Genomic DNA, 576716 nt, shown 5'->3' on the forward strand with positions numbered 1-576716 from the left:
AACAGTTTATACCCATCCATGACAGTGCTCCAGTCATGTGAGCTACCCCACCAAGTCTCTGTTATTCCAATCGCATCATAGTTCTTTGACTGTGCCAGGACTTCCAATTCTTCCTGCTTGTTTCCCAGGCTTCTTGCGTTCATGTACAGGCACCTAAGATAACTAGCCGATTGCCCTACTTTCTCAGTATGAATCAGGAGACCGCCCCTGTTGCACCCTCCTCCTTGTGTTTCCTACCGGTATCCCACTTCCCCACTTACCTCAGGGCTTAGGTCACCGTCCCCTGGTGAACCTAGTTTAAAGCCCTCCTCACTAGGTTAGCAAGCCTGCCTGCGAAGATGCTCTTCCCTCTCTTCGTTAGGTGGATTCCATCTCTTCCTAGCAATCCTTCTTCCTGGAACAACATCCCATGGTTGAAGAATCCAAAGCCTTCTCTCCGATACCACCTGCATAACCATGCATTTACCTCCACAATTCGATGGTCCCTATCTGGGGATGGTTTCCTTGGGGACGATGTTCCCTGCCCTTCTGCCCTCAGCCCTCATAGCAGGACAATGAAGCTTGTGAATGTTTGTGCAGCACTTGGCAGATGTGAGACTCGTTAGCAAAGGACAGAAGAGTGAGGCAATAAACGGACATGTAGTGAACAGCTATTGTATTGTTACCTCAGCTCTTTGTCATCAGTTTTGAACAAACAGAAGATAATAAAGCAATGCTTTCCAAACTCTTTTCAAGTGCAGACCCCCTAAAACATTTCAAATGGAGGTGCAGACCCCACTGTAATAAGGTGATAAGTAACATTCAGCATGGATTTGTCAAGAACAAATTGTGTTAATGCAGCCTAATCACTTCCTTTGACACGGTAACAAGCCTTGTGGATGGGGAGAAGCGGTAGATGTGGTATATCCTGAATTCTTATAAACAAACTAGGGAAATAGAGCCTAGATGGAGATAGTATAAGATGGGTGCATAACTAGTTGGAAAACTGTTCCAGTACTTATAAGTGATTCACAGTCAAGCTGGAAGGGCATAACGAGTGGAGTCCCACAGGGAACGGACCTGGGTCTGGTTCTGTCCAATGATTTAGATAATGGCATAGAGAGCACCCTTATAAAGTTTGCATACGATACCAAGCTGGGAGGGGTTGCAAGTGCTTTGGAGGATTGGCTGCTGCTTTTTTAATCTGGAAATTACTGTAAGATTCTTACAATCTGGCCTCAAGTTGCAGTGGGGGAGGTCTAGGTTGGATATTAGGAAACACTATTTCACTAGGAGGGTGGTGAAGCACTGGAATGGGTTACCTAGGGAGGTGGTGGAATCTTCATCCTTAGAGGTTTTTAAGGCCTGGCTTGACAAAGCCCTGGCTGGGATGATTTAGTTGGTGTTGGTTCTGCTTTGAGCAGGGGGTTGGACTGGATGACCTCCTAAGGTCTCTTCCAACCCTAATATTCTATAAAACATTCCTGTTTCCAAACTGCACAGAGCCTTTCCTCTGCCTTGGCAGATGACATGGAATCAAAGCCAGCAATGGAGCAGTCTAGAGAACAACAAGGGAATCCCACAGCACTGCAGTTGGGGGGAAATGTCAGAGGACCCCACTGAAAGGAGTTCTCACTTTTGCTGGTTGCACCAGCCTTGAATTCTCTGGGAGACTGTAGGCTGGTGAACCTGACCACCAGCCTGGGCCAATTTTTTTTTTTTTTTTTTTTTTTAAATGGAGATGTCCTATTTCCTAGAACTGGAAGGTCATTGAGTCCAGCCCCCTACCTTCACTAGCAGGACCGAGTACTAATTTTGCCCCAGATCCCTAAGTGGCCCCTTCCAGGATTGAACTCACAACCCTGGGTTTAGCAGGCCAATGCTCAAACCACTGAGCTATCCCTCCCCCACAAAAGATCACCCAGGCCTGGTTCCATTTGTAGCCCTTTCCCCAGGGCCCTGTTTATTCACCAACACAAAAGGAAATGCAGAACAAACACAAACAATAGTCCTGTTCTGGGCGGGGCTTGTGGGATGCTCTGGTAGAATCTTAGAAGTGTAGGATTGGAAGGGACCTTGAGAGGTCTTCTAATCAGTCCCCAGTAGCTAAAGAATCTGGCCCTGCCCAACCTGGGGGGGGAAGGGTGTGTGTGTGTGTGTGTGTCCACGGAGCCTGTTTGCCCTCTCACAGCCTTCTGCTGCAGCCACAGGAGAGCGTACTCTCAGCCCTCTCTTGGAGCGGGGCCCTTGTTTATATCCTGCAGCTGGGAATCAGACCCAGTCATTAGCTGCTGTGCAGCTGGGTCAACTGATTCCCAGCACCTGCCTGCTGGGCTTTCCTCCCTCAAAGGGACAGACCTGCCCTGTTCCTCCCCCCACCACCTCCAGAGTGGGGTCGGAGACACACTTTTTGCCTGCTAGACTCCCACCCCGTGAAAGAAAGTCTTCATTCACATCAGGGCTGTGGAACAATGGTGAAGTGTAAATCTGGCTGCAAAGCCAGATACCATCATGTCAGCCTCTCTCATAGCATGCAGCCACGTTAGCAGGGCGTGGCCAGTGAGGAGGGTGCAAGGCACTGCAAGCAAATAATGTCTCAGGGCCCCAGTGGCCCGCCCCACCGCCAGGCACTCCTCAGTCACTGCATCGGCTCATGCCAAAGGCAGCTGCTTTCTGCTCAGGGATAAAATGGGGGGCTCCCCGACCTCCAACTCCTGTAAGAGCCCAGCCCCCTTTCCCTGTTCAGAGGCATCCATCTACAGGATAAACCCTTTATTTACGTCTGGGCTACATGGTACTGAAGTGCTACAGGGAACCTGCCTTATCTCACCAATGAGTCCAAAAAGACAGGAAACAAAGGGAAGGAATAAATGGTCCATTTTCTGAATGGAGAGAAGTAAATAGAGGTGTCCCTGGAGGGGCTTGTATTGGTCTGGGACCAGCGCTCTGCAACATATTCATAAATGATCTACAAAAAGGGTAAACCAGGGGTGGCCATCCTGAGCCTGAGAAGGAGCCAGAATTTACCAATGTACATTGCCAAAGAGCCACAGTAATACGTCAGCAGCCCTCCATCAGCTCCCCCACCCCCGCTCCCAGCGCCTCCCACCCACCGGCAGCCCAACCGATCAGCGCCTCCCCCACCCTCCTTGCACCTCGCAATCAGCTGTTTCCCTGGCATGCAGGAGGTTCGGGGGGGGGTCGGGGAGGAGTGAGGGCATGGCAGGCTCAGGGGAGAGGGCGGGAAGGGGTGGAGTGGGGTCAGGGCCTGGGGCAGAGCCAGGGGTTGAGCAGTGAGCACCCCCCAGCACATTGGAAAGTTGGCGCCTGTAGCTCCAGCCCCGGAATCTTTGCCTATACAAGGAGCCGCGTATTAACTTCTGAAGAGCCGCATGTGACTTCGGAGCCACTGGTTGGGCACCCCTGGGGTAAACAGTGAGGTGGCAAAGTTTGAAGATGATACAAAATTACTCAGGATAGTTAAGTCCAAAACAGATTGCGAAGAGTTACAAAGGGACCTCACAAAATTGGGTGACTTGGCAACAAAATGGCAGATGAAATTCAATGTTAAATGCAAAGTAATGCACATGGCAAGATATAATCCCAACTATACATACAAAATGATGGTGCCTGAATTAGCTGTAACCCATCAAGAAAGAGATCTTGGGCCTGGTCTACACTATGAGTTTAATTCAAATTTAGCAGCGTTAAATCGAATTAACCCTGCACCCGTCCACACAACGAAGCCATTTATTTCGAAATAAAGGGCTCTTAAAATCGATTTTTGTACTCCTCCCCGACGAGGGGAGTAGCGCCGAAATCGACATTACCATTTCGAATTAGGGTTAGTGTGGCCGCAATTTGACAGTATTGGCCTCCGGGAGCTATCCCACAGTGCACCATTGTGACCGCTCTGGACAGCAATCTGAACTCGGATGCACTGGCCAGGTAGACAGGAAAAGCCCCGCAAACTTTTGAATTTCATTTCCTGTTTGCCCAGCACAGGAGAGCACAGGTGACCACAGAGAGCTCATCAGCACAGGTAACCATGCAGTCCGATAATCGAAAAAGAGCACCAGCATGGACTGTACGGGAGGTACTGGATCTGATTACTATATGGGGAGATGATTCAGTGCTAGCAGAACTATGTTCGAAAAGACGAAATGCCAAAACTTTTGAAAAAATCTCCAAGGGCATGATGGAGAGAGGCCACAATAGCGACTCAGATCAGTGCCGCATGAAAGTTAAGGAGCTCAGATAAGCCTATCAAAAAACAAAGGAGGCAAACGGTCGCTCCGGGTCAGAGCCGCAGACATGCCGCTTCTACGCTGAGCTGCATGCAATTCTAGGGGGGGCCGCCACCACTACCCCACCTCTGACCGTGGATTCCGAGGCGGGGGTAATCTCAGCCACACCCGAGGATTCTGCGGATGGGGAAGAGGAGGAGGAATAGGAGGAGGACGAGCTTGCGGAGAGCACCCAGCACTCCGTTCTCCCCAACAGCCAGGATCTTTTTCTCAGCCTGACTGAAGTACCCTCCCAACCCTCCCAAGCCAGTATCCAAGACCATGACCCCATGGAAGGGACCTCAGGTGAGTTTACCTTTTAAAATATAAAACATGGTTTAAAAGCAAGCGTTTTTTAATGATTACTTTGCCTGGAGGACTTGGGATGAATTCGCGGCCAGTACAGCTACTGGAAAAGTCTGTTAACGTGTCTGGGGATGGAGCGGAAATCCTCCAGGGACATCTCCATGAAGCTCTCCTGGAGGTACTCCAAAAGCCTTTGCAGAAGGTTTCTGGGCAGTGCAGCCTTATTCCGTCCTCCATGGTAGGACACTTGACCACGCCATGCTAGTAGCAAGTAATCTGGTATCATTGCATGACAAAGCCTGGCAGCGTATGGTCCCGGTGTTTGCTGGCTTTCAAGCAACATCCGTTCTTTATCTCATAGACTCATAGACTCATAGACTTTAAGGTCAGAAGGGACCATTATGATCATCTAGTCTGACCTCCCGCATGATGCAGGCCACAAAAGCTGGCCCACCCACTCCTGGAATAATTCTCTCCCTTGACTCACATGTTGAAGTCCCCAAATCGTGATTTAAAGACTTCAAGTCACAGAGAATCCTCCAGCCAGCGACCCCTGCCCCATGCTGCAGAGGAAGGCGAAAAACCTCCAGGGCCTCTGCCAATCTACCCTGGAGGAAAATTCCTTCCCGACCCCAAATATGGCGATCAGCTTAACCCCGAGCATGTGGGCAAGATTCTCCAGCCAGTCCCTCCGGAAAAAGTTCACTGTAGTAACTTTTAATATCCCATCATTGACATTGTTACTAATTACCAGCTATGGCACGTTATTGATCTATTGTCTAAAATCACGTTATCCCATCAAACCATCCCCTCCATAAACTTATCAAGCTTAATCTTAAAGCCAGAGAGGTCTTTCGCCCCCACTATTTCCCTCGGAAGGCTGTTCCAGAACTTCACCCCTCTGATGGTTAGAAATCTTCGTCTAATTTCAAGCCTAAACTTCCCGATGGCCAGTTTATATCCATTTGTTCTCGTGTCCACATTAGTACTGAGCTGAAATAATTCCTCTCCCTCCCTGGTATTTATCCCTCTGATATACTTAAAGAGAGCAATCATATCCCCCCTCAGCCTTCTTTTGGTTAAGGTAAACAAACCGAGCTCCTCGAGTCTCCTTTCATACGAAAGGTTTTCCATTCCTCGGATCATCCTAGTGGCCCTTCTCTGTACCCGTTCCAGTTTGAGTTCATCCTTTTTAAACATGGGAGACCAGAACTGCACGCAGTACTCCAAATGTGGTCTTACCAGTGCCTTGTACAATGGAACCAGCACCTCCTTATCCCTACTAGAAATACCTCGCCTAATGCATCCCAAGACCGCATTAGCTTTTTTCACGGCCACGTCACATTGCCGACTCATAGTCATCCTGCGGTCAACCAAGACTCCGAGGTCCTTCTCCTCTTCCGTTACTTCCAACCAATGCGTCCCCAGCTTATAACTAAAATTCTTGTTACTCATCCCTAAATGCATCACCTTACACTTCTCACTATTAAATTTAATCCTATTACTATTACTCCAGTTTACAAGGTCATCCAAATCTCCCTGCAGGATATCTCGATCCTTTTCCGAATTTGCAATACCTCCCAACTTTGTGTCATCCGCAAACTTTATCAGCCCACTCTTACATTTGGTTCCGAGGTCAGTAATAAATTGATTAAATAAAATCGGACCCAAAACCAAACCTTGAGGAACTCCACTGGTAACCCCCCTCCAACCTGACAGTTCACCTTTCAGTACGACCTGCTGCAGTCTCCCCTTTAACCAGTTCTTTATCCACCTCTGGATTTTAATATCGATCCCCATCTTTTCCAATTTAACCAATAATTCCTCATGCGGTACGGTATCAAACGCTTTACTGAAATCGAGGTATATTAGATCCACCGCATTTCCTTTATCTAAAAAATCTGTTACTTTCTCAAAGAAGGAGATCAGGTTGGTTTGGCACGATCTACCTTTCGTAAAACCGTGTTGTAATTTGTCCCAATTGCCATTGACCTCAAGGTCCTTAACTACTTTCTCCTTCAAAATTTTTTCCAAGACCTTGCATATTACAGATGTTAAACTAACAGGTCTGTTAGTTTAACATCTGTAATATGCAAGGTCTTGGAAAAAATATGTTTCACTCTATATGCATCCGAAGAAGTGGGTTGTAGCCCACGAAAGCTTATGCTCTAATAAATTTGTTAGTCTCTAAGGTGCCACAAGTACTCCTGTTATTTTTGCGGATACAGACTAACACGGCTGCTACTCTGAAACCTAACAGGTCTGTAGTTACCCGGATCACTTTTTTTCCCCTTATTGAAAATAGGAACCACATTAGCTATTCTCCAGTCAAACGGTACCACCCCCGATTTTACAGATTCATTAAAAATTATCGCTAACGGGCTTGCAATTTCTCGCGCCAGTTCCTTTAATATTCTCTGATGAAGATCATCCAGTCCACCCGATTTAGTCCCGTTAAGCTGTTTGAGTTTGGCTTCTACCTCGGATATGGTAATGTCAATCCCCCCTCCTATATTCCCATCTGTCACGCTGCCACTATCCCTAAGCCCTTCATTAGTCTCATTAAAGACCGATGCAAAGTATTCGTTTAGATATTGTGCCATGCCTAGATTATCCTTAATCTCCACTCCATCTACAGTCTTCAGCGGTCCCACTTCTTCTTTCTTTGTTTTCTTCCTATTTATATGGCTATAAAACCTCTTACTATTGGATTTAATTCCCCTCGCAAGGTCCAACTCTACACGGCTTTTGGCCTTTCTCACTCCATGTCTACATGCTCTGACCTCAGTAAGGTAGGTTTCTTTGCTGATCCCTCCCATCTTCCACTCCTTGTACGCTCTCTGTTTTTTCTTGATCACCCCTCTGAGATGCTCGCTCATCCAGCTTGGTCTAAATCTCCTGCCTAGGAACCCTTTTCCCTTTCTCGGGATACAGGCCTCCGACAGCTCCTGCAACTTCAACTTGAAATAATCCCAGGCGCCTTCCACCTTTAGATCCGTAAATATGTTAGTCCAATCCACTTCCCTAACTAGTTGCCTTAATTTATTAAAGTTAGCCCTTTTGAAATCGTAAACCCTAGTCTCTGATTTAATTCTGTTAATCCTTCCATTTAGTTTAAACCGAATTAGCTCATGATCACTCGAGCCAAGGTTGTCCCCTACAACCATTTCCTCAATGAGGTCCTCACTGCTCACCAAAACCAAATCTAAAATGGCATTCCCCCTCGTCGGTTCAGCAACTACTTGATGAAGGAATTCATCAGCTAGCACGTCTAGGAAAATCTGAGCCCTATTATTGTTACTAGCATTTGTTCCCCAATCTATATCCGGGAAGTTAAAGTCTCCCATGATTACACAGTTCCTATTAGTATTTACTTCCCTAAAAACATTAAATAGTTCTCTGTCCATATCCAGGGTTGATCCCGGTAGTCTATAGCACACCCCAAGCACTATCCCAGGGGAGTCTCTAGTTGTTTTTTTACCCAATGTGAGTATTGCCCAGACAGACTCCGTGTTATCCATTCCATCACTTATTATTTCTTTACAGTTTACCTCATTATTGACATACAATGCTACTCCCCCACCTTTACCTTTGTTCCGGTCGTTCCTAAACAGCACATACCCTTCCATACCTGTACTCCTCAGGAGAATGATATCGCTCATGGTAACCTGGTTGAAATACGGGAATTTAATTAAGGGGACAGAGGTGGCCCTTCCTACTGGGCTATTTGCCTGTGGCTGAAAAGAAATCCTTCCCTGCAGTTAGCCAAGCGCGGGGGGGGGGAGGAATTGGCGCTGAGCTTTTCGCGTTTGGCTAGCAAGGATCTTCCCTGATACCAGCCACACGGTGGGGGGAGGGGTAAAGCGATCATCCCAGATAATTCATGGTGTGTGTGGGGGGTTAGTTTGGTTTCTGCAGGGATCTTCCCTGATACCATCCACGCGGTGGGGGGAGGGATAAAGCGATCATCCCAGAGAATTGGATGGGGGGGGGAGGGTAGTTTGTTTTCTGCTGCTGAAGGTTAACAGGAAAACCGCAGCAGTCAACGGGCTTTGCTTGGTATGTGGGAAAGGAGGGCGCAGAAGCCGAAAGACAATGGCTTACCATGGCCGCATGCAAGCCGAAGTCTGTTGCCCGGACCTGTGTCTGTGATCTCTAAGGGTATGTCTACACTACGGGATTAATCCAAATTTATATAATTCGAATTTGGAAAACAGATTGTATAAAGTCGAATGTATGCAGCCACACTAAGCACATTAATTCGGCGGTGTGCGTCCATGTACCGGGGCTAGCGTCAATTTCTGGAGCGTTGCACTGTGGGTAGCTATCCCATAGCTATCCCATAGTTCCCGCAGTCTCCTCCGCCCATTGGAATTCTGGGTTGAGATCCCAATGCCTGATGGGGCCAAAAACATTGTCGCGGGTGGTTCTGGGTATATCCTCCCCCCTCTCCAGGAAGCAATGGCAGACAACCGTTTCGCGCCTTTTTCCTGGGTGAACAGTGCAGACGCCATACCACGGCAAGCATGGAGCCCGCTCAGCTCAAGACAGCAGTCATGAACATTGTAAATACCTCGCGCCTTATCGTGCAGTTTATGCTGAACCAGAACCTGCAAAACCAGGCGGCGAGGAGCAGGCTACGGCAGCGCGGCAGCGAGAGTGATGAGGACATGGACATGGAATTCTATCGAACCGCGGGACCCGTGCTTTGGAGATCATGCTGTTAATGGGGCAGGTTATAGCCGTGGAACGCCGATTCTGGGCCCGGGAAACAAGCACAGACTGGTGGAACCGCATAGTGTTGCAGGTGTGGGACGATTCCCAGTGGCTGCGAAACTTTCGCATGCGTAAGGGCACTTTCATGGAACTTTGTGACTTGCTTTCCCCTGCCCTGAAGTGCCAGAATATCAAGATGAGAGCAGCCTTCACAGTTGATAAGCGAGTGGCAATAGCCCTGTGGAAGCTTGCAACGCCAGACAGCTACCGGTCAGTCGGGAATCAATTTGGAGTGGGCAAATCTACTGTGGGGGCTGCTGTGATGCAAGTAGCCAAAGCAATCACTGAGCTGCTGCTACGAAAGCTAGTGACTCTGGGAGATGTGCAGGTCATAGTGGATGGCTTTGCTGCAATGGGATTCCCTAACAGTGGTGGGGCGATAGATGGAACCCACATCCCTATCTTGGCACCGGAGCACCAGGGTAGCCAGTACATAAACCGCAAGGGGTACTTTTCAATGGTGCTGCAAGCACTTGTGGATCACAAGGGACGTTTCACCAACATCAACATGGGCTGGCCGGGAAGGGTTCATGATGCTCGCGTCTTCAGGAACACTACTCTGTTTAAAGGGCTGCAGCAAGGGACCTACTTCCGGGACCAGAAAATAACCGTTGGGGATGTTGAAATGCCAATAGTTATTCTTGGGGACCCAGCCTACCCCTTAATGCCATGGCTCATGAAGCCATACACAGGCAGCCTGGACAGGAGTCAGGAGCTGTTCAACTACAGGCTGAGCAAGTGCAGAATGGTGGTAGAATGTGCATTTGGCTGTTTAAAAGGTCGCTGGCGATCGCTACTGACTCGCTCAGACCTCAGCCAAAGCAATCTCCCCATTGTTATTTCTGCTTGCTGTGTGCTCCACAATCTCTGTGAAAGTAAGGGGGAGACCTTTATGGCAGGGTGGGAGGCTGAGGCAAATCGCCTGGCTGCTGATTACGCGCAGCCAGACACCAGGGTGATTAGAAGAGCACACCAGGAAGCGCTGTGCATCAGAGAAGCTTTGAAAACCAGTTTCATGACTGGCCAGGCTACAGTGTGAAATTTCTGTTTGTTTCTCCTTCATGAAAACCTGCCCCTTTATTGACTCATTCTCTGTAAGGAACCTACCCTCCCCGTTCCCCCAGCTTGCTTTCAAAGGAAATAAAGTCACTATCATTTAAAAATAATGTATTCTTTATTAAGTGATTATAAACATAGGGAGAGAACCAACAAGGTAATCTGGGTGAGGTTTGGGAGGAGGATAGGAGGGAAGTAAAAGGCCACTAAAAAAATTCAATATAATGACAGCCTTTTGGTTGGGCTGTCCACTGGGGTGGAGTGGGAGGGTGCACGGAGCCTCCCCCCCCCCCCCCCGCGTTCTTACACGTCTGGGTGAGGAGGATATGGAACATGGTGAGGGGGGAGGGAGGTTATACAGCGGCTGCAGCGGCAGTCTGTGATCCTGCTGCCGTTCCTGAAGCTCCACCAGACGCCGGAGCATGTCCGTTTGATCACGCAGCAGCCCCAGCGTTGCAGCCTGCCACCTCTCATCTCGAGCGTCCTTCATGACCTCACGTTCACTGGCATCTTTCCTAAATTTAGATACCGTGTCCTTCCACTCATTCAAATGAGCTCTTTCATTGCGGGTGCATTCCATTATTTCCGTGAACATGTCGTCTCACGTCCTCTTTCTACGCCGCCTTATCTGAGATAGCCTTCGGGACGGAGGAGGGAGGCTTGAAAAATTTGCAGCTGCTGGAGGGAGGGTTGAAAAAAAGGAGAGAAGTTTTTTAAATGATACATTTTACAGAACAATGCTTATACTCTTTCACGGTGAACAACACTATTCACATTACATAGCACATGTGATTTCAGTACAAGGTCGCATTTTCCATCTTAATATTGAGTGCCTGTGGCTTTGGTGTTAGAGATCACAGATGCAGGACCGGGCAACAGAATTCAGCTTGCATGCAGCCATGGTAAGCCATTGTCTTTCGGCTTCTGCGCCCTCCTTTCCCACATACCAAGCAAAGCCCGTTGACTGCTGCGGTTTTCCTGTTAACCTTCAGCAGCAGAAAACAAACTAACCCCCCCCCCATCCAATTCTCTGGGATGATCGCTTTATCCTTCCCCCCACCACGTGGCAGGTATCAGGGAAGATCCCTGCAGAAACCAAACTAACCCCCCCGCCCCCCCTTCCCGCCATGAATTATCTGGGATGATCACTGTACCCCTCCCCCCACCGCGTGGCTGGTAACAGGGAAGATCCCTGATAGCCAAACGCGAAAAGCTCAGGGCCAATTCCTCCCACCCTGCGCTTGGCTAACTGCAGGGAAGGATTTCTTTTCAGCCACAGGCAAACAGCCCAGTAGGAACGGCCACCTCTGGCCCCTTAATTAAGTTCCCGTATTTCAACCAGGTTACCATGAGCGATATCACTCTCCTGAGGATTACACAGCAAGATAAAGAACGGATGTTGCTTGAATGCCAGCAAACACCGGGACCATACGCTGCCAGGCTTTGTCAGGCAATGATACCAGATTACTTGCTGCAAGCATGGCGTGGTCAAGTGTCCTACCATGGAGGACGGAATAAGGCTGCACTGCCCAGAAACCTTCTGCAAAGGCTTTTGGAGTACCTCCAGGAGAGCTTCATGGAGATGTCCCTGGAGGATTTCCGCTCCATCCCCAGACACGTTAACAGACTTTTCCAGTAGCTGTACTGGCCGCGAATGCATCCCAAGTCCTCAGGGCAAAGTAATCATTAAAAAACGCTTGCTTTTAAAACAAGTTTTATATTTTAAAAGGTAAACTCACCTGAGGTCCCTTCCATGGGGTCATGGTCTTGGATACTGGCTTGGGAGGGTTGGGAGGGTACTTCAGTCAGGCTGAGAAAAAGATCCTGGCTATTGGGGAGAACGGAGTGCTGGGTGCTCTCCGCAAGCTCGTCCTCCTCCTCCTCCTCCTCCTCTTCCCCATCCGCAGAATCCTCAGGTGTAGCTGATGAGATTATCCCCGACCCGGAATCCACGGTCAAAGGTGGGGTAGTGGTGGCGGCCCCCCCTAGGATTGCATGCAGCTCGGCGTAGAAGCGGCATGTCCGCGGCTCTGACCCGGAGCAACCGTTTGCCTCCTTTGTTTTTTGATAGGCTTATCTGAGCTCCTTGACTTTCACGCGGCACTGATCTGAGTCCCTATTGTGGCCTCTCTCCATCATGCCCTTGGAGATTTTTTCAAAAGTTTTGGCATTTCGTCTTTTCGAACGAAGTTCTGCTAGCACTGAATCCTCTCCCCATATAGCGATCAGATCCAGTACCTCCCGTATGGTCCATGCTGGTGCTCTTTTTCGATTATCGGCCTGCATGGTTACCTGTGCTGATGAGCTGAGCTATCTGTGGTCACCTGTGCTCTCCACGCTGGGCAAACAGGAAATGAAATTCAAATGTTCGTGGGGCTTTTCCTGTCTACCTGGCCAGTGCATGCGAGTTCAGATTGCTGTCCAGAGCGGTAACAATGGTGCACTCTGGGACAGCTCCCGGAGGCCAATACCATCGAATTGCGGCCACACTAACCCTAATTCGAAATGACAATATCGATTTTGGCTCTACTCCGCTCGTCGGGGAGGAGTACAGAAATCGATTTTAAGAGCCCTTTATTTCGAAATAAATGGCTCCGTTGTGTGGACGGGTGCAGGGTTAATTCGATTTAACGCTGCTAAATCCGAATTAAAGTCATAGTGTAGACCAGGCCTTTCACCAAAGCCACGGGCACTCAATATTAAGATGCAAAATGCAACCTTGCACTGAAATCACATGTGCTATGTAATGTGAATAGTGTTGTTCACCATGAAAGAGTATAAGCATTGTTCTCTAAAATGTATTTTTTTAAAAACTTATCTCCTTTTTCCCTCCCTCCAGCAGCTGCAAATTTTTCAAGCCTCTCTCCTCCGTCCCGAAGGCTATCTCAGATAAGGCGGCGGAAAAAGAGGACACGAGATGAGATGTTCTCGGAAATCATGGAATCCACCCGCAATGAAAGAGCTCATTTGAATGAGTGGAAGGACACGGTATCAAAGTACAGGAAAGATGCCAGTGAATGTGAGGTCATGAGGGACGCTCGAGATGAGAGGTGGCAGGCTGCAAAGCTGGGGCTGCTGTGTGATCAAACGGACATACTCCGGCGTCTGGTGGAGCTTCAGGAACAGCAGCAGGATCACAGAGTGCTGCTGCAGCCGCTGTATAACCTCCCTCCCCCCTCACCATGTTCCATAGGCTCCTCACCCAGACGTGTAAGAACGCCGGGGGGGGGGAGGCTCCGTGCACCCTCCCAGTCCACCCCAGTGGACAGCCCAACCAAAAGGCTGTCATTATATTGAATTTTTTTAGTGGCCTTTTCCTTCCCTCCTATCCTCCTCCCAAACCCCACCCGGGCTACCTTGTCAGTTCTCTCCCTATATTTATAATCAATTAATAAAGAATACATGATTTTTAAATGATAGTGACTTTATTTCCTTTGAAAGCAAGCTGTGATTGAAGGGGGGAAGGTGGTTTGCTCACAGGGAATTAGTCAATCAAGGGGGTGGGTTTTCAACAAACAGAACTTTCACACCGTAGCCTGGCCAGTCACAAAACTCGTTTTCAAAGCTTCTCTGATGCGCAGCGCTTCCTGGTGTGATCTTCTAATTGCCCTGGTGTCTGGCTGCACATAATCAGCAGCCAGGCGATTTGCCTCAGCCTCACACCCCGCCATAAAGGTCTCCCCCTTACTCTCACAGAGATTGTGGAGCACAAAGCAAGCAGCAATAACAATGGGGATATTGGTTTGGCTGAGGTCTGACCGAGTCAGTAACGAGCACCAGCGACCTTTTAAACGTCCAAATGCACATTCTACCACCATTCTGCACTTGCTCAGCCTGTAGTTGAACAGCTCCTGACTCCTGTCCAGGCTGCCTGTGTATGGCTTCATGAGCCATGGCATTAAGGGGTAGGCTGGGTCCCCAAGGATAACTATAGGCATTTCAACATCCCCAATGGTTATTTTCTGGTCCGGGAAGTAAGTCCCTTGCTGCAGCCCTTTAAACAGACGAGCGTCATGAACCCTTCCCGGCCAGCCCATGTTGATGTTGGTGAAACGTCCCTTGTGATCCACAAGTGCTTGCAGCACCATTGAAAAGTACCCCTTGTGGTTTATGTACTGGGTACCCTGGTGCTCCGGTGCCAAGATAGGGATATGGGTTCCATCTATCGCCCCACCACAGTTAGGGAATCCCATTGCAGCAAAGCCATCCACTATGACCTGCACATTTCCCAGAGTCACTACCTTTCGTAGCAGCAGCTCAGTGATTGCTTTGGCTACTTGGATCACAGCAGCCCCCACAGTAGATTTGCCCACTCCAAATTGTTTCCCGACTGACCGGTAGCTGTCTGGCATTGCAAGCTTCCACAGGGCTATCACCACTCGCTTATCAACTGTGAGGGCTGCTCTCATCTTGGTATTCTGGTGCTTCAGGGCAGGAGAAAGCAAGTCACAAAGTTCCAAGAAAGTGCCCTTACGCATGCGAAAGTTTCGCAGCCACTGGGAATCGTCCCACACCTGCAACTCTATGCGGTCCCTCCAGTCTGTGCTTGTTTCCCGGGCCCAGAATCGGCGTTCCATGGCTATAACCTGCCCCATTAACAGCATGATCTCCAAAGCACCGGGGCCCGCGGTTTGATAGAATTCCATGTCCATGTCCTCATCACTCTCGCCGCCGCGCTGCCGTAGCCTGCTCCTCGCCGCCTGGTTTTGCAGGTTCTGGTTCAGCATAAACTGCACGATAACGCGTGAGGTGTTTACAATGTTCATGACTGCTGTCTTGAGCTGAGCGGGCTCCATGCTTGCCGCGGTATGGCGTCTGCACTGTTCACCCAGGAAAAAGGCGCGAAACGGTTGTCTGCCGTTGCTTTCCTGGACAGAGGGGGAGGATGTACCCAGAACCACCCGCAACAATGTTTTTTGCCCCATCAGGCATTGGGATCTCAACCCAGAATTCCAATGGGCGGAGGAGACTGTGGGAACTTTGGGATAGCTATGGGATAGCTACCCACAGTGCAATGCTCCGGAAATCGACGCTAGCCCCGGTACATGGACGCACACCGCCAAATTAATGTGCTTAGTGTGTCCGCATACATTCGACTTTATACAATCTGTCTCCAAAATTCAAATTATATAAATTCGGATTAATCCCGTAGTGTAGACATACCCTTGGAGTCATTTGCAGTACTCTGGAAGCACTCTGAATGAATTTCTGTCCATAGAAATTAACAGTTTATTTGTTGAGAGCTTTGTTTCAGTTCCTAACAGCCAGAATTTTTCTGTTGAAAATGGATCCACTGACATTGCTTTAGAAAGACCTAGTGTGGCTAGCCTAGAAAAGGTGTCAGATGGAGTAAAAATTGTTAGAGAGGTTGAACAGCTTTCTAACCAAGTGGCTGTGCTAGGCCAGCCTTTTGGGGACACTATGTTGTTGGAACATGACTGTCTCCATGCTGATTCTGTAAGTAAGCAGTCTGTGACTCAGGTACTGAGGAAAGATTTGGTTACTGGTTTTTCAGAGCAGAACAGTCTTATGACTGAACCCTCAAGGATGCAGGGGATGGCAGCAACTCTCATCTCTAGACACTTTGGATATGTCTTGTAGTCTCTTAGTAGACTTGACATCTGATTCTATGTGGAAGCAGAGGTTGGTAATGGAAGGATAAAAGAACCTTGAGTCTAACATGCTAGTGAAAATGGATGGTATCTCTTTAAGACTCAGCCTTGGAATTGGTAACAGTTAAGAATCTGAGAACTAGTAAACAAGCTAGCAACTGTGTTGATGCAAAGTACCTGACTGACTGGGGGGAGAAATACTTGCCCAGCAGGGAGGACATACCTAGCCAGCCAATGGATTCTGTTACACAAAAGAGCTCCGATTTTGACCCTACAGGACAGGGAGGAAGGAAAAAATTTTGTCCTGCAAATGGAAGCCACAGCTTAAAATGCCAAAACCCCAAGGGTATTGAGCTGAAGATGTGGCATGACAAAAATGCTTGTAAATATACACTTGTAATGGATTTGATGTTAACTCTTGTGACTAATGTGTTGCTGATACCAAAAACTGTAAAAATGTACAACGTGCCTAATCTTTTGGAAAAGCCCTTGAACATGTTGGGACATGTTACTTAGAACACACGTTTTGTTAAAAGGCCTTGTGATACTGATATTCCACACACACAAAAAACGAGGAGTCCTTGTGGCACCTTAGAGACTAACAAATGTATTTGGGCATAAGCTTTCGTGGGCGAGAACCCACTTCATCAGATGCATGAAGTGAAAAATACAGGAGCAGGTATAAATACATGAAAGGATTCACAGTTACTGCCTGTAACCAGTCTTGGAACTTTTCACAACAGAAAAGACATTACACAGCTAATGTGCTATATGAAAAGGAAAACTGAGGCACACCACCATATTGCTTTCATGGGTAAATGCCAACATTCCTACACTATGGAGAACATTAATATGTACATTGACTTGATGGTAATTGGGTTCCAAACATTTGCCAGAGCTTGTATGGATAAATTAGCTGTTTTCATTAGTTCATGGAAAGATCACATAAGACATACAGGAAATATGCTGCAAAAGCAGATCCAATCCACTATTGGTCTCACCGAGTTTTACCTTGGCTTTGTAAAGGAATTCAATAATATTGTTACTTCCACAATGACTCTTACAAAGAAAAAGCCTGTTTTAATCAAACATGATTTTGATGAACCATTTCTGTTATACACTGATACTTCTAATATTGGGTTGGAAGCTGGAGTAATACAGAAACAAGAATGGGAAGTTCCTATGATGCATTCAGCAGTGTCTGGGACACACTTTCCTGCATCAATTTTGCGTTAAGTGTGTGACGATGTAGATCACTGTTATATAATTGCAACAAATCTTGGTACAAAATGTGGCATGTGAGATGTCTATGGAAAGGTTATGATTTGCTGAATATGATTATGCTATCTGTATGCATGTATCATTTTTGTATCTGAAGTTATGAGTATTGGCTCTATACCTGTATTTCTAATGTGTTTGCTTCTGGGAAACACCAAAAAGGTGTTTAGCCAGCACATTGTAAAGGGACTATTCAAATTAAGTGGCTCATCAAAAGGACGCTTAACTCACAATGGAAGATACCCATCTACACTGAATGGTCTGTCCTGTGAACATTCTGTCTGTGGTATAGGTAATGGCTTCTTCTGTGACTAAGCGAAATCATGCATGGACATGTGACTTTCCCATGTGACTCCAAAACTCCATCTCTCCTGTAATTTTCCACTAGCTGTGCTGAGGGCTTTGTTTGAAACAAAGGATTTCCCTCCACATGGCAGAAGCTATAAAAGGTGCTGGAAACGTCTCCATTTTGCCTCTTTCCTGCTCAAACTGCTGGACTATGGACTTATATTAATGGGAGCATTCTAACCGAGGATTTGTAAGCAACCAGAGACTTGACTTAAGCCAGCAGTTTATTCCATCACTGCTACAAGCCTGAACCAAGAACTCTGCAATTACTGGATGCATTTGATTCCTTTAACCAATTTTAACTCTCAACTTTCTTTCTTTCTTTCTTTAAATAAACCTCTAGATTTTAGATACTAAAGGATTGGCAACAACGTGATTATTGGGTAAGATCTGAGTTATATATTGACCTGAGTGTGTGGCTGGTCCTTTGGGATCAGAAGAACCTTTTGTTTTGTTTTAAAGAACCACTCATCTTTAAGTCTAGTGTCTGGGTGTTGAATCCAGGACTGGGATACCTAAGGAAACTGCTTCCCTGACTTCTTGCTAGCCAGTGTGGTGAGACAGAAGTTTACTTTTGTGGCTGGTTTGGTATATCTTATGGAAGAATAACCACCAGTTTTGGGGGGTGTCTGCCCTATTTCTCAGCAGTTTGTCCTGAATTTGGTATTCTCAGTTGTGACCCACAAAGGCACAGTTACAGAAGGGATCCTTACTGTTACAAAAAACATATGTAAGACAAAAACAATGAGGAGTACTTGTGGCACCTTAGCAGCTAACAAATTTATTTGGGCATAAGCTTTTGTGGGCTAGAACCCACCTCTTCAGATGCATCCCACTTCAGCAGATGAAGTGGATTTTAGCCCACGAAAGCTTATGCCCAAATGAATTTGTTAGTCTCTAAGGTGCCACAGGAGGTCATTGAGTCCAACCCCCTGCTCAAAGCAGGACCAATCCCCAGGCAGATTTTTGCCCCAGACCCCTAAATGGCCCCCTCAAGGATTAAACTCACAACTCTGGGTTTAGCAGGCCAATGCTCAAACCACTGACCTATCCCTCCCCCCATATGTTCATCTGATCTGTTTTCAGGGTTGTAGTGGGGTGGTCACTTGCTCCTGCCCTGAGGGGTTTGAAACAGCCCAGGAGAGGGCTGTGGCTGGGGGCAAGCAGCTCCCGGGCTGATTGGGAAAGCAGGCAGAACTGGGGACCATGCCCCAAACAGACCTCAGCTAGCCCTTATAAAAGGGCTGTGAGCCAGAGGCTAAGAGAGAGTCTCTTCTAGCTGTGGAGGGAGATGGGCCTGACTGCTGGGGAGCGTACCAGGGTACCTGAGGTGGAGCAGGGCTGGGGAAAGGCGAGAGGAGCTGGGGAGCTCCTGCCTGGCAACTCCCCAGGCTGCAGGCCTTGTGCAAGGCTAAGTAGGTACTGGCATTGCAGGGGGCAGCCCAAGGGTAGGTGGAGGCAGCAGGTCCAAACCCCCCTTGCCTGTGATGAGTGGCTTATACTGCAGTCTGCCCCAGTGAACGGGGGCTAGATGGAGACTGGCAGTAGCCTTATACTGAGGTGAGGTGGGGATAGTGGGTGGGGATTCCCCTGGGTGGGGAGACCCAGAAACTGTGGGGGTATTGCCAGGGGGCAGCTCCCAAGGGAAAGGGGCCGGGAGGGACACGGGCGGGGGCAGTGAAAGGTGAGACACCGGCCGACAGAGGGTGCTCCGGAGGATGGAAAGCTAATTCCCTGGACGACCATCAGGAGGTGCTGCGGCAGTGAGTCTCACACCATTACAAGGGCCTAATGTTGGGGGCTCTTTAAATAGTTTTAGGTGGGAGATACTGTACATAGATCCTAAAAGTTTCCCTGAGATGGTTTCCAATTTAACTCTTTTACCCTCGACAGTGGTAACTTTGTATGGTCCATAGTAGGTAGGTTGCAGTGGCCCTCCCTTTCTTGTTTTCCTTCTCGATTCAGTAACATGACACTGTCCCCAACCTCCAATGTTAGTTTTCCATGTTTACAAGTCTTTCTTTTGGCATACCGTGCTTGTGGTTTTTCTTGTGCTTTAGAAATATTTCTAAGAGCCAGTTCAATGTCAGTATCCTTTCTACATTTCAAATGTGTGCTGCACTCTTTGTAGTATTCTTCACCGAGCTCCTCGACATCTGTTGGCTTGGTAAACAAATGGAGAAGGAGTCGTATTTGTAAAATGAACACTCACAGAATAACATGTGCACCTGAAAGCTGATGGTTCTTAAAGACACTGACTGTGTAATTGTCTGAGACTTGGTCTGGGAATGTTGCTTCAAAGCCATACAGTAGTCGAAAGGGTGACATTTTGGTTGTTATGTTTGGTTTTGATCATAAAGAAAATAAAATGCCACCAAGAAATTCATCCCAATTACTCCCAGTGTCATCAACCAATTTCCGCAATGCTCTGTAACAAATGGTGATGGATTATTTGTGGGGGGAGGGAAAAGGACTGTCTTTACTGAGAGAAATTCTACGGAATCCAAAAGTCGTAAGGAGGAGGCCATCCTAGTGCACTGGTCTGATTACTTTTTCTTGAAATGCAAGAAAAGTGGACTTGCAATGTACTAAAATTTTGAAGCAATTTGCAGCTTCTGTCATAGTGCATTCTCCTTGCTATTAATACTGTACTTTTCCTAGCCCTAAAATTACCTTTTGATGGATTTGTTTGAGTTTTCAGCCAATCCATTGGTTGTGGGTGGTATGTACTGGTGAAGCTACATTGTATTCCAATTTTTTTGCAGAGCTCCAGGTTACACTGCAAGAAAATAAGTTATGCCATAAACTTTCCTTTGGACAGATTTGTTGAGTAAAAAGAGACCAAAGAATAAAATGTTATAGCAACCCTGCTGGGTGACCAGTAGTCCTTGCCAAAGTTGAGTGGGAGTTCAGAGAAACTTGTCAGCAAAAATGCCCATAAAGAAAAACACACGAGGGCAATGAAGCCCAAGTTCACCATCAACCATCTGTGACTAAATGTGTGGTTGAAGACGGTCAAAAACAACCTCAGAAAAAAGTATTTACCTCATTATTGAATTCTGACCCACAATTGCATTATAATTTTGTACATTTTGTTTGCCACCACAGATGCCGACTTATTTCGAAGTGGAAATGCTTCAGCCCATCTTGTAAGATAGTCTGTGGCTGTCAGTATATACTGGTATCCCTCCTTTGTTGCTGGTAATGGCCCTATTAAATCTATTCCCACCAATTCAAAGGGCCGACTGACCTGTATGCAAGGGAACCGGTTGGAGTCATACTTGGGATTTCTCTTATATCATAGTCTCAGTAAGCTCATAAGCAGTAAGCATACTGAACACTGTGATGTGGGTTCCACAACCACACTATCAGAATCGAATTTCCGTTTGTAAAAACAGAACAAAAAGAAATAAACAAACAAAAAGAAGTCAACAAAAAAGTAATACAGGAATACTCATAAGAAAAATGATACAATAATAAACCTGCAGAAATATACCAGTGCAAGGAGCAATAGAGCTAATTGATGCACTCTGTTGTGCCACTCACATGCATTGCAGTGGTTGTGGATTAAAGGCCTCATTGTATAGCAATGGTAAAAATGGAGAACGATGAGCAATTATCTTTGACTCTCTATTTATAAGATTTTGTAATGGTTTTTAAAGGAAGAGAATGAGACTTGATATCATGTATATGCAGTCCACACTAAGAACATTCCTAATGCTTTCACACTGGAAGGAAGGTAAAAGAAATTTCTGAAGAAATTTAATAGATGTCTCAGAGTCCAAAATTCACCTTTATGCTTTTCAAGGTGGTATCCAGATTTAATTCCTTTCCCACTTTCTGGCAATGCAGACATCATGAAACCTAGTTTAGATGGAATAATAGGATGACATTAAAATTCTTGTATGAAAATACTACAGTAACTCCTCACTTAACGTTGTAGTTATGTTCCTGAAAAATGCTACTTTAAGCAAAATGACGTTAAGTGAATCCAATTTCCCCATAAGAATTAATGTAAATGGGGGGGGTGTTTTAGGTTCCAGGGAAATTTTTTTCACCAGACAAAATACTCTACACCTCTACCCTGATATAACATGACCCGATATATTGAAATATAATGCGGTAAAGCAGTGCTCCAGGGGGGCAGGGCTGCGCACTCCGGCGGAGCAAAGCAAGTTCGATATAACGCGGTTTCACCTATAACGCGGTAAGATTTTTTTTTTTTTTTTTTTTTTGGCTCCCGAGGACAGCATTATATTGGGGTAGAGGTGTATTTTATATTTTTATTTCTATATAATATAATATAGAGAGAGAGAGACATAAACACAGTATACGTTTAAAACAAACAATTTAATACTGTACAGAGCAATGATGATTGTGAAGCTTGGTTGAGGTGGTGGAGTCAGAGGGTGGGATATTTCCCAGGGAATGCCTAACTGCTAAATGATGAACTAGCACTCGGCTAAGCCCTCAGAGGTTAATGTAGCCTCATGCTCTACAAGGCAGTATGAATAGAGAGAGGGGAGACAGCATGGCAGAGAGAGACAGACACACATACACCATGTGTGTGAGAGAGAGACGCACATTGCCCCTTTAAGTATGCTGACCCCACTCTAAGTACATTGCCTTCTTAAGTAGATCAGCAAGTTGAGACAGCAGCTGCTGCCAGCAAGCTCCCTCCATCCTGAGCCCTGTCGTGTCTCTCCCCACCCCCCGCTCCATGGAGATAAGGGGCAGGAGCGGGGGGAGGGGGACACCCTGACATTAGCACCCCTCTTCCCCCTCACACCCCTGCACAGCAAGCAGGAGGCTCCTGGGAGCAGCACATGGCAGTGGGGGGAGGGACAGCCCGTTGGAGCTAGTGGTGGGGGCTTGGAACCAGGGCGGACTGGCAGCCCCCCTATCAGCTCCCCGCTCCTCTAAGTTCCCTGTGCGGCAGAGAGGTAAATCACTACAGGGCTGGGAATCAGCCGCTAGTCCTGGCTGGGCTGGAGGCAGAAGAGGATGGGACTTTCTCTTCCCCTACAAGGAGTGGCTGGGGTTGTGTCAGACCCACCCCCCAGAAACCTCCCCCAGCTGCAGGAAGCTCCGCATCCTCCCCTGCTTCCTGCCCCCATCGCTCCTCGGCTGTGGGAGGAAGGGGTTACTATACAGGGAGCTGCTCCCTCATCCACCCAACCCCCGTGCATCCAGACCTCCCATACCCAGACACCCCTGTGATCTCCCACCTTTGTGCAGCCAGTGGCCTGTGCTCCTCATGGAGCCTCTGCATTTATTTATTGACAAATAAAACTTGCAGAATTTTTAATTTTTTTGGTGCAGAATGTCCTGAGGAGTAAAAATGTACAATCCCTTCCCCTGCAATACAGTAACTCCTCACTTAAAAAAAAAAAAAGACGAGGAGCCCTTGTGGCACCTTAGAGACTAACAAATTTATTTGGTGCCACAAGGTCTCTTCCTTGTGTTTTGCTGATACGGACTAACACGGCTACCGCTCTGAAACTCCCACACCCCCATGCCACTGACCCGCACCCAGACCCCCCTGCTGAGACCCCCCACACCCAGAGCCCTTCACTGAGCCCCAACCACCTTCACCTGGAAACTCCTGCAGAGTCCCATTGCCTCTGTGCATCCAGATCCCATCTAGACCCCCCCCACCACTGAGCTGCCTGCCCCCAGATTGTCCCACACAATCCTCTCGCCCCACACCTGGATCCAGGGCCGACCGTTGGGGGGGGGGGAAAGCCGGTACAAATTACTGGGGTTGGGAAGGGGGCCTGGGACCCGACTATGTTTTTGTCTTTCTCGGTAGTATCATTATTTGCCGATTGTTTTTGACATCCATTGTAAAATCGGTGAATTTCAAAGAAAATAATAATGATATACAAAATTCTGTCAGTTATCGGCCAATATAGACTCTAATCAACCAAAGAACTACTAATTGCATATTAAGAACAGAATATAATTATATTTTAATGTAATTCTTAACAAAATATATATTTCATGTTCAATGCATGCAGAGTTCTGAATAACGGTTTGCAAACTTGTGCCGTGAACCGAGCATTTCCGAGTATTTCCGACTCTACGAACATTCGCTTCTGCGCTATGACAGTGCAGTCTCATCTTATTATGTGCAGTCGCATTCATATGTTTTCGTAAGTGAACTCCGTGCGAATACAACAAAATTGTTGTGTGATACACATTGTGTTGTGTTACACATACAAGTTTAATGTTTAAAGTGTATGGTTAGTTCAGCAATGATCGTGTGGGTGCTTATATTATTGATATTAGTCATTAGGATCTTGATATTCTCAACAGGTACGAATATTATCATATTTATTATTCTCATAAAAATGAGATCACACATTTATTTTATATTGCAGTGAATTTTAAATAACTATAATACATTTTTTAATTTTAGATAACTTTTTTTTTTTAACCCCTTTTCAATTCTTACCATGGATTATCATCACAAATCTGGTGCAAAAAACCGGAAAGAACAAAAAGAGAGAGAGAAAAGAACTGCTGTAGGTCGAAGAACTCTTGAATGTCTCGGATTTAACATCTCCTCTCATTCTCATTTGTCTGAAGATCAGAAAGGAAATCAGTTAGTCACAAGTGAAGTTGAAATTGTTTCAAAAGAAAGAATTGAAAAAAGAGAAAATGATGAAGTGAATAAAAATAGCTCTAATAATGAAAGTAGTTCTAGTAATATTGCAACTTGTTATTCGAGCACTATACTATCTTCGGAACCACAATACACTTCTGCAGATAAAACTGATGTTACCATCACTGAGGCTTGTTCCGCTTCTTGTTTGACAAAAATAATATCGCCAACTTCTGAAATTGCGTTAAATAACAATGAGAAGCTATTAAATTTTGATATTGGCCTTCTAGAATCAAATTTCACAGTCAATGAAATAGAAGATGCCATTTGACGAGGGCCGGAACCATACCCTAAAATTTTACCACCTGATAAAATGGCAACCAATTTCCTGTTTATGTACTGAATTTTCGCTTAAGGAATAATGAAGTAGCTCCTCGAGATTGGTTGGTTGGTGTGGAGTAAAACTAAACAAGCCTTGTTCTGTTTTCCCTGTCGTTTATTCTGTAAACATCCAGAAGCTCATCGTTCAATTTTCACAACTGAAATTGGCTGGAGACCTTCTAAAGGTTATAAAAAAACTTTACCTGAACCCAAAAATAGTAATAATCACAGAGCATGTTATGTAGAGTGGCGAAATTTACAAAATAATCTTAATAAGAATACTACAGTTAATTTGTTTATTATTGCAAAAAATACAAAGTGAAACACAAGTATGGAAAGACTTCTTACGAATGTGAAGTTTTAGAAAGATTTATAGAATTTGTAAACTATAATAAAAAAACAGGGGAAGCCATCACAGATTTAATTCTACAGACACTTCAGAAACGCAATATTCCAGTAAGTGAGTGTCGTGAACAGGGTGACAACAATGGCTCTAAGATGAGTGGATCGTACAAGGGTGCTCAAGCTCGAATTTTACAAATCAATCCGCTAGCTATTTTTTCTTCTTGTGCCTATCACAGTTTGAATCTATGCGGTGTTCATGCTGCAGAATGTTGTCCTAAGGTAATAAAAATTTTTGGAGTCGTACAAAAGCTATATAATATATTTAGTGGCAGTCCTCAGAGGTGGGGAAATTTTGAAAGTAAACATTGGTAGTTCGCTCCACTCCATGTCAAACATATGCTGGTCTGCTAGAGTTGAGAGTGTTAAACCCTTTGCAAAAAATCTTCCTGCGATTAAGAAGGCAATCGAGTCAGTGTTGGAATTAAATCTAAATTCAGAAATTTGAACAGATCTAAATGGTATAAAAATATATAGAGAATCATTTGAATGTGTTTTGATGGCATCTGTTTGGCTGAAAAATTCTTACAGCTATAAATTATATAAGCACTGTTTTACAAGCACGAAAGACTACAATCGATGTCGAAGTTGAAAATCTTTTCAGTCTTCTGGATGATTTGAAAACAATCAGAAATAGTTGGCAATCCATCTTAAATGAATGCAAGCTAGTCGCTGAAAATTTAGGTATGCAGGTTGAGTTTACGATAATACGACCAAGAAAAAGGAAACGAAAATCTGATGAATTGACAATAATTGAAGAATCCTTAAACTCAAGCCCGGAAGAGATATTCAAGTGCAATGTATTTAATGTTCTTTTGGACACTGTTATTGGCAATATGACAACACGATTGAAGGTGGCAAAAGCAATAAATTCTTCAGCGTTTTATGGAAATTCCACAAATTAGAGGATGAAGAAATTCTAGAAAAGGCAAAAAAACTTCAAAGTAATTATGAACAGGATATTAGCGAAAATATTTGCGACAAGCTAATACATCTTAAGGCAGTAAATAAATCAAATTTGCAAGAAAATTTTCTTTTGCCAATAAACCTTTTGAATGAACTAAGACAATTAAAACTTGAAATTCTTTTTCCAAACATAGTCGTTGCTTTAAGGTTGTTCTGCACCATACCAGTAACAGTGGCTCAAGCAGAATGCACTTTCAGTTGACTTTCTAGAATAAAAGATGTGTTAAGGTCTACAATGGCCCAAAACCGATTGGCAGATTTAGGTTTACTGTCAGTTGAGGCTGAATTAGCGAGAAAATGCCATTTTTTCCTGAAGTTATTGATTTAATTGCAAATCATAAAGCTCCACTGATATAAATATGATACAGTAAATTTTGCAAAATGCAACTTTCCTGAATTGATTGTTTTAAAAATGTAGCTTTTTATTAATAAAGTTGCAATTCGGGAATTTTGGGTACAATTTTATTTTATTATGATAAAGTGTATATTTTAAAATTTTTAGTTATTCTTTAATTACAAAAGGTTAAATGGCCTACTGTCAAGGCTGTATCCCCACTTTGAACTTTAGGGTACAAATGTAGGGGCCTGCATGAGGACTTCTAAGCTTAACTACCAGCTTAGTTCTGGTCCGCTGCCACCATTCCCTACCCTGGGAAGCTGTTAGAAACCTTTCACCAATTCCCTGGTGAATACAGATCCAAACTCCTTGGATCTTAAACAAGGAGAAATTGACCCTTCCCCCCTCCTTCCTTTCACCAACTCCTGGTGAATACAGATCCAAACCCCCTTTGGATCTTAAAACAAGGAGAAATCAATCAGGTTCTTAAAAAGAAGGCTTTTAATTAAAGAAAAAAGGTAAAAATCATCTCTGTAAAATCAGTATGGAAAACAACTTTACAGGGTAATCAAACTTAAAGAGCTCAGAGGAACCCCCTCTGTCTTAGGTTCAAAGTGTAGCAAACAAAGATAAGCACTCTAGTAAAAGGTACATTTACAAGTTGAGAAAACAAAGTAAATCTAAGACGCCTTGCCTGGCTTTTACTTACAATTTTGAAATAAGAGAGACTTGTTTAGAAAGATGGGGAGAACCTGGATTGATGTCTGGTCCCTCTCAGTCCCAAGAGCGAACAACCCCTTAAAACAAAGAGCACACACAAAAGCCTTTCCCCCCCCCCCAAGATTTGAAAGTATCTTGTCCCCTTATTGGTCCTCTGGGTCAGGTGTCAGCCAGGTTACCCGAGCTTCTTAACCCTTTACAGGTAAAAGGATTTTGGAGTCTCTGACCAGGAGGGATTTTAGTACTGTACACAGGAGAGCTGTTACCCTTCCCTTTATAGTTATGACACGCCCCCCAAATCACAGATAGTGTTGGACGTTCGGTTCCACACTGGCTGTGATTTCTTCCTGGAGTTCTAGGAGAAAACAGAGTTAACAAGACACATGTACCTTTAGACATACTACTGATTATATAAAAACTAACAATATGTTTCATTACAAGAACAATTGTTAACCAGTTAACTCTGGGAAACTTTCCCGGGAGAGTGCATCAGCCACTTTGTTAGAAGCTCCGGAAATGTGTTGTATTTCAAAATCAAAATCTTGGAGAGCTAAACTCCACCGAAGAAGTTTTTTGTTATTTCCCTTGGCGGTATGAAGCCACTGTAGCGCAGCATGGTCTGTTTGTAATTGGAACCGCCGTCCCCAAACATATGGGCGTAGCTTTTCCAGCGCGTACACAATGGCGTAGCATTCCTTTTCGCTGATTGACCAGTGGCTTTCCCTCTCAGACAGTTTCTTGCTGAGAAACACGACAGGATGGAATTCTTGATCCGGTCCTTCCTGCATTAAAACTGCTCCCACGCCTCGCTCGGACGCATCTGTGGTTACTAGGAACGGTTTGTCAAAGTCTGGGGCCCTTAGCACAGGGTCAGACATGAGGGTTGCCTTAAGCTGGTTAAAGGCCTTTTGACACTTATCAGTCCACTGAACTGCATTTGGCTGTTTCTTTCTGGTTAGGTCTGTCAGCGGGGCGGCGATTTGGCTGTAGTGTGGTACAAATCGCCTATAATATCCGGCCAAGCCTAAGAAGGATTGGACCTGTTTCTTTGACTTTGGAACCGGCCACTTTTGGATAGCATCCACTTTGGCCTGTAGGGGATTTATAGTTCCTTGACCCACCTGGTGCCCCAGGTACGTCACTCTGTTTTGGCCTATTTGACACTTTTTAGCCTGAACAGTTAGTCCTGCCTGCCGGATGCGCTTGAAGACTTTTTTCAGGTGCTCCAGGTGTTCTGTCCATGAATCAGAAAAAATGGCCACATCATCAAGATAGGCAACTGCAGATTCTCCCAATCCCGCTAAGAGACCATCTACAAGTCTTTGGAAGGTGGCGGGTGCATTTCGCAACCCGAAAGGGAGTACATTGAATTCATACACCCCTGCCTGGGTGACGAAGGCGGACCTTTCCTTGGCGGGTTCATTTAGTGGTACTTGCCAGTACCCTTTGGTTAAGTTCAAAGTAGAGATGAATTGGGCATGTCCCAATTTTTCCAATAGCTCATCTGTGCGTGGCATTGGATAGTTGTCAGGACGAGTTACAGCATTTAGCTTACGGTAGTCCACGCAAAAGCGTATTTCCCCATCTGGTTTGGGAACTAGAACCACTGGAGATGCCCATGCACTGGTAGAGGGGCGGATTATACCCATCTGTAGCATGTCCTGGATTTCCCTTTGTATAGCAGTTTGGGCATGAGGTGACTCCCGGTAGGGTGGGGTTCTAATTGGGTGAGCATTACCTGTGTCAATGGAGTGGTATGCCCGTTCGGGCCGTCCTGGAGTGGCTGAGAAAATCGGTGCAAAGCTTGTGCACAGCTCCTTGATCTGCTGTCGCTGCAGACGTCCAAGGGTCGTGGAGAGGTTCACCTCTTCCACGCCACCATTCCTTTTTCCTTCGTAGTAGACACCTGCAGGCCACTCCGCGTCATCTGTTTCCTGGGCTGTAAACTGGCAAACGTTTAATTCTCTGGAATAAAAGGGCTTAAGAGAATTAACATGGTATACCTTAGGCTTTATGTTGGAGGTGAGGGAGGCTATGAGATAGTTAACAGCTCCTAGGCGCTCCTGGACCGTGAATGGTCCTTCCCACGACGCTTCCATTTTATGGGCCTGGAGCGCCTTTAAGACCATGACTTGCTCTCCTACTTTGAAGGACCGTTCTCTGGAATGTTTATCATACCAGGCCTTTTGCTCTTCCTGAGCATCCTTTAGGTTTTCTTTAGCAAGGGCTAAAGAGTGTCGGAGGGTGCTTTGTAGGTTGCTTACAAAGTCTAGAATGTTAGTTCCTGGAGAAGGCGTAAACCCCTCCCATTGTTGCTTCACCAACTGTAATGGCCCCTTAACCTCGCGGCCATACACAAGTTCAAATGGTGAAAACCCTAAACTGGGATGTGGTACCGCCCTGTAGGCAAAAAGCAACTGCTGCAACACTAGGTCCCAATCATTGGAGTGTTCATTTACGAATTTACGTATCATGGCCCCCAAAGTTCCATTAAACCTCTCCACCAGACCATTGGTTTGATGGTGATGAGGGGTGGCAACCAAGTGATTCACCCCATGAGCTTTCCACAGGTTTTTCATGTTCCCTGCCAGGAAATTAGTTCCCAAATCTGTAAGTATGTCGGAGGGCCACCCTACCCTGGCAAAAATGTCTGCTAATGCCTGGCACACACTGGTAGCCCTGGTGTTGCTTAAGGGTACAGCTTCCGGCCATCGGGTAGCAAAATCCATGAAAGTCAGTACGTACTGCTTTCCTCTGGGTGTCTTCTTTGGGAAAGGACCCAGAATATCCACAGCTACTCGCTGAAATGGGACCTCAATTATGGGTAGTGGCTGGAGAGGGGCTTTAACCTGGTCTTGGGGCTTTCCCACTCGTTGGCACACCTCACAAGACCGGACATAATTAGCAACGTCCTTGCCCATTCCCTCCCAGTGGAAGGACTTCCCCAACCGGTCTTTGGTTCTGTTCACCCCAGAATGGCCACTGGGATGATCATGGGCTAAGCTCAAGAGCTTTACCCGATACTTAGTGGGAACTACCAACTGTCTTTGAGGATGCCAGTCTTCCTGGTGCCCACCAGAAAGAGTCTCCTTGTATAAAAGTCCTTGTTCTACAACAAACCGGGATCGGTTAGAAGAGCTGAGGGGCGGTGGTGTGCTCCGTGCCGCCGCCCAAGCTTTCTGAAGGCTGTCATCTGCTTCCTGCTCGGTCTGGAACTGTTCCCTTGATTCTGGAGACATCAGTTCCTCCTTGGACTGTGGACTGGGGCTTGGTCCCTCTGGAAGCGATGTAGGTGCTGGGGCTGTTTCCATTGACTGTGAACCGCTGTCCGCTGGTGCACTATGTGGTATTTCAGGCTCTGGCTGAGCCTCTTGGGTAGGGTTATCTGCTGCTTCGACCAGTTCAGACTCGCTGGTGCCCTCTGGCATTGGAGTTGTAGACGGGTTTGCAAGCGCTGGACTCAGTGCTGGCAATGGTTCTGGTGCTGGCTGCGTTGCCAGTTCCGGTTCTGGGACTGGCTTTGGCTGGGTCTCGGGGATTGGATCCACTACGGCTGTTGCAGTCGTTGGCAGGGGATCCGGTTCCACCACCGTTGTTTGGGTCTCTGGTAACACAGACGGGGCCCTGGTGGACGGCTCAGGAACAGGGATGGGGGTGGAAGCTTGCTTAGCCTGGCTGCGGGTGACTATTCCCACCCTCTTGGCTAGCTTCACATGGTTGGCCAAGTCTTCCCCCCGCAGCATGGGGATGGGATAATTGTCATAGACTGCAAAAGTCCACATTCCTGACCAGCCCTTGTACTGGACATGCAACTGGGCTGTAGGCAAGGTTACAGACTGTGACACGAAGGGTTGAATTGTCACTGTAGCCTCCGGGTTGATGAGTTTGGGGTCCACTAGGGATTGGTGGATAGTTGACACTCGTGCCCCAGTGTCCCTCCAAGCGATAACCTTCTTTCCGCCCACTCTCAAGGTTTCCCTTCGCTCCGAGGGTATGAGAGAGGCATCTGGGTCTGGGGATCTTTGGTGTGATTGTGGTGTAATGAACTGTAATCGGTTGGGGTTCTTGGGGCAGTGAGCCTTTATATGTCCCAGTTCATTACATTTAAAACATCGCCCTGCTAAGGTATCACCGGGGCGATGTTGGTTGATGGAGACTGGTGTGGTGGGGTGAGAAGGTGTCTGGGGTTTCCCTTGGGATGTGGGTGGGGCCTTGGGTTGTCCCCGGTGGTAAGGTTTTGTTTCGGCTTGCCCCTTCTGATATTCGCTCCAACTGCTACTAGCTTTTTTCTTTTCTGTCACCTCCACCCACTTGGCTCCAATCTCCCCCGCCTCGGTTACAGTTTTGGGCTTCCCATCTAGGATGTACCTTTCTATTTCCTCAGGAACACCCTCTAAAAACTGCTCCATTTGCATTAGGAAGGGCAACTCTTCCGTAGATTTAACATTTGCTCCTGATATCCAGGCATCCCAATTTTTTCCAATGTGGTAGGCATGTCGGGTAAATGACACATCGGGTTTCCACCTTAGGGCTCTGAACCGGCGACGGGCATGCTCAGGTGTTAGCCCCATTCTGATTCTGGCCTTGTTTTTAAAAAGTTCATAACTGTTCATGTGTTCCTTAGGCATTTCAGCCGCCACCTCTGCTAAGGGTCCACTGAGCTGCGGCCTCAGCTCTACCATGTACTGGGTTTGAGTGATGCTGTATCCAAGGCAGGCCCTTTCAAAATTTTCTAAGAAGGCCTCAGTATCATCGCCTGCCTTGTAGGTGGGGAATTTCCTGGGATGGGAAGTGGTACCTGGAGAGGAGTTGCTAGGATGGTCTGATGCATCCTGCCTAGCACTTGCTGCTTCCAGTTCATGCTTCCTTTCTTTTTCTCTCACCTCCTCTTTGGCTTTTTCCAGCTCCATCTCTCTCTTGTGGGCCTCCTCTTTGGCTTTTTCTTCTTTTTTATGGGCCTCCTCTTTGGCTTTCTCTTCTCTTTTATGGGCCTCCTCTTTGGCCTCCTCTTCAAGTTTTTTAATTTGAAGCAGTCTCTGATGTTTTCTTTCATTTTCTTCTGCTTCTAGTTTGGCCAGTTCTATTTTGTTAGCTACTTCTTTGGTAGTCATTTTCCTGTGTTCTTGTGCTGGGTCACCCCCTCTGCAGTTGACTGAAACTGGGATGTACTTAGCTCTGGCTGCTGCTGAGTTAACAGAGACTTTCTAACAAGCTACTCCCGAGGATGTAAAAAGAAAAAAAAACAATTCAGCTTGTAAATTCCTTTTACCAGTCAAAGTTTGCTCACTGATTGAACCGTTCTCTTAACAAAGCCCCTTGTTAAAAAAACTTAACACCTCTGCCTTCAGGCAAGGAGAGATAAGATATGCATCTACCTTCAGCTCTGCTTTCCAAGCAGCTAGAAGGAGAAAAAAAAAATCTCTTACTGGCTTTTGGGTTTAAAACGATCTCCACCGCTGTGCCACCATGTCAAGGCTGTATCCCCACTTTGAACTTTAGGGTACAAATGTAGGGGCCTGCATGAGGACTTCTAAGCTTAACTACCAGCTTAGTTCTGGTCCGCTGCCACCATTCCCTACCCTGGGAAGCTGTTAGAAACCTCTCACCAATTCCCTGGTGAATACAGATCCAAACTCCTTGGATCTTAAACAAGGAGAAATTGACCCTTCCCCCCTCCTTCCTTTCACCAACTCCTGGTGAATACAGATCCAAACCCCCTTTGGATCTTAAAACAAGGAGAAATCAATCAGGTTCTTAAAAAGAAGGCTTTTAATTAAAGAAAAAAGGTAAAAATCATCTCTGTAAAATCAGTATGGAAAACAACTTTACAGGGTAATCAAACTTAAAGAGCTCAGAGGAACCCCCTCTGTCTTAGGTTCAAAGTGTAGCAAACAAAGATAAGCACTCTAGTAAAAGGTACATTTACAAGTTGAGAAAACAAAGTAAATCTAAGACGCCTTGCCTGGCTTTTACTTACAATTTTGAAATAAGAGAGACTTGTTTAGAAAGATGGGGAGAACCTGGATTGATGTCTGGTCCCTCTCAGTCCCAAGAGCGAACAACCCCTTAAAACAAAGAGCACACACAAAAGCCTTTCCCCCCCCCCCCCCAAGATTTGAAAGTATCTTGTCCCCTTATTGGTCCTCTGGGTCAGGTGTCAGCCAGGTTACCCGAGCTTCTTAACCCTTTACAGGTAAAAGGATTTTGGAGTCTCTGACCAGGAGGGATTTTAGTACTGTACACAGGAGAGCTGTTACCCTTCCCTTTATAGTTATGACACCTACATATATATTTTACAAAAAAATACAATTTATTTTTTTAAATATTTCTAACTGTATTTTCTCTTAGTTTTCAAATAAACAAGATCTCATGTCAAAATTATAAAAATGTAAAAATTTAACATTCTAGTAAAAAACAAAAAGCAGTTGCATTTTGCGAGTAGTTAATTTTAAATATGTTGCATTATAAGAGTGTTGCAATTTGCGAGGTTCCATTTTGCGAGTATTTACTGCAATGTGAATTATAATAATGTGATTTTGATTTAAGTTTTTTTTATATGTTCTTTAAATTTTTATTTTTATATGTTCTTTAAGAATAAATGTTTTCTTTTCCTATTCCATGTTTTATTTGTATACCAGGCACGACATATATATATAATTTTTGCACATCAATACAAATCCCGTGTAAAGATTTTTAGCTGGCATGCCCTCGCTGGGGGGCCCGAAAAATTTTTTTCACTGGGGCCCGAACCCGCTCTTGGCGGCCCTGCATGGATCCCTCCACACTTGGATCCTGCCTGTTGAGCCTGCCTGCCCCACAGCTGCTGCGCCTGGCACAGAGGGGCAGGGCTCCAGGGTGTTTCTGGGGCAGGCCCAGGCCTTGTGCTGTGTCAGGGTCGGGTGCAGCCTCACCGCTGAGGCTGTGTCCCGGGGGTGGGGGGGCTGACAAGGCAGACCTGTGCCTAATTTGTGGGTGGGGCACCGCAGAAAGGCTAATTAAGCCATTAGCCAGAGCCCACAAATAGGCACAGAAAGGAAGTGAAAAGGTGGAAAGCAAGCAGTGAGAGGGAGAGAGAGATTGCACCCCCCTCCCTTGGAAAGGCGCTAGGTATGCTGTGAAGGTGCTAGGGTTGCCAACTTTCTACTCACACAAAACCGAACACCCTTGGAAAAGCAACATCACTTGCCCCATAACCTCAGCCATGCTGAACACAACGCCATCTACAGCCTCAGAAACAACCCTGACATCATTATCAAAAAGGCTGACAAAGGAGGTGCTGTCGTCATCATGAATAAATTGGAATATGACGAAGAGGCTGCTAGACAGCTCTCTAACACCACATTCTACAGGCCATTATCCTTTGATCCCACTGAGGATTACCTAAAGAAACTACACCATATGCTAAAAAAACTCCCTGACAAATCACAGGAACAAATCTGTACAGACACATGCCTAGAACCCCGACCAGGGACATTCTATTTGCTACCCAAGATCCATAAACCTGGAAATCCTGGACGCCCCATCATCTCAGGCATTGGCACCCTAACATCAGGCTTGTCTGGTTATGTGGACTCTCTCCTCAGACCCTACGCTACCAGCACTCCTAGCTATCTTCGAGACACCACCGACTTCCTGAGGAAACTACAATCCATCGGTGATCTTCCAGAAAACACCATCCTGGCCACTATGGACGTAGAAGCCCTCTACACCAATATTCCACACAAAGATGGACTACAAGCTATCAGGAACAGTATCCCCGATAATGTCACAGCTAACCTGGTGGCTGAACTCTGTGACTTTGTCCTCACCCACAACTATTTCACATTTGGGGACAATATATACCTTCAAGTCAGCGGCACTGCTATGGGTACCCGCATGGCCCCACAGTATGCCAACATTTTTATGGCTGACTTAGAACAACGCTTCCTTAGCTCTCGTCCCCTAACGCCCCTACTCTACTTGCGCTACATTGATGACATCTTCATCATCTGGACCCATGGAAAAGAAGCCCTTGAGGAATTCCACCATGATTTCAATAATTTCCATCCCACCATCAACCTCAGCCTAGATCAATCCACACAAGCGGTCCATTTCCTGGACACTACTGTGCTAATAAGCGATGGTCACATAAATACCACCCTATACCGGAAACCTACTGACCGCTACACTTACCTACATGCCTCCAGCTTCCATCCAGGACACACCACACGATCCATTGTCTACAGCCAAGCTCTAAGATATAACCGCATTTGCTCCAATCCCTCAGATAGAGACAAGCACCTACAAGATCTCTATCAAGCATTCTTAAAACTACAATACCCACCTGCTGAAGTGAAAAAACAGATTGACAGAGCCAGACGAGTACCCAGAAGTCACCTCCTACAAGACAGGGCCAACAAAGAAAATAACAGAACACCACTAGCTGTCACCTTCAGCCCCCAACTAAAACCTCTCCAGCGCATCATCAGAGATCTACAACCTATCCTGAAAGATGATCCTTTACTCTCACAGATCTTGGGAGACAGACCTGTCCTCGCTTACAGACAACCCCCCAACCTAAAGCAAATACTCACCAGCAACCACACATCACTGAACAAAAACACTGACCCAGGAACCTATCCTTGTAACAAAGCCCGATGCCAACTCTGTCCACATATCTATTCAAGTGACATCATCATAGGGCCTAATCACATCAGCCATACCATCAGGGGCTCGTTCACCTGCACATCTACCAATGAGATATATGCCATCATGTGCCAGCAATGCCCCTCTGCCATGTACATTGGCCAAACCGGACAGTCTCTACGCAAAAGAATTAATGGACACAAATCTGACATCAGGAATCATAATACTCAAAAACCAGTGGGAGAACACTTTAACCTATCTGGCCATTCAATGACAGACCTGCGGGTGGCTATCTTAAAACAGAAAAACTTCAAAAACAGACTCCAACGAGAGACTGCTGAGCTGGAATTGATATGCAAACTAGACACAATCAACTCAGGATTAAATAAAGACTGGGAATGGCTGAGCCATTACAAACATTGAATCTATCTCCCCTTGTAAGTATTTTCACACTTGCTTCTTATCAAACTGTCTGTACTGAGCTATCTTGATTATCACTTCAAAAGTTTTTTTTCTCTTACTTAATTGGCCTCTCAGAGTTGGTAAGACAACTCCCACCTGTTCATGCTCTCTGTATGTGTGTATATATATCTCCTCAATATATGTTTCACTCTATATGCATCCGAAGAAGTGGGTTGTAGCCCACGAAAGCTTATGCTCTAATAAATTTGTTAGTCTCTAAGGTGCCACAAGTACTCCTGTTCTTTTTTTAGAGGGTGGGAGGGAGCTCCAGGCTGAGGCAGTGGATTGGGATGCGGTAGGGAGTGAGGGCGTGGGCTGGGGGTGCGGGCTCTGGTGGGGGGCTGGGTTATGAGGGGTTTGGGATGCAGGAGGGGGCTCTGGGCTGTGGAGTGGAGCCAAGGGGTTCGGCATATGGGAGGGGGCTTCAGGCTGGGGCAAGGGGTGGAGTGCAGGGGGGAAGGTGGGCTCTAGGGTGGGGCTGGGGATGAGGGGTTTGGGGCCCAGGAGGGTGCTCCGGGGTAGGGCCAAGGGGTTCAGAGGGCAGATCAGGTCTGGGGCAGGGGGTTGGGGTGTGGGAAGGGGTGAGGGGTGCAGGCTCTGGGCGGTGCTTACCTCAGGTGGCTCCCCGAAGCAGCGGCATGTCTCCCCTCTGGCTCCTACGCAGAGGTGCAACCAGGGGGCTCGGCATGGTGCCCCGTCCGCAGGCGCCACCCATGCAGCTCCCATTGGCTCCAATTCCCACCCAATGGGAACTTCAGAGCAGTGTCTGAAGACCGGGCAGTGCAGCGCGCAGAGCTGTCTGTCTGCCCCGGGCCTAGGAGCCAGAGGGAGGACATGCTGCTGCTTCCGCTAGCCACGTGGAGCCACAGCAGACAGGGAGCTTGCCTTAGCCATGCTGCGCCACCGACCAGACTTTTAACGGCCCAGTCGGCGATGCTGACCGGAGCCACCAGGGTCCCTTTTCGACCGGGCGTTCTGCTTAAAAACTGGACACCTGGCAACCCTAGGTCGGACACAATCATAAATAAACTGTATAGGGTGTTGAACCAGCACAAGGGTCTCTGCATGGTTTGTAGACTGAGATAGAAGTGGGATTAAGGAGGCCCTGTTGCAGTAAACAAAGGAGATTTACTTGGAAATGTGAAGAAAACTAGTGATCCTAATCCTGGTCCCACTGAAGGTAAATTTAACACTTCAAATAATCCCTGTGTTGGGAGATCAGGACCAACATATATATGCTGAAGATTCCATTGTGTTCTGTGTTTTTATTACATGAGAAAAAGAATTGCTTACCTTCCAAAGAAAAGTTTCCAGCAAATTGACGCAGGTTAAGTCTGCCTGCTCTATTCATTCCTTCAGGATATGTGTTACTCCTTTTATATGCCAATACCCGTGCAATTTTTTCCTCAAAAGATTTCACTGAGTATTGGTCACAGAAGAACATTACACACTGTTAACATTCACAAAATTGCAAACATCAATATCTATGCATATAATAATCAGTGTTTATGTTGTAGGTATGACATGAAAATTGAAGACATATAAGCAGGGAAAGCCAAACTCATCAAACTCCACAATGCAGCATCATTCATAGGCCAATCACAAGGGTTACATTAATACATTTGAGCTATGTGTGTAAGTTCAAAGTATTTCTGTGACATTCCCATGGTGTTATCTGGACCGGTGATCTGCTAGGTCACTCCAATCCTTGACTGTGGGAGCCAGCCTTACCCTGCTCTGCTGTGAGAACCCCCACTCCTGGGCTGTTCACGCACAGCCTCTGGCATGTAAGCTGCTCCTTGGATTGTGCAACCGAATGACACTAGCCAATATCTCCGGTCCCAGACACAACCCTAGGAAACTTGCCGTATCCAGTTATGCCCATTGGACGCTGCAAGCTTATATGAGCTTGTCAATTTAACAAAGAAATTGATATGCACCAGGCTTGTTATCGCAAAGGGAGTCTCTGACATGCTTCAAACCAAACGCACTGCTTCAGGTAGAACAAACAAACAAATTTATTAACTACAAAAGATAGATTTTAAGTGATTAAAAGTCAAAGCACAACAAGTTGGATTTGGTCAAATGAAATAAAAGCAAAATGCATTCTAAGCTGATCTTAACACTTTCAGTGCCCTTACAAACTTAGATGCTTGTCACCACAGGCTGGCTGGTTGCCCTTCAGCCAGGCTCTCTCCTTTGATCAGCACTTCAGTCGCTTGGTGTGGTGTCTGTAGATGGAGGTTGAAGAGAGAGGAAGAGCATGGCAAACGTCTCTCCCTTTTATCATGTTCTTTCTTCCCTCTTGGCTTCTCCCCCCCTTCAGGGTCAGGTGAGTATTACCTCATCATGGTTCCTGACTGACCAAGAGAGTCCAACAGATCCTTTGTTGCTGTGAGGCTGGGCTGGGTTTGTCCCATACATGCCCTGATGAGGTGTGAAGTGCCCCTTTGTTCCTGGAGAGTTTTGCCTGGGCTTGTTTTACATTTTCAGCCTCATAACTATAGACATGAAATTATAACCTATAACATTACTAAAACAACCATGCTCAGTGCATCATGAGCCTTCTGAAGACACCCGACATGGCAAATTTTGCATTGGATATAACACAGTCATATTATGAGGATGAACATGGAGATGCAGGGTGTTCCCCTGAGATATAGAATGTCACAATTACTGGCTTACAATGTGGTCCATGGAAATCACATTTCATTTGAAAGAATGAGATCACCTCTAACATTTTAACAAAGTAAAATCATAGTAACTCAGGATAGGAAATATAACAGCACAAGAATGTGAATTTAAAAAAAAAAGCACAAGCAGACACTGTTTAATATATTCAGAAATCAATAGAATATATACATGGAAACCCTCTTCTTACCCGGCTTATCTGCCATACTGATGTTTATTACAGGGAATTCCTTTCCTAGTTAAGGTGTTTTGAAAAATCTGTTTTCTGAAATTCTGAAGACTCTGAAATACATAAACCCATGTAGGGATAAGGTTCAGAGTGACCTGGACAAATTGGAGGATTGGGCCAAAAGAAATCTGATGAGGTTCAACAAGGACAAGTGCAGAGTCGTGCACTTGGGAAGGAAGAATCCCATGCACTGCTACAGGCTGGGGACCGACTGGCTAAGCAGCAGTTCTGCAGAAAAGGACCTGGGGATTACAGTGGACGAGAAGCTGGATATGAGTCAGCAGTGTGCCCTTGTTGCCAAGAAGGTCAACGGCATATTGGGCTGTATTAGTAGGAGCATTGCCAGCAGATCGAGGAAAGTGATTATTCCCCACTATTCGGCACTGGTGAGGCCACACCTGGAGAATTGCGTCCAGTTTTGGTCCCCCCACTACAGAAGGGATGTGGACAAATTGGAGAGAGTCCAGCGGAGGGCAACAAAAATGATTAGGGGCCTGGGGCACATGACTTACAAGGAGAGGCTGAGGGAACTGGGGTTATTTAGTCTGCAGAAGAGAAGAATGAGAGGGTATTTGATAGCAGCCTTCAACTACTTGAAGGGGGGTTCCAAAGAGGATGGAGCTCGGCTGTTCTCAGTAATGGTAGATGACAGAACAAGAAACAATGGTCTCAAGTTGCAGTGGGGGAGGTCTAGGTTGGATATTAGGAAACACTATTTCACTAGGAGGGTGGTGAAGCACTGAAATGGGTTACCTAGGGAGGTGGTGGAATCTCCATTCTTAGAGGTTTTTAAGGCCCAGCTTGACAAAGCCCTGGCTGGGATGATTTAGTTGGTGTTGGTCCTGCTTTGAGCAGGGGGTTGGACTGGATGACCTCCTGAGGTCTCTTCCAACCCTAATATTCTATGATTCTATGTAACACACACATTTATGTATCATGATAACAGGCACGAAAAACCTTTAAAAAGCAAAAGCATTCAGGGTCAGAGGTTTACAGCCTTCTGTGCATGATGTTTATTACTTAAGAAATCATAAGTGACATTTTAGCTGTATGACAAGATGGTTAGTCAACATCCTCACAGTAATTATTATACAACACTTGATACCAAACACCTTTTTGGAGTAGAGAGGACTAAGCCCACATTCCCATCTTTTCAGGACTGTTTAAAAGTGAAATTTCATGGTTATTGGATGAAAAACCCTTAATGAAAGTCTGAGCATTTAAAAAGAAATCTTTATTAGTCCCTTTCCACTGCATAGTTGCTCCTACAGTCTATTAGTAAAGAAACGTTGAATGCACACAAAACATTGAGAGTAGTGAAAAGCATTATAAATATTATTTGAAATACTTCTGAATTCCTTTTGAAAGCAAGCTCATAGGCAGAATATCTACCATTGTGCTTTATACAGACTTCTTTTATCACTTGTGACAAAGTTCCTCCTCTATCTTGGTGGGTCCTGCGCTTATTGGTGGATTTTCTTGCCTCAGAGATTCACCATGTGGGTTGGGGAACAGCCCAGAGACCTTCCCCTCTGGAAGAACCCACAGTCCAGGTCAATTGGGAGGTTTGGGGGGAACCCAGGCCCACACTCTACTCCGGGTTCCAGCCCAGGGCCCTGTGGACTGCAGCTGTCTATAGTGCCTCCTGTAACAGCTGCATGACAGCTACAACTCCCTGGGCTACTTCCCCATGGCCTCCTCCAAACACCTTCCTTATTCTCACCACAGGACCTTCCTCCTGGTGTCTGATAACGCTTGTGCTCCTTAGTCCTCCAGCAGCACACCCTCTCACTCTCAGCTCCTTGCGCCTCTTGCTCCCAGCTCCTCACACTCCCCCCACAAACTGAAGTGAGCTCCTTTTAAAACCCAGGTGCCCTGATTAGCCTGCCTTAATTGATTCTAGCAGGATCCTGATTACTCTAGTGCAGTCCCTGCTCTGGTCACTCAGGGAACAGAAAACTACTCATCCAGTGACCAGTATATTTGCCCTCTACCAGACTCCTGTACCCCACTGGTCTGGGTCTGTCACATATCCCCTCCCCCCCGCTGCTCAACGCCAAGGGGTTGGGCAGCTTGGGACGCCAGACAGTGCACACGTGACAAGCCATCGGCGTTGCCATGACGGCTCCCTGCTCTGTGTTGCACATGGAACTGGAAAAGTTGGAGGGATAAGAAGCATCTAGTCACCCTTGTGTTCTTCTCCTTGTTCCGCTGCATCCATTGAAGAGGGGCATGGTCAGTCACGAGGACAAATCTGCGCCCGAGCAGGTAGTAGCGCAATGTTTCCATGGCCCATTTTACAGCGAGGCATTCTCTCTCCACCACTGCATATTTTTGTTCCCTTGGAAGGAGTTTCCGACTGAGGTATAGAATTGGGTGTTCCTCCTCCCCGACCATCTGTGATAGAACGGCCCCCAACCCTACTTCCGATGCATCTGTCTGCAGGATAAACTCCTTGGTGAAATCAGGGGCTATCAGTACGGGGTTACTGCAGAGGGCAGTCCGTAGGTCTGTGAATGCTTCCTCTGCTGCGTCAGACCATCTCACCAGATCAGGTCCACGGGCTTTCACTAGGTCTGTCAGGGGGCTTGCCCTTGTGGCAAAGTGGGGGATAAATCGTCGGTAATACCCCACCACACCTAGGAACGCCCGGACTTGTTTCTTGTGACTTGGCCGGGGCCAATTTTGGATGGCCTCTAACTTGTTCACTTGGGGTTTTACCAAACCTTTTCCCACAATGTAGCCAAGATATTTGGCCTCTGTAAACCCTACAGCGCACTTGGCAGGGTTTGCTGTAAGGCCAGCTCGCCTGAAGGTATCGAGGACTGCCTCCACCTTCTCCAGGTGGGTTTCCCAGTCTGGGGTATGAATGACCACATCGTCCAAGTAGGCAGCAGCATAACTGTTATGCGGGCGTAATAGCTTGTCCATGAGGCGCTGGAAGGTAGCTGGGGCCCCATGTAGTCCACAAGGGAGGACAGTATATTGGAAAAGACCCTCTGGTGTAGAGAACGCAGTCTTTTCCTTTGCGTCTTCTGCAAGGGGAATCTGCCAGTACCCCTTTTTCAAGTCTAGGGTAGTCAAGTACCGGGCATTACCCAGACGGTCCACTAGCTCATCTATGCGAGGTATGGGGTACGCGTCGAACTGGGATACTTCGTTTAGTCGCCGGAAGTCGTTGCAAAATCTTGTGGTGCCATCAGGTTTGGGCACCAGCACGATTGGGCTGGACCACTGACTGTGGGATTCTTCGATGATCCCCAACTCCAGCATTTTTTTTACTTCTCCTTTTATTTCCTCCCATTTTGCCACTGGCACCCGATAGGGCCTCATTGTTACTCTGGCCCCAGGGTTCATGACGATGTGGTGATATGTCTCGGTTGTTCGACCCGGTTTTGTTGAGAACACATCTTGGTTCCAGAAGATCATCTCAGACACCTCATTCTTCCGGTCTGGTGTTAAATCGGGAGACACTCTCACCTGTTTGGAAGGCTTGTTTTCCTGGGTTAGGTCTTTTTGGACCGTTGTGCATGCCTCTTGTGCATGCCAGGGTTTCAGAAGGTTAACGTGATAAATCTGTTCTTGTTTTCTGCGTCCTGGCTGCCGCACCTTGTAGGTTACTTCACCCAGAGGTTCAACCACCTCATAGGGCCTCTGCCATTGGGCCAGAAGCTTGCTTTCTGCCGTGGGTACCAACACCATAACCCAATCCCCTGGTTGGAACTGTCGCACTTTTGCCTGGCGATTGTAATGGGTTCGCTGGGCCTCCTGTGCCTTCTCCAAATGTTCCCATACAATAGGGGTAACCCGGGCTATCCGGTCTCGCATCTGCATTACATGCTCTATTATATTTCTCCCCTCATTGGGTTCCTCTTCCCAGATCTCTTTGGCGATATCTAGTATGCCATGGGGGGTGACGCCCGTATAATAACTCAAAGGTGGAAAACCCAGTTGAGGCCTGTGATACCTCCCGGATAGCGAACATAAGGTAGGGTAGTAGGGTGTCCCAATCCTTCCCGTCCCGACTTACCACCTTCCTTATCATAGCCTTGAGGGTTCGGTTAAACCTTTCTACCAACCCATCAGTCTGCGGATGGTAGACTGAAGTTCTCAGGGTATGTATATGGAGCAGCGTACAGAGGTCCTTCATTAGCTTTGACATAAATGGGGTTCCTTGGTCGGTTAATATCTCCTTCGGTAGCCCCATTCGGGCAAAGATCCCCACCAGCTCTTTGGCTATAGTTTTAGAGGCCGTGTTCCACAGGGGGACGGCTTCTGGGTAGCTAGTAGCATAGTCCAAAACAACAAGTATATATTGGTGGCCCCGAGCCGTCTTCTCCAGGGGTCCCACTAGGTCCATGGCTATTCGCTCAAAGGGGACTTCTATGATGGGAAGGGGTACTAAAGGTGCCCTCAAATGGGGACGGGGACTGTGCAGCTGACACTCCGGGCAGGAGGCACAGTACCTCCGCACTTCTTCATGTACTCCGGGCCAGAAGAACCGTCGTAGGACTCATGCCAGGGTCTTCTCTACCCCCAAATGCCCCCCAAAAAGATGACTATGAGCAAGACTTAATACAGCGTTCTGGTGTTTTTGAGGTACTAGGATCTGCTGTACCTTCTGCCCCTGTACTGGTGCAACCCGGTATAAGAGATCCTTCTTCATTATGAAATAGGGTCCTGGTCCCTGGGTTTTCCCTTCCACGGGGACCCCATCTATTTCAGTCACCTCCTTCCTAATGTTGTCATACCTTGGGTCTTCTGCCTGGTCCCGTCCAAAATTTCCTCTCCTGGGGCTAATCTGCCCAAGATCTAGGGGGCCAGTCTCTGTTGCCTCTACTGGTTCAGAAGCATTAGGGTGGGGGTCAGACTCAGGTGCTTCTCCCTCCTGCGTGGCCTCCTTTTCAGCTGCGCGGGTCCGCCTACCTACAAGAGCGACCCTCTGGCTTTGGGTCAGTATTCGGGTTCCCTAGGCCTTAGCTGCCCTTCTTTCCCTTTTTGTCTTTCTACCCTGTCTGGGAGTGGAGAACAAATCTGGGGATATTTCAGAGAAGATTGGGGGTTGACAGTCTGCTGTGGATGCCTCACCAATTTTAGGGTCTCCATCTTTCTCCAATCCCCCTACTGGGAATAAGTTTCCAAACCCTGGGAAGTCCCTCCATATGAGCACCGGGTATGGGAGTTTAGGGACTACACCTGCTGCTACCTCAGTAGTGTTCCCTTGGATCTCGATTTTTACTGGGATGGTGGGGTAGTAACTAACTGTCCCATGGACACATGTTATCCCCGTACGTTTAGCCTGCAGCAGCTGACTACGCTTCACAAGCTTTCCTGAGATAAGCATGATAGCACTCCCCGAATCAACCAGTGCCGTGGTCCCTACCCCATTTAGTTTCACTGGTCTGGTATACATATGTGGGGTTAGTGCGACCCCCACAAGGTGGATTAGGGAGCATGGATCTGCCCAGTTCCCCAGGTTACACTGCATAGGCTCCTCAGCATTGGGACACTGTGCAGCTATGTGTCCCCACTCCCCGCAGGCATAACATCTGTATGGAGCCTAGGCGTTCCCCGGTCTCTTGGTTTGGGCAGTCTAACATCACGATCCTCTTCTCCCTCAGTGCTCCGACTCTTTATGGCCTCTGATGGACCTTCGGCCTCTCTCTTTTTCCACCTGGGCCCTCCTGGTGGCCCAGTCACCCGAACTTTAGGGCTTGGTGCTGCTAGTTTAACCCGGGGTGCCTCTTCCTTAACTGGTCGGGTCAGCTCCCTCGCTGTCCTTCGCCTCTCTACCAGGGCGACAACCTCGTCATAGGTGGAGGGTTTGTTCTGGCTTACACAGGCACGAAGGTCTGGTGGTAGTCCCCTCATGTATCGGTCGATGACCAGAACCGCTAGTATCTCTTCCGGACTCCGGGACTCTGTTTGCAACCACTTTTGTGCGAGATGGATGAGGTCATACAATTGGGACCACGGGGTTTTGTCTTCCTGGTACCTCCAACCGTGATACTGCTGGGCCCGCACTGCTGTCGTTACCCCAGATCTGGCCAGGATCTCTGCTTTCAGCTGGGGGTAGTCTGCCGCAGCCTCTTCAGGCAGATCATGGTAGGCCTTCTGGGCCTCCCCACACAGGAATGGGGCAAGGATGCCAGACCACTGATCTCGAGGCCAGGCCTCCCGTAGGGCTGTCCTCTCAAAGACCAGAAGGTATGCCTCTACATCATCCTCCCGTGTCATTTTCTGCAGCCAATGGCTGGCCCGTATGAGCCGCGTCCCATCATGGCCGCGATTCAGCTCTGTAAGGGACTTTACCTGGTTTACCAGTTCCCGCAACATAGCTTGGTCTTGAGCAGCCTGGTCCATCAGCAGGCGATTAGTCTCTTGCTGCAGCCGCACTGCCTCCTGTTGGGCGGCTGCCTGGACACGGGTAGCATCCTGCTGGGCCGCCGTAGCTTGTATCAGTGCCCGCACTACGTCATCCATTGTGGTGAAAAAAAATAAACCCTCTCCCTTTTTGTTGTTTGTTTTTGTTGTTGTTGTTGTTGTTGTTTTTTAATCACCCTCCTTCTTCCGCTGCGCTGTGCACCCCAAGATCCCACCCCTGACACCTGTGTGACAAAGTTCCTCCTCTATCTTGGTGGGTCCTGCGCTTATTGGCGGATTTTCTTGCCTCAGAGATTCACCATGTGGGTTGGGGAACAGCCCAGAGACCTTCCCCTCTGGAAGAACCCACAGTCCAGGTCAATTGGGAGGTTTGGGGGGAATCCGGGCCCGCCCTCTACTCCGGGTTCCAGCCCAGGGCCCTGTGGACTGCAGCTGTCTATAGTGCCTCCTGTAACAGATGCATGACAGCTACAACTCCCTGGGCTACTTCCCCATGGCCTCCTCCAAACACCTTCCTTATTCTCACCACAGGACCTTCCTCCTGGTGTCTGATAACGCTTGTGCTCCTTAGTCCTCCAGCAGCACACCCTCTCACTCTCAGCTCCTTGCGCCTCTTGCTCCCAGCTCCTCACACTCGCACCACAAACTGAAGTGAGCTCCTTTTAAAACCCAGGTGCCCTGATTAGCCTGCCTTAATTGATTCTAGCAGCTTCTTCTTAATTGGCTCCAGGTGTCCTAATTAGCCTGCCTGCCTTAACTGGTTCTAGCAGGTTCCTGATTACTCTAGTGCAGCCCCTGCTCTGGTCACTCAGGGAACAGAAAACTACTCATCCAGTGACCAGTATATTTGCCCTCTACCAGACTCCTGTACCCCACTGGTCTGGGTCTCTCACACTCTGTTACACATATATGGAGCAACAAGGTATCACCACAAAAATTACATTCAGAACTGTGGCTCACATGTTGCCTCATTACTCTCTGATTTAAGTTTTGAGACATTTTCTTGAGCCTTTTTCCTCACTGTTAAAACTTAACTTGTCTTGTTTTTGTTAGGCATTTTCCTCACTGCGAAAAAACTATGTCTGCATAATATAGACCCAAGATATATTGTACACATCTGGATTCTTCAGTGGTTGATAATGTCAGATTCTTCTACTTCTCAGTATCCTGAGCTGAAGTGTTTGTCTTCCCAGTGTTCAGGTTTCTTCCAGCAAAGGACCTCGTTGAGGAAATGGTTGTAGGGGACAACCTTGGCTCGAGTGATCATGAGCTAATTCGGTTTAAACTAAATGGAAGGATTAACAGAATTAAATCAGAGACTAAGGTTTACAATTTCAAAAGGGCTAACTTTAATAAATTAAGGCAACTAGTTAGGGAAGTGAATTGGACTAACATATTTACGGATCTAAAGGTGGAAGGCGCCTGGGATTATTTCAAGTTGAAGTTGCAGGAGCTGTCGGAGGCCTGTATCCCGAGAAAGGGAAAACGGTTCGTAGGCAGGAGATTTAGACCGAGCTGGATGAGCGAGCGCCTCAGAGGGGTGATTAAGAAAAAACAGAGAGCGTACAAAGAGTGGAAGATGGGAGGGATCAGCAAAGAAACCTACCTTACTGAGGTCAAAGCATGTAGAGATGGAGTGAGAAAGGCCAAAAGCCGTGTAGAGTTGGACCTTGCGAGGGGAATTAAAACCAATAGTAAGAGGTTTTATAGCCATATAAATAGGAAGAAAACAAAGAAAGAAGAAGTGGGACCGCTGAAGACTGTAGATGGAGTGGAGATTAAGGATAATCTAGGCATGGCACAATATCTAAACGAATACTTTGCATCGGTCTTTAATGAGGCTAATGAAGGGCTTAGGGATAGTGGCAGCGTGACGGATGGGAATATAGGAGGGGGGATTGACATTACCGTATCCGAGGTAGAAGCCAAACTCAAACAGTTTAACGGGATTAAATCGGGTGGACCGGATGATCTTCATCCGAGAATATTAAAGGAACTGGCGCAAGAAATTGCAAGCCCGTTAGCGATAATTTTTAATGATTCTGTAAAATCGGGGGTGGTACCGTTTGACTGGAGAATAGCTAATGTGGTTCCTATTTTCAAGAACGGGAAAAAAAGTGACCCGGGTAACTACAGGCCTGTTAGTTTAACATCTGTAATATGCAAGGTATTGGAAAAAATTTTGAAGGAGAAAGTAGTTAAGGACCTTGAGGTCAATGGCAATTGGGACAAATTACAACACGGTTTTACGAAAGGTAGATCGTGACAAACCAATCTAATCTCCTTCTTTGAAAAAGTAACAGATTTTTTAGATAAAGGAAATGCGGTGGATCTAATATACCTCGATTTCAGTAAAGCGTTTGATACGGTACCGCATGAGGAATTATTGGTTAAATTGGAAAAGATGGGGATCGATATTAAAATCCAGAGGTGGATAAAGAACTGGTTAAAGGGGAGACTGCAGTGGGTCGTACTGAAAGGTGAACTGTCAGGTTGGAGGGGGGTTACCAGTGGAGTTCCTCAAGGTTCGGTTTTGGGTCCGATTTTATTTAATCTATTTATTACTGACCTCGGAACCAAATATAAGAGTGGGCTGATAAAGTTTGCGGATGACACAAAGTTGAGAGGTATTGCAAATTCGGAAAAGGATTGAGATATCCTGCAGGGAGATTTGGATGACCTTGTAAACTGGAGTAATAGTAATAGGATGAAATTTAATAGTGAGAAGTGTAAGGTGATGCATTTAGGGATGAGTAACAAGAATTTTAGTTATAAGCTGGGGACGCATTGGTTGGAAGTAACGGAAGAGGAGAAGGACCTCAGAGTCTTGGTTGACCGAAGGATGACTATGAGTCGGCAATGTGATGTGGCCGTGAAAAAAGCTAATGCGGTCTTGGGATGCATTAGGCGAGGTATTTCTAGTAGGGATAAGGAGGTGCTGGTTCCATTGTACAAGGCACTGGTAACACCACATTTGGAGTACTGCGTGCAGTTCTGGTCTCCCATGTTTAAAAAGGATGAACTCAAACTGGAACGCGTACAGAGAAGGGCCACTAGGATGATCCGAGGAATGGAAAACCTGTCCTATGAAAGGAGACTCGAGGAGCTCGGTTTGTTTACCTTAACCAAAAGAAGGCTGAGGGGGGATATGATTGCTCTCTTTAAGTATATCAGAGGGATAAATACCAGGGAGGGAGAGGAATTATTTCAGCTCAGTACTAATGTGGACACGAGAACAAATGGATATAAACTGGCCATCGGGAAGTTTAGGCTTGAAATTAGACGAAGGTTTCTAACCATCAGAGGGGTGAAGTTCTGGAACAGCCTTCCGAGGGAAATAGTGGGGGCGAAAGACCTCTCTGGCTTTAAGATTAAGCTTGATAAGTTTATGGAGGGGATGGTTTGATGGGATAACGTGATTTTAGTCAATAGATCAATAACGTGCCATAGCTGGTAATTAGTAACAATGGTCAATGATGGGATATTAAAAGTTACTGCAGTGAATTTTTTCCGGAGGGTCTGGCTGGAGAATCTTGCCCACATGCTCGGGGTTAAGCTGATCGCCATATTTGGGGTCGGGAAGGAATTTTCCTCCAGGGTAGATTGGCAGAGGCCCTGGAGGTTTTTCGCCTTCCTCCACAGCATGGGGCAGGGGTCGCTTGAACAGTGCATCCATCGTGCCTTACCCCCCACTGCAATAATAAATGCACATGAGTCCACACACACACACACACACACACATGCTCTGCAGAGTTGCCTTGATATTCACATGTTCACATAGTTGGGGTTGGTCCTGCTCTGAGCAGGGGGTTGGACTCGATGACCTCCTGAGGTCCCTTCCAACCCTGAGATTCTAGGATTCTATGCCCGCAGTGGATGCAAAGGAATCAGCCGGGTTCGGCTCTTTGCACCAGTTCCTCGCCCCAGGAACGCTGAGCACGGAACGTTACATAACGCCACGTCGGCCTGTCCCCAGGCGCTGCTCTGACCACTCCCACCTATGAAGGAGTGATGCTGGGAGTTAGTGCATGCTGAGAGCATCCTTCCTGAGCCTGGTGCTGACGGCCCCTCAGAGCAGTGTGCTGTAGCAGCACCAAGGACAGACTGGAGTCAGGGGTGCTGGAACAGGGGTCTATGCCCTCCCACTTTTTACCAGCCGTAAGGGTGAGTGACGTGAGGGAAGGAGGGCAGAGGAGTGAGTGGGGGGCATGGTCTTGCGGGGAAGAGGCAGTGCAGGGTCGGGGCCTTGGGGGAAGGGGTGGTGTGAAGGTGGGGCCTTGGCGCGAAGGGGCAGTGTGGGGGGAGGGCCAGGGCAACAGTTCAGGCAGCGGTGGCCCCCCCACTTTTAGGGAGGTTCCACCGCTCCTGACTGGAGTCTTTTCTGATTGTTCATTCAGGGCCAGCTCTCCCCTCTCCCCAGATCCTGTGGGTATGTAGAATCATAGGGTTAGAAGGGACTATAGGCACCAGGGGTGAAGCACCCCACGGAAAAAAAACAGTGGGTGCTCAGCACCCACTGGCAGCCCCACAGATCAGCACCTTCCCCTTCCCCTAGTGCCTCCCGCCCGACAGCAGCCCCGCCGATCAGCACCTCCCCCTCCCACCCAGTGCCTCCTGGCCACCGGTCATCAGCAGTTCTGCAGTGGCGGGGGAGGCAGAGGAGTGGAAGTGGGGGGGGAACAGGGCCGGATTATGACATTCTGAGGCCCTAAGCTATGTCAAGTGTAAGAGGCCCCATACCATAAAAAAATTTATTTATTATCGTCACAGAAAGGACATTGAATATATAAACAAGAAAGCTTTATATTTGCATATATACAAAGGTGAAGTTGTAAAAATAGAATAATAATCTAACTAAAACACGTCTTGCAATATGCCTGTTTGCATTATAAAATAGTTTCAAATTAACATATTTTCATCTATGATTTCTTAATTAGTAGTTATGAAAACTTTATATCTACAGCAATACAAAAGCAGTTACAGTTACACAGACCAGCTTACTTAAAGGAAGTGGTACAACCTGCAGTATGTCTGTTTGCACATCAAATTCATTTTAGCGCTGAAATTTAAAACACTTTCTTTCATGATTTTTGGAGAGCAAAGTCATTGATGATGTCCTCAAATGATAAGCTACGGAGTGTATGTCTACACTACGAAATTAGGTCGAATTTTTAGGAAGCGATTTTATACAGTCGATTGTGTTTGTGTCCACTAAGCGCATTAAGTTGGCGGAGTGTGTCCACAGTACCGTGACTAGCGTCGACTTTCGGAGTGTTGCACTGTGGGTAGCTATCCCACAGTTCCCGCAGTCTCTGCCGCCCATTGGAATTCTGGGTTGAGCTCCCAATGCCTGATGGGGCAAAAACATTGTCGCGGGTGGTTTTGGGTACATGTAGTCAGTCGCCCCTCCCTCCGTGAAAGCAACGGCAGACAATCATTTCGCGCCTTTTTTCCGTGCGGGTGCCATACTGCTTTCAGCAGATGGTGCAGTAGGACTGCTAACCGTCATCATTGAACGACCGCTTCCACTACCACTCTGTTCTCCTGCTCTCCTGGTGCCATGAATTCACCTCGCAGGTCCTCTCGTCATTCTGAATAAATATCTATTCTCGTGGCATCCACTGCAACTCTGCTCTCCTGCTCTTGTCTTGCCATACCATGGCAAGCGTGCAGCCCACTTAGCTCAGCTAAGGGACACCGCCGCTGTTGTGTCCTAGCAGAAGACGGTGCAATAGGTGGGCAAAACTGGCCATCCAATCATAACTTCCACTGCCACTCTGATCTCCTGGTGCCATCAGGGCCAGCTCCAGCTTTTTGCCGCCCCAAGCGGCGAAGAAAAAAAACAAACCAGATTGAGCTGCCGCCAAATTGCCGCCGAAGGCGAAGAGAGGGAGTGAAGGGCCCGCCGCCGAATTGCCGCCGAAGACCCCGACGTGCCGCCCCAATAACGGACGAGTGCCGCCCCTTTCTATTGGCCGCCTCAGGCACCTGCTTCCTTCGCTGGTGCCTGGAGCTGGCCCTGGGTGCCATGAATCCACCTCGCACATCCTCTATATGACCGTCGTCATCCACCGCTTCCGCTGCCACTCTGCTCTCCTGCTCTTGTCTCGCCATACCACGGCAAGCGTGCAGCCCCTCAGCTCAGCTAACGGACACCGCCGCTGTTGTGTCCTGGCAGCAGACGGTGCAGTAGGTCTGCAAAACTGGTCTTCCAACCACCGCTTCCGCTTCCGCTTCCGCTTCCGCTGCCACTCTGCTCTCCTGCTCTTGTCTCGATCAATAGCAAATTTCTCCATGTTGGCTGTCATGGGCTCCCGCTTCCTCTGCAACTCTGCTTTCCTGCTGTCATGAATCCACCTCACAGGTCCTCTCGTCGTTCTCTATAAATATCTATTCTCATGGCATCTCTCTATAAATAGCTATTCCATCAGCCACCGCTTCCATTGCAACTCTGCTCTCCTGCTCACCTGCAGACGCCATACCACGGCAAGCATGGAGCCCGCTCAGATCACCGCGGCAGTTATGAGCATTGTAAACACCTCGCGCATTATCCTGCAGTATGTGCAGAACCAGAACCTGCAAAAGCAGGCGAGGAGGCGATGGCAGTGCGGTGACGAGAGTGATGAGGACATGGACACAGACTTCTCTCAAAGTACGGGCCCTGGCAATTTGGACATCCTGGTGGCAATGGGGCAGGCTCATGCTGTGGAACGCCGATTCTGGGCCCGGGAAACAAGCACAGACTGCTGGGACCTCATAGTGTTGCAGGTCTGGGATGATTCCCAATGGCTGCGAAACTTTCGCATGCATAAGGGCACTTTCATGGAACTTTGTGACTTGCTTCCCCCTGCCCTGAAGCGCAAGAATACCAAGATGAGAGCAGCCGTCACAGTTCACAAGCGAGTGGCAATAGCCCTGTGGAAGCTTGCAACGCCAGACAGCTACCGGTCAGTCAGGAATCAATTTGGAGTGGGTAAATCTACTGTGGGGGCTGCTGTGATCCAAGTAGCCAATGCAATCACTGAGCTGCTGCTATCAAGGGTAGTGACTCTGGGAAATGTGCAGGTCATAGTAGATGGCTCTGCTGCAATGGGATTCCCTAACTGTGGTAGGGCGATAGATGGAATGCATATCCCTATCTTGGGACCGGACCACCAAGGCAGCCAGTACATAAACCAAAAGGGGTACTTTTCAATGGTGCTGCAAGCACTGGTGGATCACAAGGGACGTTTCACCAACATCGATGTGGGATGGCCGGGAAAGGTACATGATACTCGCATCTTCAGGAACTCTGGTCTGTCTGAACAGCTGCAGCAAGGGACTTACTTTCCATACCAGAAAATAACCGTTGGGGATGTTGAAATGCCTCTAGTTATCCTTGGGGGGACACAGCCTACCCCTTAATGTCATGGTTCATGAAGCCATACACAGGCACCCTGGACAGTAGTCAGGAGCAGTTCAACTATAGGCTGAGCAAGTGCAGAATGGTAGAATGTGCCTTTGGACGTTTAAAAGCGCGATGGCGCAGTTTACTGACTCGGATAGACCTCAGCGAAACCAATATTCCCATTGTTATTACTGCTTGCTGTGTGCTCCACGGTATCTGTGAGAGTAAGGGGGAGACGTTTATGACAGAGTGGGAGGTTGAGACAAATTGCCTGGCCGCTGATTACGTGTAGCCAGACACCAGGGCGGTTAGAAGAGCACAGCAGGGCACGCTGCGCATCAGAGAAGCTTTGAAAACCAGTTTCATGACTGGCCAGGCTACGGTGTGAAAGTTCTGTTTGTTTCTCCTTGATGAACCTCCCCCCCCTTGGTTCACTCTACTTCCCTGTAAGCCAACCGAGACCTCCCCCCTTCGATCACCGCTTGCAGAGGCAATAAAGTCATTGTTGTTTCAAATTCATGCATTCTTTATTAATTCATCACACAAATAGGGGGATAATTGCCAAGGTAGCCCGGAAGGGGTGGGGGAGGAGGGAAGCACCTGGTGGGGTGGGGGAGGAGAGGAGGAGGGAAGGACAAGGCCACACTGCACTTCAAAACGTATTGAATGCCAGCCTTCTGTTGCTTGGGCAGTCCTCTGGGGTGGAGTGGCTAGGTTCCCGGAGCCTCCCCCACCAAGTTCTTGGGCGTCTGGGTGAGGAGGATATGGAACTTGGGGAGGAGGGCGGTTGGTTACACAGGGGCTGCAGCGGTGGTCTGTGCTCCTGCTGCCTTTCCTGCAGCTCAACCATACGCAGGAGCATATCAGTTTGATCCTCCAGTAGCCTCAGCATTGCATCCTGCCTCCTATCATCACGCTGTCGCCACCTATCATCTTGCTCCCGCCATCTCTCCTCTTGCTCCCGCCACCTGTCCTCTCGCGAGTTCCTCCTGTCCTCACGTTCATTTTGTGCTTTCCTGGACTCTGACATTGTCTGCCTCCACGCATTTTGCTGAGCTCTTTCAGTGTGGGAGGACTGCATGAGCTTAGAGAACATTTCATCGTGAGTGCATTTTTTTCGCCTTCTTATCTGTGCTAGCCTCTGGGATGGAGATGATAGGGGGAGCGCTGAAACATTTGCAGCTGCGGGAGGAAAAAAAAGGGAGAGTAGTATTTAAAAAGACACATTTTTTAGATGGGTAGACTCTTTCATGGTGAACCAAGCTGTTAACATTACATAGCACATGTGCTTTTGGTACAAGGTCGCATTTTGCCTCTGAATGTTCCCTTAATAAAATTCCCCTATTTCAACCAGGTGACCATGAATGATATCACTCTCCTGAGGATAACACAGAGAGATAAAGAATGGATGTTGCTTGAATGCATTCCAGTAGCTGTACTGGCCGCGAATGCATCCCAAGTCTTCAGGGCAAATGAATCATTAAACATGCTTGCTTTTAATCCATGTATTATATTTACAAAGGTACACTCACCAGAGGTGCCTTCTCCACCTTCAAGGTCCTGGAGCCCGCCTTGGGAGGGTAGGGAGGATATTGTCTCCAGGGTGATAAACAGTTCCTGGCTGTCGGGGAGAACGCTTTCTCCTCTTGCCTGCTGTGTGCTACCCTCCTCCTCCTCCTCCTCATCTTCCTCTTCCCCAAAGTCCTCATCCCTGTTGCATGAGACTCCCCCCTTGCAGGAGTCCACGGGGGTGGGGTAGTGGTGAGGGCATGCAGCTCATCACAGAAGCAGCATGTCTGGGGGTCTGACCCGGAGCGGCCGTTTGCCTCTTTGGTTTTTTGGTAGGCTTGCCTAAGCTCCTTAAGTTTCACGCGGCAGTGCTGCGGGTCCCTGTTATAGCCTCTGTCCTTCATGCCCTTGGAGATTTTTTCAAATATTTTGGCATTTCGTCTTTTGGAACGGAGTTCTGATAGCACAGATTCATAGATTCATAGATTCTAGGACTGGAAGGGACCTCGAGAGGTCATCGAGTCCAGTCCCCTGCCCTCATGGCAGGACCAAATACTGTCTAGACCATCCCTGATAGACATTTATCTAACCTACTCTTAAATATCTCCAGAGATGGAGATTCCACAACCTCCCTAGGCAATTTATTCCAGTATTTAACCACCCTGACAGTTAGGAACTTTTTCCTAATGTCCATCCTAAACCTCCCTTGCTGCAGTTTAAGCCCATTGCTTCTTGTTCTATCCTCAGAGGCTAAGGTGAACAAGTTTTCTCCCTCCTCCTTATGACATCCTTTTAGATACCTGAAAACTGCTATCATGTCCCCTCTCAGTCTTCTCTTTTCCAAACTAAACAAACCCAATTCTTTCAGCCTTCCTTCATAGGTCATGTTCTCAAGACCTTTAATCATTCTTGTTGCTCTTCTCTGGACCCTCTCCAATTTCTCCACAACTTTCTTGAAATGCGGTGCCCAGAACTGGACACAATACTCCAGCTGAGGCCTAACCAGAGCAGAGTAGAGTGGAAGAATGACTTCTCGTGTCTTGCTCACAACACACCTGTTAAAACATCACAGAATCATGTTTGCTTTTTTTGCAACAGCATCACACTGTTGACTCATATTTAGCTTGTGGTCCACTATAACCCCTAGATCCCTTTCTGCCATACTCCTTCCTAGACAGTCTCTTTCCAAACACAAGCTCAGCACACAGCAAGTAACCCCCAAACACAAACAAACACACACTACAGACAGTCACTTACCCCAAAAGGGTGCTGTATTGCTCCTCCTTCACTTGGAGAACTCCCTTGCGAAACTCCCTGTTAGCAGCCCCTGTTCCCCATACAGCGATGAGATCCCATACCTCCCGTTCGGTCCATGCTGGAGCTCTTTTGCAATTCTGGGACTGCATGGTCACCTGTGCTGATGAGCTCTGCATGGTCACCTGTGCTGATGAGCTCGCCACGCTGGTCAAACAGGAAATGAAATTCAAAAGTTCACGGGGCTTTTCCTGTCTACCTGGCCAGTGCATCTGAGTTGAGAGTACTGTCCAGAGCGGTCACAATGGAGCACTCTGGGATAGCTCTCGGAGGCCAATACCGTCAAATTGCGTCCACACTACCCCAAATTCGACCCGACAATGTCGATTTCAGCGCTAATCCCCTCGTCGGAGAGGAATACAGAAATCGATTTTAAGAGCCCTTTAAGTCGACAAAAATGGCTTTGTCGTGTGGACGGGTGCAGAGTTAAATCGCTCTAACGCGGCTAAATTCGACCTAAACTCATAGTGTAGACCAGGGCAGAAAGGGACAACAAGCTATATATATGCGCGAAAGGCACAGAAAGAATTTACCAGAAAAAAGACTGGTAATCTCTAGACAGGCATTGAAAAAGTGAGAAAAACTAGCCTATATTCAAGCAAATATCATGAATATTATAGGCTTTAATAGCCCATAGATCATATATGCACATAATCTAAAATAACTTGCTCAACAAGTACTCAGAATATTTTGATATATCTGTATATCTTAGTTCACTTCTCTCAAAACTCTCTATTTATCCTTTCATCAGCGCTCTCTGATATTTACTGGGAAGGTTCCCAAAACTGACGGAGGGAAGCCAACGCAAATGTATCCTCCTCAAGTTCCACTAAGTTATGAAGGCATGGTCAGAATTTTACCAGTAGCAGCTGGCCAACAAAACGCTGCTTTAGGAGACTGATAGCAGACTTACTAATAGAAATACTAATTTTACAAATGCAATTATCATTTTTTTCTCAGCCCTGGCCTCCCACCTGTCAATAATGAACAATTAGTGAAGGGTAAGGGTAGGGTAAGGGTATGTGTGTAGCCAGATGTGTATATTTTTGTCATACTTGAATAAAAATGTCTATATTTAGAGAGAATCTTCTTGTTCCCATATCTCCTTTATTTATCAACCAATTTTGATAAAATTTGAAATGGAGACAGTTTTTTCTTTTTTAGAGGCCCCTCATTTTGTGAGGTCCTAAGCTGAAGCTTAGTTAGCTTATGCCACAGCCCTGAGGGGGGAGGGAGAGGGAAGGGTCGGAAAGAGGCCGGGGGCATAGCCACTTGTGGGCATGGGTGGGCCGCATCCTAGCCACTTAGCATCCAACCAGGCCCACCCAAATCGGGGCCAGAGCCCCCCGAATCCACAGGCTGGAACTCCCAATCCTGGTGTGGTGTCTGTCTGCCCACCCGCGTCCCTCTCCTGCTGGCCCTGCATGCAGCTGCCGTGGTCTCCAGCCCCAGCACCTGGAGTGTGCCTTGTGGGGGTGGATCTGGGTGGGGCTAGCGCTGGGGCCCAAGACCAGGGCAGCAGCACGTGGCACCGGCAGGAGAGGGACACAGCTGGACATCGAGCCAGGGTCGGGAGGGGCTAGTGGAGCTCAAGACCCAGAGGGGCCCTCTGCCCCATAGGTGCACCCTGCAGCCTCATCTTCGGGTGCCTGCTGAGCAGTAAGGGCTGGCTGGAGGGGGTGGGGGCTTGGAGAAAGGAATGGCATGGTGGCGGGTCTGGGGCGGAGCGGGGGTGGGAAGAGGTGGGGGGTGTGCGTGCTTGGAGGAAGGGGTGGAATGGGGGTGGGGTCTGGGATGGAGTATGGGTCGAGCACCCCCCCAGAAACTCGGTAAGTCGGCGCTTATGGAAGGGACCGCAAGGGTCATCTAGTTTAACCCCTGCCAAGATGCAGGATTTGTTGTGTCTAAATAGAGTAATCATATTTCCCTATGGTGAATACAGGACACCTGGTAAAACTACTCCTATTCAAGTCAGTTCAACGGCAATCAATCAGAGCTATGCAGTACAAACTAACATCAATCTGACTGAGCCACCATAAAAAGAAATACTGCATAGCTGGATTCTTTTTATTTACCTTCTTATCTTTGGCCTGGTCTACACTAACCCCCCCACTTCGGACTAAGGTACGTTAATAACGTAGCTGAATTCGAAGTACCTTAGTCCGAAGTTACCGCGGTCCAGACGCGGCAGGAAGGCTCCCCCGTCGATGCTGCGTACTCCGCTCGCCGAGCTGGAGTACCAGCGTCGAAGGCGAGCACTTCCGGGATCGATCCGGGGCACTTCCGGGATCGATCCGGGATCGATTTATCGCGTCTTAACCAGACGCGATAAATCGAACTCAGAAAACCGATTGCTTACATCCGGACCTGGATGTAAGTGAAGACGTACCCTTTAAGGCTTTAGGGTTCACACGGGGCGGGGTGACCCACACACCCCTACAAACACACACTCCCGTACAGCTCTCTCACATGGGGGGGGGGAGATGACCGACCAACCCCACCCTCCCTGTCTGCCCGGCACTCTCTGCCCTCCATGCCTGGCTGGGCCCCCAGGAAAAGACCTGCCTCTCCCGGTACCTGGCACTGCGTCTTCCCAAGGCAACACGTGGGCGGTCACATGCCCCCCGCCCAGATTTCTGGCAGGGTTCACACCAGACTGTGGCCAGCAGCAGCCTTTCGGCCCTGTGTGGGAGGGAAGGGACGGGAGCTGCTTCCAGAGAGGTGGGTCAGCAGGGGAGGGTGCCTAGGGGACAGAGAGCTCCGCACTCCCTGGCGCAGGAGCCAGGGTGGTGGGGGTAGGGGCTGCTATGGAGAGTGTCCAGGCAGCTGCTGTGGAGCCTGCAGGTTTGGGGCGCGAACAGGCTGGAAATCGCTATCCCCTCCTCCCCCTCGCCACTCCTGAGCTTAGCTGAGGGGCGGGGAGGCTTCCCTGTGCCAGCGCTGTGCGGGGCCTTGGCACATGCAGGGCTCGGCTCCTCCTGGCCAGCTCCCCGGGCTGGAGGGTCTTGGGCTTTCCCGGGGCGCAGGCCCAGCCAGAGGCAGTGGGGGAAGGAAGGAGCCTGCCGGCCAGGCTGTTGGTGAGCTGAGCGCTCTGACCAGGGGCTGGTTCTCCCCATAGCGCTGGGAGCAGGACGCGCCCTGCCGGGGGCGATATGGGGGAGCAGCAGGGCTGGGTGGGTGAAGAGGCAAAGGACAGCGAGAGGGCGCGCATGTAAAGGGCTGATGGATGGGCAGCAGAGGCAACACGTAATTGGCTGCTGCCTGGCGCCTGCCCACACTCACCAGCCACCGCAGCTCTCTGCGCGCAGCCAGTGCAGGCCGGAAACAGGCCAGGGGGGTGGGCAGGGCCGTCTTGAGAATTTATGGGGCCCAACGAGGTATTATTAAACTGGTGCCCCTATGCCCGACGGCAGCCCCGGGGCAGGGGGGAGGGACGAGGCAGCAACGGATACCGAGCTGCCAGTATCACAGTTCCCCGCAGAGACCCCCGTACTCTCTCCCTCACGCATAATGTGCGGTGCCGGCGCATTCGGCTCTGTGAATGCGCTGGGTGTGCGGGAGCCGACCCGCTCTTACCTGCTGTCATGGGCGGTCGGTGAAGCTGCCGCTTGGGGAGGCTAGCTCCCCAGGCCACCTCTGCCTGTGACCCCGCCCATACTCCACTCCTGCTCCGCCCCAGGCCCCGCCCCACTCTGCTCAGGCTCCGCCCCACCCCACTGTCTCCCTCCTCTCTTCCCTCCCCCTCCCTGCTCACCCCCTTCTAGACCAATCCCTGAACCCAAATGAAGCAAATGACATTTGAAAAAAACACTGTTCTGCCATTTTTTTCTAAAGAAAACGGAGCTTGTTTTTCACTGCATGCCAGAAGGTGAAGACTGGACATGCAGAAGGTATCTAACTAAAAGCACTAAACTTGGGAATAAAAAATGTCAGTCATAGGTTCTTTGATATGCCCTGAAGTTTGTCAGAGATTTATTTGCAAAAACTTTGTAGTTAGGGCGAGTCAGCTGTCCTGCTGAATACAACATTAAATATTATGGAATATATGATGCAGCTCTTCTCTGTTTTACATTTTCTTAATCAGTATTTCTAAACTGATTTTATATTTTAAATGTACTCTTAAGCCTTCATAAAGTAATCATTCCAGATTACTACCTACTTAAGGAACGTGATCATTCCCCTTTATTCGACATTGGTGAGGCCTCATCTGGAGTACTGTGTCCAGTTTTGGGCCCCACACTACAAGAAGGATGTGGAAATATTGGAAAGAGTCCAGCGGAGGGCAACAAAAATGATTAGGGGGCTGGAGCACATGACTTATGAGGAGAGGCTGAGGGAAGTGGGATTGTTTAGTCTCCAGAAGAGAAGAATGAGGGGGGATTTGATAGCTGCTTTCAACTACCTGAAGGGGGGTTCCAAAGAGGATGGAGCTCGGCTGTTCTCAGTGGTGGCAGATGACAGAACAAGGAGCAATGGCCTCAAGTTGCAGTGGGGGAGGTCTAGGTTGGATATTAGGAAACACTTTTTCACGAGGAGGGTGGTGAAGCACTGGAATGCGTTACCTAAGGAGGTGGGGGAATCTCCTTCCTTGGAGATTTTTAAGGCCCAGCTTGACAAAGCCCTGGCTGGGATGATTTAGTTGGGATTGGTCCTGCTTTGAGCAGGGGGTTGGACTAGATGACCTCCTTGAGGTCCCTTCCAACCCTGATATTCTATGATTCTATGATTAACTCACTGAAACAAAGACATTATTTTAAATTAATCAGTCACAGCAGTTTAGTGTGTTCATAACAATGTTCATTGCTTTTAGAAAAAGGGAACACTAATTTACTTTGTGTGATCTCCATAACAATAGACATGTTTATGAAATTTCACCAACTTTAAAAAATATGTTTCCAAAGATTTTAGGCATAACAAAGGATTTTATATCTTACTAGGTACAGATTTTGCTGGAGGGTTCTCTGAAAACTAGTTCATCAGATAGTCAGAAGTAAAGAAAGGGAAACTCTTTGTCCAGCTATCTGGAAGGAAAGGGGTATTGTCCCTTTCAGGGCTCTCTTCAACTGCGGGGAGGGAGGTGAAGGGAGAAAGGGATGGACAGAAAGGACAGGAAGACTTTGGAAGCAAGTTCTTTTTTACTATAGTAATTAAAATTAAAATGTGTATTTTAGACAAGGGTAGTTTTTTAAATAGATCCTTCAAAAGACCATATGTCTGAAGATCCAAGCATTTAAGGCTAAAGATGATTGTGCATCTAAAAATCTATGTAAGGATTTTTTAGAGATGTGATTTTATAATCTTCACCAGCTCACTAATTAAATATTTTTAAAGCAAATTTTAAACTAAGGTCCTATAGACTGACATGTTCTGAGTAAATATTACACTGATGCACAACTGTTTTGTCAGTAAATTCTGAACCTGACAGTAGATACCTGGGGGTGGCAAATGCCTGTTAAATGGCTTCATTCCCCCTTGACTGGCTCTGTAACAGTTTCCGTGTTGTGCTGATAGGACTGGCAGGCTGGAGGCGTTTTCACTTTTAAGTTACTAGATCCCTCCGGAGTAAGAGTCACCAGGCTGCAGCAGCCAGCTGTGGGAGCCTGCAGGAAGGGTCAGAACAGGGATAGGAAGAGCCAGGAGGGTGGACATTAAGACCCAGCGGTGCCCCAAATTTTCAGGTGTGCTACGCAGCCGCGTATGCTGTGTATGCCTAAGGACGGCCTTGGGGGTGGGGCTCTGCTGGCCGAGAGCGGGCACACAGCGGGGGCTGCGCTGATGGACCAGAGGGGGAGTGGCCGGCCCCACGCGCTGCATCTTTGCCCCGCCACCAGCCTTGCACACTCATCCCCAGCGTCGGCCACTGGACGCCCCCCCCACTCACCGCCGGTGGGCGGGCAGCTGGCGAGCAGGGATCTGGCCAGAAGCAGGACCTGCCAGTACTCTTAGGGGGTGTGGGGAGACAGAAAATATGGGACAATTTGCCTGTTTTTAAGAAAAAGTCGGAATACCTGCAGGAGGGCTTAAATGCGGGACTGTCCCTTTAAAAACAGGACTTCTGGTCACCCTATGTCTAAACCATTCCAGACAGAGGGCTATCCAGCCTCCTTTTGAAAACCTCCAGTTTACACTTTGTAGACTGTGTTGTAATTGAAATCAATATATTTGAAAATGTAGCCAACAGCCCAATATATTTAAATAAATGGTATTCTATTATTAACAGTGCGATTAATCACGATTATTTTTTTAAATCACTTGACAGCCCTATTAATTATTTATTATTATTATTATTATTTTATGATTAGCTAGCTAGCTAGGTTACTGGCTTTTTTCTGTGTGGAAAATTATGTGGGCTCTTTTACGGGTTAAATGACTGAATGACATAACCCCCCCCCCCAATGTCTGTCACTAAGTCTGGTAATTTTGTCAAGTGTCCGTGGCGCAGCAAGGTGGTGCTGACCCCTGGACACAGCCACGGCTGGCCTGGGCCAGCTGACTCGGGCTTGCAGGGCTCAGGCGGCAGGGCTGTAGGACAGCAATGTAGACGCTGGGGCTCAGGCTGGAGCCTGGGCTCTGAGACGCACCCCCCTCGTTGGGTTTCAGATCCCGGGCTCCAGCTGAGCCCCAGCGTCTACACTGGAACGACTTTTCTCCATCTTTTTGATGGCAGCCTTTCAAGTATGTCCCCCCTTCATCTCCTCGTTTGCAAACTGAACATACCCAGTTCCTCCCGCCTTTGCTCCTATGGCTGCGTTCCATCCCTTTGATCATCTTCGTCAATCTCCTCTGGATTCGTTCCAGTTTCTCTACATCCTTTCTATCCATTGGTGACCAAAATTGGACACAGTACACCAGCTGAGGCCTAACCAGCGCCGAGTAGAGTGGTCCTATCACCTCCCATGACTTGCAGGTTATGCCTCTGTTAATGCAACCTGAAATTGCCTTTGCTTTTTTTGCAACAGCATCACATTGCTGACCCATGGTGAGGGTGTGTGTGACGTTGCACTCCATATGATTTTATGAAAATATGCTAATGAGTGTGAATATAATGTAACTGGAATATGCTTCATGCAAAAGGTCTCTTGTAAGGTATCATTATAAAGCTTATAATCTACTGAGTGTGGTCATCCCATTTGTATAAATGTATCATTCTTGTATCTGAAACTAGAAATATAAAATATAACTCTGAGGGCCTATTGTAATTATGCAAAGTGTGGGCCATTAATGGTGGTTTGGAATCTTGATGGCTCCCATCAACTAGGACAATTGGTTATAAATGGCTCTGTTTATTTGCAAGCCTTCCTGTGAGTCAGGCCAGGAAGAATGAAGGCGTGTCACATGGTACTGGAATCCATCTTAAACCTGGTGCTTTTCCTTTTAGAAGGAGGGGTGGGGACCCAGAGAGACGAGAGATTCCAGCCTTGTGCCAAAGCTATATAAGGGGGTGGAACAGAACAAAGGAGGGCAGGGAGTGAGCCAGTTATTTAAGGTAAAGAACACCCTTGAGCCACACCATTCCCCTTCCAGACAGGAGGGAATCTTCTCTTTTTGATAAACTATCTGAGAGCAGCAGGGCAAAGGATTCCAAATCATCCACATTTGGGGAAGCGGGAAGGATATTTTAGCTGGTCTGTGGAGCAAACGATCATCTCCAATGGACCCTCAGGCTGTTGTAAATGCTTATCAGTCACTGAATGTGAGCGGGTGCTGCAGCGCATGCCAATGCAGTGTGAACGTTACAGAACACATTGCTTCAGATTGAGAGGTGGCATTTTTAAAAATTTGTAACCTTCAGTCTTCCCTGTGTTTGGCACAAAAATTGCATGGTGCACATCAGAGCAGGTAACAGAGCTGAGAACTATTTCCTTTCAGCACTTGCACAGTTCAAGCTCTCCAGCGGTTTGAAACGTTGTCAGCAAGACAGAACTCCAAGAAGCTGATGACAGGTCCCAGCGCTTCAACAGCAGCTGCTTCTCTGTCTCCTCTGTCGGATGTAACTGAATGATATTCCCTCGTCTTCCTCACTTTGAGTACAGGGCCATAAACAGAAGATTCAGTCTGAGAATTACATCAGTGGAGATAGATTGAGACTCAGGAGAGCTGGATTCTATTCTTGGGTTGGGCAAGTCACTTTAACCTCTTTGTGTCTCAGTTTCACTGTCTGTAAAATGGGAATGCTGATCTTGCCCTCCTTTGTAAACGTGCTTTGCTATACTATAAATAGATAGAACTGACATATCCTCCCACCTGTCTGCTAGTGGCTTGAGTTAATGAAAGTCAGGGGTGAAAATAACTTAAAGGACTTACCGAAATGCTGGAGTCCTGAGTGGGGGCGGGGCCTCAACCGGAAGAGGCGGGGCCTTTCAAGATTTAAAGGCCCTGGGGCTCTGGCTGTGGCTGGGAGCCCCAGGGCCTTTAAATCACCCCAGAGCTACCAGCTGCAGAGGCGGCTGGGAGCCCCGGGGCTCAGGGGCAAATTAAAGGGCTCAGGGCTCCAGCTGCCGCGGAGCTCCGGGCCTTTTAAATCACTGCGGGGCAGCAGGGCTCCGGCGGGGATTTAAAGGGCCCGGAGCTCCGGCCACTGCGGGGAGCCCCAGACTCTTTAAAGCGCCGCCCGAGCCCGGCTGCCGGAGCTCCGGTGGCGCTTTAAAGGGCCTGGGGCTCCCCGCAGCGGCTGGAGCCCTGGGCCCTTTAAATCACTGCCGCAGAAGCCGGTCCAGTCCAGCACGGCGCACCTGCTCTTGCCGGTACGCCATACCGGACCATACCGGCTTCCTTTCACCTCTGATCAAAGTACACTTCTGTTGAGTTAGCCTTTTTCTTTGCTCTGATATTGATGATAAGAGAATTAATGATACTTTGTCTCTGTACATTATACTCCCTTTGCCCTACCAGAGCAGTGCAAAATGGCCTTAGCCTCAATGAGATTCAAGCCCCACTTGTTTAAAGAGCAGTACAAAACTCCAGCACCAAGGGAGAAGTATCATTAGCTGTGTTTGACAGATGGGGACACTGAGGTATGGGGAGGTCACCCAAAGTGACACGGTGAGTCAGTGTCAGCGTTGGAATAAGAACTCATTCGTTCCATTCATTGAACCGTAGACAAAAGCTGTGCAGCTGATCTCTGGGAGAGTTGTATGGTCTAGTTTGGTTTGCATTTGGTTGACCACTCAGAGCTGCACACTGCACACGGGCTTCTCCTTAGGGCTCTGACTCAGCCAGCGCGTTCCGCACATTAAGTATGTAAGCAGCCAGCTGCAGTCCGGGGAGCTACGCTGACTCACTCCAGCTGAGCACGCAGCTCATTGCCAATGACTGCTGGCATTGTAACCCGCTGTGTCATCTAAGCCCGCTCTGCACAGCTAAAACACCTGCTGCCCATCTATGCCAGCACCCCAAACCCATCTCTGCCCCACATGCCAAATGGCTTTAATTCCTGCCCCCCACCTTCCCCTGCTGCCAAGTTCTGCCCATGCCATCAACAGGAGATCCTAAAGATGCAGGGATGAGAGGCCAGAGGATATTAAAAGGAAGAAGAGTGGGGAAGAGAGACAAGGGCAGAATGGAGGAGAGGGGGAGACATGGGAGATAAAAAAAGGAAGAGGTGAGAGGAGAAGGAGTGAGGAGCTACAAAGTGAGACTGAAGGGAGAAGAGGGGAAATGTAAAGAGGACAGAAGAGTGGGAGTAGAGAGAAGTAGAGGCGGCTCCGCTGGGTTAAATATTGAACACAACCTGGGCTATTTAGTTTTATTTATTATATCACCATAGGCGTGTGCAGCACATTTCATTAGGCTGTGCACCCAGGGAATTTTTTTTTTTTTAAAGGCGAACATCATAAAGGTTGGGGTGCGGGAGGGAGTGCGGGGTGTGGGGGGGGTGTGGTGTGCAGGAAGGGGCTCAGGGCAAGGGATTGGGGCACAGGAGGGGTGCGGGGTGTATGAGGGGGCTCAGGGAAGGGGGTTGGGGTGCAGGAGGGGTGCGGAGTGCAGGAGAGGGCTCAGGGCAGGGGGTTGGGGTGCAGGAGGGATGTGGGGTGCAGGAGGGGTGTGGGGTGCAGCAGGGGGTTCATGGCAGGGAGTTGGGGTGCAGGAGGGTGCGGGGTGTATGAGGGGCTCAGAGAAGAGGGTTGGGGTGCAGGAGGGGTGCGGAGTGCAGGAGGGGGCTCAGGGCAGGGGGTTGGGGTGCAGGAGGGATGCGGGGTGCAGGAGGGGGCTCAGGGCAGGTGGTTGGGGTGCAGGAGGGGTGCGGGGTGCGGCGGGGGCTCAGGGCAGGGAGTTGGGGGGCAGGTGCAGGAGGGGTTCGGGCTCTGGCCTGGCGCCGCTTACCTGCAGCGGCGTGCTCCCTGCCTGCCTGCCCTGGCCCCATGCCGCGCCGCTCACCACGTCCCTGCGTGGCCCCTGGGGGGAGGGGCACAGGGCTCCGTGCGCTGCCCTTGCCACGCCTCCAGGTACCTCCCCCGAAGCTCCCATTGGCCACGGTTCCCCATTCCCAGCCAATGGGAGCTGCAGGGGGCGGTGCCTGGAGCAACGCACGGAGCCCTCTGCCCCCCCCCGCGGCCCCAGGGACATGGTGCCATGCCGGCCACTTCTGAGAGCGGCGCGGGGCCAGCAGCGCCACGGGGGGCAAATCCCACGGGCCGGATCCAAAGCCCTGAGGGGCTGGATCTGGCCCGCGGGCATTAGGATGTGCCTGGGCACACCCGGCACACCCCGTGCGCACACCTATGTATATCACCACGACAGCCAGAAGTGCCAACCAGAATCGGGGCCTTATTGTGATCAACTTTCTGCAAATACAAAATAAGGGACAATTCCTGCCCCAGAGCACTTTTTATCCCTGGTCAATGGGAGCTCCTTAAGTTACAGCCCTGAGATTTACTAGTGCAGAACCGAACCTTCAGCTAAATCAATGTGTTGCTCACTCTCATGACTTCATCGCGAATTTCCAAATATTTTCCTTAAAACCCCAGCTCCTGGATTCATGGGCTTAGGTGAGAATCTGAGCTTTCAGTTTTAAAAAAAAGTAATTTCCTTGCTCTTCTGCTTGCAGAAAAAACCTCAAAACTGTGACCCAAGTGCATGAAAAAAGCTCAGAAACCAGAAGAAAATAAAATGAGGCCAGGATTTATTATTTTTTTCAAAATCTCATGATTTCTAAGCCAATTTCATGATTTCTTTGAGGCCTGACCTGTGGTTTTTGACCCCTTGGGGTTGGCAATGCTGCTGAATTGATCTTGTTGGCACTAAATGGGCATCTACAAACTCCCAAGTCCTGCCCCTGCAGGAGAGACTCCAGGAGCTCACTTTGTTTAGATTTACAAAGAGAAGGTTCAGGGGTGACTTGATCACAGTCTGTAAGTACCTACATGGGCAACAAAACTTTGATAATGGGCTCTTGGCTTGCAGAGAGAGATATAACACAAGACAATGGCTGGAAGTTGAAGCTAGACAAGTTCAGACTGGAAATAAGGCACACATTTTTAACACTGAAGTTAATTAACGATCAGAACAATTTACCCAGGGTTGTGGTGGATTCTCCATCACTGGCAATTTTTAAATCAAGACTGGATGTTCATCTAAGAGGTCTGCTCTAGTGCAAAGAGGCATTAATTCAGGGCAGTCATATGGCCTGTGTTGTACAGGAGGTCAGACTAGATGATCACAGTGGTCCCTTCTAGCTTTATAATCTATAGAATCGGATCAGTATAAACCATGGGATGAAGCCACTCCCTTGATTGTTCTGAAGTGTTGGCCAGGAGCATTGAGGGTCTCCTGTAGGCAGTACAGTCTCTGTGGAACAGATCCGGTCCCTTCCTTCTCACAGTCATGGACTTTGCACATGCAGTTCTGAGGTGGGGAATCACAGGCACAGCCCATCTGACTATTACCCTTGCTCACAGGATACACTTAACTCCCTGGGGATGTTATTCTGAAAAGCCCTTCACAGGCAATGCTCAGAGCACGTTTTATCGCCCTGTATTTCTAATACAGCTGATGCCAACGTAACAGCATTTTATTTCTGTCACAGTTCAGGGCAACTGCATCTGTATCCCCCTCCGTGGTCTATCTAGGGCACCCATTTCTAGGCTCCCAGCTCCTTGGCTGGCACCTCTCTTGGGCAGAGAGCCGCGTCTCTCTCCCTCCTAGCCAGGGTATTTCATGGCTGCACAGTGCCCGGCCTACACTGTGAGTTCTCCAGCAAGTCAAACTGCCTCTGCTGGTCAGCTTTGCCTTCTCCTCAAAGGCTATAACAAAAGCTTTGCCCACAGTTAAATTACCACCCAGTTCTTTCTAAGCAAGCACATTTATTCATAAGGTGACAGCGTTACAGAGCAAACATATTAAAAACAAGAAAAGAACCTACCTGCAGGCCAATAAGCTTACCAGAGATCAGCAAACCCCAACACGGGCTCTGGCAGGTGACTGGTCCTTCAAACCCCACCAAGGCATTTTTCTGTGGTTACAAGTTCATAACACCTTTTTCTCAGAACAAGACCCCCACCCCCACCCCCACCCCCACGAATTGGAATCACTCCTTTAGACATGTGACCCATGAACCCCTCCATGCCAATTGGCAAGGGGGTTACAAGGATATCCTGATCTCCACATTCTGGTTCACCTAAGAATGTCAGATAAGGTCTTAAATGAAAGCCAGGGTCACACTGGTCGTTAATATAGTTGTGAAATGTATGTCTGGCTATGATGTAAGGAGTTATATATGTATGCTGAAAATATGGTCTTCGAGTCTCTATCACAGCAGAGGTGGAGAGACAGACAAAAGATGTTTATTTGCCTGTATCTGTCAGCATGGAAATTAAACATTAAAAGCCAACACAATGGTGGCACATTTAGAGACTAAGTCAACAGAGAGATATGAAGTCAACAAGGAAAAGCATACAGTGGGGGAAGTGAACCTTATCTTGAGATATGATTAAATGGTTAGCTGGACTATATTTGCTGAAGAGAGAGCTGCACCTAAGAAGTAAACAGTCATGAAAATGGGACCTCAACCAGCCTTGTGTGAAATGCTGTAGGGCAGTGGTTCTCAACCAGGGGGAAAGCTTACCTAGAGAAGTTGGTCCAATAAAAGATATTACCTCATCCACCTTACCTCTCTAATTCCCTGGGATCAACACAACTACAACACTATTATGGTTTTGTTTAATATGTAATCTTTTACTTCCAGCATCCTTACTCACTATCACTTGAATCTTTGATAATAAACTTCCACTTGTTTTCACTGTCAATATATCTCAGTGCAGTGGTATTGAGCAAGAAGCTGATACTGAGTTAAATCAGATAAACTGGTGTGTACACTGCCTTGGGAACAGCAGCTGGTATTTCTGTGAGTATTCAATGGAGAAGGGGCTGGACACTACAAGGGAAAACTTCAAAGGGACTCAGGGGCCGGGGTAGACCGACTGTTAACCTGCATGGCATAGGCCAGAGGAGAGGGCTTGGGTGGCTGACATGCTGGTGGTATCAGGGAGCTGACACCCAGCTAAGCACAAGCAAATATCCCTCTCACTGAAGGCATGGGGGTAACAACGTGGCATACAGTCCTGGGTACCCCAAGAACCATCACAATACAGTTTGGGCCTTCGATCTTGGGACCCTAAGAACAGGTAATCATTTCTCCTCAAGATGTAGCTTCAAAAGGTTGGATCCGGAGGTGCATTCAACTCCTCCCAAGCATTTCCAATTGTTACAAACTGCTCTTCCCCCAGGACAATTCAGTCAAGTTCAAGAGAGACGAGGTGGTTTTAACAATTTATTGAAAACTACAATTGGATCTAAATATACGCTCCTAGGCTACAATGACAGCAAGTAAGTAAAATCTCACTCCTGGCTGGGTGGTCCGGTGTGGCATACAAGCTGCGGTCAGATGAATCTGTTTCTCTGTCTAGAATCTGTCACCACTGCACTGCATGCCAGACACCACACACTCATATGTACTCTAGGCCAGTGGTTCTCAACCTTACAGTAGAACCTCAGAGTTACAAACCCCTCGGGAATGGACAGTGTTCATAACTCTGAAATGTTCGTAACTCTGAACAGGCCTTTCAAAAGTTTACAACTGAACATTGACTTGATACAGCTTTGAAACTTTACTCTGCAGAAGAAAAATGCTGCTTTAACCATCTTAATTTAAATGAAACAAGCACAAAAACAGTTTCCTTACTTTGTCAAATCTTTTTCTAAACTTTCCCTTTATTTTTTAATAGTTCATGTTTAACACAATACTGTATGTATATATATATATATACTTTTGGTCTCTGCCACTGCCTGATTGCTTACTTCTGGTTCATCACTGAGGTGTGTGGTTAACCAGTCATTTCGTAACTCAGGTGTTCGTTACTCTGAGGTTCTACTGTATTTGATCGTGCCCCCCTTCTTTGTGTCTGTAGTTGTTTACGCCCCCCACACCTCACAAGTAGGTATACCAATTAAAAAAAAATCAACATGCAATTCTCACTAAATATTAAAACCATCAACTGGCTGGAGGAATCAGCTTTGCTAGTTATTCAATGTTGTGGGTGAAATGTGTGCATATATTTTTTCCCCCTAAAGCTTCTCACACACCCCCAGAATACAGCCCATGTCCCCCAGGGTGGCCCGCCCCCCCAGTTTGATAACCTCTGCTCTAAGCTATGCATGTGGCTCCCCCTACTGCTGGAAGATGTGAAACACATACTAAAAAGATAAATTTTAAAAACAAGAAAGGGTAAAGGTGCCTCAACAGGAGCGTCTCAGGGTGCGGCCTGTATGTGGCTTTCCAGTCCCCTAACATGCTTGGGAAGGGATTTATGATAAATCCCCCAAAAAGCCACTTTTGCACCAGACTAAGGGTATGTCTACACTACAAAATTAGGTCGAATTTATAGAAGCCGGTTTTATAGAAATCGGTTTTATACAGTCGATTGTGTGTGTCCCCACATAAAATGCTCTAAGTGCATTAAGTCGGCGGACCGCATCCACAGTACCGAGGCTAGCATCGACTTCCGGAGCGTTGCACTGTGGGTAGCTATCCCACAGTTCCCGCCGCCCATTGGAATTCTGGGTTGAGATCCCAATGCCTGATGATGCAAAAACAGTGCCGCGGGGGGTTCTGGGTACATGTCGTCAGGCCCCTCCCCCTCCGTCAGAGCAACGGCAGACAATCGATTCGTGCCTTTTTACCTGGGTTACCTGTGCAGACAACATATCACGGCAAGCATGGAGCCCGCTCAGCTCAGCTCACCGTCACCATATGTCATCTGGGTGCCGGCAGACGTGGTACTGCATTGCTACACAGCAGCAGCTAATTGCCTTTTGGCAGTAGACGGTGCAGTATGACTGGTAGCCGTCATCGGCGATCTGGGTGCTGGCAGACGTGGGGCTGCATTGCTATACAGCAGCAGCCCCTTGCCTTTTGGCAGTAGATGGTGTATTACGACTGGTATCTGTCATCGTCGTACTCCAGTTCAATCAGAGGCACCTGGGCACACATGATTTGTCTCCTGGAGACTCAGTCCTGCCGGCAGTCCTATTGAACCGTCTTGACGATGATGGCTAGCAGTCGTAATACAGCATTTTCTGCCAAGCACCCAGAAGATGCCGATGGCTCTCAGTCATGCTGCACCGTCTGCTGCCAGCCTAAGATGTAAAAGATAGATGGACCAGATTTGTTCTGTATTCATTTGCTTCCCCCTCCCTCCGTGAAATCAACGGCCTGCTAAACCCAGAGTTTTGAGTTCAATCTTTGGGGGAGCCATTCTGTGTGACAGTTGTTTGTGTTTCTCCCTGATGCACAGCCACCTTTGTTGATTTTAATTCCCTGTAAGCCATGTCATCACTTGCCCCTCCCTCCCTCCATCAGACAATAGTTTCGTGCCTTTTTTCAGCCCAGACGCCATAGCACTGGGATCATGGAGCCCGCTCAGATCACCGCGGCAATTATGAGCACTATGAACACCACGCGCATTGTCCTGGAGTATATGCAGAGCTAGAATATGCCAAAGCAAAACCAGGCGAGGAGGCGATTGCAGCGATTGCAGTGTGGCGACGAGAGTGATGAGGAAATTGACATGTACATAGACCTCTCACAAAGTACAGGCCCCAGCAATGTGCAAATCATGGTGTTACTGGGGCAGGTACGCCGATTCTGGGCCCAGGAAACAAGCACAGACTGGTGGGACCGCATCGTGTTGCAGGTGTGGGACGATTCCCAGTGGCTGCGAAACTTTCGCATGTGTAAGGGCACTTTCATGGAACTTTGTGACTTGCTTTCCCCTGCCCTGAAGCGCCAGAATACCAGGATGAGGGTACGTCTTCACTACGGGGGGGGGTCGATTTAGGATACGCAAATTCAGCTACGCGAATAGCGTAGCTGAATTCAACGTATCGCAGCCGACTTACCCCGCTGTGAGGACGGCGGCAAAATCGACCTCCGCGGCTTCCCGTCGACGGCTCTTACTCCCACCTTCGCTGGTAGAGTAAGAGCGTCGATTCGGGGATCGATTGTCGCGTCCTGACGGGACGCGATAAATCGATCCCTGAGAGGTCGATTTCTACCCGCCGATTCAGGCGGGTAGTGTAGACCTAGCCTGAGAGCAGCCCTCACAGTTGAGAAGCGAGTGGCGATAGCCCAGTGGAAGCTTGCAACGCCAGACAGCTACCGGTCAGTCGGGAATCAATTTGGAGTGGGCAAATCTACTGTGGGGGCTGCTGTGATCCAAGTAGCCAACGCAATCAAAGACCTGCTGATATCAAGGGTAGTGACTCTGGGAAACGTGCAGGTCATAGTGGATGGCTTTGCTGCAATGGGATTCCCAAACTGTGGTGGGGCGATAGACGGAACCCATATCCCTATCTTGTCACCGGAGCACCAAGCCACCGAGTACATAAACCGCAAGGGGTACTTTTCAATGGTGCTGCAAGCCCTGGTGGATCACAAGGGATGTTTCACTAACATCAACGTGGGATAGCCGGGAAAGGTACATGATGCTCGCGTCTTCAGGAACTCTGGTCTGTTTCAAAAGCTGGAGGAAGGGACTTTCTCCCCGGACCAGAAAATAACCGTTGGGGATGTTGAAATGCCTATCGTTATCCTTGGGGACCCAGCCTACCCCTTAATGCCATGGCTCATGAAGCCGTACACAGGCAGCCTGGACAGTAGTCAGGACCTGTTCAACTATAGGCTGAGCAAGTGCCAAATGGTGGTAGAATGTGCATTTGGACGTTTAAAAGCGCAGTGGCACAGTTTACTGACTCGGATAGACCTCAGCGAAGCCAATATTCCAATTGTTATTGCTGCTTGCTGTGCGCTCCACAATATCTGTGAGAGTAAGGGGGAGACATTTATGGCGGGGTGGGAGGTTGAGGCAAATCGCCTGGCCGCTGATTACACACAGCCAGACACCAGGGCGGTTAGAAGAGTACAGCAGGGCGCGGTGCGCATCAGAGAAGCTTTGAAAACCAGTTTTGTGACTGGCCAGGCTACGGTGTGAAACTTCTGTTTGTTTCTCCTTGATGAACCCTCCGCCCCCCCCCACCCGGTTCACTCTACTTCCCTGTAAATTAACCACCCTCCCCTCCCCCCTTCGAGCACCGCTTGCAGAGGCAATAAAGTCATTGTTACTTCACATTCATGCATTCTTTATTAATTCATCACACAACTAGGGGGATAACTGCCAAGGTAGCCCGGGAGGGGTGGGGGAGGAGGGAAGGAAAAGGACACACTGCAGTTTAAAACTTTAAAACTTTAACACTTATTGAAGGCCAGCCTTCTGATGCTTGGGCAATCATCTGGGGTGGAGTGGCTGGGTGGCCGGAGGCCCCCCCACTGCGTTCTTGGGCGTCTGGGTGAGGAGGCTATGGAACTTGGGGAGGAGGGCTGTTGGTTACACAGGGGCTGTAGCGGCGGTCTCTGCTCCTGCTGCCTTTCCTGCAGCTCAACCATACGCTGGAGCATATCAGTTTGATTCTCCAGGAGCCGGAGCATCGACTCCTGCCTTCTGTCAGCAAGCTGACGCCACCTATCCTCTTCAGCCCGCCACTTGCTCTCTTCAGCCCGCGATTCTGCCCGCCACCTCTCCTCTCGTTCATATTGTGCTTTTTTGCACTCTGACATTGATTGCCTCCACGCATTATGCTGTGCTCTGTCAGCGTGGGAGGACATCTGGAGCTCCGAGAACATATCATCCCGAGTCCGCCGTTTTCTCCTTCTAATCTTCACTAGCCTCTGTGAAGGAGAAACATTTGCAGCTGGTGGAGGAGAAGGGAGAGGTGGTTAAAAAAGACACATTTTAGAGAACAATGGGTACACTCTTTCACGTTAAATTTTGCTGTTCACATTACACAGCACATGTGCTTTCGTTACAAGGTCGCATTTTTCCTCTTATATTGAGGGCCTGCCGGTTTGGTGTGAGAGATCACTCACGCAGTGCCAGGCAACAGAATTCAGCTTGCAGGCAGCCATGGTAAGCCACAGTCTTTTGGCTTTTTTAACCTTCATAACATGTGGGAATGGTTTCAAACAGTAGCGCCCTCATTTCCCATACCAAGCACCCATTGGGTTGGCCATTTAAAATGGGTTTGCAATGTAAAAGGAGGGGCTGCGATTTCTGGGTTAACATGTAGCACAAACCCAACTCCCCCCTCTCACACACACACAATTCTCTGGGATGATCACTTCACCCCTCCCCCCCACCGCGTGGCTAACAGCGGGGAACATTTCTGTTCAGCCGAGCAGGAACGGGCACCTCTGAACGTCCCCTTAATAAAATCACCCCATTTCAACCAGGTGACCGTGAATGATATCACTCTCCTGAGGATAACAAAGAGAGATAAGGAATGGATGTTGTCTGCATGCCAGCAAACACCGGGACCATACGCTGCCATGCTTTGTTATGCAATGATTCCAGACTACGTGCTACTGGCCTGGCGTGGTAAAGTGTCCTACCATGGCAGATGGGATAAGGCAGCCCTCCCCAGAAACCTTTTGCAAAGGCTTTGGGAGTACATGAAGGAGAGCTTTCTGGAGATGTCCCTGGAGGATTTCCGCTCCATCCCCATACACGTTAACAGACTTTTCCAGTAGCTGTACTGGCCGCGATTGCCAGGGCAAATTAATCATTAATCATTAAACATGCTTGCTTTTAAACCATGTGTAATATTTACAAAGGTACACTCACCAGAGGTCCCTTGTGTGCCCTCAGGGTCTGGGAGCACGCCTTGGGTGAGTTCGGGGGTTACTGGTTCCAGGTCCAGGGTGATAAACATATCCTGGCTGTTGGGGAAACCGGTTTCTCCGCTTCCTTGCTGTGAGCTATCTTCATTGTCTTCATCATCATCTTCCTCGTACCCCGAACTCGCTTCCCTGTTGCGTGATTCTCCATTGATGGAGTCAAAGCACACGGTTGGGGTAGTGGTGGCTGCACTCCCTAGCATGGCATGCAGCTCCGCGTAGAAGCGGCATGTTTGCGGCTCTGCCCCAGAACTTCCGTTTGCCTCTTTGGCTTTGTGGTAGGCTTGCCTTGGCTCCTTAATTTTCACGCAGCACTGCTGTGCGTCCCTGTTATGGCCTCTGTCCTTCATGGCCTTTGAGACTTTTTCTAATATTTTGCCATTTCGTTTACTGCTACGGAGTTCAGCTAGCACTGATTCGTCTCCCCATATGGCGAGCAGATCCCGTACCTCCCGTTCTGTCCATGCTGGAGCTCTTTTGCGATCCTGGGACTCCATCACGGTTACCTGTGCTGATGAGCTCTGCGTGGTCACCTGTGCTCTCCACGCTGGGCAAACAGGAAATGAAATTCAAAAGTTTGCGGGGCTTTTCCTGTCTACCTGGTCAGTGCATCTGAGTTGAGAGTGCTGTCCAGAGCGGTCACAATGAAGCACTGTGGGATAGCTCCCGGAGGCCAATAATGTCAAATTCCGTCCACACTACCCCAAATCCGACCTGCAAAGACCGATTTCAGCGCTAATCCCCTCATCGGAGGTGGAGTAAAGAAACCGGTTTAAAGGGCCCTTTAAGTCGAAAAAAAGGGCTTCGTCGTGTGGACGTGCCCAGGCTTAATTCGATTTAACGCTGCTAAATTCGACCTAAACTCGTAGTGTAGACTAGGCCTAGGTGTCCACATGGTGTATGTGTGAGATCCCAGTATAACTATAGCTGTATATAAGCAGGGTCTGAATGAGTTCTCCCCTGACAGCTACCTGAGAGGGGGAGAGACTTCAGGAGCAAACTGTATTTACATGAACACACCTATTCTGCCTAGATATCCAGCAGATAGAGCTGTGTTGATCAAAGTTATCAACTTTGGCTGGGGTTGGGTTACAAATCACTTTAGTACTGAATGCAGGACTAGTGAAATGTTGTTATCAATGTTGTTGTATTTATTGTATGAGTAAAGGGGAGCAGAATTCTGCTTAACCTGTCCCAAATGAGGGGGTGACCCTCAGCTGAAAGGACCTCATTAAACCAGGGGCTCAAATGCCAGAGCCCTGTGAAAGTAAGAGGGGTGGGGACAAGTATTCCAGCCAGGAGGAGGGGACTCTCCTTAAGGATCCCCAGTCTGGTTTAACCTGTTCCTCCCCACTTTTCAAAGGTAGAGCTAAATAGGCTCCTTTAGGAGCCTTTTGGTTTTTTAAGTGCTCAAAAGAGCTGACAATCACTTGTGGTGGGACAGCTCTCTGCCCAACCCCAGAGCTGAAAATCACTGAGAGCTGGGTGAAATCTCCAGAGACTGACCTGAAGAGGTCACAGCAGAGAGGCAGGTGGCAGACAAGTGGCACGGTGGCTGGAGTGGAACAAGTGGGGTGGCGAGGAGCAGCACTGGGCGGAGGGTGGTGGCCAGCCAGAGCAAGCGCTTAGATGGCAGAGCAAGCAAGGTGCCTTCTTGGGTGGGAGGTGAACTCACACAGATGCACCTTTGAACCCTGGGTCCTCACTGACCAAGGACCACCACTGTGAGTGGGGTATGGTGAGGAAACAGAGAGGGGCGCAGAAAAGGAACTGTTGGTTGCAGAACTCAAGAACATGAGGCAGAAGGCATTGCCCCATGCACTCTGCGGTGGATGTCCTGCTCACAGTTTTATGTTTATGAATCCTGCTTGTGGCATTTTCCCTAATTAATGTCGGGTGACTTCCCTCCTTTCATTAAAAGTTTATTTTCTACACTCAGACTCTGCTTGCGAGTGGGGAAGTATTGCCTCTCAGAGGTGCCTGGGGTGGTGTGTAATTTTCCCTGGTTGCTGGGTGGGGGCTTGAGCCGCTCCTGGGTTGTACTGTTGAAAAGGAACCCCTAGGTATTGAACCCGGCCCTGGTTGCTGCCGGCTCCACCTGGCAGAAGTGTTACATGTATAAATGGTAAAACTTCCCTATGTAAACAAGCCATTTGTTCTGCAAATTCTGCCTCCCACTTCATTACGTTGAAACTTTTTCCTGTTGGCAGGAGAATTAAACCCTTAGTGTGCTAGTGAAGGTTCTGTTTGAGCACTGAGTACATTAACAATGGGCACATTACTATGACATCCAGGTTCTATGTCCAAGGGAATTTATATTTCCAAAGACATATGGCCCAGCCTTCAACCCTTCGTAGACTACGTGGGGTTAATATCTGTCAGCTGAGTGGCTAGTATACAGCACTAGGAATCAGGATTATTGGGTTTTGTTCCCTGCTCTGTCTCATGGTGTGAACTTCAGCAAGTCACATCAATTCTCTGTGCTTCAGTGTCTCCAGCTGTAAAATGGGGGTGATAACATCCACCTTATGGGGTGACTATGTGTGTGCAAGGGGGTTATTATTAGCACTAAATCTTATAGCCTTCATTCAGGGAAAGCTCCCATGGAAGGCAGGGGAGGGGCAAAGAAAGAATGGTAGGCTGTGACCCTCTCTGTTTGTAGCCTGGGACAAAAAATGCTGGAACATGCCTGCTCCACAGTGTGCAGACCAGTCCAATTTGGTGTTTGTAGTTCTGCCATTCTCCTCTGCCCCATCGACCTTCATTAGTAATAACAATACCTACCTCTTACATAGCATTTTTCATCCATAGATCTCAAATCACTTTACAAAGGAGGTCTGTATCCCCATTTTACAGATGGGGAAACTGAGGCACAGAGTGGGCTGTGACTTGCCCAAGGTCACCCAGCAAAGAAGTGGCAGAGCTGGCAGTTGAAACCAGGTCTCCTGAGTCCCAGTCCAGTGCCCTATCCACTAGGCCACATTGCCTCTACATTTACCTCCTCCCATCTTAGCTCCACAAGACAGACCTGAGTATTTGGCTTCTCCTTCCTCCCTTTCTGGCCTGTATTACAAAGCCACACATGGCAAAGTGCAGGGAGAGGTGGTTTCCTTTTCCTTCTCTCCCAAGAGTGTCTCATCAGCTGTGGATGGGGCTGAGAAGGAAGGGCTGTGCTGGTATGTCGGCTGCCCATGGCTGTGGCTCTCCATGACATGCAGGAAAATCGCCTCAGCCACGTGAACTGCGAGTCTCTCACAGACCAGGAGCCAGAGGGACAAGAGAAGGGCTATGTGTCACACTGCAGATTTCAGTGCAGTGCCGCGGTGCAGGGTGCTGGTGCTGGTGAGTTTCCTCCCATACATTAATACGTGTGTTTATCCGGATTGTCTAAATGCTGCATGGCAGCCCTAGGGACTGGGAAAGGCCACAAGCCTAATTTTCCAAGGCTGAGCATTGGTACCTTCCCACTGGTTTCATTTGGAGTTGTGTGTGCTCAGCACTTCTGAAAACGAGGCCTGGAGTACAGCTCTGAGATTGATCAGTATTTCCTGGCCTCAGTCCTATGACCTCACCTGGGTCAAGGTAACCAAAGCTTATACCCCATCACATAGCTGGGGTAGGTTTCTACTGACTCCAGTGGCTGCTGTTAGAAGACCCCATGGTGTTTTTGTTTTGTTTTTTAACTACTGACCAAAATGTCAACCCTTCCATCTCCCTTTACTACTGGGAATGAAGGCTTCCGATTGGAGTTATGAGTCCACAAGTAGCTTGGGAAAACTTGGCAGGTGAGTTCAATAGGGGCTAGGTGCTTAGGCAATTTTGAAAATCCCACTAGACATTTGTCTGCATCTTTAGGTGCCTAAATACTTTTCAAAACCTGGGCCTTAAAAAAAAATCCCTCTATGTCTCAGTTTCCCCATCTGTTATGATGTGGAGGGGGGGGGAAAAATAAATCGATCCACGCGTTGTGTTTTCAATCAGGTCAGCCTGAGGCCCTTTATTGATTACAAGCGCGCAGGGGGTGACAGCTATTGGAGCTGCCCCCCCGAGTCCAGGAACACATAAGCTTTTTAAAGCTTAAAACCACAGACAAATTACACATACTTCCGTATTAATTACCTTATTTGGAATACATTGAAAAATTAATACAGGTCAAAAGCAAAAAGAACAATCACCCTTCTTGTTATTCACAGTCTGGTTCGTTTGCGGTTTGACTTTTCTAACAGTGCTATTGCGGTTATATATTTCCTAGCTTGGGCTATTACAAATTGTTCTGTTTGGGGATTTTTTCCACTCTGACTCCTTCTGCCCCTTGTACACAGAAACAAGCAGGATCTTAGTTCAAGGGCTGTAAGCAAGCTTGACCAAACTCAGGGCCTTGACTAAAGTTTAAGGCCTGCTAAATTTTCCCTCACAATTCCCCCCTTTGATGCCTCTTTGGCATCACTTTAGCCTACACCTCTATGTTCATTAATCCACTAATTTTCTCTCTCTCTTCAGCTCCCTTTATCTGCATTTCTTTATACACATTTATTACTGCCTCTGGCCTCCGGTTTCCCAAACTGTTGTCATTACATTTATTAACAATTATTAGCGCCACTTGCTCTCGTACATTGAGCCTAGCAGGTCTAGCACAATGATAAATGCATTCATTACAACAACAGCAATAACACAATTCTATGCCAAAAAATAATAAAAGCGATAACATTCCCAAAATAAGAAAATAATGTGGTTTGGGTTGCTGAATAGCATTGGTTATAAAGCATACTGCATCACACTTAGTACATAAAGTGGACACTTTATAGGCTGTATGAAAGGCATTCTTTTCAACTTGATATACATTTTGGAGCATGTGAATTTGTCCCTGTAGGTCAGAAATTTTCTGAACCTCTGGTAGGATTGAAAGCAAATTTTGGAATCGGTTAGGTACTAGGGTAGTTCAATTAAAGGGTATTTGAGGTTGAAGGGCCAATTGCAAAATTCTATCTGCAGGCCAATATATGATATGGCTTCCTGCAGAAGTGGTAAGACTTAAATGTACATTTTGCAAAATGGTAGCTGTCATAACTATAAAGGGAAGGGTAACAGCTCTCCTGTGTACAGTACTATAAAACCCCTCCTGGCCAGAGACTCCAAAATCCTTTTACCTGTAAAGGGTTAAGAAGCTCAGGTAACCTGGCTGACACCTGACCCAAAGGACCAATAAGGGGACAAGATACTTTCAAATCTTGGGGGGGGGGGGAGGAAAGGCTTTTGTTTGTGCTCTTTGTTTAAGGGTTGTTCGCTCTTGGGACTGAGAGGGACCAGACATCAATCCAGGTTCTCCCCATCTTTCTAAACAAGTCTCTCATATTTCAAACTTGTAAGTAAAAAGCCAGGCAAGGCGTCTTAGTTTTACTTTGTTTTCTCAACTTGTAAATGTACCTTTTACTAGAGTGTTTATCTTTGTTTGCTGTACTTTGAACCTAAGACTAGAGAGGAGTCCTCTGAGCTCTTTAAGTTTGATTACCCTGTAAAGTTATTTTCCATACTGATTTTACAGAGATGATTTTTACCTTTTTCTTTAATTAAAAGCCTTCTTTTTAAGAACCTGATTGATTTTTCCTTGTTTTTAGATCCAAGGAAGTTGGATCTGTATTCACCAGGAGTTGGTGAAAGGAAGGAGGGGGGAAGGGTCAATTTCTCCTTGTTTTAAGATCCAAGGGGTTTGGATCTGTATTCACCAGGGAATTGGTGAAAGGTTTCTCAAAGCTTCCCAGGGAAGGGAATTAGCTTGTGGGAATGGTGGCAGCGGACCAGATCTAAGCTGGTAGTTAAGCTTAGAAGTCTTCATGCAGGCCCCCACACTTGTACCCTAAAGTTCAAAGTTGGGATACAGCCTTGACATGGTGGCATAGCGGTGGGAAAACATTTTAAACCCAAAAGCCAGTAAGATTTTTTTTCCCTTCTAGCTGCTTGGAAAGCAGAGCTGAAGGTAGATGCATATCTTATCTCTCCTTGCCTGAAGGCAGAGGTGTTAAGTTTTTTTAACAAGAGCCTTTGTTAAGAGAAGGGTTCAATTAATGAGCAAACGACTGGTAAAAGGAATTTACAAGCTGAATTGTTTTTTTTTTCTTTTTACATCCTCGGGAGTAGCTAGTTAGAAAGTCTCTGTTAACTCAGCAGCAACCTGAGCTGAGTACATCCCAGTTTCAGTCAACTGCAGAGGGGTGTGACCCAGCACAAGAAAACAGGAAAATGACTACAAAAGAAGAAAAAGCCAAAGAGGAGGCCCACAAGAGAGCTATGGAGCTAAAAGAAAAAGAGATAGAGCTGAGAAAAAGAAAAGAGAAAGACAAAGAGGGGGCCCACAAGAGAAGAAAAAGCCAAAGAGGAGGCCCACAAGAGAGAGATGGAGCTGAAAAAAAAAGAGATAGAGCTGAAAGAAAAAAAAAGGGAGGAGAGAGAAAAAGAAAGGGAGAAGAGAGAAAAAGAAAGGAAGCATGAACTGGAAGTAGCAAGGGCTAGGGCGGATACAACAGCCCATCCTAACAACCCCTCTGCAGGTACCACTTCCCATCCCAGAAAATTCCCCACCTACAAGGCAGGCGATGATACTGAGGCCTTCTTAGAAAATTTTGAAAGGGCCTGCCTTGGATACAACCTCCCTGCAGACCAGTACATGGTAGAGCTGAGGCCGCAGCTCAGTGGACCCTTAGCAAAGGTGGCGGCTGAAATGCCTAAGGAACACATGAACAGTTATGAACTTTTTAAAAACAAGGCCAGAATCAGAATGGGGCTAACACCTGAGCATGCCCGTCGGTGGTTCAGAGCCCTAAGGTGGAAACCCGATGTGTCATTTACCCAACATGCCTACCACATTGGGAAAAATTGGGATGCCTGGATATCAGGAGCAAATGTTAAATCTACGGAAGAGTTGCCCTTCCTAATGCAAATGGAGCAGTTTTTAGAGGGTGTTCCTGAGGAAATAGAAAGGTACATCCTAGATGCGAAGCCCAAAACTGTAACCGAGGCGGGGGAGATTGGAGCCAAATGGGTGGAGGTGACAGAAAAGAAAAAAGCTAGTAGCAGTTGGAGCGAATATCAGAAGGGGCAAGCCGAAACAAAACCTTACCACCGGGGACAACCCAAGGCCCCACCCACATCCCAAGGGAAACCCCAGACGCCTTCTCACCCCACCACACCAGTCTCCACCAACCAACATCGCCCCGGTGATACCTTAGCAGGGCGATGTTTTAAATGTAATGAACTGGGACATATAAAGGCTCACTGCCCCAAGAACCCCAACCGATTACAGTTCATTACACCACAATCACACCAAAGATCCCCAGACCCAGATGCCTCTCTCATACCCTCGGAGCGAAGGAAAACCTTGAGAGTGGGCGGAAAGAAGGTTATCGCTTGGAGAGACACTGGGGCACAAGTGTCAACTATCCACCAATCCCTAGTGGACCCCAAACTCATCAACCCGGAGGCTACAGTGACAATTCAACCCTTCGTGTCACAGTCTGTAACCTTGCCTACAGCCAAGTTGCATGTCCAGTACAAGGGCTGGTCAGGAATGTGGACTTTTGCAGTCTATGACAATTATCCCATCCCCATGCTGCTGGGGGAAGACTTGGCCAACCATGTGAAGCTAGCCAAGAGGGTGGGAATAGTCACCCGCAGCCAGGCTAAGCAAGCTTTCACCCCCATCCCTGTTCCTGAGCCGTCCACCAGGGCCCCGTCGGTGTTACCAGAGACCCAAACAAAGGTGGTGGAACCGGATCCCCTGCCAACGACTGCAACAGCCGTAGTGGATCCAATCCCAGAGACCCAGCCAAAGCCAGTCCCAGAACCGGAACTGGCAACACAACCAGCACCAGAACCATTGCCAGCACTGAGTCCAGCGCTTGCAAACCCGTCTACAACTCCAATGCCAGAGGGCACCAGCGAGCCTGAACTGGCGAAAGCAGCAAATAACCCTACCCAAGAGGCTCAGCCAGAGCCTGAAATACCACATAGTGCACCAGCGGACAGCAGTTCACAGTCAATGGAAACAGCCCCAGCACCTGCATCGCTTCCAGAGGGACCAAGCCCCAGTCCACAGTCCAAGGAGGAACTGATGTCTCCAGCATCAAGGGAACAGTTCCAGGCCGAGCAGGAAGCAGATGACAGCCTTCAGAAAGCTTGGGCGGCGGCACGGAGCACCCCACCGCCTCTCAGCTCTTCTAACCGATCCCGGTTTGTTGTAGAACAAGGACTTTTATACAAGGAGACTCTTTCTGGTGGGCACCAGGAAGACTGGCATCCTCAAAGGCAGTTGGTAGTTCCCACTAAATATCGGGTAAAGCTCTTGAGCTTAGCCCATGATCATCTCAGTGGCCATTCTGGGGTGAACAGAACCAAAGACCGGTTGGGGAAGTCCTTCCACTGGGAGGGAATGGGCAAGGACGTTGCTAATTATGTCCGGTCTTGTGAGGTGTGTCAACGAGTGGGAAAGCCTCAAGACCAGGTTAAAGCCCCTCTCCAGCCACTACCCATAATTGAGGTCCCATTTCAGCGAGTAGCTGTGGATATTCTGGGTCCTTTCCCAAAGAAGACACCCAGAGGAAAGCAGTATGTACTGACTTTCATGGATTTTGCTACCCGATGGCCGGAAGCTGTACCCTTAAGCAACACCAGGGCTAAAAGTGTGTGCCAGGCCTTAGCAGACATTTTTGCCAGGGTAGGTTGGCCCTCCGACATCCTTACAGATTCGGGAGCTAATTTCCTGTCAGGGACCATGAAAAACCTGTGGGAAACTCATGGGGTGAATCACTTGGTTGCCACCCCTTATCACCATCAAACCAATGGCCTGGTGGAGAGGTTTAATGGAACTTTGGGGGACATGATACGTAAATTCGTAAATGAACACTCCAATGATTGGGACCTAGTGTTGCAGCAGTTGCTTTTTGCCTACAGGGCTGTACCACATCCCAGTTTAGGGTTTTCACCATTTGAACTTGTGTATGGCCGCGAGGTTAAGGGGCCATTACAGTTGGTGAAGCAGCAATGGGAGGGGTTTACGCCTTCTCCAGGAACTAACATTCTAGACTTTGTAAGCAACCTACAAAGCACCCTCCGACACTCTTTAGCCCTTGCTAAAGAAAACCTAAAGGATGCTCAGGAAGAGCAAAAGGCCTGGTATGATAAACATTCCAGAGAACGGTCCTTCAAAGACCAAGTCTTGGTCTTAAAGGCGCTCCAGGCCCATAAAATGGAAGCGTCGTGGGAAGGACCATTCACGGTCCAGGAGCGCCTAGGAGCTGTTAACTATCTCATAGCCTCCCCCACCTCCAACATAAAGCCTAAGGTATACCATGTTAATTCTCTTAAGCCCTTTTATTCCAGAGAATTAAACGTTTGCCAGTTTACAGCCCAGGAAACAGATGACGCAAAGTGGCCTGAAGGTGTCTAATACAAAGAAAAAAAGGATGGTGGCGTGGAAGAGGTGAACCTCTCCACGACCCTTGGACGTCTGCAGCAACAGCAGATCAAGGAGCTGTGCACAAGCTTTGCACCGATTTTCTCAGCCACTCCAGGACGGCCCGAACGGGCATACCACTCCATTGACACAGGTAATGCTCACCCAATTAGAACCCCACCCTACCGGGAGTCACCTCATGCCCAAACTGCTATACAAAGGGAGATCCAGGACATGCTACAGATGGGTATAATCCGCCCCTCTAATAGTGCATGGGCATCTCCAGTGGTTCTAGTTCCCAAACCAGATGGGGAAATACGCTTTTGCGTGAACTACCGTAAGATAAATGCTGTAACTCGTCCTGACAACTATCCAATGCCACGCACAGATGAGCTATTGGAAAAATTGGGACATGCCCAATTCATCTCTACTTTAGACTTAACCAAAGGGTACTGGCAAGTACCACTAGATGAACCCGCTAAGGAAAGGTCCGCCTTCGTCACCCAAGCAGGGGTGTATGAATTCTATGTACTCCCTTTCGGGTTGCGAAATGCACCCGCCACCTTCCAAAGACTTGTAGATGGTCTCCTAGCGGGATTGGGAGAATCTGCAGTTGCCTACCTCGATGATGTGGCCATTTTTTCTGATTCATGGACAGAACACCTGGAGCACCTGGAAAAAGTCTTCGAGCGCATCCGGCAGGCAGGACTAACTGTTAAGGCTAAAAAGTGTCAAATAGGCCAAAACAGAGTGACGTACCTGGGGCACCAGGTGGGTCAAGGAACTATAAATCCCCTACAGGCCAAAGTGGATGCTATCCAAAAGTGGCCGGTTCCAAAGTCAAAGAAACAGGTCCAATCCTTCTTAGGCTTGGCCGGATATTATAGGCGATTTGTACCACACTACAGCCAAATCGCCGCCCCGCTGACAGACCTAACCAGAAAGAAACAGCCAAATGCAGTTCAGTGAACTGATGAGTGTCAAAAGGCCTTTAACCAGCTTAAGGCAACACTCATGTCTGACCCTGTGCTAAGGGCCCCAGACTTTGACAAACCGTTCCTAGTAACCACAGATGCGTCCGAGCGAGGCGTGGGAGCAGTTTTAATGCAGGAAGGACCGGATCAAGAATTCCATCCTGTCGTGTTTCTCAGCAAAAAACTGTCTGAGAGGGAAAGCCACTGGTCAATCATCGAAAAGGAATGCTACGCCATTGTGTATGCGCTGGAAAAGCTACGCCCATATGTTTGGGGACGGCGTTTCCAACTACAAACAGACCATGCTGCGCTACAGTGGCTTCATACCGCCAAGGAAAATAACAAAAAACTTCTTCGGTGGAGTTTAGCTCTCCAAGTTTTTAATTTTGAAATACAACACATTTCAGAAGCTTCTAACAAAGTGGCTGATGCACTCTCCCGGGAAAGTTTCCCAGAGTCAACTGGTTAAAAATTGTTCTTGGAATGAAACATATTGTTAGTTTTTATATAATCAGTAGTATGTCTAAAGGTGCATGTGTCTTATTAACTCTGTTTTCTCCTAGAGCTCCAGGAAGAAATCACAGCCAGTGTGGAACCGGCTGTCCAACAGTATCTGTGATTTGGGGGGCATGTCATAACTATAAAGGGAAGGGTAACAGCTCTCCTGTGTACAGTACTATAAAACCCCTCCTGGCCCGAGACTCCAAAATCCTTTTACCTGTAAAGGGTTAAGAAGCTCGGGTAACCTGGCTGACACCTGACCCAAAGGACCAATAAGGGGACAAGATACTTTCAAATCTTGGGGGGGGGGGGGGGGAGAAAAGGCTTTTGTTTGTGCTCTTTGTTTAAAGGGTTGTTCGCTCTTGGGACTGAGAGGGACCAGACATCAATCCAGGTTCTCCCCATCTTTCTAAACAAGTCTCTCATATTTCAAACTTGTAAGTAAAAAGCCAGGCAAGGCGTCTTAGTTTTACTTTGTTTTCTCAACTTGTAAATGTACCTTTTACTAGAGTGTTTATCTTTGTTTGCTGTACTTTGAACCTAAGTCTAGAGGGGAGTCCTCTGAGCTCTTTAAGTTTGATTACCCTGTAAAGTTATTTTCCATACTGATTTTACAAAGATAATTTTTACCTTTTTCTTTAATTAAAAGCCTTCTTTTTAAGAACCTGATTAATTTTTCCTTGTTTTTAGATCCAAGGAAGTTGGATCTGTATTCACCAGGAGTTGGTGAAAGGAAGGAGGGGGGAAGGGTCAATTTCTCCTTGTTTTAAGATCCAAGGGGTTTGGATCTGTATTCACCAATGAATTGGTGAAAGGTTTCTCAAAGCTTCCCAGGGAAGGGAATTAGCTTGTGGGAATGGCAGCGGACCAAATCTAAGCTGGTAGTTAAGCTTAGAAGTCTTCATGCAGGCCCCCACACTTGTACCCTAAAGTTCAAAGTGGGGATACAGCCTTGACAGTAGCCTTGACAAACACACAGCTGTCATTAGCTTTAAAGATCAGGTGTCCTGTCAGGGTAGTTCCCTGTTCTACACCCTTCCAACAAATGCTGTTATAAATTGAGACAACCTCTCCTGGCTTTAGTTTCCATATACACTGAAGCTGTGGGGCTTTAATGGCCAGAGTGTTTATTGATTTCCTATCCCTATCCAGATATAGGGCGTTATTTCAGGAGCACTGACTATAAATCAGTTAGGCATAGCAGGCGGTTTAATTTTCCAAATGTCTTGGTGAATTACCCAATCCCACATGCAGCCTCCCTACGGCCCCAGCACGATTCCGTATGTGGGAGCCCACATCCCTCTGACCGGCGCGTATGCTTGGAAGGAACACTGTGAATGACTGCACTCCCACCCAGTATGTCTCCATGGCCACTGATCAGGTGGTACTCCCAAGGTGGCTGTAAGGGCAGAGGGCCAGGCCCGATGCTTAAGGTCCCTCTGAATGTCCTTTAGCTGGTCATTTAGAAAATCTTGGATCTCCGAACAGGCCAGATCCCACTGCAATGCCTTCCCAGCCCCAGCGATACTAAGCACCATATCTGTTACAAGCTTCTGGGTCATTGCACTGAGGGCGGAAATAATACCAGCTGTGCTTCAGTAATAAGACCTGTGGCTTTTTCCAACTGTCCTAATTTCTTTTTATGTTGCTGGCCTTTATGGATATTCCAGATTGCAGCTATGCCATTTGCACCATCCCATAGGTGTCCAGCCAAGTCTTTTTTCTTTCTAGGGGAAATTCAGGTCTTTTGCTGAGCTAGCCGAATGGCAGCTCCTTTAAAGCAATTTTGATATGTAGAGGTAATTTGAAAACTGGATAAGGACAGTGTAAATTTAATGGTCCCTAATGTAGCATTAATTACAGTCCACCGATGTCCTAACACATCTCTCCTCTGTGAAGTATTATACCACATCTGTTGGCCAAACAACTTCACAAAGGGCAGAGAAGCATCAGCATTAATGGCAAAGGAAGGGGTATATTGCAATAGGGTAGAGGATAAATCATTAGTTACGGGAATAATTTTTAGTACAGGTAACATTTCCAGTGGCAGAACAGACTCTTTGGGTATACATTTGATTATTCACTAGTGAAGCTACTGATTGGCTAAGATTTAGAAAAATACTACTTTCCCATTTCCACACTAAGTTCGTTAAGAAGGAGAGGCTAAGGAATATTAAACGTTTCATCTTTAGGTAGTTTTGGCTAGCTTCCGCAAGCTATTCTTCGAGATTTCGTAGTCTTAGTTCACTTAGCTGTCCGGCAGTGAGGCAGCAAGGGAGAGGTTACTAGCACAATCACCTTGCTTGGTTGGAGGCTTTATGATGTCCTCAGGTGGAGAGGTTGTTTTCTTAGCAAGATCCAAAGGCACAGTGGGTCTGTCAGCGGTCAAAGGAGAGGTTACCAGTCTGACAAAATGGGGGATTTTCTTGTTTTCTGTGGGTTTCCAATGGTTTGCATGTGGAGGGGGTGGGACTCAGTTTCCCTGGGTGTTACTGGTTTAACGAGGGGAGGGGAGAGGGAGTTTGTTGTTACAGAGGACCGGAGAGGGAACTTGGGGCCCCAGCCAATGGCCTGGAGGATGGATACCCCAGCAACCGGTGACCTGGCGACCTGGAAGCCCAGCTAAGGAGGCACAGCCGGTTCTGGCCAGTGGGAGGACAATGGGCTGCAGCGAGAGGACCCAGTGACCCAACCAGCCAGTTCCAGCCAGAGGACAGAAGAGAGGAGAGGAGGCCCCAGTTTACAACCCTGTTTACCTGGAGAGAAGACAATGGACAGAGGCGGGGCTTGGGGCCGGGGAACTCAGATGCCCAGCTGGGAAGCAGGGGGGCTCTGGGCTGGAGAGGGGGAGCAGGCAGGGCCCACCTGGATGCAGGGAGACTGGGGCGTGCTGGGCTGAGGGAGGCCAGGCCTGAGGCCCCGAGAGTGTCCTGTGCTGTGTTCAACTCTCAATAAACCCTCCTGTTTTATGCTGGCTGAGAGTCACTCTGGTCTAGAGAACAGGGTTGCATCAACCCCTTCGGGGGTGGAGGCCCCTGGGGTCCAGAGCGAGTGGACTCCCTGAGGGGGCCCACGGTGAGAAACAGGTGTGCTAAGGCTCCGAGAGGTGCGGCTCCAGGAGGTGGAGGGGCCTGACCCCAGGAGAGAGTGGACCCCCGAGAAGGGCTGTCTCACTGAAAGGGGCACCCCCCACGGGGCCAAGAGTGGGCACGATCTGTGAGTCCGTGGCAACGTGGTGTCAGAAGTGGGATGTTTCGCGGATGCACCCTGTAGACGTGGGCTGTGGGCGCAGGCGCTTTGCAGTGAGTGGCTGCCAGCGATAGAACGAGGGTATTGAACGGAACCAGCCTGGAAATGGCCTAGAACCAGCTCCGTAAGAGCGACCTGGCCCGTCTCTGCAGGGAGAGGGGGCTGAGCGTGGGGAGGCTCACTAAGGAGCGGCTGATTGCTCAGCTTGTAGAGAACGACCAGTCTGAGGCACAGGCTCCAGACCCCAGGGGGGTTCCCGGGGTGCCCGGTGAACAGCTGTGGGGGCAGTCTGTGTAGTGACCGGGAGTGTGTCAGACCTGACTCCCCAGTCAGTACAGGGAGACCCCAGTCAGGTTCCTCCCTAGAGGAGCTGCGGAGACTGGAGCTGCAGCTGGAAGCAAAGGAGCTGGAGCTGGAGGAGCGGAGGCTGGTGGACTGTGTAGAACAGCGGAAGCACGAGTTGGAGTTGGACGAGCAGCGGGCCAAGAGGGCCTGCTGGGGGGTAAGTGGGGAAGGGCCCAGAGACGCCAGTGGTGTGGGGAATCTAGACACCAAACTGCTGCCCCAGTTGGGGGGGGGGGGGGATATTGATGCCTACCTCACAGCCTTTGAGAAGGCTTGTGAACTGATCAGATTGACCCTGCAGACAGGCTTCGCTGTCTGACCCCCCTGCTGGGTCCCAAAGCCATACAGGCGTTCAACCAAATGGATGGTGTTGAGACGGGGGACTATGACCTGTTCAAACAGGCTTTGCTGCTGAAGTTTGAACTGACCCCCGAGGCATACAGGAAACGGTTCCGGGGTGTACGCAAGATCCCAGGTGTAACTTACAAGGAGGTTGCCAACCTGCTGGGGGAATATCTCTGCAAGTGGGGGAAGGGCGCAGGGGCCACTACTGCAGAGGACATGTATAACCTGGTGGGGTTGGAGCAGCTGTATGAATCATAGAATATCAGGGTTGGAAGGGACCTCAGGAGGTCATCTAGTCCAACCCCCTGCTCAAAGCAGGACCAATTCCCAACTAAATCATCCCAGCCAGGGCTTTGTCAAGCCGGGCCTTAAAAACCTCCAAGGAAGGAGACTCCACCACCTCCCTAGGTAACGCGTTCCAGTGCTTCACCACCCTCCTAGTGAAAAAGTTTTTCCTAATATCCAACCTAAACCTCCCCAACTGCAACTTGAGACCATTACTCCTTGTTCTGTCATCAGGTACCACTGAGAACAGTCTAGATCCATCCTCTTTGGAACCCCCGTCAAGGCTGTATCCCCACTTTGAACTTTAGGGTACAAATGTAGGGGCCTGCATGAGGACTTCTAAGCTTAACTACCAGCTTAGTTCTGGTCCGCTGCCACCATTCCCTACCCTGGGAAGCTTTTAGAAACCTCTCACCAATTCCCTGGTGAATACAGATCCAAATCCCCTTGGATCTTAAAACAAGGAGAATTTGACCCTTCCCCCCTCCTTCCTTTCACCAACTCCTGGTGAATACAGATCCAAACCCCCTTGGATCTTAAAACAAGGAGAAATCAATCAGGTTCTTAAAAAGAAGGCTTTTAATTAAAGAAAAAGGTAAAAATCATCTCTGTAAAATCAGTATGGAAAATAACTTTACAGGGTAATCAAACTTAAAGAGCTCAGAGGACCCCCCTCTGTCTTAGGTTCAAAGTACAGCAAACAAAGATAAACACTCTAGTAAAAGGTACATTTACAAGTTGAGAAAACAAAGTAAAACTAAGACGCCTTGCCTGGCTTTTTTACTTACAAGTTTAAAATATGAGAGACTTGTTTAGAAAGATGGGGAGAACCTGGGTTGATGTCTGGTCCCTCTCAGTCCCAAGAGCGAACAACTCCTTAAAACAAAGAGCACACACAAAAGCCTTTCCCCCCCCAAGATTTGAAAGTATCTTGTCCCCTTATTGGTCCTTTGGGTCAGGTGTCAGCCAGGTTACCCGAGCTTCTTAACCCTTTACAGGTAAAAGGATTTTGGAGTCTCTGGCCAGGAGGGATTTTAGTACTGTACACAGGAGAGAGGTTACCCTTCCCTTTATAGTTATGACACTCCCCCCAAATCACAGATAGTGTTGGACGTTTGGTTCCACACTGGCTGTGATTTCTTCCTGGAGTTCTAGGAGAAAACAGAGTTAATAAGACACATGTACCTTTAGACATACTACTGATTATATAAAAACTAACAATATGTTTCATTCCAAGAACAATTGTTAACCAGTTAACTCTGGGAAACTTTCCCGGGAGAGTGCATCAGCCACTTTGTTAGAAGCTCCCGAAATGTGTTGTATTTCAAAATCAAAATCTTGGAGAGTTAAACTCCACCGAAGAAGTTTTTTGTTATTTCCCTTGGCGGTATGAAGCCACTGTAGCGCAGCATGGTCTGTTTGTAGTTGGAAACGCTGTCCCCAAACATATGGGCGTAGCTTTTCCAGCGCGTACACAATGGCGTAGCATTCCTTTTCGCTGATTGACCAGTGGCTTTCCCTCTCAGACAGTTTCTTGCTGAGAAACACGACAGGATGGAATTCTTGATCCGGTCCTTCCTGCATTAAAACTGCTCCCATGCCTCGCTCGGAAGCATCTGTGGTTACTAGGAACGGTTTGTCAAAGTCTGGGGCCCTTAGCACAGGGTCAGACATGAGTGTTGCCTTAAGCTGGTTAAAGGCCTTTTGACACTTATCAATCCACTGAACTGCATTTGGCTGTTTCTTTCTGGTTAGGTCTGTCAGCGGGGCGGCGATTTGGCTGTAGTGTGGTACAAATCGCCTATAATATCCGGCCAAGCCTAAGAAGGATTGGACCTGTTTCTTTGACTTTGGAACCGGCCACTTTTGGATAGCATCCACTTTGGCCTGTAGGGGATTTATAGTTCCTTGACCCACCTGGTGCCCCAGGTACGTCACTCTGTTTTGGCCTATTTGACACTTTTTAGCCTTAACAGTTAGTCCTGCCTGCCGGATGCGCTCGAAGACTTTTTCCAGGTGCTCCAGGTGTTCTGTCCATGAATCAGAAAAAATGGCCACATCATCGAGGTAGGCAACTGCAGATTCTCCCAATCCCGCTAGGAGACCATCTACAAGTCTTTGGAAGGTGGCGGGTGCATTTCGCAACCCGAAAGGGAGTACATAGAATTCATACACCCCTGCTTGGGTGACGAAGGCGGACCTTTCCTTAGCGGGTTCATCTAGTGGTACTTGCCAGTACCCTTTGGTTAAGTCTAAAGTAGAGATGAATTGGGCATGTCCCAATTTTTCCAATAGCTCATCTGTGCGTGGCATTGGATAGTTGTCAGGACGAGTTACAGCATTTAGCTTACGGTAGTCCACGCAAAAGCGTATTTCCCCATCTGGTTTGGGAACTAGAACCACTGGAGATGCCCATGCACTGGTAGAGGGGCGGATTATACCCATCTGTAGCATGTCCTGGATCTCCCTTTGTATAGCAGTTTGGGCATGAGGTGACTCCCGGTAGGGTGGGGTTCTAATTGGGTGAGCATTACCTGTGTCAATGGAGTGGTATGCCCGTTCGGTCCGTCCTGGAGTGGCTGAGAAAATCGGTGCAAAGCTTGTGCACAGCTCCTTGATCTGCTGTCGCTGCAGACGTCCCAGGGTCGTGGAGAGGTTCACCTCTTCCACGCCACCATTCCTTTTTCCTTCGTAGTAGACACCTTCAGGCCACTCCGCGTCATCTGTTTCCTGGGCTGTAAACTGGCAAACGTTTAATTCTCTGGAATAAAAGGGCTTAAGAGAATTAACATGGTATACCTTAGGCTTTATGTTGGAGGTGGGGGAGGCTATGAGATAGTTAACAGCTCCTAGGCGCTCCTGGACCGTGAATGGTCCTTCCCACGACGCTTCCATTTTATGGGCCTGGAGCGCCTTTAAGACCATGACTTGGTCTCCTACTTTGAAGGACCGTTCTCTGGAATGTTTATCATACCAGGCCTTTTGCTCTTCCTGAGCATCCTTTAGGTTTTCTTTAGCAAGGGCTAAAGAGTGTCGGAGGGTGCTTTGTAGGTTGCTTACAAAGTCTAGAATGTTAGTTCCTGGAGAAGGCATAAACCCCTCCCATTGCTGCTTCACCAACTGTAATGGCCCCTTAACCTCGCGGCCATACACAAGTTCAAATGGTGAAAACCCTAAACTGGGATGTGGTACAGCCCTGTAGGCAAAAAGCAACTGCTGCAACACTAGGTCCCAATCATTGGAGTGTTCATTTACAAATTTACGTATCATGTCCCCCAAAGTTCCATTAAACCTCTCCACCAGGCCATTGGTTTGATGGTGATGAGGGGTGGCAACCAAGTGATTCACCCCATGAGCTTCCCACAGGTTTTTCATGTTCCCTGCCAGGAAATTAGTTCCCGAATCTGTAAGGATGTCGGAGGGCCAACCTACCCTGGCAAAAATGTCTGCTAATGCCTGGCACACACTTTTAGCCCTGGTGTTGCTTAAGGGTACAGCTTCCGGCCATCGGGTAGCAAAATCCATGAAAGTCAGTACGTACTGCTTTCCTCTGGGTGTCTTCTTTGGGAAAGGACCCAGAATATCCACAGCTACTCGCTGAAATGGGACCTCAATTATGGGTAGTGGCTGGAGAGGGGCTTTAACCTGGTCTTGGGGCTTTCCCACTCGTTGACACACCTCACAAGACCGGACATAATTAGCAACGTCCTTGCCCATTCCCTCCCAGTGGAAGGACTTCCCCAACCGGTCTTTGGTTCTGTTCACCCCAGAATGGCCACTGGGATGATCATGGGCTAAGCTCAAGAGCTTTACCCGATACTTAGTGGGAACTACCAACTGTCTTTGAGGATGCCAGTCTTCCTGGTGCCCACCAGAAAGAGTCTCCTTGTATAAAAGTCCTTGTTCTACAACAAACCGGGATCGGTTAGAAGAGCTGAGAGGCGGTGGGGTGCTCCGTGCCGCCGCCCAAGCTTTCTGAAGGCTGTCATCTGCTTCCTGCTCGGCCTGGAACTGTTCCCTTGATGCTGGAGACATCAGTTCCTCCTTGGACTGTGGACTGGGGCTTGGTCCCTCTGGAAGCGATGCAGGTGCTGGGGCTGTTTCCATTGACTGTGAACCGCTGTCCGCTGGTGCACTATGTGGTATTTCAGGCTCTGGCTGAGCCTCTTGGGTAGGGTTATCTGCTGCTTCCGCCAGTTCAGGCTCGCTGGTGCCCTCTGGCATTGGAGTTGTAGACGGGTTTGCAAGTGCTGGACTCAGTGCTGGCAATGGTTCTGGTGCTGGTTGCGTTGCCAGTTCCGGTTCTGGGACTGGCTTTGGCTGGGTCTCTGGGATTGGATCCACTACGACTGTTGCAGTCGTTGGCAGGGGATCCGGTTCCACCACCTGTGTTTGGGTCTCCGGTAACACAGACGGGGCCCTGGTGGACGGCTCAGGAACAGGGATGGGGGTGAAAGCTTGCTTAGCCTGGCTGTGGGTGACTATTCCCACCCTCTTGGCTAGCTTCACATGGTTGGCCAAGTCTTCCCCCAGTAGCATGGGGATGGGATAATTGTCATAGACTGCAAAAGTCCACATTCCTGACCAGCCCTTGTACTGGACATGCAACTTGGCTGTAGGCAAGGTTACAGACTGTGACACGAAGGGTTGAATTGTCACTGTAGCCTCCGGGTTGATGAGTTTGGGGTCCACTAGGGATTGGTGGATAGTTGACACTTGTGCCCCAGTGTCCCTCCAAGTGATAACCTTCTTTCCGCCCACTCTCAAGGTTTCCCTTCGCTCCGAGGGTATGAGAGAGGCATCTGGGTCTGGGGATCTTTGGTGTGATTGTGGTGTAATGAACTGTAATCGGTTGGGGTTCTTGGGGCAGTGAGCCTTTATATGTCCCAGTTCATTACATTTAAAACATCGCCCTGCTAAGGTATCACCGGGGCGATGTTGGTTGGTGGAGACTGGTGTGGTGGGGTGAGAAGGCGTCTGGGGTTTCCCTTGGGATGTGGGTGGGGCCTTGGGTTGTCCCCGGTGGTAAGGTTTTGTTTCGGCTTGCCCCTTCTGATATTCGCTCCAACTGCTACTAGCTTTTTTCTTTTCTGTCACCTCCACCCATTTGGCTCCAATCTCCCCCGCCTCGGTTACAGTTTTGGGCTTCCCATCTAGGATGTACCTTTCTATTTCCTCAGGAACACCCTCTAAAAACTGCTCCATTTGCAATAGGAAGGGCAACTCTTCCGTAGATTTAACATTTGCTCCTGATATCCAGGCATCCCAATTTTTCCCAATGTGGTAGGCATGTCGGGTAAATGACACATCGGGTTTCCACCTTAGGGCTCTGAACCGCCGACGGGCATGCTCAGGTGTTAGCCCCATTCTGATTCTGGCCTTATTTTTAAAAGTTCATAACTGTTCATGTGTTCCTTAGGCATTTCAGCCGCCACCTTTGCTAAGGGTCCACTGAGCTGCGGCCTCAGCTCTACCATGTACTGGGTTGGAGTGATGCTGTATCCAAGGCAGGCCCTTTCAAAATTTTCTAAGAAGGCCTCAGCATCATCGCCTGCCTTGTAGGTGGGGAATTTCCTGGGATGGGAAGTGGTACCTGGAGAGGAGTTGCTAGGATGGTCTGATGCATCCTGCTTAGCACTTGCTACTTCCAGTTCATGCTTCCTTTCTTTTTCTCTCGCCTCCTCTTTGGCTTTTTCCAGCTCCATCTCTCTCTTGTGGGCCTCCTCTTTGGCCTCCTCTTTGGCTTTTTCCAGCTCCATCTCTCTCTTGTGGGCCTCCTCTTTGGCTTTCTCTTCTCTTTCATGGGCCTCCTCTTTGGCTTTTTCTTCTCTTTTATGGGCCTCCTCTTCAGCTTCTTTCTCGAGTTTTTTAATTTGAAGCAGTCTCTGATGTTTTTTCTCATTTTCTTCTGCTTCTAGTCTGGCCAGTTCTATTTTGTTAGCTACTTCTTTGGTAGTCATTTTCCTGTTTTCTTGTGCTGGGTCACACCCCTCTGCAGTTGACTGAAACTGGGATGTACTCAGCTCTGGCTGCTGCTGAGTTAACAGAGACTTTCTAACTAGCTACTCACGAGGATGTAAAAAGAAAAAAAAAAACAGCTTGTAAATTGCCTTTACCAGTCAAAGTTTGCTCACTGATTGAACCCTTCTCTTAACAAAGCCCCTTGTTAAAAAAACTTAACACCTCTGCCTTCAGGCAAGGAGAGATAAGATATGCATCTACCTTCAGCTCTGCTCCCAAGCAGCTAGAAGGAAAAAAAATCTCTTACTGGCTTTTGGGTTTAAAACGATCTCCACCGCTCTGCCACCATGTCAAGGCTGTATCCCCACTTTGAACTTTAGGGTACAAATGTAGGGGCCTGCATGAGGACTTCTAAGCTTAACTACCAGCTTAGTTCTGGTCCGCTGCCACCATTCCCTACCCTGGGAAGCTTTTAGAAACCTCTCACCAATTCCCTGGTGAATACAGATCCAAATCCCCTTGGATCTTAAAACAAGGAGAATTTGACCCTTCCCTCCCCCCTCCTTCCTTTCACCAACTCCTGGTGAATACAGATCCAAACCCCCTTGGATCTTAAAACAAGGAGAAATCAATCAGGTTCTTAAAAAGAAGGCTTTTAATTAAAGAAAAAGGTAAAAATCATCTCTGTAAAATCAGTATGGAAAATAACTTTACAGGGTAATCAAACTTAAAGAGCTCAGAGGACCCCCCTCTGTCTTAGGTTCAAAGTACAGCAAACAAAGATAAACACTCTAGTAAAAGGTACATTTACAAGTTGAGAAAACAAAGTAAAACTAAGACGCCTTGCCTGGCTTTTTTACTTACAAGTTTAAAATATGAGAGACTTGTTTAGAAAGATGGGGAGAACCTGGGTTGATGTCTGGTCCCTCTCAGTCCCAAGAGCGAACAACCCCTTAAAACAAAGAGCACACACAAAAGCCTTTCCCCCGCCCCCAAGATTTGAAAGTATCTTGTCCCCTTATTGGTCCTTTGGGTCAGGTGTCAGCCAGGTTACCCGAGCTTCTTAACCCTTTACAGGTAAAAGGATTTTGGAGTCTCTGGCCAGGAGGGATTTTAGTACTGTACACAGGAGAGCTGTTACCCTTCCCTTTATAGTTATGACACCCCCTTTCAGGTAGTTGAAAGCAGCTATCAAATCCCCCCTCATTCTTCTCTTCTGCAGACTAAACAATCCCAGTTCCCTCAGCCTCTCCTCATAAGTCATGTGCTCCAGCCCCCTAATCATTTTTGTTGCCCTCCCCTGGACTCTTTCCAATTTTTCCACATCCTTCTTGTAGTGTGGGGCCCAAAACTGGACACAGTACTCCAGATGAGGCCTCACCAATGTCGAATAGAGGGGAACGATCACGTCCCTCGATCTGCTGGCAATGCCCCTACTTATACAGCCCAGAATGCTGTTAGCCTTCTTGGCAACAAGGGCACACTGTTGACTCATATCCAGCTTCTCGTCCGCTGTAACCCCTAGGTCCTTTTCTGCAGAACTGCTACCTAGCCATTCGGTCCCTAGGCTGTAGCAGTGCATGGGATTCTTCCGTCCTAAGTGCAGGACTCTGCACTTGTCCTTGTTGAACCTCATCAGGTTTCTTTTGGCCCAATCCTCTAATTTGTCTAGGTCCCTCTATATCCTGTCCCTACCCTCCAGCGTATCTACCACTCCTCCCAGTTTAGTGTCAAATCTATGTGTCAAGTATGACATCTGCCCTCCGGACCTTAAGATGTGGCTAGTGGACCGGAAGCCCAAAGATTTGCGCAGTGCAGGGGCACTGGCAGATGAGTTTGTGGACAGTAGATCGGGGGCAGGAGGGAGACCCACATCAGGGATTCAGAAGGGGAGTCACCCAGAGACCTTTCAAAGGTGGGACTCCAGGAAGCCCAACTCAGGGGTGCCTGGGAATGCTGGGGCGGGCCAACCCCCCGCGTGGGACTTGAGGGACCTGAAATGTAATTACTGTGGCCAAAAGGGGCACAAGGTGGCCCAGTGCCTGAAGATGAAGGAAATGGCGGCCAAGCAGAACCCGCGGGGTGTTAATTGGGTGGAAGCCCACCGGGAGGGGGCACTGCCGGTCCAGGGGGCCGCAGTCGAGAGGCCTGTGCCAGGAGGAGGGGACTGCCAGGCCAGCAGGGGAAGGCGGGGCCCCAGGTCCGGAGCGCCCGTACTCAATCCACCGGGTGAGCATAGAATAGGCCCCGGGGGCCAATCGCCACATCATCCCCATTGAGGTGGGGGGGAAGGAGCGTCCAGGGGTTCTGGGACACGGGCGCAGAGGTGATGCTGGCGCGGTCCAAGGTGGTGGACCCAGACCAGCTAGTGCCCGATGCCTACCTGACCCTGAGGGGAGTGTTCGGGCCCTCACGTCAAGGTGCCTGTAGCGAGGATACACCTGAAATGGGGGGCTAAGGAGGGACCCAAAGAGGTCGGGGTGCACGATCACCTGCCTACCGAGGTGCTAATGGGTAATGACTTGGAGAACTGGCCGGATGACACTCAGAGCGCCCTGGTCCTTACCCAGAGTCAGAGCCAGCGAGGGACGCGGGACCTCCCGAGGGGGGGGGGGGGGGGGACTGAAGTGCCGAGGGTAGGGCTCGACAGGGCTGGGCCGGAGCCTCCGTCCCAAGGTGGGGAAACTGAGGCGCCACCAGCCAGGGCTGTATCCTCAGACCCAGCAGCTGAATTCCAAACGGAGCTGCAGGTGGATCCCTCCTTGGAGAGACTGAGGGCCCTGGCTGGCAACGGCGGAGCAGGGTCTCAGGGGGAGGACCGCCGGGAGCAATTCCTGTGGGAGAAGGGATTCCCGTACCGGGAATGGGCTGGTTCAGGGCGAACTGAATCTTGGAAAGTCGGGAGGCAGCTGGTGGTTCCCCAGAGGTACCACCACAAACTGTTGTACTTGGCTCACGATATCCCCCTTTCAGGGCATCAGGTGCACCAGGCAGAGGCTGCTGCAGAACTTTTACTGGCCTGGGGTCTTTGACGCTGTCCGACAGTATTGCAGGACCTGTGACTCCTGCCAGAGGGTGGGGAAGGCCCGGGATAAGTGTAAAGCCCCGCTGAGACCTTTGCCCATCATAGAGGAGCCTTTCCAGAAGGTGTCCGGGGACATAGTGGGGCCCCTCAACAGGGTGACCCGGTCAGGGAAGAAATTCATCCTGGTGGTGGTAGATTTCGCTACGCGCTACCCCGAGGCAGTGGCCTTGTCCTCTATTGAGGCAGACACCATGGCAGACGCGCTGCTGACCATCTTCAGCAGAATGGGGTTCCCCAAGGAGGTCCTTACAGACCAGGGGTCTAACTTCATGTCAACTCTGCTCCAGTGCTTGTGGGAGAAGTGTGGGGTCTGGCACACCTGGGCCCCGGCATATCACCCCCAATCCAACGGGCTGGTGGAGAGGTTCAATGGGACCCTAAAGAGGATGTTTTATGGAGCAGCACCCGCAGGATTGGGACAGGTATTTACCCCACCTGCTGTTCGCATATAGGGAAGTGCCCCAGGAATCCACAGGGTTTTCCCCTTTCGAGTTGCTGTACGGGAGGAGGGTGAGGGGGCCCCTGGACTTGATGAGGGCCGAGTGGGAGGGGAAGGCCTCTCCCAATGGGGAATCAGTGGTGGAGTATGTACTGACTTTCCGGGAAAAGCTCATGGAGCTCATGGGCTTGGCTAGGGGAAACGTAGCAAGGGCCCAGAGGAGGCAGAAGGTCTGGTATGACCACTCAGCACATGCCTGCTCCTATGCTACAGGGGACCGGGTGATGCTCCTCATCCCCGTGAGGAAGAACAAGCTGCAAGCTGCCTGGGACGGCCCCTTCACGGTCATCAGACAGGTAAACGAGGTGAACTATGTGGTGGAACTGTCCAACCGGGCTCACAGCCACCGGGTGTATCATGTCAACATGATGAAGCCGTACTGGGACAGGGAGAAGTTGGTGCTGGCTGTGTGTGGGCAGTGGGAGGAGAAAGGAGAGGATCCCCTGGTGGGACTCCTCCCTGAGGCTGGGGCTAACCCCTCGCTGGAATCAATTCCCCTCTCAGACCAGCTAACCCCTGCCCAGCAGGCAGAGATCAGAGAGGTGCTGCATTCATACCGGCAGCTGTTCTCCAACTGGCCTGGGCTCACTAACCTGGCTGTCCACCGGGTGGAGACGGGAACCAACCCTCCCATCAGGTGTTCCCCATTCAGGGTCACTGGGAAAACAGCCCAGGACCTGGAGAGAGAGGTCGGGGACATGCTGGCTTTAGGGGTGATCCAGCTGTCTGCCAGCCCCTGGGCCTTGCCGGTGGTGCTGGTCCCCAAGAAGGACAGGTCGATCCGGTTCTGTGTGAACTATCGGAAGCTCAATGCCATCACCGTGTCCGATGCCTACCCCATGCCTAGGACCGATGAGATCCTAGACAAGTTGGGGGGTGCCCGGTACCTCACTACCATGGATCTTACCAAAGGCTACTGGCCTTTGGACACGGAGGCCAGGGCGAAGTCTGCCTTCACCACCCCAATAGGGATCTTCGAGTTCCTGGTCCTGCCTTTCGGCCTCAAGGGGGCACCTGCCACCTTCCAGCGCCTGGTGGATCAGTTACTAAGGGGGATGGAGGGCTTTGCACTAGCGTATACTGACGATATCTGTGTCTTTAGCCAGACCTGGGAGGAACATGTGTCCCAGGTGAAGAGGGTGCTCGGTCGCCTCCAGGATGCAGAACTGACCATAAAAGCTGAAAAGTGCAAGGTGGGAATGGCAGAGGTTTTATACCTGGGCCACAAGGTGGGGGGTGGCCACCTGAAGCCGGAGCCGGCCAAGGTGGAGGCAATCCAGGATTGGCCCGCTCCCCAGACTAAGAAGCAGGTCCAGGCTTTCATTGGGATGGCGGGGTACTACTGGAGGTTTGTGCCCCACTTTAGCTCCCTGGCAGCTTCCTTCACGGAGCTGTGTAGGAAGGGAAAGCCGGACAAGGTGGTCTGGACCGAGCAGTGCCAGAGGGCTCTCTGTGCGCTGAAGGGGGCACATATCCAGGGCCCGGTGCTGGTAAACCCGGATTTTAACAAACCCTTCCTGGTGTTCACCAATGCCTCGGACACAGGGCTGGGGGCGGTACTGATGCAAACTGATACTAAGGGGGAGAGACACCCCATTGTGTACCTGAGCAAGGAGCAGCACTGTGCGGCCATAGAGAAGGAATGCCTGGCCAGGGTGTGGGCCCTTAACAAACTGCAGCCGTATCTATTTGGGCGGCACTTCACCGTGTACACTGACCATTCGCCCCTGACGTGGCTGCACCAAATGAAAGGGGCTAATGCCAAGCTCCTGAGATGGAGCCTGCTTCTCCAGGGGTATGACATGGAGGTGGTCCCTGTGAGGGGGAGTGCCAATGTTATAGCTGATGCTTTATCACGGGGCGGGGGCCCTGAACTTCCCCAGGTCACTGGCTCCGTTCAGCCTCGAAGGGGGGAGAGATGTGACGAAGTGGGGGATTTTCTTGTTTTTTCCTTGTTTTCAGTGGGGTTTCAATGGTTTGCATGCAGAGGGGTTGGGACTCAGTTTCCCTGGATGTTACTGGTTTAACGAGGGGAGGAGAGAGGGAGTTTGTTGTTACAGAGGACCGGAGAGGGAACTTGGGGCCCCAGCCAATGGCCTGGAGGATGGATACCCCAGTGACCGGTGACCTGGTGCCCCGGAGGCCCAGCTCAGGAGGTGCAGCCGGTTCTGGCCAGTGGGAGGACAATGGGCTGCAGAGAGAGGACCCAGTGACCTAACCAGCCGGTTCCAGCCAGAGGACAGAAGAGAGGAGAGGAGGCCCCAGTTTACGACCTTGTTTACCTGGAGAGAAGACAATGGACAGAGGCGGGGCTTGGGACCGGGGATCTCAGATGCCCAGCTGGGAAGCAGGGGGGCTCTGGGCTGGAGAGGGGGAGCAGGCAGGGCCCACCTGGATGCAGGGAGACTGGGGTGTGCTGGGCTGAGGGAGGCCAGGCCTGAGGCCTTGAGAGTGTCCTGTGCTGTGTTCAACTCTCAATAAACCCTCCTGTTTTACGCTGGCTGAGAGTCGCTCCGGTCTAGAAAAGAGGGTTGCATCAACCCCTTCGGGGGTGGAGGCCTGGGGGGTCCAGAGCGAGTAGACTCCCTGAGGGGGCCCACAGCAAGAAACAGGTGTGCTAAGGCTCCGAGAGGTGCGGCTCCAGGAGGTGGAGGGGCCTGACCCCAGGAGAGAGTGGACCCCCGAGAAGGGCTGTCTCACTGAAAGGGGCACCCCCCACGGACGGCACAGGGCCAAGAGTGGGCACGATCTGTGAGTCCGTGACAACCAGCTCTTCACCTTGTCCTTCACTCCTGCTGTCCAGGAGGAGCAACAACGCCAAAAGGAAAGATAGACCGATCATCAGTCGGAGAGCCATTACAGTGAGAAACATAGGCAGGTAGTCAATTCTTGGCACTTCACAGCGGTGTTGATAATTAACAGGACTTGATAAGGATCTTTCAGCACTGGGGCAGGGCGGTTTCTTGCTGATGGACCTCTATGTAGACCCAGTCTCCTGGTTTCAGCGAGTGGCAGGGCTGCTATATATAAAAAGACCTAACACATTTCATTAGCGCCTGGCAATAATTAAGCCTCATGTTATTTATTAAATGACTGTCCATCTGAGCCAGGGCCAGTGGGGCGCAGCCAGTAGTCGCATTGGACGCCCTGTTAGAATTTCATGAGGGCTGAGTTTGGTCTTTTGATTGGAAGTGGCCTTCAAAGCACATTTGGCCATATTGGTGAAGCTGCACATAACTCTAGGGCCAGGGTTACAGTCTACTGAGCCCTTTTAATCATAAGCCAGCAAGGAGGTTGGTGAGAGAATTCCCACAGTCTCTGTTGTCCCTAGGGCTTGTTTTAGAACAGTTTAGCCTCCTGTCCTGACAGGGGCCTGACTTCCCCTCCCAGGAGGTGTTCCTGTAGTGGTGGGTTGGGGGGAACCCGGGCCCGCCCTCTACTCCGGGTTCCGGCCCAGGAACCCTAATGGTAGCAGCTGTTGGCAGCCAACCTTTCACTGCCAGAGTTGCTACATTTCCCTGGGCCACTTCCCCACAGCTCTCCTGCTTCTCCCTTCTTCACCCTTACCTTAGGGCTCCCTTATCAATAACTTGAGGGTGTCTTCATTAACCAGTCCTTCAGCTGCATTTCCTCTCCTCTGGCTCCCTGGCTCTCCTCGGCCTGACTGGAGTCTTATTGTAGGGCGTCCACTACTGTCTACACCCACCTTCAGGAAAGAGCGTCGGTTGGTCTCAGAGAGAACGGTGCCGCTTACTCTGTTGCTCTTGCTGGGGTGTTTGGACCCATCAGTGGCCCATGCACTGCCCTTAGGTGGGGAGGGGAATCAGAGGAAAGAGGTTGAGGAAATCAGACCGCCCAAGGGCGGGGAGGATAGGGTCACACAAGCCTAGACCCAGGCAGTCCCCTCGGTGGTCAAGCCAGCAGAGCGAGGCTACTTCGGTCAGGGCCCTTCTGTTTCGGCCCTTCTCGGTGGGGTCACAGGGCTTGCTTTAGAGACATCTCCGGTCATGAGCCAACAAGCTTCGCAGAGAGCTCTGGGCATCTTCCTGTGACCCTTATAACAGATCACTCTCACACCAACACACACACTGGCACACAGTAATAGAGTCAGAGGCCTATCTAGCCACACACTTGGCTCTTCCCGGGGAGAAGAACAGATCAGAAGGGCGTCAGGCGTGTCTGGCAGCAAAAAATCCAAATAGAGAGTGCAACTCACCCAAACCCAGAGCCTACGGGCAGTCCTCCACCAGAAACCCTAAACAGAGATTTCAAAAGGTCTCTTACCTTTCCGATGGGCCCAGGGTCTGGTGGGGAACAGCTCACGGTCCTCCGGTGTTTGGGGTCACTGTCTATCCAAGTCACGGCACCAATTGATGTGGAAAAAATCGATCCACGCGTTGTGTTTTCAGTCAGATCAGCCTGAGGCCCTTTATTGATTACAAGCGTGCAGGGGGTGACAGTTATTGGAGCTGCCCCCCCGAGTCCACGAACACATAATCTTTTTAAAGCTTAAAACCACAGACAAATTACACATACTTCCGTATTAATTATCTTATTTGGAATACATTGCAAAATTAATACAGGTCAAAAGCAAAAAGAACAATCACCCTTCTTGTTATTCACAGTCTGGTTCGTTTGCGGTTTGACTTTTCTAACAGGGCTATTGCGGTTATATATTTCCTAAGCTTGGGCTATTACAAATAGTTCTGTTTGGGGATTTTTTCCACTCTGACTCCTTCTGTCCCTTGTACACAGAAACAAGCAGGATCTTAGTTCAAAGACTGTAAGCAAGCTTGACCAAACTCAGGGCCTTGACTAAAGTTTAAGGCCTGCTAAATTTTCCCTCACAGTTATATGGGATAATAATACTTTCCTGACTCACAGGAGCATTGTGAGGATAAATTAATCTGTTGTAGGTACTCAAGTGGTATGGATGTGTGTGTCATGGAAAATGACCTTAAGTGCTAGCTAAAGGATCAATAGCAAGGGTAAATCCATCAGGACCGTAATGGACTGCCTGGCTCAGAGTGACCAGGGTAAATATTAATACAATAAGTCTTAGCAACCCCGAACTTGGACAAGTTTGAAAGGAAATGGGGAGCAATAAGACACATAGACTTACTCCCTATAGATGGCTTTATATCCATTTGATGTTATGATATGCATATAGTGCCATCCTTGCTTAGATAGAATCATAGAATCATAGAATATCAGGGCTGGAAGGGACCTCAGGAGGTCATCTAGTCCAACCCCCTGCTCAAAGCAGGACCAATTCCCAACTAAATCATCCCAGCCAGGGTTTTGTCAAGCCGGGCCTTAAAAACCTCCAAGGAAGGAGACTCCACCACCTCCCTAGGTAATGCATTCCAGTGCTTCACCACCCTCCTAGTGAAATAGTGTTTCCTAATATCCAACCTAGACCTCCCCCACTGCAACTTGAGACCATTGCTCCTTGTTCTGTCATCTGCCACCACTGAGAACAGCCGAGCTCCATCCTCTTTGGAACCCACCCTCAGGTAGTTGAAAGCAGCTATCAAATCTCCCCCCTCATTCTTCTCCCCTGGACTCTTTCCAATTTTTCCACATCCTTCTTGTAGTGTGGGGCCCAAAACTGGACACAGTACTCCAGATGAGGCCTCACCAATGTCGAATAGAGGGGAACGATCACGTTCCTCGATCTGCTGGCAATGCCCCTACTTATACAGCCCAAAATGCCGTTAGCCTTCTTGGCAACAAGAGCACACTGTTGACTCATATCCAGCTTCTCATCCACTGTGACCCCTAGGTCCTTTTCTGCAGAACTGCTACCTAGCCATTCGGTCCCTAGTCTGTAGCAGTGCATGGGATTCTTCCGTCCTAAGTGCAGGACTCTGCACTTGTCCTTGTTGAACCTCATCAGGTTTTTTTTGGCCCAATCCTCTAATTTGTCTAGGTCCCTCTGTATCCGATCCCTACCCTCTACTGTATCTACCACGCCTCCCAGTTTAGTGTCATCTGCAAACTTGCTGAGAGTGCAGTCCACACCATCCTCCAGATCATTAATAAAGATATTAAACAAAACCGGCCCCAGGACCGACCCTTGGGGCACTCCGCTTGAAACCGGCTGCCAACTAGACATGGAGCCATTGATCACTACCCATTGAGCCCGACGATCTAGCCAGCTTTCTATCCACCTTACAGTCCATTCATCCAGCCCATACTTCTTTAACTTGGCGGCAAGAATACTGTGGGAGACCGTATCAAAAGCTTTGCTAAAGTCAAGGAATAACACATCCACTGCTTTCCCCTCATCCACAGAGCCAGTTATCTCATCATAGAAGGCAATTAAGTTAGTCAGGCATGACTTCCCCTTGGTGAATCCATGCTGACTGTTCCTGATCACTTTCCTCTCCTCTAAGTGTTTCATAATTGATTCCTTGAGGACCTGCTCCATGATTTTTCCAGGGACTGAGGTGAGGCTGACTGGCCTGTAGTTCCCCGGATCCTCCTTCTTCCCTTTTTTAAAGATGGGCACTACATTAGCCTTTTTCCAGTCATCCGGGACCTCCCCCGATCGCCATGAGTTTTCAAAAATAATGGCTAATGGCTCTGCAAGCTCATCCGCCAACTCCTTTAGCACCCTCGGATGCAGTGCATCCGGCCCCATGGACTTGTGCACGTCCAGTTTTTCTAAATAGTCCCGAACCACTTCTTTCTCCACAGAGGGCTGGTCACCTTCTCCCCATACTGTGCTGCCCAGTGCAGCAGTCTGGGAGCTGACCTTGTTCGTGAAGACAGAGGCAAAAAAATCATTGAGTACATTAGCTTTTTCCACATCCTCGGTCACTAGGTTGCCTCCCTCATTCAGTAAGGGGCCCACACTTTCCTTGACTTTCTTCTTGTTGCTAACATACCTGAAGAAACCCTTCTTGTTACTCTTAACATCTCTTGCTAGCTGCAACTCCAAGTGTGATTTGGCCTTCCTGATTTCACTCCTGCATGCCTGAGTAATATTTTTATACTCCTCCCTGGTCATTTGTCCAATCTTCCATTTCTTGTAAGCTTCTTTTTTGCGTTTAAGATCAGCAAGGATTTCACTGTTTAGCCAAGCTGGTCGCCTGCCATATTTACTATTCTTTCTACACATCGGGATGGTTTGTTCCTGCAACCGCAATAAGGATTCTTTAAAATACAGCCAGCTCTCCTGGACCCGTTTGCCCTTCATGTTATTCTCCCAGGGGATCCTGCCCATCTGTTCCCTGAGGGAGTCAAAGTCTGCTTTTCTGAAGTCTAGGGTCCGTATTCTGCTGCTCTCCTTTCTTCCTTGTGTCAGGATCCTGAACTCGACCATCTCATGGTCACTGCCTCCCAGGTTCCCATCCACTTTTGCTTCCCCTACTAATTCTTCCCTGTTTGTGAGCAGCAGGTCAAGAAAAGCTCTGCCCCTAGTTGGTTCCTCCAGCACGTGCACCAGGAAATTGTCCCCTACACTTTCCAAAAACTTCCTGGATTGTCTGTGCACCGCTGTATTGCTCTCCCAGCAGATATCAGGGTGATTAAAGTCTCCCATGAGAACCAGGGCCTGCGATCTAGCAACTTCTGCTAGTTGCCAGAAGAAAGCCTTGTCCACCTCATCCCCCTGGTCTGGTGGTCTATAGCAGACTCCGACCACGACATCACCCTTGTTGCTCACACTTCTCAACTTTATCCAGAGACACTCAGGTTTTTCTGCAGTTTCATACCGGAGCTCTGAGCAGTCATACTCCTCTCTTACATACAATGCAACTCCCCCACCTTTTCTGCCCTGCCTGTCCTTCCTGAACAGTTTATATCCATCCATGACAGTACTCCAGTCATGTGAGTTATCCCACCAAGTCTCTGTTATTCCAATCGCATCATAGTTCCCTGACTGTGCCAGGACTTCCAGTTCTCCCTGCTTGTTTCACAGGCTTCTTGCATTTGTGTATAGGCACTTAAGATAACTCATCGATTGTCCCTCTTTCTTAGTATGAGACAGGAGTCCTCCCCTCTTGCGCTCTCCTGCTTGTGCTTCCTCCCAGGATCCCATTTCCCCACTTACCTCAGGACTTTGGTCTCCTTCCCCCGGTGAACCTAGTTTAAAGCCCTCCTCACTAAGTTAGCCAGCCTGCTGGCGAAGATGTTCTTCCCTCTCTTCGTTAGGTGGAGCCCGTCTCTGCCTAGCACTCCTCCTTCTTGGAACACCATCCCATGGTCGAAGAATCCAAAGCCTTCTCTCCGACACCACCTGCGTAGCCATTCGTTGACTTCCACGATTCGACCGTCTCTACCCAGGCCTTTTCCTTGCACAGGGAGGATGGACGAGAACACCACTTGCGCCTCAAACTCCTTTATCCTTCTTCCCAGAGCCACGTAGTCTGCAGTGATCCGCTCAAGGTCATTCTTGGCAGTATCATTGGTGCCCACGTGGAGAAGCAGGAAGGGGTAGCGATCCGAGGGCTTGATGAGTCTCGGCAGTCTCTCCGTCACATCGTGTATCCTAGCTCCTGGCAAGCAGCAGACCTCTCGGTTTTCTCGGTCGGGGCGGCAGATAGATGACTCAGTCCCCCTGAGGAGGGAGTCCCCGACCACCACCACCCTCCTCCTCCTCTTGGGAGTGGTGGTCGTGGAACCCCCATCCCTAGGACAGTGCATCTTTTGCCTTCCAATCGGTGGAGTCTCCTTCTGCTCCCTTCCCTCAGATGGGTCATCTAGTCCACTCTCCGCATTAGTACCTGTAGAGAGAACATGGAAACGATTGCTCACCTGTATCTCCATTGCTGGTCCATGGACGCTCCTCTTTCTCCTTCTGGAGGTCACATGCTGCCAAACTTCTTCACCATCCTGTCCCTGCTGTGCCTGCTCTGAATCTTCCGAACATTGTGGCCGTAGAAGCATCTCCTGACGTCTGTCCAGGAAATCTTCATTTTCCCTTATGCAACGCAAGATACAGATGTTACTGAAAAAAAATTATGTTTGTGCATTTTTTTGCCATATTTTTAATGTTTTTTATTTTAAAGAAAAATTATAAATTGAGGGAAACAAAGGTGGAAAAATGAGAGGCTGCATTCTATATTGTGAAGCTGGGGCATGTTATTAAAGATGGTGGGTGTTAAGCACCAAGTTATTGTAAACACTCAGTGTTGACAACTCTTGTAATTTAATCATTGTCCATTTATGTGTATCTTAAAGCCCCAGCTCCTGGAGTCACATGATTATATGAGAATCTAGGTATAGGTATGTAAGTTTCCAGCCCTCCTAGCTGCAGACTAAGGCTTGACACATGAACCCTAATGCGTCAGAAGCCAAAAGAGAATATAAAATCTATTATTAAAAGAATAGAATATTATTTTTAAATTTTTTTGGTTGTTAAGGCAATATCCTGAGTTAAGTGATTATATGTGAGTCTCAGCTTTCATTTTAAAACAGGAGTCAATTTCTAGACCTTGTGGTTGCAGAGAAAAGCATGAAAAGATGACCCCAGTGCACCCTAAATGTCCAAAACCTAGAAGGCAAAGAACCAGAACCCCATATTGATTATTTTTTAAAAATTACCTGACTTTTAAGGCAATGTTATTATTTTTTTGAAGCCTCACTCATGGTTTCTGATTGTGTGGGGCTAGCACTACTGGGTGATATAACTTTCCACTACAGGTTTTCCTGCCCCTTCCCCTGAGGTAGCAGGTCCAGGTCAGGGCACCAGGTTAGATGGACACTGATGTAGTTACACCAGGGCACATTTTTCTATTGCAGCCAGGGCCTATTGGCGGGTGCCAGGAGAAGGGATGGGGGTATAGAGAGAGGCAGGCACTCGTACAGGTCCACCCTGAGAGCGGGCTATCTGAAGAGGGATGGATCACCATCTAGCATGGCAAGGTCAGACCTTCGGCAGGCCTTGTATGGCGCAGGCCCCACAGGCAGCAGGGCTGGGTGGGCAGTAGGATTGACAGGCAGTAGAGAATGCCTGGTCGAAAAGAGGCTCTGGCAACTCCGGTCAGCCACTAAAAGTCCAGTTGGCCGCAGTGGCCAGCTATGCGCAGCTCCTGGAAGCGGTAGCCATGTCCTTCTGGCTCCTAGGCACAGGAGCGGCCAGTGGTCTCAGCACGCTGCCCCCACCCCGAGTGCCAGCTCCACAGCTCCCATTGGCCAGGAATCGCGGCCAATGGGAGCTGTGGGGGCAGTACCTGCAGATGGGGGCAGTGTGCGCAGAACACCCTGGCCCCTCCGCCTAAGAGCCAGAGGGACATGTCGCCGCTTCTGGGAGCCACCTGAGGTAAGCGCTGCCCTGAGCCCTCACCCCCTTCCACACCCCAACCCCTGACCCAGCCCTGAGCCCCCTTCTGCACCCAAACTCCCTCCCAGAGCCCACACCCCGCACTCCCTGCCGCACCCCAAACCTCTGACCCTGCCCTGAGCCCCTTCCTACACTCCAAATTCCTCGGCCCCAGCCCGGAGCCCCCTCCTGCACTGTGAACCCATCAGCCCCTGCCCGGAGTCCACAACCCAACTCCCTGCCCCAGCCCGGAGCCCCCTCCTGCACTCCAAAAACCCTCATCCATGGCCCCACCCGAGAGTCCGCACCCCCAGCCAGAGCCCTGACCACCCTGCTCCTAGAGTCCCCTCCTGCACCCTGAACCCTTCATTTCTGGCCCCACGCCGGAGCCTGCAACCCCAGACCAGAGCCCATACCCCCCCACACCCCAACTCCCTGCCCCAGCCAGGAGCCCCCTCCCACACTCCAAATCCCTGAGCCCCATCCCCCAGCCTGGAGCTCCCTCATACACAGTGGCGTAGCCAGCTTCTAAGAGGAGGGGGAGCAAATATAAAAAAGGCGCCCCCCTTGGCTTCTCCTCCGGCCACGCCCCTTGGCTCCTCCTCCGGCCGCACCGCCCCTCCCCCCCCGCTCCTCTGGCCACGGCTGCCGGGCCGTGCTGCGGGCCACATGCCACGCCCCCCCACCCCCCGCTCCTCCGGCCGCTTTCGGAAAGGCGGGGGAAGCGGCTGCTTTCCCTGCACCCCGCTAGCTACACTATTGCTCATACATCCGCAACCCCTTATCACTGGCCCCACCCCGGAGCCCTCACCCCCTCCCACACCCCAACCCCCTGCCCCAGCCCAGTGAAAATGAGCAAGGGTGGGAGAGAGCAAGCGATGGAGGGAGAGGGAATGGAGTGAGTGGGGTGGGGCGGGACCTCAGAGAAGGGGCAGGGTGGGGCTGTGGGGCAGGGGCAAGGCAAGGGTGTTTGGTTTTCTGCTATCAGAAAGTTGGCAACCCTAGTGGGTAGGGGGCCTCCCTTGGGGAGCATGTGGGTCAGACAAGGCCCAGCCTCTGGGAGGGGTGGCTGGCCTGGGAGGCACAGCCCAAGGGTGAGCCCATTGCCAGGATCCCGCCAGAGCAGCCCAGGGACTGAGGGCAGGAGAGCAGGCGCCCTGGGGTCAGTCTGGGCCAGGAACTAAGGCCCCAAGGCAGGCACACCCTCACCCCAGCTCTGCTTGAGACAGGCCCCGCCTCCCTCTCCCCTGAGGAGCCCCGCCCCCGGTGTCATGGCTCCTCCCCCCATCCACGCCCCTCCCTAAAGCAGCGCCTCTAGGGGCCCCCCAGCCCTCATGTGTTGTGTCCTAGCCCCGCCCTGCTCTGTCTAGGCCCCGCCTCCAGGGAGCCCCGCCCTGCTCTGTCCTGGCCCAGCCCTGCTCTGTCTGGGGAGCTCCAGCACAGCCCAGCCCCGCCCCCTATTATCACACGTTGGGGGCGGGGCCACGGCTGCCCGGTCACGTGAGCGCGGCGCCCCGCCCCCTGCCCTCGGCGGTGCCCCCGGCGGCCGGGCGGAGCGGAGCGGAGGGAGCCGCGCGGGGCCGGGTCTATGGGGAAGGCGGCCGCGCTGTGCAGCGGCGGCACCCGCGGGCTGGTCTCCATCCTCAGCGCCGTCCCGTGCCTGGCCTGCAAGAACCCGCCGGGCCCCGCCGGGCCAGCCATGAGCGGGGGCAGCGAGCCGGGCCAGGCGGGCAGGGGCGGCGGGGCCGGGCTGGGGGTCCCGGCCGCCTCCGCCGGGCCCGGCTCCGACACCTACAAGGGCTGGCTCTTCAAATGGACCAACTACCTGAAGGGCTACCAGCGCCGCTGGTTCGTGCTCAGCAACGGGCTGCTCAGCTACTACAGGTACCGGGGGGCCGTCTGGGGGCGCTGTCCCGGGGGGGGGCAACTACTATAGGTATGGGGGGCTACCGGGGGGCGGGCTACTACAGGGACCCGGGGTCCGTCTGGGGGTGCTATCCCGGGGGGGGGGCAACTACTATAGGTATGGGGGACTACTGGGGGGGTGGGCTACTACAGGGACCGGGGGTCCGTCTGGGGGTGCTATCCCGGGGGGGGGGCAACTACTATAGGTATGGGGGACTACTGGGGGGGTGGGCTACTACAGGGACCGGGGGTCCGTCTGGGGGTGCTATCCCGGGGGGGGCAACTACTATAGGTATGGGGGACTACTGGGGGGGTGGGCTACTACAGGGACCGGGGGTCCGTCTGGGGGTGCTATCCCGGGGGGGGGCAACTACTATAGGTATGGGGGGCTACCGGGGGGTGGGCTACTACAGGGACCGGGGGTCCGTCTGGGGGTGCTATCCCGGGGGGGCATGTGGTCGGGGGGGCAACTATTATAGGTATGGGGGGCTACCTGGGAGTGCGGGCTACTACAGGCACAGGGGGTCTGTTTGGGGGTGCTGTCCCGGGGGGCGCATGGGATTGGGGGGAACTACTATAGGTATGGGGGGCTACCGGGGGGGAGGGCTACTACAGGTACTGGGGGGCTACCCCCGGGACAGCTACTATAGGGATGGGGGGGCCTATTGGGGGGCAGCTACTACAGATACCAGGGGTGTATCTGGGAGGGGCCTGGGTACTATAGGTAATGGGGGGGCTATCCTGTGGGGGTACATGGAGACTGGGGGGTGGCCCAGCTACTATAGGGACTGGGGGATGGCCAGGGTGGCCTGGCTATTACAGGGATGGGGGGGCTGGTGGCCTGGGGGGGCTTCCTTGGGGGTACAGAGACTGGGGAGATGGCACAGCTACTGCAAGGATGGGGGACAGCTACTGCAGGGGCCAGTGGCTTGGGCACATTGATGGGGGAGCAGCCCAGCTACTGGGGTGGGGGGCACAGGGACTGTGGGAGGAGTGACTTACTGCAGATACTGGGGGACTACTACAGGGACCCAGGGTGGGCTGGCCTGGCTCCCCTGGGTGGGGAGGGGGTAACTACTATAGGGATGGGGGATGAGTCTAGGGACCTGTGGGGTGGCCCAGGTACCCTGGGGATAGGGACCGGATCAAGGTGGGGAGGGGAGCAGGGTGATACTTTACTACACACAATAAATCTACTAGATGGACATGCGCTAGACACTTTGTAAGGATCAAACCTGCAGTGGTCAAGGGAGGATGAACTAGATCTTAAGCTCTCTTCTGTTTGCTTCTGTGAAGCTGAGCATAGAGTGGTTTATTTTGCTATTTCATGGGAGTCTGGTGGGAGGAACTAGGTGATGTTCTCTTGCAATACATTCACCTCAAAATGCAGAACATTACAGCATACATACACAGAGTACTGTGAAAATATATTGTACCGTGCATAGGTTTACACATGCCCTGCAGTCCATAGTTCCCAGTGCATCCCTATATATAGTATGCATACTCACAGCACACTACACATATATATATATACACACACAGGCCAAGATATTCAAACAAGGAGGCTAAATTTAGCCTCTAAGTCCATATTTAAGCAACTATATTTTCAGTTGTGCTGAGCATCTAGCACTTCCCAGTGAAGTCAGTTCATGCTATTGGGTGCTCAGCACTCTTGAAAATCAGGCCACTTATTTAGGTGCCTAAATATGGTTTTAGGAGCCTAAAATTAGCCTCCTATTTTTTAGAATACTGGCCAGACTGTGTACAAAGACCTTAAATCACGTGGCCCACAATACCTATACTACTGCTGAGGGAATTCTGCACACAATATTTTAAAATTTTGCAAAATTTGCATATTTTATTTTCACAATAAATAAATGTGAAGTCTCCAGCATGGCAGTGGGGAGCACAGGCTACTGGCTGCATAGAGGTAGGACATCATCCTGCAGCACTTCCCTCAGCCCCATGGGACAAGGACTCGGTGGCTGACCCCAACCCTGACACAGTGCAAGGGCCAGGCCTACCCCAGAAACTCCATGGGGCCCTTCCCCTCCATGCCAGGTGCATCAAGATAGCAAGCGAGAGGGACAGTCTCTCACACGCACACCCAGCTTGTCCCCCGATCCAGGTGTGGGGCAGACAGGCTCAGCCCAGTAGATCCAAGTGTGGAGGTGCTTAGTGTGGCGGGGATCCAGGTGTGGGGTGAGAGGGTTCTGTGTGGGGCAATCTGGGTGTGGGGAGGCTCCAGATGCAGGGGGTGAGGCTCAGTGGAGTGGGGGTTTGGGTGCTGGGGGGCTCGGGGGAGGGGCTCTGCGTGCAGGGGGATGAGGCTTGGTGGGGAGCTCAGTGGGGTCTGGATGCAGGGGGGTTGGCCAGATGGGGGAGCAGTTCCCCATACAGTGTCCCCTCCCCCTGCAGCTGAGGCGTGATGGGGACAGGGAGTGGGTGGGGAGTGCAGAGCTTCCTGCAGCTGGGGTTGGTTTCTGGGAATGGGTCTGACCTGGCCCTGGCAGCTCTTTACAGGGGAAGAGGAAGTCCTGTTCTCGCCAGCCCATCTGGGACTAGCAACTGAGCCCAGCACAGGGAGGAGCCACTGTCTGGGGTGTCCCCAGCCCCACCCCCACTGCGGTGATTTACCTATCTGCTGGCTGCTCCAGGCACCCAAAATGATGCACCCTTGCTTCTGGGGAGTGGCGTGTGACTGCTCTTGCTGCTTTCCTTTGCTTCACTGTCAGAAGTCATTTTTCTGCAGGGAAGCAAAGAAATCTGCGGGGGACATGAATTCTGCAAGCGTGCAGTGGTGCAGAGTTCCTCCAGGAGTAATATACACAACAAATTACACGAGGCAGTACTTTCGCTAGAGACATGCTCTCTTCTCAGTCTGGTCTGCAGGACTGTAATGGGCTCGTGTAATAGCTGAGAGTGCCCAGCTAAGGTCTGGGCTAGTCAGTGGGGTGGTTCAGTTGATATTAGCTTTAAAAAAAACTTTCAATTTGTTCAGGCCAACTGTTTCTTCAAACAGGATTTGGCTAATCAGTGGGGGAACAGGGCCAAACTGTTTAAGCATAGTTCAGAGCTGTTCTAACCTAGGTAGGGACCTAAACTGGAACACTGTTTTCATATTGTTTTTCACATGGTTAAGTTCAGTCCACACTGGTCATTGTTTAGTTAGCTTGAACCAGTTTAAAATAGTATTTTAAAGTGTGGTATGGTCAGAAAAGTGATGTAAATAGTAGTAGCTACTTGTTTCTAAAAAAAAGTTTTTATCCTAAGTCATCTCAGCTGCGAGACGGGCAGCTGGAGTGGATTCATGATCTAGAATGATCAGCAGAACTGTTAAGTTCTGAGTGCAGCATCTTCATTTCTTGTGATGGTGCATACAGGAGCTAGGAAGAACACAACTTGACTTTCCCAGGTTGAATTTGCAGAGTTGGCAGTTGGAAACTTGTAAATTGAGCATATTTGTTATGGAGTAATCGATATTGAATCCCTGATGCCATCTGTAGTCACTTTTCAGTGTATAACTGTGTTTAAGCTGAGTATTTTATATAAAGAATTTAGCCTTTATCATTAATGCTTTTTTCTTAGCATTTCACTCAGTTTGGGGCAGTGAAAATAGTCTAGTCGTTTCCTTCTGGTTCTCAGGCATTAATACAGTGCTGAGGTTTTTGGGTCACAAACATTGCAAGTGAATGTTTTAAATTGAGACAATACTTCGCACACTCTTTTTCAGAAGAGAACACTTCTATTCATGTTTTTTGTTAAACTATTAAACCAGACCTTTAGCTATACTGGCAAGAAGCTAGTGCAGCCGTAGTTGCTCTTTGTAGAGACAAGCTGGCACCTCTTGTTTTAGGCCTTCTCCAAGTTGTACTTATTGACTTCTAAATGTTCTGCATTCACACTGTAATGAAAATAAGGGAAAAGTTTGTATTCTTTAAATCCTCTGTATATTTCAGAGGCCAGTCTCAGACTCAATAGTTGGGGTCAGTGTGACGATCACTAATAACTTCAGTAGTCAGAGCTGGAGGTTAACATTTCTACTTCCTAGTCATTAGGCAAATGTTGCATTTTCCTGAGGTGCAGTGTTTGAGAGAAGGAAACAAAGGTATATATGTCTGGAAACTAAAATAACAGGGATATCAGCAAAACATTAACAGTAAATCTTTATCAGTAGCACTCACAAGTCAGTTCAATTTTTGTTCTAGCTAATTCTAAGTTATTACTATACACGTTTATATTTAGAAATGTGATGCATACTGAATTTTGAATTTAAATATTTTAGGCTATCTAAATTTAATTAGTACACCTGGATATTTCAGAAAGGAAAGAGGATTTGGTTGGACTTTTGTACTTAGGTAAGCCAGTAATACAGTAACATACCTTTCTGTAGGAAGAAAAGTTGTTATAACATTTAGACAAGATTTTTAAAGTTACCATCTTCCTTTGTAATCTGTTGTGTTTCTTATTATTTTGAATGTAGAATATAATTTGTTTCCTCATGGCTGAGTACCACATGTAAATGCTAGGTATTATGACCAAAACTTATGACTTCTCACAAGAGTACTAATACATGCTGTATATTGTATACCTTCTGAGGTAGATCTGATAGGGATATTAACTGTATAAATTTTGTACAGTTCTATGTCTTGATTTTCAAACATGGGTTTGAAATTTTGCTTGAGATTCAAAGGACCGCATTTATTGTTGCCTTCAGAAATTATATTGTTAGTGGTGATTAGTTTTAGTCACCCTGTTTTCTAAGGAACCTTGTTTTGGCAACGTTGGGAGAAATTAAACTAACTATATTAAAGGTGACTAAAATGTGTCATGAAATATGTAAATCCTTAAGATCCCAGACACCAACTACGAGATTAGACTTAAGTTATGACTACCCTTTAAAGGCAAATTGAAAGCTGCTTTTCTGCCAAGACCTGAGATCATACCAATAGGGAAAGCCCTGTGATGATGATATTTTTTATATTTTTTTGGGAAATTTCATCCTATTTCATTTTAGCCCTCACGGGACAGGAGCAACAGGAGCTGCCGCTGTGTTGGGTGAGGTTTTTTGTTTGTTCAGCTTTCTTGTATTTGTGAAAAACATGGTGCTCTACTGATAGGGTGTGTGACGGGTTCGGTCACAGGGATCCCCTTGGGACTGTCACCTGATGTGCTGCAACTACCTCTGAGCCCGTTTTGCCTGCTAGCTTGGGACTCCAGAACCCTGCCTTGTTGAGCCAGATATGCTAGCCTGCTGCAACACAGACTCAGGGTCTGGGCCATGTCCTCAAAGCTGCAGACTTTAAACAAAAACAGCTCAGCAGGTTACCTCTCCAGCACCCAGACACCCAATTCCCAATGGGATCCAATCCCCAAATAAATCCGTTTTACTCTGTATAAAGCTTATACAGGGTAAACTCATAAATTGTTCGCCCTCTATAACACTGATAGAGAGAGATGCACAGCTGTTTGCTCCCCCGGGTATTAATCATTTACTCTGGGTTCATTAATAAACAAAAGTGATTTTATTAAGTGTAAAAAGTAGGATTTAAGTGGTTTCAAGTAATAACAGACAGAACAAAGCAAGTCACAAAGCAAAATAAAACAAAACATGCAAGTCTAAGCCTAATACATTAAGAAACTGATTACAGGTAATATCTCACCCACAGAGATGTTCCAATAAGCTTCTTTCACAGACCAGACTCCTGCCTAGTCTGGGCCCAATCCTTTCCCCCGGTACAGTCCTTGTTAGTTCCAGCAGACATCTCAGGTGGTAAGCAAGGGCTGTCTCATGACTGGCCGCCTTTTTGTCCTGCTTCACCCCCTTTTATAGCTTTGGCACAAGGTGGGAATCTTTTGTCTCTCTTGGTTCCCACTCCTCCTCCTAAATGAAAAAGTACCAGATTTAAGATGGATTTCATTATCAGGTGACATGGTCACATGTCCTTTGAGACCCCAGCCTCCATTCTTCCTGGGCTGGCCCACAGGTACCCAGGAAGGTTTGCAAGTAAACAGAGCCATTTACAGTTCATTGATTCTGAAGCACACTTAATGGCTTCCACTTAATATGTTTACATCAGTAATACAAGTTTATATCTTATTCTCCTAACTCCAGACATAGAAATAATACATGCAAACAAATAGGATGAACACACTCAGTAGATTATAAGCTTTGTAATGATACCATACAAGGGGTATTTAGCGTGAAGCATATTCCAGTTATGTCATATTCATAAGCATATTTCCATAAAGCATATGGAGTGCAACGTCACAGGGTGTTCTGTTTCCTCTGCTACAACTGACATAATTTAGCTCTTTGGGAGCATCATGCCTTACAAGCATTAGCTGTTAGTGATGTCACTGGGGTTGGAAGAGAAATCAGAACCCTGAGGTCCTGAACTTGGATCTGGGCAGGTATTAAGCCTTCCAGTTGCATTTAAAGTTTTCTTGCTTTCTAAAATGATTAGCCTTGAGTCTGGCTAAATGAGTAGGATCCAAAAAATATAAAAAGAAACATTTCAGTTCACCTTTAGCTAGCCAAACGAACATATTCCTAAACTACTGAAAAGGCTTCTCTGTTTCAATCTAGAGTAAATTTGGTCTGGTCAAGTCATACAACCCTTGAAAGCAGAGCAATAAAAACTGATAATCAGTAAGTGTCTTGTATAGTGACAGGGTTACCTATTTCTAGCTTTCTAGGCCTACCCCTGTATTTGGGTAACAGTTTCAGTTCATCAATAACTGTTTTTAAAACATTGTAGATTTTCATTATTCTCAAATTAAGATGGTTAAGAATACTTTGTTCTTAAAAAAATGAAAATCTGAGCAGTTCATTTTGCTGTGTGTATAAAAGGTGAACAGGAGCTATTCATCTTGTGGCGCTTATAAGCAGTGCAGGAGTGCAGTCTCTCATGGCTGTTGAGAAAATGTGTGGCAAACTTTTATTATGCAATCGTGGTGTTGCTGACTTCAGACATGCATAATTAACCACTGAACCAACTTTGTCATACTTGGATTCAGTGAGGACTGAGTGTTTGACTCAGCTGAGTTATGACTGTAAAAACTTGGGCCAGAACATGTTGGAAGATGTCTTCGTTCTTGTAACTGGAATTTCAAAGCGAAGCATAGCTGATGCTTTTTGAAAACATCATCACCTTTGAACTGAGACCAAGCCTAGAAACTTCAGTCCAAAAGAACTGAGAGTTATAAAAAGAGTTATAGTAATAGTTAGAACTCAGCCATCATTGTAGCAGTCTCAGCCAGCAATCACTGCAATGAATTTACATAAGATATAATCTCAGATAAATATGCACTACTGTTATGGTTCTTTATACAGCTTTAGGGTAGTAAGTAGGAGAGGAGTAACCCCAAATGATTAAGTGCAGGTTGACTTTGATTTTGTGTATCGTTCATTATTCTCCTACTTACTCAAAACCTGCTGGTGTTTATTCCTGTTTTATGTTCGAGCTGCATTTTAAAGTGACTCTGAAAAGGCCTCATGGGGTTCCATGTTCAGCTTGCCTCAATGTCTGTCAGTGCTTCAAAACTGAAGTGAAGACCCACTAAATCGACAGCAGAGCGCTCTCTGGTACTTCACCGGAATGAGAGGAGTAAGGTAAGTCGACCGGAGAGCATTCCGGTGTAGACACCGCAGTAAGTTGACCTAAGCTACGTCGGCTCCAGTGTAACTTAGGTTGACTTACCCTGATAGTGTAGACAAGGCCCTTGTGTGCACCTGCTCCGAGCAGGTCAGGTCAGCAATTCTGGAAGAGCTAGAGTTGAACCTCACTTCCTTACTGCTCTAGTGGTTGCAGGTGTAGCTGAGCAAGGGGCACATAAGTGTGCTTCCAATCACATTGCACTCTGGCATCTGCCTGCCTTGTCTAGTAACACCAGTGTTTGGGAACGTTACTTTGGGAAAGCTGCTGATCATATTTTTCAGTTAAAGTGGCATTTATTAAGTATACACCTGATTGTCAAGTCTGATGTCCTAGAGCCTTGGGAGGGAAATTTACATCCAACAGACATGCTCTTCTACCATTGCCTTGGCCTCATGTACAATGGATTAGAAATACTGGAAGGAAATCGTAAATTGGAAGGGGCCATAAAACTATCTGGTAACTTTGTCTCATAACAGTGATTATAAATGGCTGATATGTCTGGAGTTATTTCTTATATTTTTTCTACTGCCTAACTGTCCCTGCCTATTATCTCACTTTTTCAGTAAGTTCACTGGCTGGCTTGAAATCCCAGAATATAAAAAGCTGTTCTGTATTGGTGACTGTGTGTGTGTGTGTGTGGTGGTGGGGAGGGGGGAGGATCTGGCATTGCTGTTTCAGCACCCTCAGCTGTGAACTGTTCCTTCAACTGCACTGGCTGGGAAAACTGCATTTTTCTGCCACCGTAGGCCACCTCCTGAGGATTTGTTGCTGCCTAAAATTACCTTTATCTGCTGGGTATGAAAATGAGGGGCACGTTAAATAGCAAGAGACGCATTTCTGAGGGGGATTTCAGAGAGGCTTCCTAGCCCAGTGCTCAGCTTATTCATGTTCAGACTCAGGAACTTTTATAGATATTTCTGATAAGCCCCTTCTCTTCCGAGCAAGTTTCTTAAGTTAAAATTGAATTCTAGCTTTACGTTTTATCTTCCAGGGCTTCTAATGTGTGTTTCATGTAGCAGTTATTCTTGATCAGCATTTTTAATAGTCCTAAAAAACCACCACTAGAGCACAAGAGGAGGAGGACACAGCCTATCAAGTGCCCAAAGTGAAATCGCATAACTCTGGTACTGAGGAAGGTGTGACAGGGCAACTTCCTGCCATATCCTTGGGAGACCTTACTGAATTGAGTTTCAGTGTTTTGGGGGTCCACTGTATTAAACAAATGGTTTATCTATGCTTTGGCTCTCCACGGGGGAAGGCTGCCACAGCTCCTCCAGGAACCAAAACCGGTGGTGAAGGCAAATTGCTCAGATTATTATGCCCCCAGAGAGGTACCAGCTCTAGGAGAGGCTCACATGTACTAGTTCAAACTGGATTAATCATAGAATATCAGGGTTGGAAGGGACCTCAGGAGATCATCTAGTCCAACCCCCTGCTCAAAGCAGGACCAATCCCCAATTAAATCATCCAACAGATTTTTGCCCCATATCCCTAAATGGCCCCCTCAAGGATTGAACTCTCAACCCTGGGTTTAGCAGGCCAATGCTCAAACCATTGAGCTATCCCTCCCCCCCCCTTATGCAGAGACTGAGACAATGAAAGGACTCTTGTATAAATAGCCTGAGTTTAAACTGACTCTGGACTCTGCTTCCTGATCCAGCAGACAGACAGGACCTTCTCTCCAAGCGGAATTCTCACCCTTGTGGAAGGATTAGAAAGACTCTAGTTCACTAGGGCCCCATAAGGCTGCAGGGTAACCTCTGGTGAGCTTTTAGCATGCACATGGGAAGTTTGGTTTCTGTGTGTTCTCTGTAATGGTCTTGCCTGAAGAATAAATGTACTTGCTTAGGAGGAGCTGACTGGTAACTACACTAGTCCTAGCTCTCGAGGAGAAAGCAAAGCATGGGTAGAATGGCTTGCTTGGGATGTCACAGTGTAGATCAGGGAGATGTGCATCCTTCAAACCCGTGGTCAGGAGTGAGTGAGATGCAGGTCTTTGCCCAGGAGAGGTGATGGCTGGGACCTGGAAACCTTTTAAGTGGGTGCTCTCAAGGGACCACAGAGAGGGAATACAGGGGCAGTACTTCAGGGTCCAAGGAGAGGACAGCTATGTCACAGCATGGCAATTTTAGAATTAATTGTACTTAATCAGTGTTTTAACTAGGTTCATTCTCAGTCATCTCATTTTCATGTGATGGCCTCGATTGCTTCACCTGGAGTTCCACCACTGACATTTATCCAGAGGTAAGCCATCTATGGAGAAGGCATCTTTTGTAGCCTGCTGGTGCGGACAAGGCATTCAGCATAGTCCCCAAACTCTCCCTGTGAGGATTCAATGGGTGCATAGAGAGCCGCACTGCGGAGGCGGCTGATGAGTCAGAAGGGATTTGGCAGCGTGGTGCTGTCTCTCTGGGTGGAATGAGGATAGGAAGAGTGTCATGCTCGGCATTGTGTTTGCAAGCTTGGCCAATTTGCTTCCTGTTCAGTTGCACGCTCTCCAGAAGATGCATCAAGTTCATTTGACTCAGAACTGGACAGGGGAAGAGTTCAGTACCTGGGGCTGTGCCTGTAGCTAGGACTGCATGAGGCAGAGCCCCCTGTTCTTGTGGTGGTGATTGGTGGCTGGGACACTTGCCATCCCTTGGTTCTTAGCATTGTTTTAGTTCTCAGTACAATTGGTTTGTTAGTGGCCGATACAAGGCAACACAGCAATTAACTTCAGCTTCCCTGTGCAGTGAGAAAGTCAGGAGCTTCCTGTGTCAGGAGATTTCCCAGTCTGTTGCTTTCTCTGTCACATTCTTCCTGGTTCTGTTGGTTTCTTTCCCCTTTATTTGCAAGCAGAGTTGCAGAGTCCGTCTCAACGCTTATTTCATGCTCTCAAAGATGTTATGCTGGGTCAAATACATCAATCGGTGGTGTTATAGCAGGAATGAATTTGGGTCATTTTATGAAGGATTAAATTGTGAGACAACCAATCTGGGTGGCAATATTTTTGCATCAAGTCTGAGTCAATTCTTAGTTTATCCAAGAATCCTCCCTGCTGTACCGTCTCCTCCCAAACAGTATTTCTCAACTTCCCTTTCCTGAATTCCTCTTTGGTCTTGTCTCATTTTTATTAACTCTTCCAGATAAGGAATGCATCTTCTCGAGAGATAACAGCCACCAGCCTTAGCTCTCTAGCGTGAGATAAGTGGCACTCCCTCACCTGTTCAATCATTTTGACCCCCTGAGAGCAGTGGTAGCAAGGTTGAATGAGCTTTTCAAAGAAGTAGAATTACAGGTAAATAACTTCTCCTTATTGTAGTCATTAATTGCAATGCAAACCCACTGTGGTAAATGATTACTAGAGTGGCTGTGAAGAGGAAGTATCTGGAGCTGCGCAAAGTACTTGCTTTTCACAGAAATCATTCTTGAAACCAACTATCAACAGCTGGAGCAGCCTTCTGCTTGCTGATTCGTAGGAGCAGAAGACAACACCCATCCATCATGTCTCCCCTGCGTGGCTAGGTCCTATTTGCGTTAAAGGCTCTTTCACCTCAGATTTGTTGATGAATAATACAGCAAATACATTCTTCCTTGCCCACATGCTGCTGTAAGTGGCCTAAGTTACAAAAATATAGGGGTTCTCTGTGAGCAGCTTAGGGTAAGTTATGTGCTGGGCACGCTCATGAAGTCTTCCAGATACCTTCATTGGGTGGCATGGTTCTCTTATGATGCTGTTTTTCTGAAGTATTTCTCAAGTTCTCTAGTATGACTGGATGTAGCATGGCCTTGGAATAGTTGCTTTTAGAAAGGCCTTTGACCTCCCTATGCTGTGGGCATGATGCATTCAGGTTACTTGCTTAACTCGAGTGGGGCTCCTTGCAGTATTAACCACAGGCTGTAAGTGCAGTTGCATTGCCACAATTTTAATGTTTGTCTCTTCCCAGCTGAGTTAATACATGGTGACCTTCAGTCATCCAAACCCAGAACTAAAGCGGGACTTTGTCAGTGAATAAAAGGTAATTTACTGGGAATGTGAACTTCAGTTTCTCTTGTTGTGAAATGTTTGAGAAATCACCACCTGACCCCTCTGCTTGTCTTCCTGCTTGATCCTGCAACGAAATCAGTTCTTTGAGCATCTTGCTCTAGCTTGGCTGCCCAATAAAGTGCAAGAGGCAGTGAGAACCTTTGTTTAATCTTTGTTAATTGGCGTGAGTGAGAGAGGCAGTTATTAAAAACCTATGAAAAACTGATCTGGACTCAACACCTATAATTGGTTTTGTGAAAATCCCTCTAACTGGTCATGCTGAAAATCAGATAAGAAATAACTCAGGTGGATTGTGTCATGGAGCCTTTGATAGGATTAAGGCAGAGGAGAGGAGGCAAACTTTTTCACACACACTCTTCTTCTCCACTTCCCCCCCCCCCCCCCCTTCCCCGGGATCTTGTTGAGAAGAAGGAAATGGGTTTGGTGTTGGAGCAGAGGACTAGGAATTGATTTCAAGATTTCACAGCTTTGCCAGTCACTTGTTTATTAACTTGGGGGCCAGGGGGGGATCCTTTAACCTCTCGTAGTCCTTGTATTGTCCACTCCTATCTCATGGGGGCACTGAGTGTTTTGCATGCATGTGAAGTGATTTGAGCGCCATGGACAAAAAGCACTCTAGGATTATAAAAGGGGCAGGGGGAGGAAAATAAATCGCGAAGTGGTTGCCAACTGCATCCCCCACCTGTGCATGTGTTGGAGAAAAGATCCGGCCTTTGGATCGGCCTCCCCACAGTCCTGAGAGAGATTCTAAAATCTAGAATGTGACTGCTACCTTCATGCTGCCCTCCCAAAGCTCTGTCCATGTCTTTAAACTCTACTGTACCGAATCTTTGCTCTCTCCTTCAGCAAGCAGAAAAACCTTTCTTCTTTAACTTCAGGCACTGTAATTTCTTTAGCTTCGTAAAGTGCCAGGAGACAGGTTTGCTACGTTGCCCGTTTCCAGTTTGACCGGGACACAGGTGCTCGTTAGTGCTCAGTCATACTCAGGTTTGTGCACGCTTTATCACCTTCATCTTGTATAGAAAGTAAATAATGGCCCTGGGTGCATGTTATCAATTCTGCCACTTGATACTGAAATAATTCATACAAAAATAGTTTGCCATGGCAGCCGTAATTATACACTATGGGACTTTAACATCTTCACATCAAGATTTCTAGCCGAGTTGTGTAATTTCTTGCACAGGGTAAATAGTTGAAGGAGCTGGTAGAATTCAGCCCTCTGGGTTCTCTAATGGTTTACTTTTTAGGTATTATCGGTGTTCTGATTACTACCGTGGCACATCCTAGGAGAGATTATAGAGCAAACAGTGTACCGTAGGCGGATACCGCGTGGCCTGGGGCAATGACACAATGTTATGTAAGTTAAATATTTTCCCCTACCCTGTCACATGTGCCTCGCTCTTCCCATCAAATGTCATGTTAGTGTGAAAGAGCTGTTGTAATCTCACAAATGTTGACTCCCCTCTGGGATAAAATTTTTGATCAAGAAATCGGAGAGGACATTCAAAGGATGGCTTCAGGCAAAAGGCTGTTGGTTTGTTTTTAAATTGCAAACGACTGAGATCTGTATTCAGGAAAGGAAGTACTCTTCATGGAAATGGTATATAGGGTGACATAGCATCTCAATTTTGTGTAATTTGGATTTAGTGCATCTGGCAATTTATTAGCTCAAGAGAACTATGTAGGTCTGAGTTATTTTACTCAGCTTTATTATACTGGCACTTCATAAGAACATACATAGAAAAGAACAGGAGTCCTTGTGGCACCTTAGAGACTAACACATTTATTTCAGCATAAGCTTTCGTGGGCTACAGCCCACTTCTTCGGATCCATCGAAAAGAGCTGCCAGACTGGGTCAGACCATGGTCCATCTTGCCCAGAGTTCTGGCTCCAATAGTGGCCTGTACCAGAGCTTCAGATGGAGTGTACACAACAGGGCAACTAAAGATCCCTGTCTTCTGCTCCCAGCTTCTGGTAGTCAGCAGCTTATGGTGACCCCGAGCATAGATTTTGTACCTGACCTTCTTGGCTAACAGGCATTGATGGACCTATCCTCCGTGAACTTAACCAGATTCAAAAAAACCTGGGTATATGTTTGGTCATCACAACATCCTATGCCAGTGAGTTTCACAGGCTAGTTGTGCATTGTGTGAAAGAGTAATTCCTCTTGTTTGTATTAAACCTGCTGCCTACTAATTTCATTTCTTTACCTCTGGCTTTTGTATTGTGTGAAAGGGTAATAACTTTTCTCTCAATTTTTTCTGCACCAATCTTGATTTTTATAGACCTCTATCATATCTCCCCTTAGTTGTCTCTTCTAAGCTGAACGGCCCTAATCTTTTGAATCTCTCCTTGTATGGAAGCCGTTCCATATTCTTGCTCATCTTTGCCCTTCTTTGAACCTTTCCCAGTTCCACTGTATGTCCTTTTTGACATGGGGTGACCAGAACTGGACACGGTATTTAAGGTGTGGGTGCACCATGGATTTATATAATGCATTATATTTTTGTCATCTTTTCTATCCCTTTCCTAATAGTTCTTAATATACTGTTAGCCTTTTTGATGGCTGCTGCACATTGAGCAGAAGTTTTCAGAGAACTAGCCACAGTGACTCCAAGATCTTTCTTGAGTGGTAACAGCTAATTTAGATCAGTGGTTCTCAACTAGGGGCACGCATACCCCTAGGGATACACAGAGGTCTTCCATGGGGTACATCAACTCATTTAGATATTTGCCTCGTTTTACAACAGGCTACATAAAAAGCACTAGCAAAGTCATTACAAACTAAAACTTCATACAGTTGTTTATACTACTCTATACTGAAATGTAAGTACAATATTTATATTTCAATTAATTTATTTTATAATTATATGGTAAAAATGAGAAAGTAAGCAATTTTTCAGTAATAGTGTGCTGGGACACCTTTGTATTTATATAGTTTATTTTGTAAGCAAGTAGTTTTAAAGTGAGGTGAGACTTGGGGGTACACAAGACAAATAACACTCCTGGAAGGGGTACAGTAGTCTGGAAAGGTTGAGAGCCACTGATCTAGTGGCCTCACTGTTTGTTTGGCAGGTTTCCTGCTTGTGATGTACTTAACCATTTTTGTTTTTTTTATTGTGTAGCAAGTTGCTTCTCAAATTCTTCCTTGGCCTGGCTTCGAATACTTGCCAGAGTTTGTGCGCTCCTTCCTATTTTCCTTATCTGACTTCCAAATTTTAAAGGATGTATATTCGCCTCTAATGGCGGCAATCACGCTGTTCAGCCATGGTGTCATTCTTTTGGTGCGTCTACTGTCTTTTTTGATTTTTATATGTTTGGCCTGAGCCTCTGGAATGCTGTTTTTAAGAAGTCTCCATGCTGCTTGCAGGTATTTTACCCTTGAGACTGTTCTTTTTAACGTCTAACTACCATCCTCTTTCTTGTATAGTTCCCCTTTTTGAAGTTAAATATTACTGTGGTAGGTCTTTTATATTTTTGTTGTGGAATAATCCATTCATACACTAGTTGACAGCTATAGGTTCCCAAGGACCATTGAATTTCTGGGGCCAGTGAATCTATGGAATCGCAGGAAAATGAGGTTGAGATCTGGACTTTCTAGCAGGGCTTCCTTACCCTGTGGAGTGGAACTTGTGACAAAATTTAAATATGCTTTCTATATTGTCCACACATTTTTGCCTCTCCAGTGGTTGGGCTTCCTGCTGCTACTACCCAACCCTAGCTTTCAAATATCTTACACTTTTGTCTGAGCCTACTTTATGTGGGTGTGTAATTCTTTTTACCCCCAGATTAGCTTTTTATGAGAATATACTGGCTGAGGAATGCAATTTTCAGGAAAATACTTAAATAGTGTTAGGAAGAAATAAGGCTTAAGTGAACATTTCTGGACATACATTGTCACCTGAGCTTGTAAATAGAACTTGAATTAAGAACTGAACTGGAACCTTAATGTTGACCCTTTAACATGCCCATTATCTGCTTATCCACCAACAGCCCTCTGGCACCAACCACCAAGCCTCATCCACAAGTCCATTATGAACCATACAATACTGTAAATAAAGAACCATAGCTATTGGATTACCTGGGCATTGGATTTGAGTTTGGTTCTAAATTCACACTGGAGATACCATCAGCCGTTGTACTGTAAGGAGATCTTCTATTCCCCCGATGCCACCACACTGACCCAACCACACTTTCCTCCACTTCAGCCAGTAGTCTACAGTGATAAATTATTTCTTATACACAGTGTAGAAACAGAACCTAGCTACCACCACTAGGGTTATGCCTTCCATGGGACATGAGATGTGTGGTCAGGGGTACATTTAGTTCAGATTCCTTGGAATCTTAACTGTGAAGTTTCTGACTTTCAAATTTTACAACCACGTTTCTCCTAGTTTAATTAATAAGTTTTACTACATTGCCCTATCTGTGGGAGCAGGGGGAAGTCTGTGGTCTTGCTGTCTGTGACCATAAATTAATACGTTTCCATAGTCAATCTCTTACTGCTTTGTTACAGTGTACTGTACGCTGTGTGCACAGAGATGCAATAATGCAGTGTTAAAGTTGAAGTGAAGTACTTAAGTCAGGGAACTCAGAAGTTAAGGTTTTTACTGCATCGTTAACTCTGAATGTTTGCATATTCTGTGTTTTAGGGCATAGATTAATAAGTGATATGCACAGCCCTACATTAAATGATGAAAACTGGACTAGGAAATACACGGCATTAACATTAAAGTGGAGTGAAATTATCATGACTTTAGGAACATTAATCTTGTTGCCTGAATTGAGTGCTAGCTCACATAGTCCTTAACCTAGCACCATCTTGTCACTTTTAATTTCTGTCTCCTTTTTTAAGGCTGGGAAATTCAGTTATCGGGCACTGAAGAACCTAGGTTGGTGTTTTAGCTTCAGTTTTAACTAGCTTCTGCTAATGGCAGAAATTACTATAAAAATAGATATCATGTAAGGGAAGCAATGGATTTTTAATTGCAAAAGAAAACATGCTGTTATACTTTCTCAACATTCAACACACTACTTACTTTTGAGTCTATCCATCAACTCCTCATACAAAAACATATTGATGGAAACAAGAAAATTCACTCTTCCAAACCTGTCTTTGTCTCATTTTCAGTAAAGGTTAAATGCCTTGTTAAGTCTGAATTACTGCTTTTTTAAATGCGCAGATATTTCTGGTTTCATCTGTGCAGTCATTTGTAAAACTAAACAAAAGAATTATTGGCAAGTATGAGTTTATATTTTAAAAACCTGTGTGCTCTGAGCTCTTGCTTACTCCATTCCTATAGGCCCACACACCTATCTTATTGTCCATAAAACTTTAGAAAGAAGTTTTTGCTGGTTGTACTTTATTTTTTCTGCTGCCAGATAGCTAGACCAATAACTCAAATTGAAGTTGGCAGCTCTTTCTTGTTTGGCAACACAGTCTGCAGTCCTTCAAATATCACATCATCTCACTGGGGTTTGATACCAAGATGTGTAGAAAGCTAGTGTACGAGTTGAGTGCATTGTTAAACGTCTTCATGTTTCTCTCTCCTTGAATAGGTCTGCTGCCAAATTTACGTGACTGTTGCTTGATAAGAATGGATTTAAAAACTAAGCCATGCCATGGTATTGCAATCTTGCTGATAACATTTACTACAAAAATAGGCAGTCTCCTTAATTTCTAGGGTAAAACCTAGCACTGCTTTAAAAGCAATGTGAGAATCATGCATAATGGAATATTCCTCATATTCAGGTGTAGTGTAGGGATGTGTAATCCTTTTTCAGGAATCAGATTTCTTAACCGTTTGTGTGTGTGTAAAAGAAAAAAACCACCCAAAACAAATAAAAAAATCCCCAGCCAAACAAAAAAACTAACAAACTTCCACACGTCACAAAAAGAAGACAATGGCTTTGGCTACGGATAAATTGCTGGATTTAAGGAAAAAACTTGCTCCATAACTTCTCTTGTCAGGGATTCATAAGTGCAACTGCCTTAGAATGGATATCTTCCTCAACTGAAGAGGGGAAGATTTCCTTTCAAATCTGCTACAAAGCTGGAAGTGTTGATTAACGAATCTGCTCATGCTGAACTGTAATTCCATCCTGCAGTAAACGTTTTATATTTGCGTTAGCCCAAATGAGAATTCACTGGTCCATATCCAAAAGACATTTTTTCTTCTTTCTCTCGAGGGGTTTTGGGTGTCAAAATGCATGTATGCCCCTGTTTGTTTTTTTTAGACAGATGATCCATTTATGTAAGAAGGAGCATGGTCTAGTTGCTAGAACCCAAAATTCATGTTTCCCCATCCTTTTCTCAGATCTGTCACTGACTGCTTGGGCAGGTCACAAACCTGGAGCCTCTGTTTCAATTAAAATAGGCTAAACCTCCCCTGCTCTGGGGAGGTTGAAGCTTTGGTTGCTTTAACGTCAGATGAAATGCGAAGTCATCTTGTGGGGTCTAGAGCATTGAGAGGCTGAGTGCTTTCTGCATGAGCAGCTCATGTGCTACAGCTCCAAAGGTGGTGGTTCTGCCATCTTAGGTTTAATCTCTGTTGCCCTAAACATGTTCCTAAATCCGACAGTCCCAGGTGGGGGAGAGAGCTGAGTGGGCTTCCTGTCTGGTGTGGTACTTTGGGAGGAATAGTAGGGGACTCTGGAAATTGGAAAAGCAGCAGGATTGTGATAACCATATGGCATGCCAAGGGAGAGTTTATAGCCTGGGGAATTTAACATTACTAGCGAGAGTGCTCAAAATTGTCCAGTTGCAGTGCTCTTACATGAATTTAAATTGGTGAAGGCACACAATGCTGTTTAATGCTAGCCTTGAACTATAATTCTGCTGAGTGTCTCATCCTTTTCACATGAGTAAAAAAGTAATGTTATTTTAGGCTTAAGTATCTTTATCTGCTTCCACATACAAACGTGGTGACACTGGATACTTGACTGCTCTTAAGCACCATTGTTAACATCCTGTGGTGATTCCTTAAACTGTCAATGCTCCTTCACTTAGTCAAGGAAAGGAGAACTTAGGATATCCCCATCCAACACCTCAATCCCCCCAGTTTTTGGTTCTTCAAACATTTCATTCTCTGTAAGCTGCAAGTAAGGGACTGTAGAAACTGTGCTAGAGGCTTTATTTAGCCTAATAACATTGAACAAAGGGCAGAAAATAGCCATTTCCTTTGCAGTTGTTAAGATTCCAGTTTGGGACAGTGAAGGGGTTTCCTGCAACATTTTTTCCATCACTGATACTCTAGGGATCTTCCCTTTCTCTGAATCAGAGTTTAAAATCACACATTTTAAAATGTTTCTCTTCATGGGCCCACTTTCAAAAAATCAGAAAGAAAGGAAGCTGGAGAGAAAAATGAAGGTTACTGAAAATCAGACTTCAAGGACAAAAGCATTGCATGGCCTCTTGGAAGGAAAGGAAGATGACAAGCCTATGTTGTTTTTTATTTTTTTATATAAACTATAGTTTTGTATTTTGTTATTCATTCTTGTGCTCTTTAAAAATTGGTTGACTCTTTTCTGTTGTAGTGCACTGTCTTCTTCTGTACACACCAGCAAAGGAAACAATGACATCGAAACCAGTGACCAAGTGATCGGTCAAATGAAAGATTACTAAAGGTGCAGACTGAACTGCTTTGGCCATCAATTGGGAACTTTTGTTTACCACCCACTGCAATGATGTCGTTGGACAACTTAGCGAGTCTATGCTGGAACGCTGTGCACTGCCGCGCACCTGTCCTGCCTCCACCGCCAATGTTGTTGACTTTCCATCTATTGTAAAGCTTGCCAAGAGAAGAAACTGGAGAGGTCTATTGTGTTGCTTTCTAAAGAGCCATTTGGACAGATGGAGCTTAACACAGGAGATCTCTTTACTTTGCCAAACCTTAACTGCTGGGAATGCCTGTTCCTTTCCTAGAAATTGCTGCCTACCTGAGGAGAGAGAATGGGGAGGTAGATAACACAATGCACTTCGAGACTCTAAATGCTTCCCATTGTTACATGTTTGTATCAAGAGAAGGCTGAGCTTTCCTAAGCAACAAGTGGAAGATGCAACTGAAACCCTAGCCTGTCCTCTTGGTTGCTACATTTTGCATGCTCTCTCTTGCTACTAAGTGAAAGTGTGAAAAACCATTTAATCTATTCTCAAGCAAAGGGGCTGAAGAACTCTGCATCTTTTGAAATAATCTGACTGCAGGTTTAATCCTTTGAGCCTGTTGATCAAAGGGATTTATCCAAGGTATCCAGTGCTCTTTTGTATTGGAGGGCCAGAGTTCTGCATTGTGCTGGCTCTCTTGCATTGTACTCTTTAAAGTACTGCGGGGTGGGGGGTGGGGAGAGCTGCTTTTTTTTGTAGTTCTAGTTCTTATAATTTATGTAAAATAGAAATATTCATTACTCCCATGTTTGGTAAACAGTTTCTCCATTGGAAGCAGATGGTGAGTTCTCTAATATTCATGTTTAGACTTAGTTTGCCTATCCTCTGCAATCTTAATGGTCTTTCCCGTCAGGACTGAAATGGAATTATATATCAAGAGTTGGAATGCTCTGAAGCTTGTATCCTCTGTAGATTCTCAGTTCCCCATGTTTTGGATTAGTTTGACTTCGCACCAGTACAGAGTATCCCTCCTTCACCTTCAGTCCATCAGGCTCTAAATACTCTTTGTTAAGCTGTCAGTTAATGTTGATTCCCCAAATGAGATACTAATATGGGACAAAGGAACAAAATAATTACTTGCCAACTTAATTATCCTAATTTCTTTGCACCTGTTAACATTTGTGACAAAGTTCCTCCTCTATCTTGGTGGGTCCTGCGCTTATTGGCGGATTTTCTTGCCTCGGAGATACACCATGTGGGTTGGGGAACAGCCCAGAGACCTTCCCCTCTGGAAGAACCCACAGTCCAGGTCAGTTGGGAGGTTTGGGGGGAACCTGGGCCCACCCTGTACTCCGGGTTCCAGCCCAGGGCCCAATGGACTGCAGCTGTCTATAGTGCCTCCTGTAACAGCTGCATGACAGCTACAACTCCCTGGGCTACTTCCCCATGGCCTCCTCCAAACACCTTCGTTATTCTCACCACAGGACCTTCCTCCTGGTGTCTGATAACGCTTGTGCTCCTTAGTCCTCCAGCAGCACACCCTCTCACTCTCAGCTCCTTGCGCCTCTTGCTCCCAGCTCCTCACACTCCCCCCACAAACTGAAGTGAGCTCCTTTTAAAACCCAGGTGCCCTGATTAGCCTGCCTTAATTGATTCTAGCAGCTTCTTCTTAATTGGCTCCAGGTGTCCTAATTAGCCTGCCTGCCTTAACTGGTTCTAGCAGGTTCCTGATTACTCTAGTGCAGCCCCTTCTCTGGTCACTCAGGGAACAGAAAACTACTCATCCAGTGGCCAGTATATTTGCCCTCTACCAGACTCCTGTTCCCCACTGGTCTGGGTCTGTCACATATCCCTCCCTCCTGCTCAACGCCAAGGGGTTGGGCAGCTTGGGACGCCAGACAGTGCACACGTGACAAGCCATCGGCGTTGCCATGATGGCTCCCTGCTCTGTGTTCCACACGGAACTGGAAAGGTTGGAGGGATAAGAACCATCTGGTCACCCTTGTGTTCTTCTCCTTGTTCCGCTGCATCCATTGAAGAGGGGCATGGTCGGTCACGAGGACAAATCTGCGCTCGAGCAGGTAGTAGCGCAATGTTTCCATGGCCCATTTTACAGCGAGGCATTCTCTCTCCACCACTGCATATTTTTGTTCCCTTGGAAGGAGTTTCCGACTGAGGTATAGAATTGGGTGTTCCTCCTCCCCGACCATCTGTGATAGAACGGCCCCCAACCCTACTTCCGATGCATCCGTCTGCAGGATAAACTCCTTGGTGAAATCAGGGGCTATCAGTATGGGGTTACTGCAGAGGGCAGTCCGTAGGTCTGTGAATGCTCCCTCTGCTGCATCAGACCATCTCACCAGATCAGGTCCACGGGCTTTCACTAGGTCTGTCAGGGGGCTTGCCCTTGTGGCAAAATGGGGGATAAATCGTCGGTAATACCCCACCACACCTAGGAACGCCCGGACTTGTTTCTTGCGACTTGGTCGGGGCCAATTTTGGATGGCCTCTAACTTGTTCACTTGGGGTTTTACCAGACCTTTTCCCACAATGCAGCCAAGATATTTGGCCTCCGTAAACCCTACAGCGCACTTGGCAGGGTTTGCTGTAAGGCCAGCTCGCCTGAAGGTATCGAGGACTGCCTCCACCTTCTCCAGGTGGGTTTCCCAGTCTGGGGTATGAATGACCACATCGTCCAAGTAGGCAGCAGCATAACTGTTATGCGGGCGTAATAGCTTGTCCATGAGGCGCTGGAAGGTAGCTGGGGCCCCATGTAGTCCACAAGGGAGGACAGTATATTGAAAAAGACCCTCTGGTGTAGAGAACGCAGTCTTTTCCTTTGCGTCTTCTGCAAGGGGAATCTGCCAGTACCCCTTTGTCAAGTCTAGGGTAGTCAAGTACCGGGCATTACCCAGACGGTCCACTAGCTCATCTATGCGAGGTACGGGGTACGCGTCGAACTGGGATACTTCGTTTAGTCGCCGGAAGTCGTTGCAAAATCTTGTGGTACCATCAGGTTTGGGCACCAGCACGATTGGGCTGGACCACTGACTGTGGGATTCTTTGATGATCCCCAACTCCAGCATTTTTTTTACTTCTGCTTTTATTTCCTCCCTTTTTGCCGCCGGCACCCGATAGGGCCTCATTGTTACTCTGGCCCCAGGGTTCGTGACGATGTGGTGATGTGTCTCGGTTGTTCGACCCGGTTTTGTCGAACACATCTTGGTTCCGGAAGATCATCTCAGACACCTCATTCTTCTGGTCTGGTGTTAAATCGGGAGACACTCACCTGTTTGGAAGGCTTGTTTTCCTGGGTTAGGTCTTTTTGGGCCGTTGTGCATGCCTCTTGTGCATGCCAGGGTTTCAGAAGGTTAACGTGATAAATCTGTTCTTGTTTTCTGCGTCCTGGCTGCCGCACCTTGTAGGTTACTTCTCCCAGAGGTTCAACCACCTCATAGGGCCCCTGCCATTGGGCCAGAAGCTTGCTTTCTGCCATGGGTACCAACACCATAACCCAATCCCCTGGTTGGAACTGTCGCACTTTTGCCTGGCGATTGTAATGGGTTCTCTGGGCCTCCTGTGCCTTCTCCAAATGTTCCCGTACAATAGGGGTAACCCGGGCTATCCGGTCTCACATCTGCATTACATACTCTATCATATTTCTCCCCTCATTGGGTTCCTCTTCCCAGATCTCTTTGGCGATATGTAGTATGCCACCGGGGTGACGCCCGTATAATAACTCGAAGGGGGAAATTCCAGTTGAGGCCTGAGGTACCTCCCGGATAGCGAACATAAGGTAGGGTAGTAGGGTGTCCCAATCCTTCCCGTCCTGACTTACCACTTTCCTTATCATAGCCTTGAGGGTTTGGTTAAACCTTTCTACCAACCCATCAGTCTGCGGATGGTAGACCGAAGTTCTCAGGGTATGTATATGGAGCAGCATACAGAGGTCCTTCATTAGCTTCAACATAAATGGGGTTCCTTGGTCGGTTAATATCTCCTTCGGTAGCCCCATTCGGGCAAATAGTTTTTTTGCTCTTTGGCTATAGTTTTAGAGGCCATGTTCCGCAGGGGGGACAGCTTCTGGGTAGCGAGTAGCATAGTCCAAAACAACAAGTATATATTGGTGGCCCCGAGCCGTCTTCTCCAGGGGTCCCACTAGGTCCATGGCTATTTGCTTGAAGGGGACCTCTATGATGGGACAGGGACTGTGCAGCTGACACTCCGGGCAGGAGGCACAGTACCTCTGCACTTCTTCATGTACTCCGGGCCAGAAGAACGGTCGTAGGACTCGTGCCTGGGTCTTCTCTACCCCCAAATGCCCCCCAAAAAGATGACTGAGCAAGACTTAATACAGCGTTCTGGTGTTTTTGAGGTACTAGGATCTGCTGTACCTTCTGCCCCTGTACTGGTGCAACCCGGTATAAGAGATCCTTCTTCATTATGAAATAGGGTCCTGGTCCCTGGGTTTTCCCTTCCACGGGGACCCCATCTATTTCAGTCACCTCCTTCCTCATGTTGTCATACCTGGGGTCTTCTGCCTGGTCCCGTCCAAAATTTCCTCTCCCGGGGCTAATCTGCCCAAGATCTAGGGGCCCAGTCTCTGTTGCCTCTACTGGTTCAGAAGCGTTAGGGTGGGGGTCAGACTCAGGTGCTTCTCCCTCCTGCGTGGCCTCCTTTTCAGCTGCGCGGGTCCGCCAACCTACAAGAGCGACCCTCTGGCTTTGGGTCAGTATTCGGGTTCCCAAGGCCTTAGCTGCCCTTCTTTCCCTTTTTGTCTTTCTACCCTGTCTGGGAGTGGAGAACAAATCTGGGGATATTTCAGAGAAGATTGTGGGTTGACAGTCTGCTGTGGATGCCTCACCAATTTTAGGGTCCCCATCTTTCTCCAGTCCCCCTACTGGGAGTAAGTTTCCAAACCCTGGGAAGTCCCTCCCTATGAGCACCGGGTATGGGAGTTTAGGGACTATACCTGCTGCTACCTCAGTAGTGTTCCCTTGGATCTCGATTTTTACTGGGATGGTGGGGTAGTAACTAACTGTCCCATGGACACATGTTATCCCCGTACGTTTAGCCTGCAGCAGCTGACTACGCTTCACGAGCTTCCCTGAGATAAGCGTGATAGCACTCCCCGAATCAACCAGTGCCGTGGTCCCTACCCCATTTAGTTTCACTGGTCTGGTATACATATGTGGGGTTAGTGCGACCCCCACAAGGTGGATTAGGGAGCATGGATCTGCCCAGTTCCCCAGGTTACACTGCATGGGCTCCTCAGCATTGGGACACTGTGCAGCTATGTGTCCCCACTCCCGGCAGGCATAACATCTGTATAGAGCCCTATGCATTCCCCGGTCTCTTGGTTTCAGCAGTCTAACATCACGATCCTCTTCTCCCTCAGTGCTCCGACTCTTTGGCCTCTGATGGGCCTTCAGCCTCTCTCTTTTTCGACCTGGGCCCTCCTGGTGGCCCAGTCACCCGAACTTTAGGGCTTGGTGCTGCTAGTTTAACCCGGGGTGCCTCTTCCTTAACTGGTCGGGTCAGCTCCCTCGCTGTCCTTCGCCTCTCTACCAGGGCAACAACCTCGTCATAGGTGGAGGGTTCGTTCTGGCTTACCCAGGCACGAAGGTCTGGTGGTAGTCCCCTCATGTATCGGTCGATGACCAGAACCGCTAGTATCTCTTCCGGATTCCGGGACTCTGTTTGCAACCACTTTCGTGCGAGATGGATGAGGTCATACAATTGGGACCGCGGGGTTTTGTCTTCCTGGTACCTCCAACCGTGATACTGCTGGGCCCGCACTGCTGTCGTTACCCCAGATCTGGCCAGGATCTCTGCTTTCAGCTGGGGGTAGTCTGCCGCAGCCTCTTCAGGCAGATCATGGTAGGCCTTCTGGGCCTCCCCACACAGGAATGGGGCAAGGATGCCAGGCCATTGATCTCAAGGCCAGGCCTCCCGTAGGGCTGTCCTCTCAAAGGCCAGAAGGTATGCCTCTACATCATCCTCCCGTGTCATTTTCTGCAGCCAATGGCTGGCCCGTATGAGCCACGTCCCATCATGGCCGCGATTCAGCTCTGTAAGGGACTTTACCTGGTTTACCAGTTCCCGCAACATAGCTCGGTCTTGAGCAGCCTGGTCCATCAGTAGGTGATTAGTCTCTTGCTGCAGCCGCACTGCTTCCTGTTGGGCGGCTGCCTGGACACGGTAGCCTCCTGCTGGGCCGCCGTAGCTTGTGTCAGTGCCCGCACTACGTCATCCATTGTGGTGAAAAAAAATAAACCCTCTCCCTTTTTTTGTTTTGTTGTTGTTGTTGTTGTTGTTTTTTTTTTAATCACCCTCCTTCTGCTGCTGCGCTGTGCACCCCAAGATCCCACCCCTGACACCTGTGTGACAAAGTTCCTCCTCTATCTTGGTGGGTCCTGCGCTTATTGGCGGATTTTCTTGCCTCAGAGATTCACCATGTGGGTTGGGGAACAGCCCAGAGACCTTCCCCTCTGGAAGAACCCACAGTCCAGGTCAATTGGGAGGTTTGGGGGGAACCCGGGCCCGCCCTCTACTCCGGGTTCCAGCCCAGGGCCCTGTGGACTGCAGCTGTCTATAGTGCCTCCTGTAACAGCTGCATGACCGCTACAACTCCCTGGGCTACTTCCCCATGGTCTCCTCCAAACACCTTCCTTATTCTCACCACAGGACCTTCCTCCTGGTGTCTGATAACGTTTGTGCTCCTCAGTCCTCCAGCAGCACACCCTCTCACTCTCAGCTCCTTGCGCCTCTTGCTCCCAGCTCCTCACACTCGCACCACAAACTGAAGTGAGCTCCTTTGAAAACCCAGGTGCCCTGATTAGCCTGCCTTAATTGATTCTAGCAGCTTCTTAATTGGCTCCAGGTGTCCTAATTAGCCTGCCTGCCTTAACTGGTTCTAGCAGGTTCCTGATTACTCTAGTGCAGCCCCTGCTCTGATCACTCAGGGAACAGAAAACTACTCATCCAGTGACCAGTATATTTGCTCTCTACCAGACTCCTGTACCCCACTGGTCTGGGTCTGTCACACTTTGTAGTGTCTTTCTCTGACACTAAGGACTTGCCAAGCGTGATGAGTTTCTCCTGGAATTTGAGAACTTTTCTTTATGATGTCTTTACTTCTGGATGTTCCAGTGGCTGGCTCCAGTGGGGTCCCAAAGCTGCACCGTTGTGGTATTGATGGCAGGAGTCCTGAGAAATCAGTGCCTTTGTTTAGGGGTTGGCTAATGGAGTAAACTTGCACTGAGTTCAGCTTCTCTTCTAGGCCTCTGAATTTTCCTCTTCCTGCCCTGTGTTGTATGTGACCTGGTTTTGTATGTAAATGTTTGTCCTTCGGGCCACTGGGTGGTGGTCTCGAAATCCTGCTAAGGACTCTCCTCTCATTTGCTGTTGATTGGAGAAATCTTAGTGCAGTGAGAACTTCAGAGCTTCGATACACTTCTCGGTCTCTGCTCGAATAGCCATTTTTGGTCATGCCTTCAGTAAACAGCCTGTAGTGTTTTTGTAAGAGCATCAAATAGGTATGCACTAGGGGAATCAGTATCCAAGCATGGAAGACTGGGTGTGTAGCATCTGGCAAGTCATCTTTCCATTTTCTTCACACTGGCTAGGAAATATATTTACTGCTCACATGTATTTTAGACTTGTATCACCCTTCTGGTCTCTGTGTCCAAATGTGGTCTCTTAGCAAAGATTAATCTACTGCCCTCCCACCCCATCATCTCAAGCCTCAGAAGTAGCAAATCATTTGAAGAGAGACAATGGTAAAGTTTCAGGGAAGAGCAGTATTGGCACATCTGCTACTGAACTGAATGTGGCTGGGACTGATGTCTACAAATAAATGAGGATTCTGGCTTGGTTCCTTCAGTGGGAAGTTCAGGATTCTAGCCATTTGGTATGCACAGGAAGGAAGTGAGTTAAAGCTACTCTTTATGGAACACTTGGTCTCTTTCCACCTGCTGCATTTGCATTACACATAGCATCAGGTTTTGTTGGAATGTTCTTGGGATTTCCCATAAAACAGCTTTGTGATGGCATGCTAAACAAACACATTGGCAGACGTTTGGGGCAAAATGGGGGCAATTCTCTGGGGAATTACTGTGGATGGCTATTGGAATTTAGTTCTTCTGAGAATCAGAAATGTGCACAGCTAACGTTCCCTCTCCACATATGAACTGTGGGGAGCCATCAAATTTTCCTGACTGAGTGCCACTGATACTTGGTAGTGAAGGTGAATTTTGTGGAGGAGGGTTGTCTTGGAAACTAGAATCCAGGTCTTCAGTTTCACTAGATAAACATTCAGCTCCTAGGCAGAAAATAAAGACACCAACCCTTATGGCCGACCAGATTAAAAAGCAGCTTTGAGATTTGTCCCTAAATCTGTGCTTGTGAAGTTTGGATAATGTTTGATCTAAATTCTAAGAATTTAACGTGTGCAGCCCAAATTCTTTTGAGGCTAACTCATCCCAACTGAACACCTGTTTGGTGTGGCATATCAATAGAAAACTTGGTTTTCTTTCTGGTGTGGGTGGAGTATCCCTCTTCTAGATTGACAATCTGAGAGATGGGAAATGTCTCAGATATCTCTGCAGACATGTGCAAACTTCAGAGGAAAGTCTCGCACAAGGCAATACACTAAAGTAACCCTGAAGTCTCATGTAAATATCAGTAACCCAGGAAATTTGTTTACAGCTGTGACTCCATCTTTTAGTCCTTGCCTACGTCCTGCAGAGCAGGTGCACCTCTGTCAGTGTGGTTCCTCTACAAAAGTGTGTGTGGTCTTACACATATGAGCGTCTGCATGTTGGCTTAGGGTGACGAACTACAGACCATTTCTGCGTGAACTGGATTTAGTGGGTTTAAAAGCCCGGCCAAACTTTCAAAAGTGTGTGCGTGCTTTTGCATGACACTGTCTTGCATTCCCTTGTGCAAGTTGAGGAAGGGTGTCATGAATGCAGAAATCCTGATTTACGTGTGAAACTCAGACGCTGCCTATTCAAAAGGGGTCTGCACATCTGAAAATTTGGGCCTTAATATTTAGGATTGTTTCCACATTTTATACACCCACAGTGGGATGACATGCGGCAGTCCCTGTTCTGCCACAAAATTACCGTGTAACCCTGGGCAAGTCACTTAGCCTCTTCATGCCCCAGTTCCCATCTGTAAGATGAGGATAATAGCACATCCCTCCCTCACAGGTATGTTGGGAGGGGAAACACCATAACAACTGAGGTGCTCAGATGCTATGCGGGCCATAGAAGTAGCATGTACCTAGACATCCCCCTCAACTCCTAAGATGGGTCTCCTTTTTCCGATCCTCACTGTTTCATAAGCCTTATGTACTGTGACCAATTTGACAAACATCTGAAGGCGTACACCTCCTAAACGGAGCTCTGGAAAGCAAGAGATCTGACTTTAAGGGCTGAACTCTGCCTTCTGAGACGAATGCACAACTCCCATTTAATTCTGTATATCTCACAGGACACAGTTTGACCCTTTGTTTTGATCTGATCATTTTTTGGTTTACATTTCTTGTACGTGTCTATATTGTAAATTGTAGCAAGGAGCCCCAGAGCTTGGTTTAGTACCATGCTATTAAATATCTACTTTGAATCAGAGGTGGTGGCAGTTCAGTGGCTGGTGAAAAGATTCCTGTATGTGGGTCTATATGTATATGTGTGCAGTCAGTATAAATGTGTGTATATTGTATGTTAAATCCTGCCAAAATTAATGTATCATACAATTATATTACAGTAGAGCACCTAGGAACCCCAGCCATGGGTCGGAACCCCATAGTGCTAGACACTGTACAGACAGTCCCTCCCCCATAGAGCTTACAGTCTAAAGTTGAGAACTCAAGTTTTTGAGTCAGGAAATGCAGAGTAAGGCTGTGAATGTTCGACCTTGACTCTGCCCCCTTGTGCTTACATCTTAAATTATGGGCAAATAATAAAAATGTCTAATGAACACCTAGAATTCTTATGCAACCTTCTACAAAGTCTTCAAATGGGGGTTGAATTTAAGTCAGATGCATGAGAACAAAACAAGCCGAGTAGGAAGAAAATCAGTGCAGTAGTTTTAAAGTTACTTTAGAGTTGTCAAAGGAGATTGACTGATAGTAAGGTGAATCTCAACAGAAATTCAACTGTACATGTGTAATATAACTTATATTAAGTGTTCACATCTTTTAAATAGAGAACAGATTTTTCTTCAGATATGGCTTTAACTTTGAGTCACTGAGATATACAAAATAAACCAAGCTTGAAGTACCTAGCTTTAATTGTTTAAGTTATTGGAGTGCAACATTTCTCATGAGAACATATGGAAAACTGCCTTTGAGTCTGAATAACTCGTCAATTGAATTTTGCCTCAGCTTTTCAGAAATTCTTCTTTGGGCTCAGACAAAGCCTTAAATTTCTACCTGGAAAGCATTTGGTAAATTACGAGCATCTGTGAAAAATGGACATGAACAGAAATTGGAATTTAACTTTGACTGTAGTATATGCTGTGTGTTCCCACTCTAATCGCTGATAGACTGTTTTGGAATTCTTTAGAATGAAAGGCATTCTAAAAATGAAAGAAAAATGCATTAAAACTACTACTATGGTCACTTTATAGTTTGAGCCCACAAATGCTTAGAGTTGGGAGGACCACAAAAAACCTGAGCAGAACCTTTAGTCAACTAAAATGTTACTCAGGACTTTGTTCCTTTTTCAAAATGTGCTACTCACATTTGTAATATACTGTGAGGTATAAATATTTGTCAGATGAATTTTTTACATATGGTGGCTTTTATTTGATCACATAATTGCTTAAAAAACCTCCTGTAAATCAAATGCTCCTGATCCTTTGTTGTGAATTAGTGAGTTTCTTCTGAGATTGAAGTCTTTGGGCCAGAACTGTTTGTTCAAAATGTAGAAATAATAAACTCTGGCAATCTTTTCTCTAATGTTTTGTACTTCTGGTGCAGAACATTGGAATATCAACATTTTGGCTTGTGTTGAAAGCTAGTGCAATAGTAAATTGAGGCATTTGTGTCTGGGATTTTAGAACAGGTGACCAGGCTTTCTAATCGTGTTGGTCTTGACACTTATGTTCATGTCTGTCAATATGGTCTCCCAAGGATAGCATTGTTCTTATGCATTCTGAGTTTTATTTGACTGGTATCTGGAGGGCCCGATTTGATACCCTTACACAGGCACCAGTGCCCGAAGTTGTCAGAATGCTACACAAATAAACTAAAAACAACATTTTAATAATGGACAGTATGTCCAAATCTCTTCCAGAGTGGGGAGAGCCTGATGACATAAAACAAATTCCTGCACCATGTGCAAACAGGGAGATACCAATAACTTTGAAGGATTCCACTGATGTACCTGAGCATATGTTGCAGGAGAGAAATCTGTGTCTCCTTTGAAGGCTTTGTCTCATCTTCAAGTATAGTATAGGGTGTCCGGCAGTGTCACTCAAACCAGTATCAGTTGTGGTGATAAACACAGGAGCTTTCTTAGGTAAAGTAATCCCATACAATTATCGTTTAAAATACTGTTGAGCCTTGCTTTGCGCTTGCTTATTGACAGGTAGCCAGTACAAAGACTAGAGCAAGGAGAAGGCTATTGATGTGAATACAGTAGCATGATTCATAGATTCCAAGGCCAGAAGGGACTATTGTGATCATCTAATCTGACCCCTTTTATAACACAGCCCAGAGAGGCCCAACATAATTCCTAGAGCAGAGCTTTTAGAAAAACATCATAGCTTGATTTAAAAATTGGCAGTGATGGAGAATCTACCGTGACCCTTGGTACATTGTTCCAATGGTTAATTACACTAACTGGGAAAAATTTGCACCTTATTTCTAGTCTGAATTTTCTAGCTTCAGCTTTCAGCCATTGGACTGTTTTACATTCTCTGCTAGACTGAAGAGCCTATTATTAAATATTTGTTCCCCATGTGTAGGTACTTACAGACTGTCATCAAGTCACCCCTTAGCCTTCTCTTTGTTAAACTAAACAGATTGAGCTCCTGGTATCTATCACTGTAAGACATGCTTTCTAATCCTTTTAACTTTCTTGTGGCTCTTCTCTGAACCCTCTCCAGTTTATCACCATCCTTCTTGAATTCTCTACACGAGAACTGGACACGGGATTCCAGCAGTAGTCATACCAGTGCCGAATACAGGGGTAAAATAACCTCTCTACTCCTATGCAAGATTCCCGTTTATGCATCCGAGGATTGTTAGTCCTTTTGGCCATAGCACTGGACTGGAAATGCGGGTTGAGCTGATTATCCACCTAAATAAGAACATAAGAATGGCCGAACTGGGTCAGACCAAAGGATCCTGTATCAGGATCCTGTCCAGCCCAGTATCCTGTCTACCGACAGTGGCCAATGCCAGGTACCCCAGAGGGAGTGAACCTAATAGGTAATGATCAAGTGATCTCTCTCCTGCCATCCATCTCCACCCTCTGACAAACAGAGGCTAGGGACACCATTCCTTACCCATCCTGGCTAATAGCCATTAATGGACTTAACCTCCATGAATTTATCTAGTTCTCTTTTAAACCATGTTATAGTCCTAGCCTTCACAACCTCCTCAGGCAAGGAATTCCACAGGTTGACTGTGCGCTGTGTGAAGCAGAACCTCCTTTTATTTGTTTTAAACCTGCTGCCCATTAATTTCATTTGGTGGCCCCTAGTTCTTATATTATGGGAACAAGTAAATAACTTCCTTATTCACTTTCTCCACATCACTCATGATTTTATATACCTCTATCATATCCCCCCTTAGTCTCCTCTTTTCCAAGCTGAAAAGTCCTAGCCTCTTTAATCTCTCCTCATATGGGACCCATTCCAAACCCCTAATCATTTTAGTTGCCCTTCTCTGAACCTTTTCTAATGCCAGTATATCTTTTTTGAGATGAGGAGACCACATCTGTATGCAGTATTCAAGATGTGGGCGTACCATGGATTTATATAAGGGCAATAAAATATTCTCCGTCTTATTCTCTATCCCCTTTTTAATGATTCCTAACATCCTGTTTGCTTTTTTGACTGCCGCTGCACATTGCGTGGACATCTTCAGAGAACTATCCATGATGATTCCAAGATCTCTTTCCTGATTAGTTGTAGCTAAATTAGCCCCCATCATATTGTATGTATAGTTGGGGTTATTTTTTCCAATGTGCATTACTTTACATTTAGCCACATTAAATTTCATTTGCCATTTTGTTGCCCAATCACTTAGTTTTGGGAGATCTTTTTGAAGTTCTTTACAGTCTGCTTTAGACTTAACTATCTTGAGTAGTTTAGTATTGTCTGCAAATCTTTTTCAGAGCCACTGTTTACCAGGGTAGAGTCCCTGATCCTATAAGTCTGGCCTGTGTTCTTTGTTCCTAGATGTATTCACTTACATTTAGCTGAATTAGAACAGATTGCTTGCCTCCAGTTTAACAAGCAATCCAGATTGCTCTATAAATGACCTGTCCTCTTTGTTGTTTATCACTCCCTCAATTTTTGTTATCTGCAAACTTAGTGATTTTTTTCTTCTCCCAGCTCATTGATAAAAATGTTAAATAACACAGGGCCACGAACCAGTCCCTGCAGGACCCCACTAGAGAGACACCAATGTTGATTCCCTGTTTGCTGTTGCATTTTGAGACCTATCAGCCAGCTTTTAATCCATTGAATGTGTGCCCTTTTAATTTTATCTGTCTAGGTCAGGGGTTGGCAACCTTTCAGAACTGGTGTGCCGAGTCTTCATTTATTCACTCTAATTTAAGGTTTCGCGTGCCAGTAATACATTTTAATGTTTTTAGAAGGTCTCTTTCTATAAGTCTATAATATACAACTAAACTATTGTTGTATGTAAAGTAAATAAGGTTTTTAAAATGTTTAAGAAGCTTCATTTAAAATTAAATTAAAATGCAGAGCCACCCAGATCAGTGGCCAGGACCTGGGCAATGTGAGTGTCACTGAAAATCAGCTCGCGTGCCGCCTTCGGCACACGTGCCATAGGTTGCCTACCCCGGTCTAGGTTTTAATCACAATGTCATACGTCTGTGACGCTGGCAGACCAGGTGCCAGCTCATGCCAAAGCCCCAGGCCTCATTAAATGCTTACAAATGCGTGGTCAGGCCCATTCACTTGCATATTAATATAGATCAAAGTGATTGTTAAATGTATTAGAGCAGGGGTTCTCAACCTTTTCCTTTCTGAGCCTCCCCCCTCCCCACCCCCAACATGCTATAAAAACTCCATGGCCCACAGTAACTGCTTTTCTGCATATAAAAGCCAGGGCCAGCATTAGGGGATAGCAAGCAGGGCAGTTGCCTGGGGTCCCAAACCACAGGGGCCACCGCAAAGCGACATTCTCAGGTTTCAGCTTCAGCCCCGGGTGGTGGGGCTCAGGGCCCTGGGCTTCAGCCCTATGCGGTGGGGCTTTGGCTGTCTGCCCTGGGCCCCAGCGAGTCTAATTCTGGCCCTGCTTGGCAGACCCCCTGAAACCTGCTCATGGCCCCCGAGGGGGCCCAGGACGCATGGTTGAGAACCACTGTATTAGAGTGTATTTGGTGTTTAAACTTCATGAAAACTAATGGGATGTTACTTGGATTGTTATCACTTATCTGTATCCTGTTACAATGTAGTAGCAAACATTTACACGACGTGACCAAATAACCCATCAAATGAGAGAGAAACCTTGTGGAATGCAAATGAAAAACTCTAACAGAAAAGATCTAACTTCAAGGAAAGTGGTCATTGTGTGTGATGATTGGAGGGTCAAAGACTTAAAATGCATTCCTCACTCTGTCATCAAAGGAAAAGCCCACAGGGGTAGTGACCCTGTCAGCTTGTTTTCTGGGAGAAGAAGCTATACCTATGGATGCAAGGAAAGATCCCGCATCTCTGATCTGTTTGGACTCTTCCAGGGAAGGGTACCAGATGCAAAGCGGAGATCCCCAGAGACAGTCTGGGAACCCTGAAAAGACTTTTGGGAAATGGGCAATTTATTACAGCACTACCACCATTAGGAATTACAAACTGAGACTCACCAGTTACATATATTTTTATCTGGTTTAACCTCTCAATAACTCACTGCCTTTTCTTAGCTAATAGCCCTTTAGTTTACTACAGAATTGGCTACCAGAATTGGGGGGAGGGATAGCTCAGTGGTTTGAGCATTGGCCTGCTAAACCCAGGATTGTGAGTTCAGTCCTTGAGGGGCCACTTAGGAATCTGGGGCAAAAATCAGTATTTGGTCCTGCTAGTGAAGGCAGGGGGCTGGACTCAATAACCTTTCAGGGTCCCTTCCAGTTCTATGAGATAGGCATATCTCCATATATTTTTTTTATTTATTTTTTTTGTTTACCAGTGTTGTCTTTGGTGTAAGATCTAGAGTAACAATTGATCTGGGATAAGTGACTGGTCTCTTGGGACTGGGAGCAACCTGATGGGATGTGAATTTTGGTTTGAGTGACCTTTTATTACAGAGTCCAGTATGTTTGGGTGACAAGATAGACTGGAGAGTCTGAGGGGACTGACGCTGTGGTAAGACTGGTATGGTAATCCAGGCATTCACATTTGTTACTGGGTTAGAGAAATCTAATTAGAGAAACATAGAACCAGTTTAGGTGTCAGCCCTGTTTTCTGACCGTCTGCCTTGATGTAGGCACTCAGTCCTGAGCCACTCCAGACAGTGTGAGTGTGGGATCAAATCAAATGCCATACAGAAGTCTGTTACATCAACACTATGATCTTTATAATTCAAACTTGTAACTTCATTTAAAAAAATCAAGTTAATTTGACAGGATCTATTTTCCATTAGTTCATGTTAGTTGGCGATAATTACATTCTCCTCCTTCAGTTCTTTATTAATCAAGTCCTGTATCCACCGCACCATTATCTTGCTCAGGATTGATGTCAGACTGACAGGCCTATAATTACCTGTTTCATCCTGTTTACCCTTTTTAAATATTGGCACAACATTAGCTTTCTTTCAATCTTCTGGAACTTCTGTGGTTTTCCAAGACTTATTGAAAATCAACATAAACTTCAGCCAGCTCTTTTAAAACTTATGGATGCAGGTTATTAGAACGTGCTGACTTAAAAATGTTTTATTTTAGTAGCTGCTGTTTAACATCCTCCTGAGTTACTAGCCTTTTTTTTCCAAATACAGACCAAATATATATTGAACACATCTGCCTTTTCTGCATTACTGAGAATTCTACCATTTCCATCTAGCAATGAACCAAAATCATTGTTAGGATTCTTTGTGTTCCTAATATACTTAAACTCCTTATTGTCCTTAACTCTGCTTGTCATTGATGTCGTTTTGTGTCCTTTTGCGTCTCTTATCACTTTTCTACAATTCATTGCTTCTGGTTTATATTAATTACTATCAACTTCCCTTGTCTTTCATTTGTCATATTACTTTATTTTCATAATTGCTTCCATTCCCCCTCTAAGCCAGTTTGATTGTTAACCAATATGGTCTTCTTCCTTTCTTCTACCATTGAATTTTTAGTTCTGTGATCAGTTCCTCTTTATCTGTCAAGATAGTCTTGTATAGAAATCCTCCATGTTGGATGCAAACATTTCCGAGTTAGGAAATTGTCATCTATAATATTTAGAAATTCCAACAGTGTCTTAGTATGAGACCTCCAGCATTTGTCACTCAAATTGAAGTCTCTCATGATCATACAGCTTTTATTCCGGCACGTTATAGATCATGTGTATGGTCATCCTGTTCCCTCGTGTGATTTTTGTGGTCTGTAGGAGATCCTATCCTGTGCTTTATCTGTTGGGACGTTGATCCACAAGCATTTCAAGCTCATTTTCTTCCGAGTTATCTGAGACTCAGAAATAGGTAATGCCATATGTGGCTGAGTGCCTCTTCCCTCCCCTTTGGCCCACTTGATCCTTCCTAAACAGGTTATTACTGTTGATTTTAACATTCCAGTCTTGGGAATCATCCCACCAGGTTTCAGTAATACCAACTAGGTCAAATTTATGCTCCATAAAGGAGCCATTCTGATTCCTTTTGTTTGTAACCCAGGTTCCTAGCATTAGTGCAGGGGCTTTCAATCTGTGGTCCGCACACTCTTGGGGGTCTGCAGACTGTCCAAAAGGGTCCGCGCCACCATTTAAAATTTTTTAGGGGTCCTCAAATTAAAAAAGGTTGAAAACCACTGCATTAGTGTATAGACAGTTTGAAAATGTCTTCTCCTCATGTCCTTTGGTGGTTTCTTAATTAATGTTTTCTCAATATCTTGATTTTGAGCTGAGTGTTCATATCTTCCTTCTTTTTACCCTCCCCTTTTGTTAACCGTTTTACACCCTCTTGACTACTCTAGCCAGAGTGTCTCCAAAAAGATTCTTCTAATGAGAAGATTCCCCTCTACTGAGGTGGGGGCCATCCAAATTCTACAGCTGCATCTCCCTATAGAAGGTGGAACAATGTTCCACAGAACCAAAACCCTCTGCCCTATATCATTTATGTAGTCAGCATTCAATTCCAGAATCTTCTGCCTTCTCTCTTGCTTTGCTCATGCAACAGGAAGGATCACAGAGAAGATTGCTGGGATATTCTTCTTTGTCAGCATGCTTCCGATTTCCCTGATGTCATCTACTGTCTGTAAGACACCCTGTGATGCAGTGTCATTAATGCCCATATGAACTATCACCAATAGATCTTTTCCTGTTGATTTCAGTAACATCTCAGGAAGGCATCTTAGTAACATTTCAGGAAGGCAGCACATGGTCCTGTTGTCCACCTGTCCCTTGCAGAATGCTGTTTTTGATTCTTCTGAATATTGAATCCCCAGCAAAGATTGTCTTCCTTGGAAGATTGGAGAACTCAGTTTCAGGGACATCCTCAAACCTATCGTAGAGGTAACAAGATATAAATGACCATAGCAAACCCTGTCAAGTATCAGAGGGGTAGCCGTGTTAGTCTGGATCTGTAAAAAGCAACAGAGTCCTGTGGCACCTTTAAGACTAACAGATGTATTGGAGCATAAGCTTTCGTGGGTGAATGCCCACTTTGTTGGATGCAAGTGGGCATTCACCCACGAAAGCTTATTCTCCAATACATCTGTTAGTCTTAAAGGTGCCACAGGACTCTCTGTTTGCTTATAGCAAACCCTGTATCTGTAAGGAAAGGTCACCTTCCAGTTGAATCCACCCAGTTGTGGTATAAATGGATGCTCACCTTCCTCTCATGTCACTGGTGATTTGAAAGATACCTTATCACAGGTGTATATCCTCAGCTTCATAAATCCACACTTGCCCACCCAACCTTCTTTGGAATTTTGTGGTGTCATTGGCTCTGCTGCTGCCATGTAACTATGAATGCTTTACTACAGTATACACCAGAAAGCCTTGTGCAGTGATTTGACGTCTTCTGCAACTTGTTTATTTTAGTCAGAAGTATGCTAAAGATGACACGCGCAAGAGTGTGGCTATGGACAAACCACAGAGTTGCAGTGGCATCAGGAATTTCATGTAGAGAAGTGTTTATGAAGACAGCTACAAAGGAGGGCCAAGAAGATGGTCTGAAATCTCTCATGTGGTCTGCAAGCATATTGTACTAATGGAAAAGCTGTCAATAGTGCCATTTTCCAGCAGCAGGTTTATCGCTCCAGTCAGGTGAGTACAATTTAAGGGTCTGCCACATTGAATGGTGCAATGCCAATTAGAAGACTGGCCATTCCAAAACAAGGATCAATAAACAGTAAAGCTAGCTAAAAGCCAAATGAGGCACCTGTCAGTGGAAGGTAGTGACACAGGATGAATCCATGTTTAAAATGTAAGTCTATGAATGCACACTGTTGAATGTGAACACCTGGGGTTTTGTAAACATGTGGAACTCAGAACAGCTAGGGACAAGTGTGTTTTAGCAGCTGTTTAGAGATGCTGTGGTGACATTGTACAGGTTACCCAGTAATTGTTTTGGACTTTCATACATACATAACGTTGCGGAAAGGGGAACTGACTAGTCATAACTGGTTTATGGCAACCCTCAGCCTCCTCCCCCCATGTGCAGGGCCGGCTCCAGGCACCAGCCCACCAAGCTTGTGCTTGGGGCGGCACCTGGAGGGGGGCGGCGCGGTGCTCCGGCCGCCGGGGAGAGCGGAGCCGCAGTGGGCTCGCCACCCTCCCCCGGCGCTCTGGCCGCCGGGGAGAGCGGGGCCGAGACTGGGCTCGCCGCCCTCCCCACGGCGCTCCCGCCGCTGGGGAGAGCGGAGCCCCGGCCGGGCTCTCGGCCCTCCTCCCGACGCTCTGGCCGCTGGGGAGAGCGGAGCCCCGGCCGGGCTCGCCGCCCTCCTCCCGGCGCTCCGGCCGGTCAGGGAGAGCGGAGCCCTGGCCGGCTCGCCGCCCTCCTCCCGGCGCTCCAGCCGGTTGGGGAGAGCGGAGCCCCGGCCGGGCGCTCCGCCCTCCTCCCGACGCTCTGGCCGCTGGGGAGAGCGGAGCCCCGGCCGGGCTCGCCACCCTCCCCTGGCGCTCTGGCCGCCGGGGAGAGCGGGGCCGCGACTGGGCTCGCCGCCCTCCCCACGGCGCTCCCGCCGCTGGGGAGAGCGGAGCCCCGGCCGGGCTCTCCGCCCTCCTCCCGACGCCCCGGCCGGGCTCGCCGCCCTCCTCCCGGCGCTCCGGCCGGTCGAGGAGAGCGGAGCCCCGGCCGGGCTCGCCGCCCTCCTCCCGGCGCTCCGGCCGGTTGGGGAGAGCGGAGCCCTGGCCGGGCTCGCCGCCCTCCTCCCGGCGCTCCGGCCGGTCGGGGAGAGCGGAGCCCCGGCCGGCTCGCCGCCCTCCTCCCGGCGCTCCGGCCGGTCGGGGAGAGCGGAGCTCCGGCCGGTCGGGGAGAGCGGAGCTCCGGCCGGTCGGGGAGAGCGGAGCCCCGGCCGGGCTCTCCGCCCTCCTCCCGGCGCTCCGGCCGGTCGGGGAGAGCGGAGCCCCGGCCGGGCTCGGCGCCCTCCCCTGCCGCGCTCGGGGGGGGAGGGCGGGGCGGGAGGCTTTTTTGCCTGGGGCGGCAAAAAAGCCAGAGCTGGCCCTGCCCATGTGTAGTAACTGCATGGCTAAATCTGCTGCCCTTGTGTTTCAGATTGCTCAGCTGAGAGGGAAGCAGCTGTGCTTGTCTCCCAGATCAGCTGCTGGCTGACAGAACTGTAAATGGGACACATTCTACATGGGACCCTCCTGCTCAGTTTCTTTCTCCCCTCTCCTCTGATAGTGTTAAGGATATTTCTCCACTGCAACCACTTTAATTCTCACCACCCACCCTGGCCATCATCCTTTCCCTAGAGTGGATTCCCTTCACAACCATCAATCCTGCATCCATACCCATGTGGGGCATTGAGCAGCTCGTCACTGCCTTAGCAGCTTCCCTGAGGTGTTGAAGAGCCAGGCCTCGGCTCGGGACCTGACGAGTGTGCCCTGTTGGTATTTTTAAAGAAAATTAAGTTCTGGTGAAGGGTGTCCAACTGGTAGCCCTAGAAACTGAAGCCATCCATCCACAGGGCAACAGCAGTGCAAGCTTCCCCTTTGATCCACCATGCTCCAAGAATGTGCCCTGATCCCACCTACCTTAGGGATGAGGGGGAGTCTTGTTTGTGACCCAGCAGTGCCTCTGCTGCAACTACCCACAAAGGGACCCATTGATGCCTCTTATGTGGTGACACTTGGTAATGTGCACACTTGCCTGTCAGGAAGTGGATTGCGACCCACCACGTTCACTTCAGATAGGTCAGAAACAGCTGTCAGTTTGTCACCGCTGGCCTGCAGCAGACATAAATCAGTGATCTAGAGATGTAAGGTGCTTTCTTCCATTTCAATCTCATGAACCATCTGGTCTTGATTAGCTTCATGTGCTAATGTGTAAACTTTCCAAGGCAGCTCATTCACTTTTCAGAGGGAGTGAAACAATCGCTTCAGAGTGAAAGTGTTGCTATAAAGTCTTACCTCACCGCTTTGTGCAGAACATTTCTTTTGGTTCCTTGTTTCATTAATGAAGTAACAGTTTTGCGGTGTGAAGCGAGTTGAGATGCATTCCCAAGGTCATGACAGCAGCTTCAGATGACGCTCTTCTGTTTTTGTTTGCACTTGTCCACACCAGCACTGTAAAAACAAGTGCAATATTTACTGTCCCTGATAACCAAGTGGGCATGGGCGTAGTTTGCAAAAGTCAAATAGAGATAACGATAGCAGTAGTAAGTGTGAGGAGTACTTGCTGATAGGTTAAAGTGAATCCACCCAAAATTTAGGTTTTATAAAACCTCTTATTGGTAGAAATTCTTTCATGACTTACAAAAATAAACAAGCTAGGGCCTTCTGTGCCTGAAAATGAGACTCTACATCTTCTAACCTCTGCATAAAGACTTTCCCAAATTAGGCATTCTTTCCTTCCCATAGTGAAAGGGATTCCTGCCAAGAACTGCAGGTGAGCAGATCTGAGACTGAAAACATACATCTCTTGTGCCTAGAATGCTCACACTGAAAGGTGAGTGTTTCAGGCTAGGTTCCTTCCTGAACCGTGTCCGTTACCAGATTGTTTGAAACCCTGCTTACTAGCGGGAGCCCCGTTTGTTGTTAAACTGTCTTGCCCTGCGCCTCTTCTCTACGCTGGGAAAATTCCATGCACAAAGGGGATAGAGGTGCCCAACTGTTTGGGGTTTGAAGTGCTTAGAGTTTTGCAATCGCTCTGCCGTTAGAGACAGATATATTGAAACTCCCCTTTATGTTAAGTGGTTGGGATGAAGCTAGAGGCCTTGCTCCACCCATAGTATGTGAGCCAGCCCATGCTGGAGGGTACACTGAAGGAAATGGGGTTTGCAGCTGTTACGGGAAATAGATTCTGTCTGGCTCACCTCTCCACTGGAAAGAATTTGGCCTGCAGAATCTATCTTGATTCTCAGATCCCAGGGGAGTTTGCAGGGGTAACAGTGGGGGCCGGGAATGACTCTTTACTTGCAAACCGAGCATGTTTTACTGGGAAGAATTGAGATCTTTTAAACCTTGCACCACAATGTCATTTACTCATTTGTCAGAGTATAATCACACTCATTAATGAGCCAAATACATTTTGAACTGTTAGTTGAAGTTGTTCAAATGCCCATCCCCTACATACACTGGCTTACTAGTAACGTCAGTCTGTGACATCACTCCTTCCTGTTGGAAAAATGTCAGAGGACACTGAAATTGGATGGATGCAGGTTCTGTGTAGGATGGGACAAGAATTTCAGCTAAGCAAAACTCTGAGGAATCCCTGCATTCAGCACTAGTAAAAGAATGGGCACATTCCTGTCCCCAAACCAGGCTTACGTTGGAGATGCTCCAGAATCGCATGTGCTTAGCACTGCCTTCTTCAATATGCCCCCAGTTCTTGATTTGGGTTTGTATAACCTGTATGGTGCACTATATGATGTGGCTTTTATAGTAGCTTGTATCGGGTTCGGTCATTCTGGGAGCGTTTCAAACTGTTGCTCTCATTTCTGACTACCTATGGTTAGACAGGGCCCCTCTATGTTAAATCTCCTCCTCCAGCTTTTGAAGGAGGATACTACACAAGGAAAAAGAGGCATTTTGTTTTTCCACCAGTGTGCTTTGTTTGGGAACTGATCCCTCTAGTTAGCTTAAATAGCAATTCCCTGCCTTAGTGTAGTAGGTTCTGCAGCTAAACCAAACTGTGGCAGCCGCAGAGGGAAAGGGAGCGTGGGAGGGGCGTGAAATCCCTGTATGTGTACACTTTTTCTGGAGATTCTGGTATTCTGTAATCTTCAAACCTATTTTCTTCTTGGTAGCAATGTTCAGCTGAGAGCCTTCAGTGTTATGCTGCATTCCTAATGTGTGTACACATGCTCAGTGCTTTTCAGTGACAAACCAGGTTTGTGATGGCAGCTTCAAATCAAGAAACTGAAAGCTCAGGCAGATGAACTAGTCTTGCCTGACCTAGGCAGCACACAGGATGCCTAGCGTTGCATGCTAACCTGATGGCTGTGTGGTACAGTGAGGAGCCAGGAGAAAGTTGGCTGTAACTTCAAATCTCCTCACTCTCTGTAGTTTGTCACAGCTTTAACTTGATTCCAGTATATGACTCTGCATAAATCTCTACTAATTGTAGTCAATATAGCAACCCAGAGCGCTCAGATAACTGTCTAAATGGAACTGTTGCTCTAAATGTATATTTGCAACTGGGGTTTGGTGAATGGGGTCTTGTCCCCAGGATACCATGTAATATTTTTGGGGGGTGGGATAGCAGTCTCTGCTATGCCAAAGGTTCCCGTCTGTTTTGGTCTCACTTCTGTGAAGGGCAGGATGCATTCCACCCAGGGAACTAACACTGTTCTCCAGGTTGGCTTTAAGGGATTCCCTGAGAAGTGATGAGGCTTCTCCACAAAGGTACCAAGCATGCTGGCTGCAGCGCTCTCGCCTTGATAGTCAGAGGAGCACAGGGCTGAATTTGGGCTCCTTTTCCAGCCCTGACCACCCCTCCCTGCCCTTAGTGCTGACAAGGGTGGGTTTGTTAAATAAATGCACATGTACATACAAAAAACTTATTGCAGCTGTTGTATGTGTGATTTTTTTCTAGATCTTACAAAAGGAAGAAAGGAAAAGTCCAGAGCTATGTGGCATGTGGAATTTGCTATCTTGTATGAGCCTTAGCTAACAAGCTTATAAGTTCCTTGAACATGCATAAGCTTTCCCTGCACGCCATCTCTCTCCTGAAGTTGCAAGCCTGTTTTTTTACTGGGCGTTCTCAATGTATAATTTTTCAGTTATCTTTGTTAAAATATTTTATTTTCCAGACCAAGTGAAGGCATTAAAGAAACGGGTTGTGTCCTTGTTTCTGATGAGTTTCTCACTTCAGCTATTTGAGCTTTAGAACTAAGTGCCACTAGATATGTTGGAAATGGGGAAGTTTTTTTTTAATCTTGCATAACACAAATGAGTGAAGGGATTTTGCTTAGTTTAACCCCTCAAGGCCTGTCCCCAGTTACTTCCTGGAGAAACTGAGCATGGATAATCTCAGCCTGCATTGTGAATTTTGCAGAAAGTTGTGTGTGTAAGGTTTGAGTCTTTTAATATAGCATTTAATGTACGGAGAATTTTTTAAAGGTGTTAATTGAATTGAGGGTGTAATGGCACCTTGCAGCTTCCTCTGTGTTGATGCTTATTCCCAACCAGTCACTGGGTACCAAATTTCAGTACAGAGTTTTAACTGCTAAGGCTTAAACTCCTTATAACACAGTTGTGCTTGGAGATGGAAATGCTGATCCTGACCTTCACTAACATGGCACAAGCAACACCTGTAACTAGTGCCGAGTTCGAGTGAGTGATAGGTTGGGTCATACAGAAGATACCCTTAGCACGTTAGCAGGCTGCCCTTTGTTTAATGATACAGCTGGTAGTTCTTACTCAAACTGCCGTGTGGAACAGAGTGGCTCGTACAATATGTTTTACATATGTGGTTATTCAATGAGTTTTTGATGCAACTGTGCATGTAGCATTGGTCTTGGTCTTTGTAAATGTGATCTCAAATTTCATGACCTTGATATCTCAAGTTTTGTCCCCATCTGAACTTGCTTCTTATTTGGCCTTTTCCTTTAAAAAAGGAAGGGGTGGTTGTCATGGTGAAATGTGCAGAACTCCCAGCCTTGTAATCAAATCTTCTCCGTCCACAGAGCAGATATAGTGCAGACAGCAGTGGAATAAGATTCAGTCCATTATGCATCTCTCCCCTGACCTGGAGGGGACCAGCTGTGTGTGTCAGAAGGAAGCTGACAGCAAGGCATCTCTGGAGGGACTTGCTGAGCAGATTCCCAAAGCAGAGCCGGATCTATTTCAGAGGAAAGTATCAGCTCCTATTGTTGAGGCTTTGCTAGCAGAAATTTGGAGTGGGTCATATCCTTAGCTATGGATCAGGATTAGAATGCTGGCCATCAACATGCTTGAAAAAAGCTCATTTAACCCCACTCTACCACCTAAACCCAACAGCTCAAACAATGTCTCCCTAATGTTTCCTCTTCAGCATCAAGTATTTTTTAGATCGAGTTCACTGCACAGAAATCCACACGTTACCCAGAGCTGACTTTTTTGCTTCATGAAATATGTGGAGGGCAACTTCCCTGGGGGAGAACCTGAATAGCCATATGGCAGACTAATTAGAATTTCTCTGCCATCCATCTGGAGCGCAAGGATTCACTTTTTGCTAATAGTTTGTACTTCCTAATCACTGCTTGTTGTGAAACGAAATCCTGTGGGAGAAACATCCATCCCCAATCATACTAATGAAGGGATCAGCCCAATTAGAATTTTGTAGTACCATGCAGCTTGTCCAGACTGCAATCTTAAAGCATGGGCCGTTAATAAGCCCATCGCTCTTATCTGCAGGCAGTGTAGTGTAAGCAAACCAACTATCTGTATTATTTTCCATCCAAGTTATTACATTGTCCAGTTCACTTTACACTTCAGTGTCCTCTATTGCTCTTGTCTTTGCCCTGAGCTGTCTCTGCAGCTTACTAAAGGGCATTTCCTAGTGCCTCAGTCAGTGTAAATGTCATTACACAGTGATGGTGTCATCAGTTTATAGTTGAAGCTGATATTAATCTTGCAGCACAAGAGGAAAGTGGAACAAGTAAACTAGCTGAAAAACACTTGCTTCTTATCAAACCGTCTGTACTGAGCCATCTTGATTATCACTTCAAAAGATTTTTTTCTCTTACTTAATTGGCCTCTCAGAGTTGGTAAGACAACTCCCACCTGTTCATGCTCTCTGTATGTGTGTGTATATATATCTCCTCAATATATGGTTCACTCTATATGCATCCGAAGAAGTGGGTTGTAGCCCACGAAAGCTTATGCTCTAATAAATTTGTTAGTCTCTAAGGTGCCACAAGTACTCCTGTTATTTTTGCGGATACAGACTAACACGGCTGCTACTCTGAAACCTGTCATTATGCAAGGCACTGCATTTAGCCGTATGGAGTGGAAATCCATCAACTTCATGAAAAAACTCGTACAGATACAGACAGACATCATCTTCCTTTCCAAATGCAAGCAGATGGACATCATACCAAAAGGACTAAAGGTAAAAAATCCATTACAATCTACATATCACACAGACTATGCTGAGAGACTGTGTCACACACTCTCAAAGAAACTGCGAAACCACCTGATCAGCATCCTATACAACAAACAGGGAAAGATTAAGAATGAGCTCTCAAAACTGGATACTCTCATAAGAAACCAACCTTCCACACAAACTTCCTCATGGATAGACTTTACAAAAACTAGACAAGCCATTTACAAGACAAACTTTGCCTCTCTACAAAAGAAAAAGGACACTAAACTATCTAAACTGCTACATGCCACAAGGAGCCACAACAGTAGTTCCCTTAACCCACCCAGCAATATTGTTAACCTTTCCAGCTATACTCTTAGCCCAGCAGAAGAGTCTGTCCTATCTCGGGGCCTCTCCTTTTGTCCCTCCAGACCCACGAACATGATACAGTTCTGCGGTGACCTAGAATCCTACTTTCGACGTCTCCGACTCAAAGAATATTTCCAACATACCTCTGAACAGCATACTAACCCACAGAATCCCCCCTACCAGCACTACAAACAAAAGGATTCTGCGTGGACTCCTCCGGACGGTCGAAACAACAGACTGGATTTCTACATAGATTGCTTCCGTCAACGTGCAAAGGCTGAAATTGTGGATAAGCAACATCACTTGCCCCATAACCTCAGCCATGCTGAACACAACGCCATCTACAGCCTCAGAAACAACCCTGACATCATTATCAAAAAGGCTGACAAAGGAGGTGCTGTCGTCATCATGAATAAATTGGAATATGACCAAGAGGCTGCTAGACAGCTCTCTAACACCACATTCTACAGGCCATTATCCTCTGATCCCACTGAGGATTACCTAAAGAAACTACACCATCTGCTAAAAAAACTCCCTGACAAAGCACAGGAACAAATCTGTACAGACACATGCCTAGAACCCCGACCAGGGACATTCTATTTGCTACCCAAGATCCATAAACCTGGAAATCCTGGACGCCCCATCATCTCAGGCATTGGCACCCTAACATCAGGCTTGTCTGGTTATGTGGACTCTCTCCTCAGACCCTACGCTACCAGCACTCCTAGCTATCTTCGAGATACTACTGACTTCCTGAGGAAACTAGAATCCATCGGTGATCTTCCAGAAAACACCATCCTGGCCACTATGGACGTAGAAGCCCTCTACACCAATATTCCACACACAGATGGACTACAAGCTATCAGGAACAGTATCCCCGATAATGTCACAGCTAACCTGGTGGCTGAACTCTGTGACTTTGTCCTCACCCACAACTATTTCACATTTGGGGACAATATATACCTTCAAGTCAGCGGCACTGCTATGGGTACCCGCATGGCCCCACAGTATGCCAACATTTTTATGGCTGACTTAGAACAACGCTTCCTTAGCTCTCGTCCCCTAACGCCCCTACTCTACTTGCGCTACATTGATGACATCTTCATCATCTGGACCCATGGAAAAGAAGCCCTTGAGGAATTCCACCATGATTTCAATAATTTCCATCCCACCATCAACCTCAGCCTAGATCAATCCACACAAGCGGTCCATTTCCTGGACACTACTGTGCTAATAAGCGATGGTCACATAAATACCACCCTGTACCGGAAACCTACTGACCGCTACACTTACCTACATGCCTCCAGCTTCCATCCAGGACACACCACACGATCCATTGTCTACAGCCAAGCTCTAAGATATAACCGCATTTGCTCCAATCCCTCAGATAGAGACAAGCACCTACAAGATCTCTATCAAGCATTCTTAAAACTACAATACCCACCTGCTGAAGTGAAAAAACAGATTGACAGAGCCAGACGAGTACCCAGAAGTCACCTCCTACAAGACAGGGCCAACAAAGAAAATAACAGAACACCACTAGCTGTCACCTTCAGCCCCCAACTAAAACCTCTCCAGCGCATCATCAGAGATCTACAACCTATCCTGAAAGATGATCCTTTACTCTCACAGATCTTGGGAGACAGACCTGTCCTCGCTTACAGACAACCCCCCAACCTAAAGCAAATACTCACCAGCAACCACACATCACTGAACAAAAACACTGACCCAGGAACCTATCCTTGTAACAAAGCCCGATGCCAACTCTGTCCACATATCTATTCAAGTGACACCATCATAGGGCCTAATCACATCAGCCATACCATCGGTGGCTCGTTCACCTGCACATCTACCGATGTGATATATGCCATCATGTGCCAGCAATGCCCCTCTGCCATGTACATTGGCCAAACCGGACAGTCTCTACGCAAAAGAATTAATGGACACAAATCTGACATCAGGAATCATAATACTCAAAAACCAGTGGGAGAACACTTTAACCTGTCTGGCCATTCTTTGACAGACCTGCGGGTGGCTATCTTAAAACAGAAAAACTTCAAAAACAGACTCCAACGAGAGACTGCTGAGCTGGAATTGATATGCAAACTAGACACAATCAACTCAGGGCTAAATAGGGATTGGGAGTGGCTGAGCCATTACAAACATTGAATCTATCTCCCCTTGTAAGTATTTTCACACTTGCTTCTTATCAAACTGTCTGTACTGAGCCATCTTGATTATCACTTCAAAAGATTTTTTTCTCTTACTTAATTGGCCTCTCAGAGTTGGTAAGACAACTCCCACCTGTTCATGCTCTCTGTATGTGTGTGTATATATATCTCCTCAATATATGGTTCACTCTATATGCATCCGAAGAAGTGGGTTGTAGCCCACGAAAGCTTATGCTCTAATAAATTTGTTAGTCTCTAAGGTGCCACAAGTACTCCTGTTATTTTTGCGGATACAGACTAACACGGCTGCTACTCTGAAACCTATTAAAATTAAACTGGCTGCAAACTAATCTCGTTGAAAGAGATAGCATGGGAGCAATATTATTTAGGTTTTGATCTCTGAAGACCATGGGAAGGTGTACTGTGGTACTGTAAGACACTAACTCAGGATGCTATTAAGATATGTTTTAAATAAAACAATGTTCTTGATATATTGCATGCTGTGCATACGTTAATATCAGAGGATTCTTAGGCCTGGTCTACACTATGAGGTTAGGTCGAATTTAGCCGCGATAGGTCGATTTTATAAGGAATGCATCTACACAACTAACCCCGTTCCGCTGACCTAAAGGGCTCTTAAAATCGACTGCTGTACTCCTCTCCGACGAATTTGGGGTACTGTAGACACAGCGCTGTGCAATTCGATGGTATTGGCCTCCGGGAGCTATCCCAGAGTGCTCCAATGTGACCACTCTGGACAGCACTTTCAACTCCGATGCACTAGCCCGGTACACAGGAAAAGCACCAGGAACTTTTGAATTACATTTCTATTGACCAAACAGGAAATGAATCTTCTTAAATTCTACTCTCCCTTTTTTTCCCCACTGCAGCTGCAAATGTTTCTATGCTCCCCATATCAACTCCGTTCCTGAGGTTATCGCAGATTAGAAGGTGAAAAAAAATGTACTCACGATGACATGTTTTCAGAGCTCATGCAGTCCTCCCGCACTGATAGGGCACAGCTGAATGCTTGGAGGCAGAGGCCAGGAAAGCATACAGTGAGCATGATCGGAACACGCAGGATGAGATGCTGAGGCTAATGGGGGAGCAAATGGACATGATGAGGCTAATGTCGGTGAAACGGCCCTTGTGATCCACCAGTGCTTGCAACACTATTGAGAAGAACCCCTTGCGGTTTATGTACTCTTTGGCAAGGTGCCAAGATAGGGATATGCGTTCCGTCTATCGCCCCACCACAGTTAGGGAACCCCATTGCAGCAAAACCATCCACTATGACCTGCACATTTCCAAGAATCACTACCCTTGTTAGCTGAAGATTGATTGCCTTGGCTACTTGGATCACAGCAACCCCCGCGGTAGATTTGCCCACTCCGAATTGATTCCCAACTGACTGGTAGCAGTCAGGCGTTGCAAGCTTCCACAGGGCTATCGCCATTCGCTTCTCAACTGTCAGGACAGGTCTTATCTTGGTATTCCTGCACTTCAGGGCGGGGGAAAGCAACTCACAAAGTTCCATGAAAGTGGCCTTATGCATGCGAAAGTTTCGCAGCCACTGAGAATCAACCCATACCCGCAACACTATGTGGTCCCACCAGTCTGTGCTTGTTTGCCGGGCCCAGAATTGGCGTTCCACTGTATCAACATGCCCCAATGCCGCCATGATATCCCAATAGTGATCAATGGCTCCATGTCTAGTTGGCAGCCCAAGGGTCAGTCGGTCCTGGGGCCGATTTTGTTCAGTATGTTCATTAATGATCTGGAGGATGCCGTGGATTGCACTCTCAGCAAGTTTGCAGATGACACTAAACTGGGAGGAGTGGTAGATATGCTGGAGGGTAGGGATAGGTTACAGAGGGACCTAGACAAATTAGAGGATTGGGCCAAAAGAAATATGAGGTTCAACAAGGACAAGTGCAGAGTCTTGCACTTAGGATGAAAGAATCCCATGCACTGCTACAGACTAGGGACCGAGTGGCTAGGCAGCAGTTCTGCAGAAAAGGACCTAGAGGTTACAGTGGACAAGAAGCTGGATATGAGTCAACAGTGTGCCCTTGTTGCCAAGAAGGCTAAGGGCATTTGGGGCTGTATAAATAGGAGCATTGCCAGCAGATTGAGGGATGTGATCATTCCCCTCTATTTGGCATTGGTGAGGCATCATCTGCAGTACTGTGTCCAGTTTTGGGCCCCACACTACAAGAAGGATATGGAAAAATTGGAAAGAGTCCAGCAGAGAGCAACAAAAATGATTAGGGGGCTGGAGCACATGACATATGAGGAGAGGCTGAGGGAACTGGGATTATTTAGTCTGCAGAAGAGAAGAATGAGGGGAGATTTGATAGCTGCTTTCAACTACCTGTAAGGGGGTTCCAAGGAGGATGGATCTAGACTGTTCTCAGTGGTACCAGATGTCAGAACAAGGAGTAATGGTCTCAAGTTGCAGTGGGGGAGGTTTAGGTTGGATATTAGGAAAACCATTTTCACTAGGAGCGTGGTGAAGCACTGGAATATGTTACCTAGGGAGGCGGTGGAATCTCCTTCCTTAGCAGTTTTTAAGGTCAGGCTTGAGAAAGCCCTGGCTGGGATGATTTAGTTGGGGATTGGTCCTGCTTGAGCAGTGGGTTGGACTAGATGACCTCCTGAAGTCCCTTCAGGAGATTCTATTATTCTAATTGCCACATCCCGTGCTTTCAAGAACGTCTGTGTCCATGTCCTCCTCACAATCTTCCTTATGCTGGCGGCTCCTAGCGAGGCTCTGCACATATTGCAGGATAATGCGCGAGGTGTTTACAATGCTCACAAAAGCAGTGTGCAGCTAAGGGGCTCCATGCTTGCCGTGCTATGGCGTCTGCATGGATAACCCAGGAAAAAAGGCGTGAAACGATTGTTTGCCATTGCTTTCAAAGAGGGGAGGGGAAACTGACGACATGTACCGAAAACCATCCATGACAATGTTTTTGCCCCATCAGGCATTGGGAGCTTAACCCAGAATTCCAATGGGCAGCGTGGACTGCTGGATAGCTACCCAAACTGTACCACTTTGTGAGTCGATGCTAGCCATGGTATTGAGAACGCACTCCGCCGACCTATTGCACGTAGTTGGGACACACACAATCGACTGTATAAAATCAGTTGCTAAAGATCGACTTCTATAAAATCGACCTAATTTCGTAGTGTAGACATGCCCTTAGTGTCACTGTAGGAGAGGTGGTAGCTAGAAGGATGCTTTCAGAGTTATACTATCAAGTTACATTTAACGTGTGGAAAATTGGGGAAGAAGACATTGGTTTGGTTGGGGTAACTTTAGGTTTGTGCTTCAGTATGCAGGAGCATCTGTCTATAGAAGGCTTTAGCTGATCCAGTTCAGCTGACTTTTCTTTGACTCCTCTCACATTGTGAATTATTACTCTCTGCCAAAGCAAGAATGATGTGAGAGTTATTAGGAGGCCAGGGGCAGCTAAGTATAGGTGTCGGTAATTAATTCTGAATGACATCTTGGGAAAGGCCACTTCTACAATAGGCCATAATTTTAGCTGTTTTAAAGGCATAGCTCGTACTTGATTTTCTTATACTCTGTGACATTGCACCCCATAATGCTTTATGGAAATATGCTTATGAATGTAAATATGACATAACTGGAATGTTTTATGCTACATATGCCATGTAACATCTCTGCAAAGGTTATGATCTATTGAATCTATTCATCCTATTTGTATGCATGTATCATTTTTATATTCGAAGTCATGAATATTGGCTGTGTACTTGTTTGATTTTAAGTAGTCTTAGTAAGCATTTGGTCAGCTTCTTGAGAAAGGAATTTGCAAGTTAAGTGCCCAGTCAAGAAGCACTTAACGGACAATGGATCTTGGAAGGCTCCAATCCACATAAGAAGTCTACCTGAGGACGTTCAAGGCAGCATGTGAACAATGGCTGCCATCTGTAAGTTCTGAGTCATGCATGGACATGTGACTTGCCCATGTGACTCCAAAACTCCATCTTGGAGCTGGGATTCTACACGGGGGGAAGGAGGGGTCTCCACCCACAAGAGACAGTCTATTTAAACCCCTGGGAGACCCCTCCATTTTGTCTTCAGCTGGCTCAAGAGATAGCCTCTCCAGCCCCAAAGGATACCTAAAAGAAATTGGAACAAAGGACAGTAACCATGGGGGTGTGAGTGATTGCTGGACCCTGACTAGAAGGAGACTAGTCTGTAAAAGAGGCTTATTGAAACATCTCTGAGTGAGATTTCATCTGTAATCACTTTCTTACTGTATTAGGCTTAGACTTGCGTGTTTTATTTTGCTTGGTAATTCACTTTGTTCTGTCTGTTATCACCTAGAACCACTTAAATCCTACTTTTTGTATTTAATAAAATCACTTTTTATTTATTAACCCAGAGTATGTATTAATAGCTGGGGGGGAGGGGCAAACAGCTGTGCATATCTCTCTAGCAGTGCTATAGAGGGCGGATGATTTGAGTTTATCCTATATAAGCTTTATACAGGGTAAAACGGATTTATTTGGGTTTGGACTCCATTGGGAACTGGGCATCTGAGTGTTGGAGACAAGAACACTTCTTAAGCTGTTTTCAGTTAAGCCTGCAGCTTTTGGGGGACGTGGTTCAGATCTGCATCTGGGTTTGCAGCAGGCTAGCGGGTCTGGCTCAAGCCAGGCAGGGCACTGAACCCCCAAGCTGGCAGAGAGAGCGGGCTCAGGGGTAGTCTCGGCACATCAGTTGACAGTTCCCAAGGGGTTTTCTGTGATCCAATCTGTCACATACTCCCTTTGTGATAGCTGATGTTGGGCCTGTTTTGGACACACTTTATATGTAAAGATGGTTTTTATGATTCATGATTAAAACTTTCAAAATTGGCTAGTGATTTTAGATACACAAAGTCTTGGGCAGCCAACTTGATACCTTGAAGGAACCAAAAGTGCTGGTCTAGCTACTCTGTGAAAATCACCTGTCAGTTGGGCATTGCTGGTCATTATTCTGTTCTAGTCCCTGTTCTAGCTAGGCTCATCACCGTCGTGTCTGAGCACCTTTCAGCAATGCATTAAGCGCAGTGACTAACAGCCGTTGTGTGTGTTTTCTCTCATCCTCTGCGAAGGGTGGAAATGTATGCAGGGTAGTGCCTTGTTTGGAAATTTAATATACACACACGTTGCTATATGTCAGAGAAGGGAAGTTAAAGAAATGCACCTGGCACTCCGAGTGGAATTCGATGCAGTTTGAGGTGGTCCTTAGTTCCTGGGGGAGTTGATTCCACAGTCTCTGACCAGCCCCCAAGAAAGTTATCTCCTGCACAGACCAATTTTACCCTTACTGTAGAGACTTCCATTATGCAGAGGAGTAGAGTTTTTGACCATGGTCTTCATCCTGGAGCTTTAGATGGTCTTCTAGGTATCTTGGGCCCGGGCCATGGAGCACCTGGAAGTTAAGGACTGAGACCTTCAACTTGCTCTGATACGCTGTGGGAAGCCAGTGGAGGGATGGAGGGCCAGTTGTGCTGGTGGTCACTGTTGCTGATGAGATTTGCTACAGTGTTCTGTAACACTGGTCTACAATTTTTGAGAAGTCGTCTGCTTCAGAGATAAAATGTGCTATTTATTATGTATTTTGATATGCTGAATTCAGATATGACCATTAAAACAACTGATTGGCTACTGTTTCTAAGATATTTAAGTTTTTACATTTTATGTCTATGTATATTGTGTAGATAGAGTTTTAATCATAAATTGTAAACCTAGGTCTTTTCATGTGTTTATGGTTGCTTTACATGATAATATTTCACCTGTCCTGTTTATGTAACACTTTAAAAATCAGCAAAAGGGTTATATAAATAAAATTTATTATGAAACAAAAGGCAAAAAACTATTCTGTACATAGTTTAGTCCTATTCAGTGTCTACTCGGCGCTTCTTGGCTTGTCTCTTGTATTCATTAAATGGAGCATCTCTTGTCACTGTCCAGCAATAGTCTGCAAGCATTGATGGGCTCCATTTGTCCTGATAGCGTTTCTCCATTGTTGCAATGTCCTGGTGAAATCGCTCGCCGTGCTCGTCGCTCACTGCTCCGCAGTTCGGTGGAAAAAAATCTAGATGAGAGTGCAAAAAATGTATCTTTAGTGACATGTTGCAACCAAGGCTTTTGTATGCCTTGAGGAGGTTTTCCACCAACAACCTGTAGTTGTCTGCCTTGTTGTTTCTGAGAAAATTTATTGCCACTAACTGGAAGGCTTTCCATGCAGTCTTTTCCTTGCCACGCAGTGCATGGTCAAATGCATCATCTCGAAGAAGTTCACGAATCTGAGGACCAACAAAGACACCTTCCTTTATCTTAGCTTCACTTAACCTTGGAAATTTTCCACGGAGGTACTTGAAAGCTGCTTGTGTTTTGTCAATGGCCTTGACAAAGTTCTTCATCAGACCCAGCTTGATGTGTAAGGGTGGTAACAAAGTCTTCCTTGATTCAACAAGTGGTGAATGCTGAACACTTTTCCTCCCAGGCTCCAATGACTGTTGGAGTGGCCAATCTTTCTTGATGTAGTGGGAATCTCTTACTCATAGACTCATAGACTTTAAGGTCAGAAGGGACCAATATGGTCATCTAGTCTGACCTCCCGCATGATGCAGGCCACAAAAGCTGACTCACCCACAACAGAATCTTCCAGCCTGCGACCCCTGCCCTATGCTGCGGAGGAAGGCGAAAAACCTCCAGGGCCTCTGCCAATCTACCCTGGAGGAAAATTCCTTCCCGACCCCAAATATGGCGATCAGCAGAACCCCGAGCATACAGGCAAGATTCTGCAGCCGGACCCTCATTTTACCCGCGATGGCACGTTAATGCCTAATTGACTAAAATCACATTATCCCATCAAACCATTCCCTCCATAAACTTATCAAGCCTAATCTTGAAGCCAGAGAGGTCCTTCGCCCCCACCGTTTCCCTCGGAAGGCTGTTCCAAAATTTTACCCCTCTGACGGTTAGAAACCTTCGTCTAATTTCAAGCCTAAACTTCCCCACGGCCAGTTTGTATCCATTCGTTCTCGTATCCACATTACTACTAAGCTGAAATAATTCCTCTCCCTCCTTGGTATTAATCCCTTTGATATATTTAAAGAGAGCAATCATATCCCCCCTCAGCCTTCTTTTGGTTAGGCTAAACAAACCGAGCTCCTCGAGTCTCCTTTCATAGGAAAGGTTTTCCATTCCTCGGATCATCCTAGTGGCCCTTCTCTGTACCCGTTCCAGTTTGAGTTCATCCTTTTTAAACATAGGAGACCAGAACTGCACACAGTACTCCAAATGAGGTCTCACCAGCGCCTTGTATAACGGAAGCAGCACCTCCCTGTCCCTACTAGAAATACCTCGCCTAACGCATCCCAAGATCGCATTAGCTTTTTTCACAGCCACGTCACATTGCCGACTCATAGTCATCCTGCGATCAACCAGGACTCCGAGGTCCTTCTCCTCCTCCGTCACTTCCAACCTATGCGTCCCTAACTTATAACTAAAATTCTTGTTAGTCATCCCTAAATGCATCACCTTACACTTCCCACTATTAAATCTCATCCTATTATTGTTACTCCAATTTACAAGGTCATCCAAGTCTCCCTGCAAAATATCCCGATCCTTCTCCGAATTGGCAATACCTCCCAACTTTGTGTCATCCGCAAACTTTATCAGCCCACTCCTACATTCGGTTCCGAGGTCAGTAACGAATAGATTAAATAAAATCGGACCCCAAACCGAACCTTGAGGAACCCCACTGGTGACCTCCCTCCAACCCGACAGTTCCCCTTTCAGTACTACCCGCTGCAGTCTCCCCTTTAACCAGTTCTTTATCCACCTCTGGATTTTCATATCGATCCCCATTTTTTCTAATTTAACCAGTAATTCCTCGTGCGGCACAGTATCAAACGCTTTACTAAAATCTAGGTAAATTAGATCCACCGCATTTCCTTTATCTAGAAGGTCTGTTACTTTCTCAAAAAAGGAGATCAAGTTGGTTTGGCACGATCTTCCTTTCGTAAACCCATGTTGTAATTTGTCCCAATTGCCATTCACCTCAAGGTCCTTAACTACTTTTTCCTTCAAAATTTTTTCCAAGACCTTGCATACTACAGAAGTTAAACTAACAGGCCTGTAGTTACCCGGGTCACTTTTTATCCCCTTCTTGAAAATAGGAACCACATTAGCTATTTTCCAGTCCATCGGTACCACCCCCGAGTTGACAGATTTATTAAAAATTATTGCCAAGGGGCTTGCAATTTCTCGCGCCAGCTCCTTCAATATTCTAGGATGAAGATCATCCGGTCCACCCGATTTAGTCCCATTTAGCTGGTCAAGTTTGGCTTCCACCTCTGATACTTTAATGTTAATTGCCCCTCCTTTATTCCCCTCTGTCCCGCTCCCTCTATTCCTAAGCCCTTCATTAGCCTTATTAAAGACCGATGCAAAATATTCATTTAGATATTGTGCCATGCTTAGATTGTCCTTAATCTCCACTCCATCTGCAAGCTTCAGTGGCCCCACTTCCTCTTTCTTTGTTTTCTTCCTATTTATATGGCTATAAAACCTCTTACTATTGGATTTAATTCCCCTCGCGAGGTCCAACTCTACACGGCTTTTGGCCTTTCTCACCGCATCCCTACATGCTCTGACCTCAATAAGGTAGGTTTCTTTGCCGATCTCTCCTCTCTTCCATTCTTTGTACGCTTTCTGTTTTTTCTTAATCGCCCCTTTGAGACGCCCGCTCATCCAGCTGGGTCTAATTCCCCTGCCTACTGACCGTTTCCCCTTTCTCGGGATACAGGCCTCGGACAGCTCGTGCAACTTCAGCTTGAAATAATCCCAGGCCTCATCTGCCTTTAGCTCTCTAAGTATGTTAGCCCAATCCACTTCCCTAAGTAGTTGCCTTAATTTATTAAAGTTGGCCTTTTTGAAATCGTAAACCTTAGTCACAGTCATAGTTTTATTTCTGTTAACCCTTCCATTTAGTTTAAACCAAATTAGCTCATGGTCACTCGAGCCAAGGTTGTCCCCTACAACCATTTCCTCAACGAGGTCCTCACTACTCACCAGCACCAAATCTAAAATGGCATCCCCCCTCGTCGGTTCAGCTACTACTTGATGAAGGAATTCATCTGCTAGCACGTCTAGAAACATCTGAGCCCTATTATTGTTACTAGCATTTGTTCCCCAATCTATGTCTGGGAAGTTAAAGTCCCCCATGATCACACAGCTCTTATTAGTTTTTACTTCCTTAAAAACATTAAATAGTTCTCTGTCCGCATCCAGGCTAGATCCCGGCGGTCTATAGCACACCCCAAGCAGTATCTCAGGGGAGGCTCTAGTAGTTCTTTTACCCAGTGTAATTGTTGCCCAGACAGACTCCGTCTTATCCATTCCATCACTTATTATTTCTTTACATTTTAGCTCATTATTCACATACAATGCCACACCCCCACCTTTACCTTTTTTTCGGTCATTCCTAAACAGCACATACCCTTCCATACCTGTACTCCAGTCATGACTACCATTCCACCACGTTTCGGTTATTCCTACGATATCAGGTTTCATTTCTTGGACCAGGAGCTCCAATTCCTCCATTTTGTTACCTAGGCTTCTCGCATTTGTGTATAAACATCTTACCGTATGCTGTCTATCCTTTCTCCCATTAGTTATGCACTTTGGTACGGACCCCGTAGTGTCCATCTGCCCCCTCCTTCTTATGTCCAATTCCCTACCCCTACCTATATCTGTGCTTTTCTCCTCGCCCTCTTTTTCAGTGTTGGAATCTGGCGTGGAGATCAACTGGACATCTCCCAACCGTCTCCCCCAAGTTCCTAGTTTAAAGCCCTTTTGATGAGATGAGCCAGCCTCCCTCCCAGAAGTCTATTTCCTTCCCTACTCAGGTGAAGTCCATCCCGCGAGAACAGCGGTCTGTCCCCGAAAGCCTCCCAGTGGCCATACATCCCAAAGCCCTCCTTATAGCACCACTCCCTTAGCCAGCTATTTATCCTCACAATCCTGTCTGCCCTTTGCTGTCCTTCTCTAGGAACAGGCAGAATCCCACTGAAGATAATCTGAGCCTCGACTTCCTTAAGCGTCTTCCCCAGCCTGGCATAATCTCCCTTCATTCTCTCTAGCGAGAACCTAGCCGTGTCATTCGTTCCTACATGAAGGACGATCAAGGGGTTCTTACCCGCTCCTTTTAGGATCCTTTTCAACCGCAGGTCCACATCCCGTATCTTAGCGCCCGGCAGACAGCACACCCTTCTGTTTTCTGGGTCCGCCCTGGTTACAGGCCTGTCTAACCTCCTCAGTAAGGAGTCCCCAATCACATAAACCTGCCTTTGCCTGGGGGCAGCGCAATCTACCAATCTATCCCCTGTTCCCTGCGGCCGTAACTCCTGTCTGTCTCTATTTTCCCTTATAGTCCCCCTATTGCCATCCTGTATCCTCCCGGGGCCAAGTGTTGATGCTACTTCCATCAACTCCTCCCCCCTGTGTATTGGACTAGCTGCCCTTCTTTTCTTCCTCTGCCTCCCACCGTCAGGTACCACCTGCTGCGTCCCCTCCTCGTTAGCCAAACACCCAAACCTGTTCCTGAGTTCTATTTCCCCCTCACTAGCCCTCCTTTTCCTTGGCCTGCTTCTCACGGTCACATGCTTCCACTGCTCTTGTTCTCCCCCCGACATTCCCCCCTCACAGACCATAGCCCCCGCTTCCATCTGCACCCCTGAGCATGCCCCTTCAGCCACCCCTTGCCTTTGCTCCATTAGCTGCTCAAACCCCCTTCTAAACTCTACCAGGGTCTCTACCTGCATCTCCAACCCCCGAACCTTTTCCTCTAACAGGGCAAGTAGGCGGCATTTCATACAGACATACCTCTGATCAGGTGCACCTGCTAGGACCATATACATACCGCAGCTGCTACATGCTTTCATCTGCATTGTGTCCCCTGCTGCCTGGCTCATGGCTGCTGTGGTCTCTGCCTGCAGCCTCTGAGGGAACAAAGCACACCGGCCACCGCGCCCGCCTGCCTCCCCTTCCACCTCCCCCTGTAAACTCCCACTTAAACTCCCCTGTTAGCAGCCCTGTTGGCCGGCTCCTGGGGGCCGCTGCTCGCTGCTAGCACAACTATCCCATTCGCAGAGAAAACAGCAGTACTTTGTGTATCCAGTCTGCAGACCAAGCAAGAGAGCAACAACCTTCAAATCGCCACAGAGCTGCCACTGATGTTGGTCATAGTTTATGCACCTCAAAAGTTGTTTCATGTTGTCATAGGTTTCCTTCATATGGACTGCATGACCAATTGGAGTTGATGGCAAAACATTGCCATTATGCAGTAAAACAGCTTTAAGGCTCGTCTTCGATGAATCAATGAACAGTCTCCACTCATCTGGATCGTGAACGATGTTGAGGGCTGCCATCACACCATCGATGTTGTTGCAGGCTACAAGATCACCTTCCATGAAGAAGAATGGGACAAGATCCTTTTGACGGTCACGGAACATGGAAACCCTAACATCACCTGCCAGGAGATTCCACTGCTGTAGTCTGGAGCCCAACAGCTCTGCCTTACTCTTGGGTAGTTCCAAATCCCTGACAAGGTCATTCAGTTCACCTTGTGTTATGAGGTGTGGTTCAGAGGAGGAGGATGGGAGAAAATGTGGGTCCTGTGACATTGATGGTTCAGGACCAGAAGTTTCATCCTCTTCCTCTTCCTCGTCTGACTCAAGTGAGAATGATTCTGGTGCATCAGGAACCGGCAGTCCTTCTCCGTGGGGTACTGGGCTTATAGCTGATGGAATGTTTGGATAATGCACAGTCCACTTTTTCTTCTTTGACACACCTTTCCCAACGGGAGGCACCATGCAGAAGTAACAATTGCTGGTATGATCTGTTGGCTCTCTCCAAATCATTGGCACTGCAAAAGGCATAGATTTCCTTTTCCTGTTCAACCACTGGCGAAGATTTGTTGCACAAGTTATGCAGCATATGTGTGGGGCCCACCTCTTGTCCTGATCTCCAATTTTGCAGCCAAAATAAAGGTGATAGGCTCTCTTAACCATAGTGGTTATACTGCGCTTTTGTGATGCAAAAGTCACTTCACCACAAACATAGCAGAAGTTATCTGCACTGTTCACACAAGTACGAGGCATCTCTGCTCACTTTGGCTAAACAGAAATGTGTCCCTTTGCAAAATCAAACACTGACAAATAAGAGAGCACGACACTGTATGATTTCTAGAGCTAATATAGGGCAATTTGTTCAGCAGAGTGATGTAAGCTTCATTATGATTGCATCATCCATGACTTCTAGGAATAACATGATGCAATTCATATCATGTATGACGCAATACCAGCTTCAGATTGCATCATTCATTGTTTTGCCTAAAAAGCAAGTACTGTCCAAACCCAGTCATAGATTTATTCATAGATCCAGTCAAAGATGTATTTTAGCCATTTCTGGTTTAAATTGAGATCCATTCCCAAGTCAAGGGTCGTATATACTGACCCAATAGCATATCTTGAAAACTAGAGCCAATCAACAATTTTAAGCATCATTTTCGTTCTCAGTGACCCAGAATTAGTAAAGTTTGACTACATTTATTTCAGAAGCATTTTGGCTGTAGAGCAGTGTAGTTTTTTAAGCACCTAAGACGTCATGTCCAGGTATATTGCATCGCTGTAGTGCAGCTGAGAGTTGATAAAGACATGAATAACGCATGCCAGGTCATCATCCGCCAAGATGGGACGGAGTCTCCTAGTCAAGCGGAAATGGTAGAAAGTGTTACTCTCAGAAGAGCTATGTGAGAGCTTAGCATCAATGAGGAATCCAAGAGCACTCAAAAACTACAGGCTGAATTGACCAATTGTGGTTGTGTACCGCCAACGAAAAGAGACCGTGCTGAAAACTGCCCACTTGTATCACCTCTGTCTTTTGGAAATAAAGGACTTGATTTTTAACATTAGCAAAAGAAAAGAAGAGAGTTCAAGAAAACTGAGAAAACATGTTCAAAACCTCTTAATAGCTCAAAAGTATTTCTTCTTCCTCTAGGTTTTTAATTTTAGAAATTAAAATAAGTTGCTTTTCCCAGAGTATGAGTGAGTAATTTTGGGTGCAGTGTTAATGTCGAGTACAAAGAGTCCTTTGTGTCAGTAACAATCAGATAATTCATGTGTGATGTAAAGCCAACAGTGTTTTTATGAAAGCATTGTAAACTAATGCAAATATTTTTCTTAACCATGTGGCTGAAGGAACTGATTGTAAAAAGGGTGTCTGGTGCAGAGATTGGGGGGTTTGTTAAAGCTGTTATTGTGGCCTTGTCGGTACCCTCCAACAGCCCATTACGTGAGTCTGGCTTTGGCAATTCAGATGCATAACGACAGAGGAAGGTTCAGACAGATGTGTAATTTTTTGGCCGCTAGAGAATAATCTTTGCATTGTTTGCAAGGTTAACTGAAATGAAACAAGCTTTTTGTTATGCAAACGCTAGTATGAGGGAGCGTGGCACAATTTCTGCATTAAATGACTCCACTGTTCTGAAACACCTCATTGGAGATAGCAAGCCTAGCTAACCAACACAGTTTTAGGAGCTTTATGGTGTCGGGGTGGGAGGGAAATCAGTTGCAGAAGTTTTGTGCTTGAATTTTACATTGATTTTTCCAGGACATTATAAGAGACAGGGTGGTGAGGTAATATCTTTTATTGGACCAACACCTGTCTCTCTCCTATCCTGGGACCAGCATGGCTACAACAACACTGCAAACAGGACATTATACACAGGAAAGCAATTTTCTTTCCTTCTCCAATAGGAAAGCATCCATTTTTAAATGAGGTCCCTCTTAAGTGTATTTTAGTTTGCCTGGTACCTGTTTCAATACCATACGGTTACACCTACTTCCGAGGTTACGTGTTACATTGGAAAGGTCTCAATGGTCAGAGTGAGCTGGGTGAATTTGTGCCTCCTGTGAGTAGTAAGCAAAGAAGGATGATTGAGTCCATCACTGCCAGGTTCCCATCAAAGGAAAATGTCATCCCCTGCCTTACTCTTTGGAGTGTTTTCACTCCCACAGAGTAAAGTGCTGGGCAGTTAGTTCAGTAGGTCTGCTAAATACTAAGGCCCCAACATCCTTTTCCAAAGATACACTAAACTAGCATGCTATCCCAATGGATGGCTGAATTGTTACGCGTAATCACTAATATTACAGTGTCTTAATTTGAGTGCCCTATAAAAGTGAGCAGGAAGCAACATCGCCAGGAACAGCTAGAGAAACGGCTCAGTGTAGCCAGGTGGGGACTAGATGTGATTGGGTGTGAATACTGCAGCCCTTTGCTCCAACACAAACCTCATCCCAATTCAGCCTCTCCTGGAGAGGCCGGCAATGGAAATTGTTCTCTAGGACAGAGGAGAGAAGGCAGAGGAGGGGAATATGGTGAACCTATTATGTGACTTTACTCACTCAGCACTATGCAGTGACTGAGCTGGAAGCTGACTGAAAGGCATCTAGCTGAACTGATTAAAGTTGGAAGCATGACCTAGCCAGTTAAGGTGCCAGGTCACTCTAGAATGGGTCTAACACTCTAGCAATGCAGTAGTAGTCACAGTGCAGCATCCTTGAACCCTTAGGGTATGTCTGTATTGTGGTGGTAAACCTGTGGCACCGAATCTCAGAGCCTGGCTCACCTGACTCAGGCTTTCAGGGCTCGAGCTGTGGGGCTAAAAGTTGTAATGCAGGCATTTGGGCTAAGGGTAGAGCCTGGGTTCTGAGACCCTTCCCCATAGAATCATAGAATATCAGGGTTGGAAGAGACCTCAGGAGGTCATCTAGTCCAACCCCCTGCTCAAAGCTGGACTAACACCATCTAAACCATCCCAGCCAGGGCTTTGTCAAGCCGGGCCTTAAAAACCTCTAAGGATGGAGATTCCACCACCTCCCTAGGTAACCCATTCCAGTGCTTCACCACCCTCCTAGTGAAAGTGTTTCCTAATATCCAACCTAGACCTCCCCCACTGCAACTTGAGACCATTGCTCCTTGTTCTGTCATCTGCCACCACTGAGAACAGCCGAGCTCCATCCTCTTTGGAACTCCACTTCAGGTAGTTGAAGGCTGCTATCAAATCCCCCCTCACTCTTCTCCTGCAGACTAAACAAGCCCAGTTCCCTCAGCCTCTCCTCATAAGTCATGTGCCCCAGCCCCCTGATCATTTTCGTTGCCCTCCGCTGGACTCTCTCCAATTTGTCCATCCTTTCTGTAGTGGGGGGGCCCAAAACTGGACTCAATACGCCAGATGTGTCCTCACCAGTTCCGAATAGAGGGGAATAATTGCTTCCCTCGATCTGCTGGCAATGCTCCTACTAATGCAGCCCAATATGCCGTTAGCCTTCTTGGCAACAAGGGCACACTGTTGACTCATATCCAGCTTCTTGTCCACTGTAATCCCTAGGTCCTTTTCTGCGGAACTGCCGCTTAGCCAGTCGGTCCCCAGCCTGTAGCGGTGCATGGGATTCTTCCTTCCTAAGTGCAGGACTCTGCACTTGTGCTTGTTGAACCTCATCAGATTTCTTTTGGCCCAATCCTCTAATTTGTCTAGGTCCCTCTGTATCCTATCCCTATCCTCCAGCGTATCTACCACTCCTCCCAGTTTAGTGTCATCTGCAAACTTGCTGAGAGTGCAATCCACGGCATCCTCCAGATCAGGGGTCAGCAACCTTTCAGAAGTGGTGTGCCGAGTCTTCATTTATTCACTCTAATTTAAGGTTTCACGTGCCAGTAATACATTTTAACGTTTTTAGGTCTCTTTCTATAAGTCTATAATATATAACTAAACTATTGTTGTATGTAAAGTAAATAAAGTTTTTAAAATGTTTAAGAAGCTTCATTTAAAATTAAATTAAAATGCAGAGCCCCCCAGACCGGTGGCCAGGACCCGGGCAGTGTGAGTGCCACTGAAAATCAGCCTGCGTGCCGCCTTCGGCACGCGTGCCATAGGTTGCCTACCCCTGATCTAGATCTTTAATAAAGATGTTGAACAAAACCTGCCCCAGGACCAACCCCTGGGGCACTCTGCTTGATACCAGCTGCCAGCTAGACATTAAGCCATTGATCACTACCCATTGAGCCTGACAATCCAGCCAGCTTTCTATCCACTTTATAATCCATTCATCCAATCCATACATTTTTAACTTGCTGGCAAGAATACTGTGGGAGACCGTATTAAAAGCTTTGCTATAGTCAAGGTATATCCTGTCCACTGCTTTCCCCATATCCACAGAGCCAGTTATCTCATCAGAGAAGGCAATCAGGTTGGTCAGGCATGACTTGCTCTTGGTGAATCCATGTTGACTGTTCCTGATCACCTTCCTCTCCTCCAAGCGCTTCAGAATGGCTTCCTTGAGGACCTGCTCCATGATTTTTCCAGGGACTGAGGTGAGGCTGACCCATCTGTAGTTCCCCAGGTTCTCCTCCTTCCCTTTTTTAAAAGGTGGGCACTATATTTGCCTTTTTCCAGTCATCCGGGAACTCCCCTGATCGCCACAAGTTTTCAAAGATAATGGCCAATGGCTCTGCAATCACATCAGCCAATTCCCTCAGCACCCTCGGATGCATTAGATCTGGACTCATGGATTTGTGCACATCCAGCTTTTCTAAATAGTCCTTAGCCTGTTCTTTCACCACTGGGGGCTGCTCACCCATCATAGGGCCTGAGCCTAGACGTCCACACTACAATTTTATCGCCCCGCAGGCCGAGCCCCACAAGCCTGAGTCAGCTGACTGGGCCAGCCGCAGCGTTTTGCAGGTCTTTTCGCAGTATAGACATAACCTTAGGATCCATTTGGAGAAATGCCCACCCAGCCAACACGTTTATCTCTGCTTCACCATCCTTCACATTTACAGGCATATTCGTGGGCTAAGGCTGGTGGACTTTGGCTTCCTTTAATGCCATTTCAGTACTTTGCGCACAGTGCTGTTAGCATACATAGGGGTGGAGTGAGGCTTGCATGCATCCTTTCCTTATCTATTAGTGAGTGTTCAGTCAAACATTACTGCCCCAGGAATCTGTGTCTACACTGCAGATGGGAAGCGGGTCTCCCAACTCTGCTAGACAGACGCGCTAGCCCTGCTCAAGCTGGCACGCTAAAAACAGCAGGCCGGCCGTTGAGTCTCAGGCAGTGGCATGGGCTAGGCACCCGAGGATGGACCCAGAGAGGTCGGGTGGGTTGTACTCGGGCTAGCTCGTGCCTCAGCATCCATAGTGCTGTTTTTAGTGCACTGCTTGAGCCGAGCTAGCGCATGTCCGTCTGCCCGGGCTGGGAGGCACGCTCCAGCTGCACGGTGGGCACAGCCCATTGTACCGAAGGTGGAGTTTCATCTAGCTTCAGCCTGCTCCTGGAGCTGATGGACAGGCAGATTATCTTTTTGATCCCTGCAACTGTCTTAATTTCCAGCTCAGTTTTAGGGAGGGCCTGAAATGACGACAGAATTGAAGTGCAGCAGCCAGCGTGTTGTGAGCACCCATCTCATGGAGGAGAACGTCGTGTGCAGCCAAACCGACATTTAGCTGTGTGCCTAAATCCTCTGTCCTTGTCTGCACAGTCAATGCCCACTGTCTGAAAGGACCAATCCTGGCAGAAGTTCCTTAGGGACGAGCTAGGTACAGGCCTGACAAGATTGCTGCAGAGTAGCTAGGAGGCTATCTGTAGAACTGCTTCCCAAAGCCAGCAATGGGGCGGCAGCAATCTGTGAAATATCTGGCCTTGGGACACTGTGGGGAGGAAGAGGATCGTGCAGAAGACTCAGTGAAACCAAACAATATTTGTGAATCCTTCTGTTTTATCCCTACTCCTCTGTACGATTGGAGCCAGACCTCACCTTTCACACTACTCTCTCTGTCTGGGGCAGCTCTGGTTGAGATGTGTTCTGATCTTGTGCAGCATGCAGTACTCCGCAGTATGTTACAGAACACAGGGCGTTGCAGGCAGCGAAGGGGCTCGGCCCAAAGCAATCATAGCAGCGATGGCTGGAGTAACTGGTTTGCAACAGGACGACTTGCATCCTATTTTCCTTTCTCCATGTATGGCTTTTTCAGTAACTGTTGCATGACGTTGGGCGGGGGGCTGGGAGGGGAGAGTCAGATCCTGTTGGGGTCATAAACAGTGGCCTGAGATCTGGTGCCAGGAATGTGAGATGTGGTATTTGACCATGAGACTTTTTTTTTTCCTGACACTGTTACGAGACCCTAGCAAGATGATAGCTAGACAGTATCCAGTCAACGCTGCTGCTGCTGCTGTCCCAGCTAGTATAGACAGTTGATATATGGGTGTGGTCACCTGGTGTCAAAACCACTGCAGGTTAGGATGGCAGCTGATCTGAATTGTTCCACAGTTTTGCTTCTGTCACATACTTGCTACATGTAATTCTCCCCATGTGATTGATTGTTTGAGCCCAGTTGATGAGAACAGCACTGTCCAGTACATGGTGTTTTGTGACCCTCTGCTATTACAGGATGTGTAGACCTCCAGGTAGGTTATCAATAACCTTGCTACAGACCTTATTCTTTTTCTTCTGGAGTGCAAATCATCTCTCCATTGCTCTGCTTTTGGGCATTGGCATCTTCCAAATTCCCCTGGTTCACATCCTGGCTCTTTGCAGAACAGAGGTGTTCTGTGAAACTGCTGGAATTCACATCTCCATTGCAGCACTTCTATGTAACTGATGAGATTCTTCACCTTCTCTGAGTAGCGACTGCTACTGTTCCCTCACCTTCAGACCCGCCTCAGTGCACTCAGCCACTCCTTCAGGTTGCCAGTGGCCTTTGAAGGGTGCTAATTCCTGCCAGATCGGCTGGTCTCATTCTTCTTTCAGCCTACAGAGATGCACAAAACAAGATTTTACCAATTCTGTGGGCCAAAATACTAGCAGATCTGGTAAGGCTTGGCCCCGAGTACGGAGCCAGGGGCTCAAGTTGGCTTGTATTTGAGCCGCTGGCCTGTGCTTCCGCTTGTGCCGCAATGTCCACGTTGGCATTGTTGGTGAGCTAGCTGGGGAGAGTGAGCGCATGTCTGGGCTGGAAGGCATCTCCCTGCTCTGCTCCTCCTGCTTTTCTCTAGGCCTATGTCTTGATGCTCTGCCTCGCTACCCTGTGACACAGCCAGGAGAGCCCCACAGCTCGCAGGCTGGGCTTCGGCCCTGTGACTATACTGTTGTAGGGAGAGCTGCACAAGTGAAAACTTGAACTCCAAGTAGCGAGTCCTGATAGGGGGCACTGGAGGGCCAAATACAGTTGGCAGGCTGCTGTGCATCCATTTTTGGTTTAAAAGGACAAGGTCAGTGTTGTGCCCCACACTCAGACTTCCATTCAACATGAAATATATTTAACTTCCCTCCTTGGGGAATAGAGGAAATCTCTGTGCCTAAAACAAGGACCACAGCACAGATAAAATTCCAATTGCTCTCCTGGACTTGTAAGCCCAAGATTTCTGGGTTCTTCCCAATTACAGGCACACTGCCCAGGTACCCAGTTCGTTCGTGAGAGCAAGGACAGATTTTGAAATATGTAAGAATCCCTTCCTCTCCCAGAGCAAGAGCCTTGTATATGTCAATAACTTCTCTGCTCATGTGTATTGGCTGGGGGCTGCTAGACACGACATTCCCCCTGATTCTCTTTACCCTCTCCAGAGAAGAGGAGTCCCTGCAGTATTACTGCTTATTCAACCCTTTTGCCGCCTTGGGCTGTTCATGCCAGATGTGACTGCTGACTTGGATGTGAACTGTAGTATTGATCTAAGGACGTGGCAGATAATTTTGTTTAATGAGAAAAGCAGGAGACTGCGTTGAGGGTCTTGGCTCAGAGAAGGAATGTTGTTCCGTGGTTAGAGCAGGGCAAACCCTCTCGGTGTCTGTTTTCCAACTCATAAAATGAGCAGTTAACTGTTGGAACAATTTATCAAGGTTTCTGGTGGATTCTCCATCACTGACCATTTTTAAATCAAGATGGATGCTTTCCTAAAAGATCTGCTCTACGAATTATTTTGGGGAAGTCCTATGGTCTGTGCTGTACAGGAGACCAGACTAGATGATCACAATGGCCCCTTCTGGCTTTAGGGTCTATGAATCTATGGAAAATGGGTATTGTAATGCTTCCCAGCATGGTGAGGACTAATGGATGCTTTTGGAATGTTTTGGGATCCACAGGCATACGGTGCTATAAGTACCTAGCAGCATTAGCACTGATTTCACTGTCCTCTTACATGGTGTGGCTTCCCCCATTTTAACCTCAGTGTGTGTGTGTGTTTGTTTTTCTTTATGGAGGATTTTGAGAGAAGTAGGACAAGCCTAGTCCCCTCATGTAATCACAGTGCAGCACCTGGCTGAGTCCCCTGGGTTCATTAATCATCCAGCTGCTGACTGTAGATGCAGGGAAGCAGAGATCTCTGCGTAGCAGCATCTCCTCAGCCTGTAAGGACATCATGTGATTTGACTGATCTGAAACAAGCAAAAGCACTCAGACTAGAACACTGAAGTCACATGATGCCATTATTTGTGCTTAAGAAGCTATTTCTGGAACAGCACTTCAAACTCAAACATGAGCATACATATATTTTCCCTGCAAAACTGCTGGCTTAGTATATATGCCTATTACCAAAAATGTGCAAAGACTCTGTTGTCTTGAGTCTTAGATGCATAAACCTTCCGTCTTGCTATGACGTATTTGTTTATGTACGGTCATTTCACCCACATGCAACTAATCATGTTAAATAGACTAGACTGTTCCTGAAAAATTGATATCCCCGGAAGGACCAGAATATATGGCAAGAAAAACAGATGTTCATATAAATGGCATTTTAGGAAGAATTTCAGTATTCTTAAGTATCAGAGGGGTAGCCGTGTTAGTCTGAATCTGTAAAAAGCAACAGAGGGTCCTGTGGCACCTTTAAGACTAACAGAAGTATTGGGAGCATAAGCTTTCGTGGGTAAGAACCTCACTTCTTCAGATGCAAGTCACTTGCATCTGAAGAAGTGAGGTTCTTACCCACGAAAGCTTATGCTCCCAATACTTCTGTTAGTCTTAAAGGTGCCACAGGACCCTCTGTTGCTTTTTACAGTATTCTTAAGCACAGCTTTGGTGACAAAACTACTACTGTATTTGAATGGTAACCTGGCAGCTGGCCAGTTGTACCTATTAATGCATTATAAATGTTAAAAAGGCAATTATTTATTGTAGCAGCTTTATGTTCAGTGATTACCTACAGACACTTACAACACTGCTTTTCCCAAGGCAAAGAATGACTCTGACTCTGCTTCTAAATTGTGCTGGCTCTCAGCATGCCAGCCTTGTGCTCTAAAGGGAAGAACAAATCCCGGTGGTTAAAATGTCTGACTGGAACTTCGGACAGAGAAGCAGGATATAATGTGCATTGCGGACATTTTAGCTGGTTTGAAGGAATGAGATTTTGTTAATTCATCCTTCATCTCTGGGTTATATTTTAATGGGAAGGAAAAGAATCTCTGTTAGGGATGGCTGTTAATTCTCAACACTGGATTGGCTTCTTGTACCTCTCAGAGGACTGCCATGGAGAGGTGGCTGGTTCCAGAAGCACAGTAATGGTCCTCACAGCAATCCAGTGAGTCTGCTTCGTAGCCAGCTCACTTCACCTGGTGGAATCGAATTGCAGAGCATGGTGGCATTTAGGACATACCAGGCTTACCCATTTAATGAGGCTTTAACTAAGGCCTGATCTACACTAGAAACGTAGGTCAGTTTAACTGCGTCAGTGAGGGGGGTGAAAAATCCACACCCCCATAGTTAAGCTGATCCAAGTCCCTGTGTAGACAGGAGAATTCTCCCATCGGCCTAGTTACCATCTCTTGGGGAGATGAATTCCCTACGCTGATGGGAGAACTCCCGTTGCCAGAGGTAATGTCCATACTGAAGCGCTACAGCAGCGCAGCTGCAGGGGCCCCATTGTAGTGTTGTAAGTGTAGACGAGCCCTGATTTCCATGAGACGAGTCGGGAGGTCCTGCTACAGGACAGAGAAAGGGGCAGTGCAGTTGATTCAGTCGTTCTCATGACTGACTTAATTTATAATTTTTTTTCAACTTACTGTGGAAAGTGCACAATGGGTACCATAGAAATACAAGAGGAGACGTATTAGCTCCTCCACCTCAAGAATTCTCTGGTCATTGTTGACTAAATATGGCCTGCTGGCTTTTTCAGATCATCATTATGGGAAATGATCGGACCTTTTGTGGTAGCCTCAGGGGCTGATAACTTTGAGGAGGAATGTATTTAAATTGCATTATGAGCTTGCATGTGTGCCAATGACTTCATATCAGATTTGCTCCATTTAAGTTAGTTTGACTAACAACCAGCACTACAAGCTCACACTGGGATCTGAGAGTCAATCAGGGCTATTTCTGGTTCAGTGATCCCTATGTATGTACAATAAATAAATAAAAATCTGCGATCAGAACTTAGCCAACAGTTTTGTTTCATGAGCCACAATAGAATCCAGCTTGTTCTCTCCTAGCTGTATTGGCTCAGGAATTAACAGTAATAAAAGTTTACTTTATCAAGAGTCAGCAGATGAGTCTAAATAGACCTGGGACAGATCTGTTGCATTAAGTTGGTGACACTTTTACACTGACCTATCCTTTGAGCAGTCTCCAAGGCCTCTTTTTTTCGAGTGCACCTGCACTCTGTTTTTAACACTCCCTGGGTAGATTTTTTGAAAGTGCTGAAGCTCCATTTTCTGTAGTGATTTATGCACTTGGGAGCCTAAGTCCCATTGCCTTTCAGTAAGATTTAGGCTCTTACATGTCCAAATCACTTTTGAAAACTGGGCTTAGCTCATAAGGCACTCAAGGCTTTTGGATATGTTACCCTTAGTGTCCATGGTGAGAGTTCTTGGTGGAAGTTGGTTAGTAATTGCGTGATGGGGCAGTCACACTTTGGGGTGCAATCCAGACCGGTAAGGGGTTGTCACCTCTTATGCTGTAACCCTGAGTGCCTTTTCCACAATGCTTTTCCACTGCAGCTCTCTGCCTGGGGCGCTCACCACCATCACCATCACGCTCTGAGTGTCTGTTTCCTGATTGAACTTCAGAAAATATAAGCAAGCTTCCATGACCTCTCATGCTGTTCTTCCCTTCCTGTGGATTTCCTATCCCCTCCTGATTTCTATGTAAATGGGGCTTCTCCTGGTTTTGGTCACACATTGCTTAATTTCATTGGAGACAGGCGAATAGCTGCTTTCCCTCCTGTCCGGAAGGGAACCTGTTTCATCCTTTGTTTGATCGCAGGCTGTAACTCATAATAGAGTATCCGTAAAGCCTTTGTGACGGGTTGGATCACAGAAACCCCCTTGAGGCTGCCAACTGATGTGCCAAGACTACTTCTGCCCCTGCTTTCCCTGCCAGCTTGGGACTCCAGCACCCTGTCTTGTTGAGCCAGACACGCCAGACTACTCCAACACAGACCCAGGGTCTGAACCACGTCCCCTAACAGCTGTAGGCTTAAACTGAAAGCAGCTTAAGAAGTGTTCCTGTCTCCAACACCCAGATACCCAACTCCCAATGGGGTCCAAACCCCAAATAAATCCATTTTACCCTTTATAAAGCTTATGCAGGGTAAACTCATAAATTGTTCGCCCTCTATAACACTGATTAAGAGATATGCACAGCTGTTTGCCTCCCCCCTCAGTATTAATACATACTCTGGGTTAAATAATAAGTAAAAAGGGATTTTATTAAATACAGAAAGTAGGATTTAAGTGTCTTCAAGTAGTAACAGACAGAACAAAGCGAATTACCAAGTAAAATAAAATAAAACATGCAAGTCTGAGTCTAATACAGTAAGAAAACTGAATACAGATAAAATCTCACCCTCAGAGAGGTTCCAATAAGCTTCTATCACAGACTGGATAGTCTGGGCACAATCCTTTCCCCTGGCACAGACTTTGTTCCAGCTCAGGTGGTAGCTAGGGGATTTCTCACGATGGCTCCCCCTTTGTTCTGTTCCATCCACTTATATCTCTTTTGCATAAGGCGGGAATCCTTTGTCTCTCTCTGGGTCCCCCCAGCCCCCTGCTAAATGGAAAAGCACCAGGTTAAAGATGGATTCCAGTTCAGGTGACATGATCACATGTCACTGTAAGACTTCATTACCCACTTGCCAGCACACATGTATACAGGAAGACTTACAAGTAAAACAGAGCCATCTGCAGTCAATTGTCCTGGTTAATGGGAGCCATCAAGATTCCAAACCACCATTAATGGCCCACACTTTGCATAATTACAATAGGCCCTCAGAGTTGTATTTTATATTTCTAGTTTCAGATACAAGTGTGATACATTTATACAAATGGGATGACCACACTCAGTAGATTATAAGCTTTGTAATGCTTTTGCAAGAGACCTTTTGCATGAAGCATATTCCAGTTACATTATATTCACACGCATTAGCATATTTTTATAAAATCATAGAGAGTGCAATGTCACAGCCTTATGTAGCGGTAATACATACTCCTCACAATGATATTAATCACCAGTGTGTCATTAACTTTCAGAAAAGACCTCACTTGTTACACTTTTATAATACAGTAATATTGTATGCAATCAGTTGATTCAATTGCTTATCGCTTGAGAGTCAGCCCCCACTGCTTATAATAGACCAGTAAACCTTTGCAATGAATTCTTTGAAAAGTAAAAGCCAGATCAAGCTTCTCTTTTCTGCCATGCTGTCTCCTCCCCCACTTGTTAGCCTATTGGCTTCAGTTCCATTATATGTAAATAGACCTTCATTGTCCCTGCCTGATGACCAGGCTATCAGAAAAGCAAATACAAGTTCCTTTGTCTAGGGCAGACTGGCTTAGGGCTTGCTTGGCAAATACCTTTAAGGACATAATTCTAGTGCATTCACAACTTTTTGTACATACCTCTGCATGCATCATGCAAGAATATTAATGATCAGAGTTATTAATTTTCTAATGACCTATTTCATGACATTTCGTAGATACAGATTATAACAATAGTGTGCTAGGTGTAGTGAGTATGACAGGTCTGACAAGCTGCTGACAGAGTAGGGAACCACCAATGGGCCTCTGTCACAGGGGCTTCCCAAAAAAGGGAACTTCTCACCATGCTAATACTTACATTATTGGGAAAAGACATTTAATTACAATAATTATAATTTGTGCTGCAATACAACCCAGAATTAGATGTAAGTAGTTTCTCCTTTGATACTATCAAGGGATGTTTCCAATTCCATTCTAGTGAATCGAACACTGAAATCTTTCCCTCAGCCTCTCCCATCCTCCCTCCAACAGAATGTTGGGAATCATTAGGAAAGGGATAGATAAGACAGAAAATATCATATTGCCTCTATATAAATCCATGGTACGCCCACACCTTGAATACTGCCTGCAGATCTGGTTACTCCATCTCAAAAAATGGAATTGAACTGGAATTGAAAAAGGTACAGAAAAGAGCAACAAAAATGGTCAGGAGTATGGAACAGCTGCCATATGAGGAGAGATTAATAAGACTGGGACTTTTCAGCTTGGAAAAGAGACGACTAAGGGGGGATATGATAGAGGTCTATAAAATCATGACTGGTGTGGAGAAAATAAATAAGGAAGTGTTATTTACTCCTCATAACACGAGAACTAGGGCTCACCAAATGAAATGAATAGGCAGCAGATTTAAAACAAACAAAAGGAAGTATTTCTTTACACAATGCACAGTCAACCTGTGGAACTTTGCCAGAGGATGTTGTGAAAGCCAAGACTATAATAGGGTTCAATAAAGAACTAGATAAGTTCATGGAGGGTAGGCCCATCAATGGCTATGAGTCAGGAGGGCAGGAATGCAAAACCATGCTCTGAAGTCTCCCTAGCCTTTGTTTGCCAGAAGCTGGAAATGGGCTACAGGGGATGGATCACTTGATGATTCCCTGTTCTGTTCATTCCTCTGAAACACCTGCCATTGGCCACTGTCAGAAGACAGGATACTGGGCTAGATGGACCATTGGTCTGACCCAGTATGGCTGTTCTTATGTTCTTAACCCTTTGAGCCCTGAGGGTTCACCGGTTCCCCTTAAGTGTCTATGATGAACCTCACTTTTCTTGCTGATAAGGATGGGGCAGGATATGTGACTTTTGGATGTGACTCATCAATGACATCCTTTTGGCAGCTGTTAGGGAGCCCTGGGTGCTCAGGCTATGTGAGGTGTGCTCAAATCTTTCATTGGGTTTTTGGGAAGAGGTGCTTTTTCCTAATATCCAACCTAAACCTCCCCCACTGCAATTTGAGACCATTACTCCTTGTTCTGTTGCTTGTCAAATAGGGAGTAGCTGGCACAACTCTCCTGGAGTACATTCATGTCTGCAGAGTAAGAGGCTGATCATCAACCCCACGACCCTTCCTGTTTAATTTTCTCGCGAGCAGCAGAATGTCCCTCACAACAGTCATGTTGGAGGGAGCCATTGTCGTTCATTATTTGTGAAGAAAGCTCCTTTGTGGCCCCGTAGTGCCACCTGCTGCCTTGAGCATTGCTCCATTTACTGCTGTCCCCTCACAGCAGGGCTTCTCCATCCCATGCAGCTTGAACAGGACTGTGGAAGCCCAGCTGGTCACGGAGCTTATTGGCTTGACTGTCATTGAACCAACGCGGCGTCCTTGGTGCCAGTTGCCTGTCGGGAGGCAAATTGATTTTAACGTGACCCTGGGAGGGGGCGGGGGTTAAAGCTCATTGCGGTGTCTGCTCTGGCTATAGACTATCTCTGTGTGCCTTGTCCTGATTGGCGTCTGTGGTGAGACACCAGGAGCCCTTTTAGAGCCCCGTCTCAGGCTGGCAGGCAAGGGAGCTGCCGCGTGCTGCAGTGCCCACTAGGATGTGAATCTCACTTTGCCATGACAACCACCTCAGTGCATCTCTCCCCACTCTGACAGGTTTTTTATGGGTGTGTTTAAAAAGCCACTGTTGTAGGCGTATGTCGCACCTAGCCTGCCCCCCTGGTGCTGGATCTCCCTTCACTGGTTTTAACATTGGGGCTGGTTTTACGCCAGCGTACTGCTCTTCACGTGCTGTAGAAGGTTCCGTGTCCTGAGCGCCTCTGGGCTGGTGTTTGGGGTATAGGGGAGTTGTGAGTATTGTGGTGCATTCATTTAGAATGTGTAAAGAAGAGCAGCAACTTGGATTACTTTAAATACCGTCCATGTGAGCTTCCGGAATTGAGTTGAATGGCGAATCTGTAAGGTTTGTGCTAATCAGCTCCAGCAAATGCAGTGTTACATCAATTAGTGCGATTAGTTTGTGAGAGTGGGGGATTGGTGGGACCCACTGGTGGTGGGATTGCAAAAGCATTTCAATTAGTAGCTGCAGTTTGTCCTGCTCAGGACTTTCTGAAATATTCATCTGTGGGACTGAAGTATACGGCGCTTGGACAGTGTTTGGGGCAAAAACTTTCAGAAAATGGAAGCAACATCCCTCGAGTGCTTTTTAAAATTTGCGGGCAAGGGAAAAAACTACTTTTTTTTTTTTTTTTTTTTTAACCTCCACTTTTTAAGGCCAGGCTACAGCAAAAACAGCTGCTGATCTCTCCCACAATCCTCCTTGTGGGAGAGGTCAGCAGTTTATATACATCTGGATAGATTAATTGACAAGGTAACCTGTCAAACCTGCCTTCTCAATGTTCTGCTGAGCTTGAATGTTATGGCATTCCTATGGGACAGTGGAGTTTATTTCTGGGGACCAGTTCAGGGTCGTTAGTTCTGTCCTGTCTGGATTCTGCTTTTGAATTCGAATACATCTGTCATGGCACCCCCGCAGAGTGCGTGTGGGAGACACTGGAATTTGGGGCATCTCTATGAAAAGGTCACTTAAAATTAATGCCCCTCTGCCCTGCTGCTGTTCTCTGGTGCCTCTGCGCAGAGCCCTGCACTCAGGTTGTTAGTAACAAATTCGTCACAGGCATGTTGAGGGCAGCTCAGGCCAGAGCCATGGTTACATAGGGGGAGGTGATGGGAAGCAGCAAGGTCCTCCCACTCCTATAATTTCACCACAGCAATGATTTTGGATTATCTATGTTCATCTGTCCAGGCAGTCTGTTCAACCTTGTGTGTGAGTAACTGCTGTGGATAAACCTGTCCTATTTATATCCCTGAGGTGCTGTGAAGAACTGTTCATTTATGCTTTTGTTCCCTGTAAGGTGAATTCCTCCCGTTAGAGGTGTAGGGGTGTGTGTGTATGTGTGTGTGAGAGAGAGAACTGCAAACACTCAGCATCATCCTGTGTCACGTGTACATGGTATCACTTCATGTATCTAACCTCAGGTCAGTTTTTATATTGGTGGCCAGGACTGCCCACTTGATTCCCCTTTATGTGCAGATCCCAGATTATATCAGAAACTCGGGAATCAGGAAATCTGCCTTGGTCACGTTATGCAACGGTTGAGCTGGTCGCGATGAACGGGCAGATCTGTCTGTCCAAACGCAGGGGAGCTGCTGAAGGGCACCTTTCATTTTTGTGCTTGGAGATGGAGGAAGCGGTTTGAGGGCCTTAGGCGTGCAGTCCGTGGTGTTCCCTGTGCGTGTGCTCTAATTTATGGTAAATGATCTCCCATGCAAGTTTCCAGTTAAAGGTCACTTTTAAAAATAAAGCAAAGCACCAGTTAGAAAATTAGAAGCAGTTTCCTTGGCTGGAGGAGCAGGGATGTTGTGATTTAATCTGGTTTAGTGGAGTCAAGAACCCTTCATTTTATTTGCAAAAAACGCATCATTTTGGGCCTTAAAGAGGAAAGCAGCACTCCTGTGAGGGTAGCACCAGGGAGGGTGGTGCCGGACATGGAAGTGGTAGCTTCATTGCACTCCAGGTCAAATTCAGCCCAGGTGCAAGCAGATGCAGCTATGCTGAGCTCCATAGGGTTACACCAGGGCTGAATTTGGCCCACAGTGCTAGAGACTGAGGTGGCAGAGGGCACGAAAGGGGCCTTCTCCCCACTCTTTCTTGTGCCCCTGTGCAGCTTCCAGCCCGGAGCTGCATGGGGAGCACAGGCTCTGTGCCAGGCTCCAGCTGCGGGCAGCTCCAGTCTCCCTGCGACAGGTCAGGTTCACAGCAGATGGGGAGTTCCCAGGAGGTGCAGGGTGGGCTCTCTGGGGTTTCTGTAGGGTTCTATTCAACCACAGTAACAGAGCAGCAAAGGCCTTTGCTCCCTTCCCTGACTGCCATTAAACTCTGTAAAAATGGGCATGGCAGCCCTCATGTCTCTGCAGCTGCTTGTCCTGGCTCCTGGTCAGCTAGCCCCAGTCTGTGCTGTCCAGAAAGGGCTGCTCTTCCATCCTTTACCTGACTCCTGTGCGTGGAAGTTGCTGTTTATTCCCCACATCACTGACTTATTGGAGCGTCATCCTAGGAGCAGGGTCATGACTGTGGGTCCCTCTTCGGTGGCACAGAGACTTCTGCACCCTTCTGTCACGTTCCCCAAAGAGGGCAGGGTGGGACTGGGGCCAGGGCTTTGCTACTCCATTGCACCTGTCAGTAGAGCAGAACCAGAAAGTTGGGGTGCATGTGCAGCACCTATGAAGGGATGGCAGAGTGGCTGCTTGATGGAAGCCCCAGACTACAGGAATTCTGGCTGAATCAACCACATCTCTTCCAGGGACTCCCAATGGTTCTAGCTCTTCTTACATGACACAGCCAGTGGCTTAGAGTCACAGAATAGGAGGGCAACTCTTGAGTGAGTCTGTGCTGAACCCACAGTCCTCAGGCATGTCTTTCTAACCCAAAGCTCTACCATCCTGTGATGGTGACCACCTAGGCAGGCCTAGCTTGGGTGACTGGCTTCCCTGACCGAGACTCCCTCTCCCGTCTTGAGAGGGAGAGTCCCTTCTAATCCAGCCAGAGTTCCTTGGTTTGCGTCAGTTCCTGTGCTTTGCCCCTGTGTGTTTAAAACCAACTGAGCAGGCTCTGTGGAGGTTGAGCCAGGCTCAGAGCCAGTGGCCCTGCTGTTGTCCCATAACAACCCTCACGTGTTTGCTGAGGGGTGGCTTAGCGTGAGCCATTGTTTCCATCCTGCTCGCTTTTCCTTACAGCTGCCTATTAAACTAAACCAAGAGATTCCTACAGTAACACCTGCTTTCTCCGGGCGGCCAGGATTGTGAGTCACCGTGTTACCCCTGCCTCCAGATGGAGAGTGTCTCTCTAGTGGTAGCTGGGTGTGAGCTCCCGTACAGCACCAGCCTTTCAAATGCTCTCCTCAGGACTGCCATGGATTGCTTTGCAGGTTAACGGCAGGCACACCCCAATGCCCGAACCCCACTGAAGAGTGTTCCCCTGTACCATCCAGCCCCTGTCACTGGACACTCAGTAATTACCAGGGACGCTGTCCCCAGCGAGACAGTGTTAAACACAGCTGGAAGGTTACAACTCCGAATCAGATCCCTTAGAACAGCACAGCACTGCAATTTATTTATAGTGAAAATAAATATGTTTACAGTGTGCATAAAATTATTATGGAACAGCTCCATGTCCATCACTTGCAGTTACATGGTGATGGGCTCTGAGCATGCAGGATTCTTTGGGTAGAGAGGCTTGGCATTGCTGTGTTTGGCTCAGTGCGCCTGCTTTCTGGGTGAATCCGAGAAGATGCAGAAAATAGTTAATCTTCTCCTGGAGCACTGGCTGAGACCCCTGCCTCGCCTTGAGGAGCATAGAGCGGAGATGATGGTCTAGAGAATAGCAATAGGAAAGGAGCAGAGAGAACTGGAGCAGGAGGGGGCGTAGAGAGCAGGTGACGTCACGAGGTCCCTCCCAACCCTACATTTCTATGATTATTTAACCCAGTGATTCCCAAACTGGGGTTTATAGATCATCTGCTGTAGGACTGTGGAGAGCTAGGTGGTCACATGGTGCAGGTTCTCCACATTCTCAGCTTCTTTGGCATGGCAGGGCTCTAAAAGCAGCTGGAAAGGAGGAGTCATTATTGTCTTGTACTCACCTACAGTTGCTGCAGGAAATACTTCACACTCCAACCAGTCGGGCTTTTCAGAGGCACCTGATTTGTTTAGGAGCACATGTCCCATGGACTGCCAGTGGGATCTGTGCTCCTGAGCCACTTATGCGCCTTTGAAAATCCCACGCTAATGAGCGAGTTGGCTAAGGAGTTACGTATGTCTGGGATTTTCACAGGAGCCCAAGTGACTTAGGAGCCCAGATCCCATTGGTTTCAGCGTGAGCTGAACACCTGACTCCTTTGAAAATCCCTGCATAAAGTAACTGGCAAATTTAAGCATGACCATTGTGTGTCCAGGGAAGGAGAGGATGGCTGGGTGCCAGGGCAGAATGTCCAAGAAAAGAATAATGGGTCCAGGAGCAGGGAAGAGAGCAGAGGGAAGTGGAGATGATGAGCCAAATGAGACAATGTGGTTAACTTTTCAAATCAGTGGAACCCTTAAATCCGGTTTGATATATTTTAAATGTCCCTTGGTGTCTCTGTTCCCTGTAAAGTAGTTGATGTGGATGGCACACGGTTATGTGACCAGATGGGGGTGGGGATGGATCCAATGAGGAGCAGGTGGAGGACAGGCATCCATAAAAGTGTCTTTCACTGAAGGTGTGGGCTACACTAAGGACTTATCGGCCAGAGGAATTAGATTAGAGGGTCCTTGAGGGGCTTTGTGAAAATTGATCCGTCCCCTCTGTCTTTACCCTGTTCCATGATACTCATGAGAACTTAGTACCTTTAGAACCAGTCAATGGATGGGGGGGAAGGTTAGCTCAGTGGTTTGAGCATTGGCCTGCTAAACCCTGGGTTGTGAGTTCAATCCTTGAGGGTGCCATTTAGGGATCGGGGCAAAAAACTATCTGGGGATTGGTCCTGCTCTGAGCAGGGGGCTGGACTAGATGACCTCCTGAGGTCCCTTCCAACCCTGATATTCTATGATATTCTATTCTATGACAGAATACTTCAGGTAGTGTCTATGTAGCCAATAATTAACCTGGGGGACTCATTGCTGCAGGAAGTCACTGAGAAATACTGTAGATGGATTTTAAAAAGGCCTGGATAATGTTATGGCCACTAATAACATCTGGAATGGTGCACGCTAAGCACATGTTTAATGAGCTCTCTAACTTCAGGGCATAAACTGTTCTGTAGGAATCAGGGCCTCCTGCTTCCCACCCATGAAGCATTACACAATTGGCCAGGTGTAGTTATGAGCTTTTTGTGAAAGATCTTGGATGTCAGCTGTGATCTGATTGGTTCATGAGGCCTGTCATGTATGCATCTACACAATACACCTTGACACATCTCTCATATGCTGCTACCTCTGGGACTCACTCCTGTGTGTGTTAACACTTGCACATCATCTACCAGCCTTTATTATAGGTGAATTAGCATCTTGCTGCAGTAGTGACTCCTGCAGTGAAGACTGCAAAACACTTTTCCCAAACTCCCTATTTTCACATGCCTTCAACTTTCCAAAACCTCTTTGGGGCTGAAATTTCCCAGGGATGGTGTCTGATTGAAAGTAATTTCAGAAAGCTTAAGCAAAATCCCTTCCTCCTTTTTTGAGCCATGGGAAAGTGGACAATCTACTTCGTTCTTATTTTTAAAAAAAATCTGACCACATTTTTGAAACAAGGCTATAGCAAAAACAGCTGAAGTTCAGAGTGACAAACTTGTCCCGGGCATACTCCTTAATTGGGATTGAGCATCACTAGGCATAGGGGAGAATTAAAAAATGTCATCAGTAATTGAAAAGTCATTGCAAATCACTGAGCAAATTGCTGCTATTCTCAGGCTGTTGCTGGGGAAATTTGCAACCAGGAGAATGTCACTGAAACACACTCAGCAGCATCCTCCCGTTTCTGTCCCAAATCCTCCCTGCCCCCAGCTCAGGAGAAAATCTTGCAGTCTGCAGCTCAAAATATGACATAACTAACAAGATACCAGCAAAGCAGCCCACAGTCTGCTCACCCAGAAGCAGCATTCCTCTTCCCTGTCTTGCTTCTCCTTCCCATTGCCCTTCCCGCTCCCAGTCATGGTCTGCTGGTCTTCAGTTGCTTTTGAGGTTTAATTAGATCATCAACTCTGCAGGCCTGGGACCCTGCTACTTAATTGTATGAACAATTCCTTGCACTTCATGTAATAAACCTCCACCGAGGGGAGAGTAAAACGTGACACTGTGATAAGGAGGAGTTGGAGGTTTCTAAATCCCATGCCAGTGGTGCCTAGGGACTAGCCAAGAATCGCCACGTCGTACTTGGTGCTGTACAAACAGAGCTGCAGACAGTCCGTGCCGCAAAGAGGAACAGGGGGAAGGGGGATAATGCACAAGCAGAGTGAACAATTGATTTGTTTGGCTGATGGTGTGTGGTTGGGAGGGGATGCACCCCATGGCAAGGCAAACGAGAGGGAGCATTGAGGGGAGGGAGTGGTGGGGGCAGGGGCCAAAGTAGGGAGGGCATGAGGGGCAGGTGTGGAGTGAGGCTGAAATGAAGAGACCGAGGGAGGCAGCAGGCAGGGGTTGGAGCAAACCGCCCATCAGCCTAGGCCAGGGAAAGGCCGGTCCAACTGTAGAAAGTTTTCTGATACTGGTGACACTGAGCAGCTCCTGCAGCGGTCCTCTGGCTGGTTCCAGCTGCTTCCTCCACACTGCTACTGCTGCCTGGATCCTGCTGCCCAGGGGAAGTGAGAGCAGGATCCAGCAGCTCAGAGGAAGCAGCCGGAGCCAGCGAGTGGACAGGCAGAAGCCTGTTCCCATCCTGCGTGGTCCCTGGAGGTGCTCCTCTGTGCAGCTGCTGCCTGGCTCCTGTTCCCCATGCCCCTGCCTGCTGTCCAGGGGAAGTGAGAGCACAGGTGGGAGGTGTATGACCCCCGGTGGGTCGGGAACCAGCATTTGGGAAGCATTGGCATAGAGCAGGGGTAGGCAACCTTTGGCATGAATGCCAAAGGCGGCACATGAGCTGATTTTCAGTGACACTCACACTGCCCGGGTCCTGGCCACCGGTCCGGGGGGCTCTGCATTTTAATTTAATTTTAAATGAAGCTTCTTAAACATATTAAACACCTTATTTACTTTACATACAACAATAGTGTAGTTCTATATTATAGACTTATAGAAAGAGACCTTCTAAAAACGTTAAAATGTATGACCGGCACGCGAAACCTTAAATCAGAGTGACTAAATGAAGACTCGGCACACCACTCCTGAAAGGTTGCCGACCCCTGGCATATAGCAGCGTGAGCAATGGGCACTTTACAAATGCAGAGTAAATCTAACAGCCTGGTTTCCTGCAAATTAGGGGATGAAATCACCCCTAGGTAATGATACATAGGAAGATGTTTGTCTCCAATAGAATATTTGTCAATGACTTCCCTCGCAAGGCATCAGCTGCTCTGTTAGCCGTCACTGAGGCTTTCCAGTAAGCAATAGTACTTGCATGATCACATATCCTTGGTAGCACATACCTACTGGACTGAGTACTATGAATTTGTCTGGGATGAAATGAATTCTGTGGGAGTTTAACCCTCCCAGAATATGGGGCTGAGCCTGTAGCCCTTACTCACGTGAGTAATCCCCTTATAGTAAACAGGAGTGTTGTCAATACTTTTTGTAATATGGTTAAAATACATTTGTACAGCACTAAAGAGCTTCACTAATAGAAAAGTCACAACTTTGCCCCCAACAGCTTGCAATCTAAACATCAGACAAGAGGCAACAATTGAGAGCAGAAAAAGGGGCATGGCAGGGAGAGAGTTAGTCTTGTGAGTCAGGGCTACTGAATGGGACCCTAGCAATGAAAGTGGAAAGCGAAAGAAGCAACAGTAAGAATTAGGGGGGAAATGCTGGAGTGGAAAGAGCTTTAAGTAGTTTAACTTTGGGACAGCAAGAAAAATCAAGCAATTACATATGCAATCCAGCAAAATAAACACTAAAGGTAACAGACAAGGGCTGCGCAATGAAAGCGACTGAACAGTTTATTCCAAACTCTGTGTGTTGGATTGTTCCTTTTGGGAAGCTCTCCTGGCTTTGAAGGGTCAGTTTTGTTCTCTGGATTCTCTGGGTGTTTTTCTTTGCAGCTGCTTTAGAGGGTTAGTTTTGCAGAATGGCACACCGCCACCAGGGGAATGGTGTATGGTCAGGGAAGGTCTGAGTGTGGACCCAGAGGATTTTATACCCCTTCTCTTGTTGTGCAGGACACAGGCCGAAATGGCTCACACCTGTCGCGGAACCATCAACCTGTCAACAGCGCACATCGATACGGAGGACTCCTGTAACATCGTACTCTCCAGTGGGGGAAGGACATACCATCTAAAGGCAAGCTGCGAAGTGGAGAGGCAACGATGGGTCACTGCTTTGGAGCTGGCCAAAGCAAAAGCTATCCGTATGAGGAACAGCCAGTCAGGTAGAGTGGGCAAGCATGGAATTGGATTGCTTATAAAACCCTGATGTAGATAAATCTTCCTGCCCTGCGTCCTGAATTGTGGAAGAACTTTACTGGTGTAAGGAGGAAATAGGGCTTGTTAACATCCCTTAGGAGTTTTCTGCAGAACTGTATGTACCGTATATCTGGTGTTCTGGGTCATACAGCAGTGAGCCAATTTTTTAAAAAAGCCCTTGGGGTGGGTAGTGTTACATTAGGTACTGTGAATCCCGTGCAGCTTGAGATATTTATAGAGGGAGGGCAGGACTCACTTGCCTTTGTCTTGAAGAATTTGGGTTCACAGCCTGGGCAGTGAATATTTCAAGGAACACTTCACAGCTGTGGGTGGGACTCTTAAGGAGATCAAAAACAGCAGCTCCCATTTTAAAGCCAGAACAATGCCTTTGTCACCCAGTCACAGCCTGTTTACAATGGGTCTAGAGCAGAGGTGGGCAAACTATGGCCTGCAGGCCACATCCGGCCTGCGGGACCGACCTGCCTGGCCCCTGAGCTCCCGGCTGGGGAGGCTCGCCCCCAGCCCCTCCCCTGCTGTTCCCCCTCTCCCGCAGCCTCAGCTCACTGCGCTGCCGAGCAGCTCAGCACCAGCGCACCCCCTGCGGGGGAGAGCAGGGAGGGAGACTCACCCGCAGCCTCAGGGGAGCAGGCGGGCGGTGGGAGCGCGGGGAACGCGGCTGGAGGACTCGGGAGGAGCACCGGCCCCCGCGCAGACAGCCGGAGAGAAGCGGCGCGTTGAAGGGGAAACTGCCGCTTCTCTCCGGCGGCGCGGCTGCCCCTGCTCCTCCTGAGTCTTCCGCCTGTGATCGCAGGGCCACATTCCGAAAGGAGCTGGGGGGGGGGGGGGGGTTGGATGGGGGTAGGGTCCCGGGGGGCAGTTAGGGGTGAGAGGTCCCAGGAGGGGGTGGTCAGGGGACCAGGAGCAGGGGGGGTTGGATGGGTCGGAGATTCTGAGGGGGGCAGTCAGAGGGTGGGAAGTGGGAGGGGCTGATAGGAGGCGGGGGCCAGGCTGTTTGGGGAGGCACAGCCTCCATACCGTTTTGCAACCCCAATGTGGCCCTTGGGCCAAAAAGTTTGCCCACCCCAGTCTAGAGTATATAAGCTCTGTGTGAATGAAATCTGAATTTAGTTCAACTGTTGACACGTCACACAAAAATATTCCCATGATGATGGTGCAGTATAAAGGTCTGACAGTCATGTGCTTGGGTGGTTGCATTAGGTATGGCTGGCAAAGTTATACGTGAGCTATACCAATCAAACCTTTGTCACACCATCATGTGTTCTGTAGATGGTACATAGTTAACAGGCAATATATTTTAGAAATGTTCAAAAGTTTAAATTTTTATTGGCATTATATTTTTCTTTCACGCCAATAAATCCATGTGCAGGTCTTAGAGGGCAAGAGAAAAATGTACATGGAAAAAACAAAACACAAGTCAGACACTGATCACAGACTGAATGTTGCCCTCTTGGAAATGGGGCCCATGTAAGGGAGGTAGGAAGGGAGCATCCTGTATTTGGAGAGGGAAGGCGGGAACACCTTTTTGGCAGCCTGATTTAAAAATAAACACAGCCCCCTGAGGTCTGGTACGTTAGAGGTAGGCCTGGTGGGGGTAACCTAGAAGAGGCAGTGGAAGGGGCATGATAAATGCTATTTCTCATGTACCTCTGTAGCTTGGGGCTTTTTGTTCTGCGTCTGTACAGCGCACAGCACCCTGGAGTCCTGGCCACGACTGGGGCTCCTCGATGCTACTGCAGTACAAATAATGAATACATGGACGCTAGCACTCCGTGTGTGTGTAGGTATAATTGTACGCAAGACAAAGCAGGTGAGTAACTTACCAAATTGCCAGCAGGGAAGGTGAGAGGTGGGCAAATGCATTGATGACAACCTCTGGGGGACTAGGGCTGCATTTGCACTAAACACAAAACTAGTTCTGCGACATTTGACAGCAGGTAGTGGACATGGCTCTCTCTCTGGGTCACAACTGTGCCAGTGTAGATGGGGTCAGCTGATTTCTTGGTGTGTGTTTGTAAAGACACCTGGTCAGCCTCAATAAAACAAACAGACCACACTTTGGAAAGGCAGAGGCTGAGCTTATTCTTGTACATGTTGGACAACCATCTTTGGTGGTGGCTGCTGTGGGCAACACTCGGTTGATATACAGAAAGATATTGTACTGCAAACAGTCTGTGATTCATTGTAGCATGAGCCCTAAGTCCTTTATAAAAATTGGTCCCTGTTACGTAGTAGGCAGTCCCATGAGATTATATGGATGTTACTCATTAGTGTGAGAGCCACTGACTCATTGCCCATAATAATTTAATGTGTACCAGTACCCCCAAATGTAATCACATTAAGAACGGTTTGTGAACCCTCTGTCTCTGCACACTGTAGCACTAGCGAGTGCAGATACTAATGGGGGAATCAAAACAAATTTCATGAAGCACATGGAAGATTTCTAGGCAGAGCAAGAAGTTACCAGTTCAGTTTGAGAATTCTCTGGAGTTGGCAACAGGTTCTGTCATTTGAGCGAATGTTTCTTGCTCTGCAGAAAGAAGTTAAGATTGGGATGGGTTTGTATTTGAAAAGGGTCTTTAACACCAAGCAAATCACTCTTAAATTAAACCTCTTTCCGGATCACTGCTTTTGCGCCCACCTTGCTGTACATCAGGACCTGCAGCTTGGGAGTTTGATTTCCCCCTCTTGGTCACGTCAGGCATGTGCAGAAGGACGAGCGCTCAGCCTGCCCAAGGGCTGCAGTCCAGTATGCATCTTTAGGAAGATGTCAGTGAGAATTTGAAGTCGTTGCTGCCAGAGAGCTGCACATAGCTATTTTGGCATGTACTCCTAGCTGAAAATAGCACAGGTAAAGCCTTCCCTGTCTGGAGCCTTTGGGTGCATGTTCGCAGGAGCTAGCAAGAGTAGTGGCTAGAAGCAGCGCAAAGGCACATGTTCCTGATCTCTGAATTCCTGTAGCTCCTGGGTGAAGGTAAATCTGCTGTAGCAGACTGCGAGGATTTCTGAGTTATTCCAGAGAGCTCACTTAGCGCTAATGCACCTACGAGGTTCTGTTGTGTCTCAAGTTACTGAGAGCCTTTAATTTACTAAGGGTCACTGTTAAAGCCAAGAGCCTGTTGGTTTGAGCTGTGACAGATCTGCCTGAAACTAACTAAACTCTCAGCCTTCTGCCCCGTGCATAGCGGCGTGCTCAAAGCCTGTTATGGATTTCTGTGTGGGGCTTCTGTATTGGTTATTCTGGTCCTGGATTGTGCCTCTCAGTTCTGCTCAGGAGGGAGCCATCTGTGTGTGGATCTCCCACTGTTGTAAAGGCATCCTCATGAATATTTCCTCCCTCGGAGCCGCCTGCTGTTGGCCTGACTGCGTGAACCTGGGTAGGAATGCAGCAGGAACGACTCCCTGGGCATTGCAGGCTGAGTTCCACACTAGCACTCCCAGGTGTAGCATTTGTGGAGGGCTCTTGCTTCATAGCTCGAGAACATATGTGGGCCAGGGGAAAAAAGCAGGTTAATTCACGAGACAGTGTACTAAAGGGGCCAGGCGATGCTGAAGGGCGAACCAGGCCAGTGGCCACCTAATGCCGAGTGGATCACCTGTTACAGCCGAGTGGGTGACTCTTGAGTGTGGTGACCAGCAGATGTGCCACTGGACATGACAAAGTGCTGCTGGGGATGGGACGGGGAGCGGGAGCGGATGTGGCGGCTCTCCCATTGGAGTTTGCTCACACCGAGAGTGCTCTCGGGACGCTTTTGTGTTAACGGGAGAATTGTCAGGGGTGTCTCTGGTTTTGTTTGGTTAAAGTCCCCGAGAAGCAAACATCCGAGAAGGGAGGCTCCTGAGAGAGACAGAAGGCCCCCCAGACTGCCCCGTTTTTGGCGCGTGTTGATCCTGGATATGCTGGTGAGCGAGGTGTAAAGAGCTAGCTGGGAGGGAGGGAGGCAGACACTGGAGTCCTCTGTGCTCTCTGAGCTCATCCCCTGGAACAGGCAGAGGTTTTGCTGTGGCCTGGCAGCCCCTGAAATGACCCAGTGGCTGCTGGGAGTTTGTCCCTTGTGAGCACAGTGGTTTGCTGAAGGGCAGTGGATCCTGAGGGGGCCCGACACTTAACTCATCTGAGCAGCGTGGGGCTCTGAAGGGGCCTATATTTATCCAAGTCAGAGGACAATGTTTAACATTCAAAAAAGGAGGAAAAAATCCCTTTTTATTGCAACACTAAAGATGAACCATGTTTTGCCAGAATCTAACATTGAAACTAAGCCCAGACAAGCAGCCCAGACCGGGAGCTGTGGCCGTCCAAGACCATGCTTCATTCCTGCTTCGTTATGCCAATCGGTGTAGCATGTTCAGCTTAATGCCAAAGTACAGCCAGGAGAGCCTCCCTCTGTGGCTAGCAGGCTGGATCACAGTCAGTCGGCTGCTCTTTTTATGGGGACTGGGGATTTTTTTAATCCGTCATGCCGTACAAACAGGGCTTTGTTACAGACACCCGGCTATTGCAAAGCCTTGGAGCGGTTTCCATTTGCTGTCAGCGGGGGTTTAACAGGCACGTTCATTGTGCCATGGCAGGAATGTCAGCCAGGGTTGCTTATTCGTCTGTTTTCTCTGCAAATAAAAACTTCCTCTTGCGTCTCCCCCATTCCCAGGAGGCACTGAGGGCGAACTGTGCTATCTGGATGTGGCATGTTTCTGGGCCTCGTCACTCAAAGGGCTTTCCTGAGCGGCGGGTAAGGGGTTGCATTTAACAGGTGATAGGGCTGATAAAGCAGGCTAACCGCATGAGTGCCTAACCCCTGTGACTGCTTTGGGAAAGCAGCTGAGACTCTCCTTACCCTGTTTTTGTGGGTAGCTTTCTTGAAACAAACCACCTCTTTGTAAATGTCATTACTTGACATTTTGTGGTGGATCAGAGTGATGATTTCAGAGTTGTGCACGTGAGAGCAAGTGGCACTCGTGAGATTAGCTCCTTTTTCTGTTTGAGTCTGAAACAAACACGTAACGTGCATATGGAAGGGGTGGGCCGTGACGCTAGGTCAACTACTCTGGAGAGGTTTTGGGGACGGACGAGGTTGTGTATTTTGCCTTTTATGTGCAGTGTGAAACCCTAAAAGGGCATTTAAGTATATTGTGGTTTTGTGGAAATCGCACGCCAGTACTCCTGCTTTTAAGGGTGTAGTGAGGCTCATCGAGTTCCCTTAAACATCTGATGGTGATCAGCAGTGCTACCATGGTGATAGGTGCAATAGATACAGCAGTGTCTCACTGACTTTCTGTGACTTCCCCTTTCCTTGAGCTTGATGTTTCTCTCCGTGGGGTGGGCTGGTAGCTGCCGCATCCCACTAGCTCTTGGGAAGTCCTCTTTTGCAGGGGGTTTCTCTTCTGCTTTCCTCCTTGTCTTTTCCTCCGTTTTGTTTTATTTCAGGCCCGGGGAAAGATCAGGATTGTGCAGCTTCGGTATGCCCTGTTCTGAGCTTGAACAAATAGACCTCGTCTAGCTGCAGAGCGCATCAGAGGTTAAGGATACCAGCTTACTGTCTTCCTGGTTTCCATTGGAAATGGAATTGGGTGACCTACAGGATTCCAGTCTGGGAGGAGATGGGTTCATTTTGAGTCTGACTCTAGTCCTGGGAGGGTTGGGTCAGTTTTCTCTCTCAGATGAGCCCGCCGTCAGTGCCTGCCAGTGGATGAGTGAGTGGGAATTATCGTAGTGAACAGCTATTCACTTCTCTTCAGAGACCCAGTTCAGTTTTGCTGTGCACATGAGATCCTCCTGCTAGGCTGGATTGCTGAGGTGCATCCTGAACTCACGTCCTCTGTGGCAGAAGCTGCCGGTGCCAAGGTCCCTGCAGAGGCTCACTTGGTGTAATTTAGTCAGTTCTTGATTTCTCAGTCATGTCATTCTTGGGAGGGAGAGCTGAGTAGTTGGAATGCTTCTGCTGCTAATCTGCAGAAAGAGCAGATTCACACCTTCTGTCTCTGGATCCTTGAGACCTGAAATGTTTGTTGGGACCACGATCTCCCTTAGGAAACTGAGCCCTTCTCCACTTCCAAATCTGGATCCATTTGCTGATTCCAGTACTATAGTTACGATACCTGAACCTGAACAAAACCCCACGGGTCTAGTGTCTGGAGAATGACCCTGCTGTTCACCTTGTCTGATTGGTTGAGAGTGCGACCTGCTAATCTAAAATTGTAAAAAATTAAAGCTCTAGTTTTAAGACCAGTAACGTTCTGCTGTTCACGAATGACCGTGTGTGGCTGCACTCACATATTGCTTGTTACGTGATACAGTATCACCTCCTCTGGTGCTTGGGTGCAGGATTTCCTGCCAACATGACACCACAGATGAATGATGTTCACTCTTCCTGAGATTCCAGTTGTTCTGTTTTCAAAACAACCAGGTAAACAGAAAAGAGAACTCTTGCAAGGGCATGGTTCCGTCACGCTCCTCCCCAGTGCAATAATCCAAACCAGTTCAACCGAACTCCAGGCGCCCTCAGGGATTAATTGACAAATCTATTGTTCCACGGGCAATTATGTTTGAAAAGTATGGGAACAAGACTGGATGCCAACAAAGGTACTTTTGGAAAGGTTACTGCTCCTCATGGTCACCACCTGGTAAGTCTAGCCTAATGAAATAAGTGAACAAATAATAAGAGGAAGAAAGTGCTAGGTAACTGGAGGATGAATAGATCCATGAGTGCCAGCCAGCATGGAGTTGTGTGGAACAAAAGTAGTGAGACAAACAATTGCTTTGTTGGATCGAATTACAATGTTAGTGGGTAAAAGGAAGGTCATAGCTATGATATATCTGGAGTTCACTTATTACCAGAGAGAGACTGACAAACTGGAGGGAGTTGGTAGAAGAGCAACACATGGTTGAGGAATTGGAGGGATGGATTCATAAGAATATATAGCTTGGCCATGTGATGACTAGTGTGTGACGTAAGTCTGTTTATGTGACGGTTGTAAATGCAAAGGAGACTTTATCTAGTGTAGTGCCAGAGCGTACAGCTTGGAGTAGTGGGGTGAAGTCATAGAAGCTGAATATCAGGGAATGCTGCCCGACAGTGGGATCCTTGCATTTGTGGAGAAGTTTCCAAGGGGGCTGTGATAAATGAAAGGGGGGGGGGGAGGTAGCTCCCTTTTATAGACACCCAGCCAGCCAGTTAACTCTAAAATCCCTCTTAGTAGTTGTTCTCTACTTGCTTTACCTGTAAAGGGTTAAAAAGTCTCCCTACATAGGTAAAAGGAAGGGAGTGGGCACCTGACCAAAAGAGCCAATGGGAAGGCTAGAACTTTTTAAAATGGGGGGAAAAAACTTCCCCTTTGTCTCGGGGAGAAGCAGAAACAGGGCTGCAGCTATGCTGTAAGAGCTTGGGCCAGGTATGAAAACTCATCAAATCATAACTTGAAATGACTCATTTGAAACCCCAGATATGTAAGTAGATCAGAAAATGTCAAAAAGATGCAATTAGGTTTGTTTATTTTATTTCTTTATGGCTTGTGGACTCCTCTGTGCTAACCCCAGATGCTTTTGTTTTACTTGTAACCTTTAAACTGGACCTCAAGAAAGCTATTCTTGAGTGTTAATTTTTGTATTTTTTTTTTTAAATAGCAATAGCCTGAGTGTTCAGATGTATTTTCTCTTTTTGTCCTTTTTAATAAAATTTACCTTTTTTAAGAACAGGATTGAATTTTAATGTCCTAAGAGGTTTGTGTACATGTTGTTGAATTAGCTGGTGGCAACAGTTGATTTCCTTTGTTTTCTTTCTCAGCTCTTCCCTGTGTGTGTGTGTGTGTGTGTGTGTGTGTGAGAAAGGGCTTGAGGGTACCTCACAGGAAGGAATTCCCAAGTGTGCCTTCGTGGGTTCTCAAAGGGGTTTTTGCACTTGGGTGGTGGCAGCATCTATCCATCCAAGGTCAGAGAAAAGCTGTAATCTTGGGAGTTTAATACCAGCCTGGAGTGGCCAGTATTAATTTTTAGAATCCTTGCAGGCCCCCACCTTCAGCACTCGAAGTGCCAGAGTGGGGAATCAGCCGTGACATGGTGGCAGAGTGGTGGGATCATTTTGAACCAGAAGCACAGACCTCATGGTGTTAAAAGGACACATTTTTCCTTTTGGCAGCCTGCAAAGCCAGGGAGGTTTTTTTCTTTTCTTTGCTGCCCGAGGGGGAACAGGCACGAAAAGGGTTCAGCCTGCCAAGACAGGGAGTCCAACAAGCAGTTTATTTTTTTTTCTAGCTTCGTGGCAACGAAATAGCTGGGCTAGAGTAGGGCAGCCCTGTGCATGAGGTTGCGATCGGGCACCGAAACCGTAGAGCAACCAGACTTCCCAAAGGGGCACGCCACAGAGAAGGCAGTCCCAGATCAAGCCCAGACATCCAGCTCCATGACAGAAATGCAGGGAGGGGATGGGAGAGGGAAGGATCAGCCCTCCCCCACCCGAGATCCCGGTGCCAGGATGGAGGGATGCCCTTAACCCAGGCTGAGTTCTAACTGCGGAAGACAGGAATTTCTTCCTAGAGATGAAGCGCTTGGAGGTGGAAGAGAGGAAAGAGGCAAAGCGCTTGGAGGCGGAGGCGAAGCGCTTGGAGCTGGAAAAGGCTAAACTGGGTCAACCAGGTATTCCTAACAGTCCTTCTTCAGGTCTTCTCCCCATTCCAAGAAATTCCCCACATACAAGGTAGGCGATGATACAGAGGCCTTCTTAGAAAATTTTGAAAGGGCTTGCCTTGGGTACAGCATCCCTCCAGACCAGTATATGGTGGAGCTGAGGCCGCAACTGAGTGGATCCTTAGCAGAGGTGGCAGCTGAAATGCCTAAAGAACACATGAACGAGTACGAACTTTTTAAACAAAAGGCCAGAATTAGGATGTGGCTAACACCCGAGCATGCCTGTAGGCGGTTCAGAGCCCTAAGATGGAAACCAGACGTGGCATTTTCCCGACACGCCTACCACATTGTAAAAAATTGGGATGCCTGGATATCAGGAGCAAATGTTAAGTCTCTGGAAGATCTGTCTCTCCTAATACAAATGGAGCAGTTCTTAGAGGGTGTTCCTGAGGAAATAGAAAGGTACATCCTAGATGGGAAGCCCAAAACTGTAATAGAGTCAGGGGAGATCAGAGCCAAATGGGTGGAGGTGGCGGAGAAGAAGAAAGCTAGTAGCAGTTGGTGCGGATACCAGAAGGGGCAACCCGAGATGACACCCCACCATCGGAGTCAGCCCAAGGCCCCACCTCATAAGGAGGGGCCCTCCACACAGCCAGGGAAACCCCAGATGCCCTCTCGTCCCACCACCCTACTCTCCAACCACCCACCTCACCCCAGCCCACAGTCAGCTGGGCAATGCTTCAAATGTAATGAGCTGGGGCATGTGAAGGCCAACTGCCTCAAGAGCACCAGCCAAGTGCAACTCATCACCCCGGGGTCCTAACGAGAGCCTTCAGGCCCAGATCCTTCACTCTGGGGGTATTTGTGAAGCAAAACTGAGTGTGGGCGGGAGGAAGATTACAGCGTGGAGAGACACTGGAGCACAGGTGTCGGCTATCCACCAATCCCTGGTGGACCCCAAATTGATCAACCCAGAGGCCCAAGTGACAGTGCAACCCTTTAAGGCCAACTCTTTTAACTTGCCTACAGCCAAGTTGCCTGTCCAGTACAAGGGCTGGTCAGGAATATGGACTTTTGCAGTCTATGACGATTATCCCATTCCCATGCTGCTGGAGGAGACTTAGGCAACCATGTGAGGCTAACAAAAAGGGTGGGTATGGTCACCCGCAGCCAGGCTAAACGGGCCTCCACACCTAACCCAATTCCTGAGCCTCCTACAAGAACCCAGTCTGTGTCCCCTGATACTACAGGCCTGGGGACCCAGCCTCAGGTGTGGAACCAGACCGCAGACCAGAGTCTATGGCAGCAGTTGTAGATCCAGTTTCTGGGACCCAGCCAGAACCAGCCCAAGGATTTGAACTGGCAGAGCAGTCAGCACCAGAGCCCATGCATACAACCCCACCAGAGTCAGGGGAGCCAGCGCCACAGGGCCTGCAACTGCAGCAGCAGCTAAACTGGCGCAAAAAGCTCAACCGGAGCCTGAAATACAACCTGGTGCACCAGTGGAGAGTGGTTCACAATCAACAGACACACCCCCATTACCTGCATTGCTTCCAGTGGGACCAAGCCCAAGTCCACAACCCAATGAGGAACTAATGTCTCCAGCATCAAGGGAGCAGTTCCAGGCAGAGCAGGAAGTGGATGAAAGCCTCCAGGGAGCTTGGACGGCGGCACGGAGCGACCCCCCGCCTCTCAGCTCTTCTAATAGGTCCAGGTTTGTTGTAGAAGGAGGACTCTTTTATACAAGGAAACCCTTTCTGGTGGGCACAAGGAGGACTGGCATCCTCAGAGACAGTTGGTAGTTCCAACTAAGTATATGGAAAAGCTCTTAAGCTTAGCCCACGATCACCCTAGTGGCCATGCTGGCATGAACAGGACCAAGGACTGTTTGGGGAAGTCATTCCACTGGGAGTGAATGGGGAAGGACGTTTCTACTGATGTCCAGTCTTGTGAGGTGTGCCAGAGGGTGGGAAAGCCCAAAGACCAGGTCAAGGCCCCTCTTCAGCCATTCCCCATAATTGAGGTTCCATTTCAGCGTGTAGTGTGGATATTCTGGGTCCTTTCCCTAAGAAGACACCCAGAGGAAAGCTATACATACTAACCTTCATGGATTTTGCCACCCGATGGCCAGAAGCAGTAGCTCTAAGCAACACCAGGGCTAAAAGCGTGAACTAGGCATTGGCAGACATTTTTGCTGGGGTAGGTTAGCCCTCAGACATCCTTACGGATTCGGGAACTAACTTTCTGGCAGGGACCATGAAACATCTTTGGAAAGCTCATGGGGTGAACCACTTGGTTGCCACTCCTTACCACCATCAAACAAATGGGCTAGTGGAGAAGTTTAATGGGACTTTGGTGGCCATATGATGTAAATTCATGAATGAGCACTCCAGTGATTGGGACCTAGTGTTGCAGCAGTTGCTCTTTGCCTACAGGGCTGTACCACATCCTAGTTTGGGGTTTTCACCCTTTGAATTCGTTTATGGCTGTGAAGTTAAGTGGCCATTACAGTTGATAAAGCAGCAATGGGAGGGGGGTTACATCTTCTCCAGGAACTAACATTTTGGACTTTGTAACCAACCTGCAAAACACTCTCAAAGACTCTCTAGCCCTTGCCTGAGAAAACCTACAGGATGCTCAACAAGAGCAAAAGGCCTGGTATGATACACATGCCAGAGAGCGTTCCTTCAAAGTAGGTGACCAAGTCATGGTCCTGAAAGCGCTCCAGGCCAATAAGATGGAAGCATCATGGGAGGGGCCCTTTATGGTCCGAGAGCGCCTGGGAGCTGTTAATTACCTCATAGTGTTCTCAGACCCTACCCTAAAACCTAAAGTATACCATGTTAATTCTCTAAAGCTCTTTTATTCCCGAGAAATCAAGGTTCTCCAGTTTACAGCCCAGGAGAGAGACGATGCTGAGTGGCCTGAAGGCATCTACTATGAAGGGAAAAGCAACAGTGGTGTAGAAGAGGTGAGCCTTTCCATAACCCTTGGGCATAAGCAGCAACAGCAAATCCAGGAGCTGTGCACCAGCTTCACGCCAATGTTTTCAGCCACCCCAGGATGGACAGAATGGGCATACCACTCCATTGACACAGGTGATGCTCACCCAATTAGTGCCCAACCCTACCGGATGTCTCCACAAGCCAAAACTGCAATAGAAAGGGAGATCAAGGACATGTTACAGATGAGTGTAATCCGCCCCTCTGAGAGTACATGGGCCTCTCCAGTGGTTCTGGTTCCCAAACCCGATGGGGAAATCCGCTTTTGCATGGACCACCGTAAGCTAAATGCTGTAACTCGCTCAGAAAACTATCCAATGCCATGCATAGATGAGCTATTGGAGAAACTGGGACGTGCCCAATTCATCTCCACCTTAGACTTAACTAAGGGGTACTGGCAAGTGCTGCTAGATGACCCAGCCAAGGAAAGGTCAGCCTTCATCACCCATGTAGGGCTGTATGAATTTAATGTGCTCCCTTTCGGACTGCGAAATGCACCCGCTACCTTCCAGAGACTGGTAGATAACCTTCTGGCTGGATTTGGGGAATTTGCAGTTGCCTACCTTGACGATGTGGCCATATTCTCAGATTCGTGGGCAGAACACCTGGAACACCTCCAAGCTGTCTTCCAGCGCGTAAGAGAGGCAGGATTAACTGTTAAGGCCAAAAAATGTCAAATAGGCCTAAACAGGGTAACGTACCTTGGACACCAGGTGGGTCAAGGAACTCTCAACCTCCTACAGGTTAAAGTAAATGCTATCCAGAATTGGCCTTTCCCTAGGTATTACCGACGATTTGTACCACACTACAGCAAGTTACCACCCCACTGACAGACCTGACCAGGAAAAAACAGCCAAATGCAGTTCAGTGGACCGAGAAGTGTCAGAAAGCCTTTAACCAGCTTAAGGAGGCCCTTACGTCTGACCCTGTACTAAGGGCCCCAGACTTCGACCAACTGTTTGTCGTAACCACAGATGCGTCCGAGCGTGGTGTCGGAGCAGTTTTAATGCAGGAGGGACCAGATCAATAATTCCATCCTGTTGTGTTTCTCAGCAAAAAATTTCTGAGCGGGGGAAAAAAAGGGTCAGTCTCAGAAAAGGAATATTACGCCATTGTGTATGCTCTGGAGAAGCTATGCTCATACATTTAGGGACAGCGTTTGCACCTTCAGACTGACCATGCTGCACTGAAGTGGCTTCACACAGTCAAAGAGACTAACAAAAAACTTCTTTGGTGGAGTTTAGCTCTTCAAGACTGATTTTGAAATACAACACATTTCAGGAGCTTCCCCTGTATTCCAAGTCATTGTACTCCTTGAAATGTGAAAAATACTGTTTAGTTCTTCATGTAATTAGTAAAATTAGAGGTGCATGTATCTTATTAACTCTGTTTCCTAAACATTCAGGAAGAAATCCCAGCCAGTGTGGACCTGACCTGAACCAGGCTGGCCAGTACTGTCTGTGATTTGGGGTGTGTGTGATAAATGAAGGGGGGGTGGGGAGCTCCCTTTTATGGACACCCAACCAGCCAGTTAGCTATAAAATCCCTCTTAGTAGTTGTTCTGTACTTGCTTTACTTGTAAAGGGTTAAAAAGTCTCCCTACATACATAAAAGGGAGGGAGTGGGCACCTGACCAAAAGAGCCAATGGGAAGACTAGAACTTTTTAAAATTAGGAAAAATCTTCCCCTTTGTCTGTCTGTCTGTTCTCGGGGAGAAGCAGAGACAGGGCTGCAGCTATCCTGTAAGAGCTTGGGCTGGGTATGAAAACTCATCAAATCATACCTAGAAACTACTCATTTGAAACCCCAGATATGCAAGTAGATCAGAGAATGTCTAGGAAGACGCGATTAGGTGTGTTTCTTTGTGGCTTGTGGACTCCTCTGTGCTAACCTCAGGTGCTTTTGTTTTGCTTGTAACCTTTAAGCTGGACCTCAAGAAAGCTATTCTTGATTCTTAATTTTTGTATTTGTTTTTTTTAAAGTCTAGCAATAGCCTGAGTTTTCAGATGTATTTTCTTTTCGTTTTTAATAAAATTAACCTTTTTTAAGAACAGGATTGAATTTTTGTGTCCTAAGAGGTTTGTATACATGCCGTTTAATTAGCTGGTGGCAATAGCTGATTTCCTTTGTTTTCTTTCTCAACTCTTCCCCAGAGGGTGTGTGTGAAAGGGCTTGAGGGTACCCCACAGGAAGGAATTCCCAAGTGTGCCTTCCTGGGTTCTCAAAGGGGTTTTTGCACTTGGGTGGTGGCAGCATCTACCCATCCAAGGTCAGAGAGAAGCAGTAACCTTGGGAGTTTAATACCAGCGTGGAGTGGCCAGTATTATTTTTTAGAATCCTTGCGGGCCCCCACCTTCTGCACTCGAAGTACCACAGTGGGGAATCAGCCTTGACGGGGCGGGCGGGCGGGGGGGTGGGGAGCCCAAATGCTTCTGGTATTTGTAAGTCTAGGGCAGGCAGAGTACTAGAAAAGGTACAACAGAGAACAAGTGTGCACTGGCTGGGAATCGACTAGAGGGACAAAGCAGGTTTTTCATGCTCTTATTTTTGCTTTCTCTGCTCCTGTGTCTGTGGCAGTCCGGAATCAAAATCCATTCCCAGGGCTGGGGTTTGTCAGGGTGGAGTGACAGTAAAAACATCACATCATAGGCACATAAAGAACACAAAGATCAGGTTGACCAAGTGTGTTTCCTACCCCACTACAGAAACTGTAGGAATTCACCAGTTACACCATGTTCACATCCACGCCAAACTTAGCTCACCTATCTACCGGCCAACCATCATAGCACCCAAGTGCCCTCAAAGTCCCACCCAGCTCTGCAGCAAACTCTCTCAAACTACCCACAGTTCACACATCCTGGCCTTCCCGACAGCACTCGAGCTGCTGCTAGATTGACCCACTCCCTAGAGATGTGAGAAGTGGCAAGGTCTCTCATCATGGTGCGCGATCGTGAGGTGTTGGAGGCATTCTGGGGGGCTGTTGTGGAGCTTTGGGGTACAATGGCTGGGAAGGCCTGCGTGGTGAGGCTGGTGTGGATGTTATTGTTGGCAGAACCAGTAATTTTTAATGACTCAGTTCATAGGAAATTATCTTGGACAATCTTAACTTCCAAGTGCTTTGTGTAGGAATTGCCCAGGGGTTTTAATATCGATTGGCGGATCAGACGAGAAGGGGCGGAGCTGAAGAGCAGCTCAGGGCACAGGAGGAGAAGGTAGCAAGTGGAGTTGGCTGGGGAGCACTAGCCCTTCTGCCTTCTCTGGTGGGAGTCCTGCTGCTGCAGAGCAGAGGTGGGGAGCCACACAGCTTCTCTGAGCACTTAAAGCGCTTACTGAGAGTTCAGAGCTGGGTCCTGCATGAGCCACCCATTCAGCCCAGGGGATCGCCTTGCAGTGCTCAGCAAATACGATCCAGGGGGTGGCTCTCCTGCTTGTAATACACCTAAATAGACTAGCACGAACTCCCATCATTGTGGTATCTCAGATCCTGCAGATAGATCTGAAACATCGGTGGCGGCAGTTGTGGTTCTCAGGAGGACCCCAGGCTAATTGTTTTAACCCTTCACTGTAAGAGTTCTGGCACTAGTTGCAGTTACTTTTCTGCCTCTGGGGGACTTTTTTACAACTAGGGGCGTGATGTTTCCTGGGAATCTGACATCATCCAACATCTGACACCTTCTCCTCAGCCCCTGTGATGCCTTCCTTGAATCCTTGCCACTTCCCTGCAGCTCCTGGTCGTGTGGCCTTTGCAGCTGGAATAGTTTCCTCTTTTCACAGTTGCTGCCATTGTTGCCTGTACACTCTTAACTCTCTCTCTCCCGTAACAGGAAATAGGATTGTTGTAGGGCTCCTCTCAGCCCTCTATAAAAACATGCTCCCTTTCCCTCCACCCCTCTAGGAATTGTGTTGTTCCTTTATCCCTTCTTTGTCTGCATTACGTTTTGCTACTAACTCTGTGTTTTTCCCTCAGTCTGTGGGGCTCCTGTCTGAAGAGGCAATTACCACCTCCTGAAATACTCCGGCACTCAGCCTCTTTGTTCCCCATATTGGAATTTCCCAGCCCAAAGTCTGCTGCTGAGTTGCCCGAGGAATTGCTGCCATGGGATGTTTAACTGACAGCACTGCTGTGAGAGGGGTTTTTTCTTGGATTTCTATTCTTAAAACTATTCCTATTTTTTTTTTCAGTGCCTACTGCTTCTCTCCCAGCTCCTCTCTACCAACACGCAGGCCAGGTCTGCATGAAACCATTAGGTCAACCCAGCTACATTACTCTTAGAATTGTGAAAAATCCACACCCCCGAGCGACGTAGTTAAGCCGACCTATCCCCCAGTATAGACAGCACTAGGCTGGTGGAAGAATTCTTCCCCTTCCTCCCGTTGCTGTGGTGAGCGTCTTACACTGATGTGTTACGGCTCTGCCACGGCAGCGTTTCTAGTGAAGACAAAGCTGCATTTTATTATTTGAAAAAGCAAAGCCCTTCTAGGAAAGTGTTTGAGGTTCCCCAGGTAAGTGTTGAAAAGTCAGGAGATTTCCAAGTGATAAGATTTAAAGAACAAAACAAAACTCTAGCTTGTGCCCTTTCTTTTGTTGTTGCTTCATGATGAATAATGTTAGCCTGGGAGGTTTCAAATAAATAACTCCCTGTTTGTGTGAGACCGTAGAAATACCCAGAATGAGAAGTCTGGTGTTCCCTCGTTTTGCTCAAGGAGTGTGTGGATGTCTCAAAGCATGTGTCTCACCTTAATCAAAGAGTGTTTGGGTGGGGAGAGGGTGGGGAGAGGCAGGATTGGAATCTTTTAATAAAGGCACCTTTTAATTTTCATCAGCTAATGAACTTTTAACAAAAACAAATGAAAAAAAAAACAACCAAAACCCAGAGTTGTAAACAGTCTGACCTAAAATCTGTTCCCCTCAGTCTACTTCCCTTTCTTGGCTTTTCTGTTGTCTTCATTTCACTGGTCGTCCTCCTCATCTTTCAGGGCGATCAGGCCCCAAACTGGGAATGTAAATAGGCAGAACAAAACTGAGAGCAAGAGAAGGGAAAGAGGGTTTTCTTCCCCCCCCCCCCCCCCTTTCAGGTACCTTGGCGTTTTCAGTCTCCTCTTTAACTCTTTCCTTTCATGGGCATGCGTCATGATTGTATTATATGAGAAATGTGATCATGTAATTCATCTAATATCAGACCTTGTTCTACAGCCTTAGAGGCACACATAGTATCTGTTGTACTACATTTGACTGTGTATTACAGACATAATCCATGAAAATCATTTATAGCCAAGGTACTCAGTCAATGGTGCTTATATAATAGACTACAGATTCAATATTACAGGAGAAAATAGTAGTGAACACTGACTGACATATGTAGGCCATCTAAATTCACATCCAAGTTATCTCAGTAGCTGATTGCCTCATCCTCTGAACTATACTGAAGGAAAGCTGTGCTGCTGGCTGAAAAGAAATCGTACATACTGCACACCTGCTGGCTAAATTATTGCAATAGTTGAGATGGACGAGAATTTATCATGTAAGTCAACAAGGACCTGTAAGTATAAGTGTGACAAAATATAACATGCTGATAAAAGTTGTAGAAAAAATTGCATGGAATTATATTATCTGACACATAGTATGTGATTTTGTAATTAGAGTCTTGGGTGGGGCCGGGGAGAGTGGCTGTCTATATATACATGAGGTGAGGGTATGCACAAGGGGGCAGGGTGAACTCTTGCACTCTTTGGCATTTCCTGCCTTCTGAATTCTTCACTTTTGCAGCCTTTGTGTCCTTTTAACATGTTTTTTGACTGAATGTGTATATATATGGGTGTGTGTGTATATGTATATATAAATATATATAATATAAAATACAATTAAGCATCTACATATTCAAATACCTCATTTTGAAAATGACATGTTGGAGAATACATGTGCCCCACGCTGAGAAGCCGATTTTGGACTCCTCAGATCCAGGCATACAGTTCAGGAACTGGCAGTCACACACACATTAAATCGGCAGCTTTGTTCTGATGACAAAAGTCTTTCTCCCCACCAGGTTCTGGTGAGACCACATTAAGAAGCCCTTTTCTAAAAAAAAGCTTCTGCTAGCGTGCCTGTGCCTGTAGTGTGCCTAGGGCAAGACTAATTTTGTTGGTGTTTGTTAAAGCCTTGGCCACCTCCATAGCAGACCGTTTCTAAACCTGGTTTGACATGTGCAGTGCAGTGCAGACCAGGGTCTGTATTGCCATCTTTGGTGATGTCATGGTAATGGGAGGCTTGGCATAATCAGTGGGGCCATGCAAAAGATATGTGAAAATCTCAAAGCTTGCAGTTTTCACACTGGTGTGATGTCACAAGAATGGTACAGTTCTGTGAAAAGCTGCCAGATCAGTGTGATTGGTTTGGAGTGACAGCCGGGCCACACCCATTTTTAGAAAGCGAACTCTGAATTTTCTGATTGTTCATCTTGAACAAACATCACCTTTTACTGTATGGAAGTTCACATTTTTTAGCATGTTTGAAGGCACAAACCCTATGAGCCGGTCTACACTGAAAACATACATTGGCATAGCAACGTCTCTCAGAGGTGTGAAAAATCCGCACCCTGGAGAGACGTAGTTAAGCCGCCCTACCCCAGATGTAGACAGAGCTAGGTCAAGAGAAGAATTCTTCTGTCGACCTAGTTACAGCCTCTCAGAGGTGGATTAGCTACAGTGATGGGAGAACCCCTGCCGTTGCTGTGGTGAACGTCAACACGTCAGCACTACCGCAGTGCAGCTGCGCCACTGTAATGTTTTAAGCGTAGACATATCCTCCTATGTCACAAATGTCGCCGAATAACCAGACTTGGCCAGTTGGAATGACCCAGAATGAAATTCTGAATGTTTGCAGGTGTTCTGAATTTCACACCAACTTCCTGATAAACCCAGCTAGGATAATCCTAGAATCATAGACTCTCAGGGTTGGAAGGGACCTCAGGAAGTCATCTAGTCCAACCCCCTGCTCAAAGCAGGACCAATCCCCAACTCAATCATCATACTGCTGCCCTTTGCACTGGGAGCTTTTGCAGGAGGTAACAACTCTAACTCTGCAGCTGCCGTTGAGGGGAGCTCAGCTTCGCTTGGTGGCATGCAGATTTTAAGCCCACTAGAAATGTCCCATTCATCCCACATTTTTACTGTAACAAACCACTTGGTCCCCTGGGTGAGCCTTATAGAAAGGTAGCGCTGCATTAACTGAAAGCAATAGAGCTGTAACTCCGAGCCTTATGGAAAAGAGAGAGTAACTCAGGGTGGGGATTAGCCTGCTCTTTGAATATATAAATATCAGGAAAACAATTGCAACAAAGTATTGTATTGTTTTCTGTGTAGCCAGTTTTACATCTGGCTGCTGTTGGAATTGTTTGTATGTACAAGTGTCTGAAAAGTGCTGGTTTAACAATAGCATTCTGTTTTGTTTTGTTCATGACTTTGTCTTCTGTGTCCATCTTGTTTTACTTTTGTGAAATTGTTTTGTTTTGTGTGTATTTTTCCTGATTTAATTCAATGTACGGGATTCCCATTGTCTGTTCTGGGCAAACACAGCTACTATTTCCCCACGGCTGAGTGCATTCTTGAGTTAAGTATACTAATTCCCCTTCATGCTTTTCGACCGTTTGTAAATAAATGTTGCCTGTCTCAAAGGCTTTGTGGCTTCTTTATTCTTTCCATGTATTGTCCATTTTTAAATGAAAATGAGACCGGGTTTTGTTACCCAGATCAGTTCAATACTAACAAAGACCTAGTTGTATTAAATTGGGGTTTGTGAGCACTGCATTCCATCTTTCCCTGTCAGATCAATAGACCCGAAGGGACCTCTGTGATCATCTAGTCTGACCTCCTATATAGCACTGGCCAGAGACCTGCCCCATCACAATACCTGTTTGACCTACTAAAGCGTATGTTTTAGGGAAAAATCCAACGTTGATTTAAAAATTGCCCAGGGTGCACAGTCCACCAGAACCCTGGTAAATTGTTCCAATGAGTAATTACCCTCACTGTTAAAAATGTATGAGGTTTATTTCCAGTCTGAGTTTGCCTAGTTTCAACTTCCAGCCATTGGATTGGGTTAGACTCTGCTAGATCGAAGAGCCCACTATAAAATATTTGTTCCCCAGGTAGGTACTTACCAACTGCGATCAAGTCACCTCTTCGCCTTCTCCTTGTTAAGCTAAACAGCTTGAGGCTCCTTGAGTATCACTCTGTGGCAGGTTTTCTAACCCTTTGATCATTCTTGTAGCTCTTCTCTGAACCCCCTGCAATTTATCAACATCCTCCTTGAATTGTGGGCACTAGAACTGGACACGCTATTGCAGCAGCAGTATAATAACCTCTCTGCTCCTAGTTGAGATTCCTCTGTTCCTGCATCCCAGGATCACATTTGCCCTTTTGGCCACAGTGGTGCACGGGGAGCTCATGTTTGGTTGATTATTCTTCCCCCTCCCCCCCAAAATCCTTCTTTGCAGAGTCTGTGCTTCCCAAGATCGTCCCACACCCTGTAAGTATGGCCTGTAGTCTTTGTTCCTAGCTAGATCACTCTCCATTTTCAGGACCCCCTCTACCTTCTCAAGAAGACAAAGGGGGGCTTTCTCTAGATGTACTTGGAAGTTGGATAGGGGTCCTGTTGCTCCAAGCAGAGGGGCTGATCCTGCTCCTTTTGACGCCATTGAAAGCAGGATCAGTTCCAGAGACACTGAATGAAACAACAATCCGATCCCTTTGGCCTTTGAGTCTTTTTCAGGAACTGCTCACCAGATAAACAGACGTTAAAATGTATATTGACAGGAAGCTGAACCAGGAGCGGGTGCACCCAGGCTTAGAACTGGGTCTGAACAAAGGGCTGAATCCAGGAGAATGTGATGTGCTACTCAGTCAGCCGTAGGCTGTGTGTATAATTATCTATGGACCATAGAGACAGGGTTAATTGCCTGGTCCCTCTGCAATAGTTAATATGGTGTTGGCTGGTTTTAAACAGTAGCCGGGGCAGGAGAGAGACTCTGGCTTCATCTTGTGTTGTTTGTTTCCATTTGAATGATGTTTTCCCTGGTGGCTAGTGTGAAAGGAGTTGAGCTCCAGCTGCAGCACAGCGATCCCCATCAGAGTCTAACACAAGCTCTGTCCTCGCCTCCCGGGCAGCCTCAGCACTGAGCCCAGAGCTTGGATGCCCACTCCCCTCTCCTGTTAAGTAACCATGGCAAGGAAGGGTGTGCTGGGGGAGGGGCACTGGGTGTTGCTGCTGCCTGTCCTGCACCTGTTGTGCAGCCAAAGACAAGATGCTGGGCTCCAGCGCTGTCCGGTCAGCCCCTTTCCCTTTGGAAAATGCACTCGATCAGAAAGGCAACATGTGTTATGAAAATGAACCCACGGTACAATTCCCACTCGCTCCCGGCAGGTGCACGCGCTCCCTTCTCCACATGAGCGGCTTGTGAAATTTCAGAACAGCAAGTTCCCATCAGCTCTTTCCGTCAGCAATGTGGCTTCTCCCCGTTGAACTGTTGGGGCTAGAGTTTGCTATCCCCTCCCCCCCCGGAGAGCTCCGGAGGTTTGGGACAGGGGCCTGCGGCTGTCCCAGTCTGGCTGATGTTGGCACCTTCCAGGGTCATTCTCCCCTCTGCCTGCCTGCTGCCCTGTGGGATAGGGAATGGAGGGATTCAGAAGGGGCCACAGCAGGAGCTGCTGCTGCTTGTGCTCTGCATGTGCTCTATGGACCTTGGAGAGCCGGAGGATACCTGGAAGGGCAGCTGCCTCTAGACCCCACCTTATCCCGGTTTGTAGAGCCCCAGCTCTGCAGGGAGCTGGGGGAAGGGATGAGTTGGCTTTGCTCCCATTCTGCACTCCCTAGTTTGCATGGCATAGGCCTGGTGTGTCTGCTCACAGCCCAGGGGACAGCCTGGTCTTGACTCTGGCTACCATGGAGGGGGAGCTCATACAGGTTAAGGCTAGATGAAACCCTTAGCTCATGTTCTCTGACCTCCTGTATAACACAGGCTATTCCACATCACCCAAACTCCTGCTGTGAGACCAGCAAGGTGGGTAGGCTGGTTTCCTCCAGCTGAATCAGCCATTTGGCATGCACTGCATGGAACATCAGCTGGTGAATAGCTGGAAGGGCCGTGTCCTGAGAAGCAGCACAGTCTGGTGTGGCTCTCAGAGCTGGCTGCCAGAGCAGGGAAATCAGAACACACAACTGTAGACCGCCAAGATTCATTCCAGCCTGAAGAACAGACTGTCCAGTACAACCCCTGTCCTGCTCACAGGCAGCACAGCACCTTCGCTGGGCATGTTTTGCACTGAAATGAACAGGGAACATACAGGAAGACACCCGTGGGGGCTGGTGTGGTAACCCACAGTCCCTGCTCCCCAGGTGGGGAGTGCCAGTTTGGTCACTGCCTTCTCGCTGGCTGCAGATGTCTGTTTCCTTTGGCTGGGGCTGCGCCTCTGGGTGCTAAGCCCTCTCGAAGCCTGGCCTTTGTGTCCCAAGGCTCTGGTAGTGCCAGTGGAACAGACAACTGTGGCTTTTTGTAACTCAGAAAACACTCACAACTTCCTTTTCCCTTCAAGGCATCTAATGTTCTTCAGGGTTACTGGAGCCAGGTGTCGAGTAGCCATGGGGAAGGCAGACATGCCTGGAGTCTGCAATTTCAAACACATGCTTGAGTAGGACAGTCCCTTCAAACACCAAGCCCACGCCCCTTCTGCCCCCCAAAGGGGATGTATGTAGGACTGGATGGGACCTCCTGGGTCATCTAATCCAGTCCCCAGCTATCATGAGTAAAATCAGTAGGTTCTAATCTGTGCTCTCCCCAAACAAGAAAGCCCTGAAATCCAGTTCTTTGCTTGATGGGCAGGGGGAAACCTCATGTTCACAACTTACAAATGGTTTTGGGTTTACAGGTTTTTGGGAGGCTTTTCTTCCTGTAATTTAAATCCATTGTCTTTTCTCTTCCCAGGGCACAAGCTTTTCCTAAGCTGTAAGGCTGGGAGGGACCAGTAGACTCATGAGTCTGACCTCCGGAGTGCCAGGCCATAGACCTTCCCTGAGCGATCTCCCCTTTGAACTAGCTGTTAAAGCATCCAACCTTGATTGTCTAGTTAAGGGAAGCTCTGTGCTACGCCCCCCTGCCCGAAGTTAGGCCGCCCACTTGTGTCAACCCATCTATCGCTATGCAGATTATTGTTTTCCCCTCCTTACGACCTGCTCCTTTTTCACTCTCCTCTCCCCCTCCCCCCTATTCCTTAGGGCACAGGTGGCAAACTAGGGCCCACGGGCCACATCCGGCCCGTGGGACCCTCCTGCCTGGCCCCTGAGCTCCTGCCCTGGAGGCTGGCCCCCGGCCCCTCCCCTGCTGTCCCCCTCACCCGCAGCCTCAGCTCACTCACTCCGCCGCCGGCGCAATGCTCTGGGCGGCAGGGCTGTGAGCTCCTGGGGCAGCGCCGCTGCAGAGCCAGGGCCTGACCCAGTGCTCTGTGCTGTGCGGTGTGTGGGTGTAGCACCGCCAGCCACCGGTGCTCCAGGCAGCGCGATGGTGGTGGTGGGGGGGTTGGATAGAGGGCAGGGGAGTTCGGGGTGGTGGTGGTGGGGGGGTGTGGCTAGGGGTCAGGGCGGTCAGAGGGCGGGGGGCAGGAGTCCAGGGGGGCAGTCAGGAAGGAGGGGGATTGGATGGGGCGGCGGGGGGCAGTCAGGGGCAGGGGTTCTGGGGGTGGTCAGGGGATAGGGAGTGGGGGGTGGATGGGGCAGGGGTCCCGGGGGGCAAGAAGCAGGGGGGGGATGGATAAGGGGGTGGGGGCCGGCCCACACTCCCTTCCCCTAACTGGCCCTCCATACAATTTCCAAAACCCAATGCGGCCCTCAGGCCAAAAAATTTGCCCGCCCCTGCCTTAGGCGATAGTTTCTCACTGAACCTTTTTTCAGCCTCACCTCAGTATAACATGAGCCTGACCGCGGTTCAGCTCCAAGTTAAACTTGTGAACCCAGGCTCAAGTGGATTTGGAGTTAGGCAAAGCGAGTTGGCCCAGTCCTACCTTTCGGGGGTTGCTTCCATCTGTGAGCGTCATAGCGAAGACTGTGCAAAGAAGGCAGTGTGTCATATGGCAGTGTGGCCCTGTAGCAAAGCGAGACTCACTGGTGCAGCACCTCCTGCTGGTCGTCTTGGGAATTAGCTCTCTAGCCTAAGGAGCGCCCTCTGCAGGCCGGTGTCTCGCCTATCGCTGGCCCCTGTGTCCCTCCCGGACCCCGGTGCCCCTTTTTCGCAGGGTTCTGCCCTCTGCAGTACCCCCACAGCTCTGGGTCTCCCCTCCCCAGGGAGCCCCCAACCCTCTAGTCCCACCTCACCTCAGTCTATGGCTACTGCCAGTCACCATCTTGCCCCTGCTCATTGGGGCAGGCTGCAGTATACAAGCCATTCATTAGCAAGGAGGGTTTGGACCTGCTGCCTTTGCCTACCTACGGAGGTGGTGGAATCTCCTTCCTTAGAGGTTTTTAAGGTCAGGCTTGACAAAGCCCTGGCTGGGATGATTTAGTTGGGGATTTGTCCTGCTTTGAGCCGGGGGTTGGACTAGATGACCTCCTGAGGTCCCTTCCAACCCTGATATTCTATGATTCTACCCTTGGGCTGCCCCTCTGCAACCCCAGTACCTGTTTTAGGCCCTCAGCAAGGTCTGCAGGCTGGGGGTTTTCCAGGCTGGAGCTTCCCAGCTCCCCATGCCTTTCCCCAGCCCTGCTTCACTCTGGGTACCCTGGTGAGCTCCCCAGCAGCCAGGCCCGTCTCTCTTAACAGCTAGAGAGGGACTGTTTGAACTCCTGGCTTGCAATCCTTTTATAAGGCCAGCTGAGGCTGTTTCCCCAATCAGCCCAGCCTGTAGCTCGCAGCCCCAGCCCTCTCCCAGGGCTGGCTGTAACCCTTTCAGGCTCAGAGCGGGTGACCACCCCGCTACAGGCCCCAGTTCTGTTCCCAGTGGAAGTGGAGGAGGAGTCTTATTCATTTCATGGGAGTTGTGCTGGATTTTTGGGTGTCGCTGAGAGCAGAATGTGGCCCAGTACGTTCTCTATGTATGTACAATACAGTTTATATTCAGGGCCAACGTTAACAGGCAACACTCTTTCTTAAGTGACCACTTTAAACTAGCCCTGTGGTTTCCACTACAATATTGTTTGTCCATTAGTTGAAGAGCCACTTTTGCTAGGCAGTTAGTGCTGGGCCCAGGGGTGGGGTCAAGGCCGGTTTTGCTGTGCACTTCCCACATAATGTCGGCATGCAGTGTATATTCTGTACAGTCTAAATGTCCTCACCCCAGTGTGCATGGTCCTCTCCTGTAAATGCATTTCAGCTTGGTAATTAATGTGCATCACTTCAGTAATAGGGAATTAAAATGTTCTGCCCTAAACACAGCAAGGTGCAGCTCGTTGTATGTTGCATAGAGCAAAACATTCCTGTAATAGCCACATCTCACAATGATCCCCCAGCTCCTCTCTGCTAGAAGAGTGCAGGGTGCTGGTGGAGCCAGAGGGTGGCACTGCTGCACCAGTCATGCAGCACTGTTCTCTAGTAAAGAGATTTGCTTAAAAGGTCTCTAGGCCAGCGGTGGGCAAACTTTTTGGCCCAAGGGCCACATCTGGGGATGGAAATTGTATGGCGGGTCATGAATGCCCATGCAATTGGGGGTTGGGATGTGGGAGGGGGTGAGGGCTCCGGCTGGGGGTGTGGGCTCTGGGGTGGGGCCAGAAATGGGGAGTTCAGGGTGCGTGAGGGAGCTCTGGGCTGGGGCAGAGGGTTGGGGTGGGGGAGGAGGGCTCCAGTTGGGGGTGCAAGCTCTGGGCTGGGGCTGGGAATGAGGCATTGGGGTGCAGGAGGGTGCTCTGGGCTGGGACCGAGGGGTTCAGAGGGCAGGAAGGGGACCAGGGCTGAGGTAGGGTGTTAGGGCACGGGAGGGGGTCAAGGGTGCAAGCTCTGGGTGGTGCTTACCTCAAGCAGCTCCTGGAAGCAGCGGCATGTCCCCTCTCCGGATCCTACCCGGAGGCGCGGCCAGGCACCTCTGTGAGCTGCCTGGTCCGCAGGCGCCACCTACAGCTCCCATTGGCCGTAGTTCCTAGCCAATGGGAGTTGCGGGGGCGGTGTTTGGGGCGGGGGCAGCGTGCGGAACCCCCTGGCTGCCCCTACACGTAGGAGCCCAAGGGGGGACATGCCGCTGTTTCTGGGAGCCGTGTGGGGCCACAGCACGCGTGGAGCGGGGCAAGCCCCGAACTTCGCTCCCCGGTGGGAGCTCGAGGGCCGGGTTAAAACATCTGGAGGGCCGGATGTGGCCCCTGGGCCGTAGTTTGCCCACCCTTGCTCTAGGCTCGGAAGGGCTGGCTAAGGCTTGTTGGTACTTAGGTACGTTGCAGGTGTTGGAAACATGGTTATGCTGTCAAGAGAATGTGCTGACAGGTTGTGTCGCTGCAGCGGACATCGTGGTATGGAGATCCCAGCCCAGCATTCAGATGGACCAGCTGACTCCAAGGCAGCTTTCACACATTACTGATCTGAGCTGGGTTCAAACTGGTCCCAGACGGGAGAGCGGCTCTGCAGCTTGTTACCAGGCCCTTGAGCCAGTCAGGCTTCTGGTCAATCTTGGGGGGCACTGAAAAGCAGTTGACATTTAGGCTTTGTCTACATTAGAAAGTTGTCTTCTTTAAGGAGGCAGTGTGTCCTAGTGGATAGAGCACTGGCCTGGAAATCAGGACATGGGTTCTACTGGCCTGCTGAGTGACCTTGGGCAAGTCACTGCCTCACCTTGTGCCTCAGTTTCCCCAGCTGTAAAATGGGAATAATGATACTGATCTCCTTTGAGACCTATTGATGAAAAGAGCTAGGTATTATTAACTCTGCTAATATAGTTAAACAGTCCCCCCTGGGTAGATGCAGTTATAGTAGTATAAAGGTGCTTTATGCTAATACACCTTTTCCCCCTAGATCAGAGTATAACTGTCTCCACCCGAGGGGTTGTACCAGTTTAACTATATTGGTAACACACACCTCTAACCTACATAGTTATACTGCTACAATGTGCAAGTGTAGACCAAGCCTTAGAAATAAACTCTGGAGAGGAAATGCCTGATGGATCCTTCCCTTCCCCTCTGAGAAGGCAAAACCAAGAGATACATTTTAAAAGAATGTTTTAAGTAAAACCGGTCCCACCTGTAAATCATTACTAACTCTTTAAGGCCTGTTTGTGGGACACACAGTTACAGCACTTGGACTTTTTCAATGAACTGCAGTTAAGTAATTGAGTCAAATATATTTATTATTAGGCATTTTAAACTCCAAGTGTTTTAAATATACTGCTATGAAAGAGAGAAATTGGAGGGGCTAGTACTGAATTTATCACACTGGAAAATATTATTTATTTTGAACAAGTAGAAAAACGATCAGTTTTTTTTTTTTAAACTGTGTATGCAGCCATCCACATAATGATTGGGACCAGACAATAGGGAGGAAATCAGTGTTGTCTGGTGGTTACAGTCGGGGGCTGGGAATCAAGACTCTAGTTTGTCTCTGTCAATGGCTGGCTCTGTGATCTTGGGCAAACCTCTTAATGTGCCTCAGTTTCTCTATCTGTAAAATAGGAATAACAACACTGACCTATGAGGCTGTTGAAATTCTAAAGCGGTTTGAGAGCTAAAGAAATGCAAGGCTAATGGCCTGGGCAAACAGCGACTACAGAGGGATGTTTGCTAATTGTCTACTAGTGAGCAGCACTAGTGCCTAGGGTGATACAAAGGCATATAAATAGGGATAACGGGCTGAAACTTGAAACGGGCTTGGTCCTGCTAGTGAAGGCAGGGGGCTGGACTCGATGACCTTTCAAGGTCCCTTCCAGTTCTAGGAGATGGGATATCTCCATTAATTATTATTATTATTATTATAAACTAAGCAAAGGGAAATTAAGGTTGAGACTGGAGCAGTCTTCTAGTGGCGAGATCTGTTAGCCTGCAGAACAGCCTTGCTAAGGAAGCCATGCAAACCCTACCATGCTCGTTTTTTAAAACTAGACTGGGCAAAGCACGGAGAACAACCCTTCATGAGCAGCTCTGCTCTGGCCAGGGGGATGGGGAATTTGGACTAAATCGCCTTGTTCATTTCACCCATCTCTCACGTCCAGGTGATTGGCAACACGGTGGTCCCCTCTGCCCTGGAGCATGGGGGTGTGGTGTGCTGATGCTCCAGGGGCAGGGCGAGCATCCCGAGGGGACGGATGGAGTAAACGTGAGCCCTTCCACCTAGATCAGCAGACAGCAAATGTTGCTACCTAGTTTTCTAGCCTGGCCGATTCTCATTTTTCTCCTTGTGGAATAAGTTTCTCACAAGTCGTCTTAGTCCAAGAGGTCATTTGTGTGCTACGCGGAGAAGGAGAGAGAACCTTCTGCAAACCAGCTTCTCTGGCAGGGGTTTCTTTTCCGTTTAAAAACACGTTCCTGGCACCAGCCCTCTACCTTTACTGGGAAATAACAAAAAGCCAGGGGAATGCCAGTGCACCACAGACGCTAGAGGGAGACCTTTTTAACCAGCGAGTGGCGCTGTTGCACCAGTATTTGCAATTTCAGCATCAAATGGTTTTGATCTGCAGGTCTTGTCAGGTAAAGAAATTCTGACATGACTCTACCTCCTTGCTAGTCTGTCAGTGCTCAGGATTCCTCGGCATGCCAGGGCCTCTTGCTTTGCTAGGAGCTTTGTCCGGTGAGCTGATATGTCGTCTCACCAGAAGGTTTGACCACCTTCATTCTGCCCCAGTTCTACAGTAATCAGCCCCCCAGGCAGAACAGAAAGCTACAGGGGAAGTTCATGTGTCTGATATCAGAGGGGTAGCCGTGTTAGTCTGGATCTGTAAAAAGCAACAGAGAGTCCTGTGGCACCTTTAAGACTAACAGATGTATTGGAGCATAAGCTTTCGTGGGTGAATGCCCACTTCGTCGGATGCATGCATTCACCCACGAAAGCTTATGCTCCAATACATCTGTTAGTCTTAAAGGTGCCACAGGACTCTCTGTTGCTTCATGTGTCTGAGTGACTCTTGCCCACTGCACCTGACAGGCAGGTACAATCGCACAGCTCTGGGGCTGTAGTGTCGTACAGGAGCAGGTCGTGGGCAGGACTTTCCTAGTTGAAGGCCCTTTTTTATGGCACTTGTTCCCAGGAAGGTGCTGCCTGAGCCCCTTGCAGGCCGCAAGCCCTATTTATTTTGGCAGTCTGCTTCCTTCCCTGCCAGTTGCAAACCAGTTTGAGTGTGTTCACACAGTGGTTTGCACCCTAGATTGATTTCAACGCTAGTTGTAGTTAAAGGGCTCGTGTGTGTGTAGACAAGGCCTTGGACTGAGACTTGGTGAGGCTAGGCTCACTGTGAAGGGCTCTGACTTTGTCATGGGAGGCCCAGCCAAGCCCAGGAAATGCCGACAGTGGGAAGGAATCATAGAATATCAGGGTTGGAAGGGACCCCAGGAGGTCATCTAGTCCAACCCCCTGCTCAAAGCAGGACCAATCCCCAGACAGATTTTTACCCCAGATCCCTAAATGGCCCCCTCGAGGATTGAGCTCACAACCCTGGGTTTAGCAGGCCAATGCTCAAACCACTGAGCTATCCCTCCCCCCTGCATCCAGGGCAGATTGTGCTAACTGAATAACCAGGACAGCATGAGCCCACCCCTTGATAGCCAATAGTCCAGTGGTGAGGCGCTCCCTGAGATGCAGAGACATGGCAGAACCAGGCTGCAGACACTGCCCTGCCTGACTCGGAGGAGGGACTTGAACGCAGGTCTCCCAGATCCAGGTGAGTGCCCCAAGCAATGGGCTATTGGCTATTCTGGGGTGGGGTGCTCTCCTGCTCCCCTGCTGGAGCCAGTCCACTTTGTATACATAATTAAATATTCATTAGGCCAGAGGGAGATTGAGCCTGTTGCCCAGTGGGTGGGGTGCACACCTGGGATGGGGGAGGCCCAGGTTTGAATCAGACAGAGCAGGGGCTGGAATATGGGTTTCCATAGCCCAGTTGAGTGCCCTACAATCCAGGCTGTCTCGTCTTTCTCAGTCTCTCCTGTTGGAGCTCTTCCACTTGGTATACGGCATTAAATATTCACTGGAGCTGGGGCTCGAACCTGCGTCCTGCTCCAATGAACATTTGCTTATTTATACAAAGTGCAGCAGCTCCAATAGGAGACCCTGAGAGCCCTCCTGCCCCCTGAATAGCCACGCGCCTGGTGGGGAGGGAGGCCTGTGTTCGAGTTCACGCTCTGGGTAGGGGCTTGGACCTGGTTCTCCCAGGTCCCTGCAGCCTCGGGGAGGGCCGTCACCACCAGGCTGTTCTGCTCATGGTGTCTCTCTCGCTCTCTGGTTTCCAGCAGAAATTCCGCCCTGGACCTGAGAAACCTTCCTGGGCAGAGGTTTGGGTTTGACAAATTGGCATGTTCCATTGAAAAGTTCCCTACAGATGTACTACGGAGCCCCAGTGGGAAAGAGACGGCAAGGAAGTAAATGGCTTCCTCTCACTTGCTTTTCCAAAACACTTACGCAGCAGAAGTACTGAGTATTGTTATGATGTATGATGAGGAGAGGGCGATGCTTGGGTTAGAGAAATCCAGAGTCCTAGCTCCCGGGACTCTGTTATTCAGGGAATCTCAAAGCCAGGAGGATGAATCAGTGCAAGGCTGAGCTGTTGTGGTAAACATCTTCCCCAGATCTACACCATCTCTGTAACCACAGGGCAGATTTACTGCTGAGCAGGGTGTTACACCTTGCACCTGCCCGTGGGGGTGTATTTCATTGGGTAACTCTGAGCACCTGCACAAAACACACCCCTCTCTGCAGGAAGCGTAGGAGTGGGCGGCTCCAAACCTGGGGGTATTTCCTTGCCCTTTATTGGCTTTGTAATAATTCCTTTAACAATGTCTTTGAAGGAATAGATCTGAATAAAGAAATCCAGATATGTCTGTCTGCATCCCCCTAGGATAGTCTGTCCTTCCAACAGGTAAATGAACCTTGGGACCTAGCACTCAACCCTCTTCGCTGCCTCTGGCCATCCAAACTCACTGACTGGTAAGGAGCTGCTGACAATGCTTATTGAGTCGTACACAGTGTTTGCTGGGTATTGGTAAATTGCTCCAGGCCAATATTTTCCTGTTCCGTGGGTAAGAATAACTAGGATGATTGCAGATGATAATGTATACAGAAGTTCTTGGTAGGGCTGCAGAGTCTAGAGACAAGCAGCACTATCATCATTTCGGTTTATGAAATTATTTCTGTGGCAAAAATTCTGGCACCTTATAATAACAATTGGGCCAGAGCAGCGAATGGGCCAGAGCACTGGATTGGGCCAGAGCAGCGAATGGGCCAGAGCACTGGATTGGGCCAGAGCAGCGAATGAGTCAGAGCACTGGATTGGGCCAGAGCAGCAGATGGGCCAGAGCAGCGAATGGGCCAGAGCAGCGAATGGGCCCGAGCACTGGATTGGGCCAGAGCACTGGATGGGCCAGAGCAGCGAATGGGTCAGAGCACTGGATTGGGCCAGAGCAGCGAATGGGTCAGAGCACTGGATTGGGCCAGAGCACTGGATGGGCCAGAGCAGCGAATGGGTCAGAGCACTGGATTGGGCCAGAGCAGCAAATGGGCCAGAGCAGCGAATGGGCCAGAGCACTGGATGGGCCAGAGCAGCGAATGGGCTCGGGGAAGTGAATGGCTCATTTCTGTAAATCAGAGGCCAACATTTTCAAACTTAGTGCTCAGCTTTCAGAAGAGCTGAGCATCCACATTATTTTGTGCCACCCCTACAGAAATCAGGCACATATGTGAAGTATGAAAAAGCAGCCATAAAACAGACTCCTGGACGCCTACTGTCCCCATCACAGCCTCCTGCCTCTTCCCACCCCCCTCCCCACGGCAATTTATTCACTCCAGGAACAAGCCCTGCTCTGAGGAGACATTTCACAGCACCCGCTGTCAGGTCCGCAGTGAGGTGGGTGATAGGCAGGGGAGGCAGTGTGGGTACTTGGCAGGGCCTGGGCACTTCTTGGGGCTCACCAGGCATTGCTGCGGCTGTTGCCTATCTTGGCTTCCCACAGGGCTCACGGCAGGCGTGGGTTTTCAGGAGGATGTGGAGAGGGGCTTGGTGACCAGGTTGGGGGAGGCTGTTCTAGGAGTAAGGGCCATGTGGAGGTGGAGGCAAAGGGGGTTTTCAGGCTGTTATCACTGCTGGAAGATGGGACCAGGAAGACTGAACAGATCGCAGGCCCAAGGTGACGTGCCGGGGAAGGGCCGCAGCATGGGTCTCTTAGAGCCAGTTACAGAGGCGGGGTCCCAGCGCCAGCATTCACTGCTCTGGGATCCCCTCCCCACCGGGCTGGTCTCTGAGACAGTGGTGCCAAGGGGAAACCAATGGGCTGCACAGTCAGGGAGATGGGAAGAGGCTGCAAACCCCCAGGAAGTGTGGGGTTTTGGATGGGACTGTTGCAAAGCTCAGTGGGGGCACAGCCCTCTCCCCCCGAACAATTTGAATAAACCCCACAAAAGGTTGAATTTTTGTTCCCCAGAACCCCCTGTCAGCAGGATTTCTGTGTGAGGGGTAAGGAGGCCCTAAAAACACAGTGGCCAGCTCTACTCCCATTGAAATCATTTGGCACTGACCTCCGTGGGCGCAGGACTGGGCCCATTGTGTGTGCACAGTGGCTATTAGAACAGCAAGCTCCTAGCCACTGGGGCTAGCAGTATTATTTCAGCAATCTGCAGGTGGACCAAGAGGTGTGAGGTTTAGTTTTGCTCAAGCGGAATCAAGGGACTGGCTTGGGGCGAGTGCCCCTTATTGCTCTCAGCAGCTTGGCGTAACAATATCCTGCATTAAAAGCAAAGCTCTGAAACTGCCATAAACAGACACCCAGGAGCATGTGGCAAGGTTCGTGGCCAGCGATTGGCCCTGCAGCATTCCTCCCTGTGCTGCCGGGCTCTGATGCTCGGTCTCACCTTGTTCCATGTGTGGAACTCACGTGGTATCAGTCAGGCCACCATGCAGCCGGACCTGCAGTGCAGGTGCGAGTGGGGCACGGCGGGGAGCAGGAGTTTGCCCTGTGATTTTTATTGCTTGCAAAATTCGTAGTGCAGAGCTCCCTGTGGCTGGGTAGTTGCTTTTCCAGACATGTCTTTTCCCTATGCTGCACGTGTGAACTTTCCTTTAAAGCGTGAAAACCAGGGGAACTTGGAAAGGGCAGGTGTAGTATGGTTTCTTCCCCATCCTGTATCACAGCAGGTATTCATCCCTGCTGGAAGGAAGACGTGGCACTCGACAGGCCAGTAGAATCATAGAATATCAGGGTTGGAAGGGACCTCAGGAGGTCATCTAGTCCAACCCCCTGCTCAAAGCAGGACCAATCCCAACTAAATCATCCCAGCCAGGGCTTTGTCAAGCCTGACCTTAAAAACCTCTAAGGATGGAGATTCCACCACCTCCCTAGGTAACCCATTCCAGTGCTTCACCACCCTCCTAGTGAAATAGTGTTTCCTAATATCCAACCTAGACCTCCCCCACTGCAACTTGAGACCATTGCTCCTTGTTCTGTCATCTGCCCCCACTGAGAACAGCCGAGCTCCATCCTCTTTGGAACCCCCCCTTCAGGTAGTTGAAAGCAGCTATCAAATCCCCCCCTCATTCTTCTCTTCTGCAGACTAAACAATCCCAGTTCCCTCAGCCTCTCCTCATAAGTCATGTGCTCCAGACCCCTAAACATTTTTGTTGCCCTCCGCTGGACTCTTTCCAATTTTTCCACATCCTTCTTGTAGTGTGGGGCCCAAAACTGGACACAGTACTCCAGATGAGGCCTCACCAATGTCAAATAAAGGGGAACGATCACGTTCCTCGATCTGCTGGCAATGCCCCTACTTATACAGCCCAAAGTGCCGTTAGCCTTCTTGGCAACAGGAGCACACTGTTGACTCATATCCAGCTTTTCGTCCACTGTGACCCCTAGGTCCTTTTCTGCAGAACTGCTGCCTAGCCATTCGGTCCCTAGTCTGTAGCAGTGCATAGGATTCTTCCGTCCTAAGTGCAGGACTCTGCACTTGTCCTTGTTGAACCTCATCAGTTTTTTTTTTTTTTTTTGGCCCAATCCTCTAATTTGTCTAGGTCCCTCTGTATCCGATCCCTACCCTCCAGTGTATCTACCACGCCTTTGCAGTGTCATCTGCAAACTTGCTGAGAGTGCAGTCCACACCATCCTCCAGATCATTAATAAAGATATTAAACAAAACCGGCCCCAGGACCGACTCTTGGGGGACTCCACTTGAAACCGGCTGCCAACTAGACATGGAGCCATTGATCACTACCCGTTGAGCCAGATGATCTAGCCAGCTTTCTATCCACCTTACAGTCCATTCATCCAGCCCATACTTCTTTAACTTGGCGGCAAGAATACTGTGAGAGACCGTATCAAAAGCTTTGCTAAAGTCAAGGAATAACACATTCACTGCTTTCCCCTCATCCACAGAGCTAGTTATCTCATCATAGAAGGCAATTAGGTTAGTCAGGCACGACTTCCCCTTGGTGAATCCATGCTGACTGTTCCTGATCACTTTCCTCTTCTCTAAGTGTTTCATAATTGATTCCTTGAGGACCTGCTCCATGATTTTTCCAGGGACTGAGGTGAGGCTGACTGGCCTGTAGTTCCCCGGATCCTCCTTCTTCCCTTTTTTAAAGATGGGCACTACATTCGCCTTTTTCCAGTCATCCGGGACCTCCCCCGATCGCCATGAGTTTTCAAAGATGATGGCCAATGGCTCCACAATCACATCCGCCAACTCCTTTAGCACCCTCGGATGCAGCGCATCCGGCCCCATGGATTTGTGCTCATCCAGTTTTTCTAAATAGTCCCGAACCACTTCTTTCTCCACGGAGGGCTGGTCACCGCCTCCCCATACTGTGCTGCCCAGTGCAGCAGTCTGGGAGCTGACCTTGTTTGTGAAGACAGAGGCAAAAAAAGCATTGAGTACATTAGCTTTTTCCACATCCTCTGTCACTAGGTTGCCTCCCTCATTCAGTAAGGGGCCCACATTTTCCTTGACTTTCTTCTTGTTGCTAACATACCTGAAGAAATCCTTCTTGTTACTCTTAACATCTCTTGCTAGCTGCAATTCCAAGTGCGATTTGGCCTTCCTGATTTCACTCTTGCATGCCTGAGCAATATTTTTATACTCCTCCCTGGTCATTTGTCCAATCTTCCACTTCTTGTAAGCAGCCTGGTCCATTATGGCAAATTTCTCATCCTTAAACATATTAAGAAAGAAAGTACATAAGAATGACCATACTGGGTCAGACCAAAGGTCCATCCAGCCCAGTATCCTGTCTGCCGACATCGGCCAATGCCAGGTGCCCCAGAGGGAGCGAACCTAACAGATAATGATCGAGTGATCTCTCTCCTGCCATCCATCTCCATCCTATGACAAACGGAGGCTAGGGACACCATTCCTTACCCATCCTGGCTAATAGTTCTCTTTTAAACCATGTTATAGTCCTAGCCTTCACAACCTCCTCAGGCAAGGAGTTCCACAGGTTGACTGTGCGCTGTGTGAAGAAGAGCCTCCTTTTATTTGTTTTAAACCTGCTGCCCATTAATTTCATTTGGTGGCCCCTAGTTCTTATATTATGGGAACAAGTAAATAATTTTTCCTTATTCACTTTCTCCACACCACTCATGATTTTATATACCTCTATTATATTCCCCCTTAGTCTCCTCGTTTCCAAGCTGAAAAGTCCTAGCCTCTTTAATCTCTCCTCATATGGGACCCGTTCAAAACCCCTAATCATTTTAGTTGCCCTTCTCTGAACCTTTTCTAATGCCAGTATATATTTTTTGAGATGAGACCACATCTGTACGCAGTATTCAAGATGTGGGCGTACCATCAATTTATATAAGGGCAATAAGATATTCTCCGTCTTATTCTGTATCCCCTTTTTAATGATTCCTAATGATTCCTGTTTGCTTTTTTGACTGCCGCTGCACACTGCATGGACGTCTTCAGAGAACTATCCACGATGACTCCAAGATCTCTTTCCTGATTAGTTGTAGCTAAATTAGCCCCCATCATATTGTATGTATAATTGGGGTTATTTTTTCCAATGTGCATTACTTTACATTTATCCACATTAAATTTCATTTGCCATTCTGTTGCCCAGTCACTTCATTTTGTGACATCTTTTGGAAGTTCTTCACAGTTTGCTTTGGTCTTAACTATCTTGAGTAAGGGACGGAGGCATAAAATGGGAGGGTCCCCCAAGATTCTGGCTTGCCGAGCATGCTCAGAAGGCCTCGTGGGGGAGTTTTGGAGCACAGAAGGGGATCCAAATACAAAAAGGTGAGAGAGTCCATGTGAACTCCCTCTGCCCTCAGCAGAAGAGCACAGTCCCTGTGGAGGCCCTGCTGAGGGGGAGAACTATTGGGGAGGCTCCGTGTATCTTCTGCTGCAGTGTCCAGATCTGCCATCCCGGATGCAGAGCAAGTGATCAGGTTGATAAGTCTTGGGTGCAGAAGTCCTAGTGGGCCTAATCCTCTATTTCCTCCCCTCTTATGTCATTTGCACCTGTGCAAACTGGGTGTGAACTGCTACCCTTTCCTGATACTTGTGCAAAGTGGGTATTATTGACAACAGGGGCCACGCTGTTCCCAGGTGCATAATGTGGCTTCTTTCTTCTCTCCCCCTGCCTTTCAGCGCTCTGGCCTTGCGGAAGCTGACAGTTCAGGCAGCTTCTCTTCCTGCCATTTACCATCTAGCTCTCCCATAGTTCTGAGCCTCCCATCATCCAGAGGTGTCAGGTGTCCCCTGAGAAGGCCAGATCATCGAGTTTCTGCTGCAGAGACAAAGGCGACACACTTGGCCAGCATTTCCCAGGTTCCCTTTGCTTTTACTTCAGAGCGTTGTGTTTAGATAAGTGTTTTCTCCCTGCCAAGCTCCTGTGTGGTCTTGCAATGAGCTAACCATCCCATCCGCTTAATCCAGACGGCCACTGTCTCCCAGTGACCGAGCCTACTGATAGAGAAGTGCAGTGACTGCTGCTGAATGGGGATAGATTTAGCAAAGGTGCTGCTTAATTGCTCACCAGGCACCAGCGCACCAAGCACGTGCCTGGGGCGGCAAGCCGCGGGGGGGCGGCCTGCCGGTCGCCGGGAGGGCAGCAGTTCGGCGGAATGCCTGCGGGAGGTCTGCCAGTCCCGCGGCTTCGGCTGCAATTCGGCGGCGGCTAGCCGCGGGACCGGTGAACCTCCCGCAGGCATGCTGCCGAATCTGCGTTACCAGCGGACCTCCCGCAGGCCGAAAGCCACCTGCCTGCCGTGCTTGGGGCGGCAAAAAACAGAGCCGCCCCTGCTCACGATAGTCATATGGGGCTTGGTATTGCTCCCGTCAAATTTACTGGCAGTCTTGCCACTGACTGCAGTGGAGGATCCAACCAGTGGTATTTAGCTATGGCATTTGCTTCCCTTGTAGATCTGACAAGCCCAGTGCCTCGGCTCACCCAGACACTCGTTAGCCTAAGGTGTGGATGGGAGCGGCTGTGGAAAATTTCTCCTCTGGTTTAGTGCAGAAATGGCCAGATAAGGAAGGTGAACAAAAGATCAGTTCAAGCTGAAATGCAGCCAATGCGCACATATCCAGCCTGCTGTTTTACTACATTTCAAGCCATTTGGGGCTGCTTAACGAAAGGGTTTCTTGAATTGCAGTGTTGCCATTCAGAGGGAATTGCTATCACACGCTGAGCCTCAGGAGGTCCCTGTTGGACCAGAAGGGAGGGAGCTTGTGGCAGCGTGAGCACAGGCAGCCCTGCTCACTGGGAGTGCTGGGGACACTGTTATCAGAGGCCTCTCAAAGGCAGCCAGCCTGGGGAGGCTGGCAGCTTCCTTCCATGGGAAGGTCTCTGGTTAATATCGGGTTGTTTTCCTGATGGATGCACTTTCCCATCGAGCTCTGAGGAAGCTGTTTGTTCACAGCTGGGCTGCTGTATGCTATAAAAGGTCTTTCCCTGACCCACAAACACATAGTCTGCTCCATCCCTTTGAAGGATAATGCTTATCAGTGGGATCCACTCTCCAGCTCCATGGAAGTACCCATATACTGATGCTGGAGCAGGTAGGATGGGAAGGAAAGGAGGCAGCTACTGGCTGAGCGTAGGGACAGGCTACAGAATAGACACGGATGAGGTCAGAGAGATGGTGAGTTTGGAGAGGGGCCAAAAGGTTCCTGGGGGTAGTGGTGGGGGATCTTCCCATTTTCAGGCATGGAGATGGGGTGGGGAAAGGGGGCTGTTGGATTTGGGACAAATGTAATTTGGACAGTTGAGGATGTTAGGAAGACCATAAAAGAAGGGCGTTTGGTCAGGAGGAGAGGAGGTGAAGGCAGGAATTAGGGTTTGGAAGAGGAGTGCATCAGGTCAGATGATGTCCGATGTAGTGGGTGAGTCGGACGTGATAGGCAGATTTATTGGCCTTTGAGATGTGCAAGAGAGAAGAGGGTCTGGAGCCAGTGGGATCCTGGCAGTGGGCAGCGAATGGAGGACCAGGCTGAGACAAGGGAGGCCAGAGGAGGTTTGGATGGAGGCAGGATCTGTCTAATCGTGCGGTCTCAGTATTAATGCCAGGCTTATTGCTGAGGTAACTGATAGCCTGAGGATGGAGCCGGTGGAAGAGAGGACAAGTAGGTGTGAGGAACTCCCCAAAGCACCTCACCTAGCCAGGCTGCACAGGCCAGATGCACAGACCGCTCTGGACTGATTCCTGTCTTTGGTTCTATTGGAAGTGAAATATTCACCAGAGAATAATCGAAACTCAAACCCCATGTGGTAAGCAGCCTTTCTTCCTCCGTAGTAGCAGCGTCTCCTCCTCCCACTGGGTTCCACCAGACCCAGGGTGAACCCAATTCTAGAGCAGGCAGCCAGAGAGGAGCTGCTGTGCTCAGATCCACCAGCGCTGGAAGCAGGTATAAGACCCAGAAGAGAGGAGAGTCGGGTGGGCCCCTTCCCCCACAGCATGTTTGGGCTCCGACACATTTCGCAAATACACATCAGCCCTGGTCACTTGGTAAAGGACCTTGATTTAAACAGCTATTTTTCAGTGAATGTGCCCTAAAAATACTAATGTGAGAGAACTATAAGTAGTGATCTGGATTTCAAGAGAAAAATAAGCTTAAAAGAAAATGCATCAGAAATGTTTGCATTGCTAAGACGTTGCAAGCTTCATTTGCATGTCAATGTAATTACCTTGATTACAAATTGCTTCTTTTTCTATCTGAAGCACTTAATGGCCCTTTCCCTGACTCATTATCAAATGTTAATTGCTGTGTTGTTACTTAGTATGTTCACCCGTGTTCCTGTGATGTCAGGTTCTGAGCCCTGCCTGGGAGGAATTGGCTGCTACATCAAACGTAGGCTCTGCCATTGTGTGTCTATATTCACGGGGTGTATCTATGGAACAAAACTGAACATCAAAGCTGATAATGCTGTTTGCTATTTTCTTGTGGCAAAAGGTAACACTTCTAGCTAGAGTGCTGTATTATCCTCCAGTACAGCTGTTAACATCTTGTAAAATGCCACTTCCTCCTGGTGTCATGTCTGGATTCAGCATTGATGGAGGTAGTAAGAGTGTCTGTGTTGGTGTTTTTAGCCATCCTTGTAGCTGTGCTGGTGCAAACCCCTAGTACTGTTAACCCCAGCACAAGCCTTGATTTTCCCTGATACCATGTTAGTTTTGTATTGTTCTAGTTTTTTAAATCCAAATGCTGTGTGGTACAAAGCCAAATGTCTTAGAGAAATCTAAGTGTACTACATCAACAGTATTACCTTTATCAACTAAAACTGTAATCTTATCAAAAAAAGCTATAGGGTTAGTTTGACAGGATCTATTTTCCATAAACCCATGTTGACTGGCATTAATTATATAGCCTTCTTTAATTATTTATTAATCAAGCGCCATATCAGCAACTCTGGTATCTTGCTGGGGATTGATGTCATGCGATCAGGACTATAATTACCCAGGTCATCCAATTTACCCTTTTTAAATATTGGCACAACAGTAGCTCTCTTGTAGTCTTCTGGAATCATAGAATATCAGGGTTGGAAGGGACCTCAGGAGCTCATCTAGTCCAACCCCCTGCTCAATCCCCAACTAAATCATCCCAGCCAGGCCTTTGTCAAGCCTGACCTTAAAAACCTCTAAGGATGGAGATTCCACCACCTCCCTAGGTAGCCCATTCCAGTACACCACCCTCCTAGTGAAAAAGTTTTTCCTAATATCCAACCTAGACCTCCCTCACTGCCACTTGAGACCATTGCTCCTTGTTCTGTCATCTGCTACCACTGAGAACAGTCTAGATCCATCCTCTTTAGAACCCCCTTTCAGGTAGTTGAAAGCAGCTATCAAATCCCCCCTCATTCTTCTCTTCTGCAGACTAAACAATCCCAGTTCCCCCAGCCTCTCCTCATAAGTCATGTGCTCCAGCCCCCATATCATTTTGTCCCTGATGTTCCAAGTGTTATTGAAAATCAACATTAACCATCCAGCAAGCTTCTTGGCCAGCTCTTATAAAACTCTTGGCTGCAAGTTTTCTAGACTTGCTGATTTTCAATAGCTCACTTTAGTAGCTGCTGTTTAACATCCTCCTGAGTTACTGTTGGAATGGGAAGTGTATCATCATCATGATGAAATATGACTAGATCTGTTTTTCCCCAAATACAGACCAGAAATATTTATTGATCACTTGGGTCCTTTCTGCATTAGTATTGACAGCTCTGTTGAAGAGGAGGCAGTTGTGCACCACGTTGTACAGCCGTCTTTGCCTGCACTACATTTAAGCCTCCCATGTTTTTCTTCTAAGCCAAAACCAAACCAAATGCTAATTAGTTCTGTGCAAGAGTAAACACAGAGGGCTGGATTCAGCTGTCACACGTCATCGTGTAATTAAAGGCTATGTCTTAGTGTGTACCCACAAAGGGGGGGAATGACAGTTGCACAGGCAATGATTCCAGCATTTTCTAGCTTTCGGGTGTCTGACTTTGCAACCTTGACATTCTTTACATGCCGATGTTTTTGGTATGTAATTATTTAATACCTGGTGGGTGCAAACCCAGTCTGCAGCAGGGATCCTCCATCCACGAGATTATCCAGCGGAACTGCCAGAGAGCGAAGATGCAAACCAAAGAGGGGGAATGGTTGCAGAGCTGAGCGGTGGAAGAGGAAGCATCACCTGAGCCATGGGGAGCAGAGCTGTTGTCAGGGAGAGCGATGAGGCTCATGTCCCCGTGGGAAGGAAGCACAGGGCACAGGCAGTTTCATTAGTCTGGAAATCCTATGTAGGTCACCGGAGGAAATCAGTTGTATTTCTTTCTGAGCAGAGATTTAAAAAGGGAACAATGAGCTGATCTCCAGTCGCATGTTCTAAAGGCCTTTAGCTGCATCTGGTTAAAGAGCAGCACTAATTCAGCAGCAGGTGTGGTTCGTTTGCTGGTGGTGGTGGAGGAGCTACACGCTGCAGGCCCCCCTCTTGTTTTCTGGCTCCTCCAGCATCGGGGCATGAGAGGGTTGCTTCCGAGGGCCAGGCCCTCCTCTGTGGCTGCCCTTTGCAGGATATATCTTGTGATGACGGCAGGGCTAAGGTACCATTGCAGTAGAGGGGGCTCTGCTGTGGAGGGAGCTAGATTAGACTGGCTCAAAGCCTGACAAAGCAGGACTTACCTTCCTGATAAAAGTTCCCACTGTCACTGGGGCGGGAAAACGTACATCCCAAGCAGAACACTCAGAAGCCTCCATGCTGTCCACTGAGCGCTTTGCCATGCAGGCCCAGTGCACCCGGGAAATACTTTGGTACCATGGGCCTGGGCACTATAGTCCCTTACCTGGGTGGGTGGATAGTCCCTTCCGAGCGCTGAGGCAATGCTTGTCATGCTGTGAATGCAGTGATGTTAGTATGTCTCTCGAATCCACTGTGTACTTCCTGCACCCCACTGTTGGGATTCCATCCAGACCTGTACCCCTGGGGTGGCCTGCACCCATCCCCAGGCCCCTCCTCAACTCACATCACATGCTCAGTTGTGTCTTTCCCTGTTTCTTTCCTTTGGTAAGTCACTGCAGGAAGGATGGGTTTGAGGACACTCATTTCCTCTGTGCCAATCAGATCCTCATTCAACATCTAACAAAAGACCACTCTAGTTCCTATTAATTAAAACTGGATTAAAATGATTGAATCCTGTAGTCATCCATGCAGAGAATTCCCATGGTAAGGAATAGCATTTCCCTAGAAAAAAGGAAATGAAGTCATGAGCACCCTGACAAAATATCACCCTTGCCATTATGTCTTACCTGTTTCTTTCCTTTCCCACCAGAGCTTTTCACTAACTGATATAGGAACTAGGCACAGGCGTCAGTTCATCTGCCACTGAAATGCAGCCATGCTGCAGGTGTTTAACATTACTCAGCTGCAGCTTAGGACAGAAAGTGAAGAATATCCTATCAAACGACGACAGAAGGGGGGATGTTAGGGAAGCAGATTAGTTGGACTTTGAACAAGGCACCAGTATTAATGGTACAACAGTTGCAAAAAGTACCATGTGATTATCAATAATCACAAATGATTCATGGGTCAATTTTACATCTTAGCTGAACAATGATGGGTGGAGTTTTCAAATTGCCCAGGTGATTTAGGAGCACAAGTCTTGGGCATCAATGGGACTTGTGCTCCTAAATCACGTAAGTAATTTGAAAATCCCACCTGACCCTTTATTATTATTGTAATAATTTGTATGATGGTACTGTCTTGAGACCCCCCGGAGCGAGGCACTGTACGCACACCAAGTGAGAGACCATTCCTGCCCCAAACAGCTTATCTAAATAGACAAGACAGACAAAGGTTGAAAAGAAAAATAGGTGCTGTGACTTGTTGATAGTCACATTGTGGCTCAATTGCATAGCCATGAATAGAATCCAGGTCTCCTGACCCCCAGTCCAGTGCCCGGTCCACCAGATTCTCTCTGTTCCCCTTCAGTGCTGGCCTGAGGCAGCTGGGCAGACTCTGAGAGCAGAGCGTACTTGTGGCTGGCCCCTGGCTGCAGAGCTCCTTGTCGGAAGTGCTCAGAGTGAGCCCGAGCCTGGCAGGTAAAACACACCTTTTAAATAAAGCTTTACCCCAAACCAGTGTTCTCTCATGTTCATCAGCCTTGTTTTCCTAGTTAAGTAAAACCACTTTTGCATAACTGAGGAAGGAGGTAGCACCCCTGGGTGAAGGGGTTTCTGCTCACTGGTGTGGAACGCTTGCATTTTATTCTTGGGAAATAGTCTCGTTATCTCAGTGGGATACCAGCGTGTGCGACTTGCATAATTTGGAGCCTGTCTGTTGTGGGTTAGGGGGTCATATGGGAGTCTGGAGTTATTTTCTCCTGGGAGATTTTGTAGAAAGCACTGGTTGATTGGTACAAAGGCAAAAAGAATAGTTCTTCAGCAGTGTTTTTATATGCCCCAGGGATAAGTCATCTCTGACAGGCAGGGTTCAGAGAGGGGGTGACTGTCAGAGGCAGGGGAACCACTCCAATCCTTTCGGTTTGGTGGCAGAATTTGCCCAAAGGTCAGAACACAAGTGGAATGAGTTACTAGTGTGGTGCCCATGGGCTGCACCTGGGATGATTGTTCATTGTTCAAGCATAAAACTAGAGGGCACCAAGACACTGCAACCTCTGGGCTTTATTCCTTCCCCCACATATACAGTCCTGTCTCATCAAGCATGTCTCTTAGTTCTTAGAAATTACTCTCTACATGAGCATACTATTACACTAGAACAGGGAAGCTGTCTATTGTAATATCCCTTTGGTCACACTGAAGATATCAAAATTGAACATGAATAAGCCTTAATATTGTACAGAATCTTGTGTATACCTTGCAGGCAGTTTGATAGTGGAGTGAATGCAAGTCCTGGTTCTCCTTGGGGAGGCAGTGTTGGGAGAATCTGTTCCAATATCTATCAGTTGCTCATTGGCATGATACCTTCCATGTCCTACTAATCAAGTCTCAGCAGAGGGCGTATTTCACTGTCCTTCATGTCCGTGTTTTGGTCTTGTGTACATAATGGGCGTATGTATTTGCTGTCTTGGTGAAATATATGCGCATCCATTGCTACGTGGAATGAGGATTTATCTGTTTGACACATGTAGCATGCTTCTAAATGTGTGATTTGTCCTGAGGAAATAATTTGATCCTGACAGGGTCTTCTTGTTGTAGCTTTGGAAGGTCTTTAGCTTGTTGGTCTTAGCAGGGTTTGGCCTTTGTATCTCTCTTTCTTTTGTCTGTGACATCTTCCACCATTGTCAGTGCAGCAGTGCTGGGGCTATAGGCACCCGGTGCGCATGTGACTTTACATCAAGTGCTGTTCCAGGCTGCTAGGAAGGCCCTCTAGGCAAGTTCTCCCCAGTCCAGACTGGCTTACCATAGATTCTCTTTGCCTTTTTGAAGCTTTCTTTAGTAGAGTCTTAATAATTTTAACGGCTGATTCGGCTTTGCTGTTTCATTGGCTCTGGTATAGTGATGATGTGATAAGCCTGAATTCCTATTGCTGGGCAAATGGTAAAACTCACTGCAAGTAAACTGGGGCCTGTTGTCTGAAACTACACAGATTAGGATCCAATGCCTGCTGGAATGCTTCCTTGCTTTGTCTAAGGCCTGGTCTACACTGCCAAGTTTTTTCGCCAAAAGGCAGCTTTTGTCGATGAAACAGCAGAGGTGTACACGCTGCAAAGCCGCTTGTTGCAACGAACTCCTCAGTTGCAGCTCTGTAATAAAACCACCTGGACGAGAGCGATGAGGCTTTTTGCGCAAAGGTTTTATTGCCAAAGTGCCAGTGTAAACACCCTGCTTGCTTTTATCACTGTAATTGGCCTCCGGAGGTGTCCCACAAGGTTTTGAACTCAGCAGCCCTGCAGGCATGTGCCCCTCCCCTTTCAAAACTCCACTATGACAACCCGCCTGCTGTGCTGCGCTGCGCTGCTCTGCTCCGGGAAACAAAGAGCAAATCGTTCCCGTGGAATGCTCCTGCTGTCTCCCACATTGTGAACATAGAGGGGTGTGTGTGTGTGTGTGTGTGTGTGTGTGCATTCTGCACCCCAGCCCACTGACCGAGCCCTGAGTCCCCTCCCAGAGCCTGCACCCTCTACTCCCTCCCGCACCTCAACCTCCTACCCCAGATCTGAGCCCCCTCCTGCACGCAAACCCCCTCCTGGAGCCCACACCCCGCACTCCCTCCTGCACTCCAACCCTCTGCTTGAGCCCCTTCTTGCATTCCAAACCCCTCATCCCCAGCCTGGAGCCCCCTCCTGCACCCCAAACCCCTCATCCCTGGCCCCATCCCAGAGCTCACACCCCCAGTCGGAGCCTTCACCCTCTCCTGCACCCCAGCCCCCTGCCCCAGCTGGGAGGGTGCGGGAGAGCGAGCGATGGAGAGAGGGGGGATGGAGTGAGTGGGGGCGGGGCCTCAAAGAAGGTGCGGGGCAGGGACAGGATCTCAGGGGAGGGGCGGGGATAGGGTGTTCGGTTTTGTGCAATTAGAAAGTTGGCAACCCTACCCCCAACGCACACGGTCTGTCTATCCCCCCTCTCCTACATACACGCTCCCTGTCAAACACTTACCCCCCTCCTCGATCCCGCGAGGTCGAGGATGATCTTTCACAGGTTTTATTTTTCATGGTGACTGAGGAGTCCTATCCTTGAGCCGCAGGCTCGTTGGCAGACGTTGCAGGTGGTGTTGGAAGACAGGGCTGGGCCACGATTGCTGCATGACCGTTGTCTGTCCTCTCTTTTCTGGCGTTTTTTTGAAACCGGAGCAAGGCAATTTTCCTCAAGAGTGGACATTCCCTCGCTGACAAGTCTTCGCCAGTTATACCTATCCTACGCTGCTGTCGCCTAGTGTGTGGTGTCAATGCCACATCTCTTGCTGTTTATCTTGAGGGTGTCTTTAAAGCGTTTATTTTGGCCTCCTCGTTGCTTTTCTCCTTTGGTGAGCTGGGTGTACAGCGGTTGTTTTGATAAGCGTACATCAGGCATGCGCACACTGGTGCTGCTGCTGGATAATCAGGGCCTCAACACTGAAGATGTTGACCTCTGTGAGGACACTGAGATTAGTGTGATGATCCTCCCACTTTATGTTGAGGATCTTCTGAAGAAAGTGCTGGTGCTCCCGGGTTTTTCAGGTGTTTTCTGTAGGTCACCCAAGTCTCACAGCCATAGAGGAGAGTTGGGATTACCACCACTTTATAAATTAAAAGTCTAGTGTGTGTTCTGATGTTGTAATTGATGAACACCTGGCGAGACAGTTTGCCAAAGGCAAAGCTGGCACAGCCAATTCTGTGCTGAATCTTGACGTCTATGTCTGCCCCCTGAGAGATGGCTGCCAAGATAGGCAAAGTGTTCTACACTTTCCAGTTCTTCTTTGTCAATGTAGATCTTCCTTGGTGGGTCTGATGATTGACCAGGGACTGGCTGATGGAGAATTTTTGTTTTGCTGATGTTCAGGGTTAGCCCTAGGCTTCTGTAAGCTTCAGAGAAGCAATTAAGGGCTGTTTGTAGATCCTCCTTTGAGTGTGCAACTACAGCACAATCATCTACGTACTGGAGTTGGGTTATTGTTGCCAATATTACTTTAGTTCTGGCACAGAGCTGAGAAAGGTTGAAGAGGTTGCCGTTAATCTGATATTAGATGCCAATGCTCTGTGCTAGACAGTCTTGGGTTAATGTTTTCATAGCTGCTAAGAAAATAGAGAAAAGGGTGGGTGCCAGTACACAGCCTTGTTTTATGCCTGTTCAGATGACAAAGGGCTCAGAGATGGAGTCATGGCACAGGATGGAGGCAATCATCTGGTCATGGAGGAGTCTTACAATGGTGATAAATTTGCTTGGGCAGCCAAGCTTTGACCTGCTTTTCCACAGAGCCTCACAGCTGACGGAGTCCAAGGCTTTGGTCAGATCGATACAGCTCCTGGTGTTGTTCTTGACATTTTTCCTGGATCTGCCTGGCTGCGAAAATCACGTCAGTTGTGCCTCGTGATGGTCTGAAGCCACGCTGGGACTCTGTAAGTACTTCCTCTGCAAGAAGTACTTCCTCTGTCTGTCTGTCACCCTCCCCTCCATACACACACGCTCCCTGTCGCACTCTCCCCTACCCCCCACACTCTCATTGAAAAGCGCCTGGCAATCTAGTAGGATACCCATGGAACGATAGGATTGAGAAACCTGGATCATGTGACGCTGTGCCTGCCCCATGAGGCATTGCAAACCCTTCCCAAAGCACCCTGCAGCCAGTTGCACAGTGGGATAGCTACCCAGAGTGCACTGCTCTGTGTCGATACAAGAGCTGCTCATGTGGATGTGCTCTGCCGACACAAGGAGTATAGTGTGTACATGCAAAAGCAGTTTAATGAAAGCACTTTAATAAAAGTGGTATAACTTCTGGCGAAAAAACTTGGCAGTGTAGACATAGCCTAAGATGATCGCTGTGGTGCTGTCTGACAGCTCAGTTAGTTCCCAGAAGTCTGAACAGTAGTCTACAAGAACGAGGTAGTGTATATGGTTTGTGGTGAAAAGGTCCATTCCTACTTTTCTCCAGGGTGAGTTGCTGACATATCCAGTGGCTGTTGGAGCATGTGACAGATTTTGCCTTTTACAGCTTTTTATCCAGCTCTGTTGCAAATCCATAGTTTTCCCATTGTGATCTAAGACTTTCCAGTTGTTAAACACGTCCCCATTCCTGTCCATCTGCTTGGGGACAGGAATCTGCTATGCTGCCGTGAAACCGCTTTACTTTTTAGTTAGGTTTAGGTTGGTTTGGCAGTAGTTTTGGTTTCTGATTTCATGTACCTGCAGGAGCCAGCTCATGTTCAGCACCACGTTCAGTGTTCAAGCATAAAAAGAGGGAGAGCCAAGACGGGGCAACATTCAGGCTTTATTCCTTCCTCCACATTTACTGTCCTCTCTCATCCAGCAGAGTTCTCCAAGTTCCTCCACGGCACCACTCTCAGACGATGGTGCCCCTGGTGGGAAGGGAGCATAACCTGCATGTAGAGTGATGTACTCAGAGGTCATCGGTGGCTGACTGATCTCCTGCTCTGTGTTGGGGCAGGCTCACCCCTATGGGAACCCCCACCCCCAGGCTGTCATTGTGATGTCTGTTCTCCTGACCCAGTCCCCAGCCCAAGCCCAGACATGGATAACTAGACACAGGTGGGGCTGAGCCCAACTCTCCTTAAAGGGCCAGACCACCTGTGACAGATACCTTATCTCCGGGAACTGCACTGAGACCCACCGACACAATCCACATAGGCCAGCAAAGAGCAAACAGCCCTTGGTTGGCAACTGTGGGTCACCTCCTCCCTCCTTTCCCATGCAGTCAGTGTTGAAGTATGATTCTGTAGGACAGAGGTAAAGACATAAATGGAATGGAGGGTGCTATGCGAGGGTTTGGATATAGTCTGATCTGATGGAACAGGCTCCTGACTCCTGCCCTTTTCAATATAAAATCAGATACAGCTGTGGTGTAATGCAACTATATTGCCAGGGACAACGTTAATTGAGACTAATAACGGGTGGCTTTTGACCCCCAATTACTGCATGTGTAGCTTTGCAAGGTAAAAATATGATTTTGATAGTTCTTGGCAAATCTAATCTCTCTTTAGCTACAGCCCATTCACTGTAAACATTTAAATGCTCATTTACAACTGAAGGGAGACATGTCCTTGAGGGAAAACAAGACGGGGAGAGAGAGCGACAGGAAGATAAAAACCTGATTTATGATTTCCCTGCTGTGTACTGATGGGAGTGTACACTGATCGTCTGGTGGAGAGAAGCAGTGGCATTAGCTATGTGGGGGCTGACAGATGTGTCACAGTGGGTACTGGTAATGAGCCTGGTTGCTGACATGAGGGGGAATCAAAAGGCTACAGAAAGAGGCCCCTGACGCAGGCAGAGGTAGAAGAGATGGTGCTGAAGCTGAGAAGAAAAGGGCCGGATGGGAGGGAAGCTGGCATTCACTTCGGAGAGCTGAAGGGACACAGATTCTGTCTGCTTAGAGATTCTTAGGAAGAATCTTAGGAAGAATCTCTAAGCAGACTGTTTGTGCACTGTGTTTGGGACTGAGCTGTTCCAGAGTGCTGGGGTAGGTTTATCTTCCTCCTGCAGGGAACTGAGCTGGAGGCTTGGCCTTCTCCTGGGTATAGCTGGTCAGGTTTCCAGCAGGATGCTGAACTCTCAATTGCCAGCCAGGCTGTGTGTCTGCCAGTGACCGGAGTTAACAGGCTTTTGATCAGGATTCTTCTCCAGGAATATGGGCAGCATACCCAGACTGCTGGTAATTGCAGGCAGTGGTTCCACAAGGAAAGGGCCAGTAGCTTATTATCAGCTAGAGAAGGTCATGGAGTGTAAGATGAGAAGCAGATGTGAGGAGAGAGGGAGCAGGAAAATACTGTCTGTCTACTTGAGCCTGCAGAGAGAATGAGCGCCTGGCTAGATGTGCTGACTGGCTGCTTGGGCAAATCTCTGTAGGTCACTCTGAAAACATCCGCTCAATGTGCAGCGGCAGTCAAACAAGCGACCAGTGTGAGGAGCCATTAGGAAAGAGAGAGAAAATAAAATAGAAAATATCATAATGCCACTATATAAACCCATGGTACGCCCACACCTTGAATACTGCGTGCAGATCTGGTCACCCCATCTCAGAAAAAATATCAGAATTGGAAAAGGTACAGAGAAGGGCAACACAAATGATTAGGAGTATGGAACAGCTTCCATATGAGGAGAGATTAAAAAGCCTAGGACTGTTCAGCTTGGAAAAGGGACAACTAAGGGGGGATATGATAGAGGTCTATACAATCATGACTGGTGTGGAGAAAGTGAATAAGGAAGTGTTATTTACCTCTTCACATAACACAAGAACCAGGGGTCACCCAATGAAATTAATAGGCAGCAGGTTTAAATCAAACATAAGGATGTACTTCTTCATATAACGCACAGTCAACCTGAGGAACTCTTTGCCAGGGGATGTTGTGAAAGCCAATAACTGGGTTCAAAAAAATTGGATAAGTTCCTGGAGGATAGGTCCATCAATTGCTATTAGTCAAGCTGGTCGGGGATGCAACTTCATGCTTTGGTGTCCCTAAACCACTGACTGCTAGAAGCTGGGACTGGACAACAGGGGATGGATCACTCGATAATTGCCCTGTTCTGTTCATTCTCTCTGAAGCATCTGGCATTGGCCACTGTCAGAAGACAGGATAGTGGGCTAGATGGCCCATTGCTCTGACCCATTGTGGGCATTCTTATGGTCTGAATATTACTCCGGAAGGATTGGGGCAGGTTTTCTACAAATCAATTACTTCCTGACAATGAGGAGCCGCTAGTCAAGCTGGACATGTTGCCTCTAGCCCTGCGTGTGGTGGCCCTGAAGCTGAATGACCCTGCGTGCACCCCTCTGTCCCTTTGCCGGGACTTTGAAGAATTAGGGGGTTGCGTTTTTGCTTGTTTTCTACCTTCCTGAACCGTTTCCTCACTCCAGACTTCACCTTAAAACCTCCCTTTTTGCCACAGACTGATTAACACTCCTCTGGGCTCCCCTTTGCCTCCCCTTCATTCCTCTCTCTTCTCTGTCATTGGCTACTTTCAGCTCTCCCTCCTTTAACTGTCAGCTCTGCTCTGTTTCTCAGCTCTGTGTGTCTCCTCCTCCCTTTCTGCCTGTGCAGTAGGAGCTTTGCTGACCCTAACTCAGTGAGGCACATTCACTCTCTATTCTACTTCTTAGCAATACAGTATATTGAGGCAGGCACTAAACTGAAGCACAGCACACTGTAATTAGCACAGTCAGGTATAGATCAGTGCCCCATTGCAGCAGTCTCTTCTGAATATCCGAGAGCTTTCCTGACACTGAGATCCATTAAACTGGGGAATGATCCCCTAAGGGAAGAGGCGGCAGTCCCATCACTTGGGATCTTTACTGCTAGATTTGGTCACATACTGCGGGGTGAGCAGTCCTACACTGGTTGCGGAGATTGGCTGACGTGTGACACTGATGATGTTTCCTGTCTCTGGGTTTTGTGGTTGTCTGATCATGTCTGAACCCCTTCAGCTTGCAGCTGGCCAGAGGTCAGATTTTGGTCTCAGGTGCCCAAGGGGACGACAGATCAAGTTGGGCAACCAGGTCCTCAGTCTGTAATTTACTGCAAGTGCTACATACTTTCCACTGCATTCACCTCTTTACCCCTTATGGGTGTCTTGCATCCCTATGGGTACTAGCAGGGGCCAATCCAGCCCGCACAAGCTCTGCAGCTGTGCCCAGCTTCTGGTCAGGGTGCAAGATGGGGGGAGAGAGTCTTCTTGTGCCTCTCCCCACTTCCTGTGCACCTGTGGAGTGAACAGCTGGTCACCTTGGAGCCCTGTATTTCTGTGCATGTTACACATTGTAGGCCAGCAGCAGAAATGGTGCAGTTCTGCTGCCCTGGGGAGAAAGCCAGAGCCTGTGCCATTTGCATTGAGATCATCTAAGAAATAAAAAACTTGAGCACTTCTGTACCTGAAGGTGGCTGTTACAAGATGCATGCGGGAAATAATTTGATACTAGGTCCCCCACCCCCCAGCAAACCCTGGGCTGGCATGGCTTGAGTCTGAGAGAAATGAATCTCGCATGCGGTGTCTGAGACTGAAGACTCTGGGCTTTAACCTCCAACTGCAAATATTTCAAATCTCATCAATTTCGATCTTCAATATTATTTGCTCAACAAATGTTACCTCTGAAGATTGAAGTTCAGTTTTTTACCTGCCATTTACATTATTGCACAAAGATGCTTCATGAAACTGTTTACTTCTGAACTAAAGCTGCGGAAAGGGTTGGAGTTAGTGACTGTGTCTGTATAAATCATTCAGGTCAGAGCTTTTCTCTAGCACTTTAAGATGAAAATTAGACCAATGCACATACAATAGTGCTTAGAAATGTATTGTACATGTTGTCAATTACTGTGTGTGTTTCAGGGGGGAAAGCTCAAGAACTGTGGAGTGTGGGCTCATTTACATTTTTCTGAGTAGATCTGTGTAGTCTATTTCATTTTATTTAAAGAAACATGGTCTGTCATAACGAATGAGCAGAACAGGATTCCTTTCAAGTCAGGATTGCAAGCAGCCACATCTCTTAGGGGCAAATCCAGATCACAGCTTTTGGTCCAAGGAGCAGATTGGTTGCTGGGGAGATATATATTTGGAGGAATGAATCTTGGAGCATTTGCCGAGCATTTCCACAGCTGTTATTTCAGCCCAAGGACTAATGTGGAGCCCTTTATGCAGCTCGCCATTGGATGGACAGGACCAGGAGGAGCTGCCCTGTCCCTTGCTCTGCCCACCCAGCCTCCTCTTGCACAGCAAAACCATCCCTGTTTGTCTGACTACAAGGGGGTGTCTGCATTTGCTCAGGAGGGAACTAGATTTGCTCCTAGCAGAACACCCACCAAGATGCCTCATTGACTTACACAGGAGATGTCACTGCTAAAAGCTTCACACCTTGCAGGGTAAATTAGAGACTCAAATCTTCAGTAAGTCCTAGGCGCTGTAGCTGGCATTTTCAAAGTTGCCACCAAATTTGGTTGCCTGCGTTTTTGGGTGCCTGACATGAGACATCTCACAGACTTTAAGGCCAGATCATGATCATCTAGTCTGACCTCGTGCACATTGCAGGACACAGCACTTCACCCACCCACTCCCGTAATAGACCCCCAACCTCTGGCTGAGTTACTGAAGTCCTCAGATCATGGTTTTAAAACTTCAAGTTACAGTGAATCCACCATTTACTCCAGTTTAAACCTGCAAGTGACTCCAGCCCCATGCTGCAGAGGGAAGCGAAAACCCCGAGGGTCTCTGCCAATCTGACCTGGGGGGAAATTCCTTCCTCACCCCAAATATGGTGATCAGTTAGACCGTGAGCATGTGGGCAAGCCCCACCAGCCAGACACTTGGGAGAGAATTCTCTGTAGTAACTCAGAGCCCTCCCCATCTAGTGTCTCATCTCCGGCCATTGGGGATTTTTGCTACTGACGGTTGTGGATGGGTCATATGCCATTGTAGGCAACCTCATCATTCCATCCCCTCCGTAAACTTATCAAGCTCAGTCTTGAAGCCAGTTAGGTTTTTTGCCCCCACTGCTCCCCTGGGAAGGTTGTTCCAGATGGTTAGAAACCTTCGCCTAATTTCAAGCCTAAACTTGTTGATGGCCAGTTTATATCCATTTGTTCTTGTGTCAATTGGTGCTTAACTTAAATAGTTCCTCTCCCACCCTGGTATTTATCCCTCTGATGTATTTATAGAGAGTAATCATATCTCCCCTCAGCCTTTGTTTGGTTATGCTAAACAAGCCAAGCTTGAGTCTCCTTTCGTAGGGTAAGTTTTCCATTCTTCTGCACCTGTTCCAGTTGGAATTCATCTTTCTTAAACCTGGGAGACCAGAACTGCGCGCAGGACCCCAGACTTTGGAATGTGCTGAGCACGCAGAACTTCTACTGAAGTCAGTGGGAGCCGCAGGTGCTCAGCACCTCTGAAAATGAGAGATTCAAGATGGGAACCCAAAAACGAAGAGACACCGACAATTAGAGGCCACATTTGAAAACATGGCCCTTAACTTGTTCTGTCCCTGTTCTCAATAGTAGAAATGCTCAGGCTGCACATGAAGAATGTCAGCAGACTCACATTGCCCAGCTTGAAATAGCCAAAGACTTTAGAGAAGGAGTACAAAACTTCCTTGGATGGATGCATCTGGTCTGTTGCAATGAACTGCTCCCCGTGGAAGGGCTGCCAACGCTGCGTTCAGTCCCCTGCTTCAGTTTAGTTCCCTGTTGTTGCAGACGTTGTCAGTAGGCAATCGCAAGGGAATGGTGACTGGGCTGTTGCTAGGAATGTCGTGCTCCTCCTCCAGATCTAGTGAGAGCTTGGACCAAGGGGTCGTTAGAAGGGCAGAAGACACTGAAATTAACATCCATTGTCTTCCTTCATTTATCACAATGACATGCTGTCCTGGTTTGTTCCTCTAGGCTATAGTTTAGCTGTCCAATAACTATGTTTTAAATTGGGAACTTCCAGCCAAGCATCTCGGATGATTGCACTATGTTCCTTTTCATCCAGGGCCTCTGAAAGTACAGTGCTGCTCTGAAAATTGGCTCAGTAAAGATGGTATCATGGAGCTTCATGTGATCTCTCAGTGATTCCATTTCACAAGAACTCACTGGACCTGATTCTGATCTAGGCTACACTAATGTAAATCAATAGTAACTTCACTTGAGTTTCATTGGAGTAAAACAGGTGTGAGGTCCAGAATCTGGCCCAGTTTGTTTTTCTAGCTGCCAGCCCTGCACACTCAACATCATGTTAGTGAGTCGAGCTAGGTTCTCCCTGGATTGCACATCACCATCAGTAATTAAGATTAGTTAGTTAGGTTAGTTAGACCAGTCCAAACCATTGCCTTCAAAATCTTCCTTATTTCTTTTTGTGGGGTTACACAGCTGTAGCTGAAGGGATAACCTGGCCCTGTTTATGATTTGTTTGAGCCAGAATTGAATCCAGCTCCTTCTCCCACAGCTGTGTGGAACCTGCATAATGTTAACAGGAGTAAAATGTACCAAAAACGTATTTTGTCTCTAGTCACAGGGCCGGCTCCAGCATTTCTGCCGCCCCAAGCAAAAAAAAAAAAAAAAAAAAGCCGCGATCGCGATCGGCGGCGGCAATTGGAAAAAAAAAAAAGCCGCAATCGGCGGCGGCAGTTCAGCGGCAGGTCCTTCGCTCCTAGAGGGAGTGAGGGACCTGCCGCCCCCGAATTGCCGCAGGTGCCGCCCCTCTCCCTTGGCCGCCCCAAGCACCGGCTTGTTAAGCTGGTGCCTGGAGCCGGCCCTGTCTAGTCAGCTGAGCCTAGGCCACTGCACACAGGGAGCAGGTTGTGCAGTTTGCCTGTGTCATTTTTACATGGTCACGTTGGATTGTAGAAGTTACCGTAGCTTGCAAGCCAAAAGAAATCTTGTTGCAATTTTCTCTAGTCTGCCACAAAAACTGTGGAGTAGTAACATTCTGGAAGTAATTAAAATACATTAATGAAAGATGCCCTACAGAGGAACAAAATGGGCTTGTGCCCTTTTATGATGCTTTGTGATGGATAAAGGCTGGTTGAGTTTTTTTCAAATTAAAGTGGTTTTCCCCCCTGATTATTTTTGCCATTAGAATTTCAGGTCTTGCCTCGCTTGAAGGTCTTTGATGGGAGAGCTAGTGAAATGATGACACTGATCACAAGATGATCAATCACGAATGGTCTCCAGAGCCAACAGAGTGAAATTGGAGCAATTCAGAGGGGAAGGGATTTTTTACTCAGGCCTGCTCTACACATAGTATTTGTACCAATAACTGTGTCAGTTAGCGGGTGATTTTTTTACCCATATCCTTATACCAGTACAGCTCCTAGTGTTGATGCAGTTATACGAGTATAAAGATGGCTTATTCTGGGATATCTTATTCCCATACAGAAATAAGCTATTCTGCTAAAAGCATGTGTAGAAGGATATAACTGCATCCACGCAAGTGGGCGGGGGTGTGTGTCTACCACTCTAACTACAAACTGATGCGTAGACCAGGCTATCGGAATCCTTCTCACACTGTCAAACATCGCTCAGGGCGTGGATAAGGTCCTGCTCTCCTGGGCCACTCTTCGCATGTCCTTTCTGTTGTTAAGTCCCATAAGTTTTCCATCTGAGTAACATTTGATGGAGGGATTCTTTCGGTCGGCCCTTTTTTGCATGTTCCTCCAGCTGCCCCATACCTGCTACGGCAGATGCTCCGAGTTCGTTCCTAACATAGGTCCCTGATGTCTCCATCTTCTTTTCTGGATAAATTTGGAGGTTGGGAGTTGTTGATTCAGGGCCACAGATGAATAAACGTGACCCACCTTTCAGGCCTTCCTTATACTCATAAAGAAACAAACTAGGACCCAAATCAATGTTTTATAGTCATTTTAAGGCAATAACAATACACGCTGGATTTTGATGTCTGTTGTACTGTCATTACTTAGAAAGCACCTAGACCTGCAATGATCCCATTACAGAGCAGGTCGGCCAGAAGCAGATAGAATTGCCATGTTTGCCCGGGCTGCAGGTTTGTGCTCTGTCATGATGTGTTTATTTTATTGATTTCTACAGCACCTGGCACCTAACAGCACATTTACAAAGTTAAAGCACGTTAATTATGTAAAAATGTGAGAGGAAAAAATGCAAATGAAAGAGAGAGCACAGAAATGTGCTTCGCATTGTGCCCTGAAAGCTAATGCTCCCGTGTGTATTAAAAGATGCTAACTATCGTGGTTTTCTCCAGGCGGCTTAGTCTCAGTAATGCTTCATTATCCCTTGATCAAAAGACAGTTGCTGATAGGGATGGAGGAAACACAGATATGCCAGGTTTGGCAGTGAAGCCACGCTGTGGAACTGCAGCAGGAATATTGTTAATGAATCCCTGGGGAATCCACACAAGGTCTCCAGTCATTGCTACGCCGTATCTGCTCCAGAACTGCCACATTCCGGCTGGAGGGGGGGACTTAAAAGGACTGAAGGGAGATTTTGACTCCCTTTTTGTTTTCTCGGCACTGTTTTGGTTTCCTGCATTGCTATAATTTGCTTCCATCTCCCCCACATTCCATCCCCGCCTCCACTGTTCTCTAGAAGCGACACTATTTAAGGCTCAAATGGGACTTAAACGGTGCATAATAAACCTTGCGTTGGTTCACTGCATAGGGGTAAATATCACCCTAAGTCCAGCTTTAATTAGATAGACTATTTTTCTTCCTTCCCATCTTACGAGGCTATGTAGTGTTGCTGTGCAGTGTCAGATGGCAACCATGTTCCACCCAAGAGCTGGCTGTATTTCAGTGGTGCATTGTTGCCCCACAAACTGTATCAAGCCAAATTCTGGATTCCTGTGAAAATGCTCCTCAGCTGAGTGCACCCATATGCTTAAATGTACCATAAGCAGCACCTGTTTTCTTCCTGGCCAAAACCATCTGTCAGATGGCAGCCCCACCTGGAGTGCCCTCCTGTGGCAGTCCCTGGCACAACAGGCAAGTTTGCCTCAGTTTCCCTCTGTAAAGTCTTCCCAAGTACAATATAGCCCTTGTGGGGTTCATTTATTGTAAAAGATCCATGCACATAAACCATAAGAGAACAAGTCCCAACACCAAGTCCCACAATCATAGTCCAGACTGTACGTTAAGTAGATTGCTGGCTTCCCTCACCGCGCCTCAGCCTCCCTCACTGCGCCCTGGCTCTTTGGTGAGGCCCCAGCCTCTCTCACCGCGCCCCAGCCTCCCTCACTGCGCCCCACCTCTCCAGCACAGCCCTAGCCTCCCTCACTGCGGCCTCTCTCATCTCATTCCCCTCTGCTGCTCTCAGCCATCAACCCTCTCAGCCTGTCCCCTCTCTGGCTCAGGAGGGACAGCTGACTAGCACTTCCACAGGCTTCCTGGCTCTCAGCCAAATAGTTCTGAAACTGTGGGGCATGCCCCCTGAGGGGGCCATGGCAGAACATTTGAGGGGCACATGGTGGCACCTGGGCCAGTCCCTACAGAGGGCAGGGAGATAGCGCTATGCTTCCAGCCCTGCCCCGCCCCCAAACCAGTTCTGTCCCCAACTCCGTTCAGCTCCCAGTCCTGCTCCGCCCCCAGTCCCACTCTGCCCCCAGCCCAGCTCCGCCCTCATTTCCTCTCTGTCCCCAGCCAAGCTCCTTCTCCATCCCCAGCTTCGCCTTCAGCCCGAGCTCCGTGGCTGAGGAAGCCCTGGCTGTGCAGCAGTGGAGGGAGATGCGGACAGATTCTGTTAATTGTAAGGGGGCCGTGACTGGAAAAGTTTGCGCACTGCTGCCTCGGCCCTTTGGCATTGGCTCAGGAAGGTCAGCCAGCGAGTCTCTCCACTGGCTTCCGGATAATGACTCCTGCTTTCCTGGAAAGGCCTGCAAAGAGCCTTCTGCTCTCAGCAGCTTTCCCCAGCGACCTGCCCCAGTCTCCTGATTTTTCCTGACTGCCTTTCTCCAGGTCTCATCCCACTCAGATTCTGCCTGATCCTTTACAGTCTCCTGTGCTGTCCCACCCTCTTAATTGGCCAAAGGGGAGCACCCTGTGACACCATCACACGCACAGCACAGCCCCAATCCCGCACAGGTGAGTCCTGCTAGGAGCATGACCGATCCATGGAGGAGTGAGGGAGTGGGGCATGGATGCCATTGCTCTGTCGAGGGCATGTGCAAAACCTACACTGGAGCTTCCTGCCATGAGAACCTCGCAGAGCAGCCTCTCCTGGAGTCTTGGGGCATCCAGAATAAAGGGGACAACATCAACCCTCTGCTAGATGAGAGGTCCTGGTGGGCACCCCCCGGGCAATGTCCCGGGCACAATCTGATCTTACACTGGCTCTGCCCATGAGGAGCAGCTTGCAGGAGAAGGCCTTAGTTTAGAGAGGGCTCTGGGATCCTTTAGGATGAAAAGCACCTCAGTGATGGGTAGGGCATAAGGGCATTGAAGTCAATGGGAATCCCTAAAATGCCTAGATGGGTAGCTAATGTCAGCTATTATTGCTGGTAGCGGAGACTGAAAACTGCTGGTGTCATGAGGGAAACGGAAAGCTCTGAATGTGTTTAACTTTTACTAACTCGGAGGTGTGCCATCCAAGAACTAAGGCACTGGCTAAAAGACGGCTGTGTTCATTTGGCAGAGCCCAGCAATCTGAACGGTCACGAGGTAAGAGTCTTCTCCATGTGAACAAACAGTGCAACGGAGATGAAAACACATGCCCAGTGCCATCCTCTGTGTTGCTGTGCACTTTGGTGAGCCAGTACGTTAGTGCATGCGGGGCTCTGGAGTAAAAGTGCTGCCACAAAATGTTCAGAGCCAGCCACATTTTTAAATTTTTAAATTCTACAGCCCATATTTCATATTGTGAAATCATGTAAAAATGTTTTCTTGCTCATTTAGAACATCACGTAGTGAGCTATTCTGATACAGGACAATATAAGCACTAATACTTATACTAATACTAGTGCATTAGGAATTATCACATGCGTCTGACGAAGTGGGTATTCACCCACGAAAGCTCATGCTCCTATACGTCTGTTAGTCTGTAAGGTGCCACAGGACTCTTTGTCACTTTTTATGGTGCTATAGTGGCTTTGAATCTGAACTTCTTTGCTTTCATGAATTTATGACTCACCTTTCCTGTTACCTTTTGGGTCTTTAGCACTTTGAATAGCTAACAGTTACCCACACAGAAAAACCTTTACAAAACTGTGCTAAAGAACGTTAAGGTTGCAAAGTCAAGCACTCAGAAATTAGGAAATGTCACAGTTAAGCTTGCCCATGCAATGTCAGTTTAGCCCCCACATTTGTATGCATGATGGTACAGTCTTTAATGATGTGATTAGGCACTGCTCTGCCTCGTTCAGCCCTACTCTGCCCTGCAGCTTTGGGCTGGAGTATGCCTGGTACAGACGGAATCGTCAAATAATTTAGCTGCCTGACTCTGAAATCTCTACTGAGCATGTGCAAACTGAGATTCTCAGAGATTTATAAGTTGGCCAAATTTAGGCACATTTTCATGGGGACAACAAAAGGCACATCTGTGACACACTGACATCTGTGCTCCAAAACAGGGAGGCACTTAAGCTCCTCAGTGAAACACTTATAAGAATTTTTTAACATGGGCAAAACAATACTTTCCCTTTGTTCTTGGAAACCGCTGAACTATTTTAGATGAAACTTTTGAAAAAAGAATGACTCAACACAAAATAAAAACAGAAACGCAACCACCACCACCAAATAAACAACATGGCCTGAAGCAGACACTCACATGGAAAATTTCAGACCAAGTGGTTAAAGTTTGGCAAAGTTATAAGCAACTGAAAATGAAGTCTTACAGTGGAAAATGTTAGGCAGCCTTAACTGTAGGTATAGGTACCAGCTCTGCCAACAGTAGTATAGCGCTTTTCAATGGTAGATTTCCTAGTGTTCCGCAAAGGTGGGAAAATATCGCTTGACGGGCGGGAAGCTGAAAACACAGAGTGGTTAAGTGACCTGTCCAAGGTCGCCCAGCTAGTTAATGGTAGAGTTGGGAAGAGAACACAGACCTCTGGACTCCCAGTCTAGTGCCCCACCTCCTTTTTATAGCTTAAATGGAAGTGAATCTTTTCACTGTGCTGTGGACAGGTGCCATACACCTGGAATGGTGGCACCCCGATGACCCTGCACTGTTGTGTTCTGTTACAGCTTTGCCATGCCTGCGTTTGCACAGTAGATGGTGCTCAATTAGCTCATGACGATAGGGGCTGCTTTTTCAGGTGAACATATTTTCTTTTTGATAGTTTGGTTAGTCCATATCCCATTGTCAGCACCCATAAGGCAACTGGATTTTATATGGGGAACATGTACTATTAGATTTGTCACCTTTTTTCTCCTCCCTCCCCCCCCCCCCCGCCTCCCTGTTTGTATTGTTCACCTATTAAGTCTTGTCTTCTGGAATTTGGGACAGGAAGTGTCGTTTCTTATGTATCTGTATAATGCCTAGCACAATGAGGCCCAGCCAGTTTTGTGGTCTTTATGTGTTACCACAATATACATGTCAAAAACAACAGTAATTAATAATAACAATACAGATGCTAAAGAATGTTTGCACATATTTCACACATGCTTTGGAATGATAGCTTAATTCTAAAGGGTTAATTTTTGGTTGATAGCTGCAGAAGCCCAGGACGTTTTGAGGAGATGAAGTTATGTTGGCAAAGTCTGCTGCCAGAAGCAGCCTATCTTTCAACTGCTGATTTATCAGGTTTTTAAAGCTTTAGGATACAGGCTAATTCTTCCTTTATAAATAGACTTGAAGACCTTGTCTTGTGTTCTGGGCCCTGCATTTTAACAATGTGTGATCCTGGCCTGGCTGAGTATTGGAGAGCTGTCTTGTGCCTATTGCTGCTTTGTCACTGAGGTTCAATATTCCATGAAAACAAGGAGATCTGGAAAGTCATTGGAGAGGTTAAGCGAAGAGACACCAGTTTGTTGTCTGCTAGACTTTGTATTCCCTTAGCACGGAATGAGTCTAGGTTGGGTGAAAAATGCCATTAGGCATGGACTCTTGCAGCAGGAGCTGCTGTGCTAAGACTCTCTGACAGCCTCAGACTGTTCTCTCTCCTTTTTGGGGCAGGGAGGGGGGAATAAAGAGAAAAATACATAATTGGAGTGTAGAGTTTCCACATTTCTCGGCTTTTTCAGAGTCTTTTGGGGGCTGGGCAGGGGAGGGGCTGCTGCTGGTGATCTCCCTGATGTGCAAATGACAGACTAAGCTGCCTCTTCTCTTTGAGTTTGTAGCTGTGGCTTTTTGGAGACTTGGTTGGCAGCTGTCCCTGGTGCTGATCTGATCAGCTGCTCTCCTGGGTGGGGATTGGTTGCAGCTGCCTGCAGATTCAGTCCAGAGATTAGCTGGATCTCTCAGCAAACAGGCAGCAAGATGAACTGAGAGGGAGAGAAAGAAAACACGGGAGCAGCGTGGCAGGAGGAGGAGGTGCAGTGTCACTCCAGCTGCTGGTGTTGCAAGAACCTCCAATGCCCTTGCAGCCACTGAGGCAGAAGCAGCACCAGAACTGGGACCAGATCCACTGGGTGAGTAAAGAGATCGCTTTGCACTTCCACTCCCAGCATCCCACCAAGAGCACAGAGCATAGGGGGATGTGATGGGATCTCCCCCTCCCCTACAGCCCACTCTTCCCTTGGACTCCTGTGGTGACAGCTGTGCTGGAGCCTCTGCTGAGCACCCTCGGGGAAAGGGACCGAGAGGTGCTGAGCGTGCTCACTGCCTCCTCTCCTGAGAGGGGGACGGTCGGCGTCTAGCCATGCAGGGTGCAGCTTACCAGCACATAGAGGGGATGGGGGGAGGGGGCGCAGCTTCCCTAAGCGCTGGATAAAGGGGAGTCTTCCTGACTGACATTTATTACCAGTCCAGGCACCAAGCCCATTCACCTTCCCCTGCAATGAAATGAATAACTGGCTTTTACTTGCCAGTCAAAGAAATGACTCGCCCCAGGCAAGGAGGCAAGTGAGTGTTGCAAGGCTGGGTTCATGGGTCTGGGATACAGAGATCAGCTGGAAAAGCTCTGGCTCTCATTATGGCCCAGCCATGTGTCATTGGCCAGGCTCAGGCTGGATGCGCTAGTGCTGCGAAGGGGCTCTGGCTGTTGTGGGCAGGGAGAGAGGAGGCAGAGGCTCTGGGATTGGGGCGGCTAATCACTTCAGTGCCCCCCCCCCGCCATGCAAACTTGATTTTTAAATTCAAATTGGTCCAGTGTTACACCAGCCTCCCCCGAGCCTAGAGACTGCCTCTGAGTAACTACTCCTCAGTCTCCCTGTGAAGCTGGACCGCACAAGAAGTCCTGGGTCCCCTGCCCCCCCCAAGACGCCCCCCTACTGCCATCCATCCATGGGGGAGATGTGTCTAAACCTCATGGGTCACCTCTGCCTGCGGCCGCACCAGAGTGAGGTCTCCATCACCTGGCAAGGTCAGACAGAAAGACAAAGGAGCCAATCTCTGGGGGCTGTTACTGCCTGCTGCCAAGACAAAGAGCTTGGAAGGGCTTACTCTGCTGGGGAGATGGGACAGGAGATGCGAGGGGGGGGGGAGTATGCACGCTGCCAGCACAGGCAATTGAGATCTTTGAGTTCCTGCAGCTCAGACAGGTTCCTAGACAAACAATACATTTATTTTAACCAGCTCAGTGTGACAGGGGCAGCATGTTTTGACAGGCACATTCCAGCAGACTCCAGGCAGCTGTAAATTACGTTTCAGTTTGTTTCTTAAAGCAAGTGTATTTTAAATTATGGTGGTTCCAGCATCTGATTCTTCAGGCTGCTGCCTGGATCCTCCCCGTGGGTTTGGGATCCATGAAATAATTGAGAAGCTGTGTAAAATCGTGTCTTGGTTTTAAGGTTAGTACAGCGAAGAGAGTGCTGCAATGCTGGCGGGACTTGTTTGAAAATAACAGGTTAGAATTACTGTGTAAAACAATCCTCCCGGGGTATCTGTGCCCTCTGGACAGGAAGAATGGACATGGACATCTTTAATAACCGAGCTATCAACACTATTAATATCTCTATATTGCAATTTTTATGCCAAAGTTTCCAAAAATTCACTTGAACTACTTACATTTTTCTGATCAGATGATGGCGTGTCTGAGTAAACATCTCTGTTTTCCAGTAGTCTGTTGGACAATAGTGGAGATGTTGGTTGGAGCTGAGAAAACCTACTGCTTAACATTGTGCTTCATTAGTTTTGGGTGTTTCTTATTTATGTGACATTTATGAGGCTTAGACCCTGGCTGGTTAGGTGAATAGTTAGAAATGAGCAGAGCATCCAAAGGAAAGAAATGTATTAAGATGTTTTCCTTGTCGCACAGTTAGGCAATTACAATTATTTTTTTGTTTTAATTTAATAACATTTCTTAAATCACAGGATTTTTGCTGTATTAATTCTGGACATAACTGGCTAATTTCAAAATTTTACTCAAGCGCATAGTAGTATCACACCACTATTACTAATTAATTAATTATTATTAATAATAATAAAGATCTGCCAATTGTGTTTGGGAGTGTTGGGGTTCGGTTGGCTTTACTAGATACCTTGCAGGAGCTACCTGGCCTGCAGTCTCTGGATCAGGTGTGGTGTGTTGCAGTTCCTGGCTGCATATAACCCACTTTAAAACAATGTCAGATTCCTCCAATGGTCGCATGACAGTCACATTGTCCATTGTGTCTGAAGAAAAGCACTTCCCTGTTTTTAATTCAGAGTTAAGTGGAGGGACAGATTTCTTTTGCCTTTGGTCCCTGGGCCCATAATATTTTGGTTGAGGAAAAGGAACTTGTATGATTAGATTTTGCTGCTTTTTTATCTTTAAGTAACAAATTCCCTGAATTAGAGAGAACATTTGAATAGTGCTATTAGACATTCACAGCAGAATTCTGTACATCTGGCAGGGGCCAGAAAGCTCACACTGTTTTAAGAGGGCATTCAGGGTAGGGAAATATTAGATTGGGGGGTGGGGGGGGGAGGGGAATGAAAGATCCTCTGGGGGTCCTAATGCTGTGATTTAAAATCAGAGAACAGTGAACGTTTAAGGTCCATAGCACTGAACTTTCCACTTTGTTCAAACTATGTTAGGCCAGAATTTTATTTTTCTTATTGTCATGCGCAGAATAATTTGCTTAAGACTTTTTTAAAATGTAATTCTCATGCAGGCAATGAGTCTCTGAATTGCTAACTATTTCATGCATGTTTCTCAGTGAATGACTACATGGCCTTCGGATGCTGTAATGAAATATATGAATGAATGTTTTATTCATGGAGGACATTGTTCTTTGAAGCCTGATATACATTGCTGTAGAAATGTCAATATTTTATACTGTTTTCAAGAAGACAATAAAAATCTATCTTCTGTATTGTCAATATCTATTGATCCATGTGAAGCATTGATACTTTTGGGGAACAGAGACCTGCATTTTAATGCCAGATTCTAGTGACAACAAGACAAATATTCAAAGCCATTCCCAGCCAGAAAGCCACTGATGTGTTACTGTCAGGGACTAGCTTTCTGACCTGTTAACCTCCTTGTCAGCTTTTCACATTATGAAGGAGTGGTGGTGACTTCCTACTTCAAGTGTTAGGTTCTGTTTTCATTATTTGATATTAAGCTATGAATGACAACACAATATGTTGCTGTGCATTTTCCCTGGGGCCTTTCCTGTCTCAGCCTTTGCAGTGATTCTGTGCATTTTAATTCACTACACTGAGGCCCTGCTGACGAGAGCAAAGTGAGGCCTTAATCTGTGTTTGTCAGTGCTTCGCTGTCAGGGTTCAGCCCTGCTTCTGTTGAAAGCAATGGCAAAACCTCCCATTGATTTTGATGAAGAAAGGCGGGAGTCCTATCAGACAAACTACAAGAACACAGCTAGAGACAGATTCTCTGTACAGTCCATCTGCTTAGCAGTTTATGGTCCATAAATATGTAAAACGTGGTCCTGGGCAATTTACAGTGCTAAAGAGAAGGCCTAAGTGAAGCATACATGAGCAGAAATGTTATGTACTAATAAAAGATCCGTCCTTTAGCTCCTCCGGATCCCAGGCTAGGAGAAGGGTTATTTTATTCAGTTTATCCTCATCAGTAGGGTGAATTTCATGTTTGTTAGTCATGCAAAACCGATGTAGCAAGGATGACTGTCCATCCACCGCTAACCTCATGGGAGCAGGATACAGCCCATAGATATTTTTGTCATTCTGGTATTGCTTTTCGAATTAAAGAAAGTAAGCTAGGGAGGGCAACAACAGAAATCAGTCTCAAGGAGAGAATCCACTCTCCTCCCCCAGGCAATTGAACTTGAGGAAAAGCAAATATATAGTTTTATCTCTGGTATAAAACTAATTCAACTAATAAAACTAATTCCATCTGTTTGCCTCTCTGGGCCTACGGAGATCTGAGATCGTCTCCTTTGACTTCCTATGTGGCCCTGTGCAAGTCACTTCGGCCACCATGTTCTAGGGTGACTCCTCTTCTGGGTGCCTCAGGTTTTGGGTAGACAGCTTGAGACGCACTGGGCCTGACTTTCAGAGGTGCTGAGCACCCACACATTCCATGAACTGCAGTTGGAGCCAAGGATGCTTGTGACCTCTGAGAATCAAGCCCCAGTATCGCAAGCTGGGAAGCTCAGAATTAAGACAACCAAAGTCAAAGGCCTTCTCTTGAAAATGTGGCCTTCCCTTTCCTTTGCCTCTGTTGCCACTTCTGTCATGTGAAGATAATACCTCTGTCATGGGGGTGCGTGGGAGGCCTAAATCCATGAGGGTTTGCCACGCGCTTTGTGTTTGTAAGGCACTTTGAGGGCTGAGATGGAAGGTGCTTGAGAAGGGCAAAGTATTATTAGCATTGTAAGACCTAGAGTGTTGGAGCTATTTTTAATATTGCTTTTTTTAAACCAATGTGTGGAAAGAAATTACCTACCACAGAATACTAACATAAGCCTGCACTGTTCTTTTCCACGAGTGTATATTAAGTATATGCTGCCTCAGCTGAGAAAGGTCAAACCAAACCTCGAAAATCTCTCTTTCTCTCAATGGCTTTTCATACCTGCATATGTGGGTTTGTGCCTTGAGTTTCCTGACCATAGAATATCAGGGCTGGAAGGGACCTCAGGAGGTCATCTAGTCCAACCCCCTGCTCAAAGCAGGACCAATCCCCAGACAGATTTTTGCCCCAGCTCCCTAAATGGCCCCCTCAAGGATTGAACTCACAACCCTGGGTTTAGCACGTCAGTGCTCAAACCACTGAGCTATCCCCCTCCCCCTAGTTGACTGTGAAGAGGAGGTGTCTGGGACTCGGAGGAGATGAATGGGGTTTGTGGCCATATCCCTTTAGGTTTCTGACATGCATATCACACAGCTGTGTTGCTTAATTACTGAAATGCTTACTTTCTTGCAGATTGTCTGATTGAAGCTGACTTATTGGTTAGGATTGAATGATGGGACCGTGTACAATTAAATACAGATTATATGCAGACTGGAATGATTGGAGAAGGACGAATCCAAGCAGACCCATGACTAAAAATGTCTAAGGCAGTGATACTCAGACCTCAGTGTTTCAGGAGCCAAATTAGCAATCAGCATTACCCAAAAGGGCCACAGCAGTGTGAATTCATTGTTTCATAGTGCTATACATTCAGTCATGTGCTGTCATGTGTCATGTGCTGCAAAGAGCTGTAGGAGACATGTTAACAGCCACTTGCAGCTCGAGAGCCTCACTCTGAGTATCACTGATCTAGGACATTAATTTTCTAAACACACCCTCTATGTACCAGTGCATGACTCATAAAAAAAAATCTGCACCCCCATTCTTTTCAGTTCAGGACAGCAGTGATTGCTGCTTAGGGCATTTCTTGAGAGGAAGGTATAGCCTATGGAACGTGCACCAAGAGGGGATTATAGTTGCTTATACGTTACTTCTCTATGTTTTAAAAAGGACCTGTTCAAATTACTGGCAGAAGTGACCTCTCCCAGATTGTTTCCACTATGGATGGAGAAGTGAAATAGTGCACTGGCTCCCAAATGTGGGTCTGGTTTAGAGATGTTGGTCATGTTTCTTAGAGTACTTCTGGAGGGCACTCAGATGCTATGGCAATGAGGGCAGTATAAGAACCTGCATACAATAGAATAGAAGATCCTGCTGCATGAGGGAAGGAAGACATTGCCACTATTTTGGGGATGTTTATTTGCTAACTTAATAGGTGGAATGACAGGACTGTAGGTTCTAAAGATGCAGAGCCATCCTGCTGACTCACCCTGGCAGTCAGACTAGGTGGGTCTCATTAGCTCTAACCCAGGAGTTTAAAAGGTTGAGAGTCTCTCTGAAGCAAATGGAACCAAGGGATCCTGTAGGGAGGAACGCTAGGAATAGCCAGACACAGGAGGGAGCACATGTTGAGCTTTGTGTTTGTATAGGTTAACAATAAATACCTTCCCAACCCCAGGCACTGTATAGTTCTGTGAAAAGAAAATCTTGGAAAGTCTCTCTAGCCATGTAAAGTTTGTGTAGTTTGTCTTGTAGGGATAAATAATGGGGTGAGAAGACCACCTATCTTGAAGGTTGCACAACACTTCCCATTATAAGACCCTGTGTTCAGTTGCTTATAACTGCCAATGTTTAATTATTTTGGTTGAAGTTTTCCATGTCCGATGTCTGCCCGAGGAGGCTGAATCTTTTTGGAAAGTTTTGCCCGAAGTGGGCAGCCGTTTCTGGGAACAAGGGCAGGGAAACATACATTGTTTTGACATTTAAATTTTTTTTTGGTGACCTTTCCCTTTCGAAGCTCTCGCACCCCTGTGCTTTGAAGCAGGGACTTGAAATTTGACAGGGGTTGGCCTTTGTGTCAGGGATGTGTCTTTTGCTGTCCCCAGGAAATTCTGCCCAAATTTGACAGAGTTATAAGCCTTTGAAAAATCTCCGTTCACACATGCTCCATTTGAGACTTGCTAGAGCAAGGGTGGGCAAACTTTTTGGCCCAAGGGCCACATCTGGGGATGGAAATTGTATGGCGGGCCATGAATGCTCACAAAATTGGGGGTTGGGGTGTGGGAGGGGGTGAGGGCTCCAGCTGGGGGTGCGGGCTCTGGGCTGGGGTTGGGGATGAGGGGTTGGGGTGCAGGAGGGTGCTCCGGGCTGGGACCGAGGGGTTTAGAGGACGGGAGGGGGATCAGGGCTGGGGGAGGGTGTTGGGGCACGGGAAGGGGTCAGGGGTGCAGACTCTGGGCGGCACTTACCTCAAGCAACTCCGGGAAGTAGCGGCATGTTCCCCCTCCAGCTCCTATGCGGAGGCGCGGCCAGGTGCCTCTGTGCGCTGCGTGGTCCGCAGATGCCACCCCTGCAGCTCCCATTGGCTGCAGTTCCTAGCCAATAAGCACCGCTCCTGCAGCTCTCGGGGCGGGTTCAGCGTGCAGAACCCCCTGGCTGTCCCTGTGCGTAGGAGCCAGAGGGGGGACATGCCGCTGTTTCCAGGAGCCGTGTGGAGCGGGGCAAGCCCCAGACCCCGCTCCCCGGGGAGAGCTCAAGGGCCGGATTAAAACATCTGAAGGGCCGGATGTGGGCCCCGGGGCGTAGTTTGCCCACCCCTGTGCTTAGAGTGTAATCAGTGAAATCTCTGAGGATTCCATCCTGAGAACTGCACTGCCTCTCCCAGCAACTAGTGCTGACCAGACTGGGCAAACACCATCCCCACGGAGTGACTGAGTGTGCTCCGTCCAGCCCAGGGCTACAGGGGTAAAGCTGGACTTTCCCTGTAATGGGAGCTCCGGCTGCTCTGGCCAGAGCTGGGCTGGGCACCATAGCTGACATCAGGGAGCCTGTCTCTCCTGTGCTCTCACCGACCCCACTGCTACTGGCCAGGTATTGTGAAGGAAGAAGCCACCTGGTGCAAATATAGACGGAACAAGAGCTGGACCAGAGTCAGGCAGGATGGAGGGACAGAGATAAACAGCCTCCTTCACTGCAGAACCCTGGTTCATCCTCAGAGCCGGTTTATTCTGTGCACTGAATGAGGCAGGGGCCCTGTGGAAAAATTGTATGTGATGATGTAATTCTAGCCTGTGTCATAATGCATGTGCCCACAGGGGCCAAATTAATGTTTTACAGGCAACCTTAATTCTGGCATTTCCTATCTTTTGTGTGCTTGACTTTGCAGCCTTTATGTTTTCTAACAGAGTTTTTGGTGTCTAATATATATTAATGTGGATGCATAGCTGTTTGAGAATTCAGTAAATAGTACTATAATAATAATACACACCAGCTTGTATGTCTGTCCTCAAATATCCCTAAGAAACTTACACATTTAACAGAGAGAGATGGGGCCAGTGCTGCAAGCGGGTGGGCCTGACTCACAATAGGACTTCTCGGGCGAGTCAGGGTTGGCAGGATCAGGCTAATAGGAATCACCTTGCCCCCCTGCCCCCCCCCCCAGAAATGCAGCCACCTCCTGGAGGGAAGGGGGCAGCTGTTTAGTTGTGCAGTGACTCTACATAGGAATTTAGAACAGATAGGGAAGATGATTTGCTTCTTACTGTATCCTGCTGAAGCTACAGGGAGAAATTAGGTCGAGAGATTCTAAGGAACTGAACTGGAATTTGGTCTGTTTTAACAAACGTAATCTTATTAAATGTGCTACATTCCTTGTCCTTAATTGGTCAGGTGTTTTTATTTGCTAGTGTTGAAGGATATACATTTTGGTAAATAAAAATGTAAGAAATATGACACAGTCCTTAGGTATCAGGTGGATGGTGATAGTGTCATTAAAAAGACACTGCCAGGAGAAAATCTACATACAAATAATATACAAAAAGGCTGCTACCTGTGTTAGTAATCACCCTTTGGACTATGAAAACTGCAAGGATGTTTGTTAATCTATCTTACTTTCTTTCTGAATTTCACCTGTCTTGGGGAATGAAACTAGACTAGAGACAAAAGGGAGACTGACCAGTCTCTAGTTTCACTTTCGGGTTCTCTCCTACGCTAGCCCCATGTTTGGGAAGCAAACACGACAAGGGAATGTTTACATTTAAAAGCCCAACGTGCTTTCCTTGAAATAAAAAAAACCTCTCTCAAAACCACGGCGATTATTATTAACAAAACCTAAAATTAGAGCTGGTGACTCCAGCTGGCTGTGCTTTTTTGAATCGTTTTTATTAATAATAAATGTTTCTACTGTACGTATTATAATTAGCTCATGAATGAATCCATGATGCTTGTAATGAGAAGCAAAGTGTGGTATTCTTTTAATGTATTTTGTCAGAGTCTCTCTCTGTTTATTGCCCTCTTCACTCCTGACTGCAGTTGTGGGACCTTCCAGCTTGGAATTTCACCCATTGGCAGAAAACCTGTGGTGTGTTCTGGCCCCCAGAGCATGCATTAGATGAGCCATATGGCTTGGCAGCAGTGTACCCAGCCCTCTTCCTAGGGAGGTCTGTGCCTTTGAGATGTCCTTGGGCTCCTACAGCTCTGTTTTCGCTAGGGGTTTGGTTTGTCAAAGGGCATGCCCGCCCTGTAGCGCCCCTGCTAGCCAAGCATGGCTCTGCTACACCCTGCCTCCATTTCTCCTTCACAGGTTCCCAGCAATAATCCAGAGACTTATACCCAATAACAACCCCTTTTCTTGGGGACTGGGTCATTAATCCATGGTAAAGTCAAACCCAAAGCAAAGTCTCTTCCACGTCCCCTGCCCCAGTCTCCCATTGGGCACAGCCCTTCCTCCCTGAGGTCTGTCTGACTCCAAGCCTCTCCACTAGGAACAATTTTCAGGCCCTGCTCAGTCTCCACCATCAGCTCCCCCTGGGTGCATCCATTCTCAAGCCTGTGGTGTCTCCCCTTTCCAGTCAAGGGTTGCATAGCCTCCTTCTGGACTCTCAGCTGCTGTCTCTCCCTTTCCCTAAGCCCAGCTGGGCAGCAGGTAATTAGTCGCAGTTGTACTGGACCCCCTGCACCCTTTGAAAAGGCCCAGACACCCTGGGACAAGGTTTAACTGGTGAATTTGGATTCTCCCTTCACCCTGGTTGCATGAAAGGGCCTTCCCCTTGCTGGTTGTGTGGTTCTGTGAGCCACCAGCAGATCTGGGAGCTGTGCCTCTCGGAGGAGAGAGGAGTGAAAGGAAAAGCATTCGTTAGAATCTGCTAATTTGGGTTCCCAGAGCTGTTGGCTTTGGGAGCAGCAGCTCCTTGTTTTCCTGTCTCTGCGGAATTCTTGGTAGTGCCTCCTTCCTTTTTGCCTGCAGTAATGCTTAGCTGTTATACAGCACTTCTCATCCTTGGTTCTCACAGGGCTTTCCAAAGGACAAACTGGAGCCCAGGGAGGCAAAGGGACTTGCCAGAGTTACACAGCAGGTCACCACTAGTCAGACCCCGTCTCCTGACTTCCAGAACAGTGCCCTATTCACTGGCCCAGCCTGGAGAACCTTCACTTCATTGGTGGTGTGTGGAAGGTAGCCAGGACAATCAGCCACCTGCCAGAGCTGGGATTCAAATCCCAAGTCGTGGGCACAGGAGAAAGTGAGTTTGCCTGGTCTCTGCCCACTGTGAGTGTTTGTGCAGATCACCCAGATGTTTGGCACGAGTGATCTCTGCTGAATTGGGATGATGTAGGTGAGGCTTGAAGTGCGCCGGTGCCGCCCTGTTGCACAGAACCTGCCTGCTGGGCTTTATCTAGTGCAGGCAGCACCAAATTCACAGGAAAGAAGAAAGACTAAATGTGTGATTAGGAGCTCCAGAGGAGGTAGGTTCCCCTTCCTAGGCACTGCTGCTCATCATCCTTTGCTCCACCTTTGCCACTTCTGCCAGTCTTCCCACTGATTCTTTACTGTCTTCCCTGCCGGCTCAGCTGCTGGTTTGCATTCGCTCCTGCCCACCCAGTCCCCCTCTGCTGCATAATAGCAAACCTCATTCCTGATAAACCATGTGCTTGCCACATTTCGGAAATTTCATCAGCGGGAGGCAGATGAAGCAAAATGTGGCAGAATGCTCAAAATGTCACAGTGCTAAACAAACAAGCCAACAACCTTCACAAAACGCACTAAAGATCCATTCAGATATTTCCCCAGGGAATACACATCCTAAGGTTCCAGTTTGCCATGAACATTTGGAGAAACAAAACCAGGATGTTTTCCTCCCATAACGTTCATCTGAACAGGGGATCCTCACTTCAAAGCCTGCTATATACATTGTGCCGCTAAAATCTCTGTTTATGACAGAGTGAATTATATCCAGAGTCCAAACCAAAATACGTGTTCAAGGGAACCGACAAATTAAAAATCCCACTTCTCTCTGAAGTTATTTTGCCTTCTATTGTTACAAGTAACCCCTACGATTACTGGATCTGACAGAGATCAGAGGGACATATAATCTCTAGTTTGCCATTTTTCTTGCTTAGTGCACTGGACAGCTCTTTGTATATAGTCAGTTTCCGCTTCCCCCCCCCCCCCCCAAGATGGTCCCTTTTTGTTTTGATGGGTCTTTCACACAGCGACAGGGGGAGATAAATCTTTTTTAAAATAGGAAAATATAGACCTGCTCCTACGAGCCACATGCAGGTAACTTGATATTGCTCAAGCCTGCTCATATTTGCAAGAGAAAACCCACAAAATCTGGCAGCCGTGACTGGGTCAGGGCTAGTATCAGAAACGACTTTTAGCTCATTTTTTGGAACTGACGGTTCACGATGCACGGTGTCACATTAAGGCAGTTTGTAAGCCTCGTGGGTGTTACGTTTAACTGAGGAGGTCACAACTGAGCTTGCTCTCAACCTTTTCCTGGACTGATGTTAGTGGGGAAAAACCAACCTGCACTTCCGTGACAGTGTGCATGAGGAGCTGCCTGCAGGAACCAAAGGCAAATGTGTCTTGAAAGCCCACATCTGCCATGCTGGTTGCCTATAGTGAATTGTGTTGATTAGTACAAGAATTCCCTTCGGTTCTTCCCTTTACCTGATGTCTGTCTGCCTGTCTGTCTTGAGACTGTGAGCTCCTCGGGGCAAGCACCATCCCCGGCATGCTTGGAAAGCACTAGCACCACAAACAAGCAATAATAATAATACAGTGAATTGTCTCTCTCTCTCTTTCTCCTCTTGTGGTAGGGCAAGAGCGGGATAACACAGCAGTGAAAATGGAGGGCACTTGGGTTGCCTCATTTAATTCAGTCTCTGAAAACCTGGTTATTGTCACCTGTCCGAGGTGTAAAAAGGGAGATTTTTGATTCCTGTAGAAATGGTGAACAGAACAGCCCAGAACAGCCATTTGGACTGTGAGAGAAGGCCACTGCCATACACTAAAGGGTAGGAAAATGGTAGCAGATTGGGCAGGTAATGCTTCTGCTCCAGGAATTCCCTATGGCACCACATACAGTGTTGGCACCTTACTACTACTGCTAGTCATCCTCGTGTAGGGCCAGACAAACCTTCCTGCAACAATACCAGTGAGAAGAAGATCTGTGAAGGTCTCCTCGTGGGCTATCCCCAAGGTTATTTCGTGGGGAGCGTGTTGAGATTTGCTTCTCCAAAGAATGAGCTGCCATTCCACACTCAGGGTGAAATTCACCCCGTGCATAGGGCCAGCACAAGAACTGCACCACTCAGATCCCACTGACACCCTCAACATTGGGCTTGTAAAGAAATATCAAGAACATAATTAGCTGGAGCAAAGGAAAAGGAATTGATTAGGTAGGCCAGTCATTTCACACGGAGCTGCCTAAAGCTGGCACTAAATCCATAGTTAAGGAGCTAAATAAATGGTCTGATTTTCAGAAAGGTTGAGCACCTGCAGAAAATCACAGCATTCATAATAACAGTTGTGCAAGGATGCTAGCTTGTGCTATGTGTGACTTTACACATTTGGGCCACAATCCTAATCGCTGATATGCTCACATGTACCCTGGTTCCCATCTGGTGAGCAAATCCAGTGGCAGGTTCGGGGCTGTGATTTTGGGTAGAATCTCATTATGAAATTTTTGTTGCGGTAGAGAACAAATAGAGAATTTTTCAGTAGTTTTTTTCCCATCGAAATTGCTGTTCATAGGAAATTAGTTTTGCACCTGCAAAAACTGCCTTTTGGTTTTGCCAAAAAATAAAAGTGAACCGGTGAGGTGTTTTTTACACCATCTAGAGCTGCATTCAGTTTCCATCTAGGATATCTTGAAAAATGTACATACTGTATATGTATGTAATCTCAGGAAGATGCAATTTAAAAGATGGAATTTGGATCTTTGCTTTGTTGTTCTGAAACCTTGGAAATCTCGCTGAAAATGGCAAAGTAACATCCTAATCCTTGGAAATATTCGACAGCAGTTCCATCTCCAGTTCCCTAAATCGTTGCTTACCAGCCAGCTGTTCAGTTTGCTGCCTGGCATATACAGTAAGGAGCTTGCTGCAGCAGCTTACAGTGCATAGAGTTGTGATTTATGCAGCATTTCTTCCTAGACCTGTCAATTCTTCCCAACCCCTTCCCCCACCCCTAATTGAGGAAAACATTAAGGCTCCGGAAAATCCAAATGTCACATAAAACACAGGGGTGATAAATCATGGGGGCATGTGATTGTTAATAGAAATGCCTGGGGTTTCCTGGCTAAGCTGTTGGGCTGATTTAAAGTGTCGCCTGTGGAAAACCCTTATTCAAGTGCCTTAAAAAAAGTCTTCTGATGTGTATTATAGGCGAGTGTCCTAAAAATAACTTGCAGCAGTATTTAAAGGGACAAGCCTGTTTCCAAATAACCTTATCCTCCCAGAAGTGTTATCCCTTCACATTCAGTTCTCAGGACGAATGTCCTAAAGCATGTTCTGCATTGCATTAGAGACCGCTTCAGCAAAACCGTCCACGGGGGTCGTGCCTAGGGTTGTTTTTTCCTTGCTCCCTGACAGACGATCCATCTGTCCAGCACTGACGGAGTTAAGCATTTCCTTATGCACTGAAGTAAGCAGTGGTGCAGTCTGGTTCTAAGGTGGTTTGATGGTTGCTGTGAGTTCCATGGTGTGGTGCACTGGTAGCAGCATGGGGCGAGAATTTATCATGTGAAATGTGGAACTGTAAGTGCAGCGATGCAGCATTCGAGCTGATTGCTGAATAAGGACATTTTTTATCCATCCCAAGGCTGGCTAATAGTCATGTCGAGCCTAGCATCCGCGAGAGCCATCCTTCCAGCTGTGGGGATGAAGGGTAGGGGCTGCTGGGAGACAGGATCCGGTCGTTCCTTCTGCACCTCCGGCTGTCTGAATAAATTTAAGAAGGGTTAGTGGCCTTCCCGGCTTCCTCATGGAGGCCCTATGTTCATCTAATCAGCCCTTGTTCTATTGCTGGTGGTTTTCCTGCATGATCAGTTCAGTCCAGTGTGCATTCCAGGGATTTTTAAAATGTCACGCACCACGGTTTCTGTGTTTCGAGTGTCTTGCAATGTGTTTTGGCGTGATGGAGGGTTTGTAGCAGCTAGAAAGGGGTCTTCCTGAGATGTCTTTGTATTTCATTTCATACAGAAGCAGAAATGTAATAAGTCGAAGAGAAAAATATGTGAAAGCAACCCATCCTAACCCATCTTCCGCGCTGCATGGTGGTACTGCATGTTCTCTCGGAACAGATTGCTGACTTGTTAATTGCCTGAAAGGGGCAATTGGGAACGGTGTGCTGCATCCATTCTCATCTCTGTTTCCAGCTTTATCCAGTGCATGGCACTTTCACTTGGATGAGTTGTATTAAGTCATGAAGGTCATAGAGATCCCCCCAGGCACCCTGTGTTTCTATCTGGTTCTAGTGCTGAAGGGGTTAAACTCCATTATTTTTTATTCTTTAGCATTGTGAGTATTTTTAATAATAGAACATAGTTAATTGGGGTGTTTGTTCATTGTGGGTAAATTAGCTGCTGTGAGAGATGAGCTTCTGCCTATTGACCTGTAAAAACAGTAACTGAAATTGCAGTGAGATAAAATGTGGAGGTTTCACTTTTTTGCACGGTAACTTGCCTTGTCAGTTCATACAGCTCACTTCCTGTGAGGCTCAGAAATGTTCCTCCAGAAACCCTTCTCTCTGAATAATGAATAGAACGGATTGGTGGCAAACTGTATTCTAAGCTCCTGAATTCTAGGCACCTGCTCTTTAATGCAGGCTGAACTTACTACAGTAATGGCTTTCTAAATGCTCAGCAAGAATTCACTGTAGATTACATAGTCCATCTGAGAACTTCGGTTTATACGGTTACTGATTCTATGAAGCAATGTACTGAACAGCACCAGTTTGGGACTGAAACTCCCCCTTGTCACACTCGGGAAGGATTTTGTTGTTATTTCTGGGTCAGGTCCCGAGGACCCTACTCGGTGTTTTATTCAGATGTTGGAGGCAGTGGCAACTGCTCGAAGTTTGGTCTGTTGTTTGTTTTATTTAGAGTTGTTTGGTTTTCTCTGTGATCCTACACAGCCCTTTCGACTGGAGCAAAGCTCCTGGTGGGCACAGCAGTCTGTCAAAGCAGAACAATTTGCAAGGTTGGGGCCTTAGATAATACATACAACGCCATGCCTATGGCTTAGGGTGGTTACGATGGGAAAGGCATGCTGGAGAATCCCGTCTCTCAGGGGTTTGCAGTGGTTCACTGTCTTCTGTTTAAACTGTAAGTAGCTTCCTTCCAATTGAGCACAGAGTCTCACTTACATTTAGGGAAATTATATTCACAGCCACTTTCAACTCAATCGGCTTTTTTTTCATGGATTGGCTTGCAAGTTGCTACCAAGCAAGGGGCCAGTTAGAAAGCCTGCCAATCATGAGCTTGTAAGAAAAATAGAGTTCTCTGAATGTGCATCTCCAATGAAATGGCAACCTTCCTGGCGGGCTTTTGAGAAGGGCTTCTCTGGTGCAGTGGCTGTGGCACTAACAACTGTTTCTTTTAGTTATTATGTGCATCGCAGTGATGCCGAGTGGTCCCAGTGGAATTGGGGTCCCATTGTGTTACACGCTGGACAGACAGATTGTCTTGTGGTCAGTTTTAGTTGCTAGCATTTGATTGAGCCTGGGATTATCGGAGGTTAGGCACCAAAATCCCATTGAAATTCAGTGGGAGTTGAGCGTCTGATTTCCATTTCTCCTTCGAAAATCCCAGATTTGAAAATCCCAATCTTAAGGTTTACCTTTCTGATTTAAAAAAACCCCAAACTCTGACAACTATGCGAGTGTTAAATTCAGCATTTCCTTTCAGAGTGCAAACTCTGAGCCTGTTTTTTGTGGCATGAAAATTTGTCCCCTGGGAATTGAACTAAGTCCACCAAATCCATTTCACAGCTACAGTGCAGCACACACAACCGGTTCCTCCCACTCTGTATAGTCTCAAGTATAACTTTGCATTAAGTTAAATAGTTTCTTTAATTTCTTTTTTGATAACGGTAGAGGAAGTGGAATGTGATGCTGCATGGACTTGAAGGTGTAATTAGATTGTTTGTGTAAAATCAAATGTTGTGCACGACGGGGTGTTACAGTGAATTACTGACGGTGACAAAGGGGATGCTCATTCCTAGCATCAGGTTGTCCTGTTTTTTATATTTTTCTTTTGTGTGGCTCTGCGCTATTTTTATAGTCGTGTTATATAATGATATATGTACATAAAGAGGCGTTCACGCACACACAAGCTGTTGTGTGTTATGTAACACACACACACAAATAGAATCAACTCCACATTTAAACAGGAAAACCACCTGATTCCTGTGGCGCATGAGTGGGAGAAAAATGCACAGCCATGTTAAAAAGAGTCGAGAATGCCAAGGAAATTTTTTGTATTGGGCCAACTTCTGTTGGTGAGAGAGACGAGCTATCTAACTTACATCGGTCTAACTGCGTCGCTCAGGGGTGGGAAAACCCACTCCCCTGAGCGACATCGTTATTTCTACAGCCCTGCGCAGATACAAAACTTGTATCTGCATGTGAGCCGCAGAAATGGTCTGCTGATATCTGCGGATTTGCAGGATCTACTTATATCGACCTAACCTCATCTGTAGACAGCGCTAAGTCGACCGGAGAATTCGCCTCTTGGGGAGGTGGGTTAACTATGCCGACGGGGAAGCTGTCCCTTGGGCGTAGGTAGCGTCTTCATGGAAGCGCTGCAAATGGTGCAGCTGCAGCATTTTATGTGTAGACCTGCCCTGATATCCTGGGACCAACACAGCTGCACCGACTCTGCATACAAGGACCTTTCTGTAATGTATAAATTAAATTAAAATAGCCTCAGGGTTTGCCTTTGTGCTGTTTCCCTGTGACTCCCACCCTGCTGTGGAAATGTCCATCCATCCATCTTCCTCCTACCTATTACAAAGACAATGAAATATGGATTTCAGCGTCGGCGGGGGACAGCAGCCACAAAGCCTTGCTGCAAGAGTCGTTCCCAGCGTGCTATGCAGTGCACACCGGGATTTCATTTTCTATATGTAAAATGTTATCTATATGTTATTTATATATGTGTGTGTATATCACCTTGATCGATCAGTCCATCAGCCCCCACAGAGAGAGCACCGATCACAACGTCATTTGTGTTGTTCTAGCCAGTCCTTCAGCCACCCGCTGGCCAGGCTGTCAGTGGCACCAGACACCCGATCGGCACAATGCACCACAGCCCAGAACCCCTGAGCGATCCGCCAGCCTCAGCTGGGAATACAGGCACGTGCCCCACGCCCAGTGTGTGTGTGTCTATACACACATCTAAATATTATTTGTGTGTGTGTGTATCAAAAGTCCTAGCCAGCCTTCATTCTGACCTGTCCTAGCCTTGTCACTAGCCTTTTCCATACAGCAGGACAGACAATCTCTTGCCTTATCCCACTGGGCTTAGACTGGTTAAGAAAAGCTTCTTACAGTAACTGCACACAACACATTGCCTTGTTGGAACCTAAACCCTAAATCAAGGGGGACGACACTTTCCTTTCATGTGTTCCGGTGAATAATGGGTTTCTGCGTTAAATACTTCAGCTAGTAATACATTCTGGTGTGTCTATGGAGTCTCTTGGCAGATCGTAACGGTAGAGTAGCTTTCAGTAGGATTGTGATGGTATTTCACCTGGCAATTTAAGATGGTGATCACTGTCCTGGATGGGTGTGTCTGTTCTCTGATGGAAAAAGAATGCTTTTGGCAGAATCCAGGGCAGTCACATTACTATAGACATTTTCCTATGTCAGACCATTATGTGTGGTCTTCCTGTCCGATCCCAAATGACTTCTTTGTCTCCCTCTCACTCGCTTTCTCAGGGTGATGGGGTTGTTGGAAGTACAAGCTGCGATTGTGTTACTGGAACGGTAGGATATTTACTGTAACCCAGCTGTGTCTTAAATAATACTGGATTGGGAAGGCGTTTCCCCAGACTGTTTCATTGGGGTGAGGTTGGGGTGTTTGCTCTTGGGTTCACAGAATCCGGTGGTCTCAAATTCCTCTGGAGGACCTGGGCCCCCTCCTGGGCCCCAGTGGCTCTCCATCACTACCCTAGCAGCATGGCTGCATGCCAGAGCTGTGGTGACAGGGCTCCACTAGCTGGCTGCTGCCCCAGCACCCCCCTAACAGGTTCTACAGCACAAAGGGGGCTCCGTGGGAAAGGGGCTATAGTCCCAGGCTGTTACCTTCTGACAGATTGTCCTGGGGCTGTGGGTGAGGTGCAGAATGCATCAGTCTTCCCAGCTCCCTCCCTTCCTGCATGTGCTTCTCCAGCCCTCAGGAGAGCCTTCTCCGGGACAAGGCCAGTTGCTGGGGGTGTTGAACCCCCAGCTCTTTTATCACAGGCAGGGGGAGATACCTGCATGGAAGGGGCCCTTCCCATTTCTATTTGGGAGGGAACAATTGAGCCAAAAGCCTCCTCTAGCCAAAGCTGTTCCCGTCAGCACCACCCTTGTGCCCGCTCTCCTGGGGCGAGCAATAACGGGCTGGACGAGAACTCGGAGAAAAAAGCCAAATATTTGTTGTCAAAAATTTTGAAAAAACAACTTCTGTTGTGTAAATTTCCCACAAACATATTCCAGTCTGCCCCTGAAAACCTGAAACCAAACCCTGAACATTTTTTACTGAAAACTGGAAAGTTTTTCCAAGGAACTGTTGGGTTTCAGTTGAAAACTGAGAAAATTTCGGCCTAAATGAATATTTTCTGCAGAAATTTTCATTTTGGTCAAAAAGCCTTTTTTTTCCCACCTAAAAATGTTTAGACAAAAAAAAAAAGTGTGACCAGCTCTAGGGTGGACCCAGGAGGGTCGCTACCTCCAGCCCCCAAATTCTCAGGATGCTCCCTTTAAAACAGCTTCTTTGGGGAGCAGTGGATCTTGGGCCCATTGTAGGGATCAGTTGCTATAGGCAGAAGTCTTTGGAGCACCTTCTGTGAATAAATACAGACAATTGCAGTTTCTCTTTATATTTTGTATCCCGTAAAGTGAGTGTTTCATCGCATCTGCTGCTTCCCCTTACAGAACTGCTCCCTGTACTAAACACTTCATGGCTTTGGGACCCTGGCGTGGGGACAGTGTGCTGCCATTGACACCTGTTCATTGGAGAATGCAGATTTTCATCCCCAGGGCTTTCAGGCCAGGATAAAAGAAATGGAATTTAAAAACCCCAAACACCCCCAGAGCCCCCTATATCCCCAGTTTTCTTTTGACCATTATATGTAAAGTTAGTTTGCATGGAAGGTTTGGTGATAAAAGACACAGTTTTAGGGTTTATTTAACTTGTTGCTCGTGTGTGTAAGAGGAGACCAGTACAGACCTTCAGAAAGGAGCCCAGATGGAACTTGGGCTCTTTCACACGGTATCTGTGCATTCAAGGTCTAATCCAATTCCATGTAGGTCTGTCCGTTGGCTTCACTGGGGTGGATCAAGCCCCAGTAACAGAAGAAAGGCCAAGGCCTTGGGCTCTTCTCTGGAGAGCTACATGCATTTCTTTTTTACTCACTACGGTAGGGTACCAAAACTTGGCCCAGTCTAAGTGCTGCATAGGCACCTTCTCATGACCAGGGCCGGTGCTACCATTAAGGCGAACTAGGCGGTTGCCTAGGGCGCCAAGATTTGGGGGCACCAAAAAGCGGTGCCCCCAATTTTTTTTTTACAGTGTTCCTCCCCGAGCACGTCGTTGCTGCTCCACTTCTCCCGCCTCCCAGGCTTGCGGCGCCAATCAGCTGTTTGGCGCCACAAGCCTGGGAAGGGAGGAGAATTAGAGCGGGGGTGGCATGCTCGGGGAGCAGGCGGAGCAGAGGTGAGCTGGGGTGGGGAGCTGCCACACGGCTCCCCGGGGGGGGAGCTGCCGCGGGGGGGGGGGGGCGTCTCAGGGCGGGGGGGGCGCAAGGTGGAAGTTTCGCCTAGGGCACGAAACTTCCTTGCACCGGCCCTGCTCATGACCCCAACAGTTGCACCGAGTTTGCATGAAATGGAGCAGGCTCTTTGGCGGGGAATTGTCATGCACCCCTCCGGTTTTCTGGCTGTGACCAGTCTTTACAACAGTCTAATTTAATGATTATAATTAATTCCTTAGTACTTTGTTGTAAATACCTTTGAAATCCTTAGATGAAATTCATTATAGAAAGGCACAGGTAGGTAAGTATCACTGGTCCCATTTTACAGGTGAAACTGAGACCTAAAGGTACTAAGTGGCTTGCCCTGGGTTATACAGTGCATTCAGTGTCAGAGCCAGTGATGGAATCCAGAATCCTGACTCTCAGTCTGCTGTTCTAACAACTATCTTATAAAATTATAATTGTTCGTATTCTCATAGTGCCTAGGCACCCTCTTCATAGACCAGGACCTCATCCAACACGTTAGAGTCTTTCATTAATATTTGATCTTAATAGGTGTGAAAAATTGTATTGAGAGTCAACCCCAGGTCTCCCACATGGCAGCAGAGGCACCTGTGCTGCTTGCATGCTAATGATTTAGTTAAGGGGTCAGTGCTCTTGGGCTGACAGACCATGTGCCAAATTCTAAGGCAGAAAAGACTTTTAAGGCCAAATTATAAAACTCTAAAGTGAGGTTTTAAAACTGAGGTGCAGACAAAGTATAAGGTATAATTAATGCTGCACTAAATTGATATGAGATTACACTTAGCCCTCGTCATCAGAAAAAGGGTCTCTCAGTTGGTGGATCAAAGAAAGGATCCAGCTGTCTAGATTGGCTTCCAAAAGTTCATTTGCTTGCTCTGCCTTTATCCAGAACTGTTTGGTGTGGGAATCAGGCTGAAATCTCACATCATGGGGCTCTCACCTGAGCTTTATGGTACTTTCTGCTTCTGCATGGGTCGTGTAAGCTTCCCTCAGTACCTCGGTGCTTCCACTTCCAGCTGAGTCATGGGAGCCTTTCCCACAGTAGCTCTGTTCCTCCTGTTCCAGGATGTCTTGCTACTGCTACTTCCTTCCTCAAACCCTTCTCCACCTCAGGAATGGTTCGCCGTGACTGTGGGGAGACGTTCCGATCCGTTTCACCTGGCCTTAGTATTTGGGCTTCTCCTGGGCGTGCAGGGCAGCAGCCGCAGTTTTCAGTTGCTCAGAAGTAAAGCAGCTAGCAGCATCTGTGCAATTTCCTGTATAAACTCATCCATAAACCAACTCACGTCACAACTGCCTGTCCCTGTATTTACACCGTGAAATACATACAAAAGCACTGACCCATGTATAAGCAGCATAGACTGATACATGATCATACATGGTAGCCAAAGTCACATGGTCTTAAGGTGGCTCCTGTGCCAAGAGGTGTTGACAGAGCCTGTTTTAGACAGTGCAGTGCTTAGAAACTGTTTAGGCTCAGTCTCGTGGCACTGATGGTCTGTGATTTGTGGCTACGCTGATCCATCATAATGCAGGCCAGACGTTTTTCCTAATAATTAATCTTGTGCACAGTTCTACGTGGCATCTGATGTTAGAGACTGGTGCAGTGTGACTTTGGGAGTGGAGCTCATCAAGAGGGTGTGAAACAGTAGCTACTGTCTGGACGATAACTTCAAGCCTCAGATGTTTCTGGCCCGGGAAGGATTCACAGAAGAGGCCATTATGATCATCTCGTCTGACCTCTTGCTTACACATGTTGGAGAATTTCCCCAAATGATGCCTGCATCAAGCCCATAACTTCTGTTTGGGCTGTGGCATCTCTTTTAGAAAGACATCCAGGCTCGATTTAAAGACTTCAAGAGACGGAGTATCCACCACGTCCCCAGGTAAGTTGTTCCAATGGTTAGTTTCCTTCACTGTTACAGAAAAAATATGCCTTATTTCTAGTCTGAATTTATCTAGCTTTAGTTTCCAGGCATTGGATCTTGCTGTGCCTTTGTCTGCTAGATTAAAGAGCAGTCTACTAGGGGAAATTTCTTCCTGAAATAGTAAACCAGGTTCAAACATCACTTCTTTACTTTCTCTTGGATAAATGAAATAGATTCAGCTTCTTATGTCTCTCATTGTAAGACACATATTTTCCAGACCTCCAATTATTCTTGTACCTCTTCTCTGAATTTTTAATGTTTTTGGGTTTTTTTGATATGTGGACACCAGAACAGGACACAGTATCCAGCAATGATCTCACTAATGCTGTATTCAGAGATACCACCTTTCTGCTCCTATTTGATATTCCCCTGCTTACACATTCAAGGATCATGTCCCGTTTCCCCCCTCCCTCCCTCCGCCTTAGCTAAAGCATCACATTGGGAGCTCATGATCAGTTGGTTATCTGCCATGACCTCCAAGTGCTTTTCAATGTCATTGCATTCCAAGCTACTATCTCCCATCCTGTATGAGGGATCTACTTTCTTTGTTCCTAGATGTATCAAGTGCTGTAAGTCAGCCTCTGTAACCTGTTCATTTATTTAGTTACCACTCCATCTATTTTTGTGTCATCTTCACATTTTTCTAGCACTGATTTTATATTTTCTTTCAGATCATTGATAAAGATATTGAATAGCATTTAACCAAGAACTGATCCCTGCCCAACCCCGCTAGAAACATCCCCATTGGGTGACAATTTACAATTACTTTTTGAGATTCATCGGTTAGCCAATTTTAATCCATTTAATATTAGAATCATAGAATCATAGAATATCAGGGTTGGAAGGGACCTCAGGAGGTCATCTAGTCCAATCCCCTGCTCAAAGCAGGACCAATCCCCAACTAAATCATCCCAGCCAGGGCTTTGTCAAGCCTGACCTTAAAAACCTCCAAGGAAGGAGATTCCACCACCTCCCTAGGTAACCCATTCCAGTGCTTCACCACCCTCCTAGTGAAAAAGTTTTTCCTAATATCCAACCTAAACCTCCCCAACTGCAACTTGAGACCATTACTCCTTGTTCTGTCATCTGCTACCACTGAGAACAGTCTAGATCCATCCTCTTTGGAACCCCCTTTCAGGTAGTTGAAAGCAGCTATCAAATCCCCCCTCATTCTTCTCTTCTGCAGACTAAACAATCCCAGTTCCCTCAGCCTCTCCTCATAAGTCATGTGCTCCAGCCCCCTAATCATTTTTGTTGCCCTCCGCTGGACTCTTTCCAATTTTTCCACATCCTTCTTGTAGTGTGGGACCCAAAACTGGACACAGTACTCCAGATGAGGCCTCACCAATGTCGAATAGAGGAGAACGATCACGTCCCTCGATCTGCTGGCAATGCCCCTACTTATACAGCCCAGAATGCCGTTAGCCTTCTTGGCAACAAGGGCACACTGTTGACTCATATCCAGCTTCTCGTCCACTGTAACCCCTAGGTCCTTTTCTGCAGAACTGCTTCCTAGCCATTCGGTCCCTAGTCTGTAACAGTGCATGGGATTCTTCCGTCCTAAGTGCAGGACTCTGCACTTGTCCTTGTTGAACCTCATCAGGTTTCTTTTGGCCCAATCCTCTAATTTGTCTAGGTCCCTCTGTATCCTGTCCCTACCCTCCAGCGTATCTACCATTCCTCCCAGTTTAGTGTCATCTGCAAACTTGCTGAGAGTGCAGTCCACGCCATCCTCCAGATCATTAATGAAGATATTGAACAAAACCGGCCCCAGGACCGACCCCTGGGGCACTCCACTTGAAACTGGCTGCCAACTAGACATGGAGCCGCTGATCACTACCCGTTGAGCCCGACGATCTAGCCAGCTTTCTATCCACCTTATAGTCCATTCATCCAGCCCATACTTCTTTAACTTGCTGGCAAGAATACTGTGGGAGACTCTATCAAAAGCTTTGCTAAAGTCAAGGAATAACACATCCACTGCTTTCCCCTCATCCACAGACCCAGTTATCTCCTCATAGAAGGCAATTAGGTTAGTCAGGCATGACTTGCCCTTGGTGAATCCATGCTGACTGTTCCTGATCACTTTCCTCTCCTCTAAGTGCTTCAGAATTGATTCCTTGAGGACCTGCTCCATGATTTTTCCAGGGACTGAGATGAGGTTGACTGGCCTGTAGTTCCCCGGATCCTCCTTCTTCCCTTTTTTGGCTACGTTGATTTTGTATAGTGCTAATATTTTGTATCAGAGTGTCATGCGGTACTAAATCCAATGCCTTCAGAAGTCTAAGTCTATTACGTCAACACAGTTACTCTTTATCAACCACATTTGTAATCCCACAAAAAGGATTCACATTTGTTTGACAAGATCTATTTTCCATAAAACCATGTTGACTGGCATTAATCCTGCTACCATCCTTGAATTCTTTACTGGTTTTGTCCTCTGTTAGTCTTTCATGATTTTTCCCAGGATTGATGTCAGGCTAACCAACCTATAGTTTCCTGGGTCATCTCATTTACCCTCTTTACCAATTGGCAAAATATTAACTTTTTTCCAGTCCTCTGAATCTTCCCCAGTGTCTAAACTTTGTTAAAAATCAACAGTAATGGCTCGGAGAACTCCTCAGCCAGCTTTTTAATCCTCTTGGGTAAAAGATATATTGCCATGCAGATTTAGAAATGCAGTAGTTGCTGTTTAACATCCTCCCGAGTTACTAATGGAATAGAAGGTATTTCATCATCACTGTGTTACTGTTACATCACTGTATTATCACTGTGAATACATGATCATCCTGTCTCTTTCCAAATACAGAACAGAAATATTTACTGAATACTTCTGCCTTTTCTGCATTGTGATTGACAATTTTGCCATTGTTATTCAGTATTGGACCTAATCTGTTGCTAGGATTTTGTTTGTTACTGATATATTTTAAGAATTCCTTCCTGTTGTCCTTAATTCTACTGTCCATAGGTTTTTCGTTGATACCTTTGACTTCTCTTATCAATTTCCTGTTTGTACTCATTGCTATCAACTTCCCTTTTTTTCATTTGTTATATATTATGGTTTTGTTTTTAATTGCTACTTTCATTTCCACTCCTTAACCATAGAAACCTTATTTCATTATTGCAGAACTGTGATTTTTTGGGGCATCTAATAAAGCATTCTTAAACAACTCAGTTTTGCTCAGAATTGTTTTCAGGTTTGGGAAATTGGGCCTCTTAAAGTGCGAAGCCAAGCCTATATACTGCTGGTCAGGACAATATTCTGTTTGCACATAGCACATTAAATTAGATGATAATCACTTACACTTGGGCAACCATCAGTTTTTAGTTCAGTGACCTTTATCCATCAGAATGAGGTCTAATATAGAATTACCCCAAGCTGATTATAATACTTTTTGTGTTAGAAAGTTCTCAGTTATCATTTTTTAAAACTCCAAGAATATTTTACCAGTGGCAGCCTGAGCCTTCCAGCACATATCCCCCAGGTTGAAATCCTCCATGATACAACAGCTCTTCTTTCTGCAAATGATAAAGAGATGTTTAAGGAGCCGCGCATCTTTCCATTGTCTGATTTGTTGGTCTACAGCAGACCCCTTCAGTACCCCAGCAAGGGGGTTTATCAGTCAGAACATGAATCCACAGGCATCTGCTTGATACATTTATAAAAGCAGCAGACTCATTCCTTGTTCTGCTCGGGATTCTTTCTTTCTTTCTTTCTTTCTTTCTTTCTTTCTTTCTTTCTTTCTTTCTTTCTTTAGACCTTCCTGGACCTGTGCTTGGCTGAGAATGTGCCCCATTCCTTTTTAACAGTATGAATTACACTTCCTGTGGGAGGGCTGCTACCTTGTTCGATACTTTTGCAGCAAGTGGGCTCAGCTGCAATAGGGAGGCTGGGACTCATTCTCCAGTCACTTTCACTGGTACAAATCGGGAGGAAATTCACTGAAGTCAGTGGTGTAAAACCTGGTGTAAGAGACCAGAGACTCAGGCCTACTGTTCCCAGCTGCGAGATGAGAAATTAACACGCACTACATGGGCACAATAAGTGTTTTAGTTAAAGGGAGGAAAAAACCCAAGTAGGTCACGTAAATTCCTACAGCTTGGGGCAGCAGCCACTTCTGTGCTGCCAAGTCCCATGGGTTTAACAGGCCTTCAACTATTCAATAACAAATGCCCGAATGGCCATGTCCCACTGTAACCCTCAGATCACATGGAACACTTGCTACTGTACAGTGAACTCTGCCAAATGCTCCGTGTGATGGAAGGCTCACAGAGACGAGGTGATGCAGAGAAGCCAGAGACGGAGTCTCTTGAAAGGCATAGACGTGTTGGTGCTGGGGAAGCTTTGTGCATTTGAGTATGTTTTAAGCATGGGCTGGCCAAAGTGCAGTCTATTGGGGTCAGGGGGGTGGTCACAGGCAGCCCCTAAGTGTAGCATCCTGAATGCAGCCCATGCTGCTCACACATGTTGTCCAGCACATGGCTGTTGCTAGGGGGTCACCACTCATCCCCTTTTTGATGGGGCTGTTCCCAGTCTGGCATGCAGAGACTGCTGGCATTGCAAGTCTTGGGGTTGTGTTCTGGGCTCCCCCAATGTCATCCTGTCACGGTGCGACGCAATGTCACTGTCACAGCTCAGTGATGTAAATGCTATGACATGATGATGCCACAGATTAGTCCTGGACGTGGATGACAAAGACAGAAAACTGAGTGGCTGTCACCAGTGCCTTCCCCTGCTTCTGCTTGCCCCTACTGCTGCCATTCTTGGTTAGAAGCAAAGGCTGGAGGCAGGCAGCGCATGCAGCATCTCGTGGCACAAGGCAGTGTCGGGGAAGAACCACAACAGGTCAGGCAAACGGGAGACAGTGGCTTATGGAAATGCAGCAGCAATCTGGAGAGGCAACAGAGTCTTGCTGTATCTTTTGAGGCTCCTAACATAAATCTGCTCCACACATGCTCTGCTCCCGGCAGATATTAATAGAAAACACGTCTCTAACAGCTATCACAAAGCCATTCATTTCATGGACACTTCTGCATTAGCTGACCTGTATCTGCCAAGAGTTTTGCAGACCATAATGAACTCACACAGGGGAAGGGCTGGGAACATACTGAGCAGCAAAGGTCTCTCTTGGCTGAATAAACAGGATGAGCGTCAGAGCAGAGAGGATGTGCACATGTGTTCTGGGTGAGCTGCAGAACAGACTGATTTGTTGGTAAGTTGTAATGGGAAAAGATGCCAGTTAACAAGGGCTCTTCCCCTTCCCTTGGTCCTCGGGGGTTAAAGGAGGCTCGGAGAAGAGCTAGCTGTTGCATTTATACCCTGTGGCTGCCAAAAGGCCGGGGAAACCTTACATATGTTGGATGGCATCTTCTCACAAGATTACTGGCCCCTTTAAGGGGAGTCTGGGTCCAGGCTACCCGTGACAAGCTAATTTAAGGGGACCTAGGCATGATAAAAGGCCATCAGGGTTCAGTCGCAAGGAGGTGCTCACAGAGAAATGTTCTCCTAAGGGAAAGGAGCTCCTGGAGTCCACAGCCCCAAGAAGGAGGACTGGGCAGTCCCTGAGCCAAGGAGAGAGACTGCAGGCCAGAGAGGCCAGGACTGAGAACCATGGGGCCCAAGGAGGAGGGCAGTGCAGCCTGTAAGCCAAGGAAGGAGACTTCATTTCAAGTTTACAAGGAAGTAGAACCCCAGCAAGGGAGTTTTGTCTTACTCCCCTTCGTATTGTGTGAGTTCCTAAGGGGCCCTCAGAGAAGAGAAACTGCGGCAGGGGGTGCCTGCAGCACCACGCTAGGTCTTGGGGGTGCTACAGGGCAGACATGTCCCATGACATCATCTCAGGAAGATTCCATGCAGCCTGTTCTGTCCCATGTTACCAGGAGCTTGGAGTTCTGATCTCTTTGTCACCTGTTTTCCCGTGCTAGGCCATTTCCCACTGCGTTAATCAGCATGTTTCTCTCTCTGTCTCGCTCTGTCCTTCCACTTCAGTTTCCCCAATCCTGTCTCCTGGGAAGTGTTGACATTTCCTGGGGGGGAGGGGGGGGGGAGATAATTGCAGGTATTGTGCCATGTTCTGCTAATTGCAAGAATTGTGATGTTTAGATGTGTGAGTTAATTGGAAACACCAGCCTGACTAGCCTTGCATCCAGGCTGGAAGGTGTTAGCCACAGCACCTCTCAGTCGGCTCAGCCCAGAGAGCTTGTCCCTGGGCTATTATCAGAGGTGAGAAGAGGAGCTGCTGGGGCCTACGGCCTGCGTATCGCCCTTTCTGCTCTGAACCTTTCCAACGGCACCCTGGGATTTCTCAGTGCCAGTGATCAGTCATCAGCTGAGTGCAGGTTGTGCACACTGCTCCATGTGACACTGCTGTGTGCATACACCTAGACCCCTGTTAACCACTGCTCTCAAATGTTTAGAGACCAGAACGCTGCGGGTCACACTGCTCTCCGATGTGAGAGAGAGACTTGGAGATGACAAGAACTCAGATGCTGCAGAGGTGCCTGGGAAGACGTCACTGCAAGCTGGGTGCACATGTCTGAAGTCTGAGTTTTGCTCATTAGATGTGATTTGCTGCTTCTGACCAGTCTCTCCCACTCTGCATATTCCAACCTCCCCTTTTACATGCAAGTAAACTGAACCTCTTCCTTCCCCCGAAATAAAAAATCATGTGATAGGCCAAGTTTCAAAGATGCATCCTAAAGCCTCTCAGTTCTGGGACCTGGCGTGCACTTTTCCTCTTACGTACTAGTGTAGTTAGTTAGTCAGTTTTTCCTGCCCTGGGGAAAGCTGGTATTATGCCCAGAGTCCCAGTGTGCAATCATTGTATTTTCTCCCCCCCGACACACCCCATTTTCCATGGGCGATGACCACCTGGTGAAAACCAACCGGACCCATTGGCGTATGCGGAAGACAAAGTTGAACTGCATGTGACAGTTCTGATGGTTCCCAGAGCAATTTCATCGTCTTCCTCAGAAGACAGGGTTACCTCATCTTCACAATCTCCACCTGACGACTACAGGCAATATCAGGAGCTCCTACAAAGGGTGGCATCTGAGCTCCATATACAGCTTGAAGAGGTTCAGAAGCCACAACATAGATTACTGGACATCTTGTAACCCTCGGGTCCCAGCTGGTAGCCCTCCCAATCAACGAGGTCATCATGGATCCATCATCCAGCTAGAACAGTTTGCGCTCCCGGAGAAATGCTACTGCATTCCATCGAAGGGGAGAGAGTTTCTATTCTCTCACGCACTGCCCATTTCTCCGGAGGTGTATGTAGCCACTGAAAGATCCAGGCTGCAATGCCCCAAAACAACACCCTGAGCCAAGGGTGCCAAACGGCTCGACCGCCCAGGAAGAAGGAACTGGAGAGGTGCCAGGCTGCATAGCCCCTCAGACCCTTGGTTCAGAGCACGAGGAGAACAATTCTGCAGGTCTGAACCAGCGGACACTGCTTACAAAAAATCTCCGGACTCAGGCATGGGGTGTGCATGCGTACCCATGTGTGGAATACAGATAGGGACCAAACATCTCAAAGGGCAGGTCTACACTAACCCCCCAATTCGAACTAAGGTACGCAACTTCAGCTACGTGAATAACGTAGCTGAAGTTCGAAGTACCTTAGTTCGAACTTACCTCCGTCCAGACGCGGCAGGCAGGCTCCCCCGTCGACTTCGCGTACTCCTCTCGCCGAGCTGGAGTACCGCAGTCGACGGCGAGCACTTCCGGGTTCGACTTATCGCGTCCAGACAAGACGTGATAAGTCGAACCCAGAAGTTCGATTTGCTTGCCGCCGAACTACCGGGTAAGTGTAGACCTACCCAAAGAGCCTCCAGTTACAGGCAAGTCTCTTCCATTTGTGCCAAGCTAGGGGAGCTCCCAGTTTTAAGCACTTTAGTAGAGCTGATGCTCTTGGCATGGACATGGCATTGTTTAACTATGTAATGTCTGTCTATTGGGTGTTCTTATATGAGCACCCATCACCATGCTATCTAAGCCCCTAATGCTGGTGTTCCTCTCCAGGCTCCAGAAGCAAGGCATGAAATGCTCACATTTCACTCATTCAACCCCTGGATTTCTCACTACACCCATAACACCTAGCTAGCTGTTTAGCTATGTGTGAGAGATGGTACAGCCCAGGTCTGCAGGGTGTTGGGCCTGTCCTGTGAGCTGTTAGCACCTCCAGCTCCCACTGGAGTGGACAGACCCAATATACAACCATAAGTTCATAGAAGTGAATTCATGGTAAGAGCCAGGGTCACATTCGTCTCTCAGGCCTACTGAGTGAGTCTCTTATAGTAACAGGGAGCTCAGCGGCATAGCTGGTCTGGTTCCACACACTCGGTGCTTTGGAATTTCCAGAGGCATCAGCGATTGGCACTGCTCAGAACGGGGGAGTTTTTCTCTTAAGTCTTCAGGCAAATTATGAGCAGAAGAGACAAATGCCTGCAGCTCTATCTCTCCTTCAGTCAGCCCGTGTCCACCTGTGACTGCTGACTGCGTAGGAGCCGAGCCACTTACTTTGTTTATGATCTATCATCCTAAGCCCCGTCCCCTTCATTTGAAACAATCACAGCTTGTCAAGCACATCATTATACCGTGATCATGTGCAGCGTGTGCGCTTGTATGTGAATCATTTGTTGATGAACAAACCCAGTAGAGCCAGGCTAAGGTAGGAAATGGATATGCACTGATACTATCAGCAAAACAGCATGCAGACTGCTGGAGCGCTGGCCTGGAATCTGGGCAGAATGAGAGGCAGAATCGCTCAATGTAAGGCAAAAGATGTTCACATCATTAGAGCTATTCAGCTGAAATCGGCAACAATACGGGGTTTTAAAATATGGCTTTGATATAATCAAGTCTAATCAGGGGGAAAGTGGCCATCTTGACAGTCTGATGGCATAATTAGAGACAGGAGTTGCAGTTAGCATTGGAATGAATGAGGGGAGCCTCAAAGCTCCATCCACCTTGGCCTTTAAAATAGAGATTTTTTTGTCCCGGTGCAGATACACCATGGCAGCACTTCTACGCTGGGGGATTGCACCTGTGCAACTACAAGACACCGGTGCAGACCCCTAATGTAGACAAGCCTCAGCCAGTCAGCTACATTTCTCAGTTAAAAGTTGGAAAGGAATTCCATTGCCTATCCTGCTTCGTATCCCTGTGGAGTAATTAACCAAGTATAGTTTTCATGCCTGTTATTGAGGCCACTAAGTTTCCTTCTATTTCAGTTCAGTCTAAGAATATCCGATTAAACAGCCCATGTGCCTTATGGAGGCATCAGGATACCAAGATTAGCAGCGGCGATGCTATATTTGAACACTACACACATCACAAGTGGCTGTCTGCATTGTAAGTTAGATGAGCTATTAGTATCATCACTCTAGAAGTGCATCAACCCCCTAGGAATGCACAGCACACGGTGCTGGCTGTTCCTGTGTTCGGTCATAGGGCCCCTGCAAAGGAAAGAAAAAGGGGCAAGGCGTGTGTGCCCTGTTCTGTTCACTTATGTCAAAGAAGGCCTGAAAAGGGATTTTTTCTGGCTTAAAAAAAAAGACTTCCTTCTGCGTGTTTCTTACCTCAGAAATACCAGGAACGCCAACTCTGATCTCCTCTCTGTGCGTATCTCTCAGGCGTATGGAGTTGGAGTTCTCAGCCTTTGAAGAGGCAGCAAGGGGACCTTTTCTCCCAACTGTGAGAGTTAAAAAGGTATAAAAAGCAAAGGTTTTGGTTCTTCCCTCTAGAGGGAGCTCAAGGAACTGATCATGGGTCTCTGATTCTGCACCAGCCCGATCCTGCAATGAACTAGAGCAGCCTTGGAGCTGCTCTAAGTTATACATCTGGCAAATTGTGCCTGAGGTACCTTAGGCTAGTGCAGGCTTGGTTTAGTGGAGCAGGCATATGGTCTGCCCTCCCTCCTCCTGGCACATCCCCTGCTAATTCTCCAGTCAACCATAGAGTCTTATAGGAAAATCAGGGTAGGCAAAACACGAATTTATAATGTAAAAACACAAGCAGAACCGTCTCCTTCATTTCCCCCCCATGGACAGATAAACTTTCAGGCTTTTGTTGTTCATAACATAAAGAAGCAAAAATTGGCACACCCCAGTTAGTTTTTCCTTTGCAGGTTGCCGCCTTCGGGCATTAGTGAAGCATGGCTGTGACATCCCTGACAGCCTGTCAGAGAGCTGCAGATGTGTCCTGGCTCCTCGGGCCATTTCACACAGGTGTTGGGGGCACACAGATGATGCTGGAAAGGATTCAGATCCAATCGCACACAGCAGGAACTGTTGCATAACTATCGAAAAGGCAAAACTGCTCCAACTTTCTGCTCCCCGGCAGGGGAATCAGCACTGTGTCTGTGCAGCCACCCTGCATTGAGGTCACCGAACGACCTTACATGTACCATGGACTGTGCAGCCACAGCGGCCCTTGCATGGCGCCCGGTGTCCAGCTGCTCCCACCATGTCACTGGGGATTACAGGCTGCTGTACTGATGTGTCCCTGGCCGAGCTGGGGATGGGTGAGCTCTCCAGGGCTGAAACAGTTCCAATGCTGTCCTTGAAAAATACTTCAGCCAGAAGGAAGAAGTGGCTGAGAGTGGAGGGGGCTCCCTGAACAGCTGAGATGGCTGGCGATAGGACAACAGGAGTTTTCCCAGGGAGTATAAAGCGCTCCCATTATTTACTATCCTGGGGTAATAGCCTGCTTCACTCTCTCCAGCTCACAGTTATTGACATGGTCCCTTCCCCAAGGAGTGTGCAGTCTTAGGGCCATAGTCTGACCTCATTTACACCTGGTAAAACTGGAGTTACACCAGTGACTTTAATGGCGTTCCTGCAGACCTGCCGTAGCGTAGCTGCGACCAGACTCTGGCCCTAAGACACAGACAGGTAGTGGGAGTCTAGAGGACAGCACCAGTGGAGCGGGTTTTGGCACCAGGTCCATGTGAATTAGGGTCTGTGTTCGTCAGCCTGGTGCAAGAGGAGATTTCAGAGGGATCTGGGTGGAATGTGGGTGGGCCTGGCACGCCGATGCAGGGAGGCTGTTCTGAGGCATATGGGGCACCTAAAATACATTGGCTCTGTGGAGTGGAGGGCAAGGGGAAATCTGCCATTTCAATGCTAGAGTTCTCCCTCCCTCCACCATGCAGGGCAGGGCCACTGATGTGAACAAGGGGTTAATTACAGCCCAGATCCCCCCGCCCCTTGCCCAGGTGCTCATGGGGAGGATTGCAGATTGGCCGCTTGGAGCAGAGAGTGCCAATGGGAAGGACAGCTCCACACTCCGAGCCCCACACTGGGGAGTTTCCCCCAGGTTGCGGTTGCTAATGCAGACTTACTATCTTTTCTTGTTATAATGCTCCTGAAGAAAAAGAATTGGCTGACTCTGACTGTTGGTTTTAGCTGCCAAGTCACGGCACACGTATCGGGGGTAGCCGTGTTAGTCTGTATCTACAAAAACAACAAGGAGTCTGGTGGCACCTTAAAGACTAACAGATTTATTTGGGCATAAGCTTTCGTGGGTAAAAACCTCACTTCTTCAGATGCATAGAGTGAAAGTACGGCACACCTTACACATGGCTTGTGGTCGCACCAAGGGCTCTGTAGGTGATGCATCCTGCATTTCATAGTGGAGGGTTTGCAATGCTCAGGCTGTCCAGTCACCTGGCTGATTGATTGTGAGACTCAGACATACTTGTTTGTAGTCCCTAGTGTCAGTCAGGCTCTACCACCAATGGGAAGAGTTGATGGCTTTGAGTTGGGGCTGGACAAAAATCTCCATCATAAGAAGCAGAGTCTTATGCACAAATCTGCAGAGACCACAGTAACCTTCACCTCCGGTTCGCAATGGATAGAAGCAGTTCAGGATTAAGGTACGTTGGCCACATTAAGTTGGCCTTACAGCTGCCTCTGCTTTCACTGTTGGGTCTGGAACATCTGGAAACTTGCTGGACAGTTCTGGTTTTCAGCTGCTGTGCTTCCACGACATCCAAAAGTCTCCAGTTTGCAATGTGATGGGATTTGTGTCAATACGGGATGACTCCTGCGCATTTGCACTGTGGAACTGAGCTCAATGATAACTATGCTAGCGTATACCCCACCATCTCCTGCACGCCAGCAGCTCGCCAGCGCTTGCATACCTTGTAGAACAGTCAAGTATTGTCCAAATCCCTTTTGCTACTGGCGAAACTGATCTGATTGGGATTATTTGGCCTCTAAACTATAGCTTTGGCTCCTAGTGAATGGCTGCGTAGAGGTGACGTAGGTCAGTGGTGAGATAGGAGCTTTCTCTTCTCTTTCAATAGTGTTGTTTTTATGCACAAATTGGCTGGTTTTAGCCATTCCGTCTGGCAACCAACCAAATGGTACATCCCACTCTCAGCAGCCCCCTAATTATTGCCTGCAGCATCACCGTTCATATCTAATTAAGCAGGGCCGAATACTGCTAGTAAATTGCAGCGTTTAATTAGCATTAGCGTAGTCACAGAAGGTATAAATTTTGCTATTCACTAGTTCATGTTATTTTACTTTGAGGGAAATTACTAGTAATTATAACCCTCTTTGCAGCAGTGCTTTAATCTAGACGTTAACTTCTGGATTCACATGCAGTGAAAGACCTTGAAACACATGTAGCCGGTGAGCTGCCCTCACTGCCATTGCTCCCTCACGCTGTGAACCGCTTTTGTTCTGCCTGTGCTGATCACCTCGCTTCACTGAACATAGTTTGCTTTTGAGGTGAAACCCAGGCGCCACTGAACTCTGTGGCAGAACCCCCATTGACTTCAGTGAGGACTGCACCCTTGGTGTCGCCACTCTTATACTGTGAAGCTTTGAATTCTCTCCAGCCTCCTCTTCCCCTCTGTATAACATCTTTAAAAAAATCCACCCTAGGTCAATGGCCACAGAATGATCAGTGTTAAAGGGGAAGGTTTACTGCAGTATAGTCCCCAGGGTTTTGTCCTTTAAAAAACCCAGGGAGTGTGTGTAATGTTTTGAAACCATGGGCCAAATTCAGAGATGATGCTTAGGGTGCGTAAGTTAAACTCCCTGAATACATCCCCCTAGACTGACTTTGTCACTCCACCCATGTGTAAAAGTCCAAATTACATGGTGAGAAACTGGGAGAAGGTGCAAGACGTTTTCAGGTTAAACTAATCATAGAATCATAGAATATCAGGGTTAGAAGGGACCTCAGGAGGTCATCTAGTCCAACCCCCCTGCTCAAAGCAGGACCTAATCCCAACTAAATCATCCCAGCCAGGGCTTCGTCAAGCCGGGCCTTAAAAACCTCTAAGGAAGGAGATTCCACCACCTCCCTAGGTAACGCATTCCAGTGCTTCACCACCCTCCTAGTGAAAAAGTTTTTCCTAATATCCAACCTAAACCTCCCCAACTCCCACCCTGCTTCCACTGACACCTTCTTACGGTTTGCAGAGCCAGGAGAAGGTGCCAGATAGACCACTCAGATTCCCTTACTTTATTCAAGGGTAGGAGTAGTTAGACCAGGGAGTCTCACTGAGCAGGAGCGGGTCTGAGCTCAGCCTGTGCAGCTGCAGAACATTTTTCCAAGATCTAACTGCCTCAATGGTCAGTTAAGAACTTGTACAACTGTCTGCAGTAGGGCCATCCGGTGACGCTGGGGTCGCCACCACTTCCTGGGGTAGATTCTTCCATCATCCAGTAACTCTCACTCTTCGTTCCCCATCTGTAGCCACAAGCAGGGGGGAGTCAGAAATGCAGGTTTGATAGAGGCTGTGCTAACCCATCCCTCAGTCTGACTCTTAAAAACAGTGCTTGGCCTTGATGCATTACCCCTTTGTCCTACTTCCCTAGCCTCAGTGTGGATTACAGCTCCGCCTCCCCCTCTATACCCGCCTCCCAGCCTCAGTGTGGATTGTAGCTCCGCCTCCCCCTCTATACCCGCCTCCCAGCCTCAGTGTGGATTACAGCTCCGCCTCCCCCTCTATACCCGCCTCCCAGCCTCAGTGTGGATTGTAGCTCCGCCTCCCCTTCTTATACCTGCCTCCGAGCCTCAGTGTGGATTGCAGCTCCGCATCCCCATCCTATTCTCCTCTTCCAGCCTCCCTGTGGATTGCAGTTCCACCTCCTTCTGTCCTATGCCCCCTCCCAGCCTCAGGCTGGATCATGGCTCCACCTCCCCGTGAATAAAGTTGTTTGTACTTTTATTCTCCTTATTGAGGTTTAGCTAGGAAGCAACTGGCACAAATACCAAAATGTCCCTCATAAATCGCCAACTATTTTCCATTAGCACGGGAACGCCAGGGGCGGGAAGTGTGTCTTGAAAGAGCACAAGCATATGTTCCGCTGGGGCATTTTCCAGAAGAATATCGAGTCTCATCACTTACTGCAGGTCTCTCCTTTTGCTACCATCGGATGATTAGACATGAAATCTCCCTACCAAGAAAAGCCTGCGATCGAAACACTGTGTTCCTAGCAAGCCATAGCCCAAACTCATCCCGGCTCGAATCCCAGGAGGCACCAGAGTTACGCCAGGGATGAATTTGGCCCAGTGTGTGCAAGGAGCCCCATCAGGAGTAGGGCTGCGGGCAATGCATTGAATCCTGTTTTAACTCCCTGCAGCTCTTGTTAGATAATGTTCTCTTCAGCTACTGTACCATCTCCAGCCGTGCTGCAAGCAGTTTCCCTTTTCTTTGGCCCACGGATTTTAAGCAGCGAGGCTGACCTGTATGTGAGCTGCCCTTCCTGTGCTGGTGCCATCTTAGAAGGACCTGAGGGTGGAAAATAGTTAAATACGATTAAAAATGTATCTTCTGTGACGCATTGAGAGCGATATCCGAGAACCTGAGTGTTCAATAACTGCCTGCCAGGACAGGGACTGAGCGGATGTCACTGCCGCTATTGGAGAAGAGCACCCAGGGCAAGGCTGAGATCAGTGACGGTGTCAGTGGGAGCTGGTGTAACTTACACGCCCTGGTGTCTAAGGTGTCTCGGGGCATTGGCCTAGGTTGGAGGTAAAAGGAGGAATGTCACCCCAGTGTGAACTCCAGGGGCTCCTCAGGAAGGCACAGAGCTCCCCAGCTGGTAGAGGGAGCGGGACCACTCTGCCATCCACTAACGAATGTGGCGAGTTTGTCTCTTGTGTGACTAGTGATGCTAGCTGCGTGCAGTGCTGGCTTTCAGGAGGACACACTGACAGCTACATCCCCAGCCCTGGCACGTGGTTGTAAGGGGGGCTTTCACCTTGCACCATGTATCAGAGGGGTAGCCGTGTTAGTCTGAATCTGTAAAAAGCAACAGAGGGTCCTGTGGCACCTTTAAGACTAACAGAAGTATTGGGAGCATAAGCTTTCGTGGGTAAGAACCTCACTTCTTCAGATGCAAGAAGGAATGGGTTACCTAGGGAGGTGGTGGAATCTCCTTCCTTAGAGGTTTTTAAGGTCAGGCTTGACAAAGCCCTGGCTGGGATGATTTAGTTGGGATTAGGTCCTGCATCTGAAGAAGTGAGGTTCTTACCCACGAAAGCTTATGCTCCCAATACTTCTGTTAGTCTTAAAGGTGCCACAGGACCCTCTGTCACCTTGCACCATGTGCACGCTTGGGAGCCATGCAGGGGCTGGGCACAGTCTGCCCACCAGGGGGTGGAAGAGCAGGGTTGTAGCAGTAAATGCTACAGGAAATGAGGGGTACAAACGTGTCAGGGAAAATCGCTCCCCTGATTTCACTTCTTACACCTTGTGGTAGTTGCTTTTCTGGCTACAAACAAGTTTTTCCTCCTCCCTTTCCTTCTCGGTGTCTAAACTGCAGTGACACGATATGTGGTCTTGTGTTCCTATTTCCCAACGGGCGCCGGAACAGGAGGGGGCCAAGGGGCCAGGGCCCTCCCACTTTTGAAGGTGGACAGGCCTGGCCGATCCACTTTTCGCCATGGGCCCGGCCCCCCATCCCTCCTCTTCCACCCCAAGGCCTCGCCCCCCAACCAGGCCAAAAGCTGGAGCCTGGCCCAGGTAAGAGCGGCTTGAGGAGCCCAGGCAGCTGTGGGGAGCTGCAGATCCCTGAGCCCCCCCGGCCAGGGCAGGTGGAGGGTCTGCGGCTCCGCACAGCTGCCCACACGTCTCTTCCCCGACCTGGCTCTGGCTTCCAGCCTGGGAGTGGGGCCTTGGGGGCCAAAGAGCCCCAGGTGGGCCATGGTAAGAGCAGCTGTTGGGAGCTGTGGACCCTCCATCTTCCATGGGCAGGGACATGGGCCAGGGGCTGCTCTCGGGCCCCCCCACCCCAGGCAAGTGGAGGGGCCCGGGCTTCCCGGCCCGGCTCCAGCTTCAGGCTTGCCCGAGGGGAGGGGGGAGGGCTCGGGGGAAGAGATGGGGCGGGGGGGGGCATGGAGGGGTGGGGGTCTCATGGCTCCCCCACTTTTAGGAAGAATCCCGTTTCCCAGGCCCCCACTGAAATGCAGTAGTACTTACATTTCAGTACAGTGGAACCTTGTTCATTCATGCTTATCACTGGATACTAGAGAATTTAGAAGTAAGAAAACAAACAGTTACAAAATAGTATGGTTCATAGATCCCAGCACGCATTTTGTTCATTTATTAGACAAGAGCAGTTGACTTTTAGTTAGTTAGTTATGATAAGACTTTGGTGTGTTCTAGTAAATATTCTGCATTCAGTTTTCAGAAAGTACAGAAGCCTTAGGTAACAGGAGACCTCCTTCCAGTCCTGTCACCTGTTGACTCCTGGCTGGGAAGAGGGAATCGTGTAGGGGTTGGAGGAGCTAGCAAAGTGAAAACTCAGTGTTGTTTATTCAGACGTGGGACTGGCTGCCCCAGGGGACGGGAATGTGGTATGGAGCTTTTCATCTCTCCCTCTCTGCCCTGGGAATGTCCAAAGACAGCTGTGGCTGAGGAGCACAATTTCAAAAAGCAGCCTCTCCATCTGTGCTTGTAAAGCTCAGTATTTGCATATGCAAATCAGGTAATTAGATGTCTAACCATCCAGTTTGCATGTGCAGGACTGCAGGGGCACATCTAAAGCGACACGGAGGCCCTTCTGAAAACTGGATGCTAATAGTTGCCCTCATCTGATGATTGTTTGGCAGCCCATGCACAGTGAATGTGTGGGTCTCAGCCTAGTTTCAAGGGGACAGATGTGCATGTATCACAAAAAACACCCTCATAATTGTCACCGATTGGCAGCCTCAGCAGAGCAGAGAAGGAACAAGAGGGAACTCTTCTCTCGTCCCTAGAGCTGGCCCCTTCAAGCAGGAGTTGGTGCGTTCTGTTGCATCAGTAGCGGGCTAGGAACTCTAGTTGAATAGGCTGACAAGTGCAGTTTGAAGAACATAGAATCTGAATGCACATTGGCAAGAGCAGAATCTGTCATTGTCTGTGGTGGGCTTGTTCTGTGGGTGAATACCACGCTGGGTTTCGAGGGCTGTCCCTACGACACCGTTCCCTAGTAGGAAATTGACTTTTAAAAAATCTGAATCCAAATCTCATTAGGTTCCATCAAGGCTGTGTGAACTGTGGACATATCAATCTCCGTTTCGCACCTTAGATGATTGAAGACTTTGAGACACTGTAAACAGATCACGTGGCTGTTGTCAGACTCCCATTATAGCAATTGTACTGGGTAACGCTGCAGGCTCAGTTTGCATCACTGACGATCCTTTTTTAAAATCATGAAATCTGGAAAGAAGGAGAGAAAAACTTGGGAAGCACGTGTGGACTGCAGCATGTGGGCACTGGTTACCAGAGATCTCCACAGGTTCGGTTCATAAAGAACAGGAACTAGTTGGCTCTCTTCAGTGGGGCGCTATCATTTCTGTAGCTTTCTCCTTGTTACAGCATGCCAGATGTCCCAGCAGCCGTCTCCCTCTCACAGATACACACGCAAGCGTTGGCAGATACTGTAACTGGGATATGGACAGCACAGCACAAGGGGAGAATTTCAGGCAGCATGGACACACCAGGCTCTTTGGGAGAAGAAGCCACAGTGATTTCCTCGTTAGATATTGTCGCCTTTCCTCCCCAGCCCATTAATTTAATCCCCTGGATGTAATCAGACTGACCTAAGGCTCTTCCCTTCATTGCCCCACTCAAGCCTTCAGCTCTAGCTGGGCTTCAGCCACCCGCACCGCTGACTTCCCCCCGTTTCCGATCAGGAATCGAAAGAAGAAGAAGAGTTCCGTTCTGTTCCGGGAAAGGCCGAGGAAGACGGGATGCTGCAGCAATGGAGAGACAGGGAGAGCGAGCGAAGGACCATTCAGACCTCGCAGACACCCAGGAAAGGTTTTCCAGGGCAGGAGATGCTACACGATGGCCTAGAAGTGGAGACATATTGGAGCTTGCACCTGCTCCATTCAGCTCAGCTTGCAAGGAACTCGAAACAAACAAGGTGATAGGTTCCAGGCCCGTCTTCTTGCCGTACACCGGAGACCTTTTCCATACGCCTAGAACCCAGAGCGATAAACGGTCTTCCTTCAAAGGGCCCTGTACCGTTGCCTCCGAAAGGCGATGGGCACGTATCTCCGCACCTTTACTAATGAATAGTTCAGTGACTACATAGGGGGCTGCACTCGACCTGTCGCTGTGCCAAGCTCCCACTCTTGTCAGTGGGAGAGCTACCAGGGATCGAAGGGAGTTCATGGCCATTACTTTGTAACCACAGCCCACTCCGCAGCAAGGGACAGACACCCCGTGTTAAACCAATGGCAAAGGCTGGTAATTCTGTCCATCTGCATCAGTGATATTTTATTTGTAAAGCCAGCCATGATGGTGCCGGTAGTAAGGGAAGCACAGAGCCTTTTTGCCAGGCGCCGGGTTGGTGAGCCGACAGTCTGAGTGCAGCCGTAGAGACTGTGCTTTGCTAACCATATGTTAAACTCTGTCCTGGCAAATTGGCTCCGTAGGTGTAGCCCTTCCCCTCTCTTCCCACTGCAGGCATCTTCTCTAGGCTCAGTCCTCACCTCCCGTCTTTCCCTGCGAGGGACAGACAGCCGGGGTACCAGCAGACTGGCTAGGTGGAAGGGTTGATGGTGTTAATGGTGCTCCCTGTCTAAAGACTGTCTTAACTGCATCAGTGATGCGTGTTCTCAGTAGATGCAAAGACCAATTGAGCTTGCAGGCCGGAAGGCCTGTGGTGCTGGCTTGCTCAGCAAGGTTGGCGCTTCTAGCTGTGGTTTCATAGGGCAGTGCCGCTTATCGCAGATCTCCTCATGTGTCTGTCTTAATTAGTATAAGGACGGAGCTGTGTCCGGAGAGCAGACGGCGAGCGCCTCATGAGCACAGCACTGATTCCCTGTCTGGTTTGATCACGTCACGGCTTGGAATCTCTTCTCTGTGTTTAATGAACGTTAAGCATTTTGTAAATGAAATCCGGGTGAGACACTCCGGGGCTGTTTAAAATGCAAGAGGTACAGTGGGTTCCCAGCTGCAGACGAGCGCTCCTCCATCTCAGGAATGTCTAGAGGAGGGTGAGGGGAGACACTTTAAAGGACAAAGTCTGCACCACAGGTGGGACTCACAGCTGTCACAGAGCTTCTGGCATTACCAGCACTGGGAGGCTGGGCTGGGTGTTCTCTGACAGGCGTCTAGAACACGCACAGGCTTCCGGAACTTTGGCTGCAAGATTATTTGTTTCAGGCTGCTCTTCCCACAGCCCCATCTGCACATAAGAACGGCCAGACTGGGTCAGACCAAAGGTCCCTCTAGCCCAGGATCCTGTCTGCCGACAGTGGCCTATGCCAGGTGCCCCAGAGGGAATGAACAGAACAGGGAATCATCAAGTGGTCCATCCCCTGTGGCCCCTTCCCAGCTTCTGCACCATTCAGAACCAGACACTTGCCAAACTCCTCATGCTCATCCCAGAAGGTGAGTGTGACCTTCACCGCTGCACAGCAAGGACGCTCAGGAAACCGTGCCCTTACAGATGGGGCTTAGGGGAGACTGCGTCACCTTCCCGCACAGAGATGGAGCAGCAAAGATGGACAGGACGGACTCCCTATCAGAGCTCACCAGCGCTGATCCTAGCCTAGCCAGTAGGGGTCACTGCATGTGTGCTTTGGAGCACTCCCGTTTCATGCCTCTCTGGGTATGTCTACACGGGGATAAAAAACTGGCTGGCCTGGGTCAGCTGACTCGGGCTTGTGGGCTAAGGCTCCCGGGCTGGAAAATTGCTGTGTAGATGCTTGGGCTGGAGCCCGAGCCCTGGGACGCTGTGAGGGTGGAGGATCCCAGAACCCGGGCTCCACCTGAGCCCAAAGATCTACACAGCAATTTTAAGTTCCACAGCCTGAGCCCTGTGAGCCCAAGTCAGCTGAGCCGGGCCACCCATGGCCAGTTTTTGTCTCCATGTAGACGTGCCCTCTGTGTCTAGCTCTGCTGCTAGTGCCTGAGCCAGTGAAGCGCTGAGCCCCTCCGGAGCGGTGCTGAGCTCTCTCCAGTCCCCTTTACGATTATTAGCATGGAGGGTGCTGAGGACCCCTTCGAAGATGCACAGCCCTGTACTGGATCAGGCTTCTAGGGAAGCAGGAGCTGAGTAGAAGCTGAGTCTGGTCTCAAGCCGATTGTGCACCAGTGTATCTCCATTGGCATCAGCAGAATTATTCCTGATTTACACCAGCGTAACTGAGAGCAGACTTTGGTCCCAGGCCTGAGAATTGAATGCAAGTCTCCCACACAGCAGCAGAGCCCAGATGAGAGGCCAATGGCCTTTCCCTTAAGGAGCTGAATATCACAAGATAGCCTGGACTTTGGAGCCTGATTTTTAAAGCTGGCGTCCGGTTTCCACTCCCAATTTTGCCAGAGCATGGAACTGTGGGTTCAGTTTTGCAGTCACAAGTAACGAGTGGAGCATTTAACTGCCATCATTTGAGCCTACAGTTCATTGCACCAGCAAAAGGAGGCAGGTTTTCTAGAGCAGACCCACAGCAAGGCAATGCTCTGCATCCCAAACCAGCTCCGTCGTTCCAGAGCGGCGGGGAGCCCAGAGCCCTTTAAATCCCGCCCGCAGCTCAGCGCCTGGGCTGGGGCGGGGATTTAAAGAGCTCGGAGCTCCCTGCCGCTGTGGTGAGCCCAGAGCCCTTTAAATCCCGCCCGCAGCACAGTGCCCGGGCTGGGGCTGGGATTTAAAGGGCCCGGAGCTCCCTGCCGCTGTGGTGAGCCCAGAGCCCTTTAAATCCCGCCCGCAGCACAGTGCCCGGGCTGGGGCTGGGATTTAAAGGGCCCGGAGCTCCAGCCGCTGCGGGGAGCCCAGAGTCCTTTGAATTCCACCCGCAGCTCCGGCTGCCGCTGTGAGGAGCCCAGAGCCCTTTGAATCCTACCCATGGCAGCCGGAGCCCCGGGCCCTTTAATTTGCCCCTGAGCTCCAGGGGCTCCCAGCCACCTCTGCAGCTGGGAGCCTCGGGTTGATTTAAAGGCCCAGGGGCTCACAGCCACAGCCAGTGCCCCAGGGCCTTTAAATCTTGAGAGGCCCCGCCTCTTCTGGATGAGGCCACGCCCCCTCAGGACTCCGGCAGTACCTAAGTCCTGTAAGTTACTTTCACCCCTGCCTAAGGCTCAGTCCTATAACAGGAAAACTTGTTATTTTTAGCAATCCATCTCTGCATATTTTTTTTATTTCACTGGAGATGAGATGAGCAGCGGAAGCTGCTCATTGTCTGGGTAATGCATGATTATCTCCCCATCACCACACCTTCAGGAGTCGTTTTCTTGCTGTTGTTCAAAGCCCTCTTTATGCAGGGGGTGTAAATGAGCATTTCCGTGCAGCTGACATGGCCAACATTGGCTCTTTAGCATTTAAACAATATGGGTTTATTTTTATCTCTGATTACGTTTCCAGTCAATTTCTCTCGTCAGGCCGTGTGTGATCCCAGGCTAGCCTGTTTCCAGGCTGGTTACCTTGTTCCTAGCATGGCAGTTGCTTTGCCGAGTTACCGGACTTGCATGCGGACTGCTGCTGAACTTTCTGTCCCAGCAGAACTGCAGTGAGGAGAATGGCAGCCTGACAGAGAACAGGCAACAAAGCACATTGAAATCTGTCTGAGACCCAAGTGCTGTCCTCACTGGCTCTTGAGACAGGGCTTGGAAGGCTTTTGAAGACATCCACTTCTAAAGCACCTGGAAAATACCCCCAAGACCTGTGTTTCTGTTGTAGCCTTCAACAGTTCCCCAAGTCCTCACTGACACTTACCCTGCTTTTATCATTTATACATTCGGGGCCCAAAGCTGGTGCCATTCACAGGGCCGGCTGCAGGCACCAGCGCCGCAAGCTGGTGCTTGGGGCGGCCAATGGAAAGGGGCGGCACGTCCGGGTCTTCGGCAGCAATTCGGCGGCGCTTCCCTCAGTCCCTCTCGGAGCGAAGGACCCGCCGCCGAATTGCTGCCGAAGAATTAAGCGGCACGGTAGAGCTGCCGCCGAAGTGCCGCCGATCGCGGCTTTCTCTCTTCTCCCCCCCCCCCCCCCCACTTGGAGAAACCAGCCCTGGCCATTCAACTCAATAACAAAACTCTCGTTCACTTAAACAGGATCCCAGGTAGGCCTGTTCTGAATTTGACCAGCTGTAGCTTGCTCTGTTTGGCTGCTTCCTTATCCAGTATGATCACGAGTCTTTTCTGCTGTGCTGCAGAGCTATGCAATGTCTTTCTTACCTAACCTTGCTGTTGATCAGGCGTGGCCAGTGTGGGGTGAGAAGGAGAGTTGGAAAATCCTATGTACTAGCAGGAGAGGGGGTAGCGGACGTTTAGAGAAGCTGCCCTATTGGATATTGACCGATAATGTCACTTTCTAATTGCTGAAATAAAAGGTTCACTGGCGGGAACAGAACCTGCTACCATAGTCACAATAAAAACACTTTGTGCTTCCCTGGAGCCTTTCATTCAAGGATCCCAAAGCGCTTCACAAGCATCCATGGACTGGGCTCCCCTTACTCCCAGGAGGCTGGTATTATTATACCCACTTCACAGAAGAGGAAACAGAGTCAAAGTGGGCTGGATTAATCCCGGGTGTCACGTCACTGATTTCAGTGGCTTCACACCAGGGGTGAATTTAGCCAGGAGAGATTAGTTGTCTTGTCCAAGGTCACACCTTCAGTCTGTGGCAGAGCTAGAGACAGACCCCAGATCTCCTGGCTTCCAGCCTTGGACCTTGACCACAGGCACTTCCTTTGTCTCTCAAGTGAGAGAAGATTATATATTTGTAATGATGGCAAAGATGCAGAATATATGAAAATAGCTGTTCCATATTCCAGTGTTTTCTGGGAATTTTATACTCTGCTTCCCATCCATTGTACAGGAGAAAGTCTTGATTGTATTTGTTTGTCACAGGATTGAATCTGCTTTTCGTGCAGGATTCTCTCATATGTCAGGGACTGGAAGTTCTAGGTCTTTGCAAGAAAGATGCTGTTTCACGCCAAATATGTGACTCACCAGTTGTGATTTGGACTGCGGTGGCCTGCACTGAACGTCAGGCTTTCCTCTGCTCCAGGCTCTCCAGGGGGCTGCTGATTGAGATGTGCAGGAATCAGAGCAGGAGTCCCTGGGGAATGAGGGAGGGCAGCCCGAGCAGGGGAAAGCATTGCGTGCACACAAGTGCAGAGGAGCACAGTGGTGGGGATCGTGCTCCTGTCACCCAGCAGGGACGTGGTGTTCACACTGGTTAGAAATACTCCTTTACCAGACAATACACTCCACGATGAGATGAGTAGTAAAATATGCCGCTGTTAAGGTAGATCAGATGTTCAACCCGCTGACCCCTAGTTTGGCCTCCTTGTTTGTGCTGGCACATTGGCATGGCTAGGAACAGAACTACTCAATGTCACAGCCAGAATTACTGTATGAAACATCCTCTTGGTAACATCCGCCCTTCCCAACAAATACCACTTCTGTGTCTGGCTGAGAGGTTATTCCAGCTCCACGGGCCAGGCTGATTGAGTTCAGCCACGATGCATTGGATAGTTTTGTTCTGGGTTCTTCTCTTTGTTTGGATTTCTGCTGAATCCATGAACGTTTACTTTTAAATCACAGCTCGGATCAACCTGGCTGCTTTTCTTTTCTTTTCCTGTGTAATTTTTTCAGGATGGTTGGCAAGAAATTACCTGTTCTGACAACTTTTTATCCTTCCAGGCTTCTGCTCTTGGGTCTTATCAGGTCTGGGCCTACCATGTAGTTAGATTCATTCCCCTCTCCCTTTACAATCCCAGTGAAGGAGCAGATAGATATGACTGATTCTTCCTTCAAGTGAAACTACTCTTAAACATGTGACTTGTTCTGAAGAACTGTTGTCCTCTGGACCTCACTTTGGGCTTGGATCAGGTCAGTACTGTTTCTGCACTCATCTCACTTTCTAATGGTTGGGTCTGTTCAAAAGTGTTCATCGGGCGATGTGGCTGATGAATGGCAAGGTAATGTTTCTATTTTTATGTTCCCATTTGCTTGAATAGCTTTCCAGTCATATTGGCAGTGGGAAAAATACCATTGTGAGTCATGTTCTAATTGTAAATGATCATTCAGATTTGGGATGATTTATGAAGGATGTTTTCCAAGTGATTTTGGTGATTTAAGTTCCAATATAATTCTTTAGAAATGAAAATGTGCTACATCTGCTTCTATTCACAGAGGCCAAAAAAAAAAAAAATGCATCTCTGTTTGGACATCCAGATTAGACTATTAAATATAGGTATTAGTTCCATTAAATATTCATAGCTATTAAAAAGTAATCAAAGCAGATAAATTCTCCACAGCCAACGTGAAGATAAAATAGAAATCATAGAATATCAGGGTTGGAAGGGACCTCAGGAGGTCATCTATTCCAACCCCCTGCTCAAAGCAGGACCAATCCCCAACTAAATCATCCCAGCCAGGGCTTTGTCTAGCCTGACCTTAAAACCTCTAAGGAAGGAGATTCCACCACCTCCCTAGGTAACCCATTCCAGTGCTTCACCACCCTCCTAGTGAAAAAGTTTTTCCTAATATCCAACCAAAACCTCCCTCACTGCAACTTGAGACCATTGCTCCTTGTTCTGTCATCTGCCACCACTGAGAACAGTCTAGATCCATCCTCTCTGGAACCCCCCTTCAGGTAGTTGAAAGCAGCTATCAAATCCCCCCTGATTCTTCTCTTCTGCAGACTAAACAATCCCAGTTCCCTCAGCCTCTCCTCATATGCCATGTGCTCCAGCCCCCTAATCATTTTTGTTGCCCTCCGCTGGACTCTTTCCAATTTTTCCACATCCTTCTTGTAGTGTGGGGCCCAAAACTGGACACAGTACTCCAGATGAGGCCTCACCAATGTTGAATAGAGGGGAATGATCACGTCCCTCGATCTGCTGGCAATGCCCCTACTTATACACCCCAAAATGCCGTTAGCCTTCTTGGTAACAAGGGCACACTGTTGACTCATATCCAGCTTCTCGTCCACTGTAACACCAAATAGAAATCAGCAAGAGCAGCATTTCAGAATAAAATTCATGGGATCAGAAGGGAAGTGAATCTTAGGGTAACAGAGGGATAATTTATTTCCGAACACAACAGCACTGGTTTTCATGGTAAAACTCCCACTCCAAAAACACCTGTAAACAGTAGATCGTTCAGATTTTTGTCTCAGATCTGTACGGTGCATCTCAGCACTGATAGTCTCCTCTCTTCAAGGGACACACACACACACACACACACACACACACACACACACACACACACACACACACACACACACACACACCTTTGCCTTGGGAGAAAGGAAAAAATTCTAATAAGCAGGGGAAGCTATTTCCAGATACATTTAGAGAACACGCCATGAGTCAGATAAGAAATGAGGCAAGAGAAATCAAGTGATCTCATTGGATAGTAAGTAGAGCGGCTTAATTTTTTTTGAACAAAACTTTTTTTTCCATTGAAATGGCCTTTTTTCAAAACCAATTGTTTTGCAAAAATTTATCCATTCTCAATTTTTTTTTAAATTTTTTGGTGATATATTTTCCTATATATCTTGTTTATCATTTATCTTTTCTTTCCTCCGCTCACTTTCTTTTTCTTTCTGTTGTCTTCTTTTCTCTTTTTTCCAATGATTTTTTGTCATTGACATTTTCTTTCCAAAATGACTGGAACAAAAACAGGAAACATGAAAAGAATTAAAAACTGAAAAAAATGAACAATATTGAGGAAAAGTGATTACATTGTTTTGAACCCTGGGGAACAAAAACAATGTCTGCTTTTTGAAACTGTTTGTGAATCTCTTTTTGATTCAACGTTAATAGTCAGGGTTTGGCATGGTGGCACAGGTCACTGACCCAGCCTCAAAACCAGACCTTGGTTCTATTTCAGCCTTGAATCCATTTGTAGTTAAGTGTTTCCAGAGATGCCAAGGGTTGGCTGTCCTTGAGAGAGAGATTTACAGCCCCAAGCGTGAGATTCCAGACCAAAGAGTGAGACTTTCCATGTGGTGTGTGAGATCATTGCTTAAGACAGGGACGCTCATCTTTGGTCCCTGGCGACATCCAATAGACCAGTGTAGAGAAGCAGACTCACCCCTGCGGCGCCTTCTGCTGGTTGTCTTGGAAATTAGCTCTTCTCCAGCCTCTGGAGCGCCCTCTGCAGGCCAATGGTCCGCCTATCGTTGGCCCCCGTGTCCCTCCCAGGACCCCGGTGCCCTTTTAGCTGAGGTGCTGCCCCCTGGCAGTAACTCCTTTCTCTCAGGGTCTTCCCACCTAGGGGAACCCTCACCCACTAACCCCACCTCGCCTCAGTGTAAGGCTACTGCCAGTCACCATCTAGCCCCACTCCCTGGGGCAGACTGCAGTATAAGCCACTCATCATCGGCAAGGTTGGGTCTGGACCTGCTGCCCCTCTCTGGACCCCAGTGCCTCCCTGGGGCCTTGGACAAAGCCCTGCAGCCTGGGGAGTTGCCAGCCCGGTGCTCCCCAGCCCCTCTGGCCTTTCCCCAGCCCTGCCTCACTCTAGGCACCCTGAGCTTCCCAGCAGCCAGGCCCTTCTCTCTCTGAAGGCAGAGAGAGACTGCCCTGGGCCTCTGGCTCACAGCCTTTTTATACAGGCCAGCTGGGGCCTGATTGGGGCATGGCCCAGCTGTGGCTACTTCCCCAATCAGCCCAGGTCTCAGAGCTGCAGCCCTCTTCAGAGCTGGTTTCAAGCCCTTCAGGGCAGGAGCGGGTGTCCACCCCACTACAACCAGGTTTTTAATCCAACCAGCACTTAATAGTTTGTTTTAAAATGTACATTGCTTAATATTGCATATGAATAAGCCCCATTTACAATTTAAACCGTTTTTTACTGAAAAAATCCTGGGTTTTACAAAAAGTATTATTCTTTTTTTCCGATTTTCACCCTACTTTTGTATCATTCAAATATATAAAAAATAACTTGTTTTCTTAGGAAAATACCATACATTGTATGAGATCTATGCATTACGATAATACATTAGTGTGTGTGTGTATACAAAGCTGCCTGGTGAAGTAAGGCTCTGTATTAGTCTTGAAGATACACACAATAAGCGAACAGGCATCTGAATGTACTGCTGAATCTCATCACCACCACGTGCACATTTCGAGCTGCTAGCAGATAATGGTTTAAAGATCTGACACCCTAAAATGGGAAGAAAACAAAAATCTGTGTTAGAATATGTTTCAGAACACAAGGAAGTGTTCAAAAGTTTTTAAAAGAACAAAAACAGGAGAAAAGGATGAAGTTGAGTGTATGCACCGCAAATGGGGGTGTGGCCTAATTATTAAATGTACATATTTATAGGCTAATAGTTCTAAGTCTACAACAGTAACCTGTTTATTGAAATGAAAAGTTTTATTTGGGGATTAGAGATGTATTGGTTTCTTAAACTCCGGGGTGATATTGTGTACTGAGTTCTGTTTTAGTTGTGCAGCAAACCACATTGGATTCCATTCATCAAAGCATTAATCTACTGAATACTTCCCTCCCGCCCCCCCTCCCCCCCCCGCCCTGTCCTTCCGTCCACCAAAATAACCCCCAATATTTACCCAGAAAAATTAATGTTTTCCCCACCAATTTTCATCTTTTGTTGTTGTTGTTGTTGTAGTAATAAACACAGATAAATTCCTGGGAAAAATTAAATAAAATAAAAACCAAAAACGAAGGGCCCAATTTAAATGTCCCAATTCATACTAATGTCTAGGGCACATGAGAATTCTCTATGCAATGCAAACCAGTGGCTGTTAAAAAAAAACGATTATTTGCTGGTTGAAACAGAAAGCTGGATGGTTGGAGATCCCTGAGGACATGAATTTGTTTAGCGTGGTTTACATTTTGAACTGTACTTTGCAGAACCTGCAAACTTTCAATCAAGTCCTGCTTGTTTTTTGGGCGAACTCATTTTTTTTGGACCATCACACACACAAAACCCCGCGTAGCCTCCTCTCGCGCGCATATAGAACGCGGGCCTGTAGTCTCCATGGTTACCACCGTACACAAGCTTGCCAAGCTCTAAGCCCCGTGCCTGAGGCCTCGGATGTATTGTTGTTTCTTGCAGCGGCAGAGTAACAATATTTTAAATCTTTCTATATTTACTCAAAATGAGTGAGCGAAGCTTAGGAACGTGTGTGAGTGAGTGAGTGAGTCTCACACCCAACCAGTGAGACTGGACAGGTCTGTGTTTCAGGAGGGGATTCCCCTTAATGCAGACAGATGTGTGGGGAAAGGCTGGCTTCCCCGCCGTGACTGCTTCTGCATTGTCCCTGGAAAGCTTGGTACTGAGGAGTTATGAGCAGGTCCCTGAGGGAGGCAAGGGGAGACTATGCCAGGCTAGAAGAATAGGAGATGGCCCCAGTATTGGGCTAGCTCTATGCAGCCCTTAGTGGCAGGCCAGTTTGTGATGTCCGAGATATTTGCTTATCATGTGAGATAAGGGAGATGGAGACAGTGTCTGTCCCTCACTCCAGGCTCCTGCAGCAGCTGCAACCACCAGCAAATATTCTCTCGGTAAGTTTGCTTACCCAGTGGTTCAGCCCCTAGGAGCCAGGAGCGGGGCTGGAACTAGGGGTACCCCAAAGGGGCCGGTGTTCGAGGGATGGTGCTCATCTTCCCCAGGATAAGCAGCCTGGTGAGAAAGAGGCAAGATTTTGTCCCCAGACATTTAGCTTGTACAGGCTAGTAGCCGTGGCAGAGATTAATAGTAGCGTGGCCTGGGGTAATGGTAAAGTGAAATGTAATAAAGCCAGACAGCTCTCGAGCTCTGGTGTGTCAGAGGGGAACACGTTGTATCCCGAGTGGCCTTCAAATCCTGTGGGAACTGGTGCACTAGGCACACCAGAGAGAGAAGAAATAGACTAAGTAGATTCCTTCCTAACTATTCCAGGTTTACAGGACACTTACACTAGCCAGGGCCATAGCCAACAAATCCAAACACCTAGCAACAATTCTCGGCTGTCCCATCCACCTGAGATGAGATGAGCAGCGGATGACTGGCCTGGGGGGAACAGTGCGGTAGGTCAGAGTTCGGGGCCAGAGCCAGGGTCCCCACCCAGGCTAGAAGGGCTCAGCTCTTTGGGGACGAAGCGGGAGGAGGGCTTTAGGCCATGTATCGCTCTGGCCAGTTTAGGGGTGGTATTGGTGAGCCCCACGGAGGGAATGGCTGGTTCGCCTCAGCCAGAGGGAGAGGGGCTGGAAGGAGGCAGGGGAGTAAAGAGACAACGGAGTGATCTTTGGACTTCCCGTGGGTATCAGACACTGACCATGGGGACAGAGGGAGGAAGCCAGTTTAGATTCTCTGGATTTACGATATCCTGCAGAGAAGGGCCGTGTCTTTGTGATGTGTGGAAATCCACTCACGAGCAGGAAGGGGCTCCCGAATCACTGTCAGTGATTAATCCGTGCTCTCAGCCCAGACCTCGAGCCCCGTTTTGCTGCTGGACTGGGAGCACGTTCTCCCTCAGACATTCACTGAAAACCACCCTGCGTGGGAGGCTTCGTCTCCCTGTGGGGCTGGGGGGAGGAACAGAGATTACTCCCATACCGAGTGGGGAACCGGCTTTCTCCACGTCATGTCCAAGCAAGCACTGCGGAAATGTGCTTTCTTCAGTCTCATTGTGTGACAGGCTCATCAGCACCTGAGGGGCAAATCATAGCTCATTAAAACCAGCAGCAGCGCTCGGCGCTTCTGCCTGAGGTTTGCATGGCAGCCACTGAGAATTCATTGCATAGTTTGACCAAATCTCAATGCCTCAGGCAGCAGCATTCGGACCTGCTAGGAACCTTGATTTCAACTGGCTGTGCTAAAAATACCGTTTCTAACTCTCATGCTCCTGATGGGGTGTTGGGGTGTCACTTGTACTTGTGTTACGCGATGAGAAATGTCGGTGTGGACATTTACTGCAATGATTTGTTGCAAGTGACTGTTTGAACTATTCATGGTTGCTGAAAAGTTGAATAACTTTGGGCCACCAGTAATGGCACTAGCGGTGATGTGTATGGAGCACTTGCAATAGCAGGGTTCACACCTCTCCAGCAAAGGGTCTCTGGGGGATTTAGTACTCGCTGAGACTGGGAAGCTTGGCTAGAGAGTTTAGTCTGCGAGTTAGTAACTTTAACACAATGTGAAGAAAAATACCTTCCTCCCTCCCCCCCCTTTCTTTTTTAAGTTTCTAGGGTTGTCTTTCTGTTTCAGGGGAGAATCAGGGGTTCTCTTTCTGTTCTGTGTCTGTACAGCGCCTAGGTCCATGGCTGGCACGCCTAGGTGCTATCATGATGCAAATAATAAATAATCATAGAGTCAGAGAAGTGTAGGACTGGACGGGACCTCAAGAGGTCACCTAGTCCAGCCCCCTGCACTCAAGGCAGGACTATGTAATAATGAGACCACTCCTCACAGGTGTTTGTCTAACACGTTCTTAAAATATCTCCAATGATGGGGATTCCACAACCTCCCTCGGCAATTTGTTCCAGTGCTTAACCACCCTGACAGTTAAGAAGTTTTTCCTAATGTCCAACCTAAACGGTCCTTGCTGCAATTTAAGCCCATTGCTTCTTGTCCTGTCCTCAAAGGTTAAGGTGAACAAGTTTTCACCCTTCTCCTTGTGACAGCCTTTTATGTACTTGAAAACGGTTATCGTGTGTGTCGTCCCCCCCCCCATCTCCTCTTTTCCAGACTAAACAAACAGGGCATTATGCTGGTATAATGGTAGCGGGATAAATTCACACCTTACCTTATCCCAGTGGAACGTCCCATGTCGAGGAGCCCCTCGATGGCAGGGACATGGTTCGCAGAAACGTGGAGTGAGGCCACCCAGCTCGTTCGCACTGGTGATTCAGATCCAGGGTTTGAATCCGGCTCTCCAGGGGTGAACAGCCTCAGCTTTAACTCACCCTCCACCCCAGCCTGGAGCATTGTGCAGCTGATTAGCCTGGAATTTAGTGGCTCTGGCTTGTGCTAGGATCTCCACTGGAGCTGTCCTAGCGGCACTGATGTCAATTCCTGCCCACTCAGCTGCATGCTGGCCAGCTGTGCTGCTGTGCCAGCTAGCCTGGTGACCTCAGAAGACCCAGTTTTTGCGTTGCCTCAGAGCTCAGGAGGCCCCAGGCTTGGCCATACCCATGCATTGTGGGGGCCTCCCGCTGGGAGCGTGGCATTGTTTGAAGTTGCTTTTGTGCTATTTTGACTCCTGTTGTTAAAGTGCTTTTCAATGGCAAATTGATCTGTCCCCCATTGCCCATGTGCTGGTGAAGGCACTCATGGGACTTCTCCTTGCAACCCCTTTTTACATGGCTGAAGGAATCAAGAACAGCAGAGCTGAGGGCCTGCACCACCTCTTGTTATAACTTACAGCCAGCCCCACACTCATCTGTTCCTGTGGCTTTTGTTCGGAAGGGAAACTAGAATAAAAGGATGAAGTAGGTGACTGCTGGCCCCCCGTGATTTTGCAGACATGTGAGAGCATCATCAGGCTATTATTTCTGATGCAGATATTCTGTGTGTCTGCAGCACCTGCCAGAGCCACCCGGGCAGATCAGTGGCCTGCAAGCTAAAAAACCCCGAAGTCTCCGAGATGGTGTGACATGGAGTTAGCTGTGGGCAGTTGAGCAGCTCCTTCTCTGAAAAGCCTGTGGGCCTTACTGGGAGAGGTGCGGAGCACCTGCAGCTCCTCTTGGCTTTAGTTGGAGTTGTGGGAGCTCAGCACCTCTGAAAATCAGGCCCTGCAATTGCACATTATGGGTGGGATTTTCAAAAACGCCTTAAATGAGTGAGGTGCATCAGTCAAAGGGCACTTCTGAAAATCCCTGCAGCTTACTGAGTAGATCATCAATACCGCTCTTGCAGTGTTGTCTTTCTTTGAATACGATGTGTACAGCATATGTGGTTACAGAGTGTGTGTGTTCATAGTGTCTGTTCTGCATCGTTAATGCTATCAGGATCTCTCAGACTCTTTCAGGTTGAAGACCGTTTCTCAAACTAGTGCTCCTCTCACTGATTCCTCCCCTCCCACATTCCTCACCTTCCCCATGGCTACTGTAGTGAAAAAGTCAGGGTAGGGCACTATGGAGGAGACAAGCTGGAAATAAACAGGCTTTGAGAGTAGAGGATCAGCTGAGGTGCTTTTACAGTGATTGATCATACTGTGTCCACCATTTGAATCAGCCTCTGTCCCAGCCAAGCAGCCCCTCTGCGCCCATTGCTGGTTTCCATCCGTTTCCCTTTCTTTTCCCACAGCTGCACGTTTCCTCTGTGGACGCTGCCCAGCGAGTCAGCTGGCTCACTCGACTCCCCACCTCCTGCTGCCCCATACTGGTTCTTTGTGCTGCATGTCTGGACTGCAGCGTCCAAGGAGAGAGACCCCGACGGCCTCTCCAAACCCATGTCTCCTGGACACCAGCCCCTCGGAGTGTGGCTGTCCATTCTTTGGGCCACCCTGCATTGCTGAGTTGAGGACACCTTGCTAAGGTTATGGAAGCAGGCCCAGCATGAGGTGTGCAAGGCCCAGTTTTCAACATGAATGCCTCGCTAGATATCCACCTCCCACAGTTGGACACTCAGTCTGGCACCTGAGTGCCTAAAATAGACATTCACGCACCAAAGTGCTGAGCGAAGTGCCCAGATGGGGGCGTTGGGTGGCGAGGTTTGCAATTGGGCTCCCCATGTAATTCATTTCCTCCAAAGGTGCTCTGGGGAGGACGGATCATAGCATGGTGAAGGCACAGGCCTGTGTTCTATTCACGGCTCTGTCACTGTATGACTTGGGGCAATTCACGGAGCCCTCTTGGCCTTGGTTCCATTTTGGGGGCACTGTCGTACTGTTGAAGTAATAGAGAAACTCTGATTGTAAAGCTGCATGAGACAGAGCTCTCCTTCCATCGTACACTAGTGCCGCTTTCCTCAGGACACGCCCTCAGTTAGCCTGAGAGTTACTGATGAGCAAAGGCTACAGAACAGCCCTCAAAGGCAGATTTTTCTAGGAGCCTAGGAACTGTCATGATGGATCAGATCACAGGTCCGTCTACCCTGGTGTCCTGTCTCTGGCTGGTCAGTACCTCTGAGAAGTTTGAAAGATTTGATTGAGGATTGCAGGAGGCTCAGGGAATAGTTGAGGATATGGAGGTAGGAGGAGACATTCTTCTAACTGAGAATACAAAGGGCGTGTCTACACTACAAAGTTTTGGTGATGCAAGTTACATTGGCATACAGATGCTGCAGTTAGTACATCGCCTGTGTGCATGCATGCTTGGCTCCGTGTGTCAGCACCGTGTGTGCTCAGCAGGAGTGCTTGCATGATGTGCAATGTGGTGCACCCTGGGTAGGTGTCACAGTGCGCCACCCGCCACCATTCAGTGCACTTTTTGCATAGTTTTGGCAATGCATGATGGGGCAGAAATGAGTCACAGAGGGGTGACTGGGACCAAGGGGTCAACTTCCCATAATGCAGTGTTTTCCATCCCATAATATTATATCTATCCCATAATTTTCTCACCTATTTTCAATTTCCCATGCACCCATGCTGGACTTGTTGCTGTCCACCATCTCTGACAAAAGCATGGAGCCTGCACAGCACTGCACGATTGTCACGAGCAGTGCAAGCACAGGACACACAACCCTCCCTCCGGTATTTGCAGAGCCACCGGAAGAATTGCAGGGAACATGACGATTCCACAGAGGACAGATTGCTGGGGGACACAGCACGGACCAGTTCAAGATTGCTGGTGTTCACGGAGCAGCTGCAGATGGTGGAGTGCTCGGAGTATCTGGGATCAAGAAACAAGCACTGACTGGTGGGATCGCATCACAATGCAGGCTTGGGATGACAAGCAGTGGCTGCAGAATTTTTGGATGCTCAAAGCCACATTCCTGGATCTGTGCACCGCGCTCGCCCCGGCCATCCAACGCAGGGACACCAAACCGAGAGCTGCACTAACAGTGGAGAAGCGAGTGATGACAGCGCTGCGGAAACTTGCAATGCCAGATTGCTACAAGTCAGAAGGAAATAATTTTGGAGTGGGAAAATCCACTGGGGGGGCTGTTGTCATGCAAGGGTGCAGGGCTCCTGCTGTGCAGAACTGCGGCTCTTCGGCAGTGTGCAGGACATAGTGGATGGCTTTGCAGCAGTGGGATTCCCAGACTGTGGTGGTGCGATAGACAGCACATCCCTATGTTGGCCCCAGAGTACATCAACAGAAAAGGCGACTTTTCCATGGTTATGCAAGCGTTGGTGGATCACAGGGATGCTTCGCTGACTTCAGTGTGTGCTGATCACAGAATGTGCTTGACTCTCGCATCTTTAAGAACACAGGACTGTTCAGAAAGCTACAAGCAGAGACTTTCTTTCCCAACCAGCTGGCAATGTTGAAATGCCAATAGTGATTCTGGGGGGGCCCAGCCTACACCTTACTCCCCTGGCTCATGAAGCTGTACGCTGGCCACCTCGACAGTTCCAAGGAAAGATTCAACTCCCACCTAGCAGGTGCAGAATGCCAGCTGAATGTGCTTTTGGTAGATTGAAAGGGCACTGGCGTTGCCTACTCACCAGATTGGATCTCAGTGTGAAAAATATCCCAGTGGTTACAGTTGCCTGTTGTATACTGCATAATATCTGTGACGCAAAGGGGGAGAACTTGCCGCAGGGGTGGAGGCAGAGGTGGAGGGGCCTGTCTGCTGAGTTTGAACAGCCAGACACAAGGGCTATTAGAACTGCCCAACATGGAGCTATATGGCTCAGGGAGGCTTTGAAAGGGCACGTTAATAGTGAGCCACAGGAATGCATTGTGGGGTACTGGGCTCCCCCTGGCCCTGCTGTTTTGGGGCCTGTTAGGAATTGTGTGGTGCTTGGTGGACATGTATGAATATAACACTGACAATGCACCTATTAATTTTGTGCTGCTTGCTGTACATTTATGATTCTTACACTGTGTTTGTCACAGTGAATTGTGAGTGTACATGACCACTATGCCTGCGGGCATTGTAAACTAATGTGTGTTACAAACTAATAAAGATGAATAACTTTCAAAATAAAAGAGTTTTATTCAGTAATGAAAACAGCACCTAACAAATAATCTAAAGAACATACTAGTAAATACTTTTTAACTTTGAAAAATCTGGGAACCCTTAGTAAATAAACAAGGGAACGGGAGACTGGAGTGCATTGTAGCCATGCATCCATCGACCATGGCTCTCCGAGGTCAGAGTATTGGAAGCTGCGGCTGTCCATGCTTTCCCCTGGTGTGGAGTGGCAGGGGTAGGCGTGCTGGAATGCTGGGGGTGGGGCGGGGGTGTAGGGAGGCGCTGTGCTGCAGTTCTCCACCCACTGCAATGGCAGTCGAGCCCGGGATTGTTGAACCTGGAGATCCACAAGAGTCTGCAGCATCTGTGTGTGCTGGCGGCAGAGCTGTAATGAAGCATTTTAGCATCACGGTGAGCAAGTATATTTGCACCCTTTAGAGGTAATGTGGGGGGTATGCGGGGTCACATCTCTCCACAGATTTCTGCCTTCTATTTAGCACAGAGGTTTTCAAACTGGGAGCTGCCCGACCCGCTCGAGCCCCTGGCTCTTCGCTGTGGGAGCTGGGGCACTGGCTGGCTGCCCGGCAGCCCTCCCTGCCCTGCTCCCTGAGCTGGTCTGCCTCTGCATGTCCAGACACTCCTCAGGCAGGGCAGGCAGCGCTGCTCCAAGCTGCGCCCCTGACGTGCTCTTGCCTCTCCCCCGAAGGAGCCTGGCACCAGAACCAACCCCTGCCTGCGGCGCGCCCCACAGTTTGAAAACCTCAGTGCTAAATGGAAGACAGAAATCGTGGGGGGGCATGTGACTTTGCACCCTGGGCAGCTGCCCCGCTTGCCCTGGTTATGGCCCTGGCTGCCGGAGAAGCTCCATTATGTCCTGGTGCATCTCCCTCTCCTTGTCCTGGGCCTTTCTCCTGTCCCCTCTGTCCTTCTCCATGCAGTCTGCAAAATTCACCCTCTGTTCAAGGTCTGAGGCAGCACTGGCTTGCAGGATCTCGCAGAACGTGGCCTCCCGAGTCCCGGGTCCTCTGTTTTCTCTCGTATCTGTGTCGGTCATTCCGCTGGTGGGGAAGATGTGCCCCTCAAGGGAGCAGCTACAGGTAAACCACAGAGGTACCATTGTCAGTACAGGATGTTCAGCAGGTGAAACAAGATTTGCAACTCCCCCCTCCCCTTGCTCCCGTAAAGCGCTAAACAACACGCGCTTATTGGCACTTCTCTTTGGAGTGCTTGTTCCTGGCGCCACTCCCAGCACCAGCCATGGTGAGGACGGCTCGCCGGGTCAGGGAATTGCTCGGTTAGCATGAAACGGCGTGTAGGGCCTGGGCACTGAGGAATGGCTGCATTTCCCACAGGCGGGATGGTGGTGGTAGCTGATATCTAAAGTAACGAAGGGAGAGAGAGCACAGCTGCTGCTGGCTTCCTGGCGCCCAGGCTCATTTGCTGCTCGCCTGGTTAGGGCAGTGGTGCCCGCTGACGTTATTGCTGCCTGGCGTGGGGCAGAGCTAAGGCTGCCATCCCTAGAAACCTTCCGGAGCAGATTGCAGAGTGCGGTACCTCCCTGGAAGTTTCATCAAGATCTCTCAGGAGGTTCGCTGTGTACGTAAACAAACTGCTCCATACGCCGTAGAGGGGAATGGGAAGCAGATAACAACTGGCCTCTCTTTGTTGTACCACGACCTCTTCTAGTACAAGTCAATTAATTAGAATTCAATAGCTGGGTCCTGATAAGTCGGGGGTGCCAACACTGTAACGGGAATTTCATTTACACACATACTGAGGTTCCTTCCCCTGCTTCGGGCTTGTCTGTGCTGGACTGCAGTGGAGTCAAAACAGGTCCTGCCTGGCTCGCAGCACAGCTAGATCTCCCAGTCGTCTGTCCCCCTCCCCCCATACTTTTCCTCTTCCTCCTCCACCTCCTCTTCCTCCTCGCTGTTCATGGCAGGGGCCTGTGACGTGGGCTCTTCGGAGGTATCCACAGGGGCGTGCGGGGCAGTGGTGGGCTCTCCACCAAGTAGGGCGTGCAGCTCTTTGTAGAAGCGGCAGGTCTGCGGCTCAGCACCCAATCGATCGTTGGCCTCCCAGGCTTTCTGATGTGTCTGCTGCAGCTCCTTGGCTGTCACAGGGCACTGCTGCTGGTCCCCATCACCGCCCTTCTCCTGCATCCCCCGAGCAGTCTGCTCGTAGCTGTCCACGTCCCTATGGCTGGTTCGGAGCAATGCTTGCACAGCCTCTTCCCTCCACAGGCCCAGGAGATCCAATATCCCCTGTGGCGCGTCTGGAGCGTGGAGCCGGCATGATCAGCCGGGCAGCTCCACACAACAGCGGAGAGCTGCTAGATGTGCTTGCTCAGCTGGACAATTAGGAAAAGGCATTTCAAAAATGTGGGGGCCTTTAAAGGAGGGGGGAGGGGCTTGTGGTCTATGTGACCCCCCGGGCAGTGGAGTTAACCATTGAGACATTTGACATAGGTAACGCAGTGTCTGCACTCGTGCTGCGTCGACCTCCGTACATTGAGTGTAGCTCAGCGCTGCTCGGGGCGGTGGTGTTACGGTGTCGGCGTATCCATGGGGCGCTTACATTGGCGGGAGACAACTTTAAGTGTAGACTCGTGCACAACTACATCAACGCAAGGTGGCTTATGTCAGCTTAACTTTGTAGTGTAGACTAGGCCAAAGGAAGGGAAAGTTTGCTAAAGATCTGGTGAGCAAGATGGGTTCAGAGTTATCAGGAGGGTGAGCGGGGCCTCCACAGGGGTGATGGCTATCATTATAATGGAAACAGTGGAGGAAACACACCACTGATTGTATTCTAGAACGATGCATAGAAATGGGGTCCCGTATGTTTGTGTGCTGAAGCTTCCACTGCAGTGTACAGGTTGCACTGGGGGGTGCACTAGCCGGGCTTGGGTGGCAAGCTCAGGATTTCTAGAACTGTAAATATAAGGACTAATTCCAGAGGATTTGGTCCTCTTGTTTCCCTGCATTCCCGGGCATCCACCGTGCAAGGGATTCCTGACAATGGATGATTAGCTAGAAGAAAGCGTGTGACCTGTGAAATAATCTGATCAGCAGCTGCAGAATTCCAGGATCTCTGCAGATCATTCTGTGGGAGCTTGCAGGAAGTTGTGCTGACTGTAGTGGAGTGTGCTGTCCCAGTCACACACTTCGGCCCGTCATCTGGCTTTTCCTGTGTTGCTTGGTTTTGCCACAGGCCAGAATGCAATGACCTGATGTCTCACCCGTGCAGCACAATGCCTGTATCCTCTGAGAAACTCTCTAGCAAAATAGTTTTCTGATGGCTCCTGAGTAGGGTTGCCAATTTTGGTTGGACATATTCCTGGAGGTTTCATCACATGACATAATCTTTAATTAAAGAGTAATCTTTAATTCCTGGAGACTCCAGGAGAATCCTGGAGGGTTGGCAACCTACTCCTGAGAGATTGAAGGCAACATTCAGTACTCCTGTTATTTTTGAGTATTTAGCAGAAGAAAGCTGTATGGAGAGAAGGGGAATAAGAGGAATGGGTGAAGTCATGGCAGCTTCTTCCTTCATGGCTTGTGTCTGCAGCATTGTTCTGTGAATAGGAATTTCATGCAGTTGCTCTCCTGAGCCGAAAGGTTGAAAAAGCCGCCCAAAGAGGCTTATGGCTGGTAGCTGCTGATCCATTTTACACAGGAGATTAACTAGGGTCACAGTTCTAAAAATAGTCTCCCTGGCTTACGGTGAGGCTGGCTGTTCCCATAGCAACTGCCTTGTGCTTAGTGTCCTATAGATAAAAATCAAAACCAAGGGGCTTGTAAGTTTGGTTGCCAAACGAAGTATGAAGTAAAGTGATGAGCAGAGTAAGTCCCGGGGTGGCCTGTGTTGGTCAGGGTTTGTGTGGGACGGGGGTTAAGTGCACGTATCCAAATAAAAACCACAGGCACCTGCAGTTAGCAGATCCATTACAATTAATCAATAATAAATAAATGACTTTGTAAAATGTCAAACTGATAAGTAAGTGGACACCGACCAAATCCATGGATAGGGCATTAGATGGAGGGTTAGGAAACCTGGGGTCTGTTCCGGACTCTGCCACCGAACTGCTAGGTGCCCTTGGGCAAGTCACTTCCTCTTTCAGTGCCTCTGGTTCCCCTCCCACCCGTTGTCTGTCCTGTCTGGTTAGATAGTATCTCTTTGAGGCCCCGAAGCTGGAGGGCGTCTAAGCACCCATTGATGCCAATGGGACTTCAGTGCTTTCCTGAACCAAAGTCTGGGGACTCTCTCTACCATGGGTGCGTTTAGTGCTTAGAGCAATGGGCCATTGATCTTGGTTCAGTCCTGTAACTGCTCTGTACAATAAATAATAACCCGAGTAAAACAATGCACAGCACAGTTATGGGTATTAACTTCCCAAGGGGTTTCTGCTGCATTTCAAGGTAAGTTAGCAGGTAGTTTAGGGGAAGAAAAACACTTAATACAGAAATGTCTTTTTTATGATTTGTAGTTTGGTAGTGCCTAGAGGCCAGGGCCCTGGTGTGCCAGGCGCTGTACAAACATAGCACAAAGAACAGTTTACAATGTGGGGGTTTTTTAAGCTGTGAAAACACCTTCTTGATTTCTGCATTTCTCAGCAGTGTGCAAAACCAGAAAGTGAACCTGACTAGAGCGGTGGTTAGTGTGCGTTATTTGTAGCATGGTAGCACCTAAAGAGCCCCCATGGGCTGGGCACAGTACACACAGCAAGAAAGGCGTGTCCTCTCCCAGAGAATGTACAGGGAACCTGACCAGGCTAGTTTCACTCAACAAACTGTATTAAGTCCAGTAACTAAAGAAGTGGAATAAATATTGAAAAGTAAATTAGATTTTTAAATTCAATTTAAAATTGGATTAAAAAATACTGGAGTGGGCGCTTTCTCACTGCTAGGTAGCAGAAGTGGGGTGTTAAATCTCTGAAGAGATACTGCCTCCCAGCCATTTGTCAGGTGATTGAATTAAGTAGGTGCTGTTATAAAGTAAATAAAAACCAAACAGTCTGACAGAAAACTCTTCGCTCGGGATTGCGCAGGTTTCAGTTCCTTAGTCCCTGTGGTGTCAGAATCCTGCTAGTCTAGTTGGCCATAGAGTCATCTTGGAAAAACAGAACAGACAAGACCAGAATTTCTAATGTAAAAAAAAAATGTAGGAAAACCCCACAACTTACAAAAACAAAATTAAACACACCCCGCTCTTGATATGTCATAAAGAAGCAAAAGAGGGCATAATCCCAACTTGTATTTTCCTTTGCTCATCAAAGTCCTTTTAACCAGGCCTGACCTGCTTCGTGCCAGAGAGAGCCAAATCCACTTTCCTTGGTTGTGCTGCGATAATAATGAAAAGGCCCAAAGACATTTCTGATGTCTTCATGTGAATGTTACCAGGGCTTCAGAGCAATATTAAGGTGAACGGTTTGTTAGGCGTCGTTTCAGCTGGAGTGCCCCTTGTGATACTCTATTATCATAAGCACTGCAACAACCCAGTGAATTACTGTGCAAATGGAAACATTTCATTGCAAGTCCATTTTCTCTACTTTTGCTGATTTGAAGACTCAGAGTAAATGAACTTTCACTGATTAGTTCTGACAACAGGCAGGAGGCAGCCCTCAGCTGCAGAGCCTGGCCATGACACCAAAGTAATATATAATTGGTATTTCTATAGATCCCAAGGGCTGCTCTTTGCCAGAAGCTGGGGATGGATCACTTGATGATTCCCTGTTCATTCTCTCTGGGGCACCTGGCATTGGCCACTGTCGGAAGACAGGATACTGGGCTAGATGGACCTTTGGTCTGACCCCATATGGCCATTCTTATGTATGTTCTTATGCATTGCAGTCAGTGGCAAAAACGGCCGCCCAGAGGATTCAGGGGGCCTGGGGCAAAGCAATTTCGGGGGCCCCTTCCATAAAAAAAAGTTGCAATACTATAAATACTATAGAATACTATATTCTTGTGGGAGCCCCTGTGGGGCCCGGGGCAAATTGCCCCACTTGCCCCCCCCACCCCCCACCCCGAGCGGCCCTGGGCAAAAATCTCATTGACTTCACTGTAGCCAGAATTTGACCGTAGTTGTGCATGGCCCAGCGAAGTCAGTGGGAGCAGGACTGGCCAACCAGGGCTGAACTGGCTGGCATGGGGGCAGGGGGCAGCTGGAGGTGAGATGGGCACAGGAGCAGAACTGTGCGGGGCTTTGTGGGCGAGGAGCATGCCTGCAATGTGGCGGGAGACCGAGGCGAAAGCCGGCTCTCGAGGGAGTTGGTGATGTGGCTGGACCAGTGGGGGGAAGATGGGTCTGGCTGCGATGCGATGGACAGTGAAGAGTACGGTGTGTGAAGGAGGGAGGCTGTCGCGGAGGGAGTTGCGCTCGTCAAGGCCAGAGGTGACCAGGGCGTGGAACAGGATTTCGGAGGTAGGAGAGGGCTCAGGAAGAACCAGCAAGTTTTGGTTTCCCTGGAAGAGGAAAGGGGCTGGTAGCAGGGTGCCTTCCTCCCCTGTGGTGGCAGCTGAGTGTATAGGAGGAGGGGTCACAGGAAGGCTCTGGGTCCAATCTTTAGTTGCATTAAGGTAGCTTTGTGCCCCTTCGTCAATGCAGAGCTCTCTAGGGCTGGCAGACCCCGCTCATGAAGGATCTCCCCAGTTTAAATGAGCCCTTTGGGGGTGTAGAGCTACCTTCCCGGCACATCCACTAGCGTCCCTGCCTATGGCTGGGGCCGGGGGTGTGGCCAGGGCAAGTGGCAGGCAGCTCAGCCTGGTGTTGGGGAGCCATAGGCCCAGGAAGTTTAAACATGGCTTAAGGCAGCCTCCCCTCCTGCTAAGCCCAGATAGGAGCCTGTACCGTCCCTCCCACTCTGGGGAGCTGGTTTGCAAAGTCCAGCTGACGGCTCCCCACGGAGGGCTTCTCCCCCTCATCTCCTGCTCTGGCTGAGCAGACAAAGACATAATCCCCTTGGAGGCAGCATTTAAATCCTACCAGGTAGAATTGCTGTGGTCCAAGGAGATTAGCACAGTGGAGCCTACTCACAATTGGGTGAAACTTACTGAAGTGAAGTATCAGGGGGGAGCCGTGTTAGTCTGTATCCACAAAAACAACAAGGAGTCCGGTGGCCCCTTAAAGACTAACAGATTTATTTGGGCATAAGCTTTTGTGGGTAAAAAACCTCACTTTACCCACGAAAGCTTATACTGAAGTGAAGCGTCCCTAGGAGAGGAGACGGAGTCTATTGGAAGATACTCAAAGAGCCTGGGACCCACTGCGCTCCAGCATGGCTTTAAGCAGGTCCTGCTCTGCGTGTGTACAGGGAGCCCCACGGATCCTTGCTCTTGCAACACGCCCATTGGAGTCCGCGGGAGTTTGCTCAGAGTCAGCAAGAGCTGATAGATCAGCCCCGCAATTGACTTGAATCTCAGATACGGTGAAACTTGGTTTGTCGTGAAGCCTATGGAGAGGCCCAGACAGTTTCAATGTGTTCTGATATTCACCCTGCAGAACTCTGGGGACAGGGTGCCTGCAGTTAGCGGCAGGTGGTGGGTGAGCATTGCTCTCCACCATATCTGAGACCCTCTTATCTCCGACTAGAGCAGATAAACAGCGTGCTAGGGAAAAGATAGGGTCTGGCCGGCATTGGGGGCTTGCTAAATAACGTGGAGGACAGATCATTGAAACGGGATCTTGGGAACCTGGGCACAAGCAAACAGTGTACATTTAATACTGCCAAATGGAACTGTATACTTCTAGGAACAAAGAACACAGGCCATACGTACAGGCGGGGGGACTCTATCCTGGGAAGCAGCGACTCTGAACAATATTTGGGGGTTGTGGTGAATAATCAGCTGAACATGAGCTCCCAGAGCAACACTGTGGCCAAAAGAGCTAATGCAATCCTTAGGTGCAATCCTCAGGTGGGAGCAGAGAGGTTATTTGGCACTGGTGCGACCGCTGCTGGAATCCTGTGTCCACTTGTGGTGCCCACAATTCAAGAATGATGTTGATAAATTGGAGAGGGTTTAGAGAGAATGATTAAAGGGTTAGAAAACCTGCCTTATAGCCTCAAGGAGCTCAATCAATTTAGTTTAATGAAGAGAAGGTTAAGGGGTGACTTGATCACAGTGTCTAAGTACCTACCTGGGGAACAAATATTGGATAATGGGATCTTTAGTCTAGCAGAGAGAGGTCTGATACGATCCAATGGCTGGAAGTTGAAGCTTGACAAATTCAGACTGAAAATTAGGCGTACATGTTTAACAGTGAGGGTAATTAAGAATTGGACAAAGGTCGTGGTGGATTTTCCATCACTGGCAATTTGAAAATCAAGATTGGATGTTGGGGCAGGTCTCTGGCCTGCATTGTGCAGGAGGTCAAACGAGATGCTCCAAATGGTCCCTTTTGGCCTTGGAATCTGTGACTCTGTGATTTCTTGGGGGTGACGTGCAAATGAGCACACCAAGCCTCTTGCTGTGCTTCAGAAGCTCAGCATCCATCCCCACCGCAGGCAAGCAGCTTTCGGAGCAGGGCTAACCTAGGAGGAGCATGTGTTTCCCCTTACTGGAGCTCCCTCTGCATTTAACCCGGTCTGTGTTTTCAGGAGGCTGAAATTCCCAACCCCCTGCCTCATTCAACATAAAGGGTCAGCTGATTATGTTACCTTTTCTACTGGTATTTCTGTGTGTTTCTCAGTTTCATAGAATCATAGAATCTCAGGGTTGGAAGAGACCTCAGGAGGTCATCTAGTCCAACCCCCTGCTCAAAGCAGGACCAATCCCCAACTAAATCATCCCAGCCAGGGCTTTGTCAAGCCTGACCTTAAAAACCTCTAAGGAAGGAGATTCCACCACCTCCCGAGGTAACCCATTCCAGTGCTTCACCACCCTCCTAGTGAAATAGTGTTTCCTAATATCCAATCTAGACGTCCCCCACTGCAACTTGAGACCATTGCTTCTTGTTCTGTCATCTGCCACCACTGAGAACAGTCTAGCTTCATCCTTTTTGGACCCCCCCTTCAGGTAGTTGAAGGCTGCTATCAAATCCCCCCTCACTCTTCTCTTCTGCAGACTAAATGAGCCCAGTTCCCTCAGTCTCTCCTCATGAGTCATGTGCCCCAGCCCCCTAATCATTTTCGTTGCCCTCCGCTGGACTCTCTCCAGTTTGTCCACATCCTGTCTGTAATGGGGGGCCCAAACCTGGACGCAATACTCCAGGTGTGGCCTCACCAGTGCCGAATAGAGGGGAATAATCACATCCCTCGATCTGCTGGCAATGCTCCTAGTAATGCAGCCCAATATGCCGTTAGCCTTCTTGGCAACAAGGGCACACTGCTGACTCATATCCAGCTTCTCGTCCACTGTAATCCCTAGGTCCTTTTCTGCAGAACTGCTGCTTAGCCAGTCGGTCCCCAGCCTGTAGCGGTGCATGGGATTCTTCTGTCCTAAGTGTAGGACTCTACACTTGTCCTTGTTGAACCTCATCAGATTTTGGCCCAATCCTCCAATTTGTCTAGGTCAATCTGGACCCTTTCCCTACCCTCCAGCGTATCTACCTCTCCCCCCAGCTTAGTGTCATCTGCGAGCTTGCTGAGGGCAATCCATCCCATCATCCAGATCATTAATAAAGATGTTGAACAAAACCGACCCCGGGACTGACCCCCGGGGCACTGATTAGATGGACAGAGACCTGCATGCTCTGCTAGTTTTTCTCCTTGGGGCTATTGCAGGATTATTCTCTAGACTCTTCCCCACTGCTCAGACCTCTGCCTAGTTTTAATTGTCTCCGCTGCTGGGGCATCGTTCACTTCCCTTGAGGCTGTTCCAAAGTCTGAGATTTCACCATTCAGAAGGGTGTTTTTTTGCTTTTGCAGCATAGAGTCTCCTCTCCATTTCACCCCATTGTTTCTAGTTATTGTTCTTTGTAGCATCCTGAACCTAAATGGTTCCTCTTCTTCCCGGGAGATTTTGTTGTCCAGGTAGTGATAGGCTGTTACCATGATTGTGGCCTTCCTTAGTTGCTGTTTAGCTAATCCGTACATAGTTCTTTTCTTTTTATCTTGTAAATTAACCCCCCCTAGCCCTCGGACAATGGTAGTTGCTCTGCTCAGAACGCCTCTTAATTTGTGTACCTCTTTCTCGTATCGATGTGACCACACGTGAGCTTAGCATTTCAGATAACATCCCCCCCGCGTACTCTTTGCCTAATGAGCATGTTATATTTTGGGTCACAGAGCTCTATACTGGATGTGGAAATGGAACGGGGTAGTGCATTCCCCCAGTGCTGTGCATTAGGGAAACTGAGGTACAGCCAGAATTCCTAGGAATGGGTTGAATTGGGGCACAAGGGAAGCAAATGCAAAATAAGAGCGTTATTCAGATTTGCTTCCTAATGTTAATATCTTGGTGACCCAGAGGCTATTTACAGTCTCCTTCATTTCACTGCTGAAAAACCTGCAACAATCTCAGGCAAGACTGTCAGAGCATGTGTTCCCACCCCAGGGTTTATTGTGATTTAACAGAATCACCCATCCAAAGCACCAAAGGGATTTAGGAGCACAGGTCCCAGTGATTGTCAATAGGTGCTTTTGAAAATCCAGACCAGTCCTCTGCTATTGCAGGCAATCCTGCCATGTAATCCCTGAGGCGGCTGCCGTGTTCTCCTCTGAAAGGCTGGCCAGCCCAGGTTCTGCATACATGCCCAATGAATATCATCTTCTTCCTGCACTGTGTATTGAGCCCAGCTTTTCCACGTGGACTGGGGAGGTGTAAAAATGGTGTCTCTGTAGTTGGTGGTGTAATATGACAGAAAATATCATATTGCCTCTATATAAATCTGTGGTGCACCCACATCTTGAATACTGCGTGCAGATGTGGTTGCCCCTTCTCTACAAAGATATATTGGAATTGGAAAAGGTTCAGAAAAGGGCAACAAAAATTATCAGAGATGTAGAACAGCTTCCGTATGAGGAGAGATTAATAAGACTGGGACTTTTCAGCTTGGAAAAGAGACGACTAAGGGGGGATATGATAGAGGTGTATAAAACCATGACTGGTGTGGAGAAAGTAAATAAGGAAGTGTTATTTACTCCTTCTCATAATACAAGAACTAGGGGTCACCAATGAAATTATTAGGCAGCAGGTTTAAAGCAAACAAAAGGAAGTTTTTCTTCACACAACGCACAGTCAACCTGTGGAACTCCTTGCCAGAGGATGTTGTGAAGGCCAAGACTATAACTGGGTTCAAAAAAGTACTAGATAAGTTCCTGGAGGATAGGTCCATCAATGGCTATGAGCCAGGATGTGCAGGGATGCAGAACCATGCTCTGAAGTCTCCTTAGCCTCTGTTTGCCGGAAGCTGGGAATGGGCGACAGGGGATGGATCACTTGATAATGGCCTGTTCTATTCATTCCTTCTGAACCACGTGGCATTGGCCACTGTCAGAAGACAGGATACTGGACAAGATGGACTATTGGTCTAACCCAGTATGGCAGTTCTTATGTGGTGCGTTGTTGACCTTCAGAGGGTTTTAACAAGCTTGTCAAAATGAAATCAAATATTTCCTGACAGAATTGGTACAAATTTATGAAATGGAAAAACCTCCCTGCAAAGTCCCTGGGATTTGGTCACCTTGGGAAACTCTTTATTGTCCTTGCAGTGGTGACCTTTAGACGTAAATTCTTTCCCCAGCTCTTCCACCTGGCAGGGTTCACTGGACTAGGTGATTCTTTTCAGAAGCAACTTTGCAGAAAAAGACTGAGAAATCAGAATCTTGCCAGTTACTGTAGTTGTCCCAGCGTTCCTGTGAAAACTACACGGGAAGAGCTCAGTGCTCTTGTCAGTCTTTGACTTTGTCGTGTTGGGAAAAGAAATGAATGAGAAGGTGAAAACAGGACTCCTTAAGTACATGTTTCTGGGACAGTGAGTCATCACATTGACACTGCTGCAGTAGCAAACAGGATGGGAGCAGCCTGGGAAAAGACAAAGCTTCTGGCTGCATTCGTTGTTTGGCTTCCATCAGACTGCACTCTGCTGCCTGGTGATAATGTACAAAGGGGATTCCTTAGGAAGGTCTATAAGAGCATTCGCAACTCTTCCCTTTACTGCATGCAAACTAGAGAGGATATGCAGCTACATCTATAGATAGGGTAGGGTGGATGGGAACACTCCTAACTCCTACATTTTTTTAAATGGACAAAGACAGAAAGGAACACAAGAAGGAAAAGTGAGGAGGAGTTTAAGAATGTAACAGGGAATAGATAGATAAATTGATCTTCACTAACAAACATTTGATTAGCTGCAGTATTCCTAATGCCTTTTGTGAGACCATGATTTTGTTTTGTTGAGGCATCACTTGAGCGATGGGAAACTAAAATTGCACATATTAAAGAGCATATTTCAGTAAAAGTATCCAGTGTTCCGTTAACCCCCCCCCCCCGTCCCTCCCCCTCCCCCAGTCACTGTCTCCATTGGGTTATAGAGTTTGCAGGTGAAATCCTGCCCTCATTGAAGTCAATGGCAAAACTCCTCACTGGTGCCGGCATTCCACTCTCTGTATGTCCCCAGACAAAAAACGTTAGGCTAGAGTTAAGGTTGGGGATACATATCAGCAACTTAAGGGCACCCAAGCAACCTTCACTCTGCCATGTAGTGATGCCATGCAATGACTATATGATTATGATTAAAGTGTTTTAGTGTTTGTGGTCCCAAATTAGATTAAACTGCTCTTTAAAGACACATTTGATTTTTTCCCCCCTCATAGCATCACTATAAGTAGAGCCCTGCGCAGATACAAAATTTGTATCCGCATCTGATCTGTGATCTGCAAACATGGTCCGCGGATGTAAAGCGGATATCCACAGTTTTGCATGACACTAACAATAGGGTAGAGTTAAAGTTGTTTGGATGATTTAACTGCATTTTTGACTTTAGCATGTTTGGATTTTTTTCTTAGTGTAACATTAACATTGAATTTCCTGGGTCTATAATGGTTGGTTTGGGGATAATTTTGGATAATTACAGCATTCCTGTAATGCTTTTATCTGTAAATTACATATATTAGTAATTTAAAGGTAAAAACATTTTACCCTTACATTATAGGGATGCTATAATTATATATATATGACCATGTTAATTTAACCATTCCATGAGAACCTGGTTTTCGATATCTTCAAGTTTCTGTGATCAAATTCCTACCTGTTAGGAGCAGGAGGCTAGTAAAGACTCTTTGCTTTTGTCCTTCCAGTTTCAGAGAGACCTCGGAGGCTGCAGGAGGCTGGCCTGTTACCCAGCTTGAATTTAAGGCCCTGAGTTGCAGCCCCAGTACAGTAGTTTGAAAAGCCATTTTGTGATTTGAACAAATTATGTCTGGAAGTGACTGAGAGAGAATAAACCTGGATCCCAATATGTCAGTGTTACAGAACTGCTCTGTACTGCTCGTCTCCAGCAGCTCCGGGCCGCTCATTAAGCAGACAGATCTATTTTATAACTGGCCCTTCCCTTGGACACCTCCTGTGGGCTTTCAGGCTTTTTTCAAAGCTTCTTTGTTCCCCCTTCAGTGCTTGTTTTCTGCTCCTGTTTCTTTCTAAGCAGGCTATTGGTTTGTGTGTGGTTGTTCTGAACTCTGGTAGCTGCAGCCGTTACGTAAGAGAGAATAAAGGGAATAGTCCTCGTCTGACCTAACCCACCCTGAACAGAACAATAGCACAACTGTCACCCTTCGGCCCAGGTGCATTCGCTTGGCAGGAAGGAATCTTTTTTTCCAGGCTTGAACTGTTTATGTAACTGTGTAGCAGCAAGAAAGCCCACAAGCACTGATCAGAGCCGAGTGCCCAGAGAGAGCAAGAGGCAGAATTTAAGCATCCTTGATAAACAGATCTACCAGACTAAGGAAACTGCTAGCGTCAAAGGATGGAAAAAAGCAGAACAGTTTGTCACTAAGGGGCACAGTCCCCTCTGGCACATACAATCTGGACTGTACAGTTCTGGTTTCAATCCAAACCTACCTGCACAGGCTCTGAATCGATCCTTGTCTTTTATTTTATTATTATTAATAGTGGATCAAATCCTGAGGCCCTTATTCAGCTATTATTCAGTCCTTAGGCAAAAACACTTAGAAGCCATAAACTTTGCCTGGGTGATAGCTGAGTATAAACTGAGTATGGGCCCAAGATTCAACCCTAAAATGACAATTAATAATCACAGAGTCATAGAAATATAAGCCTGGAAAGAACCTGAATAGGTCCTCTAGTCCAGTTCCCTGCCCTGAGGCAGGACCAAAGAGACCATCTCTGACAGGTGTTTGTCTAACCTGCTCTTAAAAACCTCCAATGATGGAGATTCCACAACCTCCCTGGGCAATTTATTCCAGTGCTAAGCCACCCTGACAGTTAGGAAGTTTTTCCTGATGTCTAATCTAAATCTCCCTTGCTGCAAGTTAAGCCCATTGCTTCTTGCCTTTCCACAGTGGTTCAGGAGAACAATTTATCACCCTCCTCTTTATAACAGCCTTTTACTACGGTTATTGTGTCCTCACCCCCTCAGGCTTCTCCAGATTAAACAAATCCAGTTTTTTCAATCTTTCCCTGTAGGTCATCTTTCTAGACCTTTAGTCATTTTTGTTGCTCTCCTCTGGACTTTCTCCAATTTCTCCACATCTTTCCTGGAGTGTGGGGTCCAGAACTGGACACAGCACTCCAGATGAGGCCTTATCAGTGCTGAGTAGAGCGGAAGAATTACTTCTTGTGTCTTGCTTACAACACTCCTGCTAATACATCCCAGAATGAGGTTTGCTTTTTTTGCAACAGTGTTACACTGTTGACCCATATGTAGTTTGTGATCCACTATAACATCCAGATCCTTTTCTGCAGGATTCCTTCCTAGGCCGTCATTTCCCATCTTGTAATTGTGCAATTGATTGTTCCTTCCTAAGTGGAGTACTTTGCATTTGTCCTGTTTCTTTCAGATCTTTTCTCCAGTTTGTTACGAGCATTTTGGATTCTAATCCTGTCCTCCAAAGTGCATGCAACCCCTCCCAGCTTGGTATCGTCCACCAACTGTGTAAGTGTACTCGCTATCTGTTATCCAAATCATTGATGAAGATATTGACTAGAACTGGACCCAGGACAGATCTCTGTGGGATCCCACTCGATATGCCCTTCCAGCTTGACTGAACCATTGAAAACCACACTCTGAGTATGGTTTTCCAATCATTTGTGCATGCACCTTATAGTAGGTTCGTTTAGGCTGTATTTCCCTAGTTTGTTTATGAGAACGTCCTGGGAGACAGTCTACTGCTTCCCCCTGTCGGGGACTTTTAACCCAGACAGCACCGTTCATTGTCTGACCGCAGAGAGAGACAGGCAACACCAGCAAGGTCCAATACAAGCTCTTTATTGAAGAGTGCACACAACAATAGAGAGCGGCCCGTCTCCACTGAGAACCAGCCCCGATTACAATAACTAGTAAGGTTATATAGACAGTTCCGTCGCGTCATAGTTAAAACAACCCAACCCCCCTTTATTAGTTAGAAAGCTTCTAATATTCATGCATATCTATCTTCTTTGACACTACAAAAAATTCGTGATGCCTCAGCAACTTCTTATGAGCTTTGTTGTCATGCACCAGAAACTAGGAGAAAGGAGGGAGTTAAGAACAGATGAAGAACAGAAACAGGGAGTGGAGACTGCAAGTTTCCATATGTCCAAACAAACTGTTCCTAGCACTTCTGGTACAAGAATGCGGCCCCCACCTCTTATCTCATTCTCTGCAGCTCAAGCAAGCATGCCCTCAGGTTTCACAGAGAGACAGGAATGGCCCAGCAACTACTGTTAGCCTAACTTTGGCTAAGCTGGCCAAACAATGTTCTATACTCCATATTTTTGGGCCTAACACCCCCATCCACATGGCTTGTTACTCTGTCATAGAAAGCTAGTAGGGTGAGTTGACATGATTTGTACTTGACTATTACTTATCATCTTATTCTCTGCCAGGTGCTTACAATAATACTTTGCCTTTGCAGAGCACTTCCTCCCAAGGATCCTAAAGCGCGTTAGAAATGGGAGCAATTTAGCCCCGCAGTCCCCTTGCGAGGTAGAGTATATTATTAGCCCCTTTGTACAGATGGGAATTTGAGGTCTTTAGAAATAACTGCCCACGGTCACATAAGGCACAGACAATAGCACCCAGGAGTCCTTACTCCCAGGCCCTTGCGTTAACCACTAACCTTCTAACCTAGTCCTGCCCGGGGAAGGTCGCGTACCGAGCCCTATTTCAGTAACCCAAACAGTCCTTTGCTGCCAGTAGGAGCCTTTGGATGATATCATGCGTCACCAACTCACCAGTGAAGGGCACGTTTCTTTCTCAGTAACTGTTGCTAAGACATTGTAAATGTGTCGCTCCCACCACTCAGCCTCCTTCTCCCTTCCTCTTGCTACTGTATAGCTGTATCTCCAGACAAGGGGCTGGCTTAGTCATGTATGCACATTTCCAGTAAGATATCTATGACATAGCCAGGGGGATTGATGCATGGCCTCTATCAGGTATGGTCAAAGAAAACCAAGCCAGGGTTGCTCTTTGCGGTCAACAGTGATTCAGACTTTAGCTTCTTCCTGTGCTTTTAAAAATGTCAATTAGCCACTAACAATAAGAAATGTATCGAATATGGCCAGGAGAGGCCATTGCCTAGCAGTGCGGCTGACTGTAGCATCCAGACGTTCCATTAACGTGAAGGGACGTTCCATGGAAAAGTGCTACTGGAGCCCGTCACAGCAGCACTGAGGAGCTAAACCTTGGCAATGGCCACTCTGCGTGGCAGACAGGCAACAAGATTGGCTAGCGATCAGAGCAAGGACCGAGCGCCTGGAGGGTGGGTTGAATCCTTCAGCCAGTGTGCCAGCAAAATGAGTCAGAGGCAGAACCTCCCCAAAACCTGAGCCCTCCTGCGTAAATAACAATACAACACAAATCATGGTGTGTATCTGTGTCAAAACCAGGCTATTGGGGGAAGGAGAGACCTTGGTTTTTGGCAGTGTTAATTTTTGGTCCGGCACACAAACACTACAATGACAAGAGCAGTATAAATGCTTACATAGGCCTAGCTCTAGTTCATTCATCTATATTTGCTGCAAAGAGATTTTAGTCTCCAGACTAGGATACTTTGCATTCCCCCCATCGAGCCTGGGGAATGTTCCATGCAGCCTGTTCTGAACAGGAGCGTGACTATTCAGACAAACATCTGTGCTCAAGAGTTGTTGTTATTTGTCCTCACTATCCTGGAACCATTGTCTTTGGCTGCTTACATACCTTCGGGTGAGAACTGAGTTACCTCCTAAAGCTGTGATCTCTGTCCAAGTTGGAGAGCACCCTATTCCCACCTGCTCCTGCTTTCCTGGCTTTCCTCCCCCATCCAACATCATGCTATGCAGAAGAGAGGTGATAAATGCACAGCGAATGTGGCACATGCTTTGCTTTGATGTCCCCCCAAAATGTTCATTTTTGATGAGCTGATTGCATCACCAATACATAGCAGCGTTCTCATTAACCGTCTGGCGTAATGGCTTGTCTGTGAGCACTGCCTGTGATTGGTGCTGCAGATGTGGAATACAGGCAACGCAGACGCTTCTCAGAAGCTGGTTCCTCTAATTGGACTATTTCCCAAAGCATACTCCTGTTCCTCCTGGTCCTGCTAGAGCGTCTAACGAAGGCTTGTCCCTCCTGCTGTTGAATCATCCTTTGTCCTTTCTCAGACATGGATTTTGAAAGCTATAGAACACTTACAACTCCAGTTCAGTTTAATCTTTGCGTTTTCATTGCCAGAGCTCATTAGAGACCATAAAAAAAGCCTGGAAAACTTCACCCGGTTTCAGAGTTTGAAGAGTCGGATTCTTCTCTCTGTTCTACCCATGACATCAGTGCAGCTACTCCAGAGTTATGCTGGTATAAGTCAGAGCAGAATCTGGCCCTAAATACTTATGACATCTTCAGCAGTGAACTGATTTCACACTGAGCCACTGCTGGACAGCCCTGGCTCTCCTGCCAGAGAGGAGCCCCAATGAACCCATCAGCCCTGAACCCTGCCACTGCCCCCCCTCCCCCCCCAGTTCTATGCTTGCAGCAGTCCTGGTTCCTGTTGTCCTGAGATATCTGATAACAGGGGGACGAAAGGAGAGTTTCATGTCTGTCCTGGACCAGCCAGTTGTCCACTCACATTCAGAGTGCCGATTCTTAGCCAGGATCTGCTGTGAGCTGCTTTCAGCAAGGTCAGTGTATGACAAATAAGAACTATTCTGGGGCTCAGCTGAACACCCCGAGAGGTTGATTTACTTTCTTTATACTGAGACGGAGTTGGCTAGAGGATATGAATGGATAAGTAACAAGGTCCCTCCAAAACCTGCCACTGCCTTGGTTTCCCCTTAGGGTATGTCTGCACTGGCAGCGCATGTGTGATTGTAGCACAGGTACCCATGCTAACAGCACAGGTAACAGTAACACATGTGGCATGGGCTGGCATCCTGAGTACATACCCAGGTCCCTGGTAGACTTGTACTTCATTTGCCATGTGACCCGACCCTACGTGTCAGCCACTCAGCAGCTCCCAGCGCTGTCAGTGACTTAGCCGGAGAACAACTAAAGTCCAAACAAACTCAACACACATCATCCACCGTTCTGCCAGCGTACCTGGGCTCAGCTCCCTTCCTCCTCCTCTCCTTCCCAGGGGTCACCACATCACCTTGCTAGGCAGCTGCACAAATAGTCCCTTTGTCCTCCCCTTAATAGCAGGGGTTGCTGTACCCCCAGCAGCGTAGGAGGAAGTCCTATGGGTTCCCAGCCCTGGGAATCCTAAACATCCAGGCTGCCTGCCCCATAATCCAGCACTACCCTGTCTTCTCCCTGGGCCTTCTCCTAGACCCTCCAGCCTCGGCCTCCTTTTCCTCGCCAGGCCTGCTCTTCCCAGAGCCTGCCTCTCCTTTGCTCACTGGCTGCTCCTATCCCCAGCTGGCCTGCTTTAGTCCCGTGTGTCTGCCCTTAATTCCCTTCATGTGACCGCCTGCACAGCTTTAGTGCATGTGTTCTTGGCTCCCACTAATGGTTGGTCCCGGCAACTGCGAGAGCTTGCTACTCGCCTCTAAAGCAGTGGGGGTTTTAGCGCAAGTGGCCAGGGCTGGGGCTTTTGGTGCTGACGGGCCCAGTGCTCCTCCCTGTCTGGAGGACAGACTCCCCTGCTGGTCTTTCCTCGCTGCTGCTCTGTTTGGCACTCTGAGGACATGCATTGATTTCTGAATGCTCTGGGTTATCCCAGTGCTTTGTGAATCGACCCCGAGCCCCGGGATCCCTTCATGGATCACCGACACGGGCAGGCTCGCCGGGCCCCATTTTGCAGTCCCTTTGCCCGAATCCCAGCTGTCTGATCTAGGCCGAGCCTAGAGGAGAGCTGCCTCCGCAGCCTGGCACCCGCCGTGGGATCAGTGCGGTGCTCAGCTCTGCAGCTCTCTTTCCAGAGGCCGAGTCTCAGCCCCGTCGGTCAGCCGCGCTGCGCCTGCTTTCCTGTCTGCCTCAGTGGCTTGGAGGACGAACCCTGCTCTTTCCAGTCATCCCTACCAGTCGAGATGAGGCGTCCGTTTCTGCATCGTGGCTGATTGCTCCAGCCCTGATCCCCATCTGGCCACTGTGCGCTCACGTCCAGTGAATGCATCGTTGCCTGCTCCCCCGTGCTGCGACACTCCTTTCTTAGCTTTGTCCTTTAAAGAGGGACATTCACATTGAGACCGAGTCAGAACCAAGGTGCCTTTCCCAGCCTCATCTCACACTGAAGTCCCGTGCCCGCGTAACGCCACCGCTCCATGCCTCCCCCCTCCCCCAGCATCTGGGAGAATACGTTAGCAATATGCAACATAAAGTTTGGTTTCTCGCAGGCTTGGCTGCTCCCATGGGCACAGGGCTGTCCCAAGTCCTCTGTGTCTCTACAAAGCCACTCTCCCCTCCCCTGGTGCGTAGTGGGGGGAACCACTTAGCCCTTTCCTAGCAGAATCAAGGCCTGTAGCAAGGTGGGGTGTTCGAGGCAAACCCTGCCAGCCTCTTGAAAACCCCGCAATGCAGTGCTGAGCATTGGCAGGTTTAGGGGGATTTGTCATGGGGTGTAGAGTCCTCCATTTCTAGGTCCCATGTTCATATCCCGCCCAAGCAGGGAGTGACTGGGAGCGGCTACCACCTGAGGAGTGGTATGGGAGGCCAGCTGAAATGAGCAGGTGGGCTCAGTCCTGTTTGTGATGGACAGGCCACATCACGCCAATGAGACTGGTTGGTGAGAGAGGCTGAGGTGGTTGCTCCCAAGCCAGAGGTGAGGATTTCAGTCACTGGAGCTGTCTGTCCAGCAGCGTTCAGCACACGGCATGCACACCCCGAGGAGTCAAGGCCGTGTCCAGGAGAGCTGTATTAGCCCTGGTTCGAGACTGGGTGCAATAGAATAATTGTCACACCTGGATGGAAGGGGTCAGATCGCTATTCCCTTAATGCTGCCCCCCAAGGTGAAAGGCACTTAGGGATACCCGAGGCAGAAGGAGAACCCGGTCGGCCAGATGCGATTTGGTGACTTTCCTCCTCTCCATTTAACCTGGCTGAGTGGTTATTGTGACAGGAGTGCGTATGCTGCTCTTGGTGTAAGCACGCTTCTGTCACACTGCTGCCAACTCTGGTACATCCGTGTGCTGGGGTGGGACGTGGCCCGTCACCCGCGGTACGTCCATGTGCTGGGGTGGGACGTGGCCTGTCACCACCGGTACGTCCGTGTGCTGGGGGCGGGATGCAGCCCGTCACCCGCGGTACGTCCGTGTGCTGGGGCGGGACGTGGCCCGTCACCCGCGGTACGTCCGTGTGCTGGGGGCGGGATGCAGCCCGTCACTGCCGGTACGGCCGTGTGCTGGGGGCGGGATGCAGCCCGTCACCCGCGGTACGTCCGTGTGCTCAGGGTGAGACGTAACCCATCACCGCCGATACATCCGTGTGCTGGGGGCGGGACGTGGCCCGTCACCTGCGGTATGTCCGTGTGCTGGGGGCAGGATGCGGCGCCTCACCGCCGGTACGTCTGTGTGCTCGGGGTGAGACGTAGCCCGTCACCGCCGATACGTCCGTGTGCTGGGGGCAGGACGCGGCCCCTCACTGCCGGTACGTCCGTGTGCTGGGGGCGGAAAGCGGCCCATCTCCGCTGGTACGTCCGTGTGCTGGGGGCGGGACATGGCCCGTCACCGCCGGTACGTCCGTGTGCTCAGGGTGAGACGTAGCATGTCACCGCCGGTACGTCCGTGTGTTGGGGGCGGGACGCGGCCCGTCACCCGCGGTACGTCGGTGTGCTGGGGCGGGACGTGGCCCGTCACCCGCGGTACGTCCGTGTGCTGGGGCGGGACGTGGCCCGTCACCCGCGGTATGTCCGTGTGCTGGGGGCAGGATGCGGCCCGTCACCGCCGGTACGTCCGTGTGCTCAGGGTGAGACATAGCCCCATCACTGCCGGTATGTCCGTGTGCTGGGGGCAGGATGCGGCGCCTCACCGCCGGTACGTCTGTGTGCTCGGGGTGAGACGTAGCCCGTCACCGCCGATACGTCCGTGTGCTGGGGGCAGGACGCGGCCCCTCACTGCCGGTACGTCCGTGTGCTGGGGGCGGAAAGCGGCCCATCTCCGCTGGTACGTCCGTGTGCTGGGGGCGGGACATGGCCCGTCAGCCGCGGTACGTCCGTGTGCTGGGGGCGGGATGCGGCCCGTCACCGCCGGTACGTCCGTGTGTTGGGGGCAGGATATGGCCCGTCACCGCCGGTACGTCTGTGTGCTGGGGGCGGGATGCGGCCCGTCACCGCCGGTACGTCCGTGTGCTCAGGGTGAGACGTAGCCCCATCACTGCCGGTACGTCCGTGTGCTGGGGGCGGGATGCAGCCCGTCACCGCCGGTACGTCTGCGTGCTCAGGGTGAAGACGTAGCCCCATCACTGCCGGTACGTCCGTGTGCTGGGGGCAGGACGCGGCCCCTCACCGCCGGTACATCCGTGTGCTGGGGGCGGGACATGGCCCGTCACCCGCGGTACGTCCGTGTGCTGGGGGCGGAAAGCGGCCCATCTCCGCCGGTACGTCCGTGTGCTGGGGGCGGGACATGGCCCGTCACCCGCGGTACGTCCGTGTGCTGGGGGCGGGATGTGGCCCGTCACCGCCGGTACGTCCGTGTGCTGGGGGCAGGATATGGCCCGTCAGCGCCGGTACGTCTGTGTGCTCGGGGCGGGATGCGGCCCGTCACCGCCGGTACGTCTGTGTGCTGGGGGCGGGATGCGGCCCGTCACCGCCGGTACGTCTGTGTGCTGGGGGCGGGATGCGGCCCGTCACCGCCGGTACGTCCGTGTGCTGGGGGCGGGATGCGGCCCGTCACCGCCGGTACGTCCGTGTGCTGGGGGCGGGATGCGGCCCGTCAGCGCCGGTACGTCCGTGTGCTCGGGGCAGGATGCGGCCCGTCACCGCCGGTACGTCCGTGTGCTGGGGGCAGGATATGGCCCGTCACCGCCGGTACGTCTGTGTGCTGGGGGCAGGATGCGGCCCGTCACCGCCGGTACGTCCGTGTGCTGGGGGCAGGATATGGCCCGTCACCGCCGGTACGTCTGTGTGCTGGGGGCGGGATGCGGCCCGTCACCGCCGGTACGTCCGTGTGCTCAGGGTGAGACGTAGCCCCATCACTGCCGGTACGTCCGTGTGCTGGGGGCGGGATGCAGCCCGTCACCGCCGGTACGTCTGCGTGCTGGGGGCAGGATGCGGCCCGTCACCGCCGGTACGTCCGTGTGCTGGGGGCAGGATATGGCCCGTCACCGCCGGTACGTCTGTGTGCTGGGGGCAGGATGCGGCCCGTCACCGCCGGTACGTCCGTGTGCTGGGGGCAGGATATGGCCCGTCACCGCCGGTACGTCTGTGTGCTGGGGGCGGGATGCGGCCCGTCACCGCCGGTACGTCCGTGTGCTCAGGGTGAGACGTAGCCCCATCACTGCCGGTACGTCCGTGTGCTGGGGGCAGGACGCGGCCCCTCACCGCCGGTACATCCGTGTACTGGGGGCGGGACATGGCCCGTCACCCGCGGTACGTCCGTGTGCTGGGGGCGGAAAGCGGCCCATCTCCGCCGGTACGTCCGTGTGCTGGGGGCGGGACATGGCCCGTCACCCGCGGTACGTCCGTGTGCTGGGGGCGGGATGTGGCCCGTCACCCGCGGTACGTCCGTGTGCTGGGGGCGGGATGTGGCCCGTCACCGCCGGTACGTCCGTGTGCTCAGGGTGAGACGTAGCCCCATCACTGCCGGTACGTCCGTGTGCTGGGGGCGGGATGCAGCCCATCACTGCCGGTACGTCCACGTGCTGGGGGCAGGATATGGCCCATTACCGTCGGTACGTCTGTGTGCTTGGGGCGGGATGCAGCCCGTCACCGCCGGTACGTCCGTGTGCTGGGGGCAGGATATGGCCCGTCACCGCCGGTACGTCTGTGTGCTGGGGGCAGGATGCGGCCCGTCACCGCCGGTACGTCCGTGTGCTGGGGGCAGGATATGGCCCGTCACCGCCGGTACGTCTGTGTGCTGGGGGCGGGATGCGGCCCGTCACCGCCGGTACGTCCGTGTGCTGGGGGCGGGATGCAGCCCATTACCGCCGGTACGTCCGTGTGCTGGGGGCGGGATGCGGCCCGTCACCGCCGGTACGTCCGTGTGCTCAGGATGAGACGTAGCCCATCACCGCTGGTACGTCTGTGTGCTTGGGGCGGGATGCGGCCCGTCACCGCCGGTACGTCCGTGTGCTCAGGGTGAGACGTAGCCCCATCACTGCCGGTACGTCTGTGTGCTGGGGGCGGGATGCAGCCCGTCACCGCCGGTACGTCTGCGTGCTCAGGGTGAAGACGTAGCCCCATCACTGCCGGTACGTCCGTGTGCTGGGGGCAGGACGCGGCCCCTCACCGCCGGTACATCCGTGTACTGGGGGCGGGACATGGCCCATCACCCGCGGTACGTCCGTGTGCTGGGGGCGGAAAGCGGCCCATCTCCGCCGGTACGTCCGTGTGCTGGGGGCGGGACATGGCCCGTCACCCGCGGTACGTCCGTGTGCTGGGGGCGGGATGTGGCCCGTCACCGCCGGTACGTCCGTGTGCTCAGGGTGAGACGTAGCCCCATCACTGCCGGTACGTCCGTGTGCTGGGGGCGGGATGCAGCCCATCACTGCCGGTACGTCCACGTGCTGGGGGCAGGATATGGCCCATTACCGTCGGTACGTCTGTGTGCTTGGGGCGGGATGCAGCCCGTCACCGCCAGTACGTCCGTGTGCTCAGGATGAGACGTAGTCCGTCACCGCCGGTACGTCCGTGTGCTCAGGATGAGACGTAGCCCGTCACCGCCGGTACGTCCGTGTGCTCAGGATGAGACGTAGCCCATCACCGCCGGTACGTCTGTGTGCTGGGGGCGGGATGCAGCCCGTCACCGCCGGTACGTCCGTGTGCTCAGGATGAGACGTAGCCCGTCACCGCCGGTACGTCCGTGTGCTCAGGATGAGACGTAGCCCATCACCGCCGGTACGTCCGGGTGCTCAGGATGAGACGTAGCCCATCACCGCAGGTACGTCTGTGTGCTGGGGGCGGGATGCGGCCTGTCACCGCCGGTACGTCTGTGTGCTCAGGGTGAGACGTAGCCCATCACCGCCGGTACGTCTGTGTGCTTGGGGCGGGATGCAGCCCGTCACTGCCGGTACGTCCGTGTGCTCAGGATGAGACGTAGCCCATCACCGCCGGTACGTCCGTGTGCTCAGGATGAGACGTAGCCCATCACCGCCGGTACGTCTGTGTGCTGGGGGCAGGATGCGGCCCGTCACCGCCGGTACGTCTGTGTGCTCAGGGTGAGACGTAGCCCATCACCGCCGGTACGTCTGTGTGCTTGGGGCGGGATGCAGCCCGTGACCGCCGGTACGTCCGTGTGCTCAGGATGAGACGTAGCCCATCACCGCCGGTACGTCTGTGTGCTGGGGGCGGGACGTGGCCTGTAGAATTCCGTATGGTCTCATCTTCCCAGTTGTTTGTCGTTCCCTGAACTGTGTCTGTAACCCCCGTCCTGCAGTCTGCGGCTGCCTCATGCCTCCCCTCGGACCGTACGTGCTCTCACACTCTCTGTCCCAGGGATCTGCTCGTGAGCTGTTGTCGTGCTGACATCACTGCAGCTTAGCAGCGCGTATGCCCTTCTTTCCCCTGCCGTGCGCCTCACGTCTCAGCCTGACTCGGGAATCCTTCAAGGGCATTTTGTAGCTTGGTGGTTACAAACACTAGACCTGATCTTTTGCCCTCAGTAGCCATGATTCATCTTACCTTCTGGCTGTGTGAATTGCTTCCGAAGTTTGTCATCTGCCTCTGGGCCTCGGGGGCCCAGCTCTGGATTGCAGGCAGATTGGTTGGCCACGGTGTGCGATACTGAACTGGGGCTCTCTGTCACACGATTCACTGCATTTTGCTGCTTTCCCTGCATTCCAGCAGGGGCTCTCGGGTCTGTTCTCTCGTCCGGCTGAGGCTGGAGGGAGTCTATAATGTCGCATGAGCCTCAGCTCTGCATCACAATTACTTCCCTGTCCCTATGACACCCTGACTAAATAGCATCAGAATCTGGGCGTTTGGCAGCAAGAGTCAGTTTTCCCAGCTGCTGACATGTCCCCAGTTCCTCCTTTTTCAAAATGTCGGTGAGTGAGTGAGGAGCTGGTGGATCTGCCCTGAGCCAGCCACGGTGCAGATGGGCACAGTGCAGGCTTCCCTCAGACCTCTGCCAGGAGCTCAGGCTGTCTGACGTGATTGCCACTGAGCACAATGGGTTCAGTGCGTGCCTGCTCGCCCTGCCACTCTAGCACTGTTCTCGGTTGTTCCAGTTCCAGTGCTCTCCAGGAACCTGTCTCCCAGTGCATTCTGGGAGATATTTAAAGCCCACCAGTCCCCTCTGGGGCAGTAGAGGGATGACTAGTGGACCGGGTTCAACTTGTCCATGTCCACACTGGCACTAAACTGGGTCGAGTTTAAACCGAACAGCTTCCTAAACCTGCTGAGAGCTAGTTACCCCGGCTGGCTCTCCGAATGCTTGTAAACTTCTTGATGCTCTTTTGTGTGAGGACGCGAGGTGTTTTGCACACTCTGGGGGGTTAGACTGGTTCCAAATGGCCAATGTCTTATTGCAGCCAGGGCTGTAGGTGTGTTGTGCAGGTTAATAATGGACATGCAGTGTTTTCAGCACATACGTGTTGAATGGATTGCTTCCCTTCACCCAAGAGGGGGCATTTCAAGGGATGCTGGATAAAGCACTTGGGGATGGAAGATGACCCTATATACAAAGTAGTTATTATCTAGTATGATCACAGTGGAAAGGCCACTTTCTCCATGTGGCCATGTAACATGCTCTGGACTGCAGCTCAACACACTTCCCAGCCTGCTGCACTGAGTCTTCATTAGCACTTGGGGTTGATTGTCCTCCTGTGCTACCCAAATTGCTCTGATGCCTGTGTTACAAACACTGCTTAGTTGGTTTAAAACCAGGGCTGTTTCCCCTTCGGTTTCTGTCACTGACCCACGAGCTGTGGAATCAGTGTGCTACTGTTGAATGATGGCTGAACACCCGTCTCAATAGTATCATCTTATCAATAAGCTAGGGATAAAACACTGCATCCATTTATCAGACGGAAGGCAGGAGTTCAGGCAGCAGCTGGGCCGGTCGTTCCAGTCCAGTGAAGCCATCCTGCTCTGACTGTAACTGAGGCTTCTTGGAAGGCTCTCAGCTCTGGCGCACACCTTGGACTCTCTTGCCATGTAAGAATTGGTTGACACTCAGCCTTCTCCCTTCTGTTCCCTGCATGCCGTGCCAGGCAGAGACGCTTCAGAGAACACACCCTGCTCTCATTCCCAGGGCTGCTTCGCTTGCCTGACGAGAGTTGGCGGGATTAACTGTGGGAAGAAATTCATCCTGTGGCCATGCACGGACTTTGATTAGGTTTGCAACTGGTGGGAGGTGTTTCTTGTAGCTCCAAAACATGGGACCGCGCTCACTGATGGCATAAGCTGGGCAGCTTGATTGGCAGCTCTGAATTCAGCCCTATGACTTCTCATTGCCAGAGATAAGTAACTCAACTCCTGGAGGTTTGGCATGGGAGCCTGGGGCGCCATCCTCAGATTAGTCACATGTACGCCAGGATCCTGCCTCTAACTAGGACACGTGGGCCCTGCGTTCGGCTGCTCAGTTTGGTGCTTTGTCTTCACATGCTTACTTAGCTGCCTTGGGCCAAGGGCAGCTCCTGTATACACCAGTGCAAGCCTTTTGCCTTGGTGTAGTCACATGCTTTAGAGAGCCAGTTTAAAGGCCCAAGTACAGAACCTGGATGTCCCATTTTAAATGTCCATGTTTGAAAATCCAGCTCAGAACATGTACATTCTAGCTGCTCTAGCTCCAGCTCACCATCCAACTTATGCACCAGCTGAAATCAGCGGAGAGGCTCCTTCTAAGGGTCTCCAGCTTTGAGCTCACCACAGGTAGAGGCTGGAGGACAGGTGTTCTCAAGTGTGAGCCCAAGCTCTGGAATTCATTTTCCAGTTTGTTCCGGCAAAGCGCAGGCTTGCTGACCTTCTGAGCAGGCTCGGGGCTAATCTCGCCACTCGGCCTTACTCCGGGGACTCGGTGTTGTTCCTCTTGTGGACTGGGGGTTGATTTGGAGTTGACATTTGTCACTATTTATCATCTCCTTTGTGCAGATGTACACAGAGAGAGCTGCCGCACACCTGTGTTGTCAGTCGGTAAATACTGTGCTTTAGAGGATGGACAGGTCATGGAACTGCCTCCAGAAAGGGAGACCCTGGGCAGAGACAGCCGCCTCCCCACACAGTCCCGAAGCACAGGGTAACTGGCATATGCCTCACAACATCTGGGGCATGACTCCCTGTGTCGATGTAAGGATACAAACCGGTGGACAGAGTGTCTTAGCACTGGAATTACAGGCACCACTCAGCCCTTCCCAGGGCTTGGCCACTTCATAGAATCATAGAATATCAGGGTTGGAAGGGACCTCAGGAGGTCATCTAGTCCAACCCCCTGCTCAAAGCAGGACCAATCCCCAACTAAATCATCCCAGCCAGGGCTTTGTCAAGCCTGACCTTAAAAACCTCTAAGGAAGAAGATTCCACCACCTCCCTAGGTAACCCATTCCAGTGCTTCACCACCCTCCTAGTGAAAAAGTTTTTCCTAATATCCAACCTAAACCTCCCCCATTGCAACTTGAGACCATTACTCCTTGTTCTGTCATCTGGTACCACTGAGAACAGTCTAGATCCATCCTCTTTGGAACCCACTTTCAGGTAGTTTAAAGCAGCTATCAAATTCCCCCTCATTCTTCTCTTCTGCAGACTAAACAATCCCAGTTCCCTCAGCCTCGCCTCATAAGTCATGTGCTTCAGCCCCCTAATCATTTTTGTTGCCCTCCGCTGGACTCTTTCCAATTTTTCCACATCCTTCTTGTAGTGTGGGGCCCAAAACTGGACACAGTACTCCAGATGAGGCCTCACCAATGTCGAATAGAGGGGAATGATCACATCCCTCAATCTGCTGGCAGTGCCCCTACTTATACAGCCCAAAATGCCGTTAGCCTTTTTGGTAGCAAGGGCACACTGTTGACTCATATCCAGCTTCTCGTCCACTGTAACCCCTTGGTCCATTTCTGCAGAACTGCTACCTAGCCATTCGGTCCCTAGTCTGTAGCAGTGCATGGGATTCTTCCGTCCTAAGTGCAGGACTCTGCACTTGTCCTTGTTAAACCTCATCAGATTCCTTTTGGCCCAATCCTCTACTTTGTCTAGATCCCTCTGTATCCTATCCCTACCCTCCAGCGTATCTACCACTCCTCCCAGTTTAGTGTCATCTGCAAACTTACTGAGGGTGCAGCCCACACCATCCTCCAGATCATTAATGAAGATATTGAACAAAATCGGCCCCCAGACCAACCCTTGGGGCACTCCGCTTGAAACCGGCTGCCAACTAGATATGGAGCCATTGATCACTACCCGGAGCCCGACAATCTAGCCAGCTTTCTAGCCACCTTATAGTCCATTCATCCAGCCCATACTTCTTTAACTTGCTGTCAAGAATACTGTGGGAGACCGTATCAAAAGCTTTGCTAAAGTCAAGGAACAACGCTTGGGCTCATGCTGAGTAGAACGGGATCACTTCACTCTTTGGAGGGCTGTCTTTTGTAACGTTACGCTTCCTAAAAAAAATAGAATTGCTTGAAAATCAATGGGACAGAGTGTCCCTGCTCCTGGGGGTGTGACGGGGGATGGACGGAGAGTCCCTGCTCCTGGGGATGTGACGGGGGATGGACGGAGAGTCCCTGCTCCTGGGGATGTGACGGGGGATGGACGGAGAGTCCCTGCTCCTGTGGGGACGGGGACAGAACACATCTACTCACAGGGCTGTGGGGAATGGGAGGCACACCTGCAGCCAATGTGCAGGGGAAATGAAGTGCACATGCACCAGCGGGAGGGGGATGAGGACGGAGTGCAGCTGCACCCGGGGGGGGGGGACATGCACCAGGGGGAGGGGGATGAGGACGGAGTGCAGCTGCACCCGGGGGGGGGGGGACGTGCACCAGGGGGCGGGGGATGAGGACGGAGTGCAGCTGCACCCGGGGGGGGGGGACGTGCACCAGGGGGAGGGGGATGAGGACGGAGTGCAGCTGCACCCGGGGGGGGGGGGACGTGCACCAGGGGGAGGGGGATGAGGACGGAGTGCAGCTGCACCCGGGGGGGGGGGACGTGCACCAGCGGGAGGGGGATGAGGACGGAGTGCAGCTGCACCCGGGGGGGGGGACATGCACCAGGGGGAGGGGGATGAGGACGGAGTGCAGCTGCACCCGGGGGGGGGGGGGACGTGCACCAGGGGGAGGGGGATGAGGACGGAGTGCAGCTGCACCCGGGGGGGGGGACGTGCACCAGCGGGAGGGGGATGAGGACGGAGTGCAGCTGCACCCGGGGGGGGGACGTGCACCAGCGGGAGGGGGATGAGGACGGAGTGCAGCTGCACCCGGGGGGGGGACGGGGACGTGCACCAGCGGGAGGGGGATGAGGACGGAGTGCAGCTGCACCCGGGGGGGGACGTGCACCAGCGGGAGGGGGATGAGGACGGAGTGCAGCTGCACCCGGGGGGGGGGGGGGGGACATGCACCAGCGGGAGGGGGATGAGGACGGAGTGCAGCTGCACCCGGGGGGGGGGGGGGGGGACATGCACCAGGGGGAGGGGGATGAGGACGGAGTGCAGCTGCACCCGGGGGGGGGACGTGCACCAGCGGGAGGGGGATGAGGACGGAGTGCAGCTGCACCCGGGGGGGGGGGACGTGCACCAGCGGGAGGGGGATGAGGACGGAGTGCAGCTGCACCCGGGGGGGGGGGACGTGCACCAGGGGGAGGGGGATGAGGACGGAGTGCAGCTGCACCCGGGGGGGGGGACATGCACCAGGGGGACGGGGATGAGGACGGAGTGCAGCTGCACCCGGGGGGGGGGGGGACGTGCACCAGGGGGAGAGGGATGAGGACGGAGTGCAGCTGCACCCGGGGGGGGGACGTGCACCAGCGGGAGGGGGATGAGGACGGAGTGCAGCTGCACCCGGGGGGGGGGGGACGTGCACCAGGGGGAGGGGGATGAGGACGGAGTGCAGCTGCACCCGGGGGGGACGGGGACGTGCACCAGGGGGAGAGGGATGAGGACGGAGTGCAGCTGCACCCCGGGGGGTGGGACGTGCACCAGCGGGAGGGGGATGAGGACGGAGTGCAGCTGCACCCGAGAGATGATGGGGGACAGGGTGCACTTACTTCTGGGGACATCGTTGGGCACACAGCTGACAACTGCTCAGACCCAGCCCAAAGCCATAGTTGTGTGGCAGGGGTCACTGTTTGGTGTCGTTGGGGTGCAGTGGGGGCCTTCCCTGGTGTAGCAGAGCAATGCCTCGCGGACTTGGTGTTGCCCCGGGTGGTTGGACGCGATGTTGGGAAGTGACGCGGTGATGCCTGCAGCTCAGGGCTCTGGGCCTGCCCTCCAAGCTCAGCCTGCAAGGCAGATCCAAGGGACATGAATTGTGGCCAGGGGGTGACCGTGTGGAGCCGAGTCAGTGCTCCATGACTATCTTTAATGGGACCCATGTTCCGTAACACAGGATCTGTATATGGGGAGGGTGCATAGCTGAGCTGCAGATGCTCCAAAACCAGCCCTGGAACCTCTGTAGTGTCAGGGCTGTTCTCCGTTTCTCCGTTCGACTTCTTGGTGGATTTTTTGCTGATGTCTCTGATCCCCCCTTAGAGCCTCTTGATCCCCCAACTGGTGCTTGACTCCACCTGCCTAGGGAAGGGAGAATGGCACATTTTAAAGAAACTCATCACATTACACTCATTACTCATTGCTTGTTTAAAATCCCACAATGTTTTTAAGATACAAAAATAATCACCATTTCCGTTGCATTTCAGTGATGTTGAACATACTCCCCTTCTGCAGTGAACTGCCGGTTTTGTTGTTGTAAATATTAAATGGATATTTCCTTACATGGTACCATTCATGGAAGTCATCCTTCCCTCCCCAAAAGGTCACCTGCCTGAGGCCTGTGCGTGAGCGCTCAAAGCCCCGCAGCAGCCCCACACAATGTATAACCTCCTCTTTCGGCTTGCAGCAAGCAGCTGCCAGCACTGGGCTACCTGTGTGGCACTGACTGAGGCCAGGACGCTGAAGGCAAGAGTTGGTTATAAAAACAGATTAAAAATGTGGATAGGACTCTTGTGTAAAACTATAATTAAGCAGCCAAAAAAGAATCTGAAGAGCAACTAGCATGAGACACAAAAACTAACAGCAATTTTTTTAAGTACATCAAAAGCAGGAAGCCTGCCAATGGGTGGGGCCACTGGACGATTGAGGTGCTAAGGAAGCACTCAAGGACGACCAGTTCATTGCAGAGAAGCTAAATGAATTCTTTGCATTGGTCTTCACTGCAGAGGATGTGAGGCAGATTCCCCCTGAGCCGTTCTTTTTAAGTGACAAAACTGTCCCAGATTGAGATGTCAGTAGAGGAGGTTCTGGAACAAATTGATCAATTAAACAGTAATAAGTCACCAGAAGCAGATAGGATTCACCCAAGAGTTCTGAAAAAACTCAAATATGAAATTGCAGAACTACTAACTGTGATATGTAACCTATCATTTAAATCAGCTTCTGTACCAGAGGGCTAATGTAATGCTGATTTTTTTAAAAAGGTTCCAGAGGTGATCCTGGCAATTATAGGCTGGTAAGTATCAGGCAGATCGATAATTCTGTTCTCTACCATAGTTTTAATCAGACACTTTGATGGACACAATATGTTGGGGAAGAGTCAACACAGCTTCTGTTAAGGGAAATCATGCCTCACCAATCTATTAGGATTCTCTGTGGGTGTCAACAAACGTGGATGAGGGTGATCCAGTGGACATCGTGTACTTGGACTTTCAGAAAGCTTTTGACAAGGTCTTCCACCAAAGGCTCTTAAGCAAAGAAAACTGTTATGGGATAAGAGGGAAGGTCCTCTCATGGATCGGTAACTGGTTAAAAGATAGAAAACAAAGGGTAGGAATAAATCGGGGGGGGGGGGGGCAAACTGAGCCTGAGAAGGAGCCAGAATTTACCAATGTACGTTGCCAAAGAGCCACAGTACTACGTCAGCAGCCCCCCATCAGCTCCTCCCTGCACCTCCCAATGAGCTGTTTCCTGGCGTGCAGGAGGCTCTGGGGGGGAAATGGGGGAGGAGCGAGGGCATGGCAGGCTCAGGGGAGGGGGCGGAAAGGGGTGGAGTGGGGGCAGAGCCGGGGTTGAGCAGTGAGCACCCGGCACATTGGAAAGTTGGAGCCTGTAGCGCCAGCCCCGGAGTCGGTGCCTAGACAAGGAGCCGCATATTAACGTCTGAAGAGCTGCATGTGGCTCCGGAGCACCAGGTTGGCCACCCCTGGAATAAATGGTCCGTTTTCACAGTGTAGAAAGATAACTAGTGGAGTCCCCCAAGGAGCCATACTGGGACTAACACTGTTCAACATGTTCATAAATGATCTAGCAAAAGGGGTAAACTGTGAGGTGGCAAAGTTTGCAGATGATACAAAATTACTCAAGTTGGCTAAGTCCAAAGCTGACTGCGAAGCGTTACTAAGGGATCTCACAGAATTGGGTGACTGGGCAACAAAATGGCAGATGAAATTCAATGTTGATAAATGCAAAGTAATGGACATTGGAAAACATAATCCCAACTATACATATAAAATGATGGGGTCTAAATTAGCTGTTACCACTCAAGAAAGAAATCTGGGAGTCATTGTGGATAGTTCTCTGAAAACATCTGTTCCATGTGCAGCAGGAGTAAAAAAAAGCTAATGTTAGGAATCGTTAGGAAATGGATAGATAATAAGAAAGAAAAAATCATATTACCACTATATAAATCCATGGTATGTCCACACCTTGAATAGTGCATGCAGTTTTTGTTGCTCTATCTTAAAAAAGATAAATTAGAATTGGAAACGGTACAGAAAAGGGCAACAAAAATGATTAGGGGCATGGAGCAACTTCCATATGAGGAGAGATTAATAAGACTGGGACTGTTCATTTTAGAAGAGAGATGACTAAGGGGGGATATGATAGAGGTCTATAAAATCATGACTGGTGTGGAGAACGTGAAGAATGGTTATTTTCCCCTTCACATAACACAAGAACCAGGAGTTCTTAATAGGCAGCAGGTTTAAATCAAAATAAGGAGTACTTCTTTACACAACACTCAATCACCCTGTGGAAGTCGTTGCCAGGGGATGTTGTGAAGGCCAAAAGTATAACAGGGTTCAAAAAATAATTAGAGAAGTTAATGGAGGTTAGGTTCATCACTGGCTATTAGCCAAAATGGTCAGAGATGTAACTCCATGGTCTGGGTGTCCCTAAATCTCTGACTGCCAGAAGCTGGGACTGGATGACAGGGGATGGATCACTCGATACATTGCCCTGTTCTGTTCATTACCTCTGAAGCATCTGGCACCAGCCACTGTCAGAAGACAGGACACTGGGCTAGATGGACCATTGATCTGACCTACTATGGCCATTTTTATGTTATTATGTAAGTTTTTGAGACTTAACCCTTAGGGAATAGCTCATCCTTATTAAATTCATCAGGGCTTTATATGGAAATCACTCTGAGCCCTGTAGTATTCAGTGAAGAATGCTCTCCTTTCTGTAGAACTTTGAAAACATCCTGTACTCCCCATCTACAGGATTACGTCGGCTGGTTTCAAGGGGCTATAGAAAGGCTGTTATTCTATCCTGAGTGTCTAGGACCTTTCCATGTGGGTGAAACTTGAAACCACCCAGAACAGAATCATTTTCCTTATGAAAGACAGGCATTTCGGCGCTCCCGGCGGGTGCGTCTACACAGCTTTTTGGAGCAACCCGCCCAGCCCAGGTCGATAAGTTGATGGGCTCAGACTTGTGCTCTAAAAATAGCTGGCTAGTCAGTGCTTGGAGCTGAGGCTGGAGCTCGGGCTCGGACCCCAGCTGCCTCCCAAGGCTTCAGAGCCTGAGCTGCAGCCCAAGCCGTGAGTCCAAATCGCTGTCTACAGCACGAGCCTGCTCGCCCCGTCTGTGCACCCCCTGGGAAGCTCGCGCACCCGCAGTGGTTCCGTCTGTCCCAGGGTCACATTGCTGGAGGCACAAAGTCTGATCCAAACTGCGCATTTGTGCTAATGACCCACGTGGTTTGGCTAATCACAGTCCAGGGTGTTATGATGGGAACTGGGGTGGGGGGGAACTCCCCACACCTGCTGTTGTGGGACTTGGCCCTGTGTGACTCTAGCTCTCCTGACGCCTGCATGGCAGTTAGCCTCTATAGCCTAGTGAGGTCACTGGGAGTTTTCCTGCTGACGTCTCTGAGCTTTGGATCAGATCATTACAACATTGTTCTTGTTTGGCTGCAGGAGACTGGCCACTCCTGGCCTAAACTCACCCCAGTGCTTAGGTATTTGCCCTGGCCTTGTTACTCCCTGTGCCTGGTTCTGCTCCTTCCCGCAGCGCGGCGGTCTCAGGGGGAGCTGGGAATGTAAGGAAAGAGCACCCAGACATGCGGGCGGGGCTGCCTGGGGACGCTGGCTGGCTGCTCTTTCCACAGACAGACATGCTCTGCACTGCCCCTGCCTCCGAAGTCCAGCAAGAGCTTGGCTCCAGGAGGATTGGAAGCAGGAGGGGGAATAGGCGCTGCCTGTGTGGAGCAGAGAGGGAAGAGCTGTCCCCAAGGGCAGGGTGCAGGCACTTGCTCCCTCAGCCCCAGCCCAACGGCTGCAAGAGCCGGCACTCAGCACAAGCGAGGAGCCCTTCATTCACTTCCACTGCACAGCCTGACTTCAGGGTTTAGTACAGTCCGGTGGTAACCATGGAAACCGTTTTTCTCTCCACCCCCCTCTCCCCCCTTTCCAGATGACTCGGGTGATGAGGAACCAGCCTCGCAGTCTGACAAGAGCGAGTTGCACAGCACTCTGAAAAGCCTCGCCAGTAAGCTGGAGGATCTAAGCACGTGCAATGACCTTATTGCCAAGCACGGGGCAGCTCTCCAGAGGTCCCTGAGTGAGCTGGAGAACCTGAAGCTGCCTGCCGAGAGCGGGGAGAAGATCAAAGCCGTCAATGAGCGAGCCACCCTCTTCCGGATCACCTCCAATGCTATGATCAATGTAAGTGCTCGGTCGCTTTGAGTTCTCGTGGAAATCCTGGCAGTAGCAGGGATGTGGGCAGGGGCTTGGCTTGCCTGTGGCGTGTGTAACTCCTCACCGGTCCCTGCATTCAGTGAATAGCTGCGTGCCAGGTAAACGCCGTGCATGAGTGTGCGTGTGCTCCGCGGTTCTGTTCAGAAGAGGACAAGGAGGCATTCGCTCCCCACGGTCTGCTGCTTTCCTTCCCTTTGTCTTCATTCCCGTCCTCCCCCAGTACGTGAAGTGTCTTTCCCCCCTCCCTGGCCCCATGCTTTTCACACAGGGGAGGAGGGACTGGCGAAGGCTTTCGTGTTGGATTAGTGTTGGGATGGGCGCTCCGGGAGCGGTTTGGAGGTTAATTAAGGCTCGGGTGCCATTTATTCCGGCTGTTAACAAGCCAGAGAGGATTCAGACTTGACAAGGCACAGCAGAGAGACACGAATGGACCCATTCGGAACGGCTGTGACCGCGGCTAGATAAGCTAAGTCTGCACAAACCACTTATGGGAGAGGCGTCTCCAAAATGTCCCAGTGGTCAGCCACAGGCTGGAATTGGAACTGTCTCTCTAGCCATTCTGTGGGGAGCAGGTAGCTTGCTACCTGGCTAGCACAGCAGGTCGGGGCTGATGTACCGTGGGTTCATTCCCACTGCAGATTCAGATCCTCAACTGGCATAAATGCATATTGACTTCAGAGGAGCTGCCATAGCATACACCAGCTGGGGATCTAGCCCTTAGCATTTAAATGCCAGGACAGTGACCTGGAGCAGAGGTGCCCAAATGCACGGCTGTGGCTTCTCCTTGTTTATTTATTGCAGGTCATGTCCTCCTGACCAGCCAATCAGTGTTCACACACCCCACCGCACCCTGCAGGGCAGTGCAGAGCTCTTATGTTGTGGTTGTCCTGCATATTGGGGAATTCTGATCGGCTGCCTTCATGGTGAAACGTTCTCTGATGGTCGGGGTAGGGGGACCAGACAGCAAATGTGAAAAATCGGGACAGGGGGTGGGGGGTAATAGGAGCCTATATAAGAAAAAGACCCCAAAAATCAGGCCTGTCCCTATAAAATCGGGATATCTGGTCACCTTAGGTGGGGGGGAGGGGTGTGGTTATTTTTTCCTGCAGGGAGGAAGGGGCAGAAATTCCATAAAGGAAGCAAAATGTTAACGGTAAAGAGGGGAATGATTGATAATGAATGAATGCAGCCTGGTGGAGATCCCGATCCTGGTACTGAATGAATGATGCATGGCGGTGCGTAGCCAGCACCTCTCCTAGGCAGTCAGGGCACTAGAGAATTCCACCTGGTCCAGTGTCAAGAATTAAAGTGTTCACCAGCCACCCCAATCAAAGGCTAACCCCTCCTCCCTTACCCCACTCAACCTACCACCCCAGGAAAAGGCTGGGGAAAGAAGCTTTGCAGTGTCCTTCCCCTTCTTCTCAGCAGGGGCACTACACCTGTTCAGCTTTGCTGGGTGCTACCTTCAACCACACCTTACCTTTTCGTGGTGCTCTTGCACCTTAAGATGTATCTTGACAGTGAGTAATCATTTCTGGTGTTATCCTGCCCAGCCTATCAGAGGGGCAGTGTGCTCCAGTTGACAGGACAGCAGGCTTGGAATCAGGAGATCTGGATTTTATGTCCTGCTCTAATATTGACTCACTGTATGATCTTGGGCCACTCTGTGCCTCAGTTTCCCCATTGTCAACATGGGGGTAATGACACTGACCCTCCCATGAGATGTGCAGATGAAAAGCACTGTGAGCCAGAGTCCACTGCCCTCCCTCACACTGTGTCACTGGACCCTGCACAGTGTCAGGGTGTCAGAATCTGGCCCTGTACAAGTATAAATTATTACCAAAGAAAAGTACGGAACCAAAACATCTCCTCGCAACAGAGGAAGGTAAAGTACCGATGTGACCATGCTGATTGTTTTAGGTCTGTCAGCTGCCTCTGATACCACTGACTTCAAGGTAGTGTGTGGCCATTGATGCCACTGACTGCGAGGTACTGTGTGGCCATTGATGCCACCGACTGCAAGGTAGAGCGTGGCCATTGATACCACCGACTGCGAGGTAGAGCGTGGCCATTGATACCACCGACTGCGAGGTATTTTTGATGTGCCTGGGATCCCTGGCAGGCGTAAATGGAGCCACCCTGGCGTGGCTCCACCCCTTTGTCTAGGAGAGGTCCCAGACATAAGTTGTGGGCAGTTCTCGCCTGTGGGGTTCTGCAGGGTCTCGTGCTGTCAGCTCCCGTTCAGAGTGCACATGAAGCCATGAGGAGGTTTAATGAGTAGGGGTCGGCTGTGGTGGTTTTAGTGTGCTGAGGACACGCAGTCCTCTCGCTCTCTCCTTGCTGTGCAATGGCTGTCCCAGGGAATGATTTAGGAGGTAGCTGGCTGAGCCTCAGTCCAGGAATGACTGAACTGATGGTAGCAGACTGGAAGATGCAATGAGCAGTTGGCAGAGACTCAAGGAGCAGCCTCCACTGAGGGAATACCCCTCCCATTTGTTTCCCTCAGTCACAGTTTAGGATTGTTGTTCGATCCAGGGCTGCTCCTAAATGCTCCAGCAGTGTCTGTGGCCGAGTGCTTTTTCCCTTGTGTGTCTAGTGAAGAGCACATGGCCTTTGTCCACCTGAGATTAACTTGCTGCCATGTGCTCGACGTGGGGCTACAACTTGGACCATCTGAGGGCTGATGCTCGGGCAGAATGTGGCAGCTGCCTTTGCTAAGCAGAAGTCGATATCATGAGCACATTATACCAGCGCTCCGGAATCAGCATTAGCTGCCAGTTGGCTTCCAGGTGGAGTTTAAGGGGTTAGTTTGGGCTTGCAAAGTCCTAAATAATTTGAGCCCAGATTAGTTTAGAGATTCCTTTCCCCTCTTTACTGCTCCCCTTGTTGTCTGTGGAGGCGCTGGTTTATATGGGAGAGGTTCTGAATTCTGAAACTTGCTCCCCACTTTGGTCCATTGTTTATTGGTAAAGCATGTTGCAGAGCTCTCTTGCTCGAGTGTTTGGGTCGGAGTGGAGGAAGGTGTTCTTGTGGGAGGTCTGGGTTTTGTGCTTTTAGTCAGGAGTACAGCCAGCATGGGCTACATCTCATTGTACATCATGTATTTGTGGGTTTTATCAGGTTGGGTCTGATCTGATTGTGTGAATGGCCCTAGAGCCATGGAGAGGAATGTCCAACAAGCAGAAACAAAATAGATACATAGATAGATAAAATAGTATTGCCGCCCTCTTTCTGTAAGCTTGCTGTACGCTCCTCAGGGAGGTGGGGTGAACTGAGCATGTTCCAGACATGCTGGTGTGACAGATTTATGTTACCAAGCTGCCTGAGGTGTCAGGTGATCAGGCTCAGGCCGCAGGATCTTTAGGGGAGGAGATAACGGAGCACACCAAGTGTCTACGTTTTAAAGCTTTATTAATAAAATAATAAAATAACAGCGGAGAGTGCTGGGGATCCCCCACGTCACTCAGAGGAAGGAAGAGAGCGTTAGTGCCCCAAGCCCTGACCCACTTTCATACTCACACCCGCGCTACCCAAGGCTGGCCAAGCCTGGGTGTAAGGTAAGAAGAAGAGGGGGAGGGGTGAACGGGAGTTCTTGTCCCGTGCATGGGTCGTCCAGGGTCCGCTGTTAATCTCTGACTTGCTTTGGCTCTCAGGAGGGTTTTTAAGTCCTGGGTTCTTTTGGGGGCATTTCGTTCAGGGATCTCTGCTCCTGGTGCTCTTTGTACCAGTCCAAACCGGCTTTCTGTGGCCTTCTCAGCTGTCCCAAACCACACCAGCTCCAGGGATGCAAGACTTTGTTTTCCCCTTCGCCGTCTCGTTTGTTTTTGCAGTCCCTGCAGTCCTGCTCAGTTCAGTTCTTCTTTTCTCATGGCTGGCTGGGGTTGGGGAAGATAGGCTTGTCGAGCACCGTGACTTTGGACTGGGGCCAGCGTCTTATCTTCAGACTGAGCTAGCTGAAGCATCGAGTTAACCCCTTCTCTGCTCTCTTCCTCCCCCTTCGGCCTTTCGCAACCTGCAAAGGAATCTTCCACTCCACACTCACACCTTTAATCCTTTAACCCTTCCCAAAATGCCTTGCGAGGGAGGGGGCCGTGGGGGTGTGACACTGGGCCCCATGCAGCTCTGCCTTCCTCTAGGGTAAACTGGGAGTGACTCCTCTGCCTTGGATGGCATTTCTTTGGGTTTACACTGGGGTAAAGGAGAGCAGAATTTGGCTCTCTTTGTCCCCATGTTAGTGCTGTGTAAGATGGGAGAGGAAGGCTTGTCAGCAGAAAGACGGCAGCAGCACATGCCAGCTAATTACTTTTTTAGGAGAGGTTGAAATGGTGGACTCAGAGTCTGGAAGTCTTGTGCCCCGGCTGGCTTCCCAATGATCTCCACCCAGAGTTCCCTTCCTCTTGCTCAGGAAGGGGGTCGAATGCCCCAGAAGGGAAGTCCCTTGCCAGGGGAGGGGCCAGCCAAAGGGATTTTGTCTGGAATATCGTACAGCGATGGAGATAGCTATCTGCCTTAAGTACTTACCTGACCCCCACTACCATGGTATTGGCGCTCACAGTCTGTAATGTAGTTATTCTCACAACCCCCTGCGCAGTACCGAAGGATTACTATCCTCATGGGGCGGGGGGTAGTTGAGACACAGAGAGACTAAGTGACTTGCCCAAGATCCCACACAAAATCTGTGGCAGAGAAAGGACTTGGGCCCAGGTCTCCCAAGTCCTAGGCTGTTGACCTAACTGGTGGGTCGTCCTTCCTCTCCTCTCCACTAATAATTATTAAATATTACATAGCCGTGTTGGTGAGACAGTGCAACTGCCTTTGAGGCCAGTTGAGCCTCACCAAGGAGCAGGCTGATGTCCGTGTGTGGGGCTATGAAGAGCGATAAGCAGGAGGCACGGAAAGCCAAGGAGCAATCTGCTCTGGAGGAGGAGTGGGAGGTGCATAAAAATAAGGAGAAACCAATTAAGAGGCTAATTAGAGGCGCTATGATGAAAAGCACCATGCTGTGCTGCAGAGGCTATTCCAGTGAGCAGAGAAGGAGCCCTTGGAAGAATTTTGCAAGCAGACAGAAGGTAAGAGAGACTCGCACGTCAGAGGAAACCGGTTTGGGAGTCAGGAAGAGTTTAAAAAGCTGTAGGTGGAGCTGGAAATAGGTTCCTAATGGGGATGGATTGTGCTACTGTGAAGTTCAGGGGCAGCTAAGCTATCCGTCTGGCTAATGTCTGCGGTTCTTTTTTAGTCAGGCATCAGTCTGAGCAAATGTTTGAGTGCAAATATATGGGCTGAATTTGGCTTGCCCCAGTTGCTCAGGTACCACATTGAATTCAATGGTACCACTCAGGAGGGAGGAGAACAGGTTTGAGCCCTTTGCCTGACCAGTCAGTAAGGAATTAATTCCTTTTATTCTTTAAGGGTTAGCTAGAGCCACCCATCTCCAGGAGCAGCAGGTGCCAGGTGCATGCGGACTGGGGTGGTTTTCAGTAGCCCAGTAGCAAGGTTTGAGAATGCCCAAGGAGCAGATTCTTTAGGTGAAGGGACTTCAGACAGGTTTGCCCAGTAATAATCCATCTTAAAATGCCACTAAAATAGATTCTTCGGTCTCCCAAATGGCCCATGTCCTCGTGTGTTCTCCCCGCCCCAGCAGAGCGCAGGAGAGGGAAAGCAATTCAAGGTGGGCAGAGCCACGGAGCTCAGAAGCAGAACTGAGCTATGGAAGGGCAGGGTGTTGTGATGCCGACCCATCTCTAAAGGGAGAGTCACGTCCCCTGGAACAGGCTCCGAGCCCAACAGCCTTTCCCAGACGGGATCTGCTGACACAGAACCTGGGCCCTGGTTTCCGTGCTGAGCTCCACTCTCCCTGGCACTGTGCTGGAGAGAAAGAGCTCACACAGGAAGCTCCTCTGGCTCCTCTTACACCTTCCCTCCTACTGGCCTTGAGCTCCTGCCTTCCTTCTCATCCTCATGCCATTGCCTGGGGAAGGATGTTAACATCTAGCCCCTTGGTTCCTGCTTCCAAGCTCACGTGAGTAACAAAACAGAGCTGGAGGAGAGAAATAAAGGAGCCCAGGCTCCTGGTAAGAGTTCCGGACACTGTTCAGGGGATGCTCACATCAGCACAAGCACGTCCACCAAAGTGCTCCTAGAGAAGGTAGCTTCTTGGTGCCCCCCTCACCCACGCAGCATACACCAGCTAGCCCACGCCCTCCTCGCCCAGTGCCTCTGAACCCCCAGGGGATACTAGGTACGAAATAAAACCCACTCCTGTTGGTGGGAGCTAAAGGACCAGCTGTCGGTCCGTATGGTCATGGGAGACCGCCTACCAGCCAGCTTGGCTGTGGGAGGGTTGCACAGAAAGAGCAGAAGCTCCAATGCCAGAAGAATCAGCCAAACAGCAGCTAGGGTCAGAAGCACTAACTAAAGCTCCCTAGGGCCCAGGGGCTCTATGAGGAAGGGCCCAAGTCGGGGGAGAGGGAGGGTATTTGAACACCCATGTTATTTGTATTACTAGGGTGTTTGGTCTAGGCCCAGTAACTATCCCTCTTCCGGAGTTACTGAGAGCCAGTTCATTGTGTGACCACCTCTGCCTTCCTCCTGCACGTCTCTCAGTGCCCTCAATTCCCATTGGCTGCACTGCGTGTGGAGGGAGCTCAGCTTTTCCCAGGAGATTGCATCAGCAGAGGGAGTGGAGATCAATCGAAAGTACAATATTGTTATTGTACCAGGCACCTGTCAGGTTTCACCTCTGGGCATAGGAAGCATGGGCCTGCCCAGGAGAGGGCCAGCAGTGGGGAAGCCAATTCCTGATGTTAGGAGCTCTTGTTGAGAAGGAGGCTGAGCTGATTGCTCCTGGAGAAGAGAAGCCCTGGAGCTCAGCTTCTGCTGTTACCTTTTGTTCTTCCTGTTGGGAGCTTTTCTTGTTTCACACAGTTGAAGCTCACAGTGAAATGAGCTGTCCCCATGAGTAAATGGCGGAGGGACAAAGGCCATCTTCTGCCCTTGGAGTCCAGGGGGAAGATCCCACAGAACTCAGGAGAGGTCCTCCATGTTTGCACAGGGGGAGACCAGAACTGTTCTGCTAAAGGGAGGGAACCAAACAAATGTCCAGTCTGAACGGGAAGGAGGGATAGGCAGGGAACAGAGTCCAGCTTTAGGAGCTGGTGTATCCACCAGTGGCATTTGCTATTGGGAGAAAACGCAATGCCACTGAGGTGTGTCACCCTGGCCACAAGAGTCACAGTTTCCATAGAAATCAGGGACATGTGGTCAGCGTGGCCCAGTGTGAGATCTTGTGGGACGTGTCATGCAGGACAACACGGGCCCAAGAGCACAACATGGGTCACTGCCGTGGGCTTCCAAACTCTGCACAAAAAGACAGTTATCAGACAATGAGGGGATTGACATGAGGGCGTGAGAAGACCATCCATTGGCCTCAGTCTTCAGGTCAGAAGAACTCTTCAGGTGCCATAATTAGCCATTATAGAAGAATGCTCAGAGACGCTGTGTGATGAAACAATTGTGGATTATCTTGTGCCCAGAGGATCCCAGTGCACTTAGCAGTCTTTGCAAACTGTTTGACAAGCTATAAATAGAGGAATCATGTCACCTGTTGAAATGCAGCCACTTCTGGGGTAGTATGCAGCAGCCATTTAACAGCACACAGCAACACTATACAGCAGTTTAGGATTGAAGTGAAGAAGAATCCTGTCACCAACTGAAATCATAGGGGGGAATTTTAAGTATGCTCGATACAATTAGTCCAATAGAAACTTGATCATTATCAACCTTTCCCCTGAAATAACTTCTTCCCTGTCAGAAGATTTGCCAGAACTCTGTGTTATTCAGGGGCAGTCACCCTGCAGGGAGGGTGAATGATGAGAGGATAGGTAATCCCAACCCACAGCAGCCAGATGGAGTGTTGGAATCAGCTATTAAAAGGTCTAGCTAGTGTCATGTGTGTCTGTGAGTGGGGTGGTTGACCCTGATAACCAGCTAATTGATGGGCATGTGCGATGTGCAATTCACTTGTCAGAACAATAATCCGGCGGGATCTGGGCTTGGGCTTTCCTCTCTGACAGCGTTCACACGTGCACACTAACTGCCTCGCAGTGGCTGCTGTGGAGGAGAAACATTGCCATGGGACTCATGTCAGTAAATCAGATCCTGTCTAGCTGGAGTAACATAATCTGCGGAAAGGAAGGTCTATTCTAATTTGATGGCCATTACCAGCGCATTTATGTTGTCACGATTCATTGAATTAGCGTCACCATTTATCTCTATCAGGAGCCCTGGGGGCCATGCCTGATCTCAGCTGTGCTGCTTGAACTAAGGTCTGGCTTCGCAGGCACCTGCTGTCTCCCGTTCCATGCGGAAGCTCCCTGTCCCGTGTGTGGGAGTTTCCTCTAGTCTTCATGCACCTATGTGTGATGTTGTGTCAGGGTGCGGTGATGTAACATCATCACACAAATGCCATCGGCCAGTGACACAAATGATACAACTCTGCTGTGTGATGGATTTGTCCCCAAGGAAAGGAACTTGCTGAAATGCAGCCACCTTTGGGGTGGGACACAGCAGCCGTTTAACTGCACACAGCAACATGCCACAACAGTTTAGTACTGAAGTGAAGAATCCGCAGTGCCATACTTCATTCAGCCAGTGGGGTCATTGTTGAGCCTCTTCAAGGCTCCTGGATCCTATTAGTCTGGGAGCAAGAGGGTCTGGCCCGGACTAAAAGCCAAGTCTCCCACATGGCATGCTGAGCCTGAGCGTCAGGCTGTGAGCAAAGCTAGCACCCGGGGCCCTTGATGGCCAGAATTTTCAAACGTGGGTGCCTAAAGTTAGGCACCGAGCTAAGCAGCCTGATTTCCAGTGGAGCTGAGCCCTGCGGGTGCTCAAACAAGCTGACAACCAGGACAATTTTAGTGAGGTACTTCCCACTCCTGGACTGCCAGGGCTTCTCTGTACTTGTAAACACATGCTTTCCAATGTGCCCACAGCAGTCATTAATTCCCACTCACTCACACTCCCACCCACTCACTTTTGCTGCAGTTAGTGCTTGTTGGCTCTTGGGGAGTGTTTCTTACAGTGCCAGCACAGACAGCATTCGTTCCCCAGCTGGGCCCTTGGGGTGGGAAGCACAGCTCGCCTTGGGGATCGACTGGAACGTGGGCACATTCAGTGCCGCATTCCAGCAAACGGAGCGGCTGTGAGGGCCGGGGGTCCTACCAGTGCAGTGGAATGCAGCTTTGCTTCCCCAGGGCTCCGCTCAGCAGGAAGCAGCAGTATTCACTGGGAAGGTGTGATGCTTTCCCTGGGCTCTAGCTCCTCCTGGCGACACTCGGCTGGCTGTGCTCTGCTCTCTGCTTGTGCCCTGCAATCCGCATGCCAGTTGTCATCTCTTGCCTTGTCCCATCTAAGGGAGCTCACGGCATGCATTGCTGATGACCCGGGGTGGAGACGTGTCTCTGGTGGGGTGCTGACACACGGCATTTCGCACTCCCTTGGTTTGTCCTGGTTATGCTTGGGCCTATCAGCACTTACTGTTGCCATCAGGGGAAAGGATTTCTGGCAGCTCCCCCAGCGTAAACGCGACTCCTGTGCAACCTCACTGCTTTAACCCATGCTGGCTTTCCAGCCGGGAGCTAGTCACATGAGAATGGCCAGCAAGTGGGCACAAGGCCAAGTGCAAACACCAGCCCATCATCATCTGAACAACTCTGGAGCTTGCCTGGTGACTTCAGCTGGGAACTACCAATTCTGTCCATCCTGGGATAAGCACTTAATGCTGTGCCTAATCTGGGCTGAGGTTGTTTGAAAGTAGATGGGGCACAGCCCTGTATCTGGCTGAGCTGTGCTTGTCACAGAGGGGACAGAAAGTTGGATCTAGGCACCTCCCCACTCCCTGAGCACTGGGGCTGGCTGTTGGGGTATTGGTTGGGGGTGCACTGCTGGCCTGGAATCACCACACCCTTGCCGCTCCCTATACTAGGGCACAGGAGTCAGCTGGGCTGGCTGCACACCGGGGTGTGGGGGGGAGGGTTCCCTTTTGTCAGGGAAATCCTCAACTGCCCCCTTAGGGCAGCTCAGCAGCTGCTTTCCATGGGGGAGTGGGGCTCATCGCTGGAGGAGGGCTCAGGATCTAGCTGTCAGAGAGAGCGAGTGAGTGGCGAGAGCCACCAGGGCCGCACGGATTGTTTGGGTTTTCCCAGTTTGTACTGAATCAGCTGGGATTGAGAACATCCTTCCTCTGGCCCCTTCGAGTTCAACCCCACCCATTGCAGTGGCTGTGATGGGGTCATAGGGGGTAGCAGGGGAATGGAGCATTTCCCAAGAGGGAGGTGGTGGCATCTCCCCTGCCCCTCTGCCCCCCTTGCTGGCATCTGCAGGTGTGGGCCCCCTCTCTGTATGTGCAGAGGACAACTGAAATGAGGAAATGTTGTGTAAATTCATTGTTACTTTACTAAGAAGCTAACCCTCCTGCGAGAGGGATTAATCTGTAATCCTAAACCCATGTCATCTTGGAAAAGAGGAGACTAAGGGGGGATATGATAGAGGTATATATAAAATCATGAGTGATGTGGAGAAAGTGGATAAGGAAAAGTTATTTACTTATTCCCATAATACAAGAACTAGGGGTCATCAAATGAAATTAATAGGCAGCAGGTTTAAAACAAATAAAAGGAAGTTCTTCTTCACGCAGCGCACAGTCAACTTGTGGAACTCCTTACCTGAGGAGGTTGTGAAGGCTAGGACTATAACAGCGTTTAAAAGAGAACTGGATAAATTCATGGTGGTTAAGTCCATTAATGGCTATTAGCCAGGACGGGTAAGGAATGGTGTCTCTAGCCTCTGTCTGTCAGAGGGTGGAGATGGATGGCAGGAGAGAGATCACTTGATCATTGCCTGTTAGGTTCACTCCCTCTGGGGCACCAGGCATTGGCCACTGTCCGTAGACAGGATACTGGGCTAGATGGACCTTTGGTCTGACCTGGTACGGCCTTTCTTATGTTCTTATGTTCTTATGTTCTTATGACCAAAATCTGCTCTCCGTCAATCTGGAGTAACTGCATTGAAACTAACAGAGTTTCTCTGGGTTTACACTGGTGTAGCTGAGATCACATTCTGGCCCAGGGAGTAATTTTTAATGACTTCTTTTAGTGACGCACAAACCACTGTACATGTCTGGATGTCTGATTTAAATGCCACTTCCAGCTAATAAGCCAGCAGAGTGTGATCAAATAGACTCCAGCACTTTGCAGTGCTTTTTAAATGGTCTGTAGCTCTAGTTGCCAGGGCTTCCTCATCCATCATTAGTAATTCTTAGGCCTAGTCTACACCTAACATTTAGATCAACCTAACTCCGTTGCTCAGGGCCATGAAAAATGTCACACCTGTGCAATGTAATTAGGTCAACCCAACCCACAGTGTAGACACAGCTAGGTCGACGGGAGAATTCTTCCATGGACTTAGCAACCACCTCTCGGAGAGGTGGATTCCCTCTGTCAGTGGTTCTCAACCAGGGGTACACGTACCCCTGGGGGAATGCAGAGGGCTTCCAGGGGGTACATAAACTCATCTTGGTACTTGCCTAGTTTTACAACAGGCTACATAAAAAGCACCAGCGAAGTCAGTACAAACTAAAATTTCAGACAGACAATTACTTGTTTATCCTGTTCTGTAAACTATATATTGAAATGTAAGTACAGTATTTATATCCCATGGTAAAAATGAGAAAGTTAGCAATTGTTCAGTAACAGTGTGCTGTGACACGATTGTATTTGTAGGTCTGATTTTGTAAGCAAGTACTTTTCAGGTGAGGTGAAACTTGGGGTACACAAGACAAATCAGAGCCCTGAAAGGGGTCCAGCAGGCTGGAAGGTTGAGAGCCGCTGTCCTACGTCAGTGGAAAAAGACCTTCCATCAGTGCAGGAACCATCTACGCTACAGTGCTACAGCTGCATGTCTGCAGCGCCGGAGCTGTGCCACTGTAGCCACAGCAGTGTGGACACACCCATCTCCTTAGAAAGTGCTGACTCCCTCCCCTCCCAGTAAAAGAAATAAGCAGCTGTCAACACGTGTGCTAGAGTAGTGCAGGCAGCCTCAGTTCTTCCCTTTCCACCCCTACCCCACTTTTAGGTGTTCAGAACTCTGCTGGGGCCACGTCAGAGGGACCAGATGTGCGCAGATGCCTGGTTTTTGTTTTATAGATTGACATTGCTGTACCACACGACCATTTGCCCTGAGCCCCCTGGCCCCAGGCGTTGGTTCTTACAAGGTCCCATTTGCTCCGGAAATCAGGGAAAGTGAGAGAAAATCTTCAGTTAGAATTAAGTATTGTAAACTCTCCCAGAGCTGAGCTGACACTGACACTCTTGGGAGTTGTTGGCATGGACCAAAGGCAAGCTAGAAGCCTCGGTTTGATTCCAAGCTAGTGATGGATTGCTGGTTGCTGGGTGGTGGGATTTTGGCATCAGCAGTAAATCAGCCCAGTGCCATGCAGTGCCATGTCATTTAATCCTCCAGGGGGGAAGATGGGGCATTAAGACACTTCTTAAACTTCAGTGCCAAGTTACTTGCTTCTGGCTGCCTCACATCACCCACCCCTGTTTGTGTATTGTCTGTTTGCAGATAGATCTCTTCTCTCTTCTTCTAAAGGCTTTTCTTGATGAGACCCTTCATAAGGTGTGCGTGTGGTACCTGGCCTGCAAAATCAAACACAGACGGTTCCTCACGCTTGTTTGCCTGGAAAATGTAGAGCACATTATTGGCACTATCTAGCCTAGTACCCAACTTCTTCTGCCTGAAGCGTGAACACATTATTCCAAACAGGCCCAGGGGCCACAGCCAACACTTGGGCTGGATCCTCTGCTCTGTTCTCCCCCTCTGGGGATGTCTACACAGCAAAGACAAACCCGCAGCTGGCCCATGGCAGCCAACCTGGGCTGCAGGCATTTCACTGCTGTGTAGACGTCCAGGCTCGGACTGGAGCCCAAGCTCTGGGACCCTCCCACCCCACAGGATCCTAGAGCCTGGGCTCCAGCCTGAGGCCAGATATCTACACAGCAGTGAAACAAGCCCGAGTCAGCTGACATAGGCCAGCCGCAGGTGTCTAGCTGCTGTGTAGACGTACCCTTTGTGCTGTTCGGGTGACACAGAAGGAACAGAAACCACCTACATCTGCTCAGTGGTACCAGATGACAGAACAAGGAGCAGTGGTCTCAAGTTGCAGTGGGGGAGGTTTAGGTTGGATATTAGGAAAAACTTTTTCACTAGGAGGATGGTGAAGCACTGGAATGGGTTACCTAGGGAGGTGGTGGAATCTCCTTCCTTAGAGGTTTTTAAGGTCAGGCTTGAGAAAGCCCTGGCTGGGATGATTTAGTTGGGGTTGGTCCTGCTTTGCGCAGGGCATTGGACTAGATGACCTCCTGAGGTCCCTTCCAACCCTGATATTCTATGATTCTATGATTCATAGTAGAGCTGGGAAACTGCATATTAGTTCCACAAAAAACGTTGAGGTTTTGGAAATTTTTTCATTCCAGACCAGGATGAAAAGCAAAACCTTGGAATTATTGATGGACCAGAAATTCCCCAATATTTCCAGGAACATTTCAAGTGTTTCCAAAACAGAATACATTCCCTGGGCTCCTGGCTTCTCGATAATTTGCCCCAGGGGCTGCCACCGACCAGGGGCTCCCAGGGCTGCCTCACTTCCATTGGAAGCTTTGTTGAGAATGTGTCAATCTCCGTGAAAATGTCCAGCCAGCTGGACCTACTAGTCCCCTGCGGGGGGCTCCTCCTGCACTGGGGAATCCCAGCCTCTGTAGCTAGTTCCCAAACCTGCCTCCTGGCAGCCCCTTGTCTAGGGCTGAGGGTCAGGGACTGTTAACTAGTTACTGGTTCTCAGCTTCTCCTCTTTCCCCCCCACCTCTCCTGGACTGCCCTGGCTTGGGGAGGGGAGCCCTTCTTTGCTTGGCGCTCATCAAGCTCCTAGCTTGCTCCCCCGGGGCTCCCCCAGCCAGCTGTGAAGCAGGCAATGGAGCAGGGAGCAGCCAGACCGACTCTCTCCTCCCTCTCTGCAATGCAGCGGGCATCCAGCAGGGGAGCTGCTGAGCAGTGGCAGCAGGGAGGGGACAGCAGTTGCTCGGGGCCACTTGGCTCTCCCCAGAGCTGCTGCTGAGTCTGCTGCGGAAGCGCTGCCTCCGTCTGCATCCCCACGGCGGGTGGGCTCGATCAGACACGGCAGTTTGGGAATCACAGGGGGCAGCTCAGAGACCACAGCCCAGTTCATAAACATACACCAGGTCCTAGCGCCATCCCGCTGGAGCAGTGTTTTCTCCAGGAGTTGAAATTGGGGGAGGGGGGTGTCAGGGCCGATGAGGGGTGAGACGGTGAGGGTGAAGGGGGGCTGTCTGGCACCATTGTAAAAACTGAAAAATGCTTCATGACCATTTCATTAGATTTAACTCGTGTGTCCGGTACTTCCATTCCTTCGATTGATGTGCTCATCAGTTCATTCACATGACCAGGCAGAAGGTGACTTCTTTCAGAACACAAAATTCTATTCAATGATGTAAAAGAACGCTCAACTGTAGCTGTTGTGACTGGGAGTAGCAAGAGATGAATTCCTACTTCTTTCATCCCAGGAAACAGAACACAAAGATCGGGTCAAGCCACTAGTGATGATAAAAAAGAAGTTGAAGTTAAATCTTCATTCATTTGTCGTATGATGTTCCACTCTGTGTTCAAATTCTCTATTCTGTCCTGAGCACATGGCAGCCCCATTGCTGGTAGTGCCTCACTCCACTCAACTGTCGGTGTTTTATAGGACAGGGATCTGTAAAAGCTACGTGGAGGTTGAGTAGAATTTAGAAATCGCTGTTGTAGATTTGTAAGAATCAAGTCTGTGTACTTTTTCAGCTGGCTTAACAAACACTTCTTGTCCTCTTCACTTAAGGAGTCAATATAAGTACCTTCATTAGTCAACTTCTGGACTGAAGTCTTTGCTTCTTCCAGTACTTTTTCAATGGATAGCTCTCTGATTGATCCAAATGTAGCTTCTATTGCTGGACAAAGATCTACTACTGTTGTAGCCGATGCCTGGATGGCATTGTGTAATGACCCAAGTGGTTTCAACAGTAGACTTACAAGAGAGAGAATGGCAATAGTCTTCTCTGAACATAGTAGCAAAAGTAATCCACCAGCCTCACTACTTAGATCCATCCCGTCTTGGTAGATACTTACCAAAGCCAGTAATAATGGCTGGAGTAATTTTAAGACAACAGCCAAGGATCGCTCATGAGAAAGCCAGAGGGTTTTCCCAGGTTGGACTAATTTGAACTTCAGTCCCAGTGTATCTTCTATATTTTCCAAGATATTCAGTCTTTTTGGACTCTTGCTGAAAAAAAGAATATAATGAAGACATTAAATTTATAGCTTTTTAAAAATAACAGGAGTACTTGTGGCACCTTAGAGACTAACAAATTTATTAGAGCATAAGCTTTCGTGGGCTATGCTCTATGCTCTATGCTATGCTATGCTCTTCGAAGTGGGTTGTAGCCCTGAACTCGTGAACGGGCGCTTGGGACATTTGCTATAGTCAATGAATATCTAGGGGGTTCTGTAGTTCCTTTGTCTGTGTCATTCATAGAGACACTTCCTGCATATCCTGACCCAAATCTAATCCTCCTCAGGTGGAAGAGCAGCAGTGGGGCCGCCCCACTCTCTTCCCCGGCTGCGGAGTTTGCCATAGAATCCGGCACTAGGCCCGCGTGTCCTAGAACGCTGCTGTTTGGCCGTAGGTTGCTCTTGTTCACTGCAGCCAGGCACCCAGCAGTTCGCTCCCTTCTCCCTGCCCTGGCGTGACCTGACTGCAGCAGCCTCATTGTCTCCAGCTTCGCCCATAAAAGGGGAGTTAATTGGATTATCAGTGCAGAGCCGGAGTGCAGCTCACAAATATTTCCGGCCTGTTCTTTCAGCCTGTGTGCAGGAGACCAGGGCTGGCCCGGAGGGATCACTGGGGCCAGAGGTGAGGGGGGGAGTAATCAGGTCCAGCCAGGAGGGGCCGCTGGAGCTGGGGAGCAAGACTGGCTGTAGGAGCTGGACTAGTATTTAGGCTGTGGTTGACTTAGACCCCTCTTTGTGTGTGCCACGGAAGGGAGAGAGCTCTGAGCTGGCTTCAGCTGCTCTCCCTCCAGCCTCCTAGGACTCTGCTGCTCCCCGCCCGCTCTCCTGCCAAGACGGGGCAGCTGGGCAGAAAAGCTTCTCAAGTCATCTTGAAGCTACTTCCCCAGTGGATAAACCTGGTGACTGATGCCTGCAGAGGGAGACAGTCAGGGGGAGAGCAGCAGGATGGCAGATGGCTGTGTGTCTGGGGTCTCTCCAGGGGTTGGGTCGAGGAGCTCTTGCCGTGGATCGCCTCCACATTTGCTTTCCTCCTCGTACAGAAATACATAAACTGCTGCCCCATGGCAGCAGCATGCATCACGCCCATTCTCATTGCCCCAGGGGTGGGCGCTCCTCCTGCAGACTTGGGTCCATTGAGCCGTGTAGTATGGCCCAGTGCGCGCAGCTCACGCTGCAGCCAATAAAAACCGACATGTGCAGTGATCCTTGTGTGAGTAGCCACTTGTTCGCGTGTGGCCAGGCAGTGCCCTCTGCTCTGCGTGTGCGACTCCCTGGAGCCAGTGGCAGCTGTGCTCATTCTCTGAGGGCAGCATTGGCCCTTCCTGTCAGCTGTTGGTCTGGTACCACGCCGAGCTGTACTCACGAACAACTGACAGTGCTTGTGCCAGCTCACTCACCACCATGTGAAAAGCCCATCGTGGGGTGGCCCAGATGACAACTGCTTGTTAGCATCTCATTGCTGTGATTTCTGTGAGTCACTCCACAAGCTGGAGAGCTGTTGGCAGGGAGCTCAAAGAGCATAAAGAGCTGGAGGTCACTGAAGTGCCTTGGACAGCTGCCGGCATTCCAGGTTTCCTTATTTGCCTTGAGATGGCTGGAGACCTTCTCCTCTTTGACTTAGAGCTAGTCCTGACAGAGCTCTTTTCTCAAGGAACACGCTTGTTAATCGATGGTTTAAATATAAGGGGAAGCCAGGGAGTTCTCCTCTCCAGCCAGGGAGCACATTTCCCCCAAGTTCCTCTCTGTGTCCCAGGTTTTTTTTATTACCATTTGGTAAATCCATTAGGACATGCTTTCTGCCTCAGCCACACCTCTGAGACCTTGTGTGGCTCCCTCTGCGCTAGGGATTTCACAGTTGTTGAGCAAAATCACCAGTCGTTCAGCCTGCGAAGGAAGCTACGGTGATACTTTCAGTGGGATTGGAATAAGGTTCTGTGCTCGGCCCAGGCAGGATGCTGAAATCAGAGGCTGTGTTTCATTCAACAGGCCGAGGTAAAGAGGATGCAAACCCTGCCGTGGCTGCTTGGATTGTTCTTCACCACTAGCACATCCTGTGACTCTGAACCAGCCATTCTCAGAGCCGAGGCCTGACTAAACCAAAAGAGAGCGTCTTTCAAATGAAGCCTACAGGCACTTTGCGCTCACACTGTCGTCTCCCCCCATCCCAGTCCCGTCATGGGCCAATCTCTGACGGACGGAGAGTTAGGAAGAAACATCTCGTCTTGGCAGGTTGTTCCACACATGCCCATGGTGAGGTTCCTTGAGCCATCCTCTTCTGGGCCTGGCCACTGCAGAGACAGGGCACCCCTAGTCTATTCCAGCGTAGTGATCTCCTCTGTGTTACGCAGATGCTCCAGCTGGATCCCTCCACCCTCCTGTCATGGGGTGAGCTGGGCCTCAAGGAGGAACTCTGGCCCCAGCTCTCACCTTCACCTGGTTTCCTCCCAGAACATTAGGCTTGCTGGGGGAGGGGGTTGGGCTCTGAAGAACCCCCTTGGGTGGAGGGGGGAAGCCTGGAAGAGGCCGGGCCTATGGTGAGGCTCTTTGCTGGCTCGGGAGGTTGGGGGGGAGTGGCAGTGGAGGCTGCAGCAGCACTCTCCTGAGAGCCAGGTCTAGGCCAAGCTGCCTGCTCACAGGCAACTGGGAGAGGTGCTCTGGGGGGGCAGACTGAAGATGCCTGGGCTGGGAAGAGGGTGGGAAGAGAGGCAGTCCTAGGACGTGGCCCTGGAGAAAACTGAAGCAAGTAGCATGAGTCTGGGGTCTCTTGGGGTGCCACCCAGAGGTGGCGTTGTGACACATCTTCAGTCCAGGGCGAAGAAGGGAGAAGAGGGAGGTCACACAGGCCTTGCAGATGTCTGGGGCCCAAGAAGGCCCAGAGTTTTCCTGGAAAAGCTGTTTGTGTTGGGACTTGTGGCTTGGCCAGAAGGGTCCGATCAGCCAGGGGGTGACCATCTCCCGCAGGGAATAATAATTTAATAATTAATGGAGATATCCCATCTCCTAGAACTGGAAGGGACCTTGAAAGGTCATCGAGTCCAGCCCCCTGCCTTACTAGCAGGACCAAGTACTGATTTTGCCCCAGATCCCTAAGTGGCCCCCTCAAGGATTGAACTCACAACCCTGGGTTTAGTAGGCCAATGCTCAAACCACTGAGCTAGGCACCGTCAGAAGGGGGCCAGAGGGAGCTGCACTAACTCCCAGCTCCCCTCTCTAAAATGCAGCATTTCTCAGCGGTGGAGCAAGCTTCTGTTGTCTGGGACACTCCAGAGCTCGTCCTATGGGCTGCCATCGGAGCTTCAAGGGCAGAGACATCTCCCGGCCTTTCTAGCCTGCGTTTCAAAGGTCCTGCCTCACCAGATGGCAAGGTTATCTCAGGCCCAGTGTGAGGGGGGATTTTTCTGTTCGGCTTTTGGGAAAAGAATGGTTCAAACACACCCGCACTGGATAACCGCTGCCATGACAGCAGGGAAGGGACTTGTATGTAGCAGATAGAGCAGCCATCGGTTTTGACTTTCTGGGTTCTCCAGGCAGAGAGGACCTGTCGGGATTGCCCGCTCAGATAGGATAACAGCCACATACTTTCCTGTGCTGATAACAGTTTGCCAGCACAGCAAGGTGATCCCTGATCGATACCGCCTGGATCAGTCCGGGCTGTGATCTATATTGTTCTTTAACCAGACACTGGAGATGGTGGCTAAAGAGTTTAGACTTTCCAACAGCTGCCACGTGTCTGTACGTTGTGGGTATTGGTGCGTTCAGGGGAGAATCGCAAAGGGCTGCTAATAACACAACATGTTTCATTGTCTTTTAATCCTTTCTCTGGCTCTGCCCATTGTAGCACCATAGGGCCTTTGTTAGACTGAGTCTCACAGATACGTGGTGCCATTGATCACTGCTCCCCAGCTCCCTGAGCCGAGCGCTGGTCACAGACAATCCGGCCATCACCAGCACTCATGGAAACAGCCCTCCCGTTTGGTTAAAGGAGCTCAGGCTGGTGCCGTTGACTGCTCTGGGTGATCTACGGCGTCGGGGAATCTGGTCCCCAGTCACGGCTCAGGCATAGGGCAGAACCCAGCCCCGCTGCACCACCTGCATGGTATTAAGGCCACCTCATCTGTGCCCCGACCCTGTGGGCTCCACCTCTGACACTGCCAGTTTGCCATGGAGTTAATCCCAGCGAGTTTGTGAGCTGAGAGAGGACGCCTGAGAGGCGAAAGCTCCTGGGATCCAGGCTGGAGGCCTGTTAAGAAGCTGTGCGTGTTTGCAGAAGCACTTATTGGAGATAAGTAGCACAGCAGGTTGGGGCCATGTTTAGTGCTCCGATGCACTCCAAGGGGCCTGTGCGTGGCCCAAAGCACAACCTGGGTGTTCTCTTTGTGGTAAGTTATTCTGCAAAAGGCCGGGCGGAAATATCCACTCTGGACACGCCTGCTGGAGCTGTGTGCTGTAAAATGTGAACAAAGCCATTCCGGACTCATCGAAGTGCAGAACAAGCTGCGGGGAATCGGTGCCGCTGCCTCCCTCCCAGCGAGACCAGGCAAAGTACTAGAACACCCATTTCCAAACCGTGCTGTGGGGGTCCCCAGAGAGCCAGCTGCTCCCCCCGCGCTGGCTCTGCTCCTTGTGTAGCTGCTTCGAGGGGGTTCAGGCCCTTCGCTGCAAACAGCCCAGAGGCCTGTAAAAGCAACTAGAAGCAAAGAGGAAGGAGCCAGCCTAGAGGCCCCTGCTAGGGTCACAGCTGCTCCTTAGGAGGAGGAGGATGTTACGGCATTCGGGGGGGGGGGGGGCGGAGTAATCCAGACCACTGTCATGGCCTGCCCTGCACTCCTGGGTGCCTCACAGTGTTTTGCTGCTGTAGCTTCCAGCCAGCCTACCAGCATGCAGGTCATACACTGAGTGTATAGCTGCAGCCCCGGTCCAGCAGCCTGTCAGCAGCACACCAGTCACACTCTGGCTTCCACCAGCCTTGGTTACAACCACAGGGTGACCCCAACACACCCCGTCCTGAATGTCCCCCAAACTGTGTGCCCTGAAGTGTCCAGCCCCCTCCGGAACAGCTCAGGGAAGTAATGAGACTCGATGCTTCTATTAAGAGACCAAACTACCTCCCAGCTGATTGACTTAACGGGGGTAAATATACTCTTCCCTTTAAACACCACACTGGGTTGGGTTGTAGTGAACATAAAACAAATCTGTTAACAACAGGACATAGGGTAAGCAATCCAAGCAACAGGAATAAAGTTAGAGAGAGTTACCAGCAAACACAAGTGAAAACACACATACAAGAGTCTAAAACTTACTCTAGCATCCGAAGAAGTGGGTTGTAGCCCACGAAAGCTTATGCTCTAATAAATTTGTTAGTCTCTAAGGTGCCACAAGTACTCCTGTTATTTTTGCGGATACAGACTAACACGGCTGCTACTCTGAAATCTAGCAAGATACAGGCTTTGTTCAAGAGGGTTTTTCTCACCCGTCATTCTTCTTCCCAGCCATGGCTGACATTCCCTCAGTCAGGCCCTTCCACAAACGCACGAGACGCTGGCTTCCCTTGTCCTGCTAGGTGAAAGATCTTTGCCCAAGCGGGTTTCTCACCTATAGTCAGTTCCAGAGACTTCAGCCCCCACCTCCTGGCTGAAGGACCCATCTTCCCCAGCTTGCAAGGGCCCTGCTCCCTTGGCTCTGTCAGGTGATGCTAAAGGCGGCTTCTTTCCTTGCTTATATCGTCCAGAGCTCAAAGACCTGGGTTCGAGAGGCAGGATGACCTCATGCAGTTCTTCCCATTCCCCGTATGTAAATTGGGCATCCATTGTTTTGAATCCACCATGTTTAATTTACACAGGAGACAGGTAAACAGCTGCCCCACCTCCTGCCTGGGAGAAATCCTGTTTCTCCCTTTGTTCGGTCACGGACTGGAAAGCCTAATATCAATGAGTATCAGACTGTTTGCAGTGATATTAATCACCAGTATCTCAGATATCAGAGGGGGAGCCGTGTTAGTCTGGATCTGTAAAAAGCAACAAAGAGTCCTGTAAACTAACAGACGTATTGGAGCATAAGCTTTCATGGGACATGCGTCTGACGAAGTGGGTATTCACCCACGGAAGCTCATGCTCCAATACATCTGTTAGTCTATAAGGTGCCACAGGACTCTTTGTCCAGTATCTCAGAGGCTTTCAGCAAAGACCTCACTCTGTACACTTGTATAATATGGTCATATTGTATCCAATCAGCTGATTCAGTTGCCTGTCACTTGAGGCTCAGCCCCCTATGTCTCTGTAGCCAAGTGAATCATTGCAATGGATTCCCCAGCTTCTTTGCGTGAGTTTTGCCTCCAGCCCTTGTTAGCTTGGTGGGTCAGTTTTGCGAAATGTTGATATATTCTCATTGTCTTTCAAAGTACCTTGGAGGTAACCCCCAGGTGGGGAAAATGCATTCCTTTGTCTAGTGCAAACCTGTTTACCAACTCCCCCAACGCTCCTTGTTCACAAACACTTATAATATATGGAGATATGCCTATCTCATAGAGCTGGAAGGGACCCTGAAAGGTCATCGAGTCCAGCCCCCTGTCTTCACTAGCAGGACCAAGTACTGATTTTGCCCCAGATCCCTAAGTGGCGCCCTCAAGGATTGAACTCACAACTCTGGGTTTAGCAGGCCAATGCTCAAAGCACTGAGCTATCCCTCCCCCCTTGTCACCATTCCAGGCAAACATCCCCCGTCCCACAGTGGGAGATGCCGTTGGGGGTGTTCTAAGGGGAGCCTGCGAGTTTATTCTGTACATTGATAATCCAGTTCCATCAGCCTCCCCCCCCCCCCCCCCGATGCCCTAATTACACTGGGGCGGGAGTACGCCTGTCGCTGTGTCAGTAAATAAGATCACCAGGCAGCCCCGGCACTCCGCCCTGGTAGGATGTGCCATCTTCGGCGCTCTGCACAGCATGTTCCCTTCTGCAGCTTTGTTTTCAGAGCGCTAATGAATACTTCCTTTTATTGTGCCTACTGTGTTATGATCATGGATTCTGCAGCCTACATAAGTCTTGTGTGGGTAATACATTAAAGCAGCCTCCTTTAACACAGCCCTGGTGAAGGATTTGCCATTGTTTCCTCAATAATCTTCTATTTCTATTTTGAGGGGGCGTATTATAAATCCATAACAAAATTTGCTGCAGGCAGAATCTTGCCATGTAGTCAAACTTGTCTCTGTAGTAATTTCATTGAGTTCAGTGGATTTGCACCAGGAATTAATTTGTCCCGCAAGGGCTAAGCTGCAGGGCATTTGTTTAGGAAGCTAGTTGCCAAATTAGTGTAGATTGCTCTGGCTCTCCTGGCATTACTCCTGCAAATACAAAAGTACCGATTTGTGGTGTCAGCACTTGGTTGTGACCCTCTGATTGAAAACTTGCTTTTAAAGTAAAATTGTGCAGGCTCTTAGTCCATTAATCTATTTGAGGGCCGAGTCTTCATTTGATTATGTTTTGCAGCTACGGTAGACCCTCAGAGTCACGAACCCCGCGGGAATGGTGGGTGTTCGTAACTGAAATGTTCGTAGCTCTGAACAAAACATTATGGTTGTTCTTTCAAAAGTGTACAACTGAACATTGACTTAATACAGCTTTGAAACTTTACTGTGCAGAAAAAAATGCTGCTTGTAACCATCTTAATTTAAATTAAACAAGCACTGAAACAGTTTCTTTCCCTTGTCAATTTTTTTTTATTTTCTCTGTATTTTTGTAGTCGTTTAGCTTTAACAGAGTACTGTATTGTATTTGCTTTCCTGCCCCCCTGCCTGATTGTGTACTTCCGGTTCCAAGTGAGGTGTGTGGTTAACCAGTCAGTTTGTAACTCTGAGGTTCTACTGTATATTGCATCTTTCACCTGAGGATTGCTTCACAAACATTCACTGACCCTGCCTACACCGCAGTAGGGTTGGAAAGTCCCGTATACCCAGTTTGTAGATGGGGAAATTGATGAGTTAAATGAGGTTAAGTGACTTAACGGCTTGACAAAGCCCTGGCTGGGATGATTTAGTTGGGAATTGGTCCTGCTTTGAGCAGGGGGTTGGACTAGATGACCTCCTGAGGTCCCTTCCAACCCTGAGATTCTATGATTCTATGATTCTATGACTTGCCCAAAATCACACAGTGGGTCAGTGGGACTGCTGGGGATAGAACCCAGGAGTGCTGACTCCAGGTTTCGCTGTGGACCCGAGATAGCTTTGCAGAGCAGACTTTGATACTAGATGCAGATTGCCAGCTGGCAGAAAGGGACACCCTGTCAGCTTTGATATGCTATTTCTTTATACTACTTTTCAGGCACTGATTGGCTTATGGCTGTTTATTCATGGTATTTCTATGGGATCTAATTACCATGGGATCGAATTACCAGTGCTTAGGGCTGCCTTTAGATTTAATATTTAGAAGAGCATAAAGAACCGCTGCAGAGAGCTAGATTTTCAGCATCTAAATTGAACTTCTCAAACCAGTTCTCACTTTTTTATGCAACTCTGCCTTATTTGTCTTTCTCTGGTGTCTCCTTCGCTCCCGCCCCTGGGCAGCCAGGCGTTGGTTTCTTCCTGCCCATGCCCTGCTCAAAACCAGCTGAGGACACGGCAGCAGATCACACCAGGCCAGCGTTGTACAGATCACCTCTGCTCCGCTCCCAGTGAATGGGTGTGGGGACAGCACTAAGCATGAGGCGTAGTTTGACTTTTATATTTGGGGGGCGGCTCCAGTCAGGCCAACAGGGCCGCGTGTGGGGGGGAGAGGAAGGAAATTCCATGCCTGCCCACAGCAGTGCCATTTCAGATTGAGGGGCGGAGGGACGACTTTAATCATGACTCCAGGAGCTACTTAGGCAACTGAAAACTCTAGCTTTTTTGCAGATAATAACTTAGAAATTATCTGACAGAAGCACTGTATCTAATTCCTATGTCAAGAAAGTTAAATATTCGACCCTCTCAGCTCTAATACTAACATGTTCTGACATCTTGTGGCAAGTCCCTTATGGGACACTGGTTGGGTTTCAAATCGTAATGTATCTTCTTACTCAGAGACGCTTACTGAAGTCAGAAGGGACCATCGTGATCATCTAGTCTGACCCCCTGCACATCGCAGGCCACAGAACCTCCCCCACCCACTCCTGTACTAGACCCCTGAGCTCTGGCTGAGTCACTGAAATCCTCACATCATGGTTTAAAGGCTTCAAGTGGCAGAGAATTCACCATTTACACTAGTTTAAACCTGCACGTGACCCAGGCCCCATGCTGCAGAAGAAGGCAAAATAAAACAAAAAACCACCAGGGTCTCTGCCAATCTGACCTGGAGGAAAATTCCTTCCCGACCATTAATATGGCCTTTCCCTGCACCTGTTCCAGTTTGAATTCATCTTAAACACAGGAGACCAGAATTGCACCCAGTACTCCAGATGAGGTATCACCAGTGCCTTGTATAACGGTACTAATACTTCCCTATCTCTACTGGAAATACCTCAGCTGATGCACTCCAGGACTGTGTTAGCCTTTTTCACAGCTGCATCACATTGACGATTCATAGTCATCCTGTGATCAACCAATACACTCAGGTCTTTCTCCTCCTCTGTCACTTCCAACTGATATGTCCCCAGTTTGTAGCAAAAATTCTTGTTGTTAGTCCCTACATGATGACCTTGTACTTTGCCCTGTTAAATTTCTTCCCATTTCTATTACTCCAATTGACAAGGTCATCCAGATCTTCTTGTAGGATATTCCAGTTCTCCTCCATATTGGCAATACCTCCCAACTTTTGTGTCATCTGTGAATTTTATTAGCACACGCCCACTTTTTGTGTCAAGTTCAGTAATAAAAATGTTAAATAAGGTTGGTCCCAAGACCGATCCCTGAGGAACTCCACTAGTAACCTCCCTCCAGCCTGACAGTTCACCTTTCAGTATGACCCGTTGTAGTCTCCCCTTTAACCAGTTCCTTATCCACCTTTCAGTTCTCATATTAATTCCCATCTTCTTCAGTTTAACTAATAATTTCTCATGTGGAACTGTATCAAATGCCTTCCTGACATCCAGATAGATTAGATCTAAAAAATCAGTTCTCTTCTCAAAGGAAGATATTAGTAACTTTGTTACCACCTCTTGAATCCAACAATTGTAGAAAAATCTACAATTACTTTCTATCATTTAGGCTGCTCACTTTTTGCAGTTCACCAAGCTTGGAACAGATCATTGAACTTTAGGAAACATCCTAACAGCCCTTTCTTATCTTAATCCCCTGCTAATCCCTCTGATATAAACACAATTCTGACTCCCTGCCTCAGGGGCACAACCTGGGAGAAGTCTCCTGTCTCCTCTGCAGACCTCCGGTTGCCTGCCTGAGGCTTGCTGTTTGGGGGAAGGGGGGCAACGCCCCCACCATCCCCACCCAAAATCCACCTGTGACTAAGCGTGACTGCACTGGAGGTGGGGGTGTGATTGCCTGCTCTAGGAGACATGCTCACACTAGCTCTGACTGAGCTAGCGCACTGAAAATAGAGTGCAGCCGTGGTGAAGCGAGCTGCCCTGAATACTTCCTGGGTGTCTTGGACAGGCACGTGCTTGGGGTGGCTAGTCCCTTGTGCCGCTCACACTGCTGCAATCTGGGCTAGCACAGGTAGATCTCCTCAGGCTGGGAATTACACCCCCAGCTCAAAGTGTCCTCCAATTCCAGGTCCTGCCACCACTCCTAAAGACTCCCCACCTCGACAAGCATCCATTTTCTTCTGTGTCTTTGCCCTCGTGCTTTGGGGAATGAGACCCCACGGGCGCTCCTGCACCTGAGTATCCTGTGCTGAGATGTAGCAAGATGCTGTATGCAGATTTTTTTAAATGACATTTTTGTCCTTTAAGTGTATCTTGAACCCCCCGAATTTCAGTTCCCCACACCGGTGGTCCCATCCCCCCTCTTCTTGTCGTTGTGGGAGGATTGCTTTGTAACATTGGCATTGTGGGGCTGCTGTGTGTAGTTAGATGTCTGTGCAGCACGACAGGCTTCCAGACAAGCTTGTATTGCAGTTTTATGTCTCTAAGGCAATCTCGGGATGCCGACTCTTTCCTCTCTTCACCGCCCCCTTCTTATTTTCCTTTCCAGTTCCTCTCAGGGACGCTTTATCTTAGTGTGAATTAAAAATGAACCCTCTATCAGTGCAAACGCTGGGTATGTCTCACGGGTCTAAACATAAACCTGATGTTAATTCCAATTCATGCTGAGCTCCAGCCTTGGGGCTGGCAGAGCTGACACTGGGCTACATATTCCAAGTGATCGAGGACCTAATTCAAAGAGAATCCGAAATCTCCCTTTCCTTTTGGAGGGATTTTGTCCTTTCTCCATCATGTAAATGACTGGCTTGTATGACTCCTCCATCCTGATGCATTCAGGAAGTAAACAGACCCCTGTGCATTAGGCACCTGACACATGTGTAGCTGCGAAAGGTTCTTCGCATCAATGTGTGAAATAGCAGCTCTCATTACATAATTCATGCTAGGAAAGAAAAGGATGAGAGAGCGCACCTGGCAGTTCCTGTCTGTTCTGGTGTGACCGGGGAATGAAGCTATTTCCTCTACTGTGTAACCAAACTCAGATTCCAGACGGGGATCAGAAACAGTCTGTATTGCCCTGATGGCCCTCATCCTGCACTCTGATTCGTCTTGGTGGTTCCTTATACTGTGCAGAGTCCCGGCCATGAAGAGCCGTTCATGTGGATCAGATGGCAGGATCAGGGCCTAGATGGGTCCCGACCCTAAAGCCATCCTTTAACGGATCTAGATGTGAATGTGGATGAACCATCAGAGATGCCCAGTTTCTTGGAGATGCCCTTCCTTTGCATCCATGCTCACAGCAGAGCATTGGACTGTGTGGCTGTGATGTTCCCCTCTGGTGTTATCCGGACTGGTGATCTGCTAGGTCACTCCAATTCTTGACTCAGGGAGCCAGCCTTACCCTGCTCTGCTGTGAGAACCCCCACTCCTGGGCTGTTCATGCACAGCCTCTGGCATGTAAGCTGCTCCTTGGAATGACACTAGCCAATACCTCCGGTCCCAGACACAATCCTAGGAACCTCCGGCTTGCAGTGTCCAGTTATGGCCGCTGGAAGCTGCAAGCTTATATGAGTTCATCAGTTTAACAAAGAAATTGATATGTACCAGGCTTGTTATCCCAAGGGGAGTCTGTGTCACGCTTCAAACCAAACGCACTGCTTCAGGTAGAATAAACGAACAGATTTATTAACTATAAAGGTAGATTTTAAGTGATTATAAGTCAAAACATAACAAGTCAGATTTGGTCAAATGAAATAAAAGCAAGACGCATTCTAAGCTGATCTCAACACTTTCAATGCCCTTACAAACTTAGATGTTTCTCACCACAGGCTGGCTGGTTGTTCTTCAGCCAGGCTCTCTCCTTTGATCAGGGCTTCAGTCGCTTCGTGGTGGTGTCTGTAGATGTAGGTGGAAGAGAGAGGAAGAGCATGGCAAATGTCTCTCCCTTTTATCATGTTCTTTCTCCCCTCTTGGCTTTGCCACTCCCCCCCCCCCCGAGTCAGGTGAGCATTACCTCATCGCAGTCCCATACTGACCAAAGGAAGGGGGGTGGCTCACTCAAATAGATCCATTTGTTGTTGCCTAGGCTAGCGTCTTTGGTTCCTGTGAGGCTGGGCTGGGTTTGTCTCATACATGCCCTGATGAGGTGTGAACTGCCTCTCTGCTCTTGGAGAATTTTTGCCTGGGCTTATTTTAAGCCATGAGGACACATTTTCAGCCTCATAATTATATACATGAAATTATAACCTATAACAACCATGCTCAGTGAATCATGAGCCTTCCGAAGACACCCGACATGACAAACTTTGCATTGGATACCACACAGTCATTTTACAGGGATGAACATGTGGGTCTGGCTGTTCCCCTGAAGTACGGAGCGTCACAGTGGCATTGTCCCTCTGTTTCAGTTCTGGCTCTGTTAAGAAGGGTGGACAACACTGGTCCTCTTTGCTACAGAGAACTGGTCATTCCTGGTCTGACAGGCCATCACCGTGTTTTATTCAGGTAGTGCAGTAAATGAGAACGGCAAGGAAGGTTCCCCAGCGATGGTACACAACAATTAGATCATCTGGGGGGCTGCGTCTCTGGAGCACTGAGATTCAGATCACCGACGTTAACAAGGGAATGGACTATTTTACTTGCTTGGAATTGAAAATGTAACTTTAGAAACCACCCTGCTGAACCCAGAGGGGAGTGGCTGAGATGGGTACAGTGTGTTTAAGAATCCAGCTGCTAGTGTCTTGCTGTCTCGACATCATTCTCAGTTGCCTGAGCTCAGGAGCCAAAGCTTTGTCCCCAGCCATCAGCAGCTGTGGTCCCTCATTCTGTGCTGACCTCTTCTGTTCGCTCCATCCAGCCTCACTGGCATCCTGCAAGGGGCACCTGGGCTCTCTAGAGACAGTGGGGTGGGGAACACTCTTCAGGAAACCACAGTCCAGCTCTTTGTTTGAGTGGTTCTCAACATTTTCCATACCGGGACTCCTGCCCCCAGTTCAAAAGCTGACGGCAAAGTGGTTGCCAGCCCCTGACACCTGTGACCTGCAGGCTGAGAGAGCATGCTCTGCCCACCCCAGAGGTGCAGTGCTGGAATGGAGTCTGGAAGTAGACACTGCCCTGGTTGGCAGACAGAGTCGTCAGTCACGATCTGGGGAGGAACTTCACTATTTAAAGGTTTGCTGAGTTGCCAGCAATAAACTCTGCCTCCCCTCTCCGGGGCTCAGTACTAGAGCAGTCCTACTCAGCGCCTTCAGAAGTGACGCAGAAGATGGTAGAATGGGATGGTGCCCAGAAGAGGAGCTGTCTGATGCCATAGAGAACCATAGATAACATGTAAGAGACTTGGACAAGCAGGAGAAGTGGATGGCTGCTTGGCCAATGGCATTTAATGCTGGCAACTGTAGGGTCTGCATCTGGTGAGGAACAACAACAAAACTTATAATTGGGCTTTGGTCCCCAAGTGGAGGAGACAAAAGAAAGAGACCTCAGGGAATCCGTGTGTGATGCAGTGGCTGGCAAAACTCAGGGGATTGCTGGGTTGTACCGACACGGGGCTGGCTGGATTGTACCAATGCGGGGATAACCTGAAAGTCTGAAATCCCCAAGGGAGCGGCCTGGGGCTCTGGCACAGTTGTGGAACTGGGTGCAGCTTTGTTTTCCCATTTGGCGAAGGCGTTCCCATTCAGGTAGTAGTGTGCAGAGCATGGTACCCAGCCTGCCTTCTGTGGACAGACTCCAAGAGCTGACTGTGCATAGCCATGAATAAAGAAGGAGGAGTGTGGATGTAATCACGGTTGGCAAGCACTCGATTGGCTCAGCACTGACAAGAAGCACCTTTATGCGGGTAGAACTGCATCCCGCTAGGGGTTGCACTGATTTCACAGTACCCGTTTCTAACGGATAGTTAAATTGGTACAAAATCTGTGCAGACAAGCTCTGAAGTCCTGTATAAACAGGCATGGTGGGAGAGGCAGCAGCAGAAGGGAGATGCCCCTCCGCTAATGGGCCTCGCCCATGCTGGGAGAGGGCTCTCCAGGGGTGAACGGGGAGTTCAGCCTATAGGCCCTGACTGCTGGGGCCAGTTACCATGGCAGGTTTTGCGGCTCACTGGGAACTGGACTCAGACCCCTCCTTCGCGTTCCATAGGCCATGGCTGAGCAAACACCCACTGCAGCTCCTTGGCCCCTAGGCCTAAAGCTCTTTGCAATTCAGGGTATCGCAGAACTGCAGGGTTGTGTCTAATCTGGGCAGCCACAGGAGCTGGCTATTTCACCCCCCTGCTGGTGATTGATTCACTTGCTGGGAAATTTAGAGGCATGTTTCCTAGATGAAATGAAAACGAGGTGACACAACCAGCAGCTGTTCCATTAACGCCAATTGCATTAGAGGAAACAAACATCCCTGAGACCCTCTTTCCTCTAGTTCAAAGCCCCCGCTCTGCAGAGGTGTGAGCATGCAGGCGTGCGGTGTTTTACCCCCCAACGACCCTCAGGAGCCAGGCTCACCATCGCCAAGCTGGTGAATCTCCTCTGTACGTTCAGCATTTCATTCTTGGGCTTAGTTCCCACTGAGACACCTGAGAGAAGGAAAAACCTCTGGCTCTGGGCTGCTCAGAGCCGTGAGGAGGTGATGGCTTCCGTTTGTACTGGGGTCTGGGCTCTGCAGGGCGTGGGTAACCTTGGCCAGCCCTTGTCAGCTGTATAAATAATTTGCAGAGGTCTAATGATTTTTCTATTTGTCTCTGACAAGCCATGAAATCTGACATTGTTGCTGTGACTAACCCGTGAAATTCACCGGACTTGTCTGCTCTTGGTGCCATGTCTGGGGCCCAGCAGGACGGCGTTTCCTCTTTGTTTGTTCCCAGCTAGCATTTGGTCGCCATCAGCATCTCTCGCCAGGATAGTCTGCATGGACTCCAGGGACCCTTCTTCCCGAGCTATAAAAACTCTGGGGGGACCAGACATCCAGCCCCTTCACAGCTGTAATTCCTCTCGCTCACCTGCCCAGAGAAGGAGGCGTGAAAGGGCTACCTGCAGTCTGAAGTGCTAATGGCCGTCAGTTTAACGCTCAGTTAGGGCTCCCTGTATGTTAGGCTGTTCCACCGTTTGGGCACTCTATTGCATCAAGGCACATGTAACCTGCATCAGTGTTTAAAGCGGGGGGGGGGGGGGGTGCTCTGATTTGCACTGAAGTTGCAGTAGATTCTCCCAGTATCTGTAGTCTCCGTGCCTGGTGTCCCCAGCTGGAAATGGGGAAGATCTGGATCTGCCTCACAGGAGGGGTGTTCGGGTTAGTTAATGCTGGACCATGGCTTTGCACATGATAAAGTGCTGCTGGATGTTCCTGGAGAGAGGCAGGACAGTGTGGTCTAGTGGATAGAGACTGGCCTGAGCCTTGGGGACCTGGCTTCTATTCTTGTCTCTGCCCCTGGCCTTCTGGCTGAGCTTTTCATAGACCCCAAGCCCAGAAGGGCCCACTGTGATCATCTGGTCTGATGCCCTGTATCACACAGGCCAGAGACCGGCCCCCAAATCCTTCCTAGAGCAGAGCTTTAGTTAAAAAACTAAATGCATCCAATCTTGAGTTAAAAACTGCCAGTGATGGAGAATCCACCACGACCCTTGGCAGATAGCTCCAGCGCTTAAATACTCTCACCGCTAAAAGTTTACATCTTTTTTTTCATCTGAATTTGTCTAGCTTCAACTTCCTGCCACACTGGCTCGGGTTAGACCTTTCTCTGCTAGAGTGGAGAGCCCAGTAGTACATATTTGTTCCCCATGTAGGTAATTCCAGACTGTCATCAAATCACCCCTTAGCCTTCTTTTTGTTAAACTAAACAGATTGAGCTCCTGGTATCTATCACTGTAAGACATGCTTTCTAATCCTTTTAACTTTCTTGTGGTTCTTCTCTGATCCCTCTCCAGTTTGTCACCATCCTTCTTGAATTGTTGGCACCAGAACTAGACACAGTATTTCAGCAAGAGTCACACCAGTGCCAAATACATATATAAAAAACCCTCTCTACTCCTGCTTAAGATTTTCCTGTTCAGGGCCGGCTTTAGCCAACTCCTCCCCGGCCCCGCCCCCCCCTGCCCCATTGGATCCCTCCCCAAATCCCCGCCCTGGCCCCACCCCCTCCCTGCCCCATTGGATCCCTCCCCAAATCCCCGCCGCATTCCTCCTCCTCACCCCTCCCTCCCAGGCTTGCGCTGATCAGCTGTATGGCGGCGCAAGCGCTGGAGGGAGGGGGGAGAAGCAGGACGCGGCTTTTTTTTTTTTTTTCCGCTCCGCCGGCAGCCCCGGACATTGTGGGGCCCTCTTAGGCACGGGGCCCCATTCCGGGGAATCGGCCGAATCGGCTTAAAGCCGGCCCTGTTCCTGTTTATGGATCCCAGGATCACAGTAGCTCTTTTGGCCGCAGCATCACATCGGGAGCTCATGTTCAGCTGATTATCCACCATGACTCACCAAATCTTTTTCCGAGTCACTGCTTCCCAGGATAGAGTCCCCCAGCCTGCACTCTTTGTTCCTAGGTGTTTACGTTTACATTTAGCCATATTAAAATGCATATTGTTTGCTCCTGCTCAGATACCGACCAATCCAGATCGCTCTGAATCAGTGGCCTGTCCTCTTCATTATTTACCACTCCCCAGTTTTTGTGTCGTCTGTAAACTTTACCAGTGATGATTTTGGATTTTCTTCCAGATCATTGATCAAAATATTAAATAGCATAGGGCCAAGAACTGCTCCCTGCCTGACTCCACTGAAACACGCCTGCTTGGTGACAATTCCCCAGTTACAGCTACATTTTGAGACTTGTCAGTTATCCAGTTTTTAATCCATTTAATGTGTGCCATATTAATTGGATATGTTTTAGTTTTTTCATTAAAACGTTGTGTGATACCAAGTGAAACTCCTTACAGAAGTCTAAGTGTAATACATCAACACTATTATCTTTATCCACCAAACTTGTAAACTCTTCATAAAAAGACAGTTAATTTGACAGGATCTATTTTCCATTAAGCCATGTTGATTTGCATTAATTACATTACTACCCTTTAATTATTTATTAATCAAGTCCTGAATCAGCCACTCCATGATCTTGCCTGGGATCGGTGTCAGGCTTTCCATTTGCCTTTTTAAAAATTGGCACAACATTAACATTCTTCCAGTCTTCTGGAACTTCCCCAGCACTCCAAGTCTTATTGAAAATCACAGTTAATGGTCCAGTGAACTCCTCCTTGGCCAGATCTTTTAAAACTCTTGGGTGCAAGTTATCTGGACCTGCTGATTTAAAAATGTCTAGTTTTAGTAGCTTCTGTTTAAGATCTTCCAGAGATACTAGTGGAATGGAAAGAGTGTTATGCCCATATGATGAGACTATATCATCTATTTTTTCCCCAAATACAGAACAGAAATATTTATTGAACACTTCTGCCTTTTCTGCATTATAATTGATAATTCTAGTATTTCCATCTAATCATGGACCAGTACCATTGTCAGGATTCTTTTTGTTCTTAGTATATTTTAAAAACTCCTTATTGTCCTTAAACTGTGCTGGCCACTGAGTTCTTCTTGTGTCCCTTTGCTTCCCTTATCAATTGTCTACAATTCCTAACTTGGGCAGGTCACTTTGCTGTGCCTCAGTTTCCCCATCTGTAAAATGGGGTTAGATATAATGACCTTTGTAAAGCACTTTGAGATCTATGGATGAAAATCACTAGATAAGATCTAGGTATTGATATTATTATGGGGAAGATCCTTCCTCTGTGGTCATGGAGGGTCCCCTGGCAGTGTAACTAGCATGATTCTGCTGTTCAAAGGGACACACATACGGTTTGGGAACAGGATGGAGTTCAGCACTGGAGGAGCTCTCTGTGTGGTAGCATGCAGGTGCTGAGGAGGACAGACAGCAGACTTGGCTGCTATAGCACTGACTTGTCCCACAGTCAGGGTGGGAGTGGTGGCTGTCACTCAGCTCAGCACCCAGGCCCCATGAAAATGAGCCCCCTTCACCTTTAATGGCTGAAAGAAATTCCACCCCTGCTTAAGGACTTCAAAGCAGCTATTTCTGGCATGCAAGTGCAATCGCTTTCTCCTGCTGTGCCGGCTAGGGGCTGCCTTTGCAAAGCACGCAAGGCACAGATGGCTGAGCAGGAACACGCAGCCTCCTTGCATGTAAAATGGTGCCGGCATTGTTAAAAAGAAGCCAAGTCAGATGCTCTGCATTTCCGCAGTAGAGACACAACTGTCATGTTCAACATGCTTGCCTAAGGCAAACTTTGGCAGTGACCGCAGCGGCAGGTGAGGAAAAGGACCATCTTCACACCTCGGGGGGCAGGTTGCTTCTGGGCAAGTGGGCAGGACTTTGGGGTAGCTGCCTGGGACAGGGGAGAGATTCAGCTGATGGGAAAATAGGAGAAAGTTGAAGCCAGTCAGTAGTGGCCTGGAGACAGCACAACATGCAGAGGGCTGCAGAGGGCTGAGTTCAGGCCCAGCAGCGGGGTGGGGAGCTCAGTCTCTCCTGTCACTCTACATCAATCCCCAACCCTCAGGAGTAGACTGGAGGCCCTGGGGTCAAGTGCCTCCTGCCCTCCTTGCTCTAAGGAAGGGTACCCTTGTGAGAGGTCTCTGAGGGTGGAGATGAGGAATTGTGTGTGGAGTGTAGGGAGGGGAGTTCCTAGTGACCCTCAAGGGGTGGGTGGGAGAAGGGGTGATGAATGAAAAAACTGCTTTCCTTTCTATTATGTATAATATGGCCGTTGCCTTTGCCCTGTATGCAGACATCGGGCTTTGGTCAATGGTGAATGGCTCTGACAATCCCCCAATGCATTATGCTACATCTGCCTCGTTCGCTGTGGGGCAGGGCGCCCCTTTGCAGAGGGGCCAGCACAAAGCTTAGCCCCCAGGTAATTCCCGGGTACGCCCCTATGATTCCTTTCTGCAGCACAGCAAATGAAAGCCATTGTCCAGTCACTGGACCTGGGAAAGGTGGATGCCACTAAAATATTAACCGCCTGTGGCCACAAGCTGCAGTGGCTGAACTCAGAGAAGCATTCAGAAGGCTTAGGCACGTGTGGCAGTGCAAGGACATGGGCCGAAGTCTCTAGTGTGGAGACACTCTGGGATGGGCATTGCTTCCCTGGGATAGCCGGAGGGTAACCTGCTGGGTGCAGCATGCAAGGGTGGTTTGGAGGATAATCACAACATGCTGTAATGTCCATAGCCTGATACGTACTCGACCCTAACTCCAGTTCAGCCTCGTTTGATCTGGGAATTGCCATTGCTTTAAACCCTCAGAATACCGGGGACATAGAATTCTTTGCAGTGATGCTCTGGCCTTGGAAGATAAATAATACTAAGCATTAGCCATCCATAGATCTCAAAGCACTTTGCAAAGCTGAGTCAGTCTCATTCTCCCCATTGTGCCGCTGTTTTGAGCTTGGATTACAACGTAGGTCAGTTTCCCCTGAAGCCCAATATCACCAAGGAAACAGACAGTTCCCCCAATCTGAGGCTCAGCCGCATGCCATGACTCCCAAATCGCCAGGGCACTCCGCACATGCATAAACAGGGAAATCTTGAGTAGGAGGAGTAAAGAGGTTCTTTTATCTGTATATTTGGCACTGGTGTGGCCACTGCTGGGCTTCTGTGTCCAGTTCTGGTGCCCACAATTCAAGTAGGATGTTGGTCAATTGAAGAGAGTTCAGAGAAGAGACATGTGAATGATTAACGGTTTGGAAAACATGCCTTAAAGTGACAGTCTCAAGGAGCAAAATCTATTTAGCTTAACAGAGAGAAGGTTCAGAGGTGACTTTATCACAGTCTGGAACTACCTACATGGGGAACAAATATTTAATAATGGGCTCTTCAATCTAGCAGAGAAAGCTCTAACACAATCTAATGGCTGGAAGTTGAAGCCAGACAAATTCAGACAGGAAATAAGGCATACATTTCTAATGGTGAAGATAATTAACCGTTGGAACAATTTACCATGGTCGTGGTGGATTTTCCATCCTTGCCCATTTTAAAATCAAGATAGGATGTTTTTCTAAAAGATCTGCTTAGGAATTATTTGGGGGCAAGTCTCTGGCCTGTGTGATATTGGAGATCAGACTAGATGATCACAGTGGTCCCTTCCAGCCTTGGAATCTATAAATCTAAGTTGGAAGGTCACCGTTCCCAAAGTCATGATGCCCTTCCTGTAGCTCTTCTAGTCTGAGCACCTTGCAAAGGGAGGGGGAAATGGAGCTGGAGTTAACCCAGGAATGCTGGAATCTCAGCAGAAATGGGGAACCATGAGGCCCCACCCCTCTCCATGGCCCTGCCCCCTGCTTCTCCTCTTCCCTCTCAGGCCCCACCCCCAGCCAGGCTGGAAGCCATAGCCAGGCCGTGGTAAGAGCCACCCACTGTGGGGAGCCCCCGACCCTCCACCTGCCCTGGGCAGGGAGGCCAGGGGGCCCAAGAGCAGCCCCCAACCTATGTCCCCTCCCCCTGGGATGCGATGCCCTGGGCAGGTGGAGGGTCTGGGGCTCCCCACAGTGGCCCAGGCTCCCTGGGTAGCTCTTACCACGGCCCTTTTTAAAAGTGGGGGGCCATTGCCCCCCCGGTTCCGGAGCCCCTAAGTTAACCCCTTGTTCCCCAGGAACTAGACACTGCTACTGTGCCTTATCTCATCTCGTCCATTATGCCAAAGGGAGGGGTTATTTTACATAGATTCAGAGATTCCAAGGCCAGAAGGGACCATTGTGATGATCTAGTCAGACCCCCGGGATAGCACATGTCCTGTGCTAGTTAGGATGCCGCAATGGTGCTGTAAACATTCAAACTCCTTTGGGCTGGCTTAGAACCTGTACTTCCTGGGCACTGTGTGCGAATCAGGGGTTGTGAGCTCAAGAAATCCAGAGTCTGGGGCACATGGACATGTGCTCTAGGCTGGAGCATTTGCCCTCTGAAAGGTCTGTCAGCCTCATCTAGAAAACGTGGGCATCCCTGGTTCATGTTCTCTAAGGGGCCCAGGATCCTCCACCAGAATCTCTTGGTCTGTCTCCTCCTTTCTGCCTTGTGTATCAAGCCCAGTGGCAATTGGTTCTGCTTGGGCCACTCCCTTCCTTTACGGGCAGGGGAATGTGCAGCTGGCCAGTGGCTGGACCTGGAAGGAGAGAGGCAGACGATGGGTGCAGCAGCTGCTGCTGCAGATGGGACTTTTGCTCTGATGTGACATGACCATTGGGGAGCCCTCTGCATCTACGTAAAGCACCTTCCATTCGCTGGACTTGAACCTGGGGCTTTTAAATTGAATCCAAGGAATCAGGTGTAACCAAAATCTAGCTTGAAGGAACTAATCACATCTGTCTCTCCCTCTGCGCCAAACTCTTCCCCAGGATGTGCTGGCTCTGGGCCCGTGAACCTCACTGGGAGTTAAATTAAATTAATGGAGATATCCTATCTCCTAGAACTGGAAGGGACCTTGAAAGGTCATTGAGTCCAGCCCCCTGCCTTCACTAGCAGGACCAAGTACTGATTTTGCCCCAGATCCCTAAGTGGCCCCCTCAAGGATTGAACTCACAACCCTGGGTTTAGCAGGCCAATGCTCAAACCACTGAGCTATCCCTCCCCCCAGGTGTTGTGCAGGTGTATTGGGGGGCAGATTTTGGCCCTCCAGTTTTTCTTTCTGCTGCTATATACCTGTGTAAAAGGAGGAAGGCTGAGTATACTGGACTCCCCCGGGATCAGTGCTGACTTGCTGGAAAGGGAGCGTAATTCTACGCTCCTCCCCGGGGGAATCGAATGGCGGAGAATCAATAAAGAGTTGGCCCTCGCTGCCTGGGACTAGAGATGTGTCTGCATAGAACAGCGTGTTTCCATTGAGAGCTGAGAGGAGTGGAGAATCCTCACGCCGCTGAGCTCTCCCGTGTCTTGCGGAGGCAGAAGCTCTTTGAGATGCAGGCTCATCCCCGGCGCCTCCTGTCCCTCTGCGTGTCACTGCTTGCTTTTCATCAGTGCCATGTTCTTTCAGAACAGACCATCTCAATTCCCGCCAAGTGTCAGGTTTCCTCAGGTGGTTGCTTTTCAAAGGGTTTCGGGAGGTGAAATTTGGAGGAACTTTGGCAAATCAGTTCTATCAGGAGAATAAAGGGTTTGTGAACAGAAATGATTTTTTTGTGCAGTCCTTTAATTCCCTCGCTGTTCTCTCCCTGGATTGCCAAACACATGCTGCCATTCAGTGCTGAGGCCAGCGGCAAAGTCTCACATCACCTCGCTGTCCCGTCTGCCAGTGCCAGGGCTGTCAGGTGTACAGCCATCGCCCGTCCAGCATTCCTAATCCCCCGCGCTACGTCCCTGGACATTGCCCAGAGGCTCCGTCGGGGAGGAAAGTTCTTTAGTTAACTGTGGAGCCCAGCTGGCCTGTGCAGCAGCTTGACCAGCGAGACTCCTGGGCTCCAAGGCTGACCCACAGCAACATGGAGCAGCGTCTTGTAGAAGGGGTGTAATGGCTTTGAGCTGCCTCAGCTGGATGTGTGCGGGTCGAGGGGAAATGGGGCACAAGGGAATACAGGAACAGGCTGACTCTGGGACTGGCTCTCATTGCTTGTGATAAATGTCCAGCTAAATCAATGCACTTGATGGCTAGAGGCTGGGGTAAGATATTTTACTCTTCATGTATTTTTTCCTCCTTTGGCTGGAAACTGTAGTGATGTTAATACCAATCCCACGTGCCAGGTAGCCACAGCGCTCCATAAACACGAGCTAATGTCTGGTTTCAAAGTAGCAGCCGTGTTAGTCTGTTATCCGCAAAAAGAACAGGAGTACTTGTGGCACCTTAGAGACTAACAAATTTATTTCAGCATAAGCTTTCGTGGGCTACAGCCCACTTCTTCGGATCCAAAGAAGTGGGCTGTAGCCCACGAAAGCTTATGCTGAAATAAATTTGTTAGTCTCTAAGGTGCCCCAAGTCCTCCTGTTCTTTGAGCTAATGTCTGTGCACCTCATACAGGGACAGCTCTTTAAACCCCTCCCCAGGGGTCTAACACTCGTACGAAGTACTGTGAAAGCCCGGGCAAGCAGATCGGGTGAGGATTTCTTTTACGTATGGCAGGAACGAGGCTGTCTGCCTCGCCCGCTGTGCCCTGCGTCCTGCCAGCACCACAAAGCCTGTTAGACCCAGTGAGACCTGACCCACTTCAAACAGCCCCTCGTGCTGTGCTCCGAAGCTTTTGTGTCTGCAAGTCTCTCTAGTGAGCGCTCCAGACGGGCTTTACAGAGCTGCCATTATTAGCCAGGGTCTGAAAGCGTCTCATCTGCTCCCAGCCGCCAGTCCAGCCCCAGAAACGTTATTTCCAGTTATCAGCAGATCCCCAGAGGAAAGAGCCAGCCCTCTGCAGCCTGTTCCTCCGGGCTGCTGGGAGAGAGGAGAGGGGAAGGCTGGAAGATAGAGCCAGGGGGAAGACAGCGGAGAGAGGAAAGGGAGAGCGAGCAAGAGGGATCCATCTCAAGTTATAGATACCAGAGAGAATTAAAATCCCCAGAGGCTTGACTCCTGCCCAGTGCTGGGCCAGGGCACAAGGAGGGTGCCTGGAGGGTCCCTGCTCTGTCCGGATCTCTATGGGGTCTCAGTGCTAGCAGGCGTCCCCAGCTGCCAGCCCCCACATCCTCAAGAGGTGGCCTGCCAGCAAGGGTTGAATCTAGCCTTCCAGGCAGTTGCGATGCTGCAGCAAGCAGCCTGCACAGTCTGTGGGCACGTGCTGCTTCTGATCAGAGCAGCAGCTCCATGTCCCACAGGCCTCCCTGGGGAAGCTTACCATGTCCAAGCAGAAAGGAGGCACCTGACGATGTCCCTGCGCCTCGTTGCAGTGCTGACCAGCCCGGAATGGCCCGAGGTACACACAGTGCAGCGCCTCCGTGAGCCAGGAGCCGTGAGCACGGACACATTTAACGTGCAGGTAAACCAGTCTTGCTCCCCCAGTGGATACAGACTAACACGGCTCCCCCCTGATACTTGCTGCCCCAGCCACTGAAGTCTAGTTTGCCGCATGCTGCTGAGCCCGCAGCCGTTCTGCCTGGCTGGGTCTGGCTGCCCCTTTAGAACAGCTCTGCCCAGGTAGGTGAGCCGGAGCCGCCCTGCGTCAGCGCCCAATCGTACGCGGGTCGGAACGGCATGTCTACCTACAGCCACAGCCCCTGCCCACCCCTAGACAGCAAAGCCCCGTCCTCCCTGCGTTCTCTGCTCGCCCACTTGTGTCTGGCTCAGGTGGACGTTAGGCCCCCCGGCCCTCAGCGCTTATTGCAACGTGGCAAATGGCAGCAGAGTTCAGTGGCGGCTTGACCACAGGAGCCGATTTCCTGTTGGTGTTTGGCTTATTTGCATCATGGCAGCGTCTAGTGGTCATGGCTCTGGGCTGGCCCCGAAGAGCGAACCATCTGCCTTGGGAATGGCGTTCTCGCTGCCCCCTTTGCTCTTCTCAGGGCCTTGTCGGCGTCTCAGAGCATCTTTTCCTCCCAACCTGGCTCGTCCCCCTGCCTGATCCTGCAGATAGACCATTTGTTACCCTGGGTTTATGACATCACAGCTTTCACGGTGAGGTCACAACTTCACTGCAGGGCTGCTTGGTAAGAGTTTATGGGCTTGGAGGGAAGGTCCCTGATGGAAACACCCTGACCTCTCCCCTCCCTGCTCCCACTGCGCTCTGCCCTCTCCGATTCCAAGCCCCAGCTGTCTCCCCGCCTCCATTCGCTGCCTTTCTAGTTGTCTGCACGCTGGGGAGAGCTTCTGGAGAACACCCCAGGATTATGCTGATTGTCCCATCCCTGCCCGCTCCCCTCTGGACAGCCCAGCTTCTCCCTCCGGATCAGTTCCTATGGGGCCAGTCTCCTCAGCCTTCACTTCTCTCCTTGTCCCCTCTTCCCTGCCCCGGATCTTACTGTGCCCTACCCCCGCCATCTCCCCCTCCCACATCTCCAGCTCTCCCTCCCACCCTGGCCCCTGAGCCTGGGCTCCCTGGGCTCCTTCTCTCTCTGCCCACGTGGACACTTGTGACTCCCCTTCCCTGCATTCTACTTGCCTCGGTAGCTGTTGTCCCAGGCCCCTGCTGCCTAGACTCCTCTCCTCCTGTGCCCCCTCACTCGCCCTCCCCACAGCCACCCCGGCTGCTATTGACCCCTTCTCGGTGACACCGAGGGAACATTTCTCCCTCCTTGTCCTTTCCGCTCTTTCTGCTGCTGATCTCTCGCTCTCCCACAGTGGCCCACCCGGGTCGATCGTCAGTCCCCTCCTTTCTCTCTGGACGGCCTTATTCCATAGGCGTAGTTTGACTTCTATATTGGGGGGGGGGGAGTGGCTCCAGTCAAGCCATGGGGGGCGGGGGGTTCTTTGCCATCTCACAGGGGCACCATTGCAGATTTTCCAGTGGGGGTGGGGGGCAGAGGGACTTAAATCATGACTCCAGGGGCTACTTCGGCAACTGAAAACTCTATTTTTTTGTTGTTGTTGCAGATAATAACTTAGAAATACCTGACAGGAGCATTGTATCTAATTCCTATATCTAGAAAGAAAATTAAATAAATGTTAGACCCACTCAGCTCTAATACTAACATGTTCTGACATCTTGTGGCAAGTCCCTTATGGGACACTGGTTGGGTTTCAAATTGTAATGTATCTTCTTACTCAGAGACGCTTACTGAAGTCAGAAGGGACCATCGTGATCATCTAGTCTGACCCCCTGCACATCGCAGGCCACAGAACCTCCCCCACCCACTCCTGTACTAGACCCCTGAGCTCTGGCTGAGTTAGTGAAGTCCTCAAATTATGGTTTAAAGACTTCAAGTTACAGAGAATCCACCATTTACACTAGTTTAAACCTGCACGTGACCAATGCCCCATGCTGCAGAGGAAGCAAAAAACCACCAGGGTTTCAGCCAATCTGACCTGGGGGGAAATTCCTTCCCAACCACTAATATGGTGATCAGTTAGATCCTGAGCATGTGGGCAAGATCCACCAGGAAGATACCTGGGAAAGAATTCTCTGTAGTAACTCAGAGCCTGTCTCCAGTCATTGGGGATTTTTGCTATAGGCAGTCAGCGATGGGCCACACACCATTGTAGGCAGTCCTGTCATACCATCCCCTCCATTAATTTATCAAGCTCAGTCTTGAAGCCAGTTAGATTGTTTTCCCCCACTGCTCCCCTTGGGAGGCTGCTCCAGAACTTCACTCCTCTGATGGTTAGAAACCTTCAGCTAATTTCAAGCCTAAACTTGTTGATTGCCAGTTTATATCCATTTGTTCTGGGGTCACATTGGTGTTTAACTGAAATAACTCCTCTCCCTTCCTGGTATTTATCCCTCTCTGATGTATTTATAGAGAGCAATCATATCTCCCCTCAGCCTTCTATTGGTTAGACTAAACAAGCCAAGCTCTTTGTGTCTCCTCTCATAAGACAGGTTTTCCATTCCTCGGATCATCCTAGTAGCTCTTCTCTGCACCTGTTCCAGTTTCATTTCATCCTTCTTAAACATGGGAGACCAGAATTGCACACAGTATTCCAGATGAGGTCTTACCAGTGCCTTGTACTAATACTTCCCTGTCTCTACTGGAAATACCTCGCCAGATGCACCCCAGGACCGTGTTAGCCTTTTTCACGGCCGCATCACATTGACGGCTCACAGTCATCCTGTGAATAACCAATACACTCAGCTCTTTCTCCTCCTCTGTCACTTCCAACTGATAAATCCCCAGCTTATAGTAAAAATTCTTGTTGTTATTCAAGGTCATCCAGATCTTCTTGTACGATATTCCGGTTCTCCTCCGTATTGGCAATACCTCCCAACTTTGTGTTATTCACTAATTTTATTAGCACACGCCCACTTTTTGTGCCAAGGTCAGAAATAAAAATGTTAAATAAGGTTGGTCCCAAGACCGATCCCTGAGGAACTCCACTAGTAACCTTCCTCCAGCCTGACAGTTCACCTTTCAGTATGACCCGTTGTAGTCTCATAGAATCATAGAATATCAGGGTTGGAAGGGACCTCGGGAAGTCATCTAGTCCAACCCCCTGCTCAAAGCAGGACCAATTCCCAACTAAATCATCCCAGCCAGGGCTTTGTCAAGCCGGGCCTTAAAAACCTCCAAGGAAGGAGATTCCACCACCTCCCTAGGTAAAGCATTCCAGTGCTTCACCACCCTCCTAGTGAAATAGTGTTTCCTAATATCCAACCTAGACCTCCCCCACTGCAACTTGAGACCATTGCTCCTTGTTCTGTCATCTGCCACCACTGAGAACAGCCGAGCTCCATCCTCTTTGGAACCCCCCCTCAGGTAGTTGAAAGCAGCTATCAAATCCCTCCTCATTCTTCTCTTCTGGAGACTAAACAATCCCAGTTCCCTCAGCCTCTCCTCATAAGTCATGTGCTCCAGACCCCTAATCATTTTTGTTGCCCTCCGCTGGACTCTTTCCAATATTTCCACATCCTTCTTGTAGTGTGGGGCCCAAAACTGGACACAGTACTCCAGATGAGGCCTCACCAATGTCGCATAAAGGGGAACGATCACGTCCCTCGATCTGCTGGCAATGCCCCTACTTATACAGCCCAAAATGCCATTAGCCTTCTTGGCAACAAGAGCACACTGTTGAGTCATATCCAGCTTCTCGTCCACTGTGACCCCTAGGTCCTTTTCTGCAGAACTGCTACCTAGCCATTCGGTCCCTAGTCTGTAGCAGTGCATAGGATTCTTCCGTCCTAAGTGCAGGACTCTGCACTTGTCCTTGTTGAACTTCATCAGGTTTCTTTTCGCCCAATCCTCCAATTTGTCTAGGTCCCTCTGTATCTGATCCCTACCCTCCAGCGTATCTACCACGCCTCCCAGTTTAGTGTCATCTCCAAACTTGCTGAGAGTGCAGTCCACACCATCCTCCAGATCATTAATAAAGATATTAAACAAAACCGGCCCCAGGACCGACCCTTGGGGCACTCCGCTTGATACCGGCTGCCAACTAGACATGGAGCCATTGATCACTACCCGTTGAGCCCGACGATCTAGCCAGCTTTCTATCCACCTTACAGTCCATTCATCCAGCCCATACTTCTTTAACTTGGCAGCAAGAATACTGTGGGAGACCGTATCAAAAGCTTTGCTAAAGTCAAGGAATAACACATCCACTGCTTTCCCCTCATCCACAGAGCCAGTTATCTCCTCATAGAAGGCAATTAGGTTAGTCAGGCATGACTTCCCCTTGGTGAATCCATGCTGACTGTTCCTGATTACTTTCCTCTCCTCTAAGTGTTTCATAATTGATTCCTTGAGGACCTGCTCCATGATTTTTCCAGGGACTGGAATATTAATTCCCATCTTCAGTTTAACTAATAATTTCTCATGTGGAACTGTATCAAATGCCTTCCTGACATCCAGGTAGATTAGGTCTAAAAAATCAGTTCTCTTCTCAAAGGAAGATATTAGTAACTTTGTTACCACCTCTTGAATCCAACAATTGTAGAAAAATCTACAATTACTTTCTATCATTTAGGCTGCTCACTTTTTGCAGTTCGCCAAGCTTGGAACAGATCACTGAACTTTAGGAAACATCCTAACAGCCCTTTCTTATCTTAATCCCCTGTTAATCCCTCTGATAGAAACACAATTCTGACTCCCAGCCTCAGGGGCACAACCTGGGAGAAGTCTCCTGTCTCCTCTGCAGAACTCATCACATTGCACACTCAGGCTGCCTGCCCCAGGCTTGCGGTTTGGGGGTGCACTGCCCCCCAAACTCCGCCCATGCCTCATTTGCTTCCATTTCACTGCCCTTGTAATGTGGATCCAGTCATCAGATCCTCCCACCTGCACCAGGCTGGTGGTGTCTCCAGCTTCCCTGGCGCCTCTCCTCCTGGGGTCCTGCTGCCACCTCGGTCTCCACCCTTCCCCTCAGCCTGCCCGGCCAGCTCCTCTGCCCTTCCTGACCCCCAGGCTCCTGTCACCTGCAACTCTCCTCCCAGATGCAGTCTCTCTCATAGGCACCAACTTCCCCTCTGCCCCGTGCGTGCTCGACCCCCCCACACCCCTGGCCCCGCCCCTGCCCCACCTTCGCCCCACCCCAACTCCACCTCCTTCCCCCAAGTCCCCGCCCCTGCCCCACCTCTTTACTGTCTCCTCCCCCAAGCATGCCACGTCCCCACTCCTCCCCCTCCCTCCCGGAAAGTCCTAAGCACCGCCAAACACCTGTTAGGCGGCAGGTGGAAAGCGCTGGGAGGGGGAGGAGTGGGGACACGGTGCGCTCGGGGGAGGAGGAGGCAAGGAGGGGCTGGGGGTGGGGGGAGTTTGGCTGCCGGTGGGTGTGGAGCACCCTCTAATTTTTCCCCGTGGGTGCTCCAGCCCCGCAGCTGGTCTGTCTCACTAAGCCCTGTCTCCTTTCTCTTTAATATCACAAATCCCTGCCCTCGTCCCATCTTGGCCATCTCTTACTGTGGCTACTGTGACCATCTGCCCACCCCCACCCCCATCTCTCTCCATTCAATCCAAAATGTCACTGCTAGCGTCATCGTCCTGTCTTGTCGCTCCCTCCCCCCGCCCTTCCCTGGTTCCCTCTCACTGCACCGTATCTGAGCTCCTCACCATCCCCTTTGAGGCCCTGAGCACTTCCTTCTCCAGCTCCCTGGCTGCTTCCTTCTTTCTCCCACTCTCAGCTTCGTGCCTTCCACTGTGCTGCACCTGCGCTTGGAGCCATCTCTCCCTTCTCTGCCAGTCACACTGTCTCTCTAAAGTTCACCTCTTCCAGGCCTCCTTCTCCCCACCCTTCCTGCAGTATCACTCCATGGCTAATCTGTGCCCTTGTCCGTTTAGCTCAGCGGGCAGGGAATGTCTCTCACACATGCCAATTTGTGGCACTGGGTATGTGCATTTTGGTAATAGGAAGAAACAGGGTTGGAAATGGTCGAAAACGTGACAAGAACAATGCTAAGCAGCCTGCAAAAGATATGTAAATATAGGCGTGGCTAATTGAAACACAAAGAATGAAGAAATATTTGTATTTGCACACTGACTCTGATTGGCTTGCAGGCGCTCTCAGGAATCCAGGGGAGAGTTAGCGCCGTTCATACCCCAAACAGCTTCCTTATTGATTTATTGGTGAGACAATGGGCTGTTCATATTGTCATGTCCCACCATTGACCTTAATAGCATCATGTCTCTCTTGTGTGCCTGTCTCCAGCCGTTATCCTTATCACCCCAGCACAGGACACTGTGTGTACCCAACTGCTTCCTAGGTTGCGTATCATCCTGTTGCTATCCCTCGGAGACACCAGCAAACGGTCGTATTAGGAGAAGAGGGTCACAGCGTGGGGAAAGAGTGCCGTTTGCTTCTTTCTAGTTCTGCAATTCAAAGTGCTGTGGAAAATATTAGTAACCCACTTACTGCACTGTAGTTTTCACTAAATGTTCCTATAAATGCCTATCGCAAGGAGCCCTCTGAGATGGAAGGTGGAGATCTGAGTTATGCCAGAGACAGTCTGTGTGCGGAGACTTCACAAATTGAAAATTGATCTGCTGCTTAAAGGCTGAATGTCTGGGCTCCCGTAACCCCTGAGAGGTCGATCACTCACCCTGTCCTGAATGGGGGCTGGTGCATGGAGCCCCCCACAGCTATTGCTGAGAGCTGCAGCTTTAGATGCAGGAGAGTCACGTATTTCAGCAGAAAGCAACAGTGAGCAGGATTTTAATGATGGCTTCTGACAGATGGGGAGGACTCTAGCCAGCAAGACAATCAAACGGCACAGCGTTGTTTAATGTGCATGTTTCTCGTAGAAAGGGATTAGCATGCCATCACAGCTTTGCAATCAAATGGGAGCTGCAGTGGCTGGAACCAAAGAACCAAATGTCCCAGGAAGACAAGCCCATGTGGGATTACACGCTCTAATGGTGCCAGGTTAGGAAAATAAACAGCCTGGGCTGACGTAACGGCAGTGCTGGGTCAAGATGGGATGGATTTGAATGATATAATAGCAGGCTGCTTGCTGATATCCGCTGATACTCCTGTCTGGGACAGACATTCATGGGTAGGGACTTTCTGACTAATTCTGAGGGCAGTCAGAGTGATCTGCTCTGTGTAGCTTTTAGAGCAGATGGAGGATTTTAAAAAGAGAATGGAACCTGCTGACAGAATTTAATTTCAGATCCGGGGCTTCTTGTCGGGTCCCGGAGACACCACTGCAGTCAGAGATCGTCCTGACCCCAACCATTGTGCCACGCAGATAATAAGGGTTAATGGGAACCTCAGCTGGCAACTCCTTGCCCAGAGAGAAAACAAACAGGCTAAATCCTGCTTGAAGAACAGCTCGTCCTGGAGCCAAGCTAGCCTTTGTAACTGACAGCCCAGGGGCTGATCCTGCTCCCTCTTACACCAGTGTAAATTCGGAGTAGCTTCACTAACGTTAACAGAGTTACACTGGTGATGTATCTTGCTGTTAGTAAGGCCTTTAGCACAGCCCCACATGACATTCTCATAAGCAGACTAGGGAACTGTGGTCTAGAGATGAAATTACTATAAGGCGGGTGCACATCTGGTTGAAAGACCTTAGTCAAAGAGTAGTTATCAATGGTTCCTTGTCAAACCTGGAGGGAGGGTGTATCTAGTGGGTCCCACAGGGGCCAGGCCTGGGGCCGGTACTATTCAATATTTTCATTAATGGCTTGGACAATGGAGTGGAGAGCATGCTTATAACATTTGCAGATGACACCAGACTAGGGGGGTTGTCAGGGGTTTGGAGAACAGGATTAGAATTCAAAACAACCTTGACAAATTGGAGATTTGGTCTGAAATCAACAAGATGAAATTCAGTAAAGACAAGTGCAAAGTACTATACTTAGGAAGGAAAAATCAACCCCGCAACTACAAAATGGGGAATAACTGGCCAGGTGGAAGTATTAAAGGCTCTGGGGGTTATAGTGGATCACAAATTGAATTGGAGTCAACAATGTGACACAGCTGCAATAAAGGCTGATATCATTCAGGTGTATTAACAGAAGTGTTGTATGGAAGATATGGGAGGTAATTGTCCCACTCTACTTGGCCTCAGCTGGAGCACTGTGACTAATTCTGGGCACTACACTTCAAGGAAGATGTCGGCAAACTGGAGGAGAGCAACAAAAATGATAAAAAGTTTAGAAAACTTGCCCTATGAGGAAAGGTTAAAAAACTGGGCATGTTTAATCTTGAGAAAAGAAGACTGAGGGGGATCTGATAACAGTCTTCAGATATGTTAAGGGCTGTTCTAAAGAGGACGGTGATCAGTTGTTCTCCATGTCCACTGAAGGTAGCACAAGAAGTTATAGGCTTAATCTGCAGCATGGGAGATGTAGGTTAGATATTAGGAAAAAAATATCTAACTCTAAAGGTAGCTAAGCTCTGGAACAGGCTTCCAAGGGAGGGTGTGGAATCCCCGTCACTGGAGGTTTAAGCACAGGCTGGACAAACGCCTGTCAGGGACAATCTAGGTTGACTTGGTCCTGCCACAGCGCAGGGGCTGGAGTAACTGACCTCCCAAGGTCCCTTCCAGCCCCACATTTCTCTGATACTATGAAAGCATGTGGAAGTGAGAGAAGAATCAGGCCCAACACGTTCTATGGGAAACCCCTGCAGAGCCTCACTGTTGGATGGCAGGAGGCTGTACGCGTGGCGGGGTGAAAGGTCATGAGCAGTGGCAGAAGCTGAAGGAATATCCTGGCACTAGGCCAGATTTTGCCACCCTTGCTGATGCTCAGCAATGCTTTGCTTTGTGAGTAGCCCTACTGATTGCAGTTCAACTGATTTGCAGAATAAAGGGCCACTCAGCAGGAGCGAGAATGGCAGAAAGGGCCCAGATGATGGGAGACTATGCCTCAGTCTTATGAGCAAAACCCACCCAGAGCCAGAGAGGGCTACCCTTACTCTTGAGCACTGTCTAACTAAGGTACTTCTGTGGGCTTTTTCCTCTTGTTGCATGCCATGCCGCCTCTCTCTCCCACTCTCTGCAACTCCGGGTGCTCTCCCTTCCCTCTGGCCAGGTCCCTGTGTGTTTTCCCCCTTCCGGTGTATCAATGTCTGTCTGTATAAAATGTCTCAGGCAGTCTTATGCGCTGCCCAGATGATGCCACTTCCCCAGTGGCTGATAGGGGAACCTGGGCCTGCCCTCTACTCCGCGTGCCAACCCAGGAACCCTGTCAGCAGCAGCCAAAGATTGGCACCATCTTAAACCTTGCTGCCATTTCCCTGAGCCTTTTCCTACATCCTCTCCCCTGGGTTTCCTTCCTCCCCTCTCTAATGTCCAGAGAATGGCTGCAGGCTCCCTCACTGCAGCCCTTTTCTGCTGCCAGTTTCCTGGCTTTCCCCAGCCCCCCTGGTTCCATCGTTAGGCCACCTCATTCCCCTCAGCTGTGGCCTATCTGTTTAACCAGCCCATTCTCAGCCTCATTAACCCCTTCTAGGCTAGTGTGGGGCTGAACTGGAGCACCTTACAATATGTGATATATTTGTCCTCCTAAACCCCCTGTGAGATAGGACAGAGCTATTGTCCCATTTTACAGATGGAAACTGAGGCACAGAGAGGTTAAGTGATTTGTCCAAGGTCACACAGGAAATCTGTGGCAGAGAAGGAAATTGAACCTGGATCTCCTGAATGCCAGAGTGCCCTAACCGGGTCCATCGTCCCTCTTCACACCATACGCCATGAACAGAAATCAGTGGGGCTATTTACAATGTAAGCTATGAAGAAGGTGGCATAACTGAGCCCTCAGTGATTGCAGTCAGAGCTCTCTGGGCACACCTTGTCTTTGCATCCATGTGTGTGGGGGGTGGGGGGTTGCTAGTGTATTTGAGTATTTGCTTCTCTGTGGATTGTTTCCTTTCTGCCTTCGTTTGCTCAGGTCTGACATGTGCTGGCTATTCTTTGTGGGGGCTCCAGGTCTGAAATAACTAGGGCTGCAGCAGGGCAGGACTGAGGTGTATCAGCCAAGCAGTGTGGAGTCCTTGGGCTGGAATTGCAGAGAGACGGTAAACGCCAGGACTGAGCTGCCTTAAAAAGAGCTGGATGGGAGTCCCAGGACTGGATTAGCTGGGGGGGTCTCTGGCGCAGGATTGGGGGACACTGGCAGCACTGGCTGGGACCTGGGGAATGGAACACCGAAGTATGCTCCCGGTCAGGAGTGAGCGACACTGACAGAGAGCTGGGAGGCAAACCTGCCCTGGGCCTCCCTTCAGTATGCTGGGCTCTGCTTGCATTTCTGCAGCCGGTCAACCTAGACCCTTTCAAACCCTCATTCCTGCTCCCTTGATCCATAGCCTACAAAGCTAAGGTAACTATATTTACATGCCCTGCCAAGAGCTGGAAATGCAGCTTAAGATCTAAAGTCAAAGAATATCTGTCACTGGATAATGGCCTCCTGCTGCTGGATAAACGTCTCGGGAGTCTCCCAGTGCGCCATTGACAACAGTTCTCTTGTAAAGTGCTGACTGTTCAAATAATCAAACACACACAAATAAATCTGTTAGTCTTTAAGGTGCCACCGGACTCCTCGTTTTTGCAAACACACCCAGCAATTTCCAGACTGTCTCCGGCCGGGGTCTGTCTTGGGGTCCTGTCTGTGGCAGTGGCCAGCACCATGTGCTTCAGAGTGGACAATGCTGTGCAAGAAACTCCAGAATGCCCAGAGGGGATGTTCCTGTCTCGCCTGCTGGCTGATTTGTTGCTCTCCGATGTGGAACACAGAGTTTTCTCCACAATGGTCTGTTCACTGACGGGGTCACCTTGTGATCCCGTTTGGGGTCACAAGCTAAGCAGGGGTGGGCTGGGTCAGTACTTGGACAATGAGATGCAGTCAGCATGCTGCTGATTCAGTAGGTGATGCTGTCCCCTCTGAGGATATGTCTAGCATGCGGGCTAGCCCTGTGAGTAATTACCCAGAGCCCACACTGAGTCTCATGCTGTTCCCAGACCCGAACTAGTGAGATTAGAACTAGCTTACGTATGTCGGCTCAGGCTGCAATGACACCCAGTGATTGAAGTCTAAAGGGACCCAGAGACACAGCTGAAACTGTGTCTTTTGGAAATCCTTGTTCAAAATCTGATACTTTTAATGAAACAGCTGCCGCTTTTCACCCCAGAGGTGACTGCAGCTCAGTGGTGGGTAGAGTGATTCCTGTAAGGTCCTTTCCTACCCTGCAGAGGCCTTATGATGCTTAATTCATTGCTATTTGAATGGAAGGGGCAAAGGGTGGTTGTTCTCAGGGCTTCTAGGGCAGAAGGAATGTTGCTGGCTTACCAAATAATGCTGTAGTGTAGGAAAACTTTACAGCAAGTTTAGAAATGGCTTCAAGGTTTATCTTATGGCAGTTCTCATCTTAACCTTGCCATCCTCTAGGCCCATCTGCTTACTCATGAGGTGACTCCTTCAGATCTAACCCAGGTGGGTTATAGACTGAGACCAGTGTGTGATATGAGCTCACTTTGTCTGATGGGCATTGGTGCAGTTCACTTTAGCATTATTCTGATTGGCTGGGAGAATAGATTTATTTTGTGCTTCTGGCCAATCAAAGAATAACTGACAGTAAGAATGATGGTCTCTGATCAGCTGGAAGTTTTTACTTTTTATATTGGTCAAAAACAAGGAGCCACTGGCTGATCGGCTGATGTGATTGGCTGGCAGAGAAGCTGTATCACTGCAGCACGGTGGTGGTTTTTTGTATTTTATCTCATTCCCTTTCCATGATCTAAAGCGATTCTTTTTGTGGAACTAACTAGAGGAATACGAAACATGCTGCTTACATCAATATTACTGTCCGAGACACAGGTGTGGTTTTGTATCCTGGCTTATCGTACCCCGGAGCTACACTGTATATGTTACTGCTTGATGTAATGGCCTCTTTCCATTTGCCATCCTGCCAAAATGCTTTGCTCTCCCAGTGTCTTCCTGGGAAGTTCTAATCACGGGCAGCATCTCTTATGTGGGTCTGTCTGCCTTCTGCGAGGCAGGCGGATGTGTCGGGTCTCTGGGCAATGGTCCCTGGTCAAAGAATACGAGAGGTCACCATGGGGTCCAGATTCCACTGAGAATGGGGAAATGGGGAAAGCAATGTCAAAATGCCTGGGACCACTAGAGAATCAGAGGGCTGGACTTTCTGGTTTAATCTCATTAGTGTCAGTGATTCCCCACTCACATGCTCTGCTTTGAACATTTAGGCCCTGAGTCTCCTCTCACTTGGTGTAAACCAGGAACACTTCAGTTGAAGTCCATAGGGTTACACTGGGTGGCAGACAGCTGCTCCAAACTGGGATTGAACCAGGATTTTAGCATCCATCCTGATATTGACTAGGCCTGGCTGTACTGAGCTGATGAGATCCACTCAGAATGCAGCCCACACTGCTGTGGCAGCAGGTGGTTGCTCTTCACAGCATACATGTCCTGAGATGTTACCAGGGCATCCAATCCAAAAGCCACCAGAGTTGTTGGCTATTTTGACAGCGTAACAAAGAGCTGACCTCATACACATGGCCAGGGAGTTCTTTAAAAGCATGTACGTGATTATTAATAGATCTCAATGAGCGCGAGATGGTCCCAGCTGTACTTCTCAAAGGCAGCAGTGCTCCTTCCTCAGATGTGCATGTCACGGGCTTTCCTGAAGACTGAACATCCCAGTGAGAGCTGGAGAGAGCCGCGGGCTCCGTGCTTTGCGGGGAATGCTGTACCCTCTAGTCAAAAGAAAGGCCTTGTTAGTTGAGGCCACCAGCACAGCGGCTTGTTTTCTTCTCCAGTACTAGGGAGAGCCCAAACCAGTGGTGGAAAGGGGCTGCAGAAGGGATGGCTTGGTAATGTGCTGAGTATTTTTTATAGCAATGAATAAAACTTGCAGAAAAACAAAGGAGCTGTCACCTCTGTAACTAGAACAGATTTCAAATCACACTACAGCAAGCCAGCGGGGAAGAGCCCAGCCTGGAACTCATTTGGGAGAACTGTGACATTTATTAACATCCACATTTGCTCGAGGGCGCTCTTCCTGTCTTTGCAGAAGGAGGTTACCTTGTCTCCCTTCCCATTGCCAAGAGGGAAATCAGTTTAGCCCACTTGCAAAGCACGTCCCTCCTTGAGCCCAATGCAGGAGGGAGAAGGAAACACAGCAGCTACATGCCAGTGCAAACAAACAGCAGCAGCTAGTAACTTCACTCCACGAGCGACTGACCCTTCTGGGGGCTGCTTCCTAACCTGGCTTGTTTGTTTCTGACTTTAAATGTCGGCGGTCTCCACCCCAAAACTGGATTGGATCAGGTGACCTGGCCATGGTTAAGAAGGGTTACAGAATCGCTGCTGGAGCTGGCAGAATTCTTCTGCACAACGGCATTGAAGTTACTGAGACTAACTGATCTGGACCACTTCAGTGTCTATGCAGCCGATGACTCATTAGCTCAGGACCTCCTGGCAGCCATAGCATGGTCCGAGGCAGTCTCTGGCTTAACTCCCAGGACTGGCCATGCTCTGGCGCTTGCCTCCTTCGGGCTGGGGTTTGGAGGGAAAGAGTTGTGGGTAAATCATGCCCATGTCCTGGACAGGCCATTATCTCCTCGGTTTGAGGGCAGGGAGGCAGGACCCTCAGAGGCCATTGGAACTCATTGGGTGTCAGAGGACAGACTGCTGTGCACAGTCGAGGTCCACAGGGGAATTCTGGCCTGGCCAGGGCAGGATTCTTTCTGACTGTGCTAGCGTCCATCCCAGCAGCATTTTTCTTAGACGTCAAGGGACTGTCACTTCGTTCTGTGTTTGTACAGCACCTAGCACAATGGGGCCCTAGTCCATGACCAGACTCCTAGGTGCTATTCAGGGCCGTCCTTACCCATACACAAAGTACACAGCTGAGTACGGCACCAGGAAACTTGGGGCACCACATTTCCTGGTGCCCTGCGCCGCTGCGTGCTGCTCCAGCCCCTGCTCCGGCTCTTCCCCAGGGCATCCGCCCCGCCCTGCCCCAGCCCCGCCCCCACTCCCCTGCGGACTCCAGAAGCGGTCGTACCTGCACTCACCAGTAAATAGAGCGACCCGGCCCCGGCCTGCTCCGCTCCCCTGGCTCCCAGCCGCACCGCCGGCGAGTGCTGGGGGGCGGTTCCCCTCTCCCCCCAAGCCTGGGAGCCAGCGGAGCTGGGACTTGGTCACTCCACTTCCCGCAGGAAGTGGCCAGCCCCCCTCCTCGCCATCCCCCACGGAGGCCTGGGGCCAGCCCTTCCCCCCCCCCCCAGCGGAGGCCTGGGGCAGGGCATCACACAGCGCCCTGCAGAGGCCTGAGGCCAGCCCCTGCCCCCCCACCCCGCTCCCTCCCCGCAGAGGCCTGGGGCCCCACACAGCCCCCCGGGGGGGCTGTGTAGGGCACCAAAATAGCTAGGGACGGCCCTGGTGCTACGATAATACAAATACATAAGAAGACGTTTGCCTGAGCCTGCCCTTGGTCTGGTTCAGATAACCCCGCCTCAGTTGATCACATTGTACCATTTGTCATGAAACACTGCTGAGAAGCGTCCCCCAGGCCCCTGCCCTGGTATGGACGGGGTCAGGTTTGCTTAATCACCTTCAAAAGTCACCAGCCTGATGCCCGGGGTGGTGTAAAGAGTCCATCTCCGATCTCCTTAGTGGTTGCTGCTGGGGCCCTCAGATCTGGACAGTGAAATCTTTCTTTACGCTCAACCGATTCCCCAAACAGAAGCACCTGGGGAAAGTGGATCCACCCCCCCCTGCCCTATTTTTATTAAGAAGGGAAGGGATGCAGCATCCTTCAGTGGCTAGGACACGGGACAGGAGTTGGGAGCCCTGGATTCTTTTCCATGCTTTGCCACAGACCTGCTGAGTGACCTTTTCATAGATTCATAGAGTTTAAGGTCAAAGGAACTATTTAGTTTGATCTCCTGTATACCGTTACCCTAATAACGAGCCCAGTAACTTGTGTTTGGCTAATACGTATCTTCCAGAAAGGCATCCAGTCTGGATCTGAGGACATCAAGAGGTGGAGAATCCACCACTTCCCTTGGGAGTTTATTCCAGCGGTTACTCACCCTCACTGTTAAACATGTGTGCCTTATTTCTAATCTAAATTTCTCTGGTTTCAGCTGCCAGCTCTTGGTTCTTGTTCTGCCTTGCTCTGCTAGATTAAAGAGCCCTTAGTACCTGGTATTTCCCCCCCATGAAGGTACTGATACACTGTGATCAAGTCACCTCTCAATCTTCTTTTTGATAAGCTGGACAGATTCAGCTCTTGTGCCTCAATTTTCCCATCAATAAAATGGGAATAATGATATTGACCCTCTGTACTGCAGTGCTTTGAGATCTACAGATGGGAAGCTCTTAAGAGTTATTTTGATCAGGTTTGTCCATCATCCAGGACATTGACTTCAACACAGTGACCCTTGATGTTCCCCCCAGGAGCCTCCCTTGGCTCCTGTCTCTTTCCCATGGCTCTGGGTGCCTTGGCACCGTCCCGATTGTAACTATTTCCTTCTTCTCTGTCATTTACCATGACACCAAAGCCGTTCAATGTCCTGTAACTGTCTTAAAGACCAAATTTAATTGCAGCCCGGTAATTACAGGTGAAGATCTCCAAATGTATTATTAAAAACCATGCATCCCCCTGAGCCAGAGACAGCTGGTAATTTCCATATTGCGCTTTGCTGAGCGGCTCTGGAATGGCTATTTCTGTGCATGTCAGGTGTGTGATGACTGCAGAGCTGGAACCTGAGACCTCTAAAGCGGATAATGAGCTTTCCCCGAATGGGAAGGCCAGTGCCACTCGACAAGTACCTGCTATTGTGATACCGTCCTTTTATCACAACCTTGCAGCATAAAGAAGATGGTTGGCAGACCGGCTCGCTGTGTAAAATTTATTAGAATGCCGTCAGTGCTGGCAGTTTTCAAAACGATGCGCAGATGAAAAAGACTTTGATTTGGAGAGAGACTTCGAGTCTGAGGTTGGGTACAACACATCAAAGCCTTGGAGATGCAGCATCCACCCACGTCTGCTGCCTGCCCTGCGGATGGCTCCCCTGGTTGGGCAGATGTGAGTAATGGAGCAGGCGACAGAAGGCTGTTATGCTCTGCCTCTGGGGTCAAGCCAGGGTGGAGTGACTGTCTGTAAAGTGCACCGGGACATGGCACATTGTGGAGCTCTCTAAAACTTGCGGTTCAGGTTTCTTCTCCTTCCCTTGGGGCAGAGGACCTTTCAGTGACCCCTGTCTATGCATCTGGCTTCTTCAGTCCTGTGCTCTCTGCTGTTCTGCTGTCCCTGTGTCTCAGGGGCATGTGCCTGGCAGCCATCCCAGCGCTGGCACTAGGATCATGGTCACCATCTTGCAGGGAAGGGCAGATGTGAGGAGGGGCGAGCACTCCACAGTTAGACTCTGGATTCACGGCCCATGGAGTCACTGGGGCATGTGCAACCAGGCTGCACAGAGTGCTCGCCAGTATATTGGAGGGACCAGGCCTGCACTGGGGGGCGGAGGGGGGAGGTGATGGATGTGGGGAGTGGATTGGTCTTTTCCAGCTAGGAGTATGGGATAATTTGGGGACAAATCCTGCCCCCTTCTGCGTAGGGCCTGGGGGGGCAGACGCAGAGAATTGGGTACAGTTTCATTGCCCAGGGGATGGGGAACAGATCCAGGGAGTCTGCCCCCCATGAACACCAAGGAACCCGGCTTCCCAAGGGCTCCCTTCACACAGCCATGTGCGGAGGGGGGGACGGACAGATGGAGTGGGGGAGGGGTCATAGGTGCTGACTCCATGGGTTCTCCAGGACTGGAGCACCCGGGGGGGAAAATTGTGGGAGGAGCGGGGGCAGGAAGAGGTGGGGCGGGGGATTGAGAGAAGGGATGGAGTAAGGGCAGGGCCTGGGGCAGAGTGGGGGTCCAGAACCTCCGGGGAAATCCCAGTGTCAGCCCCTCTGGAAGGGGTAGATCTACCAGCCGTTCTCCCCATCCCCACCTGAAGGTACCACGGGGGCTAGTCCAGCCCTGAGGGGGGAGTAGTGACTGCAGAGCATCGCTGCTGCCCCGCTGTGGCCTGGAAGGATTTCATCCTCCCAGCTCTACAAGAGCTCTTGGTGCTAGACTAAGTAGAAGCCAAGCCAGGGTGTCCTGGATATCTGGAGCGGGCCGTGGATCTAGTTCCATTACGAGCAGACAGGCAGCTACACCTTGTGGCCAGTGCTACCGAAATGCCCCATTGCTGACGTCTCTCCGTTCCACTGCGGGTGGCAGAATTCGCGGGCTGGGTGTGGATGTTCCCATGGCTAGGGTGGGCAGGAATCCTTGGGCCAAACCCGCTCAATTCGCTCAGATACATGAGCAGACTAACCAAGGGTGACCCCTGCTCTGATCCTGCGTTGCAGATGCCCATGGAACACCAAAGTGAAAACCCAAGGGCTGTGCGTTCCCAGGGAGCTGGGATGAACGCAGGGGCAATAGGAAGGGAGTTAATGTACATCTCGGTACATGGGTCAGCGTCTGAGTGGCACCTGGTGTCAGACGGATGCTGAGGGCGGAGGGAGGTGCATGTAGCACCGGCTCAGACATGCCTTTGGCTTTGACCAATAAGACATGAGGCAGGTCTGGACTGGGGTCACTTCCACCTGCATCTGGCCTCTCAGCCCGGCAGCTACTCCAGCTCAGACTCACTTCAGTCAGATGCTGCTCTGTTACAGTGCTGTCTATCCAGAGTAAAACCAGTATGAGCTCAGAACCTGGGCCAGATCCTGGCACTCAGCTTTGCTGTTCAGGGAATGCAAAGGGGGATGTAACCCACAGCCCCACACCAACTCCCCGGCAGCCCCCGGCATAGGGCACACACATTGAGGCTCTGGTGAGCTTCAGCTGGTCGGTGACCCATGGCCACAAGAGCCAACGAGCGTAACTCAGAACAGCAACCTTCTCCAGCGGACTGTAGCTCCTGTCGACATTTGTATCATTGCGTTCGGGGCTATCTCTGGTGAAATGCCCCCTGGCCCTCTTGATGGGCATTACCTCTGTGCCATGAGGAGGGGTCACCCCAGGGCTGCCTCCATCTCCTGTTTGCTCCTTTTCCAGGCCAGGCGATAAGCAGACTGGCTCCGAGGCACTCCTGGGATCTGCATCCTGCATTAACGGCTCAGTGGTGCGATTCAGTACTCGGACCTGCTCCCACTGAAACACTCAATGGACTTCCAGGGGGCCGGATTGGACCCTTTAAGAGGCGCCGTTCTCGATAAATTCAGAAATAGGAGTGGGGACAGTGGGCAAGCAGAAACCTCTCTCATCTCTGGCGCCGCCAGGGGCAGGGGGCTGATGTCATTTTGCAAATGAGAAATCCCTGTGTTTAAGAAGTGTATGGGCCTGATTCTCCATTGCGTGACACCGATGTCATGCTGGGGTAACTCCAGTAACTCCTATTTATACCTCTGTAATTCAGAACCAGGGTCCTGTAACTTGGCCACAACAGCTCCCTGCAGCCTGGCTCAGCCAGGTCACGTCGGGATTTGTAATGAATTAAGTAGAAAACATGCTATGTGGCCGTGGCATTCGGCTCCCTTTGCCATGCTAGCTGCTCGTTCACTGCCAGTCTCCTGCGCCGCTTACTGTGCTGACGCGTTGTGTCCCTGCGCTGTACCACTCCCCTTCCTGGGCCAGGCTCCTGCTGTGTTCTAACCCCCCACGGACACCGTTAGCCCCCCATAAACAGGGATACTGAGCTCTCAGGCCAGGGGCACACCACAGACCTGTACTGCGATAGCGGCGTCGGTCAGGGATGTGAAGAATCCACAGCCCAAGGGACACCATCCCTGCCCATCCTGGCTAATAGCCATTGATGGACCTATCCTCCATGAATTTATCTAGTTCTTTTTTGAACCCTGTTATGGTCTTGGCCTTCACAACATCCTCTGGCAAGGAGTTCCACAGGTTGACTGTGCATTGGGTGAAGAAATACTTCCCTTTGTTTGTTTTAAACCTACTGCCTATTAATTTCATTTGGTGACCCCTAGTTCTTGTGTTATGAGAAGTAGTAAGCAACACTTCCTTATCTAGTTTCTCTACACCAGTCATGATTTTATAGACCTCAATCATATCTCCCCTTAGCCGTCTCTCTTCCAAGCTGAAAAGTCCCAGTTTTATTAATCTCTCCTCATTCAGAAGCCGTTCCATACCCCTAATCATTTTTGTTGCCCTTTTCTGAACCTTTTCCAATTCCAATATATCTTTTTTGAGATGGGGCGACCACATCTGCATGCAGTATTCAAGGTGTGGGTGTACCATGGATTTATATAGAGGCAACATGATATTTTCTGTCCTATTTTCTATCCCCTTTTTAATTATTCCCAGCATTCTGTCGTTTTTTTGACTGCTGCTGCACATTGAGTGGATGTTTTCAGAGAACTATCCACAATGACTCCCAGATCTCTTTCTTGAGTCATAACAGCCAATTCAGACCCCATCATTTTATATATATAGTTGGGATTATGCTTTCCAATGTGCATTACTTTGCATTTATCAATATTAAATTTCATTTGCCAATTTGTTGCCCAGTCACCCAGTTTTGAGAGATCCTTTTGTAGCTCTTCGCAGTCTGCCTGGGTCTTAACTATCTTTAGTAATTTTGTATTATCTGCAAATGTTGCCACCTCACTGTTTACCCCTTTTTCCAGATCATTTATGAATATGTTGAATAGGACTGGTCCCAGAACAGACCCCTGGGGGACACCACTATTTACCTCTCTCCATTCTGAAAACTGACCATTCATTCCTACCCTTTGTTTCCTATCTTTTAACCAGTTACCAATCCATGAGAGCACCTTCCCTCTTATCCCATGACAGCTTACTTTGCTTAAGAGTCTTTGGTGAGGGATCTTGTCAAAGGCTTTCTGAAAATCTACACTATATTACACTATAGTACACTATAGTACACTATATTCACTGGATCCCTTTGGTCCACATTTGTTGACCCCCTCAAAGAATTCTAGTAGATTGGTGAGGCATCATTTCCCTTCAATAAAACCATGTTGACTCTTCCAATATTCTCCCTTCAATAAAACCATGTTGACTCTGACAATATTGTTCTTTATTATAGTTTCAACCAGTTTGCCCGGTACCGAAGTCAGCTTACATGCCTGTAATTGCCGATCACCTCTGGAGCCTTTTTAAAAATTGGCATCACATTAGCTATCCTCCAGTCACCTGGTACAGAAGCTGATTTAAATGATAGGTTACCGACTACAGTTAGTAGTTCTGCAATTTCACATTTGAGTTCCTTCAGAACTCTTGGGTGAATATCTTCTGGTCCTGGTGACAGTTAAAGCTGGATTTAACCCTGTCTGCTCTGAGGGCCCCGTGCTGCTATCTTTGATTGCTGACTGGTATCTGTAAGCAGCCCTGTGGGTTATCCATGGCATGAAGTACTATTCGACATAGGTAAGGGTCCCTAATGAGATACAGCCACATGCAGTTTTGTTAGGTAGCAATAAAAATTCCCTTGAAAAATGCTTGCAAGCAAGAGCAGCAGCTTTGAACAGGTGGAGTTTGTCCTGCAGTCAGCACTTCTCTGCCTCCATATTCTTTCTAATTCATGACCTGCAGTACGACTCTGGGAAGCAACCCAAAAGCACTGTGGAGAAGTTACAAAGGGATATTTCCAGGCCACAGTTCAATAGCTCTTTGCCCATTAACAGTGCATTAAAAGGACATTCAGGCTGGGACGCTAAGCAGTAAAGGGAAGATGATCCACTCTGCAGAGAGAATGACAGAGGCCTTAACGCTTCCTCCGCCGCAGCCATGGGTCTAGTTCTGGGACTGCGGTGGGGGAGGGAGGGAGTGTCGTGCGTTTCACTCTTAGGGCTTGTCTTCCCACACAGCGCTACAGCAGCACTGGTGCAGCTGTGCGGAGGTAGCACTTTAGTGAAGACACGACTATGCTAATGGGAGAGCGTCTCCGTCAGCGTAGTTAATGCACCTCCCTGCGGTAGCTACGTCGCCAGGAGAAGCTCTCCCATCGACAGCGCTGTCTACACTCTGCACACAGTGAGTCGTCCAACTGAAGTCAATGGCACTACGTGTGTGTGTAAAAGTGCACACGTGTGTTCGTTTTTGCAGAATCCAGTCTCTAGTTACTAATCCTTTGTTAACAGAAATATGAATTGATGAACAGCACAGAGATAAATAAAAAACAAATCATGCTTTACGAATGTGAGGAGATTAATTGTTTTTGGCCAAGGACAGTTTATAACAGAGTATCTAATAGCTATATGTGTAGGATGGATGGGGCCTTTATTGTGTACCTCCATAATCTGTCTAAGGGCTTTATCCTGCCACCCTTCACCATTGTATCTGGGCGCCTTCCATGTAAAATCAACAGTAGCCAAGTCCCTAGTGCACCCATGGAGTTCCTAAAACACATGAACAGACAGGGGTATGCACACGTGTGCACACACGCACATCCATGCTCTCTCTCACACACACTCTAGCAACTGTGTGTAATGTGTCTTTAACATGTGAGGGCTATTTCCTTCATTGCACATTTCGCCACACAACTCTCAAGATAACCTTCAACTTTCCAGTATTTCATAGAATCATAGAATATCAGGGTTGGAAGGGACCTCAGGAGGTCATCTAGTCCAACCCCCTGCTCAAAGCAGGACCAATTCCCAACTAAATCATCCCAGCCAGGGCTTTGTCAAGGCTGACCTTAAAAACCTCTAAGGAAGGAGATTCCACCACCTCCCTAGGTAACCCTTCCAGTGCTTCACCACCCTCCTAGTGAAAAAGTTTTTCCTAATATCCAACCTAATATCCATGGTTCTTCTTCCTCCGGGGCTTTTTAAGGGGCTCTGTCAATCTGGTTTAGACCCAAAATTTGCTTATGTTGTAGACAAATGGGTTGGAAAAATCTAACTAATGGAAATGGTTCTTTATTAAAAATCTCTTACGGAATCAGGGTTCCGATGGGAAACCCAGGCCCAGCAGCATGGTGCTAGAACATGAGAACAAGAAAGTGGAGCTAACTAGAAATTTTAATGAAACTGACCTGTCTTGGTTCATATAAGTGAAGTGCAAAAAGCTGGGTGAAGTGCATGTAAAATCCAAGTAGATGAAGCACAAAAAATAAATGAGCCCCATTAATGATGACAAGTATATTAGACATCTAAAGTTCTCTCCCTTTTAATCATCTGAATTGTTATTAGTTACACACCTGTGGGTTTTTCAGAATGATTTCCATCTTGATAGTGTCCCTTTTTCCTCTTGTGCTATGGTAGCTTAATGGTATCTTTCATTGCCAACTAGACATCTCGTCACTCTCAAAGATGAATTAAAGGTTGTTGCGAGTGCTAGCATGACCTTGAGTCCCCCTACCAATTTTTGGGCTCTTACAATAACATTTCCCTGGTTTTTAGATCACTTTTCTCTCCTGTGCAGCTGTGTGAGACCCCACAATAACGGGGAATTGACTCACCACAGTCCGGTACACACAGGCAGGTTTCACTTCCAGCATGGGAGTAGTCCCAAGGCTAGTAGTGAAGCTGACTAGGCATAAAGTACTGTACTGTCAAATGCACATGTAAACCCACTGAAAAGAGAGAGATGCGTGTTCCCTACTCGTTCATTTGTGGTGGTCTTAGCTGTTACTTCTGACAGTAGCTAAAGCATTTTCAGGGAAAAGTGGGCTTTCTTTTTATTGGTGGTGTCCCTCTGCCAGAGTGGGTCATCTGGATTTGGAAATAATCCCATTGTCTGGTTAGGACTAAGATTCCAGCACATTCTTGTAAAGGAAACAAAGCTAGCTCGCCCATTGCAGTCTCGGGGGAGGTGTAGGGATATATTGGCCATTCCTTGGCTGTGACTGATGCTGGATGCAGTGTTGATGTAGCCATGCTGGGCCTGGATAGACAAGGTGGGTGAGGTAATATCCTTTATCGGACCTGCTTCTCTTGATATTACCTCAGCCACCTTGTGTCTCTGATGCTGGTGAAAGTGTCAAACTGACAGTCCTGGAGGCTTCTGTTAACCCGTACAGTAGCCATGCTACCTTCCCTCTCTGTGGGCCACACTCCTCACCTCGGAGATTCAGTTGCCATGGCTTGTTCTGTCCTTGGCCTCTTGGCAAGACTGCCAGCAAAGGGGCAACTGTGGTGTTGATTTTAATGTGGACACCTCTCCACTGGGAACTGGAAGAGACCAGGCAACTTATTTCACATCAGCCTCTGGCCTGTCATTACACGGGAACCGCCAACTTGGGCTTGCTTTTAAAATACTAGATCGGAAAGTCTCAATATCCCATGATGGATCCCCTGAGCCATCCAGTGTCCCTGTTCTTCTCATTCATATGTTGCTTAATCTGATAAATTGGACTGTTAGCCAGGCCTAGAATAATTTGCCATAATTCATCATTTACCCCGCATGGGGCTAATGCAGCAAGAAGCTAATTATACCAGTAAGAGGGCTGCCGGTAGCATTTGCATGCAATCTTAGCAGCTTACGTTCCAGTGTGTATCCTGTTCCATCCCTCGTGGGATAGGGCAGGGAGACCCCAAAGACAGGAAGACCTTGATTAGTGGTTGAATCGCTCAGACCCATTTGAGCTGTTCACGTGTGCGCAAGGGATCTGCCACGGAGAACTGTGCATACCTCAAGGTCTGTGGTACATTCCACTCGCCAGCGCGTCTCTTGGGGGTCAAACGGGGTCATCTTGCTAAGAGACCAGCCCTGACACACAAAACGAACAGCATGGCAGGCCCCCGACACGGCCCCTTTCAGACCCTGAGGCTCTGGCTATCCAGGAGAGCTTACAGCGATGTGGCTGCGCCGCTGAAAGCTCTCTAGTGTCGCTGTTCTCAGCCAACGGGAGAGAGTTCTCTCGTCGTCTGAATTACTCCATTCCCCTCGAGTGGTGGTAGCTTCCCGCCAACATAGCTCTGTCCACACCGGCGCTTAAATCGGCATAAGTTACGTCACTCAGGGGAGTGGCTAATTCACACCCCTGAGCAACACAATTTATGTCGAATTAGGCTGCAGTGTAGCCATAGCCCAAGAGATTGTGCAGACCGTTCCATGTAGGAGACTAAGTAGCTGCTTGCCTGTCAGCATAACCTGTCCTCCCTCTACCCCAGGGGAAGAACTGTTACGCTTTCACACCATATTGTGCCTAATTAACACCCAGGGGACTGTCGTTCTGGCTGGATTCTGCTTCAGCAAAGATGGAGGAAGAGGGCTGTCCTTCCTTATTAGTCAGCGAGAAATCCGGTGCCTGTCTCTTCCATTGACTCTTCTTTTCCTTTTACACTGTGTGGGCGTCTCATCCTCATTCCCAAGGATATTCGTCCCCATCACAAAACCTGTGCACTGTTTGGAACAGAACAGGCCTGGCCTATGGCAGCAGGGGGCGAGCCCAGGGCTGGAATAGCAGGGGGCTGTGACTGAGGTGCATTGACAGAACTGGGGGGACACGACCAAGAATGTTGTGGGGGCTGCAGTTCAGACTCAATCCTTGTATTGGCAGAGCAGCGGGGCTGCAGAACTGGCGTGACAATGACAATCCAGAACAGCCCCTCCTGCAGGACATGGCATCAGTTGTGAGAGCAAAGGGGTTTTAGAACCCTAGGAATTTACTGAGTAATTAAAAGCTATGGGATGGGATCCTGGTTTAGATAATCAAGGTTACACTGTTTCTAGCACATCACATTTTTAAAATGCTGTGCAAATAGTGACTGGGGGTGCCAGGGGAAATGTCCTGGGGAGCGGGGAGGCGACTGGTCAGAGTTGAGGGGCTGTGGCAGAGCGGGGGAAGGGGGGGCATCCCATAACTGAAATGACAAGGGAGCTGCAAGTGAAAACTGAGCTGCATCAGCAGAGCTGAATACGTGTGAAACTTGCTGTGCAGTTGGCACTACCTAGTGGTAAAACTCCCTGACTTCCCCCAGCCCAAAGAGGCCTGACGTCTCTTCGCGCTCGGTGTATCTGTGTTTGGATGCTCCGCACGATGAGCCATGACTACAGAGCCCAAGCCAGTTCCTCACACCATGGCTGTGTGACCTGTACTGTACTCCTAGCTGGGCAATGTTTCTGGACAAATAGGTTATCTGCCAAAAAATGCAGCTTTGGGTGACATGAATTCACTGAATCGTTTTGGCTACAGAGCAGGTAGGATGGTGATCATAGAATATCAGGGTTGGAAGGGACCTCAGGAGGTCATCTAGTCCAACCCCCTGCTCAAAGCAGGACCAATCCCCAGATTTTTGCCCCCGATTTTGAAATGGCCCCCCCAAGGATTGAACTCACAACCCTGGGTTTAGCAGGCTAATGCTCAAACCAGTGAGCTATCCCTCCCCCTCTCTCTCTCTCTCTCTCTCTCTCTATATATCTATATATATATATATATATATATATATATATATCTATATCTATATCTATATCTATATATATATATATATGATGCCCCCTTATAACTTAGAATCATAGAAATGTGGGGCTGGAAGGGACCTTGAGAAGTCAGCAAGCACAGTCCCCTCCCTGAGGCCAGACCAGGTCAACCTAGACCATCCCTGACAGGAGTTTGTCTTACCTGTCCTCAAAAACCTCCAAATATACTCTTGTGCTGGAGCAGGGGACCCACGGGTCAAGGCTCCTGCATTCAATCTCCTGGACGGGGAAGGATGATCTAGTGGTCAGAGCAGGGGTCTGGCAAGCTGGGCTCTTAGGTTAAATCCCTTAGCTCTTGGGGGGAGCATGGTTAGAGGAGGGGACTGGGAGTCAGGATATCTGGATTCAGATCCCAGCCCTTGAAGGGAGTGTGATTTGGGGTCACACGTGGGGGAAAACAGAATCCCTGAGATCGATTCCCTGCTGTACACTGCCTTGCTCTGTGACACTGGGGAGGTGATTTTGCTTCAGCTACCCCCCCCGTAGAAATGGGAACAATAAACCATTCCCAGGGATGTCAAATGCTTTGAGCCACTTGGGCCGAAGGCCCTAGGGGAGCCGATATACTCACACGCATGCCCCATGTTCCTCGCTGGCAGGAGGCCAGGCCACTTACCTGTTACATTGCATCACAAATCCAGGTTGTGATGACAACGCTGCCCTGTGGGGAGAGCCCCACAGCCACGGAGCATCACAGGGAGAGGCTCCTTTAGGCTGGGATCCCCCACCCTCCCTTGAACAAATGAAGCCCATTCCAGAGCTTAAGGAATGAGGCTGAGGGAACTGGGCTTATTTAGTCTGCAGAAGAGAAGAGTGAGGGGGGATTTGATAGCAGCCTTCAACTACCTGAAGGGGGTTCCAGAGAGGATGGCGCTCGGCTGTTCTCAGTGGTGGCAGATGACAGAACAAGGAGCAATGGTCTCAAGTTGCAGTGGGGGAGGTCTAGGTTGGATATTAGGAAATACAGCCCAGAATGATATTAATCCTTTTTGCAACTGCATCACATTGTTGACTCATATTCAATGTGTGATTCACTCTAACCCCCCAGATACTTTTCAGCAGTACTGCGCCTAGCCAGTTATTCCCCATTTCATTGTTGCCCAGTTGATTTTTCCTTGCTAAGTGAAGCACTTTGCACTTGTCTTTATTGAATTTCCTCTTGTTGATTTCAGACCAATTCTCCAATTTGTCAAGGTCAATTGAATTCAAATCCTGTTCTCCAAAGTGCTGGCAACCCCTCCTAGTTTGCTGTCATCTCCAAATGTTATAAGCATACTCTCCACTCCATTATCCAAGTCAAACAACAATATTGAATAGTATCAGACCCAGGCCTGACCCCTGTGCGACCCCGCTCGATACGCCCTGCCCCTTTGAGAGGGAACCACTGATAACCACTCTTTGAGTAGGGTCTTTTTCAACCATATGTGCCCCCACCTGATAGTAATCCCTCTAGCTCAAAGCTCGCTTTAGCTGTGTGGTCAGGGCACTCCTCTGGGATGTGGGAAACCCAAGTCTGAATCCCCATTCAGGAGCAGGATTTGAACCTTCTCCTCTGCCAGGGGCGTGCCCTCCCCACCAGGCTATTAGCTGTTCTGGGGTGGGGCGCCCTCAGGGTCTCCTGCTGAACCTCTTCCATTTTGTATCAATAAAGAAATATTCACCGGTGCAGAGACTTGATCTCGATGCTCCCACCTCCCGGTGAGGGGCCTAACCCCCAAGCTGCAGAGTCATTGTCTCCCCATTTTATCCTCTGGCCCAATGACTGTTCAAGTATTTTATCCTCAGTGGGACAGGAGAGACAGAGAGAGGCCCATCCACAGGCTAATGGTTCAGGCAGTCTCCAGGGATGGGGGACACCTGGGTTCAAATCCCTGTCCTGCAGGCACTACAGCCCGGATTGTCTCAAGTGAGCCTGCCAGCCAGTGGGCTAAAAGGGGAGCCCCACCTTTGGCCATTTCATGAATGTAGCCCTTGGAAAATACTGTATTTCCGGTTGAACAACAGGCTTTGTTTGATCCCAAACAGACTGTTTTGATTTGCAGAAATTTTTCAAATTCAGTTTGATCCAAACCACGTTTTATTTGAATTTGTTGGAGCTGCCAGCAAACGGAGCAGCCCCCCAGCTCTGTTCCCAGCCCCGCTTGCACGGGGAGGGCAAGGCCGGGGGGCTGCAGATCTGACGGGGAAAGGCTGGAGTGCTGCTCCCGGTGAAGGGCTCCCCGAGATGTGGGCGGAGCGAAGAGTTCCCGAATGAAGAGCCCTTGGTCCTGGCTCCTGAGCTGCTGTGGGCAGTGCTGTGTGCTAGCAACGGGGGCCTGTCCCCGAGGGAGCCTGACCTGTGTGTTCCTTGCTTCCCCCAGGCTTGCCGCGACTTCCTGGAGTTAGCCGAGAGCCACAGTCGGAAATGGCAGCGGGCACTACAGTATGAGCGGGAGCAGAGGATCCGCCTGGAGGAGACCATTGAGCAGTTAGCCAAACAGCACAACAGCTTGGAACGGGCCTGCCGGGGAGCCCCCGGCCTGTCCTCGAGCGCCACAGCAGTCAGCAGCACTTCCAAGGGTGAGCGGCCTCCTTCCCCGGGGGCCCAGAGGGCTGGGATGCCAACAGCCTGGGTCCCGCCAGCCCAAGAGCTCTGCGGCTGTGATGTCACAATGGCAGCGGGGAGCAGCCGCCAGAGCCCAGCAGTACGGGGTGGGGGGAGGGGAATGGGGGGCTGCCCTCTCACTCGTTCCCAGTCAGCCGCTGGTAGGGCACCAGCAGAGACGGGAAGGATGGACAGGGCAGCCCATCATGCCCATGGATTTTTTCTCAGGGGTTGAGGGGTAACAGGACAGGCATGTCCTGTGAAGAGGCAGTACTACAGCTGCCTCCCTAGGAGCTCGTCTCCCCAGGGGAATCCCATTCTTCCCACAGTTGCCTGTACTGGCCAGACGAATCCCAACGTGACGCTGCAATCTGGTGTTAGGACGTTTGCATCCCCACGTCCCAGTGATGCAAGGTTGGGTTTGTCCCCAGAACATTGGGCCCCACGGGTTTGAGCATGAGAGCACTGGAGCCCTTTGCCCACGGCCAGTGGCTAGTGTCTCATCTGGGTTTCATTTGCTGGTTGCAATTGTTGCTGGAGAATAAAACCGAATTGCAGTTGATGCTGGTGCCAAATCATCGTCCCCAGACACCCTTCTGTCTGCACCAGCAGGGTTTGGTTTTATTGTAACCCACAAACGGAGCCTTAGCTGGCCAGCAGCAGCTTGTTCCTTGGCTGTGTCTAATGCCGGGCCGGGGCAGTTCCCTTGTACCACGTAGGGATCAGGGGAATGGATCGACTCAGATAAACACGTAACATTCAGTCCCACCCATCCCCAGAGCCCTCCAGCCTAAAGGAGCCTCTCCCTGTGACGCTCCGTGGCTGTGGGGCTCTCCCCACAGGGCAGCGTTGTCATCACAACATGGATTTGTGATGCGATGTAACAGATAAGGGGCCTGGCCTCCTGCCAGCGAGGAACATGGGGCATGAGTGTGAGTATATCGGCTCCCCTAGGGCCTTCGGCCCAAGTGGCTCAAAGCATTTGACATCCCTGGGAATGGTTTATTGTTCCCATTTCTCCGGGGGGAGGGGGGGAGAGGGGGTAGCTGAAGCAAAGAGGCAGATCACCTCCCCAGTGTCACAGAGCAAGGCAGTGTACAGCAGGGAATCGATCTCAGGGATTCTGTTTTCCCCCATGTGTGACCCCAAATCACACTCCCTTGAAGGGCTGGGATCTGAATCCAGATATCCTGACTCCCAGTCCCCTGCTCTAACCACGCTCCCCCCAAGAGCTAAGGATTTAACCTAAGAGCCCAGCTTGCCAGACCCCTGCTCTGACCACTAGATCATCCTTCCCCGTCCAGGAGATTGAATGCAGGAGCCTTGACCCGTGGGTCCCCTGCTCCAGCACAAGATACATTTCTTCTGGAGTCAGGAATAGAGCCCAAGAACGGTTCTGTCCCATCCTGGGCCAGTCTGAGACGTTACCCTCCTTCTCCAAGTCTTCCTGATGTCTGGCTGCTAACTGGAGATCCCCGCCTGCCAAAGGACCTAGGAGAAAAGCTCCTAGGAGCAGAGGTCTTGAGTGCTGCACAAACGAAGCTGCATTTGCAGAGCTGGGCTATTTCTCAGGTGGGAAGAGAAGTAGTACCCTGGGCTTTGCGGAAGTCCCATGCTGTGTACAGCCCCATCGGGTGCTGAAGGGAGACACACCAATCTATTTCCCAGAGTGATGCTGCGGCCAAAAGGGCTAATGCAATCCTTGGGTGCATACACGGGGATTTCGAGCTGGAGTGGAGAGGTCATAGCACTTCCTGGTATCATTGCTGCTGGAATAGACTGCGTTCAGGTCTGGGGCGCATAATTCAAGAAGGCTGTTGCTAAATTGGAGAGGGTTCAGAGAAGAGCTGTGAGAATGAGTAAAGGATTAGAAGACCTGCCTTACAGTGATAGACTCCAGGAGCTCCAGCTGTTTTAGCTTAACAGAGAGAAGGTTAAGGGGTGATTTCCTTACAGTCTATAAATACCTGCCTGGGGAACAAATATTGGATAATGGGCTCTTCAGCCCAGCAGAGAAAGGTCTAACAAGAGCCAGTGTCTGGAAGCTGAAGCTAGACACATTCAGACTGGAAAGAAGAAGTATGTTTTTAAGAGTGAGGGTGATTAACCATTGGAACCATTTCCCCAGCGGTGTGGTGATTCTCCATCACTGGCAATTTTTAAATCAGGATTGGATATTTTTCTAAAAGCTCTGCCCTAAGAACTCTTGTGGGGCAGGTCTCTGGCCTGTGTGATAGAGGAGGTCAGTGGCAGGGCCGCCCAGAGGATTCAGGGGGCCTGGGGCAAAGCAATTTCGGGGGCCCCTTCCATAAAAAAAAGTTGCAATACTCTAGTAACATGTATTTGGAAATGTAAAAAATAACCAGTGAAATACATTCAAAAATTAAATTTTAATAATTTGAAAATACACAAAATACAGTATTTAAAAACATTAAATGCTTTAATGGTATGTATACATTTGCAATTACATAATGGGCTGTCGCTGGGTGATGGTGATGGTTGGTGCCAATGGGCTGTCGCTGCCTGGGGGTGGCGCTGCTGTTGCCCAGGGCTGGGTAGGGAGCTGGGCTCTGGGTCGGGGGGTGCCCAGCTCACAGGGGCTGGGCTCAGAGCTGGGGTTCAGGGCTGTGGGGGGGATGGGGTCGGGGGGTGCCCAGCTCAGATGGGCTGAGCTCGGAGCTAGGGGTCAGGGCTGTGGGGGGATGGGGTCAGGGGGTGCCCGGCTCAGAGGGGCTGGGCTCGGAGCTTAATCCAACACACACCCCTGCAGGTGGGTCGGCTGTGCAGGCAGGCAGCTTAATCCAACCATTGATGGCATTTGTAAGGCACTCATCACCGTGGTAGCAAATCGTTTTGTACCCTGATTGGGCAAGAGCAAAATCTGCCCAGCAGTGTTTCCTCTCGTTTCTCCCACCCATGTGTGGAATGAATTTTGTTATGTGCACCAATATGGAGCTGATGTGTGACACACAACCTTCATATTGGTGCACCTAACAAAATTCATGTGGTGGGGGTGGGGCTGAGGGGTTTGGAGTGTGGGAGGGAGCTCAGGGCTGGGGCAGAGGGTTGGGGTGCCGCAGGGGTGAGGGCTGTGGGGTGGGGCCAGGGATGAGGGGTTCAGAAGGGGGCTCAGGGCTGGGGCAGAGGGTTGGGGTGCGGGGTAGGGGTGAGGACTCCAGCTGGGGGTGCGGGCTCTGGGGTGGGGCTGAGGATGAGGGGTTTGAGGTGCAGTGGGGCTCCCTGGGGCTACAGTGGGGAGAGAAGACTCCCCCCAGCTCTCTCTCCCCACAGCAGCACCTGGGCTGAGGGGGAGAGGTGCCTCTCCCTGGCAGTGCAGGTGCGGGCTGAGCTGGGTCAGGGCTGGGGGAGGGGTGCCTGTCCCCCAGCCACGGCAGGTCTGGGGCTAGGCCTGGGGAGAGGTGCCTGTCCTATGGCCGCAGCAGGTTCAGGGCCAGGCTGGGGCCGGGTCGGGCCGGGGAAGGGGTGCCGCGGCAGGTCCAGGGCTTGGGGAGAGGCATCTCTCCCTGCCGGAGCCCTGAGTGGCGCTTAATAGGCAGCTGCGTGGCCGTGCAACTTAGAGGGAACTTAGCTGCCTAGATCCACCAGCCCCCTTCAGCCAGCGTAACCCTGGGCGTGAGAGAGGAGAGGGAAAGGGAGAGCCAGCCAGACAGCACAATGGGGCAGGGGGAAGAGTGCCTGGTCTGCAGGGCCCTGCAGAGCGAAGGTGTGTGGGGATCCACTGGGGCTCTGGTCTGGGAGCACACGTTAACGTTCTGCGAGAGCAGGCGGGGGAAGAAGTGGCACTGACCAGGCTGTTCTCTTTGTGCCCGCAGGGAGTGTGCAGCCTGCCAAAGGGGAAGCCAGTGATGAAGATGAGGAGACAGAGTATTTTGATGCCATGGAGGATGCACCAGCTTTTATCACAGTAACCGCAGACCCCAAACATCACAGGTATGAAGCATCCACAGTGCAGAGCAGGCCTAAAGCCACCGCACGAATAGGAAGAGGGGGGAGGAGGCACTTAGTCTGGCTTCTCACTAATAGTGTAGAGGCAGCACCCTCTTGGTTTGCATTAATTACACACACCCCTGCAGGTGGGTCAGCTGTGCAGGCAGGCAGCAAGAGAGGCATGTTTCAAACATCAGTGCTGGCGAATGGCCTAGAGAGTGGAGCCCTCTACCCCTGGCAGGGCAGAGTGCCCTCAGACAGAGCCACCAGGGCCCTCCTCCCTGGACTGGAGGGACAGCCTCTGGCTGGCTCTCACCTCTCCACTGGGGCTGGTCAGGGCCATTGGCAATGATGTTTTTGCAGTGTGGACTCTGCCCACTAGAAACTGGACTGAGACCCGCCAACCCGCTGCGCATGGGGCAAAGAGCCGTGATCGGGAGGGAACAGCGTGGGCTGGATTTGAAATAGCGACAGAGGTGAATGGCTCCCTATCCCATTACCGGACCCAACGGCCTGGTCTGTCCCCCCGAGGCCTGATTAGGAATGGGGGATTTACCAGGTGTGAGGACAAGTTCTAACTCAGTATCACAGGCCCAGAGCCTCCGTCATTTAGGCTCCCAACTTCCAGGGAGTTCAGTGGAGCTTAGGAGTCTAATTACCTGTGAGGATCTGGGCTGGAGTCCACGGCCCAGGGGAGCTTTCAGAAGTCAGAGATCCCAGGCCAGAGAGGGCTCTGGGGGAAACAGTTGTTCAGCACAGCAGCAGCACCCGCCAGGCTGGGCCTGTGTCACTGGACCCAGTGCGTGGCAAGTGTAACGCGCTGCCGTTCTCACTGGACAGCACTGCACACCCACTGCCCTGGTGGCAACGAGTGCATGAGACGGAGGGGAACAGGGAATCCCTGAGGACAAGCAAGGCCTGTTTTGGGACCGGTTCCCATGCAGGAGCACGAGCGGGAGATGCATTGTGCCCTCTCCCTCCTTCTCAAGAGCCACAGGGCCCGGGCACAGCCTGTCCCCCCTTTGACGGCCGTGCTCCTCTGCTCCGGCATCCTGGGCGTGTCCCCAGCGCACCTGGCACGGAATGACTAGCAGCCAAGTACTTAGCTATGTCTGAAGCAGGTGGCCCAGGCAGGTATATGTAAGGGCTTCCCATCCCTTACTGCGAACCAGCAATAAACTCTTTTCATTCACTAGAGGGTGGGGGCACAGAAGGAGTGAGGCGCTGGCAGGTCCCTGACCCTCCCCTGCAGCTAGTGCCTGCGTGACACACTGGCCTACAGGTTTCCCGGCTCTGCCTCGCCAGAGCAGCACCTTAGTCTAGTCCTGAGATGGAACGACGGAAAAGAGTTTATTGCACCGCACCACAAAGCAGGCAGCTCCCCAGCCAGCCGCCCTCCACCTGCTATGCAGGGGAGGGGGAAGCCGCCAGCCCACCCCTCAGGCAGTACAGTCCCAGCATGCTGCTCACAGACTCCCTGGGGTCTGGTTTGCAAACAGGGAGGAGGCCCTATTTATCCAGGAGCCCAGACTCCTCCCACTTTCCCAGCCTGCTCTGCGGGGACTGCAGTGCCCAGCTTGCCTTGGGAGGCCTGTGTTTCCTGTAGGGAAGACTGGGAGGAAACGGCTTCTCCTGTATTCTAATGCTTTGGCCCAGGTGAGTTCTTCCAGGGAACCCTCCCTGTTCTGGACCTCCCAGCCTTGCAGAGCATGCCCCCAAGCCAGGGTAACGAAGAGGGTGGGAATTAGGGTGCTGCTGGACCCCAGCATAACAGGGGGGTGACCTCGCCCATCACCTGCAGCCCTGTAGTGGGGCCTGCAAGCAGAATGTATGCCCCAATGTATGCCCCTAGCACCACTTCCTTCCCAGGGCAGCGGGTGTCCTGGTGGGCAGGGGGACCTCACTGTAGCTAGGCTGGTAAGGAATCCACCTGCCCGGGAGCTCTTCCAGAGTCACCTGGCGCTGTCAGCGGCTCTCTGCTTCCCTGCCAGGGAAGGTTGGGCTGAGCAGCCTCTCCCAGTGGCCTGGCCCCCAGAGGTGGGGGGATGGGGAGTTTCTGAAGGGCCAGAGGACACTTGTGGGGGCAGGGATTGCTCAGGCCCTCTGAAATCCAGGCCTCTTGATTAGGTGCCTAACTACAGACTTGGGGGCCTGCTTTGGCCCTCCCCGTGGCTTGGCGGGTGGTGCTCGCTGTGAATCAGAAGCAGAGTCGCTGCTGGCCCAGTGGACTCTGACAACCCGGGCTCAATTCTCTGCTCTGCTACAGACGCCCCATGGGAAAGTCACTTAGCCTCTCTGGGCCTCAGTTCCTGTCCATCTGTGGGGATAAGCCCAGCCCTGCCAGGAGGGCTGTGAGGCTAAATCCATTAGAGACTGTGAGGGGCTCTGAGCCTTTGGTGGTGGGGGGCCGCAGACATACCTACGATGGAGCCAGGAGCAAGAACTTAGGTTGCCTGGCCTCCCCAGAGCTGAGCTTTAACCACTAGACCGCACTTCCTACCTACTCAAACCATGGCGATGGGGGCCCCAGAGCTTGAGGAGGGCCCAGTGATGTCTCTTGGTGAGAGACCTGCCAGCACCAGGAAATGTCTCCCACGAAGCTCTGCTTACATGAAAGAGACGGACTGTTGCAAAGCTGGGTCCAAGGGTGATTTGCAAACCAGTTTGGCTTCGGTTTCGGAGGGCCTGGTGGCGAGACTAGGCGCAGGGGATCGTAGATCTGGGAATCGGGCTCTTTAAGGGCTTGGAAGTGAGTTTTAGAAAGATCCTTTCCAGCAGTGGCTGTTTGCAGCCTGGTGTGCACTCACTGGCTTCTTAGCAAGAATGAAAAGAAATAAGAACCTCCGGCATGTTTGCATACTAAGCTCCACCCACTGCAGCCCCTTTGCAATGTCCTGTGGGTTAAATCAGGCCCCGGCATGGCCAGAGCAGCCATTCCTGTTCTGTTCTGTGCCTGCTTGCGCCCGTGCCCACTGCCTCGGTCTTCCCTGCAGGCGTTCTGGCAGTAACCTGAGCGGGGCCAGCGAGGGACACCCTGAGGACTGGAACCTGGAGGACAATGTGAGTGCATCGGGCAGATGGAGCTGGTAGAAAGTAATGACCGGGGGGGGGGCAAGGGAAGAGGGCAACTTGGGGAAAATCCCCGTCTGATTCCCTCGCAGGGCAGCAGAATGGGCCATAACGGGGGAGATGGGAACTGAAGTCTCAGTTACAATATTCCAAGTGTGTCTGTTCAGCAGGGAGCAAGTGGGAGCAGAGGGGAGAATAAGATGGATCAGCTCCCCCCAGCACTCACCCCACTTCACTCAGAATCAGCCGTAGTTTTGGTGACACCCCTCAGCCCCAAAGAGTCTTCTCCCTTCCCCCAACCCCCACCACCGGCTTTGCACCGGGGCCGGGTTGGTGGCGCCAGGGAGCTGAGTACGGCTACCTGGCTATTTCAGCCTACATGTGGTCCTGTCTTTACCTCCGGTGTCGCCTGAGCCTTTCTTGTGAGGAAACGCCCAGGTGACCTGGAAGGCCAGCCCAGAGCACGCACACGCTAAGCAGCACCTGTACTGCTGTCAAGCAGATTTCTGCCCAGCCCGACAGGCCTTTCCTGAGAACAAGCTCAGACAAATAAGCAAAGCTGCCTGCTGGGGGACGTTCTGGGTCTGAGCTGCACGTGCCCTGCATGGGGAGAGGCCAGATCCCAGGAGTGATACCCCAAGAGCTGACTGTCGCCAGCAGCCAGGTTTCCATGGATGGTTAGGATTGCCAACTTTCTGATTGCAGCAAACCGAACATCCTTGCCCCGCCCCCTTTCCCACCCCTGCCCCCGAGGTCTCACTCCTGCCCCGCCCCTTCTCTGAGGCTCCACCCCTGCTCACTCCATCCCCACCCTCACTCAGTCGCTCATTTTCACTGGGCTGGGGCAGGGGGTTGGGGTGTGTGGGGGGTGAGGGCTCTGGCTGGGAATGCGGGCTCCGGCGTGGGTCCAGCAATGAGGGGTTCAGGGTACCGGAGGGGGCTCTGGGCTGGGGCAGGGGGTTGGGGTCGGGGGTGCAGGCTCTGGGAGGGAGTTTGGATGCAAGAGGGGGCTCAGGGCTGGGGCAGGCAGTTGGTGTGCGGGTGGGGATGCAGGACCCGGGAGGGAGTTGAGGTGCAGAAGGGGTCTCAGGGTGGGGAAGAGGTTCGGGGTGCGGGTGGGGATGCAGGACCCGGGAGGGAGTTGAGGTGCAGAAGGGGTCTCAGGGTGGGGAAGAGGTTCGGGGTGCGGTGCAGGCTCCAGTTGGCGCTTACCTGAGGTGGCTCCCGGAAGCGTCGACATCTCCTCTGGCTTCTAGGCACGGTGGCGGCCAGTGAGGCTCTGTGCGTTGACCTAGCCAGCGCTCAGGCGGGGGCAGCGCGCGGAGCCTCCCTGGCTGCCCCTGCACCTAGGGGCCGCAGCGACATGTCACCACTTCCAGGAGCCGCGCAGAGCCAGGGCAGGCAGGGAGCCTGCCTTAGCCCCGCTGCGCCGCCAACCGGACTTTTAATGGCCCGGTCAGCTCTGCTGACCAGAGCCGCCAGGGTCCCTTTTTGACCGGGCGTTCCAGTCGAAAATCGGATGCCTGGCAACCCTACGGTTGGCTGATCTGGCTCTTTGACCCTAAGATAGCTGCTTTGCTGCTTCCCCAGGTCTTTGAGAGCGCAAATCAAACTGGCTACAATGAATCAACGTGCAAAGATGTCCTGCCGAAGAAGAGGAGACGAACACGCATTCCAGACAAACCCAACTACAGCCTTAACCTCTGGAGCATAATGAAAAACTGCATTGGCAAAGAACTGTCCAAGATCCCTATGCCTGTACGTGAGTGTTTCCCCGCTCTCGCCTGCGCCGCGCCTCTCAGTTTTCGGTTAGACATATGTGAAAGGGCCTGATCCTGGGAGGTGACGAGCTGGGGGTACTTGGTACCTGCCAGGATCAGGCCCCAAATGAGGGAATTGGAGGTGCATTCTGGGTCAGGCTGGGTGCACCAGGAAGTGCATTCTGGGTCGGGCTGGGCTCACCACTGGGCCGCTAAGGTGCCATGACAGGGGGAGAGCTGTGTTTTCTCGGTTCCTGTTCGAGAAGGAGGTAACGGAAGCTGCGGAGACCTGGGCATTGGGCAGTGGCTGAAGGCAGCAGAGCTACAGCTGCACACAAGCCTTGAGCAGAGTCTGGCTTTTGCATTATTAGACATTTTAATCGGAAAAGAAATGGAATTATTCCTTGTGCGTTTCCAGTGCTCAGATCACAGTTGCCCCCCAGCAAGCCCGTTTCAGGGCAACTGCCACTGCTCGGGACCCTTCAGCGGAGCGCATTTGCATTGCTAATTGGTTTTGATTGTGACTGTTACATAAGAGAGGATTCAAGCAAGTCAGCTGTGCAGTGCAGTCTGATCCCATCAGCCCCCCACCCTGCCTGCCTCGTTTGCAGGAGTTAGGAGCAGACGAGGGATTAGTCCTGTTGGTGGGTTTTCTGGTTTGAATGGATTGGCGTGTGTGGGTGATGAGGGACAGGGAAGGAGACTGCCCTGCCTGTAAACTGGGTTCCCCTGCACCAGCGTGGACTCGTGGGTTCGCTCCTCGCCTTCTGAAGGATAAAGCAGAGGGGCTACAGTGAAAGCAGAGCTTGCGTAGCATCGGGGGAGGGGGGCAGTCACTGACACCAAATGCTCTATGGAAGAACCTTCTGTGATAATGGAAAGTATCCAGTGACCTGGCTTGATCTCCTCCCACCTCTATATGGAGCGCTGTTCTCTTCCCAGCCGGGAGGTTCTGGCCACAGGCAGTGCTCTCTGGCTTCTGGCATGGATTCTTGCGTTTTTGGCACTCACGATGGTGCCTGCATCCCCCCGTTTGGTTCCCGTGTCCCCTGTACTGTGGGGCGGGTCTGAAGTTACTTATTCCTGTCGGCTGAAGACTGGGGTATCTCCTGTTCTTCACGGCAAAGAGGATTTGTTTACAACCATCTGCTTTCGGGTCCCCTTCTCAAAGCACTTTTCTCCGTAGAAAAGGAAAGCAGAGTCCTGTCTTGACAGTAATGTTTCTGGTTCCTAGTCTGAACCAGGAAACCTCTTTGTGGAGTCGGCGGCTGCATTGCCGGTGAATTGTCCCGACTGGGGGAGAAGAATTGCTTAGGTCTGGGCAGGTGACGCTGGGATTCATGCTCAGAGAACTCTCTGAACCACTGAGCAAAGCTCCTAGGGGGCGTGGCCTGCTGAGGGACATACCCTAGCTGGTTAGATGCGGTTCTGCTTTGCTAGCACCGGAGAATGTGTTTTTTCTATCCCTGGGTCAGAGGGCAGCTTCGCCTTCCTGTAGAATACCAGGTTGTCTAGTTGTGCAAGCGGCTCCTGTGGGAGCAATTCACAGGAGGGGCCTCCATCATTGGGTTCACACCCCTGCAGCATGTGCTTCCTGTGGACTGCTAGTTGGTGAGCCTGCTGCACGAGCGGGTGCCCTGGAAAGGGTCAATTTAAGGGGCTATTGCACAATATTAGTAAGAAGTGAACTTTGAACTTGCATCGGATAATCATTTGCTGTGAATCGTTTGCTCAGCCCTGGCCTGGAGTCTGTGGAAGGAGAACTGGGCAGCAGGTTTAAAACAAATGAAAGGAAGTTCTTCACACAGTGCACAGTCAACTTGTGGAACTCCTTGCCTGAGGAGGTTGTGAAGGCTAGGACTATAACAGGGTTTAAAAGAGAACTGGATAAATTCATGGAGGTTAAGTCCATTAATGGCTATTAGCCAGGATGGGTAAGGAATGGTGTCCATAGCCTCTGTTTGTCAGAGGGTGGAGATGGATGGCAGGAGAGAGATCACTTGATCATTACCTGTTAGGTTCACTCCCTCTGGGGCACCTGGCATTGGCCACTGTCGGTAGACAGGATACTGGGCTGGATGGACACACAGCTTCCGCCACAACCTCTGCTCACGCTTCCGCTGCAAACTCTGCTCTCGCCACTTTTTCCATGTTGTCGGTCCTGAGCTCCCGTGGAAGCTACAGAAAGCAACAATTCCCTGCTGTTTCTCGCCCGTCGTGAACAGAGCCGCACAGACAATCTGGAGAAAGCGGCAGAAGCTGTCCTGGGCTCCCGTGGAAGCTACAGAAGACAACCATTTCCCACCTTTTATCGGCCATCTTGAACCGAACAGCTCATTTCACGCCCTTTTTCAAGGATTACCCATACAGGCACCATTGCGCGGAAAACATGGAGCCCGCTCAGATCTCTGCTGCAGTTTTGACCATTGTAAATACCTCGGGCATTATCCAGCAGTATGTTCAGTACCTGCAAAACCGGGCGAGGAAGGATGACAGTGCGATTACTATACTGATGAGGATATGGACACAGACGTTCCTAGATGCACGGCATGTGGCGATTGGGAGATCATGGCGGCATTGGGCCAGGTTCATGCCGTGGAACGCCGATTTTGGGCCCGGGAAACAAGCACAGACTGGTGGGACCGCATAGTGTTGCAGGTCTGGGATGATTCCCAGTGGCTGCGAAACTTTCGTATGCATAGGGCCACTGTCATGGAACTTTGTGACTTGCTGTCCCCTGCCCTGAAGCACAAAGACACCAAAATGAGAGCAGCCCTCACCGTTGAGAAGCGAGTGGCCATAGCACTGTGGAAGCTTGCAACGCCCGACAGCTACCGGTCAGTCGGGAATCAGTTTGGAGTGGGCAAATCTACTGTAGGGGCTGCTGTGCTGCAAGTAGCCAACGCAATCATTGACCAGCTGCTATCAAGGATAGTGACTCTGGGAAATGTGCAGACCACCGTGGATGGCTTCAATGCGCTGGGGTTCCCTAACTGCGGCGGCGCAATAGACGGAATGCATATCCCTATCTTGGCCCCGGCACACCGTGGCGGCCAGTACATAAACCGCAAGGGGTACTTTTCCATGGTGCTGCAAGCACTGGTGGATCACAAGGGACGTTTCACTGACATCAGCGTGGGATGGCCGGGAAAGGTGCATGACGCTTGCATCTGCAGGAACTCTGGTCTGTTTGAACAGCTGCAGGAAGGGACTTACTTCCCAGACCAGAAAATTACTATTGGGGATGTTGAAATGCCTATAGTTATCCTCGGGGACCCAGCCTACCCCTTAATGCCATGGCTCATGAAGCCATACACAGGCACCCTGGACAGCAGTAAGGAGCAGTTCAACTATAGGCTGAGCAAGTGCAGAATGGTGGTAGAACAGGGGTCGGCAACCTATGGCTCGCGTGCCAAAGATGGCTCGCAAGCCGATTTTTAATGGCACGCTGCTGCCTGCCCGAGTCCCGAGGACACGCAGCCAGTGAGGGGCAGAGCCCGCGCCGCCTCAGAGAGGAGCCACCTCAGCGGCCTGCCTGTGGGCTCCCACGTCCCCTCACCCGGCGAGGAGCCCTGCCCCGGGGGCGCAGAGGGGCCCGCTCACCTGGGCCGCCTTGGTATAGCTGGCCATGGTGGATTGGCAGCGCGCCGGGGGAGCGGGTTAGCTGCCGGACCCGGTCCCGACTCCCGGTGGCATTAAGCGGGGGTGGTGGAGGCGGGAGAGGCTGGTGGTGGCAGAAGTGCCGGCTGCTGAGCGTCCCCGGGAGAAGGCGCCCGGCCGCGGCCATGGATCGGTACTTGCTGGGAGGAGCGGAGAGCCCCGCAGCCCGGCGGCGCTGAGCGCACAGCAGGTGCGGGCGACCGGGAATCGGTGGTGGCCAGAGAGCCCTGGGGCGAGGAGCTCGCATACCGGGTCATGCGCCGCCCGGAGCAGCTCCTCCAGACACAGCCAGAGGGGACTCTCTCGCCAGGGGGCGCTAGTTGCGCTCGTGCGGTGCGCCGTGGGGCCCCGAGTGGGTGAGCCAGCTGGGGGCCACAGGAGTGGGGGGAGCCCTCTGCCCTGACCCCCCCACACACACACCCAGCCCTCTGCCCTGAGCCCCGCACACACCCCAGGCCCCTGCCCTGAGCCCTGTACCCCCTCACACACACACCCAGCCCTCTGCTTGACTCCTTAACCCCCCCCACGACCCCAGCCCTGACTCTGGCACCCCCACACATACCCAGTCCCCCCCCGCCCTGACACCTGCACCCCCTCACATGCCCCCAGTCCTCTGCCCTGACTCTTGCACACCCCCCACATACCCAGTGCCCCCACACCCCATGCACCCCCCACATCCTGACTCTTGCACCCCCCACATCCCCACCCTGAGCACCAAACGGGAGCTCCTGCACACACACCCCACATTCCCACCTGCACCCCTCGCACCAAATGGGAGCTGCCCAGGTAAGTGCCCCATACCCAAATCTCCTGCCCCAACCCTGAGCCCCCTCCCTCATTCTAGCTCCTGGCCAGACCTTCACCCCCATCCCTGTGCTCAGTGCACTCCCACCCTCAGCTCAGTGCAGAGAGAGGAAGAGAATGGGCCAGAACCAGGGAGAAGGTAGGTACCCACTGTATGTGGGCAGGGCCGGGACCCCAGACCGGCAGCGGGCTGAGCGGGTCCGGCAGCCAGCATCCCGGCTGGCAGGAGTCAGCGGATGGAACCCCTGAGCGGCAGTGAGCTGTGGGGTCCCGGCCACCGGCCCCGCACAGCCCGCTGCCGGTCTGGGGTTCTGGCTGCCAGACCCTTGCCAGCCGGGGTCCCGGCCGCAGGCCCCGCTCAGCCCGCTGCCGGCCTAGGTGAACAGAACCCCAGACCAGCAGCGGGCTCAGCGGACCGGCGGCGTAAGATCAACATTTTAATTTAATTTTAAATGAAGCTTCTTAAACATTTTGAAAACCTTGTTTATTTTACAATCCAACAATAGTTTAGTTATATAATATAGAGACTTATAGAGAGAGACCTTCTAAAAAACATTAAAATGTATTACTGGCACGCGTAACCTTAAATCAGAGTGAATAAATGAAGACTCGGCACACCACTTCTGAAAGGTTGCCAACCCCTGTGGTAGAATGTGCTTTTGGACGTTTGAAGGGGCGCTGGCGCAGTTTACTGACTCGGTTAGATCTCAGCACAACCAATATTCCAATTGTAATTGCTGCTTCTTGTGTGCTCCACAATATCTGTGAGAGTAAGGGGGAGACGTTTATGGCGGGGTGGGAGGTTGAGGCAACTCGCCTGGCTGCCAATTTCACACAGCCAGACAACAGGGCGATTAGAAGAGCGCAGCAGGGCGCGCTGCGCATCAGAGAAGCTTTGAAAGCCAGTTTCATGACTGGCCAGGGTACGGTGTGACAGTTGTGTTTGTTTCTCTTGAAGTTACCCGCACCCTATATATATGAAAGGAAATAAAGTCAAAATTGTTTAAAACTGTTCTTTATTATTTGATGCACAACGCATTGAGAGAAATTAGACGGTAGACTGGGGGGGAGGGGGCGTTGGGTTCGGGGGGTGGAGGAGGGAAGGACAAGTCCAGAAACCAAATCAAAAGTTTGCATATGCCAGCTTTCTGGTGCTTGGGCGCTCCTCTGGGGTTGAGTGTGTGTGTGGGTCCCTGTAGCCTCCCCCCTCATGTTCTTGGGCATCTGGGTGAGGAGGTTATGGAACTTGGGGAGGAGGGAGTTTGATTATACAGGGGCTGCAGCGGAAGTCTGTGGTCTTGCTACCTTTCCCGCATTAGATCCACCATACAGCGGAGCATGTCAGTTTGCTCCCCCATGAGTTTGACCATAGCGTCCTGCCTGCTCTCATTGTGCGCGTCCCTCCTCTCTTCGTGTTCCCGTAATGCATTCAGCTGGGCCCTATCAGTGCGGGAGGACTGCACGAGCTCAGCGAACATGTCGTCCCGAGTTCGTTTTTTCCGCCTTCTAATCTGGACCAGTCTCTGGGACGGAGTAGATAGGGGCCGCGTTGAAACATTTGCACCTGTGGGAGGAGAAAAAGGGAGGGTAGTATTTTAAAAAATACATTGCAGAGAACAAAGGGGGCACTTTGGTATGAGTAAGCCATCACACACGGCCGGGCAACAGAATTCATCTTGCAGGCAGCCCCTAGGGGCACACGGGGTTCTGCTTCTTCTACATTCATTTCAAACTGCTGTGCCCCCTTTCCCACAGCAAGCAATGCCTGGTGGGTTTGCCATATAAAAGGAGGGCCTGCGGGCTCTCTGGGATGATCACTGCACACAACCCGCTCCCCACTGCATGGCTCCGATCAGGCTCAGAGCAGGGATGAGCTGAGCCATTTACTCTAAACACGAACAACCCAGCACGGCTGGGTTCCCCCCACCGTGTGGCTCCGATCTGGCTCTCACTCACCAGAAGTACCTTCTCCAGGGTCATGGAACAGGAACCTGCCTTGCAAGTGAGGGGAGGCTATTGGATCCAGGGTTAAGATTAGTTCCTGGCTAGGGGGGAAAACGGATTCCCCACTTGCCGCCTGTGCACTGTCCTCCTCCTCCTCCTCCTCTTCGTCCTCCAATGTCTCTTCCTCCTTGCTCCGTGCAACTCCCCCCTTGCAGGTGTCCACGGACAGTGGTGGGGTAGTGATGGCATCACCCCCCCATAATTGCATGGAGCTCACGGTAAAAGTGGAATGTATGGGGCTGTGACCCAGAGAGCCCGTTTGCCTCCCTGGCTTTTTGGTACGCTTGCCTGAGCTCCTTGATTTTTGTACGACACTGCTCTGTGTCCCTGGAGTAGCCTCTTTCTGTCATGGGCCTGGAGACTTTAGCTTAGGTATTTGCATTCCTTTTTTTGGAACGTAGTTCTGCCATAACAGACTCGTCTCCCCAGCACGCGATGAGATCCAGTACCCCCCGTTCGGACCATGCTGGAGCTCATCCGCGAATCCGGGACTGCGTGATCTCTTGTGATGGTGGACTCTGCATGGTCGCCTGTGATGGTGGACTGTGCTCATGGTCACCTGTGCTGATGGTGACCAAACAGGAAATGAAATTCAAAAGTTCCTGGGGCTTTTCCTGCCCACCTGGCTAGTGCATTGGAGTTGAGAGTGTTGACCAGAGCGGTCACAAGGGAGCATCCTAGGATAGCTCCTGGAGGCCAATAACATCGAATTGCGTCCACAATACCTTTAACCCGGGATTGCGATCTCGATTTAAGTGCTACTCCACTTGCCGAGGTGGAGTACAGATATCGAATTAAAGAGCCCTTTAAATCGAAAAAAAAAAAGTTTGGTCATGTGGACGGAATCATTTTCCCCCCCGAAATAACTCGGCTAATTCCGAAATAACAGGCTAGTGCAGACCAGGCCTAAAAGCGCAACCCCCCCCCCCTTCCAGTATCATCTGGCGAGAGGGCCAAGCTGAGTCCTCCCCAAGGCACTTGGGGGTTCTAAAAGGAATCTTTCTTTGCAGTAGCAGAGTTGTCCGTGTCTGATGGGGGGAGACATTGGTTGAGGAATATGATCTAAGGGGAAGCAAGTGCCAGACCCCTGGAGCCACAACAGAAAGCAGCTGTGACCTGCCCTCCTGTCCCACCAGGGTGGAGCCAGGAAGACATGGCTGCTGTCAGAGCGTGGATAGCTGTCTAGGCTGAAGCGCAGTGAGGAGACCCAAGCCAGATTGACTTTCCATCTGGCGGCTGCTGCTCCCAGGCAGGAGTCAGGCACCTGCGTATCCCTCTGACTCAGATCCCCCCATCTCACTGTCTGGTGCTGGCTCTTTTCTCCACACACTAGCAGTGGGTAACCCAAGACCTGCAGTATATGGGTCAGCTCTGACTTCTCCGCTGCTTCAGCCAAGTATAGGCTTCCTTTGAGACCCTGCCTGTAACTGGATTTTATTGAAGGCTGGGTCGTTAATAACATTTCCAGCTGTGCTAGCTAAAATGAAGAGAAGGTGAATTGCATGCAAAGGCTCAGCAGGAGGTTCTCTCCCCACTTGCCCCATTGCCCACTTGCATTGCTGTCTGGGGGATGAGGGGGGCGAGGTTGGGGAGCACAGATTCCTGGCTGCTGTCTGAGCTGCAGGTACCAGCCTAGGTGGGCTCTGATCCAGTGCAGCAACTCTGAAGTAACAAGAGAACAATTCTCTCCATTTTCCCATTCATCTCCAGGCAGCCCTGGGCATCAGGTGTGTAAATAGACCCCAGCCTGACTCCAGACCACGATATCATCAGTGCAGTAGGTTCTTCGTGCTGGGCCCTGGCATAGGGACCTGCGGGATGCTGAGCAGTGTCCATGGGAGACACTAGGCTTTGGAGACTGGTGCTGACCCAGATAAAATCCTGCCCTTAGTGAAGCCCAGGAACCCATCCCCAAACTGCATCAGAAAAGGCGCTTTGCAGAGGAAAACCGCCTTGTACGGGTGGCTGATTCTGCATCTCCTGTTAGCCGGCCCTGTAAGCACCATTCCTGGGACACGGCCATGGTGCAACTCTGACCGGTCCCCATTTGAAGAGTGAGCACAGCCAGGCTCAGGAACATTACCATGGCGCTGGAGCGTTCCAGCAGCGAATGACGCTGTCAGGACGGAACTAACCCGGGCCCCGTTGTTCCAGTCAGGAGAGAGGCTGCACTGCAGCCATATAGCCAGAGTCCGGCTCTTACAGAACTCACTGACTCCTCCCCCAGGGTCAGAAGGACAAAGGGCCTGTTCTGGCAGCTGGGGCATTTTGTTGGGAAAACAACACTCGTTATCCCTCCTGGGGGCTGTGCCCTTATGCGGTCCACCAGCCTGCGTGGCACTAAGTGCTAGATCTCCGTCCTTTCCCACAGTGTTCTCCAGCGGTCCTGGGCAGCCCATTAGACTCTTCTGCAAGATCAATTTCAGGGGAAAGTGTGAAGTTTACAGGGATGTGCCTAGACCTAATGGAATTGTGCAAAAATACCAGCAGCTGCTGCGTCTGCAGTTCAGAGCAATTTATACCTTTCCTGTCAATCAGAACATCCCGGGAGTTACTAATGCAGTCAGGAATGTGAGAACAATATGCTCTGCCTGCCCCAATAACGTCATCTGTCAGCCTGTGGGAATTAATTACAATAAACCCCAATGGGGCAAATTAATCCAGACAGCTTCCCAAAGTTGCTGTCCCCAGTAAACTGTACAATAACCCCTGTGCTGTAAACAAACCGATGGGACCTAACCGTGACCACAGCTGCCTGTCATCTCCCTCCATCAATGCACTCGGCATCCTCAGCACAAAGACCTGGTTCTGCGAGGCACTGAGCTCCCATTTGAAGTCTGGGGAGGGCTGCCCCAGTTACCTTCATTTGAGATATTTACTCTGAGAACAAAAAACTCTTGGGAAAGGCTGCAAGGGCCCGTTAGCAATCATCAAGGGCAATTTAGAGCCTGGATCTGTGTTGCGTTTGCTTCGAGTGCAATACAAATCAGCAGGAGGTTGCAATGGACTGATCTGGGTGCTGTGCATTAGCCCTGGTCTACACTATGGGATTAGGTCGATTTTAAAATGAATGCGTCCACACAACCAACCCTGTTCCATCGACTTAAAGGGCTTTTAAAATTGACTTCTGTACTCCTTCCTGGCAAGGGGAGTAGCGCTAAAATCGACCTTGTTGGGTCGAATTTGGGGTAGTGCGGATGCAAATCGATGGTATTGGACTCTGGGAGCTATCCCAGAGTGCTCCATTGTGACCGCTCTGGACAGCACTTTGAATTCCGATGCCCTAGCCAGGTACACAGGAAAAGCCCCGGGGACTTTTGAATTTCATTTCCTGTTTGGTCAGCGTGGCAAACTCAGCAGCACAGGTGACCATGCAGTCCCCCCAGAATCATAGAGCGTAGAATGTTTCTACACTCCCCCATCATCTCCGTCCCTGAGGTCATCACAGATTAGAAGGCCAAAAAACCGCACTCACGATGACATGTTTTCCGAGCTCATGCAGTCCTCCCGCACTGATAGGGCACAGCTTAATGCATGGAGACATTCAGTGGCAGAGGCCAGGAAAGAATTAAGCGAGCGCGAAGAGCGGAGGCAGGACGCGATGCTGAGGCTAATGGGGGAGCAAACAGACATGATGAAGTGTCTGTTGGAGCTGCAGGAAAGCCAACAAGAGCACAGACCCCCCCCCCCTCCCCCGCATCCACTGTATAACTGCCTACCCTCCTCCCCATGTTCCATAGCCTCCTCACACAGACGCCCAAGAATGCGGGGGGAGGCTCTGGGCACCCAGCCACTCCACTCCAGAGGATGGCCCAAGCAACAGAAGGCTGTCATTCAAACAGTTTGATTTTTAGTGTGGCTACAATAAGCAATGTGGCCTTGTCCTTCCCTCCTCCCCCACCCCACCCGGGCTACCTTGTCCGTTATCTCATTTTTTTTAATTAATAAAGAAAGAATGCATGGTTTCAAAGCAATAGTTACTTTATTTCGAAGGGGAGAGGGTGGTTGGCTTACAGGTAATTAAAATCAACAAAGGGGGCAGGTTTGCATCAAGGAGAAATACACACAACTGTCACACCGAAGCCTGGCCAGTCATGAAACTGGTTTTCAAAGCCTCTCTGATGCGCAGCACACCTTGCTGTGCTCTTCTAATTGCCCTGGTGTCTGGCTGCTCAAAATCGGACACCAGGCGATTTGCCTCAACCTCCCACACCACCATAAACGTCTCCCCCTTACTCTCACAGATATTATGGAGCACACAGCAAGCAGCAATAACAATAGGAATGTTGATTGCGCTGAGGTCTGACCTAGTCAGCAAACAGCGCCAGCGAGCTTTTAAACATCCAAAGGCACATTCCATCACCATTCTGCACTTGCTCAGCCTATAGTTGAACTGCTCCTTACTACTGTCCAGGCTTCATGAGCCATGGGAGCAAGCGGTAGGCTGGGGTAGGTGCGATCACGCGGTGCTGCCAGCTGGGAGAGCAGCCTGAGGCAGAAGCCTCCAGCTCGCATGATATTCCAGGCAGGACTGAATCTCCATGAGACAAAACTTAAAGAAGAGAATGACCTGGAGTCTCTGGCTCCCATTCGGTGCTCTAAGAGGAGGATAGCCATGTCTGTCCAGTTGCCCCTGATCGACCTCACCAAGGTCTGCCAGGAGCACCCAGGAGACATACGATGGCTATCAGTCCTTCTGCACCATCTGCCGCGAACGCAAGGAGCTGCTGCTGTGTAGCACTGCAGTACCGCGTCTGCCAGCAGCACCCTGGAGACATACGGTAACGGCGAGCTGAGCGGGCCCCATGCTTGCAGTGGTACGGCATCTGCACAGGTAACCCAGGAAAAAAGGCGCGAAACGATTGTCTGCTGTTGCTTTCATGGAAGGAGGGAGAGGGGGGGCCTGACGACATGTACCCCAAACCACCCGCGACAATGTTTTTGCCCCATCGGGCATTGGGGCTTAACCCAGAATTCCAATGGGCAGCGGAGACTGCGGGAACTGTGGGATAGCTACCCACAGTGCACCGCTCTGTAAGCCAATGCTAGCCATGGTAGTGAGGACGCACTCTGCCGACTTCATGCACTTAGTGTGGACATACGCAATCGACTGTATAAAATCAGTTTCTAAAAATCGACTTCTATAAAATCGACCTAATTTCGTAGTGTAGACATACCCTTAGTATCAGAGTCCTTTGTCATTCCCAAGTTAATAGCGCCAAAATAGTGAATGTGGGGAAAAATTCTTAATGTCTTAGATACACTTCAAAATATTTCCCGGGCTGGTTCTTCTGTTCCCTCGTCCCCGTTTGCTCCCTTAAGCACACTAGTGGCAGATGTAAGGAGCTTACTAGATCGTCCATTCCATAGAGCATTTTTCCTCCCTAAATCTCCTCCCTAAATGACATGAGATATTTGAAATCTTTCTGTGCAATTGAACAGGTCCCTGCTGATTTTCATTGAAAGTCGATATCTCTGCAGTCTCAAAATGGAATGTGCAATAAATCAGCTTTGGGAGTTTTGCATTTTTGGTCGATTAAACTTTATTCATCAGTGGGACAATTTTTGATCTCCCATTGAAAGAGCCCTGTTGATGGAGCAGCTGTTGGGTTGGTTCTGGTACTGTGTGTTTGAATGGATCGGTTTGCCTGATTTTTCTTCCATGATTTCTCTCGAGGTGGTAGTGCTTTGCCTATTTTGTAAATGCCGTGTTGTAAATGTGCAAGGAAACCAACCCTTTCTACATAGCTGATTAACTCTTCCTTTAGCTCTCCGCCACTTCAAAGTTTTGAGGATGCTATAATGTCCCTATTGCCTATATGCTAAATCTAAAGGACACTGACTAGATTTTAAGACATGTGTACATAGAAACATAACTAGGGCTGGGGGGGAAGCAGCTTTCCCATCTCATGAAAATTTTTGAGATTTCAAACATTTTTCCCATCCCAAATCAGGACAAAAAGTCAAATCTTCTCAAAGACCATCTGACTGATTTGGGTCAATTGAAACTTTCGATTTTGACCACTCTTCTTTTTTTTTACCCTTTTCACTATAAATGAAGTTAAATTTTTAAATGAAAAATTATTCTGAACAAAACCCCAAACTTTTTGTTTAGAAAATGTTGACATGGGACATCTTAACAATGTCAATAGGTTTTGTCCGTGTTTTTCAAGTCAAAACTGACCCTTTCCCATTAACAGTTTCAGTGAATTGGCTTTTTTTCTTTTTGTGAAAAAACATTTAGTCAAATTCCTGACCAGCTGTAATAATGCAGTGTAGTTGTAGATGTGTCAGTACCAGGATACTAGAGAGATAAGAATGACCCGAAAAAGAGCTCTGTGTGGCTTGAAAGCTTGTCTCTCTCACCAACAAAAGTTGGTCCAGTAAAAGATCTTACCTTGCCCACCTTGTCTCAGATGTAATTATAACATTCCTTCAGCTTGGACAATGAAAACAGTCTGATCGGTTTCTCTTTTGCTTTTAGTTAGTTTCATGTTCTGATTCTAGCTAGCACTAGCCCAGCGCTAACACTGCAGTGGACACTTTACTTAAATATACTTTTTTTTTTTTATCGGAAACCCTTTTTAAAACTTCATGGTAACACTTCTTTTGGTCTTAGGTTTTCTTGAAGCTGGTTTTTTCCAGCATCTACTTTCAGGGGTAGACTTGCTCTGACAGTGTTGCTTTAAGAAAGAGGCCCACGATCAAATCTCTACAAATAGCGATTCCAGAATATTTCGCTGTGTGCTGGTGCTTGCATTTAGCAAGAGCATCGTCCTTCCAGTTTAGTGGGATAAGCAAAAGAAGGAATGAGTCTAGCTGCTCTGCAGGCTTCAGCTGGCGTAGAGAGAGCTCTGGAGCCGGAGGAGGTGCTGGGCTGCGGATTTAATTGCTGGTTATTTATAGAAGCAGGGAGACGGAGGGGGGAGTAATTAGCTCTGCAACAAAAAGTTAGGTGTGTACGTGTAGTCTCCCCTCTCCCCACATGCCTCGTGCTGCTGCAGGATGTCCAGCCGCGATCCCTTCTGCAGCATGGCATCAGGCTTGGGCTCCAGCTCTGCTATCTATCAAGCATGTGAGGCAGGAAGGGCGAGTGTGGAATTATTCAGGTTACCTGCAGAGGCAGAAGAGTCGTTCTCCTGGCCTCAGCCCTGTGGTGAGACACCTGCACTCTGCTAGCTGCCCCCATTGGGTCTGTGATGAATGATGCAAGCAGGATAGAAACAGAGCACGCAGCAGCAGCAGCAGCATTTCCCTGCTCCCAGCCCCACCGTTACAGTAAGCAGATCTCTGGCTCGCCCCTTGTACCTCTTCCCTTTTCATGGCTCTGTTCGCTGTATCTCACACCTGAGATCTAGGCAGGCAGAAAGCCCAGCTTAATCTCCGCCAGTATCTGGAATTCAGGGATGTCCGATCTCCGCGCCATTGTTATTTAAATCTTCTTGGAGAGAATCCTTTCAAAGCTATGGCTGTCTGCACTATCTCAAAGCTCTCTATTCTCTAGGCTGAAGATCTGCCCCAGTTCCAGCCGTCAGTGCAGCTACACGAGTGCAAACCCGTAGTGCAGACAGGCAAGCCCATATTGCACCCAGGCAGCTTAGCTCTGCTAGAAACCAGGGCAAGCTGCAGAGGTGCAAATCATGGCGTAGAGTCGTGGTTCTCAACTGGGGGTCCACGGACTGTGTCTAAGGGGTCCACGAAACACTTAGACTGAAAACTGACTGAACAGAATGCAACACTATGTACAGACGATAGATTTCCAATGGGGTCCGCACCTCATTCGAAATTTCCAAAGGGGTCCGCAAATGGAAAAAGGTTGAAAAGCACAGGCCTAGAGCATCCTTGCCCGGGTGTGCTAGGAACTGCATTGCTGCAGCTCCGCTGGTGGCAGTAATAGGAGCGAATGTGCAGTGCAGACAGTGCCCTGGAGAGGGACTCTTGCCCGGTGTTGGACAGGTCAGGTCGGTTCACCTCTAGCTCTGCACTAGGTAGGCTTGTACCTGGCTTTTCAAGCTGCCTTATTCTCCGTCAGCCGCCTGGCATCACGTCCCCTCTGTCCCCTGGCCCAGGAGTTGTGCACTTCAGCCTGTGGACCCTCTGGAGTGTGCAGTCACACACCAGAACGAATGGGGAATTGGAGTGCTGCTTCCCTCCGATTTCGTGTGGCCCAGGAAGCAGCCGTTTTCCACCTTGCTATTCATAAAGCTGCAGGCCGAGCTGGGCTGGTGGCCTGTATGTGGGTGATCAGACTCAGGGTGCTGAGTCTGGCAGTGGCTGGAGGCCCCTGTCTCTGGTTCTTGAGTAACCCCATTGTGCTGACGGTTGGAGTGGTGCTGAGCGAGATGGGCCCGCCCTCGGCCGGGGAAAGGCTCCTTGAGGGCGGGTTGGAAATAGAAGGTAGGCGGTGGTGGAGGATGCCGGGCTCTGCTCTGCACAGAGTATGTTCCCTTTGCTGAACCGTTTCACGTCCGAGGATTGGTGTTGGTATTGACACAGATCATTTCGCCTGAGTGCTCTGAAGAGGGGATGTTTTAGTGGTCTCCGTGCTCCTGGCAGGTGCGGGATTGCTGGCCCTGAAGAATGAATTCCCCTGTTCTCCCCCCAGAGACAGACACACACTTCGCTGCTAATGTGCCTCGGCCCAGACCTGGAGGGACGCCCCCAGTCAGGTCTCGGGCTGGCCTGGGTGACTGGTGCCAGCTCTAGCTCTCGAGGTGAAGGTGTGTCTGTGCACGCGACGCAGGATGCAGCTGGGAGCTGTCAGTCCGTGCTGGTCTCCAGGTCACGCTGTTCCCAGCTGATCCTGGCCACACTAGTCGAAGCCCCCCAGCCCCGGTGATGTGATGCAGAGCGTAGGAGCCAGGCATGAACCGCCCTCTTCACCTTAACACTGGAGTTAAACTGAGAGGGCAGCGTGGGCAACTCGCTGTGTGTGAGCAGATCCAGCCTCCCCCCGCAGGCACGCCCCCTTCACTCCATCCCACCTGGCAGCAGTCCCCGCCCGCCTGCCCATTCCTTGGTAGCACCCGCCACACACACTGCCCCGTTGTTTTAAATGAGGTTTCCTGCAGCTCCCGCCTGGAGGGGGATGAGAAAATCCAGGCTAAGGAGGGGAAGAGACTAGAGTGAAGCACAAGGAGCGGAGCTGGGGTTGCAGTGAGCTCTGCTCTGGCGAATTAGAGCGTTCCCTTCCTCTCCAGATCTCTGTTCAGGACACAGTCACCTCGGAGAGGCTGAGGGCTCAGCAGTGGAAGCCAGGGAGTCCGAGGTTACCATGGAAGTTAGGTGTGAGGGAGAGCAGTGTGTACGGGGATGGCTGTGCAGTGTGACACGGTGGGAACGCAGCTAGGCCCTACTGTCTACATGGAGATCACTGTCTGCCAGTGTCTTTGCTGGAAGCCCATTGCTCACCCATTAGTGCACGTGTCTAACTCTCTATTCTCCCCCGCCTGCATTAGGTAAACTTCAACGAGCCGCTTTCCATGCTGCAGAGGCTGACCGAGGACCTGGAATACCACGAGCTGCTGGACAAAGCCGTGAAGTGCGAGAGCTCCACAGAGCAGATGTGTTTCGTTGCTGCATTTTCAGTGTCTTCCTACTCGACGACTGTGCACCGCACTGCAAAGCCGTTCAACCCCCTGCTGGGGGAAACCTACGAACTTGACCGGCTAGATGAGCTTGGCTTCCGATCGCTCTGCGAGCAGGTATGGGCAGGGCTGCGGGAAAGGGGCTCTTCATGTCAGTCTTTCAGGAGCACTGTCGCATTCTTCGAAGAGCGATTCCCTGGGGCTCCCCCGGTCCACACTGGTCCTGCTTCCATTGCAGTCAAGGGGCCCAGCAGTGGATCCTACACAAGTAACTCTTGCAGAAGGCAGAAGCAAAACGTGCATTCCCCAGGGTAACAGGGTGGAAATGATGGGGAGACCAGGGGGAGGTGGGAGCTGGGAGCCTCTCCGAACATATCAAATCTAGAATGAAACTATCGCAGTTTTAACTAGCTGGACATAGGTACCAAATTGCCAGCCCTGGGTCTGGGATGAGCTTGCACATGGAGCTTTGCAGCTAAATTCTCCACAGATGTGTTGTCTCTGTCGACAGTCATGCTTAATCTGTAGGCGCAAACGTGAACAGGTTTTGTGTTTCCATTGTGGAGGGGATTATTCAGAACCTAACGTCAGGATACGTTGAGTTAAATCTGGTTCGGGGCGATAGTTCCCGTATGTAGAACGTCAAATGCGTGAGAACCCCACTGTATAAACCTGGCTGCGACTCCACCCTTTGCTCCCGGGGTCTGACGGGAGCTGCCATTGGCTCCCTTGGAGCAGGCACAGGGCTGGTCACAGGGATCTGCAGGGGACAGAACTGGGGGGGGGGAAGTCAAGGAGGGGGCTTATGCAGTGACACCCCCAGGAGGCTAAAGGGAGCCCAGGAGTTTCCCTGGCACCACCAGCTGGGCTTCCAAAGGCTGCCCAGCCGAGCTATTGGGCAGGTGGGGGTGGGATGTTCAGTAATGCCCACAGAGTGTCTGGATATGGGGAAGGGAGCGGGAGGATAGTGACAGATCATAGTGAAAGCCAGGGAGCGTTTGGGGGAAGGCCAGGAGCTCAGCTTTGGCCATGCAAAGCTTGAGTGAGCAGCGAGACACCCAAGATGGAGGTGTCAGCCAGACAGGCCAGGAAGCGGGATTGGATGGATGGTGACAGATCAGGTGTGCCGAGCCAATCAGGCTAGAGATGGTAATTGGCGTGCGAGAGCATGAGGTCACTCAGGAAGAGGGTGTAAAGCGAGAAGAGGAGGGCAAGGTCAGGGCCCTGTGGGACCCCCGGAGCGTGGGAGAGAGGAGGAGAAGGACCCACCAGGAGAGATGCTGAAGCAGCAGGAGAGGATGGAGTGGGTGGGACACACTTTGTTAATTGAAACTGAAAGAAGAAGATGCCTTGTGGAGCCAAAATTGTCCCAAATGACAGGAAATGAAGAAAACAGCAAGGAGATGGTCATCCCATGGAATCTTGGCTAGAAAGTCGCTGTCCCCCAGGCGGGGGGGGTCTCTGGTTTCTCTCCTTGAGGTCCCCGAGGTGCTAGCCGCACGGTGCCAAAGCCAGTCTTGTGAGAGTCCTGCTGTAATTGTCTGTGTGCCGGGATGGGCGGTGATGCCCTGCGCATGGAGGATGTTGTCTTCTCAGCCTGTGGTAGGATCGATGACTCGGTCAGGGGTGGCCACTGTGGGAAGTGATGTTGATTCCAGTGGGAAGTAAAGAGCCATGGCAAGGAATGGCCTCCTGTGAGAGACAAGAACGAAGCATGGGAGTCTTCAAACACCCCTTCCCCTCTGCATTCATTCAGCATCCCAGGAGCGCTGCCCCAGAATGCTTAGGGGCTCAGTCGCCTAGTGGGTTTGTGCTCCAGCTGTGTAGCTCTAGAGCCCTGTATTCCAATCCTAACTGGCTACAGGCCAGCAATAAAACAAGCCAGATGGAGTCACAGCAGCGATTAGCCCATCGGCCTCCAGGACGGGGTTTCATCTGTGACATTTGAGCAGAATGGGAAATAGCAGTGAGGGCGAAACACTGCTACCGTTGAACTGCTGCCTTTGCAATGTCACGGAGAGGCATATTTGACAAGTCGGTTCCTCTCTGCTCTGAGTGTCTCTGCAGAGGTGGATGGGGCTCGGTAGCTTTCTTTGTCTTTGTCTTGGAATGAAAAGGTTTCATTGCATGGCACTAACACAAACGAAGATCCTCAAGCTTCCCAGTGTATCCAAGGCTTGCCTGGCGAGCAGAAGGTCTTAATTAAAACCTGGTGAGCTTAATTAGCCGAGATCTGTAAAGAAAATTGACTTGTGACAAATGACTATTCAATACTTTTGGCTGCTCCATCCCATCCTCCTGGTGGATAGATTTACAGGGCCATTTATTTTCCTTCCCCCATATGTAGACAGTGGTGTTGACATGGTGATTTATGTTATCCAGAAGGTTTATTTGCCATCTTGGAAAACAAGGTCCCATGGAGCAAGAGAACTGTTTGATCTTTGTCTAGATCAGCGTTTCTCAAATGCAGCCACCATGGTTGCATGTGACCACCAGTGGATTTTTATTTTGCAGCCACGACAGCCTCCAAATCATGGGCGGAGACTGGGAGGGGAAAGCAGCGCCCCTCCCTGCAGCACCCAGCTGTTGCTCCTGAATACCTGCTACCAAGAGTAGCGAGATACGCTGCCTTGGGGTTTGTGCTGGCGCCGCCAGCAGGGATCGGTGCCCTGCACTGCACCACCTCCTCGGAGCTCTGGGCAGCGCCTCTGGAGACAGGTGGGGCCGGTGTGCGCGGTGCCGGAGTTGGCTCTTGTCAGTGGAGGCGGCTGCAGCGTTTGGTCACCGGGGCTGTCCCTGGGCAGCTCCATCCTGGCTGGGGCCCGGGGAGCCTGGAACTTTGCAGGCAGCCGGTGAGTTCCCGACCCACCTTCCCTGGAGCAGGCTCTCGATGAAGGGCTGAGGGAGGCAGGGACAGAGAGACAGGATTTGTCAGAGCAGCCACCAGCAGGAACCCCTGGTCTAGATTATGAAACCTTGAACAAAACACAAATATCTGCATGTGACACACAGCCCATCCCTCTGCAAAGGCAGGACACGGCTCCCTGATTGACATATCTGATAGGACACCGACCCTGGCAGTCTTCTGGAGCTAATGCTCTGGTATTAAACTCTTGCTTCCTTCTACACTAGACATTTCCCTTAAGATTTAAACTGGTCTTGATGTCAAAATGTTTCTGAAACGCCTTTGCAATGCAGTGTGAGAAGCAGCAGGCCAGCGGCTGGCGCTGCGTGGCGAAAGCATTGTGTGTTACATCAAGGGGAACAGTCTAGTACCCGTCTCCTTGACAGACGACCCCTAGGTAGAGCCCTGTGGGCTTGCCTGGTCTCACTTACAGCGGCAACTAAGAGGCTCCACTCACCCGCCACCATTCCAGCTTCGACGTGCTCTGACGGGGCAGGAAGGCGCCCGCTGCAGGGATGAGCCTGGGCACAAGTCACCTTCTGCGGTGACAGGCCACTCACTCATCGTGGGCTCCACCTCCTGAGAGCCAAAGGCCTGGAAAGGCCCCTCAAGTGCTTGGTACTGATTAATGAGAGAGCACCAGCAGCACCCCTCAGCCTGGGGCCTGCGACCCTTCAGCACCACGCCGAGCACCTACCACCTGGGAGTCATGTTCCTGGGTACCCAGCACTTGGGTATCGGCAGTCTCGCGATCGAGTGGTTTCACTGTGAGCCCAGTACTGGAGGCACCTCTCCTGGAGAGGCTGAGGGTGGCGAAATCTAAGCCACCAGTTACTGAACCATCGATACAGCTAGTCAAGGAGGTGTCTCTGGTACCGACCCCTTCCCCAGAGTCCAGGCATCTGAGTAGAATGGTCCATCCTTGGAGGGAATCTCCTTGTCCCCATCCAGACAGTGCAGGGGGACCTCCCCCACCCCTTGCTGTGGCTCTGGGAGGCAGAGCTGCAGCCACTCCAAGCCTGTTTAGGGCTTTGAGTGAGAGCCAGGCGTTCCCATTGAGCTGACACCAGTGCGGAGCGGAGGGCCCTGGTGTGACGGCCAGCACTGCTGTGTTCTGAGCTAGCCGAGCGTGCTCCACTCCAGATCGCTTATTGCCGCTGCAGGTTAGGTCCCCATCGCCTAGGAAAGGGCGGCCACAGCCAAGGAAAGTGCACTTGTTTGTGTGCCCAGTGACAATTGGAGGGCCCACGTTTGCAGTGAGGCAACCACTCATCCAATGCTTCTCTTCGTCATTCAGCATTGCCCCCTTCCTCCCTGGATGGAGCCTGAGCCAGCCACTTTTCAGCCAGGACCCTATTCTGTGTAGCCCCTAGGACAGCAGGGAAACAGCACTCTCCCTGCTTCCCGAGGAGTGTACGGCTGGGTGTTCAGTGTGCTGCTAAACGCTGTTGCCCAGAGCATCTTCTGATCCCTCCTGGCACCTGACACGTGCGGTGGAAGGAGCTGTGTGACGGGACCGGGCCCTGCTGGAACATGGAGAGCCTTTGGGGTAGAGGAGCAGGCGTCCATCCCAACCCTGGGAGAATTCTGCCAGAGGAAGGAACAAAGCTAGCTTAGGGTGGCTCCATCCACCCCCACCAGCTCCCAGGGAGAGGTCATCAGCCCCTTGCGATCCGGGGTGTTGAGGGCCTCCAGTCAGTCTGAGATCACTGGTATGGGCATTCAACCATGTCCTGAGATCACCCATCGCTTAAACCAGTGCCGTCTCCAGGCAAGATCCAGCTCCGAGGCCTGGCGGGAGGAGAAGGAGATTCCAGAGGCAGTAGGAAGCTGCTGGAGGTGACCGTAAACACCATCTGGGTGTCCTTTCCCGTGAAGGGGATGCTGGGGAGGAGCAGCGATTTGTGAGGCTTGTGCAGAAAGATGCTGATTTCAAGCAGCATTGCCAGGGGCTTGGCTAACAGGGCTGCAAGTTATCAAAGCTCATTCTCGTTGTGATGGGTAGTTTTGAAGTCCACTCTCCAGCACTGATGGGCAGGCTGGTTAACTCACTGGTCCACTCGGCTCCTAGCAGAACGGGGGCTTCACACTGGTCCCCTACACGGAGTGGATGCTGGAGAGCAAGCCAGTCCTGGAGGATGCCAGCGCGCTGCTGGCGTTCCGCGGCTCCTGCACGCTGGCTGGAGGGTGGCATCTGGGATGTACCGGAAGGGCTGGGTCTCTTGCTGCTGCCGGCGCCAGGCCCCCCAGCTAGCCCCCCAGGCTGCCCTGGACCCAGAGCTGTCCTGTCCATAGGACGTATCGGGGCAACCGCCCCAGGCCCTGTGCTTTGGGGGGCCCCGCCCTTCATGGGGACGCGGGGTCCAGGATGGCCTGGGGGGTTAGCAAGGGACCTGGCCAGCAGCAGCAAGCGACCTGGCCCCAGCCTGCCCCACTCCACTCCCTGCCCCCATTCCACCTCTTCCCACAAGCCCCTACCCCACCTCTTTTCGGCTTTCGCCCCCTCCCCCGAGCGATGCCGGGAGCTGGCGGGGAGGGCTGGGGCAGGGTGACTTGCTGCTGCCAGCACCAGGCCCCCTGCTAACCCCCCAGTCTGCCCTGGACCCCGCGTCCCCCTGAAGCACGGGGCCCCCCGAAGTGCGGGGCCCAGGGTGGTTGCCCCTCTCTGTCCTATGGACGTTCTGGGCACCATCAAAAATTATACAAACCTGGTGCCCATGCTGCTGGGCCTTGCTGAGGGCAGGGAGAGGAGGTGTTGGTGTAGAGAAGGCTGGCGTGTGTGGTAGGAGGTGTTCGGAGACTCATAAGAACATAAGAAAGGCCGTACTGGGTCAGACCAAAGGTCCATCTAGCCCAGTATCTGTCTACCGACAGTGGCCAATGCCAGGTGCCCCAGAGGGAGTGAACCTAACAGGCAATGATCAAGTGATCTCTCTCCTGCCATCCATCTCCATCCTCTGACGAACAGAGGCTAGGGACACCATTCTTACCCATCCTGGCTAATAGCCATTTATGGACTTAGCCACCATGAATTTATCCAGTCCCCTTTTAAACATTGTTATAGTCCTAGCCTTCACAACCTCCTCAGGTAAGGAGTTCCACAAGTTGACTGTGCGCTGCGTGAAGAAGAACTTCCTTTTATTTGTTTTAAACCTGCTGCCTATTAATTTCTTTTGGTGACCCTTAGTTCTTGTATTATGGGAATAAGTAAATAACTTTTCCTTATCCACTTTCTCAACATCACTCATGATTTTATATACCTCTATCATGTCCCCCCTTAGTCTTCTCTTTTCCAAACTGAAGAGTCCTAGCCGCTTTAATCTTTCCTCATATGGGACCCTCTCTAAACCCTTAATCATTTTAGTTGCTCTTTTCTGAACCTTTTCTAGTGCTAGAATATCTTTTTTGAGGTGAGGAGACCACATCTGTACACAGTATTCGAGATGTGGGCGAACCATGGATTTATATAAGGGCAATAATATATTCTCAGTCTTATTCTCTATCCCCTTTTTAATGATTCCTAACATCCTGTTTGCTTTTTTGACCGCCTCTGCACACTGCGTGGACATCTTTAGAGAACTATCCACGATGATGCCAAGATCTTTTTCCTGACTCGTTGTAGCTAAATTAGCCCCCATCATATTGTATGTATAGTTGGGGTTATTTTTTCCAATGTGCATTACTTTACATTTATCCACATTAAATTTCATTTGCCATTTTGTTGCCCAATCACTTAGTTTTGTGAGATCTTTTTGAAGTTCTTCACAATCTCCAGAAGCCAGTGAAAGAAGTGTCTGCCCTGCTGGCTGCTTCACACACAGCATCTCTTCAAGCTCTAAGAAGTTCATCCCCGTCCCACCCTACAGCTACAGGCCAGGATTTTCCCATGATGCACTTGAATATCCCAGAAAGAAAGTAGCTTGAAATGGCTTCACCTGAGGAGCCCGTCAGTGAAGAACAAATCAAACAGGGCATCTGCATAATTCTCCTCAGAAACCTTCCGGTACATCCCAGATGCCACCCTCCAGCCAGCGTGCAGGAGCTGCAAAATGCCAGCAACGTGCTGGCATCCTCCAGGACTGGCTTGCTCTCCAGCATCCGCTCCGTGTAGGGGACCAGTGTGAAGCCCCCGTTCTGCTAGGAGCCGAGTGGACCAGTGAGTTAACCAGCCTGCCCATCAGTGCTGGAGAGTGGACTTCAAAACTACCCATCACCACGAGAATGAGCTTTGATAACTTGCAGCCTGGTCCGTTCAGAACATTTGTTCTTATCACGACAACACCAACCCAGAGAGACAGGGCAGGCGGGGCTGCAGGTCAGGGCTGGGGTTCATCAGCAGAGCTGTGGCGGGAAGGCCTCCGGACTGGAACAGCAGGGAATGCTGTGCTGCAGGTTAGGACTGGCAGAGCTGTGTTGGGAAGTCAGCAATCGGCTGCTGCTCCCCATTGCTCACGTCCCGCCAGCACCAGCCTCATGCACCAAATGTCTCTTCTATTAAAAATCCGCTCTGGAGTTGTTGCAAACCTCGCTCAGCCTTCCTTACGCTGGCATGGCTTAACAGGGACAAATCACGTTGTGGCTGCGAGAGCAATGCCTCCCTCGCAGAGACGTGCGTCACAACAACGCTCCCAGGGCAGCGCTCCTCAGAGGAGCGGGTAAAAGAGAGAGGCTCTTGGGGTTCATTTAGACACTCTATGGGGCTCTACTTTACATCATGCATTCAGCGACAATCAGTCCTACAGATGTGACAGGCTAGATTGCGCAGCGGGAGACATTGCAGGTTTCGGGCACGATATGATGGACGTGGCTGGGAATACACAGCAAGCCGGCGTGGGTGTGCTGCAACATCTTATGTTTAATTCAGTGTTCTCTGACAGAGTTTGGTGTTCTTCCATTTTCCTTTGGTAATAAGCCTTTGGCTGGTGGCTGACTCTCTCGCCCCCTCGGGACAGTCTTGCTAAGCAAAGGATGTACGAGACCCTGATCTCAGCTGGGCTCCAGAGGTGTTACCGTGATACAAATCATTAGCAATCATAAACAGCTTAGGTAAAATCTGTGCAACTGGTGTGTGTGGACAAGGCCAGTGTGCCTGCAGACAAACCGAGGGTTGTAGCCGCGGTGGGCTGGGCTGGACAGACACGAAGGCCCTCGCTGAAGAGGTTGATCCAACTGGAGGGAGGGTTGGCTTCCCCTCAAGCCAGATGGACCCTTTGGGGTTTCATTCCCTGTAATTTTTTTGCCAGGTTGTCACCTTTGGGCATTTAGGCCAAAATTCTCTCCCTCGGGCACCTCACGTTAGACACCTAAATGCAGCCATCTCAGCACCTGAACAGCTGGCCTGCGCACCCGCCGCTCTGAAAAGCCGGCCCCCAAGTGAGGTGCCTAAAGATGGATGGAGGTGCCTCACCTTTGTCGCCAAGGGCCCGCCTCCTCTCAGGAAAGCCACAGGCCAGGGGAGAGCCCTTCCAAAGCTTTGCTGAAGTGAGGGGGATGGATCTTCCTGGAAAGCTGCTGAGCTGCCGTGAGATTGCTGCCAGGGACTGGCCTCTGTTGCAGCTATTTATGGAGCAGCGGCATCTTCCGTGGGTGGCTGTGAATTGCTTAATGCTTCATGCATTATAGATCAAGGGCTCTTTAACTAAACAAAGCTACGTCTCCTCCCCCAGAGTCGGCCCGCCGAGGGCCAGGCCTTCCTGGCAAAGACAAAGCACGCGGGTACGTGCCACAGGGCTCATCGTTTTCAGTATATGAAGCCGTCCAAATAACACTGCTGCAGATTTGCCCGTGCTGCTTTCTATGCTCAGCATGTACGATAAGCTGCCCCTTGCTTGGTCCCTTACCATGCGTGCAGCAGGTTGTGGGTTCGTGTCTGGCCCTGTACGTCCATTAACCCTTTAATGCTGTGTGGCCATGGCCAGCAAGGGGGCTTGTGCATGGTCCTTCACTAGTGTGCCAGAGGTGTCCGAGTGGTGCTCAGGGGAGTTAACCGTTCCCTGAATTCAGTGGTATGTCACAGCAGACTCAGTACGCTAGGTGGCGCAGCTGGCACATTCCAGCCCTGGCACTACCCCAGCATGTCTCCTAACAGAGCTCTTTGTATGGATCCCCACCGTGAGCTTTCAGCAGTGTCTGAACCTGGGACCTTCACCACCAAAGCACAGGCCTCTAGCACTCGAGCTAAACGAATAACTCCATTCGCTGGCAGCTGTGGTAGGCTGTTATACTCCCTGCCATCTCCCTTTGGCTGCAGCCCTCGTGGTGAAAGCTCTGGCCTGGGATGGGATGCCATCCAGCCTGCCCTTGTGCATCGTAGGTTGGCACATCAGCCTTCTCCAGTCTTGGCCACTGCTGACAATGCCCCGCCAACCAGTAAAGGGCATGAGCAGGCTCCAGGCCACTTATTTAAAGCAGGGTCTTGTGCCCCCCCAGGCAGGTCACTGATTTCTAGCTGAGTGAATAGCCAGGAGCCCTGTGACGTTTGCCGCTCCTCCGCGGCCCAGTGACCACAAACGACCCTGCCGGGGGCCGGGAGTGTCCAGGCAGCCCCTGCATCCAGCGCACCACGCTGCTCAGATCCCTGAGTTTAACTGATAGCCATGTTCTCCAGCCCTGCTAAACTCGCTGCTTTGGCCTGTTCCCCTTTAAAGAGTGCTGTGGTGGCACCATCTCTCCGCTGGGGGAAGGGAGGGAATTGAGAAACACAATCCTCCTATGGCACAGTCCTCCTGGTCTCTCTGGGTAGTGTGGGCTCGTCTGCAGGCCCACACCCAAGCCAGCTTGCTGTTTATTCCCAGCCCTTTGACTCTCCCCGCTGGTGGAGAGCAGCCCCTGTATGAGGGCACACAAGGAAGGGAGAGAAAGTTCTGTCTTCCGTGCCCACAGCCAGGATTGGATAGTGGGCTGCATTGGATGGTGCCGTCTGCCAAGGGGACTGTCAGGAGCCTCTTGCTTGGGATTTAACACTAGTGTTTTGTGGGAACGATCCTGCAGTGGCCCCAGGGAGATGGGCTGCATGCTCTCTGCCAGCTGCAGCCTCTGGTCACCTGCGCTGGGCAGGCAGAGGCTGGGCCTCTAGTCGTGGGACTTTTCACTGTGGGGCACTGGTTACTGGAGCATTACAAGTAAAGCAGTTAAATACCTTGACTTCAGACTAGAGTGCATCCAGATAATCAGATTCTCTTCACTAACTCTATGCCAGTCCCCCAGCAGCCTAGCTAGTGGGCACTTTGTTGCACGTGCTCCTGATCTGCAGACCTCGGCTCTCTGAGCAGAGAGAGATTTGCATAATAATATGCACAAAGGAGAGGGAGCGAGCTAGCTAATGAAAACTGATCTAATCTTGCAAGTGGGTCCTGAGTGCAGGTGGCGACGCAGTGTAACCCTTGCAGCGCCCCCTGCCGGCCTGCACGGGAGTGCCAGGTACAGCTGGAATGCATCAATAAAACAACACACCGGTGGGCTTCTCGTAATGCCAGCATCTGCACTTCTGCTCCCAGAGTCGTTCTGTTGTTCCTGCCAGTGTGTCATCCAGGGATCAAGCCGTTTGTTAATTCTGTGCAAGTGTGGGTGAGTTGATTCCGCACAAAGGCAGCTGTTGGAAACACAGGCTTTAGGTTATTGTGTAGTTACTAGTCATCTTGGCAGAAAACCTGCCTTGTGCAAAATCTCTGCAACAAATCGACCCGTCGTTTACCTCAGCCATGCCTGGGAAACCATGGGAGGGGATCGCTTTGCTGCTGGTCCTTCACCAGACTTGCTGTGCCCTGGAAACCTAGTTGGCACATGCAACAGCATGGCCAGTGCCCACTTCCCGGGATATAGAATCATAGAATCTCAGGGTTGGAAGAGACCTCAGGAGGTCATCTAGTCCAACCCCCTGCTCAAAGCAAGACCAATCCCCAACTAAATCATCCCAGCCAGGGCTTTGTCAAGCCTGATCTTAAAAACCTCTAAGGAAGGAGATTCCACCCCCCCCCCTAGGTAACCCATTCCAGTGCTTCACCACCCTCCTACTGAAAAAGTTTTTCCTAATATCCAACCTAAACCTCCTCCACTGCAACTTGAGACCATTACTCCTTATTCTGTCATCTGCTGCCACTGAGAACAGTTTAGATCCATCCTCTTTTTGGAACCCCCTTTCAGGTAGTTGAAAGCAGCTATCAAATCCCCCCTTGTTCTTCTCTTCTGCAGACTAAATAATCCCAGTTCCCTCAGCCTCTCCTCATAAGTCATGTGCTCCACCCCCTAATCATTTTTGTTGCCCTCAGCTGGACTCTTTCCAATTTTTCCACATCCTCCTTGTAGTGTGGGGCCCAAAACTGGACACAGGACTCCAGATGAGGCCTCACCAATGCCGAATAGAGGGGAATGATCACATCCCTTGATCTGCTGGCAATGCCCCTACTTATACAGCCCAAAATGCCGTTAGCCTTCTTGGCAACAAGAGGACACTGTCGACTCATATCCAGCTTCTCATCCACTGTAGACATGCAGGTGTCTGGAACAGCCACGGCTCCTGCAGATTAACTTGCCAGGGGCTGGTGGCACAGTGGGATCATGCACAAAGCCTTTCTCTTCTGAAGACTTTGTGTCAAGTCCCATGCTAAGGGAGCAGCGTGGGACTGTTTGAAATAGTCGTTTAGCTAAGCTGGGACTTGGGATCCTAGCAGCCCCCAGGCCCCTGTGCTTCCTGGTGAAATGTTTGTTTTCCTCTTAAAAAGGAGCTCTCCAGGGAACGTGTGAAGGGCCCCAGCAGCAGGACTAGGCCGTCTCCATACCCATTGTTTGAGATACTGTCCTGCATCTACACCTCTATTGCTGAGGTAATTCTCAGAGCGTCCCTGAGGGGAGGCAAGGGGTGACTTTGGCAGATCGAATTGACTCTGCACGGGGTACTGGTCCCAAGGCCCCAGTACAGCCAATAGGAGGGGTTGACAGGTGGTCGCAGGGACCCCCATGGCATGGGGTACCAGCAGCTCCTCGTTAGAGGTGGTGGAGGTTGGTCCCATGCCTGTGAGAGTCTTTTGGATGGTGGTGGATACACAGGGCCAGGGAAGAATGGTTCATCGGATGGCTCAGAATATCCCGATGAGGAGAAGGCTGGTTCCAGTTCCAGTGGTGGTACCATCGGTGCCATTGGAGGGTAGATGTATTCTGTGTATGGGATGGGTGATGAGCTCCTTCCAGCAGTCAAGTTTCTCGGAGGTGCTATTATCTCCCTAGAAACGGACAGGCCTGATGGAGGAGGTGATTACAGATCCGGGAGAGCGAAAATGTCCTGTGGGGCAGCAACAGATTCGGATCTCCTCTGTGTGAGAACGGTTCTGTTTGTCCAGCCATCGCAGCCGGTGAGGAGGGTGGTATCCGAAGTTGGCAATGATCGGATTTCGTCAGCGCCAACAGATCCTAGGGCTGGGAAGAGATTGGGACGATGGTTCCGATGGAACACAGTCCGGTACTGATGGAGCCCAGTGCTTATGGGCTTTCTTGTCGGGCATCAATAATAGCAATGACTCTACTAGAAAATCTTACCTAGCTAAATGGAAACACTTCTCTTCCTGGGCACAACAAAGAGGTATGTGACGGGTTGGGTCACAGAGATCCCCTTGGGACTGTCACCTGATGTGCTGAAATTACCTCTGAGCCCGTTTTCCCTGCCAGCTTGGGACTCCAGAACCCTGCCTTGTTGAGCCAGACATGCTAGCCTGCTGCAACACAGGCCCAGGGTCTGGGCCACACCCCCAAAGCTGCAAACTTTAACTAAAAACAGCTCAGAAGATTACCTGTCTCTAGCACCCAGACACCTAGTTCCCAATGGGATCCAAACCCCAAATAAATCCATTTTACTCTGTATAAAGCTTATACAGGGTAAATTCGTAAATTGTTTGCCCTCTATATCACTGATAGAGAGATATGCACAGCTGTTTGCTCCCCCAGGTATTAATCACTTACTCTGGGTTTATTAATAAATAAAAGTGATTTTATTAAGTATAAAAAGTAGGATTTAAGTGGTTTCAAGTAATAACAGACAGAACAAAGTAAGTCACCAAGCAAAATAAAGCAAAAACACGCAAGTCTAAGCCTAATACGTTAAGAAACTGATTACAGGTAATATCTCACCATCAGAGATGTTCCAATAAGCTTCTTTCACAGACTAGACTCCTTCCTAGTCTGGGCCCAATCCTTTCCCCTGGTACAGTCCTTGTTAGTTCCAGCAGACATCTCAGGTGATAAGCAGGGGTTTTCTCATGACTGGCAGCCTCCTGTGTCCTGCTCCACCCCCTTTTATAGCTTTGGCAAAAGGCGGGAATCTTTTGTCTCTCTGGGTTCCCACCTTCTAAATGGAAAAGTACCCAGATTTAAGGTGGATTCCATTATCAGGTAACATGGTCACATGTCACTGTAAGACCCCTAGTCTCCATTCCCCATGGGCTGGCCCACAGGTGCACAGGAAGGCTTGCAGGTAAATAAACCATTTACAACCAATTGTCCTAGTCAGTGGGAGCCATCAAGATTCTAAACCACCGTTAATGGCCCACACTTTGCATAATTACAATAGGACCTCAGAGTTATACTTCATATTTCTAGCTTCAAATACAAGAATGATACATGCATACGAATAAGAGGAATATATTCAGTAGTTTCTAACCTTTGTTATGATACCTTACAAGAGACCTTTTGCATAAAGCATATTCCAGTTACATCATATTCACACTCATAAGCATATTTCCATAAAACATATGGAGTGCAACGTCACGAGGTGTTCTCCCAGAGACGACAGCTAGTCCTCTCCTCTTGGACTAGATCCAATCTGTGAAGACATCAGCTTTGTTCATCAACTCCTTGCGAGTCTACTTTGCAGCGATCAGCACATACCATCCACCTTCTCAGAGCTACTCCGTCTTCACCAACCCCCTGACCAATAGATTCTGGAAAAGCCTAATTAGAACCTTACCACCTACTCAGAAGCCTGGTCCCTAGTGGGACACAAACCTTGTTCTCTCAGCATTCACAAGCTCCCCGCCCTTTGAACCTATAGCTACTTGCTCCATGCCCCTCCTTTCCATGAAGGTTGCTTTCCTTGTAGCCATTGCCTCAGCGAGAAGAGTTGGAGAACTTGGAGCAGTGATGGCAGATTCATAGATTCTAGGACTGGAAGGGACCTCGAGAGGTCATCGAGTCCAGTCCCCTGCCCGCATGGCAGGACCAAATACTGTCTAGACCACCCCTGATAGACATTTATCTAACCTACTCTTAAATATCTCCAGAGATGGAGATTCCACAACCTCCCTAGGCAATTTATTCCAGTGTTTAACCACCCTGACAGTTAGGAACTTTTTCCTAATGTCCAACCTAGACCTCCCTTGCTGCAGTTTAAGCCCATTGCTTCTTGTTCTATCCTTAGAGGCTAAGGTGAACAAGTTTTCTCCCTCCTCCTTATGATACCCTTTTAGATACCTGAAAACTGCTATCATGTCCCCTCTCAGTCTTCTCTTTTCCAAACTAAACAAACCCAGTTCTTTCAGCCTTCCTTCATAGGTCATGTTCTCAAGACCTTTAATCATTCTTGTTGCTCTTCTCTGGACCCTCTCCAATTTCTCCACATCTTTCTTGAAATGCGGTGCCCAGAACTGGACACAATACTCCAGCTGAGGCCTAACCAGAGCAGAGTAGAGCGGAAGAATGACTTCTCGTGTCTTGCTCACAACACACCTGTTAATACATTCCAGAATCAAGTTTGCTTTTTTTGCAACAGCATCACACTGTTGACTCATATTTAGCTTGTGGTCCACTATAAGCCCTAGATCCCTTTCTGCCATACTCCTTCCTAGACAGTCTCTTCCCATTCTGTATGTGTGAAACTGATTTTTTCTTCCTAAGTGGAGCACTTTGCATTTGTCTTTGTTAAACTTCATCCTGTTAAACTCAGACCATACACGATATTCTTTACATCTCTACACCCCAAATTCACCCCTAAAGTAGTTTCAGAATTTGACTGTAACCAATTCATACACTTACCTGTGTTCTCCCAAAACTGCACACTTCCACAAAGGAGCAAAGACTCCACTCCCTCGATGTTCGGCAGGCCTTGGTTTTCTACCTGCAGAGAACAAAACCAGCAGCCAGGCAGTCCCGGAAGCTGTTCGTCGCTGTAGCAGAAGGAGTCAGAGGGCGCGTCATCTCCACCCAGAGACTCTCCAGATGGGTTTCTGGCAGAACTTCTACTCTGCATTCAGCTATTGAACTCCCCAGCCCATGGGGGAAGAGCTCATTCCACCAGAGTGCAAGCAACAGCTATGGCGTCTCTTCAGGAGGTGCCCCTCCTGGGCATCTGCAAAGCAGCCCTGTGGGGCTCCCTTCATACATTTGCAAGACGTTCTGCCCTGGTGCAGGACTCTTCTGCCTCCTTCGGGACAGCAGTGTTCCACTCAGTTCTATTGTCTACATCCTCCTCCTACTGAGGTGCTGCTTGTCAGTCACCCACAGTGGAACACAATAGGGACCATCACTTGAAGAAGAGGTTACTTGCCTGTAATTGGAGGTTCTTTGTGATGTGTGATCTGATTCGCAGTAGAGAAGGAACTGGAGAGGTGGTTGGTCTGCCCTGCCCTTTATCCCCTCAGTCGGTGGCATGAGGTGAGCCAGGGTGCATGCGTGGACCAACGGACACCACTTTCAAAATTCTCCGGCTCCAGATGCATGGTGCACATGCATAGCCCACAGCGGAATGCAGATAGGAACCACACATCTCAAAGAGCCCATAGTACAGGTAAGTAACTTCCTCTTCGCTGTCACCTGAATCCAGACTTGCCTATAGCAGCACCCTGAAGCAATTCAGAACTGGTCTCCTCCTTCACTGTGAACAGTGTCACACTAGATCACCCTGGTCCAGGCAGGCTTCACAATATACTGCTCTGCAGACAACCACCAAACGGGACGGGGTCAGAGAGGGAGATCGTACTGGATTTCATGTATTTCAACCTGTGAAGTTTCAGAGCTTTCTCTTGTGGATCCTCTTGGCAGAGAGAGATTTACCTTGTGCGAATTTCCCAGGGCCGTAGCACATCCGGGGGTGAACAGGTGACGGGAGCGCAGATTCAGATGCACATTTTCACACGATCAGTGCTATGAAATTCTCCTAGAAATGTGTGTGCACTGCTCTCCCACACAGTGAACAAAGTATTGATAATCTCATGACTAAAATCCAGTTATCCAAATAGGATATTCTCTTGCCGGTTACAGAGGAATTGAAGGAGGAGATTTTGCTGTATTTCTCATTTGTAATCCAGTTGCTCAGGGGATTTAGGCTGTAATTGCATTGGTACAAATAATCTCTTAACTTGTTTAATGCAGCGGGTCTTTGGGCCCCCTGGCTGCAGAATGTTACAGCTGATGCACAGAGCTCACCGCACTGGAGACAGTGCAGACTGGCTGTCTGAGCCCCAGGCTGGGGGCTAATCTGAAGGGCACGGAGTTTCTCGGTGTGCTGCCCTGGCTCTGGGGTTCAGTTGGGAAGTGGATGGGTGCAGAATTCCCTTGGTTGTAACTCACGAGGCTGGGCTTTACTGCGGGGACTCCAGTGGGAGGAATAAAACTAGGGCAGCGGGAAGGTTCTATTAAGTTAGTCTATGGATTTAGTCCTGTCATTACAACATGGGGAGCTTTGGGCTCTTTAACCCAGATCTGCAAAGGTATTTAGGTACCTAACTCCCATTGATTGTAATAGGAGCTAGGTGCCTAAATACTTCTGGAGAAGCTGGGCCTTCCTTCCTTCTCCCCCTCCCCCCAACCCCACCGCTCTGAGCCCCTCCCCATGCCATGCTCTTTGGGGTGGCATCTCTCTGCCGTGATCTCAACTTGCACAGCTATTGTGGGGTCCTTCTGTGTCTGACTCTTCACCAGTCTAATCTCTGGGTGGGATCTCTAAGGCCCCATCTCCAGTACACTTATAACAGCACGGGGGCACAACACAATTGTGTTGTCATATGGATGGTAGCTAGGCAGTGTCCCCAATGTCCTAGAGACCTGCTGCGGAGTTGTAACTGGCTCCACCAACTCCATTATAGTTGTACCGTAGACAGGGCCTGAGCCACGCTGTAATTTGTTGACATCCCCCAGACACTGATACAAGGAGCTGTGCCCGTGTTAGGCAGCCAAATGGCGACATTGCTTATTATTTAATTCTGAACGTCCTAATGCCCCCAGTTCTCAGCTCCCCGAGGGCACCTCTCCTCTGCACAGACGGGGAGTGCAGCAGCACCAGCAGCCCCTGCTCCCTACCAGTGACGTGCTGCCCATCTTTGGTTGGGTGAGGACACACTACTGCCCCTAAAGGTGAGGAGGAGGATGGCAGCTTCCTCCAGGCAAAAGCTAAAAAAGGGGCTGAGATACTTGGCTAATGGCTGCTGGTGAGATCTCTGTTGCTTTGGTGCACTGGGGCATCAAGACAGAGTGGGATGTTAGGCTGAGAAAAGGGCTGATTATAAAAGTACTGTCAGAGCGATAGGGACCATTATATAGATGGGAAACTGAGGCCCAGAGAAACTAATTGGCAGAATAGGGAATTGAACCTGGGGCTCCTGAGGTGCAAGCTAGTCCCCTCACCACAGGGCAATTCCTTCTCCCCTCTCTTCCAGCAGGGGTGACTGTGCTGTCACCCCCATAAGAGGAGAGGTTGGTGGGGTGACTGTCCTGTCCCGTCACCCCCGCAAGGAGTGTGAATTTCTGTCAGGAAACTGCCTTCGTAAGTGCAAGGGGGTCTCCACTTCCGGCCTGTGTGGGCAGGGGGAGCCCGGTTCTCCTCCCTGTGGGGAACTGACCCCTCCTTGGTTTTAGAAGCACAGAGGAAATCAGGGTCTGCCTGATAGGCAGAGCCATGAGAGGCGGCGGAGGTGTGGGGCGGTTCCTCCCTGACACCAAGGCAGGGTTGGTAATAACGTGTGCCTGTCGAGGGACCTGTCCAGTGTCTCTCTCTCTTTCCCCTGGGGGGATTTAGGCTGCTCAGACAGCAACACTTGTGTGACTTGTCCTGCCGGCCTGAGGACTGGAGCCCTGTCTCTCAGTAGGAAGGGTACGGCCAGGGCACCGCAGAGCCTGCTGACCCCACAGTATGGCCTGGCCCTGCCCTGGAGGGAGAGCACCTCTGGGGGGGAGGGAGCTGAGTCTGAGCCAGTCAGTGCTTGGTCCCCTTGCGGATGGTGCTGGTGAGGAGGCTGAGCCGTGGTGGCGTCCCCGTGGCCTGGGTGCCTGCCTTCTAGGAGCTGGGCTGAAGCCCACACCCTCTCCCACCCACTGGCTACCTGCGAGGCTCCTAGGCCTGGGCTGGGCCAGCTCACAGTGTGCTCTGGCTACCTGTCCCCCTCCTCGCCAGTGCACAGACAGGCTGAGCTGCCCCCTGCCTGCCGAGGGCTGCGGGTGACTCCCTTCGGAGGTAATTACCCCTCAACATGGCACAGCTGAGGCCCTAGCTCCCTCCCTGGTCCCCATGCAGCTGGGAGGGAAGGGAGCGGACGTTGGGACCCAAACCTGGATTCCCACCTGGCAGCTGCTAGTGTAAGCGGGGGAATGGTCCCGCTATTGTGGGGAACTTTCCTGGCTTCTGCACTACCCCTGTGAAGTGGGCTAGCGAAAGGATCTGAGTCCTCGCTCCCACTCCCTTTACCCAGAGGCCTCCCTGCCCTTGAGGACTCCCCTTCCACTCTCCTGTCTAGCAGAGTCCTCGTAAACCCCGACAAGGCTGGGCCCAGGATTCCTGGGGGGCTCGACCCCCAACCCTGCTGTGGTCACCCAGGACAGGGGCTAGGGTGTCCCCACTCCGGGGTACTCTCTCTGCACTGGGCACCTCCCTGACCCACTGATCATTTCATACAATTTAAAGCAAATACAAATTGTTTAATTAACAATTAATTTTAAAAAAGAATAAGGAAAAATGGGAAAGGTTAAAGGAAACACATCACCCTGCTCTGTGGCCGGGAACATCACAAACAGTGTCTCTGGAACGTCAGGGCAGGTCACAGTCTGTTCCTTGTAGGTCCCAGGCTCCTTCTCAGGCCCTGGCTGTGCTGCAGAGACGCTGCGGGTCGGACACTTGCTCTGGCGGTGGTCACACGCTCTCAGGCTCTAGGTGGCAGGACCCTTCTTCCCAGCGTCGCCCCTGCCCGGTTGGGGTTACAATCCCCCTCCAAGTCTGGCCTGCAGAGCCTCTTGGCTGAGGCGTCTCCCTGCGTTGGGCCCCCTGCCCAGGGTCCCCCTCGCTCTCCCCAGCTGCTCACCGCACCCGGCTCCGGACTGCTCCAGCTCCAGCCCCACTCGGCCTCAGCACGGCTGCTGCTGCTGCTCTGCCTCCAGCTCCCTGGGCTGCTTGTCTGGCCCCCCTGGCTCTGGTTGCTGCAGCTCTCCTCCCAGGGCAGGTCTGCTCTCTCTGGGCTGTGCTCTGGCTTTGGGGCTGCAGCTCTGCTCCCAGCAGCTTAGCTCGGGCCCCTGCTCTCTCCTTAGCTCGGCCCCGCTCTGTCTGACTCAGGCCATTCCAGTTCACATGGAGGATGGGACCCCCCTGGCCTCCTGACTCCCTGATTAGCCTGCCCGCCCTGTCAATCAGGCTGATCTGGAGCATTGGCCTCTCCCCATTGTTCCTGGGGACTGTCAGTCTCAGGCTCCTGATTTCCCATCGACCCCTCCCCTTTTAGTGCTGGGAGCTAGCCAACCAAAACACCCCCACTGAATGTTAGTAAGGGGGCAACAGTCCCCTTACATTCCCTCTTGCTAAAATACTGCCACATCCACAATATTCACACCGGTACATCCGGGCCCCATAGTAACAACATATACCCACATCATTTTATATCAACAACCCATTAACAATTATCAAAAGAACATTTAACATATTTAACATTCCACATCTACTTCTTAATACCATACATAACAATATTCATTAAAACACTACATAGAACCAATAACATACTTATCTCTAAGTCTAACAGGAAGTACACCCTTATTAGCCCTCTGGGACCTTCTTAAGACTGGCGGTTCGTTACCCATATTTTCTATTTTCCTATCCTCGGGTAATACTGGGTCAGTTTGAAGGATCTGGCCATTCTTGTTAGGGTTTGGGTTTGCCCCACTCTGTCCCCCTCTGTATTCGGTTTGTGGGACTAGAACCATTTCCCAATTGGTTTCAGCCTCCTCGGGGTGTACTGATCTACGCCTCCTGTGGTCCCTGTCTGGACTAAGGGTAGGTCTACACTTACCCGGTAGTTCGGCGGCGAGCGATCGAACTTCTGGGTTCGACTTATCGCGTCTTGTCTGGACGCGATAAGTCGAACCAGGAAGTGCTCGCCGTCGACTGCGGTACTCCTGCTCGGCGAGAGGAGTACCGTGGAGTCGACGGGGGAGCCTGCCTGCCGCGTGTGGACCGAGGTAAGTTCGAGCTAAGGCACTTCGAACTTCAGCTACGTTATTCACGTAGCTGAAGTTGCGTACCTTAGTTCGACTTGGGGGGTTAGTGTAGACCTGCCCTAAGAGTGCAATGTTTCAACTGGTCCCTATATACTACTCTCCCAGGACCTCCTCGTTCAGGCTGGTTAGCATACACTGGCAGTTCGGGATTGTTGTGGGTGACCACAGTGGGGGGATTTGGCTTCCATTTGTCCTGTATTTTATTACATCTCCGGCGTCTACGGCTACGAACTGGTACACAGTCACCAGATCTGATGAGAGCCCCACTGGACTTGCTATCATAAGTCCTTTTCCTACTTTGGGCTGTGTCTTTAGTTGTACTGAGAGCAACTTTCCAGGCTGTCTTCAGCCTGTCATGGTGACCTTTGACCTGGTCATCATAATTTGTCACCTCATCCTTAGAAAAGACTTCTTGATGCTTCTCTGGCAACGCCCTTATGTTAGCCACATGTGCAGGCATCAGCCCTTGGCGTGCCGCTTGAACTGGAACTGGCAGTCTCCCATCACATCTTTCTTGAAGAAAGGTAACTCGTCCTCCCTTCTCCCTCGTCACCTGCAGCTCATTTCCTGGTACACAGCGGTGTTCGTCAAGGAGCTTCCCTCTCCAAGGAGGAATAATGGTCTTCCGTTTTCTGCCCACTTTAACGTTTCCCATATGCCTTGTGGTGCCCAGGGAATGACTCTGCCTCTCCGCTCGAGCCAGTACTCTACTCAGCGCAGCATTCTTCGTAGAGTGCTCGTGACAGTTCATCCTCCTGGTTCCTTCTCCTGGTAAGAGTAGCTCCTTCAGCTCACTAATGATGTTCATCCCTAGAATCCCTGGGACTCCTTCTCCAATATGGCTCCCTTTTGAGGCTTTGTCTTTCAGGATGAAGATGCATTTTCCTGGCAGTGTCTGGCCCATATACTCTATGTCTGCTTCAAGGCACCCCACCACTGGGATTGCCAGTCCATTAACTGCTGTTAGACGTACAAACCGTGTGCTGTGCATGGTCAGGTCCTTGTCCTTCAAATATTTTTGAAAATGCGACTCAGTAATGGTGGTGACTTCTGAGCCAGTATCTAACAAACATCTGGTCTTCACCCCTGCTATACATACTTCAGCAGTTAGACAGTCTCCAAATGCTCGCTTACAGAAGTCGCTAGATATGCTGGCACTGCCCACGTTCCTCTCAACACTGTATGCAGAGGGATTTTCCACGAAGGACAGGCCTAGGAATCCTTCTGCCACTGCTTGGCCTTCTACTGTAGATGGACCACTTGCTCCTGGTGCCCCATTGGTTTCGAGTGCCTGGGACTCTGTTCTCCTTCCAAGTGGACATTCTCGGCTAGTATGTCCTGGCCTTTCACAAGTGTAACAAATGTATCTTCCCAGCTCGTCCTTCAGTGGGGCTCTTCGGGATCCCGGTGCCCTTGGATACTTTGGCATACTAATGGGATGTTTTTCTTTCATCAACTCGGTCATCACTTTCAGCATCTCCCCCTGTTGGACCGCCAGTTTTTGGACAGCTTCACTTAAGCTTTCCAATGTTAGCTCTGTTTGGGGCAGGGCCTTTTCCCCAGCAACTGCATTCACTAGGCCCCCACTTCGTGTATGGGCGTTAGGCTTGGCCACCTCTGCCACAGGAACTTCCTCTTCTTCTGACCACATAATGGCAGCCTGCATGAGTTCATGGAACTTCTTACTGGGCTCTTCTTTAAACCTCCTTTTCATTTCACGTCGGAGGGAGTCGTCACGGAGCCCCAGCACCAACTGCTCTTTCAGAACCGTATCTGGGTCTGGAACTCGCTGAGGGTCTCGCCGCTCCACTTTGCTCATTCTGTCCTGGAGGTCATATGCGTATGCCTGGACAGTTTCACCAGGCTCCTGCTTTCTCTCAAAAAACTCCTTTAGTCGGGTTCCAATAGGTACCTTGTCTCCATACATTTTTAGGAGGAGTTCAAATACCTTTTCCACATCTTTCTTGTCTGCCACTGCCATGAACTTGCCTTGCCTTGGCCTGGCCCTTGAGGTGCTCCTCTATGAAGTCCACATGATCTTCTTCAGGTACTCTTAGCACACGCAGAGCCGCCTTCACAGACTTGACCCACTCCTCTAATGTAATGTCTCCTGGTCTAGTTGGGAAGCCACCAAACTCCGTGATCTTCCGCTCCCGTGGGACATAAATAGTAGGGGGTTTCTTAGCTTCTGCTGTCTGTTGGTCTATTACTGCCTTGGCCAGCGATAAGGCTTCTCTCTGTTCAGTTCTAGCTTGTTGTAATGCCTCCACTTGGTCTGATAATCTGCGCTGAAGTTCAGCAAACTGGGTTCGTAGTTCTTCAATTCCAGCCATGGTAGGGTGCTCAACCAGGCCCGGACCGTGCTACTAGAACTTAACCAGAAAACCAATGGGGTGGACCCTGTGGATAGGATCCTGTTCGTGACGCCAATTATGTAAGCGGGGGAATGGTCCCGCTATTGTGGGGAACTTTCCTGGCTTCTGCACTACCCCGGTGAAGTGGGCTAGCGAAAGGATCTGAGTCCTCGCTCCCACTTCCTTTACCCAGAGGCCTCCCTGCCCTTGAGGACTCCCCTTCCACTCTCCTGTCTGGCAGAGTCCTCGTAAACCCCGACAAGGCTGGGCCCAGGAATCCTGGGGGGCTTGACCCCCAACCCTGCTGTGGTCACCCAGGACAGGGGCTAGGGTGTCCCCACTCCGGGGTACTCTCTCTGCACTGGGCACCTCCCTGACCCACTGATCATTTCATACAATTTAAAGCAAATACAAGTTGTTTAATTAACAATTAATTTTAAAAAAGAATAAGGAAAAATGGGAAAGGTTAAAGGAAAACACATCACCCTGCTCTGTGGCAGGGAACATCACAAACAGTGTCTCTGGAACGTCAGGGCAGGTCACAGGCTGTTCCTTGTAGGTCCCAGGCTCCTTCTCAGGCCCTGGCTGTGCTGCAGGGACGCTGTGGGTTGGACACTTGCTCTGGCGGTGGCCACACGCTCTCAGGCTCTAGGTGGCAGGACCCTTCTTCCCAGCGTCGCCCCTGCCCGGTTGGGGTTACAATCCCCCTCCAAGTCTGGCCTGCAGAGCCTCTTGGCTGAGACGTCTCCCTGTGCTGGGCCCACTGCCAGGGTCCCCCTCGCTCTCCCCAGCTGCTCACCGCACCCAGCTCCGGACTGCTCCAGCCCCGGCTCCAGCTCCAGCCCCAGCTCCAGCTCCAGCTCCACTCGGCCTCAGCCCGGCTGCTGCTGCTGCTCTGCCTTCAGCTCCCTGGGCTGCTTCTCTGGCCCCTCTGGCTCTGGTTGCTGCAGCTCTCCTCCCAGGGCAGGTCTGCTCTCTCTGGGCTGTGCTCTGGCTTTGGGGCTGCAGCTCTGCTCCCAGCAGCTCAGCTCAGGCCCCTGCTCTCTCCTTAGCTCGGCCCTACTCTGTCTGACTCAGGCCATTCCAGTTCACATGGAGGACGGGACCCCCCTGGCCTCCTGACTCCCTGATTAGCCTGCCCGCCCTGTCAATCAGGCTGATCTGGAGCATTGGCCTCTCCCCATTGTTCCTGGGGACTGTCAGTCTCAGGCTCCTGATTTCCCATCGACCCTTCCCCTTTTAGTGCTGGGAGCTAGCCAACCAAAACACCCCCACTGAATGTTAGTAAGGGGGCAACAGTCCCCTTACACTAGCACTGTCAGCCCCTGCAGCTTCTCTCCTAGTGTCCCGTTAAACCTCCCTAGGGCAGGTGCTCGCCAGCTGCATTCTCCCCAGTGAGTCCCCCCTGAAATCCCCGTCTCCTCCCCCAGACACGCTGGGGCCAGTTTCCTCACAGTGCGGCAGGGGCTGCAGCTGCAGCACAAAGGCTGCCAATTAGGGGGTGTCAAAGCAAGACCGTGGGGGGGGGGGCGAGGCGAAAAGCACTTGTTAAAGGGTACAGCTGTGGCTGCAGATCTTCCCCGCAGGCCGTACAGCTGCCCGCTGAGGGGAGTCCAGCAGGAGCCCGGCATGTCCTCGTCTCTGCATGTCCTTGCAGAGCCTGTGTAGTTAGCAAGCAGCCCTTGGTCAGCATCCTCATTAGAGCCGGGAAGGGGAAAGCAGAGAGATTTTAATGAGGTTTAAAGAGGCTTCCACGAGCTAATAATAGCAGGTCATTGGGGGGCCCAACGGAGTGTGAGATGCCGAGACCCAGGGCCCGATTCTGCCCTCGCTCTCACCGGGGTCAATAAGGAGGCGCTCCACTGACCATACCAGCAAGAGGAGACATGGATCCTACCTCGTAGTCTGGAAACGTCCTGCCCAGGTCCTGGTGCCTCCTCAGATCCACCAAGCCAAGGCGGATGGATCTGGCCACGTGGCAAGAATCAGGAACCTGAGGGTAGCGGAGCTGCCCCAAAGGCGGAGATTGGAGACTCTTCTGGGGAATAGCTTCATGGCAAGTTTAAATGGAAGGAGGATGGGTACCACTCCCAGTAACTTCTGCTCGAAGATTCCCTGCAGTCTCGTCAGAACTAACCTTAGAACTGATCCTATTGAGCTATCAGCATCTTAACTGTGTCTGGGACAATATCCTCAGACAACTCAAAGCCTGGGATTTCTGCCCTCCGGATCATTCCAGAGTTCTCCAGAAGTGGCACTGAGGATTTGTTGATGTAAAACTCCGAAGGGGCCAGGGTCTGAAATCCAGAATACTGTATCTAGCAAGGCTTAGGGTAACTGTGGGCAGCCAGGTGCTTATCAGTCCCAGCCTCGAGCGGGTGGAGATCTTGATATAAAGAAAACTGTCTGGAAATCTCCTCTGGATTCAGTCCCTTCCAGTTGAACCCATCTAGGCTGCAGATCGATGGACAGCACACTGACTTGTACGCGAACGTCTTCCTGTGCCTGCACTTTGCTCTGGAGTTATAAATGACCAGTTGTCTGTGTGGGCTCCTCCAGGGCTGTGTTAATGGGGTAGGTAATGCAGTGGGGGAGAGGTCTGTATCTCTTGTCCCTGGATGGTGGTTTTCTTTTGATCCCCCTGTTGCCATGAGAGGAGTCTGTTTGGTCTCTGCCATGGCCTGGCATGCGGGAGCTGGGTTGGGTTTCCTTGCAGACAGAGCTGGAGTTGGAGGGTGGTGTGTGTGTGCGGTGGGTGGAGGGGTTACACTTCCTAACCATATTTAAAACCAAGACCGGATCATTCAGGAGTAGGGGCTGGGGCCACGAGATTGAGCGTTTTGCTGTTGTCTCCTGGCACTGGATCTTTACATTTGAAAGCTGCTGGGTTGTTTTTATAGCTTCCAGGGCTTGCTAACGAGCACTAGCAAGTCCTGGCGAGATCTCTCCGCTGCTCGCTTGGAGGGCTAATGTACCAGCACAAGGAGTTGCCGGGGTAAATGTACTGCTTGCAGTTGGAAAGGCTGCTGCCCCCCGAGGGGAACCTGCTCCTGCTCCAGTGTCTGTTGCTGTTGCACTTGTTAGTCACAGAAATGAGTGAGTGTAAATGTCTTGTTGGCACAGTCAATAAGCAGCCGCTGTTTTATCGTGAGAGAGACAAGGTGGGTGAGATCACGTCTTATTGGGCCAACTTCCGTTGGCGGAAGGTACAAGCTTCTGCGCTACACAGAGCAGCAACCACAGCAACATTTGGGTCCATCTGTGAACCCCGAGTGTGCAGGCGGCAAGTTGCTCTGTCGCTGTGTGTTCCTGGCTGGCCGCACATCCCAGCTGAAGCAGGGCACCCTCTGCCCGACACACCTCACAAATGCATTTGCCCTCCTGGTTATTAATGACCGGAGCTGCCTCCTGCGATCGCGCCGTCAATACGAATAGAGCCGCGCTGGCGGCAGGGAAGGAGCTCTCCCAGGAAGTGCGAGCGCTCGCAGTGCCAATCCACGCACAGGCCTCCTGAACTCCGGGGAAATGTTTAAGCCGCGCAGGCCCGCAGATCTAAGTGTTTGCGCATCTAACGGACTTCCCAGCTAAGCCCAGTTTTCCATGAGTGGGATTTTACTTACCGTGTGCATCTGTGATTCACGCAGCCTGAGGAGAGGAGAAAGCTGAATTCTGAAGGGCTGGGGGGGTTCCTGTTTACAGTTAGCGTGACAATGACAGGAGGGGGTGCTGCTGTGGGGACCCCTAAATTCTGCAGGGCTGTCCCACTTCAAATGACTGTCAATGGATGATGAGGGGATTGGGAAATGTAAGGTTGGAGCATTAAAACCAGGAGGGGAAGAACCCTGTATGAGAAAAGTGCATGTAGTGTCCCTGAGTGGTGTAGCTGCCTGTCCTGTGAGACGGGGCTTATCAGGCAACGGCTGCCTGCTGCCCCCTGTAGGCGGGCAGGGAACACTGCGTCTTTTAGGCTGCAATGTCGTAATATCCTTCAGGAAGTCAGAACGTGTCACGTCCTCGGTTCCAACGCCAACCTCAGGTTGTCCCAATACACTCTGAGTATTGCTGCCTGGATACCAGAGTGCCATACAAACTGTGAAGTAGATCATGGCCCGTGGGCCCCTCTCTCTTGCCCACCTGTTGGGGTGGGACATTGTTTCCTGTTCTGAGCCTTTCTCCCATGGGTGTGACACTGCTTTCTCCTTGTGTCTCACAGGTGAGCCATCACCCACCAGCTGCGGCCCATCATGTGTATTCCAAGCAAGGCTGGACGCTGTGGCAGGAAATCACAATTGCCAGCAAGTTCAGGGGCAAATACCTCTCTATCATGCCACTGGGTAAGTGACTAGCCCGGACGGTGAGTGTTAACTCCTGGGTGCGTTTGCTATGCTTGCGCACTACTCAGAATGTTTGGCCAATGCCCTGATCCCCTGGGGATCACATAAACCCTGCGGAGGGTCTGAACCGAGACGCCAAATTGGACTGATCTCCCTTTGCAACATGTCTGCAGGGAGAGACACGGGCGCTGAAAACCACCAGCCAGGGGAAACCAGGCAGATCTGAGGGGTAGGAGGAGACACAGATGGTCCAGATTTGCGTGTTTTCTAGATGCAGGGAGGCAGGGCTGTCTTGTGGCTACCACTGGAGTCAGGGTTCCTGGGTTCTTTTCCTGGCCCTGTCACTAACTGACTGGGACTTTGGGCAGTTCACTTAGGGTGGGATTTTCCAAAGCTGCTAAGAGCACAAGTCGTATCACTGCTGAGTCACGCAGGGACTTTTGGAAATCCCATCCTTAACACTCTCCCCATCTGCAACATGGAGGTGATGGTCCCAGCCCCGCAGGGGAGAGGCAAGGCTTTGTCCAAAGCACTAGCTTGTGCCTTGTTCAGTCCCTGCTTCCTACCAGACTCTAGCCAGCAGGGGGCAGCGATACACAAATCCTATCCAGAACACACAAAGCAGTTCTCAGGCTGTCAGTCCCTGGGGCGCTGCAGAGTTGGTGGGTGCTCGGCAGGGACTGTGGGATGATTGCGAGTCAGGCTGAAAGAGTCGGTGGCGCTGTTTGACGGCTTTGGGTACTGAAATGGTTCCTAGTGAATGTTTTTTTCAGTTACAGAATTTCTCGCTACACCCTTTGGCCCTTTCTCGTTTCAGTGTGCGGAGCTGACTTGTTCTAGTCGGTGGGCATCTGGCTTCCTGCTGGCTTGTGAACTAGTCTCTCCTTAAATTATATTTAAGACACTTAACATGTCTAGTGATTTCCTCCCCCTTTTAGTTCAATGCAGTGAAGCTCTGGACCTGCAGTTTCCCTTACGAAGCATTCGCTCTGGGTCAGTATCAGACTTTCTGCACTGACTGTTCCCCTTGGATAGTGCTCTATCTCAGAGCTCTACCTACCACTTAGTCCAGGCCTAACAAGCATCATGGATGGACGTGGCTCCAGTTACCTGGTGGAAAGATCTTGGCTGGGGTTCATGGAAATGTACAGGATCTGTAGGAGCCAGGCCCTATTTCTTACGACCGGTGCAATAAACTTGGGTCCACTGTTCCTACACAGAGGGGTAGCCGTGTTAGTCTGGATCTGTAAAAAGCAACAGAGAGTCCTGTGGCACCATACATCCGACGAAGTGGGCATTCACCCACGAAAGCTTATACTCCAATACATCTGTTAGTCTTAAAGGTGCCACAGGACTCTCTGTTGTTCCTACACAGGCAGGAATGGTGGGTTATTCAGCTCTCTTAGCAGCAAAGAAGTGCTGCCTTGCAGTTAAAGGAAGAAGCCCAGGCAGGGGTTCTGTGGCTGCTGGCACGGGCTCAGTAGGGAGCAGCTAAGTATATTTGCTCCATGCTTCTGAGTCTCCTTGTCCTTGATTCGGGCCCTTTACCTTCAATGAAGATGCTACCTCCGCCGATGGAAGGCGTTCTGCTGTTGGCATAGAGAATCCACCTCCCCAAGAGGCAGTAGCTAGGTCGACGGAGAATTCTAGCACTGTCTACGCTGGGCGTTCAGTCGCTTTAACAGCGTCACTCAGCGGTGTGGATTTCTCACACCCCTGAGCAACATAGTTATACTGACCTAATTTCCCAGTGTAGACCAGGCCTGACGCTAGCCTGTGAGGACTGGCCTGCGGGGTGCTGGTGCAGCCATGCTGCTCCTCCACGATGCCTGTGAGTGTACGGCAGTGCCCCGGATTCAGCCTGCTCCGGAACACGGGGGGTCAGATATCTTGCCCCAGTGACTTGCCGAGGGAATTTCCCTGGAACCAGACAGGAGGAGGAATTTTGCAGCTGTCTCCCAAGCCGTGGGCAGAGGAAACCGCTGTGCTCCCCCCCCACACACACACTGACAAGAGGCTCCCTCATGCGTCACAAATCCAAGCCCACGTGGGGTATGCCCAGACGGCAGTGAGAGGTGTGACTGCAGCAGGTGGAGACATGCCCAAGCTAACTTTGATCTAGCTCCCGCCAGTACCAATGCAACAGGACGGGCTGGCTGCTCGAGAACCTGCCCTGGGTTCTGGGCTGTACAGTCTGTGCTGCCGCCCATGCGGTCGCAGCATCACTGCTATTGTTGTACGTTGGCATAAATGACTCGTGCCTCCAAATACTGGGGGGGGGGGGGCACATCACCGCCCCACGTGTCTCCTCTGCTCAGCGACACCCCCACACACACCCTGTGCCCAGCCAAGGGCCACCGTGCTCTCCCTGCCCTACCTGAGTTACGGGGCGGGGGGCTCTGTCCTGTTTGGCTGCTCTCCCTGGCAGCTGGGCCCAGGTGGGGAGCGGGAGGGAGCAGCCTCTCACACAGATGAAGTCGGCACTCCCAGGTGGCTGCCTGAGAGAGCCCAGCTGGGGAGGCAGCAGCTGCCCTGCCCCCTCTGCTCCCTGCCTGGGCCTGGCTGCCAGGGACAGGGGCCAAGCGAGCCGGAAACGTGCTGGGGGGAAGAGGGTACTCCAGCTCACTCAGCCCCAGGTCCCAGCAGCCAGGCCTGGGCGGGGAGCAGAGGGGACAGGGCGGGGCCTGCCCCAGCCGGGCTCTCGCAGGCAGCCGCCGCGCTGCACAGAGCAGTGATCCGGAACAGCTGGCATGAGAAGTGACTGGTCCTGTCCCTTCCGCTCCCCGCCTGGGCCCAGCTGCCAGGGACAGGGGCTGAGCGTGCAGGAGGGCAGGCATAGTGGGAGAAGGACAGAGCCCTTCTTCCACCCCCCGCAGGTGAAGCAAAAATTGGGGGGGGCACTTGACCCCCACATGCGTCACTTATGTACGCTGGGCTCGGGCAGAGCTCTCCCCACTCCCAACAAGCCAGTGGCCTGTGCAGACTTCCCTCCTCCACCCCCACCACCTTGACCCCATACGGAGCTTCACCTTTCGATGGTTCCTTTTTAAATACAAGTTCAGCATGGGGACAACTGGAGGGCTCAAGGGAAGAGGTTCCACCCCATGGACAGTGCTGCCTGGTCTGCACAGCCACAAAGCGCTATTTCCCCAGGGGGCAGGCGGAGCTGTGACTGGCCAGCCTCCCCCATGTTCCCAGCGGGTCGCCAGCCACGCTGCTGGCCCCTGTCCTGAGCGTGCTGATAAAAGCAGCAGACCAGGCCGGGGCCGTGCTGGCCTGCTCCCATCAGGAGCACAGTGCGGGGAAGGGAGGGAAGAGTTCACATCTGCCAAGTGAGAAAAGCCTTAAGCCAGGAAACATCGTTCAGCTTTTCAGCTCCTAGCAGGGGGCTTGGGAGCAGCAGCGAGTTGAATGAGAAGGGCTGGTGTCCCTTTAAGAAAAATGCCAATGTCTTCCCAGTGCGAGACCATGTCTACACTAGGGAACTTACAGCAGCACCACTGGAGCGATGCAGCGGCGCTGCTGTACGATTGTTCGTGTAGCCGCTCTCCCATCGACATGAGTGACCGTCGCTGTGTCTACCGGAGAAGCTCTCCCGCCGACATAGCGCTGTGCACACGAGCGCTTATGCCGGGGAAACTTGCGTTGCTCAGAGGGGGGTTTTTCCAGGGCCGGCTCCAGGCACCAGCCTGGCAAGCAGGTGCTTGGGGCGGCCACTCCGGAGCGGGGCGGCATGTCCAGCTATTCGGCGGCAATTCGGCAGATGGTCCCTCACTCCGGCTCGGAGCGAAGCACCTCCTGCCGAATTGCCGCTGCAGATCGCGATCGCGGCTTTTTTTTTTTTTTTTTTGGCTGCTTGGGGCGGCCCAAACCCTGGAGCCGGCCCTGGTTTTTTCACACCCTGAGTGACATACGTTTTGCTGACATAAGTGCTAGTGTAGACATGGCCATAGTCTGGTGTCTTCATGGTGCTGCTCCAGGATAGCACAGTATCTGACTGTCCCCTAGCGTGGGACTGACTCCCTCATCTCACAGCAAAGGGCTCTCTCCCTCTGCCTCCACAGGTGCCATCCATCTAGAATTTCACTCCAGCGGGAACCACTACGTCTGGAGGAAGGTCACCTCCACCGTTCACAACATCATTGTGGGCAAGCTCTGGATCGACCAGGTCAGTGGCGAGCGGCGCAAGGATCCTGCTCCAGAGAAGGGGGGCTGGCTTCTGGAGGGGGCAGTGAAAGGATCCCAGCGGCTTACTGTTGGGAGAGACTTCCCCTCATCTAGTATGGCCCTCCACCCCCTCAAAACCTTCCGAGAAGGAAGATCTATCCCACCAGCTGCAGCAGGCACATGGGGAGGCCCCTCTGTCAGGTCCACCTTGGAGCTCCCCTGGGGTTAAGGGTGGCAGAACTGGCATCCATGGGTAGCCCCCTTCTGCCCCCCAGAACTGGCCCTGGCCTTTCTGCCCAGGCTGGCACTGATGCTCCCAGTCCAGCACTGGTTTTCCCTCTCCCTGTCACGCCAGCCCCAGTGGACTGGTACAGTGCTGCTAGGCTGGCTTCTATCATCGACCCCCACTGGGAGCCCGGTGTGTTTGCTGGCACTAGGCTAAAGTGCCCGAGTTTGAGAGAGAAACATTGCTGCTGAGGATGGTGTGTGCATGTGAACAACCTGAAACTAACGCCTGATTTGTCTCTGTGCAAACCCTCTCTCTGCCTGTGATTCGGGGTCTTTTCTCTAGTCTGGTGACATAGAGATTGTGAACCACAAGTCAAAAGATAAATGCCAGCTGAAATTTACGCCCTACAGCTATTTCTCCAGAGATGTCCCCCGAAAGGTACGTATCCAGAAAAAACCCAACTCGGTTAAGCAGCCTCACGCGTGGCAGAGGCATTGATTCTTCCCTCCGGGCAGTGCCGGTTGCCAACGGGATGGGACAGCTGTTGGTTGTGGGGCAGCAAGAGTCCAGCAACCCTAAAATAAAGTTGATGATTATTTCCTTGAAACTGTGCTGGCGCCCCCTAGTGGCCAGCTGCCTGCACCGCATGGAATGTGATGGCTCATATTTACCTCTATTCTAGCATTCCCAAGGCTAGGTAGAATATAGCATTCACGTCCCTACCCGCCATGTTAAACGGGTTCCATCTGGCTCCTCCAGCGTTTGAGACCCAGGAAGGGCGAGACGAAGCTGGACGACAGAATGAAGGAGGAGACGGGTTGGGTCTGGGATGAGCCCCAGCATGAGGTGGGGGGAGCTGGGTGTTCCCTGTGCATGACTCTACTAGGCCTCAGTGCTGCCGTACCAGCACCAGGCCCCGGTGCTTACCAGGGGCAGCCAGGAGGGTGCTGTGGGCACCACTCTTGTCTCTGTCCTCTGGATGTTTGCAAGCTCCACCATCGTAAGCCCATGTGATTTTCTTCACCCGGTGCCAGGTGACGGGCGTGGTAACGGACGCTGATGGGAAGGCGCATTACGTCATGTCTGGCACGTGGGACGAAAATATGGAGTGCTCCAAGATCACGCAAAGCAGCCATGCCAGCACCAGCTCGGAGGGCAAGCAAAAGACCGTCTACCAGACGCTGGCCCCAAAGGTCCTGTGGAAGAAATATCCTCTCCCGTGAGTCCTCCCTGCGGGCTTGGTGTGCTGTGGCCATGCTCTTCAACAGCTGCTGCATTTCAGCCCAGAGGTGGCTGCAGTTCAGTGGTGGGCAAAGTGATCTGAGAAATAGGGACTTACTCCTGCTCTGGCCAGTGCAGGATGGGGACCGAGAGGAACAGCCATGGGTAGTGGTGCCATGAGGCACATTTTGCTGCTTCTCTGAGGTTTGCTGCTAACTGCAGCATCTCCCACCCTTGAGTATATACCCAGGGTCCTGGGTGGGTGGGGCTAGCCCGCTCTGTGGCCAGTGCGACCGCACCTTCAGTGCCGTTGTCCCTCGTTCTGGCTACATCAACCCATCTAGCGAGATCACAGCTAACTTGAGTATGTCTATACATGTGCAATCACACCTCAGATGGCAGCGTAGACAGACCCTCAGTTGTAAACAGTGTTAGGGACTTTACAGGAGCATGGCTTAGAATGGGATAACATGGCTGTCAACACTAAAGGGTGTTCTACAAAGCCATGTTACAAGCATGTTCCAGAACCATGTCTGGAGCTGGTTTCTAACATGGGTCTGAACAGCACGGCTCACTCCCTTTCCAGAACAGTCTCATGAGCTAACGTTGTTCCTGGAAGAATTGTGAAGAAATACTTAGCTCAGTTTGGAAAACTGCTTTGCTGACACGGTTAACCCATGTTCATGTAACTGCTTTCCATGCCAGCTTAGCAATCCGTGTGGCCCGGTTTCCACCCTACCGAGACTTCGTACTACATTGCGTTGCCATGTTGGCTCACTGCTGAGAGCTAATGCCAAAGTCCATTAGTCCTCCGCATGCAGCTGCTGTCAAACATGTGGCACAAGCGGCAAAGCACTACTGCCCGCTTCTGGCTTGTCTCTGGAATTCTCCTGTTCTCTGGGATGACTCTTGCCAGCTTGGTTGTGGGGTAGCAGCACTGCTGGATGCTGGGCACGTGGGGGAAATGTGTTTGGGAGTGACTTCTGCCCTCTTGACCTCCTGGCCAGTGGCACAGAGTGTAGTAGGATCCCATGACTCCTGTGGGAAGATCATGGAACAGCATTGGTTGAACTTTTCTCTCATGTGAGGTACCTTAGGCATTTCCATTGGGGTGGTAGGAGGAAAGGCTCCCCAAAGGAAGAATTCTGCCACCTCACTGAGGACTCCCTGCACTCCAGGCAGGTAGTGTGGCCAGGTCTGGATCTAATGGTAGGAGATGCTTAGATACCTCAGTGATGGGGGGCCATGCAAGGAGATGGATGGATGGATGGAGACCCTTTGTATCTGGGTGGGTGGAAGAATCCACCCGCTAACCTGACCCCTTCTCCTCCAGGGAGAATGCCGAGAACATGTATTTCTTCTCTGACCTGGCCCTGACCCTGAACGAGCCTGAGGAACGAGTGGCCCCCACAGACAGCAGGCTGAGGCCTGACCAGCGGCTCATGGAGAATGGCAAGTGGGATGAGGCCAATGTGGAGAAGCAGAGGCTGGAGGAGAAGCAAAGGGCCGTCCGTCGCAGGCGGGAGGCGGAAGCCGTGGAGGCCTTGGAGGAAGGTGAGTTTGACTGGGTTGAAGGGTTCAATAGATAACCAGGGGACTCAGGGAGGCTGCTGGTCCCAGGCCGTGGGAGCTGCAGCCAAAGGGAGGCAGCAAGTCAGTCAAGTGTCTCGAGTCCCAGAAGAACCATCCCTCAATCTGCCGGAACAGCACAGTCCCGAATTGGCAGAGGATTGGGTCGGGAGCCTGGTCGCTCTTTCCCATCTCTAGACAGCTTTCAGGAGTTTAATGGAGTCAGCTGAGGGCTGGGACTCAGGTGCCCAACGCAGGTTCTGTTTCAGACTTGCTGGGTGACTGTGGGCAAATCCTTTCCCCTCTGTGCCAGCTGGCCCCCCTGTAAAATAGGGACAGTGCTGCTTCCCACCCCCCTCCGCCCCCCGGTAAAGTGATCTGAGATTCCAGGACCAGATGTGCTGTGTCATGACTGATGTGGCAGAGGAACCCGCCTTCAGCTGCAGTCATGCCCATCTCCTCTCCTGAGCTGGCTGGGCACAACCTCTGAGCCTTCCAGCTCTGACACTCCACCACGCGCGTCTTTGGGAGCCAGCCACAGCACCTGGAAGTTTACCAGCTCCCATGGGAGGCCTGGGCTCATGAATTCATAGGGCTGGCTGGTCCTTCTAAGTGGCAGGAGTTCCAATAGCAATGGGTGACCCATGCATGTCTTGTTGGGCTGATTCTGATTCCTATGTTCCTGTGCACTGCATTATGCCAGCAAAGCTGCCTGGCTTCCCTACAAGACGTGCAACCAACCCTTGTGCTGTGCTCTCCACTCTCGACAGGCAAAGACTACGAAGGCTACATCCCGCTGTGGTTTGAGAGGAAGGTGGATCCCCTGACAGGGGAGCTGATCTGTGTTTACAAGGGTGGATACTGGGAAGCCAAGGAGAAACAGGACTGGGATCTGTGCCCTGATATCTTCTGAACTGTTCCTCCCACACCAGGCTGGCAGGCCACGGGATAGGAGGAGGAGGAACACCTGGGACGCATCGGGCAGCGTCCTCTCTTTATGTCACAGCGCACAGAAACACACACAGAGTAAATAAATACAGAAATTTAAAAGAAAATAAATCAAAACAGGGATTCCAAACCTATTTTTTTATGCACTAATAAAATAGCATTCAGTGTTTTTTTAACGGTGGCGTTTTTTTAGCTACTAATTAGGAACAAAGACATGTTGAATCTGGTTCCTTTTTAGCCTAGCATATTTATTGCTGTCAGAAGTTGCTGCCTATATTTTTCGAAGCCTCAGCTTTATTAACTGAGACGTCGACTTCCAAAGATGCACGCGTTGCGGGGATACGATGCACAGTCCTTGGAGCTCTTCCTTTTGACGTTTTTCCCCATTTGTGTATGGACTTAATTTTTAAAAAATCTGCTTGTAGTTCAGGTTCCTTTTTACAGACAAAAGCAACTCTCTGATCCCATTCATCTCCGAAGCTCTAGGGAGAAGATGACTTTTCTAGGGACGGTAGATTAGGTGCTTATTCCTAGGTTCTTTCCATAGTTCCCAGCAGTGCCCGATGCTCCCACAGCTATGAATTAGGTTATTTCTGAAGCAATTTAGGTGACTTTTTGGCGGATTGTTTGAGTGGATTTTTTCCAATCTGCAATATTGAGTTGATATTTTTTAGAACCATCTCTAACAAGATGCTTTTTTGGATCATGTTCGTTTGGGTTTTTCCCTGCAACTCTGTCTTAATGGGAAACAGTTCCGTACAGAGAGCAGACAAGAGGCGATCTGCCTAGGGAGACTTTTTAAACTTGCCCTCAGTCAGAGTAGAGTCAGCCTTCGTGGACTAGAGCCAAGACCCTTACTCAGCAGTTCATAGATACCACCAGTGCTTATCGGGATCCATAGCCCACCCCAGCCCAGCACCTCGAGGGCCCTTCCCCCTCCATGTCTCGCAGTAGCAGTTGATGTTCCCAGCTCTCTACACCTTCTTGCAACACTTTCCAGGCAGGGTTCAGGCTCTGAGCTGCCCTTCGGACACCAGGCACAAAGGTTGATGCCACCAGCAGCTGTTGCGTGGATGGTTCCCGTCATATTGCAGTGTCAGTCCCCGTAAGGGACAGCTGGAGGTGCAGGGAACAGTGACATTCGTTTAGGCAAAGCAGTAGCGTGGTTCATGGCGAGCTCGGTGTGAGAGCCCGGAAGTGTAGTGGGAGGCTCTTGAACAAGCAGATGGCTCCCCTACCCCTTTCCTTTTCCCCCATTCCCTTGGGCTTCCTGCCATTTCCACCCCATCCTCCTGCTATCTCCGTGGGGTTCTTTCTCTTGCGCCCACCCCCAATCTGGGGCTAGGGAGCGGAGCCTGGGGGGCTCAGCGGAGGAGCAAGAGGAGAGACGTAGTTATGTGGGATACAGCAAGAGGGGGGAGATGGCTGGCGGGATGCCCCCAGCTCCAGCACAGGGACCCGAGTGAGGCTGGCTCTGACTGGAGCTCTGTGTTGTGACTGGCTGCGAGTCGCTGGAGCACAGGCACATGTGACTCGTGGATCCCAGTTCCCACTCCCCTGATGCCAGATCCAAGATCCCCGATCGCAGCTGGAGGGGTGCAGGATTCCAGCGTGACCCCCGTGACTATAATAGTTGCTCCATAGCCTGGCTCTGAGCACAATCCCCAAACACCCATTCAATCACCCTGCAGTCCGAGGGGAGATATGCCCAGGAGCTCTGCACACAGACCCCCCCCTCTGGCATGGCTGAGCCGAGCTGCTGAGCTCTGTCACAGGTGCCACGGGAAAAGCCCAGAGACTTTTGGGCAGAAGGGGTGAGAGCAGCTGTTCCTGCACTGCAGAGGGTGCTTGGGGCTCGCACCAGCTGCTGGGAATGGGGCACAACATTGCAATGGCCCAGTAGAAAGCTGAGCCCACTGTGGGCCACTGGACCCAGTCTGCCCTAGGGCCCTCCCTTGGTTCCCTGCAGGAAGGTGGCAGGCAATGGTTTGCTTTCATTGCTGTGTGCAGGCACCAGTCCTGGATTGTCACTCACTGCTCCAGCTCACGTGCTTAGCCTATCGGCCCCCTGTGCTGCAGGCACTCCCCTCCCGCCCACCGCAAGGCTGGACGAGCAGCAGGCTACCCTAGAACAGGGCCCATTCCCTAGACCATCGCTGCTGAGTGGCAGCCAGAGAAACCCCTCTCTTTTGAGTGATCCATCACATCCCTTGCCTGATGCTAAAATCCCTCCCCGCAGGAGTTTCGCTCAGTGACCAAAGTATCCCTCCCTGGGCAGCGGGTGGCCCTGACCCCAACAGGCTTTGGCACATGGACTCGCTCCCTTCCAGGCCCCTGGCTCTGGACCGCCCCCCATTGCAACAATCCCCTTCCATAGGGCTCCTGCTGTTGTCATTATTAAGAATGTCCCATCACTGAACATCTGCTGAGCCCTCACGGCAAACATTACAGCAAATACTGGGCCACACGCAGCCCTTAGGCTGTGATGCCAGTGGAACTAGTGTCTGTCCTGAAACAGCTCAGCTCCTAGATCTCCTGCTTTCTGTACCTCCCTTTCCACGTGCCACCCCCAGTCGTGTGGGGACAGAGGCCCGTGCACTTCTGCTGCTTCCTCCCCACCAGAGCAGTCTCCTTGCTGCGATACTGAGTGCTCCGGAGATGCCCGGAAAGGATGAGCAAGCCCTGCAGGTGATAAATGAGCAGCAAGAGACGGTGACTCGCTCACACATCCTGCTCTGGTGTATACGTGTCTGGTGACTGAACTGCAGGGTATCCCGGGAGAGCTCTGTCTGCGCTGGCGTTTGGGAATGGGAGTCCGGATCTGCACACTGATGAGACCTGCCGAGTATCCTGGGCTTGAGAGGGAGCCGCGTGTGAGCTCGGGAGGGCTAGAGGCAGGGTTCTGCCTTGTGTGCTTTCATTTCTGATGTCTTCTGCTCTGGCTTTCCACCATGTCACACCAACCACTGCTCGTGTGGCTCAAAGGCCCAGCTGGGGCCAGCCCCCATCCACGGGGGAAGAAAATTAGCAATAATGAACTTCAAGGCACTGGTAACTGGAAAACCCAGACTGCACAAGGGACTCGTATGCAATCAGGTTCCGAAGACCATCAGTCTCCTGGTCAGCCCTCTTCTCATCCAGCACCCACAGACTGATTTACAACACATGTATGTATACAGTATATCTACAACTTGTACAATGTAACATTAGTGATTGGCTATCAGTGTGGTAACACAGCTGATTTCCGTGTACCCTTTAATCTTTTATTTGCTTCTAATTTATATATAAATATATATATAATTATTTTGCTTAAATTTATATGGTACATAATAGATGAAAAATAATGAAGACAGATATGGCTGTCTGAGGTTTTGTAGTACAACCTGTATGGTATATTTCAGCTTATCTTTCAGGTAGGCTTGTTCTAAAATGAGCAGGGAGAGAGAGGTTTAAGGTATTTGCTTAATTAGCTAAGTAACAATTGCTCCAAAGCCAAATGCTTTCACATTCAAAAGGTGTTAATTAGAAAAGATCATTCCCTTTTAGCAAACAAGGTGTTTCAGCTTCCTAAGGCCTGGGCTACACTACAGAGTTAGGTCGACATAAGGCAGCTTCCATCAACCAAACTCTGTAAGCGACTACACTAAAATGTAGCCCCCATCAATGTAACTCGCCCATTACACCGACTTAATAACTCCACCGCTATGAGCAGGGCCGGATTAACTTTTTGTGGGCCTGGCGCCAAACGTATTTGTGCCCCCCCCCGCCCCCCCCCCCGGGGAATGAAGGGGCCAGGGGCAAGAGCACAGCGGGCAGGATGGATTTGATTTAAATCACTAGTCAGGAAGACTCAATTTAATCATGGGTTTTCTACATAAAAATGCATTCTTGTTGGTTGTTATAACCTTAATACATATTCTTCACAACTCAGAGATAGATGTAGGTTTCATTTTTAGAAAGTACACCCTATACATTTTTAAAGTGGTTTATTTTGAAAACTTTTCAGATGAGTTTTTCAGCTATATCAGAAAATGAATGATTGTTTGGTTATTTCATTTACCAAAGGTAATTGAAGCAGATATGTATGCAGTCATTGGGAGGTGAACTATCTTCAGTTCAACAGATTAATCATTAATATTTGGAGGATTCTCTTGCCATGCTGTATTAGGAGGAGAACATCACCAGACAGATATTTAAATTGTTTTATTTAACTAAAACAACAACGTTAAGTATTCTGGATTTTTTTCTTCAACAGCAAACATAATATTTTAACAGAAAAGCATCTGTCCCTCGCTTCTCACGTTTACCTCCAGACTTCTTCTCCTTGTCCAGATCCATTCCGCCCCCAACAATCTTCTAGTCATTGAACTTTTTGAAACTTTTCCCTTTTAAAGAGAGGTAAGGGATTGACTCTGTGTACACAAATTTGCAGAGGGATAATAGAGTTGAGGTCTGTTATTTCTCACCTCTATATATTTATTTATTTATTTATTTAAAAACATTTTTGCTCTTACCCAGCATGTTACCTCTGGAGACACAAATCCACAGTTTGAGAACTGCAAAACTAAGCATCTCTGATGGTATCTTCTAGACTGAGCACTGAGTCCCATTGGGTAGATAGAAAGATTAACCTAATAATCTATACAGAAGCCTGTGGAACCCCATAAGATTGGGTCCCTAATCCATGAATTATTAGAACTCATTTACAAAACTTTTCTTAAACATTACATGAATATATTGTCTCATACTATAGAATTAGAATTTATAATCCCTATTCCATGATGAGCTATAATATATCTTCATTAAAACTATCTTTAGATAGGTTTTCCCTTCAAAAATCCGATTTAAATTTTAAAAAATCTGATTTTTTCATTTTTTTTTAAAGTCATTGATTTTTATCCCCCATGACAGCGGGGCAATGTGGGGGGAAGGATTGGTCCCCAGCTGGAGCGAGGCAGGGGCCAGGGGCAAGAGCACAGCGGGGCATAGGGGCAGGGGAAGGATTGGTCCCCAGCTGGAGCAAGGCAGGGGCCAGGGGCAAGAGCACAGCGGGGCATGGGGGCGGGGGAAGGATTGGTCCCCAGCTGGAGCAAGGCAGGGGCCAGAGGAAAGAGCACAGCGGGGCATGGGGGCGGGGGAAGGATTGGTCCCCAGCTGGAGCGAGGCAGGGGCCAGGGGCAAGAGCACAGCGGGGCATGGGGGCGGGGGAAGGATTGGTCCCCAGCTGGAGCGAGGCAGGGGCCAGAGGCAAGAGCAGAGCGGGGCATGGGGGCAGGGGAAGGATTGGTCCCCAGCTGGAGCGAGGCAGGGGCCAGGGGCAAGAGCACAGCAGGGCATGGGGGCGGGGGAAGGATTGGTCCCCAGCTGGAACGAGGCAGGGGCCAGGGACAAGAGCACAGCAGGGCATGGGGGCAGGGGAAGGATTGGTCCCCAGCTGGAGCGAGGCAGGGGCCAGGGACAAGAGCACAGCGGGGCATGGGGGCGGGGGAAGGATTGGTCCCCAGCTGGAGCGAGGCAGGGGCCAGGGGCAAGAGCACAGCGGGGCATGGGGGCGGGGGAAGGATTGGTCCCCAGCTGGAGTGAGGCAGGGGCCAGGGGCAAGAGCACAGCGGGGCATGGGGGCGGGGGAAGGATTGGTCCCCAGCTGGAGCGAGGCAGGGGCCAGGGGCAAGAGCACAGCGGGGCATGGGGGCGGGGGAAGGATTGGTCTCCAGCTGGAGCGAGGCAGGGGCCAGGGACAAGAGCACAGCGGGGCATGGGGGGTGGGAAGGATTGGTCCCCAGCTGGAGCGAGGCAGGGGCCAGAGGAAAGAGCACAGCGGGGCATGGGGGCGGGGGAAGGATTGGTCCCCAGCTGGAGCGAGGCAGGGGCCAGGGGCAAGAGCACAGCGGGGCATGGGGGCGGGGGAAGGATTGGTCCCCAGCTGGAACGAGGCAGGGGCCAGGGACAAGAGCACAGCGGGGCATGGGGGCGGGGGAAGGATTGGTCCCCAGCTGGAGCGAGGCAGGGGCCACAGGCAAGAGCACAGCGGGGCATGGGGGCGGGGGAAGGATTGGTCCCCAGCTGGAGCGAGGCAGGGGCCAGGGTCAAGAGCACAGCGGGGCATGGGGGCGGGGGAAGGATTGGTCCCCAGCTGGAGCGAGGCAGGGGCCAGAGGCAAGAGCACAGCGGGGCATGGGGGCGGGGGAAGGATTGGTCCCCAGCTGGAACGAGGCAGGGGCCAGGGACAAGAGCACAGCGGGGCATGGGGGCGGGGGAAGGATTGGTCCCCAGCTGGAGCGAGGCAGGGGCCAGGGGCAAGAGCACAGCGGGGCATGGGGGCGGGGGAAGGATTGGTCCCCAGCTGGAGCGAGGCAGGGGCCAGGGGCAAGAGCACAGCGGGGCATGGGGGCGGGGGAAGGATTGGTCCCCAGCTGGAGCGAGGCAGGGGCCAGAGGCAAGAGCACAGCGGGGCATGGGGGCGGGGGAAGGATTGGTCCCCAGCTGGAGCGAGGCAGGTGCCAGGGGCAAGAGCACAGCGGGGCATGGGGGCGGGGAAAGGATTGGTCCCCAGCTGGAGCGAGGCAGGTGCCAGGGGCAAGAGCACAGCGGGGCATGGGGGCGGGCGAAGGATTGGTCCCCAGCTGGAGCGAGGCAGGGGCCAGAGGCAAGAGCACAGCCGGGCATGGGGGCGGGGGAAGGATTGGTCCCCAGCTGGAGCGAGGCAGGGGCCAGGGGCAAGAGCACAGCGGGGCATGGGGGCGGGGGAAGGATTGGTCCCCAGCTGGAGCGAGGCAGGGGCCAGGGGCAAGAGCACAGCGGGGCATGGGGGCGGGGGAAGGATTGGTCTCCAGCTGGAGCGAGGCAGGGGCCAGAGGCAAGAGCACAGCGGGGCATGGGGGCGGGGGAAGGATTGGTCCCCAGCTGGAGCGAGGCAGGGGCCAGGGACAAGAGCACAGCGGGGCATGAGGGCGGGGGAAGGATTGGTCTCCAGCTGGAGCGAGGCAGGGGCCAGGGTCAAGAGCACAGCGGGGCATGGGGGCGGGGGAAGGATTGGTCCCCAGCTGGAGCGAGGCAGGGGCCAGAGGAAAGAGCACAGCGGGGCATGGGGGCGGGGGAAGGATTGGTCCCCAGCTGGAGCGAGGCAGGGGCCAGGGGCAAGAGCACAGCGGGGCATGGGGGCAGGGGAAGGATTGGTCCCCAGCTGGAGCGAGGCAGGGGCCAGGGGCAAGAGCACAGCGGGGCATGGGGGCAGGGGAAGGATTGGTCCCCAGCTGGAGCGAGGCAGGGGCCAGAGGCAAGAGCACAGCGGGGCATGGGGGCGGGGGAAGGATTGGTCCCCAGCTGGAGCGAGGCAGGGGCCAGGGGCAAGAGGACAGCGGGGCATGGGGGCAGGGGAAGGATTGGTCCCCAGCTGGAGCAAGGCAGGGGCCAGGGGCAAGAGCACAGTGGGGCATGGGAGCAGGATTAGTCCCTGCTGACTGGAGCAAGGCAGGGGCTAAGGGCAAAAGCACAGTGGGGCGGGAGCTAGGGTTGGTCCCTGGAGCAAGGGAGGGGCCGGGGGCAAAAGCACAGCGGGGCGGGAGCTAGGGTTGGTCCCTGGAGCAAGGGAGGGGCCAGGGGTAAACTGTGAGTGCAGCAGGGCTGGGCAGGGGGTAAACAGGATCCCCCCCCCCTGCCCACCTAGAGCGGGTACCTACCTTCTCCCTGGTTCTACGCCTCCTGGTGAAGACACCGCGGTAAGTAGATCTAAGTACGTCGACTTCAGCTCCGCTATTCATGTAGCTGAAGTTGCGTATCTCAGGGCACGTCTTCACTACCCGCCGGATCGGCGGGTAGCAATCGATCTATTGGGGATCGACTTATCGCGTCTAGTGAAGACGCGATAAAATCGATCCCTGATCGCTCTGCCGTCGACTCCGGAAATCCACCGCGGCAAGAGGCGGAAGCAGAGTCGACGGCGGCGCGGCAGCCGTCGACTCGCCGCCGTCCTCACAGCCAGGTAAGTCGACCTAAAATACGCAACTTCAGCTACGCTATTCACGTAGCTGAAGTTGCGTATCTTAGGTCGACTCCCCCCCCCCCCCCCCCGTAGTGTAGACCTAGCCTCAGCTCGACCCTGCGCCGTAGTGGAGACAAGCCCTTAGGTCAACTTCATTTTGTAGTGTAAACTTGCCCTACAGGAAGGCTCTCAGTATGCCAGGCAGGTACCTTGTTAGAAATTCAATGCTGTGTTCTCTTCTTCTCTACTTGCACAGCCTGGCCCTCGGTACCACGCACGACTTTCAGCCTGGCTGGTCGTGTGGTTTGCCTGTGGCCCAGGAAAGCAGGGGAATCGCTCCATTTTCTGAACTGCTGTGTTGATGACATTGAGCCGCTGGGATCCAGCCTGCTGGGCGACTATTGCATATTCCATCACCGAGGCATTTAGACCTAACTCCTGTTGAGACACACGTTATGTAACGGTGGGAGCATAGACGGTTCTCTGCTCCACAGCTCTTCACTCATGCCATTCTTTGTTTGGGTGACCAGACAGCTAATGTGAAAAATCAGGACGGGGGCAGGGGGTAATAGGAGCCTATATAAGAAAAAACCCCAAATCGGGACTGTCCCAATAAAACCGGGACATCTGGTCACCCTATAACAAAACTGCACACGGGGGCAGGGGGAGGGGGGGTTCCACTCAAGGTCTGATTCAGTTTCATAAAAGGGAGTAGAAATACTGCTCTTTAAAATGCCTTATTTTTCCTTGAGTATTTTGTCACAAGAAGTGTTAGCCCAGAGCTTGGAAAGGTGAGAGATTCCTCGGTCTGCTGTCCCTAAAGCAGGACCCGAGCGCTGTTGCAGCTAAACGAAGTGTAAAGAGAAATTAAGTGTTGGCACCTAAATGCCCAGCTTTGCTGGTCTCTGGGGCAGCCCTTAGTCCTTTCTGATCTACCTTCAGTAAATGCATTTGTGTAGACGCCTCATACACAGACACTACGGAATAGCAGCGCTAAGCAGGGGACTATTGCGAATACACCCAAAACACCCAGTCATTTTTAGGACAGCTAATTTTAAAGGCAAACTACTGCACTTGACAGTTCATTTAGTGACAACACTTAATCTGAGCACTGTCCTGGTCTTTCTATTTTCCCACCAGAGGATTTTAATGTCATTCTACTGTAAATGCTGTTGAATGTAATTCTTTGGAACAATATATTGTGTGATCTCTCTTCTCCTACACAGTAATAAAACTTGGATTCAGGAGTTTTAAAATGCATCATGCTCAAGTGTCGTCACTTACTCCACGGGGCTGCCCCTGGAGCTTGGGAAATGCTCTGTGTGAAGCTGGAGGCATGGGGGGCAGTGGGCACCCCCAGGGCAGTTGGAGATGAGCTTCTGGGGGGGCTCTGGGGATTACTGTGGGGATTGGGAGCTGATGAGAGTTTGAGGAAAATGTCACTGAAGTAGCCAGGAACGTTGGATCCCCAGGTTTCTCTTTCAAGATAGGGGGTGTCTCAGCCATTGAAGGGATGTGCTGGGAGGTGGCACAGAGGTAGCAAGCCCCAGTGTAGCTGCACTGGCATGTACGTGGTGCCAGCCCTGGCAGACGGTTCCCTTGTGCTAATTCAACCAGGTCTTTCAGGGTAACCAGCTCCGTTTTCCCTACACTGAACAATGACTATGTGCCGGGTTCAAGGAGCTTTGGGAGCCATTTGCTAAGTAGCAGGCTGCCTGGGCCCTCTGAATCCTGTCCTTGTTCCCATCATTTGCCCTGTCCTTCCTCCTTAAGTGGTGGTGAATGGGAAGTGGAGGGGGGCCCAGGCACTGGTGAGTGGGGCAGCAGGGCCAGGCAAAGGCCCCTGGGAGTCAGATGGGGCCAGGTGATGGCAAACAGGGGAGAGTCAGTGAGACAGTTTTCCTGGTTGCTGCCTGGATTATGGAAGCGTTTGAGAGCCCTGATCTAGAGGCTGTTCCAACCACAGTCGGGGAGAGCTGCAGGCCTTTGCTGAGGGGTGCCAAGGCGTAGCTGGCCTGGGAGAGCCGGCAGGGATGGGGCCTCAGGAAGGAAAAGGCCACAGCCCTGCAGGGACCAGCCTTGACCAGAACAGGTGCCTAGGACTCCAGCCCAGCCTGTATCCCTGCTGCAGTGCACCGCCTGCCCCCATGACAGGGCCTGAGACCCAGGAGGAGGATTTCCCAGACATCCAGTGACTCCGCCCCCTCTAGCAGCAGGGGCAGGGCGCCTTGTGGCTAAGGCTCTTGCCTGACATTATAGATCTGTCTCCCCTTTGCAGGCAGACAGCTCTGCTCTCTGCCCCCACCCCTACTTCTCTCAGGAGCCCTCCTGGTGCCCTGCGCCTCACCCTGGACACCTGGCATTTCCCACTCCTGCCACTGCACAACCCCACGAACTTGGCAGCTTGAGGCTGAGCCTCTGGGCTGTTTCCTTAGCCTCTTAGGTCCCCAGTCTTAAGAGCCACTGCCTCTGTGCAGTCGGCCAGGTCAGGTCCCATCTGGTGCCTGCTCCAGCCAAGGTCCTGCTTGGGCAGAGAGATAGGATTGGCCTCTCCCTCAGCACATGTGCTTTCTCTTCCACCTTGCAGGTTTCCATAGTCACAACTGCGATCGGAGTCCCTGGGGCCTTTGCCATACGGGCTCCCCCCTGGATGTCTGGCTCTGCGGCCCCCTTCTAAGGGACACATTAACACTGTTGTTTTGAAGGTGTTTGCATGGCCACCGGCCCTTCATTTACTACCTGCCTCTGCCCCCGTGTACTGGAGGATCCCTGACTCGGGTGGGGATATGTTTGGTTTGTTTGAATTCAAACTGGGGTTTCTTGAATGAGACATTGCATGTTAATCAGATTTTGTTAGTGCCTCCCCTCTAGTGCTTTTTGAATTACACCATTGGTACATTAAGTTCCTGCTTGTATTTATAATATAATATATGGAGATATACCTATCTCATAGAACTGGAAGGGACCTTGAAAGGTCATTGAGTCCAGCCCCCTGCCTTCACTAGCAGGACCAAGTACTGATTTTGCCCCAGAGCCCCTCAAGGATTGAACTCACAACCCTGGGTTTAGCAGGCCAATGCACAAACCACTGAGCTATCCTTCCCCCATTATTTGTAGTATTCGCCAACACATAATTCACAGTGGTATAACCAGAGGCCATCGTTTAAAGCATAAGCTCAGATAAAATGCTGATAGACATGGCATCAGAATCTAGAGACAAGACAATCAAACAAGACTTCACCTTCAGACTTAACTGCATTTCCTGACTGAAGAGTGCCTGAGAAATTGCCAGCTCTACACTCCTTTCTCCCTTCCATTTTCTTCCTCTAGGTCCTTACTTACCTGCCACTTCTCACCGTTTGTGGAAGTCGGCTTTTTTGAAGTCCATTTGTCCTTATTCTGCTGCTCTCACTCCTTCCTTTCCTTGGAATCGTGAAATCTATCATTTCCTGATCACATTCACTTAAATTGTCTTCCACCTTCAGATTTACAACCAATTCCTCCCTGTTGGTCAGAGTCAGGTTTAAAATAGCTGTCCCCCTGGTGACTTCCTCCACTTTCTGAAACAAAGTGATCCTCAATACCTTCCAAGAGCTTACTGGGCAGTTTGCGTTTTTTCATATTACTTTTCCAACAGATGTCTGGGTAGTTCAAGTCCCGCATCACGGCCAGGTCTTGTGTTTTGGATATTTGTTCTAGAAATGACTCATCCATCTCCCCTTCCTGATTTGGTGGTCTACAGTAGACCCCCACCATATCACCCTATTGTCTCCCTTTTATCTTTACCCAGAGACTTTCAGCTGGTGTGCCTCTCACCTGCTCTGGACCTCAGAACACACATATATATTCTTGATATATAATGCAACCTCTCCTCCCTTTTTACCCTGCCGGTCCTTCCTGAACGAGCTATATCCCTCTATAGCAATATTCCAGACATGAAATTTATCCAAGCAAGCCTCTGTGATGCCAATTAAGTCATAATTTAGCGTATGGACTAATACTTCCAGTTCTTCCTTATTTATTCCACATACTCCTTGCATTTGTGCATAAACATCTAAGATATTGAACAGATTTCCCCACTTGTTCCTCCGATGACCCTATTCTAATTTTCCATATCCAACCCCCCCAACATCTAGCCCTCTGTTAAGGTCACCTTTTTTATGTTTATCTTTGGACTTTTGTCACATGCCCCCCCTTGAACCTAGTTTAAAGCCCTCCTCACTAGGTTGGTGAAAATGCTCCTCCCCTCTTGGTCAGGTGGGTCGTCCTTCCTTACTCATCAGACCTGCTCACTGTGTGTATCAGAGTCAGATCTGCTGACTGGAGTGACAAACATATTTTCCCTACATTTTACTCCTTTTAGCAGAGCCCAGGGCTGGGAAAGAAGGAGACTAATTCTGCTGTGGCTCATGCATCAGCAACAGAACTATTAACTAAGCACAGATCACAGCAGTGTTATTGCTGATGTTGATGCCCAAACAAGAACGAGCCCAATGTGATTCTCTGACCTCAAGGCTGTTACTCAGGAAAAGTCTTTTTCCTCGTGAAACTAGCTTATTTGAGCCAGTCAGTGAAGCAGCAGATATGAGCAGTGATCATGTCCCATTACCAACAGGAATTGTTTCAGGGAAATTCCATGGCCTGTTATACAGGAGGCCAGGCCCTTTCTGACCTTGGAATCGATGCCATTTTGCAGTTGCATCTGACAGCAGAACTGCACTTCGATGTTGTCACGGATCCACAGATGTGGTGCTCTCGCACAGCTCTGGAACAGTCCCCGGGAGGGCCCCCTTCAGTGTGTCAACCCCCTTAGGGCACACTCTCTCGTCCCTTGGCTTCACCGCCTCCTGGGACCGAACTTTGGAGTCTTCAGCACCCCTGCTTCATGCCGTGAGCTCCCCTCAGCAAATCCACCTGGATTGGACACCCACAGGGAGCCATGCACCCCCAACTTCCTTAATCTGGAGTGACTCTCAACTGGCGTTGTACGAACAGAAGGGTTTATCAGATGTCTAGAACACAGCATAGAACGTCCTTAGTTAATAGAGAATGAAAGGTTACAGCAAAGTCCATCTGGGTGAGTCCTGAGCCCAGAGCCCTCTCAGACCCCCCTCTTGAATCCCAGTCCAGAGAATTCTCTCCCACTTCTAGCAGCCCAACACTTAACAAGCCCATCTGATCCCTCCTTTGTTCTTGTTCCAGCGCAAACCTCGTCACCTAGCCCTCCTCATTAGCCCTTTGTTCTCCAGCAGGTCACACCCAGCTGGCTTCCTGTGGAGAAGTCGCCCTCCATGGTCATTAGTTGCTAGGTACCAAACATCTGGGCAAGTGGAGTGGCCACATGGTCTTTTTCGAGCTCTCCATGGGCATGGGCTCCAGGCCCCAGTCAGCCAGGGGTCAGTCACGCCTGTATGTCTGGGTCGCTGCAAAGAGTAAACAACCTTTTCCCACCACCCAGTTAACCAGGCACCACATAGGAGAAACTGAGGCATGCACAAGTTTCATACAAAACATTACAAAAATTTCCCACAGTCACAGATGTTACAGCACTGGTAGTTTCCCCAGTGCCCAAGGAACGGAGTATAACAAGACAGATAATACCTGTTTGTAAAACCTCTGCTCTGGTTAAGGTTTGTGCCTTGGGCCTGTTGTATACATTGGGGCCCTGCTGTTGGTGGCTAATTAGACTTGTAAGCTCCTTGGGCCAGGGATTTCATTTTCCTGCGTGTGGAGCCAGGGCTGAGCTCGGGGCAGCAGACCCTGAACAAACATGGGCTAGGCCCCTCCTGGGGGGGTTGATTCTTCCTCGCTGAGGCTGGGTCTATTCCCTGTCCCGGGCTGTGACTCGAACTGCAGGGGCTGGTGAGCCACGGTTTTACTCTGGTTTTTATGCAGGGCAGGATCCTACCCCACGGGCCTTGGGGTTCCCTGCAGAGCCCGGCAGTAGGTGCCATGGGCCGGACTGGTCCCCGGCGCTGTCCTGGGGGCTGGCTTGGCTCGGGGTGAGGGTGGGTTGGAAAAGAGAAGAGCCCCAGTAGGGGAGGGTCTGCAGTGCCCCGGCGGCCAGGCTGGGGGAGGCGCATCGGGGCTGAGGAGGACGGAGGGTCTCAGCCGGCGCCCGGGTCTCCCGTTTTGGGACGCTCCAGCCACCGCTCCCCGGCCCACGTGGCTTCCCGCCGCCTCTTGTAAAAGTTTCCGCCTCGCGCCGTCGCTAGGCAGCGGCTACACACGCCCACCAATGAGAACGCGGAGGGGCCGCCGAGTCCCACGGTTGCTGCACGACCCCGGCCGGGGCGTTCCAGAGTCGCTACGAAGCGCCTGGTCGGGTCCGGTCCCTGCGGAGCCGTTTGCCCCGGAGCCAGACCCCCTTCCCGGCAGGTGAGTCAGACCCTCCCCCACTGCAGGGGCTGGATCGGACCCGGGGCATCTGGGGCAGGAGCCCGAGCAGGGCCCCCCTCCCCGCACACCTAGGGGGTGCACCCGCCCACCCGGAGCCCCTGCCCTGGGCCGGCCCCCTGGGAGCACCCCCGCTCCAACACCGGAGCTTCTATCCTGGGCTAGGCCCCCTGAGAGCACCCACTGTCCTGGGACCTGGAGCCTTGACGGGGCCCCTCAGCTTGGTGCCCTCACCCTGGGGAGCCCAGCACCCACATAAGAGTCTGTGCTGCCCCATGTGAGATGGGGAGGGGACTGGTCCCAGTATGCAATGCTCCCTTGCCAGCCAAGCGACCTTCATTAGCGAGGGCAGCATGAACCTCTGGGTCTCTCTCTAGGGGCCCACTTCTCCCCAGCCAGCCCATAGCCTGGTGACCCCTCTGCCTGTGTGCAGAAGGGGTGTAACACGCCACTAAATTATCCCCCCCCCCATGCTGATACACCCACTGAGCTCTAGGGTAGATGGCACACCTGGTGCAGGGCCCATTCCGGCTCTCATTCTGTCCCTCTTTCACCACCCATCCCTGCAGGACGCAGGCACCATTTACAGCCACACGAGTGTTCCCAGGTACCTGCTGAGGTGCCGGGATGGCTCCAGGTTGGGCAAAGCTTGGGTCCCCTGGCTCCATTACTCCCACGAGGGTTGTGGGTACCACACCACCCCGGCATGCGTGTGGTTGGCTGCTGCCCATGATGCCTGTGTGCAAATCTGCCTCTGGAATGCTATCCTCCATCCCATGCCCAGTGTATGCAAGGAAGGTATGGGCACTTGGGTTGAGCCTCTCTCAGCACGCTCACCAGGGGCAGGAGCTTTTGCATTGGCCTGGTTCTTAGCAGTTGCATGACCCCAGCCCCACTGCTGGGCAATTGGCCACTCAAGGGTGAAAGCAGAGCAGGAAATGTGGATTCTCCTTGTGGGGGCAGAAGCAACGGGATCGACGGTTGAACACCTTACGACAGGAGCAGGGGCTGTCAAGCATAGTCCACAAACAGATCTTTGGTTGTCCTCTCTCGCACATCCTTGGCCTTTTGCAGCAGGACTGGGAAGTGCTGCGTGATCACAGCACTGCTTACGGAGATCTTCAAATGTATTTGCTTTGGAACTGGCCCCTGGGCCAGCCTCTCCCCACGGCTCATCAGTTAGAACTTGGTGTATGTGCTGAACTGGAATGGTATCCCTCCTGAATACGGAGCCTCCAGAGTGTAACTGGGGAGATTCGGATGATCTTAGAGCAAGTCTCATATGCTAAGAGGAGTCTGTTCCTGTCCTGAATGTTCCTCTGTCTGGGAGGTAGGGTGCCCAGATAGCAAGTGTGAGAAATCTGGAGTGGAGGTGGGGGCAATAGGGTCCTATATAAGACAAAGCCCCTGATATCGGGACATCTGGTCACTCTACTGGGAGGACAAAGGCAAATTGTACCTAATATTAAGAGTTCCCTGAAAACTGCAGGGTGACGAACCAAAGAGCAGAGACTGACTGGAGTCACTGGCGGGAAGGACAGAAATCTGCTCAGTAATGGAGGTGTCTGCTCAACATGTGCACTCCGAATTCCGAGCTCACTCCAATTAGCCCATAAGCCAGTGCCAAGGTAACAGCAACAGTTAATGGTCCCCAGCTCCCATCAGAGTCAGTTTCTAGGGATGAGACTGAGGGGGGGCAGAGTCTTTAATCCCCAGGGCCTTGGTTCAGATCCAGCCTAGGGCTGGCAGTAGCCAGTGCTGATACCATTCATGCCATATGGTGGGTCTCAATCCAGCTCCTTGCTGTCCCCATCCCAGAAACCATCCATGCAATTGGCTCCTCTTGCTGGCAGCCTCAGCAGAGAGGCTGAGGGCTGGCTGGGCTCCGTGGCGACTGACTGAGCTCCCCACTCCCCTAGTCTGACTCAAGCGCAGGCTGATGCTCACTGGCAGAGCAAGGTGGCAGAGGTTTGCGATGCTGCCGCTCAGACGCTGCCAGTTCTGCTCTCGGTGGGCTCCATCGGTGCCAGTGCAGCACGCTCCGCCAGCACGAGATTAGACATGCTGACTGCTAACGAGACTCCGCAGAGCTCAGCATCTTCGTGAGAGTGTAGCCCCCGGACGCGCCTCTCAGCTTCACTTCTGGGAGAGAAGCCAATCCTGCAGCATTTCCAACTCCCCTGCTACCTGACAGCGTAAGAACTCACTTGTCAGGCTGTCTGGAGTGGTTCATGACCGTGAGTGCCAACCTCGGGGCAGACTGTCAGACTGGGTAGACTCCCCAAACTGGCTGTATGCTCTATAGTTAGATTTCACCAACCCACTAACAAGTATGAACTCCCAAAGCACTGTAACAGCCTTACCCCGGAGTCACAGACAGTCCCCATGGGCATTCCAGTCTGTCTTGCCACCCAGGCAAGCTGGACTTAGTGAGAGATGGTTGCTCTACACCAAAGGTCACAACATATTCAGGCTGCTTCCAGTCCAAGAGAGCAGCCGCTTACCCCAGGTCAACTGATACCTCAGATCTCACACTAAAGACAACACGTGTAGCTCATCCTATAGTAAACCATCTAAGGATTTATTAACTAAGAAAAGACGAGAGTTGTCACAAAGTTAAAGCAGGTAACATAGACACACGAGTCTGTTGTTTCAAAAGGTGGCAGGTTGTAGTAATCCGTCAGTCCTGAATGTCTTTTAGGGCCAACCCAAGTTACCCCTGGGGCACTCTGCTTCTGTTTCGTAGCTCTGACCCTGTGAGAGTCCAAACAGCAAAAGCTGAAAAATTTTCTTGTCAGCTTCCAGAATTCACGCTGATGGGACGAGTCCTTTTGCACGTAGCCTCTTCGTGCAGGGGCAATTAAAGTCTTTGTATTGTGTTTAGTTTTGATAGGCCTTCTTGATGGGCCGGAGACGATCCCTCCTGCCTGGGTTCACAGTGTCAGAGCAAACGTTCTTTACAGTTACAAAGCAAAAACTTAAATATTACCTTCTAGCATGTGTTAAAGAAATGATCCGGGAGATTAATGCCTGCAGCAACTTACAAGCATTTCACAAAGTCTTAACACATTGTTGTAAGTCCAATACCCATCTTCATCATACTGGGGAACCAGACTGCTTTCCAGCAATGAATTTGCCAGGGCTCAGCTGAGGCCTAAAGCCTTGGCAAGAGCTGGCACCTGGTCTGCCAGCGTCACATCTCTCAGTGGCCAGACTGGAGTGGCGGGAACACTCTCGTACTAAGATTCAGACTTTCTGATGCTTTTGAAACTTTGTGAGATTTGTGCAACACGTAGAGCGGGACGCTCAGACGCTCTGGGAGCAGAGTTAACTCTCGTGAACATCGCACCCGGGAGCCAGGAGACACAGCGCCAGGGCTGCCCCAGCCATAGGCCCACAGGGCATTACTGCACATAAGGCCTGGTCGCCGGGGTCTCTCTTTTGGGGACATCAGGTGACAGTCCTCAGGTGGACACTGATCATTTGCCTGTTAGCTGTCACCACATGCTTTCCATGGAATGTGCCTCGAACGAGGGAGTCTCGGAAGTGCAGGGTTGTGGCGCTGCCCTGAGCAAACAGATTGTGAGTGTTTGTGCATCCGCTGGTGATTAGCAGCTGCACAGGGTCACCTGAATCCACGTTTAGTGCACTTGTCTCGCACCTCTGAATGCTGGCACTAAGTGCATTGGAAGAGCTCAGTGCTGGGGGAGCGTCAGGCTGGCATAGTGGGGGCGGCTGTGAATTGGAATTGAGGGGCATTGGCAGAGGGGGGGCGAGGAAGGGACACACCTCTGGGGGTGTGGCGGGAAGGGGCTGTGGGAGGGATTGAAGGGCATTAGCAGGGAGAGGGACCCCCAGGTCTGAAGTAGTGTGCGGGAGGGGGCTGCAGGGTGGGAATTCAGGGCATCAGCAGAGCTGTGTGCGTGGGAGCTCAAATCTAACATAGCAGGGGGGCTGCAGGGCAGAACTGAGGAGCATCGGCAGAGCTGGGGGGGCAGGTCTGGAATATCGGGGGTCTGTTGGTTAGGTCTGAGGGGCACCAGGAGAGCTCTGGGGGGGCTGTGGGTCAGGACTGAGGGGCACTGGCAGAGCTGTGTGTGGGGAGCTCAGGACTGGAAGAGCGGGGGGGTTGTGGGTCAGGACTGAGGGGCACTGGCAGAGCTGTGTGTGGGGAGCTCAGGACTGGAAGAGCGGGGGGGTTTGTGGGTCAGGACTGAGGGGCACTGGCAGAGCTGTGTGTGGGGAGCTCAGGACTGGAAGAGCGGGGGGGGGGTTGTGGGTCAGGACTGAGGGGCACTGGCAGAGCTGTGTGTGGGGAGCTCAGGACTGGAAGAGCGGGGGGGTTGTGGGTCAGGACTGAGGGGCACTGGCAGAGCTGTGTGTGGGGAGCTCAGGACTGGAAGAGCGGGGGGGGTTGTGGGTCAGGACTGAGGGGCACTGGCAGAGCTGTGTGTGGGGAGCTCAGGACTGGAAGAGCGGGGGGGGTTGTGGGTCAGGACTGAGGGGCACTGGCAGAGCTGTGTGTGGGGAGCTCAGGACTGGAAGAGTGGGTGGGGGCTGTGGGTCAGGACTGAGGGGCACTGGCAGAGATGTGTGTGTGGGGAGCTCAGGACTGGAAGAGCGGGGGGGGGCTGTGGGTCAGGACTGAGGGGCACTGGCAGAGCTGTGTGTGTGGGGAGCTCAGGACTGGAAGAGCGGGGGGGGTTGTGGGTCAGGACTGAGGGGCACTGGCAGAGCTGTGTGTGTGGGGAGCTCAGGACTGGAAGAGCAGGGGGGGAGGGCTGTGGGTCAGGACTGAGGGCCACTGGCAGAGCTGTGTGTGGGGGGAGCTCAGGACTGGAAGAGCGGGGGCGGGGCTGTGGGTCAGGACTGAGGGGCACTGGCAGAGCTGTGTGTGGGGAGCTCAGGACTGGAAGAGCGGGGGGGGGTTGTGGGTCAGGACTGAGGGGCACTGGCAGAGCTGTGTGTGGGGAGCTCAGGACTGGAAGAGTGGGTGGGGGCTGTGGGTCAGGACTGAGGGGCACTGGCAGAGCTGTGTGTGTGGGGAGCTCAGGACTGGAAGAGCGGGGGGGCGGGGGCTGTGGGTCAGGACTGAGGGACACTGGCAGAGCTGTGTGTGTGGGGAGCTCAGGACTGGAAGAGCGGGGGCGGGGCTGTGGGTCAGGACTGAGGGACACTGGCAGAGCTGTGTGTGTGGGGAGCTCAGGACTGGAAGAGCGGGGGCGGGGTTGTGGGTCAGGACTGAGGGGCACTGGCAGAGCTGTGTGTGTGTGGAGCTCAGGACTGGAAGAGCGGGGGCGGGCGGGGGGCTGTGGGTCAGGACTGAGGGGCACTGGCAGAGGTGTGTGGGTATAAATTCGCTGACTCGTCTCATTCCTGCTACCAAAATGAAGAGTTGTTACTGGGGCCGGTTTTGTTTAATATCTTTATTAATGATCTGGAGGATGGTGTGGACTGCACTCTCAGCAAGTTTGCAGATGACACTAAACTAGGAGGAGTGGTAGATACGCTGGAGGGTAGGGATAGGATACAGAGGGATCTAGACAAATTAGAGGATTGGGCCAAAAGAAACCTGATGAGGTTCAACAAGGACAAGTGCAGAGTCCTGCACTTAGGACGGAAGAATCCTATGCACTGTTACAGACTAGGGAGCGAATGGCTAGGCAGCCGTTCTGCAGAAAAGGACCTAGGGGTTACAGTGGACGAGAAGCTGGATATGAGTCAACAGTGTGCTCTTGTTGCCAAGAAGGCTAATGGCATTTTGGGCTGTATAAGTAGGGGCATTGCCAGCAGATCGAGGGACGTGATCGTTCCCCTTTATGCGACATTGGTGAGGCCTCATCTGGAGTACTGTGTCCAGTTTTGGGCCCCACACTACAAGAAGGATGTGGAAATATTGGAAAGAGTCCAGCGGAGGGCAACAAAAATGATTAGGGGTCTGGAGCACATGACTTATGAGGAGAGGCTGAGGGAACTGGGATTGTTTAGTCTCCAGAAGAGAAGAATGAGGGGGGATTTTATAGCTGCTTTCAACTACCTGAGGGGGGGTTCCAAAGAGGATGGAGCTCGGCTGTTCTCAGTGGTGGCAGATGACAGAACAAGGAGCAATGGTCTCAAGTTGCAGTGGGGGAGGTCTAGGTTGGATATTAGGAAACACTATTTCACTAGGAGGGTGGTGAAGCACTGGAATGCTTTACCTAGGGAGGTGGTGGAATCTCCTTCCTTGGAGGTTTTTAAGGCCCAGCTTGACAAAGCCCTGGCTGGGATGATTTAGTTGGGGATTGGTCCTGCTTTGAGCAGGGGGTTGGACTAGATGACCTCCTGAGGTCCCTTCCAACCCTGAGATTCTATGATTCTATGATCCCGGAGCCAGAACAGCGCTGGGCCGACCTGTGCAGGTGGGATCGGTGCAGGTCTGGGGATGTCAGTGGAGCTCTGCCCATTTACACAGTGGTATCTGGCCCTGGGTTTCTGCCCGTTTGGCGGTGCACCTGCTCCAGACCTGCCCCCTCATAGGGCTCCCCAGCTCCCGTGTGCTGGTTGGACATGGACAATTATCGGCTCCATGTCCAGAGGCTACTAGCTCCCTCCTGGCCTGCGCTTTCCTCCCCAGTGCCCGTCAGTCGCCATTGCTAAAGGGATTACAGCTGCTGTGCTAACAGGGCCCCATAAAGCGTCCTGGCCAGCCCTCGATGACGGGCTGAGTCCACCTGCCCTGTGTGCGGTGACCATTAGAAACCCTCCCCCAGCACTGCGTGTTTCTCAAACCCAGCCATGTGATGAGTTCTGCCACCCTGCTGCCTCCTGCTCCTTGACATCTCTGCACAGGGGCCTGTTTGGGCAGCATGCCAGAGACACACGGTCACCAGGTTCTGCTCCCCTCACCCCTGGCCCATGGCACCACTGCTGAGTTAGCACCTAGCTCCAGGGATACTTGAGTCTGGGTCGAAGCCTCTGCCAGGCTGAGATGCTGGATGAGCTGTGCTGTCGGGCAGGGCAGGTCTAGGCAGATCTCCCTGCCCAGCCACGTGTGCCCTGGACATACTGACACTGAGAAGCCTGTTGGCGTTCAGTGAGCGGGAACAGTCTGGGCTGGCAGGGCGGGGGAGAAGCTGGCACTGCGTGTGGAGGCCTCGTTCCCTGCCTAGCAGACAAGCTGTCTGCAGTGTCGCCAAATCTCAGTTTCACGATACGTGTGTTTTCCTTAAAGCCCCAGCTCCCGGAGTCAGGTGATGATGTGAAAATTTCATCTTTCATTTAAAGGCGTCAGTTTCTTGCCTTTCTGATGACAGAGAAAAAACTGAAAATAGCCATAAAAGGCAAATAAACAGACATGCCCCTCCAAGCACACAATGACTGTTGTAAATCAATCTCATAATTTGGGGGGCCGCTAGTGGAGACTCTCCCTTAGCTCTTACCAGTGTCGGGAGCTGTGACACACAAGTGAACAGTTCTGAGTCCATCCAGCAGAGGGCAGCGCCGCACAGTCCTTCTAGTTCAGTTTGCTATGGCCTAAGTGTTCAGAAGAGACCACTGATTTTTGGGGCCCAGCATGAGCCACCCCACACAGGCATGAGTTCCAGGAAGTGCTGAGCCTGCGCTCAGTGAAACTCCACCCCCCTTTGAGGTGTCTCTGGTTGAGCCCCCAATTGCTGGTTCCTCTTGAGAACTTAAGCCTACATTTGAATGATTTCCTCTGACGTTGCCACATGCTGCATGTGACCCTTTTCTGGCATCTGTGCCTCCGGTCTTGGGAAAGAGGCAGCTGGAATGTCCCAGGTCATAGCTGGGCGACCGGAGCCGTATCCGTACAGCCAGTCGTGGCTGTCACAGGCAGTGAACTCAGGAGCTTCTGCACCAAACACAAGCATCTAACACGGGAGCTCGGGGGAACTTCTGCAGGTGGGCGTTAGCAGCAGGCTGGCATGTGCCCTCGGGGGCCAATAGAGAGCGACATGCCCACATGCACTAAGTCCGGTCACTGCAGAGCATCAGGCTGCTCTCAGCAGTGGCAGAAGTAGCTGCGTGAGCTGCGGCAGGAAGGTCCCCCAGAGCCACTTGCCCCAGGGCAGCACGGAGGGAAACTGACCCACTTGCTGCTGCTTTTGTGTTCCAGGGCCAGGCAGCATGACCGACATGGAGCTGGAAGGGGGCCGAGCCACCCTGGAGGAGGATGGCACCAAATCCGGTAAGGGCATGGCCTGCGGGTGGGGATTTACACCTTCCTTGTGCCAACACAGAGCTCCGACACACCCAGTAGTGCCCAGCCAGGGACGCTGCCCTGCTCACTGGCCAATCAATGGTGGGGGGTGACGCCCGGGGCGTGGACATTTCCAGCTCCAGTTAACTCTGTTTCCTTAAGCGAATTCGGGGGATGGTGGAAGGTGCCAGGGTGGCAGCCCCAGAGCCTCAGACACAGCCGAGCGAGCTCCCCTCCCAGAGCACCCAGCTGAGAGCAGAGCGCAGCGGGCACATGGCCACATGCCGCAGCCGACGAGGGGAAGACGGGTGCACAAAGAAAGGGGCGGGGTTTGGGATTCATTTGATTGTATTACAGTCGACATCACAACCACAGCTCGCCTGTCAGTGCACACACACACACAGATGTGAACACACATGCACAGAGCTCACTCCCAGTGCGTGGACACACGCACACGTGCGCGCACACACACACACACACACACAGATGTGAACACACATGCACAGAGCTCACCCCCAGTGCGTGGACACACGCACACGTGCGCGCACACACACACACACACACAGATGTGAACACATGCACAGAGCTCACCCCCAGTGTGTGGACACACGTGCGCACACACACACACAGATCTGAACACACATGCACAGAGCTCACCCCCAGTGTGTGGACACACATGCACACACACATACACACACACAGAGCTCATCTCCAAGTGCACACAAACACAGGGCTAAAATTATACACGTGCAAACACCTGTCTGTCAGCCCCCACCCCCGAGTCTCCCCGAGGGGTTTCACATGAGGTCACGGCATTTCGTTGGTGACTCCTTATAACATGCCACCCACTGCTGCGTCTCTTTGGCTGCTGTAGCGGGACAGAGGAGCTGACGGTCTCCGTATCAGCCCGTGAGCAGAGGCAGCGAGACAGCATCTCAGAGCTGGAGCCGCACGGCTGGTTGCATGCCCCGCTGCGAGGGAGGAGTGTGTACACAGCCACACCCACACTCCCAGTCTGGGGGACTGGCAGGAGAGCAGTGTGACTCCAGCCCATTGGCTCAGCACAGCCTCGTGTGCATTTCATCTGACAGTTTGTGTCTGCCCTTTAATCCATCAGCTCTCATGCTGCTCTGGGAAGGGGGGCAAATGCTCTTGTCATCCCCAGGTGAGGAAGCGGTGGCTATGTAGTGAGAGAACTGGGAGTAGAACGGAGGAGTCCTGCTGCTTTTTTCCTGCCTTATCACCACAGACCTGCGCATTTCTACTTCTCAATGGGTTTGGTGTGATCCCATCAAATCGCAGCGTGTGAGCCACCCCTGCTGCCTGTGCACTAGAGGCAACACCCTTTGCCACTGACCCGATACAGAGAGAGAGGGAAGCCCACTGAGAAAGGGATGTGGTGGAAGGGAAGGTCTGTCAGTTTCTGCATACAGTCGGAAATGTTCAAATCCCAAGCTAGCAGGAGCCCTATAAATAAGTAAAGAAAACTCCGTCTGCAAGGGACAACCAATCCGGGAGCTACAGGATTTCCTGCTCCATGTGCTGGCCCAACGGGGCTTGTATGAAAACCCTGTAATGCTAATGCAGAGCTGCAGGCTGCCTGCTAGAGATTCACGTACCCACATCTCACTGAGAAGCCTTTCGCCTCTTCGATTTACTTTCCTACGGTACCAGTTGTGTGGCTCCTAGCCTGATTCTGCAGGTGCATGCACACACACGCACAGACATGTACAGAACATGCAGATACCTGCTGATCTCTGGTTTGCACTGCTCAGGTTATTAGGAAAACCTGCCCAAGGAGCTGGAAATGTGGAAGCACCTAGACAGAGGCAGCCCTAAAAGCTCCCCTGCTCTGGGGGTGGAGGCCATGGCATGAGCTTCTCCCTGCAGGACAGGTGGGGATGAAAGCCACGGGGCTGTAAGGCTTGTCCTGCTGGGGTATGTGGGTACTGACCAGATGCTGCCACCCCTGCAGATCTGGAGACAGCGGAGCTGCCGTCCTGTCCTGAGACTGCAGGCGCCCGGGCAAAGGACCATTGCGATTCCCTACTGGACTCCATCGACGCTCAGCTCAGCCAGCTGCTGGTGTGTGGGAGGGGCTGGGGGAAGCCCCGAGGAAGGGGCCATTGCTGTGGGTCAGAGAAGGCGTCTGAAATGTGGCAGGAAATTGGTCTCAGAATTCAGCTTATGCACCAACCACCCAGGCAGCTGGCTGGGCTGGGCTGGCACCTGTCCAAGGACCTGGCCACCCAGCTTGTGGGGAGTGGCGCCTGCCCAGGGATCCGGCCACCTGGCTGGCATGGGGTGGTGCCTGCTTGAGACCCGGCCGCTCAGCTGGTGTGAGGTGGTGCCTGCCTGGGACACGGCCACCTGGCTGGTGTGAGGTGGTGCCTGCCTGGGATACGGCCACCTGGCTGGCATGGGGTGGTGCCTGCCTGGGACACGGCCACCTGGCTGGCATGGGGTGGTGCCTGCCTGGGACACGGCCACCTGGCTGGCATGGGGTGGTGCCTGCCTGGGACACGGCCACCTGGCTGGCATGGGGTGGTGCCTGCCTGGGACCCGGCCGCTCAGCTGGTGTGAGGTGGTGCCTGCCTGGGACACGGCCACCTGGCTGGTGTGAGGTGGTGCCTGCCAGGGGATCTGATGGCCAGCGCCTCTGTCTGGACAGACATCTCCCATCATGAGCCCCAGGTGCAGTCTCTGTCGTGTGGTGGATCTGTTTGGGTTTGTTTCACGCTGTTCTGGATGCTGCGTAAGCAGGCGAGGGGCGCGTGTAGCCTGCAGCTGCTCCAGGATCTGTTTCTTTCCCTTCTGCAGTGGCAGGGCCGTGGTGCAGGAGTCGCGGGTGGTCGCCCGAATGGAGACACCTCCTTGGGATGCTCCCCCAAGGCCTCCCGGGCAGCAGGTGAGTGAGCAATGGGCCCACCCCGTAAAGCGAGGAGAGGGGCCACGGGGCCAGAAAGCAGCAGAGCACTTGGGACAACAGATGTAAAAACGGGATGGGAGTGAAGGCCAGAAGGTCAGACTCGGGGCACTGGACAGGGTGAGCGAATGATGGGACGAGCTTGGTCCTGGTGTGGTTTGTGGAGGGGCAAACCCCCCAGTGAGGGGAAGCTGGCTAGAGAGCAGCTGTTGATGGGGAAGCCCAGAGGCTCTGTTCAGAGACAGCTCAGAAATACAGCTGCTTCCCCAAACCCCTCCCTCTTGGAGCTGCAGAGTTGGGCTGTGCCCATCTCAGGACGGGCTTTCTGGTAAGATTCCTGCTTTGTCGCCCAAACAGCCTGTCGCACTGTATCTTGCTACTTCCAGGCCCCTCTGGAGTCAGGCACTTCAAGGATTTGCTGCAAAGTGAAAAGGAATTGGCGTGGGGAAGGGTTTTCAATCTCAGCAAAGGGTCAGGTTTTCGCTCTGAGCTCTGGGCTCATTTTACCAGAAGCAGTTCTGCCTTCCCCACCGGCCAGGCCCCGTGTGCGGAGTCGTAATCCTCCCGCAAGGCGTGTGGACTCTGCCATGCTCTGATACACAGAGTGGGAGTTTTGCGGCAAGCCTCCGATAAACAAAGCAACTGAGGCTTCTAGTGAATTAAATCTGAAATCGAATGAAGCTCTCAGCAGTGCAGCCCCCCGCAGTTTAATCCGTTTTCTAATTCCGTTTTGTTTAACCTGCCCCCTGATCTTGGATTCTGAACACGCTGCAAGATTTTGAACTGAAAACACATAACTGCTTCATCAACTTTGTTGGGGGAGGGAGGTCCTGGCAGCCAAGGAGGGGGCCCTGGGGTCAGGGAAGGTATCGGCTGGGGATTCTGTGGTTATTGCATCAGACAGCTGGTTTTGCTAAAACAATCAGCAGTGAACTAGTTAATGAAGTGATCATTTAAATGGGCATTAACTTCAAAGGTAGTACCCCATCCACATGATGAAGGAGGGCAGTTCACACCTCCTGGCGCTCTTGTGGCAGGCTCTCGGCAGACTCAGGCAGGTTCAGTTGCACCTGTCACACTTGGTTCATGTTTGGAAGGTTTTCTTGGCAATCAGAACTTGTTTTTTAAATGAAAGCTTCACTGCTGGAGCCCAGTTCTGCAGCTGTTTGGCAGGCGGGGCCCTGTGGGCTTGTATGGGAAATAAAGTCTCAATAATATTGGGCCAAATAATTCTCTGATCCGCGTCTTGATAGGTCCCATTTGCTCCCTGCCTGATGTCACAGTCCTCTGCTTGTGACATCACAGCGATTGCCAGAGCAGCCAGTCTCTGCTCAGCCCCACTCCAGGAGGGCAGCGGGGTGTGTCTGCAGGGGAGGGGGCGCTGGGCTGCTCGGAGAAGGAGGAGCAAGGACTTGTGTTGCAGCCGTCACTCAGATCAAGGGCTCGGCTAAGGGGCACGGGTCCCATGCAGAGCCGGGTGGACTGGTGTAACCGCATTGAAGCCAAACAGACGTTCGAATTTGGCCCACTAACAGCCTGGTGCGTGGCAGGGATGCCGCTTGGCCCCATCAGCCCTGTGTTGTTTCAGGAGGCGAGGGGAGGGAAGTGGCAGCTGGGAAGAGAGGCGGGCGGGGGCGCTGGAGCAATGTGTTTGGGATGGAGCGCGTGAGTGGGACAGACAGAGCCAGGGCGAGGAGCTGGTGGGAGAGCCGAGAGGAGTGGTCGCTGAGCAGGGGGTCACTGCTGGCAGTGGGGTGGCCACGCGATGCCATGTGATGGGGGGAGGCAGCAGAACCATCTGAGGCTTTGTCCTTTGACAAGTGTCATAGTGGAAGTAAGGGGTTAACTGAGGGTGGGTCTTTGAAGCGAATAACCAATCGCAGGAGCAGCTTGTGGAGAAAGGTGCAACAGAATTGGTTGGAATACAAGCTTCAGAGGAATAAAACTCCTGCTTTGCTATTCCTAGGCCATGATTGGCCAAAATACACCTTTGTGACATGCTGACGGGACGGGAGGCTCGGGGTGCAATGGGTCCTGTGCAGGCTACGAAATCTGAGCAGTTATAGGGGCCCAGTGGCAAAGCCCTGGGCCTTGATCTGCCCCCCATAGCGAGCCCTTCCCTATGGGGACAGATCCTGTTGGGGGGAGGAGCTTGTGTTACCAGATAGTGACCCCTAGAGGTGACTGAGTGATGTTGACGGTCCCTGGAGGGAGACTCCACCATTCCAAGGAGGTCTCCAAGATGGCAGCCATGCTGCTGGGATGCATGCTGTGGTGGCAGGGTGGATTTGGGCTGACATGCTGGCACTCAAAACTGGAGGCAACCAAAGCCAGAAGCTGCTTTCCCACATGCCGGCCTATGGTGCCCATCTTTCCCAGCCCCGTCCCTTAATACCTATCCCACGTGTGCGAGAAACACTCCTCAAAGGAGCAGGGAAACCATGGGTGGCCAACAGCAAGTGGTTCTGCTTGGAAGGTGTAGTCTGGCTCCCAGACACTGCAGTGATGGGCTCTCATGAGTGGGCGACTGCAACGCTTCTAGAAAGGAACAAGAAAAAGTGTGGGTGTGGGGGAGGGGTTGTATGGTTTGCCACCCGCCAGAACAGAATCTACACCAAATAAGCTTTAAAATGGCAAATAGGAGCATATGACTAGCCAGATAGGATCAGAGCAAAGGTCCAGCTTGACCAGCATTCTGTCTGCGGATGCCCAGCACCAGATGCTTCAGAGGAAAGTGTGAGAATCCTGCAGGGAGCAGGTGCAGTCCCATAAATACCTGCAGAGAGAAGGCAGGTGATGGAGGCAGCATGGCCCAATGGGTAGGATGTGGCAGGAGACTCCGAAGACCTGGGTTCTGTTCCTGCCTCTGGCTTCCTGTGTGTCCTCGAGCAATCTACTGCTTCTCTGCCCCTCAGTGTCTCCCATCTGTACAATGGGGCTCGTGGTACTGACCCTCCTGGGTAAAGCAGGGAGAGATCTGCAGATGAACAGAGCAGACTGTCCTGCTTTCTCACTGTAGTGAGCTTGAACGCCTCTGCAGGGGAAGAGACCGGCTTGTTGTTGTTATAATGATATTTACAGATCAGTTCCTCCTTCATTTAGCTTTCAGGACCAAGTTCAGAGTTGGGTGGATTTTCCCCCCTGCAAGATCGGACATTGCTAGCAGCTCCTCGGGCAGAACAGAGCGGGCAAGGCAGGAACTCAACTGCCCCGTATGGAGTGCTAGCTCCGAGCCTCCCGGCTGGATGGCCTCTGCTCCATTTCCCGTTGAGCTGTGCAGGCCCGGGAAAGTGAGTGCTCGTTGGCAGTAATGCTGGCTTGGGGAGGGACTCACAGCTCTTTGTTTACTTCCCTCCCCTGTGCAGAGATGGAAGGATGCTGTGCAAACCAGGATGGCACCCCCTGGGGCGAAGCCGGCCCCTCTCGGAAGGAGGAGTACGGCTGGAGGCTGATGCATCTCCTTGGCTCTGAGCAAGCCCCGGAGAACCTGGGGGACCAGAGCGACTCGAATTCCGTCTGCACGGAGGACTTTGCTGACAGGTTTCGGGAAGGCATGGTCGACCCCCTGGTGTATTCCGATGGGGAAGGGGATGTGCCAGCTGGGGGTTTCCCAGCCGGAGACTCTGCTGAGGAAGGGCGCGTCACGGGAATCAAAGCCAGGCCCGCTGGTCTCTGCCCCACCGTGGAGGCGTGTGGGGCCGCTGCAGAGGGCTTCATGCTCAATACAGCGAGGAGGCAGCACATCCTGCAGCGGTTTGAGGAGGGGCTAGAAGGGGACTCAGCCCTGGCTTTGTCCAGCAGCGTGGAAGGGCCCCAGTCCCTGAGCTCTAGGACCAGGAGAGAGAGCCTGGAGTCTCTGGGGGGCAGGATATCCAGGCTGAGTCAGACCAGCACCACGGACACCCCAAGCAGCACGGACACGGGGAAAGCCAGCGCCACGGGAAGCCGGGCTCCCGGACTAGCTCCGCCTGAACGGGTGGAGACCTCGGCGGAAAGCGTTCCTTGGCCCCTGGAGGGCTCTTCCAGATGGGGCCAGGACTCCCGGGAAAACTCCCGACCTTTCTGCAGCCCGTTGCTCGTGGAGGAGCTGGGTCCCAGCCAGCCACTCAGAGCTCTGGGTGCCGGTGCCGGCACGAGAGCCTGGACCAGAGAGTCCCAGCCTGTGAGGACAGCTCCGAGTCCGTCCGGGAGGAGACAGACTGAGTATGGGCACGTCTGGTCCGACAGCCCCTCTCACTCCGCACCCATAGCGGCCCATGGCAGCCCTTCACTGGCCTCCAAAGGGGAGAGGAGCCCCCGGCTAATAACATCCCCCTGCCCCGACCAAGGGCTGCCCCCGGAGATGCTGGGAGATCAGGGCTCAGCTTTGCAAGGGTTTGGTGCCACAACACAGCTCGCTAGTAGCCCTGAAAGCGCCCAGACACCCGCAGCTGTGGTTAGCGATGGCTGCGTGGTGACGCAGGGCGGGATTGGTCCAGGAGATCCTGAGAGGGAGGCCCCAGAGCTGCTGCAACAAGGATTGGTGATTCCCCGGGGACCGTCTGGAAGAGGCGTCACTCATGCTACGGCTAGCGGAGGTGGGGAGGGAATCTGGCGGAGCTGGGAGCTGCAGGCTGGGCCAGCGGAGAGGGGAGCTCGCGGTCTGATACTGTGTAAGTCTGGAGCACGGGGCTAGTCGGCTGGCTTGTCCCTCTGCCCCGTCACCATGGAACTGAGCATGTGGGGAGAAAACGCTCATCGCTGAGCTAGGCAGGAGGGTGTCCGCATGGTTGGGAACCTCAGGATCAGCACCTGGGAGAGCAGTGACAGTATGGGGGGCGGGAACGACGCTGTGACAGCACAGTGGGGGCTGCGTTGGCCATTGTGGTGAGATGATGGAGGCTCTTATGGACTCTTCCTGGCTCATTAGGGCTCTGACAAACTCCCCGGGGAGTGTCACATTCTCATTGATCACTGGCATCCTTGCAAACTCAGCAAACCCCTGGGGACCTGGCCAGTCTGTCAAAGGGAATGGGCAGGTCCCAGTCACGTCCCCACCCCTTGGGGCACTAGCAGGGAAAGGTGCTTGGGGCCGGGATACCCGCATGCGTTTCTGCCATGCTGCGAATGAAACAGACACAGCCAGTTGTTCCTATCCCCCGCCTTCCCCCAGTGCTCCCAGTGGCCAGAGCAGCGCTGGCTGGTTGGCTGTCCTTGCTCTGGCAGCAGGGGGAGCGGGTGGGAAGAGAAGGCCGTGGCACAGCAGGGACGGGACTGGCAGAGTGGGAGTGGTGTAAGGCAGGGAGAACCCTGGGGCTGGGTTACTGCGGCTCTGTGTGCTGTGACCCAGCCCTGCCGGGCTTTGCCAGAGGACACTGCTGCGTCTGGCCAGCTCTTCGCCTGGTGCAAAGGGAAGGGCATGTCCTGGTCCCATCCCTGTCCCCACCAAGGGGGCTGGTAGGAGGGGACTGGCCTGTGCTCAGGGCAGTGCAGGGAAAGTGACTGTGACTGGCCCCTGCACTGCAGGGCGAGGGGGACCCCCTGCTCCTCTCCGAGTGGGGCTTGGTGGTGTAATGCTGGGGCAGGGCCTGAAGCTCTGAGCAGGGCCAACCCAGCAGCAGGAATGGTTGGGGGCTGGGCAGGGCCCCATGGATTCCAGGAGCGGGGAGGAAGGATCAGTTCCCTGGGGCAGGAAGCTGAAGGATTCTGGGGTGGGTAGGCAGCTGGAAGGGGGTGACAGATGGGGCCCCTGTCTGTGGGTGCTGGGGGGAGGTGTTCCCAGCAGGAAAGGAGGGAGCTGGGCACCGTGAGGGGAAGGACTGCGGCTGCTAGAGCCGCCCCTGCTTTCCTGTTTACCCCCAACCCGACTCCCATGGACTCTCCCTGCTGAGTGCTGAGGGGAGAGTTCCGCCTGGCCCCAGATTTGCCTGGCCACTCAGCCTGGTGCCTCATGGGATCATAGAATCTCAGGGTTGGAAGGGACCTCAGGAGGTCATCTAGTCCAACCTCCTGCTCAAAGCAGGACCAATCCCCAACTAAATCATCCCAGCCAGGGCTTTGTCAAGCCTGACCTTAAAAACCTCTAAGGAAGGAGATTCCACCACCTCCCTAGGTAACCCATTCCAGTGCTTCACCACCCTCCTAGTGAAAAAGTTTTTCCTAATATCCAACCAAAACCTCCCCCATTGCAACTTGAGACCATTACTCCGTGTTCTGTCATCTGCCACCACTGAGAACAGTCTAGATCCATCCTCTTTGGAACCCCCGTTCAGGTAGTTGAAAGCAGCTATCAAATCCCCCCTCATTCTTCTCTTCTGCGGACTAATCCCAGTTCCCTCAGCCTCTCCTCATAAGTCATGTGCTCCAGCCCCCTAATCATTTTTGTTGCCCTCCACTGGACTCGCTCCAATTTTTCCACATCCTTCTTGTAGTGGGAGGCCCAAAACTGGACACAGTACTCCAGATGAGGCCTCACCAATGTCGAATAGAGGGGAATGATCACATCCCTCGATTTGCTGGCAATGCCCCTACTTATACAGCCCAAAATGCCATTAGCCTTCTTGGCAACAAGGGCACGCTGTTGACTCATATCCATCTTCTCGTCCACTGTAACCCCTAGGTCCTTTTCTGCAGAACTGCTGCCTAGCCATTCGGTCCCTAGTCTGTAGCATGCATGGGATTCTTCCGTTCTAAGTGCAGGACTCTGCACTTGTCCTTGTTAAACCTCATCAGATTTCTTTTGGCCCAATCCTCTAATTTGTCTAGATCCCTCTGTATCCTATCCCTACCCTCCAGCGTATCTACCACTCCTCCCAGTTTAGTGTCATCTGCAAACTTACTGAGGGTGCAGTCCACGCCATCCTCCAGATCATTAATAAAGATGTTGAACAAAACCGGCCCCAGGACCGACACTTGGGGCACTCCGCTTGATACCGGCTGCCAACTAGACATGGAGCCGTTGATCACTACCTGTTGAGCCCGATGAGCTAGCCAGCTTTCTATCCACTTTATAGTCCATTCATCCAGCACATACGTCTTTAACTTGCTGGCAAGAATACTGTGGGAGACCGTATCAAAAGCTTTACTAAAATCAAGGAATAACACATCCACTGCTTTCCCCTCATCCACAGACCCAGTTATCTCCTCATAGAAGGCAATTAGGTTAGTCAGGCGTGACTTGCCCTGGGTGAATCCATGCTGACTGTTCCTGATCACTTTTCTTCCTCATGCTGAGCTCCTGGTCCCTGATGGTGCTGGGGGGCTGGTGGGTCTGTGCCACCAGCAGCTCTGTTCCCCCCCCTCGCCCAACCCAGGATGCAGGAGTGCATGTGCCTTCCAGGAGCTCCTGGCTACTGGCTCCTGTTCTCATCCTCTCTGTAGGTCCTGACCCAGAGCCGGGTGTCTCCGAGAGTCGTGAGATGCAGAGCAGCCTGAGCGCGGCTTGGGACGAGGTCTATCTGGGGCCCTGCAAGTACAAGCATGTGGCTGGTAAGAGGAGCTGCCAGCTGGCTGCTGCTTCATGGGGAAAGTGCTGGCTCCTGCCCCCAATCCTTGGCCTGCCCCTGCCTGGGATCTGTGCCCTCCGATCGATCTGCCCCTCTCCTGGAAAATGGGTGATCCTGTCCCGGCCTCGCCTGCTGGTCCCCCACCTTGGGAGATGCTGGCGCTCCTTGTCACTGCAGGGAGGGTGGAACAAATGCAGGATCTGGGGGAGGACAGAGCCTCTGGGTTTGCGTCGTGGCTGGGACTGGGAGAACGGGGAGTCACCCCTGGTCACAGGTTCAGTTTGGTAAGAGGAAGGCAGGGAAACCCCCCTCACTCTGGGGTCAGCTGGGTTTGGCGCCTCTCCCATCCCCCATTCATCCTCTTTCAGGCGTCCCCGTCACCAGTTTCGACACCGTCACCATCGACAGTGACCTGGACTCGGTGAGGACGGAGACAGTCCAGGTTCACCTCCGCAAGGCCATCGGCCGCCGGAGAGGTACGGCCCCGGCCGGGGCTCAGCCAGACGGCCATTCCCCAGGGAGCTCGTCAGTGTCTCCTCCGGACCAGCCTCTCTCTGCCCCCGGCCCTGCTCTCGCTGTCGCAGGGCGATGGAGCTGCTTTGGGGGGGTGGGGATGGACCTGCCCCTTGCAGCTGTGTGGGCCCCGCTCCCTCTTGTTCCCGTCCCACCCACAGGTGACTGTTTGTGCCTGCTCTGCTCTCTCTGCGGCACGCACCCAGACCCCCAGCACAGTCACACCTTGCTGCTGGGATCCCTCCACCCCTGCTGCGTTAGCCACATACTGTTAGGGGCGATTGCCTTAGCAGGGTGGCTCAGAGTCCAAGTCCAGGCTGGCTCCCTGCTCCCCACAGCTCCTCCTGCTGGCTCTGGGCTGCACTTGCTTTCTCAGAAGCTAGTCTACTATTGCTGTGGAGACACAATGTTTCTCTTCTCCAAACAGCTCCGGGCCGCAGCACCAAGGGGTCCCGCTGCCCACGGAGAGACTCGTCGGGGTAAGTGCTAATGAGAGTCCACCAGCTCGGCCCTTGGCACCATGCCAAGCAGTGATGGTCCTGTGGAGACTCACGCCCAGGGCTCCCGCTGCCTGTGGCACTGCAACCTGCAGACAAGAACACAGGAACGGCCGCACTGCTCAGACCAGTGATCCAGCTAGCCCAGCGTCCTGGCTCTGACAGTGGCCAATGCCATATGCTTCTGGCAGTCAGAGGTTCAGGGACGTAGGGTTGCATCCCTACCCCTACTGGCTAATAGCCATTGATGGACCTAGCCCCCAGGAACATATCTAGTTCTTTTTTGAACCCAGTTATAGTCTTGGCCTTCACAACATCCTCTGGCAAGGAGTTCCACAGGTTGACTGTGTGTTGTGTGAAGAAATACTTCCTTTTGTTTGTTTTAAACCTGATGCCTGTTAATTTCATTGGGTGACCCCTGGTTCTTGTGTTATGAGAAGGAGTAAATAACACTTCCTTATTCACTTTCTCCACACCAGTCATGATTTTATAGACCTCTATCATATCCCCCCTTAGTCGTCTCTTTTCTAAGATGAACAGTCCCAGTCTTTTTCATCTCTCCTCATATGGAAGCTGGTTCACCCCCCTTAATCATTTGTGTTGCCCTTCTCTGAACCTTTTCCAATTCTAATATAACTTTTCTGTGGTGGGGTGACCAGAACTCCACACATTCATGATGAGGGCATCCCATGGATTTATATAGAGGCAATATGATATTTTCTGTTGTATTTTCTATCCCTTTCCTAATGATTCCCAATATTCTGTTCGCTTTTTTGACTGCTGCTGCACATTGAATGGATGTTTTCAGAGAACTATCCACAGTGACTCCAAGATCTCTCTGAATGGTAACAGCTAATTTAGACTCCATCATTTTATGTGTATAGTTGGGATTATGTTTTCCACTGTGCATTACAATCAACATTGAATTTCACCTGCCATTTTGTTGCCCAGTCACTCAGTTTTGTGAGATCCCTTTGTAGCTCTTCGCAGTCTGCTTTGGACTTAACTATCTTGAGTAGTTTTGTATTGTCTGCAAATTTTGCCACCTCACTGTTCACCCCTTTTCCACATCATTTATCCTGCATTTCTCTGCTCATCCTGACCTCCCGCAGGGGCAGTGAGACTGCATTGGAGCAGGATGATGTGATTAGCGCAGGGGGTTGGGAAACCAGGATTCTGTCTTAGGCTCCGCTGCACCCTGCAGTTAGTCTCTTGCATTTTGGGGTGGTTGTTTTTTTTAAAAGCCACAACCTGATCTGAGCAGGCCGGGGCGGCTCAGCTGCTCCAGGGAGCCACCAGCTGAGAGGTGAATTCTGAAATGGTCAGGAGCTGCTGACCCAAGCCTGGATGGGACCCCAGCTCGTGCAGTGCCATTCCACTGGCTCATGCAGAGTGGGTTCCCCCAGCTTTCAGTCCTAGACACAGTCCCTTCCAGTCCTGCATCAGCATCTCTTGGCCATTTTGACAGTCCCCCTGCAGGCGGCAGTTCTCCCAGGGGGGACGCTCTCCCTTGCGTTGATCCTTGGGTGAGGCACAGGGCACTGGCTCCTCCACTTGCCCTTGGAGCACAGAGCCTGCCAACGCCAGGCCCTTGGAGGCTGGGCACGAAGAAGGGGTGGCCTATCTGCACTGCATTAGCTACTGCTGCTCTTACAGGTGCCTGGGCTCCAGCAGTGCAGTCACTGACGAAGAGGAGGAGGAGGAGGAAGAGGTCCTGTGGTCTCGTGGCAGCGCCAACTGGAGGAGCAGCAGCCCTGCGAGGTGGAGCTCAATGCCAAGCAGGGCAGAGTCCAGCTGGGAGGGTACCAGGAAGGAAGCCTGCATGGAGCACCAGGTGCTGTCCTGTGGCGGAGGGCGACTCTCCCAGGGGTGTTGGGATGGTGGGTGCACTGCAAATAGGGCTGCAAGGTGGGGACTGGGGCAGGTAGCAGAGTTGCCTCAAATTGACACGAGTAAGTGCAGAGAATCGTTACAAGGCAGCTCTTGCATGAGACCCTCGCAACGCATGGAGCTACGCACTATTCTGGGAATCCAGGCAAGCGCAGCGACCCCACCAGCGACGTAGGAAATCCCAGAAGCACAGTATAGCAATCCCGTCTCCTGTACCATGGCAGTAGCAGTGTTGTCCAGCAGTAAGAGCAGGGTGCCGGGGGTCTGGTGACTGCCTTCTAGTCCCACTCCTGATACTTCCTCCCCGCATGGCCTTGGGTGAGTTACTTAACCCCGCTGACCTTTAGTTTACAATGAGGATAACATGCTGCCCACCCTTTTATAACACTGGAGCCTTTGGGGTTATATCAGAGCTAAGTATTATTCCACCCAAAGTCACTGCATGGGAAGAACGCAGTCAAGGCTGCAGAATTCAGTGCTCCAAAGATGGGAAACGTTGGCGCTAGAGCTGGTCCATGTGTGTATCCCACATGGGGGTGTTTGCACGCCGTGGGCCCGAGGCCGGAAGTTCTAACAAGCCATGTCCGAGAGTAGTTCTCCTCGTGGCCCCGGCCCAGGGCACAAGAGGCAGTGCGAGCCCACGTCTCTCCAGTTCCTTCTCACTGCCGCTTGGCCCGAGTCGGAATGCCTGTGTCCACAGATGTCTCCAGCTTGTATTCTTAATACTCGGTAAATCAATTTGTAAATCGTTTGTGGTTTTTATGTTAGAGTTTTTAGGATAGTTACCGTAGGTAGTTTTCCCCCCGCACCGGAGACTTCGTCCCTGCAGCCTGGGACTATGCCCAGGGTTCCAGGTTCGTCTCCTGCCCTCGCTCCTTCTCTGTGAGTGACGAGCGTCAGCGCAGGCTCTGCTGGTTGGGTGAGACAAATTCGGCAAAGTGCAGCATCTGTCACTCTTTTCCGCTGCGAACATGCCAAGCTCATGGGCTTAGATTAAAGAAACACTGTATGAGGCCCCACTCTGATCCAGGCCAGGGAGACCTCCCTGTACATTGGCCCCATTGGGTGAGCAGAGCCCCTCTGAGCACGATCTTAGGAACAGAGTCTACAGCTGCTAAGCCCAGGACTCTTCTTCCCAGGCTTCCCATGACTCTCATGATCAGATCCCCCCAAATCTGTCCATAAAAGAAGGGATCCCTTCGCAAGCCCGCCCAGGCTGGACAAGCCTTCACATGCAAATCCCATGGGTCCAGGACCGTGACATACCCCCAGGCTGGAGGGTAAAGTGCAGAAGAAGGATCTGTCGGTACCTTCGGTGGCTCCAGCTGTGACTCACAAGGACTGAAACCTGCCGGCTCCATCCAAAAGTGTTGGGCGTGCTTCTTCCTCCGTGCCGTCCCATCCTCCTAGGACCCTGCCCGGCTACAGCTTCCTGGGACATGTCGGAACCATTGGCCGGGTTGTCTGGACACCTACATTACACCAGAGGATATTTTCTTCCCTTATCCCCAGTCTCCTCTCCTCACTGGCCCAGTCCTTCTGAGAGACATTGCTATGCCAGAGGACAAAACTGCGTCGGTGTCACTGGGGCCATCCCCTCTCCAGCTGCCAGGCAGGCGCATGCACCCTCTGGTACCAGCCACTCCACCGCTGGAGGGAGAGCAGTTCTCAGACTCAGAGAAATCGGATGCTCTGGCTGGTCAGTCACCTCCTCACGGAGATCTGAGCACCATCCTCCCTAATGTGATTTCCCCAGGGACCACTGATACCCGATGCCGTGGGGTCCCCCCACCTGGTCGATCCCGCCTTTTAACCATATTGGGGCCCCTGGAGCCCCTATGGGAGATGCCCTGGATCCGTCCATGAATCCTACCACACCTCTCTTACTCGGCACTCCCCAGATCCGACAGAGTACAAGGAGGAGGCCAGAGACCCAGATTTGCAGGTACCGACAGGCTCATCTCTGGCTGAAGCCATCACTTCATCCTCACCCTCTCCGCCGGACGACCATAGGCAGTACCAGGAGCTGCTTCGGAGCAGGTCCAGGACTTCCCGCACCAGTTCCTGGCTATTCTGCAGCCTACAGCTCTGAGCAAGGTGGCGCATCTGGTTAACGAGGCCATCAGGGAGCTGGCCAGAGTGGCGTGGCATAACCCTGCCTCCTGCGCCCCCACACCTAAAAACGCCGAGAGGCTGTTTCGTCTCTGCCAAAGGGGCGGCATTTCTTTTCTCCCACCCAGCACCCAGCTCACTGGTGCTACAGGCAGCTGTGAAGAGAGCAAAACTGCATCGTCCCAAACCCACCCCTGCTGATAAGGCCGTGACGAGGTTGGACCTGTTGGGAAGAAAGGTCCTTTCCCTGCAATTCTGTATCGCTAACGATCGGGGCTTGTTAGCGAATAGGAGTTTACCAATCACTCCAGTTTTAAGGACAAGCTTCCCCCTGATGACAGAGCCCAGGTCCAGCCTCCCTTAGAAGAGGGCAGGTTAGTGGCTAAGACTCCCTTCATGCTGTGGTGGACGCAGTGGATACTGCATCGAGAGGCTGCATGAGGAGTGTGTCTTGGCTCTGCCCTGGTAGCAAACGTGTGAACAAAGAACAGTCCCTTGTAACACCCACTCAGAGGGTAAACGCGACCGTGGGAAGACTGGGCTCCTTGCAGCAAGAGCTTTCCTCCCCGTGGACAGATGGCAGCTAATGAGCAATCTGACTGCGGTCAGGATGTGCCACGTGACCCCGTTCGCCAGGCTTCATCTCGGCTGCCTACAAGCCGGGCTCCTGTCTGGCTACTCACCAGGCAGGGAGTGCATCGACACCAGGGCCATCGCCTCTCTTACCGGGCACTCGAACCCAGATTGAGCTAGGGTTGGCGTCCCCTTCATCACTCTGCCCCCAGGGCCGCCATCGTAACCGACACATCCCTTATGGGTTGGGGAGCTCACTTGAACAGCCACTATAAGCAGGGTCCCTGGACCCACATCGATCTACTGCAGCTGAGGGCAGTCCGCCTGGCAAGCGGGATCTTCTCCTGCTCATTCGATCTCTTCATGTCCATGTGATGTCACAATATCACCACAGTCTTTTACATAGACAGGGCGGAGCAAGATCTCTCCCCCTTTGCCTAGAAGCAGTCAGGCTTTGGAACGAGTGCATCAGAAACCGCATCACTATCCAAGCCACGTACCTTCTGGGTGCCCAAAACTCTTTAGCAGACAACCTGGGCAGATACTTCTCTGCAGCTCACGAGTGGGAGATGCACAGCTCTTCCCTGAGCGAGATAGTCACTCAGGGGGAACACCGCAATGGGATCTCTTCGCATCCCAAATGAACAGGCTTTCCTTGTACTGCTCCACAGGAGCTGTGGGTCACGGCCCCCAGGGCAATGCTCTCCATTTGCCATGGACACACAATCCCAGAGGTGCCTTTCCCCTGTTCCCACAGGGCTTACGAGAGATCCGCCAGGACAGGGCCAGAGACATTCTCCTAGCACCCATCTGGCCAGGCAGTTTTGGTTTCTGGAGCTCCTGAGGATGTCGATCCATCCTCCTCTCAGGATCTGCCCCTTCCCAGATTGCCTTCCTCAGCAAGGGGGCAGAACCAGACACCCAGTCGAGACCCCGTCCACCTCATGTTTGGGTTGGGATCAGAACTAGAACACGCTTGCTCGGCACCCATCCAAGTTATTCTTATTCAAAGTAGGAAAGACTCAACTAGCACCTGCTACTTAGCTAAATGGAGACAATTTTCTACCTGGGCTCAGCATAAGGTGCTATCTCCAAATTCTGCAAGGATCCCAGTTGTTTTAGATCACCTCCTGTTTTGAAGAGCTCAGGTCTTTCCATTGGCTTGCTGCAGGTCCATCTTGCAGCAATCCGTGCCTTTCTTCCGCCAGAAGGTGGATATTCCATCTTTACTCACCCTACAGCAGTGACATCCATGAAAGGCCTAGTTAGGATCTTTCTGCCAATCATCAAACCTACCCCTCAATGGGACCTCAATCTCGGCCTGTCACCACTCATCAGGCCACTGTTTGAATCCTTGGCAATATGCTCCATGGCCCACCTGTCCATGAACGTTGCATTCTTAGTGGCTATTCCCTCAGCCAGAAGGCTGAGCGAGAGGGGAGCCCTCATGGCAGACCCATCACACTGTTCATCACCAGGAAAAAATCTCTCTCCGTCTACATCCTAACGTCCTCCCCAAGGTTATTTCTGAATGCCACGTCAACCACACTATCCACTTACCTGTTTTCTTCCCGAAACCCCATTCCTCTGCCGAGGAGAGGAAACTTCGTTCCCTTGACTCAGACACACCGTAGAGCTCTACCTGCAGAGGACCAAATCTATCAGCAGATCACCTAGGCTATTTCTTGCCATAGCAGAAAGGTTGTGAGGAGAAGCGAAATCCTCTCTGAGAATCTCCAGATGGATCTCTGGGTGCTACCAATTAGCACATATCCATCCAAAGGGCACGCTCCAGGAGAGCACAAGCTGCCTCCACAGCGTCGCTGCAGAAAGTACCATCGCTGGACACACACAGAGCAGCTACCTGGAGTTCCATTCGCACATTCACAAAACATTACGTACTAGTTCAGGCCGCCGCTGTGGATGCAGCAGTGGGACCTGTAGTACTTCAAGCATCTTTCTTGCTGGCACCCCTGCACCCCCCTCCCATCTGAATACTGCTTGTCAATCACCCATGCGTGGAATACACATAGGGACCAGCACTCGAAGAAGAAAGGGAAGTTACTTGTAACTGGGAGTTCTTCGAGGTGTGTGGTCCCTGTCTGTATTCCACTGTCCGCCCTCCGTCCCCTCTGCTTCAGATCCTGCTGGATTCGTGGTATGAAGAGGAACTGGAGAGGCATCAGCCCACACTGCCTCTTATGCCCCAGTCTGGATCATGAGGAAAACGAGGAAAAGAGGCCAACGTACGCTGTTTGTTAGAGTTTCTGAACTCGGGTGCATGGCACGCATGGGCACCCACGTGGAATACAGACAGGGACCACACGTCTCTAAGAACTCCCCGTTACAGATAAGTAACCTCCATTTGCCCATGCAGCCTGGATTCTGTCCCCTTGCACATGGTCATGTATGCAAAGACTGTGCTTCAATGCACGTGCACAACAGCAAACACAGAGCGTGGTTGGACGGTAACGTGGGACCTCAGGGAAGAGGACCTGTCTGCTATTTGCATAAGAGAAGCTGTTGGGGTGGCTGAGGCCGGTTGTGTCAGCTGCTGGAAGGGGCTGCTGGGAAGTGCTGCTAGGGTAGGTCAGAGCCATAGCGAGCTGTGTGTTTGATTCATTGCACAGGACCTGGGCGCCGAAGAGGAGAGGCTGTTGCAGAGGAAATCCCAGCTACACGAGGCTGACTTGTCCCTGAGTGACATCCTGGGTCAGCAAAAGGTATTTTCCCAGCAGCCTGGTGTCAGCAGAGAGGAGCCGGGGCAGAGACATTGCACCGTGCGGCAAATCAGCTGCCTGCAGGGATCCATCAGAGCCATTGGGTCCCACCCTTGTTCACATGCACTTCGTGTCCAGAGACGGTGGCTGCTGCTAGGGCAAGGCAGGGTGTGGCTGGTGAGGTTAGAGTTACTGATGGGACCCAGGGGACGGGCTCAGCACCCCGCAGCTCCACCACGGAGGGAGGATAAGGGAGGCTTGGAGTGTGGGTGGGAGACCTGGCTCCCAATATGGAGCAGCCTGAGTCATGGATGGACCTGCCGTCTTTTGCTGGTCTCCTGCTAAACTCAGCCCTAGACCACATGCTTCTTGGGGCTCCTACTGTGTTTGCGCATTGTTTGTCCTGGGACAGCTTCCAGCACTGGCAGAGAGGCCTTGGGACACGTGGGATTTGGAGAAAGCACCTGGCCAGGACTTGGCAGGGGCTTGGGTCTAATCTACACTCAAGAGTTTTGCTAGTCTAGCTATACTGGTTATACTGGTACTAGCTATACTGGCAACCCCCCCTACTGGAGATGCAGTATACTGGAGAAAAGGGCCTTTGCTGGAGTAGCTTATTCCAGTTCGGTGAGCGAAGGGGCAATCCTGGCAAAAGCCCTTTTTTGCTGGTAGAATCGAGCCTACACTGGGGCTTTTGCCAGCACAGCTATGGCATAAAAAACTCCCATCCTAAGTGACGTAGCTGGGCCGGCAAGTGTAAAACCTGGCCTGACATGTCATCTGTCGTGCCCACATACCATGGTGATGGGCCCCAGACAGGGCGAGCTCTTTTCCTGTATAATCTAGCCAGGCAGGTGGGGAGTTCCCTGTGGCGGGGGCAGCTTGGCCTCTTCCTGGGCCTATGTTCTTGCTTCTTAGTGGAGGGGTCTGATGGGCTCCAGCCCTCCCCACGGCACCCACTTGGGGCCTGCAGGGAGGATCTGTCATGTTGGCCCTGTCAGACCAAGGCAGGAAGCTACAGAGCCCTAGGCCCATCGGGGTGAAGTTCTTACTGAAGAACCCCAAGCGTTTGGCTCTGTCAGCAAGAGAGTCCTGTCTGAGCGCTGCTGTTGGGTTGCCAGGGGAAGGGAGAGCAACACTCGTGTGTGTCGCTGTCTGGGGGAGACCCGTCCCGCCTGGACTCCGCTCCCATTCGGCACCTGGGCCTGTGGGGACGCCGCAGTGGGCTCGGCCTGTGGCGAGGCGAAGGGCCTGGGTGGCAGGGCAGGGAGATGGACACGTGCCTTTCCTGACACCTTTCCTCCCCTCTGCTCCCAGCGCGCGGTCCAGGACCTGGAGTCGCTGCGTGGGGCCCTGGAGAGGAGCCAGAAGGAGGCGGAGACGCTGGAGTCCTGCCTGAAGGAGACTCGGAGCAAAGCGGATGAAGCCAGGTACCTGGGGTGAGGTTGGGCACACAGGGTCCTTGGCAGGCCAACGCTGGACGGGGGGGGGGGGGAGTCGTCTTGCAAATATGGGCCTGCTCTCACTGAAGCCAATAGCAAAATGCCTGTCGAGATCAGTGGGAGCAGGAGCAGGCCCAAGAACCTCTCACTCCTAGCCAGTTAGTGACACAGGCACTTTGCCCAGCGGAGGGCTGGCCTGGAAGTGTGCTGGGCGAGCCTGGGGGCCACCTCTGGCTGGCACTCACTGGAGCAGATGGCAGCCACCCCGTGGCACGTGGAGGCCAGATGGCCCTGGAGGCTAAGCTCCCTCGTGATCTCAGCAGCCCTTGCATAGACCCAGAGGGAGCAGTGCATGCTGGGACCATTTGCCTCTGCACGCCGCACTTTCCTCTAGACTCTCAGCAAGCTGCCCGTCTCGAAGCGTGCCGCCTCTCTGAGGGTGTCGGTACCTTCTTCCCACAGGGCGGACCTGCTGCTGCTGCAGTACAGGCGGGACTCGTGCCTGCGGGAGCTGCCGGAGCTGGAGAAGGAACTGAGCGTGCTGAGACGGCAGTGCTCCACCATGCACAGCACCCAGCTGGGGGCCTTCCAGGCCGAGGTGAGGGTGGGGGTCCCAGGGTGGCCAGTGGGTCAGATGGTTCCCATGGGGGATTGCAGGAGCAGTGTCCACATTGCAGGTGGGAGGGGAAACAGGAGGCAAAGGCGAGAAGGGCAGAGAGATGGAGTAGGGAGGGGAGGGGGAAACCCCATTGCCCACTGCGGGGATAAGGGGATCTCTCACTGCACAGTCGGGAGGCCGTGCTGCTGGGTTTCCATGGGCCAGGAAGCAGCGCTGCGGGACACGGGGCCAGGCGATCCCATCCTCTGCTCATTTCCCAGGTCTCCTCACTAGCGGCCGAGCGGGAGTTGCTGAAGTCCCGTGTGCGTCACCTGGAGGGCAGCTTGTCCTTCCCGGAGCGCCAGGAGCTGGAGCGCCAGCTGAGCTGCTGCAAGGCAGAGTTGTTCTCTGAGCAGCGGGCAGCCAGAGCCAGGACCGAGGAGCTGCAGGAGGTAGGTGAGCTCCCCGGGGCTCCCGGCTGCTTCTGAAGCGCTGCTGTCTGGTGCCGCCTCCCAGACTCCACTGGAAGCAGGTGGTGTCTGCAGAGCAAAGGACCCCCATGTCGGGCTGGATCCTTCCCCATCCTGTGTGCTGTGAATGAGATCTGGGATTCTCCAGGTGCGTCTGTTTCCTCAGCAGCTGGGAGGGCCTCCCAGCCATATTATTTATTGTTTGTATTGCAGTCACACCTCGCAGCCCAGTCACGGCCCAGGACCCCCTGGTGCTAGGCGCTGCAGACACAGCACAGAGACACAGTCCCTGCCTCAGAGAGCTCACGCTGTAAATAGTTCTCTTGTCCCCCAACCACACAGGAGAGGTTCCCTTGGAGGCAGCGTCTCGTGGCTGAGGTATAACTCACGGCAGAGCCCAATGTCTCTCCCCACCCCAAGACCGTCTGGTGGGAATGACCCGGACGCTGTCATCGCTGTGAGTGGGGGGTCGCCCCCTGTCTGAACAGCAGCTGTGTGACGCGCTCCTGCCCGGCCCTGGGCTAGCTCGCGGTGTGAATTGTGTGCGTTCTTTCGGCTGCAGTGCCTGGAGGAAGCTCAGAACAAGCTGGAGGAGAGGACGGCAGAGGGGACGGAGCTGCAGGAGGAGACCACGCGACTGAGACTGCAGCTCGGGGAGCTGGAGAGGGTGAGGGAAGCCCAGGTTCAGGTCAGATGGTTTCCACATGGGGAGGGAGGGGAGCAGGAGCAATGGAAGGTGGGAGGTTTGCTTGGTAGGTTTAAGAAACTGTCCCCCTTTGTATGCCACACCCCTCGCCCACTTCCAATAGAGAGGGGTGTGTTCGCACGCACACACACAGGTACCCAGAGCTGCCCCTGGTCCCAGTGCAGGCCTGGTGGGAGTTGGGTGGCGAGACTGTTGGGGCATGAACAGGGCCGGCTCCAGGGGTTTTGCCGCCCCAAGCAGCAAAAAGAAAAAGAAAAAGGGGGAAAAAAGAAAAAAAGCCGCAATCGCGATCTGCTCTACCGCTGCTGCTTCAGTCTTCGGCGGCAATTCGGCGGCTGGTCCTTCGCTCCAAGAGGGAGCGAGGGACCCGCTGCGGAAGACCCGGACCTGACGCCCCTCTCGGTTGGCCGCCCCAAGCACCTGGTTGCTGGGCTGGTGCCTGGAGCCGGCCCTGGGCATGAAGAATAACGGGGTGAAGGCAGGCTGCCAGGAGACCTCTGCCAGCAGCGAGTTGTATCTAGCCCCCGACGGGAGAGATGAGAACCCCATTGCTAGGGGGAGTCAGACTGGAGGTTCAAAGCCCTGCAGCCAGGGTCTGCCAATGTTTCCATAATGTGAAATACGCCTTGTGGGTATTCACCCACAAAAGCTTATGCTCCAATACATCTGTTAATCTATAAGGTGCCACAGGACTCTTTGTTGCTTTTTAATAGACAGAGTGTCTCCCGGACTCCGCCTCCCCTCCCACAGGGCATTGGCCGGGACCCCGCCTCCCCTCCCACGGGGCACGGCCGGGACCCCGCCTCCCCTCCCACGGGGCATCGCCGGGACCCCGCCTCCCCTCCCACGGGGCATTGGCCGGGACCCCGCCTCCCCTCCCACAGGGCATTGGCTGGGACCCCGCCTCCCCTCCCACGGGGCATCGCCGGGACCCCGCCTCGCGTCCCACTGGTCACAGTAGCTGCAGCCAATGTGCAGTGGAGCCGTAAGAGGCAGGTGCTGATGGATCTTTAACTATCTCTAATGCACCAAGTGATTGGTCCTTTATGAAAACTGCTAAGCGCTTTGTCTCCTTTAGCTTTTCTCCTCCTGTCCTCCCACCCCTCTGTTCCATTCCTCCTCCTCCCCTTCGGCCCCTGCTGCCTGGTCCCCTGCTGCCCCATGCCATACTGCGTGGGTGCCTTGTTCCTGCCCCCCGCCTCTCCTGCTGGGGGCTGGCAGCTCTGCCCCATTGGTGGTTCCTGGTGCCCAGGATGTAGCTGTGGCCCCTGGTAGAGCAGTTGGCCTGGCTCTTCCTCCTGGCAAAGGGGTCCTGGGCGCCTGAGGAAAGAGCTGGAAATGAGGAGACAAGGAGCCAGCGCCGTGTGACTAGGCAGCTCTCCAGGTACGCTGGCGGGTGCTCCGTGCGGGATATGCAGGAGCAGTTGGGGAACTGCTGCCCTGGGGAATGCACTGGAGGGGACAATCGTGCCGCGGCACATGCAGAAGATGAACTCAGCTGTGCTCAGCCTCTTCCACCCCTTGTTTGAATGATGCTCTTACTCCCACCTCGTGCTTCTACAGACACCAGCAGCCCCCAGAGCCTCTTGGAGCCCGTGCCGGTTTGTGATGGTTACACAGAGCTCTCTGTTCCAGAAACAGGCAGCAGCTCTGAGTGGGCAGATCCGAGACCTCCGAGTGCGGGAGACGGAGCAGGAGCGGAGACGCTCTGCTCTGGAGAAGATCGTGTCGGAGAAGGAGCTCGAGCTGGTGAGGCTGCGAGAGGTCGTCTGGGCCCTTACGGCTGAGAAGGAAGCGCAGCAACATGCTATGGAGAACCTGAGAGAAGAACATGACAGGCAGCTGGGGAAGATGCAGCAGGAGAAGGTACCAGCCTGAGCTGGGCGGGGGGCTTTCTGTGCATGAACGGGGGGTTCCCTCATCCCTTGTCTTCTCATTCCTTCTTTTTCTCCCCCGACCTAGCTGAATGTCAGGGAGTGGAGCTGCTCAGTTTGGAATTTAAGGGAACGTCCAGGGGTCTTTGCACCAAGTATGTGGCCCAGCTACTCTGGGCTGCTCTGTGTGGCCACCGGCAGGGGGCTTTGGGGCAGTTTGGGCCATTGGATTCCCTACTGTGCAGTTCCAGTGGCCATTGACCCCGCAGCCTCGGAATTCCTGGCCCCCAGCAGAGGTCACCAGCACGCAGCTCACCCATCCCCGGTGTCTGGGCCAAAAGTGGAGGAGGGGGAATTGGCTTCAGCCTGAGAGAAGTAAATATGAAACTTGCCTTCCTGTCGGTCAGTGGTTACCGGGAAGGGGACAATAAATCTCGATAGTTTCTGAAAGAAGGAGTCTGTGTGCGTGTTGCTTCGTACACGCTGAGCAACAGTGTCAGAAAACTCCCCTTTTGGGTCACACATTCTTAAATTATATTATTTTGCAACCAACGTTTTAAAGGGGAGATAAAATGGAGGACTCCTGGATGATTGGGAAAAGGCGAATGTAGTGCCCATCTTTAAAAAAGGGAAGAAGGAGAATCCGGGGAACTACAGACCGGTCAGCCTCACCTCAGTCCCCAGAAAAATCATGGAGCAGGACTCCATTTTGAAGCACTTGGAGGAGAGGAAGGTGATCAGGAACAGTCAGCATGGATTTACCAAGGGCAAGTCATGCCTGACCAACCTGATTGCCTTCTATGATGAGATAACTGGCTCTGAGGATATGGGGAAAGCGGTGGACGTGATATATCTTGACTTTAGCAAAGATTTTGATATGGTATCCCACAGTATTCTTGCCAGCAAGTTAAAAAAGTCTGGATTGGATGAATGGACTATAAGGTGGATAGAAAGCTGGCTAGATCGTTGGGCTCAACGGGTAGTGATCAATGGCTCGATGTCTAGTTGGCAGCCGAGTGCCCCAGGGGTCGGTCCTGGGGCCGGTTTTGTTCAACATCTTCATTAATGATGTAGATGGTGGGATGGATTGCACCCTCAGCAAGTTCGCAGATGACACTAAGCTGGGGGGAGAGGTAGATACACTGAAAGGTAGGGATAGGGTCCAGAGTGACCTAGACAAATGGGAAGATTGGGCCAAAAGAAATCTGATGAGGTTGAACAAAGACAAGTGCACTTAGGACGGAAGAATCCCAGGCACCGCTACAGGCTGCGGACCAACTGGCTAAGTGGCAATTCTGCAGAAAAGGACCTGGGGATTACAGTGGATGAGAAGCTGGATATAAGTCAAGTGTGCCCTTGTTGCCAAGAAGGCTAACGGCATATTGGGCTGCATTGGTAGGAGCATTACCAGCAGATCGAGGGAAGTGATCATTCCCCTCTATTCGGCACTGGTGAGGCCACACCTGGAGTATTGCGTCCAGTTTTGGTCCCCCCACTACAGAAGGGATGTGGACAAATTGGAGAGAGTCCAGCGGAGGGCAACAAAAATGATCAAGGGGCTGGGGCACATGACTTACAAGGAGAGGCTGAGGGAACTGGGGTTATTTAGTCTGCAGAAGAGAAGAGTGAGGGGGGATTTGATAGCAGTCTTCAACTACCTAAAGGGGGTTCCAAAGAGGATGGAGCTCGGCTGTTCTCAGTGGTGGCAGATGACAGAACAAGGAGTAATGGTCTCAAGTTGCCGTGGGGGAGGTTTAGGTTGGATATTAGGAAAAACTATTTCACTAGGAGGGTGGTGAAGCACTGGAATGGGTTACCTAGGGAGGTGGTGGAACCTCCATCCTTAGAGGTTTTTAAGGCCCAGCTTGACAAAGCCCTGGCTGGGATGATTTAGTTGGGGATTGGTCCTGCTTTGAGCAGGGGGGTTGACTAGATGACCTCCTGAAGTCTCTTCCAACCCTGGTATTCTATGATTCGATGACTTGTCTACATTGGAAAGCTAATTTGGAGTAAGGGGGGTGAATTGAAAGTGCAGTGGCTATTCTGGAATAACGCCATGTGTGGGTGAGCCGTAAAAGACCCAGAAAAAAACCACCCCCTATTATTGACTTCTGATAAGTCAGTTAGGAACTGATTGGCTGCTGTACCAGGATAAAGTAGTTGCATCTCTGTTCTGATTGGTCTAGTCAGTGTTCAATGTCTCCAAGAAAATAATGTGCTGATGCATCACATGACGCCTTTCAGTTACTCATGGACCAGAGTTTTCTTCATGCTTGTAGCAATAAGAATGAAAAAGGGGGTCTGGGTATATTGAACTGTATATACACAAATTTAAGGAGGATGGGAAGTGAGATTCATAGATTCTAGGACTGGAAGGGACCTCGAGAGGTCATCGAGTCCAGTCCCCTGCCTGCATGGCAGGACCAAATACTGTCTAGACCATCCCTGATAGACATTTATCTAACCTACTCTTAAATATCTCCAGAGATGGAGATTCCACAACCTCCCTAGGCAATTTATTCCAGTGTTTAACCACCCTGACAGTTAGGAACTTTTTCCTAATGTCCAACCTAGACCTCCCTTGCTGCAGTTTAAGCCCATTGCTTCTTGTTCTATCCTTAGAGGCTAAGGTGAACAAGTTTTCTCCCTCCTCCTTATGACACCCTTTTAGATACCTGAAAACTGCTATCATGTCCCCTCTCAGTCTTCTCTTTTCCAAACTAAACAAACCCAATTCTTTCAGCCTTCCTTCATAGGTCATGTTCTCAAGACCTTTAATCATTCTTGTTGCTCTTCTCTGGACCCTTTCCAATTTCTCCACATCTTTCTTGAAATGCGGTGCCCAGAACTGGACACAATACTCCAGCTGAGGCCTAACCAGAGCAGAGTAGAGCGGAAGAATGACTTCTCGTGTCTTGCTCACAACACACCTGTTAATACATCCCAGAATCATGTTTGCTTTTTTTGCAACAGCATCACACTGTTGACTCATATTTAGCTTGTGGTCCACTATAACCCCTAGATCCCTTTCTGCCGTACTCCTTCCTAGACAGTCTCTTCCCATTCTGTATGTGTGAAACTGATTTTTTCTTCCTAAGTGGAGCACTTTGCATTTGTCTTTGTTAAACTTCATCCTGTTTAACTCAGACCATTTCTCCAATTTGTCCAATGATTGATGAGACAGTAGTTTTATTGGACAGCTCTGAAAATGGCTAAAAGAGGCATCATGAAATGTCCTTGTTTATTGACTCAATAATTTCTATATCAAACGTGCCCAGTTTACCAGTCAAATTATTTTTCTCGCTGCCCAACCTGCAACATTAACGGGGGATCTGCAAGTCGAGCTGGGCTTTTTTCTTCTCACACATCATCGCCTGCACTAACGGTCACTGATGATGGCCCTGAAAACACCTGTGTAGCCCCACAGTCTTTCAGCAAGGCCCGCTGACACCTGGTGAGCCCCATTGCTTCCCGTGGGTTTACTCCAGGGTAGCTGACTGGAACTCGGTAGCAACTGTATTGATGGCACACGAGAAAGAACGGCACTCGCTGTTGAAGAAACGCTGGCGCAGAGATCCCTTCTTTTCAGCCTTCACTGGAATGCAGCCACCTCTGGAATGGACGCAGCTGCTGTTTTCCAGGGCACAGCCATGCTGCATAGCAGTTTAAAGGTTCTCCTACCTTGGATCCCGTAAAGGGACAGGGCAGTAGCTTGGGTGGGAGGAACGTAATGACCTGAAGTGGAGTCTAGCCAGGACTTTGAGGCTAAGGATTCTTGCCAACCCTGTGGACTCTGTGGCTGTGCAGTTATGGGGCTCTGGGCATCGGCAGGAGGGAACGTGGGGGCTGGCTGGATTGCGGGGTGTGCAGTGTGGCTAGGTGCTGTTTTCTGTGCTGTAGGAGCTGGAGTGGGCCCAGCAGAGGGAGGAGCTGCAGTGTCTGAAGCAGCAGGAGCTCCAGGAGGTTTGTATCACGCAGTCCCATGCTCACGTGCCATGTTCCCTCTAGGTGTGAGTGCAGCTGACATGGTGACTGTTGTTGGCATGTCCTCCAGCAAGTTGGCTTGTGCCGTGAGGAGTACCTGCAAAGTGCTGGGAGGACCTAGGTACATCACTCCCCTGTCTCTCTCACCAATAGCCTCCAGGCAGGCCCTCCCCACATGTCAGTGTCTCAGTGGTGTGAGTCGTGTGATGTGGCAGATGAGCTCATGCACTGGGTGACGTGTTGGATGTCGAATTGGCTGAATGGTCCCCTCTTTCTTTGACTTGTTCTCCTTTGGCCAGGCGCCTAGCTGGATTGCCGGTGGGGAGGCAGCGTGGTCCTAGACAAAGCACCTGTTTGTGACCATAGCCATGTCCCCTCACTTTTCTGTGCCTCAGTTTCCCCACCTGTACAGTGGGGCAGGTGACGCATTCTGAGCTGCCTGGGTGAGGAGAGCTATTTAAGGGTGAAGCTGTGGTGTTGTCAGTACATTAAATGCATTGCCAAGGAGGCCAGTCGTTCTCCATCGGGCACTGCCTGGGATCAGGGTCTTCCACGCAGAGAGGAAGAGCCTCAAGGGCTCCTTGTCTCGTGTCTAAAGGCAGAGGCTCCCCATTCTCATGTCTGTCTTCTCAGTTTGCAGAGAGTTTGGAGCAGGTGAAGGCCAGGGCCCTCCAGGATCAAGCTGCCTCCTTCCAGAAGGAAGTGGAGAATCTCACCAGGGTGATCGAGGTAACTGCTCCCCACGGGGCAGGGGGAGTGGGTGGGTCATGGTTTGAGGGAGCGCGAAATCTGACCCACCTGGATGTGTGTAATAGAGCCATGGATTCCAAGGCCAGAAGGAACCATTGTGATCATCTAGCCTGAGCTCCTGCAGAACCAAGACCCTTCAATTTTGGTAGTTACTGATTTTCTCAAAAAATTTCCCAGGATTTCTGGATTTTATTGATTTCCCCCCCCCTTCCCAAATTTTTTTTGACTTTTTGGGGACCCGGGTATTTTTCTCAAGTGAAGCAGACAGGGCCACTCTGAAGCACCAGGCTCAGGAGTGTTACCCCCTCAAAACCAGACTCCTGACACCCCTACAATGGCTTGCCTATATTTGCAGCTGAATCCTCAATTTGTGTGGTTTTGGTAGGTGAAAGGGGGTGGTCCATCCTAGCGGATTTACCAGGGGGTTTCTCTCCAACTTTTGGAGGACTCCCCAGAATAGACTAGGTCTGTTGACCCTTGGAAGGACTGGATACAGCCTTTCGCTCCAAGGACTGACACTCAGGCCGTAATTCTTTGAAAACAAAAATAACCTTTATTTAACACAACATATCCTAACACAGTAAATCTAAAACATATTTAAAGAAACAAAAACGTAAGTTCTTACAATTTAAGACACATATTACAAAATAACAAACTCTGTTAGCACAGGTACACACTGAAGTACCCAAACTTGCAATATCCTACAATTGGAAAATAGCTTTAAGTGGTTACATTCTATATGCGATGGCCAGTCACATATAGGATGCTGACAGCCAGTTCTTAAACATTAAAGACTATACAGACCAAAACATACATACCCAATTATCCAGCTTTATTATCTCAGACACACTCCTTCATACATTCTCGTTATTCTTTACATGAGAGCCATCGTGATTACTTCCCCACAGTCCTCTTTCCCTCTGCTCTGTCTAGGTCCTTCTGATCTGCCAGGACTGATGTTGTCACTACTACTGCTTCTGCCTTCAGTCTTCAGTGATTTCAGCTCTTATCTTTCAGATTCTGATTCTCCTAATGTTCACTCCAGTGCCTTCCACTCACACTCACTCAAGCCTGTCAGCTCTGTACCTTATATATAGATTTTGGCCTATTCTGATTGGTTATTTTTACAACCCTAAGCATTCCCACCCAGTGGTGTAGCTAGGAGTGGAAGTTTGGGTGGGCCCCAACAGACCATGCTAGCTCAGCTTCTCCCCCGACGCCACGCCCTCTTCCTAGCCCTGGTGCCCCCAGACACAGGGCTTCACCTGCCGAGCTGGGCACGTGTATGGGGTAAGGACCCACCAGTGTGGGTAGCTGCTGGGGTAAAAGAGGTTTCCCCCCTTCGGGCTGAACATTCCCCACATTCCTTAGGGCAGAGGGGGGATAATATGCACTGGACACCCACCCCCCCTTCAGTTGAGCAGAATCCAAAGGCTGCCCCACCTCGCAGGGCACCCAGTCAGGGAAACAGGTTCCCTGAGCCTCACCATCTTTGGAAGAGAGAAAGTTTATCCAAAGTGGGAAGGGAAAACTGGGGGGGGGGGGGGCAGAGGCCAAGGGCTGGAGTTGGGGGAAGGGGCAGGATCCAGGGGGGCACACGACATGGGTGAGGCAGCAGAAATGGGGGGCATAGCAGAGCCTGGAGCTAGGGGCACAGGGATGGGGCTGGGGTGCAGGAGGGATCGGGGGGGCCCCTCCAGCCAGTCCTTACTGCTCAGCAGGCACCAGCAGACGAGGCTGCCTGGGGCGCACAGGCTGTGCATGTGGCAAAGGGGGGCACTGCCAGGGCTCGAGCTCTGCCCACCCCTCCCGACCCCGGCTTGGTATCCATCCGCCCGGCTGACCACACCTCCCTTTCCTGCCAGCGTTGCTGTGTTCGTGCGTCCTGCACCGTGTGCAGCTGCCCTTGCCCAGCCCAGCCATGCACCTGGGTGCCCGGCCCGGCCCTGCTCTGGCCCCAGCACTAGCCCCAGACCTGCCCCCACGAGGCACAGCCCCGGCCTGGGATGACTCCCCTCCTCCCAGCCTGTGGATTCAGGGGGCCCCAGCCCTGCCCGTGCTCCGTCCTGGATTTCAGTTGCCCGAGTGCTGCTCTGGGCCACTGTGGCAGCCCTACACCCCTGCTCAGATTTGGGTGGGCCCCTGTTCTCACCAATCAGGTTTAAGCCCACTATCTGTCAATCAAAGCTAGACCTGATTGAAGACCTGCGCCTTAGATGCTGGACCTGATTGAGAACCTGTGCTTAACTGGCAGCCCCCCCCGCCCCCTTCAGGTTTTGGAGGGCCCTTTGTCTCACCTCAGTCTGCCTGCTTGGCCAAATCTCTCCCAGACCTCCATTTTGGATTTCTCTGACTGCTTGTGACCGCCATCTTGTCATTGCTAGCCACCTAAACCCACCCTCGTTAATTATTAAACGTCTGTCATTTTAAACATGTCAGTGTATCCTGACGCTATGATTCACTGTCACCCCCCTATTTTTATTATTTTACACAAGTTTAATTCTGATCTCTCCCTGCTTTAGCTCGTGGTGGCAGCCCAGCGCTCTTCGTGCTGTCGGCCTTACACAGAACAGAGCAGCTGAAAATCTCCTGTATCAGAGGGGAGCAGTAGGCTGCATCCCATGAGTACTGGCCCCCTGCCGGACAGAGCACCCTCGTGCCCCCGCCCTGCCCTGCTGCCTGGTCTGTGCTGCAGGGCCAGAGACCGCAGTGGGCTCTGTCCAGCAGGGGAAGTGGACGGGGTTCTGTGCAGGTGGTCTCAGCTGCCAGGACCAGGCTCCGGCTCCCTGGCCATCTTTCTCCCCCACTGCACAGCAGCAGCAGCCACCAGCTGAGAGTTACCCTCCTCTGCGGGGGAGGCCAGCAGGAACTTGGCACTCAGGGAGTCAAGGCTGCACCCCATGAGGCCTGACGCCTGCCAGACAGAGCCTCCTCCTGACCTAGCCGTCTGCTTCCTCTGCACAGTGGGGAAGCAAGAGGGGCAGGGAGTCGGGTCTCAGCAGCCAAGGCCACCTGACTGCTGCGTCATGAGTACTCCCCTCCCTCTCCCTGCTTGGCCCCCAGGAATACCTAGCATCCCTCCCCCCCCCCAGCCCACTGCCCTTTGTTTTCAGTTTTTACCCATTTTCACCCATTTGTTACATTTTGGACAAACACAGATACATTCCTGGGAAATTTATAAATACACAAGCAGAAAACAAAGGGCCTTTGCACAACACAGGCCAGAGAGCAGAGCCCTGCTAATGAGCTGGGCGGGTCTCATTCCAGCCCATCCCGTGTCCCCATCTCTGCTGGCCTTTGCCCACGTGCCCCAGCTGTTCTAGATCCCGGACTTTGCTCTGCTTGTGCCAGTCGTTTCCATGGGACTTTCCATGGGAGTTGTGCCTAGGGAGGTTGTGGAATCTCCATCTCTGGAGATATTTAAGAGTAGGTTAGATAAATGTCTATCAGGGATGGTCTAGACAGTATTTGGTCCTGCCATGCGGGCAGGGGACTGGACTCGATGACCTCTCGAGGTCCCTTCCAGTCCTAGAATCTATGAATCTATGGCAGCAGGCTGTGGTGAGCTCCCCAGAATAGCTAATAATGAAAGCGCTGCCCATCTCCAGTGCCCTCCATCCTGGTAACCTCAATGCTCTGTAGAAACCTGAGCGAACAAAGCCTCTAGTCCATGAGGTGGGTGAGTATTACTATCCCTATGCTACAGATGGGGAAACTGAGGCAGGGAGCGGGACAGAGAGATGCCCGCAGGCACGCAACAAGTCCAAGGCAGAGCTGGGACTAGAACTCACATCCTCTGATTCTCAGTCCTTTGTTCTAACTATCAGACAATGCTTTCTCCATGCTGAGGACCAGCAGCTGGCTGCCCGGGTGGGGGAAAGTAGAGATCCCTAATTCAAGGCCAGATGTTTGGTGTGATAAAAGCAGAAGAGCACTGGCCAGATCAGCTGCGTTTTCCACAAACAGTCCTTCCCTTTTCAAGTCCCGCACTGGGTCTGTATAATGGCCGGGTGCACGTGGCCGGACACAGTCGTGTGCACTGGGCTGAGGCGGGAATCGAGACTAGTTACCGAGCTGAGTCAGGAGCCAGGTCCCGAGCTCAAGCCGGGCTGGGGTTGAAGGCAGGAGCAAGTTGGGACGAAAGGCAAGTCTGCAGCAGCAGCAAGCCAGAGTGGCCACTGTCGCTCAGCTCCCTGGTTTAAATAGTTGGGGTGGACCAGTCAGGTGGCCACAGGGTTCCATTGCTCTGGCCTCGTCGGGCAGGACGCCCTGCGGTGTCTAACCCCCCAGTAATTGTTAAGTGCTGCTTCTCATGGCTCCCAGTGGCAGTGAGAAGGGGTCGGTCGCCCAAGACTCTGCCCCCCTGGATTCCAGCCCCCCAGCTCCTTACAGTCCAGGTGGGGGCGCCCAGGGGCTGTGGGGACTGCAGTTCTGTTGTGGTCTTTTACAGGCCTGGGCAATGCTGCACCTGGACGTTGCCATGAAGCCCCCTGGGCGCGGCTGCAGCCAGGGCTTTCGAGAGTCAGGGGGTCTGGCTGAGTCATTGGCACAGCCCTGAGCAGTGAGGCGCTGCACTGACCCAGGGGACGCTCCAGGGGGTGCTATGATACAGCTCCCATGGAGCACAGCCCTGGGAGAGCCCCCAACATGCTCTTCTCCCCCTGAAGCCACTGCAGAGCACCATGGCGTGAGGTGGGACAATGGTCCTGTCTCCTCCGAACCCCTCCCTTTAGTACTGGCCCCAAGTACTAAACCCTGCAGAGGTGGCCAGAATTCCTGGGTGTGGGGGGCACATGGGGGTAGAAGGTCGTGGCCCTCCCATCCCTTCAGCCCACGGAGAGCTGGATCTGGAGCAGAGGATCCAGAGAGCTGGACCTGGAGCAGAGAATCCAGCGGGCAGTGAATTCAATGGGCATCTCTTTACAATTCTGCCCAGGCCCGAGATGAAGAGGTTCGGAGACAGCGGGAGGCCATGCAGCGACAGAAGGAGTCTACCCAGCAGCTGGTCAGAGAGCTGAAGCAGGAAGCCAAGGAGATGGTACGGTCCATGAGGGAGCCTTGCAAAGGCGACTGACTGGCTCAGGGGGCTGGGGAGGCAGTGCGGAGCCTATTTCCTCTAGGGCACCAACGTCTGTCCAGCCCCCCAAAGTTGTTACCGTGCAGCCGTAGTTCAGGAACGGTCTGAAGTGAGCTGGGGTCGGGTGTCCATGCTTCAGGAACTGCCATCATGGCCAGGAAGCTGCCCTCTGCCTCACTGCTGGTGCTGGCTGGCCTCTGGCCATCTGGGCAGTCCCACCGGGAAGGCTGTGGGTTGGCTAGGGCACGCAAATGGCTGGAATCCCCTTCTCTGCCCTAGAGGCGGTCTCTCCAGATCAGGGTTGAGCCCCTGCCTCAGGACTTGACTACATATGGAGTTATTCCAGAATAGCTCCCTGAATAGCCATGTGTGGATGCTCTTATTCCAGAATCAGAGTGCCTTGTTTCGAGGTCATCTAGGGGTATGTCTACACTACGAGAGTAGTTCGATTTCACTTAAATCGAATATGTGGAATCGATATTGCAAAGTCGAACGTGTGTGTCCACACTAAGGGCAGTAACTCGACTTTGTGAGTCCACACTAACGGGGCAAGCGTCGACATTGGAAGCAGTGCACTGTGGGCAGCTATCCCACAGTTCCCGCAGTCCCCGCTGCCCATTGGAATTCTGGGTCGAGCCGCCAATGCCTTCTGGGTAAAAAAACGTGTCGAGGGTGCTTTTGGGTAACTGTCGTCATCCGTCCGTCACTACCGCCCTCCCTCCCTCCCTGAAAGCGCCGGTGGGAAATCAGTTCGCGCACTTTTCTGGTCAGTGACAGCGCGGACGCCACAGCACTGCGAGCATGGAGCCCGCTGCTACCATCGCTGCAGTTGTGGCCGTTGTCAACGCATCGCAGCTTATCATCCACCTTTCCCAGAGGCAGATGCAGATAAATCAGGCGAGGAGGCTACGGCACCGCGGTGAGGGCCTGAAGTCTGAGAGTAGCACAGGCCTGTCAGAAAGCACGGTACCCCGCGCCGAGGACATCACGGTGACAATGGGTCATGTTGATGCTGTGGAACGGCGATTCTGGGCCCGGGAAACAAGCACGGACTGGTGGGACCGCATAGTGCTGCAGGTCTGGGATGAATCCCAGTGGCTGCGAAACTTTCGCATGCGGAAGGGGACTTTCCTTGAACTTTGTGAGTTGCTGTCCCCTGCCCTGAAGCGCAATGACACCCGGATGCGAGCAGCCCTGACTGTCCAGAAGCGAGTGGCCATAGCCCTCTGGAAGCTTGCAACGCCGGACAGCTACTGGTCACTCGCGAACCACTTTGGCGTGGGCAAATCTACCGTGGGGGTTGTTGTCATGCAAGTAGCCAACGCAATTGTTGAGCTACTGCTCTCAAAGGTAGTGACCCTTGGAAACGTGCAGGTCATCATAGATGGCTTCGCCGCGATGGGATTCCCAAACTGCGGTGGGGCTATAGATGGAACTCACATCCCTATCCTGGGACCGGAGCACCAGGCCAGCCAGTACATTAACAGAAAGGGCTACTTTTCAATGGTGCTGCAAGCACTGGTGGACCATCGGGGACGTTTTACAAACATCAACGTCGGATAGCCGGGCAAGGTTCATGACGCTCGCGTTTTCAGAAACTCTGGTCTGCTTAGACGGCTGCAGGAAGGTATTTACTTCCCGGACCACAAAATAACTGTTGGGGATGTGGAGATGCCTACAGTGATCCTCGGGGACCCAGCTTACCCGCTAATGCCCTGGCTCATGAAGCCCTATACTGGCGCCCTGGACACTGAAAAAGAACTGTTCAACTACTGGCTGAGCAAGTGCAGAATGGTGGTGGAGTGTGCTTTTGGCCGTCTCAAGGGGAGATGGAGAAGCTTACTGACTCGCTGTGATCTCAGCGAAACCAATATCCCCATTGTTATAGCAGCTTGCTGTGTGCTCCACAATCTCTGTGAGAGCAAGGGGGAGACCTTTATGGCAGAGTGGGAGGTTGAGGCAAATAGCCTGGCTGCTGATTACGCCCAGCCAGACAGCCGGGCGATTAGAAGAGCCCAGCAGGACGCGCTGTGCATCCGGGAGGCTTTGAAAGCTAGGTTCCAGAGTGAGCAGGGTAACCAGTGACTTTTAAGTTTCTGTACAGAGAAGCTGAACCTGCCCCCGTTTCTTTACCCAGTTAATGTTGACTATCCTCTCCAGTTACATACCCCCTTCACCCCCTTCCAAAAAAATAAAATCAGTTCTATTTTGTTAATGAACACCGTTGTCTTTATTACTGTTTTCGCGGGAATGTTTGAAACCTGGGACGCAGACTGTGGTGGGGAGCGGGTGTAGTGTACTGATGCAAATGACGCTTCTAAACTCCAGGAATGACAGGCTCCGCAGTGGTGGACTGATTGTTTCAACGGAGCCTGCCACCCCTCCTGTTCGGGACTGCGTGTATGTGGGGGCTATGTGACTTTGTAGCAGGGGGAGGAGGGTTACAGATCCCCTGCTGCGTGGCTCTGTGATCCAGGATAAGGACCGCTGCATAAGATCTGTAACTGCCCTCCCCCGCCACAAAGTCACAGAGCAACCCCCCCACACACACACACAGAACATGAAAACCACCTCCCAGACTGACCAAGGTAACTAGTCACTGCACTGTGTATGTGCCCTGCTGCTGGACCTGCCCCCGCCTCTGTACCCTGCTAAAGGTGACTGTCCTGTCCAATTACCAACCCCCTTCCCCCCCTTCAGACAGACTCTCCTCCAAAAGAACATGATGGAAACAGTAATTAACAGAAACGTATATTTTATTAGCAACTACACATGAAACTGGGGGGTGAAACTTGGACGGGGGCTTGTGTGAGGCGGGAAGGAAAGGACTTGTCAAATTTTGGGGAATGAGAGCCTTCTAGTAGTAGAGCAGTCTGCAGGGGTGGAGTGAGAGTTTTCCCGGACTCTGCCGCCCCTCCTTCTTGGGACTTTGGGTGAGGGGGGTATGGGACTTGGTGGCGGGGGAGGGCGGTTAGAGATAGACTGCAGCGGGGCTCTGTCCTCCTGCCTCCGGTCCTGCAGAACATCCACAAGGCGCCGGAGCGTGTCCGTTTGCTCCCTCATTAGTCCAAGCAGCGTTTGAGTCGCCTGCTGGTCTTCCTGCCGCCACCTCTCCTCCTGTTCCATGTGTGAACGGTGCATTTGGGACAAGTTCTCCCTCCACTGGGTCTGCTGGGCTGCCTGGGCTCGGGAGCAGCCCATGAGTTCCGAGAACATGTCTTCCCGTGTCCTCTTCTTCCTCCGCCTAATCTGCGCTAGCCTCTGGGAGTGTGATGCCAGGCTGGGTTGGGAGACAGTCGCAGATGTGGCTGTGGGAATGGGAAAAAGGGAGTGAATTCCTCAGAAAGATAAATGTAGTTGTGAACAAAGAACATAGTCTTTCTCTGTGAACAAGACCATGCACTGCACCTATCACATGCGCACTCAGGACAAGGTCGAATTTTCGGCCCTCGCATTCAGTGCCTGGGGTCTTGCAGTGCAGATCAGAGAAGCGGGGCAGGACACCGGAATTTGTGTAGCAGGCAGACATGGTAAGCCGTAGACTTGTGGCTGCTTAAAACTTTAATAGTAGCACTGGCCTCCTTTCACATTGAAAGCAATGCCAGTCTCTGCTGCCAGCAATCCGGCAAGCATGAACTCTGCCCCTGTCCCACCCCCTCGCGGCTGTCCCAAGGAAAGATCCCTGTATGCTGCCCCTCTCCCGCCTCCACCGCGTGGCTGTAAACCGGCGGTTACAGTTCTGTAAAGGAACGGGAAAGCAGTCCCAATACTAACATTCCCCTACCTAATTCAAAGCAGGTCACCATGAGCGACATCACCCTGATGAGGATCTCGGACAGTGATAAAGAAAGAATGCTTCGGGAAAGCCTGCAAAGACCAGGGCCGTATGCCGCCATGCTCTGCAGGGCAATGATCCCGGAGTACTTGATTGTCTCCTGGTGCGGAAACATTTCCTACCACGGAGGACCCAATAAGGCCGCTCTCCCCAGGAACCTGATGCAAAGGCTTTCCAATTACCTCCAGGAGAGCTTCGTGGAGATGTCCCAGGAGGATTACTGCTCTATCCCCGGACATGTAGACCGCATTTTACTGTAGCTACACTGGCAGGACTAAACAGTAGAGCGGCTTGGGCAGAACAATCATGCAAAACCGGACATTGTTAGATTTTTTTTCAATAGTTGCACTGCCCAGGACTGAAACGTTAAGCGCCTAGGGCAAACTAATCATGAAAAACCCATTGTTGTTATTGTTAATATTCCAGTTCTGTTAAAAATAAATGTTTAGATGTTTAAAACACTTACTGGTTGATCCTTCCCCTGATTCTGTGTCCGGGTTAACAGCTGGGGACGGTTGGTAGGGGATCTCTGTAAGGGTGATGAAGAGATCCTGGCTGTCGGGGAAATCAGCGTTGCAAGTGCTGTCGACTGCCTCGTCCTCCTCATCTCCTTCCTCATCTTCCCCGTCCGCTAACATGTCCGAGGAACCGGCCGTGGACAATATCCCATCCTCCGAGTCCACGGTCAGTGGTGGGGTAGTGGTGGCGGCCGCACCTAGGATGGAATGCAGTGCCTCGTAGAAACGGGATGTCTGGGGCTGGGATCCGGAGCATCCGTTTGCCTCTTTGGTCTTCTGGTAGCCTTGTCTCAGCTCCTTGATTTTCACGCGGCACTGCGTTGCATCCTGGCTGTATCCTCTCTCTGCCATGGCTTTAGAGATCTTCTCGTAGATCTTTGCATTCCGTCTTTTGGAGCGCAGCTCGGAAAGCACAGACTCATCGCCCCACACAGCGATCAGATCCAAGACTTCCCGATCAGTCCATGCTGGGGCCCTCTTTCTATTCTGAGATTGCACGGCCATCTCTGCTGGAGAGCTCTGCATCGTTGCCAGTGCTGCTGAGCTCGCCACGATGTCCAAACAGGAAATGAGATTCAAACTGCCCAGACAGGAAAAGGAATTCAAATTTTCCCGGGGCTTTTCCTGTGTGGCTGGTCAGAGCATCCGAGCTCGGACTGCTGTCCAGAGCGTCAACAGAGTGGTGCACTGTGGGATAGCTCCCGGAGCTATTAGCGTCGATTTCCATCCACACCTAGCCTAATTCGATATGGCCATTTCGAATTTACCGCTACTCCCCTCGTTGGGGAGGAGTACAGAAGTCGAATTTAAGAGACCTCTATGTCGAACTAAATAGCTTCGTGGTGTGGACGGGTGCAGGGTTAATTCGATGTACCGGCGCTAAATTCGACATAAACGCCTAGTGTAGACCAGGCCTAGGTCAACCCCCTGCTCAAAGCAGGACCAACCCCAACTAAATCATCCCAGCCAGGCTTTGTCATCTCATGGTCACTGCTGCCTACGTTGCTACTCACTTCTACTTCTGTTGTGTATTTGGTTGTCGTGGTTTTTGTTCCTATGGCAACTGAGTTAGATTATTAGGGGATAGCCCAGCCAGCTTCGGCTGGTCAGGTCAGCTCCCTGTCTGTAAATAAATGGTAGCTTTGTTAGCTTGTTGCTCTCTGGCCTCAAGTGATTTCTTCCTAAACCGGCTGCCCCCAAGGATATAACAAGTGGCGACGAGGGTGGGATACCGGTGCTGCCCCAGCAACAGAAGGAAGTAGAAGTCAAGGTAAAGAACAAATAAACAAACAAACAAACAAAAACTGCTTGTTGGCCCTGACTGTGAAACTGAAACTAAAACCATGGCTACTCTGACCGGGCCACTGGAAACTTTTGATGAGAATATAATGCAGTGGCATGTGTATACTGAGCGTTTTGAGCTTTTTGTTATTGCAAATGACATTACAGAAGCAAAGAAGGTGCCAATATTCTTAAGTGTTAAGCCTGAGACCAGATCTTACAGTGACATTGTGGAAATCCTGGGGTCCCATTTTCCCCCCAAACCACTGGTAATTGCTGAAAGATATAGCAACAGAGGGTCCTGTGGCACCTTTGAGACTAACAGAAGTATTGGGAGCATAAGCTTTCGTGGGTAAGAACCTCACTTCTTGCATCTGAAGAAGTGAGGTTCTTACCCACGAAAGCTTATGCTCCCAATACTTCTGTTAGTCTCAAAGGTGCCACAGGACCCTCTGTTGCTTTTTACAGATTCAGATTAACACGGCTACCCCTCTGATACTTGAAAGATATAGGTTCCACAAAAGAGACCAAAAAGAAGATGAAACAGTTGTACAATTTGTAGCAATTTTAAAAAAGCTTGCAGAACACTGTGAATTTAAGGAGATGTTAAATGATGCCCTGGGTGACAGGTTAGTGTGTGGCCTGTACAGTGAAGCTATACGGAAGCGCCTACTGACAGAGGCTCAGCTTACCTTACAGAAGGCTGTTGATATTGCTGTCTCCATGGAACTGGCTACAAAGGAGGCGCAATACATCGGTGCATCCCCTAGGGTGCATAAGGTGTCACAAGAACCTACCCACAAAACTGTGCAGAGTCAGGAATGTTACCGCTGTGGTAAGCCGGGTCACCGGGTATCAGAATGCTGGTGTAAGGACCTGGTGTGTCGACACTGTGGCAAAAAGGGACACATTGAGTGTGCCTGTAAACAAAAGAAAAAGAGGCCTGTGGTCTGGCCGACAAAAAGGGGAACCCTGCATACCCTAGAGCCGACCCAGGATGATCAAGGTGACACCTCATCGCAAGAGGAAGTGCCACTGCATGTTTTGTCTTTGGCAGTGGGCTCACATGAATACTGGGTAACCCCGTTCTTGGATGGCAAACCTATACGCATGGAACTGGACACCGGTGCAGCCATCTCGCTGGACTCCGAGACTGTGTATAAAGAAAAGCTACAGCATCTTCCGCTTAAGGCAACAAAATCTGTTCTGAAGACGTATACGGGAGAAGCTGTGCCCATGTTGGGCACTATTGATGTTAAGGTGGAGCTCAATGGACAGGCTGCTAAATTGCCACTGTTTGTGGTGAGAGGTAATTACCCAGCCTTAATGGGTAGGTCTTGGCTTGGGAAGATTCAGCTGAACTGGGCAAAAGTGCACCGAATGACTAAAGAAGAAACCAGTCTAACCCCTTTACTAAGGAAACATGCTGCTGTTTTTGGAGAGGATCTGGGAAGTATGAAGGGAATCACTGTGACATTGAACATTAAACCTGACAGTCCACCAAAATGTCTGAAAGCCCGAACTGTGCCATATGCCATCAGGCCAAAAGTTGAAGCAGACCTGGAGCACCTGGTCATCAATGGAGTTCTAATACCAGTTACCCATAGCCCATGGGCCACTCCTATCATTCCAATAGTGAAGAAAGACGGCTCCCTCCGGATTTGCAGTGATTTTAAAGTCACTGTCAACCCGGTGTTGTGTGCAGAGCAATACCCGCTTCCCCGCATCGATGACCTCTTCGCGGGCCTGGCTGGGGGACAAAAGTTCAGTAAGATTGATCTGAGTCAAGCATATTTACAGATGCACATCGATGAAAAGTCTCAAGAGCTGTTGACGATTGTGACTCATAAGGGGCTTTATCGATACTGTCGCCTACCCTTCGGAATAATGTCTGCTCCCGCCCTGTTCTAGAGAGCTATGGACCAGATCTTGTGTGGCTTGCCAGGAGTCCAGTGCTACCTGGACAACATCCTGGTCACTGGAAGGAATGAAGAGGATCACTTAAAGAATTTAGAGGCTACCCTACAAAGACTGGAAGAGTATGGCGTACGAGTCCGCAAAGACAAGTGTGAATTCTTCCAGCCCTCTGTTGAATATTTGGGACACATCATTGATGCTGCTGGTCTTCATAAGGTCCCTGCAAAAGTTAAGGCTATTGTGGAGGCTCCCCCACCTCGAAATGTTAGCCAGCTGCGCTCGTTTCTAGGACTACTGAACTATTATGGAAAGTTCATCTCACAGTTAGCCACACTGCTAAAACCACTTCATGAACTCCTTGGGCAGAACAAGGCCTGGAAGTGGACTGAAGCCTGTGATGTTGCATTTAACAAAGCTAAAGATGCATTGCTAAATTCCGAAGTTCTAACGCACTTTGATCCATCCTTACCCCTACAATTGGCCTGCGATGTCTCCCCTTATGGAGTGGGAGCAGTCGTGTCACACATTATGCCTTCGGGAGAAGAGAGACCTATTGCTTTTGCTTCACGCACTCTAAGCAAAGCAGAAACTAACTATGCCCAAATCGAACATGAGGCATTGGGAATCATTTTTGGAATTCGGAAGTTTCATCAGTACCTGTTTGGGCGGAAGTTTACTCTTCTCACAGACCATCGACCTCTGACGTCAATTTTTGGACCCTACACAGGCATTCCCCCATTAGCTGCTAGTAGTATGCAACGTTGGGCATTGTTACTTTCAGCGCACACATATGAAATCAAATATCGGAAATCCACTCTGCACGGCAATGCAGATGGCCTCTCAAGGTTGCCTTTGCCAGTCAAACATCAAGATAGTGCCGAACAGGAAATCTTCTACTTTGAACAGGTAGAGAATACACCCATCATGGCTACTCAGATAAAGAAGGCAACTCGCGTTGACCCAGTATTGTCCCAAGTTATGGACCTGGTGATGCATGGAAAATCTCGACAAACCTCTCCGGTCTCACCCGACCTTGTTACCTACATGTCCAGGAGGATGGAGTTATCAATCCAATCTGGTTGTTTGTTGTGGGGGAGACGTGTCATTATTCCACCACCACTGAGATCACAGATGTTAGAACAGCTACATTCCGGTCACTGTGGAATAGTGCGCATGAAGGAAATTGCACGAAGCTATTTTTGGTGGCCTGGATTGGACAGTGCTATTGAAGAGAAGGCAAGAGCTTGTATGTCATGTCAAGGTGTGAGGAATGCACCCCAGTGGGCACCCCTACACCCATGGGACTGGCCTGAAAACCCGTGGCAACGTATTCACGTTGACTTTGCTGGCCCCCTTGAAAGAAGCATGTTCTTGGTGGTAGTAGATACCCATTCTAAATGGCCAGAAGTCTCTATAATGCAGTCCACTACTGCAGAGAGTACTATCCAAAAACTACGGGGACTCTTTAGTCGTTTCGGTCTGCCAGAACAACTTGTGAGCAACAACGGACCTCACAAGTTCGTCTCTCAGGAGTTTCAAAAGTTTATGAAGGCAAATGGGATACACCACATCACTTCAGCACCATATCATCCATCCACCAATGGATTAGCTGAAAGCTTTGTGCAGACAATGAAACAAGCTTTGAAATCGGCACGGGGACAACACTCCATTCCAAAGCGTCTGGATACCTTCTTACTTTCCTACAGAAACACACCTCATGCTACGACCAAGGCATCCCCGGCTTTTCTAATGGTGGGACGACAGCTGCGCACTTGCTTTGATCTGCTGAAACCTTCTGAACCCCGACAAATTGTGCAACGTCAGCAGCAATATCAAGTCAGCAGACGGGCACCCAGAGCAAATGACTGAACCTTTAGCTCGGGACAGCCGGTTTTGGCTCGGAATTATACTTCTGGAGCTAAATGGGTCCCTGCCACGATCATCACTCAGACAGGACCTGTTTCCTACACAGTCCGGACTGCAGAGAATCTCACCTCGCGGCGACATGTAGATCAGCTGTTGCCAGGTCATGCCAGTCCTCAGGACACATCTTCAGTTGAGTTGTCTGACTTCATCTCTTCTGGCGAGACACCTAATCAAGAATCACCTGTTCCTGACTGTTCTCGTCCATTACTGCCGGCAGCTGAGATATGCCTTTGCCCAGCATGAGCTGATACCACCTCCTCACCCATTCGCTCTGCAAACCCTGAGCCCATTGTCAGGCCTGCGCCCATGGTACTTTCAGGTGCAACAACACCAGAAGTTTGCCGTAATCCACCTAGAGACAGAAGACCTCCTCAATGGCTGGATCTTTAGCTAGAGTGAACCCACGGTTATGGGGCAAAATAATCCCCAGGGTTTAGCCGGGAATGGAGGCAATCTACCCTCCTTCTCTAGTCTAGTGTGTGTTTTATTTAGGGGATGTTCTTATTAAGGGGGGAGGAATATGTTGTGTATTTGGTTGTCGTGGTTTTTGTTCCTATGGCAACTGAGTTAGATTATTAGGGGATAGCCCAGCCAGCTTCGGCTGGTCAGGTCAGCTCCGTGTCTGTAAATAAATGGTAGCTTTGTTAGCTTGCTGCTTTCTGGCCTCAAGTGATTTCTTCCTAAACCGGCTGCCCCCAAGGATATAACAAGTTCCCCTACCAATTTCCCCCTGTTTGTAAGCAGCAGGTCAAGAGGAGCACGTGGCGTTTAATCCACTGGCATAAGCGCGTCCGCACATGGAGTTAGTCAGGCTTTAAAGTCACACCCTCGATCTGAATTAACGTTCAAGTTCCCCGCCTAGGTGCTGGGGAAGGAAGCTTGCACTGCTGCCCATGCTCTAGCTGTCCCTGCGCTGGCATTTCCCCTGTCTCCATGGCTCTTAGGCCTCCTCCTGGGGCCAGTGCGTCTCAGACCAGACGCTCAGCACAGGACGGGCACCCCCAGGAGCAGCTAGCTCCGTTCTGCTTCCTGGTGGGGAGCTCACCCAGGTCCCTGCTGTGCAGGACCCTAGGTTCAGAGTGCTCTGCTTCAAGAGCAAAGGAAGTGGGAGGCTGAGACGAGGGAAGCGCTCCAGGTGCAGCGTGGGACGCTGGAAGAGCAGAGCCAGAGAGCGCATGCGGGGGCCCTGGACAAAGAGAAGAGGATGGTGTCAGTTTTGCAGAATAAAACCCTGGAGTACCAGAAGGTGGGTGTCTCCATAAGCCTTCCTCCTCCCACGCAGAGACAGGCTGGCTACAGACGTGGAGCCAGAGCTGCGGTTCTCTCCCCACTTGAGCCAATGACTTGCTGTGTAGCCTTGGGCACATCACTGCACCAGCCTTGCCTTGCCTTCTGAGCTCTTTTGCATGTCTACACTCCCCACTTTCCTAGCATCTGAGCACCTCACCGTTGTTAGTGTAAACACCCCCACGGGGCAGGGCTATCTTCTCCATTAAGTGACTTGCCCAGGTCACACAGGAAGCCTGTGGAAGAGCAGGGATTCAAACCCACGTCTTGCAGGTCCCAGGCTAGCGCCTGAGCTGCTGGGCCATCCTTTCTCTGTGCTTGGGTGCCAGCACATGTTAATCGACTGTTAACTAACTCAGCTGTGAAGGTTTGTTCCAGGACACAATTGTTTGATCCTGGTGGTGGTTCACTCTAGGGCTCAGCATTGCGTGAACCACCCCCAGCACCAAACCTTCGTGAAGAGTTGCTAGTTGCATTTACAGTCATGTGGGTTAACTCATGTTAATTTGCAATCAACGTGTTGCCACACAACCAGCAACCCTTGTCTAGACAGGGCCTTTGCCTTGGTTTTCCCAGCAGTAAAATAGGGATAATAATACTTCACCCACCTCTCGGAAGTGCTTTGAGATCTTCTGCTGTCAGTGCAAAGTGCTATCAGATGTTTACATGGTGAACCAATGGTCTGGCTTGCTTCTAGTCCCACAGCGTGCTGTGCTTTAGCAAACCTGTGCAGAGCCACTTTGGAGGCAGAGGGTCCAAACCTCTCTTCCCATTTCTTTGCGGCAGAGGCTCTGACTTCTAAGACACTTCACAGAGCTAGGAAATTAAATGTTCCCCTGACTCTGCTGATCTGGCACAATCACCTTTTCCAGGGAGCTGCAAAGAGCTGCCATGGTGATGATTCTTTCTGAAAGAGCCTGTAGCATCAAAAAATGGCTGGCAAAATATTCTGCGATTTTCCAGTGGCTCCAGAGTGATGGGGAGGTACTGGCAGAGCTCATGGGTGCAGGATTACTACTGCTACTCATTTTGTGATGTATCCAGGGTACAATCCAGACTAGTGAGTAGCTGTGTCACTCCTGCCCTCTAACCTGGAGTGCCCTTTGCACTGCTTTGCTGCTGTAGCCTCCAGTCTGGCCTGCTCACAAACAGCCTCCAGCCTGCAAGTCACTCCCAGCTACACCGTGGCTCTCACCAGCCTTGGTTATACTGCAGGGTGACCTCAACAAACCCCCAGTCCTAGATTTCCCTCCAGAAACGTAGGTCCTGTACTGCCCAGTCCTCTCCTGCACAATACAAATTCATAAAGACCGTATTTCTTTAATAGGAATAATATGCACACTGTGTTGCCCCAAATGGAGTTTCCCTGACACTTCAATTTAAACTCACTGGTTTAGATAAAACAATAAAACAACTTTATTAACTACAAAGAGGGAGATTTTAAGTGAGTACAAGTCATGAGGCATAAAAGTCAGAAATAGTTACAAGAAAAATAAAGATAAAATGCAACTGGTGCCCGATTTAACTGTTAAATTCAAAGCAAAGTTTTCTCACCACATGCTCTCAAGAGTCTTAGTGACCATACTTCTTAGGCCAGGAGCCCTTCCTCTGTTTAATGGCTGCTTCCTTTGTCCCTTCTCCTGCTGTGAATCAGTGGACAGAGAGAGAGGATGAAGGAGGGGTGCCTGGGAGTATCTGCCTCTTCTTTTTATAGTCCTGTTCCCGCTTTGAGAAGCATTTCCAGCTGGGAGCATGGCAACAGGCAGGCTGTGTGGACGGGAACTCCATGCTGTTTCTTTGCTAAGATGTAGATTTTTTTTGCCCCGCCCCCTTTCCTGCCAAAGAATGGCCACTTAGCAGCCTTGTTTACATCTGGCTGAGGCGACAGCTTGGGCTTTGTCTCTGAGGAACTGGTTTGGACACTCCCCAATCGTTTCTGGAAAACATACTTTTAGTCATGAAATCAAATGACGTTTATAACTTCACAGATCACACTGCTACGTGCATTTTGCCATGACATTACTGCTCAGCAAATTATGGGTTTTCAGATGGTACCTCACAAGGCATATTTTGTACAAAGCTGTTTAGGGTGTGGACATGGGGGTATATTCTGTCGCAATGCAGGATTACTACTGCTACTAATTAGGGTTTATATTTGTAAATCAGTTTATAAACATAAATGAACCCGCTTGCTCAGAGCCTGCTGTAGAGGTCAGTAGGGAAGTAGTATCATCCCCATTTTACAGATGAGAAACTGAGGCCTGAGCAGGAAAGTTGTTTGCTCAGCACCAGACAGTGGTCAGGAGCAGAATGGGGCCCAGAACCCAGCTTACCAGACCGCACACCTCAGGAATCTGCGCTGAGCAAGGGCCGGTAGCTGATTCTTTGACATCACTTTATCTCCCACGTACTGTGCTGTGTTTCAGGCTAAACTGGCCTCCCTGTGCTGTACGTGGAGTAGGCCGTCAGTGGCAACTGGCTTGTGGCAAAGCCAGTGTGTCGTGATGGGGCTTCCCGCAGGACAGAGTGTAATCCAGCCTGAAGAGGGCTCACTGGGGAAAGGCAGAGGATGGGATGGCTGGAGTTACAGCAGGTTCCTCCCGGCTTGTGTTGCAGAGAATTCAGGAGCTGGAGCTCCACGGCCACTCGCTCCAGCGGGAGAAGCAGGAGGCGCTGGAAGAGCTGCGGACGTTGCTGCAGGAGGAGAAGACGGAGGCACTAAGGAGACTGCGCGAGGAGCTGGAGCAGGTGGGGATGGCTGCCAGGCCAGGGAGGGGGGAGTGAGGAGTTTAGGGGCTCATGGACATGGAGGAGGATTTGACCTGACTCCCCTGCAGGAGGGAAGCCACTGGCTCATCCCTCCCCATCCCCCGATTGACCCAGCCTGCTTGAACATGGATCGTTCTGTCCTAGCCCAGTGAGTCTGTGTCTTGAGTGTCGTGAATGGAGCTTCATCCCTGTCACGGAGGGTGGGGGAGTCAGGGCCCTGCACCCCCCCACTTCCTGCGCCTCACCGTGACTCTCAGCCAGCCAGTAAAACAGAAGGTTTATTAGACGACAGGAACACAGTCCAAAACAGCTTGTATGTTCAGAAAACAGGACCCCTCACTCAGGTCCATCTTCGGGGGGGTAGGGAGCCCAGACCCCGGTTCTGGCCTCCTTCTTGTTTCCCCAGCCAGCTCCAAACTGAAAACCTCCTCCAGCCCCTCCTCTGGCCTTTGTCTCTTTCCCGGGCCAGGAGGTCACTGATTTCTGTGTTCTCCAACACCTTTAGTTGCCAACTTACAGGGGAGGGGCCCAGGCCATCAGTTGCCAGGAGACAGGGTGTTGGCCATTCTCTATGCAGACAGCATCACACCTGCCCTCTAGGGCTCTGCAACAATCACACCTCCTTATCCCACCACCTAGATACTTACAAAATGCATAGGGGAAACTGAGGCACCCACACGGTATTCAGAGAAAACATTGAGAACATTCCCACTTCGTCACAATCCCCTACTAAGCAACTGGCTGTAATGGGCCCTCCCAGCAGGTAGAAACAAACTCGCATTACCTGCACTGCAGGAAAGGGAAGCTGCAGCTACATGTGCCGCACAGCCGGGAGACTTGGGGCTGTAGCAATGCAGATATTCTGCTGTGATCGGAGCTGGGAGTCCTGCGATTGCAGCAATCCAGATGTGCCGCAGTGCTTGGAGCTGGGAGTCCCGGGAGAACAGAAATTTCCTTCCCAGTGCATTGTTGCTAAACCCTCTGTTTTTGTGTCCCTCGCCCTAGGAGAGGGCTCGTGAGAGTGACCGGCTGAGAGCGAGGCTGCAGCAGCTGGAGGAGGAGCAGAGCCACTTACGGGCTGAGCAGAACGAAATGTCCTTCCGGGAGCGGGAGGCGCAGTCCCAAGCCGAGCGGGCTGAGCGCTCCCTGGCCAGGGAGATCGGCTTGGCATGCCAACGCCTCCAGGACCTGCTTCCCGAGAGAGGCAGGGGGCCGATGGCTCCTGGGTGAGGCCCTTTAACCTCTTGAATGCGGCATGGTTTTTAATGCCTTTGGAGGCCAAAACCCTGCCATCTTGCCCAGCGCTGACCAATGGCAAGCAGGCTCAGCTGCAGTTGTTCTGCTCCTCCTGGGAAATTCACCTTTGGGCAGAAGCCAGCCTAGGCTTCCGTGGTGCCTAGGCCTTAGGCTGGCCCTCTGCCCAGGGGGGGTTTCACCCGCTGTGTCCTGAAGGTCATTGTCTTGGGACTGGATCCACGCCCCCTGCTGAGAACAGCTGGTGTTTCCACTGCCCCCCCGGGGGATGGAAGCTTTCGTTGCCACCAGGCCTTCTGTCGGAGCATCCCCACCTGAAGCTGCAGTGGAGAGCATGCCCTGAACCAATGCGCACCCCACCCACTGGCTGCCCCTTTCCCTGCCAGTGTCTGCTGCCTGTGTGCCCCCAGCTCTCCCCACAGCGGGGTCACCAATATCACACTATAACCTCATGGTTTCCTGGGCCTCCCCCTTCCCCTGTCTGTCTTATACTTGGGTGGTCCCCACCCCAAAGAGCTTGCAATCAGTTTGTGCTGGGTTTGTACGGTGCTTAGCACAGTGAGGTCCTGCTCCGTGGCTGGGGCTCCTGGGCGTGACCGCAGGACAGATGATAACAGTCCCCAGAGAGACAAGGAGGGACAGGTAGGAGCCTTTACTGGGCCAACGTCTCTTGGTGAGTGAGACACGTTCATTGCCTTTTGCTGGAGCATCAGGAAGTTGGTCCAGTGAAAGCTCTCACCTCCCCCACCTTGTGTCTAATATCCTGGGACTGACACGGCTACAACTACTTGGCCTACGATAATCAGCCGAGGCCGCCTGATTCATGAGCCGCTGCGGGGGCTTCCGGTAGGTCCACAAATTCCAGGGCTGGTGCCCACATCTTCCAGTGGGGCTGCCGCGTATGAGCTGCTGTGCCATGAGTAGATGCCAGACGCCTGGGAGGAGAACGTTGTTTGAATCTGTCTGTCTAGGGGGTCCATCCCCGTGGTATCTGGGCACTTCACCATCTTCAGTGTATTTATCCTCCCAGCCTTCCTGTGTACTAAGGCAGGGCTGCTCTCATTGCACAGAGGGAACTGAGCCAGAGACGCTGGCCAAGGTCACTCAGGGGCAGCACAGGGACTTCAATCCGGGTCTCCCCTAGGGAAGTTGATCTGACAGCGCCATTCCCAAGCAGGCTCTGCCCAGCGTGAGCACAGCTGGCAGTGCTGCCGGCATAGCCCCTCCTGGCACAGTGCTGGGCTCTGCTCCCCTCTAGTATCTAGTAGTCCATGGACAGAGATTCACCAGGCTGCAGCAGACGCCGAGTCCTTGAGCTCAGGCAGTAGAAGCGCACGCTGTGAGATCCCGAGATGCCAGGGTCAGTCCCACCCTGTGGAGGCCCAGACGGGTTACGTGGGGGTTCTCGTCCCAAACCGCTGCTTGTTTCCTGCAGGAGCCCATCTCCCCTCTCGGCCAGCCACGCACTCCAGCTCCTGCATGCAGCGACCGAGGACACCCAGCGCTACCTCGGAGCCTTGCAGCAGGAGCGGGAAGCTCAGAAACGCACCGTGCTTCGCTTCCAGGAGGAGAAGGTGATTCGAGAGAAGTGGGGGGGAGAGATCATTTCATTTCCCACAGAGCCAAATGCCGTGGGGGGCTTTCAAAGGGGCTGGGTAGATTGCTGACCTTGGCGGTTCTGCTGGCCAAGACGAGGGGCCTCATGCTTCAGGGCAGAAGCTGCTAGCCATAGAGGCAGGAGCAGTGTTCCCCTCTAGGGGCAGTACATTTGGCCAGATGCATTGTGGGCTTTTCCTTTTGCTGATGCATTAGGAAGTGGCCAGTGCCTGAGGCAGGATGTGGATCTAGATGGCGCCCTGGCCTGACTCAAGGCTGATAGAGCCTGTCTCTCTCTTGTCCGTTTAGTATGTACGCTCCTCAGGACAGGACTTGTCTTACTCTGTGTCTCTGCGGCGCCCAGCACAACAGGGCTGTGATCTCAGCTGGAGAGGGCGCTGCTGGAATAATAGAAAGCCAGCAATGCCCCGGGGTTACTGCCAGCCTGGGGCCACCAGCAGCTGCCGGCCTCATGCCCTGGGCCCTGCCTCTCTGGCAAGCTGTGACTCGATTCTGAGGAGGACAAGCTCCTTGGCACAGTGCAGTGGTGGGGGCAGCAGCGTCCCTGAAATCCAGATATGGAGGGCTCCATGGAGTTGAATATGCCGTGCGCTTGGCACAGATCCCTGTGCCATATGGATTGCAACGGTCCATTTGTGCCCTCCTAAATGCTCGATGTGAAACAGACGAGATCTGGCGCCCGGTGTCACCGCAGGGACCAGCCCCAGTGCTTCTACTGCTGAGCAGACAGCTGCCCACAGGAAAGGGAGAGGAGGGTGGACAACCTGGCGGAGGAGAGACGCCGTTAAAGGTGCCTTTGTGGCCAACCATAGCACCACCCCTGTGCTACATCAGTGTATGGGCAGCGGGTGGCCATCAAGGGGGTGTGACTTCACCCTGACAGCAGCGAGTCCCTTCTACCTGCAGGAGTGGGAGCTGAGGCAGCAGCGAGAGCAGCTTCACTTGGAGAGCAAGGAAGCCCTGGAGGCCCTGAAGGAGCGGCTGATCCAAGTACGTCCCTCTGGCAGCCTGGCACGGCTCTGCCCTGGGGGGCATTCCTCCCACTCCCCCGTCCCGTGAGGCTGAGCTGCACCCAGCACTCTTCAGCCTGGGCTCCCGCTAGAGCTCAGCAGGGATTGTGCCTGATGCTTCACACCACCAAGAGAGATGCTGAGACTGGGCCGGGTAGCAAAGCCCAGCCTTTCGCTGCTGGAGACCTGGGGCTGGATTCCTAGATCCTGCTGCTTCCAGAGCGGGAGGAAGGGTGTAGAAGACCCTAAGTGGTCTCCCCTCCAGACTCTCACCTCTGCCCCCAGGCAGCCACCTTCATCTCCCCACCCCGCCCCCAGGATCTCTGCTGCAGCCCTCTGGGTTGCCTCTCCCACCCATAAGGACGTTCGTTCTGGTGGCTCTGTGTGGCTGAGAAGGGAAAGGCTGGAGTACAGGGACAGGCCATTCAGACTGGGTCAGTGGAGGGGAGGTCTCTAGCACTTTCCCTAGTCATGGGCTGCCAGGATCCCAGCTTCCATCCGGCCACGCCTCCCCCCGGGATTGACAGCTTCTCCGATAAGACCAAGATTAGCCTGGATCTGAACCGCCCTCCCCAGACCTTCAGATCTGGGTCCAAGCACTGCAGCAGCCTGTGTCTAGCTTCCTTCATGAGTGAGAGACATGATGAGTCCCCCACCCGTCGGTTCCTCTGGCCCAGGGCGGGTGGGGAGGACAATGGGCATGTGAGGCCTGGGACCAGCTGTGCTGACTGGCCTCGTCCTGCAGGAGCATCTCCAGGAGATCGCCAGCCTGCAGCGCAGCCAGCTGAAGGAGGCCGGGGGTGGGGAGCAGCAGATGCTGCGCCAGCAGCTGCGGGAGAAGGACAACGAGCTGCGGGCCATCCAGAGGAGCATGGCCCACTGGAAAGACCAGACCACCTGCAAGCTGGCCTGCAAGTCTGAGGAGGAGCTGAATGCGGAGCTGGAGACGTGAGTGAATAGCTGGGGAGGGAGGGAAGAGAGATCCCACAGGCAGTGTTAGGGGCCCCAGCCCCGCCAGCAGCCAGGCCTCTGCGCCTCGTTGGGGCTTCGAAGTGCAGGGCTGTAGCCCACATCTCCAGCTTCCTCGAGCAAGCCCAGAAATGGAGGGTGGCAGCGTGTCCCCAGTGGCCAAGGGCTAACGGGGCAGGAGATGTGAGAGCTGCTGTGGACCCTCGGGTGAATCCCCGATGTCCCACACCCAGAGTGACGCGCTGCAGGAAAAGTGCCGCTTCGGTGGGGGTGCCTGGCGGGTGGCACCCACGTTTGTGCTGGGCCCAGCTCCCCTGTAAAGCAGGGAGAGTAAACTCGCCCCCTTGCCATAGCGCTCTGGGGCTGGGCTGAGTGCTCACAAATCAATCAGGGATGCAAGAGGGCATCAAAACTAGTCCCCCCTCTGCCCGGCTGGGCAATGGCTGGAGGCCGGCGCCACACTGCGGGGGACTCTGGGGGCTCACACTGTGGGTCCGGGACCCCTTAGGAGGAGTGAGGGGTTGGCCTGCCTGCCCCAGCTGGAACCAGTGGAGGGTTTAACGGTTGACGTCAGCAGGAGCTGAGTTAGGCCAATGCTCCTCCCTGGAGTAAGTCAGGGAGGAGACAGGTGGGTGGCTGGGGCCTGCTTCCGGGGTCAGCGAAAGCGAGAGCAGCCCGGTGCGAGGCCCGGAGACCGAGCGAGGCCCTTGCTTGCTGGGCACCGCTGGGTGTCAGGGAAACCGAGTGACAGCCTGGGGTGCTGCGCTGGAGCTGGCTGCTGGGGGTGGCTGAGGCAGCACAAGGCGCTGGGGGAGGTATTTCACTCTCCGGTGCCCATTCAGGCCTAGACTGTCTGCTGACGTGCTGACAGCCCAGTGACCGGGGCTGAGACCCCTCAAACTCGGTTCACCCAGCCTCTGAACAGCCCCCTGGTGGTAACAGTTTTTGGCCGCTACTGTCCTGGCCCGGTTGATAGCAGTGACCACAAAGGTCACCCAAGCCAGCTAGCCTCCCTCATTGCCACGTGGTCCTGGGATCTCACTCCTCCATTGGCACCCACGAGCCGCTGGCTTTCCCTGGCGCCAGTCTGTTCAGTGAAACGGCTGCTTCTCTCCCTGCAGCTGCAGCATGGAGTTTGTAAGGGAAAGGGAACCGCTGGCGTCGGCATGCGCAGAGTGCTGAGGCACAGGTCATACGCCGAGCACCCCGTGGGAGCCCATTGTCGGCAGTTCCCGTAGCATGGACTGATAACAAAGTTACTAGACAATACACTAGCCTGGCTGGCAAATGGGATCCTGCCACTATCTGCTCTGGGTGGTGGATCCCTGTGGTTCACGGGGGATGAGCTGGGAGGCACCAAAGTCAATGGAGGGTTTGTCCCATTCTGGGGCACTCACCAATGCAATCCCAGGGTTAACCCTTTGAGCCCTGGCAGGTTTCTGGGGGATGGTACCTGGAAGCGGACAGGGCCTACTGTCCTCTGCTCTAGGCCAGCTTGATGCCGGTGTCACTTGGTGGAACCCAGCAGGGGATCAGGCCCTGCGTACTTAGCACAGGGAGGTGGCTGGGGAGGGTGGGTCGCAGCTGGAAGCTGAGGTGAGAGGGTGAGATTCCTGCCCCCCCCCATTCCCCATGCTGCCCCAAGTCCTCCCGGAGCCCCGCGTGACCCCTCCCCAGTCCCACTGTCCTCTGAGAGCCAGCAACCAGGAGCTGGAACTGGAGTTTGCAGCCTTAGCTTTTCATCCACTGACACTTGTCTTTACTGTTAAACTGGTGGCTGAGTTTGCCCTTCAGGGAATACCGTAGGAATGTTTGGGATGGGGAAGGGTCTGTGTGGGCCATTTGGGGCCCAGTCCCAGAACCAGTGGGGGGGGGTTGCCATGCAGAGGGCTCTGGCCCTTGCTCCCATTCTCAGCTCGACTGTATCTGGAGAGAGCCTCCACAGCTCTCCGCTGCCCTTCCCGAGTCTCAGCAGCATATCCCCTCCGATCGCCAGTCACCCCGCACTGTGTATATTGCAGCAGGACCCCGCCGTGGAGGGAGGGGGAGTCGCCCTCGAGGAGAGACTAGGTTGCCTTTCCTTCCCGTGCCATCTGCCCATGAGGGAATGTGATCTCCCCCCACAGGCGCTTCTCCTGGGACAGCCCCAGGGGCCTTCGCAGGAGTGTGGAGAGACTGGACGCAGAAATCAGGCGGCTTGCCACGGTAAAGGAGAAACACTCACCTCTGGCTAAAGCGAGGACAGTGACAGGGCCCCGGCTGGGTCAGGGAACCTCTCTGCTTGGGTCAGTCTCACCGGGAGGGCACACGGCAGCTCTTCCTTGGCTTGCCAGGCGTGGGACGCTCCCAGCCATGCTTTGGGTTGAGCAGGGGATTGTAATGGGCAAGGCAGCCTCTCCGGGAGATAATGGTCCAGGAGGCTAGAATCCAGCCCTGGGTGCAGAGTAGTGTCCGTGTTAGTAGCTGATAGGTGCCATAAGCTGCAGGGCTATTCCAGTGGCCCTAATCTCTCCCAGGCACCTTACGTGTCCTGCAGCCATGCCCCCTAATGCTGTGCCCCTGGAGAGCTCACGGGCCAAGCAGAGGCACCAGGGCTGGCACTTGGACATGGTGGTGGTGCTTCAGGAAGCTGCACTCCCCCCTCGGAGACAGCTCTAACCCACTCCCAGCTGCAGGGGGCCAGGGCAGGAGGCCTGTGTGGCTGGAGGCCTGTGCGGCTGGAGGCGCTGTGTGGAGGCCTGTGCGGCTGGAGGCCTGTGCGGCTGGAGGTGCTGTGCGGAGGCCTGTGCGGCTGGAGGCGCTGTCTCTCACATGAACTGACCCCTTATGCTCCATGAGGATCCCATGCCCCCCCCCTTGGTGTATATGAGTCCTGAGCCCCAGTGTCCTGGCCCTATCCAAGCTCAGGTAGCTCCATTCTTCCCCTCCCCCAGTGCCCCTGCACTCTCAGTTGGACACATTCTACTTCATCTCTTGGTAGTGTGGCCGTGTGCTGTTAACCGGTGCCCTGTTCCACCCCAGAGATGGCTTCGTTTCAGGGTTCCCAAACTTCTCCTGCCTTGTGGGAGTGTTATGGTGCTTAACTAATTAGGGTTTGTCAGACCCTACTGTGCTGTGACCCTGCACTAACAGCACGCAGCCCTGGTATCGTGTGTCTCACCCAGATGTCTCTCAGCACAGTGGGGAAACTGAGGCTCACTGCGCTGATTTATCTGTGGTCACCCGACAAGCCTGTGGCAGTCAGGAACAGAACCCAGATCTCTTGGCCTACTTCCAGGCTCTGGCCCCCTGACTGTGCACCTCCCCAGTGGCCAGGTGGGAGCAGCCTTGGTGTCTCCAGGGCCTATGTGCTGGGCCTATGTGCCTCCAGCCGTGCTCAGCATGTTCTGACCCCCGGCTGAAGCTTTCTCCTTTTTCTTGCCCACAGGACCGGAGCGAGCACACCCATCTCTGCCCCACCTCCTCCTCCTCCTCCTCCACCCCACTTGGGCAGCACGGCTTTGTGTCCTCAAAGCTCCTGCGCCAGCTGCAGGGCCGCGTGAGGGAGCTGCGGGCAGAGAACGCCCTCTACCGCGGGGGCAGCCTGGAGGACCTCGCCGCCCTGCGGGCAGAGCCAGGCCAGACGGGCAGAGACAAGGTAATGGGGCCGGCGCTCCCCGCAGCCTGGCCTGAGGGACTAGCCGCGAGCTGCAGGCTGTGACTGCCGAGTTCGGCTGCCCAGGCTCACTGCAGCCATGTGCTGGGTTCAGCGGCCCAATCCTCAAAGGTATTGAGTTGTCTACCGCCCATTGAAAGCCATTTAGGTGCCTAAATACCTTTTGAGGACCAGGGCTGAGTGTCTCTAAGCTCCCCTTCCTTCCCTGTCACTGTGGCTTTCCTCAAACCCTCCCGCCTGCCCCCGTGTCCTCGTCCCCACCCACTTCCGGATTGTCTCCCACACTCCCAACCAAATCGCTTTCCTCCTTCCCCCTCCCTCCGGAAGTTGTCTCTTGGGCTCCACCTGCCACAGGCTGGGAGACCTTCTCACCGAGCTGTGTCAAGCTGCACGGGTGGGAAGGAGCTAAATTGTTCGGAGCCCAGCTTGCGTGATTTTTCTCTTTTCCCTGTTCCAGAGGCTCCTGACAGCAGCTCTCTCTTTCCCACAGTTCCATGGGGCGAGCTGTAGGAAATAGCGCGTGTAGGAAGTGGGGAACATGAAGCTGGAGCAGGTGGAAGAGTCGTCTTCTGTGGACAGACAGTGGGTGGTGGAGGCCTGGCTATGGCAGGGGTGGAGTCACTCTCGACGTCGAGGGTATCCAGCAGCGCATTCGCTGCGCTCGGGAGTGAGGAAAGAAGCCGATCACATGAGCTTGAGAAGAACCCAGGACGTTCTCCGCTGAGCAACTTGTGTGGACGCGACCCCGTCACGAACTCTGGGCTGCTCTTCATGCTCCTGGGCTCAGTTTCCTGCTTGGTGAAGCCAAGGCCCTTGTTCCCTTCCGATCAGACCCGTCCAGTCAGTGGGTGAAGACGGGAGTGATCGGTCAGGGAGGGGATCTAGGGCACTACTGGAGCCCGGCAGTGACTGTTCAGCCCTGGGGCCAGTCCAATGAGCAAGTCCAGGCAAACACTGGAGCCCAAGTGGAAGAGTCTCCGCTGATGCCTCAAGGGGTTGATGCTGCGGGAGGCTGTAAGAGAAGGGGCAGAGAGGGTCTCATAGCCCCAGCAGTGGGGTGTGGAGTGATGTCTTTTCTGCTAGCCGAGGGAAGGTGGAGGAGCATTGCACCTCTGGGCTGAGCGTGGGTGGCTCTGGCAGCAAAGAGTGCCCGTTGTGGCTGGGGGCAGCGGGTATTTGTATGTGTCTGAAGGATGCCTGGGCATCCTTTAAACCCTATCCTGGCTCCTGTGCCAAGTAGGAGGCACTTGATGCTAAGCTCTTTGGGGCAGGGACTGGGCCTTCCTCCCCGTTTGCACAAGGCAAGTGCTACCAGCATATGAATAATGATGTTAACTCAGCAATCTGTGGGTAATTACCAAGATGATGATGATAATCCCTAGGTCTTCTATAGCACTTTTCATCGGCAGATCTCAAAGCTCTTTAAAAAAGAGGTCAGCTTCATTATCCCCATTTTACACATGGGGAAAGTGAGGTACGTAAAGATGAAGTGGCCTGCCCAAGGTCATCCAGCAGGCCAGTGGTAGAGCCAAGAATAGAGCCCAGGTCCCCTGGGGGGAGTGTGTGTCCCTCACAAGAGCAAGCCAAGAGGTCTGGGCACAGCTCTGGCTGGTTGGGCTGCAGCATCTGAAGATGGCTCAGGATTCTGCATCTTGTTTTCAGTGCTGGTTGCTATCTGTCTGGGTTCCAAGTAGCAGCAGAGCCAGCTTTGCAATGCCACCTTGCAGTGCTTTGCCAGCTTTCAAAATGCAACTGGGGGCAGGTCTGTGTCAGAGTAGCCTAGATGTCATGTATGAGGCCTGAGCGGAGCCAGTCTCTGGGCAGCCTAATGAGCGCGGCTGGCCTACAGCAGGCTGCCTGATTGGCTGCATCCCCCGATTGGTGGGCAGCGTCAGCAGGCCAGCTGTTAAGCCCAGCACCAGTGGAGTTTGGGAGTTGCTCAAAGCATTTGCTCATGGATGTGCTAGCTCCTATACCTGCTTGTTTCCAATCCTACTTGTGCCTTGCCTCAGTCCAGGTCATCCAGCGCTGACCCTCAGCTCTGATTTCTAACTCCAGCTCTTCCCCGGGCGCCTATTCTTGGCTACTGACTCCTGTTCCAACCACTAGGCCTGACTGCCCACCCCCCGGTCTCTGAGACTGGGCAGAGGGTGAGTTCCAGGGGCGGTCAGCACTGTGACATGGTCCCGCTAAGCTTGCTCGCTCCACCGCGGCAGTCTTTGTAGATGTGCTGCTACAGGCTAGCTTCATTCCCTACACCAGCATATTGTGGTTAAATGCCGATATGGGGATGCTAAAGTGGATGTTGATCAGGTTTTTTTGCCTCAGAGCTTCACCCCGTCTTTCAAAAGCCCAGTGTGTTAGTGAAGCCTTTGGCCTCCTCAGGGGGACCACAGCATTTGTAGGTTTGGCGCATCCTGAAGCCTAGCAGGCAGAGCACTCCCGATGCCTTGCAAGCCATGGTTAACCCACTAGTCCTAGCCCCGCCGGATTGTGACATGACCATACCGGACCAGCACAATCACGACAGCTGTACCTCTTATTACCTGCAGGGTGTTTCCAACTGCTGTCCATTGCACTGGACCAGTGTATTGCACCCATGGCTGTAGATACTTTGTATATAAAAACAACACGGCACACTCGGAGCGCCTGGTTTTATATGTGTGGGGGGGAGGGGTTTTGGGGGGAGTGGGGTGGTAATTTGGTTGGGGTGTTTTAAGAGAAGCTTGTCAAGCAGGCCCCTCAAGGCAGTGTTTGGAGCCAGGCTAAAACTGCAGTAGCAGGGTGACGGTGGGGGGGAGAAAACATAAAACAAGGGGACCCCACAAATACTGGAGCTGTGTTTTATCCCCCACAAAATGCCTCCTGGTTGCATCAGTTTCTATTCACGTCTAATAACATGCATAGTTCTGCAGGAGGCAAATTGAACTCATTAGTGTCAGACTAGGAGCTGACCAGGGAGACTTGTTCCAAAATAATCCGCTTGCAATAGCGTCACCAGCAGAGAGACCCTACCAAAGGGGTAGTAGGATTGGAGCAGAGCCGTTTTCCATGATGCTAAGAGCTCAGGTCTAGATCTACAAAGGGACTTAGGCAGGCCGGAGATCCTCAACCCCCCTGCTCAGCTTCTGCCTAATCCTGTAGTTGGCAAGTTTCCGCAGGCGCCTATGTGTCTAGTGGTGCACGTGCCCAGAGCCACCAATGGCCTGACACCTCTGAGCCTTGGGATGCCCATGTTCCTTTGTGGAGCTAGTCCTCAGCACCCAACATGCACCTGCTGAGCAGAGCAATTCTGAAAATGCCGGGCCTAATCACTGGAGAAGGGTGTGGGGCCAGGAGATTGGGAAGTTGGTCAGGAGTAAAAGATGTGAATGAGTCTGCGATTGGTGACAGAGCAAGAGGCTGCAGTGACTGTAGAGGGGTCAACATAGTACATTGGTCGCAGTCAGGATTTGAACTGGCCAGCTTTGTCCCACAGCTTGTACTGTTCCCTAAGAACTGCAATGGCTGCTTCCCCCCGGATGGTCTGGCATAGCTGCCTGTAATCTGGGGATGTGCTCAAAGCACCTTGCTCTTCTGTGCTGGTGGGGAAGGGACCTGCCCCTTCCATGCTGAATGCTAATAAACAGAGAGAGCACATTGCATTTTATGCTTTAATAAACAGCATGATAACAAAACAACCATCACACTTCCATGCAAGGGGGCTGGATACAAGAGGGAGGAAAGGCTAATAAATACATTGCAGTTGCTATTTCCACTATATACTAAAGCTAGGAAACCTACATCTAATGCTATAAAGTCATGTTTGAGGTGGGCATGACTTTCCCTGCAAAACTAGTTCACAACCCCTGCAGTCCTGCCACCAACCGAAGTGCTCATCAACACACGTAGGAGCACTGAAGTTTAACTAGACCTGCTGTATGCACAGTGTTTGTACAGCTGTATGCCAGGTGGGGAGAGGGAGGTGAGTTCTTACCAATCTAGATATACGGTAGAACACCTAGTGTGGAGCGTTAGACTGTATAAAGTGCCTTAGATGAGTATAATTTATTCCCCTTCCTGTATGGAATAAGCTGTACCACTGTAAGCACCTTTACATTGCTTTAACTGCAGCCACGTGAGGGGCAGGCACCTTAACTATACTGCTATGGCGAAAGCCGTACCATGTCTGGGTGTAAACAAGGGCACGAGGTGTGATTTAAGCCTATTTAGTTAAATCAGTGCAAAACCCTCCCTGGACACACTCAGTAACACCTGCTTATTTTGGTTTCGCTTACGTCAACGGGGAACAAGTTACAGTTAAACCCAAATGAGCCACTTTTACCTTGGCCTAAGAGTGTCCACACAGGCATTTATACCTGTAAGGTATACATTAAGTTAAGTTAAACTGCAGCAACTTTCTTGTGCAGGCAAAGGTCTAAGGATCCCAGTGCAAACAGTACCTGGGGAAAGCAATCAGTGCTTGTGAACTGGACTGGCAGCTAACAGCAGGCACAAGGGCTCAGACTTTTAAAGGTCCTTATGTGCCTAGTTCCCATCAATTTCAATGGCAGTTAGGCATCTCAATACCTTTAAAAACCTGGCCATAACTCCTTGTGGTGCAGAGGTGGCAGCTGCCTGAATGTGACCCGCATTCCTTTATGACACTGAATTCCGAATAGGGCTGTCAAGCAATTAACAAACTGAATCGCGATTAATCACACTGTTAAACAATAATAAAATACCATTTATTTAAATAGTTTTGGATGTTTTCTACATTTTCAAATATATTCAATTACAACACAGACTACAAAGGGTACAGTGCTCACTTTATATTTATTTTTTATTACAAATATTTGCACAGTAAAAAAACAAAAGAAATAGTATTTTTCAATTCACCTAATACAAGCACTGTAGTGCAATCTCTTTATCATGAAAGTTGAACTTACATATGTAGAATTATGTACAAAAACCCCCTTGTAGTGGGGTGGTTACCCCGCTCCTGCCTGAGGGGTTTAAAACAGCCCTGGCAGAGGGCTGGGGCAAAGGGAAAAGCTACTGGGCTGATTGGGGAAGTAGCCACAGCTGGGCCATGCCCCAATCAGGCCTCAGCTGGCCGTATATAAGAGGCTGGGAGCCAGGAACTCAGGAGTCTCTCTCTACTTTCAGAGAGAGAAGGGCCTGGCTGCAGGGAGCTAGATGCAGAGTACCTGGGTGGAGCAGGGCTGGGGAAAAGCTGAGGAGCTGGGGAGCTCCAGCCTGGATAGCCCCAGGCTGTGGCCTAATAGGAGGCCAAGGGGTACTGGGGGTTGCAGAGGGCAGCCCTGGGCTAGGCCAAGGCAGCAGGTCCAAACCCAACCTTTCCTGTGATGAGTGGCCTATACTGCAGTCTGCCCCAGGGAACGGGGGCTAGTTGGAGACTGGCAGTGGCCTTATTCTGAGGTGAGGTAGGGATAGTGGGTGGGGGTTCCTCAGGGAGGGGAGACCCTAGTACTGAGGGGTGTACTGCCAGGGGGCAGCACCCCAGATACAAGGGTACTGGGGTCCAGGAGGGACACTGGGCCAGAGGACAGGTGGATCACCAGCCTGCAGGGGGTGCTCCAGGATGCTGGAAGAGCTAATTCCCAGAAATCACCAGCAGGAGGCGCCGCAGGGGTGAGTCCGCTCCTCTACACGTGGTGGAGAATGCAGGCATAGCGGTCTGCCCCTGACACAAGGGGCAGGGCAAAGAACTGTGGGACAATTGCCCGACTCAGAATGTGAGCACTGAGGAACAGATGGTGGAGAAGAAAACATGAGATTATTACTGGAGAGCCTGTGTGGCCCGGCTCGCCGAGCAGCAAGCAGGGCTGCTTCAGCTGCTGCGGGGGAGGGCACCTTGGGCTGGAGGCCAGGGCCTAAAGACTGTTTCGCCTGTGGGCGACGGGGACACTTGAGAAGGGAGTGCCCCTACCGGACTGGAGCAAAGGGGCTCCACGAGGGACCTAGGAGAGCGCCCCCTGTGAGGTTAACAGGGGGGCTCCAAACTTGTTGGGCCTGTGGGGAGCCGGGGCACAGGAAGAGGGAGTGCCCTCATAGAACTCACAGGGCCCAGGCTAGCCCTGAGGTGGGCAGGGGTGAGCACTGGCTGTGCCTCCTCTGCCACAAGGGGCGCCGGGGAAAACGGCCTAGCCCCCAGAGAAGGAGGGGGAGGCCGCAGGACCGGGCCAGGTCCGAGGCTGCCCTGAAGGAGGGGGTGGTGATGACCAGGGCCCAAAAGAGGGGATTGTCAGGGGCAGAGAGGCCCCAGACAAGCCTGGGCTCCCACATGGGAGCCAGGAGGGCCAATGCGGGAACCCAAACTGAAGTGGGAACCCATGTAGGACCAGAGCGGTCGAGGATGGGAACCTAAACACTGGAGGAAGGGATCCAGCTGCTCCTTGCGCTGGAGAGCGTGCGCAAGGAGAGGGACTCCCTGCGGGCCCAGCTGAGAGGAATGCTGGGGCGATAGGAATAGACAACCCCCCCTCCGGTGGAGGGGATCTTGAGGGGGGGGTGTAGCGGGGTGGTTACCCCGCTCCTAAACTAGCAGGGGTTCAAAGCAGCCCTGCAGAGGGCGGCAGCTCTCACGGCTGATTGGGGAAGTAGCTGCAGTTGGGCCACGCCCCAATCAGGCCCCAGCTGGCCTGTATAAAGAGGCTGGGAGCCAGGAGCTCAACAGTCTCTATCTGCGTTCAGGGAGAGAAGGGCCTGGCTGCAGGGAGCTACACACAGGGTACCTGGAGTGGAGCAGGGCTGAGGAAAGGCTGGGGAGCTCCAGCCTGGAAAGCCCCAGGCTGCAGCCTAGTATTAGGCCAAGGGGTACTGGGGGTTGCAGAGGGCAGCCCAGGGCTAGGTCAAGGCAGCAGGTCCAAACCCCCCTTGCCTCAGCACTAGGCCACTGCCAGTCACCAACTAGCCCCCGCTCCCTGGGGCAGACTGCAGTATAGGCCACTCATCACTGGCAAGGGGGGTTTGGACTGGCTGCCTTTACCCACCCTCAGGTTGCCCCTCTGCAACCCCAATACCTATATGGGCCTAGGACCAGGCCCTGCAGCCTGGGGAGTTGCTGGCCTAGGGCTTCCCAGCCCCCAAGGCCTTTCCCCAGCCCTGCTCCACTACAAGTACCCTGTGTGTAGCTCCCTGCAGTCAGGCCCTTCTCTCCCTGAAAGCAGAGAGAGACTGTTGAGCTCCTGGCTCCCAGCCTCTTTATACACCCCAGCTGAGTCCATTTGGGGCGTGGCCCAACTGCAGCTACTTCCCCAATCAGCCCAGCAGCGGTTAGAGCTGCCGCCCTCTGCAGGGCTGCTTTGAACCCCTGCTAGTTTAGGAGCGGGGTAACCACCCCGCTACACCCCTGCATTCAAAAACAAAACAGTCTAAAACTTTAGAGCCTACAAGTCCACTCAGTCCTACTTCTTGTTCAGCCAATCGCTAAGAGAAACATGTTTGTTTACATTTACGGGAGATAATGCTGCCCACTTCTTAATTACAATGTCACCTGAAAGTGAGAACAGGCGTTCACATGGAACTGTTGTAGCCGGCGTCACAAGATATTTACATGCCAGATGCCCTAAACTTTCATGTCTATTCATGCTTCTGCCGTCGTTCCAGAGGACATGCTTCCATGTTGAAGATGCTTGTTAAAAAAATAATGCGTTAATTAAATACGTAACAAAAAACCTACGTTTGTAAGTTGCACTTTCACGATAGAGATTGCAGTACAGTACTTGTATGAGGTGAATTGAAAAATACTGTTTCTTTTGTTTATCAAAAATAATATAAAGTGAGCACTGTACCCTTTGTATTCTGTGTTATATTGATTTCAATACATTTGAAAATGTAGAAAAACATCCAAAAATATGTAATAAATTTCACTGGGTAGTCTATTGTTTAACAGTGTGCTTAATCGTGATTAATTTTTTTGAGTTAATCGTGTGAGTTAACTGCAATTAATTGACAGACCTAATTTCCAAATGTTTACTTTGACGTTGCTATCAAATTGGCCTTTGAATAAGGAACCAATCAGCCTCAGAATTCCTTTTATGTTATGCAAAGCAGCCCTGGATAAGGACAATCCACCAACCTGAGCCATGTGCCTGACACAAACCCAGCGAGCGGAATGAAAGGAGGTCGTGGGATGGGGAAGGGATGGGTGGGGATTGGGATATGTTGAACCTAGTCCCAATTCTCAAAGGCTCCTTGTGTTCCGAGATGCTCTATGACCTCACACTCATCCGCAGCCTGTGCATCCCATCACCAAGCGGCCAGATGGATATAACCTGACTTTAGCCAGGCTTTTGATACTGTCTCGCATCACCGTCTCAGAAACAAACTAGGGAAATACAACCTAGGTGGAGCTACTCTAGGGTGGGTGCACAACTGGTTGGAAAACTGCTCCCAGATAGTAGTTATCAGTGGTTCATAGGCAAGCTGGAAGGGCATAACGAGTGGGGTCCCACAGGGATCTGTTCTGGGTCTGGTTCTGTTCAATATCTTCATCAGTGGTTTAGATAATGGCATAGAGAGCACACTTATAAAGTTTACAGACAATACCAAACTGGGAAGGGTTGCAAGTGCTTTGGAGGATAGGATTAAAATTCAAAATGATCTGAACAAACTGGAGAAATGGTCTGAAGTAAATAGGATGAAATTCATTACGGACAAATGCAAAGTACTCCACTTAGGAAGGAATAATCAGTTGCACACATAGAAAATGGGAAATGACTGCCTAGGAAGGAGTACTGTGGAAAGGGATCTGGGGGTCATAGTGGACCACAAGCTAAATATGAGTCAACAGTGTAACACTGTTGCAAAAAAAGCAAACATCTTTCTGGGATGTATTAGCAGGACTGTTGTAAGCAAGACACAAGAAGTAATTTTTCCGCTCTACTCTGTGCTGATTAGGCCTCAACTAGAGTATTGTGTCCAGTTCTGGGTGCTACATTTCAGGAAAGATGTGGCCAAATTGGAGTAAGTCCAGTGAACAACAACAAAAATGATTAAAGGTTTAGAAAACATGACCTATGAGGGAAGATTGAAAAAAAAATGGGGTTTTTTTCATCTCGAGAAGAGACGACTGAGGGGGGACATAATAGTTTTCAAGTACATAAAAGGTTGTTACAAGGAGGAGGGAGAAAAATAGTTTTCTTTAACCTCTGAGGGTAGGACAAGAAGCAATGGGCTTAAATTGCAGCAAGGGAGGTTTAGGCTGGACATTAGGAAAAACTTCCTAACTGTCAGGGTGGTTAAGCAGTGGAATAAATTGCCTAGGGTGGTTGTGGAATCCCCGTCATTGGAGATTTTTAAGAGCAGGTTAGACAAACACCTGTCAGGAATGATCTAGATAATACTTAGTCCTGCCATGAGTGCAAGGGACTGGACTAGATGACCTCTAGAGGTCCCCTCCAGTCCTATGATATTCTAGGATGCCTTCTCCCACTGAGCTGCAGCAGCTACCCACTTCAAAGTGACTAGGTGAGCATCTGGGTCACCCTCCTGTACTATCTTGGACTAGTGCTGCTCAGAATGGGGGAGTGGGGGTCAATCCCCCCCACACACACACGCACAGCTCCCAGGGAGTCCATGTAAGGGGAGTAAGATTCAGGAATGGGTTAAAGATGCAGACAAGGCCTTAATTAGCCCTGCTGTTGCTGCACCTGGGGAAGGGGTGTGTCTGGTAGGGCAAAATTATCAAGAAGGAAGCCCAACAGCGGGTAGGGGGAAGCCAGGACGACGTCCTGGGGCTGACAGAAGGAACGAGGACCCAGGAAGGGCACTGACCAGCCTGCTAGCAGTGGGCCCTGACGGCAGAGGGGCATGAGCTCTTGGAAAGAGGCCAAAGTGGCTGAGGATGGTTGCAGGAGGTAGGAAAACTAGGCCAGAAGTAAACAGAGGCTGCAGGAGATGAAGACTCTTGGTGTGGTGGCCCCAAAAGAGGGTGTAGTGAGGACTAAGGGACTGGAATGGACTAAGGTGGTGAGTTTGCTGGGGCTGGAAACACTGTTAGATTTGTCTGTGTTTTCAGAATCCCAGGGGAAGGCCTGACGGCCCAAGCAGGGGGCCCACAGATACGGAGACTGTGGTTTTGACTTGAGATTTGGTACCTGAAAGGGTGAACTAGCTGGAGGGTTAATTTGTGGGAAGCGGGGAACCACTGGGTGTCCAGAAAGGCTGCTGACAGGGGCAGTGAGAAGAAGAAACTCCGCTATGCGTGCTCAGGCGCCAGGGCACGCACCAGGCAGTGGGTCGCTCTTTCATGGGATTTTTGTCATGAAAAGTTGATAAATTTTTTTCACTTTCCCCCAGAAAATTTAGACTGTGTCAAAAACTGCATATTTTTTGGCTGAAAGCTTCCAAAAACTGAACGTTTTCCAGTTTAAAAAAACTGCTCAAGGAAAGCGAACACTTTGGGTTTTCAACTAAATGAAAATGTTCCATATGGGGAGGGGGGGAAAAGTCTTGATGGAAATGTTTTGAACCCCCTTAGCTGAGACTAGCAGTGTTGCCAGATTGTAAGCCTTGTAATATTTGGTCCCTTTCCTAAAGCCCAATGGCTGGAACCAGGTTATAAACTGAGGTTCTCAGTTATCACTTTTTAAAAAAAAAAGTTTCTAGTCCTGGTGGCTGCAGAGAGACATGTTTCAGGTGTAGAAAGAAACTTAGGGAAGAAAAACAAATTTCCCCTGAAAGTCTGTTTCCAAATTAAGTTATCTCCCATCCAAAAATGTTTGGCTATTTTTTTTTTAACAAGTAGCTGCAAAAATAAACCATAACCTCAGCATGAGCTTTTTCCTCAAGCCTGCGTAATCCCGGCAGAACCTCCTGCATCCCAGACTCTCGTTCCCTGTGCCCAGGTTTCCAGATCATTGGTGGAAATTAACGAGACCTGCGGCAGCACAATGAGTCAGCCGGACGCACTCAACTGGCTTTTTGCAGGTTCCAATAGAAGTGAACTGCCGCCCTGTTACGGGAACCAATCATGCAAACATTCGCATTGGCATACTACTCACATTAGTCAGGGTCTTCAGATGGTGAAATTCATCTCATACAGAAGGCCTGTGCCTGGCTTATGGACCACTAAAGCCCCTATAGGGAGTACATAATACTGGCCTTTTGCGGAGAAGTGAATTTCACCACAGTAGGAGTAAGGGCTTCATTCTCAGGCCCCTGCCGCTGAGATAACCTCGAACACCTGGTCACTTCACACTCTGTGCCAGTCAATTTACAATATTTGCTACTGTGTCGTTATTGAACATTAAACTTCACTTGTCTTGCAGTTCTCACTGAGACTTAAAAAAAAAAAAAAAAAAATCAAGCCAACCCCGTTGACTCGGCTATGCTATACTCTAATATATTGTCTGTAGGGCTGCCTACGAAATTCTTGTTTGTATCATCTGTTACATTTTATAATCAAGAGAAATCCTGCTTGTAAAGGGATACGCACAAGAGGACAAAGGTAAGGCCGCACTTCACTCTGCATTGCCTGGCTTCGGACAGCTTGTTTTCTCAACCTCAACATTCCATGAGCACTAGTTCTTTGCATGGAATTTCCTTGTTCGTTCCCGACTGTCCCAAAATACAATTATTCTTTTTTCTTCATGAAACAAGTCACCCACCCTCTAGCAATACTGCAGATGGCACTTCCCGAACTCTGCCTTTCTAGGGGTCACAGGAACACATCCGCCTTCAACGGCTTGCTCTGGGTGTTAAATGCGGCCAGTTCCTATGGTGCGTGGGTTTTCTGGTGTTCTCTGAGATGTGCGTGTCGTCTAAAGCCTCTCTCGCACTCAGGACACTTATAGGGCTTGTCTGTCATGTGGATTTTCTGATGCTGAATGAGTGTCGAGCTCCTGCTGAAGCTTTTCTCACAGGTGGGACATCGATAGGGTTTTTCTCCCGTGTGGATCCTTTGATGATCTATGAGGCCCGACTTCTGAGTGAAGCTTTTCTCGCACTCGTTGCATTTAAAGGGTTTCTCTGCGGTGTGGCTCCTCTGATGCGCCATCAGCTTGGAGCAGTGGACAAAGCATTTCTCACATGCAGAACACTTGTAAGGCTTTTCCCCTGTATGGGTTCTGGAGTGCTTGGTAAGGGTTGTGCTGGAGCGGAAGCCTCTCTTGCACTCGGGACACTTAAAGGGCCTCTCTCCTGTGTGGACTCTGCGGTGTTCAACAAAACGGGATCTCCGAAAGAAGCTCTTCTCGCATTCACCGCACTGGTAGCGTCTTTCCCTTCCGGGGGCGTTCGGCTGATCGGAGGGGCTGTCCTCCTCCGCAGCGCCCTCCTCCATGTGGACTCGGAGGCGGTGATCGCTGAGGGCCGAGCTGCGGCTGAAGCTCTTCTCGCACTGGGGACATTTGTAGGGTCTCTCTCCTGTGTGGATCCTCTGGTGCTCAATGAGCCGGGAGCTGCGGCGGAAGCTCCTCTTGCATTCAGGACACTGGTAGGGTCTCTCCCCTGTGTGGATCCGGCGATGCTCGGTGAGGTGCGAGTTCCGCACGAAGCTCCTCTCGCACTCGGGGCACTGGAAGGGTCGCTCCCCCGTGTGGATTCTCTGGTGTTTGATCAGGTGGGAGCTCAGCGCGAAGCTTTTCCCACACTCTGTGCATGAAAAGGGCCTCTCTCCGGTGTGGCTCCTCCGATGCGCGATCAGTGCCGAGCCCTGCTTGAAGCTCTTGCCGCACTCACCGCACGTGAAAGGCCTCTCGCTCGTGTGGGTCCTGTAGTGGGTGGTGAGGGTCGAGCGGTTCCCGAAGCTCTTCCCGCACTCGCCGCACTGATGGGGCTTTTTCCCAGTGTGGACCCTCTGGTGCTCCGCCAGCCGCGAGCCTCGGCTGAAGCTCTGCTGGCAGTAGCTGCACGTGTAGGGCCTCTCCCCCGTGTGGACTCTGTAATGCTGCAGCATGCTCGTGCTCTCTGCGAAGCTCTTCTCGCACCTGGGGCACTGGAAGGGCCTCTCCCCTGTGTGGATTCTCTGGTGTTTGATCAGTCTGGAGCTCTGGCTGAAGCTTTTCTGGCACTCGGGGCATTCGTAGGGTCTCTCCCCCGTGTGGAGTCTCTGGTGCTCCATAAGCTTAGAGCTGCGGCTGAAGCCCCTCCCGCACTCGGGGCAGCTGTAGGGTCTCTCCGCCGTGTGCACCTGCTGATGCTGAATAAGGTGTGCACGCCGGCTGAATTCCTTTTCGCAGGTGGGGCACTTATGGGGTCTCTCCCCAGCATGGGCTCTGGAGTGAGCGGTTACATGCGATGGGTGAGGAAAGCGTTCGTTGTATTCCATGCAGCAGTGCAACCTCTGCTCTGGGGGGGTTCTCGGGGAGGCAGCGGCATCTTCCACTTCACTGAATCCTCGGCCACACCGATTCGCTCCACCACGTGGGTTTCCTGCTGGCTTCCCCTGCTGTCCTTCTGACGCAGGCTGCCCCTCGCCCACACCCCCGCCGCAGCCTGGGAAAGCACTCGCTCTGGCTCCTCGGGGCGCACCCAACCTCTCTGGAGACTCCTCGTCGTTAGTCCTTGAGACGAGCTCATCGGCTAGAATACAGGGGAACCCAGAGCTGGATTAGTGCATGCACATGGATCAATGGCTACTGTACGTATTTCATAAATGCCTACGATCGATATATGTACGGCAAGTCCTGTTTTCAAAAGTGACTGAGATACTGCAGAGCCTTAGGCTTGGCCTGCACTACAGAGTTAGGTCGACAAGGCAGCTTACATTGACCTAATGACGTCCGTGTCGCACTACAGCCGTGCTCCCGCTGGTGTAAGCGCCCTACTGCACCGACATAACACCACCTGCACAAGAGGCGCAGGGCTTATATCGGGGTAGTTAGGGCAAAGCAGGGTCTGTGTAGACACTGTTACTTACATGGGCTGTTGGCTGTCTCTGCTGGAGCCGTGAAACGGACAAGAAAGCTGGCTCCAGGTTCCCTAGCCGGGCTGCTGTGAAGTCTCTGCTCCAGGCTGGGCTGCCTCCCGTGGTCCCAGTTCCCCACTCCCTGCCGAGAGCCCAGCTGTCCCCCAGGGTCCTGGTTCCCTGCTCCTCACCGGGACTATGGCAGCCAACCAGACTGTGGGTGTGAATCTCCCCGCTGGAGGCAAGAAGCCTTGGATGGCTTCCCCCCGACTCCCAGCTGGGAGCAGGGACCCAAAAGCCGGGGGGGAGCTGTGCAGAGCTGAGAGCCCTGGGGCTCAGCCCCCCACACTGCCCCTCTCCAATCAGCGGAAGTGCTCCTGGTGAGGATCCACAGCACTGTGGCTGTAAAACGACCTAACCTGGGTCGATTTAAGATTGTAGTGTAGACATGTCCTTATCCTCATTGAAGTCAATGGGATTTAGGCCTAAGGGCTAGCTCCACAAAACGACTGAGGTTCCCACTGGAATCCTCAGCCCCAGATTAGGTGTCCAGGCTCCCCACATAATGCATGAGCGTCGGGTACCTAAGAATGGGAGTTACAGGAGACAGCAAGCTGGGTGTTTTGCTGCTTAAGTTAACCAGTAGAAAATGCTGAGGAGAGGGCTGGGGCTCAAAGGTCATTAGAATTGGGATTCACAGCTGGGAATCCTCTCCTGGAGTTAGGTGCCTAAACCAGGGCAGCCCTTTCGCACAAAAAGCCAGACCGAGAACCCCACCCCATTAGAGCCAATAACCCAGGGGTTGGGGCACTCACCTGGGAGATGAGACCTGTTTTCAAATCCCCACTCTGCCCAATTTGGAGCAGGGACATGAATGTGGGTGCAAACCTCTCACCAGTGCCCTCACTAGCAGGCCCTTGGGTGTTCTGGGTTGGCTTTGTTCAGGTTAGTCTTGCTACGAGAACACCAACTGGATTGGGCCCCACAGGCAGGAAACACCTAGCTAAAGAATCCCATCGGGGCTTAGGCATGAGCTAGGATGCTGAGCAGCTTGGCAGTCTCAGGAGTTGCCTGGACTTGTGCCCGTCCGCCAGCCCCGAGGGAACGTCACTTGCAGAAACAGGGGTGCTTACGGGATTGGGCAGAAGCTAAGAAGGGGTTCTGAGGATCTCTGTGGCACCTAGGCACTGGAGTTCGGTGCCAAAGTCCCTTTGTGGATCTAGTCCTAAATCCCTTCTGAAAATGGGACTTGGGCTCCTTGGAAAATGTTGCCCATCATCTACAAGGTAATATCTCAGCAGCCTATTTAATGAACTTGAATCTGGAATTCCAGACAGTTCAAACAACCATCTAATACATGCATAATGATCCTACTGCTATTCATAGATGACCACTTGTTTTCTCTGTTTTGTGTCTTGTACAAGCAGACAACACTTAAAATTGACACCTCTCAAGCATACACTAATTGTTCCTAAATCTCAATCTTGCAAGAACAAGCACCAGCTGGAATTTAGTTGCCATTTACTGAAAACGAATAGGATTCATTTATAGAGTACTTGATTAATCCTAGAAAATCTCTCTTATGTGGGCTAAATATTCTGTAAACTGGAATATGCTTCAGGATATCTTGTGTATTCTTTTGTAGGATCTTTTTTATTGTTTACAAGAAACCCTGAAATCAAGTGTTCAATAGAATAAATAACTGAATTAATATATATATTACAACCATCAGATTAAGGAAGATTAATTGCAAATGGAATCCTGTGGAAGAAGGAAGCTTTTGAAATACTTGTCTGTCTGGGTATCAGTCAATTAACTGATTTGGCTGATTAGAAGGTTGTCCCACATTTTCCCTGCCCTGGTCTCTTCTGGGCTGTTATCTATGCAACATGGAGAGCTATCTAGGGCAGTGATTCTCAACCAGGGGTCCGGGGCCCCCTGGGGGGCCATGAGCACATTTCAGGGTATCCGCCAAGCAGTGCCAGCGTTACCCTTGCTGGGGCCCAGGGTAGAAAGCTGAAGCCTCACCACATGGGGCTGAACACCGGGGCCCTGAGTCCCGCCACGCAGGGCTGAAGCCAAAGCCTGAGCAATGTAGCTTCGTGGGGGCCCCTGTGGGATAGGGCCCCTGGCAATTGCCCTGCTTGCTACCCCCTAACGCCAGCCCTGGCTTTTAGATGCAGAAAACAAGTTATTGTTGGTCAACTGCAATGGAAGTAGGTGGTTCCTCTGGGCTCATATAAAATTCATATGGATTGGATCAACAATCAACTGTTCTCAGTGGGGAGTAGGCATGTTTGTGCTCCTGGCTGGAGAACAGCTGACTGGCAGTGCAAGAAAGGCAATCCAAGCCATTAGAGAACGGCTTCTGGGACCCTCCCAATCCAAAACACATCACGCAGCACATTGTCTTTGGTCAGGACCCCACTCCTGAAAGTCCCTGATCTGTAGTGACTGCAAGCACGAAAACAAAGGAACTAGAGAGGTGTCCCTAGTGCTACATACCTCACTGCTGGGCCCTCTGTATGCACTGTCCAGCAAAGAAGTGCAGGTACACATGGCCTCCTCTTTAAAAGTGGCCACTGATTTGGGGTCCCTGGATTGCTGGGTCCCCAAGTGGAGACACTGTTGTTCTGATTTTTCAGAGGTTTTCAGCACGAAGATAAGGCACCTGGTGTCTCGTGCCAAGATTCAGGTACCCAGAGTCAGTGGGCATTCTTCAAAATGTTGGCCATGAGCTCATTCTGTTTAGTAGTGTCCCTAAGCCCATGTGGGTTTCTGGGGGTCTCTCACAAGAACAGTGAGCATTATATTGCTCGTTAAAGCTTAGGCGCCAGACAAGTCACTTCAGCCAGACTGTAACTAGGAAGGGGGATGGGAAGAGAATTACTTAGCCAGTAAGGAAAAGGACAATGATAAATGGCTGAAAGGCTGAGAAGAGGGTGGAGCTAGATATGCAAGTTAACAAGGATGGGGCCACGTTAGCTTTTTGGATCCAGAGTTTTGGTTTAACCTATTCGGAAGATGGAGACCACACGCAAGCCAGTCCAACTTCAGATTGCAAACACCCCCAAGGTATGGGGGAGTTCAGATCCAGGGCTGGTCATTTGGGCTCATTAGCATGAACATTTTATTACTATGCAAATCAGAATGCACACTGTATTACTATGCAAGTAAGTATGCAAATTTTCATTACTATGGAAATTATGTGGCAAATTTTATTACTGTGAAAATTAACATGCACATTTTTATTAGTATGCAAATTGGAATATGAAAGGATAAAAGGAGGCCAAATCTTTTGGTCCTCCAGTAGTTTTAGTCAGTCCTTACTTCACTGAACGCTTCTTTTGAGGAAACACCGAGTCAGAGCCAGACTAGCCCATTTTTTACTAGGAAGCTTTTGAAAGATGCAAATAACTGTTGAAGTGTAAATTGTTACTCACCTGAGGAAATGTACCTAGAACTGCCTCCTTCCCCCGAGGCCTGGCAAGTCTGGGCACATGGCTCTTCCCCTCGTTCTATCAGCCAGATAAGGGCAGGTTTCGTAGCTGCATGACCTGGCACTGGAGAAGAATGAACATCATTTCAAATATAAAGAATTTAGTATTTTGTAGGGGACAAAATAAATAAACAAACTTTTCCACTGAACCTTTTTTGGATGGGAAAATTGGGTCTTTGACTAAACACTTTGTTTTTTGGTGAGAAGTGTCTGCTTTCTGCAGAAACTGTTGTTTAGGTGAAAAACGGAATGTCCAAAACCAAATATTTCCATCCTGAAGTGCTGCCACAGTACCCCATGCTCCCATCCTCCTCCATGGGCTGGGCTCCCTAACTGGACTTTTGTCTCCCATTATGCAGCATGGCAATGTGACCACCCTGGTGCACCACCTCCCCTCAACAAGACAGGAGACCACTGTGCATCATGGGAGATGTAGTCCAATCAGGGACCCCAGCCTACAGAATAAAATGGAGCATGAGGCACTTGAACTACAACTCCCAAGGCACTGCAGCATCATTTTCCGAATAGAAATATTTTGGGGGTTTGATTTTCTGTGGGGAAAGCCCCATGGAATATTTTGACAAAAACTATTCTTCATTTTCATCTAAATTTTCTGCAGGAAAAAAAGACCAGAACACTTTCCAACCAGCTAACTTAGACATTTTAAGGGAATTTGCTGGCAGCAGAAATTATTTTTGTAACCATGAGACTGATGCCCTCAGATTGCTCCCAAAGTGGATAGCTTATAGGCAGGACGTGCTTTCCCCCTCTCTGTCCTGGAGGAAGAGCAGTTTGGTTTTCCTACCAGTTTAGTCCTTGGACTTTCTGATGGGGCTACTTACAACTTGTGGAATTAAGCCCTGGTCCAGTAAAGCTCTCCAAGAACATGTTTAATTGTAAGCACATGAGTGGTCCCACTGAAGTCAGTGGGATTAGTCCTATCATATCCTTACAGCACTTTGCTGGATCAGGGCCTTAGTGCCTGTTGTGATGGAGTTTGTGATCTAGACCCAAAGCCACTGGGAAGAGGACTAGGGCACGCTAATAATTCGTTTCACACCAAATGGTAACTGATGTGAAACCAACACCATTTCTTCACCGACATGGGTAGCTGATCAATACTGAATGCTAATGAGGACCCCATCACAGAGTACAGTGTGTACATATGTGCTGGAATTATGGGTGCTGGGGGTGCTCCTGCGCCCCCTGGTGTGAAGTGGTTTCCATTAGGTACAGGGTTTACAGTTTGGTTCGATGGCTCTCAGCCCCCCCACAATACAAATTGTTCCAGCCCCCTTTATTGGAGACATGGGTGAGCGGAGAAGTTTGGATGGTGAGGCAGCATTAAAAAAAAAATTCCTTCAAAGCCCGTGGATTGAATCATTCACCTATTTACACACCTGAACACACTATTCTCATTTTAGGAGGGTTTTACTGAATGGAGCTTGTGTAGCATGTAGGTGAGCTCTTTGTTTGGTGTCTCCTGGGGAGTCTGTACAGAATGCTGGGGTCTCTGGATTTTAAGTCTGCACAATTTATAAGCTAACTCCTTAACCACGTGAACAAAATGTGTCAAATCAACATCTCACTGTCCATGGTACTGACTGATATGGCCAGCCTACATCTCCCATGATGCAATGTGGTCTCCCCTCTGACCAAGCTGTGTTGTGCATCATGGGAGTCATATATGACGGCAGGTATATCATGGGATATACCAGCCAGGGAAACTGGCCCATAGGGGAGAATCAGGCACCTGAACTATACTCCCATGTGGCACTGCAGCACCACAGGGAGATGTTTAATGCTGAACTGACTTGAAACAAAATGTTTGGCCATTTCAAATTGAAATTTTTCTGAACTTTTGTTCCATGAACAATTGATATTACAAATCTTAATCCGGATTTGGGATGAAAACAAATGTTGAAATATCCGTTTCCTGCGTGACAGAAATTCCAGTCATTCACTTGGTGCTAGTCATCATTCAGAGATGGTTGGTTGAGCAAGAGTCTAGGAAGCTCTCTCTGGTTTTAGAGCTGGCCGGTCTCACCTTAGTCCACTTTCCTCAGACTCCAGGGACGGGGCTCACTTCTCTATTAGAAAGTGTATTTTAGCAGCAACCTGGTGTCTCAGTGTTTAAGACTTCAATCAATCAGCACATAACAACGAGGCTTATAAACGCATGAAGCAGCAAGGGGCAGGGAATGAGAGTTAATCTTGGGGCTGGTATATAATATTTTGCTTCTCCTGGTTACCTGTGTGGGATTTTAAATATTCCTGCATTATAAAACATGTGTAGGTAGTTGCCCTTAACAATGAAACTTGTAATCTCTCAAACTATTACTCCATGTTATACCCTGTAATGAAGCAGATTTTAAATCAATATTTAGTGTACAAATTAGCTTTTCTTATATGCATAGTTAAATGTGAAGAAATACATAATACTTATTTGCAACTGGAGGATGCTGTCAATAGAGATATTGCAGGTACTGCTATATTTTGGGAGCATGTGAGGAATCTGTGGACTTGTCTACACACAGCTTTTGTACTGGTTTGAAACTGGTTTAGTTACAGTGGTGCAACCCTCCATTGTGGACCACCAAAAATCAATGGAACATGGAAATAACCATGAACTGAATCTGAGTGAGAGCTGGCAAAGAAAAATCATCTTTACCCAGGGAGATCAAAGTCTCATAGTTGTCCCTCATCACGTCTCTGTACAGCTCTTTCTGCCATTCCGCTAGCTCCTCCCACTCCTCCTTGCAGAAATAGATGGCAACATCGTCAAACGTGACCAGGGCCTGAAACGACAAATAAACCATGATCAGCAAGGTCTGCTTCAGTCACATCCTGACACTGGCAGGGCAGGGGAACTCACACTGAGAACACACACTCCAGCTGGTGCATCCCAGGGGAATCCCACACTTGCAGCTCTCCCTTGTCCCCACAGGGCTCTGACGGAAGGAAATCAGTCTCCAAGGGATGCTGGGATGGTGAGTAGTAGCTTTGCCATTCTCACAGTGGAGACTCCCCAATGAGGCAGCACTAGTTGCCACCACCCCTCTCGAAATGAGGGACATGTGACCGTCAGGATGAGGGACAACGCCCTGTGAAATGAGGGACGCCCATTTCTTTACTGAGCACTCCCAGGAGTGCACATTTCCTGCTTCTCCACAGCCCCATCACCAATGAGCCTTTAAAAGCCTCCCTGCTCTGCCAGCTCCACCTCCCTCTCCCCACCAAACACACCTGCTCTCTCCCATAAGCCACATCCTCCTTCCCTCTCCAACGCTCCGCCAAGCCTGTTCCCCCCCAATGACCCCTCTGAACCAGTGTCCACCCCACCCATCCAGCTCCCCTACAAGCTTGGATCCTCCTGAGCCTGCGGGCCTTCTCCGCTGCCCCACATACCTTCTAGGACTGAGGACTTACAACTTACAACTGTGCTCTGGGCAGCCAATGAGCACAGCGGAGCCACAGCAGGGTCGCCTGATCGGCTTGCTGACTTCTTTGGACAGCTCTTAGGCCCAAGAGCAGCTCTCTGGCTGCTCAATGAGGCACATGCCCGCAGCTGTGGTCTTGCCGCTGCTTGCCCTGCTCCCAGCCTTGAGCCCAGCCTGGCTCCTGCCTTGTTCCTGTCCTACCCAGTTCATTCCACCCCTGCTCGGCTCCTGGCTCTGGCTTCTGCACTATTCCTGGCCACTGACTCCAGCTCCGACCACGAGGCCTGACCGCCCATGCCCCGGTCCATGACAACGCCTCAGCCACCTTTACGTGGATGCTAGAGGGACTGGAGGCTCG

The 576716-nt window shown here is 50.3% G+C and overlaps 2 protein-coding genes across 3 annotated transcripts in view; one reads left to right on the forward strand and one right to left on the reverse strand.

Annotated features, from left to right (window-relative positions):
* Window positions 1-111427: 111427 nt before the first annotated feature.
* Window positions 111428-477517, forward strand: OSBP2 (oxysterol binding protein 2). 2 transcript variants are annotated; one of them, XM_065417771.1, is made up of 15 exons: window positions 111428-111723; window positions 194882-195090; window positions 349078-349328; window positions 417097-417295; window positions 420372-420385; window positions 421165-421271; window positions 424262-424336; window positions 425951-426095; window positions 442024-442269; window positions 469079-469199; window positions 473264-473367; window positions 473938-474033; window positions 474630-474814; window positions 476150-476370; window positions 477156-477517. In XM_065417771.1, the coding sequence occupies exons 1-15, from the start codon at window positions 111428-111430 to the stop codon at window positions 477296-477298; spliced, it is 2412 nt and encodes an 803-aa protein (XP_065273843.1). In that variant the 3' UTR covers window positions 477299-477517. The 2 variants fall into 2 exon arrangements, with proteins under 2 accessions (XP_065273843.1, XP_065273842.1); XM_065417770.1 differs by lacking the exon at window positions 420372-420385 and having other exon boundaries at window positions 421154-421271; window positions 424262-424328; window positions 425928-426095.
* Window positions 477518-567286: 89769 nt separating this feature from the next.
* The window catches only part of LOC135890528 (zinc finger protein 883-like), a 12333-nt gene continuing 2903 nt past the window's right edge, over window positions 567287-576716 (reverse strand). Inside the window, exons 3-4 of the mRNA XM_065417949.1 lie at window positions 575590-575716; window positions 567287-569094 (exon numbers count right to left, since the gene is read on the reverse strand). Of these exons, the coding sequence (XP_065274021.1) occupies window positions 567287-569094; window positions 575590-575716 (1935 nt within the window). The remainder of the gene's footprint in view (window positions 569095-575589; window positions 575717-576716) is intronic.

Source organism: Emys orbicularis, chromosome 16, assembly GCF_028017835.1.
Source record: "Emys orbicularis isolate rEmyOrb1 chromosome 16, rEmyOrb1.hap1, whole genome shotgun sequence".
Taxonomy (NCBI): Eukaryota; Metazoa; Chordata; order Testudines; family Emydidae; genus Emys; species Emys orbicularis.

Excerpts from the sequence above, each read along its gene's own strand:
- OSBP2 (XM_065417770.1), top strand. The coding sequence starts at position 111,428 with ATGGGGAAGGCGGCCGCGCTGTGCAGCGGCGGCACCCGCGGGCTGGTC. Across the intron at positions 442,270-469,078 it reads TCCGATCGCTCTGCGAGCAG|GTGAGCCATCACCCACCAGC; the intron begins GTATGGGCAGGG and ends TGTGTCTCACAG. Across the intron at positions 469,200-473,263 it reads CCTCTCTATCATGCCACTGG|GTGCCATCCATCTAGAATTT; the intron begins GTAAGTGACTAG and ends CTGCCTCCACAG.